The 576,716-nt window shown below is 42.7% G+C and overlaps 1 protein-coding gene across 1 annotated transcript; it reads right to left on the bottom strand.

Annotated features, from left to right (window-relative positions):
- Positions 1-138,451: 138,451 nt before the first annotated feature.
- On the bottom strand, positions 138,452-472,469 carry HCN1 (hyperpolarization activated cyclic nucleotide gated potassium channel 1). Its single transcript, XM_036280637.1, has 8 exons — positions 472,075-472,469; positions 429,321-429,744; positions 286,681-286,842; positions 241,083-241,301; positions 198,689-198,835; positions 183,997-184,237; positions 143,119-143,283; positions 138,452-139,468 (listed from the first exon to the last, which is right to left on the bottom strand). Exons 1-8 carry the CDS (start codon positions 472,467-472,469, stop codon positions 138,603-138,605), a joined length of 2,619 nt encoding a protein of 872 aa, XP_036136530.1. The 3' UTR covers positions 138,452-138,602.
- Between the last annotated feature and the right edge of the window lie 104,247 nt (positions 472,470-576,716).

Here is a 576,716-nt window from a genome sequence, read left to right as displayed (position 1 = left end):
TAGTTCTTTGAGGTGCGGTTAAATTATTTTCTGAGATCTTTCTTCTTTTTTAACATAAGTGTTCAGCGCTGCAAGCTTCCTGCTGCTAAGTGTGGTGGAAGAACATGGAAGGGTTTGAGCAGATCTCAGAGGCTGATGCTGGTACTCTGGGATACAGACAATAAGCTGGGAAGAAAACAGGCACGGCCAGCAAAGGGTGCTGTTCATCAAAGGCTCATGTTGCTGGCATGACACTGAGATCTTCCAGAAACAGAGATTTTGATCGGTATTAGCCGCTTGGTGTTTATCTGCGGTACTTCCCAACCCTCTTTTTCTGGTCACTTTTTGGATAGAAACAGAACACTTCCCTCCTCCCGCAGTAGGCCCCCACACAAGCGTCTTTTCTAATAACTATGAAAAGGAAGATGTGCAGGTTGATGAGATATTTCTTTTGCTGGGTCTTTAGAATGGGGTTTTTCATCACAGGAATACTGACATTTGCGGTGGGATAATTCTTTGTTGTGAGGGACTACCCTTCGCTGGTTAGGGTCTTTAGCAGCATCCCTGGCCTCCACCTACCAGATGCCAGAGCACCCCTTAAATGACGACTAACTTGTTCCAATATTGCCAAATAGGCCTGGGGGCAAAAACCTCATCAGCCGAGAACTACTGGTTTGTATGTGTCACAAAGAAAGTCAGTTTTATTCATACATATGTTAACCAAAATGTTGGTTAATATTTGACATTAATGATTTAAGTGCAAAGTGAAACCTGTTTTCCTTTTTTCCAGGGGCCTAATAATTTCTGACGCATCACGTGACTTATACCTATGCCTTCACGCAACCTGTTTCACAATCTCCCCAGCCTGCGTCTTCCGCAGGGGATGGAGGACACAGCCTCCCCCGGGCACACGCTTATGTAACAGCAGCTCCTCCGCGGGTGTTATAACCCTCTCCTGATGAGATGGTTATGTTTCTATGGAATGTTTTTTTGAATAAATGAAAGAAAACAAGATTTTGTTTTTATTTTTGGTTACTCTTACTTCCCTTCTTTTTTCAACTCTTAGGAACATTTCTGTGCAACTTGTTAAGGGTATTTAATGCATTTTTCTAATACGTTTTTGAGTATAAAATGCCTACACTCTTATCTGAATTTCCATTGATTTTAAAGTAGATTCTACAAATTAGGCAAAATAAATCAGTATCATTTATTGAGCAGTCAGATGAAGGCTCAGTGGTCATGTCTGACATACCATATTCTGGAAGTACAGTGATGCTCATTCTCTGACCTAGGACCAATGTTTCGGTGTGGATTCTGTCACCCGAAGGTGTCAGCATGACTGGGGTACAGAAGAGGAACTGTCATCAGCTCTCGCCTTTAGTAAGCGTACACAGAAACCCGAAGTCTACCAAACAGCATAGAAACAAAGCTCCTACAACCTGTGTCCTAAAACTATCGCTGAAAGTCGGCGTTGTCTGTCTTTCAGGGGAAGGCAAACCCACTGTGTTCTAGGCTGGTGCCAGGAATCATGGGAAAGCTAAGAAGGACTTGAGCTGAACTTTGCAGGGTGAGTAGGGAGTGCGGGAAGACGAGAGGAAAATTACGGCAGGGGGAGGAACAAAGGCAAAGTTCCTTTATGAACAGTCGAGTCTCCTTGGAGGTGGGAATCAGAACGCCCGTCCCCGGTAGTGCTGTGTGTGGGTGGCGCTTTTTTGGTGAAGTGGGATAACCATTGAAAGGTTTGATGGAACACAAATTAAGGATTCCAATAGGAAAGAAACTATTTTTTGATATCACTATCCCCGGCCTGAAGAAGGTAGGATGCATATGTTAACTCAGCTATTAGCATCGTGATCCCACTGGGCTGGAGTCGTCTGTCCTGTTCCTTTGGATGGAGACGGAGTCTGGGAACCCTTGATGGCTGGGTGGGTGCGTTCCCCATAGAGCACGGAGTGGGCAGGAGGGCACACAGCCACAAGGTCGATTCCTGAAGCCCTGATCAGGGGGAAAGCAAAACAAGAACCCTTGGCAACTAGAGGGCAGAGCCGTCACCGAAGGGGCTGGAGAGCGAAGTATGCACAAGCAGTGCCGTCCGCTTTTCGTGAAGAGAGAGCTTCGAGACAGGTAAAGTATTTCTGTAATAAATGCTGTTCCAGGAATGAAAAGGCAGAGTGAGTTCCTATTATAAATGATCTCCGTTTCCAACCTGGACCCCACTTCCTGAGGTATTGAGAAATGGAAAATAATGGCAGGTGCCGAGTTGCAAAAGCAGCCTCCTTATCAATCATATTCAAATCGGTCCCGCAACTGATTCACGAGAAATGCCTAAGCTTGTTAAATGGCCTGCAATTCCATTAACGCTGTTCGGTGTTTATGGAGATGATGAATGTTATGATTGTGGGTACTGACGTTAAAACCTGAGACATATTGGTCCTGCCCTGGCTGGTTTAGCTCGGCAGTTAGATCATCGGCCAATGGACTAAAGGGTTGCAGGTTTGATTTCTCATCAAGGGTGTGGTCAAGGGTACATACCTCAATTTTGGGTTCAGTCCCCTACCCCAGTTGGGGTTGTGTGGGAGGCAACCAATCAATGTGTATCTCTCACATCAATGATTTTTTTTTTTCTTTCTCTCTCTCTCTTCCTCCCACCTGCCCACTCTAGCTAAAAAAAAAAAAAAACAATGAAAAAAAAAATTCTTGGGTAAGGATTAAAAAAAGGAAAAAAAGAAAGAAATATTGGGCCAATTGTATGATTTTTTTTTTCATTTTTAATATACTTTTAATTTTGACTGATTAAAATTTTTTTTCTTTATTGATTTTTGGAGAGAGAGGAAGGGAGAGGGAGAGAGAGGTAGAAACATCGATGAGAGAGAACATTGGTTGGCCACCTCCTGCATGTTCCCCACTGGGAATTGAACCCACAACCTGGGTACATGCCCTGACCGGGAATCAAACCGGTGACCTCTCGGTGCATGGGCCAATGGCCAACCACTGAACCACACCAGCCAAGCAGTTTTGACTAATTTTAAACCAGTGTATCAGGAGCTTATGTATTATTCATTAATCCCAAGAATCTTCAAGTTATAGTTATTTTTTATTCATTTTAAGAGGATTAAAATGTTATTTTAGTCAACTTTCAGAATTATATTGAGTTAAAAACATTTTGAATACTAAATTTTATCAGCTAAATAGAGAACTCCTTTATAAAGAAATCAATTTAGATAAATGTGGCTCAACGGGATACATTTATATAATCAAAGTATCTTGACAAAGAGCTATTGATCATTCAAATCTAGCATTGGTCAAGCATAGCAATGATAAATATTATTTGTGTGCAATTGTTTGTGCTTGCCATTAATTTCACTAATTTGTTGATTAATGTTTAGTAGGATTGACTTTCAAAAAAGACTTGCAGTCACAAATTGTCCTGAATGAATATAATATAAATCGAGTCTGCCAGCCTCTTTTGAGATTAATTATTCTAATATAAATGAGAAATGAGTCTGTCTAAACTGTTAACTAAGCCTTTTCTAATTGATGACCAGTGTGGAGTTAATTGGCAGTAAAATGCACTATGCATCGGACAAAATTTTTCAATGGCTAATGCTGAACATGAAATTTTTGTCCCATTTTATATTTAAATAGGAGGTTGCTACTTCAATAAGTCATATTTAATATCAAACTTCTTAAGCTTCTTGCATTATCTTAAATTTAACAAAAGATGCAGTTGGTCAAAGGTCATTCTTTGCAGAGCAATACAACTAAGGGCGTTGCTAGCAATCCACTCCAGTATTTTATTTAACTCTTCTCTTTCTATATTGATTAGCTAAATTTACAAAGCATCACTTTGATTGTTTTTCAGCATTTACCTAAAACACAGAGGACCAGAGCTAGAGTTTGGCAATGTGGGCATCTGGCCAAGTCCAGGATTGAGAGGCCAATAGGAGGTTGGCCTCCTCTCTTGCGTTCCATTCTCAAGGGAATAAAGATTCAGTGACATGAACTCTCAACCTGTTCATCGTCAGAGTTCCCTTTAAAATGCAAATCCAACCACCAAGAAAAAAGCTTGTTCCTTACTATCCAGGGACACTTAAGCATGTACTAGTTTGTCACCATCGCATAGAGAGAGCAAACACGCAAGGAGAGGAACACAAAGTGGGAACACCTTATAGTAGAATGGACACAGGAAAGAGTTCAGTCTTACGACGAGGGATACTGGTCAGCCAAGGAACAGCATGGAGGTCTGAGTGGAGAAAGACACCCCAAGGGCAAACCTCATTAATTCCATATTTTGTTTAAGGTAAGCCTGGAATACTTTGACTAGAGAGAATCTGCAAGAAGTGTGCTGACCCGATTATTTTTTCTGAAAGTCAAGTATGCAATGACTATTTAGCATTCTGGTGGCTTAACTCTTGGTTAATTGAAGTTTGTGGGTCTTCTTCCTTGTCGGGATAGTTGGTCAAAGTGATTTTCCCCTGAAGATCCCTGGTGACTATTCAATTCTCTGTTTCAATTTGTTAGTATTTTGTTTGTACAACCCTCTCTTGTTTGTTAAATATAATCTCTCCTGCCATGACTTTAGCTCTAAATATGGTCATGATCAGATATTTCTTCAATTGAAATTTCACACCAGTTGGTAACTGATTAATAACAGATTGTAAGAGACAGAGCCTTTAAATACCTCAGGACAAGCGATAACCTCCCTCTGTACCTTCTGCTATCTTACTATATTAATAACATTCAATCAGATGATGCCTTTCAGTATAGAGACAAAGAAGACCCAAAAAGTCTGTAAGTAGTAATTTTCTAAGTATTCCTTTTTTTAGAAGTATGACATCTAACTAGCCGCTACTTTATTGAAAAGACAAGCTATAAATATATGAGCAAAAACTTCTAAAGACTATTAAGAGCAAATATAGTTTTAGAACATTCCAGTTCTTTTTTATAATTATATTGAATTTTACAGAGAAAAAGAGGGAGAGGGAGAGAGAGGAAGTGGGGGAGAGAGAGGAAGTGGAGTGGGGAGAGAGAGGAAAGCATCGGTGTGAGAGAGAAACATTGGTCACTCGCCACACAGGTATGTGCCCTGCCTGGGAGCCTGCCACCGTTTGGTGTGTGGGACAGTGCTCCAACCAGCTGAGCCACACCGGCCAAGGGCCACCGTTTGGTGTATGGGACAGTGCTCCAACCAGCTGAGCCACACCGGCCAAGGGCCACCGTTTGGTGTGTGGGACAGTGCTCCAACCAGCTGAGCCACACCGGCCAAGGCTAGAATGTTTCAGTTCTGGCATAAACCTTAGGGGCTGTGGCCACATATGAGGAAAATATAGATGCTTTACAAAAATTCTAACGTCTGGGCCTTCCCCTACAAATCAAATGAGACTCTACAGAGGTGAAGGTTGATCATCTCTATGTTTACAAAGTTCCCAGGAGCTTGTTTTGCCCAGAAGGGGCTTGAGAATCACTGCAACAGAAAGACAGGGAACGGGCGTGTGATACATTCTTTCAACGTGTCTTTAATTGTAACGGGCTGATTTCAAACACCTCCAAATTACACTCAGGTTAGTCAAAGGACGATTGGCATCCCATCTGTGGGGACACCCATCAGTTTTCTTTTGGGGAAAACAATATTTTTTGGTTCATCTTAAATCCAGAGAATCATAGCAGTGTTCTGTGATTAAGAGTCAGGAATTGTTAAACAGACTCTAAAACACAACCTTGACCCTGTTAAATGTTCTCTCAAGTATAAAATTAAGAAAGAAATATTCTTCGCAGTGGTTGCCAACTACCAGGAACTCTAACTGCATCATTTTTTCTTAAATTCAGATAGGTTTGAACCTTGAACTTGAAAATAACTTAATGATTAAAGTATCTAAGATTTGTGGGTAAAAAATGAATACTTTGGTGCAAAGCATGAACTCAATTATTATGCTTAAAATTTTAAAAGTTGGAAAATGTTCCAAGAAATAAATTTGACACTTAATAAAATAGACATTTTGGAGAAGATTTCTCAACTTGGATTTCAGAAGGCAATTTGTTCTCATTAATTGATATTTTAAACTGCTGGCTTGATTTTCTCTTATCTCTTTGAAATGCTGCTCCAACTCCTTGGTGTCCATTTGGATCATTATTTTTTTCCTTCCACTTGCCTGTCATTTCTTCTTACCTAAGAGTTTATTTCATTCTTAAATGGGAAAGTCATACTTGAAACTGATATTGTAGTGGGTCATAGCATAAAAGACATTTGAATGCAAAATACAATTAAATTAATCAAATGAAAAAATTACATTATAAGCCCTTTACTAGGGTCCAAGAATTCCAATGGGCCAAAGAGTTCAGAAGGTACCAGGGAACAGAGATACAGCTCTGCCTCATCTCTCTCTCCCTCTCTTTCTCTCACACACACACAGCTTTTTTACATAAAAGTCAATGAAAATTTTACCATGTGGTTGGATTAGTATATTATTTCGGGGAGTGGGAAGTAAGAGAAGAAATCCCAACAGAGAGACCATCCAACGCCATGGCGAGCATTTATCTGGAACGAGCAATGGAACATGGAGGGAATAGGGACCGCGGCAGAGGAGAGGCTGAGCAGGTGGAGTTTTCCCCTCGTTCCCTCTATCCATACTTTGCTCCCTCCCTTCATTCCCTCTCTCCTCTCTTTCTTTCAACATGATCATTTGCTGTGGAATATTCCACCACATGCACTGTGGCAGAAGTGTTTGGAGAGTGGGGTAGAGTATCAGTCTGTTCTTTAAGGGCGGTGATTTTATATTTGAAGGATCCTAGTCAAGATGCTACTCTGTGGAGATATTCAAACAGAAGTATCGAAATCAATATCGAGGGGTTGATTAGCTAGCATTAGGTATATTAGGAAACAGTTTTTCTTTGATGAAAACGAGTGGTGTTTACGACGTGCGGTGGGCTAGCCAGAGTGTGCGGATGCTGCCCCTGCAGAGACAGGCTCAGGAGGCAGGCAGATCTGGGGCTCACGGGGGACCCGTCGGACTCAGGTGAAAACCATGCAACTACAGAACATTTGTGCCCCTGCCTCAGTGAGCGTCGGAGGCAGGTGCGTATCTGAGGACGACGTGGAGTTTTCCAGACCTTCCTGGAGCAGATTCTGTCATTTGCACTTGATTTTTCATGCTCGTTAATACGTTTTAGTGATTCAACAATATTTGCTCTAACTCTTGCTTACATTGCCTCCTAGTCCTTGGTGAGCGTTTTCTGGATGAGGGTTGTATGTGGCCAGGTGACCTAGGACCCTCCTTACCAAAGAGCTTGTTCCGTGCTGACTGTCCGGTGTGGCTCGGGGCGGTCACCACGATCCTTTCTCCCTTCCTACTGTTTCCGTTCCGTTCCTTCCTCCCTCTCCCTCCACTGTTCATTATTATTGAGGGCTGCTCTCTTCCCAGCACCGTGAGAGCATTCGGCAACACTTCATCGTGTGTACTTCACCCAGCACACAGAGCAGAGGATTCTTCGCCCGGCCCAGCGTCAGCCATCGGTAAGGAAATCGTGCCTCTGGACGTTTGGCTGATCAGTACTAGGCCTGGAACTCTCCTGGCAACTCTTCTGAATCTTGAACCTGACACTAGCTTTCTGTCATTTTGGTTGTGACCTGTGCATGATGCAGTTATTAATATACACATCCTTTGGTGTGAGAGCCTGACCTGTGACTGTCCATCCGGAGTGCACACACTGAGCTTTCCTCAGCAGCAGCACAGCCTGGGAAGGCAGGCTTGGGAGTGACGCTGATCTGGACTGAGGCAGCAAGGGCCATGGTCCAGGCACGGCAGGCGGGCAGCGGTCCGGAGAAGGGGAAAGAGCAGACTCCAAGCGACCCACGCTCGGAAATATGTGAGGTGACCATGATGGGACAAGTCCAAGTCAAGATTCTAGTTCATTGGAAACTGAGCCCTCCTCCTGGGGCTGGGGCTCAGCCCTGAGCCCTTGAGCCAAGTGCCGAGTGGAAGACACGCGCCTCTGAACGGGAAACTCCGCATCTACTTTCTGTTCACAGGTGGCGATGGCCGGCTTGCGCTGTAACTATAAAGGCAGAAATTGTGTCTTCATTGTTTTTCAATGAACCCCAAAGTACAGTATTCAAATGTATTTATTCAGCACTCCTGGATAATGGTGACAGAGTCCCCATTTTTAAGTCAGAGATATCCTATTTGGGGGTGTTATTATTTTTAGCAATTTTATATTTCTTACTGCTATGGGCTTTGTAAGAATGTTAGGCCACCGTAGGAAGAATTCCTTCAATGACCCGATTAGGAACTTCATGCTCCGTTTGTGTGACAGTGTTTGTATGTTGCCTTAGGAATTCATATTCTTATTTCATTGAATTGGCCCGCTGAGCTCTCTAGGAAAGTCATGGGGGGATGGGGAGAAACAGAATGAAACAAGGCGGGATTTTGTACCAGTATTGAAAAGCCAGAGTCTGCCCCAGTCTGTGGGCACCTCGCATTCTCACTAACTGCACGGCACCTGCTGTCCCCTCCTCTGCCCATGTTTGCTGTGGCTTAGAGCTACTGAAACGCTCCTCTCATCCATGTTTGAGGGCTTTTTCATGCAAAATATCCTTAAAAATAAGTCCAAGTAGACCCCATTGATCATAAAATTATTATTATTTAAAAAATATTTTTTCTGTATTGATTTTAGAGCAGGAGGAAGGGAGAGGAAGAGAGAGAAATACCGATGAGAGAGAACATGATGGGCCGCCTCCTGCACGCCCCCCACTGGGAATCGGGCCCACGACCTGGGCATGTGCCCTGACCGGGAATCGAACTGCTGACCTCTTGGTGCAGGGCCGGTGCTCAACCACTGAGCCAGGTGATCGTGAAATTATCTTATATCTCATGTCAGAGGTTGCCATGTACAACCACGTGACCGACATGCTCAGCGAATTGCCATGGTACCTGTTTGACTCCTTGTGCAAAAGTATTAAATATATACGCCAGCAGTTGAGAATGTAATTGGACTTTTACTCTCAAGAGTCTAAGCACCTGTTTTGGATCAAACTTTCTAGCATAGATGTCAACATTCTTGCCCAGGGTGTTTTCAGTGGCAATCATTTTAGTGTCTGTTCTTGGAAAAAACTGTCTTTATGAGCTGAACTCGTCACCCAGGAGACGCTCATTAAATGTAACCATGACCTTAAACCCTTCTGCACTTCAGTTAAGGGCTATAGAAGGACCAGACTGAAAAGACATTAGCTGCCTTAGAAGAATGTTTCGGGGGAGAAGTCAGCAAGAAGAGTGATTATAATTAGTGTATAATGAGAAACTGCTGGGAGGTTATTGGGAAGCAATGCAGTGTATTTTGAGTGTTTATTGAATAGTTCTGCCTGCGAACACTCTGAATGGCAGCCCCCCTTCCTCAAATTTTAAAGGTGTAATTTAAAATGAAATAAACTTGAGAATGATTCTTACCAGAACAACACTAACATACAAAAACTGACTTTAAAAATCATTAAACGTTGCCCTGGCCAGTTTGGCTCAGTGGTTGGAGCATTGGCCTGCGGACCAGAGAGTCCTCGGGTTTGGTTCCCGCTAAGGGCACGCACCAAAAAAAAAAAAAAAAAAAATCATTAGAAGTAGCATATTCTCCCCAGAATTTTGGAAGGGCTACCTCAAAATAAAGATAAAAATATCTTAAATAAACTCAAGGTTTGTTAAGGCCAGCTTTACATTTGATGTGGTTTTCTTTTCAAAGAAGAAAAATCCTTTCTGCCTGGCCCCTGTGGCTCAGTTGGTTGTCATGTCTCATGCACCAGGAGGTCACCCGTTTGATTCCTGGTCAGGGCACCTGCCCATGTTGAAGGCTTGATCCCCAGTAGGGGGCTATCTCTTGCTCCCTCTCCCCTCTCCCTTCCTTTGCCTCTAAAATCAGTTTAAAAATATATTTTTAAAGAAGAAAAATCTTTTCTAATATAATCACATTGACAGGAACGTCAGTCAGACTGAAATCAAGCCAATTATGTATTTCTTCATGATGACTCCTTTTGATTCTATTTAGCTAGCTACACATGTTCTGAAATTATTCAACTTTTTATCTGCCACTTTAATAGTAGGGTTTGAAGATGAAGTTCAATCAGCAAATATACCAAATGTATTTTAACTAAATATAAAATTAATTTCTGATTTCTGTAACTTTGAGACTTCTTCAATGTTATGAATAATCATAAAATAAAACTAGTTATTTAATTCAATGGTTACCTACAATCATTTAGAACTGTTGAAGGTCATGAATTGAATATCCTACCCTTGTGAAATAAAAGCCCCAAACCTGAGAAGTTAACTCAGCATATTTTGGTGAGACTTGTCTGCAGGCTATATATACTATTAGAATGGAGTGTTCAGATCTCTGTATTAAGGATGTCAGCATTTCCATTAAAAATAGCCTAGGTAAGGAGTTTAACTAGGGTTCATCATTATACTGCTTCAGTCAGAGTTCCTCAGGCTTAAACACAAAATTCAAACATACCGATTCTGATTATTTGATTGCTTCTCTTAATGAACCTATTTAAATACAGGATTGTATTTCTTCTGCTACATGCAGGTCTCCCTCATTTGTCCTTTGGCCTCTCTTTACTGAAATAGCCGTATTGTTATCCATCGTAGAAGAACTGTGCGTATGTGCATTTTGAAGTGGTGTAACGTGAAGGAGCGTTTGAACAAAGCTTAGTTGCTTCCAACTTTGAAATCCCTTGGTAGAACAACTATTTAAAAAAATAAAAAATAAATGAAAACATAGAGGAGATTCAACACTAGGGGGCACTAAAGCCTCTTCTAAACTCTTCTGCCCCTTCCAGTTCAAGCAGCCTCAGGGTTATCATCATCCCCACTTTCGTATTTCTCATTTTTAAGGGACAGTATCCTCCTGTATATTTGGTTATTAGATTCGTCTGTCAAAAGCCCCAATGTCGAATGGGGAGAGGGTAAATCCACTTCATTTTCAGGACTGGACACCCCATACTGCAGGAGGGGCTTTGCATCCAGCGTGTGGGGACAGCTCTGTCTCTCTCATTAGATTTCTAGTAAAAGGCGTGATCCTTAAATGAGATACCCCCAGATATGGCCAAGGTAGTCCACCAATGGCAAGTTTAAATGGCCACTTTCTGTTTCTAATATGTGTAAAAGTGGCTTGGGCTCAGGACTACCTTTCACAAAGATGGTTTTACTCCACGGCCGCCCGGTGACGAGAAGGGCTGGGACAGACGTAGCGCTTGGTTTGTACTCATCCCAGAGTCCAGTCCCTGCCTTCGATAGGAGTTTCTCTTTTAATTTTTTACAACAGTCCCATGATAATACATCAGTTACTTCCTCTACATATAGATGAGGAAAATGACACACTGGAAGATTAAGTAATTTGCACCAAGATAAAATAGTTAATAGGGGTGAGAAAAAGCCCAGAAGCCAACGCCCTGTGGCACCCAAGCTTACTTAATTCTGATTTATTGTACATGGGACATTTGGCCCATATCCATTCCCTTCCCATTTAAATAGCCTCTCTCTTCTACACAGCAGACATATGTCCTGCTTTTGTGAAAAAATATGGTTGCCATTGTTAGAATCTACAGAGCTAGAAAATATCATGTTCAAGTAATATATTTTGTAATTCTATCATTGGAATGAAAATGTGTTACTTCAAAAAGCCTTAGTGTGCATGAAAAATGTTTGTGGCATACAAATTATGTATTTGTATTTCTTGTCTAATCAATCACCAAATCTGATAAGCACGATGGTAGGTCAAACACAATGAGGGATATAATAACATAGACTGTCACTTCCAATGTCTTCAAGACATAATCAGTTAGAAATATACATGCTACACACACACACACACACACACACACACACACGTACACACACACACACACGCAGGGTGGGGCAAAAGTAGGCTTACAGTTGTATGTATGCAAAACAGAGTTTATTCTTGTATTATTATTTATTAACTATTATATTATTTTCCATACAAACAACTGGTTGACCAAAGGGTTGACGCATAGTAACTTCATTTGAAACATCCCCTTCCTCATTCTTTGAGACCTAATCCAACCTAACCCATTGCTTTTTGATTCTGTCTGTGGTCACACAGACCATAGACATGTGCCCTCCTACTGAAATCACCATGTTGCCAAGTGGTAAGAGTCCCTTACATATTCTGAGCACTAGGACTTTCTCAGATACATTAATTAAAGATATTGTCTCCCATTTTGGGGCTTTTAAAAGAAGTCATTTTATTGATAGTGTCCTTTCATGTATAGGTTTTTCATTTAATGAAATCTAATTTACATAGTTTTTTGTCCCTGTGATTTTAGTGTCATTTTTTTTTTAAATTGCCTAATTCAAGGTCATGAAGATTTTAGCCTATATTTTCCTCTAACACTTTAAGAGTTTTAGCCCTTTTATTTACAGCCATGGTCCACTTTGTCACTTTATGCACATGGCGTGAAGTAGAACTCCTCTTCATTCGCTTGCAAGTGGATATCCAGTCATCCCAGCAGCCCTCCGGTGGAATGTTCTCGTCACTCCTGTGGACAATCAGTTTACTGTAAATGTAAGAGCTTATTTCTGGCTTTCAGTTTTGCATTAATCAACAATGTGTATCTTTATGACAAAACGATTCTGTCTAGATGACTGTAGTTTTGTAGTAAATTTCAAAGTTGGAAATTATGAATCTTCCAGATTTGTTCTTCCTTTTCAAGACTGCTTTTGCCATTTTGGTCCCTCGTCATTCAATATACATTTTTGGATCAGCTTGTCAATTTCTGCTTATGGCGTCTGGGGTTTTGACAAGGACTGTGCTGCATCTATAGCTCAGTTGGAAGAGTATTGCCATCTTAACAATATTAAGTTTCCCAATGCACCAACAGGATTTATTTAAGACTTCATTGATTTTTTTCAATGATATTTTGTAGTTTTGTAGGGTACAAGGGCTGTCTGTACTTTGTTTAAAATCAACCCTAAATATACTTGGATGTTTTTAAAAGAAATTGTTTCCTCAATTTTATTTCCAGATTAGTCATCGCTAGTGTAAAAAATACAATGGATTTTTGTTTACATTTTTGTATACTGATATTATATTCTTCAACTTGGCTGAATTGATTTACAGTTACTTTTTTTTCTAGTTTCCTATGTACAAGATCATGACATCTTCAAAGAGAGATGATTTCTCTCACTCTTCTCTAATCGGGGTGGCTTTTATTGATCTACAAAAAAGCTTTCAATCTTCTACCGTTAAGTGTGACATTAACTACAGGTTCGTCATAGACGGTCTTACCAGGCTGGGAGGTTCTCTTCTAGTCCTGGTTTACCAGGTGCTTTATCATGAAAATGTGAGGAATTGTGTCAAATGCTTTCTCTGCATCTATTCAGAAGATTGTTTTTCATCTTTTATTCTATTAATTTACATTAATTGATTTTTAAATCAATCAAACTGACCTTCCATTCCTAGAATAAATCCCACTTGGTCGTGGTGTATGGTGCTTTTTATGCAGTGAGACGGATTTGATGATATTTTGTTAAGAATTTTTGCATCTATATTCATAAGGAACATTGGTCTATGGTTTTCTCTTCTTATGATGTCTTTGCCTGGTTCTAGTGTCAAAGTAATACTAGTATCATTGAATTACTGGGGTAGTATTTTCTCCCATTCTATATTTTGGAAGAGTTTGTAAAACATTGGTGTTAACTTCATTAAGTGATTGATAGTGTCAAACTCCATGTTACCGCAGCATATCAATTTGACTCCTTTTTGCCCTTACTGAAGAGCCTCAGTAAGCTGTAACACTCAGTAAGCTGTGATACCTGGTGTTACACACAGACCGTGTGAGTGAGAACGCCTGGGGTGCTCAGCTACTCTAATTGGTGCCATCAGGCTGAGACCTGGTGAGCTCCCAGGCAGGTCACTGTGCTCTCGCCATTAGCTGCAGAAGGAACATTGTGGGTGGTCACCACTGGTTTTGTTTCCCAAATTCACTAAGTGTCAAAGGTATACCATTTGTCTTTAAAGGATTCTTGAGGCCCAAGGAGCCTTAGTCCACAGACTGAGAGGTCCTAGTTTGATTCCTGGTCAGGGCACATACCCGGGTTGTGGGCTCCATTCCCAGTAGGGGGCGTGCAGGAGGCAGCTGATCGATGTTTCTCACATTGATGTTTCTACCTCTCTCTTCCTTCAATCTCTCTAAAAAAAAAAAGAAAGAAAAATTAATGAAAACATATTAAAGTAAAATAAAAAAATTTTCTTGTTGGGTTCTCAAGCAGACCATAGAATTTCCATAAGGAGTATAGATGTTATTTTTTCAATCATGAATAAGGATTTGGAAAAGAGTATGAGAAGAAGGGGAGTAAACATGCAGGAGTGGGAGGAGAGGGTCAGGCTTGGGGTGAAAGGAGAGAAGGGAAATTGAGCGCAGGAAGAGACACAAGAAGGTAGCAACCAGCGCAAGCATAATAATAAAGCAGAGATGGGAAGCTTAGGAAAAAAATTAAAACTAAGGATGAATTTAGCAGTAGCAGGTTTTGCAAGTCTAGAGAAAACATCTACGGAGGACAGAGGAACTAACATTTACATCATGTACTGAGACCGAAGAAATGATTAGAATGAACTGTGCCAGATTCCGTCACACTGCTAAACCCTTAGGTCCACTATTAAGAATATATTGTGCCCCTGCACCTCCATCCTCTCCTTTTACAGATCAAAAGACGGAAGTTCAGGAACGTTAGTAACTTCCCCTAAGCTACACTGTCCCAAAGTCAGAGAAGACATTAAGCCCATGTCTGCACAACACCCAAGTCCGTGGTGTTCAGAATTTTGCCAGCGGTTCTCCACAGGGTTACTGTCACCCCATAGAGAGTAGTTTGCGAATTTTCAAGGGCTTAGTTTTTATCACCATGATGGGAAGGCACTGTTGATATTCAGGGCAGAAAATCACAGTACAGCTCTGCCGGTGTGGCTCAGTGGACTGAGCATCGTCCCATGGACTGAGAGGTCCGGGTTCAATTCCCAGTCAGGGCACATGCCTAGGTTGCGGGCCTGATCCCCAGTAGGGGGCGTGCAGGAGGCAGCCGACTGATGTTTCTATCTCTCTTCCTCTCTCTGTAAAAATATAATTAAGTACATTTTACAAAAGGAAACCACAATGCAGATGTTTCTGTGGCATCACCAATTCACCACACCTCTAGTAGTTTTTGATCACAGTCCCCAACTAATGACGATCCAGTTGAAAGAATATGACTATTTTATTATGTTTTCTAGAGCAGTATCTCAGTCAACTAGAGCTACCATAACAAATAAGACTTGGTGGCTTAAACAACAGAAATTTATTTTTGCGCATTTCCAGAGGCTAGATAGAAGTCCAAGGTCAAGGTCCCAGCGTGGTCAGTTTCTGGTGAGGACGTCTTTCCTACCTTGTAAGTGGTCACCTTCTCACTGTGTCCTCACGCAGTGGGGAGAGAGCAATCTCTCTCTCTCCTCTTTTTAGACATCCATCAATCTTCCCAGAATAGGACCCAACTTTTATGACCTCATTTAAACTCAGGTACCTTCTAAAGGCCATATCTTCAAATATAGTCACGTTGGAGGTTAGGGCTTCAACATACAAATTTGAAGAGGATACAATTCAGTGCATAGCAGATAGTCATCGTTGAGCATCTAGATATTAAAATGCATGCTTTATAATACAGTTCTTTTTTCTTTACTTCTCTTTTGTATTATTGTTAGATGTCTTGTATTATTTTTAAGTGTGTGTGTGTGTATAGATACATTTCTTTTCAAGATAATAAAGGCTAAATTTAACATCATTGTTATAAAAAGGAACATATGGGCATGATCAGTCTGTTACAAAGTGATGCCTAACTAAGTCCTGAGTGTTTTGTATCTATGATCATCATTTATTTTCATTAAAATCCTGGTAAGGTGGGTGCTATTTTCTTTATTTTATAAGCGAGAATTGAGAGTCTTCAGATTTGGCACGTACTCAAGAACAGAGATCTACTGTGTGGCATAATCACCATCCAGCCCAGGTCTGTATGGTCCCTCAGCCTGCACTTGTTCTACAATGTGGATCTGCCTCAGTTCTTACTGAATGGAAGGCAGTCAGAGACACAGGCTTGGCGATGTCTGCGGTCACCCTCTGTGGGAGGAGCCACTGATGTTTCAAACACAACTCTCATAAGGCCTGACCCATGTGGCTCAGTGGGAGGAGCATTATCCTATGTACCAAGAGTTCGCCAGTTCTATTCCCGTCAGGGTGCATGCCTGGGTTTCAGGCTCAACCCCCAGTAGGGGGTGTGCAGGAGGCAGTCCATTGATGCTTCTCTCTCAGTGATGTTTCTATATCTCTCTCCCTCTCCCTTCATCTCTCTCTAAAAAATCAATAGAAACATTTTTTGAAATCTCTCACAAGAATAAACTGTTTATGGGTTTTGATTCTAAGTAGCTATGACTGTTTCATATAAGTTTTTAGTAAACTTTAGTTACAGTCTTAAGCACTAAGTACTATATTACTAAGTTATTATTCCCAATAACTTTTTTTTAGGAATTTGTACTGTGGACTGAACAATGGGAAATACCCATTGGCATGACACATTTAAGCAAATTAGACATGGGTCGTATTTTTAAATGTTCTTAAATTCTACTTTTGTGACCTGCAAAAGTTAGTATCCTAAGGTACAAAAGTGAGTCTGTTTCAGAACTACAGTGACAACCTAATAAGTTATTCAACATAAAGTAAGTATTGGGCGACATAGGATCTACACTCCGCTCATGAGTTGTAAAATTCTTCGTGCTCAGAAAATTAGTGGACTGTCTTCTCTCACCTCTACTGATTTTCAGTCAGCGTAATTGATGAGCAGCTGCTATATAATTATTTTAAAGCTATGATTCACAGGCCAGCACAGAAATAGAATTCAAAAATCATTGATTGAATATTTTCTATCATAAGCAGACCAATCAATGTCGCTCTGACCATTTTAGCGTCTACCTCAGGAAGTCACTTCTGTGCCGTTTTTCTCTTTAAAAAAATCTAGATTGCTTTGCACCCTCCCCTCAAAGTGCAAGGGTTTAGTTACATTTTTCTGCCTTTGGCATGTGGACATCCACACATTTCAATATCAAATACACACTGAGCGGATCATTTCTTTCTGCATCATTGAAAAAGCATGAAACTTTTGTGACTTGAGGCAGTGACACTGTAGACACAAACACGGATGGTGCTCTCCACTCGGCCACGGAGAAGGAGAGCCTGGCTCAGAGATGCTTCTTCACAGACACTCGTGGGAGGGGAGATGGGGTCAGGTGGTTTCCGGGTGACCTTTGACCGAATTCGTATAAGCTCATTTTAGAGGCCGGTATTTTCTGTTACGGGTTCTTTCACGAGGAAAGAGACTATAGTGTTGTTTCCGTAACGGGTTCACATGTCAGTATGCAATTCTTCACACTATCAGGTATCTTTAGCATAAACCATGGATGCTGGTATTGGTTGAAACCCTTTGAAGGTGGACAATGAGAGATGTTTGAAAATCCTAACGAGGGAGAAAGTTGAAATTGTGTAAATAATGACCTCTAAGCGTGTACAAATATGTTACCAAAAGGATATAACAAAGAAGGAAACCAAGTTCAAAAGTAAACTACAGATAGTTGTTAGGAACAAAAAGAAATCTTATAAAATGTTATTTTATACAGGGCCAAATGTATGGAAATCTGCTTAAATAGAAATAAATGCAGTGAAATGTGATCTTACATGGAGATGAACTGGATTTTTTGCATCATTGGCTTAGAACGATTTAGTTAGAAATTGATTTAGATGTAGTTACACATTTCTATTCCTAACCAGGCTCCTTACTCAGCTGTACTGACTGTATCTTAAAGGCCCACTTCTCTGTTCTCCATGGGTACTTCCTTTGTGTGGCACATGGCCAGCTCGTGTTCCTCAGGAGGAGATTATTACACAAATATTGCAAAATATCCTCCCCACGTAAAGTTTAAACAGTAACATGAACACATATATCAATCACATGCACACATTGAAGAGATTTTTTTTAAAAATCCCTCCCCTTAGGTCAAAAATAATGTCAGAGAATTTTCAAAAACAAAACCTGGAATGCCTCAGCTAAAATTTTCCAAGATAATAAGAAAATAGATGTTACAGTTAAAACAAACTTCTTGCTTTATTGGCTGAATTAGGTTCATTTCCAGTAGGTATTGCTAACTCTTATTTTGGAGGCCGAGGAAGACTAAGCAGTTTCTGGACAGCAAAGCCTGGGGAGGCTTCGGTTTCACGGGGGGGGGGGGGGGGGGGGATGAATGGCTGGGAGTCGCTCTGTGCTCTGGAGTTGGAGCCGTGACTCCCTGTGCAGCAGCGGGAACGCGCTGCATTAGGAAGTCAGTTATGCTGTTAGCACAGGCACCGAGCTGCCCAAATACCGGGGGGAAGACCAGGGTGTCCCCACCAGGGCAGGGACCAGAATCACCGCAAAGCACCACGAACTCTTCAGTGCGCTCCAGAGTCGCGTCGCTGTGCTAATGAGCTGGCTGCAATTTTTAAGAGCGTCTGGTTTGGGAGGCAGTTTCATAAACTCTGTTCTAATGGGGTCATCTATTAATTTGCCTGAAGATCATTTCTCATGACAAGACCGTAACACATTTCATCGAATGCGTCTTTAAGCAACAGCGTCTGGAAGTGTGTTATTTTTTAATTTCCCAAATGTTTCCTTTGTGCATTGCGCCAAATTGGTTCCCGTTAATCATTTTCTCTTTGGGTTCCGATGACTAGAACTGTAACTTCAAGGAGGTTTTCGGTCACTATTGTTTTGGTCACTGAGAATGTGGGGCTGTTATGTCTACTGCTTTCAGTTTTTCCATTTTTGCATCCGTGTTCCGATCCTACGGTCCATGGAAGCTTTGCTTGGTCGCCTCATTTGGAAGGCTCCCGTCTCTAAGCGTATTACTATCTTTTTCTTTCACTTTTCTTTGATGCACTTATTACGGTATTTATTTATTTATTCCTCACCTGAGGACATTTTTCCATCCATTTTCAGAGAGAGTGGGAGGGAGGGAGGGAGAGAGATATATCAGTTGGTTGCCTCCTGCACCACCCGACCAAGGCTGGGGACGACGGAACCACAACTGAGGCATGTGCCCTTGACCAGAATCGAACCAGTGACCCTTTGGTCCAAGGGCTGATGTTCTAATCGCTGAGCCAAACCGGCCAGGGCTTACCTTATTTGTTTTTAATTTTTTTTCCTCTCAGTGGTGATTAAGCTTAATAAGGACAAGGACTTGGTTAGGGTTGTTTCTCTGGAGTCGAGACTAGTGTTTGGCATACCGCAGGTGCTCAATAAATATTTGTTGGGAAATGAATGAAATGATAAGAGCTGAACACATCACATTCACTGCAATGCACCTGCTCACTCTTCAGGACCTCGCCGTCCCCAGCACCGTCACCGTGGGTCCGCATCTGTCTTGTGAGTTATCCTCATGGCTGTGTTCTGCAATTAACAGTGTCCCAGTCCAGGTGTTTACTGCTATCACACAGCCTCTTCAACACTTCTTCATGATTCTCTTTGGCTCCACTCGGTCTTCATTTTAGTTTGTCTCTTCAATACTGCTGGTCATCTTTCAAAAGTGAATAATGAACCATGTCACTACTCCAAGCTCACCTGTCACTAGCCCCACACCCTCAAAATGGTGCATATGACTTCCACGTGGGCCAATGCCTGGACACGGAGATGATGGTTAGAACTCCTATTATTATTTTGGAAATACTAAATGATACCCATTAAAATGTAAACCAGGATTATACCTTGTCTCATCAATACATTTCTTTGAGGATCATTCTGATTAAAGTGAAAATACGAGTGCTGTACAGGTGTTGATACACCAGACTGACTGCCTTGCTCCTCACTGCAACAGGTTGAAGACATCTGCCTGTCAATGCCCATCAACAGGTACAGTACTACCAATCAGACGCCAGCATCACAAAGAATGTGGTAGACAATTATGTACTAAACAGAAGCACTATTTATCCATACACAGTTAACTGGCAGGAAAAATTAAGTTCCAGAGTAACATCTTTAATAAAATCTCATTTTGTTAAGGAGAGAGACATGGGGGTGAGAGGGGGTGCATGCTATAAAGGTATATTTGAGCTTTAAACATCACTTCCTAGTTAAATAATAAAAATAGTGAAATGTTTGTATGTGACCAGTGTCTCTTAAGTTAAACCTATAACTTCTTGCTCTATATGCATATATATATATATATATATATATATATATATATATATATATGCTTTAAAAATACAGGAAGTGTAGAATTTGAGATGTTGAAAGGACTTCATAGTATATGCTTTTTTCCTTTGTATTGGTGAGAGAACTGAGGTTGTAGAGAAATTAAGTCACTTAATAAAAGTCACAGAATATGTTAAGGGTGGAATTCAGGACAGATTTCCACCACATGACACTTCTGAGACTGAAATCTTTCCAGTGAGACCGACTGCCTCGCAAGGAGGAAATCTACTTCTTATCTGGGCTTGATTTTGCTGAACTGTTGTTGATCACCATGGCATTTGTACGCAGAACCAGAGAATACTTTACTTTGTCAAGAATAAAAGTAGGACCAAAAAGGCCAAAATGATTAGATTTATATTGATTTAATTTGAAGAAGGAATTACACTTTTTTATTCAAGTGTAATATAAAAAAATTACAATTAGATAAGATAAAACATTTTAATAAACTTGAACACATGATCACACAGAAACATTTCAAAGTTAAACACTAAGTTCATAATGTAAAAAAAAAAAAAAAAAAGTGCCTAAACTGATGTTTTAAATGAGACAGGATATTTTTATGACTGTCCGGGCAGGTAAGTCAATAAGCCTCTGATATTTCTGATTGATTATCACCCGGTAGTAAAGCTGAGATTTCTGGTTCACCTATAATGCATACTGTCTAGACACTAGCTCAACTTACAGTGTCAGAAATGCCTTTTTGTTTTTATTTTTGTACATGGGACACATGTGGACCTGGACAAAACACAGGCTGGATGAACTGTTTCAGTCGTTATATGTTCTCCTGGACTCCTCCGCCAGCATTAACAGCTAGATTTCGAATAGTTCCTGACTTATTTAGAGCTTTGCAACTGCATTTTTTATCAGGAAAAATATATGACTTCTCACATGGTAGGAGGTTTTGATGACAGAATATTGAAAAACAAAGCCATCACTGTTGCCTTGGTAAAAAGTAAGGATGGGCAAAGGCAAGCCAAACATTTCGGCTGAGCCGCGGTGCCGACCGGTGTTGCTCGACATGTCCTCTCCAGAGCACCTGTTGTTCAGAATCAGTAACCGTGCTCATCAGAAAACCGGTCAGGAGGACATTGTTTAGTCCAATGTTAGGGACAGCCAGATTTCCCCAGGCATTTAGATCGCAGAGTCTGACCAAATAGCTTATCCAATTACTGCTAATCTTATGCCATGTTTGAATTGCATTGTTTCTTTATTAGAAAATCCCTCAAGACTAGTGTGAGTTGAGCATTGGAAAGTGCTGATATATTCGGTGTACTACATGCAATTTAGGGGTCTGGCCAATAGGCAATAGTGAAAAGCGATAGTCAGGGGAAGCACTGGAGGAGGCGCAAGCCACAGACTTGGTGCCCTAATTACTTAAGTCCTTGGGGACTGCCCAAGCGAGGTCAACTCTCCACACACAAATGCCACAGATACCAGCCATAAGTAGATTACAGTCTAGCAAGGAATATACATAAAGTGCATTCCATGATAAACAAACTTGAGTTTAGGGTTATGTTTAAAACAGATTAGCTTTTATAATCATGAAGAAAAGAGATATTATAGAATAACTGAACTAAGTTGAATAGAATGCATATCATTAAATGAGTGAATATTGGTAAAGTACTTTGACCAGTGTCAGGCACATAGAAAGTGCCGTACAAATGGTTGTGAAAATAACGTGATGGGAGGAAGGACGAGAGATCAAAATAGCTTTTAAATACATACACAGAGATGTATTGTGAAATCCAAATTGTATATATATTAAATTATTTACTTATCTTTTCTCTCATTTGAGGTTTTAAGTAATTTATTATTTCCACTATGATTTGTTTTCTCCTATAATTGAAAATATGATATTCAAATACTCATCTCAGACCTTCTTTATTTTTGAATAAATAATAGAGCTGAGATAAATGCTTGTAAACTCACAATATTTTGAGCACCCTGGTTGCTTGGTGACAGAGTAGTTAGTTCATATTTTGTGAAAACTTACTGCTATAATTAATTTATTAAATAAATGTACAGATACATCTTTATATAAGTGTTTAGTAGATATCTACACAGAACCTACTTTTGTCTTGCTCTGAACCCACTAAGTTGACCACAAAATACAGAGCTTCTTCTCATAAGATTAGTGAAACAAACTCTGGTATAGTAAGAAAAAAATATTGACCTTTAACTTTCTAAATTGTAGTTAAAATATTTTTTGGTACCAAATTTCTACAAGTTTGTGTATTCTCATTCACTATTTTGACGTATTCTACAACTGAAGCATTGATTAAGTGTTAAATAATGCATTAAATTAGGTTCTAAGAATCTCAGCATCTATTCACTCACTTTTCTATGTCTATATCTGATTATTCCAAAGGAATAAATGTTTCTATGGTCTTAAAAGTATGAACTACAGTTAGCTAGTTGTCGAACTAGCTTATGTTTACCCTAATAGTCACAGACACTGATGTGAAATATTAAGTATAGTCTGGTCTCAATTCAAAAGAAACATTCTAAAAAATTAAATGTAAAAAGAATGTTAAGAATTATCATTTAAAATCTCCCATGACTAGATCAATTTATGGGTACTATATTAAGAATTTTGATATTGAATTTAGTCCTTTTTGATTGGTCACTTTGTTGCAAGGATATATAACTTCTGGAGTAGAGTATTTTACATTATCAATACCTTTTGAAGATGTAGAGTTAATTTGCTCCCAGAATGCATGATCATTAACACAAGAGAATCTTTAATTAGAAATTGAAGACCAGCATTGTTTTCTAAAGAAAAGGTCACTTTTCACACTTGAATATAAAGTAACTCAGCTCTCCTAATGAAACCTGGGAGTATAAACAGTGTCCAATTAACTTACAATCTAAAACAGGATAATTGTTCTCAGCATCTTCAGCTGTTGAGATGTGATTCTGCTCTTAACTCAGCACACACCTCTCCACACCCATAATCTTCCTGTAAGAGCCAGATTCTTCTTACTGCCTTGGGTGGTAAGGATCTCTGCTTAATTAATGGACCCCTCTGGCCTCCGGGTTTTTGGTTTTGACCTATTTCTCCAACTAGCTTATTGTGTTCATTTCTCATTTTCCCTTTCCCAGCTTCTTATATGTATACATCACATATACATGCATTATATTCATTATGTCTGGATTTTTTTAAATCTGTGAAAAAAGTATCTTAAAAGGTCTGTTTGTAATTACTTCTTCATCGTATTTGGCATGACATTTTTCAGAGATTATAATTCTACCCAGTTGAAGAAGGTGTTTTAGAATGGTTTCCGGAAGGATGACACTCTCAGAAAGATTGCAATCTACAGTTAATGGCCACCAAACGAGGAAAGGCATCAGTCCCAGAGGAGATGACACAATATCACTGAGGATCAGAAAAACTTGGACAACACAGCAGTAAGAGACTGGGCAAGAAACACATTTGTCTTGGCCAACTTGTTTAGATTCTCTCTGGTGTCTAAGGGGAAATGGGAGTTTATGTCGGAGCACACTGTACGTTCCTTGTTCAGTGTGTATGTTCACGGGTAAATTCATGTGTAGTAAAAGAATTACAGAATGTTGGCTCCGTCATCCTCGCTTAACAGAGATCAGGTTTCAGCCCAGTTATGAGATACATGCTCAAGGGACTCAAGGGATGTCCAACCTCACTTTTATTACCTCATAGTTCTGGTGACTAAAGCAAATAAAACTCAGAACAGCAGAATAAAAGTATTGATATTAGTTGGGGTGTGCTGCATATTGTCCTTAGCAATATGTGACCCAGTTTGTGGGTAAGTGTGCCAGCAGAATTAAATTAAAGATAAATTTGTTGTTAGAGCACAACTATATCCTCCAAGGTTAAAAAAAGTGGTGGTGATATTGTGGTGGAAAATAATGGATTTTCTTATTTGTAAATGGCTTTTACCCAGGAAATCAATACCTTTGAAACCACAATCATTCTTCATGGGAATGATGCATCCTCAATAGTGATTATCTGAGTAATATTATTTTCAAATCCCCATTTGGCCAAATAAAAATAAATATCTAGATTGTAATATAGTTTGTTTTATGTAATTTCTTAGAATGAAGCAATTTATATTTGATAATATATAAACCAAATGAAAATAGTCCCCAATAAATTCTAGTTTATCATCTTTGGATTCTTCTGAATCTCAGTTTTGAGTAGGGAATTTTTATAAATGTAATAATAATTTTGATTATAACATTAAATATATAAGTAGATGATAATTACGTATCTATATCATAATGTGTCATAGCAGTTAAAAGCACTTTATCTAGGACAAGTAGAAGATACAAAATAAATAGATGTTACAATTAATTTTTACAACTTGATAATAGAAACTCATTTATTTGAAAATGCAGAGTTGTAAGAATATTCAACTCTCATGGAAAACTCCAAGTGTATTTGTTCACAGATCAGAGGATAGGTCATTCCAAAGGGAATTCCCGAGTGTGTGACAAGGTCATCATTTCCTGAAGTTCCACAGAATATTAGTCTGTCTATCATCTATCTATCTATCTATCTATCTATCTATCTATCTATCTATCTATCTATCTACCATCGTGTGTGTGTGTGTGTGTGTGTGTGTGTTAGCCTTTAACAGCCTAATCTACATTGTGAATTTCAGAGAATGAAATGCTATGGACAGAATTTCTCTGATTTATTTGACTTTTAGGATTCAGGGACATGCTCCCCTTGCTTTTTTTAAAAAAAAATTTTTTTATCAGGGCTTTCCATGGGACTTGTGTTTATTGAAACCATAAATACTGAGAGAGATCTTAACAACTAAGACCTTGAGAGAGGTGATTGATTCCCCTTGTAGTGCGCGAGAAATGGCTCACACTGCCCGCTGACGAAACCAAGAGTCCCGTTTGATTTAGTGACACGGAGAGAGGACAGCCTCAATTTGTGTGATGAATTTTCAACTGTAACCAGATAAAAAATACAATGGGGAGAATGTTGGCAGATTATACACATTTTTGTTGTCTTTTGAATGCATTGGGTGGCCCAGCCACCTCCTTCCCTTCCAACCTTATATAAATTACGAAATTGCATCTCTAGAAATTTGCAAGGCCACGTGCTGGAAGGTTACCTCAGGTCGGCCACATGGCACCACCTCCTGGCTTCATGACCCACTTTGGTGCTTACACCACGAAAATACAGCTGGAGGGAATACCTTGAAAAGAGGAGACACAGAAAAATACATATTTTTTGTCAAAGCCCTAAAATGTACATTAATTCTCTAAAACTGGTGACTACTCTAAATATATGAGAAGGAATGAAAAATAAGGAACCAAATCAAAATAAAAGAATTTGCAAAGGTGTCTAAGAGAGATGACGATGATGATTATAACATTGTCTTTTTAAATTTTTATAAGACTTTAATTCTTGCAAAATAGATCTTTAATGAAAATAATGTACCTTATGGAATAAATCTTGTGGCATTTTATACGATCATAAACATTGCTAAATATCTTTCAATAATAGTATATGACGTGGATTTCCTGACAGATTAAATAAGGTTCTTTTTAGGAAACAAAACCCACAAGGGTAAAAAAGTAATATAATTCTTTGTTTTAGATTTTAAATTTTAAAACGTGTTATCAAACAGACTGTATATTTTTGCAGAAGTAATAGTTCGGTGTTCTCCACCCAGATAAGGTAAATGTAATCTCAAAAAGTGGTGTCTATCCTGGCCTGAGAGAAACGTCGGTCATCTCCCGTGGGGACGCAGGAGGAATCCAGCTCAGTGCTGTGTTCATTGCCAATTTCTCCTCAGGTGCGAAAATAACGACAAAGGAAGCATTCACGATTCTAGCTCCTAAATCTTGGCTATTATTAATTTGCTTTCTTTATCTTTTTATTTTTTTGTTGGACTGGATTGAAGAAATACTGCTTGGTAAATGAATGACTTAACATTAATATTATCTAGAATACTCTGAGTAGTTTTCTATGGAAGGCAAAATGATTAGACGTCACTGCCAATAAGTAATTCCAGAAGTTAAAAGATGTTAATCATATGTGTGCCCAAGTCTGCATTTATTTAAGCCAATGCTTGTCTGGGGCACAGACTTTATCCATGTCTAATGAAGAATGTAAGTCCTCAGAGGGTGGGTAGAAAGCTGGATATATAGATGAGTGCTATATTAACAGTATATTTTGAAGTCACAAACACAAAAATAAAACTTTATAATTGAACATAAAAAGACTGCTGTTAAGTGACTTAAAATGAACCCATGTTTTAAGCTCTATGCATTGTATAGGGAATACTTTGTTAGGATATTTGTTCTTACTGACTTTTTTAAAATTTTTGAGAAAGACTTGAATGGTTCCTTTTTTCCCCTCTGAATACTTCAAAACAGCACACCCTCCACCCTCCTTGTCCCCCAGGGGCTCTTTGGGGACATTCTTCTATGGGGAGGCCTCACACTGACAGGTACTATGGTTGTTACCTTCCCCAGATGCTGTCACTTTAACCTTCTGACTTGACTATTTCTGCCTGATTGGGTCACAGATTTTTAAATGCAGGGGAAATGTGTCTATAAATGCAGGAATAACCTACAGACCAAGGATTTCTGGTAATGCGTAATGTACTGTGCCCATTGCGCTGCTGGGATCGTAGGGCAGAATGGGGATCATAGTGCTGATCGGGGATCATAGTGCTGATCGGGGATCCTAGGGCAGATCGGGGATCCTAGGCAGATCGGAAATCCTAGCGCATAACGGGGATCCTAGGGCAGAGCGGGGATCAGAGGGCAGATCGGGGATCCTAGGGGGCAGATCGGGGATCCTAGGGCAGATAGGAAATCCTAGCGCATAACAGGGATCCTAGGGCAGAGCGGGGATCAGAGGGCAGATCGGGGATCCTAGGGGGCAGAGCGGGGATCAGAGGGCAGAGCGGGGGTCCTAGGGCAGAGCAGGGATCAGAGGGCAGAACATATCACTGAGCCCGCACCACTGCCCCCCCCCCCCCCGCAGACATTCTGTATTAGCTCACCTAATAGCAAGACACTTTAGAACACTCTCAAATATCCATGTTTCTCTTACAAATTACATATAGTTACCATTTATGACTAATGGGTTATTTCCTTAAAAACCATATCTAGGAATATCCATTAAAAAGATATAATGAATATAAATTAAACAATAGTTTAAAGTTTTCTTAATTGTAGTTATTCATCAGAGATATACAGTAATCACAGTATGATTACAATCACATTACTTTTTTGAATTTTTGGTTTAATACTTTGTGGTAGGGTGATTACAAATCCTGATTCTCAGCTCTGTGTATTTCTGCGCTTTGTGCTCATAGCTGACATACCTGTGGAACTTACTTCTGTGTGATGTGCAGACTTGGCTGCACACCATGGACAGGGTTTGGTAAAGCAGGGCACCCATTTTTTCCTATTTTAAAATCTTATTTTAAAAATTTTGGCTCTAAGTTTTTAAATTTTCTGCTCTCAGTTTTTCTTACAGTTTTTTTGGTTTTTTTTTTTTTTTTTTTTGTCATCTTGATGTTTTAAATATTTCTGCAGATGTTTTTAAAACCCACTGTAACTCTTCATTTCAAAGGTTTAAATATTCCATTTTTAGGTCCTTTAATAAAGTAGATTTGAGTAATTTAGAAATGGCTCCTGTAAGGCTAAAGACAAAGGGAACTGCTGGCAAACACTGTCCAGTACGTGGTTCATATCTTCCCACTGAACATGTGTTAGTGGGTCCGATAGTACTTCACACATAGACTGAAGTTGAACGAATAAATACATAAAATGTAGACAAGGGTAGCCAAGCTTCTCACTATCGGAGAAAGATGTTATACATAAACAATGGGGTATTAGAATAAACCCTGTGATGCTAGACTGGAGTCAGAGGTAACACTATAAACTCGGGTTTATGTAATATGTGTGTATGGGCACTAGACACAGAAATACAGACGTGTGTGTGCATAGGAGAGCTCCTGCCTGTATTTCCCAGCTCGCTCCACCAAGAGCTCCTACACGCAGTAACAATTCGCGTGCCTGATTCCTGGGTCTTATCTTGCCCATATCATTCTCCAACAGTGCAAACTAGTGCTCTCTGCAGAAATAGCTGATTTAAGAGTTAGGGCAGGAAAATACCAGATGAGAGCTGGAGACACCTAAATGACACAGGAGCTGATCTGAAAGGGATGTCCAAAGATGGAACAATTTGACCAACAAAATAAACAATGATGTAGGCTTAAAATCCAAGAAAGATAATAACCTTTCATAAATCAACATTGATAGGAATGAATGAATGAATGAATGAATAAATAAATAAATAAATAAATAAATAAATAAATAAAAGACTGGGGAGAAGGGACATTCCAGAAGAATGCTAGATGATGAATGTGGGAGAAATGAAGGAAGTAGAAAATCCCCTTCGAACAGTATAGTGATACTTGGTGCTAGCAAAATCCACAGATGAATGCAAAATTAGTGCAAAGCCTTGAAGGAGAAGGAGAATCTTTGTCTGACCACAAAGCATCTTACCTGAAATATTTATTAAGTAGCATGTTAGTTTCTATGCTTTGATACTCTTCTCTCCAGGGGTGGGGCTTAATTCCCTTTCTTGATTCTTGACTGGACCCAGTGACTCACTTCTAACAAATACAGTGAAGGAAATGGAAAAACAGTAACTTTGTAATAAAAAAAACCTGACAGACATCATTTGAAGCAAGTGATCAAGGTTAACATCATAGTAATGTCATGTTGATATCAGGTACCCTCTGTTATAATGTGATGAGAAGGGTTCTTCAACAAAATCCATAACCCCAGGATAATTATGAGAAAATATCAGACAAACCCAAATGGAAGGGCATTCTACAGATAACTAGACTAGGACTTTTCAAAAGTATCAAGATCAGGAAGAACAATGAAAGCTGAGAAGCTGTCACAGAGTAGATCAGAGAAGACAAAGCAGACATCGTGGCTAAATGTAACGTGTTAACCGTGTGGCTAAGAGGGTGTTGTTAACCATTAGGCTATATTGCCCCCCAAAAGTCTGCTTTTACAAGGTATCCCAGGCACAAGTCTGAGGACTTCAGACTAAGTTGTGGCCCTTCAGTCACACGAAGTGGTGCTACACATTTCCACGTGTCCTGGCTGGTATTTTACAAGCTCTCGTTCACTCCTGTTCAGCTCAAAGCCAAGGACATGCTCCTTGCGTGTCACCAGGAAATAGTGGTTGACTTGGTCTGACTCTCCCTTAGCCTGAGGGAGAATTCCTTGGACTCAGTTTACCCGGGAGGCATCCCTAGCTAAGTCCGCAGGGTGGGCAGACTCTCGGCAGGAGTGTTTCCCGGCCTCCCTTGCTCTCACTCCTGACAATAAACACTTGTACAATGTAACAATGAATGGAAATACTTACCATGAATTATTTGAGTCTTTTACTCTAAAGAATAAAAACTGCTCAAGAACATAATCTTAAAAGTTGCCTAAAGGCGTTTATTTAGATGCTCTGAAAAGGTAACTGAGAAACCGGGTGACATCACAGGCATATACTTTGAAGCAGAGAGAAGATAGCACAATGGATCAATCATCCCTTTTCATTTCGTCCAAAAGACCTTAACTGCCAAATACTGGAAATAGGATTTAAAAAATCTGTGGTGTCAGGTGGAGACTGCAAATAAGAGGTTGATAGATTCCTAGCCCATTTAAACACTTTTCTTGGCTGAAAATATCAGGGAGTGGGAATAGGGGTGAGCTACCTGTGCACTTACTGCCGAAATTGGCCACGTTGACCAGCACTTTCCTGAATGCTCCTTCTTGATGAATAGCATCAGGTGCTACACTGCGTTTGAGGATTCATGGATGACTGAGCTAAATGTATCTTTAAGCTTTCCAATTGTTTTCAAATAAAATAATAATCAACTTGAACCCAGTTAGTGTTTATTCCTCTAGTAGCATAAAGCCACCTCACTATCTATAAAAATAAATGCAAATAGCCGTATATATGATAGTTGAGGTAGTATCTCTGTTTTTAGGCACCAAGGACTTAGTCACTTCATCAGTTCCAAGTGGAGCAATGTCGACTAAAGCTCTTGAAGTAACATAAGTTGCATGACTTGGTCACCTTGCACAGGCCAGTTCTTGGATTTTGACCACATTCTTCCCACAGTATCCTCATGGGAAACAGAAACTGTACTGACCTGTGAGGACCATGCTCTACAGACAAGCTTTCCCAGGTAGAATGCATCTTTCCTCCAAACTTTTCTTATGGCTTATTTTAACTCGTGTCACAAATGCTATAGCTTTCTTTGCATGACAGCTGTCTACATAATTATGTCCCTTTGTACTTTTAGGATGGAGTGCACTTTTATTAAAACAATAATAACTAGAATTTTTACAACAGATTCATTAGAATTAAAGTAGTAATTTTGCATTATGGATAAACACGTTTTAAGTATCTGTGCATTCTGAAGCTCTGACCCTGTGAAGTGCCTACTAAGAATCTGTTGAATAAGTGAATTGAGGAACTTGTAACCCTTAATTAATAAACTTTATCCTAAAATGATAAAAGAGTAATGCACTGCTTCAAACCAACAGAACTGAGAGGTTTTCTTTATGATGCTGAACCAACCCACTTATTTCTTCGGCCTGCAAATTCAATATAAAAGGCAGTCAACGCTTGGCCAGTGTGGCTCAGTGGTTGAGCATCGACCCAGGCACCAAGAGGTCCCTGGTTCAGTTCCCTGCCAGGGCACATGCCCAGGTTGTGGGCCAAATCCCCAGTGGGGGACATGCAGGAGGCGGCCAATTGATGTTCTCTCACATTGATGTCTCTCTTTCTCTCCCTCTCTAAAATCAATAAAGAAAAATAAAATTAAATTAAATGCAGTTAAAGAAGTGGAAAATAGAGTTTGGTGTGGACGAACATGACATTTTTTAAATGGGCTCTTAGAAAACTTACCACTAATGAATACTGCAAAGCAGAACTGTGCCACATTCACCATGGCAGCTGCAAAATTTAATTGTACAAATAATTCATGCTGCATGTTCTGTGTTATCTTTATTCATGTTCTATAAATCAAGAAAAATATCCATCTTGGCTACTTATCAGACAGAATATCCAAATGATATAACCACAGCATAAATTTAGTAGCTTTTCATTTCATTTCAGCAAAATTCTGGAGAGCATGCTGCTCCAGTGTTAAAAATTTATGACAATAACAGTCTTTTCTTTTTGGAAAAGAATAGAATCACCTTGGGAGAGGTCAGCAAAACTGCCCAGCGTGCTCGTCGTTTATTGGCTTTACGTACTTGAAGGTCGAGATGATCAGACATCGAAGACTGCATAAAAGTAGAGTTCAAGCTTCACGGCCAAGACACACTTTCCATTCAAAACCTTTCTTCTTTTTATTTTAAAATGCTCCATTGATTTATTGGTGAGTCTGGGAGCATTCAAAACAACCAGGAATGTGAGAGGCCTGTGAACGGAAAGAAATATTATAAGGCAAGAAAGAAGACTGGACAGATAACCTACAATACAGACATAGATCAAATACCGCCTAGACAGAAGCTCAGCGTTCAAAGGGGAAGGCAACTGAAAGAACATTCCTTTGTAATGGTACCTTTCATAGTACACAGTGGCCACCATAAAATGAAATAACAATGTCCAGTTTGAACCGTTGTGTCTAATTTATTCTACAGTAGCAGCAGCTGTGGTAATAATAGTACTAGCTGTGGAAGGAGTAGGTGGAGAAGTAGTACAGGAGCCTTAGTAGCAACCGCAAAGGTAGGACCTGGCAGTAAAGGTAAAAAGTTTGACCATGCAGCAGGTCCTATGCTAACGTACTGAGCACTGGACGTGCATTAGGTTAATGTTAAGTAGGTTTTGTTTTTAGCATTAGGAGGAAGTTTTATGGTATCAAGAAGTTTGTTTGGAGCCCCCAATTTATAGTGTTTATCTTACCTGCCACAGTCCCGAGCCAACTGAGAAATAAGACAGGTGGAAGCCAAACATTTTTTATTTATGTTATTGATAAAGGTGGCCCTTGTATCTATAAGCAAGTGAGCTCTAATTCTACAGGTTGGCCTCCCCTGGAGGGGCAGTGTGTGCTCCTGAAACAGCACCTCCCAGGGGAAGAGATCGTGAGAGCCTGCACCATGCGGGCCAGGCTTCTCCAGAATCCACTCCCCAGTCGAGCCGGGGATCCCACTCTCTCGGGGCAGAGAGCATGTGGGGCTGGAGACAGAGCAGGCGTGAAACACTGATGAATTTCCGGAATGGGAAAGAAATGTGCTGCGTGACCCTCAGAGTTTTGAGATTTGTTGTGTTTTTGTTGTTGCTTGCTTAACCAAAGGACTGCGCCGTTTTGTCAATGATCAAGATGTGTGGAAAGCTTCCTCACGGATGAGGCTAACAACTCAAGGAGTCTTGCTCCCCTTCCAGTGCAGTATTCTCTCCCTGCACAGCTCCAAAGTTGGGAGTATGACAATGCAGTCACTGGTTGACAGTAGAGATTGTGACCCCAGAAAGCTTTCTTTTAATAAGTTTGGGTCCATTCTTAGATTAGGTACTATACCACATGATGCATATATTTCTTTAAAGTTTATTTCATTATCTTGTATTATTATAATACTGTGTCCCTCCTAGGAGGCAGGACTCATATAAGATTTTCCATTAGGCCTTGCATCCTAGTCTATTTTAATCCATCACTCCAGATTTCTAGAGCAAATCTCCCAGTGAATACTGGGGAAGTATTAACCCAGTAATGAGAGGAGAGAATATCTTTTCAGGATAAGAGAGAATCAGCCCTGAAGAGGTGGAGGGTGTGTGAGAGATAAATGGGTAAGAAATACCTGAAACTGGTGTTGGCAGTAGTAGATGTTTTTGTATGAAATAGTGAATAGAAGAACTGGCCAGACCAAATGTGTCATCATTTCCATAGTCTAATGAATCGTTTTAAAGGACAAGATCAGTTTCATTACAGTGTTAAATGGTTTGAAAACTATTGCACTTTTGATTTTTTATTGTTGTTGTTGATTAAGAGAGAGAGAGAAACATTGATTTGTTGGTCCACTTATTTATGCATTCATTGGTTGCTTCTTGTATGTACAACAATCAGGGATCAAACCCACAACCTTGGTGTACCAGGGCAATGCTCTAACCAACTAAGCTACCTGGCTAGGGCTGTTCCTTTATTTTGGAGAGTCACAATTTGGTCCCCTTTTAAGACCACATTTTGTTTGTGTACCTTGTTCAAGATGTATAGCAAGCAACATGCCATGCAAATCAGATTTAGTTTAATTTCAACTTTGCTTCCTTAATTAAAATAAAGAGAAGATGAATTCTTTTGCATTGCCTATAAATACATCTTTCATAAATACAGCATTTATAAAGAGAGTGCTGAGTATGTTACAAGTGATGAAGTCTATTGAAAATTGAAGTTAGATGTTTATTCATTGACTCATCTGTGACACTATATTCGATGTCTATTAATAGCAAGCTGTTCTTATGGAACAATCTTATAATGGGTTTGATTTCCCCCAGAAAGATATACAAAATTATTTTCAGAGTATGAAGGGTAGATCTTCCTTTTACCCCAACTCTTCAATGTCTTCCTTACTTATTCCAAAGAAATTATTTGTGGTTCTATGAATGGGTCATTTCATACTCAGTAATCAAGAAAACATATCCCAAAGTATTAATTTTAAATTTATTTTCTTTTCTTCTTTTGGGGCAGAATATGAAGCATTTGACCTTCTCTTGACACTAAAACATTTTAAGAAAGGTAGATTAGTTTCTTAAAATAGTATTTACCAGTTTTTAACTATGTGTCTGAGACCATGCTAAAAGTTGAGGATATACTAAGGAACATAACTCAGTTTCCAGGATAGTAGAGTCTAGTTGTATTACATGACTTAAATTGTATTTCAGGCAGATAATACAGGAAAAATTAGGAAAGATTATATGTAGACAAGAAAGAATTAGGAATCAGGGAGTCTAAATAGTTAACCATCAAATGCACTGATGTTGGAGTGTAGTTACTCATACAGGTTGTTTGAATCACACTTCCTTTATTAAATGAGTAAAAAAAAAAAAACACACACACAAAACAACAAGAGTAAGATCTTGGGTGATGAGGTCAATATATTGAGTTTATTTCCAGACATACTTTGTAATGCTCCTTTAACATCATTGTGGAAATTGCAAGGGAGCAGTTGAAAATCTGAATCCTGTGCTCAGTAAAGAGGATAGACTAGAAAGACAGATTTGAAGTACATACTTTTTTTATGATATTTGAAGAATAACTAGTGGGTCACCACACCCATTGATGGTATATCAGCTATAGAGAAAGTAAGACACGATGGTAAGCATGCACATTGGTAAAATGAGAAAGATTTTAGAAGCAACAATGTTTGAGGAATTCCAAAGAGAGAGATCAGAGTATCTACAGGGATAACCTTCAATCTATAGACTACATGTCATATCAGACATAGTCCTGTTAGTGTTCATACTAAACTAGACAAAGTTTTATATTATTAGTCTGTAGACCTAAGGAGATAAGCAACATCTACTTGGAAATGGATCCATTTTGTTGGGTATTGATTGTAATCCAGGCTATGGGTAATATCTCAGAAGTCAAGGTTCCTAATACCAGTACTCATATATTCATTCTTCTGTCTTAGGCAGGTTACATTTGGGAGGCTTTGATTAACTATTATTAACCAACAGGATGATTCAAATAGCTTTCTATGAGTCAGTGGTCCCCATCTATTGGTAGTTTTACCTCTTGTCCATAGGTGTAAATTATTTTATCCACAAGAGTCATAATGACTCACTCTGTTTCTTTCCGGTCTCCTATTCACTTTCAACCATCAATCTATTTCTGAAGTCCCAACTGACAACTAGGTCAGCACTGGACAAACTTGGGTACTGTGAATTTAGAGTGAGTTAACCATTTGTCTACTCATTAGAAGAGGTGGCGGCTCAGTTCCAATGTTGTAACAGATGGTTCTCAGGGAATAAAATGTCTAATTTCACACATCAAATATGTTTACCTGCCTTTAAACAAACAAAATAACCAAGGTGATTACCCAACTCTTGTGAATCTACCTACTCTGGATTTGAAGTTAAATTTTGTGACACCATAAAAAAGATTATTATTTTTTTCTTTCCAAATGTGTGTGGAAATTTTTATCTGGTTAAAACAGAGGTAAAGTTATGTTACAGAATTCAAAACTTTGGAGAAAGAAGTTATATGTTGAGTGTTCATGTGTGCATTTGAGCCAATGTATTTGTATGAATACATCTTATTTAACCACGTTTAATATAGTCAAGAGTGCTAACATCCTTATTACTGAGGAAAAAAAAAATAATATTTCACATTACATACTAGGAAACTGAGGGTTGATGAGTTTTAGTAAACTCTAATCACAGAGTAGCTCCTTAAGTAGTTTGATTTTGTATTGCACTCAACAGAGTCCTTCACCCCCACATCAACAAGCCCATCAGGAAGTTTGCTGTGACTAAATGATTGACCATATGAATCATCACACTGTATGAATCACCATGAGTTCCAAAACAAGAATTGAACTCAAGTTATCTAGCACCATTTTTTTTTTTTTTAGCGCACAGTAAAGAAAATAAAAGCATACTTATTTTACCTGAAGAATATAAATCTCAATCCCTGCATTTTTGTGAATCATTGTTCTACATGGATCATCACAACCTGAACTGTAAAGATCAATGAGGATGCTAAACTCTATTTTTCACCATTTATTGTATCTAGAACAAAATGCAAGTGAGTCGGTTAAATGACTAATGTCTTCTTCATTTACATTGAAATTAAGCATCTGGACTATTCAGTTTGATTATGTTGGCATAAGCTTGATTGACTAAATTGAAAATTAAAAAATTGAATACGTGCCATTATTACAAAGAAGACAGCTATGTACTGTAGAGTTACACAATGCCCATTCATGTTTCATGACCTGAACGCTAACTCTTGTGCTGTTATAAAACATTGATTCTGGTATAGTATTGCTGCTCTGACATCATTGTCTGCACAGGCTTTAATGGTGGAGTCAATCAATGATCTAGATTTGAAAGCGTCCTCAGAAAAACTAGAGCAGCTCAAGAATGTCTTCTGGGTCTTTTTCGGATTTCAGTGCTTCCAAAAATGCCCTTTGTACATTAGTTGTTCTGGCATTTAATAGAGCCATGCATTTTTATTCTGACAATGCAAAATGTCCCAAACTTCCATTAATGCCATTTTTTAAAAGCTTAATAATGTAATTATTATCTAATATGTTCCTACAAGGAAAGATGAGGAAACATTCATATACAAAATTTTATCTCAAGAGCTAGATCTCTTAGATATGTAATCAAGTCCACACATTTTCATCCTCACTTGAAAATAGGCTTTGAGACTATTTTGTTGCCGTTTTAAGAGATGTGAATTATCATATGGTCGACCCTTTCAACTGGTTGAGAAAATACAGGAGGTGATAATTCAGCTACAAAATCCAATAGTACAACATACTAGTTTGTTAAAGAAAATGGCTGTATCCCTGAATTTCTGGCCTCATGCACGTTCACAAACAGGTTACTTTTTTAGTGGCACAATGGATTTGCCTAAACTCCTCTGTGCTTTCAGCAAAATAAATGTTCTCAAAAACCTATTGTTCATTGATCCACAACAAGAAAAATTGTTCAGTTCCTGATTTTATTCCGAGAACAGAATGCACTTTTATCCTTTGCCTGTCCACGGTATACTTTGGTATTTTGACAACAAAAGAAAATGAACTGCTTTATATTGTGACCAACCTCTTATCCTTTTAGCATAATATGTATTTTTCCTCTAGAATATAAAAAGCTTTCCATGACGTAAGTGTATGGTCGGAACTAATTTAGAGTTACTGAGGCAATGGCTGGAGATCAACAATGATCTCTGTAGACATAGCCGGAAAAGTCCAGTGCTACATTTTCTAGTACTAACCAATGAGTACAGTAACTCTTAGGTGTGTTTATTTATTTTGAACCTCTTCTCATATTTTTCTGCTTCTCAGACTCTCAGAGGCAGATGGAAATATGACATGTATATTTCAAACAGTCAAAGGAACTTGTCAGATCTCCAGGGATCTCTCATTTGAATCAATTATTTGCATAAAAAACTAGTTTGATATTAAATCAAAATGGCAATTTTAGGTAGAAGAATTCAAATATCACATAATTTTTTTAAAGATAATGGAGGAATCTTGCAAAGAAATTCTGCTGCTGCCTGCTCAGACTCATTTCTGCTAATCCCCTAACAGGTACCCATACTCCAGTCCTACCAGAGAATGACTCATGATCTAAATACACCTTCTTTCTCATAAATCCAAGTCTTCACCATGGGACTGCTTAGCACTGAATATCATTCTTCTGTATCTTTTTCTGCCAACTTATAGTCCTATAAGGTTCACTACCAGCCTGATCTCTTCTCAAAAACTTCCCCTGACCTGCCAGATGGAGCCAAAACTACACTCCGGGTTACTACAGCTTCCTATACATGTTTCTTTTAAAGCTTTTCTTATATTCTATTGTGTTTTTTAAAATCTTATACTGTACCCTTTACTTACTAGCCTACATGCTTCTAGAGGGAAAAGTTAATGTTTTATTTTTGCATGGCTAGTTTTTTTGTTTGTTTTTTGTTTTTTTAATATTTTTCATTGGTTATTTTAGAGAGAGAGGATGGGAAAGAGATAGAAACATCTATATGAGAGAGATACATCAATCAGCCGCCTCCTGCGTGCCCCCCACCGGCGATCAAGCCCACAGCCTGGGCATGTGCCTTGGCCGGGAATCAAACCAGGACCTCTCAGTCTGTGGGACAATGCTCAACCCTCTGAGCCACACCAGGTTGGCTACATGGCCAGTTTTCAAAGGATTTAGTCTCTTCCGTGTCTCTGCGGTCCTTAGGAAAATATGTTATACTCGGTAAATCCTCAGCACATGCTACCTGGTGACGTCTGATTTCTTGAAATCACTATCATAAAATCTTGTATATGTTAAATATTAAAATACTCACCATATATGTTGCACCTGTCTTCTAAAATTATGAGGCAGCTTTAAAATATACCTAAGAAAATATATATCATGAACCCAAGACTAGGTAACCAAATAGAATTGTATGACTCTCGTCAGCTGCCCTCTAGGTGATGATCTTTGAATATGTAAATTTATAAATTGGACATTAAATATTAATGCAAAATTTTTAAAGTTAGCGTCTATTTTAAATTAGAGGTAAGAGAGAATGTGTTAACAATGTGTTAGAATTTAGTATTGCAGTGTCACGGACATGTTTGGGGGCCAGTGGAATAACATTACATCATTCTAGGAAATAATTCTCGTCAAAAGTATTTCCAGAGGTGATTCTTGATTTAGTTATTTTGCCAGATGGCTGTGTCGGGTTTCATATAAATGAATATTGGTTCCCCTATGGAGGGATGAAGTAGCAAGTAAATCAGGTATGAAGAATTCGTAAGAGAGACTTTAAAGCTACAAAATCTTATAAATGTGACTCATTTGTATTTGCTTCTACATAAAAGAATATGGCTTGGATGCTGATTTATTATGAAGAGGTCACCATATATTATGCTTCATTACAAGTAATTCTATAATAATTTCAGAGAGAAAAATTGAAGTTAAATGTAATACATGAAGATTAATTACAGTAAGATAATAGTGAACTAAACGAGAAAAACACAAACCATGAATTTGATGCTTCGCCCCTAGCCGAGAACAATCTCCATTTACCCCAAACCAGAGGAAAGCATTGCAGCCTTTTCAGATAGCACACCGTGTGCGACTGCATGTGTGACACAGACAATGTGAAGTTTTGATACTATCCAATTTGTATAATAGCTAACGTGCTCACGGTGCTATTTAAGAATTGTTTCTGGGTAACACTTTCTATATAATTAACACAAAATGTTGGTTATTACAACCACAGTAACATTTTCCCTCTGGTGGCCCATTTCAACTATTCATATCTACACCATACACAGTGCCTTTGCCATCAGTTCTCGTATTTCTTTCTTTCTCCTCTGTCTGCACAACAACACAGCCACGGTTACAGGGACACTCCTCACTCCTCCAGCTGGGCCAAAGGCCAGAACCATTTCCCTGCCTCCTCCGCCAGTCGTTCTAGGTTCTTGCCAGCCTTGGGCAACACCTCTGAGGGTCTAGATTGCTTCTGGAATGAGTGCATCCCCGAGGAGTCTGGGAACCTGGTCAAGTGGTAGTTGCTCACATTGTCTTTCATGGCTAAGGAGGTGAGGAAACCCCAAAGCTGTCCTGGGCACTTCCCTGAATCGTACACATGCTCCTCATCACCACTCTGCTTCTGGAAAGCAGGATCAATCACCACCTCCCGTGAAGGATTTCCCATTTAACTCAAGATCTACTGGCAAAAAGGACCATCAGTGACTAAGCGACACCTGCGGCATTTGGTTAGGGGGACCCCTCACTGTACCACCTAGTAGAAGGTTCCCCCACTGGGAACCAGGATCTTTAACCTGGTAGATGCTAAAGCTGAGCTGTTAAGGAACATGAATTCCCCAAGTGTTGAACTGGGAGTGAGGATGAAAGGGTGTGGCAGGGGCAATCGGTGTCCTACCCATACCCTCGAACACCCCAGTGTTTAACCTGACTTCCGACTGCCAGCATCTTCAAGTCTTTTCCTGAATGCCAGGGGATTGATCAAAGCCTCAAGGAGCAGTCCTCCGCAAGTTATTGACTGGAGTTATCAGTGGGGATGCCATATCCCTCATTTCTTGATGATATATCTCCGAACCATCGGTCTTATGAGAGGTCACAGTTACTTCATGAGATGCAAGGCTAATGTTCATAGTGAACACCTCATGATAAAGCAGCATTTATTGGCTCCCTGCCTTCCCCACTCACTTCCTCACACCCTACCAGTGTACCCTTTGTCTCCCCAATAAATTACTAGTCTTGGGATCCTTACCCCAGATTCACTATCTGGAGAAATCCACATGAAGTCAAAGAGGTCACTTGTATTTCTAGCCCTTGGTTATTGGATTCACATATTATAGCTGTTAGGATCTTGGCATAACTATTACTCATCCGAAATACGTATCACATATTGAAAGACAGTGTCCTGAACTTATGGTGTCATTATTCCCAGTCTGGTACTTATAGGTGTACCTTCAAGCCGGTCAACATTCCGCCTCGCCAGTTTCTTCTGGATGACGCAGCGTACGCAGAGAACAATCGATCGGGGCCAGGTGCTCCCTGCTGCACACTCTTCACTGTAAAACGGAATTCTTGATCAAGGCAATATCACGTGGCGTCCGACAAGTGTCCGACACTCTGTGGGCACTTCCACAGCAATGCTGAGCAAGGGACCAGGGACAGGGATGGAAAACTCTCACATGAAATATTGTCAGTCTCAGTAAGGATGGATTGCCGCCTCCCTCCCCACTGAGACAGAGAGTTTCATTTAAAAATACCGGTAGCTAAATTAGCCTTGGTTAGAAGTACTCCTTGCAGTTGGCCCATGCACGGTCTTAATCTCTCTCTCTTTTTTTTTTCCTTTTTATCCCCAGCCGAGGGTATTCTTTTGCATTTATCTTCAGATAGAGCAGGAGGGCGAAAGGAAGGGAGAGAGAGAGAGAAACATCGACATGAGAGAGACACATCAATTGGTTGCCACCCGCACAACCCCAACTGGGGCCGGGGACAAACTGCAACCGCAGCACGTGCCCTTAGTGGGAATCAAACCCGGGACTTCCTGGTCAGCTCTAACCACTGAGCAATAGGCCAGGGCCTTAATCTCTTTTTCCATGCCCCTTAGAGAGTCTACACAACTTTCCTACACATTTCAGTATTTTTATTCCAATTGCTTTTACTAAAACCAGCACCATTGAGAGTTCCACAATAACAAATTTCCCTCGATGAATTCCTATATTTGGTCTCCGAACAGTGACCAGAGTATTGATCATAGCGGGGCCTCAGTTCTTCCCAGAATATGTTATTTAGATAGCATGAAGACATTAAGAAATGTAATAAGAACTATCAGAGCTTCCAATAAATCTCCAGGAAACAGAACAAAAGCCATCATATTTCCTGCTCAAGCTGAAGGAAATTACTTTCTGGTCACAAATTAGAAAGAAAGAAAAAATAATAACGTCAAAGTCATTCTTGTAGAAAAAGAACGAGTATCAACAAGTTAGCTGCAGGCTAATTCTCGCCCAGACACACGCTGGAAAACGGTAATTGGGTGTTAGCCTGCCCTGCGGAAGGCAGGGTGAGCACAGCTGTTTCCCATGGCATTTCATTCTTTCTTTCAACGGCTGTTTACGGCCAGGCCGTGAGGACGGAGGGGAATCCTCCTGTCCAAAACAGGAGGCCCATGGAAGGCTGGAAGCACACTGGACAGCCCACCCCTGGAGCCTCACGCTGCGAGGAAACGTGCTGTCCCTCCTGCCCCTGGTGTCTGTTGATTTGGTGGCAGGTGAGAGGCAGGGGCAGGTCTCAGAAGGAGGAAGGGCACAGCTTGCTACTTCAGTTCGGGAAATGTAATTTCCGTGGGAAGAGCTATGTAACCACTTGCTCAGCCTGTGTGCGGCGGCAGTTCAAGGAAATAGTCCCAGGAAAACATCTTTCCATCTGTGGGGTTCTTTTTCAATATAATAAAAATCAAGATAGCTTAAATTTTTCAATTTCTGTTTCGGATGCCCTCAACATCCTCCCCTCAAATTCAAATTCTCTCTCTCTTTCTGTCTCTCTCTCTCTCTCTCTCTCTCTCTTTTGTCATTTTCAACTTCCTAACAAGAATTCCAAGACATCTTACCTCTGTCCTTCTAGATTCTCGATCCCTGCCCTTTCTCCCTCACCTTCTTGGTGCTCTTACTTTTTCTCCTGTGAATAATTCCTCTTGTTTAAAAAAATAATAATTCTTGCTTTTGTTACATGTTAATATTTGTCTTCATGGGCCTGCGAGACGTTCATGTTTGCCCTCAAATACTGCCTAAAGCAGGATGGGAACTCCTTGGCTGCCCCTCGGCAGTTAATATGATTATAGATAAAGAATATGTATCAGCCCTGGCCGGTTTGGCTCAGCGGTTAGAGCATCGGCCTGTGGTTCAGAGAGACTCGGGTTCGGTTCCCGCTAAGGGCACGTACCTCGGTTGCAGTTTGTCCCCGGCCCTGGTTGGTCGTGCAGGTGGCAGCCACTCGATGTGTCCCTTTCACATCAATGTTTCTCTCTCTCCTTCTCCCACTCTATCTGAACAAAAAATGGAAAAATGTCCCCGGGTGAGGATAAAAAAAAAAATATGTATCAGCAAGTGCTAATGTTCATATATATTCAAATATAGCTATAAATATAGTAGTATAATAAGTAAATGCTAATACATATGAGAGAAATGTAAGTACTAGTGATAATGATTTATGTAAGTCATATAATAAAATAACTCGAAAGAAGAGCCCTGGGATCAGCCCCCGTGAAGAAAGACAGGCTCGGTTAATTCATGCACACGAACCCACGTGCACCCGGGCGGAGGGGCAGCGGGGCTGTGCAGCCGGGGGTGGGGGTGGGGGTGGGGCCGAGAGTCCGGCCCTTCGTCACAGTCCGCACTGCGCGCAGAAGAGCTTGGAGGGTCTTGGATGCTGGAACCCGGGGCAGAGGTGGGCCCCCCGGGAAGGGCTGGGCGCCAGCCGCCGAAGCCTGTGATGAGGTGGTGGTGGGGGAGGCTTTAGTTAGCAAATTGCGTTTGTGCTTCAATTGCCAAGAATATGCATACTGGTTTTCATTTATGTTTTGTAACAGCCCCCTCCCCAATTATTGGTACTCAGCCTGTGCCCTGGGAAGTTGTTGGCCAATAATGTCCCTTGCAGAGTGATTGCTTCCGGTCTGTGGGAGGATGAGGTACTTGAAAGGTCAAGGTGTTACGGTCACTAAATCAACTTGGAATCTGCGTTTATGAAAGAAGAGTACAGTATTTCATTGCCATTCTTAAAATACCTTGCCCCATAAAGGTTATCTTATGAATTAAGCATGAATTGATTTTTGTTTTTCATTGCATATGTAATGTATGTTCCTTAGAAAAAAGTTCAGGAAATAGGCAAAATGGAAATGCAGACATTAACATAATACATTTTATTCTCTTCCTTTTCTATGCACAAATTATGAAAGTCAATTTATTTCATACCATATGCCATATCCTTCTTTCTTTATTAAATATACAATAAACATATCACCATATCAATAAACTAAATTCTGCCTCATAAAATAACATCTACACACTATTTTATTCTATTATCTTAATGGAAATATTTATTGAGCATCTACTGCATTGATAGACTACCATTAGGTATTGGTGATACAATTACCAATAATTATAAGAAAGGTCCCTGTCCTCACGGAGTTTTCAGTCTCGAGTGACGGGCTCCCATCAGTAACCAGTGAGGAGATCAGGTAGTAAGCAGAAGAGTGAAATGCAGGTAATTTAGAAAGACTAGCTAAGGGGTCGGGGGGGGGGGGGGTTCTGCTTTCATTAGTCTGCTAAGAGGAAGCTTCAGGAAGAAGATGGTATTTCAGCAAAGGCCTGACTCGGGTAATCTTAGGCAGTGGGTGTTTGTGCCACAGTTACAGTCATAAACAATGAAACTCAGGCATAAACAATGAAACTCTCTTTGATTTCTGCAGAGCTGTCTATTCTCTCAGGCAAAGAAGAAAAAAACCAACAAAATTACTATAATTCAGAAAAGAGCGTGTTACAGATTCTTGATGTACTTTGTTAAATTGTCTTCCTGAATATTTTACATCCTCACCAACATTTCCCCATCACCTCATCAAATCTTGATACTCTCTTTTTAAACTTTGTTATTAATCAGAGAATTGTTTTTCTTCCTTTTATCTAATAAGAGATTATTATCCATTTGAAGCATTTTACATTTAATTAATATTATTGAACATTCATCATGTCTTTAAAATTCATGTTCTTGGAAATATTTTTTAAAGAGCTTCATATTTTAAGAACTCAGATAGTACCAAAAGGCCAAATAATATGTTCCTGCAAGGACTCTCCCTCATTCATCCTTCATCTGCCCTTGGAGCAAACACCTTCAACCTGTTTGGCTTTTTATTCCTTCTAGTTCTTCTGGCTGTTCTAATAATTAAATTGACATGAGATAGATTAATAGGACCAAGTGTGTTATGTATGTACCTACAGGGGTTCCATCAGAATATGGAAGCAGAGAGCAACCTGGACAGGTGGGGGCTTATATGCTATTGTGACCTAAGGAGAAAGAGGGGTACTGGTTTGAACTTACAAGGCAAAGTGGGTGATTTTCAGGTAGGTTAAAAGGAGCAAACCTTTGGTAAGCAACTTCTTGCTACATCACTCAGAAACAAAGGGACACTGAGAAGAGTCTAATCAACTTTACTTGGTTCTTCCCTGCCTGCCACACGTAGTTCATATTGCAGCAGAGTCACCTGTGATGACAGTGCCCTTCCCGAACAGGTTTCTCAGTCTCAGATCCTTGGGCAGGTGAGGGGAAGGTCAAGGCTCCTCTTGAGTCTTTAGTTCCTTAAAAATAATCAGCTTAAAATAATCAACACCCACAAAAGGTATGTTTTTTGAATACTTCATATATCATTGTCGTGGAAGTGTCGATTTTAGATATTAATTGTTTTGCAAATAAAGATTTAGCCCACTTACCCTATTCTCCCATCTAATTCTCCCCTCTTAACCCTGAAAATTACATAATTCATATTCAGTGTTACAATTTTCACTCAACAAAGTGTTATTCACAGCTGGGGATTGTGATGTATATGATCATGTGTCCTCTGCTACTTTTATTGGGATAAAACAAAACAAACCAAACAAGACCTCTCTACTATTTTCTACAAAGTCAATCATGCAAGGTGACTCACTAGTTTCCTTTTCCTTTTCTTAGAGATATCGGTGTTGCAGACCTTTTGTCAGGCTAACTGCACTGAACATGTGGCCCTGTGGTCTCCCTTCACCAGTATCCTGTCTTCACCAGCATCGGGGCTTCTGCTCTCTGTACCCAAAGCCTTGCTCCTTGAGGATGTGCCCTGTTGCTTTGGTGGAGAGCATTCTCCAGTAGCTTCCCAAGAAAAGGTTTATGGGAGGTAAATATCCTGAGATCCTTCTGTGTTCCCTTCTACCCATCCTTGATTAATAGTTTGGCTACATGTAGAATTCCAGGTGAGAAAGCCATCCTTCAGGATTTGGGAGGCATCACCCCAACAGAGGTCAAACAGCACCCTGATTCTTCATTCTTCTCATGTCGGTTGAGCTCTTTCCCCACCACCCTCTGGAAGCTTGCAGAGTACAGTCATTACCTCGGTGATTTAAAGTTTCAAAGTCATGGGCCTTAAGCCAGCTGTGAGTGTCTAGCCTCTCTCGCGTCCCTCAGTGTGGAAACCTGTGGCGTTCAGTTATGGGAAATTGTTTTGAATTATTTCACTGATGACGTCCTTGTTTGCATTTTCAATGTAATTGAAGAGGAGCTACAACACACTACATGTGTATGAGGGTCACTTGATACTCTAAGTATGCTAAGGGTCACCATCAGGGAACTTATGTTCCCGTGTTAACTTGCAAGTGAACTTGATAAAGTGTGGCCCCAGGCTCTCAGAAAGCACCACAGCCCCTTGGTTTTTGGAAGATAATTTCCCTAGCAACAGTCTAGATTTTTGCTTGACTTTTGTGTCGGAGGTTTTTTAAGGCACTAACACTTCACCTGCACGTCCTGAGCTATGACCAAGTTGAAAGGGGGCAAATCAAATGAATATAACACGTTGCTCCCTACAACACCAGGGTTCTGATGGAGCTGGGTTCACATGTGACATTGTCTCCCCCTCTCGCTGGGCACTTGCATATGAAGGCAAGGCCCTGCCTCAGATGGATGTGGGAGGAGGAACAGAAACAATGGTTCTGCTTGAGATGGTCCCAGTTAAAGAGACAGGAAAAGGAGAGAGACACTTCCATGCTTATTTCCTGTTTTCCTGCCTTTGTCAATAGATTCTAGGGATATTAGACTTGCCCCGTGTCATCATCAGAGAAGGCACACTTCCTCCAGTAGCAGGAGAAAGTAAGGGTCATGGAGCTTTCTATGTGCTTATTCCAACTTTTGTCAAGTGGGAAGGGAAGTAGAAATTATTTCTTTACTGATCTTGGCAGGAACGTGGGAATAGTAAGAGGTACCTCTCAGTGTCTACATCTGTGATTCTCAAAATTGAGTGTGGATAAATACAGCCTGGAAAGTTAATTAAAATGCTATTGTATGAATTTTACCTCAGAGTTACTCATTTAATGTGTAAATTGACACATTGAAGTACAGAAATATATATTTCAATGAGCTCCTCTGCTGATTATTTTTCATAAGCCACGGATTCCACTTTGAGAAACACTCAATGTAATGTCAAGTACTTGTCTACAGAGTTTGTAATCCAAACAAATAATAAACTCAGAAATAACTGCATGAGTCTATAGAGCTTTGTTTTGTTTTCAATAGGATGTGAGAAGTAGGAACATGATCCAAACCTTGATTTGTTTTGTTTTAGGTTCACAGGTTGATGGTCTCTCACACATAGTCATCTTACTAATGTGAGTTCCAAAAAAGCAGGTAACATATTTTCTTTATTACTCTTTCGCTACTTCTCCAACGTGCCAAGATTCTCCACGGACGACCTGCTCACCGCTGCCTAGAACATCCTCTCCTCTTCCCTTCCACCCTCACTTCTCATTGACCTTCATAACCCCTGGTAACAGCTCAGATCTTATCTCAAGAGTCATTCACTCTCAGAGCTCTTTCTGGGCAGCAAGCCTGAGTCACATCTTCCTGTCATTGATTTAGAGAGCCTTGCACATTTCCAGATGGCCATTTCCACAATTATGGGTACAGAGCTGCTTGTCCAGATATTTACCCATGCCTGTCTCAGCCATCAGACTGTACTCTCCACCGGAACATACTAGTCTTTTCAGCCTTCACTGAAAAACCCCTCCTAAGTATCATCAGTGTTTAGTAGAGTCCCTGCTTCATTACAGCTCACAACTTAATGAGCAAAGTAGATGACATTGATGGTGATCATGATGAAAATATCATTGTATATGTTTATGGTTCTTGTATTTATTGTGAAGTTTTTTTTTTTTTCTTTATTGACTTTAGAGAGAGAGGGAGAGAGAGATAGAAACACCAATGAGAGAGAACATTGACTGGCCACCTCTTGCATGCCCCCCACTGGGGATCAGGCCCACAACCTGGGCACATGCCCTGACCAGGAATTGAACCAGCGACCTCCTGGTACATGGGTCGAAGCTCAACCACTGAGCCACACAGGCAGGACTATTGTAAAGTCTTAAATCTTTACTTTAGTGATCATAATAACCCAATAATTTCAGCTTAAAAACAGTGTTCCATGTAATAGTGTTCCATGTAATAGTGTTACCATGGTTTCACTCTCTAGGTCAAACCCATCGATAATAAATATTCTCCCCCACAATGTAGCTTTGACTTACCTCTTCAGATCCTTTCTCACTGTTTTCATGACAAAAAAAATCTTAATTATTCTAAACTAATTATTGCTTAATACAAAGAAATTGTCCAAACTATGGCCTTTTAAATTCTGTTTTCTTTACTCAAACTTATATTCCATTCATGACTTTCTCAAATAGTATTGCTACTCTCTAATTAAACTTATCATATTATATTGTAATAATTCACTTAGTCCAATTTCAACGAATGTGGGTATTTCCAGTCAGCAGGGTATCCTTGTGTTCCAAATGACTACAATAGTGCTTGGCAATGAGCATACGATGTACATGGACATGTGCAGTCTGATACATGTGTACATGATAAAACAATAAGTGGACTTATTCAGGTGACATAAATACTAACATGTCAAAATTTGCCATAATTGTGTAATTTTTTGATGGCAGTGACCGCATTTTATATAGGCAAATATTTATTCTATTTCTTAGAATCACTAGAAAACCTTACTGAGTAGGATTCTCATTACTAGGTACGATAAACCTGTGTCATAAAATAAAATCAGAAATGTTAGTAAACCTGTTTGGGGGGAGATTTAGTATTATATGCAAAATATAAATAATATGTTTTCTAACTTTACTTTTGTCTTCTCATTACATCAATGGCACACATTTTGTCATTTTCCCTCCATTCCCAGAATCATTAAATAATCTCTGTTTACTAACAAGAATAGTAAAATTAGTTTCATCATTTCATTTTATTATTACAACAGTTCTGTGAAGCAGGTAATGAAATTATTAGATTATTGATATTGGTTACAATTTTACATATACTTAATTATTTTTAGATCTTATTTTATTTAAAATATTTTGAAAAGTAAACACTTTAATTGTGGTATTTATATAAAACACAAAGTTTAGAGATTACTACTTGAGTTTTATCATTGCAACTAAGATTTATTATTATAATTCTGGCAATAGAAACACTACATTTCTTTTTCATTGAATTTATTGTGGTGACATTGATTCACAAAACCACACAGGTTTCAAGTGTTCAACCAAATAAAACATCATCTGCACACTGCGTTGTGTGCCCATCACCCAACCGAAGTGTCTTTTCATCCCGTTTCCCCCCTTTGCCGACCCCCCCTTTCCCCCCCTTGCCTCTGCTATCACTGCACTGTTGTCTGTTTCTACGTTTATAGAATTCTTTGTTCCTATAATAAGAACTTACTTTGCCTTCCTGTTAAATGCTGAGGGACGTCATTAGAATTATATTTATAAAAGTTCTCTTTATAGCCCAGGCCAGTTTGGCTCAGAGGTTAGAGCGTCAGCCTGCAGTCCAAAGAGTCTCGGGTTTGATTCTGGTCAAGGGCACGTACCTTGGTTGCAGTTTGTGTCCGACCCTGGTCGGGGTCATGTGGGTGGCAACCAGTCCACGTGTCTCTCTCACGTGGATGTTTCTCTCTCTCTCTCTCTCTCACTCTGAAAACGGATTAAAAAAATATCCTTGGATGAATATTTAAAAATAACCTGAAAAATAAAAAGCTATCTTCATATTATTAACTACAGATTTTATTATATTGCTGGTAAGGGGTTTGACAAAGTAAATAAAAATGTCTTCTATTTTTTTTTTTTTTTTTTATCCTCATCTGAGGAAATGTTTCCATTGATCTTCAGAGTGAAAGGGGAGAGCGAGAGAGGGAGAGAAACATCAATGGGAGAGAGACACATCGACTGGCTGCCTTCCACATGACCCCAACCAGAGCTGGGGACCAAGCCACAACTGACGTACGTGCCCCTGACCAGTATCGAACACATAACTCTTCAGTCTGTGGGCTGACACTCTAACCACTTAGCAAACCGGCCAGGGCTCTCTTCTATTTTTAATATGAGTAAATAATTAACTGATTTCTAGAAAAAAGATGAATATCTCATTTATGTATAATTTATTTCAAATCAAGTTTACCATAAAACAAATTCAATACTTTCTAATTATATATACATGAGAAAAATAATTTTAAAGAACCTACCAATTTCAATTTCATCTTTAACGAGGCCTTTGTTGTTAATTTAGCTCTGAGGGATAAAATAAAACGAAGAATGAGAAAACAGGTCTAAATGAAAGATGTCAATTAACCAAATTTTGAAATTTAAAAAAAAAATCAAATTCAGCCTTGAAAAACGTTGTTTGCTTGCAGTAACTACATTATGTAACAACTTCATTCTAAATGATGTTTACATATTTCCAAAGTAACTTGTTTTTTTCTCAAGGCGTCTCCTGGAAGCTAGGGCTCCTAAGAGCTCTTTAAAATGACCAGGCAGAATTTAGGAATGTGTTAAGATGATGAATTAAAGGATGAGTGGAGTCCGGCTGGTGTGGCTCAGTGGTTGAGCGTTGACCCTCGCACCAAGAGGTCACCGGTTCGATTCCTGGTCAGGGCACACGTCCAGGTTGTAGCTCGATTCCCTGTGGGGGCATGCAGGAAGCGGCCAATCGATGTTCTCTCTCATCGATGTTTCTATCTCTCTCTCCCTCTCCCTTCCTCTCTCTGTAAAATCAATCAATAAAAAAAAAAATTTAAAAAAAAAAAAGTTTGAGTGGGGGGAGGTTGAAGGCAGAGGAGGGGAAGGGAAAGACTTGATGAAGTATCTTCCTTGAAGGGGTGGCAAGTCAGAGTTCAGATCCTAGGGGAAGGAAAAAGCACTTTTGGAGAAATAATATTAATCAAAATGTTAAACAGATGTGACACTTAAATATAAAAATATTTTTAGTGTCGTGGAGAGAGCACAGACTTTCTTGTGGGGGAAATCTAGTTTGCATGCTGGACCCGATCACATATTTGCTTTTGTAAATTTACTCAGTTTTGAATTTCAAAGTCCTGATTTCTGTGGGTTTGGTAATAATATCATAATACTTATCCTTTATGATTATTAGGCAACACATTGGTAGAATGTATATAATGTTCCTAGAACAAAGATGCAGGTCTCCTCGAAATGCCCTTCTCCTCCTACATGCTACTATGCTGAACAGATCAGAATAAGCAATCTGCCACCCGGGTACTTTCTGTACCTGTTTTCTAAGGAGTCCGGCCTCCAGACCAGGGTGGCAATTTGCCTCATTATCCTCCTAGTTCTTTGTAAATTAGCCCTTTCTTTCCCAAAGTAACCGAGTGACCCTGAAAGTGCCCTTGGCCCTGGGCTTGCGTGTCTCCCTCTGTGAAGAGAGAGAGGTGCTCTGCCGACGTTTCCAAGTGTTAAGTCAGGGAGCAGCCGCCCCCAGGAGCCTGAGCAGGTGGATACAAACCCAGATCCCTCCGTCCTCACACAGAGCTCTCCACACACACTGGCTCCGGTGTGGTCCTGTCTGCAACCACTTTCCGTAGCTCCTCTGACACCGCAGGATCGGGCCCCTCTTCCGACGTCCTTTCGGTTCTAAAACCCAAATGCCCCTTCTCCTCGCCTCCTGCTCCCTCAACAGCTACCCAAGTCATGCGGTCCATTTAGAGATTGTCAGACAAAGTGAACATTAAGAGGTCTGAAGAAATACAGAAAAGAACATTGCTTGTATGATCCCTTCAAATGAAAGGGAACCGATCAGGCAGAACTAATTTCACTCATATTTAACTTTTCACCTGAGATGACCCCTACTGAGATGATCTCTTATTGTCAGGTATATAAAATGTGCACTAGCTCATTTTTATACATCTGTGTGGATGCGTACCTGAGTATTTTCTCCCCCGTGTCTAAAATGGGTCTTTGACAGGAGAATGTGAAACAGAAGATGATGAGAACGGAAACTGATATGTAAGTGATGGGGTTATGAGCAAGTTCCCGCCAGCAAGTTGCACCTTTGTGTGCTCCACAGCACAGAGTCCGCGCGTCCGTTTCTACGATCTCTGTTCTTCGTGATGCATAGTTTGCACGGCATGTTGCAGACATCAATCTAATTTTATTAAAATGGTTGGTGTTGGAGCAGTAGGTAGATATAATAAAGTGTCTTTGGCTAGTCCTAGAAGCCATCATGTTGGAAAACCAAACATGAAGTTGAAAACCATTTGAAGTCCTAAGGCCGAGATTAACTCTTTAACGCTATAGAGAGAATGGGGGGCTGAGCTTGTTTCAAATTGTTTTTCTTTATTGTTTAGAGAGAGAGAAAGGGAGAGGGAGAGAGAAATGGAAACATTGAGGAGAGAGAACATTGATTGGCCGCCCCACACGGGAGATCAGGCCCACAGCCTGGGCATGTGCCCTGACCGGGAATCAAACCGGCGACCTCTTGGTGCAGGATCGACGCTCGGCCACTGAGCCACACCGGCCGGGCAGGCTGAGCATGTTTTAAATATAAAGTGATACAAGTGTAGAAGTGAACATTTCAATGACTTAGTAAATCTTTAGGTGGAATAATATTCGCAGGTTGGAGGCACAACGCAGATCCGTTGAGCAGAAGTTGGAAAGGGCCCCAAGGCAATGCGGTAACGGAAGGGAATTAGTTCCCAGATGGAAATCCGATGACTTCGGGACTGATTGTAAAGAAAGTAGCTGAGCCCTTCATGGCCTCACACCTCGGACTCTGTCATAAATTGATGGGTGGTTTGATGGTACAAATTAAATGGCAGGAATATAGGGTGGAAAGCAGAATTCAGAGGGAGTTTGTTTGGGGACATGCAGAGTGAAGCTGGGGAAATTGTAAATTGTGCGAAAGTGACACCTTTTTAGGTCTTGCTGTCCATTGACCTCCTGTGACCCAGCACCTAATAGATACAAAATAAAGAAATGTTTAAAATAATAAAAAATAAACTATTCATAAATAAATTGTGTTGAATAAACACAGGAGTGGCCAGATGACCGTCCGGGGTGAGACTCTCCGGGGCAGTTGGAACGGGAATTGAGGGCTAGAGCTACGTGGGAAGAGGCCTGTCGGAGAAGGAACGATTGCTGAGTAAGCGTGGGAGCAGGGTCGACATGGGGCACATCCCACGAATGCAGAGTGGAAGGAAGTGTGATCATCAAGTCCACGGGTATGAAAGGTCGGAACTAGAAAGGGAGCACATTATGTAGTAACACTGCTTCATCTGATCCACACACACACACACACACACACACACACACACACACTCATTTCACAGCTGAGCAAACAAGTCCAAGTGCTAAGTGCCTTGCCCATTAGCACCAGGTGGCTGACTCAAAACTCTTGCTCTCTGTTCAGGGATCGAGCACAAACATAGTGCCTGTTTATTTAAAGGTCTTTTAAATTTCTTTTTCCTCAAAGTTGCTACTGACTAGCAGCAACAGAAAATGGGCTAAGTGTTACAAGAGCAACAGTGTACTTTTTGCATTTTATTATTTTCAGATAATTATTGTTCGGGGGCTATTGGTGGTTTTTTTTTTTGTTTTTTTTTGGTAAAGTTTGTATTGGCACCATAAAAAGATGGCATTCAGCCTGGCGGTGTGGCTCAGTGGTTGAACATCAACCCTGCACCAAGAGATCGCCAGTTTGACTCCCGGTCAGTACGCATGCCCAAGCTGTGGGCCTGATCCCCAGTGGGAGGCATGCAGGAGGCGACCAATCGATGTTCTCTCTCATCGATGTTTCTTTCTCTCTCGTCCTCTCTCTCTAAACTCAATAAAGAAAAATTTTTAAGAGAAAAAAATATGGCATTCATATTTATGAAAATACCTCTTTTTGTTTTGAATATAAATGTCTATGTTTTCACATAAAATATAAATTATGTGGATAATATGAAAATGGGAGGAAATATGGCAATATTAGTGAATTCTGTTAGGTTTAAAAGAGAGAGTCATTCAGGTCTTTCCAAAGAGAAGCTACTGACTGCAACCTGAGTGGTGACTATCTTCCTGTGTAAGTCTTAAAATTACGACAACTTCCCAGGATTGAGAACAGTATTTACGGTTTGAGATCGTGGTGCGTCACAATTTCATACGGCTATTCTGCATAAAAAGTAGTAGCTCCTTTCTCAGAACTTAGGTAAAAAGGATTTTTCTCTCTTCTGATCATTTTCAAGATACGAAACTTGGCCTTAATTTATCAGATGACCTTATTCTGTAAAGTAAAACGGCTTAATCTACTGCTTATCTAACCCTTACATATAAATTTAAAAGCATGGCACAAACACATCAATATCATTTCAGGTACTAATTAAAATGAATAGTGCCTACCTTTCTCGATAGATAACTTGATAAGCATTCTGACAATCAGGGACACTACTAACAATCAGGGTTACTATGTCACATAATAACTGTAACAGAATAGCTCCAGATCTCCTCCCCGCATTGCCACGGGCAGCAGTGGGTACTGGGGAGCTGGAGAGGGATCCCCTTCTCTCTGCTCCCCACGCCTTGTGCACTCAGCGTGGTCAGCAGGGGCGCGGGGGAGGGGCCACAGCCGTGTGAACCCCGACTGACTGCCCGGAGAGCCCATGACTCATTCGACAGCCCCCGCAAAGGGGACTATAAGCCACTGTCCATGAAGCTTCCAGTTTAAACTCAATCATTACACACATTGTACTTTAGTGTTGAAATGTGTGGAGACACAGAGTTACGGAATCTTACAATACTCGGAGGCAGAGTGCACTTCGGCACTGAGCTCTAATCTGCCCCCCGGAGGGTTTGTGGCAGTGCCCAGGGTCTGCAAGGCCTGTAGAGGTCGGCTCTGCTCAACTCAACGGAAGCCCGTGAGTTCCTGCGACGTGGACTTTGTGTGACAGGCGACAGCGGAGTGAGAGCCGGTCAGCGTGAGAGCCAGACAGCGAGGCAGCTCACAGGAAGTTTTATTTTAACTTGGACATCCAAGTCTCTAGTTATTGCGATTTGAAATTCTACCAACTGTCAGCGTTGAACAACAGCAAAACCCACTTACCATGGAATCTCTGTCTGAAGAGGGAGAAAGAATAACTTGCAATTTGAATTGGAAAGCATTAGTGTGAGTGAATTTCATCAGAGAAAAATCAGATAAACTTATGAAAAAGGTAGTATGTGTTCTAGGTTTAACTGCTTTTTTGTTTCCTAATATACAACAATTAGAATAAAAAAAAAAAAATAGTGGCACCATGACGTCAGAGACAAGACCGAGTTGAATACTACCACCATTATTATCTAATATTTTTCTGGAAGTGCTACTTAATAGAATTGAGAAGAAAAATACATAAGAGGTATATAGATTAGAGACAAAAATCATCACTGTTTTCAGATGATCACTATACTTAGAAAGACAGAGAAAAGTAACTGAAAATACTAGCAACTATAGGACAATTCAATAATGTTTTAAACTCAATTAAAAATAACCAGTTAGAAAATATTAGAAAATAAAATATTGGATTTAAAATTGACGAAAAAGCCCTGGCCGGGTAACTCGGTTGGTTGGAGGTTAGATCCCTGGTCAGAGCCAATCTATCAATGTTTTTCTCACATAAATCTTTCTCTCTCTTTCCTCTCTCTCTCTAAAATTAATAAGAACATATCCTCAGGTGAGCATTAAAAAAAAAGATCTACAAAAGATTAAACACTCAGAAATCAATTAATCTGTAGTATTCAGGAGCTGTAAATAGAGAAACATAGAATTATCATAATCTATTGGTTAAGGTCATTTACTCTGAAACCAAAAGACACTTATTTGAAATATGGCTCTATTCTTTTTGGATATATAGCTTTAAAAATCATGATAATTATAGTGATAATTTCACTATAATCTATACAAGTATCTGTCAATGAGAGAGTTCATCAGCCCAGCGATGCGTTTTCAACACCTTTGAAAAGAACCAGATCTGCCCACGAACAGCTCCTGTGCCTCTGAAACCGTCAACAGGAACATATTTACTCGCAGGGCAATGTTGTGCGAAGGGTAGTGCATACATTGCTTTAAGTCTGAGCCCTTCCAGAACATTCTGGCAACTTCATTTTCAGGATTTGCCTCTAAACTGACACCAAAGAAGGGACCCAATCATTAAATCTGTGCTTGGGCCCGGCCAGTGTGGCTCGGTGGTTGAGCGTCCACCCACGCGCTAAAAGATCACCGGTTCGATTCCCGGTCAGGGCACATGCTGGATCCCAAGTAGGGGGCGTGCAGGAGGCGGCCATTAGATGTTCTCTCCCATGGATGTTTCTGTCTCTCTCTCCCTCTCCCTAAAGTCAATAAAGAAAAAAAATTGTGTTTGGAAGCAAGATGTGGAGAGTGCGTGTCTGTGGGTTAGGCATGACTAGATACTCTTTGGGTCTTTGCTCCTGACAGCTAAAACCTCTATAAGATCATCAGATAGTGAGTTTTGAGTGGGCTGGGCAGGGGAGGACGCACCATTAATCTCTTCAAAGGGAGAAAGCGCAGAAATACGAGGTTTGGACTTCATGGTGCCAAGTACTTATAATATTACATACAGATACATTTGGAGGCAAGAATTCATTATTTACAAAGAATCAATTTTTGTTTGGATAAGAAACAACTTATCAATGTCTGAAGATCAATATAGCATCTATTATTGAGGCAATGTTATAACCAAATAAATATAGCCGCTAGATTTTGTCCAGTAATTCTTTCATGAAGTAATCAAGAAGAAGCAAAACATTCTAGAAACATCTTAACTTTTTTTCTGTGTATTAAATATTCATTCGGAACTAGCATTATGATCCAAAGAGCACATAACTGGAAGTCAGGGGCTTCTCCGATCTGACTAGAAGCATTCTTTCAGGGAGGAACAATTTGAAGGAGCAGAAACCGTTATAGCTCAGCTATCAGTTGAATTTATAGCAACCAATTAATGACTTAAGGTAGTTTTCATTTATGCGTTGCCAAGTTCTTTCCTCACAGAATATTTTTTATTCTTAGACTTTTATTTTATTTTTGTAATCCTCACCTGAGATGTATGTCTGGGTGATGCTCTAACCAACTGAGCACCCAGCCAGGGCTTTAGTTGTTTTTTCTCTTCATTGATTTTAGAGAAAGAGGAAGGGAGAGGGAAAGAGAGATAGAAATATCAATGAGAACATCGATTGGCCGCCTCCTGCATGCCCCCCACAGAGGATCAGGTCCACAACCTGGGCATGTGCCCTGACCAGGAATCAGACCAGTGACCTCCTGGTGCGTGGGTCAGCGCTCAGCCACTGAGCCACACTGGCCAGGCCAGGGCCTTAGGTTTTTACTTCGAAGTTTAATTACATATACATTTAAATCATTTTGCTGAGAATTGCTTAGGGGGAAAGAAAAAGACGAATCCCACCACATTTTATACGACTTGAGAAAGAGCAGGACCCTCACAGAGGGAAATCAGAATGTTCTTCCAATCTCGTTCGGCTTTTCCTAAACCGAATTGCCGGGTCCTTTAACCACTGGAAACAGTTAGAGCTCCAGGGTTTGTAGTCCGCTCATTTTGTTTTCTTACAAATAATCTTAGTCCTGCCCCAGTATTTCTAGGAATCTATTAAATAATATATTTAACAAACACTTGTTAAATTATTACATCCAGATACTCAGAGAGTATTGCAGAAATTCAAAAGACAGTGTCTTTCACAAGAGTTTCAAATTGAGAGGTGGGAAAGACATGCATTTTAATAGCCAGTTTAAGGTAGTATCTGATCATAATCCTAAAAAATATACCTGAGGGAGGAAAATGGAAGAAAAGATCGCTGTAATTGAGAGAATCAGATAGCATTGCATGAAGAAAAGTGTTTAAACCACACTGAGACTACAGGGGGAGACGTTGGGGAAGGAGTTGCGGATGCTGTGAGGATTGGGACAGATGCAAACGTCAGAACGAAAGGGGATGAGGCTGAGAAAGATGTTTTTCTGGACCACAAAGTGCACAGGGCAGAGTAGAAAATGAGGCTGGTTTTACTTCAGCTTTAGCTTATGTTGATGTGATTAGACTCTAATCAAAGTAATCATTGTAGAGCTAGGGCATGACCTGTAGGGACCAGCCATTAGGTGTGGGCTGCCTCCTGGGGAGCGTGGCCTCCACCCGCTCAGGCGTTTCCAGAGCTGACGTGGGCTGGGGGTCCCTGCTGATTGCATCCCCACAGCTGGCAGCACATCCTTTCTTTTGGGGACTCTGGGAGCGTACCTCCTGTCCACTGCCATCCACTCCTGCCTCTCATGTCCTCTTTGCTCAGACATGTTATGGGAGTACTTCTTCTAGAATTCTCTCAGGTCTGTCTTCCTGTAGAAAATGCAGAAGAGGAAGGTCGCTGAGATGCACGACGGCCCCTCCGCAGCTGGCCTCAGGGCCAGTGCTGATCAGCTCCGGGTAGCAGCACCCACTCCGGGTCACACACACCCTCTGCTGGTGTGCCTGCTGGTCTTGGCAGTGTAGCTGGCAAGGTGACGTCGGTCTTCATCATGAAGATGGATGGCCTGGTCTATATGCCCACCTCAGGCCAAGTTTGCTGCACTTCTCCATTTGCCATCTGGATTGGCACATAAATACAGAAAGATACCCAAATGGATGGTCTTAGCACTGGGCATAGCATCCTGGTCCAGCAATACTGGATGGGATGGGCAAGTACAGACTGAACAGAATAGCAATTCAACTCATCATGACTCATGAGAAGACCCCTCTACAGAGCTTCAATTTACCTTCCATGTCGCCTGGGTATATACAACTTGGTTGCCTTGGTTTGAAAATCCTAAAAAGACTTGAAACTCTTTTTTTTGTAAGCAAAAACCACCATGCTGCCCCTAAATTCAATGCTTAAGCATGGACACATAAAAATGTGAACATTGCAGAAACCTCTCTGTGCATACAGAATATGGCCCATGCTGTCTCTGATTTAGAGCAAACGATCATATTGCGGAAGTCCAAGTTTATGGAATATTGATTTTTTTTTTAAAGTAAAAGCAACAACTCATTATTCTGAACTTGGTCTCGGGAGACATGATAGAGTAACACAAATGTAAATTTTTCTAAGCTACATTCATGAAGTTCTTCTCATGATCTCTTTACAAAGCAACACTTGAATTGCAATAAAGTTCCTACAGAAGTGATGAAAATTGATGTCATGACAATTAATATAATCATTAGGATAGAACGCTAATTAGCAAACTATCTTAATAGTTTGGTATCACATTTCCCATTCTTCAGGAGGAAAAATCACCAACAGTATTTCTAATTAGAAAAGAGTAAGTATCAAAGTCTTCATATGTGTATGGACACAGGTATATATATTTATAAACTCTGCTCATTTCAATAAGTCACTCCTGGCAGACCCATTGAGATATAATGGCAGGAGAATCTAGGTTTTTTGTTTTTTGGTTTTTTTTTTTAATCCTCACCCGAGGACATTTTTCCATTTTTTGCACAGATAGAGTGAGAGGGAGAGAGAGGAAGAGAGAGAGAGAGAGAAACATCGATGTGAAGGGACACATCGAGTGGCTGCCACCCGCACAACCAACCAGGGCCGGGAACAAACTGCAACCGAAGTACGTGCCCTTAGCGGGAACCGAACCCGGGTCTCTCCGGACCGCAGGCCGACGCTCTAACTGCTGAGCCAAACCGGCCAGGGCAGAATCTAGGTTTTTAGTTGACTGACTTCATTTGAAAATCTTCTGTGCCACCTTATGGTCGTGTAGGAAAGCCACCGGAACTGCCTCTGCCCAGTTTACAACACGGCTGAGAAGAGCAGAGCGTCACGTAGCAAGGGCCCCTGACATGGTGGTCACATGGAGGGTGTTCCGAAACAGCCGATTCTGTCTGTCGGAGAAACACGCCAGACTGGCTTATTTCTGACCAGTGTTGGTTGTTTTTTCTGCACCTCAGTAGTTCTAGTGCAAATAAGTATGATCAACATTAAGAGGGGCTAGAAAGCAAGAAACTGATTGAACCCTCAGGGAGGGTAGGTCTGAAAATGCAGTGGAGTAGAAATGGGTCAAGTTCAGGTTTTCACTTCTAACACAATATTTACGGAGTTTATTAGGTTGTGCGACATCATATGTTTTTTATATATGGTGTAAGCTGTGGTTGTTCTTCATGTGTTTTGTTGTTGGTTTGGTTTTGGTTTTTCCTTTGGGGAACTTAGGAATACCGACTGGGTTTTCAGGAAGTCAGCCTAGAATCTTGAAGTTTGCAGAACGTAAGTCAAGCTACGTCTAAGTTAGCAAGACTTCCATGCTTCTCCCTCCATCCCGCACTTCTCCCATCTTCTCCCTCCTTGGCCCGCTCCTTCCCCCAGGGATCACGAGAGCCACACCAGGTGGAAAGGGATGTCTTCGGTTTTGTTTAGCGGCCACACCACTCACCCCGGGCTTCTCTCCTTCTCCAAGGCTCCTTTTCAGGACGCTGGGCCATTTTATATTTAAGATTCTGCCATGTCTTTCAGTAGAAGTGTGCCTAGTTTGAGAGATGGACGGACAGGAAAACTGAGATCTTTATTCTCCTCAAGTCCTTGATTGGGAACAGGAAAGACGGTATATTCACGAAGAGATGCTCTTTTGAATGTTGGGTCTGCCTTGCATTGGTCAGTGTGATAGAATAGAACGAACCCTAGTCTCAGACTAGTTTCTGGTCCCCAGTCTGCCGTTCAGCCATGATGACTTAATAAAAATGACACTTAAGTTCTGTGAGTTTAGTTTTTTCACAAGTCAAATGCCGAGTAAGATGGAAGCTTCCCTGAGGGTTGCAGCTTGAAGTTTGTGTCACCCTGTCTCAGCTGGCTCCAGATTGCTCCTGCCCACCTCGCTGGGCGCTTTTCCTGCCGATTAAACACAGTCGTGTCGAGTGAACGAGAGTGATCACGTTCCTAAGGCTCCCTGCTCTCGCTCTGCAAAACTCTGACTGGAAGTCTCGGTTCAGCTCTTTGAAAAGCACGGCGCAAAAGTATCTCTACAATCCTTTGCCAGTCAAAGGTTCTAAGAGCTTATGTTACAAACGTTTTAATTGAGGCTCTGAAATACCGAGGAGAGAAGCACCTCTGTCCAGTTCTCCGCAGTCTTCGTCCTCACTGAGCAGCCGTGTCCGGCTCCGCACACGCCCCTCCCGACGAGGGCACGTGTGAGCGGCGGGGGGCCACGTCCCAGGGCGTTTCATTTACCTTCTCAGCTCCCCAGCCCTCGTTTCTGTGTGTGTCTCAGGAAGGAGGAAGCGCGGAGAATTTCACAAGATGGGCGTGTCAGGGAAGATTTCGAAAAGGGATGGGTGTTGACTGAAGAGTCAATACTACTAGTTTTAGTCCAACGGCGCTTATCACAAGGTTGCTTTCCACTCCTGCGTTCACCAGTGAGGAGTGGTCTGGTGGTAACGTTTCAGTACAGAACAGGGTTTCTGATCAGTAGCCCCAGAAACAGTGTTACTACTTATAGATTTACAGGCCGCTTGTTTTCCCGAGGGATTAGTAATTCTTCAAGGGTTATTTCACTTTTTACCTGGATAACAATAGCCTGGGTATAATTTGGGGCACAGGTATCAAGTGACTAGATTAAATAAAGACAGCAGGGGTCTTCCTCCCACCAGGCTTCCTCCTGTCTTCTAGAAAAGGTAGAGCTAATATGCCCTGGACAGTGTGACTCAGTTGGGTATGGCTTTGTTGGCTGGGCATCATCCCATGCACCGGGAGGTCGTTGTTTTGATTCCCAGGCAAGGGCACATGCCCGGGCTACGGGCTCGATCCCCAGGGGGGACATGCAGGAGGTACCTGACCCATGTTTCTCTCTCCCTTTCTCTCTAAAAAATATCAATAAAGTTAAAAAAATAAATAAAAAGGTAGATGGAATATACCTTGCTTCTGAGATTTCTTTTAAACATTTGGGGTGCCTTCCATTATGTTATAGGGATGTTAGTTTGTTTCTCTATGTCTCTATGCCACTCTTCACTTACTGACACGCGTGTCTATTCCTAACGCCAATATCGCTAAGGATAGCTGCAGCGGTCATGCTAACAACTATCAGATATTCAATACTTTATAGTGCCAGGCACTGAGCTGATTTACATGGCTTATATCTTTAATCCTCCAATAACCCATCAAGGCTCCGTGAACATCCACATCTTACAGACAAGAAAACCGCAGCTTTGAGAACCTAAGTGCTTTGTCCGAAGTCATGGTGGGAGGAGAGGTGGGCATTGATCCCAGAAGTCTAACTTTAAATTTTTTTTTTTATTGATTTTTAGTGAGAGGAAGGGAGAGGTAGAGAGAGATAGAAACATCGATGAGAGAGAACATCAATTGGCAGCCTCCTGCCTGCTCCCCACTGGGGATTTGGCCCACAACCTGGGCATGTGCCCTGACCGGGAATTGAACCGGCGACCTCTTGGTGCAGGGTCGATGCTCCACCACTGAGCCACACAGGAAGGCCAGGAAATCTAACTTTAGAGCTCCAGAACGCAAATCTTTATTACCCACTGCGTATCTCCAATTAAGTGTTTGGCATGTAGTTGAAAAGTCAACATATCCAAACAGGAACATTACATTCCTTTAATCCCTGCCTATCAAACAATAATTATTTTCAAAGTCACAGGGAACTGGCTTTCTCTCTTCTGTTTTCTCTTTCAGATAAGGTCCTCACCATCTCCCAAACTTCCTTGAAAAGAATATTTCATGTCAACTTGAATGCTTTTTTTCTTACCCTCTCTTTATGTTCAGTTTGTCATTCCTATCGACTTAGAGTTTAAATATGATTTTTCTTAACATTCTACCTGTGATTTGTTTTGTTCCCTCTATTGCTTGCTAGAATTATGGGAAAGTGTCCTAACTGGTTGTTACAGACTGAACGGTTTCCTCCTCAATTCATATGTTCCAGGCCTTGCTTGCAATAGATCAAAATGTTACCGTATTTGTAGATGAAATTTTTACAGAGCTACTCAAAGTAAAATCCCATCATGAGAGTGGGCCTAGGTCCAGTATGACTGGCGTCCTTATAGGAAGGGGACACCTGAACACAGACACACACACAGAGGATGCCAGGCGACTTGAAGGCAGAGATCGGCGTGATGTGTCTACAAACCAGAAGCACCAAGGGGCCCAGCAAACCACCAGCAGGCAGAGAGGCCTGGGCAGACTCTCCCTCGCAGCTCTCGGGAGGAGCCATCCCTGGCGACACCTGGATCTCAGACTGTGGCTTTCAGAACTGGGAGACGAGAAATCCCTGTTGTGGAAGCCACTGTGTTCGCCCGCCTTGTCAGGGCAGCCCTCGCAAGCCAGCGCACGGTTCCGCGATGCCCACGCTGTCGTCAGAGTGAAGACATGAGCTCGGGTCACTCGCGCCCTTGACCCAACCATCCTTCTTGTCCTCTGTCCCGAGCACGGCCTTTCCCAAGTCCATTGTCTCTTTTCCTGGCAAACGTGTGCGTATCTTTAAATTTCCAGTTTAAACAACATGTCTTTCTTTAAATCTCTCCAATTCTCGACTCCCCCACTTACGAAGCGGTTTCAGCTGCCTGAACAACCCTGCGTTGAGTCTGCGTTGAGTCTGCGTTGAGGAGTCTGGTGTTGAGTCTCATTTAAAATGTTTGTAACAATAAGCTCTTAGAATCTTTGCCTGACAAAGGATTGTAAAGTTAATTTTGCTCAGTGCTTTTCCAAGATCTAGACCGGACACCGAGACCCCCGTGTGTGGGCTGAAACCATGGGGGAGGACCATTTTGGCCAAACAGATTCAATCGGTATCAGCCACTGCGTGTGGTTCGATGTGACATTTTAAGCAGTAAATTTAGACAGAACGACGTCTGATGCAAAGGCTGGGAGTTAAACAAAGGCTGGTGAGTGGAGCCGGATCGAGCACAGTTAAGGAACTGCTCGGACCCTGGCTGGAGGGCGGCCGGGGAGGCCTCCTGGTGCACCCGGAGCCCTGCAGGTCTGTACGGCACATGCCGCGCCCGCAGGGGGCTCAGAAGCCTCCGGCGACTCCTCCAAAACAGACAGGGACAGAAACACTGCAACTCATCCCCTCATCCTGTTCTCCAGACTCCTGCCGCGCCTGCCACTGGGCACACGTCATCAGAGCCAGAGGACAGTGGGGTCTGGGCGTCTATTTTACAACACAGAGTGGAGTCGGCGGGTGGGGAGGAGATGGGAAGTAAACAGCTGAATAAAGAGGGTGTTAGCGGTTCCCTGCTGTCTGGCTTCAGATGCTTCAGCACCTCCCGCGTGAGGCCTGATACTCCCAGGAGCGCGTTGCTCCGACAGCTGAGCCGACCCTGTCCCAGCTCTCTGCACGCCCGGACTTAGTCCACACGGACACGGAGGACAGTGGGACCTGCCCGAGTTCTCACATCCAGCTTCGGGGTGCATTCCCATCAAAGGACAAAGCGCAGGCCCCTGACAATGAGGTCCTGCTGAGCTACCAGTCTCGTGGCCTCAAAGCAACTCTGCTTCCCAGGGAGCGAGATCAGAGCGGGGACCAGGGAGTGCACCCCTGCCTGCGGTGTCCGTGCAGACGGAATCGGGGGAGCGGAGCGAAGGCTGCGGGACAGCGCAGACCTGAGTTACCACAGCGCCTGCGCGGCTCGGGGCTGGGGTGGCTTTCTCAGCCCACTGGCCTTGCAGGACTCCTGGGGTCTGTGTTACCGGAGCCTTACCAGCTGCGTAATTGGTTTAATTTTTAGAGAGAAGTGCCTGTACCGAACTGAGGATGAAAGAGTATCATCAGGATTTCCCCACTGGGATCTCATACAGCTGGAAATGCTTCTTTGACTGAGGACGTTGCATCCAGACACGCAATGGTGGGCAAAGCCGTGCTCACGCTCTGCACTGAACTAGGCCAAGACCCCTGAAGAGTTAACCAGCGTTGTCGGAATCGAATCCGACTGTGGTTCTCACTCCCGGATCCGCTTAGCACTGTACGACATTACAATGAAACAGCGAACCTCAAATAGCACTGAACGTCTGCCTCGACGGTCTATTTAGGGTGCTGAGGGTGGAGTTTACAGAAATAGTTCCAGCTTTCTAGAATATTTTGGGTCTTTCTTCTCGCTCGTGAATTCTGCTTGTCCTTGCTACTTCTTACATCAGTGTTCCTCTCGTTTCTTTCCTCCCTTCTCTCTGTTTTTGCAGCTTCTCTGGACCGCGGTGCCCTTTCTCCCGAAGATCCTGCTGCTTCCTCATCTACGGTCCACTCAGTCCACCTATGGCTGCTCAAGGAAGCAGGGCTCACAGGATCCAGGTTTCTCTGAAGGCTGAAAAGGAGGGAATTCTAAACACACACGTTTTATTCTTGTGTTTCTGTTCCACATAGGAACTACACAAAGTATGCAGACTACTCTGGTATTAACTTTCCACTTGTCCTCATTAAAGGAAAGCAAATTAATTGGCTACAGGAGGCGGAGGGAAAGACCTCTGCGATGTCTGCCTGGATCCTCTCCTTGATGTCACCCTGCACCTTTGTCTGGTCTCACCACGCCAGCCCAAGAACATGAGAAAGCACAGCTGTTCTCAGGTCTCATGGACCCTCCCCTCAAAATCTAAAGGGAGCCTCTAAATCAAGAACAGTCCATTAGAAGATAAAGAAGGAGTAATTGACCAGATGGCTCTTTCTGGTTTCCCATCGCTCATTGGTCAAAGCTCACTCCATGGGGCCTTGACTCTCCGACAGTGTCTGGGCCTCCAGGCAGCCAATGCAGAAACAAGAGCTTCTGCGGGTCGAGCTGGTTTGGATTTAAAAGATGAAATTTCTGTGTCACTCAGTGACTGAAACAAAGGCGTTTTAAAGCCCCACCCTCATTCCCAGAGGCTGAGACAGTCAGTGGCGTTAGGAGCAAGGGACAGTGTCTGGCCAGGGATGGTGGGATACACCAAGAAGCCACCAAAAGGACACGCAGGTTGAAGCAGAAGGAGCAGCACACGGGCAGGGGAGGATGAGCTTCTCTAAAATTTGCTTGAACACGTTTTTGTACAAATTCCATAGAGAGGCATATACAGTACTCTCTCTTTCTCATGTGAGCTCTATAGAGAATTATCAGAGTCATTATTTGTCTTGGTCATTGAAATTAAAAAATATTAAATACAAAATAAAGCAAATTCAACCTACAACCCTTTGGTCAGTGTCAAGCTAAGGGACCCTGTTGTCCATCAGCAGGAGAAGACGTGTGAACCCTTCCACCAGCTGAATCTTGATGTCGGCATCTTCAAGGAAAACAATGCAGTCAAGTGCCGGGTGAAACACCTTTCGCCCAAGGACAGGAAACAGCAAGGTCACCTTGAATTGCCAGCGTCTGCCCCTTGTGACAAGCTGGACCCTCCTGGTGGCCCACACAGGGCAACTGACCTATATATACCCCTCTTGTGATGCAACAGAAAGTGGTCCACCTTCTCCCCACAAAAGACAGACATAGTGGTGGGGTTGACCAGATGTTCTATGATGCATGTGCTCAAGCAGGACAAGGGAGTGCACATGGAGTTTGAAACAGGGATAGATATTCCCACAGGAGGCAGAACGTCCGGCACCTGCGCTGTGGGCCCTTTACCTCCTGATCAGGAATAATCCAGGCCCAAGGCTCATTCTTATGCTGCAAAGCCGGGGACAGGAAGCTGCAGGAACAAGTTGCCTGTCCCAAAGGCAGCATGTACACACATATTTTTAGTCTGAGTTGTCTAGATAATTAACTTATACCACATTGCACTGCTGGACATAACAACATTAGGAATAAAATCTACCTCTTGTCAAGCAACCCCTATCCCCATGTTGCATTTGCTTGATAAATATTGATGTAAAAATAGCCTTTAGCTTTGGGAGAGGAGTATGCTTAATCCATCCAATGAAAATGTCCAGAGACCACTACAGAGGCGCGTGTTTTGCTGATGGTGATTTGGTCCTAATGGAATGTTACCTTATGCTCAGTGACTCTCTTGGAAACAGCTCCCACTCATAACTATGGATTGGTCTCCACAGGACAACAAGAAATGGGCTGTCTTAGACCCACTGCCGGGAAGACAAGCTGCCCAAATAGCATGAATCACAGCAAGAAGGGAGGGCGCTCTGCAGTGATGCCAAGGATTGAGATGAGAGCATGAAAACAGGATTTTTTTTAAGTACAGAGGTCACAAGCTTAGCAGTCAGGTGGAGTGTGCTAAGAGACAAAAACAAAATTAAAGTACTTGGGATAAAAAAATGCCAGTGGTGACTCTTTCCTGTTTTCTTTCTATTCTTCTCACCATTCTTCATTCTCCGTCCTTCTCTGGTGGTTCTCTAAAGCTGGTTTTCCCATAGTTCAGATCTCTATCCTTTTCACCTCTTTCTCTTCATATTTTAATTTTTGACACTACATTTACCAGGTCCTCCCTCAACATTTGCAAGGCCTAGTTCAAAAGTGCAAATGGAGACAATATATTGCCCAACTATTTTAAAATTACACCTTCATTCCTCCATGGCCTGCACCATGTTTCCACCAGGGAACCCACAGCCTACTTTCCAGACATCAACCCAGAGACCTCAAGGATGAAGACTCTCCCTGGCCAGTTTGGCTCAGCAGTTAGAGCGTCAGCCTGCGGACCAGAGAGTGCCGGGTTTGGTTTCTCCCGGGCATGTGCCTCAGTTGCATTTTGTCCCTGGCCCCAGTTGGGGGCATGTGGGTGGCAACCAGTCCATGTGTCTCTCTCACATCGATGTTTCTCTCTCTCTTCCTTCCTCTCTCCCTCCCGCTCTATCTGAAGATAAATGCAAAAATGTCCTCGGGTGAGGATAAAAAAAAACAATGAAGACTCTTTGGTGGTTTTACCTGTGGAAGCCCTTCTGCTTAGTAGCTTGACTGCTAACAGAGCTTGGCTGGAACAGAACATGGCAAAGGCTGGGCCAGGTCCAAGATGCCTGGGCAGTGACTGGACCATTCTAAACTCAGCGTGGGGACTGGCTTTGTCGTGCCCTCTAGAGTGGGGGACTCGGGCTGCTTAGTTGCCCCATCTGGGTGATTCAGGGTGGAACATCTTGTGAAGCCCAGCCTCCCTGCCTCTGGTCTCCTAGGGCAGAAGCTGTCCTTTCCTCCTCCTCTCCACGTGTGCACACGGGCAGACTCGCACCCTTTGCCGAGAGCCTCTGTTCAGCCCACAAGCTCCTTTCCCACAATCTCTCTTTACTAGTCAATTACCAAACTTTAAAAAAGCTATCTAATGAGCATGAAAAGATGTTTTCAGGATCTGGAGGTTTCCAAAACTTAGCACCTAGGGAAATGACCTATATTGCCCAGATCTAAGTAAGCACTGAGTTGTCATCTATTCGCATCTTTTCAACTACCACCCAATGGGCTGATGACTCCTAAATTCACCTCTCTATTGAGACACATGCCTATAAGTCAATGACAATAATAGAACACAAACTAGAATGCTTTTTCCAGCTTCCCTTGCAGCTACATGTGGCCACATGACTTAATTCCAGCCAATAGAATGTGAGTGGAAGTGGTGTGCACTAATTGATTGCTACCTCCAGGCAGAGGCCATGCAAACCTCCCAAGCTGATCCTCCACTTTTCCCTTGATGCAGATGAAGCTAGTGACTTGAGTGGCCGTGGGTTAAAATAATAGAACAAGCCTGATTTCTTCCATTACTGCTTGCAGGGGCTGCCCACGGATCAGGGATGCCTATTTTGAAATTCACATCAGGAAGACAAACTTCTAATGTGATAAGCCACTAAAATTATCAACCACCATTTGGCTTTGTCCTACTGGAATTGTCATGAGCACATTTCAGTCTAAAATAAAACGAATTCATTATTGTCTACCCCAACTCTTCTCTTTCTTTTCCGGAGATGTGCTGTTTCAGTAATGGTGCCATTGTCTTCCCAATCACCCAAGCTAGAAACTCAGCTGTACTATTGACTTCACTCCTTTCCTTGAGTAAAAAATTAAAGACCAAACCCCCGAGCATCACCTACAGAATGTCACTTAGAGCAGTTCTTTCCTGTTCACAGTTGTTAACCTCCTGAATTTATATTGTGTCTCTCACACGCATATTTCTTCAGCTGCTAAAATCTAACTGTGTCCTGCCTCTAGAGTAACCTGTCCCTGAAGCTGCCATTGAAGTGATATGGATGAAACACAAATCTCATCACCCATAAAATATTATTTGTGGACTCTCAGACAAAAGTCTAAAATCCTTTAGTCCTGCATTTAAGGTCATTTACATTCTTGATTCAACAAATCGTATCCCCCTCTTCTCTCACACGTCTTCCCAAACAATATCTCGAGGTCTTTTGAGGCTCTGGGCCTTCTCAGGCGTTACCGTTTCCCTTGGAATCACCTTGCCCGGAGCTTTGCAGTGTGGACACCCTCGGAGTATAAAGACCTTGTGGTGGGGAGTCAAACCGAGCACATTCCAATGGAGACCTGGGGTCTTAGAGCTGAAGGCTCCAGAAAAAATCCTGACCTTTCTGACCCCGCGGAAACCTCAGTTCCTACCTTGTGCTCTTCTTCTGACTTTGCAGTGACGCAAAGCATTTGGTTTTGTGGTTTCTGATGCCCTCTCCGAACTCCTCCATATTCTGAACTTCCCCAGTGCTGAGTGAAGCAGATCAGTATAAAACTGAAGCAGTGTTGATATTATAAAAACAAACCAAAAGTAGGAGCAGACTAGTAAGCAAAGGCAACCCCTCCAGACACTGCGATCAGACTACCGTCTCCTCCCCCAAAGGAATCATCAGAATCACTATTTTGGCTCCCACTTAAGTCTATCAATGAAAGAACTAACCTTGAATTTCCAATTATTTCTTCTTCTCTGAGATTAAAAAGAAAATTAGGAATTTCTGTTTAATACCTGGGTGTGATTAAAAGGACAAGATGGTGTTATGCATGGATTTGATTAGCTTCGCTGTGTTAATACCACTTATCTGGATCTTTTCAAAGTGCAAGTAGTTCCCAGTTGGTAACTTGGAAGTAAGTACTGTATCAGAGTATCGGTTCTGAACACACTGCGAGTCTGACATACTTCAAGAGTCTAAGGAATATTTTAGATTTAATGGCTGAACTACACTTACATTTTCTTTGGTTGACCACCCCCACACTGTGACTCAACATAAGAATTCTAAGGAAGTCTTTTGTAAAAAAATCACAATGTACTCATTAGCATGCAATTCTTTTAACAGTTTAATGTATATTTTAAATATGGGAAAGCATAGGCTAAAATCATTTCAGATCATTGCCCTGTTAATACTTCGGAAATTACTTTGGGTGAATGCAGATTAATGGTGAAGCCATATGCATTCTCAATGGTCAATCTTGTTTATGGCTGAGAGCAGAAGAAAAAGCTTTAAAGCAATATTGCAGTCAGATGACATCATTCTTCCAGAATTCATAATATATTTGTATAATGCATTGAAACAGGTCAGGTATATAATGGCTACAAGAACAGGAAGCTATGTCATTTACCTTCAACTTTCATAACTATGAACCTATGTAGCCTTTTAGTCCAGTCACATATTGGTGTTTATCTATTATGATCACCATGATGATGCCCCAAAAGACCCGACTTGGGGGGCCCCTTGTGAACGTTGGGAGGGCTACAGCCTCCTTGTGATGGTAAAGGCTTTGCTGACAATGTGAAGCCTCTACTCTGGCAAAATTTTGGAAACTATACAAACAGAGCACTTCTAGTGCTTGGCAACACATCAAGTTTTACTCTGTTCTATGTTGCCATGCATTAGAGTTAATGACTCAGCTGAAATATCTGAAATAAATGTCTTCGACTCTCATGATTGATCACATTCATCAGCACCGTGTCTTTAAGTGGTATTATCAAAAATCAATTCAGCCTATGAGGCTCTTACTGAGTACCCACAAGTTCATTCTCATTCTCAAGGATAAGTCTTAAAAGACCTTCAAACAGATTTTTCACATTTCTGAAGGCCTCTATTAAAACAATCTCAAATAGAGAATTTGGCAAACTTTTCATCTCTTTAAATAAAACGAATCTTTTGATCAACACCTGTCAGCCACCATAATGAATATAGCTGAAAAACTAGGTCTTTGGCCAAGCTCCTGGGATGCCAGAGGGTTGGAGGAGAGCACTCTCAATACATTGCTGAAAGGTTCCCATGTTGGAGCACTTCCCACTTGGGTGGGAATCCAAAGTTATAGTCTTTCCATCCCCCGACAGATAAGAATCTTCAGCCGTATGGAAAATAAATCTCTTCCCTATTATTTCCATTGAGAGATCAACATAAAAATGTACATTTTAAATTCAAATCTGTACCAGTGAGTTCAGGCTTCCGTAAGGGAACGCTGCAGGCTGGTAGCTGACAGGATGTAGATTTCCTTTCTCACAGGCTTCAACGCTGGAAGTCCAAAACCCAGCTGCCGGCAGGGGTGGTTGCTGGTGAGGACTCTCCTCCTGGTTTCAGGTGACCACCCTCTCACTGTGTCCTCACCTGGTCTTTCCACTGTGCCACACCCTCCTGGTGTCTCTTCCTCTTCTGATAAGTCCACCTGTCCTATCAGTTTAGGGCTTTACCCGTACTGATTTAACCTTAATTACTTCCTTTAAGGCTTTATTTCCAGACACGTCCTAGGAGGGACTAGGCTCCCATCTATGAATTCTGGGGGGACACAGTTCAGTCCATAATACTATCTTTTTTTAAAAAAATTTTTCTTTATTAATTTTTAGAGAGAGAAGAAGGAAGAGATAGAGATAGAAACATCGATGAGAGAGAACATCGACTGGCTGCCTCCTACATGCCCCCCACTGGGGATCGGGCCCACAACCTAGGCATGTGCCCTGACCAGGAATTGAACTGATGACCTCTTGGTGCAGGGTCAACACTCAACCACTGAGCCACACCAGCTGGGCCATAATACTATCTTACTTACAAACTTGCTCAATGATGCACACATTCTCAAGATGATCCTATTGTTACATATCCCTTGAATTCTTTTTGAGGAGTGCTCAAGAATTACGGTATTCTTTGACACAGTCTCCGTGTCCATGGCAACTAGTTCCTTTGGTTATATACACTTGTTATATACGCTTTCAGCTCATGGTGCAACAGAAAAGCGAACAAATGATCAGATAGCAAAACAACGAAACACTGTCCAGGCAAAGGCCATTGTACAATTATAATTTTATTTTATTTTATTATTTTTTATTTATTTATTTTTTTATCCTCACCCAAGGATATTTTTCCATTTTTTGTACAGCTAGAGTGGGAGGGAGAGAGAGAGGAAGGGAGAGAGAGAGAGAAACATCGACGTGAAGGGACACATCGAGTGGCTGCCACCCGCACGACCAACCAGGGCCGGGGACAAACTGCAACCGAGGTACGTGCCCTTAGCGGGAACCGAATCCGGGTCTCTCCGGACCGCAGGCTGACGCTCTAACCGCTGAGCCAAACTGGCCAGGGCTATAATTTTATTTTTTATTATAGAAGATTTCTTTACAGCAAAACTAATAAGATTTATATTTTGTAAGTGACTTAAATTTGCATTGAAACAAAAGGAAAGAAGAAAATCAAACTCATAGAAACACAGTAGAATGGTATTTCAGTGGCTGAGGGGGGTGGACTGAGGGATGTTGCTATGACCTTGGGGGAGGATTGGTATAAACAAGATGAATAAGTTCTGGGCTCAGTGTACAAAATGGTGACGTTGGTTAACAATTCTGTATTGTACACTTGAAATTTGCTTACAAAATAAAGTTTAGATGTTCTCACCACCCCCATTAAAAGGTACCCGTGTGAGTTAATGCATGCAATAACTAAGTTTATTGTGGTAATCATCTCAAAATATGTAAGTCTGCCCTATCCCCATCTCATACATCTTGAATTAGCACAATTTATAATTTGTTCATCTATCTCAATAAAGCTGGAACGATGAGATATTGCTTCGGAGAGGTGATTTTTACATTCAGTCGCGATACTGCTGGGATCCAACCAACCAACTGCACGCCCGCGCGATGTATTCGTGGTCATCACCTAGTAAGGGCTGCTGCAAGCTCTGTTCTTATGTGCAGTCTGACGGAACAGCAGTTCCCTTCCTTCCCGAACCACACGGACATACTTTCACTTGTTCTCATTAGCACATAACCTTGCGGCAACAGGACTCAAAAGCCTTCTCATTAGTAATCAAAGAAAACTCTCCGGTTTATTCAGAGCTGTGCCATTCTAGACATTGAAGTGGATTTCTCAGGTTTACCTTTCGAGAACTGTGCTTCTCTCCGGGGGACACTCACATCTCTCGAACGCGATCACAATCTTATCTTCTCCTCCTCGATTATCTAATTTCAAGAGTCTAGAATCACAGTCATCAAAGAAATCAGATATACAGGTTTGATCACCGTTCATAGGATTTCACAGTCATTGAACTGTTTTTTGCGCCTTGAGCATTTTCAGACATACAAAAGTAATTTAGTCGGGTAACACAGTTCTTCTTTTTATATTTATTAAATAGTTCAGACACAGAAACAAGCATAGAAAACAAATGTATAATAAAACACATGCAACTACCACCTAGTTTAAGAAAGAAAAATTGCTAAGCATTTTTTCTTCCTGATTTAGAGAAAAGATAATAAACTTATTTACTGCATGTCAAATACAAATGCAGGTTCAAAAATGGAAGCTATTATTTGCTTTACAAAGCACATGCTCACAAAGCACAAATTCTTAGCCTCAGCTGTACACATCAACAGTCTCATGAATTTCAACTTTATTTTGATAGCCCACCGGTTTTCACATGTGGGCTATAATATACACTGGTTCTTCTGCAGTCATATCGTCTCATATTTTATTCTTTCAAGAGACAAGAAGGAAGCTCTTTACATGGTAAACTTACTAAACTGCATTCATCCCAAGTCTTCAGTAAACAGAAACACAAATAAAAGGGAAAAAAAAAATGAGAAAAGTGATTGGGGGAAAGGATACTAAGAGGGTGACTGGAAAGGAAAGAAAAAATAAAAGGCAAAAACCTTTAAAAAAGCAGATATTGCAGACAAGTGTAAGATAGTGTTCAATAAATACAACCAAAGCATGTCTAAAAGAATTCAACCTAGCCCTGGCCGGTTTGGCTCAGCGGTTTGTGTTATGTCCCTGGCCCCTGTTGGGGTTGGGTTGGTGGCAGCCAGTCCATGTGTCTCTCTCATATAGATATTTCTCTTTCTCTTCCTCCCTCTATCCTTCCCGCTCTATCTGAAGATAAATACAAAAATGTCCTCAGATGAGGATAAAAAGAAAGAAAGAATTCAACCTAAATTAAGTAAAAATAAAAGATTTTCTTGAAAAATTCATTTTACCAAGCTATATAGTAATCCAATCTCTAGCTAAATCCTATGATCAATTAAAATGAACGCATTGCTTTGCTCATGCATGAGTTTGTACAAATTAAATTGGGGATATTACTTAACAGAGTTTATAATCTACTACTTATTTTACTTCTGTTTTGTAGGGACCTTCAGAACAGTGAACTAAATGTGGTGGAAGCCACCAACACTGCATATTTATGCCTTTCCAATGAACATGCGCCCAGCCAGTGTGGCTCAGTGGTTGAGCGTTGACCCATGCACCAAGATTCCAGTTCAGGGCACATGCCCAGGTTGTGGGCCCAATCCCCAGTGGGGGGCATGCAGGAGGTGGCCAATCGATGTTCTCTCTCATCGTTGTTTCTCTCCCTCTCCCTTCCTCTCTTTCTAAAATCAATAAAGAAAAAAAATTGATTTTTAAATAAAAATAAAATGGACATGAATCCCTACTAGTTCATCTGGGATAGATTTCTTTTAATTTAACTTTTATGTTTCTTGGCTAAGTAGTGTAGGCAGGGGGTCAATGTCAAAGATTTTTTGTCGCCTTTCACCATCAGTGAGGAGCTCTTCACCAAAGGCCAAAGAAATAATGTGGTGGTTTTGCCAACCCTCAAACGTGTCCATTTCAATGATATATTCAAGGGCTACAAAGTGAGGGGACCAGTCTGTGGAGCTCTCCCGAGCTGGACCTGACCCAGGACTCCAATTCCTCTCTGGTCCCACTCTAGGTTCCTAGGTGTTGATATTGTCAAGGGTCCTGTGCCCACAGGTGCCTGAGGATGGCCAGGACTCCTTTGGAGAAGGTCTCAAAGAATCATGGTCACATATACTTGCCATGATTTCCACCTGCCATGGACCTCCGCTGGGACCCAGGCTCTCCTGCACGGATTTTCAGAGCTGACAACTGGCTCAGTGTGGAAACCTGGTAAAGTCTCTGACACTGAAGTGGCCTCCCACCTGTCTGTCTTGACGACCCTTGATTGTATACATTAGGCGGTGCCCTTACTGCTGCCCTCCCCACACTCTCTGTTGGTTTCCTCGCCCTCCATCCCTGTGGGTTGAAGCTGCCTGTGTTTTGAAGTTCCTTCTGAAGCCTGCACCCTCACTCCCTTAGAAGTTTTGTCTCCAAGAACAGATGCTCATAAATCCCCTGCATACAAATCTTCAACTCATAGCCAGTTTACTGGGAAAACAAGACAAAGCACAATAAATGGAAAAGATTGAGTTCTGGCCTCTCTAAGGCAACAGCCCAACTGTAAGAGACAACTCTTTGCTAGTCTAACTCTCAGTGAAGGAGAAACAGAATCATTGTTTATTTAAGTCCGTCGATTTTTGAAGTAGACTCAAAACAAACAAAAACATATGGTATGGCAAAAACATTTACTCCTCATAATTGTAATACAAAAATAAAGTACTTTCACTTCATCGATTTCAGCAAAGATCTTTGAAAATAACAACTCTGTTTAAAGATGCAATTAGCTGAAGATTATAAAATAATAAATTCTCACCTTTAAAATTTGAGAAAATATGTGTGACTTCTATGATTTCCCCAAATGTTTGGAAGCAGAGGTGATGTCTGAAGAAAGAAATGTTGATGGAATCATTCGTTCTTATGAAAAATTAAGAGAGTCCACAGTAGCTTTGCATAAAAATGGAATTGTTTAATTCTGGTCCTTCGATATATCTGTCTTTATGTACTCCGATATATGTGTGTGTGTGCGGTCAACTTTGTAAAAACAATGAATTTTGTATGGCCCAAACATGCATTATATTTGGATTACCTATAAATAATGAAAATTTCAGTATTGAATGCAAGATGCATTTTATTTCTTTCTCACACAAAGTCTTAAAAAGAAAGAGAGCTTTAAAATATTTTTTCTTTTCTTTAATTCATTTTAGAGAGAGAGGAAGGGAGAGGGAGAGCAAGATAGAAACATCGATGAGAGAGAACATCAACTGGTTGCCTCCTGTATGCCCCCCACTGGGGATCGGGCCCATAACCTGGGTTTGTGGCGACCTCTTGGTGCATGGGTTGGTGTTCAACCACTGAGCCACAGTGGCCGGACATTAGAGATATTTTTAAAATGACATTCTAAGATTTTTTTATGTTCTCCACCTAAATCGAGCATGTTATTGTGGATCTACCGCCATGGCCGTGTGTTTACACAGGACATGGTGTAGAATGAGAAAGACGCGTAGGGTAGCAAATGTGGTGTAGGAGTCGTCCTTGCTCCCCGCCATGCCCGGTGTGCTCCTGGGAAACTGACTCTAAAGGGTCATCTGGGTCCATTGTTGACAACATGCAGCCCTGTGTGATTTGTCTTTTGTTGTTTTTTGTGATACACCCTCATTTTGATGTACAGGATTCTAATTTAAGGTGTTTTTTACCTTTCTGAAAATACAAAAAGCCAGTGAACTAATTCCAAAAAACACAATGCTGTGCCTGGTTTTCTGTATCCCAGTTTCAGAACCGGTTTCTATCAAATTTGGGCATCAGTCTGCTCCCATTAAAATCAACAAGCATGCGTTGGACCTAAGAGAACAGGTAGCATATAAATACCACTCAGCTTCCAAAGGCTCCTTTAGCTGAGTCCATGGACGTGGTCCCTGGCACTCTGCTGGGTGGGAGGGCCGACTTCACTGAGCCCCACAGACACTGATCCTATCATAGTGGGGCTTACAGGTCCTCCAAATAAGTCATTGCAGATGGCAAGAAGGATCCTAAAGGACATGATATTTCAGGGGAGATCTGAGGTCAAGTAAGAAACTAAATACAGAGGGAAAAGCTTTTAAGCAGAGAGAAGCATACACGGGATGACTCAGAATGGAGAAGACACCGTGCTAAGGAACCGTACCTGCCCTTTCACACAAGGGCCTCCTTTTGCCGAGCAAGTAAACATGATGTAGCAATAATCCTCCTAGATACTTACACAACTGATCGGAAGACTCATTCACACAAGAACCGGAACACACATATTTATAGTAGCATTAGTCAAATGGCAAAAACTGGGCGCAACCCAAATGCCCTTTGATTGATGAAGGGATAACAGACTGTTGTGCAGCCCATAGAATGGCTTTCACTTCAGTGACCAAGACATGAGCCACTGGTTCGCACATTGTTAAGTGAGAGAACCAGTCAGCAAAGGCTGCGTGCTGTGTGACCCCGTTTGCATGGGGTTCTGAAAAAGACCCGACTGTAGACCTAGGCACCAGGTCGGTGGTTGCCAGGGCTTTTGGAGGAAGGATTGTTGACTATGAAAAGTACAAAGGATATTTGGAGTAATGATATATTATAAAATAATATAATACTATAATGATGGATACATGACACTATCCATTTGCCAAAAACCCATAGACTTTTACAGAACAAAAGTAAAACCTGGAATATATCACCTGAAGATAAAATGATTTAAAAGTGTGGAGATCCTAAAACAGAGTGTAGATGATGACCACAGGATCTGTATTACACGTGTATAAGATCCCTTACCTGCAGGCAGGTGAGGCGAACGTGCTGCTTTGGGGGACTGAAAATGCGTAGGATTACGAAACTAACGACAAGGTGTCTTATTCCAGGTGGTAAATTATGTCCCACGGGAATGAAGAATAAGAATTCTGAAGTCACCGTCCATGGACACTGGAACTGAACAATAAGTAAATAGCAAGTCACTGTTCTCCCCGTCAGAGCATTACCCACGAGCCAGGGGACAGGTGCACAAGGTAACACCTCACAGGGGGAGACATCAGGCTGAACTCATCCAGAGCCCAAAAACCTTCAAAGGAATGCCTAGAGAAATATTCAGATACATATAAACATGGGCTAGTATGTATACATATAGTTTTTGCTCTACCCTCTGAGGGGTTCTAGAAACAATAATAACTTCAGTAGTAACGAGCACATCTAGCTTTCAAAATTTCTCTTTTCTAATATTCTCCAAAAGAAGAAGCCAAGGCTCCTGGGGTAAATTCCTGCTTCTAGAGCTGGAGCGGTAATGTACAAGACGAGCCTGGAGCATTACGTAGAGCTGAGAAAACCGCAGTGTGTGTGTGGGGGGGGGCTGCCAAGGGGACACAGGAGCCCACGGAAAGAGCTCACGTTGGCCAAAGGTGAAATACTCTGAGAAATAGAATAAATATGGTAGTAGTAAATGACAGCCCAGAGGACAATATAAGCATGTGTCCAGACTCACTTAAATGCATGCTTGAACAAAGCAACAAATTGGGAGAATAAATGGAACTCCCATGCAGAAAAAAGTCCAAATACTTTTGTAGATGCTTTGTTCTCCTGGGGGTGGAGCATAATTACCTACCCCTTAGGTGTGGGCGACACACCGTGACTTCCTTCCAGAGCCAGAGGACAGGAAGGGAGAAAGGGACAGTGCGGAAACTGGATCAGCACCACCTCAGCCACGGGATCAAAGTTAACATCAACAGTGGTAAGTCATGGGAATACCGTGCACCCTCAGTGTGGCATGATGAGAACAACACTTCATCTCTGCAGTGATCACACGAGATCATGTAACTCCTTCTAGTTGTGGGAAAGCATGAGGGAAATTCCAGTTACAAGACATTCTATAAAATACCTGACCAGCACTTCAAACTGTCAGGTTCACCAAACAACAAAAATAACCTTAGAAACTGTCATGGTAGAGAAGAGCCTGTCCTGGCCAAGTGGCTCAGCTGGTTGGAGAATCATCTCGTACACCAAAAGGTTGTAGGTTTCAATCCCTGGTTCGGGGTTTGTGCAGGAGGCAACCTACTGATGTTTCTCTCTCATTGACGTCTCTCTCTCTCTCTCTCTCTCTCTGTTCCTGGGTGAGGATTTAAAAATAAATAAATGAGCCTAAGGATACAGGATGATATCCTGAATGATATCCTAAATAGGAAAAAGTTATTAAGTAAAAAATAAGGAACTTTAACTAAAACATGGCTTTTAGTTAATAATATTGTATCGCCATCATTTCATTAGTTGTGACCAATATGTTACAGTAATATACAATTCTTATAATAAGGGAAACTGAATTTGAGTTCTAAAGATGTCTCTGTACATCACTGTAACTTTTCTGTAGCCCTAAAACTATCGTTAAATTTTAAAAATGTATTAATAAATACAACCGTGGTCAATTGTGCCTCAGTAAAGCTGTTTTTTTTTTTAAAGCACAAAATAAAAGTCTAGAAGTACTAAAATAGAGTTACCATTTCCAATCCACTGACTATCCAGGAATTTATGAAAAAATATTTGATATTAAAAAACAGTAACACCTGCTATCCATAACAAAGTCAATTATTTTTGAGGTCATAGAATGTATTGAAAATCTCCACAGAGAATCATAATTTTTTCAGGATTACTAAATAAATAATGCCATTTCCATATCTCTAGTCATGCATATTTATAATTATTTCTTCACTAACCTGTGAGAGTAAAATTGAAATGCTAATGCCATGACTTTCTGATTAAAGCAAGCAGAGTTCATGCTCTTCACTCATCAAATAAGTGCATCTATCTCTGGATAAGTGCTAAGCATGTTGTATTAAATTATCTTTAGACGTTCAAAATGGTGACTCCAGGGAGCAGTTAATTAGTAAAAAACCCTCCAATCCACTCAATGAAATATGTTCCCACCAGATGTGAAGGGAAAACGCTCACTTGTCCTTTACCTGGGAAAATAAACTGAGATGCAGAGGTTGATACACAATAATTCAGTTTTCATCCACTCTCCTACCTGCGTTGACAGGGTTGAAGAGGCCAAATTCCTTGTCACATCACAATGGCCCCGTTGGGATTTCATCTAATGAAGGGTGAAGTCCTCTCAGATTTCTGAGCAACTCCAAAATGTCAGTGAGAAGGCTGACATTTTATTCCGTGGTTTGTTTTAGAACCTTCTCTAAAGCATGTCTGCCTGAAGGGTCCCCTCTCAGTCCACCTTCTTCACTGATTTCTAAGTAAATTTTTGATTGTTTAAATATTTAAAGACGTAAATATTTAGAACAGGTCCTCATTGAACTGCAACTAACCTGTGAGTTGAGAAGTCACTTACGAGATAGGTTCTTCCCTGTTTGCAGCCAAATCCAATTACTTCAATAAATATTCACCAGCCGCCTTCTAATGCAAGGTCCTTTGGTAGGCAAGAACCGTGCATTTCATGGACTGAGAAAACAATAAAGAAGACATAAAGACGGCAAACGAGCACATGAAAAGATGCTTCACATTACATTGTCATCAGGAAAATGCAAATTAAAGCAATGAGACACCATGACATGCCTATTAGAATGGCCAAAATCCAGGACACTGTCAACAAAAGTGGTGAGAACAGAGAGCAACAGCAAATGTGATTCATTACCGAGGGGAATGCAAAATGGTGCAACCACTTTGGATGACGGTTGGGCAGTTTCTTACAAAATTGAACATACTCTTACTATACAGCCATCATGCTCTTTGTTATTTATCCAGAGAGTTGAAATCTTATGTTCACAGAAACACCTGCACACAGATGTTTGTAGCAGCTTTATTTGTCATGTCAAAACCAGGAAGCAACCATGCTGTCCTTCAGTAGGCGAAGCAAACTAGTATATATAGGCAACGGAAGATGATTCAGTGCTAAGAACATGAGTCATCAAACCATAAACAGACATGGATAAAATTTAAATGCATATTACTCGGTGAAAGAACTCAATCTAAAAAGTTTACATAATGTGTGTTTCCAACTATAGGGCATTCTGGAAAAGGCAAAAGCTATGCCGACAGTGGCAAGTCCAGTGGTTGCCAGGGGTTGTGGGGAAGGAGGGGTGAACAGGTGGGGCACAGAGGATTTTAGGGCATTGAAACTACTCTGTGTGATAGACTGCACAACATCAAGGGTGAACCCCGATGTCAACCATGGATTGTGGATGATTATGATGTATCTGTGTAGGCTCACCAACTGTAGCAATTGTACCACTCTGGTGAGGGACGTTGGGATTGGAGGAGGCAGGAACTACATGGGAAATCCCTGTACCTTTTAGTCAATTTTGCTGTAAACCTAAAACTCTCTTTAAAAATAAAGTCTATGAAAAAGAAAAACAAGCTCATATCACTCATTTGTGGTGTGGGTATTTGTGGTAATTGACTCATCAGCATGGACAAGTCATAAACTACTGATATCCGCACCCCTCTTTTCATTAGATGGGGTCCACAATGTTTTTTTTTTTTCTTTATTGATTTTTAGAGAGAAAGGAAGAGAGAGGGAGAGAGAGAAACATCGATGAGAGAGAACACTTATTGGCCGCCTCCTGCATGCCTCTCACTGGGATCGGGCCCACAACCTGGGCATGTGCCCTGACCAGGAATCAACCAGCAACCTCTTGGTGCAGGGTCGACACTCAATCACTGAGCCACACTGGCCGGGCCATAATCATCTTTGATGCATGAATACGTTCAAGCCTCTATGGAGCTATGAACTCTCTCAGAACATTTTTCACAGGCATACAGTAAAAGAAGAAACACATTGTGTTGAGATAGTCATCAAAATATATATTTTAAAAATGTTTTACAGTATTATCCAGGGTGGGGCCATAGTGGGTGTATTGTTCATGTGAAAAAATAATAGAATAATTAATAAATAATAATACAAGAATAAACTGTTTTGCATATTCACAACTGTAAACCTACTTTTGCCCCACCCTGTATATGCTATTTTATTAAAACATTAAATAAAAATACTTAGCCACGCATAATAGTTTCTATCCTTTGAGGTAATAATGAGCATATATATTATTTGAATATATCTGCAAGAACTATAATTTAATATAAAAGCATACAAGATTTATAATAACAAAATAGCAGGTATTTCAGATACTAGGTTGTTTAACTTTTCCTTTCTTTTCACGGAGGAAGATGGTAGATTTTCGCTGCACTGCCCTTTCATCGCCGGCGGTGGCGCAAGCTCCCTCCTGACAAGCTTGCCCTCACCGCTCCTGCTGCCTGGGATGCTTTTCTCTAAAAGCGGAAGCAATGATGCCCGAGTGGCCTTCAGTCCTGAGATTCAGTTTGTCTCCCCCTGAAAAGCTGCCCTTGACCTTCACGCCAAAGCAGCCAATCGATTACTCCCTGGGCAGGGCCCCCCTGAGCCTGGGCTTCACACCTGCTCCTTCAGCTCTCAGGGGTTGGGCCCTCTCTTTCCCGTCTGTTTCCAGTACTGGAACGTTCCTGCCCCCTCATAGGTGTTCAGTGCATGTTTGGCAAGTGGGTAACTGGATGGCGTCTCCCACGTGTGCGCTGTAGCTCGTGCGTGTGCTAAACTCACAGTGTGATCACGCAGGAAGGCTCCCGCAGAGTGGGAGGGGAGATGAGGGTCACCCACTGCCATCATTCTCCTGAGTGGGGAGCACCCTGTTGCACAAGTGTGTTCCCAATCTTTCCTCTATTACTCCACCCTAAGTCCACACAATTATATACTAAATATGCAAACACAGTGGAATCCACATATATCTTTATGTGCGTGTTTTATCTTTATTTTGGGATTTTCTTAAGGGTTTAAAAATGCACCCTTATGTCCATAGCAGCACTATTTACAATAGCTAAAATCTGGAAACAGCCCAAGTGTCCACCAGTAGACGAATGAATAAAAAAGCAGTGGTACATGTACACAATGGAGTACTACGCAGCTGTAAGAAAGAAAGATCTCTTATCCTTTGAGACGACATGGAGGGACCTGGAGAGTATTATGCTGAGTAAAATAAGCCAGTCAGGGACAAGTACCACATGATCACACTTATTTGTGGAACATCATGAACAAAATAAGCTGTCGAGCAAAGGAGATCCGGAATCATGGAAGTAGGGAACAGACTGACAAACCTCAGAGGGATGGGGGTGGGAGGGGTGGTAAGAGATAAACCAAAGAACTTCTCTGCATGTACGCACAAGCAGTCAACAGACATCGGGCTGGGAAAGCAGAGGGGAGTGGGAACGGGAAGGGGGGGTCAGTGGGGAAAAAAGGAGGACACCTGTAATACTTTCAACAACACAAATAAAATATAACAAAATAAAAATAACCCAGAAAGAAATATAAAAACCTTCAAACACTTTGACACCATGGGTCCTGTTTTTTTGTTTTTTAAAATAAAACTAGAGAAATAATGCTTAATATAAAGACTTACTGTATGTACATGATCATGGCAGTGTTGTTGATACCAGGAAAAAAAAGAGAAAATGAATCTAGATAGCAATATGCAAATAGTTAAATAATTAAGGAATGTGTACATGGCAGAAGAGGAGGTAGCCAGTAAAATTATTTCTTACAGGATTTTCAATAAATCATTTTTTAAAAATTTTGAATGAAAGAAGTATATCAGTTTTTATGTGTAGGATAATGGCATTATCTATTTCTGCATATCAATCTATTTTTTATGTGTTTATTATTCTACCAGACTACTCGAAGTAATAAACATATATAATACAAAGAAATAACACCAGAATTTTAATTATCTTTGATTGGTAGACATACAGATGCTTTGATCTTCTACTTGCTCCTTTCCGGAATCTTTTGAATATTCTGAGTCTGTATCATTTTATAATGTGGGAATATACTGAGTCAGAGGCAGTACCACAGTGTGTATGGGCCACAGTCTTTCCTGCTGTTTTATTTCTGCATCTCGTTCTGGGTTGGTGCAGCCTGAAAGAGGTAAGGGGAGACTTGATCTTTCATACTACTCTACACTGGACTGGGCAGATGGAGCCGCTGAGGCAGAGAGCCAGCGGTCGGTGGCCCCTAGTGGCCAACGCTGACGTCTAAGCAGCTGCTCCACCAGGCAGTCAATCCAAGGTGTGCCCAGAGGGTCCAGGACCAAGGTGACCCGTGCACGTATCTCTCAGAGTTCTTAAAGAGGGCGTGCCCCCCTTACTCTTTAAGACACCAGTTTCTGACATGCTAGAAATATTCCTTCCCCTTAGTCTGTGCGTTTCAATGACAGAACGAAACTTCTCAGAAGTGAAGTTGCTCAGGCCTGTCTTGTCACGTCTGGGTCTTCTCTTGAGCTCGTCTTCAGGCGTGACACCAGCGCCTGGAGCTCAGAGACATCTCTTTGGAGGATATGCTGTGTTCAAGGTGGGGGTTCTGGGTCTGCCAGGGGGCTTAGGCCTGGCATCGCAGTGAGGGATTGTCACTGGACCAGCCTCAGTCTCCTGTTCCTCCATCCTGCAATCCTTTTTGCTGTTGCTGCTGACAACAACAACAACAACCAACAACAAAGAAAACATGCCTAGTTTTCTGCAGAGACAGCACGTTCTCTTGGCCATCTCTATCACGCTACGTGGATTAAGCAAGGGCCACGCTGTCTCTTCAGCTATTCTGTCCATAGCAGAAATTGCTTGGCAGGTAAGTGGCCCTTCTTTGCCTCTGTTACTTCAGGGCCTCATCATCGCCGTGGATATCAATGAACCCAACTCCATAACTGCTCCCTGTACCATCACCTCTATCCTGCAGAGAGACACCCCGAACTTCTCAGTGATGCTGCTACCCCTCTTACCGGAAGACTTCAGACAGATTTGGTAAGTACTGTGTCCCCTGAGTCCCTCCATGGTACACGATCCTCTGGGGAATTTTCTTAATTTATGGAATATATCCATCCCAGCATGCCCACTTCCCTCAATCCATTTTATTCTTTTTTCTACCACCTTCCAGAACAGCTCAGCCATTCTACTTTGCTCAGCATTGGCCGAGTCCTTCTTCCAGGGGTGAGGAATCTTGGATATTTATAACATTATTTGCGGGCCATACAAAAGTATCAACTTAAAAATTCGCCTGTGATATCTGGTCAGGACAATTTGGTGGGACGTGTAATGTGAGCTGGTACTGATTTTTCAGGCCTCATATGGCCCGCAGGCCAGACGTCCCCACCCCTGCAAATTAGCCCATAGGAGCCATCCTAGCCACGACTTTGCCACATTCCCAAAGGTTCTTGCCAGCATTTCAAGTATTGAATCCCAAGAACATGCCCCCAAGACAATGAGTTATTACTTATCTAGTCTAATATTTTGCCCCTTTCATACCAATGCATTCCTAGGGGTGTTCTCCTAGCCTGTGTTAAGCAAGAACAGTCTATTGCAATAGTTATATAGTTATATAGGGTTCGAATCCTAGTTCCACTGACTAGCTGTGTGACCTTGGGCAAGTTGTTTCCTGTGTCTCAGTTTTCTCACATGCAAAACAAGGATGATAGCCTGGCTGGTGTGGCTCAGTGGTAGAGCATCGACTCTGCACGAAGAGGTCGCCGGTTCAGTTCCCAGCCAGGGCACATACCCAGGTTGTGGGTCCAATCCCCAGTGGGGGGCGTGCAGGAGGAGGCCAATCAATGTTTTCTCTCATCGATGTTTCTATCTCTCTCTCTCTCACTTTCTCTCTCTAAAATCAATGAAGAGAAAAAGAAAAAAGAAAACGAGGATGATAATATTGCTACCTATCTTGAAGAGTAATTATGTATTAAATGCAGCACCACATGCAAAATGCTTGGTACTATGCCTGCACACAGTAAATACTCAAGAAGTATCAGATCCTGGCGGTGTTGCGCACTTAATGTTGGAGATGGGCTTGGCCGCCCGCTCTCTTTGGGCTACCTTAAATGAGGTCATGTGATTTGAAGTGTCCCTGGGTGGTTCAACCACTAATCTAAAATACCAGACTTCAAAATAAGCTATGAGTGGTCCCACTCTAAGGACCCTGATGGTTATAGGAAAACGAACGCTCATATTTGTAATTTGTAATTTGTAATTTGCATCTACTTTTCAAAACATTGCAGAACCACCCTGTCACAGTGGTATCTCTTAACTTCTCACCTTTGGTAGTCAACTCTCATGATGGTGGAGCGTGAAGCCTCTGGGAAGCTCTGTCATCCTTCCTGGGGAATCTGATGTTTCACTCGGCTCTAAGGCTATGGACCATGAGCTGTCTGTCCCTTTTCGCTCACCTTGAGCTGACCTTTCCCACGCAACGGGGCTTCTGGTGGTGTGCCCTGGAAGATTAGACTGGGAACTTGGGCAGATGTTTCTGTCAGGAGAAGGGTACTGATTGCAGGTGCACTGTCAGAGCCCAGAGCAGAGAAGGTCAGGGGAAAATTATGTACCTCCTCAGCACCAGAGGAGGGCATAGATATAAAACGAATTTAACTAAGTATTGTGAATTGAACTGCCAGGCAGGTGAGCACAGGAGACACACAGACGTCCACCAAAGCACCCAGAGCCAGTCCATGGGGCCTCTCGGGGCTGGACACAATGCCACCAGCCACGCTGGACTGGATGCAGTCATCAGAGCAGAGGCATTTCCGGGAGAGGACGGGCTGGCTGGCAACGGAAACACCAGTAAGATGAACTGCTGGTGTTTACAGAATTGTTTTGGAAGGCATGTGACCTTGTTGGCCACACTAAGCCCCAGCAGCTCTACACTCAGCAGGTAAACAACGTCAATGACTGTTCATTTAGCAGCTACTGCCGCCTGTGACACACTCTATGGTTGACAGTATCTGGTGACACTTCCCTGCTTTCGAGTCTCAACTCCACTATTTCCTAGTGACGTAACTTCTCTGTGATTCTGCTCCTTCGCCTATACTGTAGGTTCCTATAGGTCCTATAGGAATACAACCCTTCTTCATAGAACTGTGGCAAAGACTAACTGACCTCATGTATGTAAAGTATCTAACATTGTACTCGGCACACAATAAACTCTCAATAACATGCAGTAATTTATTTCACTATGATTGTTTCTTCTCTACAGAGCTCTGAATAAAACATGGCCTACGGCAGCTGGGGGCTTGTAATCCATCAGAACTAATACCTAACCGGGCAGTGGGTGGTCCGGGAGGACGGAACTCTTCAGGGCTTCCTCAGCCACGGTAATCGGATGGCTCGGTGGATCGGCTTTATGAACAAGAACAAACATGAGAAAAAAAGAAGTAATGGCAAGATTTGGGAAAATGAAAGAAGTTGACATGTTTTCCTTCTTGTAAAGGAAGATTATTGTTAGGGACTATGCACAGAAAGTTGTCAAAAATTGGAAGGTCTGTCTTTTAAAGAGGTTCATGGAAAGACTGAGCTTTGCAAAGATATAAAATGCTTTGCTGTTTTTTAAATCAGCACTTTGAAATGTGGTTTTCTTATTAAAAAAATTAATGTTGCATTATTGCAGGTGCCTCTCTTTCCCCCCTCCCTTTGCCCATGTCCACCCACCCCTTCCTCTCCCTCCCTCGGACTTCACCAAACTTGTCTGTGCCTAGGGGTTATGATATATGCTCTTTAGCTCATTCCTTCACCTTCTTTATCCACCCCCCCACACACACACACCCCCAGCACCCGCCAGTCTGTTCCATGTGTCCATCCTTCTGGTTCCATTTGTTTATCCGTTTATTTTGTCCCTTGGATTCCACATCTTGGTGAGATCACATGGCATTTGTCTTTCTCCGACTGGCTTATTTCGCTTACATGGTATTATCAGGTGTGGGGAATCTTTCCCCACTGCACTGGCTGTAATTCAGGAGCTGAGAAATGGCGCTAGAGAAACCCTGTACTGACGCTAGAGACACATGAAGCCAGCCTCAAAGCGTCTCCCGACCCAGCCTGGCCACAGTCAGGGGCTCCTGATGGCAGAGAGAGGCTGACACTTCTGCCCGGGCTCCGGGCCAGGCTGCTGAGAAGCCTGCGCTTACGCATGCGCGAGGTCGGGAGCCTCTGGGGAGCTGGAGGCCGCGCGGTGCACCCGGTCCTCGAGGTACGGACGGCGGATCCGTCGTCCCGGGACCATCGCGCCCAGATGATGCACAGCAAGCCTGAGAGTCTGGGGACCAACCCCGTCTTCCAGAGGCAGGTGGAGTCCATGTGCATTAATGACCTCTAGCTGCTGCAGCCGCTCAGGCCTGTCCCGCCGCGGTCGCAGGTCGTCAGAGGAGACAGTTGTCATAAAGTGTATCCTGAGGGGGAGGCACTATGGCGGGCCTGCTGCTCCCTTCTGCTGTGCCTTTCATGGGGGTTCCCACCACCTCTGTCCAAAAAGGTATAAACTGTGTCTCTGGTGAAATGAGGAGCAAATTGAAGTCTTTTTTATCTCTTTTATTAAATTTCAACTTATTTATCACCCTGTGGGTCACACTGGCCTTATATTTGGACACGTGGGTGTTCTCATCATCTCCCCATCAGCGGGGGGGGGGGTGGGGGGGCTTTCCCAGAGCATCCAGCAGTTACGTAAGACAGACAGGAAGGTGGGGTCGTTCGCTCATTTCTTCTTTTACTCCTGGGTTTCTTTTCAGTGGTCTACTTAAAAAAAACAACAATCTTTTGACTGATGGTCAAATGCATGCTTTCATTAATTCGTTTAGTAATGAATGAAATTGCTCGGCTGGTGTGGCTCAGTGGACTGAGCACCCACCCACGGGCTGGGAGGTCCTGGTTGGATTCGGGTGGGGCACATGCCCGGCTTGTGGGCTGGATCCCCAGCAGGGGGCGTGCAGGGGGCACTGATGAAGGCGCTTCCCTCACATCATGTTTCTCTCTCCGTCCCTTAAAAAATCAATAAAAACATATTTTTTAAAAAAAGAGTGAATGAAATCAATCAGCGAACAGATATTTAATGAGTGCAGATCCTGTGTCATAGGCTAGGATGCTGCTCTAGTTTTCTGTACATGTCTGTGTGCTGACGCTGGGGGCACAACAAGCAAGTCTTATGATACAGCAAACCATCATAGTGCTTAGCTATTTCTACAGCCCGTCTGGCCAGCAAGGCTATTTATCATTTACTCAACAAACACCACTGAACACCCCTGACGTTGCCGGCACTGTGTTTGGCACTGGGTGACAGTAACAGGCAGAAGCAAAGTCCTCGTTCTCACGGTGCTTACCTTCCGCAGGAGACAGACAACCGCTGGATAATACAATACAGTCATAATAGGACAGACGCTGAAAGTAATAAGAAGAAAATTAAAGAGGATAGGGGGTCGAGGATGGCCGAGTGGGGAGGGTGACATGGATCAGAGCACCAAAATCCCTGAGCTCCTTCCCCACCTCCAGGACTGTTCCTGAGGCTGGTCAGCAAGGTCACGCGTGGCTTAGCTACACTCCCGTCTGGGTGTTCAGAGAATTCATACGAGCAATGGATCCAGATGCTACTGGAGCAATATTGGGCACAAGGGTAAGCTCCTCTGCCTGGAGAGTGAAGGTCAACTCGGGAGAAGCAAGGAACTGGCCAGAGGAGAGGGGCCCTGGGCAGCCCGGAGGGCCAGAGGGGGGCAGCGCACCACTGTGCAGGCTCCCGGTCGGCGTTCCTGGGAATTTCTCGTCTCTTCCAGACACAGCCCGAACTCCTGTATTATCTCAGCCTCCTGAATCGAAGCTGTGAGAAGGGAACATGTCAAGATAGCAAAGGAGCAAGATAATGGGTGTAAAAGGACAAAAAACAGAAAAGCTCCTCCTGAATGATCCCAAGTACTGTCACCAGGACGCGGGCCTGTCAAGCAGGAAACGGCAAGGACGGTTCAGCTAAAAGGAAGAAAAGCCTTTTAGCTTTGCCCGCCCGCGGGTCCTGGTGACTTCCTGGCAGGAGCCACGCTCACTTAACAAGTGAGGGCCACTGGGGTGCACACCGGGAGCTGAAGCAAACAGGGTTTGAGTGACAGTTTAGTTGATGATTAGTTGGGAGGCGCCTCTGCTTACATAATCATAATCTTTATTTTAAACTGGGAGAAAATAGCCACTTAACAACAGAGTATCAGTGTTCTGTCATAAATGACAAAGCATTTTATACAGAGTTATTGACTGCTCTTAAGAGAACACAGAATTATAGTTTTAATTTCTTAGCAACAGTGAGGGACGGTAATCACCAAGCATGTGATGCTCAGGAACAAAATAATTCTCACCCCCACAACGCAGACCCACCCTGGTAGGACAGGATGCTGAGGGTAGTCACACCTCCTATGGGACTTCTCAGATGCTCCTGTCATTTTTGTTCAGTTTCTTGATTGCTTGAATACACCTTCTGGAATTCAATGAGAAAACTGACTATCAGAACTATATAATTTGAGGAGTCTCTAACGGTGAAATAAAGTATAATAAATAACTTTTATTCAGCTGTTTCCAGGGGACAAAGGTTTTTACATCCTTGCAATACTTTTCCTTTCCATTTCTCTTGATTTTTCAAACTTTCTGTGCATATCTGTTGATTTAATTATTTAAAAACTTTACATTAAGCCCTGGCCGGTCTGGCTGAATGGTTAGAGTGTTGGCCCGCGGACCAAAGGGTCACGGGTTTGATTCCGGTCAAGGGCTCGCTCCTCTGCCACACTGGTTGGGGTCCTGTAGGAGGGAACCAATCGATGTGTCTCTCTCACATCGATGTTTCTCTTTCTCTCCCTCCTTCCCTCCCATTCAGTCTGCAAATAAATGGAAAAAAATATCTTACCGTGAGGAAAAAAAAAAATTTACATTAAAAAACAATGAAATTATTTCGCATAATGATTCAAATCTATTTTTAATTTACTTTTTATTGAAGTGAAGTTGACACACAACAGTATATTAGTTTCAGGCCTACAACATAATGATTCGATATTTTTACGCATGGCAAAATGATCACCACATTAAGCCCAGTTAACATCCAATTCAAGTCTGTTTTCAACTCCATTTTGTTCTGCTGGTTTAGGTTTAAACTCTTAGATCTACAGTTAATTCTTTTCTAATTAACAGCTAAGACAAAAATGTTGGAAGGTATTTTTTTTCCAGTTTCCTGTCTTCTCTTCTCGAGTCTCAGCTTTTCGTTCCCTTGTAGGATGAGTCCTGCTACATTGAAGCCCTTCTTCAACTTGGTCATTCTCCTTTGAGTGACAAATAGCTTATCCGTGTACTCAAACCTCAGTGAACAGCCACAGCACTGCTTACTTAGAAGGGGGAAATCCATGCATGTAGCCTATAATAGTGATTTTTAATACCTGAAACTTGATGATATAACGAGTCACAATTTCCTTTATACAAGTAAAGAAAAAATATAAAAGGGTGTATTTAATATATATCCCTTGGGCCATCAGTCTTGAGTATATTGGGGTCCCCCCAAATTCCCAGCAATAAAACCATGTTTCTCCTGCCATCACCATTCTGTAGAACTGCCAACAGTTGAGCTGTGTCCAGGTCTTGACTCTGCCCTGTGGAAATAAGAAGAGAGAGGAAGGATCCGAAGGGTGTCACCCAGCAACTGGTTAGTTTTGATCCCCCAGGACACTGGGTTTCTGGCTTCCAGGCCTGCACATTCTACCCTCTGACCAGAGTTCACAGCATTGTCTGAACACTGCTCCCCTTGCCCGCTGTTGGCACAATCTCTGTGGGGAACAGCAGGCGGGGCTGGCTGGAGCGCTCACTCTCCCCTCTCATCCAGAAGCTTCTAACCCCTCCCCCTCGCCGCCACAGCTCCAGAGGCTCTGGGTTCCCCCGTGAGGGTGGCGAGTTCCATGTGGCTCCTAGCAGTCCTTGGGCGTGTTTATCTCCTTGACTACGAATATGCCTGTTGCCTGTACGGATGTGGAAGCTCCTGTCTCCTCTTCCTGTCACTGTGCGGCGGACCGAGCCTCCGGAAGACTCCTCATTAACTCAGGTTCTTATGTCCTTTCAAGGGATTTAATTAGAAAATTCATCCACGTGTTGTTTTTTTTCTCTTTGGGGAGCTTGTGCCATATTCAAAACAGTAAACAAATATAAAAATGCACTCCTAAAACAAAGATGATTTCATCAATATCTTTGTGTAGATCAGTATTCTGAGAAGCAAATATTTAATGCTAACATGGGACTTTGAAATGCACGAAAAATGTCCTTTATTCGGGTCTCACTTGATTTTCTGTTTCTTGGAGACATTCATTCAAACAAAGGCGTGGGAACAAACAAACCAGGGTCGTTATGTTTATGCCTCGTTTCTGTGCCAATTAGTCCGTGTGATGGGAAGAGACTCTTGTTCCACGAGCAGTGTGTTATTTCACCATTCCTGATTAAACTAATGACTTCTGTTAAAGTTCACAAATAATTCATTTTCCTTTTTATCAACCTCCCCTAATGGGATTGTCTATTTTCCCAAATATGAGACTTTTCTTCTCTTAGCAGACAAATATTACAATGAGCATTCTCCTAGTTTGTGTGTGTGAGTGTGCGCGTGCGCACGCATGTTTTAAGGCACAAGAAGACACATTTAGTAATAAGAAATTAAAAACAAAAAGTGTCAAATTAAATGCGTTCACTTCTGCAAACAATTTTCCCACACTGAAAAGTCATATAATTTGTCGTAAGGAGAAAGAAAGAAAAGTTGGAACTACTGAACCACAGTACAAGTTAACTTGGAAATATTATATTATTAAACCAGTGACATAGTTCCCACCTTTCTCGCCATAGAGGGAAGAAAGGATTATGTTTGGTTCTAACTTTAAATAGGTTCCATTTCTTAATATATGTTAAATCTATTAGCACATTTTCTTTGTAACAGATCATCTTATCTCAGACTTTCTTTGCGTTTCGGAGATAAAGGAGAAGCATCACAGCGTCTGTATAACTGTTCTCCCCTCCCCCACCTCTTTTTATACAATGTACAATAATAAAAACGTATGAGTTTGGGAGAGGACCTAAAACACGATTTTCAGTTTGGCTCTAAAGGAGAGAGCCCTGGAGCTATTGGAAGCCTGGGCATCTCCGGTTAAGGAAAAGAGAGCATGTTGATGGGATTCGAAACTGGAAGTGGGAGTGATCTATGAAGCCGCACTCACTGAGCGCCTCCGCCGTTCCTGTTTCCCAGTGGATGTCGAGGGACGTGTGGTGGGGTCCCAGGTGCTCTGGACGTTACTGAATGCTTCTGCAACATCAAGTCCATTTGCACCCCATTGAATAGCAGCTTGTGTTTGGCCGGATTGACCCCATCACAAGCTCTAATGATAAATATTTTCAAAAGGCCTAAAGCAACAGCCGCCTGAATGGCCTGGCTCCATCATGCGATTCAAGGTGGAAACGTCGTCTCCGTAGGCCCAGGGTGAGGCCAGGTCTGCGGCTGCGCTGGGCGTGTTCGGGATGCTCCCTCCCCCACGGGTGAGCGGTCCAGGGCTCGGTGAACAGTGAGTCATGTTTGCGGCCGGGAGGCATCTTGCAAGCATCCTGGTAAAAATCTGATGTTGCTGACAGGAGGAAATCCAGTTTTTGGTGACAAAGTGAATTCCATTGGATCAAGTCTTTCCCTAAAATGGAAACCCCTGACTTACGTTATTTGAGCCCCCCACATTCGCTGTTTTGTTGAATGTGGTTTGTGCTGTGTGTTCAGTTACTTGCAGATGGACGCACCCTTTTGCTGAGAACGAACTGCTGAGCCCCCCTGGAGCACACTGATCCGGAGCCGAGGTCGTCTGGTTCTGTTTCCATCTGTTTGGGGGGGGGGTCACCATCCTACAAACGTGCTCTTTACTTAAGTACCCCTTTCACTGAGAGAGATTCAAAATCTGGTAACAGGTAATATGATGCATCATAATTTTATTTAATGGTTTTAGCTAGCATGCTTTTCAGACTATTTTAGTAATTTGTAGAGGCATATATAGAACATAAAAATATATAATGTGCATATGTAATTATTATAAAATATACAATGTGGTATGTATTATATAAAACATAAGGCATAGTATATAATATCTGTATATTCTTTCTATCTCTGTCCCTGTCTCTGCCTGTGTGTGTGCTATGACATTTGAAATCAGTTTTATTACCAAATATTATTCAAGCAATGCTGCTGTTTCATCACTCATCTCTCAGAATCCGCAAGCTGAATACTGAGATTACGGCCCACGACCTTCTGGGAACTTACTTTCTGTCCTGCCAGTACCCTGAATTTAGAACATTGGTTCATTCATGGAAGTGCCACCTTCCCAAGCCAAGACTTCCATTAGGTCAAGATTAATGTAACTAATGAGCATTCTGTGCCTGCGTTTAAACCACCACCACCCCAGCTCGTCATCTGTACCCCCCTTGTGATCTGTCATTAGGACACAGTCACCTTTGAGATAATGGATGTTGAGCCACGTTTAGAAATCCTGTCACAAGCTCGATTCTCCTTCCTCTCCTCCATCTCACCCCTGAGCCCCCACCCTCCGGAGAGCATTATGCCTGTGGCTTTTGATTAAATTAACAAGTGCTCCTTTAATAGTGTCTCAGGAAAAGATATGACATTTATTTAAAAGTTGCAAGCATTGACTTAATTCACCTTAACTGACCTGGTTATTCTCAAATTCTTCCTGTTTTATAGTTGGACACACTAATGAGAAGAACACTTATTACTTCCTCCCCAAATAAGTCTGACTAATAGGGAATTTTACAAGATTAATTACAAGGAGTTTTTCAGAAAGTGCTTGTCCAAGAAACAATCAACAATTTGGTAATATACATGCACTATTTTGAATTATAATTCAGTGAGACCTTCAAACTACTTTGTCATCCACTTCTGTTTTAGTATCTGCGGGTATAACATTCTTTTTAGAAAACAGTAAATTAGCTGTTGCATGTTGTTGAACTAATTATTTGACCTGGTTTGATACAGTTAGAGTGAGCACTTTTTGCAAATGGCATGTAGAAGTATGGAAATGCATAAGCAAAGTCATACCAACTAGCTTGAGAACCTATCACAATCTGCCTGAAAATAAATAAGCAACCTAAGACCTCTTACTACTTTTTTCCTCAGTTTTAGTCAACATATCCCTCACTTATTTAGGTGTTAAAAGGTTAACATAGATATTGTGTCTGCTGCACTCAAAATGGAAGAATCCAGAGTAGGAAACCGACCCTCGCAGAATCCTCCTGGTTTCTGGGTCTGGTTATTCCTCCTGAAGAACTCGGAGCAGAGACGATGGGAGAGGAGGGCCCGGAGAACGAAGTGGGAGGCATGTCGACCACCGCGCATTCTCCCCGCTTCTCACTTGCTCTTCCTCCCTCGGTCAAAGCTCCTGGGGCTGGCGCTCACCTGAGAGGCTGAACTGCGGCAAGTTCAGAGCGAACTGGAAGAAAGTCAATGTTTAGCATGAAGCGTGGTATTCTAGTAAGTATTTACTCCCGCAGGTCCTTACTGTGTTACTAATCCCCATCCCTTCCTCTGTTCTTCTTCTCTCAAGTCCCGGCATGAACTGAGATACGGTGTAAGATACCTTCAGTGGATACCATCCTGTGTAGTTGCCTAACTAGTTAAATCCTGGTTAACCGTATCGCTGCTCCCTTTCCGCGACGGTCCTTGAGAGGAGGCTATACGGGCCCTGGTGCTGACCTGGTATAAATAATTAATAGATGCACGTGTTTAATTGATTGAGTGAACAATACTGAAGCTCCAACAGACCTGACAAAGTGAAAGATATATTTCCAATTTTTTCATCTCTGGTCCTTATAAGTCTCACTTTGTCTTTATGAAGTAAGAAGTTACAGCAGGAAGTCACAGTGCACAATCAGAAGAAACCAGAACTCGGCGGTTTGTGCAGAATTGATCATGAAAACAGCAGAAGGGTGGGAGGGGGGAAACAGGCAGGCGGGGGACGTAAATCAAGTTGTCCCCGCATCTCTTTGTGTTACGCAGTGTCTCCGATGGTGTCACTTATATATTATATAATTTCGTATGCATTATGTATATTACATATCACACGTTATATGTCACACCTGTTCCTTTCATGGTCACTCTGACTTTCAGAGTGGAAGCCAGTGAAATGAAGACGCACTCATTTGAAAGGTTCCCTTAGTCTGCTAGCGGTGGAAACTCAGCCCAGAGTCCAGGACGTCAGCACTATGAGCCCCTCCCTGGCAACCTGAATACGCACATTCGAGTTTCATCAAACCACCTGTTAGGCCTCTGACCGGACGTTGTTAATATCATCCATTTGCAGATCAATCAAATGAACTGCTCCGAAGACCTAAAGAACACACAGCAGCCCTGTAATGAACACCCAAGGAAAAATATCTCCTAAAACCACTGTTTTCAGACATTAACCCATCAGTAAGTACTGTAATCTTAGGTCTTCGTTTCAAGCTAAAACTGCCAGGAAATCAGCTCCACGGAGGATGTATATCTTCCTTCGGGAAGTGAAAGGCTGCAACCATTAAAAAATAACCATCCGTCTTTTATTGTTGAGCACTGCTTATATTTCAGTGTAGACTTTCACCGGTCCCCGTGTGCATAATTTCACACTGGGTTTATTTTCTCTAGAAAATGTTTTGGTGCCAAGCTGCTTGCATGGATGTGGAAATGTATATTGTTTCTGATAAAAGATTGATGATGCCCTCCAAGCCGCCTGCCTACTTGGAGCAGGAACCCCCAGCTTTACACTCCTAGTAGCTCACTGGGCTCACAGGGTTGCCTTATGAGATTAGCCTAACATACTTCCTAATATTTCAAAGGGCAAATTTGCTGTCAACCCAAGAATGAGAATCTAAAATGCATTTTGATTTTTCTACGACCCTATGAAATGCTGGACCGCACAAAGCACCGGAGTTCTACACTCAATCTGAAACTCCACTATTCCAATTAAGAAGCATTTCTGGCCCTGGCCGGTTTGGCTCAGCGGTTAGAGCGTTGGCCTGTGGTCCAGAGAGACACGGGTTCGGTTCCTGCTGAGAGCACGTACCTCGGTTGCAGTTTGTCTGCGGCCCTGGTTGGTTGTGGGGGTGACAGCCACTCGATGTGTCCCTTTCATGTCAATGTTTCTCTCTCTCTCTCTCTTCCTCTCTCTCCCTCCCACTCTATCTGAACAAAAAAATGGAAAAATGTCCTCGGGTGAGGATAAAAAAAAAAAGCATTTCTGTCATTCCCTCATTCTATCCTTTAGGTGTCCGCCCCCCCTAAATTCCCTCACTCAGTGGGAAACTATTGGCATGAATACATTTAATGTTGAGTTTCTCAATGTTATAGCTCAGCCTCAGGAAACCACTCCACAGCCCAAGACCTTCATGGGTATGGATATACCATATATTGTCACAGGTAATTGAATTCCTACTTGTAAAGATTTTCTGATTTGGGGCATTTGTTCTGATTTTTTGAGTCCTAGAGGCGGATTCTTCATGTCTGGATCATTCGCCAGGCGGTGAGAATGGCAGCACTCGGAGAGGGGACACCTGGGTGTCTCGTTTACCCTCCATCCCAGACCTCCTTCCCTCCCGGTACACTCCAGTTCAACAGTCTCCAAACTGAGCTGGTTGTCAGGACAACTGATAAGGTTTCAAAACGTACATTTCTCAGCTCTTCCCCTGGAATTTCTGGTTCAATGCACTTGAAATGATGCTGAACATTATCTTTTTAAGAAATAATCCTGACCTGAGCACTAAAACTGTCTTAGCATAGTGGTTCTTCAATAAATAGTCAAAATAGTTAGTTATAAAAAAATTACTCAACAGTTTTTATATATGCTATTTTTTTTTCAGTGACTGAAAAATTGAGTGGAGTACAGAAAGAAATGTGGCCCGTCTCCTGACCTGAAGGGGCTATCTCATGAAAAGCTGAAGCCCCAGCTAGAGGCAACTCTTGACTGTTCTCAAAGCGCTGAGTGAAAGTGCTGTGCTTGCTCAAAATATAAGACAATCAGGATGAAAAGGGTACACTCGTTCATTAGCACCTACTATTTGTGAGGCTAGTTCTGGGGACTCAGACATGAATAAGACAGTCTCTGAACACTAGAAATTCTTAGGCTAGTATAAGATAAACACTTAAAGTAATTAATAATGCTCTGACATCAACGAGCTTCTGTGGGAACTCAGAAAAGGGACCCATTACTTGTGCCTGTGCTGGTCGTGAATGTATTCGAGGGAGGATGCATGGAAGAGACAAAGCTGGAGGTGACTCATGGGAGCTGTAGGCACAGGTCCCTGTGTTTCAGGGCGGCTGGGACCTACTGGGCACCTTTGCAAACAACCTTCCCCTACTCTGACGTTTGGGGGTCTCAAAAAGAGTTAGAAGGTCGCTTAAGCATGATTCCTACCTTGATAGGTTTAGAAACGTCAGGTGTAAGGACCCAATAGTCCAAACCCTTATACGTAAGTAGGTTATTGCATCACCTCTAAAAACCACTTGAAATACAGCTTCAAATCCATTGTAAACCAGACCATTCTATTTTGAAAGGAATTCACGATGCTAAGGTTAAGGTCGCATGTTAGCATAGCCCCTTGCTAATTGAGAAAAGTCACCCATTATTCTGGTCCGTGAATTATGTAGCAATACATAATTATGAGGTGAAAACATGTATTCCAAGACAAGATCGCTATAACTATCTCAGCCTTAAAGAATTCGGGGAAGATAAATCTCTCTCCATAGGAAAGAGTCAGTCTTGCTGTGTTTAGTTGTTGTTATGGCATACCCTTGACAAATATTATTTTTAAAGCACCTACCCTATTATTCTAAAACTTTGATCACTAAAAACTGCTCAGTCAGCCTAACATCTCGTGCAGAGTGGGCTTCATATGACACAAGGAATAAGTATTTCGTGACAAGTGCCAACCAGTGACGCTGGTCAGGAGCTGGGACGAGGGGCGAGTGAGCACCATGCTCTCGCGGGGAAAGAAATGCGTTCAGAGCGGACTCTGTCAGAGCGGTGTCAGTACTGCATGCGTGGGGGAGGTTCTCTGTGGAATAGTAACCAGGCATTACTTGACTGAGAATTTAACAGGAATCATATGGACACGCAGAATCTTCTCTTTAAGACGGCTCGCCTTGCCTTGCATCGAAGCAGGGTACTGACTTAGACTATTTCAGCTATCTGGTCAAATAGCAGGAAAAAATTCAAGTGAGATAAAAATGGAAACATAGTTATCAAGGGAGGCTCGTTCATCGTATTGCTGAACATTTTAAGAATAAGACTGACCAGGGCGTAAGGAATGCGACAGGGAGCCAGCCAGGTAGTGTAGTTCAAGCGACATCAGGGGCCCCGAGTACGGCTGGAGGACTCGCTCTTCATTCTGTGGGTCTGTGGAGCCACACGCTGCTTCTGTTCAGGGACCGATACGGGTGAACCTCGGCTTTCGTTGTACTACTTTATTATGCTACTAATAACAATAAGAATCTTCTGTATTTTATCTAATTAACTAAAACAATAACATGAAAGAAATTGTCACAATTAAGTATTTAAGAAGCTCAATAACAGTCTTTTAAATATAGACTTACTGGTAGGATGGAAGACTTAAAGTTTTCATACAATATCTCTAACCCTGGAGAGGCCTATTAGTAAAAAGCATTTCTCAGATCATCAAAATATCCTAGAGTTCACTTTCTTTTTTCTTCTTTGTAAACGAACATTTCAGTGCAGTTTTAAACTAGGGCTTATTTTTCTTATAAACAAGACTCCAGTTTCTCAGGACAAGAATAGATGGAGGGAGTAACAGTAGCAGAGGAGTTAAATGAGGCTGAAAGCGTGGTAGTCTTTATTATTCAGTACCGATGCCTTGCTCTGCCATCCAGCATTTGTAATGAGCACACACCGATTTTTTGCCCCAAATATAGGCTATTTTTGATCCCATAAAATACAACATAGCAGGAATCAGAACTGTAAAAGCCATACCAGGGAAATGCAACGCAGACATGACAAGGCAGTCACGAGCTTCCCACACACACAAGGACGATTTCAGAACACACGGTACGAGGCTGCGGACAGAGGGCTGAATGTGTCCATCGCACGCTGGGATGATGGGAAATAACTAGGAACATTACTTTCATCTGCACAGAAATCAATGTGTGCTTGACTTGACAGAAAAACTGGAGTAGCACATTTGAAGCCAAGATTATTATCATTTTATTTTCAAGTTAAAACGGAAGGAGAAAATGCCCTCATATATTGTGGCAGCCTGAGCCATGTTTCGAACAGTGTGGCCGAGAGAGAACAGTTCTAGACTCACCCTGAAATGAAGAAATTATGTAAAAAGTCGACAGTGAACATGGTCTATAACGACTGTCCTTCCTTCAACAGATGTCTTCAGTTCCCTTGAGTCTGATGCTTTAGGGTGGATGGTTGTGTGTTGAGAAGAATGTCATTAAAACCTTCACTCAGGAGGTAAGGGAGGTGCCTGTTCTAACGGTCACTAGGGAGCAGGTCAAGGGTCCATTTCTACTCCTGAAACCGCCAAAGATGAGCAAAACCTCATAATCAGGACTGTTTCATCTCACTGGGAAGGGGCCAAGTGCCCTGGGCTGCGTGCCATGTCGCCTTTCCGCATGAATGCACAGAGGACAACGGTAGAACCTTCACATCGAGTCCTACCAGCTTCGGTGGATGGACAGCACAGGAGACGGCCCTGGGCCTGGCACCCAGTGTGATGTTGGGAGTTTCCAACAAGATGGTGCATGATACATCGACTTTAATCCCGTTAATTTGTTGGATGTGGTTTTTAATTTTTTTTATTATCATTTTTTATTATTTTATTTTATTTATTTATTTCTGTCTTTATTGATTTTAGAGAGAAAGGAAGGGAGAGGGAGAGAGAGATAGAAACATCCATGAGAGAGAACTTCAATTGGCTGCCTCTTGCATGCCCCCCACTGGGGATCGGGCCCACAACCTGGGCATGTGCCCTGACCGGGAATTGAATCGGTGACCTCTTGGTGCATGGGTCGATGCTCAACCACTGAGCCACACCGGCCAGGCCAGATACGTTTTTTTTAGAAAGAAATTATTAGGCATTTATCAATTATTAAAATATATCTGAGATATCAAATATACTAATTTTGTTACAAGTTATTCAATTGAGTATTTTCTTGTATAACAAAAATAGTACAATGTGTATCAACATTCAGTAACAGGAACAAGGTGATGGAAGTAAATATGTAAAGAAATTTTTTTAACTGTGATGCTTATTAAATGTCCTGACCTACTGAGAAATAGAACTCCACTTTTTTCCCCCTACAATACCAAAGCAAGCAAGCAAACAAAAACAAAAGCAATGGGTAAAAAGGAATCCACCAAATTAAAAAAGTCAAACAGAGAAGATAAACTGCCCTGAACCTCACCTGGTAAGGGTACCAGACACTTAACCCATCACAAGGTATTTTTCCAGCAATGCAGGACATTCACTGAAAAGGATGCTTCCAGCTCCCAAGAACATTATTTTGAGAGTTCAATTGAGTTCAACAAACACTATTATTGACGAAAACATTAGGTACACACCACTTTTCACTGACAGTATTGTTCTGTACTTTGCCTTCAACTATAAAATATAAAGTCATCTGTGGTAGCCTTTGCCAGAAAATTGTCATGGTCAAGAACAGAAATTGGAGGCAGACTCTTTGGGCTCAAAACCTTTTTCTGCCACTTAGAAGCTGGTACCTTAAGTCAGACTTAACCTTTTCAAGCTTCGGCTTTCTCATTCGTATAATAGGGAACATAGCACCTTCTTCATTGTGATGATGATTCAGTGAGTCAGGAAATGCAAAGGGCTTGGAACAGAGTTTGGACGATGATGAATGTTCAGAAGACGTCAACAATTACTCCTAAGTCCCACGTTACAGGAGTGAGGTAGGTGGGTCAGACTGTAAAGTTCTCAGTCTGGGACTTCAGGTCCATTGATATGATCCTATTTCTTCATCTCTTAAATTTGGATCAGAACTGTACTTTCCAACATAGTGGTCACTAGCCGTCCGAGGCCACCAAGCACTTGAAGCGTGACTAGTTTTAACTGAGATGTACTCGTGTACCTGATTTTGAAGACTTAGTTACCCACTCCTCAAAAGAGAACTTTGAATTATATATTTGGCTCCTTGTAAATTTCTATTGGCCTGCACTGGTTTAGATAATTTTAATCTTTCTATTTCTGATACATTAGAACTCTATGATTCTACTCTGAACTTGACAGGTTAAAAAAAAATAAGCCAGATAAATCAAGAAGGGTAATATAAATGTCAATCACAGTCATTCATAGCTCACATTTTTATTCTAAAATTTCAGGAAATTATGAGATTTTGAAATTGTCAGCTCATTCCTAAAGTAAGAAATGTCATATCGGGTCGAGTCTTAGGTTTCAATTGCAGAAATCCTCCAACTTCACATCTATAAGAGAGACCTTTGTAAACCATTTGATGAACTCAATCAGACACCTTTCTTTGGGTTTCAGTGCACTTCAAAATACCTTCACACTTGTCCTCTTTAATGAAACACTTTATCATTTATGTGAATTTCATGCACATTCTTAAATTTCATTAGGAAAATTCTATCCATACGGTTCTACTTAGCAAAGGTGCTGCTTTCAAACCCTGATCGCTCATCTCTCCAAACTGATTAAGATGTTTTACAGTATAGACCCTAATGTATTCTCATACACATCAAAATATGTTAGATATATTAGTGTGTATAAATTAGTATATATTAGAAGCTCAGTAAACACAGGGAGTCATTCTCCCAAGTGCTTAGCTAATTTGAAGGCTGACAGCCAAAGAGCCCTGGGATTCAAGCGAAGGAGGGGCCCCTGGTTAGCTCAGAGCCCATTCGGAAGGGGAGTGTGGGAGAGAATGATGGTCTCTTGCTCGGTGTGAAGACGCAATAACTCAACTCCGAGGTGAACCTTCAGCCTGCTAGAGAATTAAGCTGTGAACAGGCTGGAAATCAAGTGGAGGCTGCCGACCTCATCCTACACTGCTTTGAATGCCTTTCAACCGGGCACACTCCTCAGTAGTGCCCAGCACTTCCTTCCACCATTCACTCATTCACAGGTTATCCCTGGAGAAGCTACGACCAATCAGACCATCTCCCTCTCTCTCCCCGCCCTACGCCAGCATCTAGACCACCAGCCAGTCTTGTCGATTCTAAAGGTTCAATTCTTCCAAAACTCATCCTAACGATAAATTCTGGTAACCTCGACGCAATCAACATCATTTCACATCTCCGATCTAAGTTTTTACACTGCTTCCAATATTACTCTGCTACATGTTAACACTAGATGAACATGGCCTGAATTTGTGTTTCTAGTCCGACGTGTTTTCAAAATACCCTTTGGTTTCTAATTTTCTTAGTTTCTTCATCTTAAAAATGGAGGTGAGGTCATGTGCTAGTGTTGAGAGAATGAGTTGACAGAGTTGAAGTGTTTAGTAGAGTACCCACCATCAAATTTTGTTCTCTTCTTTGTTCACGATGAGTAGCATGGACGATGCATTAACCAAAGGGGCAATGTATTTCCATACAATTTGATTGACATGTAATTGTTTCGAAGTCCTGAAGTTGGGATTATAGTTGTGTTTTAATGATGAGTACTGACCAAGATATTTTTTTGAAAATTTCCATTCCCTATATTGTGTTTATTAATCATTTTTATTTGTATTCAGTTTTCCGGGTTTCTGCTTTCTCAGCAACCAGCTGTAATTCACTGCTTCTGTCTGGGTATCACTGGCGTCCTCGCATCAGCTGAGGCCTGTCTCACTTGACAGTGAATCAAAATACTTTCAATTAGGAAAAGATACCAAGGGAAGTGGTGAAAGCGTTTTCTGAATTTCGCTTCTAACAAAGATAAAGCAATGTTTTCAGTAATCGGAGGATGTACAGTCAAAACTTGTTCTAAAGGGGAAACCAAGTATATTTTATAAATATTTCTAAAGGTAAAGTCTGTTCTTGGTTTTTCGAATACGTGATACACTGTTTGCTTTGGCAAGTTTATGATTTTCATGGTTTAAGTAATGGAACATATACATTATCTGAAGCCTTCTGGACTAAGCCTTACTGCCAACTTAATCCATTTATAAACGTGAATGATGGATTTCTTAGGCACTGTGTCAATGCAGGAGTGGAAGCCCACAGGGCTGGATCAAGGAGGTGAGGGATGAGCTGAAGAACATGAAGCACACCCCATGGGCACAGACAATAGTTTGGTGAAGGCCAAGGGGAGGGGAGGCAGCAGGGGGTGGAGATGGGCAAAGGGTGGGGGGCGGAGGGAGACACCTGCAGTAATGTCAACATTACAATTTTTTTCAATAAAAAATAAAATAAAATAAATGCATTTATTCTGAAGCTGATTAAAACAAAAATAATTGTGGGAATAAAAATAAAAAGCATCTTTATCTGAGAGTTCTATATTTATCCTCCGCAAATAAAATTTAGAAAAATTTCTACATTAGTTTGCAAATTATTCGGCACACAAAACAGAAAGAGCTCCATACACATTTAGTTTTATCATTTTTCTCTCTAATATCCCAAATCTTATAGATAATATGGTGGTAAAAATAATTGTCCACCAAAAGCACGCAGTGTGCTGAATAGCCTATTTTACAAAGCCTAAATGTTGGCTCGACTCTCACTAGCTTCAGGACTCGGTCGATGTGTTCAGAGGTGCTGTCAGCTCTTTGGCCAGGGGCCACGAGGAGATCCATTAATTAGAGGTTCCTCCTCTTGAAATGGCAAGACTCCTTGTTATATTGGAGTTATCCACAGGCAAAACGTGTCTCCTTGGGAAACAAAAGCTCAACCCACATAGAGCAGTTCCAACACCTGGAACTAGAATGGAGTTACACATCGTTTTTAAAATATCTCCAGTATCAGAGCAAATGGGGCCCCAGAAGGTGCCAGGGGCTTGGGAGGGGCCTCACACACTGACGAGGAGAAAGACGGAGAGGGAGAGGGAGTGTGAAGTCGCTGAGGCCTGAGAACCTTCAGAGCTGAGGCGCCCTGGTTGGGATTAGCTGTACCGTGTGGACCTACAGCATGTGCAGGCCAGTTAGTTACAAAGTATTTCAAAGTAAGACCTAACTTCAGAATCCTGTTCTAAAACAGCAATTAATGAAGCGCTTCAGCTGGAAAAATCTGGTGCACTTCGATGTAAACGAGCAGTTTGACCAAGACACAGTGAAAAGTAGGTTTGCCCACAACGTGTTTCCTGAATCTGATGTAGTGGGTGACTGTGGCACGGGTAAAAGTTCTGCCTTACGCGGATACACAATGTCCTGTCGTTTTCAAAGGCGGAGCCTCTTCTGCACAGCCTCTCCCCCACTGCACACACTCAAGCAGTTCTACTGAATCGTGGCAAGAAGCACGCTCTGCCTACAGACCCCCATCGGCGCTGACTTTCCCCTTGCGCCCTGTATTGGAAAACGTTGTTCAAGGTCTTCTTCTCTGCACCGAATGAGCCCAGAAATGAACTCATCGTGTAGTTTCTGATAATAACTACACTGGGAGAAAGCCAGTCTGACACATGCAAATGCAAGTCTTGTTACTCCTTCGATTTTCCCGGGGTGCATCTGTACAGTCCACTCTGAGCAAGGCTGACATGCAAATTCCGCAAGCATCACTCTTTGAATCACCCCCAAGACCAGCCAAGTTGGTTTCTAGCGCACTATCATCCTAGACAATTCTACTTAATCACGTAGTCAAAGCAATGATAATTATTCACACTTGATGGAGGCTTTGGGAAAATAACATACATAATTTAAGAATGATCGTATTATACATACCGTATAATATATAAGTATTATTTTAAACAAACACCGTAAAACTATGTCTACTTTGCTTCAAGGACACGTTTCAACTTTAGACTCTTTTTATTTGCGGGAAATACTTTCAAGCCAGGCTGTGAAAGCCAGTGTGCTGTCTGTATGGAACTTGCTAATTTCACATGGGTTGATAACACTTGATGAGGTGGTCATCAGGACCACAGATGGCTATCTCCCCACATCATGACACATAACTGAGCTTAGTTTAACTCTACAGGAAATAAATGCCAGGGAAACCCATTCCCCAGGAGGGGCGGCAGGCAGGCAAACAATTCCTGTCCGTGATTTCTGAACTGCATGGTGTATCCAGTGGGCTGTGATCACGGTCTTTTTATGTTTAATCGTTTCATGTGGCACAGGAATACATGGATTCTACATTTTCACTTTGAAAGTCACACAGGGTGTACATCTCGGAGTGCACCGTGGGACAGAGTAATGCCCTGGCAACAGCAAAGCCCACCGAAGACTGGAGGGAATTCGTCTTCGCCCCGTGTCTCCGCCGCAGTTTGCATGGCTTCTAAGAGAAAAAACTGAAATACAGATGCTTTTCCTTATTTCATTGAGAATGTTAGCAAAGGGGGGAAATGCAGAGATTATGTATTATATAATGAAGCTCCTTAGATGTCTAAGAATCTTCTCTAAGGAAACTTTGAACAGGGACAATATCAATCACAAAAGATATGTAAGGTCATTTACACGATATAAGTATGTGCAGCTCAGTGTTAGCTATGGTGTCTACTAATGCTCCATTTGGTATAAAATCCGGTGGTGACATGGTATCTGAAGTGAACATATTTCTTTCTGCTGCCATATGACACCGGTGGTCTGTCCAAAGGAGGCACCAGACACAGTGTGCACATGTCACCTTCCATGGTCTGCTGTATGTGATTCCCTGCACAGATGGCTGACCTCTAACCCTACATTCTAGTTCCATTCCCACCCGTTCCTGGGGTATTTCACAAACCACAGAAACCCTGCCCTGCTTCCTGGCTCTGGGCACGCTGTCTCCAGTCCGAAGTCAGAGACTAAAAAGCAAAAATTAACAGCAATGCCAACTTCCAAAAGAACTAATCACCATCCTCCCTCCACCCCTCGGAAGGAAGGAAGGAAGGAAGGAAGGAAGGAAGGAAGGAAGGAAGGAAGGAAGGAAGGAAGGAAGGAAGGAAGGAAGGACATCGAGCATGTAATGAAGATAAGAAACCCAGGGAGCAAGAAGATAAACCGTGGAGTTACCAGGGAGCAGTTCGTCGTTCACAGTGGAGGCAGAGGAAAGGCACACAGAGCAGGCACGAGGTCTGTTCCCAGGATTACGTACCTGCAGGTTAACACATGCAGGCGCCTTCATCCTCCTGCACAAGGCCGAGGCAGAGTGGTCGTTCTAAGCGGGAAGTACCTTTCAGGAAAAAAGTCTCACGTCTCCTTAAATGTAGGAGCTAATTATTTTCATAATTCTTTGAAATGTAATCGTGACGATGACGGTTAATACTGATGCTGAGTGTTGTTTTATCCCGCTTAGAACTCGCGAAATGGTGGTCTGGGGCTTTCAGAGTTACCCGAGGAGCTAGTGACGCTCTTCTGAAGTGGGCACTGACTGGTGTGCTAATGGGGTGCGGCGGGTACTAGTCAGAGGACCGTCAGCTCCTGGGGAGCGCAGTGGATGCCTCCGTGCAGTGCAGGTAGGGGGACCGAATCCCATCCTGTAAGTCTAAGCTCTGGAGAGGCAATGATGCTCAGCAGATCCGATCACAGCTGCAGGAAGCAGCTTTCTACGCTTGCTTCATCCATCCTGTCTCTACAACGACAGCCAGGGCTCACGTGGGGCACCGCTTCCTTCTCCGCGAGCCTCGCTTCTCATACACTGTGCTAGTGCCGGTTCCTCGTGCTGCCTGGCAACCATGGACAACATATGGCATCTGTCTTTATATATATATATATATTATATATATATATATATATATAATATATATATATGTGTGTGTGTGTATGTGTATATATATATACACACACACAGAAGTTTTTGCACTTGACAGCAGTGAGACCAAGGCAGAAAAGGTTTCCTAGAAAAGATACAGCAATAAATCATGACGTTTCGGAAGACATGAACGAGGAGAAATATACGCCGAGAGGAAGTGAGACAAGTGATTTAGAGGTGGTCGCTGAGGTAGGAACAGCAGACAGAGACCCAGTTCCTGAGGCCCCTGGAAGCAGAGGTTGAGAGCAGAGACCTGCCGGCACGTGGATTCGGACAGAGGGCTCCATCCCTGTAGAACCTGGAAGAGGGCCAGACTCCTGACCCCTTTCTCCTCCCCGCTCCAGGGATGTGCTCTCTCCTCCCTCCTGTCACCATGGAGAGACCGCCACAGACTAAAACCTGTCTTTATCTAAGAATGTCGAGCGTGGACGTCGGACCGTAGACCATGCCATTGCATTACAGTGTTTCCATTGAATGAGCAGCCTACTGGCTCTCTTGGTCAGAGAAACTACTGGATCGCTCAAGAATTAAGAACCTACTGAGCGCCGAGAACAAATGCAGGTAAACGTCCCAGTGTTTGTCCCCGAGTGTGCAGGACAGATAAGGAAGCCGGTAGGCACAGGACAGCGCAGTAGGTAGAGGCTGTGGGGGCCGAGGGCAGACGCGCCGCAGGCAGGTAGCCCGACTGAAGAATGACGGAGCCTATCTGGAGGAAATGACGTCTAAACTGACCCTGAAATGACGTCGCCTGGTCACCCAGGTGAAGAAGGACAGTTTCTTTGGTAAATCACTCGTGCGATTTTTTCCACACAAAATTTTTTTTAGCTCAATGGGCCAAGCATATTGCTTAACGTTACCGAATTGCTGACCTCGAAGAACAACAACTAAAACACCACCTACATTCTATTCACCTTAATCCCTCTGTAATGGACCCTCTCATCCCCTCGTACAGACGAGAATCCACGAGGCCTGGAGATAATGCTGCATGTTCTGAAACGCTCCCTGTCCCTGAGCACCGGAGCTGAAGACACCAGGGTGCAGGCTCACACCCACAATCCCTCAGCTGCGATCGCACCCTAAGACCCCGACAAAGGTGTGTGCTCCTTACTGAAGAGAAGCACTTGCCTTGAATCGATGTCTTTCCTCACCTCTTTTATTGTACGTGTCCGTACATTTTATTTCAGATAGATTAGTATATTTGCTTAGGGGGCATCACCGTACCACTTGAGAGCTATGGCATATTAAATGCACATATACATAATACAGATTTAAAAATCTAAAATAGTCTGAATTCTGAAACACACCCAGCCCCAGACTTTCCGAATGTCCGACTAATTTGTGGATACAGGAAAGAGGGGTGTGCTCACTCACCCCGCCCAGCACGCACACGGGGTGGGGGCACCGCACATGCACACGCACAGAAGGGAGCCCAGGCGAGCACAGGCAGAGGTCAGTGTGGGCAGGACACGGTAGAAACCATCAGTAGCTGGAGGATGATGAGATGCAACTTTTCAAATCCTCTGGAACTCTTGTAAACAATGTTGCACTTGTGTGTGTCTGAGACCAGGACCAGTTATCTAAATATAAACGTACAGGAGTAAAAAATAAGATCCCTTGTTTGGGAGTCGGGAAACCTGAATTAAGCTGCGATTCTGCTACTGACTAGCTGTGCCATGTAGCAGCCCCCGTCCATCCTGAGTCGTCTTATTCTTGTCAACTTCGCTCCCTTTATTCACACCAAAACTAGTCACAAGTACAATAGTCTTCAGAATAAGAAAGAATTTGTGTCATATGAACTCCAGAGCTTTTTCTAGCTCTAGTATTCTTTGCATAGTTCTTAACATTTAATTTTAAAATAAATGCAGTTATCTGCTTGTCCATTCTTCTACCCATCCACCACGATGTCGTCCTCTGACTTTGTGGGGTGGGGCAGTCAGCGGGGAGTTCACACGGGTTGTATGGAGGCAAGTTACCCCACCGCCTCCTTTAAGGTACATAATTAGCTCCTTAAGGATAGTCAGTTAGGAAAAGTGCCATGGGACCCCTATCACAGCTCCTCTCCCAAGGACATCAGTAATCGAGGAGACTGTTGCTGCAGGGCAAGGGCAACTTATCTGAAGAACCTTTACGACGGGGAGAAAACAGAAAGACTCTCTCTCTCTCTCTCTCCTTCTCTCTCTCTCTCTATATATAAAATATGTTATGATACATTTACGTTATCTATATATTACCTATATATAAAATTATCCATGTATAATTAAAATTCTTTTCTTTCAGCAACAGTGCTTAAATGATGTCATGGCAACATAGTTTTACCTTTCAATTTGTGTGGGGTTTTTTTGCCGCGTTCCTTAGATTTGTTAACACGTTGTCTGAGTCAGTTCGGGCGTTGTAATGAAGTACCGCACACTGCATGCCTTTCCGACAACAGAAACTGATTTCCCGCTGGCTGGGGCCTGGGAAGTCAGGTCGGGCTGGAAGGGCTGGGACGCGGGGGGGGGGCTGGGACGCGGAGGGGCTGGGACGCGGCGGGGGGCTGGGACGCGGGGGGGCTGGGACGTGGGGGGGCTGGGACGCGGGGGGGGGGGCTGGGACGCGGGGGGGCTGGGACGCGGGGGGGCTGGGACGCGGGGGGGGCTGGGACGTGGGGGGGCTGGGACGTGGGGGGGCTGGGACGCGGCGGGGGGCTGGGACGCGGGGGGGCTGGGACGCGGGGGGGCTGGGACGCGGGGGGGCTGGGACGCGGGGGGGGCTGGGACGTGGGGAAGCTGCGTCAGGGGCCGGCTGCTGCCCTCCCACTGTGTCCTCACGTGGCGGAAAGACCACTAGAGCTCTCTGGGGTCTCAGAAAGGGCACATACAAATTCCATTCCAGAGAGCTCCACCCTCATGACCTAAACACCGCCCAAAGGCCCCACCTGCAAAGTGGGAATAACATATTAAATGCACAGAGTTAGGGATTCACCCTGTGAATTCTGGGGAGACATGAATTTTCCATCTAGAACACATACAGTGTTCAAATAGCAGCATCGGGGACGTGAGACCCAATTGTACAGTCACAGTTCACAGACTGTCCCGTCTACCGTCCACCACCTGCTCGGATGTGTCTCACGTCTATATTTAGCTCCGCAGAGGTTTCTCTAATAGCTTTGTAACTCCACATTAGCTAATCAATACCTGTTTGAGGTAGGCTCATTACCATCTCTACACTTGACAAAAGAAATGTAAAAAGGCTAAGTAGGGACATTGCTAAGGTCACCTCACTGGAGATTAGAAGAGAACATTTTATATTGTATTTGTTCCACTCCTGTGCTTTACAACCTCAGTTCTAATGACATCATCGACTTATGGGGAGAAGGTGGAATTCAGATTTTAAGCAGACTCTCTCAGCCTCTGACTCCTGCGGCCTCCATTGAAGAACGTGAGGAAACACAGACTTGCAGCCTACTCCGGAGGGCCCTACTGGAGGCTTTCAGAAGATTTAGGCCAGTGGACTGAGTGGGGGGGGGGGGGTACTGAACGTGTGTCCGCCCATCCTTTGAAAAATCTTGCTCTCCACTTTGGAGTCCCCGCAACTACGCGGTAGTTGGCGGATCCCATTTCTTTTATGCCTGAAAACAGCAGAGGTGGTTTCCCATCTGCAAGGTGGCTCAGGTTACGTGCAGGGAAGGTAGGGTTAGCATTCGAGAACATCCATTTCTAAAGGTTGCATTAGAAGTCAATAATGACATGAAGAGTGACCAGAGACTAATTTCTGGTCTCAGTGGTGGTGGCATTTGAAAGCATTTGCTCGGGGTGATGGGGTCACTGTTGTCCTGGCTGGAGAGTTGGCAGGTGGACGGGGCAGTGTACAGCGCCATGCAGGGACAGCGATGTCCCCCACAGGTGTCCTCGGGCACGATTTTGGCCAACGGACTGATCTTTAACTTTGGTTCCCTCTCATTTTCTGAACCTCTTTCTTTTTCCTTGCTCCTGCTATCGAGAGCTACTTGCCATATCCAATAAATCCACATTCATAATCAGCTTCCATCAGCCTGACAAAGTTTCCATTAATTCTGATGAAGAATTCCAGTCGATGTGGAAATTGGAATTAGTACTAGTTTCAGAAACAAATTTTCAGAAAAATACTGTGTATGAGATTTCTGTGGTTGCCATAATACATTGCTAAAAATTTAGCAGTTTAAAATAAAGGAGGCAGAAAGAACAATGGATAAAACTAAATATAAGATTATAAAATCTTCCATTTTCATTTTCTTGATAATATTGTTTAGCTCCTTGGAGAGCTCTAAACATTTACATATTTGTGTTCGTTTTGCCTGGCGGATCAAGGGATTCAAAGTGGTGGGTTGAATATAAATGCACAGCTCCGTCCGCCATTTACCAGTTACAGCTTCCTAAATGCCTTTCTCGGACCTGTAGGGTGACACAGGCAGACATCCCGTCCGTGATGGTGTCCCCAGTCTCCTTATTATCACCAGTTAGTTTTGTCAACACAAACCAAGGCAAAGGGGAAGTTCGGCTCTGGTGACATTATGTCTTATTGTGTACTTCCTGGTTTATTTTTTGTTTTCAGTCCTCACCCGAGGATATTGTGATTTTAGAGAGAGAGGAAGGGAGAGCGAGAGAGAGATGGAAACATCAATGCCCCCCACTGGGGATCAGGCCCAGATAGAATGTGGGGGCGGGGAGAAGAGAGAGAGCTCTTTGTTAGGCTTGGATTGATTATATTCCCTCTGGCTTCAGAAGGACCAGGGTAACAGGCATTTTTTTCAAAATAACCAATCAACCTCCCAATCTTCCACAGGCTTCTGGTGGGTCTTTTCTCTAACCAATCCATGTCCTAGGTGTTCTGGGGTTTTTGTTCCTTATCAATCCGACCCTTTCCCAGTTGTGACAGACAGGCTTCCTGGTCACCATCGGGGCTCCCACCACACGTACTTACCTTCCCCTTCACCCTCTTGGCTGCTGCGGGTCTGCGCCCACAGAGGCACTGCGGGGACCCTGGGAGAGCATCCTCCCTGCTGTGGGTCTGCGCCCACAGAGGCACTGCGGGGACCCTGGGAGAGCATCCTCCCTGCTGAGGGTCTGCGCCCACAGAGGCCCTGCGGGGACCCTGGGAGAGCATCCTCCCTGCTGTGGGTCTGCGCCCACAGAGGCACTGCGGGGACCCTGGGAGAGCATCCTCCCTGCTGAGGGTCTGCGCCCACAGAGGCCCTGCGGGGACCCTGGGAGAGCATCCTTCCCGCTGCGGGTCTGCGCCCACAGAGGCCCTACGGGGACCCTGGGAGAGCATCCTTCCTGCTGCAGGTCTGCGCCTACAGAGGCCCTGCGGGGACCCTGGGACAGCATCCTTCCCGCTGCGGGTCTGCGCCCACAGAGGCACTGGGGGACCCTGGGAGAGCATCCTTCCTGCTGCGGGTCTGCGCCCACAGAGGCACTGCGGGACCCTGGGAGAGCATCCTTCCTGCTGCGGGTCTGCGCCCACAGAGGCACTGGGGGACCCTGGGAGAGCATCCTTCCTGCTGCGGGTCTGCGCCTACAGAGGCACTGCGGGGACCCTGGAACAGCATCCTTCCCGCTGCGGGTCTGCGCCCACAGAGGCACTGGGGGACCCTGGGAGAGCATCCTTCCTGCTGCGGGTCTGCGCCCACAGAGGCACTGCGGGACCCTGGGAGAGCATCCTTCCTGCTGCGGGTCTGCGCCCACAGAGGCACTGGGGGACCCTGGGAGAGCATCCTTCCTGCTGCGGGTCTGCGCCCACAGAGGCACTGTGGGACCCTGGGAGAGCATCCTCCCTGCTGAGGGTCTGCGCCCACAGAGGCACTGCGGGACCCTGGGAGAGCATCCTTCCTGCTGCGGGTCTGCGCCCACAGAGGCACTGGGGGACCCTGGGAGAGCATCCTTCCTGCTGCGGGTCTGCGCCCACAGAGGCACTGCGGGACCCTGGGAGAGCATCCTCCCTGCTGCGGGTCTGCGCCCACAGAGGCACTGCGGGACCCTGGGAGAGCATCCTTCCTGCTGCGGGTCTGCGCCCACAGAGGCACTGCGGGGACCCTGCATCCTTCCTGCTGCGGGTCTGCGCCCACAGAGGCACTGGGGGACCCTGGGACAGCATCCTTCCTGCTGCGGGTCTGAGCCCACAGAGGCACTGCGGGACCCTGGGAGAGAATCCTTCCTGCTGCGGGTCTGCGCCCACAGAGGCCCTGTGGGACCCTGGGAGAGCATCCTTCCTGCTGCGGGTCTGCGCCCACAGAGGCACTGGGGGACCCTGGGAGAGCATCCTTCCTGCTGCGGGTCTGCGCCCACAGAGGCACTGCGGGACCCTGGGAGAGCATCCTTCCTGCTGCGGGTCTGTGCCCACAGAGGCCCTGCGGGACCCTGGGAGAGCATTCCTCCTGCTGGGGGTCTGCGCCCACAGAGGCACTGCGGGACCCTGGGAGAACACCCTCCCTGCTGCGGGTCTGTGCGGGTCTGCGCCCACAGAGGCACTGGGGGACCCTGGGAGAGCATCCTCCCTGCTGAGGGTCTGCGCCCACAGAGGCACTGCGGGACCCTGGGAGAGCATCCTTCCTGCTGCGGGTCTGCGCCCACAGAGGCACTGGGGGACCCTGGGAGAGCATCCTTCCTGCTGCGGGTCTGCGCCCACAGAGGCACTGCGGGACCCTGGGAGAGCATCCTCCCTGCTGAGGGTCTGCGCCCACAGAGGCACTGCGGGACCCTGGGAGAGCATCCTTCCTGCTGCGGGTCTGCGCCCACAGAGGCCCTGGGGGACCCTGGGAGAGCATCCTTCCTGCTGCGGGTCTGCGCCCACAGAGGCCCTGGGGGACCCTGGGAGAGCATCCTTCCTGCTGCGGGTCTGAGCCCACAGAGGCACTGCGGGACCCTGGGAGAGAATCCTTCCTGCTGCGGGTCTGCGCCCACAGAGGCCCTGTGGGACCCTGGGAGAGCATCCTTCCTGCTGCGGGTCTGCGCCCACAGAGGCACTGGGGGACCCTGGGAGAGCATCCTTCCTGCTGCGGGTCTGCGCCCACAGAGGCACTGGGGGACCCTGGGAGAGCATCCTTCCTGCTGCGGGTCTGTGCCCACAGAGGCCCTGCGGGACCCTGGGAGAGCATTCCTCCTGCTGGGGGTCTGTGCCCACAGAGGCACTGCGGGACCCTGGGAGAACACCCTCCCTGCTGCGGGTCTGTGCGGGTCTGCGCCCACAGAGGCACTGGGGGACCCTGGGAGAGCATCCTTCCTGCTGCGGGTCTGCGCCCACAGAGGCACTGCGGGACCCTGGGAGAGCATCCTTCCTGCTGCGGGTCTGCGCCCACAGAGGCCCTGGGGGACCCTGGGAGAGCATCCTTCCTGCTGCGGGTCTGCGCCCACAGAGGCCCTGGGGGACCCTGGGAGAGCATCCTTCCTGCTGCGGGTCTGAGCCCACAGAGGCACTGCGGGACCCTGGGAGAGCATCCTTCCTGCTGCGGGTCTGCGCCCACAGAGGCCCTGTGGGACCCTGGGAGAGCATCCCTCCTGCTGGGGGTCTGCGCCCACAGAGGCACTGCGGGACCCTGGGAGAGCATCCTTCCTGCTGCGGGTCTGCGCCCACAGAGGCACTGCGGGACCCTGGGAGAGCATCCTTCCTGCTGCGGGTCTGCGCCCACAGAGGCACTGGGGGACCCTGGGAGAGCATCCTTCCTGCTGCGGGTCTGCGCCCACAGAGGCACTGCGGGACCCTGGGAGAGCATCCTTCCTGCTGCGGGTCTGTGCCCACAGAGGCCCTGCGGGACCCTGGGAGAGCATCCCTCCTGCTGGGGGTCTGCGCCCACAGAGGCACTGCGGGACCCTGGGAGAACACCCTCCCTGCTGCGGGTCTGTGCGGGTCTCCGCCCACAGAGGCACTGCGGGTCCCTGGGAGAGCATCCTTCCTGCTGCGGGTCTGCGCCCACAGAGGCACTGCGGGACCCTGGGACAGCATCCTTCCTGCTGCGGGTCTGCACCCACAGAGGCACTGCTGGACCCTGGGAGAGCATCCCTCCTGCTGCGGGTCTGCGCCCACAGAGGCACTGCGGGACCCTGGGAGAACACCCTCCCTGCTGCGGGTCTGTGCGGGTCTGCGCCCACAGAGGCACTGCGGGTCCCTGGGAGAGCATCCTTCCTGCTGCGGGTCTGCGCCCACAGAGGCACTGCTGGACCCTGGGACAGCATCCTTCCTGCTGCGGGTCTGCACCCACAGAGGCACTGCTGGACCCTGGGAGAGCATCCTTCCTGCTGCGGGTCTGCGCCCACAGAGGCACTGCGGGGCCCTGGGACAGCATCCTTCCTGCCTGCTCTGGGGATTGGACCTGCCGGGAGGCCCCTGGGAGCCTGAATGCTGAGCGTCCTAGTGAGGCAGGCTCAGCGTCCTGGTCAGCTCCCCTTTGATCAGGCTTCTTAATGACCCATCCCCTGGCTGGCTTCCTTTATTAATGTGTAGCTACCTGTGCTAACAGAACCACACCAGTCTAATGGCCTCCTTGTTTAATTAATTTACAGAGCCACTGTAATCGCCTTAGAGAGTGGTAGAAAGGGTTAAAGATTATTTTCTTTTTTAAAAAAAATGTTGTTTCTGTATTGATTTTAGAGAGAGAGGAAGGGAGAGGGAGAGATGGAAACATCGATGCCCCCCACTGGGGCTCAGGCCCTGGGCAAGTGTCCTGACCGGGAATCGAACCGGCGACCTCCTGGTGCATGGGTAGAGGCTCAACCACTGGGCCACACCAGCCGGGCTAAAGATTATTTTCTTAAAAGCCAATCACAACGGTGGATAAAAGTAACAACAGTAACTATGTTCCTTTCACAAATCTTTTCTTTCCTCCCCACGTCTCCCTTGTCCGAGAAGGAGCACTGCCCTGACAGTCCTGCCGACCACTCCCTCCCTCGCACCCCTCACTGCACACTCCGACCCCTCCCTCCTGCACACCTCACTGCACACTCCATTCCCTCCCTCCCTCGCACCCCTCACTGCACACTCCGACCCCTCCCTCCCTCGTACACCTCACTGCACACTCCGACCCCTCCCTCCCTTGCACACCGCACTGCACACTCCGACCCCTCCCTCCCTCGCACACCTCACTGCACACTCCGACCCCTCCCTCCCTCGCACACCTCACTGCACACTCCGACCCCTCCCTCCCTCGCACCCCTCACTGCACACTCCGACCCCTCCCTCCCACGCGCACCTCACTGCACACTCCGACCCCTCCCTCCCTCGCACCCCTCACTGCACACTCCGACCCCTCCCTCCCTCGCACACCTCACTGCACACTCTGACCCCTCCCTCCCTTGCACACCGCACTGCACACTCCGATTCCCTCCAAGGCCCCCGCTCTCCACGCAGTGTCCAGCGCCCCTTGGTGACTGCCTCTGCACTCGGCTCACAGCGCCCGGCTAACTCAGGTCTGGGCCTCGGTTCACTGACCCACTTCCTCTTCCAGGTTCCCCGGCCGTACGCTCCTGCACCTGGATTAGCTTCTGCTCCACATGCTGACCGGGCCTCGTGGCAGACTCAGGAGTGAGCTCTCTGGCTCTTCGGAACGGAACACACGCATTTATAAGCATACATTTAGCAGGTTAAGGTGATCAGAGGTTGACTAAGGGAATCGCTTTTAATAAAAACAGAAGGTTGAAGTCTTCTCAACAGTTAGGACTGGAGGCGGGAGCCCTCGAAATGAAGGAAGTTAGAGAGAGGATGCAAGTGAGAAACATGGGAAGAGCATAGAGAGGAAATGGACGTGTCGCTTTAAGAGCACTCCCGAGCAGAGAGGAAACATTTGCAGATTCGAGAATAAAAAAGAAGAAGAAATTGTTAGAACTATGGCAAAATCAATATTTCTGCATGACTTTTGACTTCTTTCTTAAATGTCTAAATAAAGAAAACGTAACACGCAAGGTTTGTGGATTGATTCCCCAGGAAAAGGTGTTGCCAGGCATGATTGGAGGTGGGGATTGGAGAGACATATAGTACAGAAGCTATATACACAGGTTCTTATCTAAAGTTGAATGCTAGCCAGACAAAGTTTAAGAATTTGTGTGTTTGCCCAGAAATAAATCTTAAATAATGCGGAATTTTTGCCTATTACATTAAAGGATTTGCCTGGAAATAGCGATAGAACATTGTACTAGCTGTTCTGTGGAGCACAGTTAAGCCTAAAAACATTTAATACGCATGAAAATGCACAATTTTAGCGAGCCAGTGTGTAGAAACCAGCTCCATTTTCTTCTCTCATTAAGGTGTCGCTTCTCAGAGTAGTCGGCCGCCTACCTCCTACACCTTGAATATTTGTTAACAAAGTAGATCTCCAGGTTATACCTAGGGCTCACGGAACCACTCACCAAAAGCATGAGGGGGAAAAAAACTCCTCAATTAAGGCAGAAGTGCTTGATTTAATAAGAGGATGATGTGCAAAGAACCTGAAGACATCTGGCTATTGAAACACTCATGCTACACTTGCTTTAAGCTATTTTTAGTTTCTTAAATGAGCAAACCATCATAGCCTCGCCTTAATTATGCGAGCAGGTGTGCACCAGATCATTGGCTTGACGGAATAGCCATCATGCGTTCACAAGTGCTGTGTGAAAATAATGAGTCCAAGCTGCCCGCCTCGCTCTCGTGGGTCCGTGTAGATGTAGAGAACAGCGGTCAGTTAGAGCAGCATCTGTTGGGGGAAGACCCACTTACCTTCTCATTGTTCCTTGTAAGAGGGCAATTCATGGACATAAGGTAGGCGCCTACGTTGGGATGTAGTCACACAGCTTAGTGTAAAGATTCAGGTCCCTACTGTAAGAAAGATAAATAGATACTCTGAGTGACAGGACAACAGAAAGACAGAATTTTATAATTTTGCCCTCTTGAGCCAATGGAAGTAAATGTGTGCAGATACTTAGGAGCGGAAATCTCGCCACCGTTTGTCTAAATTTTCAAGTGAGACCGCCCCTGTTATGACAAGCCTTTCTAGTGCGATACGGTTTTCAGTTGTTCAACAGCTATTTATTGAGCATCTATGCTCTAGGTACTGGGGACACCGGTGAGCAAGAGGAGAAAAAAAAAGTCGTGCTCATTCAGCAGAGCTTATATTTAGTGCAACACAACATTTCCGGTCGTTTCCCTCTCTCACTGGGGTGAGGTAACAGTCTGCTGTTAGCATGGTCCTCATGCTGAACACACAGCTCTATCAATTAGATTGTTAGTAGCATTGGCAACCATACCTGCCTTCTGGTCCCTCTTCATCTACCTTATGGTGAAACGACACTTCTGGTTATTAATGTTAAAAAATTAGAGGATCACTGTGAGACAGGGAAGGCTCATGTAGTCTGAGTACTAGATTCTCCCAGAAGATCAATAAAAGCATTGAGGGAGTTGACCATCCTGAAAGAGATGATAGTCTACTCTGTTAAATGGTTTCCAAAGCATCTTAGTCAGGGGTCATTTGATTCTGAATAACAGAACCCATTTAATGCAGTTCAGGAGAATCTATTTAACAGAAGGAGCTATGTTTTTTGCACACAGATATTTAATTCTGTCTTCGCCACCATCACTGCATTACAAGAAGTCTTTTTCTTTATTTTACCTTCCTCTGCAACCATCTCCTCCTGGGACTAGCATGGTGTTAATTGATTGCCATCTTTATTAATGTATTTTAAAAATTATTTTTTATGGTCAGAATACAAACATGTACATATATATCATATATGTATAATCACGGAGTTAAAATTAGACTGTTGAAATAGCAGTGTGTATGGCTTTTAGAAAAATGTGAGGTCCATTGGCCTTCAGACACCAAAATCAATATTCAGCTCAGCTGCTAATCAATTAAAAAATACAAATATATCATAACAACAGCAATAGATGAAGAAATAAGTGACTGACTGCATCATCTCACACAATGATACCGGGGTTAAATGTTTCAAAACTGTTCTTGCTGAACATTCTTCTATTCTTCTCTCAGACACAGAAGAGAAAGGAACTCACTAGACAGGCAAAGTACATTTACATACATCTGCACAGTCTGAACTGTGTCAGAGGAATAGGACCTAGACCATTTCCTTTATTTCTTTGGGGCATATTTGCTCAAAGAAAAGAGACGTTATGCACCTGTTCCTTTGGGTGCATTTCCATTTATTCTCTAGTAAAAAGATAGATGGCGGATAAGAGAATGAAGAGAAGCACAATAAGATCTATTGATATGGCAGTATCTATAGATGGTATATGTGTGTATACATATTTGACCTATACTTTAATAAGACATTAATTTGTCACTCGACAAAAAAAGGAGAAACATCCATAATAAAAATAAAATAAAACACAGTATGTATAACAAAAGGGCATGAAGGGCAATGTCCTCAGAGAGAGAAAAATTACCTCACTCATAAAGGGCAGTCAAGCAATGGCTTTAACATATATCAAAGCATAGTTTAAGACATTTAAATTTCATAACTTAGAAATAAAGACCTTCTATCTAGACTCATTCACTCAGACAGAAAGAGATGGGCAAAATGGCACAGTATAATTAGAATAAATGTTCAATTTGCGGATTCCCTATATTTTTGGCTTTCCCGTTATTTTGGAATAATTAGTTACCAAAACCAAAAGAGTAGACTTGGAAAGATTGGCAGGGAGCCACGTCGGGAAAAGCAAGTATTTTTGAAAAACCCTGTTCTTTTTCTTATGGGAGAGGGAGTAAGAGAAATAGATGATACATAGATAGATAGATGATGGATAGATAGATAGAAGATAGATAGATAGATAGATAGATAGATAGATAGATAGATAGATAGATAGATGATAGATAAAATGTGAGTTTTTATAATCATCCCCACCCTTCCCTTCCCTCACCAACAGAATGATAGTCTTTGGTCGTCAAGGCATTTGCTATACAAATGGAAGACAGTGCATGATGAAGGAGGAAATCAAAGACTGGTCGTACTGATTTTAATTGGGCAAGAGCTTTTGTTCACTCAGGTTGTCTTCAAGTAGGGAAAGGGGTCCAAAAATATCAATAGATTAGAACTAGTAATCCTAGTGGAATTGGTGAAGGTATGAGGCCCAAGGAAGGGAAGTGTAGGTATAATTTTCAGATTCATGGTTTGGGCATAGGCTCTGGTGGTACTAAGACATAAAGCACAGGAGGAACAACAGGGCTGGAGGTAAACATACAGAGTTGAGTTTGGATGTGTCTGATAATCGGGAATACACAGATGAAGAAAGCAGTTAAGTGGATGTGTCTGGAATTCAGAGCAGAGACTTGAGAGTGTTCAGTATCATCACGACGAACACTTGAGTGGTCCTTGCTCTGTGCTTTGTCGTGTTGTAAGCATTTTCACATAGAGGTCAAGCCATTTTACACAGACACCTCCCAGGGAAGGGGCATCATTCTTATCATCATCTCCATTTTCCAACTCGCTAAAAACTCACCCGGCAAGAAGTGGCCGAGCCAGCACCCTAAGCAGGGTCCTCTGGCCCCACAGTCCCAGTTCCTCGCCTCTTCTCTGTGTTTCTTCACATGAAACAGGTAGCAGTACACTCAGTGAAGGAAGCAGGTCAGACAGAGACAAGTTCACAGGATCTCACTATTTGTGGGATCTGATGAACAAAATAGATCCAGAGACATGGAAGCAGAGAACAGACCGACAAGCCTCAGAGGGAAGGGGGTGGCGGGGTAGGATGGAATAGTCCAGGAATATTTAATTTTTTTTCTTTATTGATTTTAGAGAGAGAGGAAGGGAGAGGGAGAGACAGAGAGAAACATCAATGAGAAGAACACCGATTGGCCACCTCCTGCACGCCCCCCACTGCGGATCCGGCCCACAACATGGGCATGTGCCCTGACTGGGAATCGAACCAGCAACCTTGGTGCGTGGGTCACCGCTCAACCCCTGAGCCACACTGGCTGGACTAGTTCAGGAGTATTTAAAGAGGGAAAAAAGAAGCAGGTCCAGGACAGGACAACGAGACATCTGATTTAATGACTTCCTGTTCGGCCAGCACTTCCTTGTATTCTGACTGCTTACTCTGTGCTCGACATTGCGAAGCAGGTGTCTCGATGTTCCTGAGGTCTTTGGAACCTAGTGGGAGAGATGTTTACGTATATAAGTTCACCCATGACCAGTACAACCCAGTTCATCCCTATGTACTAAACACGCTGTGAAGATCCCAAACGCTACAGGCATTAAGAAATGGAATCAACACTACGAGGTGGAGTTACAGGAGACCACTGACGGAATAATGTTCTCTAAAACTGAAGCTTCGGAACTTGTCAGGAATGAAAGGCCTGTGGCCACGACCAACGAGCTCGCTGCTGGTGGCTTTCAAAGGCCTCCAAAGACGATTAAGATTTGGAAAAATTGGGGCAGTAAAAAAAAATGCAATGAGGCTGGTTTTAAAAAATGTTGTAGGGATCCATACACCAATATCCAAAGGGTTGTGGATTAGAGTCTTGGTCTGGGTTGTGGGTTCGTCCCCAGTTGGGGCATGGGTGGGAGGTGGCCAATTGATCTTTCTCTCTGGCATAGGTGTTTCTCTCTCTCTCTCTCTTTCTCTTTCTCTCTAAAATATCAATCGAAAAACATATCTTCAGGTGAGAATTAAAAAAAAAAATGTTGTAAGGATCATAATCAAAGAATGGAGTCAGTTTGTGGAGAGTGTTTTGGGGGGACAGAGAAGGAATAATAGGTTTATAGTTGGTATTTTAAAATAAACCTGAAGAGCAAAAAGATGAAAACATTAAAATGATTTGTAGTAAGCTTATCCTGAGACCTAAAGGGTTACCGTCAGCATCACAAGATCTGGTAAATTTAAAAGACATGGGAGTCCCTTTAAGAATTTAGACAATATGTTATTACAATATTATTGACTCTATTCCTTATGCTGTACTTTACATCCCTGAAACTATTTTGTAACTACCAATTTGTACTTCCTAATCCCTTTCCCCTTTCTACCCAGCCTCCCAACCCGCTCCCCTCAGGCAATTATCAGTCTGTTCTCTGTATCTATGTATGGTGTTGGGTGGGTACTGGAAATATGGGGAGAACACTTTGCAAAGGACATGATTGTCTAACCACATGCTGTACACCTGAAACTAATACAAAATAATATTGAATGTAAACTGTAATTCAAAAATACATTTTAAATAAAGAAAGAATTTAGACAATGTGTTAAATTTGGATGTCTCTCTGGCCTTATCATTCCCTTCTCTCTCAGTGGTTCCCTGGAACTAGGTAATCCAGCCCCACCAACTCTTCTAGAACAGGGACTTTTCTCTGTTCGAAGATAATAAAATAGGGAAACACCAAGTATAAATCACTAACTTGGAATTAAGTTGACAATTCCAGGCTTTGGAGGCAGCCAGATCACTTTGAATTGAGTGAAATATTGAAGAATGTACTAAAGGGACAGCAAATCAAAGTTTGCCGTTCACATTTAGTCTAATGCGATTCCTCCTTTGGAACGTTACAAAAACACCACTTATCACTGTTAGAGATGGTTCACCTCCACATTGTCCTCACTAATTGGTCAATTAATCCACAAGCATTGTGAGATGTGTGCTCAGCTGGAGAAGCAAAAGTAGGGCAACCGGAAGTCATAGTTTACCGGAAAAATAGAAATCTATAGCCAACTTTTCCAAATTGGGAACACGTAAGAGCCATAGATAATGATTGTTTTCTTTGGTGCAAAGCTGAGAAGCAAATTTCTGTGTTAATTCAACAATTATTGTTACTGAGATGATCCGGTAACAGGAAGTTAGTGTTCTACACATAGCTATTTGTGAAAGCCTTACCCTCAGTTTTACCAGTTATTTCAGAATCAAACATTTTCTGGGAGCTAACTTGTGTTGTCGAAAAAGTTTAACAACGCATGATGTACTCTAGCTCCAAGAAGTTTGGCTTTATAGCTGCTATCCCCAATGGCAATATTTCCTCTTACTGTTTAAGAAAAGTAACAGCTCCCAATGGAGGCAACACATTTAGTTTCCACTTCTTCCATAGGGCATTTAGGAAAAGTATACTTTAGTCACTCATTTGTTCAATCATTGAGTATCTACTATGTTGCTGACACAATGCCTGTTTTTAAAACGTGTGTCTTGTACAGGTGACCTTAGCCTTTGCATGAACTACTAACCCTCTTCGGAGGTTCAGACTGCCGGCTGGACTTGATGCCAGGAGCTCCGCACTAATCTGGTGACCGTTCTGCACGATTCCAGCCCCGCCATCTAGTCCAGCCCACACGACAACATTCTTTCTAGAAGCACATTGTCTTGGTTTTCTACTCAAATACCATCAGTGACTTTTGTCTATCTGTTAAGGTTGATCATTTTTAGGGATATACTCAAGCTTTTCCTCAATCTAATATCTTCTCTGTAAAATCTCTTTTCTCCAGTAAATACACCTGGAAGGATTAAAGAGCTAATGAACACACACGAAGTTTTCAGCCGTATCAACCATATTCTGTATTATTTCTTTCTTTTACGATCTTTAATTTCTACTCCTGGTAAAAGAAATTAAAGATCGTAAAAGAAAGAAATAATACAGAAGAGAGTAGTTGAAGATCACTTGCTTTTATGAATTTACTTTTATCAAGTATAAATATGAAATATAAATCACAGGTTTTGGTTAGTTTGGTATGATGGGAAGAAACCTGTCACTGAAGTGAGAAATTTTCTAATAAAAAAAAAAAAAGACTCGCCCTGGCCAGTTTTGCTCAGCAGTTAGAGCATCGGCCTGCGGTCTAGAGAGACCCAGGTTCGGTTCCCGCTAAGGGGACGTACCTTGATTGCAGTTTGTCCCCGGCCCTGGTTGGTTGTGCGGGTGGCAGCCACTCAATGTGTCCCTTTCACGTCAATGTTTCTCTCTCTCTCTCTTCCTCTCTCTCCCTCCCACTCTATCTGTACAAAAAATGGAAAAATGTCATCAGGTGAGGATTAAAAAAAAAAAAATACTCAAGTGTCAATAAAATGTCAGAGTGGAGAAGAATCAGGTATGTTAACAGCATTGGAAACAGTTATGTTTTTATGTCATGCCCATTGTCAAAAATTTGTGTCAATAAATCTTAGTTTAACCTAAGCTGCTAAACTACACAATTACCTGGTTTTAAGACAAATATAGCTAAGAAAGGTCATACAGAACCAAGATTAGTATATGTATGTAGAAAATTATCTTCCTTAAAAATAACATTTCCTTTTCCTTGTTATATCACCTGTACAATGAAGTAACTAAGTTTCATGTTTAAAATAAAAGAAAATTTTAAAGTATATTTTTCTTATAAGTAAAATCATATGGTACTTGTCTTTCTCTGACTGGTTTCTTTCACTTAGCATAATACTCTGCAGGTCCCTCCAAGCTGTTCTGAAGGGTAAGACTTCATTCTTTATGGCCATGTAGTATTCTACTGTGTAAGTGAACCACTGCTTTTGGTCCACTCCCCTGCGGATGGAACAGACTCGGAGAGACAGCTGTCAGAGGGAGCAGTGTTCGGAGCTGGGTAGAAAAGGAAAAGGATTCATCAAAAACAGAAAAACACTCATATACAAACAGCATGGTGTATACTAAGGGCGGGGGGGAGGGGGAGGTAGAAGATGGTAAATGGAGATGAAAGGAGACTTGATTTGGGGTGGGGAGCACAACACAATATACAGGTGATGTATTATAGCATCGACTGTACCCCTGAAACCTATATAATTTTATTAAGCAGCGTTAACCCAATACACTTAGTTCAAATAAATAAATTAAATTTCTTTTTCTGTCATAACAGAGATCCATCCCTGCCCCCAAATCTGTTAAACCTTCCCCCGAATCAAAGTGAACAGTACGTGGAATAAACAGTTCTGGGCCAAGTATCTGATTAAACTCCTGGAAGCTTCAATTTTCAACTTCACAGCTCTTTGATTATTTTAGTCTTGTTCTTTATCACCTGCCTGCAGATCTCTAACAAGAATGCTCACCACAGGGGTACTACAGTCCTCTGACCGGAGGTGGGTGTTCTTTTCTGACATCCCCCCCCCCCCCGCCTATAAATCACAAAGTAATAGTGAGAAGTTTAAATATGAACTGCTGCTGGGAGCAAAGCTTTAAGAACTGAGTCTAGATTTTCTGTAGAACAGTAAATCCCCAAAGAATATTATGGTTTTGTAATAGAAAAGGTGATTTTCAAACATCAGTTCTGAAAAACGGTCCTGTGTATCCTCCCACGATCTTGCTGTCCAGCAAAGAGCCTGGAGGTAAAGAAAAAGGCAGGGCAGAAGGTCCAGTCATTAGGAACAGGATGCCTGCTTTATGCCGGGGGAGTTCAACGGCACTTAGATGCTTGCAGAGGTTGAGTTACACAGTCCCACTACTCTCAGAACATCAGTCACTGGGCGCTTCAATAGTTCTGTACGTCAAAGAGGAAACCGTGTGTGTGTGTGTGTGTGTGTGTGTGTGTGTGTGTGACAGAGACAGAGAGACAGAGAGAGAGATGTCCTTTGGAAAACTGCCTTTTCCTAAAAGTCATAAAAAACAAAGCTCTGTATGTGTGCTCACACCTGACTGTCTGCACAAGCAAATGTTAGTCATCATCAACTGTAGCTACATGGTGGCTGCTCCACTCTCGCAGATTCTTGTTTTTAAGGGGCCCGGCTAGAATAGTGTTTCTCACCAAGTGTGTCCTGCGTAATGTCTGACCTGGAGCTTGACCTCTCCTGCTCAAGCTTCAGGGTGGAATAGGCTCATGGACACGGAGGTACATTGAGATCGTGTGACTCCACCATGAGGACCTAGTGAATGATAGAGCCAGATTTTCAGCCAGGCTTTCTTTCTAAGTACTGCAGATAGATAGACATGTTCGATGGATAGAAGCTCATTTATAAAATACTGGCCAAATTCATTTATTTTTACAATGTCAATTTATTATTTTTAGCCTTACAAAAATATTACAAAAAGCCATACACTCACGGATTGATGTGAGAGTAAGGAGCATTCCTGGCTATGACATCAAGATTCATCCCCAGTGAGGAACTGGTAACACCTAACACATATTAATCCCTCCTCAGTTTTGAATTAGAAAGTGCCAGAAGACAGACTAAGAAAGGCAAAGTGATGGAAATTCAGTCTAGGGATGGTAGGGGTGGTGTGTCATCAGTTTCAAGTTCTTCAGGAGAACTTCAAAGTTCTCAGCATGAATGACTGCACAACGGCCCTCACTGAGAGGCTTGACCAGGAGAATCATGGAGGCCTGCAGGCCCGGGGTGAGGCTGAGTGTGCGAGAGGGTGAGCAAGCATGAGGGAGTGTGCGTGGGTGTGGGTGTGGGTGAGCATCTGCACCGCAGTGCAGAAACTTAGGGCAGACGGTTTCAGTGCTTTGGACGGGGGAGCAGCTGGCTACCTCACGGTGTGCTGCTTGGCAGGGCGCTTATCCTGCTGGAGGCTGGAAGGCCCCACCACTTCGAAAGATCCACTGGGTCCTCTCTGGGAGGAGGCAGTGGGGAGCGGCTAGGGTGAGTGATTCATGGCCCCCAGTGCGCCTTACACCAGCACTCAGCAGCCGCAGTGCCGAGCACCGTCCCTGACAACAGGAACAGTGGCTGTCATGAAGCAGATCCCCACCCCCAGCAGCAGCAAAGACTCAGGAGCTGAGAGCCACTTGGGTAACAGGAGTGGTGGATCAGAAGCTGAGTCCAGCCCTCAGCAGCAGCAGAGGCTTGGGAGCCGAGCACCACCCCACCCCCAGCAGCAACAGAGGCTCAGTAGTGGAGACCCATCCCCAGGAACAGCAGTAGTGGACTGGGAGCAGAGCCCCTCCCTCAGCAAAAGCTGAGGCTTGGGAGCCCAGACCCTCCCCCCAAGAGCAGCAGCAATGCCAGAGAGGAGAGATGCTGGTCCCAAGAGCCATGCACCACCATAGAGCCACTGACCCCATAGCCCCTGTAGCAGCTGGGAGCCACCTGCCCTGCCACTGCAGACACTGCTGACAGACACCAGCACCCCAGACTACCGGACTGGATCTGATATCCTGCTCCAACATGACCCGACTCCCCTGGACATACCAATCTGCCAGCACGAACCAGTGTGCCCCAAACTACCAGACAGTGAAAATGGTGAGACCAAGAAACAGCCCACAAACGAAATAAAGGGAGGAATTACCAGAAACGGAACTGAATGAAATGAAGGCAGTCAGATAGAGAATCCAAGTCATGGTAGTGAGGGTGTTCAGACAACTCAGTGAGAACTACAAGCAGCTTAATGGGAACTATAAAGGACTCAGTGGGTGGGTGAAAAACTAGGCAGAATCTATTAATACAAATCAAGCAGAAATAAAGAATGACATAGCTGAAATAAAGAACACCTGGGAAGTATTTAATAGTAGATTAGAAGAAGCTGAGGACCAAATCAATGAGATAGAAGACAAGGTAGAAAAAACTACTCAATTAGAGCAGAAAATAGAAAAAAAAAATTAAAAAGCAAGAGGAGAGTTTTTTTTAAATTTTTTTATTGACTTTAGAGAGAGGAAGGGAGAGGAAGAGAGATAAAAACATCCATAAAAGAGAACATCAGTTGGCTGCCTCCCGCATGCCCCCACTGGAGATTGGGCCCACAACCTGGGCATGTGCCCTGACCAGGAATCAAACCAGTGACCTCTTGGTGCAGGGTCATCGCTCAACCACTGAGCCACACCAGCCGGGCGCAAGAGGAGAGTTTAAGGGAGTTTGGGGACAACATGAAACATAACATTTGCATTGTAGGGGTAGCAGAAGCAGAAGAATCGAAGAAAGGGAGAGAGAACATATTTAAAGACATATGACAGAAAACTTCCCCAATCTGGAGAAAGGAATAGAGAACCTATTTGAAGAAATAGTGACAGAAAGCTTTCCCAACCTGGTGAAGGAAAAAGTCACACAAGTACAGGAAACACAGAGAGTCCCACTCAAGATGAACCCAAGAAAATCCACACCTAGACACATCATCATTAAAATGGCAAATGTTAAAAAAGACAAAGAAAGAATTTTAAAGGCAGCAAGAGAAAGACCAAAAGTTACCTACAAGGGAGTTCCCATTAGACTGTCAGCTGATTTCTCAATAGAAACACTGCAGCCTAGAAGAGAGTGTCATGAAATATATAAAATAATGAAAATCAAGGGACTGAATCCAAGACTATTCTGTCCAGCAAGGCTAGAAATTTAAAATTGAAGTTCACATTAAAAATGAACTTCACAGACAAAAAAGAAGCTAAAGGACTTTATTACCACCAAATCAACATTGCAAGAAATGCTAAAGGGATTGATAGAAGAAGAAGAAGAAGAAGAAGAAGAAGAAGAAGAAGAAGGAGGAGGAGGAGGAGGAGGAGGAGGAGGAGGAGGAGAAGGAGAAGAAAGAGAGAGAGAGGAACAGAGGCATAAAGAATTAAAATGGCAACAAATAGGTACCTATTAATAATAACTTTAAATGTAAATGGCTTATTGCTTCAATCAAAAGACATAGGGTAGCCCTGGCCAGTTTGGTTCAGCGGTTAGAGCGCCGGCCTGCGGTCTGGAGAGACCCGGGTTCGGTTCCTGCTAGGGGCATGTACCTCGGTTGCAGTTTGTCCCGGGCCCTGGTTGGGTCGTGTGAGTGGCAGCCACTCGATGTGTCCCTTTCACGTCGATGTTTCTCTCTCTCTCTGTTCCTCTCTCTCCCTCCCACTCTACCTGAACAACAACAAAAAAATGGAAAAATGTCCTCGGGTGAGGATAAAAAAAAAAAAAAAAAAAGACATAGGGTAGCTGATTGGGTAAGAAAACATGACCCATATATATGCTATCTACAAGAGAACCACGTCACACAGGATGAAAGTGAAGGGATGAAAAAAATTTTTACATGCACATGGAAATAGGAATACTCGTATCTGATAAAATAGACTTAAAAATGAAGGCCATAACAAGAGACAAAGAAGAACATTACATAATATTAAAGGAATCAGTCCAACAGGAGGATATAACCCTGGTAAACATATATGCACCCAATATAGAAGCACTAAAATATATTAAAAATCTGCTGGAGGACTTTAAGGGAGAAACTGACAGTAATACAATCATAGTAGAGGACTTTAACACCCCACTTAACATCACTAGATACATCTTCTAGACAAAGAGTCAACAAGGAGACAGAGACCCTAAACAACACATTACATCATCTCTTTGAAATGAAAACATCAAGAGACAGCTTCCCTGCCTCCCCCAGCCCTGTGAGAGGATAGGAGACTACCTTTGGTGGGTACCTTGTTCCAGTCTGCAAAACGACCTCCTGTCCTACAGCAGTGAAATTTGGTTTCTCCACCAACTAAGTGCCAATCAATATGTTCTACTCACACTGACCAAACACCTCGTACTTTTCTCTAGCACACTCCACCATGTAAAAGCCTCACACCTGCCCAGCCGGTGTGGCTCAGCGGTTGAGCATTAACCCCTGCACCAAGAGGTCCCGGTTTGATTCCTGGTCAGGGCACATGCCCAGGTGGTGGGCCAAATCACCAGTTGGGGGCATGCAAGAGGTGGCCAATGTTCTCCCTCATCGACGTTTCCATCTCTCTCTCCCTCTCCCTTCCTCTTTCTCTAAAATCAATAAAGAATAAATAAATAAATAATCAATCAATCAATCAATCAATCAATACCCTACAGATTTTCTCTTCCCTCAGTGGAGAGGAGCTGTGTGCACTCAGTCTCTCACCCCTTACTGGAGTCATGGGAATAAAATCTGTGTGATTGGCTGTCACAAGCATCCGCCTTTGTTTCTCTTTGACATTCGTGCTCCGATGCCCCAAATTGACATGGCACTCCAGAAATGTCCTTACCACCTGAAAGTTACCTAAAATGCCCCTAAAATTTTTTGACATCTCTCAGGACTTAACTAGCAACGTGCATATTTTTGAACAATGAATCTACATGTGAATTCCTCGGGTATCGTGTTAAAATGCACTATCGCCACCTCGTAGGCAGGGCTCAGGCTCCTGCACTTCCTGCTCCTGGAGGTGATGCCAGCCTGCAGAAGCCACGCCTACTTTCAGCAGCCAGGCTCAGGAGCGCAAGGCCTTGTGTTCATTGGCAGGCTTTTTGGTCACTGTTTAATTATCACCGTATTGAAACCCACCTGCTCCTGCTACTTAAAATAGCAAAAGCTCTCCAATTCTTACTCTTTCTTGAAATTCATTTTTACTGAAAGTATTACAGATGTTCTCCTTCCCCCCCACCCAAGGACACCCTGCTCCCAGCTCCTCCCCCCGTTCACCCCACCGTTGTCTGTGTCTGTCTCCATTCCCTATTCTTGACATTTTTCTCTCCATTGATTTCCTCCAAGGATGCTTTTTACTGTCTGCATCTTTTTATTAATTAATTTATTTATTCTGTATTTCTTCTAGGAAGATACAAGCTTCATGAAGGCATGTGTCTCCTTTGTTCACAGACACATTTCCATCAACTAGAACCTTTCTTTCCTCCCCACAGGTGCTCGAGGAATAAATTTAATGGATTAATGGGTCATCTACATTATATAAAGAATTAATGCCTTAGTTTGCTTGAACCTCCAAGGTAACATTCTTTAGACATCATCATCCAGATGACTCTTCTGGATGCTCAAAGGACCAGCTACGACTGGGCAGCCTGCAAGGCCAACTGGCTGATGAACTACTGCAAAATTAGCCCATATTCCTTCTATGTCTTTTTTCTTTTCTTTTCTTTATTTTTACTTTTTACCTTCACCTGAGGATATGTATACTGATTTTAGAGAGGGAGGAAGGTTCAGAAAGAGAGAAACGTGTGCGTGAGTGAGAAATAGTGACTGCTTCCCGTGCGCGCCTCAACTGGGGATGGAGACCACAGCCCAGGGCTGTGCCCGGAAATACAACCAGCCGTCTCTGTGGTGTGTGGGATGACACTCCGACCAACTGAGCCCCTGGCCAGGCCAACTCTTAGGTCATTTTTAGTGACCATAGTCTGCATTTTAAATTTTATTAAGCTGATGATAGGAAGAGTGTAGGAAATAGAGTCCAATTAACTAGTTTTGAAATAATGAGATAATATTTCTTGCTTCTGCCTCTTCTTATGTACTGATTCTCCCTAACTCTAAATACTTACTTTCTACTATAAACGTACTGTGATGTAACAATAAGAGTGTCTATTCAGCAGTATGGCTATGTCACAGCCGAAGGCCCTGTTCACATCAGCATTTAGGACAAGGGTTCTTGGCCCTTCCAATGCCCTCTTTTCATACCTAATATTTTATACTAGCCCCATTACTCTCCTGAAATGATGCTCATTGATAGAATAATTTTTTAAAATTTTGTATTTATTGATGAGAGAGAGAGAGAGAGAGAGAGAGAGAGAAAGAGAGAGAGGGAGGGAGGGAGAGACATCACTTGGTTGTTCCATTTATTTATGCATTCATTGTTTGCTTCTTGTTTGCGCCCTGGCCAGGGGTCAAACCCACACCTTTGGCAAGTGGAGACGATGCTCTAACCCAGTGAGCTACCTGGCCAGGGCCTGATAGAATAACATTTTTAAAAAATGAATACCTATAATAGCTTAAGTGTAATATGATTGAGACCTAACAAAGGGCATTTATTCTGAAATAATAATTTAAAAAAATGTATGAGTACCAGTACACAATGATATCCAATTTCTTAATTCTCATTTTCCCCTTAAGAACCCAGTTTGGAGAGATTGGCACCTGCTGGTTGACACTCTTTACGTAAAGAATTCTGCTTCTCCAAGTACATGAGAAGATGCATATCTCTGACCGTATGAATGTACATGGTGTTAGCTGAGTTCTGAAGCTTAAGTTCTGGGAAACATCGACAAGCGTTAGTGTTGAGGCTGCTCTGGGGTAGCAGAAGCCAGCCCCAGACCCGCCCTTAGCGCCCACACCCCCTCCTGCCGAGCCAGTCTTCGTCTGCTGGGGGGGGGGGGTGCTTCTCTTCGGCTTGAGAAGCTGCCTTTGCTGACGAGGCCACATTTCCTGACCTTCCATAACCTTAGTTCCATCCACACCGTCCCCTCTCCAAAGCAGTCACATTCTTTCTGAAGTGACGTGCCCAGGATTTGTATTGGTGCTATTGTTATTACCTCAGAGGTCAGAAAAGTAAGATTAGCTCTAAAAATGTAGGCATCCAACTGTCTCGACGTTTTCGAAAACCTTCCTCCTTTCCAATACATCCTATATTTCTAATACGTGGCAACTGAATTCTTATCACCTACACCTTCTCCCTGTACCTCCCCACTTCCATGGACGTTGAAGACGGACTAATTCCCCCTCATTTCTAACGTGGCTATTTATGAAGACGTGGCTTCACGTGGGATGCCCGTCTCTGCTTCGAGCACACGGTTCAGCCCCATCGTAGACAAAAGCCCAGGGTTATCTGACAGGATTGGCCGCCACAAAGAGATTACTAAGTACATTGTTCAGAGAGGTCCACCAGAAACATCTTTAAAGAGATGGAGGAATCTATGAAAACAAACCCGAAGGAAAGGAAGGAGAATGTGGTACTAAGACATGACAAAAATCAGCCCCTCTGTAATACACTGAATTCTACTTCACACATTCTAAATCCTCATACTCTTCAATGTCACATTCCCCTTGTTCTTTAGAAGTAACACTGTGACACTCTGCACTGTCAAAAAAATACCGAAAGCCCTTTCAGATATGTGTTTGATCTCCCTCAATGTCATTTCCCTCTTTACCTGCGCTGTTCTTGAGTTGTTTCTTCAATGCACATTGTCAGCAAAGAATGTTCCCTTGGGAGCCCCAGGCCTGTGGCCCTGTGAATGCTGAAGCCCCCCCTGGGGAAGTAGTCGGGTCAAAGTCTTGAACTGTGTTTAGCTATGAAAGATGAGATTAGCATCATTCAAGAACTGAGAAGTGAAGTGACTTTGCTTTGACTGGTGGTTAATCCCCCTAGTTTTTCTGACTCTCCGATACAAAATAAATGAATGAAGCCTCGCTTAGAAATGTCCAAGTCCCTGGTTTCCTTATGTAACCTAAGCCTGCCAAGCGTCATCATTTGGGGGGTATAACCCCTTCAGAACTGTCACAACTCATCTTGCAAGAAACCTTGTTTTTCTTTCCCCCATCAAAGAAACATGTGCTTTGAGAGATAAGTTGTGCTGAGACAGGGGCAGGAATCACTTTAGACCAGCTACCAGGACCATTTCTTCACAGAAATAAAGAATGTTATGTAAGCTAAATAATCATCCCTTTGAAGAGAACTATGCAAAAGAAGCCCCACTGAATGGATGTGATCATCATTCTTCTATAAGCGTTAAAAAAAAAAAAAAGTCAGGTTGGATGTAAAGCTATAGAGTTATTAGATCTTTATAGGCAAACATCGCAGATCTTTAGAATGTTAGGAGTTTGAGGTGGGAAGCTGTACATATCTAAGACTCTTACAACAAGTCTAGAAGACCTTCCTAGACAATCATGAGCCACGTATAAACACACCCACATTTGGTCTGTGATAACAAACAGCGATGCCAAACTAGATTATTTATGGTATCAAGAAAACAGGGCTTCCAACGAGTTTCGGTTAACTCCCAAAGGGGATTTATTGATAAACCAGAGTTGACAATATTCAGTTCACCTTGCTCCAGTCAGGCTCCGGAATCGGATGGTTCAACAGATGTTGATTTGTGCAAGGGTGTCGAGCATTAATGAGGCGATGACTGTTCAGAGAACATTCACTTGAATCTATCCATGTTTACAGGCCAGTCTAGTTAATACGTATTCGATTCTTGGTACGAAGATGTAGAGAGACTGGATTCTATAGCCTGTATTCAAACCTTTTACCTATTGAATAGTTCTCAAGGGAAATACTTCATTACACCAGATACCAGAATACCCTACTCTGATCAACTCGGAACTGCACCTTTTTAATAGAACTGAGAGTAGTCAAGAATGACAAGCAAACCAAGCATCATAAAAGCAATAGTACTCTCTTCTAAACAATGATAAGAAATGGTTCTTTTTCTGGCAACAAAAGTGTGACCCTGACGTTAATTCTCCAGGCTGGAAAAGCTCATGCGTGTTCAGCCCTGAAGCTCTGAAGGAAATGATGATGAACACAGGGACAAATACGAACGGGAAAGGAAGTTGCTCCCGGAGAAGGAAGGGACGTGGACTTTGGTCAAGAACTCCAGAACAGGTGGAGGAAGGGAACGGGTGCTCTGGCCCCTTGGCTCTGAGGATCGGGCAAGGTAACTTATTCTTTCTGTAGTTCCCACTTCAAAGCAGGAGTTCTCTTCTGACTGACTGCGTGGTTGTTCAGTTTATGAAATTTAGATGCCAGCTTTTAAATGAATCAAAATTGCTTAAGGACGTCACCGCTGTCGAGTGCCAATCACAGGGACACTTCACCTGAGCACCACAGCGAATCACCTGTGCCCCTCCCTATTTTCCCGGCACAGGACATACTGAATGGAGCTATAGAGCTGACGTAATGATGCGGGGCCTGTGGCCGGTCTCACTTGCTTACACTTCTTCCCATTTCATTCAGGGCTCAGACTAACTATTGATGCCCACATCGAAATTTCCTGAAAGGACCACAGTTCTTTTGTATTCAAGAGCATAAGTAATTTTTTAAATGAGTGGAGCATGCAGAAAATATTTGCCCGGAGTAGTGCGTGGGAACAAAACGCCCACGAGTGTGTTTTATGGCACACATTCTAGAAGGGAAAGGTGTAAGGGAGAAACCTGGTTCCAGCAGTTTGATGTTATACATGATGAATGTGAGGGTCCATAGAAACACAGCGGCATAGCAAAATTAACAAATATAAATACTTAAGTTGAAAAAGAAGACATGGAGACTTTAAAACTAAGTCTGAACGATAACAGAGATTGTTTGTACTTTGAAGAGCCAGTACTTCAGGAGTTGAAATAATACACCTGAAATTCAAACCAGATCCCATTGTTTAAACCCCCCAAGTCCTTTAGGAATTATTCTGGGAACCTGACTGTGTACTTGGTAGGGCCCTACATGTGTTGCGCTCATTTACGTCTGTAAATGGCAAATTAGCCACCATTTTAAGGTGAAGCAACAACTCATCAGGGAAACACGCACTTCCTGAGTGTTTGCCGACATCTGGGGACTGGCTGCGACCTGCTGAGTGCAGTGCATGGCCACTCCGGCCGTGTACCCCAGTTCCCAGGCTCCTTCACTCCCTGCAAAACTTCATCTCAGGCTTTTGGGTTTGTTTCGAAGCCCACTTGTGTAGGGAGGTAGTACCATCAGGCAAAGCCTTTAGAAGGCCCAAGGCTGTCATAAAATAGGTTTGCATCTGTAAATTAGAGGGTGATTATTTCTCATCCCATGTCCAGCGATACCACAGTCTTACACTGGAGACCCATAAGCTAAGGAATTACAGAGAATTCCTTAGAACTCAGTTCGCACTGTAAAGAAGTGGTCAGACACAGGCCTCGCGGGAAACCCATGTTCTACGTCAATTCCGTTCCTTCTACACTTACAGAGTATCTATAATTAATGTCGTGATTATCCAGTATTAGCTTCTTGAAAACCTTATGATGTGAATATGGAAAGACAGAGTCAAATCTTTACTCATGAATAAAACAAAATGGTTGATTGTATTGATAAAATAAAATATTCATGATTTTAGTTGATTTTTGTTGAATTTATTAATAATTTTATATATTTATATTTGTATGGCTTTGAGCAAAGACAAAAGAAGTACTCTAACTCGTCCCTGATCATACAGTTGTAAGAATCAGCTAGTCTAGTATTCTCTCAGCAGCAGAAAGACCGATCTTTTCAATAACACATTTCTTTCTGTACAGATTAAAACTCCATACTCATGGGCTTAACTATGTACAGAGAAAAGAGGTCACTTTTCAAATAGCAATTGACTTTCATATTACAGGAATGTGAGTCAATTTTTTCTTAACCTAAGTATATATATTCATACATCTATGTATATAGTTTACCCTGTACCACTTTGTTAGTTTAACATATAAACCTTAGCGTTTTGTCCATTCTGTTACAAAGGGAATAAAAATGTATGTTTGCACTGAAAGGCCATGCAATTCGATTCTGCTTGGTTCCCAATAGTCCTCGAAATAAAAAACCAAAAATTTATATATTATATAAAAATATTTCACTACCAAACCCATTAGTCCTATCAAATGTAAACCTTTAATAATTTAAAGGATCAATACATGATCTTAATAAGTTGAAGTTAAATCTCAATCTTTTAATAAAATAAAGGAGTTTTGTACTGATATGTAAATGGTCTTGCAGCTTCCCCGCAGGTCCTAGGTCGACGGAACAATCCCATCCTCACACCATTCCTGACATGCTACCTATGTCACCAGCATGTTAATGATAACATTACGTCGACTAGCATTGCTGATCCACAGAAGCTGGGATCGGTGAGAATTAAACATAACAACTCATTTTGGTATTATAGGTATTTTTTCCTTAAAAGGCAGAACAGGCAGCATGGATTCGTTTTTGAGTTTTTGTTTTGTTTTCTGTCCTCAAGTCTATCTGGAGGTCCTCCCCGTTTAACGTGCGATCTTGCTTACGTTCTTCTTAAAGGTCTCCACCAGCGTCAAAGGTATCAGAAACCTCCATTTGGGTCATTCTCTTAACGTGGGTTGTTTACAGAAGTCAGTTACCGGGAATCTTCCAATTGCGTTCCAGTCACCCACCACATCCGGGAGACACATTAGGCACAAGTCATCACTAAGGGACTTCGTTCGGAAGAAGATCACGGAAAGAGTTAAGGAAACAGACAAGTAAACAAACAAACAATGATCACATTCAGTTTGACCCTGCTTTCTGTTACCATGTCTAGATGCTTCTCAGCACATTCACAGCAACAAACGTCCTACCGAAGGGCTATGTTACCCCATATGCCCTTAGATTTCCTAGTCCTTGGCTACAATATACGTAGGGCAAAGTGTGTGCTCCCAGACATGATGCTCGAAGTATTTATTTCTTTAAATCAACACCACAGCAAACTGCCAACTACAGTGAAGACAGAACACACTGGCAACTCCAAATCAAGCTGTGGTTTACAAATCATTATTTAAATAATAACAAGAGCAGCAGCAATAATAATAGTAATAATATTAAAAGAAAGTGAAAACCTCACTTCTAGACTTAAGTTAGAGATCAAAGTCAGCCTTACAGGAATTTTACGATAGGCAATTAATAAAATTGTTATACTTTTCTAGAAATGAGAAATGCTGTAAGCCTTGTCCTATAATGACTGCTTTCAACCTTTTTTTTCCCCCCGAAAGCATGCAGGGACTGTTTTCAGATGCTGGATTATGGCAAGAAGGAAGAAAAGCAATGGTTTTTGGTGTAATACAAGCAATTTGTAGAATCGAGCACACAATTTTGCATAAAACATTGCAGGTCAAAATAACATTGTAGGTTTCAAGCCATTGCATTACAGTTGAATAATTGCCACAATTAGGTTTTGTAAAATTGAAAACTCTAAGTTTTGAAGTGAAGCAATAAAACTAAATTCTTAAACGATGACTTTGACTTTCATATAGCACAGAATAGCTATTTTTATTTGGGTTGAAAAAGTTATTTACAACTAACATTGATTGAGTCTTGGTAAAAGTCCAATAACACATGAAGAGAAATATCCCTCCGCTAATTGAGAGATCGATGGACATGTTTGAGGTTAGAGATATTCCTAAAAGTGGCTGCTAGTCTCCTACTGTGGCCAAGCATATATAATTGTTCTTTAACCTAATTCAAAATTGAAAGCACCAAAGTACAATTTAGATCGATAAAATGGGGGCTGCTATTGAATCCTCCATAACTAATGATTAACAATTGAGATGCAGAGACACAGCTAATGAAAGGGGTTTTGGTTGGTGCCTTTCAGGAGCTCACTTGAGTTGCCTTTTTAAAATCTGAGTTTTGTTTGCATTGAATCCAAGAACTCTTCGTAAAATGTAGAAATACATATATCAAAGGACTTAAGTAAAAGTAGGTTAAAAATAAATAATCTTACAACAACATTTTAAATCTTTTAATGATTTAAAGTAAGGAAGACATATGACACTGAATGCTAAACGAGTCTTTTGAACTTCTCTCGGGATTTTAGATATATATTTAATAGTATATGTATATATATATATATATATTTATTTTTACATTTTGCATGTAGCCAGAGCTTTCTAAAATACCTCTTCATAGTAGGCTATAGGGATGTACCAGGAGATAGAATAAAATAAGATCTGAGAATGTTCTCGGTTTATTCGAGTCTGCTTTGACAACTGGCAGGGATCATAAATTTGAAGAAAATCGTGGTTTTTCTGCATCTGGGTCTGTGTTTAAGACTGAGGAAGCCTCTCTCTGAAGAGGGGCCGCTGGTGGAGGGGGCGCGGGGGGGACACCTCGGGCGGGAGGAATGGCTCCCGATGACATCTGTCGGAACAGGGTGACTCTCTGGGGGACCGTGCCCCTGCCCCCCGGCGGCAGGCCCGCGCTGTGGACAGCCGCCGCGGGCTGCGGGAGGGAGGCCAGGGACTCGCCCACGGTGGGATGCGGTCTGGAGATCGGGGTGGAGGCCTCGTGGGGCAGCGAGGGCTGCGAGGCGGACAGGGGCCTGACGTCTCGGGTCAGGCTGGTGTTGTGCAGAGCCTGCGTGCTCTTGTGCACGTCGGCTTTCGGCGTGGAGCTGCTGGGCGGCGGCTGCGGGGGCTGCGCGGGCTGCGCGGGCTGCGTGGGCTGCGGCGGCTGGTGCACCAGGGACAGCTGCGACGCGGTGGGCGAGGCGTAGTGGAAAGTCCGGGCGGCCAGCGGGCTCTGCACCGGCGGGCTGCACACGGCCGTGGTGTAGGAGCAGGGCGACAGCACGGCGGGGGGCTGCGGGGTCTGGGTGCTGGGGCTGGGGGAGTGCAGGTTGCTATGGGACAGGCTGGTCGCTGTGTACACGGGCGGCGACTGTGTCCTCACGCGCGAGGTGGGGGTGGCGGTGGAAGAGGTGGAGTTCAGGGCTGCCGTCTGCGGAAAAGTGATCGGAACTATGGCCTGCACCATCTCCCGGTCGTGTTTCACGATCTGCTTCAGGATCTCGTTCTCCTGGTTGTTGAAAACACCAGTGTTAAGATCCTTCTGGAACTTTTGCAGAAGAATTGAATTTTTCTTTCCTGTGAGCGAAAGACAAATAAGCACTTAGAACGCCTACCCGTGGCCGCTGGCACTCCGGCGAGCGTGGCATCTGAACGCTCCCAGCGGGGTTCGGAGCGCAGGGTCCAAGCCCAGTACTCACCTTCAGAACCGAACGGAAACGGGGCTCCTGCCCTGGGCTCCCTGCTTTGTTCTGGAAGATCTACCCTTCCGTGCAAGGCAAGTGCAAAGGCCTGCGCGTGGCAGACGCCGTGTGACAGAGGAAAGGGAGGTGCCTGGCGTGAGGGCCACTTTGCAGAGTGGGGAGAAAGGGCACTGGGTCAGGATGGGCCCCGAACCAAGACTTAAGTGGAAAGCTTCTTTTTCAAGAAAGGACAGTGGAACCCCTACTGTGTGACAGGCGCCCTACAGGCTGCAGGTAGATTTATTTTAATGACCTCAACTCCTTGCGGTAGGTGCATCTGTAACCCATCGCTCTGGAAAGGAGCCAGAGCCCCAGGCAGGGTAAAGGACCGTGCGGGGAGAACATGGTTCCTGATCGAACATCAGCGCTGGGAAGGGGAAATAGTGACTCCAGATGTACCATCATCAAAGGACCAGCGGCATCTCTCACCTGGATGCTGGCTGGGATGCGGTCCGGTGGCCACACCCCTTGCTCCCCCAGGAGCTCCACTTTGCTGAACTCCCCAGGGGCTCCCGTGTGCGAGCTGGAGAAGCAGAGGACTTTGCCTTTGACCAGTGCCCTACACCAGTGATTCTCTACCCTCCCTGCATATTTTTCTCATCTCTGCAGCTTAAAAACACACTGATTTCCATCTGTCCTCCAGCACTTAGATCAGAATGTGCCAGGCATGGGGTCCAGATTTTGACACTGTAACCCCAGATTCCTCAGCAGATTCTCATGTGTCGCCAGACTGAGAACCACATTGTAATCTTCCCCTTCTGAAGGGCTGCGAGGATCCAATGTATGGCGGGCTCTTAGCTCACTGCAGAACCTCAATGACCATGACCCCCGTTCCTGACATTGTCTTCCTAGTGCTTTGAAATAAGTAGACATTCTCGGGCAGAACAACTAGTAGAATCAGTACTGGGTTGATGAAGGAGGGGAAAATCAGTGACTTTTGATGACATCATTGAGAAAATAATACCCAGGTGAATATGATAACTACAAATGAATCAATTTGCCAAATCACTAAATAAAATATAACATCTAAAGTAACAAGAAATATTTTTGAATGAAAATATGTGCTAAACTTTACTTGATGCTGGGAAAAGCAATTGTTTTATATTTTATTTTATTTATGTATAAGTGACATAAAAATCCCATTTGTTTTAGGTTGCAATTATTTTAAATGTCTGCCAGTACAGATAATTAATCTATCACTCCTTGAAAAATTATCCTAATTTCCCAAAGAACAAGACCTCTAGGTTAGTAATAAATACAAATGCTTATTTAGCAAGTTCCCTTAACTACCTATACATTTATAAGAAATGGCCACACAACTGAGAAGGATAATACTTCTTTGTGATCATGTGAACAATCAACATTGCATAATCTAAATATCTGTGACCCTGTAGAAAAATACTATACATTTTAATGCACTGTTAGAATTCTATAAGAATTGAAAATGCAAATGTTTGGTGCTTAGTAGCAATTTCATTGCCTGTATTATTGATTACAAATAATTTCATGCAAACTTTCTTATAAAAATTAACTGCAATTAATTAGGTGAAAATGAAGCTGTATCAGATAAAGAGAAATTTTCTATTGAAATATCTGGATTTTAATGCTTTCTCTAAAGATGTGGAGTTGGTTTAGGAAAACAATTCATATGCTCAGAAATTAATCTCTAGTTCAACATGAACATTCATGCACCACAACAAGGGAAGTGATTTTCAAGTTAAGCAAAGATGTTCTGAAGAGCACTGACTTCTTTTATGGGCACTTGTAGGGTTGGGGGTTCAGTGGATGAACAAATGTAACCTGGAGGTATGCATTCTCGAGACCTGGCCAGTCAAGGATCAAAGTATGTGTGTGAATAGATAAGGAATGCATGGATATGGGCTGGAATGCCACCCTGAGTGTAAAGTATACATGTGAATAGATAAAGTATGCATGAATTGGGTTTGGAAAGCCACCCTGAGAGCGACAATGGGCCATTTGCCCAAGTGTGAATGTGTTTGTTATGATGTATCTCTGCTGAAAACAGCGAGAGACAGGAAGTATGCTGGGCTTGGCTGTATGGTCCCCAGAGATGCAATCTCAAGGATTAATTACCTTGAGATCTGGAACATTCACTCCCTTGTGATGCTCCCCCTTACTCCAAGCAGTCTGCTTGGAGTTCATTACGTTGCAACGACCCCCAGCAGGCCGAGAGAGAGGACAGGCACTGTCTCCCAGGGCACTATATCATGTTAAATCTCTAAGTAGTCCATGAGAGTTTCTAATACACGTGTTAAGTCTAATGGTAATATCCCATACTACCTGATTCCTCCTCGCCTAATTTCAGATCTTTATGCAGTCTGGTATCCTGCTAGTACACATGGAAGGGAAGATGTGAAGTGCATCCGTCAGAAGTCCTTACCTTTAACAGGAGTGAAGCAGTCGAAATACCTCCTTGTTTACTTTCAAGTGATCCCAACCCCAGCTCCTTTGAGTTCATTGATTCTTTCATCCCTCCCTACCTCTCTTCAATAAAATGTACTGTGTACCAGGTACTGTGAATGTAATCATGAATTAGACATGATCTCTGCATTTACAAAGCTTGGCATCTCTAGCACAATCACAACAATAAAAGCAGCGCTGTGATGGAAGAGCTTCCCGGGGGGGTCGGGGGGCACATTCCACATCTGGGTGCTCTGCCTATCGAGATGGGATGTCTAAACTGGAATAGGGAGGCTAGTAGTTAAGTAGAGAAGAGAGGCAGAGGGGGTGGGCCGGAGAAGAGGATCTGGGTGTGGAAAAAGATGCACACTTCTGACATCCCAACGCCCAGCAGACCTGGGAAGTTAACTGCGAGCTAATCTGATCTAACTTTACTATGGCAGTTACTCAAAACTTAAACGAGTGTAACTAATAGGGCCTAATTCCTACATTTTTATTGGAGAGCAGAGAAGACTAAAATAACTGGTATTTGCAAAGTGAAGCATCTATGTAGGGCACTCTAGCAAGGCTTTTTCTGCTGGAGTCTGCATTACAAACATCAAGAAGTTTCTGGAGACAATTATTTGACCCAAGTTTTCAATTCTTAATATAAGGATAAAATGTAAAGTTGATCCTTAAAAATAATAATAATGATAAAAAAAATCCTTGTGATAACTCTGGTTTGTAATGTTGACTCATGCACTGGTATTTTTAGTTCTATTTTAATGCTAGAACTAGAATGTTTATCATTGCTTTTTACCTGAAGATTCAAATTGTTTTGGCATCACTGGGGAAATCAGATTGCGTAGCTAGTAAAAATAGAGATGAATAAATAAACCTAGAACACTGAGAAGAGAAAGTTAGATCCTCAGATCTTTCTAGAAAGAGGGCTATAGCTAATTGCTACTTCTATGCTAATTAGCATTCATTCTGTAATCTAGCATCTGGGACTGATGATTGCAAATATGTACCAGTCTACTAGATTCAAACTGAAGTGTGCACGAAGAAGACAAAACTGAAGAGTACCTATCCGATCTAGTCGGTCAATGGCAACTGTCTCAAAGGCTCGTCTCATCATTGGGTACTCCTCCAGGACCTCGTTGAAGTTGTCCACAGAAAGTGAGTACAGACGACAGTATGTATCAGCTCGAACACTGGCCGTACGGCGTCCCTTGGTCAGCAGGCAAATCTCTATAAAAACAAGAAAGAAAGATTTGTTTGGTAATTTTCTAAAAAAGCTATTAAGGCCTCCCAAAATTAAAAACAAAATCTCATGGTGAAAGAAATCAAAGGTTAGCAGCATTTTCTGTTTTATCAGCTAATTTCTTCTTATAATTAAAAGTACCCAATTGCCAATTCTCCATCTTAAAATAGTCTTATTTTTTTAAACAGCTGAAGCTTTGGTTCAAAGGGAAGGCTGAAACACACTTACTATCCTCAGGTCCTCATCCCACTCCCTTTGAAATAACAACAACAAAAAGAAGATGCAGAAAGGGAAATAATACATCCACAACGGAGTTGAAAACAGGAAGAAACCATGCTGAGACAGAAGTTTTCATGAATTCTGAAAGTGAGGCAGGATAGTGAGAATTAGCGAAATTCACTGGCAAGTGAACTGGGGAAACAGACAGACAGCAGAACAAACGGGCAGAGCAATTTATAGCCAGACAGATGGTCATGAGGATGGAAAGCCCTGGGTGCCCAGAAACGGGCAAAACTGAGAAAACAAGAACCTTACCCCCTCGGTGACCTTTCCTCACCCAGCATTTTGCTGGTCAGGGCGCTTAGACCCCTGACTTTTCTATCATTGGTCATATGGTTTGGACTTTCCCCTCTTCCCCTGGCACATTGCTAGTCATGCAGTCTCAGACCTCCCCCACCCTTAGAGGAGAAATCGAGGGGCCGAGAATAGCCTCACGAGACCCCCATACATCCCTTTCATGACCGCTCCCTTAAGCAGTAAGCTCTAGAGAGAACATCTAGGCCCGAGTTGTGTTTCAGCTCCAGACCCACAAAAGCAGCAAAGCCCGATGAAGTGAGGCAATGGCTGACATCACGACCAGCTGCAGTGACTAACGACCACCTACTTTGCAAACATCAGTTATTTTAGTAGAGACCACAACTCTGAAAGGACATACCTGGAAAAGCTAATAAACATACTATTGAGATCCTCCCCTGAGACCCCTAGATGAAAGCTCTCAAGACCAAGGACACAGCAGGCATCCTCCTTGGAGTAAACCCACTCAAATGTTTTTAGAGTGTATGTTTACTTTCTTTTCTCCTAAACTCTAAAGGTCCCAGTGAGACTTGCAATCAAGGGAGCAGGGGGCAGTGGCAGCTAGTCCTAGGCTAACCCCTGGAACCTGTCTCCACACCCCCCTTTTCTCTGACTTTTCAGTGAGCTGACAGCAGCCCTGTCCTGACTCACTTCTGTCATTGTGATTTTCACGTCTCAGTGAGTCCATGCAGCCCAGCATGGCTCACTTCTTTCCTATAACATTTCTAGAAGTCCAAAGCAGAGCACTGCCTAGGCTCCCTCTGTTGCTTCTTCTGTCCTAGACTTTTCAGTGAGCTGATAGCAGCCCTACCTTGGCTCACTTCTGCCACTTGGGCATTCAGTTCTCAGTGAATTCACACTGCTCAGTGTGGCTCACTTCCTTCCTGTAACTTTTCTGGAGAGCCAAAGAAGAAGCAATGCCTCAACCCTCTCCTGTTATTTCTTCTATCCTAACCCCTTCTTTGGTTTCACAGTTTCCAGGTTTAATAAATACACTCTCAAAATCACCTGGAATTCGCCCTGGCCAGTTTGGCTCAGCGGTAGAGCGTCGGCCTGCGGTCCAGAGAGACCAGGGTTCGGTTCCCGCTAAGGGCATGTACCTCGGTTGCAGTTTGTCCCCGGCCCTGGTTGGGTCGTGCGGGTGGCAGCCACTCGATGTGTCCCTTTCACGTCGATGTTTCTCTCTCTCTCTTCCTCTCTCTTTCTCTCTCTCTCCCTCCCCACTCTATCTGAACAAAAAATGTCCTCGGGTGAGGATTAAAAAAAAAAAAAAAAAAAAAAAAAAAAAAAAAATCACCTGGAATTGTTTGGTGAAATCTTTTCTGCACAAAGTCAACAACCCATATACAGATCCACTCTGAGCCTGGTCCCTTTCTGGTGACAGAAGGCATAAAGCAAATGGTATCATGTAGACAGAAATCAAAGTGAGCCCAAACACTGGCTTAGAAAGCCCCATGATGAAGCAAAACTGGATCAGATGACAGGCTTGCCTTATGTAGATAATATATTCCCAATAAGATCAGCATAAATTTTTTATTCTGTATGCACGTAGGCATTTTCTATTTAAACAACTGCATTGAAATGTAGCTTCCCAGTATATGGTAAATAAACATTTCTAAATTTGGATTTCCTTATTTGCTAGCTAACTAAATGATAAAAGCAATAATTTCATTTCCAAAACTTATTCCTTAAATTCCTATAGACTTTGATTTTAAAAAATTAGAAATGATTGAACATTTTAGCTTCAAAATAACCAATTTGAATGGAATCACTGAACCAAATAGCAACACATTCTACAAAGTGAGTTTCAATCACCTATGGAAAAACTAAGGGCTAAATAGAGGCTTACACTGACCAAGTGCTCTCAGAAGTTGGAAACGGCAGTGTTCATTACCAACATAGAGCTCTCCAGCCATTATCTCTCAGCATCTCCTCAACAATTCCTCAGTGAGGAGCAGAACAAACCAAGGTACATTACTGAGAACAGAAAGTCACTGGTCTGTGTGAAAAACACTTACAATAGTCCCTTCTTCTTTTAAAGGCTCCATAGTCTTTGTTTCCATCACAAATAACAGAATTAAGAAATTCCACATATTTGGAAATTAAAAAAAGTAAACCTTCTGATGATAAAAGAGTCTTAGATTTCATGAATTAAGTTTCTAGATTCCCTATGAATGAAGTCAGAGTTTCCCTGTGAATTTTCTCTTGATATTGTTATTTTGGAGATCCACTAACCAAGTGAAGAGAGTCTTGTGTTAGGTGTTACAGAGTGGGTGATTTTTTGTTATTTACTGTGTGTGTGTATGAGTTTGGGTAAAGGACAAAGCAAGATAAACCAACTTACTCATCTGTATTTTTTTTTAAAGATTTGTCATTAATTTTGAGAGAGAAGAAGGGAGGAGAAGAGAAACATCAATGTGATAGGAAAACATCAATTGGCTGCCTCCTGAATGCCCCCTACCGGGGATTGAGCCCACAACCCTGGGCACGTGCCCTGACTAGGAAGAATGGGCAGCCTTCAGGCACCAGATGATGCCCAACCAACTGAGCAACACCAGCCAGGGCTCATCTACACCTTATGCTATCCTTTAGGTTCCTTAGAAATTATATATATAGATTAGTTTGCCATTATTTTTATATTTTTGTACTAGATTTTCTAATTGTTTCCTAAACATTGACCTTGTCACCCTACTAGTTTAAGACATTTTAAAGACAGCAACCACATAGTAACATTATTGTACCCCTGCTACTTTGAGTTGTGAGCTCAGATTCAGTTATTCTGAAATGCTTATGAGTCCATCCATAACTCTGGACAAACCCAAGACCCATACTGAGTTCCAATCTCAAGTTTTAGATGGTACACTATTGGGTCCCCTGCTAAGTATCTCATCCTTGTAATAAAGATTCCCAGGGCTTTATGTACCTTCTCTAAGAAGACGACGTGTCTTTGAGATTCCTGTGCAATGACTGTGATGAAGAAAGTATCGGGAAGGTTGAGTACTGTTTTCTCTAACGTACATATGTCCATACTCACCAGGTAGAAAATTAATTCTTTTTTTGGTGTCCAGATGACCTCACAAGGAAGTAAAATAAGATGCAAAATAAAACTGAACTCCCAAAGAGCAAGCTGAACACAGCCTACAGATTGAAGCTTTTTAAAGCATCTGCTGGTATATTTTCTAGATCCTGCTTGTTGTTTCAAGATTTCTGCTTTTTTCTTGTTTGTTTACTCTCTGAGAACGCAACCAGGAATTTCCTGGTGGTGTAATCACTACTTTAAGATTCTTCATGCACATTTACTTTGAAAGAGGTCCCTTCGTGGGGATACAGATTTCTAAATTATAATCACATGAAAAGTAATGAAGACTCGGCATATTGATTTTAATTCTGTAGGATTCTCCTGTTTTTCTTTACAGGTTATTTTCTTTACAGGGGAAGTTATTTCACTTAACCAAGAGGAAACTAACAGCAACACAACACACCCGAGGCACGTTAGAAACCTGTCTCTAGTTTCAACATCCTGAGATGTGTGTCTGGCAGATTAAATTGGACCTAATACACTATATATATTCTCTCACTAATCCTTAGGCTATCAGATATATCAACTACCCAGTGCTATTTCAGCTGACACTAGTTATCCCTGATTATAAACATTTCATTCCTTCTGAGATTACTGTCACCTACATGAACAGTCATTTAATAAGGTGGGCAAATAACCTTAGGAATTTTGCAACAATATTTCCCAGACCTCTAAAATAGGGTGTGACACTTAGTAACACAGAGCTAATCATAACCTTATACCTGAAATTTGTAAGAGAATGTGTTTAACTTGAGTTTCTAGAATTTAAGAGAACATTTGTACTTGACTACTCATAGTAACCTAGGCAACAGCTGCTTCTTTCTTTTGTAACCGATGTCATGAAATAAAAGCACTTTTCTTTTGTACATCAACATACTGATTTCCTATATATTCCATTCTAAATAATTTGCAAGAAGAAATGCACTTTTTGTTTTTTATATTTGTATTTGTAATCTTTCCATATTTATAGCAGTGAACTAGTAAAATACTACTGCTTTATGGCATAGGAGTTGGTAACATTGGACTTAAATCAATTTGCATATCAAGCTTGGCGGGTAAAAGCATTTTAAGTGTCAAACGGGTTTGAATAAAGATCTAAAGAAATTAAAAGAATAAAAACATTGCCCTGGCCAGTTTGGCTCAGCGGTTAGAGCGTCGGCCTGCGGTCCGGAGATAACCGGGTTCGGTTCCCGCTAAGGTCATGTACTTCGGTTGCAGTTTGTCCCCCAGCCCTGGTTGGTCGTGCAGGTGGCAGCCACTCGATGTGTCCCTTCACGTCAATGTTTCTCTCTCTCTCTCCCTTCCTCTCTCTCCCTCCCACTCTATCTGTACAAAGGATGGAAAAATGTCCTCGGGTGAGGATAAAAAAATAAAAAAATAATAATAAAAAGAATAAAAACATTAAATACATATAAGTTTTGTAATATTTGATGCATTTCAAAATATTTTATATTTTTGCAATATTTTGAAGCAGAAGTTGGATATAACATTTTCAAATATAGATATAAAGAATTATGTATACATAGATTATATATCATGATACATAGTCTAATAAATGATACCAATTTTGCTTTTTTCCTAAAGATACAACTGATCATTTCAATTCTTTGTATTTGCACAATTATTAGTGTCCTTTACTACTGCCCATCCTGTTATTTAAGATTATTAAGATCATCTAAAGTTACTGCCTTGTCAAACACACCTTAACTCTCCACCTAGGTTTAGTTAGTTCATGTCTTAAAACAGAGGATTTGGGTTATCAGCTGGGTCTGAGTATGCCCACCAGTGGCCCCTCAGACAAGTTATGTATTGGCAAAGTTGTAATGAGGATGAACTAAAATAGTGCCTCTAAGGTGCCTAGGATGAGTCCAGAACAGTACGGGCACTCCTAAACCATGGGTCCCCTTCCTTCATCCCTTATGTTCATCCTCTCTGTATTCTTGTGATCTGGGCTCTACCTGCTACAATCACAAAAAAAGTAATGCTTCATATATCAAGTACTCTCCAAATTTGTGAAGTACATATCATCTCCCACACGCTCCACCCTCTGGTAAAAAATTTGTTTATAAAGTAGCCATACCAATTCCTTAGACTTGTCTCACATACGATGGTTTCACAACCATGGACACCCTTTCTTAAATACCCCAGGGAGAATTTATCTTTGTGCCTCCTCTCTACCTCGATCCTCTTGCATCTCAGCATCTTAGAGTACCTTATCGGACTTACTTATTTATATGATATTTCTCTACACTCAACTATAAGGTCTTTCACGAAAAGTACAACAATCACACTTGCAATGTCTACTTTTATCTACTTACCACAGATTTAATCCCATAATACCACTTGGTTCAGAGAATAAGGAATGAATGAGTCAATCAACAAATGAACAGCAGAATGACATACAAAATGGAAATATTCCTTGTAAAACAAGATGCTCACATCTGAACACAACATCCCAAACAGCCACATTGTTTTGAGGAGTTTGGTTTTCTCCACCCAAAGTTACATTGCTCTTATCTTTTATAGATTATACACATGTTTATGACATGACTGTTTTATATTGTTGGATATGTAAGTGGTTCCATTAAGGTCCATACTTTCCACTCCTTAACCTCTCATCCCTTCCCTTGCTTAGGATGTCTGTGTCTTCTGATTCCACTGTGATTTCTTCAATTGTCTCATGTCTGCTTGAAATCAGCTTTACACAACACTATTTCTAAACCAATATCCACTATGTATCTACACTGATTGTCCTTGGCAACTTAAGATACTTGATGGACTACCCCTGTAATTCTCGGAATATCTGTTGAGTAGGTGGGAAACCACCATCATCAGCCATGGCATAAACAGAAGATTAAAGGAGACCTGTTATGTAACTAGAACAGAAGTCACACAGAAACATCAAAGCTAAGAAGGGTAAGACCATGAGTTCCCTCCTTCTATCCATTGCCCAAAATCCGCCAGACCACTACAAACTTTTCCTTTTGATTTTAAATCTCCCCACACTCAAGTTGTAAAAGTTAGTCAAATGCCTTGAATTATAAATGCCTTTAAAAAGCAACCAGCTTTTAAAAAATTCATCAAATGATTTTAGTTCTTAGATACCTCAAGTGTGTGTTGTTTCTTTTTGAAGTAATATCTTGACAGCTTTTGTTGTCCTAGGTGGTTTAATATGCTCCCCTCCCCCCCCAAAAAAAGTATAGTAGAAATAATAACAGAACATATATTCACTAGGTATTTCTGAGGTGAGGCTACTGCAGGGGAAAAAAAAAGGTCTCCTAAATTTTCCTCGGGCTTTCTCTTATTTTTCATCCATGTACCTGTATGACATGAATAATAAAATAGAGATTTAAGTAGACATGTCCTTGGTTTATTTAATGTAAAAGTTAATGATAGTCGCTGATTTGGACTAGATTCTTTAGTGCAGTGTTTCCCGCACTACAATGTGCATAGGAATCACCTGCGCATCTTCCTAAAAAGACAGGTTGACATTGAGTTAGTCTGGGATGAGGCCTGAGACTGCCTTTCTAGCTACTTCTTAGGTGAGGCCAATGATAGGCTTTTTTTTTTTTTTTTTTTGTAAGTGAAGACTTGTAGCTGCCAGACCGACATTAAACCAGGTTCCTTGCATAAGAGAAACTAGAAAGGTGGCAGAAAGAAATGAGAATGAATTGACAATATGAATTTAAGTCAACCAATTATGTTCCTGCAACCAGCCCCCTAGAAGAAAACATGGGAATACGAAACTAATGAAAGACACAGACCCTGCCTCAAAGAGTTTGTAATTTATTGAAAATGCAAGCATTTCATATTAAAAAAAAAAAAGTTGAGAATAATTCCTAAGCTAAACTGTCTGCTAGCTATTGAAATGTTGATAAAAATCTTAAAACTCAACCTCTTTCTCTAGAAAGTAAACTTGTTCTTCAGATCTTTTGTTTGATGACACAAGAAGATCAATCTACCACTGGATTATAAAGTGAACTGACAGGGAGGTTCTCAGCAGTTAAAATACAAATTTGTAAAGAGGTTTTGGTAATACTGTTGGGTTGGAGGCGATGGAGAGTTGCCCGAGATAAAGCTTAGCACCCAGAACAGAACTGTTCTCTTCCAAGAATCCCTGTAAAATGAAGCTTCCGAAGAAATGGGAAGGTGATGAGACATCTACGATTGTGAACTCAGACATGAAGGAAAATCACCAGACGGTGTCTGTCTTATGACTGAAGATAAGATAAAAGGTTGTCAGGGAAAAAAGGTCAAGCAAGGCTTTGACATCCAGAGAAACTCTACTTCATCCAGCTCTTCCTGACATTAGCTAGGAGCCCCTTTCTAGAAAACTGGTTAGAAACAGTACACTTCTGTGCATTCAAGTTGGGAAGCTTTTATCACGTGACCAAATATCTGAGATAACTGGTCAACCAAGATTCATGCCGCAAAGATGGTCATCCGAAACCCGGCCAGCAGCTCATACCATGGCCTGGCTCACAGCTCCTCCCAAAGGGGTGCTTTGTATTGGATTGTGACTCGGAGGCTTAATTACACCTTCTTATGGGGAGACTGAAAGGAAGGATGAACACAGGAAACTCAGAGCAGTTACGGGAATGGTGTCTCTACAGTGGCTCTCGGGGCACTGGGATGGCTGTGGTTTCCAGAGGGGTGTTCTCGCTGGCCACGCTGGCCTTGACTCTCCTGAGGTGGTTTGCTGTGTGCGCCCTCACCTTTGAGTCCAGGACCTCAGCTCACCTGAGCGTGATTGTACCATTCAGGCGGAAGTCCTGACTCTTCCATGCCTCTTACTAGATGTTCGTTCCAGTCCGTTTTGTTAAAAGCCTCTACCTTTCCCTGTCTTGAGAGATGACAATGAATTCTTCAAGTTCTGTACACGAGGAGGCACAGAGCCCTTAAGTAGGTTAAAAAAACAAACAAAAACTAATATCCTGCCTACAGAGTTCTCGTTTTCTACTCCTGAGTAATCCAAAATATCAGTAGAGAGGTGAGCTGGAAATCTCTCTGTGCAAGATAACTGCTAAAATGTACCAGATAAACAAAGCAATCCCCCCACCAGGAAAACACGCGCATCCACACATTTTTCCTGACAGAGACAAATACCGTTGATCTTTCCTCACACCAAGAAACTTCTCTCTATATGACACCCAATGAGCAAGGTCCAGGCAGTGACCACAGTGGTAAACCCACCCCTGCGGTTAGTCAAGAAGTCTGGATACAGGCTCAAGTAGGTGTTGGTGAGGAAAACTAATCCCCATCAGTACTTGGTTTAGTTAGCAGGATGTTTTAGTTAACAGAGGTAAAATGTGTTAAGAGATAATAATGATAAGTAAAACGTCTTTTACAGAATGTTTTTGCTTGTGTTTTATTAAGAATGAGCTAAATTTGGAGAGAAGACGAATGTTGAAATAAGATTATATCAAGAGTCCTACAGCTGAATCCAACCCTCGTATTTTTTACTCCTTTTTATATGAAGTTATTCATGTTTTTCACATTTTCGGGGTTTCTAAAAAATAAAAATGAAAAGACATATGTGGTGGAGACCATATGTACTCCACAAGGCCTCAACTATTTTCTCTCTGGTCCTTTACAGAAAAAGATGAAGGGTTCAATGGATTTCCCCCTTCGACACAGACGCCCTTTATTATATCTTATTTCAGTCAAATAACAAACTCTGGAAAGAATAGAAATCAGTGGACTAAAGTCATATACGTCATTTTTCAGCTTGTGATACTTAAGCAGAAGGAGGGAAGGAAGAACTGGGTCAGACACCCCAACAGCGTGTCCACACCCTACGTGTCACAATCCCTCCCTGACCTACTGGGTCAGTGTGATAAACGAGCACCGGAAGGGGCTGGCTCTTGCCTCCAGGAAACACACCCTCTGTTCTTAAGCATAACTGAGCTGTGAACCCGCCCTTCCCAGACCACGTTCAACAGAAGCTTTACCCGGCCAGACACACAGTCAACCAGGGTTTTCTCTCCAGCCTGTGGAGACGGTAGGGTTTGGGGACATATTTAAAAAGATAAAAGTTACAAAAAAGCTCCTTTTTGCCTTATTTTTGATAATGTTTTTATTCTGGAAGTTTTTAAATATATTAAAAAAACAGAAAATATAATAGTACACAATCAGGGTCCCAGTAGAATGTGTAATATCATAGTCTAATAAACCTGGAGAATAGTGTGATATAATAGCAAAATATACCTGCAGGCCATCACGGCCCAGTTTAAACAGGTATCAACTCATAGGTAAGCTTGTTTCACTGATACCTTACATACAAACTTACAGTTGTGAGGAACGAAACACAGTTTATTTGTGTATTATTATTTAATTATTGTATTATTTTCCATATGAACAACTGTAAACCTACTTTTGCCCCACCCAGTATCTCTCCCTTCCTTTATTATTTTGAAGTAAATTGCAACTATATTCATCAACTTCAAAATTTTAGTATTTATCACTAAAAGATGAATATCCTAAAATAAAAATCATAATATCATTATTGTACTTAAAAATTTATAATAATTTATAAATATGATCAAGCATCCAGTCAGTGTTCAAATTCCTAAATTGGAGCACATTTTGTAAAGAGGCAATTTCTAGATATGGCCCAATGTCCTCCTCCCCTACAAAGGATCCTAAACAAAATGTCCCCTAGAACCTGTGACATTTAAAATAATTATAAATAAGTTATTTTGTTTACAAAAATTTTTTTTTTCTTTATTAATTTGAGAGAGAGAGGAGGGGAGAGGGAGATAGAAACATCGATGAGAGAGAACATCGACTGGCCGCCTCCTGCACGCCCCCCAGTGGGGATAGGCCCACAACCTGGGCATGTGTCCTGAGTGGGAATCGAACCAGTGATCTCTTGGTGCAGGGTCGACGCTCAACCACTGAGCCACACCAGCCAGGCATAAATAAGTTTTAAGATATGAAAGATATAGAATCTCTTATTATACCGCAGCAAGACAAAAAAGTATACTCGTGTGTTCCAAAAAATACTACTCATCTAGTTTAAAAGAATAGCAGTGGAAAACAAGAAAAGGTTTGTTGTTGAACACCGGTAGCATCTAACTAAAATACCTCAGTCCTAGAAAACTGACGATCGCGATATTTTCTTCTGTACGATTTGCTCAGCGTCGTGACCAGAAATCCCTGAACAGAAAGATGACAGTTGAAACTTCAGAGGAAGTGAGCAGGGAGAGCTGAAAGGGTCTCAGGGGAAGAACAAATGCAACAGCATCATTCCATGTGCTTTCTGGTTTACAGTAATTACGGGATCTGTGTTCCAGTAAGGAAAACCTAATGAGACTCTCCAGACCAAGGTTTCTCAGCCTCGCGGGTGGACATTTGCAGCCGGGTGATTCTTTGGTGGCCGGTGCCCTGTCAAATGTGTCGCTGCACCTCTGGTCTCTGCCTGCTAGATCCCAGGGCAAACCCTCGCCCTCGGTGCCCCATGCTGATGGCCTGACAGGAGCACACCTGAGGACAGCTTTTCGGTCCCAACCTCCATAAACCCTGCTTTAAAAATCCAAGGTAGCAAACACACTCTCGCTTCGTGTCTCTGTACAACTTTTGTATCATCGTTACAACGAAAGCTTAAAATTATGATTTAAACGTGAAAGCTTCTGTAATTAAATTTGAGGGACATTTGCTGTGATTATGCAATTATTTTGGATCATCTTGGAACACTGTCACATGAATGCTAATCTCATCATTAACTAAGGAAAGCTACTTAAACACATTAGACGTGCTTCTGAAAGCTCCGCCCATTTCTCTTTCCCACTCAAGTGTCAGGTTCCTCCAGCTGGTTAACTCGTTTCATGTAAGAGAATGAAAAAGGTGTGCTAAAGGGTCCTTGCATTTAGATAGATGAGAAAATAAAATACAATGTATACTAGTGTACATAAATAGCAACCCGTGTGCAAATGGCGTAAGACAGCGTGTGATAACATGTGACCATGTGTTCAGACAAATAGCACCTGAGGGTGAGCGAGGACAGAACACGGAGAAGCTGTCCTCTTTGTTTGGGGCAACCTTAAAAGAGCCACATAAAGGTGTTTCTTAGGTGTTGAGATGTGTAATTAAATTTCATAGCATTTTCACTGATCCCAAAGCTGATTTTTATTTTTTCGTTAGAGAACAATGAATTAAATATGTCTGTCTAATAGTGTATATCACTGAAAAAGAATTTGCACTATAGAATGATAGGTATATAAATTTAATGGGCACTGGAGATTTCTTTAAGAACAACATGTAGCAGACATTCAAAGCTACTTAGTAGTGCATTCACACTATTGTTTTGTTTTCACTTCATTTGCAAATTAAACGGATTTTTAAAAATTACCTTCCCCATATCGACGTAAAGGAAAACAATTTGTTGCTAGTTTTTTTTATCTTGAATAGAATGATGCTACAAAACATCTTGAAAAAAATATCAGTTCTAATTAGGATTAGTGAGTGAACTCAATGGGCAGAATGTTTGAGCTCCACAACTATTCTTTCTTTAGTTCACTTATAGCTACATGGAGTTGTCAAGGTTTCATAGTCAAATTAGACAATCCTTTCCCAAACTTTACTACCTCACTAAAAATTCACATGTAGAATTTTGTCCGTGGAATACTGTCTGTGGAATATATAACAAATTCCTTAATCTGGCTTTCAAAACCTTTCATAATCTGGTCCCATTTCATGATTCCAACCAGAACTGCCTATAAATCCCAACCTCAGCATGTGCTCAGGTCCAACCATGTGCTTTGCACTGTGCTGTCTACGGGGAACACGGAGACAGATTAGACGTGGAGCTGTTCTCGTGGGTCTTAACAGTCATTGTTTCACCAACACAGCTGTTGTTCTTCTTCTCTTTATGTGTGTGCCCTTATTACTCATTCCTTCTAACAACATCCTAGAGTCCTGCACATCAAAAATCCACCTAGAGTCCTGCACATACCAAATTCCACCCAGACACCTGCACATAACAAATGCCACCTAGACTTCTTCACATACCAATTGCCACCTAGAGTCCTGCACCTATCAAATACTACCCAGACTCCTGCACATACCAAATACCACTTAAGAAGTGAAGCCTTCATCAAATGCTTTGAGGCCACAGACTCGGGGTCTCTTCACCCATACTTGTACTTCCGTGAAGGTGTGCATGGTATTTATATGTGTTAATGTCTTCTCTTCAGTAGCTCCTCCAAACTTGGGCATTTAGATGAAGAGATTGGCAAAAGTGTAAACCAGATCAATCAATATTCCAGTCTAAGATTTTGGAGTCTGACTTAAGCAACAACATTTTCAAAGGTATCTAGGTCCCTGAAGCGTAATTCTTAGAGAGCTGGTAAGTGTTCCGAACACAGTTCCATAGGGAATGTGCATTTACTGATTTAAATTAAAAGCTAGTGAAGTTGACACAGATATGTCTCTTTTTTCCATCATCCTATTTAACCCATAATTTTTAAAACTCTCGAGAATAAAGATAAACAAAAGCTAAGTAAAGGTAAACCCAAATTTGCACTGGACCCCCAACATCAGAACTCCGTCCAGGAAAAGGCAGTCCCTGGGCAGCTGTGACGTCATGACGCACATTGCACAGAACGGGCTGAAACTGTCCGTCGGAGGCATACGCAGGAGCGACTAGAGAACAGCGTGCAATCCACCGCTCCTGGCATTTAGGGGGAGCTCAGCTCATGTTTGCAGAATGAAATCTCATTCATTTCGATCAGGTTTTAAACAGTCCATTGAAGAACATAATGTTGAGATTCAGACAGAAAACAGAATATTCCTTTTCCCTCTTGGAGGCTTTGAATTCCTACTCAAAATCTCCTTCAAGGGACAGAAAATAACCTTTCACAAAGCCCCGATTCAATGGAACACATCTGTACGTTACTCAGTCAGTACGCTTTCTTATTTCAGGGCTGTGATTTTCCACCACAGGCACATCCCAGCCCACGGCCAGCTCTTTGCAGGTCGATTCAATAATCACGGCGGCGCTTTCACAACCAGATCACCTGCCTGGAAGCATCCAGCTGGGTGCTGGCCACGAGACCTGGCCGCGTGGCTGTGGAGAGTCCGAGCCGGTAGAGAGTCTCCATGGCTTCCGCAGCCCCTAGGATTAGTCTGTCACGCAGGAAATACGCTCGCAGTGAACAGAAGTTGGCAGCAACATTTTCAGGAGGAAAAAAAATAAAAGACTGTACATTGCAAATGTTTTCCAGGCTTGGAAATGATAATGCTAGGTTTTACCTCTGGTGATTCCAAAGTCTTTCACAGTGAATATAAATGTTTTACAAGTAGGGTCAAATATACTTGTTATCAAGACCTGCTTGGAAATGCTTATAGCATATAAACGTTTGTTTGGGTTTTCTCTCTGCCTCTCTGCCTGCCTGTCTGTCCATCTGTCCATCCACCCATCTACCTACCTAAAACAACTCATCAGCACTGGGGGTCACAGATGATAAAATACAAAGCAACGAAATGCAAACAACAGAGTAGTATCTCTCTACACGTGGTTGCATCATTCACAGTGCAAATCATACACCAGATACCTGTGTGCACTGGTATATTAGCACATTAACTACTACAACCTGCATCGGAACAAGCAAAAAGCCAAGATGAGATTTGATTGTGCAAAGGGTGGTAAGGGAGGCGATGTACTTCTCTAATGAATTTTAGAAATAATTACGGGAAAAAATGCAGGGAAAGAAATGGGCACTAAAAGTGTCTCTAGCCTTACTTTCCGATATCCTGAGGACACATTTTCTGCTACCAAAAGATGAAACAAAACCTTTTCTCAGGGTAATCTCTACTATTCCTTATACATACATATAAAAAGGACTTTCTCTCAGTGCCTTCTTGATAAGCAACTGGGTAATATAGTGAATGACATCCCCAACCACACGCTGACCGCCATGGTGATGACCAACTCCCCAGGCAGAAAAGTCACGGCTGGTGCGACGTCTGTGCAAGGAAGGCCCTTCCGCAGGAATGCGCCGTGGTCCCCAGTGCCTGCACAAGCACCTGCGGCTCGCTTAGGGTTACTTGGCGTCCACTGTCTGTCTCTGGCCCAGCACGGAAGCTGCGGGGACAGCGGCTCTCGGCCCGCCCGCTCTGGCTAACTCAGCGGCAACTGCACACTGCAGCTGCTCAGCACACACTTGTGGAAGAAAAAATCTGAATCAATAAGCAAATCAAGGAAGTGGGTATATTCAGTTATTATGGACCAGTAACATATTCAACTTTTTGTTTAATTAGGTCCAAGACATGGTCAGCGCATTTTTTCCAGAAGCGAACTCAAGTGAAAAGAAGATGAAAAAGAAGTCATCCCGCATCACCACCATTGCGTGAAAGGAAAAACCAAGCGACACATCGGAACGTAGAAATAGCAAGCATGATTTTAAAATAAAATAAAAAACATGGAATAAAGAACAGGCAGTTAAATAAAATCAAGTTTAAGGGTAACTTTCTTCGCGATTCTTGTATCAGTCTTTCCATCACAGACCAATGAAAAAGCCGACAGTCTGCACCAGTTTGACGACCAGACTTCAGACAGACAGCTGTTCAATTAGCTTCCGACAGTGATACATGGAGATGGTGTGAGTGACCGTTAATAACTGTCATTTTTATCATGGACTCATAGGTTTCTCTGGAGCCTTAGAAGAAACCTTAAATGTCAAATATACGTGGTAAACAGTGCTGGGTAATCAGTTTGCGGGTCGCGGCTTTCTCTTTGTTCTTCTTGCCAAAGTCCTTGCTGAGTAACTTTCTCTGAGGTCCAGTACGTCCTCTGAGCTCCCTTTGCACGGAGGTTGAACGCTGGAGTCACCTTCGCCCTGTCCGGGGTGGACTGTCCGTACCTCGGCAGCGACAGCTGGAGGTACTCTATCAGTAGTGTTTGTTTCCGAGCCTGATTGACAGTTAGGCTAGGAGAGACCATAACGGGACAGGACTGCTGTCGCCTCTCTACTATGTAAGATTTATACAACTTCAGAATTCAATATAAGAATTCTGTGTGTTATAAAGTTCAGGTACAGACTTGGCCTTTTTGAGACCAGAATCATCCAGTGACACATTACAGACAAGCAGAGGTGTCGTAAATGTGGAAATACCAGAAACTTGTGAGCAGTAGAAAGAAAACTGAGTAGGACCCCTAATGAGAGAATCATCAAAAGTCTCTTTGATTTCCCGCCTACTAGGTCAGAATCCTTTTCATGCACGTCAGCTGTGCTGATGTCAGGGGAGGAGGGAGGACTGTCCCAGCTCGGGCTCCTGATCTGAACCATTAAAATACAGAGAACCATTTCAGTGATTCTTTCCGAATTCCCCCGAGGCTGTTGCATCGGCTGTACCATTCTAGATGCATAGGTGCTATGTCAAATCTTTACTTGCAATATATACTTCAAGACCACAGGGCTCACTTCCCTCTAGGGTCTGGTTCAGAAGAGCTGGGAAACAGTGGACGGAACTGGGTGAGGTTTGGATAAGTGATGGGAACAGAGACGGATCTTACAATTCTGTGAGAATCGCTGCTTAGGAGGCCAGGGTATCATCTTTTCTGCTCTTGTGTTGGTGGTAGCTTCCAAAAGGAAAATTAATTTTCCTAACTGATTCTCATCTTCATTACATTATTGCAGGTCCCTGGTACTGCAGAGTGTCGACGCTCCTGGACATTTGCAGGCTGCCGGTTCCACAGGGACTCATTCATCAATTCAGCAGAGATACTGGATCACAGACACATGTGTTAAATAACCGCAAATGTGGCCGATGGTGGTGATATACTCGTAAACACGATGCGTGTAAGCCTTGCATTCTTAGAATGTAGAGTCTAGCAAGCCCAACACCCAAGTCCTTTCTTATTTCCTCTCACCTTTACCGTGGCATATGTGCCTTATCTGTGTTCTATCAAGGTAGATGGCATTGCCTTTGACAACAGAGCAGGCTCCCCCTTCTGTACTCTGCAGACATAGCTGGACTGTAAATTCCACTGATCCTTTTTCATTGCTGGGGAGTACATTACATCCTCATAATTTCTCATCTGGGTTATTATAAGACCCTCCTGCCTATTTGCTTCCACAGGTGCCCCCCTGTGAGAATACTCACTCCTGAACATGTGTTGGCTCATTCCATTCCACATTTTAAAATCCTTCCGTTTTTGCCCATTACCCCGCAGGATGAAATCCTAGTTTCTTGCAAAGACATAGACCTGGATTCGCTCCTCCCTGCTCCCGCCTGCCTCCCACTCCACATCCCACACCTTTCGAAAACGACGCCCATTTCCTCAAAGCGACATGCTTCCTCTGACCTCCGCCTTGACACCCAGTGCCCCTCCACCCGGAAGGCTCCTTCCGCAGGTCCCTTCTCCCACGCCTCCCCCGCGGCAGTCAGGACTAAGCCACTGTCGCTCCCTTCAGAGAGGGGGGCTTTTGACAGATCCCCACAGCTTATGGTTTCATCTCACGTCCTCATGCGTTGTCATGATCTGCGTCTACTTGACTTCCTACCAGTTCACTTTCCTGAAGACACGCTCATCACAGGATGTAGTGACTGGAGCATAAAGTCTCAGCGTAGCTTGTTGCATAATAAACATGAATCAAAGCATAGACTGTTAACATTTCGTTGATCGCTGTACTAGTTATAACATAATGTATAATGTTAATGACTGGTATTTAATCAGCTAAAATGATTTTATGTCAATAGATCAATTAGACAGATAGCAATATAAAATGGGGAAGCAAACAGCGAGTGAGAAACAGAACATTTTGATTATATGTGTGTATGTGTGTGTGTGGTTATTCTTACACACATGTGTGTGTGGTTATTCCGACACATGTGTGTGTATGACTATTCCAACACGTGTGTGTGTGGTTATTCTTACACACGTGTGTGTGGTTATTCCGACACATGTGTGTGTATGACTATTCTAACACGTGTGTGTGTGTGGTTATTCCGAATGTGTGTGCGCGTGTGTGGTTATTCCGACACATGTGTGTGCATGTGTGTGGTTATTCCAACATGTGTGTGTGTGGTTATTCCGACACATGTGTGTGTGTGGTTATTCTGACATGTGTGTGTGCGTGTGTGTGGTTATTCCACGTGTGTGTGTGTGGTTATTTCGACACATATTCTAGAAGGCCTACAAAGCCCTAAGCTAGGGGCTAGAATGACCAAGTTTAAAAAGAGAGTCCAGTAGGCAAGCACAGATGATTTCATTGTTATCTACTTAACAAACAGACAGAGCCAGACCAGGGAAGACACCAGGGAGAGGAGGGAGGACATGAGCGGGGTACGGCCTTGAGGCTCGGGGCGGGCTCGCGGGGAGAGTCCATTTGAAGACTAGTTCCAAGCAGCCAAGGTACGGAGAAGAGTGAAAAGCTTTTGTCCCGTGTGAAAATGTTACCAGCTATCAGCTTTGACCACGCAATCTATCCGGGAATTTCACTGGGAAGTGATATTGTTCGGAGTTCAGACCTGGAGAGCAGGGAAGACGCTGAAAGGCAGGCCAGTGGCTCTGAGCACACCGCCCTATGCAGACAGGTGCTCCGTGGCGACGTGGACACGTGTGAGCATGCTGGCAGACACCGCCCTATGCAGACAGGCGCTCCGTGGCGACGTGGACACGTGTGAGCATGCTGGCAGACACCGCCCTATGCAGACAGGTGCTCTGTGGCGACGTGGACACGTGTGAGCATGCTGGCAGACACCGCCCTATGCAGACAGGTGCTCCGTGGCGACGTGGACACGTGTGAGCATGCTGGCAGACACCGCCCTATTCAGACAGGCGCTCCGTGGCGACGTGGACACGTGTGAGCATGCTGGCAGACACCGCCCATGCAGACAGGTGCTCTGTGGCGACGTGGACACGTGTGAGCATGCTGGCAGACACCGCCCTATGCAGACAGGTGCCCCGTGGCGACGTGGACACGTGTGAGCATGCTGGCAGACACCGCCCTATGCAGACAGGTGCTCTGTGGCGACGTGGACACGTGTGAGCATGCTGGCAGACACCGCCCTATGCAGACAGGTGCTCCGTGGCGATGTGGACACGTGTGAGCATGCTGGCAGACACCGCCCTATGCAGACAGGTGCTCCGTGGCGACGTGGACACGTGTGAGCATGCTGGCAGACTCCGCCCTATGCAGACAGGTGCCCCGTGGCAACGTGGACACGTGTGAGCATGCTGGCAGAGACACGGCTGCTGCGCAAAGGGGTGCTCGGTCCTGTGTCTATGGCCACTTTTCCAAAGCAAATCTGGCATTAACACATCAACACACACAGCTGCATACATTGTCATTTGTTCCTTGCAACTGCCCTAAAAGTGAGCATCATTGTCTTTTTGTTTAGACTAGTGCACCTACTTAAAGCTAAAGAACTAGTTGGTAGTAGGGTCATCATTTGAGCCTTGGTCTGGGTGAGGTCATCCTTGTTCCACAGCCCCTCCCCCTTTCAGACACTGTGTCCGGCTGATGAAATGTTACTCATACAGAAAAGAGACTACTTTAATCCACTGTACGCCTCTTGTTTCCCAAGAAACATTTTTCAAACGCCTTAGAGGTAGAAGATGCCTTCAAATACATGCCGGTAGAGATGAAAATGAAAAGGACTGAAACAAAAATACAGTCAGTTGGTAGCGAAGCCATCCGAAGCCCAGCTCCCGAGACGTAGCATCTGTGCATGGAAACGCTTGTTTTCACAAGTCCCGCTGCATTTCCGACCCTGCCAGGCCTTCCCCTTGGCTCCTGCCGAATCCAGCGCACGGAATACATCAAGCAGCGGCCTCTTGCTGAGAGGGGCTGAGTGCTGCTCTAACTTCCCAGCCGGGAGCTGGTATTTCATCATGAACCAGGCAGAGCACATGGCTGTGCACATGAACGGCCTCAGTGTAGGCCATATGGCAGTTTCGTTCTGCAGCAGAGGCGAGACCTTCAAAGCGCACGGTTAAGTCTGTGAACCGTTCCATGGCACGGTCATTGGTTTGGAGAGATGGAGATTTCTTTCTCTCTCTTACGTGTCCTTCCTTTCTGTGCCTGATGAGAGCGATGGGTCCGTTTCACATGGAAACGACCAATCTAGGTCAACCTTCAATCTGTCACACTCTGAGTGGGCCTTCCCGAAGCTTTTATCCATGACAGAAGGGAAAATCCACTTTAAAAATCAGTTGTCCCAGCCCACACTTAGGGTCACGCTTTCCTTCAGGACAAGCTAGATTGCTTTCAGACCGTCGGCGAAGGCTTTCCTGAGGCGAAGGAGACAGAGTGGTTCCGCACCATTTCCTTCCTCCAGTTTGCCGTTCCCGTCTCAGCTTTTACTTGGCACACACTGTTCAGATTTTACAGCTCGCTCAGAAATCCATCCATCCATCCATCCATCCACCCACCCACCCATCCATCCACCCACCCATCCACCCATCCATCCATCCATCTATCCATCCACCCATCCATCCACCCATCCATCCATCTACCCATCCACCCACCCACCCATCCATCCATTATCATCCACCCACCCACCCATCCATCCACCCATCCACCCACCCAGCCACCCATCCATCCATCCATCCATCTATCTATCCACCACCATCCACCCATCCATCCATCCATCCACCATCCACCCATCCATCCACCATCCACCATCCATCCATCCATCCATCCATCCATCCATCCATTCATCCATCCACCCACCCTCCCACCCCCCACCCACCCATCCACCCATCCATCACCCATCCATCCACCCACCCATCCACCATCCATCCATCCACCCACCCATCCATCCATCCATCCATCCATCCATCCATTATCCATCTATCCACCCACCCATCCACCCACTCACCCACCCACCCACCTACCCACCCATCCACCCACTCACCCACCCACCCATCTACCCATCCACCCACCCATCCACCCACCCATCCACCCATCCATCCATCCACCCACCCACCCATCCATCCATCCATCCATCCATCCATCCATCCATTATCCATCTATCCACCCACCCATCCACCCACTCACCCACCCACCCACCTACCCACCCATCCACCCACTCACCCACCCACCCATCTACCCATCCACCCACCCATCCACCCATCCATCCATCCACCCATCCATCCATCCATCCATCCATCCATTATCCATCTATCCACCCATCCATCCATCCATCCATTATCCATCCATCCATCCATCCATCCACCCACCCATCCACCCACCCATCCATCCACCCATTTACCCATCCACCCACCTATCCATCCATCTACCCATCCACCCATTCATCCATTCATCTACCCATCCACCCACCTATCCATCCATCCATCCATTATCCATCCATCCATCCATCCATCCACCCACCCATCCACCCACCCATCCATCCACCCATTTACCCATCCACCCACCTATCCATCCATCTACCCATCCACCCATTCATCCATTCATCTACCCATCCACCCACCTATCCATCCATCCATCCATCCATTATCCATCCATCCAAGGAAGGTATCTTATGGTCTAATAGCTGTCAGTTGTCATTCTAGGTGCTTACTCTCATGGAAGTCGCATTCTGGGGAAGGGTAGAAAACCTTAACTAACTGAACTTGAATAATGACAAGTGGCGCAGGAAAATAAACCAAGGTGACATGTCACAGCGATACTGCATGGCCAGGAGATGACGATCACAGGATCACTGACATCTCAGGATTTTGATTGTTATTGGAATCCTTTTCTGTTTCTTTAACGATTAGATTTTTTTCTCCAAAGATTTTCTTCTCCTCAATTCAGAACACGCAGACATTCTGAAGCTCCAGCTCCAACGGCAAGTCCTTCCGGGACGTCCTCCCCAAGCGCAGCCGCTCCCCCGCACGGCTTTGCAACCAGCAGTCCGGCGCCTTGCAGTTTTGGCGACGCCCTGAGAGATCCTACCGCGGCCCTTTTGCGAGTAGGCATATGACTCCTTCAGACCCACCGGCAGAGTCAAACCTCGGACGGTCATCTTTTCCACGGAAGGGGCACGTCCGCTTTTCTGTGGAATCCCTCCCTCTCCCTCTCCCTGGCTGCCCAGGACCTTGGGCGTTCGGTTCAGGCACAAGAGGGCCAGTGGCACAGCAAATGTAAAGAACTGCACATGAATCCAAAACATCGTTCTAGACTGCTGTCCTCGGGGCTGGGAAGGAAATCTCAGGTCCCCGATGCCATTTGCACTCTTCGCATGTCATGATGGCCTTCTCACTCAGACGCCTGGGGGGTTATGTTTATTCTTAGGTGTTCCCAAAGTCCTGAAGACGTAGACATTTTAAAAACCATAAATTTCACTTGGAAGCACATTCCACACCAACATTGTTTACTGGCTCTTTTCAGCTTTTAGTTATTAGGGTATCTACATTTTGGCCTCTTATTCATTTCTGTGATCCCTGAGGAAAATCTCAAATTGTTATCTGGAAACGCAGCCAAGACCAATTATCACCTGTTTCTCCTCTCTTCACAGTTTTAGCGACGAAAAGGCTTGGTCCAAAGATGTTCCAACTACTCATGGCAGGGATGTTGACTTTTTTCCCCTAAAACATTAGGTCCCCTCCAGCAACCCTTCAAGGCACAGTCAACAGCCACACGAAAACATGGTGACGATGACAGATGAGTGACTCAGAGGGCCCTGTCCATCAGATCCGAGCTGGAACCCCTCCAGCATCACCACACATTTCTCTCATTCTCACGGAACCAGACACCAGCATCTAATCCTCTTACGTGAACTCGCTTGATTGCTTTGGGCAGACACACAAAAGGCAAACCTAAGGTTCTAAAAAACTCCATAGCTAAGGAACTTTATATCACCCAAGGTTTCAGACAACTACAAACGTTCACTGGATAAAGTTCAGATTTTAAGGGGAGGGGTTACAATTAAGTTTTTAAAATGTACTTTGCTGGGTGTTCAAGCAAGAATGCATTCTGTAATAAAAGCTCCAGATGCAAACCGACATTTTAAGAATGTATTTGCTCAAGTCTAGTCATTCCCGCCTAAGTTAGCTGGCCTGCCATTTTCCACGCCAGAGCGTCTGTCCGGAGCACAAGCACTGTGCAGTCCTGGAGTCCTATTGTGCCTCGCGGTGACATCCTCGTGTCCTTCCACAGCTAACCTTGTAACTCAAGGAAATCGAGCCTGGTAAGAAAACGAATCTCCACCCATCATATACTGTCTTGGTAATGCTGGGTCACACGGCACAAGGACGTGATCAGGCACCAGTGTGTTTAATTTAGCCCAAGAAATCCAACCAGAAAATTCAGACTCCAGGATGATCAAGTGATTAGTGGAAGTCCGTTCTTTCCCCTGAACTCTGCAGTTCCAACAGAACACGCTGGTACCAAAGGCCCGGGGGCCAAAAATAAAGCCTCCTCAGGTCCAAGATCTCAGAAACCAGAAACCGACTTTTGTCTAGACCACTTCCTTTCTGAGTAGAGAGGAAAAAGGGAGATGTACCGAAGACGAGATATGAACGTATTCTTTTGGGTTCCTCTCTCACTGAAAAATTTATAGCAATAATAATAATGATACCTTTACCTGTTTATATTGTTTCTCTATAAAGATAACCAATTAGACATCTCAAGACTAAATATTTAAGGTGCATCCTCTCTTCCAACTTATAACCATACATGCACAAACATGTATATGATGCATATGAAATGGTTTCAGTATTTAATAAGTATTGTTCCACTATTGCTAGTCTCTTGTTGAGGCAAGAAGCCTTGGGGACTATTCTATAGTTAGAAATATCTTATCAATCCAAGAAAATGAGAACTATTAAGGTGCTCATTTTAAGTCCTTACATCAAGAGAGTAAATATGTACTGAATCTGTAAGTGAACCACTGCACTATGCAATGAATTCAATTAAATTTTCAAATGCTATTTATTTAAGGAATCTGATATTTATTAGACTTTAATTAATGTTCTCATTCATGTCCAGTCTAACTGTAAGTGTGTGTCTGTTCACTGACTTCCTAGCGTCAAGAATATTTAGACACATCCAGGGAACCTTGGATTCCTTGGGCTCACATGTGCATCCCAGCAAAGGGGACCACTCACCGCACACCATTAAAATGTCACCGTGTTGTTAGTGGGCTGCTCTTGTGACATACAGTGTGCAGAACAAGGAAACTTTTAAAATACTTCTTGCACTTGAAATTCGCTGAGCATCTTCCAACATTTCCATACATTTATTTTACCCTGCAAAAATAGGTGATGAAATGCAATTTAAAGGGACTAAACTATTTCCACTCCGTTATCTTTTTGATAACTATTGTGACTGGCAATTTCACTCTTCCCTCCTAAGTAAATTAAACCAAGGGGAGAAATGTCTCCATGGGTAACAAGTCAGTCAAAACAGTCACACTCAATTGGAGCATTTGTAAATTCAGACTATTCAGCGATCGTTTGGAAACAATGTATGAGGGTTTGCATGTGTACCATGTGTTTCAGGATTCCATCTAAGAGGAAAGAATCCTTGTTTCCCGAAATGCCACAAAGTACTGCAGCGAGAGCAGCAGCCTGAGGGGTGGCCCGTCCTCGTCACCGCTGAGCTCGGTGGCCCGGCAGCCCTCAGGCCCCGCCTTTGTACGCCGACAGGAGATCATAGATTAGATCCCTCCTCACTCCACATTTGACAAACGTGTTTCTGAATAATTCAGTTCTTAAAAATGTATGTTTGCTCTCCCATTTCAATTCTAATGCATTTGGGAAATTGATATTGAAAATGGAGATTGCCCAGACGGTGTGGCTCAGTGGTTGAGCATCAACCCTGCACCAAGTGGTCGCCAGTTTGATTCCCGGTCAGGACACACGCCCAGGCTGTGGGCCTGATCCCCAGTGCGGGGCATCCAGGAGGCGGCCAGTCAATGTTCTCTCTCATCGATGTTTCTCTCTCTCTCTCCCTCTTCTTTCCTCTCCCTCTAAAATCAATGAAGAAAAAAAAAATTTAAAGAAAATGGTAAGGATCATATTTTTGTAGCTATTTTAATCTAATATGGAGCTGCATGACCCAAGTGAAATCATTTCGTACAACGTCTGGCACATTCAGCACTGGTTCTTTGGAGAGTTGGGAAAATCCGACGGGTCTATTCTTGGGTGTGTGAGCTTGAAATGAGCATTTTCAAGGCGAGGCGACCTTCAATTTACAAAAGCTTTCGAGGTGATTTATTCCACCCGCCCTCACCATTCGCATACGTTTCGACGACTCAGACTTACAGGGACTTGGGAGACGACCCAGGGGCAGAGTCTCCCGCCTGCGCACGGGAGCAGCGCATCGCGTCTCCCACGAGCACCTGCGGCTCCAGGCGCCCCGGGGCCTGCGCTACCGCCCGACACCCCAGCCAGGGCGCCACGCGCGATGCTCAGCCCTCCACCGACGCCAAGAGCGTGCCGCCCTCCGAGCAAGCCCAAGGATGCAGGCTTTTTACTCTGGTTTCAGATGTGGAGAGCAGGCGCTGGGGAAACATCAGCCGTCCTCAAGGCCCCAGAACATGTCTAACCCTGAAACCACACCTGCGAACTCTGCCCCCGCCGGTCCCGAGGGCCTCACAGCCGCCCCTGCCACCGTCTGCTGTGTTCTCTGCCCGCCAAGAAATGAGCTGTAGTGCATCGTTATCCACCAGGACATGGGTCATCACAGACATCACCTGCCCCCATTTCTCTGTGAAAATCTGGGGTCTGGTCCTACAAAACATCCTCAACAATAATGTTACAAACACAATGTACAGCCTTCCTTCAGAAAGAGTGTGGCCTCTAGAACAGGCAAGGGAGCATTTTAATGCTCATCAAGCTATTAAAGAAGCAAGCTAGCACAAAGGAGACGCCCCCGAGAGTCCCATTCCAACGGAATCACGGAGCTGGAAGGCGGTGAAGAGTTTCTATCCTAATCATCACTTCTAGATGATGCTCCCAAGACGTTAACCAAGCTGCCTGGGGACATGCAGTTGGGTCCTGTCGACAGAGATGGGACTAGGTCCATTCTGGCACGTCATGCTGCTTCCTCATCGTTCCTAGTTTTGCTCCTAAAGATAGAATCTGATCGTTTAATTCGCAACATTCTGAGCTGAGACCCGTCAAGCCACAACATATGCTGAGGCTCCTTGGGCAGAACCTGTTCTTTGGTTGCTGCTGTGCGCAGCTGAACAGGGAGATTTCCGCACAGTTGTACGGTTTCAGCAACGCGGACCTTCAGACTTAAAGGGAAGGGCGAAATTGAAGAGTAAGTAAAACCCGGGCCCAGAATAAAAAGCCTCCATTTTTAGCACCAGCGGAAGGAAGGCCACATGGAAAGGGAGCGAGCAAGAGGCAGAGTTAAAACGAGGACAGAGAGGAAGCAGCCATCTGTCCCCAGCAGTGACGCACATGGAGGAGGCAGGGACCCCACTGCGCCAATGAACCTGGGGGGCGTGCACTGCTCGGATCATCACGTCTGTGCCGGGGCAGGTCCCAGCGAGCCCTGGACCAGCTTTTCCGAGCGTGGCCACATGGGATAGAGAGCCAGCGGCTCCGAGCCATGTCTGCTAGCTCTTCCACAAGATACGGATGTGATTCTGAGGACGCCAAAAATCTGAATTTCTTCCACATGTACACTTAGTGCCCCAAGATAGCACATGACTGCACCTCACTCTGGGCTGAGGGTTAGGTCAGAGAGGTTAGACGGGGCTAGTGTTAAAGACCTGTACCCTTTGAGATGACCTGGACAGACCTGGAGAGCATTATACTGAGCGAAATAAGCCCATCAGAGAAAGAAGGTAGCACCTGACCTCCCTCATTTATGGAACCTCATGAACACAATCAGCTGGCAACTAAAATAGATCCAGAGACATGGAAGCAGAGAACAGACCCACAAACCTCAGAGGGAAAGGGCGGTGGGGAGGGAAGAGATAAACCAAAGAACTTCCATGCATATATGCACAGCCAATGGACACAGACAATAGTTTGGGGAAGGCAGGAGGGGGGGGGAGTGAGGAGGAGGGGGTCAACGGGGAAAAAGGAGGAACATCTGTAATACTTTCACCAATAAAAAATAAATACATAAAATAAAACCCTGCAATGACTAGATAAATTAAACCTCAACATAAATAAACACGGATAAGAATGCGAAGGCCAGCTTCTCCCCTGCAGTCCCACACTTGTGCACCTGGTTGAAGTGCGCTCACCCAGAAACACTTCTCCCTCGTTTCGGAACCCCTGTGGACACCATGAATACAGTGATATATGAGAATGGTCCTCAAAGAAAGCCTCCCAGCAGAATGACCGTTTGCACAACTTTCATCCAGAGAGCTCCGGGTGGTTAGCTCATGTCCCACTGGCTATGGTGGGGTGAGCGGGTCTGCAGGTGGGGCAGGGCCTTGGCCACGTGCAGAGGCTCTGAAAGCCACGTGCGGGGCTGGAGAGGAAAAGACAGGCGACAGGGGACAGGTGCTGTGGAAGGAGGAGCGGACAAGGAATCTTTTCAGCAACAAGTAAGGCTTCACCAAAATGCTAAGTCTAGCCCTGGCCGGTTTGGCTCAGCGGTTAGAGCGTCGGCCTGTGGTCCAGAGAGACCCGGGTTCGGTTCCTGCTAAGGGCATGTACCTCGGTTGCAGTTTGTCCCTGGCCCTGGTTAATCGTGCGGGTGGCAGCCACTTGATGTGTCCCTTTCACATCGATGTTTCTCTCTCTCTCTCTCTCTTCCTATCCCTCCCTCCTACTCTATCTGAACAAAAAATGGAAAAATGTCCTCGGGTGAGGATAAAAAAAAAAGCTAAGTCTAATCACTTGGTTCACATTTACAAATGTTTGTTAAGACTTTGAAGGAGAAACAAAAAGATTAGACGTTTTATGTTAGAAAATGAAAAAAAAGTATATATAAGTAGAGCTCATTTGTTAAATGGACTTAATGATATGAAATACTGTTAAATTAAAGACGACTCCAAAATTAGATTCAAGGCTACAAATATTTATTCAATAAAAACGATGTATCAGGGAATGGGCTAAGGGGGAGATACAAATGCAATCACACAATGATCTTTGAATGTTTTCAGCATAATCAGAACCTTTTAGTCCTGCGGTTTCTGTGTGTCTTTTTTTTCTTTTAATAAATGTTGTGAATAAAGCACAAAGAAAAATTCAAGATAAAGAGAAAATAAGGAAAGAGTGTAAATAATATAGAAAAGAAAAAATGATCTTAGAAGTACAGCCTTAACTGAGTTTAAGTAGGCCTACACTGAAACACAGACCATTCTTATCACACCAGTTAAGGACTACGATCAGTGTCCATCAGAACTCTTGCAAGGGTTTGTCCACACACTGATTCCAGTGTTTTTTTGTTTGTTTTTCTTTTTTCTTTATTAATTTTAAAGAGAGAGGAAGGGGAGGGAGAGAGAGATATAAACAGGGATGAGAGATAGCATCGTTTGGCCGCCTCCTGCATGCCCCCCACTGGGGATCTGGCCCACAGCCTGGGCATGTACTTTGACCGGGAATCGAACCAGTGACCTCTTGGTGCATGGGTCAATGCTCAACCACTAAGCCACACCGGCAGGGTGATTCCAGTGTTTTCTAACGAGCTCCCTATTATCTGTCATTTTCAAATTCTTATTTAACCACTATTTCAATGGCCATTCCTAGACTTCATGATCACCAACCAATAACTTACCGACCCTCACACCACCACTGCTTGTATTGCAGCTCAATTGATTCTACTGCTCCGACTCCAATAAGTTCCTTGCCCCTTCAGGTCTTCCAGGGCATTGGCCCTGCTGCTTTCTCACTGTTCACCACCTGCCCACATGAACCAAGTTAATGTCCTTGTCAATGACTGGGATCACCTGTCGGCACATCGTGGTCTACGTGTGGCCACTGGTCCTTGCACTGGACATCAGGCTGAGCTCAGCGCCTGTGACCCTGTGCTCTGTCCACACTGACCTTCTTTTGTCCCTAGACCCACCATGTCTGTTCGCACCTCAGAAACCTGGCTCTTGATCTTCCTCATGCTCTTCCCCCAGATATTTATGTGACTGGCTGCCCCTTTTTATCATGGCCGCTGCCCCAGTGGCCTTTCGTTCCCTGCTTTATGTCTTCATGGCATCCACACTGCGGAAAAGTGTTTCCTGCATTCAGCTAGCTTTTGTCTGTGCGTGTCTCCCCATAGCACGGGATATATCCACGAATGCTACAATTATGTCTTATCCATCGCTGTGCAGCAAACAGTCAGCATTTTGCCTGGAACACTGAAGGCTATAAATATCTACCTGAAGAAGAGAGCAAAGGAAGGAACAAAGGAAGGAAGATAAGAAGGAAAAAATATCATTGGCTTCATTTATGAGGTAAATTAATTTTGAGGGATATTTGGGACTTAGCTTTTCTTATTTTAGGGATTGAGAGAGAGCAAAAGAAGAGACAGAGAAAAAGGAAAATATTTTCCTCCATCATCCATCCATCCATTCATACATCCATCATCCATCTGTCCATCCATCCATCATCCATCCATTATCCATCCATTATCCATCCATCCATCCTCCATCCATCCATCCATCATCCATCCATTATCCATCCATCCATCCTCCATCCATCCATCCATCCATCCATCCATCCATCATCCATCCATCATCCATCCATCCATTCTTCATCCATCCATCATCCATCCATCCATCCATCCACCCATCCATCACCCATCCATTATCCATCCATCCATCCTTCATCCATCCATTCATTCATCCATCATCCATCCATCCATCCATCCATCACCCATCCATTATCCATCCATCCATCCTTCATCCATCCATCATCCATCCATCCATCCTTCATCCATCCATCCACTTCTCATACAGGTTCCCACTGAGAGTCTGTGATAGTTCAAGCATTGTGCTTTGGTGCTGAGGGTTTAAATGGGAAGAAATCATAGTGTCTAAGCTCAGAAAATTCATAATATAATATGGAAAACTGGCCAAATAAAAATGAACCATTCAATCATAGGTTTGAGTCAAAAGTACTACAAAAGCAGAAAGAAAAAGTCATCTGCCTAGGGGCAATTAAAAAATAACATTTGGGTGTTATTTTCAGAATAATGATAACCAAAGTGTTAGCCTGCAGAGAAAAATAAAAAAAAAATGTTTTTCTAACCAAGGGGGTCAATCTTTGCAAAAGCAAACTGCTTACTTAAGTAAAAACTCATAGTATTGGGGGCGTTGGTTTAAGGGTATCTGAAGGGAAAAATTTAAATTGAGATTAGAAAAATAGATTGAGCCAGATTGTACAAGATTTCAAAGATTTTGTGAAGGATTTGGATTGTGTTATTCTTTATACAGAGGGCCAGGGACACCATTCAGGTGAATCTGCTTGGAAGAGGGGCCTCTGCGGAGTGCTGGAGCGCCCCCTCCCCGAAGGCAGGCATGTGACGTCATGTGCTTCAGAGGATGGGCCCATTGCTGACTCACATGACCGACACAGACTGACCCTCAGGAGCAGCCTGAAGGACACATCGACCTGGGGACAGTTTTGTCTCAGACTAGTCTGAATGGTAATGTACAAGCCCCTTAACAAGTTCTCCTCCAGCTCTGCTGGGCAGAAACCCTGCCTCTTTCCACCCCTGAGCTGAGCATACGAAATGAAAACACCTTCCATCTGCTCTTCATTGCCAGACATTCCTTTAATTTGGTTTTTCTTTATCGATTAGAGAGAGAGGAAGGGAGAGGGAGAGATAGAAACATCGATGAGAGAGAACATCAATGGGCTGCCTCCTGCATGCCCCCCACTGGGGATCGGGCCCTCAGCCTGGGCATGTGCCCTGACCGGGAATCGAACCAGTGACCTCTTGGTGCCTGGGTCAACGCTCAGCCACTGAGCCACACCAGCCATAACAGACTCTCCTTTAATAGCACCGAAAAAGTTTATCATTACAAGTCAGCATTTGAATAACACAAGTAAAATGTAAATACCAAAGAGGATTGCAAAGCACAATTTAGCAATGTACGTTTTCAAAAGGAGAAAGAACGTTTAAAAATGTACTCAGTTTTATATTCTAAAGCGAATCGGCGCTCGATAGACTTACTTTAGCTGGACAGAAAACCCGTATCTGACACTCAAAGCATTTTTCCTAGTTTTTGATGGATACTGAGATTTCAGAACTAGGTAGTGGCACTTTAAAAAAAATTACACCCATGGATTAGAATTACGTGTGAAGATGAGGACATGTCCTCGCCTCGAGGGATTTTCTGTGATTAGGTTCAAAATCCGGCCGAGCCCCCAATTATAAAAAGCCCCAGAGGTGGTCCAGGTGAACTACAGGGACACAGGGGAACCAAGAATTGTAACAAGGACGTTTTCTTTGTTGCTTCCTTTTCTTTTCTCTTCCTCTTTATTTATTTATTTTATCAAAAAGAAAAGACATGATGGCTTCGAAATCTAATGTCTCCAGAATGTCCTCCCTGATTTCCCTAAGCGTTCCCAATGTTTGGATTTGCTCCTTTGTTCCACACTGATGCATTTATAGGTGACCTTACAGAACCCAGAATGGTGAGAGAGGCGTCAGGTGGGACCAACGTCTCTCCCACTCACAAGCCAGCTGAGCTTCAACCCGTGGCTGCACCTTAGCTGGGATTTCCAGGTGTCTAACACCTGCAGAAAGATCCGCCGGCGCTGACTTACTGGCATGGACACTAGTATTCCAGTAGCCTGTCCTAAGGGCAAAACAAATGAGGAAGAGAAAGAAAGCGAGAAAAATCTCAGACTCACTGTGATTCCCGGCTGCTGTCCCTCTCCCTGTAAACAGAATGGGGGCATTGAGCTAACCCAGCGAGGCATCCACAGATCCCTCATACCTTCTAGAAAAGCAGTATCAGCTTTCAGAAGCGCAGGGCCCACTAGGCGCAGGTGAACTGTAGGTAGAGATGGCGGAGGAGGGGCGTCTGGTCTCTTACAAAGAAAGAGCTGCCACCCTGGCAGGGTTTGCCCCTCTGGATTTTCAAATCTGCAGCTCTCAGCTCAAAAATGCAGGTGACCCTTACCTGGTCAAATGCACTTTGGACCGAAACACCCTCAGTATGCACGTTAGCTGTATAAAGTGCCTGCCAGTCTCCTGGAGGCTGGCAAAATAGTAGACACAACGGGTAAGCAGCATTTAATACCAAATGGTTTACCACAGCTACCGTGCGGGGAAGTGGGCCCCTGGTAAGCTTAGTCCACGTTACGGTACCTTCAGAAGAACTTATTTTGACAGAAGAACAGTTAGGAGACTGAATTAATTCAAACACTATGGTGTGGAAAGAAAGAGCCCACCAAGAGGTACTAACAACAAAGAAACACGTTCTATTAGAAAAACTGAAGCTTTTCTTTAAAATTTTGGACTACTGAAGACAAAAATGCATCATCTGACATTTTAATGAGGTCTCTTAATGGCAGTTTCTCTCAGCAGATAATACATTAATAATGTGATTAATGGGAGGGGTGGGCAGAACATACAGATAGATTGTAGAACAGGTGCACAAACGCATGATGAAAGGCCAGGGATGGCTCTGAGGGGAAACTGAGGCTCAGCTAATGTCTAATGTTTACACCCTCGGGGATCTCCACATCCTCACTTAGGAAGCAGTGGATACAGTGGGCAAAATACAGGTTGTGGGTTCGAGTTCACAGCTGAGTTCAAAACCTTTTCAGCTACAGAAGTTAAACCACATGGTTTAAGACAATGATAAACATTTTCTAATAAATATTTCTTAGCTATTACTGAAGAAAAATTCTTAAACTCAGATTATTATTATTAGAATTATTATTATTATATCACAAAATGCAATTCCTTCGTTGGGTCCCAACTCCTATGAATTTGATTTGAATACATTCTCTTTATCACTACTAATTTTTTTCATTGTTCACACTGTTACAGATGCCCCCCATTTCCCCCCACCTTCGCCCACCTCCACCCAGCCCCTGCCCCCTTCCCTCTGGCCATCACCTCACTGTTGGTTTAACTTCTCTCCGGCTCCTTTTCCTCATATGTAAAAAGAGGCTGGAGCATGTTCCTCATAGGAGGAGTCTAGGGACTCTTTCCTACACGAAGAACCTCCGTCGGTCAGCACAGACTCTCGGTGTCTCCATCACCTGGCCCGAGCCACGAGGGACTGGTCTCAGCAGACACTGATGCTCACTCCCCTTCACTCTTGGCCGGGAGCCTGGGGACCCACCGGCCTGAGCTCTACGCTCCACAGGGCCCTGCGGGGGAGGGGCATCCCTCACCCTTCTTCCCACATTAATTCTCCCTGAAGCATTTAGCACCATCTGAGAATGTGGTCCAAGATTTTGGCCATTTTTAGGTTGCTTTATTCTTCTTTCTAAAATATAAGTACTACTAAAAACGTAAACTGCACAATGGAAAATTCTGCCTGTTTTGCTCAATGCTGCACCCCCAGGCGCTCAGAATGGGCCTGCTACACCTCAGACACACTGTGCGCACAGGGCCCTGCGTCCCTCCTGGAACTGAACGGGGAACCCTAACGCCAGGGGCAGGAGCTGACCTCACACCTCCCCCATCACCTCCACACACAAAGACAGAAGACAACAACCAAAACCTGACGACAAAAACTGTATTCATCGAGAATTACAGTTCTATATTGTAGAAATAAGTCCAGTTAGGCTAAGAATACAAAACTCTGAATTTGATCTTTCTCTGTCATTTGGAGAGGTGTCTATTTAGCTCCTCTGCCCGTTTTTTAATTGGGTTCTTTGTCTTCCTTTTGTTGAGTTGTATGAGCACTCTATATATTTTGGAAATTAACCCCTTATCTGATGTATCATTGGCAATTATGCTCTCCCATATAGTGGGCTCCCTTCCCATTTTGATGGTTGTTTCTTTTGCTGTGCAGAAGATTTTGAGTTTGATGTAGTCCCATGTGTTCATTTTTTTCCTTTGTTTCTGTTGCCTTAGGTGATGTGTCAGTGAAAATTCTGCAGCGTATTATGTCTGAAATTTTGTTGCCTACAGTTTCTTCTAGGATTTCTATGGAATCACGAGTCACATTTAAGTCTTTTTTCCATTATGAGTTTATTCTTGTGTATGGTATAAGTTGGTGGTCTAGCTTCATTTTTTGTATGTATCTGTCCAACTTACCCAACACCATTTATTAAAGAGGCTGTCTTGACTCCACTGTATGCTCTTACCACCTTTGTCAAATATTAATTGAGCATGTTGTCTTGGGTCCATTTCTGGGTTCTCTGTTCTGTTCCGTTGATCTATGTGCTTGTTCTTGTGCCAGTACCAGGCTGTTTTGATTACAATGGCTTTGTAGTATAACCTGATGTCTGGTAATGTGATCCCTCCTACTTTGTTCTTCTTTTCTAAGATTGCTGTAGCTCTTCAGGGCCTTTTTTGGTTCCATATGAACTTTTGAAGTATTTGTTCTAGTTCTGTGAAGTATGTCGTTGGTATTTTGATGGGAATTGCATTGAATCTATAGATTGCTTTGGGTAGTATGGACATTTTAATGATGTTATTTCTTCCAATCCATGAACAAGGTATGTGCTTCCACTTTTTTATATCTTCTTCCATTTCTTTCTTCAATGACCTGTAGTTTTCTGCAAATAGGTCCTTTATTTCTTTGGTTAAGTTTATTCCGGTATCTTAATTTTTTTGCTGCGATTGTAATGGGATTGTTTTTTTATTTTCTCTTTCTGTGAGTTCATTGTTGGTATATAAGAATGCCATCAATTTCTTGATGTTACTTTTGTATCCTGCTACTTTACCAAATTCATTTATTAAGTCTAGTAGATTTTTGATGGAGTCTTTAGAGTTTTCTATGTACAATATCATGTCTTCTGCAAATAATGACAGTTTCACTTCCTCCATTCCAATTTGGATCCCTTTTATTTTTTCTTCATGTCTAATTGCTGTAGCTAAGACTTCCAGTAGTAGGTTAAATAAGAATGGCGAAAGTGGACATCCCTGTCTTGTTGTTGTTCTTAAGGGAAATGTTTTTAGTTTTTGCCCATTGAGTATGATGTTGGCTGTAGGTGTTTCATGTTGAGACATGATCCCTCTATTCCCACATTGCTGAGCGTTTTTATCAGAAATGGGTGCTGCATTTTGTCAAATGCTTTTTCAGCATCTATTGATATGATCATGTGGTTTTAGGATTATGCTGGTCTTGTAAAATGAGATAGGAAGTCTCCAGTCTTCTTAAATTTTCTGGAATAGTTGAGAAGAATGTGTATTAGATCTTTGATTGTTTGGTAAAACTCCCCCGTGAAGTCATCTGGGCCTGGGCTTTTGTTTGCTGGGAATTTCTTAATTACATCTTCAATTTCCTTTGTTGTTATTGGTCCGTTCAAGTTTTCTATCTCTTCTCAGTTCAGTTTGGGGAGACTGTGTGTTTCTAGAAATTTGTCCATTTCGCCTAGATTGTCCAATTTGTTGGTGTATAATTGTTCATAGTACGTTTCGATGATCCTTTGTATTTCTGTGGTGTCAGTTGTTAATTCTCCTCTTTTGTTTCTGATTTTGTTTATTTGGGTCCTCTCTTTTTGTTTCTTGGTGAGTCTGGCTAAAGATCCATTGATCTTGTGTATCTTTTCAAAGAACCAGCTCTTTGTTTCATTTATCTTTTGAACTGTTTTTTTCAGTCTCTATGTTGTTTATTTCTGTTCTGACCTTTTCTATTTCTTTCCTTCTACTTGCTCTGGGTTTTTCTTTTCTTTTTTTTTCCCCCTAGATCTTTAAGTTGTAGGGTTAGAGAGTCAATTGGGTATTTTCTTGTTTCTTGAGGTAGGCCTGTAGTGCTATAAACTTCCCTCTCAGAACTGCTTTCACTGCATCCCATAGATTTTGTGTTGTTGTGTGTTCATTTTTATTGGTTTCCAGGAAGTTTTTAATTTATTCCTTGATCTTTTTGGTAACCCATTCATTGTTTAATAACATGCTATTTAGCCTCCAAGTGTTTGAATGTTTTTGTGTGTTTTTATTATAATTGAGTTCTAGTTTCATGCCATTGTGGTCCTAGAAAATGCTTGATATAATGTCAATCTTTTTGAATTTGTAGAGACTTACTTTGAGTCCTAACATGTGGTCTATCTTTGAGAATGTCCCATGTGCATTTGAGAAGAATGTATATTCTGCAGCTTTGGGGTGAAATGTTCTATAACTATTAATTAAATCCGACTGATGTAGGTTGTCATTTAAGGACTCTATATCCTTGTTAAGTTTTTGTCTGGAAGATCAATCCAATGGTGTAAGTGGAGTGTTAAAATCACCCACTAAGATAGTATTGCTATTGATCTCTCCCTCAAATTCCTCCAGAAGTTTTTTAATGTACAGTGATACCTCGGTTCTCGAACGCCTCGGATTTCGACCAAATCGGTATTTTGGAGCTCCCATATTTGGTGTGCATATGTTTACAAAGGTTTGGTGGGTATATGTTTACCTCTTGTCAGATTGATCTTTTTAATATTATGTAGTGACCTTCTTTGTCTCTTATTAAGGCCCTCGTTTTGAAGTCTATCTTGTAAGATGAGTATTGCTACATCAGCTTTTTTTTTTCATTTCCATTTGCTTGGTAAATTTTTTTTATCCCTTCACTTTCATCCTGTGTGAGTCTTTTGTTGTGAGGTGAGTTTCTTGTAGACAGCATATATATGGGTCATGCTTTCTTATCCAATCAGCTACCCTATGTCTTTTGATTGGAGCATTAAAGCCACTTACATTTAAGGTTATTATTGATAGATAGTTATTAGTTGCCATTTTTATTTGATGCCTGTGTTCCTCTTTCTCTGTGTCTGTTTCTTCTTCTTTTTCTCCTTCTTCTTCTTTTCCTCCTCCTCCTCCTCCTTCTTCTTCTTTTTATTATTATTACAATAGTTCCTTCAGCATTTCTTGCAGTGATGGTTTGGTGGTGGTAAATTCCTTTAGCTTTTTTTTTTTTTTTTTTAATCAGTGCTCTTTATTTCTCCTTCAATTTTGAATGATCGCCTTGCTGGATGGAGTAGTCTTGGATTCAGACCCTTGCCTTGCATTACTTTGTACACTTGATGCCACTCCCTTCTCCCCTGCAGCGATTCTATTGAGAAATCAGCTAACAGTCTAATGGGAGCTCCTTTGTAGGTAACTTTCGGACTCTCTTGCTTCCTTTAAGATTCTTTCTTTGTCTTTAATGTTTGCCATTTTTATTATGATGTGACTAGCTGTGGGTCTTCTGGGGTTCATCTTGCTTGAGACTCTCTGTGTTTCCTGGACTTGTGTGACTTTTTCCTTCACCAGTTTAGGAAAGTTTTCTGCCATTATTTCTTTAAACAGGTTCTCTATTCCTTTCTCTGATTCTTCTCCTTCCGATACCCCTATAATGTGAATGTTGTTACATTTTGTATTATCCCACAGATCCCTTAAACTCTCCTCTTGCTGTTTAAACTTTTTTTCCATTTGCTGCTCTTTTTGGTTGTTTTTCTCTACCTTGTCATTTAAGTCACTGATTCAGTCTTCAACTTCTTCTAATCTACTATTGAACCATTCTAAGGTATTTTTCATATCAGCTATGTCATTCTTTATTTTCTCTTGATTTTTATGTATAACTTCTACCTCTTTATGCGTTGTTTCTACCTCTTTTTTTTTTTTAAGCTGAAGTAGTTCCCAGTGAGCTTTTTATAATTCTTACTAAGTTGCTTGTAGTTCTCACCAAATTGTTTGAGCACCCTTACAATCATTGCTTTGAATTCTTTGTCTGACAAGTTACTTTCTTCTAGTTCCTGTAGTTCCATTTCTGGTGATTCCTCTTTTTTTTTTTTTTTTCATTTGGGTGCTGTTTCTTTGTCTCACCATTTTAGCATGGTAGTTCTAAGCCTGGTGAAGGATGTTGGAATGTGTAGGCAGGTCAGTGTGTATCAATTACGGCTGCTGTGCCTCCCAGCCTGTTTTGGGATATGGCTTCTCTTGTCTGCTGTGAGTTCTGCAGGGTTGGCACCTGGCAGCTGGAATTGTCTGCCGTGCAGGTCTTGACTCCCCGAGACTGGCTGCTGCTTGGGCTGGGGCACCGCTCTTGATCAGATTCTGCTGATGCTGCCGGGGATGGGTCTTAGCTGCCAATATGTGCTGCTGCTGCCAGGGGGTGCGCAGGTCCGTCTGGTGCCCTTCTAGGGTGTGGGGGATCCACTGGTATGTTGCTGGGGTATGTGGGATTCCACTAGTACACTGTTAGGGTGTGTGGGTTCTACTGGCACACTGTTGGGATTTGTGGGTCTCTCTGGTATGCTGCTGACGTGTGTGGGTCCAGCTGGTGTCCTGCTGGGGTTCATGGGTTTTGTTGGTACTCTGCTGGGGTTCATGGGTTCCACTGGTGCACTTCTGGGTTTCGTGGGTCCCTTTGGTATGCTGCTGGGGTGCATGGGTCTTGCTGGTGTACTGCTGGGGGACCCTGCTGCCTGATCGGGCTCAGCTCCTGATCAGTCGCTGCTGGGGGCAAGTATCAGCTTCTGGTCCGCACTGTTGCTGCTGCTGCAGATGCTGTTGCTGCCAGGGGGTGCTCTCAGGTCCCAGTCCTTTACTGCTATTGGGGGCTGAGGATGCTCTGCACCTGGGATTTTGCTGCTGCTGCGGGGAGGGGCTCCACTCCAGCTCCACTGCTACAATTGTCAGGGGCAGGTCTCAGCTGCCCTAGCCCTGCTGCTTGGTCTGGGGCACCGATCTTGATCAGTCTTTGCTGATGCCACTGGGGATGGTTCAGCTGCCAGACTGAGCTGCTAATGCCTGTTGGAGGTGGGGCTCTACTCCAGCCTAGTCACTGTTGCTGTTGCGGGGAGCTGCCAGGCTCCCAAGCTGGTGCCATTGCCCTCCTGAGCCTGTGCTATTGCCTTGGGCCTGCGCTGTCACAGGCCTGGAGCCTGGGGCTGGGGCCTGGGGCCTGGGGCCTGGGGACTGGGCTAGCTGCACTCCGCCCCAGGCCTGGAGCCTGGAGCCTCCGGGCTGCAGAGCCGCTGCAGGCCTGGGCAAGCCTCCACTGCTGTTGGGGGCGGGGCTCTGGCTCCTGCCTGGTTTCAGCTACTGCTGCAGGCACCCACTGTGTGCTGACCATGCCAACACAGCTGCGTCCACTGGATGGATGGTGCAGGGTGCTCTAGTGGACTCGGGTCGCTGGGCCCCAGCTGCTCCCCGTTTCCTTCTTCCAGGGAAGACCCCAGAACAAAGTAGTCTTTCTCCCCAAAATGATCTTAAAACCACAAGGACATTCACTAATATAATTGACTTTACCAACAATTTAACCCCCACAAATAGAGGGAGACAGATGTCCCAGCTTTGCATGAAAATGCAATCATATTAGCAAACATAACTGCACAGTAATTAAAAGCTCCTTTGAATGCACAACACCTGTCAAATGTAGAAATACATTCTTCGTGTGTAAGAAAACTTCCAGAAATTTGTCTCTAAACTTTTCTTTTACATATTTATCACACTCCCTTTAATTGCTCCCCAAAATGTTTTACCTCCAAATCACTTCTACAAACAAGGCTCATATATTATACTTTTTTTCCTTACTCCACAGCTTTCCATTGCTCTCTCTCTTCTTTATTCAAACATGACTTGTCTGTGCTTTCTCAAGGAGACCTCTTTAGATTCTTAGCTTCTCCTTTTTCTTAGCACAATATTAAAAAAAAATTTTTTTTATTGATTTAGAGAGAGAGAGAGAAACATCGATGAGAGAGAACATCAACTGGCCACCTCCTGCATGCCCCACACTGGGGATCAGGCCCACAACCTGGGCATGTGCCCTGACTAGGAATCAAACAGGGGACCTCTTGGTGCATGGGTTGATGCTCAACCACTGAGCCGCACCAGCCGGGTTCTTAGTACAATCTTTACAAAAGGCTCAGGGACTGACGGGGCAACAGAGAGTCAAGACAAGAAGGAAGAGTGGAAAGACAGGATGGCACCTTCAAAACTGTCCTTAATGGGTGAGTGGAAATTCAAAGAAGCTAATTTTTTGAGTTGTATGTTTTACTCAGCAAAAGATTGATGAATAAGAACCTAATGGTTATTTTGATAAATTCCACAAGATCATTTAATACAACAATAAACATTTTCTAATAAATATTTCTTAGTTATTACTGAAGAAAAATTCTTAAACTCAGGTTATTATTATTATTATTAGAATTATTATATCACAAAATGCAATTCATTGGTTGGGTCCCAACTCCTATGAATTTGATTTGAATACATTCTCTTTATCACTACTAATTTTTTTTATTGTCAACCCTATTACAGATGTCCCTCATTTCCCCCCCTTCGCCCACCTCCACCCAGCCCCTGACCCTTCTCTCTGGCTTCACCTCAGTGTTGTCTGTGTCCATGGTTTATGCATATATGTTCTTTGGCTAATCTCTTCACCTTCTTTCATCCAGTCCCCCCACCCCTGTGACGTGAGATATACTGGTTGATTATTCTCTAATAAACAAACAAATAAGACTGTGTCTCTGGGCTGGACTTCCTGAGTCAGAACCTCTGAGGCCAGGGCCTGGGCATCTTTGACTGCTCAGAGCTTCTCCGATGCCACACCCATCTGCCATCGGGGGCCTGCAGGAAGCCGGGGAACTAGCGGTCACTAGCGGTCACTTTCAGCATCAGGGAGACCGAGACCAGGACTCTGCAATGAGAAGTGCTATGGAGACACAGAGCTGGGGTACAGGGATTCCGATGGGGGGGCCTCCGGGGAGACGGAACATTAGCGTCTATGGAGCGTGACTCCAAAGTGACAAGGACCACCTCCTAAGGAGCACATCCCGAGTACCTCACTGATGAGAAGAAAAGGAGAGTCACTCGAATTCTCTCCTTCAGGATAAACCTGCAGATATTTGAAGGCGGACTCCTTGCCTTTTTCTAAAGAAAACACTAGTGTTTTTTCGGTGTCGAGGAACATGTAAACATTGAGCTTGACAAGGCCTGATACCTGAAAACATACCATTGTAGACGCTTTGTATCGGATTTCACATACACATTTATAGTCAAAGCCAACAGGTCCACATTGCGACATCCCGAACTTCGAACGGAGACAACACCGGAGCGAACCCCGTCCTCTCGGCCCCTTTCCCGGCACCTACCTCCGAAGTAAGAGCCGTCGGTCAGCTTCATTTCCTTACTGGACTTGGTGATCACGCCGGCAACGCCGTGTTGAATGAAGTACATCTTTTTACCCACGGCTCCTTCTCGAATGATGTAATCTCCAGGCTGGAACACCTCGAATCTCAGCTTGCTCAGCATGGCGGTCACGAAGTTCGGGTCGGCGTTGGCGAACAGCGGCATCGTGGCCACCAGCTTCCGGCAGTTGAAGTTGACTATCTCCTGGAAGTAAACAGACACAGGAGAGATATGCTGCCCATCAGGGAGAACACGTACTAGCGTTTCACATAGATAGAGAGATAGATGATAGATAGATAGATCGATCGATCGATCGATCGATCGATAGATGACAGATGATAGATAGATGATAGATGATAGATAGATAGATAGATAGATGATAGATAGATAGATGATAGATAGATGATAGATGATAGATAGATGATAGATAGATAGATGATAGATAGATAGATGATAGATAGATGATAGATAGATAGATAGATAGATAGATAGATAGATGATAGATAGATAGATAGATAGATAGATAGATAGATAGATAGATAGATAGATAGGCAGATAGATAGATAGATAGATAGATAGATAGATAGATGGATAGCTGGATAGATAGATGATAGATTGATAGATAGAATAACATTGTAATTTTAATTCAGAACCTAAAACTACATAAATTCTAATAATCTACTTATCTCTTCAGGTAACGGCTCATTTTATTTTCGTGTTGGAATTTTGTAATCACAGCTCCCAGCATAGTACAGGCATATATTACACATCCAATATGCGTTAAGTAAATATAAACATGCGTGCACGGATGGATGAATGGAAGGGAGGAGGAAAGAAAGGAAGAAGACGGAGAGGACAGAAGGAAGTTGGTGTTTCATCAGTGGGAAGAAACTGGTCACCAAGCCTCGTTCCATTTCTGTTGTGAACGGTTACCGAACACTCTTAGAAGGCTTTCTCATGCAACTAACTTGAGAAAGAAGTATTAGGTGGATAAAGAAACACACTTTTTACTGTTAAAATACGCCTATAAAAACCGCATGAAGATAAGTTGTGAAATGCAGTTAAAGAAGACAAAGATTATGTCATGACAATGGCCGCACTGATGGTTTAAAAGGTACTGATTTCACATGGAAAATGACACAGGCTCTGTGGAGGAAACTGAAAACAAGTCAGACTGCAGAGAAAAATTAGAGTTTTCAAGCAAAAATAATAAAGAGATTCCTTTTACCTATGTTCCTTGAGTTGAATGATACAAATTTTTCTCTTTATTGTTCTCTCACCTTTTATAGTAAGAACTATTTGGAAGTCTATTTTACGAACACCCTGCTGTCTGTGAACAACTCTTCTGGGTGTGTTACGGATCGAGGGACACCTGGCAGAAATGCAGAGTATAACACTGCGGCACAACTTCACACTGTCGCGATTGCTCAAAGGAATCCATTCATTATCTCTCTGTGAAACTTTATAGCTGTCCCACAATCTAGCGACTCCTCTTCATGACATTTAGGCTCATAAAATAAGCCTGGCGTGTGCATGGCTTTCTCTTGAATATTACTGTATATTGGCGTTGCTAAGTGACCAGACGAGCATGTATTACTCTAGCAGACACTGCCAACTGTTCTCTAAAAGGACTGTATTCTTTTTCTTACATAGCAGCAACACATCAAGTTCCAATTGTCCCGCATCTGCGACAGAATTTGATGTTATCATAATTTTAGCGGTTAGTAGACATGCAGAGATATCTCATTATTTTTTTTCCTTTTTTTCATTGTGGTTTAATTGTATAGTTCCCCAATGATTAATATTGTTATGCTCATTATTGGTCAGGTGAGTATCCTCTTTGGTGACGTGCCCAGTCAAGAGTTTTCCTGGTTTTTCTATTGTAACAGTTCTTACGTGAGTTCTTGGTTAGTTGGGAGATGCACTGTACCTATCTCCTCCTCATTGTGGCCTGCTTTTCCATTCCTAGTGCTGTGTTTTACTGCTATTGTTTTATTGGTAATTTGTTCCCGGCTTGTTTAACTCGGTGACAACCAGGAAAAATGGGATTTGATATATTTAATTTGCTTCAAGAAGGATTATGCTAATGATGAAGTTGTGCTTTGGAACCATGTATACTCGGAGACATAGGGAAAAGTTGAGCAATATCGTTTGGTTAGAATGGAAAAGGATAGCAATATTTTAAGGCTCCTTTTGCACTACAATTCCTTATTGATAACTTAAGTATAATTACGGAAAGTTCCATTGTGTGAAACATTTAATTTTCCTCCATTCTACATTATTTTATTCTACACAGTATAGTTCTAAAAAGTTTTAAGCAGGGTAGTTCTAAATATAATTACCTTAATTACCTTCATTACAAGAATAAATCACTGAGTAATCTTTTTTTTTAATATGTTTTCATTGATTTTTTTTTTTTTTAGAGAGAGAGGAAGGGAGAGATAGCAACATTGATGTGAGTGAGAGAGAAACATCAATTGGCTGCCTCCCAAATGCCCCCTACTAGGGATCGAACCCACAACCCTGGCATGTGCCCTGACCAGGAATCAAAGCGGGACCTCTCAGTTCAAGGGATGACGCTCAACCCACTGAGCCATGCCAGGCGGGCTCACTGAGTAACCTTAACTCAACAGAGCTGCTGTTACATTTAATGACCTGCCAAAGGATGTTGGTAAATCCGTGGACATATTTATAGTATTTTTCTAAAATACAGTTTACTAGGCTTCGATCCAGATTCCGAGAATCCAAATATAATTGTGTAGGGGATGTGACTCAAAGTCTCTACTTGCAACAACACATTCCAAGTTACAAGAGGTGGTGTGGAACCACGGTTCCTAAAATACAGAAGGGTCTGAAAGTTTACACCTAGTTGAGGGAGAAAGATACATATGTATATATTCAGTGTAAGATAATTATAAAGCATGAGCATGGGCTAGTTTCTCGCTCTCTCTCTCTCTGCATATCTGGGCTCAGTCTCTGATTCCCAAATAACTTGCTCTGTACACATAAAAAGAAATGCAACTCTTGAAATCTTAACCTTCTCACCTGTAAAATAAGAGCGAACATTAGCAACTCTGTTGTAGATGACTGCTATGATTAAACGCCATGATTAAACAAAGTTCTCGGGATGTTATCTATTGCCAACCATTCTAACCATTATCAACAATACTGGTTTACAATACTGGTTTAAGAGCAGACAAAGGTAAAGTGTATATATATATATATATATATATATATATATATATATATGAATATATATATTCTATAAAATTTTAAGGAAATAAATATTTCAATCTAATCAGTTAAGAGGATATGGGTCTGATTGAAAAAAAAAATGTTGAGTTAGGGACTGGTTATTAAAGACAAAAGAGGAGATGGGGGCAGAGAGGTTCAGTAGAAGAAAATGACAAGATATTCTTAGGGCATAGTCACTAAAATCCCCTTTGGTCAGGCATAAAATACAGGATCCTTATGATAACACTGACCTGTTGATAACATAAATGTGAAAGGTGACTTGTAAATGACATACAAATTTCATTTTTTTAAATAAAAAGGACGCATACGGGGCAATTTGAAAATGAGATTTCCCTCCGCATTCCCAAAGGGGCTACATTTGTATGGTGGTTTGTCCTCTACACTGCAAGATGTTAACGGCATGTCTGAGAAAATCAGCCCACACCAGCAGATCTTACTGCTTATGAATGTTTCGAACACTTATCCACACGTTGACTTGCAAGTTAGGTACTACTTCGATTTCCTGAACTCAAAACATTTCCTTTGGTGTCTGGGTCCTCTCAGGGAGCACTCACAGTGAGCTATTGCTTTAGTTGTGAACACCTCGTCTTTTTCTTAGAGAAGTTTTACTACAACCCCTAAATAACTTGAATATCAAAAACCATGTAATGAACTTCAAAGGTAAGAAAAACTTCCCTTTAAACAAGGTGGGGAAAAAGTAGGTTTACAGCTGTTCATATGGAAAATAATACAATAACTAATAAATGATACAAGAATCAACTCTGTGTTTTGTATACTCACAACTGTAAACCTCATTTTGTTGCCCCACCCTGTATTTACGTTGGGAGAATGAAAGGCGTTAGCGATACAAAGGGAGATGATGATGATGAACACAGAGTGCCTCAATATTAGTTTATTATTTTTCCATGTCAGTAAAGTATTTTTACATTTGTAAAAAATTGTATTTTTAAAAATCTTTGAAAACAAAATTAATATACACACCTTTCTTAAAATATATTGTAAAAATCTCTGTATTCTCATCTCCTTCATGAAAGCCATTTAAGATGTTTATGTACGCCCTTAAGATAATCTCTATTCAGCTTAATACAGCTGTGATCACAACAGACATTCAATATTTGTTTCTTCTACCCCCTACTTTTACAATATAAAATAATTCTCATTATGAGAGCAGATGGCATTGCCAGTCATTTATCTTCAGACAGAGCAGGAGGGAGAGAGAGGGGAAGAGAGAGCGAGACACCCAGTGGCCGCCACCCACAGGACCCCAACTGGGGCCAGGGACACACTGCAACCGAGGTATGTGGCCTTAGCAGGAACCGAACCCGGGACTCTCTGGTCCACAGGCCAATGCTCTAACCACTGAGCCCAACCGGCCAGGGCTCATTGCCATTCTTTCTAATGGCCTCACAGTACTCCACCTGATGTCATTCATCGTTAATTAAGAAAAATTCCACAGCAATAAAGAGTACGCAGTAGATTCTTCGACACGGACAACCTTTAGCATTTTTACCATAATGCGTTTTGAAACCCAGCTTTATCATTAATTGCTAGATTAATAGTCTCCTTCAAATTATGAGTTAAGAGGTAATTAGCCTGAAATGTCTACGTATACAATGGCCTGTTGTGATTAAGAGGCTGGAATGAAATGGGCCTGCTTGTGAAAGAGATGAGATGGATGCTCGGATGCAGAGTGGGGGGCTCCTGTCTCCTGCAGGTAGGGCTTTCAGAGCGGCTAGCTGGGCTTTGGGGTGAGCTCCCATTTAAAGCTCAGGGCTGAATGCAGGGGCAGTTTCAAGTGGAGTCCGCCTCGGTCTAGGCCCACGGATTCGCCTGTCTAGAATTTAGGAGCATATTGCTCTGCTAGGGACCGTGCAGAATGACAGCCGGCGACACAGCATTCTCTTAGCATTCACTCAAAGCCGATCATAAAAGAAAGAGAAAGGCAAACAAACTGAGTCAAAGAACCGCCTCTGGGCAATGGAAGTGCATCCGAGGCTGCACCCGAGCCCGCGGCGGCCCCAGGCCAATGCTCAGCAGGGGCCGGTGAAGACCCTCAGGAGGCAGCTCCAGACCCAGGAGGGTGTGAGGTGCAGAGGAGCTCAGCCCACCCGACCTGGTGAAAACACGTGGATGGACGGTCCAGTCCAGCAAACACGTCCATCAGGGGCTAAACTAGAGCATATGCTTAACTCAGGGCGGGCCGGGCAGTGGAGTGATGAAAAGATTTAATTCTTAGAGAAGGTAGTTTGGAGAATGTGACAAAAACCTGTCTATGGAGTTTTAGAACACAATCCACATAAGCTCATGTCCCCCAGTACCAGCGCGGGAAGAGAAACGGTCGGAGACAGCAGCGCAGGGGCACGTGCGTGGGCCTGCGGGAATCGCGGGTGTCCCGAGACGCGTGGCTCACTCGTCCGTGTCCCAGTGACGTCCCAGCGGAGCACCGCACGGGTGACGAGCGTTTGCACCCCCAGACCGCTAGGTGGACGCCCCAACTCCCAATACCGCAGACTGTGACTGCAGTCGGAGGAGGGAGGCCATTGGGGAGGTAATGCGGTCACAAGGAAGCGGTTAGGGAGGCCCCGCTCCACTCTGACTGGTGTCCTTGTGAGAGGAACTTGGGGCACTCACGGCGTCACCAAGGGTGTGGGGGCACAGAGCGGGGGCCCTGTGAGGGCTGCGGCAGCAGGAGGCCCCTGCAAGCAAAGCGGAGAGGCCCCGAGGATCTGATCTGCGAACATGCTCGGCTCCAACTTGCAGCCTCCCGACTGCGAGCAGGAACCGTCTGCAGGTCGCTCTGCACCCTGGGAGCCGGCGCCCCAGTGGGCACAGGTGGGGGGGGCAGCTGCCCTTCCGCCCCCCCGCGCCCCGCCCCCTCCAGCACCGGCTGAGCTCTTCCCTTGGGGAAGGAAACCCAAAGGGAGATTGAGTCATCTGAAGAAAGGATTTGCTGTGCCAAGACCTATGTCAAGAAGGTTCTTCCCCCCTGTCCCCCCGGCCAGTTTTGCTCAGCAGTTAGAGCGTTGGCCTGCGGTCCAGAGAGACCCGGGTTCGGTTCCCGCTAAGGGCATGTACCTCGGTTGCAGTGTGTCCCCGGCCCTGGTTGGGTTGTGTGGGTGGCAGCCACTTGATGTGTCCCTTTCACGTTGATGTTTCTCTCTCTCTCTTCCTCTCTCTCCCTCCTGATCTATCTGAATAAAAAATGGAAAAATGTCTTTGCATGAGGATAAAAAGAAGAAAAAAAGAAGGTTCTTCCCTATTTTTAAGTCTTTAATCTTTTATTATTATTATTATTAACTTTAGAGAGAGGAAGGGAGAAGAAGAGAGAGATAGAAACATCGATGAGAGAGAACATCAATTGGCTGCCTCCTGCATGTCCCCCACTGGGGATCAGGCCCACAACCTGGGTATGTGCCCTGACCGGGAATCGAACCAGAGACCTCTTCATGCATTAGCTGATGCTCAACCACTGAGCCACACCAGCCAGGCAAGTCTTAATCTTTTAAAAAACATTTTAATTGATTTTTAGAGAGAGAGGAAGGGAGAGGGAGAGAAAGAGAGAAACACTGATGTGAGAGCAAAATATTGATCGGCTGCCTTCTCCCCCGGACTGGGGATTGAGCCCACAACCGGGCCATGACCACTGGAATCGAACCAGCAACCTTTTAGTGCACAGGACGGCACCCAACCAACTGCACCACGCTGGCCAGGGCTCTTTAATCTGTTTTGAATTTTAGTATATAGTATCTGTTCTTCTCTGGCCATTAACCATATGTGACTTCCTACATGTCTTGTATTTTTAGTAATGCATTTTAATTTTTCTTCATATTTTTTTCTTGCATTCATACCTTGTTTCTACAAGCATAGAGTAAGGCCCTTGAGACTGGAAACCACATTTTACTATTTACCTTCCCCTCACACCTGGATCAATGTCCTACACACATGAAGGAATCAATAAATGTTTTTTATCTATTGGTCTTCTAGAATCTCGGGTGCTGGAGAAAAGCCCTAGGACAACAGAGAGAAGACCAATTTTCTTTGCTCAGAAATATGACCACAAAATGACCAGGCTACTTATCTAATTTTCCTGTCCTTTTGCTACTTTGACCATTATATGAGTATGTGATAATTTATAAGGTTTCTCTATAGCTTTACAGTACTATGATTCTAGCCCGTTTTAGTGCATTTTAGCTGAACACATTTTTAGAAGGCATTTAAAAAAAAATCGATAAGCATGTACTTTAAAAAAAATGATTTAGCTTTGCACTTAATAAATATGCATGCAAATTATGCTGTCTTCCCTAACAGTTTACTCGACAGATTAAAGGTCAGAAGTATTATACTCTCAACCCGACTCATGGTCTGTGGAAATGAAATATACTGACGCCTTATATTCTCCCGGGACACATGAGCTGTACCTATTTTCAGCCCATGGCTCTTCACACTCATTGTTTAAAAATAGACCAGTTCTGAACTTTGGAGCCAGGCTGGGAAGGGCAATAACCTCTTTCTCCACTGTTCAGTTTGCCATTTTGCTCTAATCGAATCAGTATAAATCGGATCATGCTAAAAATAGACTCTGTTCCTCTGTACACATTCCAACAGGTTCCCACCGTCACAGTTATACAGTTCACTGACTCTGCCTGATTAGTGTTCAGTTTTAACTATCCTGCAGGCTCTCATGAAAGCGTTCATGGTCTCAGGATCCTGATGTGTCAACGCCAAGTTTTAATACTAAGACACGTTTCCAGAAAGCTGGCTGTTAAGATGAAAGAAGAGTTTATTAGCAGATTGAATAAATCCCCAAAGAAATGAGATGTGAAGGGCTGGCTGGGGGCCCCTGTGTGGGTGACACGCTCTGGAGGACCTACCCCAGGACTGACAGCACCATGATACTCCTATACATTTCTCTCTCTCACCAAACTAGCCACCCCAAGGGCGGGGGCCTTCCTATTCTCCACCGGTCACAGAGATACCAAGAGTTACATTCACGTGTAATAGCTGTGCCAGGTAGCTGTGTAATAGCTTTATGCCTTTTTCTCATTTAACCTTTATAGCAACTCTAGGAGGCAGTTGCTGTGATGACCACTCGCAGCTGCAGAAGAGAAAGGTCCGTACACGCAGGTTATGAAGTCGTGGAAACGTACAGAGCAGGTTGTGGAGTCAGGGTGTTGGTTTCACCGCCTCCCCCCCGCCCCCCGCCAGTTCTCATTCATCATCAATTATGTGGTGGAAAGGATATGTATGACTATTAATGGCACCGAGAATATCACAAAAGGGATTTAAACCATTCAAAACATAAACCTTTGACTACTTCTGTGCAGTTGGGGGAAACTAGGAATATGTTATAGACATGGGGGAGGGCTCACCAGGGAGACCCAGGCCAGGTAACGACTGGGATCCCAATCTACTACCAACCTCCCCTTCTAGATGTCACTCAAGTCCAGCTTTGCAGACGCTGAAGTCTGATCAGGCTCAGCCAAAGAGCAACTAGACAGTGAAGATTATAGATTTTAGATAATACATCACAACGTGAGAGCTGTAATTTAAAATGCCAAGTTTCTGGTACTATCTTAAGAATTTTTCTCAGAAAATTATAGTTATTCTTCTACTTTCTTGGCCCATGTATTTTGGCTCCCAGTGAAATGAAGATGATTTTGTAAGATGGCTTTACAGTCACGGCTCAGATGGCTGCCCGTTCTCGTAGACCTCGTACAGAGGTCCCATGGTCTAGCCCCAAGACGAACACGCAGTTTTACCTGCCGCTCAGAATCCTCTACACCCCGAGGGGTTCCCCACCCACGTTTCAACACAAGAAAAAGAAGTATTTCCTTTCTATTCCATGGATTTGATTGGGTTCTAAAGATTGGACAGAATATTTATACATGTCCTACAGTGGTATGCTACTGAACTACCCCTCACTCCGCAAGCTGACTCTTCAATAAATCACTAAGGCAAAGAACTGAAGAAAGTTAAAAAATATATAAACCACCACATGCAAAATAGGGCCTCCTGCCCTACAGCACAGATATCCACACAATCGAAGACTGGAAGGAGGCCAGCATCTTTGTGTGACATGTTCGAAACAATGTTGCCCATAGTATGACCTAAAGTGACACCAAGACTGTTCTTGGCCAAGTACTTTGTAGCTGTGGGCGGCACTCTTCCTAGCCATCCAAGCTCCACTACTTGGCTGACAAAATGCTCTCTCCAAGCTCTAACGGTCAAAGATTCTTTGAGAAGATTTGCCAAGTGTAAGATCCTTATTTAATTTGCCTGTGTTTATTTATCCAGCAAGGAATGATTCAATATGTACTGTCTAGGGGCTGGGGTTATGGTGGAAGTCAGAACAAAGTCTTTGCCTTCTGGGGCCAGAGTTCACGTAACGGAATGAACAACTCAGAAATAACTTTGAAGGGACCACAAGACAACAGAGTGATGTGTGCACGAGAAAAAGGCTGATGTGATGAGAGCGCGGGCCAGGGAATTAGTTTAGATGACCTTCTCAGGGATGGCCTCTTTGAGGAGGCAACGTTTGTGTTGAGATTTGAGCATTAAGCATGAGCCAGGTATTTGTGAAGGGCATTTCAGCAATTTGTCTCCGTCATATGAAAAAGATAAAGCATCTAATTTCTGTCACAGAAATGGAAATAGAAGAATGCTTTCAATAAAGCAGTGCTTTTGAGATATCTATTAACTGAATTAATTTGCAAATGCACGATATAAGATTTTTGTAAGAGCTTCCAAAGGTCACACACATTCATAATTCTGTCTGCCATTTTATATGCTAAAACATTTCATATTTAAAAGTTTTCAAACACATTGAAAAAAAAGGCTGGGGAATAAAATGGATAAAATATAATGTGAATGTAACTGATTGTGAATATAGAATAACATTCACATTCCTAAACATCACATTCTACTTTTTTGTATTTTTAAGCAACAGTTTTGTTTTTTAATAAGGTTTGGAGAGTCTGAAGGTTTGACCTAAAATCCACTTTTATACATTGCTGAGTTCCCAGACTAGTATTAACAAAAATCGCTGCTCTTAAGTACACATTAGAATCTGAAATTATGTGAAATACTTTCATAAAAATGAGATAGTAAAAATAAAAAAGCATTTTAAGTTAAAGGACTTGTTACAACAGATGATGGATGGTTGTTGACTCAAAATTGTACATACATGATTAACAATTGTACGTGGTATGTACATGTGTATACAAAGCACATTGCATATTTTTACCTCTGTCACAAAATATGCGTCAGAGAACCCAGCTTTCCCTTTCTGAAGTCCTAGTTTCAGTGATGTGACATTTACTCATTGATCATTCAATGCCTTCTAGGGGCCATGGACTTCCCGACACCAGAGGCACAACAGTGACCACGATACACCTGTGTCTAGCTCGTGCCTCATCTTCCAAGTGGAAGGCAGCTTCTGAAAGGTGAATAACGTATTTCTGTATCTAAAATATATTTCTTGTGATTTACCACTATGACTTGAATAGAGCAGGTACATAATACTCCCATGTATTAGGGAGCAAGATATATTTCCCACTGGTTTTTTCTTCGGAAAACATGTGTGGCTTCTTTAGATTCAACCTTTGTTATGTTTCTGCCAAAGCTGTCCCCTTTTCCCTAGTCGACTCATCCAGCTTCCCTGTGAATGAGGCCCACGTTCAGTGTCACATTAAACGTGGGCTTCGGGGAGATTCCAGTGCCAGAAACAGCGAAGGCCGAAGAGCAAACAAATGGAGAACGCTGTTCTCACCTTTCGACGGTGTTGCGTGTTTGAGCATTTCTCGGTTCCATTTCTAGGATCTCTGCTTTTATCAAGTAGCCTTGATTATAACCTTGTTTTTCATTCTTCATTCTCTTAGAAGCATTCACTCAGTACATATTTAATGAGTTCCTACTGTAGATGGTCACTAGATGCAAATAGATTCAGACACAGCCTCTGCACTCAAGGAACTCATACTTTTGAAAGAGACGAACCAACTGACAATGATAAGTATAGTGACAGAGACAGAGTGGTCAGGGACAATGTAGGAAGCAGGCTGTGTCCCGTAAGAGTGTTTCATGGAAAGAAGGAGGTAAGCTGAGTAGGAAGGATTGAAGATAAAGAGGGTAGCATGAAGGAAGGCGAAGAGGCCATCCACAGCGTCCCTACTCCCCGAATTGTCAACCATTTTCTGTTGGAAGCACGGCAAAGAAATGAAGACAGGGTCGGGCCATGGAGCATCTCATGTGCCATGTCAAGAAGCTCAGATGTTTTCTTGCAGAGGATAAAAGACAATGAGCTGGATCAGAGGAGAGTAACCTCTTCGAACACAAGTGTTACATTAGTCAACGAGGTGACCATGAAATGCAATGCATTGGAGCCTGGTGAAATGTCAGGCGGGGGCAGAGCTGAGAACGCACCTTCAGCGCTGAGGTAGAGGCCAAGGCCCTGAACTATGACATGTGACAATATGAGGAAAACAGTTCGTCATAACTTCATGACAGACTAGTCACAGGAAATGAGGAAACTGGAGTGATGTCTGTGGATGACTTTATGGGGGAAAAACAGAAAGTGGAATATGTTCTACTGATGATCAGAGTGAATGAAAACATGGCAAGAGAAGGCAATTCATAAAACACACATGGTTAGGACATTTTTCTTGTTATCCTGATGTTACATATATTGAGAATTTCTAGCACAAAGGAATGCTTCACATTTAAGCAGGCAGATTCTTAGGGTTCATTTAAAAATGTATGAGATATGCCCTGGCCGGTTTAGCTCAGCGGTTAGAGCGTCGGCCTGCGGTCCTGAGAGACCCGAGTTCGGTTCCCGCTAAAAACATATGAGATAGGAGAGAGAGATAGAAACATCAATGGGAGAGAACACTGATTAGCCACCTCCTGCACGCCCCCCACTGGGGATCGGGCCCTCAGCCTGGGCATGTGCCCTGACCGGAAATAGAACCAGTGACCTCGTGGTGCAGGGGTCGACGCTCAGCCGCTGAGCCACACCAGCAGGGTTTAGGGTTCATTTTTATGCTCATTTTTTCTATAGTCCTTCTGCAGTCCGTCCATAACATTTGATTCTGCAATCCTTATTTTTCCTGCGTCTTTACAATAAATCTTTTTTATTGTTTTCTCCTGTGCTTTGATCTGTCTTAATCCCTGATACTGTCTCTTGGATTACCCATCTCTCCATGCTAGGGCCTGAACCCCCCCTCCTGGGAACCCTAAAAGACCTCTGACAACCCAATGTGGTTCCAGCGTCCTGAGGTTCTGCCCCTTAGTGAAAGGGACTTGGATTTCATACGAATCCAGTACTCCAACAGAGATAAAGCAAAGCACACAGACAGATTTAAAACAAAAACAAACAAACAATGTTACTGTTTTCAAATACAACAAGTTTAAATTATGTTTCCCAAAGCAAAAAGATTTATCCCTTCTTATTTGGTGGAGGACTTTGTAGGGAACATAAGCTAATCAGTTACATAGGAGATATCTAGCTCCTTTTATTGACCAAACTCTTAATTGATATCTTAATGCTTTTGAAATATAAACAAGCAAAAAATATAAATAACTTTTCTTGGATACAGAAAATTAAGAATGGTTCAAAATGGTAAGGCCATTAGTTGGAATGAAAAGATTTATTGGGTACTTAATATATAGTACATGTACTAGGAATTTCAAGAAAATGTTAAAGTAAATGGCCTTTGCCTTTAAGGAACCTCCAAGACAAAAGTGCAGAAAATAACTGTGAAAAAAATAGTGACAACATAGAATGGGTAAGTAGCTCCTCGGATTTATGGACTGACTGCTTGGGGAGTCAGAGGAAAGAGCACTCAGATCCAGTTTGGAAACCCAAGGAGGCATAAAGAAAGAAATCGTACTTAGGATTTTGCTAACACACGAGAGGCATTTCTGGGAAACGTCTGATGCAAGGGTGAGAAATCATAATGGATTTTTGCAGAACAGCAAGCGCACAGTTTGGCCCCGGGCTGCTTTGGAACACGCAGGACATCGGGAAAAGGACGCTGGAGATGCAGCTGCCCTGAGCACAGGAGGCGAGGTGAGGGGCCGAAGGTGGCTCCCCGTGATTTCATCTGTCATGCAGCCTGAACGTTTCAGAGCAGAGAAATGACCAGCTTGTACTCATGAAAGAAGATGACTCTGGCATGGATGAAACTTTAAATAGTACGGAAAACAGACCCAAGGCTGGAAAGCAACTGGCTACGGTATGGCTAGGCCCTGTGAGAGGAAGCTTAGGGTGCTGGCCAGGGTCTGGGAGGAAGAGGGGTTACCACCACTGATGGCATTTGGTGATCGACTGACTGTGCAGAGCAGAAAAAGTTTCAAAAACGAATAAAAGATTTATATGCCAAATGACTTGAGAGAAGGACTAAAACATTTACAGAGACATTTCAATAGATAAATGGTTTAGTGTTGAAGGGTTCCATTACTTTATGAAATAGCTTACCATACGCACGGGGCTGGGCGAGATCATGAAGCTTTAAGAAAATGGAGCTTATGGCAAGCACTTGGAGCTCAAATTCCAGAATCGAATTGTGAGATGAAATAAATACAGGAGAATAAATTCAGAAAGGCAGAATGTCAAGTCAATGGCTCAGTTATGGCTCAGTGTTAAAGTCGCTCCTGCCCCCAAAAGATTCAGAATGTGTGTTTTGTTAACAGTTTATATGTTACCAACAAGGGCTCAAAGACAAAGGTTTTGATGAATAACAGGTTATTGATAACTTTCAAGGGAACAATTTGGTTAAAAAAGTAGAGATCAACTCAATCAGTGATTACATTAGGAATCTTTTGACAAGGTTGGTAGTAAAAGGAAGGAAAAAGAGCAAAGCAATGCAAGAAATGTGAACAATGAAGACAATGTTCTTTCAGTCTGGGGGTGACAAGAACATTCTAGTGGGCAGAAGGGAGATTTCTGGGGAGGGATGGAAAGAAAACACAAAGCAAAAAAGTGTTGTAATGAGGTTATAAGAAATTAATTACTTGCAACAGGTTATTCGAGTCTGTGAGCAGAGTCCAGGGGATAAACAGGGAAGAAGAGTGGAAATCAGTAAAATAAAGACATAGTTATGGGCGGATGAGACAAGAGGATGGAATACTGGGAAGATGGACAGTCAGGACACATGAAGGGATTTTAATAACTACGGACATAGAAATAAACAGTTATGGGAATCATAATTAAAACAACTTTCCTGCGTTTTTTAATAATTAAAAGCATGTATATGGGAAAACATAAGAAAGAATAAGGGCAAAATGATGTCTTATCAGTTAGTTCTAATATTTATGTTGAGTATGTTATAGCATGGACCTGAGAATTTCCCAGCAGCAGAGCAAACACGGCTCAGGCACCAGGGAGACCAGGACTAGACATCTTACCTCTCTCAGAGGGTCATTGAGCTCGTTGAGAATATTTTCCTCATCGAAGATTTTGCCTTGGTATCTGTGCTCATAGTAATCATGGATCTTCTGACGCATGTCGGCCGGTAGCTTATGGAAGGACATGTACTGTTCCACCTGCTTATACTGTAAGGAAAGGAGAAAAGAAAATTAAAAACCATTGTTAGGCTGAATGCGAACCATCCTACTTTGTGCTGTATTCAATAACACTTGAATAACAATAACAGAAACAAATATCTCTTTAAGGGGAAAGAACTCATGTACTAGGTTTTAATGTCCCTAATCTGTATCACATGCTATAGAAGGTATTTATTTATGTAAATCTTTCCTGGAATAAGCTGAGTTGTGGAGAGGAGGCATGAAAGGAATTCACAGTGAACCGTAGGGGGTAGCCCCAGAAAAGCCAGTGATAAGGTTAAATTAAAAACAACAAACAAAAAAACAGTGATGCTATTTTTTTTTTTCCTTTTCATTTTTAGCTGAGTTCCAAAAGAAGCTTGGGTTTAATTTGGAAAAAGAATCTCGTAACTTTGGATGATACAAAAGGCTTTATCTTAGACCTTACAGGGAAAGAGCAGACCTAGTTGAATGGTGAACAGAGGCAGGGGCTTGGCATCTGTCTGCATGTCACAGGCTCAAGGAACAGACGTCTCGTGAAGTCTGAGGATGTGTCCTGCTTCAACCTAGGACCTAGGAGAACACGAAGGTGGGACTAGATTCCCCTAACGTCATAGTAGAATGTGAACTCGGACAGTTAGGTCATTTAACCAAGTAGTTCTTAAACTTAACTGTTTATACAGTTAGGTGAGGGGCTGCCCCTTGGGAATGCAGATTTTCAGGCTTAATTCCAGAGATCGATTCCCCTGACGTACGTGGCCCTGTGAATTTACACACACACTCACCACCCACACTCACATACACACACAGGGTCCCTATTATTATCATTTTTAAATAACATTCCTGCTAGTCAAACAAGAGCAGAGTAGCAGCAATGCTCGCTGGGAGCTTCTTAGGAGAAAATTTCAGGCTTCATCCCAGACCTGTGAAGTCAGAATCTACATCTTCAAAGGATCCCAGGTGACTTATCACATTTTAGTTTGAGAAATATGCCTTTACTGAGTAAAAAACAGGTGATCACGAGGCCACACTTTGAAAAAGAAATGAATTAAAGCCCTCAAAATTAGTTTCATTGTACAGATAATAAAAGTGAGTACAAAGAAAATACTAGCTAATAAAACCAGATAAAGGCGATGGATTACGATTCTTCCCTTAAACAAAACACATTTGAGGTATTATCATGGAAATTTTTTTTTTCTCACATCATCCTGACAGAGCTCTGTCTAGCATTTCTAGGTCTTCTGTCGCCTGCCCATGCTCAGTGTGATTATAACTGTCATCGTGACTGATAACAGACATAGCTAATGAGAAGCAGCACCCGGCTGAATCGTTTCTTCCCACACACTCTCCTTACATGTAACATTCACATTGTTTGGATGTTCCCTTTGAGAGATCAGTCCCCCCTAATGACATACAACTTTGTCATGAGATTTGATTTATTTGGTCACCAGATTATCCCCTGAATGTATTTAAAGCTGTAGGTCTCTATATATCCGAAGCCACTAGATTACAATCTCAGCATTTAGAATCCAGGTACGGATGCTGCCACGGTCCTTGTGTCCAAGTGGCTTCTAGCATGTGCTTGAGAAGTATTGGGCTGTTTCCCAAAGGGCTCCGAAGGCACGTGCCTTCCTATCAGCCTGCTCGCAGCTCATGTCTAGGAACCTGGATTCAGTCTGCTGGGTCTGCCCTCAGCTGGTCCATGGGAAAGCAACGTCCCTGGCTGTCTCTGCAGATCACTCTGCAGAACGAAGTTGATTTGCCGCTGGTCTGGAACAGCTCTATCTTTATTTCTAGAGACATTTCTGTACCTGCTTTTTACTCTTAGCCAAAGAGGGGGCAGTGGGATATTTCACGTACACACCGTGGGAGACTCCCGAGTTTTCTGCACTGATGAGTTACAAGTAGCCTGCTTGGCTTCATGAGTCTGGCTTGACTGGATAAAGAGCTAGGGAGAGCTTTGTGGGTGAGCTCTCCTCAAACCAAGACACCCCGCACAGATCCTGTGGGTGGAGCTAGAGAGACAGCTTCCCCAGGTGCTCGAAGCCCAGCCCCAGGGAGCACATGCTGGGAAAGGCGCTGGCCTGTGAGGCATGTCTGTGTCTCTCCCTACGCGGTTCCTTTGCCTTTAGAGAAAAGCCTCATGTGAGCAAGTCTGGTGTCGGGTGAGTCCCACCAAATACCCAAACTTGGGAAAATAATAAAACAGCTGTAGACCAAAGGGCCACGACAGTGGACGCTGACTACAACGGTGAAAGACCTTTCAGTTCTGGGCAAACCAAGATTCATTTCTTCTGCACCAGCAGGTGACAAGTCTTCTCTGCTTACATGTCTCAACAAACTTCTTGCCCAGACACTGCTGGGAGTGGGGAGGATTTCAATCTTCACCAGAGCATTGAACTCTGGTTTCTCAGCTCTTTGTGTGCATCTTAGGGGTAGGAAGACAGCATGAACTGCTAGCAGTGTGTTATTCATTTGGGGGAATCTATGTCCAGTGCAAAGGCCTACTCACCCAGATAAAACAATTCTCTGCTCTCTGTCTCTGGGGTTGGAAACTAATCCTTAATCAGCTGCATACAAATATTACATATGAAACTATTTTATTTTTGAGAAAAGTCAGGGTTGGTTGACTTACCACCCCAGGTCTTTTTCCTTACAAAATTCATTTCAACCCTTTGGACTTCCATTCCCTAATCTTCAACAGAAAGGTGTTAGGCCCAATGATCTCCCTTATTCCTTCAGAAAAACTTTCTATGCCTATGTCTTGCCATGTACTCCTACTGAGACAAGTTTGGCTTTTGAGCCTATATTGCACATTTTAACCATGCACTGACTCACGGGAATTGTTGATGTAACAAATACTAATTGAGTGCTGTGAGCTAATGGTTCTGGAGGTGCAGCTGCCAAACTCCGGCATCACCCACTGCGTTAGAGGCTGAATCCCAAACCCTAAGCAGTCTGTGTTTCCACAGGCTCTCTATACATGAAAGCATCAGAACCACTTCTATATGCCAAATTCTGTGCAATCTTAGAATATAAGGAAGCACTTTGAGTGAGTCAGGACAGAAAAGAAATTCAGTTTGACAGGGCAAGGTTAGGGTGCCCCAGGCACACACTGATGCCTATGTGGAGGTCAGGAGGTCAGGAGAGAAAGTGTGCACAGTCAGTGGCTCCGGGGCCACTGCAGGAGGATCTGTCAAACGAGAAAAGAAATAAAAAGTATAACATATTATTTTTTAATCCTCATCGGAGGATATTTTTCCATTTTCATTTTCAGATAGAGTGGGGGGGGGGGGGGTGGAAACATTGATGTGAGACAGAACATTTATTGGTTCCTCATTGCATGACCCTGAACAGGCTGGGGGACAACTGCAACCCAGTACGTACCCTCATCAGACGAAACACACTCTTGGTCAATGGGCGATGCTCTAACTGCTGAGCTAAACAGTGAGGGACAATCTATATTTAAACGCCAGTTCAGACTATTTGTGTTCTAAATGTGGTTTATCTTGAGAATGTACCATGTGATTGAGAAGAATGTATATTGTGTAAGCTTGTATGTAAAATGTTCTGTATACTACAATAAGCCAACTGATCTAGTTCATGATCTAAGAACTCTGTTTCCTTACTAATTTTTTGTCTAGAAGATCAATCCAGTGGTGTCAGTGAGGTGTTAAAGTCACCCCCTATGACTGTATTGCTATCGATCTCTCCCTTGAAGTCCTAAAGAAGTTTTTAAATATATTTTGGTGCCCCTATATTTGGTGCATATATGTTTACCAGGGTTATATCCTAGAAGACTGAAATCATATCAAGCATCTTCTCAGATCACCATGGAGTGAAACTAGAAATCAATTACAATAAAAACACTCAAAAACATTCAAATACACGGAGGCTAAAAAGCATGTTATTAAACAATGGATAAGTTACCAGTGAGATCAAGAAAGAAATAAAAAACTTCCTGGAAACTAATGAAAATGAACACACAATACAAAATCAATGGGACACAGCAAAAGCAGTTCTGAGAGGGAAATTCATAGCAATACAGGCCTACCTCAAGAAAAAAGAAACTTTTCTAATAAACTATCTAACCCAACAACTTAAAGATTTAGAAAGAGAACAAAAAGAAAAATCCAGAGTTAGTAGAAGGAAGGCAATAATAAAAATCACAGCAGAAATAAATAACATAGAGATGAAAAAGATAATACAAAAGATCAATGAAACCAAGAGCTGGTTCTTTTAAAAGATAAACAAGATTGATAGACCTTTAGCCAGACATACCAAGAAACAAAGAGAGAGAACCCAAATTAATAAAATCAGAAGCAAAAGAGATGAAGTAACAATGACACCACAGAAATACAAAGGATTATAAGAAAATACTATGAAAAATTACATGCCAACAAATTCGCCAACCTAGGTGAAATGTACAAATTCTTAGAATCACATACTATTCCAAAACTCAACTGGGAAGAGTCAGAAAACCTAAACTGACCAATAACAATTAAGAAAATAGAAGAAGTACATGTAATCAATAAAATTCCAGTAAACAAAAGTCCAGGTCTGGATGGCTGCACAGGGGAGTTTTACCAAGAATTCAAAGAAGAACTATTATCACCTATACTTTTCAAACTATTACAAAAAATTCAAGAGGAAGGAAGACTCCCAAGCTCTTCTTTTTTATTTATTTATTTATTTATTTATTTATTTATTTATTTATTTTTCTTTATTGATTTTACAGAGAGAGGAATGGAGAGGGAGAGGGAGAGAGAGATAGAAACATCAATGAGAAAGACATCGACTGGCTGCTTCCTATATGCCCCCCACTGGGGATCAGGCACACAAACTGGGCATGTGCCCTGACCGAGAATCAAACTGGTGACCTCTTGGTGCATGGGTCAATGCTCAACCACTGAGCCACACTGGCGGGGCCTCCCAAGCACTTTTTATGAGGCCAGAATAATCCTAATCCCAAAACCAGATAAAGACACTACAAAGAAAGAAAATTACAGGCCAATATCCCTGATGAACATAGATGCCAAAATTCTCAACAAAATCTTAGCAAATCAAATCCAGCAATATATTTAAAAAATTATACACCACAACCAAGTGGGATTTGTCCCAGGCATTCAAGGGGTACAACATTTGTAAGTCAATAAATGTGATAAACCACATAAACAAAATAAAAGATAAAAATTATGTGATTGCCCAGCCGGTATGGCTCAGTGGTTGAGCATCAACCCATGTACCAAGAGGTCACTGGTTCAATTCCCACTCAGGGCACATGCCCAGGTTGTGGGCTAAACCCCCCAGTGGGGGGCATGCAGGAGGCGGCCAATCGATGTTCTCTCTCATCGATGTTTCTCTCTCTCTCTCCCTCTACCTTCCTCTCTCTCTAAAAATAAATATTTTTTTTATAAATCATGTGATTATATCAATAAATGCTAAAAGACATTTGACAAAATCCAGCATCCACTTTTGATAAAAACTCTCAGTAAAGTGGGAATAGAAGGATCATATTTCAACATAATAAAGGCAATTTATGACAAACCTACAGCTAACATCATACTTAATGGGGAAAAACTAAACACATTTCCCTTAAGAACAGGAACAAAAAAGGGATGTTCACTTTCACCAGTCTTATTTAACATAGTACTAGCAACAGCAATCAGACAAGAAGAAAAAATAAAAGGGATCAAAATTGGAAAGGAGGAAGTGAATCTGTCATTATTTACAAATGACATGATATTGTACATAGAAAACCCTAAAGACTCTATCAAAAAGCTACTAGATTCAGTAAATGAATTCAGCAAAGTAGCAGGACACAATATCACCATCCAAAAATCATTGGCATTTTTATACACCAATAATGAACTCTAAAAAGAGAAACTGAGGCAAAAAAAACATTAACCATTGCAACAACAAAAAAATTTAGATACCTAGGAATAAACTTAACCAAAGAAGTAAAGGACCTGTTCACATAAAACTACACGACAAAGAAATAGAGGAAGATATAAAAAAGTGGAAGCATATACCTTGTTTATGGATTGGAAGAATTAACATCATTAAAATGTCCATACTACCCAAAGTAATATATAGGTTCAGTGCAATCCCCATTAAAATACCAACAGCATATTTCACAGAACTAGAACAAATATGTCAAAAGTTTATGTGGAACCAAAAAAGACCCTGAATAGCCACGGCAATCTTGAAAAAGAAGAACAAAGTAGGAGGGACTACAATACCGGATATCAGGTTATAGTACAAAGCCATTGTAATCAAAACAGTTTCGTAATGGCACAGGAACAGGCATATAGATCTATGGAACAGAACAAAAAACCCAAAAACTGACCCAAGACATTATGCTCCATCAATATTTGCAAAGGTGACAAGAGCATACAATGGAGTAAAGGCAGCCTTTTTAATAAATGGTGCTGGGAAAATTGGACAGCTACATGCAAAAAAATGAAACTAGACCAGGAACATACACCATACATATGAATTAACTTAAAATGGATAAAAGACTTAAATGTGATTTATGAATACATAAAAATCCTAGAAGAAAATGTAGGCAACAAAATTTCAGACATCACAAGCAGCAGAATTTCCACTAATACAATACCTAAGGCAAGAGAAATAAAGGAAAAATTGAACAAAAATAAATTAATAACAATAATTTTAAAAAGTAGTTTAGTTACTGAGGTTGAGCAAGGTAAGGGAACTGACATTTGCCAGAAAGATGTGAAAACAGAACCAGAAAAAAAATGATTTGCACAATCCAAAGAAAGTCACAGTTTCAAGGGGGAGCGCTCAAAGAGCATGTTCTAAGAAAAGGAGGATCGGACTGCGGCCAGAGAAATGAGGTAGTAATCCTCCTTAGAACGGACAGAATAGCCTTCTGGCTCCCAAGCATCACTGTATCCTCTGAAGATGACTGCAACATAGGAATTACAAGTTATACTTTGCATTTTATTACAATAGTAAATTATAAAACAATAAAAATTAGTAAGTTAAAGCAAATGGACCTCTCAGTTTTTTATTCTAACTCCAGTCTTCAAATCTATAAAACATTGCACATAAGAAGTTAACCTTTTAGTGAAGTCTGTCCCAGGAAGCACTGAATTACTGTACAATAATGTTTTCTGGACTCACAAGACATTGTTTACAATGCAACCCCATAACCTCAGGTTGTCTATGTGTAAATTAAGATGGTAACAATAACTGTCATTTCATCACTTTTTAAACTTTTTATGTAGGGAGGCTCCAAATGATTCCAGAAATAATTATTACAGATAATTGGCACCAAAACTCAGCCTCCTGGCTGTAGCGTAGCAAAGGCTTTGGAGACAACAGAGAATGTTCCCAGGTAACTGAAGACGGAATCTGAATTTCTAAATCTCATTTCAAGATCAATTTGTTTATGCATTAATTAAAATATTAAGCCATCATAATACCTTGATTAGTAAAAACTCTACTAGTTTTATGAAAAAAGGCTAAGAATATACTTTTCCTAGTTGGTATGAGCATATTAAAAATTGAATTCCTCAAGGTATTTATGTAGAATCTCATTGGATAACAAATATAGCTTTACTTTAGTAAAATGCCGAGTAAGTAGCAGTACTGCAAATAATGAATTTATTATGAATAATAATATACCTGTGGATATTGTATATATTTTTACTTACATCATTTATAATGTTTATTTAATTTTAATAAATAGGCAAAAAAAAAGAAAAAAATTACAGACTATTATACTAAATATAGACAATATTAGATAGCATTTAAAATTCTTACTGAATATTTCATACACTTAGTATTAAATATTTCCAGCACAAATCAAACATATTTTTTTAAAAATGAAAAAACAAACAAAAAGAAAAAAGCAAAGGTGCACTGATACACGATTTTTGTGCTGCCTACTGGGCCTTATTAATACCCCAGGCTCTGCGCGCCCTCATTTCCTGACATCCGCACAGGTTTGCGACAGAACTAGAGGCTATTATTCTGAGATCTTCTGTAAAAATTGCATACTTATTGTGATATTTTAAAGGTAAGGCCTGTAATTCTTATTTTAAAAACATTTTTGGAATAGTTTTATTTAAAAAAAAATACAAGAAGAAAACATCTTTGTAAATGGCATTCAATCAATAGAAGGCAATGAACAAAACAAATAAACAATACTTTTAATATAAACCATTGAATAACTTAGTCATGCTATTAAAGCATTATTCTACTTAGAGGTAATTATTGGGGAAAGCTTTAATAAATAGTTAAATACACAGTTTAATTAAAATATGTGTAATGCTCAATATAAATGAAACATTGAAAAATGGTGTTTGAAATGACATTTTTCTAACAATAATGAATGTGTGCAAATTTTATAATCAAATGCTATAAATTTTAAGCATAAGTAGAAAAGATAATATAAATAAAATATTTACAATTGCACTTCAAAGAGCAATAATCAATTATTAATTACTTTTTCCTAATGTACTTTTTCATGTTTAAAACCAATCATCATTGGATTTATGATTAAACTATCTTATATTTTACAAAGATATTTTTTAATATTGCCATTTATTTACATGGTAACTGAAGCCATGGTTTCTACTTTGATTTTACATTTAAAAATAAACTAGTCAACACATTTCTATATTATATTTCTATATTATCAATAATATATAATATATTACATTATAAAGATTAATATTGAATTAATAATATAGTATTAGATATGTTACATGCAAATGAATTTATCAAGTATTATTTCTAAAAATTTTATAGCAGGATTGAATCATCCATTTATACTTACTGAGGGAAACTTTTCTGTGGGCAAAAATAGATTCCTGGTAATTTCTAAAAGTTCTTTTAAGTAGAGTATCCCAATATACTTAAATTTGATTTCCAATATATCAAGAGGAAAAAATTAGGAGGAAATCACACATGAAGAGAAGCAGATGCTTGTAATGTTCTTTTTTCCGCAGGTTTGAGCGAGTTACCTCCACTGTACCTTCACTCTCCAGTTGTGTGCGTGGGGCAGCAGGGCCATGGAGAACGGGCTCTCTGTACGAGAGGGAATTTCTTGCCCTGGCCAGTTTGGCTCAGCAGTTAGAGCGTCAGCCTGCGGTCCAGAGAGACCCGGGTTCGGTTCCCACTAAGAGCACGTACCTCGGTTGCAGTTTGTCCCCGGCCCTGGTGGGTCGTGTGGGTGGCAGCCACTCGATGTGTCCCTTCACGTCGATGTTTCTCTCTCTCTCTCCCTCCCACTCTGTCTGAACAAAAAATAGAAAAAAATGTCCTCAGGTGAGGATTAAAAAAAGAGAAAGAGAGAGGGAATTCCTCAGCTTTCAAGATATGAGGAAAGCTTTTGGTGGTTGTGAATATTTACTGGGCCTATAAAACTTTCAAAATTATAGCCTAACAGATGACTAAAGTCCTAGAGAAAACAGTAACAAATAAAAACTGTTCTTCTCGCCCTGGCCAGTTTGGCTCAGTGGTTGAGCATCGGCCTGCGGACCAGAGAGTCCCGGGTTCAGCTCCCGCTAGGGGCACGTACCAAAAAACAAAACAAATAAAAACTGTTCTTCTCTCCAGAATGATCACTTTCATTATAAACAGACATTCTCTTATTTATGGAAACGCGAATTATTCACTCAGATAGTTTAAAATGTATTCTATTTTCATATATTTATTTTTTTTATTAATTATTTTTCTTTATTGATTTTAGAGAGAGAAGAAGGGAGAGGGAGAGAAAGAGATAGAAACATCGATGAAAGAGAACATCGACTGGCTGCCTCCTGCACGCCCCCCACTGGGGATCTGGCCCACAACCTGGGCATGTGCCCTGGTTGGGAATCAAACCGGCGACCTCTTGGTGCCTGGGTCGGTGCTCAACCATTGAGCCAAACTGGCTGGGTTATTTTCATGTATTTAAAAATAAAATCAAGATTCACCAAAATTTGAGAAGTTTTTTGAATCCTCACCCCAGAACATTTTTTCCCAGTGATTTTTCGAGGGAGGAGAAGGAGGAGCAGAAGCATCCACATGAGCGAGAGCAAGGATCTGGGCCTAGAGACCAAACCACACGTAGGCACATGCCCTGACCAGGAATGGAACCCGAGACCAGTCAGTGCTGGGGCGCTGCACAACCAGCTGAGCCACACCAGCCAGGGAAAACTGAGAATTGTTTACACTATATAGTTATTTCCTTCTTTTTATTATTTTAGTTTGGCTTGAAAATGGCAAGATTCCAAAAAGTTTTCCAAAAGTCAATGTAGCTCTGTTTCAGACTTAACTGAGCAAGTAATTGAAAAAAATAATAATGAAAGGTCAGTGTATTTAGGAATTAGAAGAAAACAGAATTACCAAGTAAATAAATTGTCCCTATAAAACATTCTTAAAAAGTTAATGTTTTAGTAATTATGGAATAAAAGTCAAGGGTACAGATGATTGCTAGAAATTGAAAAGTCATAATCATTATAATAAAGTTTAAATCTGTGTTTGAATATTTAAAAAATCTTTAGTGTTTTATTGCTCTAATGGCTTTTATCTTTATTACTGCACTTTGTCCGTGTGCGCGCACGCACGCATCTGTGTAGGAAAATGATTTTGATCCATGGTAACCTAATCAGGTTCTCATTTTCCTATAGGACCATTTAAAACATTCTTGCTACTTAAATATTCTTTCTTTAAAATTAAATTTATTGGGGTGATGTTGGTTAATAGGATCATATAGGTTTCAAGATAGCCATCCATACCTGTTAGCATGGCTACTGTCAACAAGGCAGTACTGACAAGTGCCGGAGAAGTTGTGGAGAAAAGGGAACCCTCACCCACCCACTGGGAATCCACTGCCTTGGTACAGCCACTGTGGAGAACAGTCTGGAGGGTCCTCTAAGCACACTCACTTCCCTCCCCCGATAATGTCTTTCACCCACAGAGGACGACCTCCTGAAAATTTCAAAAATAAATAGAAGCCTTCACATAAGAACACCTATTAACTCACATAGAAAGACACCTACTTTTTATTCTTCTAGCTCTTGTAACAACAAAAGAAGTGTCTTTTCTCATTTGAAGTTAATCTTTGAACTGTTTTTGAATTTGTCCTCCTCAACTCTCCTCAGGAACATTACCTGATATGCTGTAGTATCTATTTTATAACTTCAACTATCTCTCTATGTATTGGTTCTAGCCAAATAGCTTTCAAATATACTCACCTTTTATTTAAAATGATTAATAATAATAACAACAATAATAATAGTCCTATCTAATCCTTGAATATTACAAACTATTTCCCAGGTACGCAACTAAACAGTTTACTCATATTTTCTCATTTAATCCTCATGAGAATCTTATGAGGTTGCTACCATTATCTTTACTTTACAGATGTTGAAACTGAGGCACAGATAATTTAAATAACTTGGATAAAGTCACATAGTCTATTAGAGTTGAAGTCAGGACTTGAACCTGGGCCATCTGGATCCACTTGGTGTTCTTCACACCAGTTGGTGTTCCTGTCTTTAAAAAGGGGGCTCTCAACTGAGCACAGACAGCCCTCCATCTACTCCCCATTTTTTTCCTTCCCTTGGTCAATCAATTTCTTGAAAGAGTGTTCTATACTCATTATCTCACTGTTGACCACTCATTAAATCTTAAAACATCGAATTATAGCTTCTATTCCTTCTACTCTAGTAATAATACTCTTACATTTCAATGATTTGCCAATAATTAACATGATAATTAGATACTTTGCAAGATACTCTTATTTGGTATCTAAACAGCACTGTACACTAGTAGCTGACCCTGCTGATGCCCATGCAACACCCCCGACCTTGGCAGCTGGCCCACCTCTGACCTCAATTATATCGATGTTGGATAGTCCATCTCAGGGTCTCTGCGTACGGGCTTTCTGAGAAGCTCAGAAAACTTGCTCAGCTCAAGACAGAGTTTCATGGAAGTTTGGGGATGGGGGAGAGTGTGGGTAATACTACCTATGGTAACCTTCAACCCATGAAGGACTTGAGTCTCCAGATTTATGTCACAGCCTCCCCTCCTTCAAAGAGACAATTCGAGGGTGCATTCTACATCTTCCCACAAGAGTATCAGTGAGACCAAGGCCACTTGTCCATATTGGAAAACAACTCAAATACACTTCCTTCACTTTCCCTTTACCCCCTCTTTCTTTTCCTATTCTCACTCTGCTTCTTGGAATTACTCTCCACTAAATTACCTATACCCAAATCCTTTTCTTAGGCTCTTGTGGGAGAACCCACATTAAGACAACATCATTATTATTACCCCTTCCTCCAAAGGCACCTTAGCCCCTGGCTTCTCCCTCTGTATACTTTTCCTGTTTCCTCTTTCCGCTCTGGCTGCTTTTTTCCAGTCTTATTTGTGGATGTCTCTTTATATGTTGGTGTTTCCAAGGATGATACCTAAAGACTTTTTAAAAATTTTCACTTCACATATTTTTCTTGTGCAATTCTTCCCTAGCCTGACTTTACTTACTATCAATACACTACATTGCCAATCAATAATTCCAGCAGAGAATTAACTCCCGATCTCCAGACTCATATGTCCACCCTCCCCTTGAGTATCTACCTTTACAACATGTCTCAAAGTACATCAAACACAACATTCCCCCACCTGACATGCTCTCCTTCTCCCCCATACCTTCTCTCTCCAGCCAACAGCCTAAGCTGTAGGTCTGGTTTAAAGGACAATCATCTCTCTGTTTCCAATACATTTTACCTTTATTCTCTGTAAATTAACCACATTGCCACTAGGGAGTCCATTTTTAATGATACTCCTCTGAGTATGTTTCAAACTTGGCTCAAACTTGAATGTACATTCAAATAACACGGGGATCTTACTGACATGAAGATTCACATTCAGGAGGGGTGGCGTCGCATCTGAGACTTGGTATTTCTAACTAAGATGATGATGATACTGGTTATCAGACATTCCTAATAGAAAAATCTAGATTAGATTAGGTCGGCCGTTTATGGCCCCACCACACCGGGCCCATACCTTTCTGCACACTATCATAATTGCTTATTAATTTTTTATATTCACAACTAAACCATAAGCATCTTGAGGTGTATTTTCACTGTTGTATCTCTATTTTCTAACAGTGACTCACATACAGTAGTTGTTCAGTATTTTCTGGATTAGTTGTATATGTTCTAAAATATTCCTTTTGTAAACTATACTGTTTTGTCTTGATTGGGAACCCGATTTGAATTACATTTTGAAGTATTACCAAAAATTACATCAGATGGTTTTGACTAGGCCAAATATATGTAAAACATTTAAACTTTTTCACTTCTTCTTTAAAAAAATTTAATTATACACTGGAGAGAAAAATCAAACACCTATTAATTGTGAAAAAGCGCCTAGTCTTTTTAATTTTGTTCCGAGGAGGAGAATATGCCTTATTTGAAGCAGCTGACAGATCCATAACTTACTTCATTAACTTTATAGGATTTGTCATTTAATTTAAAAAAATTAGATGATGAAAATTGTTCTTGTGCCAGGACCAGGCTGTTTTGATTACAGTGGCTTTGTAGTATAACCTGATATCTGGTAATGTGATCCTTCCTACTTTGTTCTTCTTTCTCAAGATTGCTGTGGCTATTTGGACTAAGATCTGGAAACAGTCCAAGTACACATCAGTAGATGAGTGGATAAAAATGCTGTGGTACATGTACACAATGGCATACTATGCAGCGGTAAGAAAGAAATATCTCTTATCCTTTGAACCAACATGGAGGGACCTGGAAAGTATTATCCTAAGTGAAACAAGCCAAACAGAGAAAGACAAATATCACATGATCTCAGTTATTTCTGGAATATAATAAACTAAACAAACTGATGAACAAAATAAACCGAGAGTCACAGAAGTAGGGTACAGACTGACAATCCTCAGAAGGGGGGGTATAAACCACAGAACTTATATGCATGTACACATAACAGATGGACATAGGCAACAAAACTGGGGACCGGGTGGGAGGGGATAGGGAGGAGGGAGTAAATGGGGGAAAAAAGAAAAAACATCTGTAACAAAATAATACTAATACTACTACAACAAATAATAATAATCATATAAAAATAAAAACATTTCCACAAAAAGAAAAAGAAAAGTGAAAAAAAAAAATTAGATGATGAAGGACAAAGTGTTTCCTAGACTACGATGAAGTCTGTTAGTCTTAAATCTAGAGGTAACATTTCACCAAGGTTAAAATCGTATAGGTTACCCATGATTGCCGCTTTTAGACTAGTAATTTAGGTTAGTGTAATTAAAATAACGTAAAAATTTAAAAAATTGGGTGCGTGAAATGTTGCCACATTATGTCACATGCGTGTGTGTGAACTTCTTCAATGAAAAGTACAAGTTTAGTTGTCAACCCTTCATTGGGAAGATATATTGAACTCTCTGTGATGGAGCTGAACACTTCTTTTATTCCCCCACTCCTTTTTTTTTTTTTTTCCCAATTTTTATTAATTTATTTTTGTTACAGATGTTTCTCCTTTTTCCCCCCAGACACCCTCCTCCCCATCCTGCCCCACCCCAGCACTGTTGTCTATGTCCACTGGTTATGCATCCATGCATATAAGTTCTTTGGTTCATTTCATCCATCCCTCCCGCCCCCCTACTCTGAGGTTTGTCAGTCTGAACCATACTCCTTTCTGTGTCTCTGGGTTGAATACTTCTTTTAATAGTGTATTATCAATAACCTCTTTCTACTACCCTCAACCAATTTTTTAAGCTTTTAGTGATGAGTGGTAAATTATTTATATAAGCCCTATATAAGTGCCTTAGAAAGACTAATAGCTTGAAACTAATGATGTCATTAAAAATATCACTGCTATTCTTCATTATTTTTGGTGGAAATATTTCTTAGCAATAGCAACAGCTTGATTTACTTTTGAAAGTCTCTCTCATTTGTTTTTAATAATACCGTTTCTATTTTACTGCCTGTAGCTTTCCAAATTTAAAGCAACTGAATCTTTGAGGCTACACAATTACTAAGAGTAAATATCATCTGGAGAATAATTAAAAGAAGACAATAAATTAATGACTCATCAGCAAATTACATGGAGAAACAACATATTCGATGAAGAAATGAGCTTTCACAACCCTTAAAATGTGCACTCCTTTGGATAATTTGTTTTTCAAAAGTGAGTAATTCTAACAAAGATTAATTCCATCTGTAAAAATTAACAGTATAATTTTCGTTAAGGGCATAATATAGAACAAGACCGAAAGGGGTGATCATAGCACTTATCACGTTGACAGGATGTGCTATGAAGAAGCAACAGAGCAGCACAGATATGCATTATACACAACCAGTCAAAACCCACGTTTCAGACCTGAGTACTGGTCAGCTGTTATTCACCATGGTGCAATTTAAAAACCTGTGTCACTCCACTGGGGATGCTACAATATATAATTACTATAATAAGCTTTGGGAAACATCTACCGGAGAGTAAGGGAAGGCTATTAGAAGAAAATGCTAAGTACAGCCCTGCAGAATGAGAACAACCATAGAGGTCTAGTTTAGGCAAGGCTCAAACGTCAACAATAAGTGACTATTGGTTTGATTTCTTTTTTTTATTCTTTATTGTTGATAGTATTACAGATGTCCTCTTTTTCTCCCCCACTGCCCCTCAACTTGGTTTCCACCCCACCCCAGTCCTTCATCACCCTATTGTCTGTGTCCATGGGCAATGCACATATACGTATAAATTCTTTAATTAATCTCTTCTCCCCACCCCACTTCCCTCTGAGATTGTCAGTCTGTTCCATGTTTTTATGCCTCTGGTTCTATTTTATTCATCAGGTTATTTTGTTCATTAGATTCCACATATAAGTGAGATCAGGTGATATTTGTCTTTCTCTGACTGGCTTATTTCGTTTAGCATAATACTCTCCAGGTCTCTCCATGCTGTTTCTTTATCACAGGTGCACAGTAGTCCATTGTGTACATGTACCACAGCTTTTTATTATAGCCCAATGCCCATCAACAGATGAGTGGATAAAAAAGCTGTGGTGGTTGATTTCAAAAGAAAATAAATACAAATATACATATGTCCATTTGAATTTTGTGTATATACATATCAACATATAGAAATATGCATTCCTGAATATCAGTTTGCAAATGTAATGCAAATTGAACTGGCAATGATTTATTAATATCTATTGTTCTTCGTGCCAGCATCACAAGCATCGTGGTTAATAACACTAAGGGAAGGAGATACTTTCAGAAAATCAGTCATGGAATTTATAAAAGAAAAGGATCTGAACTTGATCAACTCAAACACTACAAAACGAATAGTCATTGGTTAATATAAAAGGTGACATCGTAAGTTCCAAGATGTGTGTCCTGAGGTGGTAAGAGAACACCTAGCCTTCCAATCTAACTAGCATAAATTCAAAAGCGCCTTGTTGAAGTTAACAGCATTCAGAAAGACAGTACAACACAAGCCAGCCAGAGGAACTCCTCAGGCAGGTGAGGGCGGCTGCTTCCTACAACACTGGGCACCTCTGCAAGGCCCGGGTGCAACCCAGTATGAAGATGCGCCAAGACCCATGTGTTCTCAGGCAGGTACTGGACTGGCTGTTATTCCCAAGCAAAGTGAGGAAGTGGGTCCAAGAAATGGACAATGAGGTCACCGGTTTCCACAATCAAAGCCAGGTGAGCAGAGACAGCAAAGTGAATGAGTTTCGAACCCTGTTCCAGCCCATCACAAGGGGGCCAGGGGGCTACATTGCTTCTAATAATCAGCGAGACATTTTTTTTGTTAATTTATTTTGATAGGAGAAGTGCAGATTCTGTTTCTATCTATGGCCTTCAGTTAGAATTTCTCAAACTGAGCTAAGATTTCAAGATGGTATCACTGGTTTACTGTTTTTCTTCTTTTCCCCTTGGTGCTGAAGGACCTTAAGGGCGCATGCCCAGTCAGTAGTCATCCTACGGAGCATCTCTGCAGCTAGGAGTTCAGCCTGCATTTTCCCACAGGTTAGCTGGGAAGTAGGGGTGGGCTACAGACATTTAAATAGAAGTGATAAGTGATAGAGGCATTCGAGATTATTCTAGTTCCCCTTTCTCTTCATAAGTAACCTTCATTGGCAGAGAATGCTGTTAGCTTCTAGGTCCTGCTGTAAATGATAGTGTGTATTCGCTGAGAAGTCCTACAAGGATCTGCAGACTAGACTTCTTTCCATCAGAATTTTATGTCCAGGTGCCTGGTTGGCTTCCCACTAGGATGTGCAGTAGGAGCTCACAGTTGACACACCCAAAGCCGAATTCCTCCCGCAAGGCTCACCGACCACAGACTAGCTCGTGGCTGCGTATCACATAAAGATGACTTCCTGCCCACAGCCAAGATAAAAACATTGCAATGGTTTTGCCATGTTTCTTTCTCCTATCCACTACTTGGGTCAGTACATTTTATTCTATGCACTTATTTTTTTTATTTCCAGCTTTGCTGAAGCCTCATTTACACAGCATAAAATTCTCACTTTAAGGGTACATATCAGGGGCCATCACCACCATGCCTGAGTCTCAGAACATTTCCATCAATCCCCAAAGTCCCCTCATTCTCTTGGTCATTATTCCACTTTCCCAGCACTGGTCCCAGGAAACGACTGATCCGTTTTCTGTCACTTGCTCTACTTTTTCTAGAATCGTAAATAAATGGAATAATACTATACGCAACCTTTTACATCTAGCTTTTTTCCTACTTAGCATGATGTTTCCAAGACACATCCATGAGGTTGCACATATTAGCATATATCTTTTTAAATGCTCTTATTGCTGGGTAATATTTCTGAATCTTTCATAATATATTTACCTATTCATCTCTACTCCTGCAAACTTGGTTCAAGTCATCATCATCTTGTGCATGGATGACTTCAAAAGCCTTCTAACTGGTCCTTCTGCTTCTCCTTTTGACTGCTCATAATTTATTCTCAGCCCAGTAGCCAACGCTACCCATCCAAAATAGAAGCCTGACCATGCCATGCCTGTGTTGGAACCCTCCAAGCATGCTGATCCCAGAGGGCAAGCTGCACTCTTCCGATCACCTACAGCCACAAGGGAACTGGCCTCCTACTATCCTGCTTGCTCCCTGAGCTCCAGTCTGACTGCTGTCCTTCACCTGGAAATGCAGAACATCAAGAGCAGCAGGAAGTGCGAGAGTCTCAGAGAAGACAAGGAATAAATACATCACATCTTCCTGCATCACCAGTTTCCCTCGGTGGCCAGGGATGCAAAGCCTTGCAACAGTTTCCCTCGGTGGTGAGAGATGCAAAGCCTTGCAACATTACAATGAAATAAACTGTAGAACACAGTGTAAAAGATGAGCCTTTGAATCAATTTTCTTGTTGAGACAAGTAGCTTTAGTCGACGCCCCGGAACGGTCCAGTGCATGTGTTTACATTTCTCTGCATTTTGGTTGTATGCGGCAAAGAAGTGTGAACATCATTCTGGATCATGAACGTAACAGATTTTAATTACGGCTTCAGCTGAGCTGAGACTGAAGTAGGACAGCCCCTAGTAGTGGATAATTTCAGCTCCCTATTCTGTTAAATCAAGTTTTCCACTTTGTAACAACAAGAAGGATGGCAGCTAACTACACTGTGCTCCAGGTCTGACTAGAATTTTCCTTTCACTGGGTGAATTCAAACAGACTCCGGCTAATTTTCACCTGGAAAGAAATGAAAATGGCATGAGAAGGATGTTTCTCGTACACGTACAGCAGTCGCTCGTTTCAGTGCTTGCGGACTATACGAACACCCCACTGTGTGAACAGCACAAGACTGTTTTGTTCTTCAAACAAGTAAAACTTTGATCGAACAACCAACTAGTCATACATTTGAAAAATGACAAATATATTTCTCTAATACTTTCAAATAAATTTAAAAAAAAAACAGATAGGAATAAAACCCTTGAAAATGAAAATAAACTTGGGATTAGCAAACTACCATAAAGTAAAGATTTTCACAACACTGACACACCTGTCTCCCGATTTTCCACCTTTAAAAACATTCCAGCCCTGGCCGGTTTGGCTCAGTGGTTAGAGCGTCGGCCTGTGGTCCCGAGAGACCCGGGTTCGATTCCCGCTAAGAGCATGTACCTCGGTTGCAGTTTCTCCCCGGCCCTGGTTGGGTCATGCAGGTGGCAACCACTCGATGTGTCCCTTTCACGTCGATGTTTCTCTCTCTCTCCCTCCTACTCTATCTGAACAAAACATGGAAAAATGTTCTTGGGTGAGAATTAAAAAAAAAACACGAAAAAAACATTCCAGCACTTTCATGTTTCCCCATACTAAGGTAGATGTTTTTAGTGCTTCAGCAAACAGTGAGGACCTTTGCAACATAGTAGTATAGCTCCAATTAGAAAAATTATTGATAAATTGTTTTACATCTTTTCTGCACCTTGGCATCAAGGTTTTGAAGAAGAAAGAGATAATTAGGAGGTTATAAATAAATAAAACTATAGCCCTGGACTGTGTGGCTCGGTGGTTAGAGCGTCGGCCTACACACCAAAGGGTTGTGGGTTTGATTCCTGGTCAAGGGCATGTGCCTGGGTTGCAGGTTCGATCCCCGGCCCTGGTCAGGTCACATGTGGGAGGCAACCAATCCATGTGTCTGTCTCGCATCCCTGTTTTTCTTTCTTTCTCCCCCCCATTTTCCGTCTACTCTAGGAAGTTAATGAAAAAAATATCTTTGGATGAGGATTAAATAATAATAATAATAAAATAATAATATAAATCAAATGTTTAAAAAGTAGCACCTACAGCCCTGACCAGTTTGGCTCAGTGGTTGGGGCATCGGCCCGGGAACCAGAGTGACCCGGGTTCGGTTCCTGCTAAGGGCATGTACCTGGGTTGCAGTTTGTCCCTGGCCCCATGGCAACCAGTTGATGTGTCTCTCTCACTTCGATGTTTCTCTCTCTCCCTCCCCCCTCTCTCCCTCCTGCTCAATCTGAAGATCAATGCAAAAATGTCCTCGGGTGAGGATTAAAAAAAAAAAAAAGTAGCACCTGCATGTGTTTTTCTTGGTATTTGAAGGTTTTATCATTATACATTGTCTTTTTCCTGTAGCTGTCCAATATTTACTATTCAGTATAGCCACAAGTCTCTTCATTCTTCTCCAAGTAGTTTCTCTTAGCTGTTTGGTCACAGAAGAGAGCGACACAGCAAAGCCGAGACAACTGTCTCTCGGCTGCAGAATGGTGCTAACTCACGAGAAAACACAGACGTGCTGAACAGAACTCCCGCCTCCTATGTACTCAGGATCAAAGGAACCACGGGTAGCAGCGTGGTGACCGCGTAGTAACTTGAATTCTCCTTTGATTGATGCTCCATCAAGGTGTTTATCGGTTGAGCAGTTCTCTTAATATTACTGACATAAACAATGAAGAGGAAAGGAATACCCCAAGGCTAGAAACGTAAGAAAAGGCTACAGAAGTTAGGGAACACATGGCATTCGCTGCTATGTGGACGCTAAACGTGATGAGAGGCGATTACTTCTGAAAAGATGTCACAGGCGATGACAGTAGTAATGATGACATATCCATGATGATTAGCAGTTTCCAAAGAACATTTGTTCTTCCCAGTGGCCACAGAGGCAGGGAGGGCCGACGTGCTACTTGGTATCTTCAAGAGCGACTGAGACTCGGAGGAGGGAAAAAACGTGCCTGAGGCCAAGCGGTCCCCTCAGTGTGGAGCTGGGACGTGACTCAAGTTCCTCACATGGCGGACACGTGCCGTGTTTCCTGTGAATGCTGCAGCACCGGTCGTTGATGAGCAGTGAGCCTCTGCCAGGGGACTCGGCCCAGGTGGAGAGCTGCTGATTTGAAATGCGAGGAACGCAAGCAGCAGTTCATCAAGAGGAACATGCGTCACATGAGAAGTGACCGAGGAGAGCAGGGATGCCACCCCAGGAAAGCAAAACTGAGAGTGGGTGTGACCTCGTGTGCTCGGTCATCCAGCCAGAACCAGGGACCGTGGGTGCGCCCAGAGAGATGCCACAGTAATCATAGAAGGCTTGGTGTTCACAAAACCAAAACATTTTCAAATAAATGTGCACTCAGAGAAGCTGTCACCTCCCTGCCAAGGAGAGGAAAGAAGCAAAAGTGGACAATTACTAATGGAGAGATGGTGGAAATCAATAATGACTAAATTAAGAAAGAGATGAGATCAGTAAGATTTTGAGATAGTTTTATCCTTTTTCATGTGTCTTGAACCTGATTTCCATTCTTCGGTTTGGGATGACTTGAAATGTTGTGCTTTTGTTACTTATTAGTAATTTTTAAAAAGTTCTCATTTAAAAAAAAAACTAAAATTGTCTTGTAATATCAAGGACGCTATGTGTGTCCATGGACCAAGCTGTTTCCATAGTGCCGATGCTCACGTTCCCCTTTAAGGTTATTTTAGGAGGGAGACAGCATATGTTGGAAAGAACTTTTCCTTCTGGAGACGGATCTGAATTCAACTTTCAGCTCTGCTGTTTTTGGGCTCCATGGCCTTGAACTAGTAACTAGACGCCGAAGCAGAAATTACAGAAACTAACTCTGAGAACTAAATAACGGGCGCTAAATAAATTTCAGTTTGCTAAAGGATGTCCGACTTCACTAGTGACAATTTCCTGCACTGTCACAAATAGAGAGCTTTGTGAAATATGGCCACAGAAGTTCCAGTACAAAGGGAATAAGATGAAAGTACTTGCATAAATTTATCAAAATGTAAATAAAAAGGAACATAGACTTCTTTCGTTGTCTCCCCAGAGATCTCGAATTTGGAGATCTCTGCACTGCAGAACCCAAGCAGCGTTTGGACCCTGTGATTCCAGATTGTTCTAGTCCACAGCCAGGGTGTGCTGAACACAGTCCTCAGCGTGCTCCGAACAGAGCGTACTGCGGACAGTCGAGATTGTGCTCGATGACTCAGGGTAATCATTATGAATAACACCTCCCATCCTGTACACAGTTCAGCAGCTACTGCCTGGGTTTTTCCATGTTCCTGGATGGCTTTTTCCAAAGACTTCTGCTTCACTCATTTCTCATTTCAGTGGCTCAAGGTGTGTCGCTTGTTGTCTTTCCACTGAATTGTCTCTGATTACTGCTGCTGGTGTTGCTCTAGCTCCTTTCTTCGTGATCTGGTTTCCTTTTTAACTGGAACTTTCCAAATGCTCAGGGGTCTGCTTTGCACACAGTCAGACTTCCTGTTCAAACTACCCTAGGACAAAATCAATGGCTCCTGGTAAAACCAGTTAAAGGGATGTTAAGTATTTGAGAAGGCAATAAATGCAGCCACTTCTTATACCTGTATGTTGACACCTCTGTGCCCCAGATTCGGGGAGATTTTAGCTTAATGATTTTCTGCTTTGCAATCGAACTGCTCGAGACTGTTAGAAGTACGGTAGCTGTCTGACTGGGTATTACTATACTCCCCAAACTAGTGCAAGACAGTTCCCCCAAGGGGCTATTATAAAGAGAGTATTTAATGTAAAAAGTAATTGTTTGCATACACCCTGAAAGTCATGTATCCAGAACAGAAGAAGTCCTATAATTCTAAAGAAGGAGATCTCCTTACCCTCTATCCGATCCCATATTACACACTCATGAGTATGTTCACGAGGATGACCCAGAAGACATTCCAATTGCCTTTTTGTGTCCTCCACGGGAGCTGAACATTGTTCGGTGCAGAAGGAGAATCGGAGCTGCGGGGGACCATGGAGACAGCTGTGTCCGTCCCCTCCCGCCCCAGATGAGGAGAGGGGCCAGGACGGCAGGTGCACGTCACGTTCACCCCTCGCCGGTAAACGCAGGAATAAAACCAGGGCCCTGATTCTTCACGTGGTGCCCCATTCTGCATGTTTTATTATTATTCGATACTTCGAGAAAGGTTAATTATTGGGTTAAATTATTACAACTCTGCTATAGTTTGAATGTTTGTGTCCCCCTAAATTTCATATTTTGAGACCTAAGTCCCAAGGTGATAGAGAGGGTTTGGAGGTGGAGCTTTTGGGAGATGATTTGGTCATAAGGGACAGAATCCTCCTGAATAAATGGAATTAATCCCCCGATTAAAGTGCCCGAAGAAAGCTCTCTTGTCCCTTTGACCACGTGAGATTACACCTAACAACGTTTAATCGGTGAGCCAGAAAGTGGCCCCTAGGAAGACATCCAATCTGCCTGTGCCTTGACCTTGGACTTCCTAGCTTCCAGAACTGTGACAAGTTCATTTCTGTTCTTTCTAAGCCACCCCGCGAGGGTATTTGGCTACAGTGGGTCAAACAGACGAAGAACACCCCGTGAACTCTAACAGCTAGTAAACTAGAACACCAGGGTCCTCACAGCAGCACACGGGACACTCGGAAACGTTCCTGCGGAAGAACTGCTCCGTCCTGGAGCAACAGCAGGTGTTTCTCTGGTCACTAGCATTTGTTTTTCTCTCATGCGCTGTCTTCTTTGCTACGCTCCTTTGAATCTGCAACACGATTTAAGAAAACATTCGCTGAACGTGGTCTCTGAACTGGATTTCCGAGAAGCGTATTTTTTTCTGAAAGTAATGATTATAATGCTTTTAATTTTCATGTGTTTGAAACCACAGAAAAGAAATATTTCTATTTTACTATTTGAAGTTTTTTTTTCCAAATATAAGTTAAATTTATCAAAGCAGTTTAGAAGCTACTAGCCAACAGAGTCTACCTTAATACTTCAAAGTCATCTTTGAATGAAATCTTCACTGTAGTAGTAAAATGTAGCTTTCATTTATATTATTTTGTGAAAATGTTAGGAAAAATAATTCATACATATAAAATAAAAGAAAAATGATTTAACAATAAGACTAATATTAGGCAATAATTAGTTTAAACTTTTAAGAGAGACTCACTTGAAAAGGGATAAATCAACGTTGACTACAGTTTAAATAGAAAAGAGTCTCTAAATTCATAACCTCAGTGGCCAAAGACAAATTACCTGGCTATCTGCTCAGCTTTCACTCATTCCCTGTAACAGGAGGGCTGAGATCTGAGCATGCTCAGTGCCGTGCCGACTCGGGTTCGAGGGACTAACCAGAACACAAAGCCACCGCTTCCGGCCCCAGAGAAACTTTTAGCATCAAAAATACCGTGAAGGCATGAAATCACTGTGAGAAATAAAGGGCTAATTCCAGTTCAGTTCAAAACACTACTATTTTAGGTATAATATTATAATTATTTGAAATCATCTTAAATTTAGAAATGTTCCCTTTAGAAACATTTCTTAATATGGCTCTCGTATCTTAATTGAATTCATTCTCTAATATACAAATAATAATATATTGCCAACAAATAACTGTCCAAAATAGATAAAAAATAAAATTTTGTTTCATATCGATAATTAATTTCAAACAACCGGTGAGACCACAGTCCAAGATGGATTAATCAAAGGAGCCTTACATTTTGGTTTGGAAATGAAAGGGAAGACCTAGGGTAAAGGCTAACATGAGATCTAACGAAAAGAAACAAACTTTTCTCTTTATAATTAATCGCAAATAGCAAGGTAGTTATCGATTGCCGTGAATGTCTTATGCAAGGTTCTGTATTTTCATTTGCTTTCTCAAGGGACAAATGTAAATAAGAAAGCACGATTAGCATGAATCTGCATGTGACCTGTGAGGAAGGCTCGCCCTAGCCGAACTTCCCTGGGGAGCACTCCAGGAGACCGTGGCCACCTGAGGCCGATGGAAAACAATCCGACTGTTACTGACATATCTGCTAACTTATTTATTAATACCTGACAGCAGCAGGATAACTGCAGCTGAAAATTTTCTCAACTATGTTTTTATCGATTTGAGAATGAGAGGAAGGGAGAAGGAGGGAGGGAGGGAGGGAGAGAGAGAGAAACATCAATGTGAGAGAGAAACACTGACCGGCTGCTTCCTGCCTGCATCCTGACCGTGGGCCGGACCCCTACCCGGGCACGTGCCCTGACCGGGAACGGACTGCGGACCTTTCAGTGCCCGGGTGATGCTCAGCCAACTGAGCCGCAGTGGCCCGGATGACTGCGTCTAAAATCTAGCAGTAGCAACAAATAGGAAGGACAGAAGTTACTGTTTAACGGGTACAGAGCTTCCGTTTGGGATCATGAATAAGTGTAGAAACAGATAGTGGTAACGGTTGTACATGATAATTTTTTTTAAAAAGGAGTGAGGTAGATTTACAAGAAACTTCTATAACTTGGTAGTAAAAAAACAAACAACCCCCCCCCCCCAAAGAATTACACAAAAATGGGATTAAAGACTTGAATAGACATTTCCCCAAAGAAGAAATATAAATGGCCACCGGGTATAGGAGAAAATTCTGCGTCACTGATCATGCAGGAAATGCAAATGAAAACCTCAGTGAGATACCACTTCCCAAGTGCTAGGATGGCAAACCAGTGGAGGTGAGGATGTGAATAAATGGGAACCCTTGGTCCCTGTGGGTGGAAATGCAAAAGGGCGCAGCCACTATGGGAAACAGTGTGGAATTCCCTCAAGAAACAAAATACAGAACTACTCCATGACCCCACATCTGGTTATTTATTCAAAAGAACTGAAATCAAGATCTCAGAGAGATATTAGCACTCCTATATTCCTGCTGCACTCTTCACAACGGCCAGTGCGTGGAAACAGCCTACATGCCCATCAACACATGAACAGATAAAGGGATGTGGTCTGTACATAGGACAGAACACGGTTCATCCTTATAGAAGAAGGAAGTCCTGCAATATGTAAGGACATGGAGACACCTCTTGGGCATTATGCTAAGTGAAAGAAGCCAGGATTCCAGTTACATGAGGAATCTTAAATAGTCAAGTTCATAGAATCAATGAAGGGAATGGCAGGCACCAGGGGCCGGAGGGAGGAGAGGAGTCACTAATTAACAGGCATGATGATTCAGCCAAGCAGGAGGAACAGGCTCTAGACATCTGCTGTACACATGGCATTTACAGTCAACAATAACGTACACTCCAACATTTCAGATGGTAGATCTCACGGTGTGTTTCCACGACAATAAAATAAAGTTAACAAAAGAAAAAATATGGAAATACTTTTTCTTTAATTTAATTGGTTTGAGAGAGAGCGAGAGAGAACATCATCTTGCCACTCCACTATTTACATGTTCATTGCTCGTTTCTAGTGTGTGCCCTGACCGGGCATCAAACCCATCACCTTGGATATTAGGATGACGCTCTAACCAACTGAGCCAGCTGGCCAGGGCTGGAAATATTTCTAAGATACTTTAAGTGAACATGTAAGAACTTGGAGAAAAGTGCATGATTTTCTGTATACAGGGGTGGGCACAAGGGGGTTTACAGCTGTGAGCACCAGAAATTGTTTATTCTTGCATTATTATTTATTACTTTGTATTCTTCCATAAAAGCAGCTGTAAAGCTACTTTTGTCCCGTCCTGCACGCTATGGACAGCGAGTGCACACTGAGAAGACATTTTCAAAGAATTCAAGTTATATTGGGGGTGACGTTATCAGGATGTCAGTGTCCTAAATGGCAGCCTTCTAGGTTATTAAATGCATTTATAATGTGTACCAAAAAAGTAGCAGAAACAGTACATTTTATGTTATGTCTATTTTACCACCGAAAATATAGAAAAAAAATGAAAGAGCATAATATCTCATGACCCTAACACACCCATGAATTAATTCCTTGTACGCTGTGTGCTCTTCTTCGACTTGTTCCTCCTTTTACAGATTTTAAATAACTATAGATATAGTAGTATTATATTTTGATGTCAGAGGATCATGAGAAGTTTTTTTTTTTTTTTGGTCACTTACATCACAGGCAACTCTGGGGAGTAAGAGATTACGATATTCTGCCATTTTTTTCAAAATGAGGTTAATTCCCTTACTTTCTGTAAAACTCAAAATTATAAAATGTTACTTCCAAAGTAACATTTCCAAAGTAGACGGCAGTCACTCAGTGTGCGGGTAGCACAGTGATTTGGAGCAGCTGTCGTCAGCCACACTGCATCGTACCGTGCTTCCCACTGGAAGATGCTGTTTCCATATCTAAAGCTCTTTGCAAGGGAACGAAGCTGGATCTCTTACATCATTTCTTACGATTAATTTATAGAAGAGTTTTCATAAGTGTAAGATTAGCAAGTGCAGAAATGAAGAACGTGGCTTATTCATAAGAATGTTCTCATAGAACCTTCTGCCTTTGAAGATACTTTAGTGTTTCTGAAAAATCTTAGAGAAATTCTCTGCACACACAGAATCCAAGCAACACTATGAGAATTTCAGGTAAGTGTCTACAGGAAACAGTAGATCCTCAGGTGCCCATCCAACATTGTGGAAACATCACGACCAACTTGATCACTCCAGTATCCTGGTGATTTTTATGGAGTGCTGAGCAATAATTAATTTTGCATGTGTAATGCCACCACTTCTTCTTAATTGAAAGTATTGCAACTTTTTATACTAATTTTCATGAAAAAAACAGTTATAACTTTACAACATGAGCCATGATTTAAAAATCTACAGTAGGTTTCAAATCCATGAAGAACCAATAAAACCATTAACTTTTATTCATTTAAATTAATGAAGTATTCTCGAGATCCACCAATTTTGGCACCAATGACCATATTTCATCTTTCCTGATGGTTGAGTGGTATTCCGTTTTATGAATGTACCACATTTCTCTATCCAATCCCCTGCTGAAGGACACTGGCTGTTTCCCTGTCTTGGCCTCCATGGATCGTGCTGTGGTGAACACAGGGGTGCATGTATCTTTATGAACAAATATTTTCAAAATTTTCGGGCAGATACCCAGAACAGGGATGGTTGAGTCATATGGCAACTTTATTGTTAGTTTTTTCAGGAACCTCCATACTGTTTTCCATAGTGACTGCACCAGTTTATATTCCCACCAGCAGTGAATGAGGGTTCCTTTTTTCCCACAACCTCTCCAACACTTGTTATATCCTGCCTTGATGGAGCTTGAGAATAGCATGCTAAGCAAAATAAGTCTGACAGAAAGAGTCAAGAACCATGGGATGTCACTCCTATGGGGGCTATAAAACTGAAAGCAACAAATGAACAAACCAAAGAGACAAAGAAAGACTCAGACACAGACAACAGGACAGTGGTTAGCAGAGGGAAGGAGGGTAGGGGTGGGAGGTATTAAAGGGTAAAGGGGGTCAATATATGGTGATGGAAAGAGATCTGACTTTGGGTGGTGGCACACAATGCGATATAAAGATGATATATCACAGAATTTTACACCTGAAATCTACAGAATTGTATTAACCAATGTCACTCCAATAAACTTAACTAAAAAATTAAAACAGTAACGGGGTATATCAAGATAATGTCAAAAATACTAATTAATGTCAGCAACAGTTTAATATTAAAATATAAAAAAGGAAAATTCCAACCAAAGTAGTACTTCCATAGACTTCTACTTCGGAAAAAAAAAAGTGAATTTACAGAACATTTGAGAAACATGTACGAGCCTGCTAGCAAAACCCCAGAATGGAAACGTATTTACATCTTAAAACAGTGAAATGCTCTGTGTCGGGAGATAAATTTCATAATTCATTTATACCAGTTTCTCCGACTATTAAATAAGAAAAATCACTTCTTTCCAGGGTGTTGGGAGATCCCAGTGATAAATGCCAAGGGGCCACATTTTGCCCCGTGGTGCCCCGACGTCCCAGGCAGTGCTGGAGACTGAGGAGGATGTGTGCAGTGAATACTGCATTTACTTTCAGATGAATGCAAGGCCTCTGTACACGTCTGACTGACAGATGTAATAAAATATTAATAATTCTCTCAGATATCTGAATGATGTCTGCATCAAATATAGCCAAAGAGAAACTTTGGAACAACACAAAATCTGTGGGATGCTATTTTATTCCATCAGTACAACTTGTCAAAAATGACTTTTTAAACTGTATATTCAGAGTTTATAAAGCCAACGGCCCCAAACCTGCACTGACAAAATAATTTTTTTATTAATTTATTTTTGTTACAGATGTTTCTCCTTTTCCCTCCCATTGACACCCTCCTCCCAATCTCCTCAAACCCCGTTCCCCAGCTTTGTTGGCTATGCCTATCGGTTATGCATACATGCATGTAAGTTCTGTGGTTTATCCCCCCCCCCCCCATCCTTCTGAGGATTGTCAGTCTGTACCCTACTTCTATGACTCTGGGTCTATTTTGTTCATCAGTTTGTTTAGTTCATTATATTTCAGAAATAAGTGAGATCATGTGATATTTGTCTTTCTCTGTTTGGCTTGTTTCACTGAGGATAATACTTTCCAGGTCCCTCCATGTCGTCTCAAAGGATAAGAGATCTTTCTTTCTTACAGCTGCGTAGTACTCCATTGTGTACATGTACCACAGCTTTTTATCCACTTGTGTACTGATGGATACTTGCGGAGTTTCCAGATCTTAGCTATTGTAAATAGTGCTGTTATGAATATAACAGTACATAATTCTTTCCGATTGGTGTTTCAGGCTTCTTAGGATAAATTCATAGAAGTGGGATCACTGGGTCAAATGGCAGTTCAATTTTTCATTTTTTGAGGTAACACCATATTGTTTTCCATAGTGGCTGCACCAGTCTGCATTCCCACCAGCAGTGCACTAGAGTCCCCTTTTCTCCACACCCTCACCAACACTTGTTGTTTGATGATTTGTTGATGGAGGCCATTCTGACAGGTGTGAGGTGATACCTCATTGTTGTTTTAATTTGCATCTCTCTGATGATTAGTGATGTTGAGCATTTTTTCATATGTCTCTTGGGCATTTGTATGTCCTGTTTGGAGAGGTGTCTCTTTAGGTCCTCTGTCCATTTTTTAATTGGGTTCTTTGTCTTCCTTTTGTTGAGTCGTGTGAGTACTCTATATATTTTAGAGTACTGACAAAATAATTTTTAAGTGAAAAGTTATTTATATTTGGAAACAATACCCACTTCATTCTAGTTCACTAAAAGTGCTCAACCAACGAACAATGTAATTAATCTGCTCATCCAGTTTTGACCTGCGCTTCACTGCGTTTTTCAAAGAATGTCATTTCTACCAATGCCACAATCTTGGAATAGCAATTTCAGCTCACAGCAGGGTCTTCTTTCAATGGTATGGGCTATTTTTGGAGGTTGGAAGGAAAATGCGAAGGCTGATCTGCAAAGTATTTCTGAACATTTTACCCTCTTTAGCTACCTCTCTCCCAAGCACACTGAGCTGGAAAAGAAGGAAGGTGTTTTGTATCTCTGCCATTCTAGTTAGTAAAGGTGGAATATGATTTATTCTCTCTGGATATTAGGCCTCCTACTAAAAAATGTGAATTAATTGAGAGTAAAATCCTAATAAGGATATCTAAACAGAAAAGCTTTCCCCCTTTCCAGTCCTGGGAACAGCAACACAATGTAGCCAACAGCTTTTAGGCTAAGAACATATTTGTGCTCGTGTTGTCGACACAGCATGAACTGTCTATGGTCATCTGGCCATTTAAAATGCAGATCCGTTCTACTGCTGGAGAGAGCCACGGACTCTCATTCTCAGAAGACGGACTCTTTCCTTTGTAATGATTCATTAGACTCGTGTAGATTCAGCTTCTGTTTCCTCGCATCTAAAACAAATGTGATTTTACAACAGTTTAATAAAGTCTGGAGCCTTCTCTACGCTAGAAGGTGCAGATGCCGACGGAAGGGATTCTGGCAATGACCGCCGAAAGAGTGCGTTATTAATTTTGTAAGTGTAGAGTATCATCCCCTGAGTCATCTATGAAAAACAGAAAGAACTGATTCGTAAATCGAATTTCTTCCATTTTGTGATTTCTCCAACACATGGCTTCCGAGAGCTGGAGGAGGCTGATGTTACTGCCAAGAAGTCAGGGTGCGTGAGTCACCAATCAGACAGCCGGGTTCCAAAACAGAAAACTTCCAGACCATTAAGGCTTTTACCCTCCCACCCTTGACAAACATTTGAATATATTTCAAAACAACCCTTTCTTACATCAACGATAAATTTCCCTGATATTGTCAGTAATGTTCTCAACGTTTCTAAAGGTGTCGTTTGGTGTGTCACAGGATTTCTGTGTTTGCTTGGAAGCACTAAAACGTTTGGGTGAAACATGTGGAGGAACTAAATGGCAAAGGTCATTAAAAATTATTTTTCAAGTAAGTTTAGCCAATCTGGAAACAAAAGTGCACAGTCACCAGCCGCCAGGGTGGTGGAGCGAGATGCTCCCTTCCCTTCTGGGCACCGTGTCCTGTGATTCGGGACGCCCTCACCCCCTACTCCGAGATCACATCACCCCCAATTCTCACTGTAGGAGCAGCTCAGCTTTATAATCTACCTGCCAGATGACTCCCAAACAGGAGGAACTCTTGTTGAAGAGTTGAAAAATACGTCTCATCAGCTGGTCCGACTTTGGTGCAGCCCAGAGGCGGGACGGGAATCGGCCAGCACAGCTGACCCAAAGCGGCCCACACAGGCAGAGGAGACCCCACACTGCTCTGTGCACGTGGCAGGCGTTTGGTTGATGAAGGTGGTTTTTATCCTTCTCCTGTGTCTGCTCTTGCTTGGAGAAACGCGTTTATCCTTCCTGTCTCTGCACCTCCCTTTAGCAACTCTGCCCCTGCTTCTAACATACTGCTTCTCTGCTAAATTCAGGGGGTGGAGCTTCATCCAGGAAGACATTATTACTAGCAATCTGAGCTCCAAGTGAGACACTTCTGTCAAAACCCCCAAAATAATTAAGTGCTCTCATGATCAGCCCACTACTGGGAAATGAAAAAAAAAAAAAATCACAACATTCAAATGAAATCAGTATTTTATGTTCTCATTGGGGAAAAAGTTAAAATAATCTGTTTGCCTCATTTAATAGACGTCTTGGATCTTCTCTAAACATCACTTAACAAAACCGTAATCCTGAAGTTGAAGATCATTGTTCATTCAATGTATTAATGCTAAGTGTTTGAATAACGGCTATTCCCCAATTGCTAAAATAACTTTCAAAAATTTAGTTCATTAACTTTAATAATAAGTTGGTGAAGTAGCACAGCAAGAAATCTTTTGACATGAATATACTAATCTCGCGCAATTCGACTTGGCCAAGCCGACGCGGTGAATGTGGAATATAACCATCTATCTTATATCATCATCTGAATATACGTTTGTGCCCTTTAAGTAAAATATCGGTGTAGTCAGAAGAAAAAGATACAAATATTTTACCTCAGAGAAAGACAAATACCAAATGATTTCACGTGTTGGTGGAATCTAAGGAACAAAATAAGTGAAGAAACAAAACTGAAACAGACTCCCAGACCCTGAGAATAGACTGGTGGTTGCCAGATGGGAGGGGGGCTGGGGGCTGGTGGAAAGCTGAAGGGAATGAGCACAGACTGGTAGTTACAGGACACTCGTGGGGGTGACAACTGCAGCATAGCAAACAGTCCATAGCGTGGAAACTATGTTGCCAGGTGGGTACTGGAAATATCAGGGCGAACACTTCGTAAGTCCGTGACTGTCTAACCACTATGCTGTACACCTGAAACTGGTACAAAATAACACTGAATGTAAACTGAACCTGAAAACTAAATTAAATGGTTTATACTTGCTTTGGTTGTATATCAAATAGTATTTCAAGTTCACACTGTCAACTACTTAGTTAAAAATTCATGATTTATTTCAGTTCATCCATTCTTCAGAGGGAAAAAGAAGTCTGACTTCACTAACGTTTATTTAAAGACACGTTGTGCCCTGGTAGGTAAGACAGTGCGGAAGAAGGTTCTCGATGATGCATTCCAAGTTTACCAGCAGACAGTTTAATGGAAGACATCTGTTCTCCCTCCGTTTTATTTTTCCATCACCTTTTGCTCCATATATCTGCCTGTTCTCTAACATCTATCTTCTTATAGTCAAGCCTTATAATTCAAAGCCCCAAAGACTCTCCATTGCTTTACCAAACCCAATGCAAATGCTTTGAGGTACTCCGTGACCCATCCAGAGTGTATCAGTCTACTAGAAAACCCCACATATGTTTCTGCCTCCTTTGCTTTGTTCTAGTATCTCTGGCAGAGGCCACTGGCTTCACACCTAAAACTGCCCTCTGCCTCCTCCATTGGTAGAGAGCTACCTGGTCTGAGCGCTGCCCAGCTGGGCTGAATTTCTCAGCCTCCTTGAGTAGCAACATTGATTGATTAAGCTCCCAATGAATGTACGTAGAAGTGATATGTGTGTCTCCCCAGATTCCCTTCCTCTGGTTATGAGCTAGAAGACAGATATTTCCACGACACAGCCTCAGACTTGCAGATAAGAACAATACTCAAAGGCAGTGGTTCTCAAATAATGGTCTCTAGACCAGTAGCAGCAAAAGCGCCTGAGATCTTGGAAATGAAGATTTTTTTCAGCCCCAGCCCCCCAGAACTAATGAATCAGAAACTCTGAAGGGGGGCTCCAGAATCTCTTTGAGCCAGCTCTCCCAGTGACTCGGATGCATATTAAAATGTGGGAAGCTCCGTCCTAGGGACAGTGGAGGAACAACGTGGAAGAACCTGTTCGGAAAATGACCATCAGGAGCAATGCCCCTCCAGTGACCTGGCATTATCTGTGAAATCACAAGGTTCTCTAAGTAACTGACTTGTTGAATCTCCTCCTTCAACAGCTCTGCATTTGCCCTACGAAATATTTGTTCATTCTGGAATGGCTTGCTTAATATTTCCACCTGCTACAATTACAATCCCACCTGGTCTATGCAAGTTAGCACCAGCTCATTTGCCCAGTGCCAAAGAACATGAGGCCATTTTTGCTTTCCTTCAATCTGCCATACACGTTGTTGAACAACCTCTTTTACAAATGCCAGTCTATGCTCTGGCTGGTTTGCTCAGCGGTTGGAGCGGTTTAGAATCTTCTAAAAATTAGGGTTCTTTCCTGGGCCACTTCTCCCATGGTGACCATCTCTGCCTGTTGATTTCTTCTGTGTTCTTCAAGGCCCATTTCAAGTGGGTCCCAGCAATGTGACTGAGCAAATCCAGGTTTCTTGCACTGAATGTGGGTTCTCATCAGAATCTTGGTCCCTGACGACCAGCGTCTGCCCTGGGCATGTGCCTAGCAGAGTGTCTACGTCTTACCCCATAGGGGGCGACAATGCAGCAAAAACTTGAAACACAACTGCAGGGAGTACATTCAAATGAAAATGCAAACATTTCTAAAAAATTAAATCTATATATTAATCAGTTAAAAAAAAAAACGGTAGAAAATGCAACCCTACCTGACAGCCATTCCAAGAAGCTGTCAGATGTTGCATGAACAGTAGGTGTGAACACCAACATACTAACTGAGGCTTGGTGAGGACAAGTCTCTAGCACCCTGCACACATCTGAAACCACAGACACCTACAAAGATGCAGGAAATGTCAACGTGTAACACAGAGCACTGGTACAGAAAGTATCACTGGGTGAAAGGGGTTACTGGAGCTCCGCGTGGATACATGGAAACACAAAGGCAGAAAATCAGTGGTACGAGATACAATTAGCAAAATTTTGTTTTTCTCCTCAGTGAAATTAACAGCCTCAGATTCCTTCTCTTTCCTTGTGCCTCTCTTTATAACCGTATACTTGATGTAAAAATCATCTCCCAGCTGACCATGTAAAGTGTCATCCTTCTGCCAGGAGCCTAATTTCTGAGCAGCTCAAGTGGCCACGGGGCAGGAAGTCAAGGGCTACGGCTGCTTCCCTGGGAGAAAATCGCACAGAGAGTCCCTGTCCCGGGATCCTCCTGGCTTGAGAACAGGGGGTGCTCCTAGCTAGCACTCCGAGCGCCGCACACCAGCCCCAGGAAGAAAGGGGATATGGTAGAGCGGATTCGGAAATCTTTCCAACTAATTAGGGAACCGTGTGGGAGCTGTGCTCAAGGCATCCTCATTTGTAAAGGAAGGAAGAAAGCTTTTGCAAATAACAAAGAAAAGCCAGTGAAACATTTTGCTGAATGCATATGGGTTTAGGGCTGCGTCTTCTCCCTAACAATGTTGCCAATGAAAATGAGGGTATGAAGCTATTTTTCATTTCAGCACTGGGTCCACACGATTCTCAAAAGGTCAAGATCAGCAGAACACCAAAGTCCCTTGGCTCTCTGAAGACAAACACTATCGTAGCCTATACAATCAATAAGCCAAATTAGCAACTCAGTGCTCTGAATTTCTTAATATAATGCAGACAGGTTGCAAAGCAGGAGGTAACTGTTGCTGTTTTTCCTTACACTGAATAATAGAATTATTTAAAAACAATTGTGGTCATCATTCCAGATGTTTCTCCTGCTCTCTCATTACTCTGGTCCAAGAGATTTTTCAGTTACATGACAGCAGAGACCTGTTCTCCCAATCACCTTTCTGAGACAGTGGGTCCATCATGCCCAGAAGCAGAACACACTCCCGATCAACCCCGCAACAAAGAAATCCCTCCAACTCTGGTGAACGGCACTTAGATAACACTGCCCCTCTCACGCACAGGGAAACAAGGTCAGGATTCCAGAAGGAAAGCCCACTGAGCATTTTGTTTCTGCAAAGTGATCTGTGTTTAAGCTCAACTCATACAGACAGACAGACAGACAGACACATGCCATCAGTTGCTATAAAACCCAAGGCAACTTGTTTGCAATTATGTTGTAAACAACATGATACATTTTTCAAAAGATGCTTTTGTGTATACTCAAGTGATGACATTCAGAAAAGTTCAAATTATGGCCTATTCTTCCTACTGTTGGAATAAAGGATGGACACCCGGAACATTCTCATTCCCCATTGTCCCGTCAGAGTGCTGGTGTATCCATTCTCAGCATCGCAGTACTGAGGTTACCATGTATGGGGTTGAAATTCACATTAGCAGAGGCACAGATGTGCCCATCATGGTGCTTGTCCCCTGGACAGATAGAATATACATAATAAACACATTGTTGTAGGTTGGAATGACCAGCCTTCCAAAGAGAAGTGCAGAACTGTAACCACACAGAAACTTCATTTTTTTCAATATGCCTGGTTCTCCTTTCTTTCCTTTGGATTCAAACTGGCCTCATCCAGCCCCTGCCTCACCCAACTCTTTCTCCCTTGCACATCCACTCCCTTAATCATTCAGTCCTCGGGACAATGAGGTGTTGGTTGGCACCAAAAAATTCTTAGAAACAAAGCCCCGGATCTGTGTACCACGGAGACAGAGTTGTGGTCAAACTAGAGATAACATCTAGGTCTCAGTGGTGTTTCAGCTCCTGGCCCAGAACATCAGGAAAAACAGAGGAAGCAACGCCAGGGCTGAGGTCAGGACCAGAAGCACTGATCCACCACCCCTGCCTAGTGCTGACCGATCAGTGGAGATCACGGCCCTACTCCCGTAGTCCCCATGGTCAACCATCCCCCATCCAATCCACCCCCTGGAAGCAATCTGTGGCCTGGTCTCTGAGCACTAGCTCGCTTGTATCTGGGCCTGAGTCACTCCCTCAACTAACAGACCCTTACTTCTGTGCTGCAAACTTTCATTCATGTCTTATTGGGCTTCGATGTCTGCAGGCAAATGGCCCCCTTTAGTCTGGAAACAAACTATGTCGACGGTGAAAGGGGCGAAAGTACTAAGGAGGGGGACGAAGGGCGTGGCAGGTGAGGAGCGCCTGACTTGCGGGGAGAACAAGAACTGCCTGGCTGCAAACCAGAGAGTTTAAAATCGATCTGGCATGACTCCATCTCCACCCAAATTCTTCCTGAAGGGCATAGTACCAGGAAAACATGGATATGAACCCTAATCACTTTTTCTCAATGACCTGAAATGTGCTTTATTGCAAATGAGCGGATTGAAAAGGAGAGCAGGGCTTGGAGCCAGCCTTGACTCGGGTTATCCCTACACATGTTCGGAAGATTGGACTCATTGAAGAGGAAAAAAATGATTTCTATGGAATAAGAAATGTACGTGGTAGTCCTGATTCTAGTCCTTCATTTATAAGGAAAGAATAAGGCTCTATGGATTACTCATTTAAACCAGGAAAAAACATTTGCCTGAACTGACTAGATTTAGGGTATTACATTTTTGGTATGATGACATTCAATTGTATAATTCAATATGGTTTTACATAAGATTACATATAACAAACTTGTATGGGGGGGAGACTACTTACATGAAATGATACCTTCTTACCCCACAGGGACTTTAATAGGCATCATATTAAGCCTTACAGAGATGAACAAAACTTTATCATTTTATCCTTTTGGATAATTTTAGCATTTTCATTTTTATCATTATTAAACTGAGAGTAATTAAAAAATTTGTATACAACATAATCAACATCTGAAGCACCAGCTCTCTGTCTTATGTTCTTACCACTGGAAAAAAAGGCTTTTTAAACAAACCATTCCTGCACCTGCCTTGGATTTACATACTCGGCTTCCTGGCTTCAGGAGGCTATGCAGAGTAAAAAGGTATTTCAATTTGATAGTTTCTTCATATAATTAAAGTGATTCTTTGGTTCTGTTCAAATTTCACATTAGGAATCTTTCATGTACCTCAAGTATAACCAAGGTGAGTTGAAAATCTCTTACTCTAAATTCATACTGTCATGTGTTAAAATTCTTATATTTTACAGAGGGAAAATTACATACCTAAAAGCTGCTATTACTGCAGTTATTTGACAGGAAGAAGAGTGACAGGTCTGGAAATAATAGTAGGCTTCCCAGAGGTATCCAGGGTAAGAACTGAGATTGTCATTGTATAAAGACACTTGATGATCAAGCGCAGTTTCATTTCATCAAGACTCAATGAACTGCAGAAACATCTAGAAAAGAGAGTAATTACCCAAGCTCAATTTGAAAAGAGGGGGAAAAAAAGGTGTGGTTATGGTGGGGATGTTGTCTAGATAGGGATTTTCCAAAGTGCCCATTAATCACTTAAAATACCTGGGGGTTTACAAGGAGGGCAAAGACAATGTGGTAAATGTTTAGGGTACACACATTTAGGCCTCCCAGAAAACCCACTTCACTATATTCACTATATTGTTTCAATCAATATTTCCAAACTTATATGTATCTATATCTATATCTATATCTATATCTATATCTATATCTATATCTATATCATCTATCTATATCTATCTAAACAATAAGTCACACACACACACATATATATACACACATACATATGAATGTATGACTAATTGTTTACATATAAACTATATACACATGTGTGTGTGTGTGTGTGTGTATACTTGTTGGAATTATCTGTAGAGGAGGTTTGGAGAAAAGTTGGTGAAAGGGCTGCAAGATTGGAATATTTTCTTTCTCAGTCTTCACTGAGCTGCTCATCTGAGAGAGATCAGAATACTGGATGTATAAGAGGGTCTCTCACAGAAGGGTTTACAATTGTAAATGGTGATCCAAGAATCACGACACTAAAAGTCTCAATTTCATCCAAGCTCCACTGAGGTCAGAGGGCAGAATGAGAATTTTGTGATGGGATTAGTGAGCAGATTTCTTTGGAGACAGTTATTGCTGTGCTGTGAGTCCCTTTTCTAAAACCTTTGGGATAGGGGTTGGGGGGGGGCATCTTCTAACACTTGAGCTGTGGGAAGAGCTTCAAGAAAACCCCTTGCAGATCTTTGAAATACTTTCACATCACTGGGAGACATGAGTCTGGTTCTGAATCCCATGTGAGAGCACGTAATAGCCTGTGGACCCTGGGGTCTGACTCATGCCAAGAACTGGAGACAGTTAGACACTGGCTCTCATTGCTTTGGTGGAGAAGGTGGCCAACTCCTGAGAGATAGGCTAAGAGAGGAAGGCAGTAGAGCTTTTCCCTGTGGACCAGATCTGAGCCATACAGGAGGCCAGCATTACGTCAATCGGTCCCATCCAAGAGTGCCACCTGGCAGAGCAAGGAGCCCTCAGCAGAAAATGGTGGAGAAAAGTAGCAGGTTCTCAGGCTTCCTCCAGGGACTTGCACAGGAGGGACTGACTCAACAGGACTTATCCAAAGAGGCCCAAAGAAGTGCCAGCTTTAACTGTCTGCCAGACCCACCAAGTTAAATACTGGGGAATTGTAACCACCCCACCATTCTTTTGACTTTGTTTCTATAAATGCTGACTCTGACAGCATATTTGTATAAGTATCCTGGTAACAAACTTCAGAAGATGCAGACTCAGACCTCTGGTCCTCCCAGTTCCAGGACATTTGCTGACCTTCATCTTAGAACCAGGATGACACAGATTCAGGACGGCAAAGATCAAGAGGACACACACCAGACCATAGTTTTACCAGTTTTGGGATCCTTATCAGAATGCACTGTGCTGGCCTGCATGAAGTGAACTTTTCAACTCCTTTCCCTTGATCTCTTTTTTCTGCTTTCCTGCTCTCTTATAAAATCCTTTGCCTGCATTGATGTGGGGAGATGGGCTTTGGACACGAGTTCCCATCTTCTCAGGTGACCAGTACTTGAATAAACCTCTTTTCTTTTTCACCGCCACCTGTCTCACAAGTTTGGCTTTCATGGCAACAGGCAGCTGAAGCTTGGTATCGGTTATAGGACACTAGCTTAACACATCCAGCCGGCACATTCAAACTACCTCTTCCCTTCCTGTTCCTTCCTTCATCTGTCTTTTACCCAGATGACAAAACAGAGCTCCTACTAGTCTTATTACAGGAGAGAGAAGAGTCTACAAAGCAAGCCAGCCTTCCTCACTTTTGGTCTTCAGCCCCCTAAAACCCTGGGTGGAGTTGGGGAAAGATTAACTGGCTCAGAAAAGATGATCCTTGATAAATAAAGTTAAAGGAGAGAAAAATTACAAAAAAATTACAATTGTTTTGGTTATTTCTGAAGTTGATCTTTTTTTTTTTTTTTTTGTGGTACATGCCCCTAGCGGGAACTGAACCCGGGACTCTCTGGTCCACAGGCCGATGCTCAACCACTGAGCCAAACTGTCCAGGACTGAAGTTGAGTTTGATCAATATGCCAGTTATAGGAACTGTGCAGTTTGCTGGTAATCCAGCGCAGAGCAACAGGAGAAGAACATTTTAAATATCACCTATTTCACACCATAAAGCCTCTTATATTTCAGTGGAGAAGATAATATATCTGTCTGAAATATAATAAAATATAAAACATGATAGTCCATGAAATCAGCAGCATACATTGTGATCCAAGTCAAAGTTTAATCTGCAATGTTACAGTGTGAAGACCATCATATATGTTTTTGTTCAAAAGAGAAAACAACAGTGATGACGATGAAACTGTAGCCCTGTGAGATTATGAGCATTGGAATATTGTGTAGATAAGGATGTCATAATCAGAGGATGTTATGTTGCTGCTTGGGATGATAGACCTACTTGAGTTTGGGAGCTCCAGATAAAACAGATGTTCCCTAGAAGGAAGAATTAAATGACTTTGAGCTTCCCAACTTACACAGTGGGCTGGATGACTTCCATAGAGTAGATATTCTCAATATGGGCACTTGAGACAATCAGTATTATGATATTGGAGAAACAGTGGAGAGGTGGAGGAACACACCTAGGAGTTAATTCTGGAGCCAGAATCACCCTTAGGTTGGGTGAATACCAGTGCCTTCTGAATGGCTACTATAAAAGGTATTAGTTAGACCTTGTTTCTTTTATATCAAAAATATGTTACCAATGGGTATATGGCAGTGAAAATAATATCAATATTAATTCCTCAGGCATCCATGAAAGACGGTTCTAATACACCTAAAGATAAAATAAGAGGGTCCTCGAAAAGTTAAACTTAGAATTATGACATGACCCTGAATTCTGAGCTCAACTGGGTTTATACAGTATATCTAAACACACAGACATGGTGAGTTCACTTAAAATTCAATACAACACGAAAAAATGCAACCCTGGAAATCGGAGACTTGTGTTTGAGAAAATATGGAGGAATGTAATGATGTGGACCTAAAGGAGGTTGGAAAAGAGCCTTTTTATGAAAAGCAGTATCAGCTAAAAGAGAAAAAGAAGTTTAATGGAAACATACACTGTGTTGTAGTCTTTTCTTAAATCTCTGTAAATTTGGCCCAAATTCCTTTGAGTTACAATTTTCAGTCAAAGTCACCATTCTGTTACTCCCCTTTTCCCGCAAGTATGGGCTTTGTTCTTTACAATTTAACTGGATGCTTTATCTCAAAATGAACCTCAGAGCAATTGTGAGGGTTCACCTTTTCGTTGCTTTCGTAATAAAATACCAACTTGCACTTGTAATAGTGGCTGGCCATGTAATTCCCTTCAAAGTTAATAAAGTGTCTGTGTTCCCTTTCTCCTGTTGTGTGAGAAGAGTGACGAAAACGTTTGGAAATAAAACTGAGACGATCTTTGGCTGTTTTGTAAGGAATTATACATCTAAGCCACGATCACTCACCAGAAGTGTTCTAGAACCATTTTAACTGTTATTTTCAGAAATGCTCTTTGGCAAGGTGGATACGATGCCCCCTCAGTTTCAACTCCTAGAGTAAATTATTCCTTCAGTGATAAAATATTCTTATTTATCTGTTGGAAAGTTACTGATGTTTGGTTAGTAATATAAGAACTGACTGATGCTCCAAGGTCTAGCTATTTCATTTCCATGCAGAATATGAAAAAAAAAAAAAAAATCCAAGAATAAATCATTGCATTATCTACCTTTACTCTCTCTTTGAGCAGTTTCGCGTAGCAATCGTTTTAATTAGTAGATGGCGTATAAGAATGCATGACAGCAGTTGTTTTATGCATTTTTAATACTGGAGGGTGTGGTGACTTACCTAGACACAAGGACAACATATGCTGAGCTAAGCATATGGATTGTAATAAAAATTATGACCATAGCACGCAGAGAGAGGCACAGAGGGACACAGTCAATGCATGCCTGTCCCCATGTAATCAGCTCACATCTTTCTAACATGCACTAGAGAGGACTTTATATGATTTTAGCTGAGGAAATAGGGTAGAACATGAACCATGATAATACTTCAATCAGCTTCATCCATTTTGAAACATGCAAGTATTTTTCTTGTGAATGCAAATTCAGAGGTGGTTTTTTGTTGTTGTTTTTTTTTTAAATTATGATTCAAGAGAGAAATTGGAAGTAAATACAAGCTATGAGGACCAGCTTGAAGAAAACTCAAAATATCAAAACAGATTGTGTTTTCCTGCTTTAAACATTTGATCTCATTCCATGTTTGCTAGAGGAGATAGTTCAGTTACCAGAACTCTATTGATTCAGTGAACAAAACAGCTGGTAAGGTACCTTCTCCTGATACTGCCGCCGGGAGGAGTCCAGGGACTGGATCAGAGCCGTGGCGTGGCCCACGAACATGGCGTAGCAGGTGGCCCCGACGATCATGCTCAGCATGGTGATCCAGAGGTCCGACATGCTGACCGGGGCCTGGGCCCCGTACCCGATGCACAGCATGTGGCTCATGGCTTTGAAGAGGGCGTACGAATACTGCTTTCCCCAAGAATCGTTCTGGAACGGAGGAGAAAGAAAACAGGCTGAGCCACGGGGGCAGCAGAGGGAAGGGAGAATGACCGGCACCGAGGTGTCCGGGATTGCTAAGCACGGAGACGTCCCTGTGACATGGCATTTACACCGGGGCCTCTCCGACCTGCGCCTCGGTGACGTCGTGTTTCCCAAAGCCTGCCTGGCACTATGAAACAGAAAGAGAATAGCCCCCTGTGAGGACATGCCTTTCACCCTGGCCTGTTTGGGCCTGTGGATGGAAGTGCCATGGGTTCGGTTCTGGTGAAGGGCTCTTTTGAAAAATCAATGGAAACCTGACCAGTGTGGCTCAGTGGTTGAGCATCCACCCAGGCACCAAGAGGTCACCGGTTCAGTTCCCGGTCAGCACACATGCCCAGGCTGTGGGCCGATCCCCAGTGGGGGGCATGCAGGAGGCATGTTCTCTCTCATCGATGTTTCTCTCTCTCTCTCTCTCTCCCTCTCCCTTCCTCTCTCTCTAAAATAGCAATAAAGAAAAAAATTTAAATAAAAATCAATAGAAAATTATCCTCAGCTGAGGAGTAACAAAAACAAAATAAAAAAAGAGATATGCCTTCCTACTCAGTTTTAGGTGTGTTTTTTTTAATATTAAAATTACTTTTTGGACAATGGTGTGAATTATCACATCAAAACGCCAGGGATGAATGCGGACAGCTCAAGTCAGTCTCCAGGGATCTGCTCTCCAGAAACGGATTTGCGGGCCGAGATGGGTGTGGGGCTGATGAGCCTAAACATAGCCATTTCTATCACAACTATGATGCTTAGATTCCTAAAATCCAAATCGATGTTTGTGTAGTCCTTATCCTAGACTTCTTAAATAAAGAATATAAACATACTTTGAAATATGGTTGATAAATGGAAAGACTTCCCTGAGTCCTTCTCTCAGAGTCATGAATATTCAAATTCAAATGTCAGGTTAACAGTGAATGAGTCTTGATGGCTTTTGAAAAAATGCTAAAATAAGCAAAAACAAAAAAAAAAATCTTGGCAAAACCTCTGGGGAAAAAAAGGTGATTTCTGAGTCAATTATTAGATGAAATTCTGATGTCATTTCACAACTTTACCCCAAGCTCAGTTCTGCAAAAATAAGCCATTCAATATATCTTTTCTACCCTTGGATGAAATTTTTAAAAACTTGTTTGCCCAGGACTTACGTAATTTTTGAGGCCCAGTGCAAACGGAAAGTTTGGGGCTTTTAGTTCAGAACTCAGAAAAAAGAAAGCATTGTTAAAGATAACACTATATAAATATTTTTCCTTTAAGAGTATGTTACTACTTACAAAACTTCATGGGGTACAGTGACAGATGGACAGCAACAGAAATGTACAAATTTCAAAACATAATATTGTGGTATGATTATTATAATACAATAAATGATAATACTGTGATATTGCAATATCTTGACTGATCACACATGTTTTTCTGGCTTAATTTTCTGCAAATTTACTTCTTAGGTAATCAAAATTTATACAATTAGCAATTTCATTTTTAATGATAAATCAAAAATGACATAGCTTTTGGCTAACAAGATCACAAATGATGCTCGATACTTTTTAATTTCAAGAAAGATCTTTCCACCCTACCGGTGTGGCTCAGTGGATTGAGCATCTTCCCATGGACTAAGTCCTGGTTGGATTCCTGGTCAGGGCACATGCCGGGTTGTGGACTTGATCCCCAGTAGGGGGCGTGCAGGAGGCAGCTGATCCACGTCTCTCTCTCACATTGATGTTTCTCTTTCTCTCTCCCTTCCCCTCTCTCTAAAAAATCAATAACAACATATTAAAAAAAAAAGAAATATCTTTCTGTTGATGCAACTATTACTAAAGCTATTAAGAGTATTTTGTAGTCTGTGACAAGATTGGGATAAATTTCTAATAGTTATTTTAATATATAAATAGTATATCTGGAGTTATTCTCATAGAAACATTTTGCTATAAAGATATAACTCTTCATATAAATCAGTTTTATGTACATATAAATGTGATTTTTAAAATTAAACTTTTTCTTTAAAGATAATTATAGGTTTAAAATGCAAATTATAAGAATAGAGAGATATGTACCCTTCACCCAGTTTCCCCCAATGGTTACATCTTGCAAAACTACAACACAATGTCACAGCCAGGAAATTGACATGGATAAAATCCAGTGATCTCATTCCCATTTCAATATTTTACATGTACTCATTTGTGTGAGTATTTAGTGTTATGCAATTTTATTGCCCGTGTAGGTCCATATATTTTTCAACAGTCAAGATACAAAACAACTGCATCATGACAAAGATCCCTTCTACTGACTTTATACTGATTTCGATGTAAATGTCTGCAATGAATTTTAACATTTCCTCTGACATCCCTGTAACTTGCTGAGGTCATACAAGAAGCCAGAAGAAGTTTCATGATGTTGTATACAATCCAAAATTCCTGTTTATAGAGTCTATTCTCTTATTTTCAATTACAAGAATAATTTAATTTTTAAAAAGCGTCTTCCTTGTTAGTTCATTTACAGCTTCACATAAAAATAGTATTACGTCCCATCAAATGTGATGCTCTTTGAATTTAATTTGTATTTCTCGGCTGGTGATGTTTGCTTTGCAATGTGGCAGCAGTTTTCCAAACGGGATACTGAACTGCAGAGAAGTCTAATCACTTCCTGATACGCTTTACTGCTATGTCATATGTATTCTCGATTCTGTAATGATTTATTGACAACATTTGCTGCCTGAGCTCCGCAGGCCCTGCCAGGGAACTTGGGCAGGGATTTAACCTGCGTGGAGCTACTGTAGGAAGAGGCTCCTGGGAAGGACAGGCAGCTGGCCTATCACCGTGGGTGCTGTCCCTGTCCGTCAGGGGGGAGCAGCTCCGGTCTCCATGGTGGCCACTGACACTGTGGCCGTGGTCATTGCCACTGCTGGTCTGGGGAGATGTGCCTTGGCCACGCTGGGGACACAGCCCCCCAGACGGCTGAGGCGTGCCTGCGTGTGCCCGCTGCCTCGCCACCGCTTGGCACTGTGGGCCTCCTGGGCCTGCGGGCCTGACCCTGTGTGCCCTCAGCTGCCCCCTGCAGCCCCTGCTCACTCACGTCCCTGCCCCGCTGTCCCAGGGGACTCAATCACAATGCATAAAATCAAAAAGAAAACTACTAAGAATTTCCAGATAGCAGCATCAGCACACTACACCGAGCACAGGGTCCTTCTGAAAGCTGCCTCCAGCGACAGGAAGGTGGCTCCCCTCCCGCCGGGAGGCCGTCCTGCTGCCAATACTCCCGCACGGTTCGGAACGTTTCAAGTCATTTTTAAAATACATTAAGTATATGTGAATATTTTGTTCATGTTTTAAAGGGGTTTTCCAAAATGACTTTGGGTGGTGGGTACACAGAGCAACATGCAGATCATGTACCGTAGACACATACACCTGAAACCTACATAATCCTATCAGTCAATGTCCCTCCAATGATTCTAATAAAATAAGTGACATTGACTTGTCTAATATGTCGTAGATGTTCATTTCCGAGTGTGCCCTGGTGTTAATATATGAGCTCCTCTAAGAACCAAGCTGATGCTTCATTCTTCTCTGTATCTTTACCCACTGGAGGGTTCATTTAAAGATTGCTAATTAGAAACTTAATAAACAAAATGATAAGGCACAGAAGTGTCCTTCCCTGGATGATGGCATGAGATGTGCTACAGGTGTACAGTGGACGCCGCTCGGGCACAAGAGACGACGGAATACTGCCATTAGCGACAGCACAGATGGACCTTGAGAATATTATGCCAAGCGACATAAGTCAGACAGAAAATGTTGAGAAACATGTCATTTTCCTCATATGTGAAGCATCAAACTGTAAGCAACAAATAAACAAACAATAAAACAAACAAACAAAAACTCATAGACACAAACACCAGTATGGTGGTTACCAGAGGGGGGCGGCGGGGCTGGAAAGGGTAAAGAGGATCAAAAACATACGGTGACAAAATACGGTGGCGGGTCCAGAGTGCAATCTATATGATGCACCATAGAAATGTACACTTAAGACCTATATAATTTCATTAACCAATGTCAGCCCAATACATTTATTTTGAAAAAATACTGAGCATGATAAGGCTTAAAAGCCTAACCCTATAAACTTTGGACATGCAAGTGACTCCTGACAATAAAAAATATTGAGTCCCATTTGATTGAAAGAGTTGCTCCTTAAAGTGAAATTCATTGTTATTGACTTATAAAATGAGATCAGGCTGCCATCTATCTATCTATCTATCTATCTATCTATCGTCTATCTATCAATCTATCTATCTATCTATTGTTTATCTATCTATCTATCTATCTATCTATCCATCCATCCATCTATCCATCCATCCATCTATCCATGCATCCATCCATCCATCCATCTGAGATCAGCCAGTCTAAGTTTTTGAGAACATTTGTAACAGAATAAGGACTACACCAGGAAACAGAGTGGTGGCCAACCAGAGGGTAAGGACATTTGGAATGATAGCATCTGAATTGTACTTTAGGGAGATTGATCAGGAAGAACTGTTGAGCAGCGGTTCTCCGCTGAGGATGGTTTTGGGGAGACAGAGAACACAGTGACTTGCCCAAGGTTACCAAGGTTACCCGTGTGTACAATGAACATTCAGTGGTTCGAACCCAGGCACTGCGCCTCGAGAGACCATGCTACTAACCACCACATGATCCTGCTCTTGAGTTTATAAACGTACCATATTTAAAATTTCAAATGAAACATTGAGGCTGAAAAGCTCACTAATCAGCCCAAATCTTACATTTAAACTCTTATTCAACATAGTAATTTAAGTTAAGGCAGAGAGGAGACCTGAAGGAGGAAGAGCTGGGATCTGAGAGGGTTTTATGAAAGTCTGGGAATGTTTCTACTCCCAACATCATATTTCTTTTACTACGTGACTGTTCTCTTTCCGTTTTCAAAAAACGAGACTATTAAATACCTGAATTAATTCTTCTTTATTATTTGAAAGCAAATATGAGTACGGATATGTTAAGTAGGTAAAATCTTAGCAAAACACAAACTGTGGAACTTAGCAACTCAGCACTTACGCATCGACTGCTAACTAGGATGGAATCAGGGAGGACGTAGTCATGGAACGGGAAAGCCAGGCAGAGAAGGAGCTCGGCTCAGCTAGGTGACCACGTCGAGATCACGCTGGTCTATTTACTTCAGCCACTGAATCAGTCACCTCTGTCCATTTCAGCAATGCCAAGCAGAGAGAAGGTTGCATTAAGAAGTTCTCCAGAAAAGGAATAGAGCAGAGCAGAATCTGCCTGAAGACACAGGAGAGCACAACAGGTTGCTAGTCCCCAAATTACAGTTTATTGAATACGCCATGCCTTTATCTGTACAAGAGAACAGTCAGGCCCAGTCGATATGGCTCAGTGGTTGAACATCGACCCATGCACCAAGAGGTCGCCAGTTCAATTCCTGGTCAGAGCACATACCCAGGTTGTGGGCCCTATCCCCAGTGGGGGGCATGCAGGAGGCGGCCAATCGATGTTCTCTCTCATCCATGTTTCTCTCTCTCCCTCTCCCTTCCTCTCTCTGTAAAATCAATGGAGGAATAAAAAAATAAGAGAACAGTCAGGGTGGTCACAGTCACCCATCAATTCCACCGGGCAGAGGAATTATACCCAAGAATAGACTTTGGGAGCAATCTGCATACTGAATAGTAATTGAAATAGAATTACCACTGTTGTTAAGCATTAATTTGAGATTTTTTTTCTTCTTTGATATATATCCTCTAGATTTATTGGATTCATATATTTATAAAAAATATTTTAAAAACATCCTTGAGAAGATTTCTATCTTAGTCGAATGAAACACTATTTGTCCCATTTTGTTACACATCATTTAAGTGAAAATGTCAATGGGAAGAAAAGTGGAGACGGATCAGCGTGATCACGTAAAACTGAGTTACTCCACAGGAACATTCCTATTCAGTAGTATACATGGCTAAGTGTCCCGTAGTATCGGAAATGCAGAATTAGCATTAACTCCAAAGTACGCTGGAAGAAAGTGAGCCAACCATTACCACACTTTTTTTTTATTTCATGACCTGTCAACCTTGTTACATAACATGAGCACGACATTTGAAAACGTATTAGGAAGTCCTGAATGACTTCCTTCAATTCACATAATAGAAGTTCTTCGATTCTTGGAATGCATACTTGTATTCTTGATAGCAACATCTCCAAATAATTTAAACGCCATGATTTCTAGCAATCACACTTTTTTTTCTTAGATATTTTCCCATTGATTTTTAGATAGAATGGAAGGGAAAGAGGAAGGGAACGAGAGAGAGAAACATCAATGTGAGAGAGACACATTGATTGGCTGCCCCCCACACAACCCCATCAGGGGCCAGGGATTGAACCTGCAACCGAGGAACATGCCCTTGACCCGGAGTCAAACTCAAGATCCTCTGGTTCCTTGGCTTACATTCTAACTGCTGAGCTAAACCAGTCAGGGCAAGCAATAATAATTTTTTAAAAAAATTAGATATACAATTACATATTTTTTTTCAGTTGGAGAAATTTATATTTCTTATTTGCAGTGTTAGGATCTGCTTAGAAACATCTGTACCGGAGACACCCACCCCGCTGCATTACAGGAGGGTTCAAATAGTTTCTAGGAGTTAAATATAAAGTCGGTGCAAAACTAAACTCATGTTGCCACAGAAAGAATGACGTCTGGTCTGGTCGTTCAGAGCTTTGTCTAGACTTGTTTTCTGGTCAATTAATCCCTCAAGTTCTAAGCGTACTTTTTCCTGCTTCAGTAATGATGATCAAATGCAAAATTTGCATTAAGTAGATCTGTAAATTAAAATTTAATGATGCTTGCTATCATGGATATTTTCCCCCGTATTTCTCTTAATGTTGGTACATTATCTTAAAATAAAAATAAAACAGATTAATAAATTATTTTTTAATTTAGTGTATTTTAATCCATTTTTTTATACCGAGACTTCATTAATACTTTATAGAAAGGCTCCAAATCAGACACTATTTCAGGATTTTAAGTTGATTTTTCAATTATAATTAGCATTTCGAGCAAAATAATTTCATTGGTATCTCTTTTCTTGTTTGTACAAGTAAATGTAAGCATATATATTTTACATATTTTTGCACATATAAGTATTAGTAAACATATTTTACATAATGTATAAATAGAAAGGAATGATGGATGATATTAACATTGGCCAAACACTTAACTCCCTGCAAAATACATTACATCATCTCATCGCCTCATAACATTCTTGAAACCCGACACTGTTGTTTAAGGGAAGAAATACAAAGCTTTAAAAAATTAAAAAATTGCCTGCCATAAAAGCATATACCTAGTTCATCGATTGGAAGAATTAAAATCATTAAAATGTCCAATCTATAGATTCAACGCAATCCCCATTAAAATACCAATGACATACTTCACAGAACTAGAACAAATACGTCAAAAGTTTATACAGAACCAAAAGAGACCCCAAATAGCCACAGTAATCCTGAAAGACAAGAACAAAGTAGGTGGGATCACAATACCAGATTTCAGGTTATACTACAAACCCACTGTAATCAAAACAGCCTGGTACTGGCACAAGAACAGGCATATAGATCAATGAAACAGAACAGAGAACCCGGAAATTGACCCAAAACATTATGCTCAATTAATATTTGACAAAGGAGGCAAGAGCATACAATGGAGTCAAGACAGCCTCTTCAATAAATGGTGTTGGGAAAATTGGACAGCTACATGCAAAAAAATGAAACTAGACCACCAACTTACACCACACACAAGAAAAAATTCATAATGGATAGAATACTCAAATATGACTTGTGAATTCATAAAATTCATAGAAGAAAATGTAGGCAACAAAATTTCAGACATTACATGCAGCAGAATTTTCACTGATACAATGCCTAAGGTAAGAGAAACAAAGGAAAAAATGAACACATGGGACTACATCAAACTCAAAAGCTTCTGCACAGCAAAGGAAACAAGCATCAAAATGGAAAGGGAACCCTCTCTATGAGAGAGCATAATTGCCAACAATACATTAGATAAGGGATTAATTTCCAAAATATATAGAGTACTCACACAACACAAAAAAAGAAAGACAACGAATCCAATTAAAAAATGGGCAGAGGACCTAAATAGACATCTCTCCGTATAGGACATACAAATGGCCAAGAGACATGAAAAAATACTCAAAGTCACTATCATCAGAGAGATGCAGATTAAAACAACAACGAGGTATCACCTCACACCTGTCAGAATGGCTGCCATCAACAAATCATCAAATAAGTGTTGGCGAGGGTGTGGAGAAAAGGGGACTCTAGTACACTGCTGGTGGGAATGCAGACCAGTGCAGTCGTTATGGAAAACAATATGATGTTTCCTCAAAAAATGAAAAATTGAACTGCCATTTGACCCAGTGATCCCACTTCTTGGAATATATCTTAAGAAGCCCGAAACACCAATGAGAAAGAATTGATGCACTTCTATGTTTATAGCAGCACTATTTACAATTGCTAAGATCTGGAAACAGCCCAATGCAAAAAAATGAAACTAGACCACCAACGTACACCACACGAATAAAATAATTATCCATCAATAGATGAGTGGATAAAAAAGCTGTGGTACATTTACACCATGAAGTACTATGCAGCTGTAAGAAAGAAAAATCTCTTACCCTTTGAGAGGACATGGAGGGACCTGAAGAGTCATAATAAACCAGCCAGAGAAAGACAAGTATCACATGATCTCACTTATGTGTGGAATATAATGAGCAGAATAAGCTGATGAACAAAATAGACCCAGAGACATAGAAGTAGGATTCAGACTGACAGACCTCAAGGAGCAGGGTGGAGGGGGCGGGGGGAGGAAGAGATGAATCAAAGAACTTATGCATATAAGCATAACCAATGGACATTGACAACAATGCTGTATGTTGGGGGGAGGGGTGGGAATCGGAGGAGGGTGTCAGTGGGGAAAAAACGAGAAACATCTGTAACAAAAATAAATTAATTTAAAAATTAAATGAAGTAATTAACAACAACAACAAAATTTCCTGGCTGGTGTGGCTCACTGGTTGAGTGCTGACCCATGCACCGAGGTCGCCAGTGTGATTCCTGGTCAGGGCACATGCCCAGGTTGTGGGCCCGATCCCCAGTGGGGGGCATGCAGGAGGCAGCCAATTGATGTTCTCTCTCATCCATGTTTCTATCTCTCTCTCCTTCTCCCTTCCTCTCTCTCTAATATCAATAAAGAAAAAAAATTTTTTTTAATTAAAAAATGTATTGAAAGGCACACACTCTTGTGGGTGCTAGAATTCAGTCCTGGTTTGTGGGAACCACAGTATAAACACTCTCCATTCCGTGTATCATAGCCATGTAGTTCATAACCATTTATATGAGTAAAATTTCTGATCATCACAATGCAGTATTTCCATAGCACATACATTCTCTGATATATGTGTTTTCATTTTAAGCAGCAGAAGGGAACCTCTAATACACCTTTAGGGAATTTAGAGAAAAAATTAGCTCAGCTTTTCATCAGCGAAAATCTCTGAGGGGAAATTCTCTGGAGAGTTTGAGGTCCATTACATGATTTGGTCACACAGCTGTATTTCATGGGTACATTTTCCTATTGGCCAAGAGCTCTCATGGGGTTCTCCTCCCCTCCAATCCCCAAAGCCTGGGATGGAGCCACCTATCCTGTTATTTATTTATTTTCTTGAGATGATCTCATGTGTCCTCTATTCCCCCCCTTTCCCCCCTGCCCCTGGCTACCGCTCTACCCCAGGCCTTCACCCACTACTGCCCGCGTCCATGGGCCATGCATATACACATCCAGTCTTTGGTTAACCTCCTCCTGCCCCCTCTCCCCTCTTCCCTCTGAGATCTGCCAGTCTCTCCTGTTATTTCATCACAACAGTGTTCTGGAAGGAAGTGCTGGCCTGAGGTTCCATCCTCCAGGGACTCTCGACGGTGCCTGGACACAGGGAGGCAGGTCCCACCTGAAGGGCTGAGGGTGCTGTGTGTTTTCACTCAACACTTGGCCAAAATTAACTGAGCCGGGACGCCAGAGCTCCTCGGTGCTATGTTTCTATATGCACTTTCAAATGAATTTTGTGGGTTTTAGTACAACAGCTCTGCAGTAATGAGCTACAAATTAGTGGATCATCTCTTTTGATAGCATTCTCTGCTCACTGAATGGAAGGGTTTTAGCATATTGGCAGTGTTAAAAACTGCTGAAATTAAAAGGAAAACAAAGAACCATAATCTTTGCTAGGCTCAAACGTCAGCTCTTAGCAAAGAAGGTAGCACCAGAGACAGGAAAGAAACAGGAGACTTAAGAACATCTTTTCAGCCTGGCCGGTGTGGCTCACTGGTTGAGCATCACTGAGTGGTCACTGGTTCGATTCCCAGTCAGGGCACATGCGCAGGTTGAGGGACCAATCCCCAGTGAGGGGCATGCAGGAGGTGATCAATCAATGTCCTCTCTCATCGATGTTTCTCTCTCTCTCTCTAAAATCAATAAAGAAAATATATTTAAAATAACAACAATAACAACATCTTTTCAGCCCAATTGGAACCATTGGGTCGTTATTTTTAATTCCTATTTCTACAAATACTTGTTACCATATAAAAGGGTGAGGCTGCCCTGGCTGGTTTGGCTCAGCGGTTAGAATGTTGACCTGTGGTCCAGAGAGACCCGGGTTCGGTTCCCACTAAGGACATGTACCTCGGTTGCAGTTTGTCCCTGGCCCTGGTTGGGTTATGCGGCTGGCAGCCACTAGATGTGTCCCTTTCACGTTGATGTTTCTCTCTCTTTCTCTCTTTCCCTCCCACTCTGTCTGAACAAAAAAAGGAAAAATGTCCTCGGGTGAGGATAAAAAAAAAAAAATTAAAAGGGTGAGGCATTAGATATTTTTCTAGATAATTTGTGTATGTCAATTGGTATGACAGATGGTGTCATTTGGAGAGAATCTGTACTTTATGAAGATAAAATGAGAGGCGTATATAACAGGTTGACATAGAGGAGCCAGTAAATTTAATGTGTGTACATGGTTGCCACCTAAAATCATTCTGTAAATGAGGGTCTACCTTTTCATGAACAGTGTGTGTGGTGTGTATGTGTCTTAATTTAACCAACATGTTCATAGCATGTTCTACTGACAGGTACAATTCTAATCTCTGCAAATATGTAAATCTTGAAGAATTTTATTAACATCCAAATGTTCAGAGTTAGTCATAATTAAAATACAGAAACATTGAAACCACAGAGAAAAGAAATGTGTAAGCTGACAAGAAGCTTACTCAGTATCTGGTTATTTATGTTGAGATTAGGAAGAGCTTTGCCGTTATCCGAAAAGTCAAGCTGTCGCCTGTTACAGATTCTGCAGTTCGACCTTTTAATGGTAGAATTTGCCCTTAACTTTGAACGTATTCATGTAAGTTTGATGTTATGGGAAATAACTTATCGTCTTTTTCTTTTTCTCTTTGGATTTGCCCGTGTGCCTGGGTTTCCATGACCAGAGGTAAGAGGGGACAGTGAAGAGTCAACCCACTAAACGTTCGTTTTCCTACAGCTGACTTTTCTGCACTCATAGAAATTTGGAACTCTATGAGATCATAGCAAAAGTTTATTTTACCCTTTTTATGAGGAAGCTGGGCCTCAGAATCTCTATGATCATAAGACAAAGATAGATACATAAGTAAATAAGTACATACATACATACATACATTTGAAGTACTCAAGGTTTACTTTTATCTAATAAGCAAAGAACAATACACAAACCTCATCTGATTTGTCTAAGAATTGAAAAACAAAGAGAAACCCTTGGATTTCTACATGCCTGAAAGTATACCTTTCACTGCATTTGCATAATCACAATAATACACAGAATCCCACCGCCCACAAAAGCACTGAGTTCGGTTTCCATGGATCTCTTCCAATAAGCATCTAACTGGACTGGGTGATTATCTCAGCACATCCTGGTAGCAGGAACAGCCTTCATTATGTTCATGTGCCGACAACGATGACGTTCTAGGTTCCTTCACTTGCCTGTGGCCTCGTGCTGAGAAGCAGCATCTCTCCTTGTCCCATGGCCCGGGCAGTGTGCTTTTAGCTGCCCCCTAGTCATTGCTATCCATACTCTGTGCACACATGGCATTTAAGAGGAAAAATCAACCGCGGTCTGGTTAAACCACCTCCATCCTGAAGAGCGAGTGCAAGTCAAGTTACTGCAGCATCTGATGCAGACATCCGCGGTGATCTCTGTGTTGCTCGACACGGGCACAGAAAGATCTATTTCAGGAAAGTGTACTCTTACTAGATCAGTGGCTAATTAAATATATAAAAAACATTCCCATAGGCCAGCAGTTTTCAACCTTTTTCATCTCACAGTACACATAAACTAATTGCTAAATTCTGTGGCACACCAAAAAATATATCGTAATTGTTGCCAATCTGACAGAACAGAGGTATCGTTTTGATTCATTCACATGGGACAACTATTACTGTGTTGGCTAGTGTCATCTTTTTTTTTTTTTTTTTTTTTAATCTACGGGAAAAGAGGTCAGTGCCCTGAGTAAGTCATCAGGTATTTCATGTTTTAAAAATCTTCCAGCACACTGGTTGAGAAATCACTGCCCGAGGCTAACGTTACTCCAATCACTAGTTTAAAAGATAAACGACATCACTAAAAATTACTGTGCTCCCTCAGAAAACGCTTTTGAAATTCTTCTTCTTCTTTAGGGTGAAGTAGTAACTACGCAAATCAGCTACAGGACGGGCTGCTTACTTCTGAAGGCGTGAGCTTACACTCCGGACAGACACATGGGCCTTCGGTACCTGCTAGGACCCGGGCACTGACTGGGCAAGCTAACGAGATAGCCAGGAAGCCCTCCACGTGGGAGGCTGTGGAAGAGCAGAAGCTATTGAGCACTTACAGTTATTTTTAGAAACCTAACCCCAACTTAAAGCTCTTATCCTAAATGGTATTCAGTCCAGCAGTACATAAGGCTCTGTGCAGAGGGACTGCTCTCTCGGGGTATTTCCCTCGGGCTGCTAGATCCACATAAGCCTCCGACAAACATACGTTGTACAAGGTGTGTACTCCCTGAACTCAGGCGCAACTTCAAAGAAAATTCAAATACCAAAGAGTGGTACTAAAGAGAGGAAAAATGCAACATCTTGATCAGCAGAATCAAACTAAATGCCCTTCTTACTAGAACTTAGAAAGGTTGAATCCCTGGAGGCTCAGTAGTCTCTGAGAAATCAATTCTCCACTCACATTACGTTTGAGTGTGTGTGTGTCAGAGACAAAGAGAGATTTCTTTTCAAGATGCAGGCTGTCTTCTTTCAGCCATACCCTGGATTCAAATACAGTCTGATTTGGATATTAATAAGCACACAAACTATAACACAGAAAGAAAAGGATTAAAGACAATCTGTTTTCTTTTCTCTCTTTTTTCCCTTTCTTCCAGCTTTTGATTCCACCAACTAAGCAGAAGATTGGAGCAATGGTGGTTCGGATATTTCCATTTCTGATTAACTCCTTCCACTTCCTTAAAATTAAAACAAAAACTCATGGACAACAGTCCCGTATTCGATTTTAACCTTACCATCCAAAGAAAATATTGATGTGAAGCTGGTTCCCTTTTATTTTTAATCCTCTCCTGAAGATATGTGTCCATTGATTTCCAGAGAGAAAGGGGAGGGGCAGAGAGGGGGAGGAGAGAGAGACAGAGAGAGAGAGATTGATGTACGAGAAACATCGATTGGTTGCCTCCCAAATGCTCCCTGACTGGGGATTAAACCTGCACCGTAAGCGTGTGCCGACCAGAATCACACGCACAGCCTTTGGGTGTACAGGACGCTGCTCCAACCAACCAAGCCTCCTGGTCAGGGCGAAGCAGGTTCCCTTTGAACTTAAGTGGATTCAATTTGAAATCACGCTAATGAGGATATTCTAGCTATTTTCTTCCTTTTTTTTTTTTTTTATCCTCACCCGAGGATATTTTTCCATTTTTTGTACAGATAGAGTGGGAGGGAGAGAGAGGAAGGGAGAGAGAGAGAAAAACATCGACATGAAGGGACACATCGAGTGGCTGCCACCCGCACGACCAACCAGGGCCGGGGACAAACTGCAACCAAAGTACGTGCCCTTAGCGGGAACCGAACCTGGGTCTCTCCGGTCCGCAGGTCGATGCTCTAACCGCTGAGCCAAACCGGCCAGGGCTAGCTATTTTCTTATGTCATAGAAAAGAAAACTAAGGTGATTTTACTTTCAGGAGAGAAGCAGTTTTTACTCTATTTCTGCATGAAAAAACATATCAGAATAATAAGGCAAATGCTACCAGAAGGGCAGTATCCCTTAGTCCTTTGGCAGACTTCTCATTTGTGCGCAGTTCTAACATCACCTAAAGCCAGCCCCCCAGTTCTGACCCCGTGGGTGTGAGGCATGATACTCGGTGTTTTCTGGGGGGAGTGCCCTGCTTAGTGCCATTCCTGGAAGAGACTGATCCGTGGCATCTTGGGCAGAATGCCACGTTTGCCACACACTGGCAGGCTGACCTTCAGGGGCACATCCAGACCGGTCACAGACGTGTCGTCCTTAACCTCCTTTGGCGTGGAAGGAAACGACAGTGGGACTTACTGGCGAAGCTAGAGAAAGCTTACCAACCAGCAGCACGCATTTCTCAGCCCACAGGGGCTGGTCAGGAATGAGAAGCAAACTGAAGCATTTCTCTTGTGCACCATTTCCCAGACTCACGCCAGGTTTTCCCAAGCTAGTTCCAAAACGATGGGCCTGCTCCAGTGAGTCAACAGCCTGCCCTCTCCACGCTTCTCTAGGCACTAGGGACTAGGTTCACGAATCCTGTGTGCGCAGATGCGGGCGGATGTGCATGTCCGGCCAGGCCTGCCCGGGAGAGGTGCCGCATCGGGGTCTCGCTCTGCACCCCCAGCGCACTGTCGCTGGTGGCAGTGACACACCTCACTCCCTGGGCAGTGGAGACTGAGGCAGCAGGAGACAGTATGACTTCAATCAACTCCAGATGAAGACTCGGAAGAGAGTAACCAACTCGCCAATAAGAGTATCAAGAAAGCCCTGGCCGGCTTGGCTCAGTGGTTAGAGCGTCGGCCCACAGACCAGAGAGTCACAGGTTCGGTTCCCTCTAAGGGCACGTACCGTGGTTGCGGTTTGTCCCCGGCCCTGGTTGAGGTCACATTGGTGGCAACCACTGGATGTGTCTCTCTCACATTGATGTTTCTCTCTCTCTCTTCCTCCTTCTCTCGCTCCCACTCTGTCTGAAAATAAATGCAAAAATGTCCTCGGGTAAGGATAAAAAAAAATAATAATAAATTTTTTTTAAAAAGTATCAAGATAAAGATGGGCCTACTCCCAATCTCTCCCACATCTTCTCCTAAGTGGCTGGAGATCCCCTTGAGTCTCTCTGTTTTATATAAGAAAGTAAAGAAAATGACATTTTCTCTGAAAGGCCATCATTGAGATGCCTGTGCAATACCTATAAGTGAGTACCAGTTATGCTCCTGCCGTGATTGTAGGTTCCTGGGCTGCCCCAGCAGGGTTGAGGGTTGACTCCCAAGACTCTGGAACTGGATGAGCACAGGTTCACTCAGGGTGGGGAGAGCATGGGGCGCGTCCCCAAATTCTTTAGGGAAAGACAAGGCTTGAATGCCTTACATTTGAAGGGAAATATCAGAGGCAGGACCTTCCAACTGGAAGGGGACAAGACTGGAGTCGATGTGTATCAGGCACACAAGAGGGCCGCAGGCAGTTGCTGTGCTTCGGTAAGTCCATGGCTTGCCTTTGGCTATCACCGCAAATGTAGCATGCGGTTCAAATGGAATAGTTCAAAAGATTCTTTCCCATCCTCTATTCTAGTGGCATGATGGGTTGGTAGGGAGTTACCCCAAAAGGTTGGCACAGGATGAAAAATCAGATACATCTATTGTCATATGAGGAACAGGAGAGCTTCCAGAAACTTAGAGGAGAATATAAATAACACACAAGAGAGTAAGTCCCAGCGCATTGATCATTCATGATGAAGGTAAAATCTGAGCAAGGGAATAGAAAGAAGAATCAAAAGAGCTCAGGAAGAAAAAATTTAAATCTTTCAATGTAGTTATTTCCATAAATTGACCTGATATAAATACTGTTGAAGCCTAGAGCAGATTTACCAGAAGAGGTGAAGTGCATCGCCGCTCGTTCTAAGGGAGGGGCCGTGGAAGAACACACGACAGCATCGCTGTTGTTATATCAGCAGCACTACACCGTTGCCCGCCAGTCTGTGATCCCAAACGCTGTTCCAACAGAACCCGTTTGGCAGATCCCAATTATACTGCCAATTTGGAGATATTTGTATTTGATTCTGGTTATGTATCTTCTCCATAGTTTGTTAGCTACCCCACACACGAACAAATTGCATAAGTAAGATGATCTGGTATTTTGAAATAGTTAAATAGAGAACTTTCAGAGGTAGATAAACAGGAGAGTATTCAGTATTTGGAATGGTAATATAATCATAGGACAAGAAGGGGCAGGGAATTTGGGTCAGAGTAGTGATCTTGATAACAGTCCTACAGGAAAATAAATTATTGTAGAAGACATTTCTAAAGACCAATTTGATAGTGAACTAAGGCATTTTGAGAGGCAATAACCTATTAATTGGATTTAATCTTCATAAAATGAATTCATGGCAAAGTATCTCTTTAAGTAAGCTAAATGGTAAAAATCCCTGTGAGTATAGACTACAAGGCATTAAACATAAGCTAAAGCCCGGGCCGGTTTGGCTCAGCGGTTGGAGCGTCGGCCTGCGGTCCAGAGAGACCTGGGTTCGGTTCCCGCTAAGGGCACGTACCTCGGTTGCAGTTTGTCCCCAGCCCTGGTTGGTCGTGCGGTGGCAGCCACTCGATGTGTACCTTCACATCGATGTTTCTCTCTCTCTCTCTTCCTCTCTCTCCCTCCCGCTCTATCTGAACAAAAAGTGGAAAAATGTCCTCGGGTGAGGAAAAAAAACAATAACATAAGCTAAAAGCAGAATGCATATATCTCAAAGCCCAATAAGTTGTCCTCCAAATTTAAGAAAACCACTGAGCCTTGTTGTACCCTCTGGTACAACAAGATTAACAAATTAGACCATTTGAAAGAGAAAAGAGTTCCAGAAAACAAACCCTTATGTCCAATTGACCACAATTATACTATCAAAAAATACATCTGAAGACATCACTGGGGTTCTAATGCTATTCACTAGACTAAGCAGATATTCCTTAGATATTCTTATTCACCACTGAGTGAACTATGACAAGTCTCATTCCAATTGAGAATTTAGTTGTTAATCCGTCTCCTTCTTCCATGTTCCCCTTCCCATAAAACCAGCAACCAATCCCCAACAAACCTGGTTTCATGTCAATTACTTGGTGAACGGAGTAGGATGCAATTCCTCACAAGACAGAACACTCTCCGGACCTGTAGTCTTGACTATTTACCTGGATGTTCTCTACCTGCCTTTAAAAAGATCCCAAACTCTGTTCAAACAGAACTCATCCCACCTGAGCCTTTCATCAGTGAAGTCTATGTCTCTTGACAGCATGAGGCAGTTACAAGACGATAGAGACTTTGTTCATTTATCTTTGTAAGATTATAAGGTTTAAGTTCTCTAAAGGGGGGAATAATACCATTGTAACGAGCTAGTTATTAATAATAGAAAAGGAGCAAAGGAAAGGTCAGACCTTACAGGCATGTCATTTTGGCAGTTTCACCAAGAAGTTGCCATTTCACAGTCCCCAGGGGCCACTGGCACATCCCCCACAGATCACTGGGGGAAGGGATCCAACAAAGGGGAGATAGATGCATGTGTAGTGAAGCTGGGGTGACTAGGGAAGGTGCCTGTCAGTCATACCTGGGAAGAAAGATCATTGGCCAGAATGGGTGGGGCCTCTGCAAGCCTGTGAAAATTTAGGAATACATAATCCCCTAAATAAAGGAGCTCATGCTCCTGACTTTTGGTTCTCTCTTGGCTCTCTTGCATGTGCTTGTGTGGCCCATGGCCATGTGAACCCCACATACAATAGACTATTGGACTGCAATTGGGAATACAAATTAAGCAAGCCTGATGCTAGACTGGACACTACTCCAACATGGAGTGAAAACTCTGGACACTGGCTCTGATTCTAGCCCAGCTGAAGCCACAGTTACATTTCTTCCTTAAGGGTACCAAGGAAAATTAGACACTGGAAACTCAGGGGGTTGATTCTACAGAAACAAAGCATTCTACAATATTTTATCCTCCTGTGCATGTCTCCGAAAATTGTTTTTCTTGGGGTATTGCAAGACACCCACTCCCACGAGCAACATGTGGGGATGTGGGGAGTTCTCCACTAGATAGATCCCACCTCTCCTTCCCTTCCCTTCACATGGTAGAGACTCAGAGAGCAGACTAATGAGCGGGCTCTGCTTCCCTGTCCCCCTTTCCCACCCAAACAGGTGCCAGTCTCTTCATGGCCTTAGGAGCAACTCCATCTACCAAGGGAATTGCAGAGAGCTCCTCATCAAATAGCCCCTGCCTCTCTGTTGAGCAACAATACTCCCTAACTCTCCAACCCCTGTAACAAAACCAGACGGTGTTCCTGCCACCCTGAACTACACGCAGTTCCCCGGATAAGCCGATGCCCTCTTCTCCGTGCCTTTATGAAGGTATTTTCCTCTGACTCCTTGCGTGTGCTGGACTCTTTCCATTGTGTTCGGCCACTTCTGCTAGTCTTTCAAGACACCGTCCATTTGGTAACATTGTTCCTCCAACTCAGCCTTCTCATCGATGTGGCCCGACCACCTGCGCTTCGTTTATCTCGTGACTGCGCTGCACCAACTACTTATTTGTTGCCTTCACCAGCATGACCAAAGCGACCCTGAGAGCAGGGACCGTCTCTAACCATCTTTATATCACAAACACCCAACAGTGATTGTCATGAATAAAATCTTGGTTACATGCAGACAGGGTGGGGCAAAAGGAGGGGTATAGCTGTGAGTACACCAGACACAGAGTTTATTCTTGTATTATTATCGATCAATTATTGCGTTATTTTCCGTACAAACTGTAAACCTACTTTTGCCCCACCCTGTAAATGACTTAATGACACTATCTGAGTCTTTTTCTGTTCCGCCATGTTACCATAGCTACCTTGAACTGTGTTCGAAGTTGAAAAGCCAGGTGTCTTCACCTGAACCCCACAGGAAACCAGAATTTCTCATTAAGATTCAGGATATGGCCCTGGCGGTTTGGCTCAGCGGTTGGAGTGTCGGCCTGCGGTACAGAGAGACCCGGGTTCGGTTCCCACTAAGGGCATGTGCTTCGGTTGCAGTTTGTCCCCAGCCCTGGTTGGTCGTGCGGGTGGCAGCCACTCGATGTGTCGCTTCATGTCGATATTTCTCTCTCTCTCTTCCTCTCTCTCCCTCCCGCTCTATCTGAACAAAAAATGGAAAAATGTCCTCGGGTGAGGATAAAAAAAAAAAAAGATTCAGGATATGTCCACTGTGATTGTGATATGAACTTTAAATTAAATTAAATCCAACAGATGCCCTTGGCAGTTTGATCAACTTTTCTCCCAACTGCTATCTGGATAGCAGATGGCATAAACAACTCAGCGTATATTTAAAAACGGATACCAAAATGGAAATCGTACAAAATATTTCAAATGTATTGGGTATTCTTTCCTTCACGGGTGCCTCTTCTGCGGACTGGCATCCTTGGCTAACTTCCAGACATGCTTTCTATACGTCTCTCCTGGATGGTTCTGTCCCGGGGGAGGGGGGGGCCTTTCACGGGCATCGTTTCCGAGGCTCGACGCGTCAAGGGTTAAACTCGAAACAGCGCTCTCGTAAGGCAAACGTCATCTTTCCCGTGTTTCCTTCGGGAAGCACTGAAACACGTTATCAGTGTACAGAGACAGGCAAGTGATGTACGGGAAGTCGCTCCGGCACCCTTACATGACAGTGGAGGGAGGCGTGCGACCCACTATCCCAGCGTGGAAGCGGGCCTCGCCTAGTGAAAACACTTCCTACAGAGCTCGTGAGGTAAGCCAGGGCGCAGCTCTTTACACAGGTAGTGCGGTTTATACGGCATTAGTGAGCTTATGATGATTCTTCTGCAAGTCAAAAATAAAACATGAGAAAACACGATTCTTGCTACCCAAAACATAATTAATCAGATATGATTGTTTTCAATACACTGCAATCTTCTCGTAAGGGTAAGGGTAGATAATAACAGTGGTAGAGGCTTCTCCATATAAAAATAAGCCATGAGCCCAACCAGTGTGGCTCAGTGGTTGAGAGCCGACCCAGGCACCAAGAGGTTGCTGGTTTGATTCCCAGTCAGGGCACATGCCCAGGTTGTGGGCCCGATCCCCGGGGTGGGGCATGCAGGAGGCAGCCGATCGATGTTCTCTCTCACTGATGTTTCTATCTCTCTCTCCCTCTCCCTTCCTCTGGCTCTAAAATCAATAAAGAAAAAAAAATGTTTAAAAACAAATAAACCATGAGACTTTGATGGATGGGGCACTCCGAACTATTTCTCTTCCTCACTACCCCAACAAATTAAAAAGGGACAAAGGCAATGTCAATACTGTGTTGCCTAATCTCAGAATTTCCTGGGCTTCCCAGAATCATTCTTCCACGTGTGGGATAAACAACAGAGAACACATTTAAACATGCTAAAGTTTGGATGTATTTTGCCAACAACCCTGCACTAGTTTGACCTTGAGTAGACCTCGAAACTGAGAAAGTAATGAGATCATTCATGGGTTGTCCCTTGTCACGCTGGCGGACACCTAGAGTGCAGCCACGAAATATTCGTGTGCTGACTTCTTGATGGATGGCCTGAGGTGTGAACACTAATAATTTAGTATTAGACGACTTACTAATAATTTACTTTTCTGCCTGCTATGTTAACGTAATGTGTCTGTAATATATTATTGCCTGGAAACCCCCCCAGCAATTATCAGGGGAGACTATTGAATCTGTATTTGGTACTAAATTAGGTTAAGGTCAGAGTTAGGGGTGGGATCTATATACTTTGGGCTTATGTGGCATTTACTTTTAAACTGCTGTTTCTTAACACCATACCTCTTGCAGAGCAGGTGATCCTGTCCTATCCCGTTTCACTGCGAACATAAATCAAGGTCATTGCCTTCATCAGGTGACTGAACGGAATACAGTGTAATCTTAATTGTGACACCCAGAACCAAACTAAGAATTTCCTCAAGGCTTTCTGCACGCATTCAAAAATGTAAATACGTAGAACAACAGGTTACTCATTGTCAGCCCTGATCAATTCAATTTGGCCAAGCAGACAGAAACAGCTTTCTTAAGTAGGAGCTATCCAGGGTCTCATTAGTGCAGAGGATAAAAAATGAAGGTCGTTCTAAGGTGGATGACTTCATGGTGGAAAATTTTAATCCTCCAAACACCTCCCAGAAAAGAAACCGAAAGCAAGAGGAACAATAACTGCCAGATATATTTCCAAATCTCGTTTAGACCACTGGACAAACGCTAAGACAGAAAAGAGTAGAGACTCTAAATATACCCGATGTATATTTATACAAAGTCAGGCTGACAAGGTTGGAGGCAGGCATGGATGTCTCTTATCAGAATGGCATATGGAATTATCCTCACACGTATCTGAATAAGGAGAAGTGGGCACCTCAGTATTCTAATGTGGCAGTTTCATGTGAATTTCATCTTAAAAAAGAAAAAAGAAAGAAAAAGCCACGTCAGGTCTGTAAATTGATTTTGTAAACTGGTAAAAATGCATTTTTCTATTTATTTTTTAATCCTGTCTTGTCCCACTTAAAATGATAGCATAAAAGTGATGATAACGTACGTACTCTGTTAAAATGCAAGCAAAGAAGGTGAGAAAACACAGTCAATAAACTATATTGTTTGGATAATATACACAAACATGAAACGTGCTTGCCTACTAGACGCGTTTTTGTTGATTTAAATATATAGTTAAATCCATAGTATGTATGCATCTATGAAATGAGGGCAATGACCGAGCCTAGCACTCATCTGAGCTGAAAAAGTAACGCTGGCGGCATAGATGCAGTCTGTTCTCTTTAACATTGGTTTGCACGCAGCTTTTACAAACAAGCAATTTGATCTTTAACAGGTGAAGCTACGGTAGGAAAAAGGTCATGTGTTTAGGCCAGCAAGACCATGAGGGAAAATAATAGTAAGATTCCAGTTAGACTCTGATGCTGATAAATCCACAGAACTGTCAACAGCTGGGTCCCGGGATTAACACAGATGTGGGAAGAGAAATGCAATCGGGCCGATGGAAGCACACACTGGGCTTAAGGACCTCAGCCAGCTGGGAGGTGCTTCTCGGGGCGGAAGGGACACCAGTTCGCAGGTACGGAGTTCTGATTCCTGTCTGCAGAGGCACTGCGTTTTCATCTGGAGCCTGCCCGCCAGTTCTACAGGCTCTTGCGGGATCTGGCCCACCTGGAACGCCAGAGCACGGCGGGCTCCTGTACGCTGGGGGCGCTCCCTCCCTCTCAGGACATTGGGGGGAAAGCAGGGCCGTCTCGGGGCTCCTGTGGTACCCACGTCCCGCTCGGTCAAGAACCAGGAATGCTGACCTTCTGCGTCTGCTGGTGTATCTTGGACACTTGGAGGGATTTAGGACGAACAGCATATTGAGGCGGTCTGGGCTTCCCTAAATGGATCGGACATCCTGTGCCTCATTTCGGGGAGCCCAGGGTGCCGTACTCTAGGCCACTACACGGGTCCGGTGTTGAACAGCCCTGTAGGACGGTGTGTTACCGGTACCATCGCACACCCTGGGAGAAGCTGGGCACAGTCCCCAGGAAGGAGGGCCTCACAGAGACCCTGCAGCAGTTTACTACGCGGCTGGTTACCTCGGCTCGCCAGCAGCCCCTGGGACATGCTGCAGATTCAGGAAGGCAGCATTCTGTGGGAGAGGTGACGCGAAGAGGAGCATGCTACCCAGAGCCCGAAGGAGTGCTGAGGACCAGGATGTTGGAGCAATCAAGGGCCAGAAGTCCCCCAAGACACTGGAGTGAGCGTTCCTGTTGGAAACAGACCAGAATCCACTGCAGCAACAGGTCCCCTTATGTCTGATGTCAGCTGGTTTCGGACGATGGGGGACCCTGACAGTGATCAGAGCGAAGAGGGAGGATGTGGTCAGTATTCTGGGCTCCACTTGGGAGCGTGGGCGTGGCTGGGTTTTCCATCCCCTTGTCAGTGCATCCTCATCTGTCGACAAGCCCCCTTTCCTGGGTTCTAGTGCTGCTGATAGTTCTGTGATTACCCTCCCCGGTACCCTGCTGTCCCTCGTGGTCCCCAACATCCCACTCACAATTTGCTAAATAGTCCGTTTTTAAACCTTCCTCAACTTTGTAAGTAGAGAAGCCATCTGTCCTCTGCAGGGTCCCTGCCTGAGTGGGGAGCCTGAGTGCTGGGGCAGAGTGGGGGGCAACCCGCGTGGGAGGCGGAAATAAACAGCCAGAGGCAGGAAACGTTCTCAGGAGATCCGTCACCAATGACTCGAAGAGCTCCAAGTCCTTTGCCTTCCTTCGGCATCTGTTCATTTGTAACAAGCGAAGACATGCTTCCGGAATCTAAGGTTTGTTTTGGCCTCCAAAGTTTTATATTTGCATTATTCTAAACACAGAAGCAGCTGGTTGACAGCGGTGTCACTCACGGATTCCTTCGGGTACTGGGCAGCCTCTTTGGTGTTGCCGAGATGTTCATGGAAGAAACAGGCTCGGGGGGCCCAGGCATGGCTACTGCACGCGGTTCCAGGGTAAGAGGTGGGAAATCCGGCCCTGAATTAATTCTCTAGCTTCTAACCCCCCCTGCCCCCAGCCCAGCGCCCAGGGCCCCGCCGTGGGCCCCCCGACTTTTCCTACGTTCCGGTCACACGCCTGCCCACAAACTGTCCCCTCTGTGCAGCTGCTCATCACTGTCCGCTGGGACTGAGGAGTTCCCGGTGCCTGAACCCCAAAACACCCTCCACCAACTCCTGGCGCTTCTGGGAACTGTATTTCTATTTTCCTCATGTCTTCCCAAAGTTCTTTGAGGGAGAGAACAGTGTCTATCACATACTTACATACTTACTTTCTCTGACCTTGCCAAGTTCATTGCTTATCAGAAGTACTTTAAGATGATTAAAAAAAAAAAAACATTAAAATTGTGATTAAAAAAATTTAAATTGTGATTAAAAATTACCTCAACGTATTCATTGTTTCACTTTTTAAACTATACCAAGAAACCAAATGCGAATGACTTTCATAGAAGTGAGGACATTGATATTTACCTTCTGAGGAAGGTCACCTAAAAGCTAGGGGGAGGAAAAAAACCTTTTCACAAACAAATTTGCCAAAATGTCCCCAAATTTTGAGAAAAACTTTACTTTCACTAGTTACATGGCATTGAATGTTACTGTTAAATTAAAATATTGTTAAATTATTTTCCAAACTGCATTTGGAGATCTGTTGTCTTTAATAAACCCTAACATAACCTCAGTATACACATTTCACTTTGTTTATTGCTGATACTTTTGAAAATCTATCTGAAATACAGAAGTTTAGATTCAGCATTTTACATCTTAATTAATAAATTAATTCATTTAGATTAAGTAAATAACTCAAAAGAGGAATAAATTCTATCGCGACTTTCTCTTCCAGGAAGCAGTCATTCTTTCCCGGGTGTGCTTTGGCACACCAGCATTTTCCGAGTTGACTCCTCACAGCAAGCTGACACTGGTCAGTTCTATTTTTCCTAAAGTGTTCTTTTCCTAAGTTACTTTGTACAGCTATTTGTTTCCAAGATGCCAAGAGCTGAATACATTGCAATTTTCTACCTTGAAATGTTGAACAAGAAAACACACACACACACACACACACACACACACACACACACACCCCTACTGTCTGTCCCCAGAATGTCCTTCACTGGTACAAACTCACACACCTGCTGGCTGTCCCCAGAATGTCATTCACTGGCATATCTTTACAAATTTTTTTGCGACCAATATTCTCAAACCCAGCTTTTAGTTTATGAAAAGAATAATATAAAAAACAAAACAAACAAACAAAAATACCTTTCACAATTTTCTGTGTTCAGGGTTAACATTTAAGTCTTATAACTGCTCTGCTGAGAGACATCCTTTTGTCTCTTCCGAAGGTGTCTGAATATTTCTGTGTTCTCTAAAATTGATTCAGCCTTTCATTTGAAATAGTCCTATTTTCTCTTGCAAATTAGCTTGCAAACACCAGCTATCTGGTGAGATGGGACCAAGTTATGGTTTTTGGTGACATCACTTGTAAACAAAATTTACTGTCTTATCATTGCATTCATTCAATTATCAGTGTTGCAAAACTAAGATATTTCTAAGATATGGATCTGTATATCTAATGTATGAGTCCATTAAATTGCTTTTATTTTTTATGTGTGCATATTGTCTGCAAGTTATTTTTAAAATCTTTACAATTAAAACAAAGCGTAAAATGCTTATAAAGAGGATAGGTCATCTGAAGGTCAGATATATAAACTAGAAAACACCATTGATACCACTGTAATTAGCTAGTTATTAATAATAGCAAAGAAGCAAAGGGAAGGCCAGACACTGCAGGCATGTCATTTGGCAGCTTCACCAGCAAGCTGCAATTTCACACTCCCCAGGGAACACCGTCGCATTCCCTGCAAATCACTGGGGGAAGGGGTCCAACAAAGGGGAGACAGCTGCATGCTCAGTGAAGTTGGGGCAACATCAAGAAGGTGCTTGCTTGTCAGTCAAACCTGAGGATAGAGATGGCTGGCCAGAATGGACAGAGCCACTACAAGCCCACGAAAATTTGGGAACATAATCCCCTAAACAAAAGAATTCTCTCTCTTGTTGCTCTTGTGCTCTGGGCTTGCTCTTGGCTTCCATGAAATCGCCCACATTTCCTCCTTCCCCATGTGGACCTGGGGACCCTACATGCAATGGACTGATGGACTACAGCGGGAAACACTACCCTGATGCTGTATGGGTCTGTGCAGACATGGAAAGTAAATTCTGGGCCCTGGCTCTGCTTTTAGCTCTGCTACAGGCAAAATGGAACATCTTCCTTGGCAGGACTGAGGGAAATGAAGCCTCGGAAACTCAGGGGTTTGATCCCACAGAAATAAAGCTTTCTACAATATCACGTCCTCCCGGGAAAGTCTCAGAAAATTATTTTTCTTGGGATATCACAAGAAATCCACTCCCAGATCAACTGGGGGAGTTGAGGACCACTCTTATCCCATAACACTATCAAGTTAATAATTAATCCCTAAAATGTTTTATTGGTTACCATGGATGAAACCACTTGATTGAAATTATGGTACAATATGTGATGACATTGTTTCTAAATCATTTAAAGTACAAAAAAGTATTTCTGTTCTTGCTCCACGAATCCTTGGCTCTGGGAACAAATCCTACTTTCCTAAGATTGTATGGAGGTAGTACTTGATTACTTTCCATTTTCAAAATTTCAGGCCATCATCTGAAGGAGAACATTGTGTCTTTGTCCTGTCAAGTCTAAATTATGGTGGGAAGAACACACTCTTTGAAGCGAGATGGTTCTTAAGTAAAATTCTTGCTTGGCTTCTCACTAGCTGCTTTACACTGGGGAGGACTTTTCATGTCTGTGAGCCTGTGCTGTCCTTTGTCAAACTGGGTAAAACGTGCAGAATCTCTGCAAGGAGGGGAAGAGCTGGCTACAACACGCAAAGCTCCCGGCACGCAGCAGAAACACACCTGGTGGATGCTGCAAACAGCGAGAAGACTGCCTGCTCCCACTGTGTACAAGTGCAGTAACACGGTCACATTTGACTCTAGAAATGCTTTTAGTCTGCTTCAAATTCTCTGCTATGGGTTCATTTCTGCTGTTAGTGCTAATGCATTTTGGATTTCCTCTCATTTAAAACTTTTATTATTCCTGTCAGGAGTCATATAGGTCATTGGTTTCCTTCTGGGTCTGTTTTTTGATCATTTTAGTGCTAACTTAAAGCAATGAAAAAACATTCATTTTTTTTTTGTATGTGCCCCTAGAGGGAACTGAACCTGGGACTCTCTGGTCCACAGGCTGACACTCTAACTGTTGAGCCAAACCGGCCAGGGCAAGAAACATTCATTTTTAAAAAATATTCAGGTCACTCTAATTGACCCTGTACTCCTTATGAATTCATAGAAATGTAGTCTATCAGCAAACTTAGTATAATGAGTGGTTAACAGCTGATTTGTATAAGATTTAATTATTAATTTTGATTTACTAGTAATAAAGGCAAGTGCACATTTTTATATTAAACATTGTGTGTGATTTGTAACAATTTAATATCTTTCATGTATTATTAAGTTCATGCATTATTACCACTCCGCAGCTTTTGAAAATCAAATTTTGCCTGGGGATGAAACAGGAGAAAGAAATAAAGGCAGGAATGAGTAAGATAGTACATTAAAATGAAAGAGAAAAAGCTGAATTTGCAACAAAAAGATAAGAGAGAAAAAAAAAAATTTTCAATACATTATTGTATATAGATATACATTATATAATATATTTTAATACTTTATAGATAGGGTGGACAAAAGTAGGTTTACAGTTGTGAGTACATGAAACATTTATTCTTGTATCATTATTTATTAGGGTATTATTTATTTTTATTGCAACTATAAACCTACTTTTGCCAATCCCTGTGTAATCTGAAAAGAGGAGAGAGAAAGGAATAGAGGTTTGAGAGAAAATGAAAACGTGAGATGTTATACCCAGGGGGGAAATACTTGTTATGTAAAATAACAATAGCCAGAAAGTAACAAGAAATTATTATGGGCCAAGTAACTATTCCAAAACCTTTAAGTGCATTATCTCATTTAACTTTGAAAATAACCTTAACAGGTAGGGATTATAATGATCTTTTTTACAGATGGTAAAACTGATGTTTTAACTGGCACCCCCAAGGATCACAACGTTTATAAGAAAGGATGATAATTACATTATCTACGTTATTATGTAGCAAGGCGTTCTAAAATGTATTGACTGCAACCATCATGTGTTTTTCTCGGCAATCTGGAAGTGGGCGGGGTTGGCAGGACGGCTCACCTCCCAGCTCTGCAGGTGTGCTTGGGGATCTGCAACCCCGGGGCTCACCTCCCAGCTCTGCAGCTGTGCTTGGGGTTCTGAACCCCGGGGCTCACCTCCCAGCTCTGCAGCTGTGCTTGGGGTTCTGAACCCCGGGGCTCACCTCCCAGCTCTGCAGCTGTGCTTGGGGTTCTGAACCCCAGGGCTCACCTCCCAGCTCTGCAGGTGTGCTTGGGGTTCTGAACCCCGGGGCTCACCTCCCAGCTCTGCAGCTGTGCTTGGGGTTCTGCAACCCCGGGGCTCACCTCCCAGCTCTGCAGCTGTGCTTGGGGTTCTGCAACCCCGGGGCTCACCTCCCAGCTCTGCAGCTGTGCTTGGGGTTCTGCAACCCCGGGGCTCACCTCCCAGCTCTGCAGCTGTGCTTGGGGTTCTGAACCCCGGGGCTCACCTCCCAGCTCTGCAGCTGTGCTTGGGGTTCTGCAACCCCGGGGCTCACCTCCCAGCTCTGCAGCTGTGCTTGGGGTTCTGCAACCCCGCTGCTCACCTCCCAGCTCTGCAGCTGTGCTTGGGGTTCTGAACCCCGGGGCTCACCTCCCAGCTCTGCAGCTGTGCTTGGGGTTCTGAACCCCGGGGCTCACCTCCCAGCTCTGCAGCTGTGCTTGGGGTTCTGCAACCCCGCTGCTCACCTCCCAGCTCTGCAGCTGTGCTTGGGGTTCTGCAACCCCGCTGCTCACCTCCCTGCTCCGCAGCTATGCTTGGGGTTCTGAACCCCGGGGCTCACCTCCCAGCTCTGCAGCTGTGCTTGGGCTTCTGCAACCCCGCTGCTCACCTCCCAGCTCTGCAGCTGTGCTTGGGGATCTGCAACCCCGCTGCTCATCCGCTGAGGCCCTGTCCCCTGCAGAGCCATCCGGTTGGTGCTGTTATCTACTGGCGCTTGGAGGGGTGCTGATGGCTGAGAGCACTTGAAAGATGAGGAAAATGAGGCACAATGAGCTGCTCGAAGGTCCCAGCGGGCTGCGAACATTGTTGGGATTGGGAAGCGCAGGAACAGAGGGAGGGAGGGAGCTGGGAAGCACTGGAGAGGTGGCTGGAGACAGGACGGTGGAGGAGATTCCGGAGCAGGTGTCGGCTGGTAGTGGAAGTGTCTGTGTGAAGACTAGCTGCAGCTGAGTGGGGAGCAGAGGACTGATTTCCAGGTCCTGGGAGAGTACCTCCCAATGTGACACTGAAACCCGCAAGAAAACGGAGCAGTGGTGGGCACATGCCAGCGAGCATGAACCCCAGACCTTCAGGGGACACAGAATGCAAATTGCGTGGGAGGAGAGGCAGTGGTGGACTGCAGTGAGGAGCGTAACGGCACCGTTGAGGCATCAAAGCTGGATATTGTAAGAAGGGCAAGCCCTGGCCAGGGTGGTTCAGTGGGTTGGGCATTGTCTTCTGCAGTGAAAGGCCACTGGTTCGGTTCCCGGTCAGGGCACATGCCCAGCTTGCAAGCTAGATCCCCAGTGGGGTGGGGGGAGGTGCAGGAGGCAGCCAACTGATGTTGCTCTCGCATTGATGTTTTTCTCTCCTTTTCTCTCTATCAATAAACAATATTTATTTTTAAAAAAGAACAAGAGAATAGACAGCAATATGAACATGAATTGAGTCAATTACAAGTCCAAAGTGTACCTTTTAACCTTTAGATATAAACACACCACACACGCATGCACATACACACACACACACAAATCACCAAATCTTTCTTGTTTCTTATAAATCCCTGGATAATTAAGCGAGTACAGTAGAACAGAACTCTAATGTTTATCAAATTCTCTGTTTTACAGTTAGGGAAACTTTAATTCAGAAAAGCCCAGGTACCAAGGACCCCTCCAGTGCTATCATTTGGGTACAAGGGTTTGCTGAGGAGACCGGGTTTCGGTCACTGTACTCTTTGCGGGCGCTAAGGCATCGCTGCCTATGCTTCTTTCGCTTCCTACCGCCTCTGCCGTGGCCAGCGTGGTAAAATGTGCAATTTCTAGGTGCTTTCCTGAAGGTTAAAATGCTCAGGAAACACACACTTTTCAAACTATTTGGTTTCCTAACTCGAAGGGAGGCTAAAATGGAAAACATGTCTTTCCTGTCTTCGTGGTTCGTCATGCCTGGTACCTAGCAGGTGCTCAGTTAACGGCTGTTCAATGTCTGAACTCAAATGGAAACAAAGTATCACACAGAGGAAAATTACAAACGCCATGAGTTTACCCTCAAGCCTAACCAGCCTAGTGAGGGGAGGGTTAAGCCCGCGAGGTGCATTAGCTAGCCCGTCAGCACAGTTTCCATGTCGGGAGCAGGAAGGTGGAGAACCTCCTTCCTAGGAGGTGGATTCAGCCGAGTTGATTTAAGAGCAGAAATCAGGTTTCAGCTCAGAATGCCTTTGGCTTCTCTGGAGAGACTACAAAAATAAACTTTAAGTTGCTTAAGAGAGATCACAGACTTCATAGTTGAGCCTTGTGACATAGAGTAATGATTTATGGAGACAGTGGTAACATTTTTATTTTTCTAAAGGTGTACACGTTCACGGTCTCTCGCTAACATTCCTGGAGAGACGCTGGAGTCGGCCCCGCACGACACCCGCCCCAGAACTTTCAACTCAAAGGCTCACACGGTCCTGGAGCCAACACCCCAGGCAGCCGCCGCAGCTGAAACACAGGCGATTATCTTTGTACATCAGACCAAACTAGTAGGAATCCAGGGGGGAATGAAACTGAAGACTTCAGACAACAGAAAACAGACGTTAGGTGCATGTGAGCAGGAGGCAGAGGCCGACGTGTTCCTGGGAGCCAGCGAAACGAGAGCACCCTCAGGATCCGGAGGCGGAGGACAGGTAGCTGGCCCGGGTCTGAAGCTCGGCCACATGCTGCCCCAGCGCACCACTGAGTCCATGCGAATCCTTCTGAGGGCTGGCTGTACGCCAGAGGGGCTCATTCCTGACAGGGTTTACAAGCCAGTGCACTGGGTATCACTGAGTTCTTGAAACGTTGAAAAGGAAAATAATGAAGTTTTAGCTTCATGATATACAGTATCCTTGGTTCGCAGAGCAGAGTGTTCCGAGACCCTCTGTGGATGCTGGAAGCCAAAGATGCTACCAACCTACATACCCTGTGCTTCTTCCTAGACCTACATCCCTACGATGGACTTTAGTTCCCAAACTGCACAGGAAGAGATGAACAACAAAACTAATAATAAAGGGGGACAATTACAGCGACCCACTGTAACAACAGCTAGGTGAGTGGGACATTATTAAGTAAAAGGAGGGCTCCTTGGCAGGTGCTGTGACGCCAGGACAGTGGACAGGGTGGACGCCGGCGCGGCGGACGGGGCGGATGCTGGGGCAGCGGACGGGGTGGATGCTGGGGCGGCGGACGGGGTGGATGCTGGGGCGGCGGACGGGGCGGATTCTAGGGCAGCGGACAGGGTGGACGCCGGCGCGGCGGACGGGGCGGATGCTGGGGCAGCGGACGGGGTGGATGCCAGGTGATGCGGTAAGTGACTACCTGGTGGGTGGTGAATACAGCTGGGTCTGCTGGGCATACTGCACCCTGGGTGGGGCACAGCAGGACAGCTGGAGATGTCACAGGGCTGTACAGAAATAGTGTGCAGTGCAAAACTTAAGAATTGTTCCTTTCTGCAATTGGGCGCCTTGAGCTTGGACTTCGCAGCCTTCAAAACTGTGATGGAGGGAGGTGAAGGAGGGAGGCAAGTGAGGGAGAGGGATGATGGAGGGAGGTGATGGAGGGAGATGATGGAGGGAGGCCAGTGAGCAAGGGGGTGATGGAGGCAGGTGATGGAGGAGAGAGGTGATGGAGGGAGGTGATGGAGGAGGGAGGTGATGGAGGAGGGAGGTGATGGAGGGAGTTGATGGAGGGAGGTGATGGAGGAGGGAGGTGATGGAGGGAGGTGATGGAGGGAGGTGATGGAGGGAGGTGATGGAGGGAGGTGATGGAGGAGGGAGGTGATGGAGGGAGGTGATGGAGGGAGGTGATGGAGGAGGGAGGTGATGGAGGGAGGTGATGGAGGAGGGAGGTGATGGAGGGAGGTGATGGAGGGAGGTGATGGAGGGAGGTGATGGAGGAGGTGATGGAGGGAGGTGATGGAGGGAGGTGATGGAGGGAGGTGATGGAGGGAGGTGATGGAGGAGGTGATGGAGGGAGGTGATGGAGGAGGGAGGTGATGGAGGAGGTGATGGAGGGAGGTGATGGAGGAGGGAGGTGATGGAGGAGGTGATGGAGGGAGGTGATGGAGGAGGGAGGTGATGGAGGGAGGTGATGGAGGAGAGAGGTGATAGAGGAGGGAGGTTATGGAGGAGGGAGGTTATGGAGGGAGGAGACCAACACAAAATGGAGCCCTGAGTGTAACTTTCCCCCTTACACTGAGTTACATACTCAGAAAAATATCTCTCTCTCTCTCTCTCTCTCTCTCTCTCTCTCTCTCCCTCTCTCCCTCTATCTCTCTCTTCCCCATACATAGAGAGAGGCTACAGTGCACATTTGGTCAAATCAAATCTCAGATAAGAAAAATATCTCGTAGCCAGGGAAATGTAATGGGCCAAATGCACCTTAGTCTTCACATGAAATACAATGATTTAGCATTTTTAGTAAGTTTTCTCTCCTATCAAAAGAAAAATAAAGGAGTATGATAAGTTAAAATAGAAAGTAGTGCAAATGTTCTCTGGTCTTATCAGAGGGAACTGCGTCAAACTGACGCCCCCTCACACGAGAGCTCTGTTTTGCTTCCACGAGTGGTTCCAGGGATCCCGGCCTTGGCGCGTCAGTCCAGCGAGACACAGAAGGTGAGTCCCGGGGACATGCACAGTCCTCTCCAGCTACAGAGGGAGGCCAGGAAACCGACGGGATGTGACCGCGATAATGCAGCATTTTAGAACGGACTTCTGATTATCCCATGTGCAGAAATGCAAGTACACAGATTCTCCAATGGGACCTCCAGGGGGTGGGAATAGGAAAGGCGATTGAAAGACAGGTAAAAAGAAAAATCAAACACTAACATCTGATATCATTATATGTTGACAAAGAATCAGCTTCATTTCAGAATACACATTGAGACTCAAATAATGACGCAAGAAACATAGACCGGCTCGACTGGGGTGGCTCAGTGGCGAAGCGTCGACCCTGCACCAAGAGGTCATCAGTTCGATTCCCCCGTCAGGGCACGTGCCCAGGTTGTGGGCCCGATCCCCAGTGGGGGGCATGCAGGAGGCAGACAATCATTCTCTCTCATCAATGTTTCTATCTCTCTCCCTCTTCCTTCCTCTCTCTCTCTAAAAAAAAAAAATTAATCAAGGAAAAAAAAGAAAGAAAGAAACATAGACTGAAGAGCTCAAACATCGCCGGCAGTCCAGACTGCCAGACCAAACATTTGTTTTGGTTTCTCTTCACTAAACATGATACTCGAGCAAATCGAGCTTACCCTCAATTATTCCTGTTCTAGTACCAAGTTCAATAAGAATGCAGGCCTCCCAGGGCAGAATAATGGACCCACAAGAGGGCTTGGTACAGAGCAGGCATCCAGAACTAATGTGACTGCCAAACATAATAAAATAATGAATCTACCTAAATTATGTCTCCCTAGAATAACAGGAGGTCTGCTTAATGTTTATATTTAAATTAAATCCTTAGCTGCTCCCACCTTCATGACCAAAGAAACTCAGGCCTCTCTTCTACCCACAGTGCCAGGGAACATGTTACATGTTTCCCAATCAGCCTGACTCGTGCAGGCCACGTGCTTCTTGGCCCTCCTGGGGGCGCTGGCTGCTGCCCCCTTGCTAGACCTCCCGAGTTCAGGTCGAGCTCACGGGGCTCTGGACTCTGTTGCTCTGTCCCAACCACTTGCTTGGTGCCGACGTACGTGGACATCTGCTCCCACACTTGCACGTTGTGCCTGGTGCTCAGCCTTTCGGTGAAACGAGATCATCGGGTTCCCTCCTGTGGGTTCTGCCAGGCCTGGAACTCAGACAACTGGGTCTCCTTTAGCGCTCCATTTACAGAACGTAGCCCCCAGATGTCCCGCGGTTTATCTGGGCCTGTGATCTGGCTGGCCCCCGGGTGTTTTCCCAGCACCCTCGTGTCCCCTCCCTCCCTCCAGCCTCCGGGCAGCTTTGCACAGGCTGCCCCCGCCTGCTGGCCTTGTCGCCTTCCCAGAGCCTGCATAACGCATCGCTTCACGTCTGAGTGCCCGGCTCAGACGCCACCTTCTCCGAGATGGCATCTAAACACCACTCTGCTTCAACGGAGCTGTTTGACCCAGGTCACTGTGTTCTGTTCGCTTGCTTTGGATACATTAATCGGATTTGTGCTGTCCGGAATGGTATTTTATAGCTCTTTATTTTGTTTATTTCCTCTTTTCCTGAGAAAAAGAGACAACTAGGAGCGCGAGACATTGTTTCATTATTAATCTATTTTCCCCCTACATCAGCAGCTATAAAAATAGTCACTCATAAAGTAATAAATAAAAGGGTAGGTAGCTAGCTAGCTAGATGATACATAAGTTCTCCTAGTACATCCCAAGTTAATGCAAATAAATGGATTCAAATTAATCCTGCGGAGGAGGGTGAGGGAGTATTATACCTAATTGCATATACAATACATTTCCAAATCTCTTTCAATCCAGCCTGAACACTACCTACTTGCAACTGAAGAACATTTTTCTTATGATACATTTAAGACGCTGGATAGAGTTTTGTTTTAGCACTGACGTAAGAGGGATGCTACATAACCAATAATTAACAAAGCTCTCCTTTACCTGGAACATTCAGAATCCAGAGCTTGGATTGCAGGTCCCCTGAGTCACGTAACTATCTCTATAGCTGCAGGGAAGTTCTAGCTCTTAATTTATTAATTAATGGAGTGCTCATCAGGTGTTTCTCAGTAGCAGGCAACAGGAGAGGTAAAGAAGACCGTGACTCTTCATTTTGAGAAACCCTTCACGAGTCTACATGGTCCATTTTTACTGTTTTTCATAGCTGCACACGCATTGTTTGTTCCCTTGTAACCACAAAGAATTCTCCTGAACAGGGTCGAATTAGCAACAGTTCTGCCTTTTAAACTTTTATTTATATATTTTGTCTAGGCCAGTGTTTTTTCAAATCACAGCCGTTTGATAATTGTTCATATTATGTGGACAAATTGCCAAACCAGTTAAATTCATATAAAAGAAACCCCAATAATGTAAGCAGTGTGGTAAGTCCAGACCGAGCCACTGATGTGGACAAATTCTCGTTCACTTTCCCTGGGTGCCTCTCATTAGTTGGGTTTTCAGCCTTTGTAAATGGGGGCGAAAGGGCCTGAGTTAGGGCCTGAGTCTGAAGGAAGAGACCAGGACGGGCAGTGACAAAGCCTGTGTTCCTGGTCCCCACCCTCTGACGTCACTGATTACTTTCAGAAGCTGGAAACTGATGGCCTGCAGGATGTCTGGGCGCCACTGGGCACTGACTCCCACCGGACAACCACCAGCTGAATGTGAGGAGCAGCTGTGTCCCTTGTTCACCAGGGACAAACAGCTGCTTTTTGTCTTGCGCCTGGTCCAATTCACACATGATATCACCAGCGGGGCTCCTGGAGGCCCCTGAGTTTGCCCCCCATTTTGGCATCGGTTTCATTATGTCAGACAACTGTGGGTAATACCCTTCGATCAAACTGACTTCACTTAAACAAAATACTTTTCCAAAGCGAATTTCATCTGATCGTCTCACGCTGTTGTGTGCTTTTGAGCACGTTTTCTATGCGCAGTCAGATTTATATTTGAAGTAGTATTTTTAGAGCGAAGTGTCCCGATCATTCTGATTAACTTAGTCGATCCTGATAGTGACAGGGATTTCTTTGGTTTTAAAAGGGGATGGCAGATTTTTCTCTCCTGCCATGGTAAACGGAACATTAGGAACTATATTAAATAGCGACTGGACACTTAGGATTTGTTCGGATCGCCGTTGTACATTCAACCGCTGCGGAGAAGCAGAGCTGAGGGCACTGCATTGTCTAAACCCGCTTTCGCCCTAGAGCAGAATTAATTTTTAGAATAAATCTCAGGCACCTTCCCCATTTCTCTGGCCACTGAACTCTTCTGCACCAAGCTGTTGGGAAATAAGTGGAGGTAAAAAAATCTTTAAGGCTTTGATTAGCTGTGTTTTATTAATGTTCATGAGATGAAGCGCGGTTGTTTGTTTAGTTGGTCGTTTATTTCATGTAGATTTAACACCCTTCTCACTAAGGTTCACTCTGCATCCTCTGAAGAATGCAATTTCCCAAATTGAAATTCATAGAGAGTGAGTTAACTTATTTATCATCTCCCTCACCTCTAAATAAAGTCATAAGCATTTTTAGGAAGCTGTAGGTTCAACTTTGCATAACTGGATTGCAGTGAAAATAATGGGCAGTTTGTCCAGCAGATGCACCGCAGTATTAGGCATTATCTTGGGTGAAGTCCATTGTGAAATATGCAACTGCTTACTTCCTGCGAGTTAAACAGGAAGTCCCTCTTCGTCTCTGCTGCGGCTCCAACTGGAGGCTGGCAAATGATTAATGTAATCTAGAATAATGTGTTTATCATAATTTTAAAGATTTTTCTTATTACTAATAATAAATAAAAATAAAATAAATATTTGTAAGATGATGTTAATGGTTTGTTGAAAAAGATCCACGTCCAAGTTTCTCAAAGGATATGTCATAGTGATCTGTCATAATAAGTGACATATTTGGTTTTATGAACTAAATTCTGCTACATTGTGAGAGATATACTGCAAAGAAAAACACACTGCAAAGCAGTGAGCCTCTATTTCCTGTTTATGCAAATAAAAAGATTATGTGTAAAAAAATAATGACACCTCTTTTGCTCATTCTGGCACGATTCCATTCTTTCTGGATTTTTACAATACATAGGTACACTTTGACACTTCCTCAACACTTAAATACTCTGTCAAATAATCAAGTGAGTTCTTTTTGAGAAGAGTGGTTAATGAAAAACAAGTTAATTATTGATATGTCACAGTGTCCTCAATTTATCTTACATATAAATAAATTTATAAATGTATCTAAATTAGTTTAAAAACCATCATTTCAGGAATAAAAGTAGATAACCAGGGAGCATCTACATTTCAAAGAGATAATTAGGTATCTTTTGGTCAGCTAATAATTGCCTGTAGAATTAAAAGTTCTTGTAACTGGATGCCTCAAATTAAACTAAATATTTTTTCTTGTAAGAATATTGTTGGTTAGAATTTCTTACTTAGTTAACATGGGCAGTATCTTAGTTATTGATATACATTGAAATTACAGTCACTAATTGCAAATAGTGCTGCTATGAACATGGGGGTACATATATTCTTTGTGATTGGTGTTTCAGGCTTCTTAGGGTATATTCCTAGAAGTGGGATCACTGGGTCAAATGGCAGTTCCATTTTTAATTTTTTGAGGAAACACCATATCGTTTTCCACCATGGCTGCACCAGTCTGCATTCCCACCAGCAGTGTACTAGAGTCCCCTTTTCTCCACACCCTCACCAACACTTGTTGTTTAATGATTTGTTGATGGTGGCCATTCTGACAGGTGTGAGGTGATACCTTGTAGTTGTTTTAATTTGCATTTCTCTGATGATTAGTGACCTTGAACATGTTTTCATATGTCTCTTGGCCATTCGTATGTCCTGTTTGGAGAGGTATCTATTTAGGTCCTCTGCCCATTTTTTAATTAGGTTCTTTGTCTTCTTTTGTTGAGTTGTATGAGTGCTCTATATATTTTGGAAATTAACCCCTTACCTGATGTATCATTGGCAATGATGCTCTTCATAAGATCTGGAAACAGCCCAAGTGTCCATCAGTAGATGAGTGGATAAAAAGGCTGTGGTACATGTACACAATGGAATACTATGCAGTTGCTTGACCTTTTCTTAATTATTATTATGTTATTTATTTATTTATTATTTTATTTTTGAAATTTTAAAATTGTCATTTATTGAACAGCAGCAACCCCTTACACACCTGCATTTAACAGGTAGTCGGATACTAACAGCAATGACAGTTGGCAGGGTTGGGCAACAGGTGATTTCTATTTGACTTTAATGTTTTTAAAACTTTTTTTTTTTTTTTTGCCTTTATTGATTTTAGAGAGAGAGGAAGGGAGAGGGAGAGAGAGATAGAAACATCGATGAGAGAGAACATCGACTGGCCGCCTCCTGCATGCCCCCTACTGGGGATGGGCCCACAACCTGAGCAAGTGTCCTGACTGGGAATCTAACCGGCACCTCTTGGTGCCTGGGTCAACACTCAACCACTGAGCCACACCAGCCGGACTGACTTTAATGTTTTTAATACTTAACTTATTAACTTTTTTTTTTTATTGCAGATGCCCCTCCTTTATTCCCCCTCTGCTTCACCTTTGACAAATACTTTTAATAGCCCTTCTTAATTCATAATGTATTCGTTAGTATTTGTAAATAAAAGGACTTTTAAAAGGTAAAGAACCACTGTAAAAGACACTGTAATTAATCAGTTCTTTATTCATCACTTAATATAGACAACTTGCTGAGCATGGCTGTCAATGGATGCCTCAAAAATGTCAGATGCATAAAGAACCAAATAATAATAATACCTGATTGGATACACTAAACATCAGGTAGCTGCTAGAAATTGTAACTGTTTCAGGAATTACTGTAATAGGTTATCATTAAAAAGCTGGCAGAAACACACCCACAGACTTAACTGTTTACCTACTAGATGAGAAATAAAGATCTCAATGAGGATAATCCTCAGCAAACACAATGGTATTCAGGTCTTGAACAATAGCTGGTTATAATACAGGGTCTTCTTTCCTTTCCAAAGTGGCCTCAGTGACACCTGGTGACAACACTGCGTGGCCTCAATGGCGTGAACAGACTTGACAGTCATCGCTATTGGGTGACCTCCCAGCTCTATTTTTTATTTCATTATCCTTTTTGTTTCTCTTTCACATGTTTTTGGTGACTTAATTCCTAGAGAACACTAAGCCACCGATAAATAGTCTGTCCACACGGTGCCTTAGGAAACCAGTGCGGCGACAGAGACAGTCATTAGACACTAATGTCATCCTCATCCACAGCCTGCATCTACTCCGCCACCTGTAAGGTCTCCATGTTCGCATGTTTCCTTGTGTCAAAATCTGTATGCTTTTTAAATCCCCTTTGCATCCCTTTCTAAAGAGCTACTTTGAAAAAGTATTCCTTTCTTGGTAAAATAACTTTTTAAAAAATTATAAATAAATAATAGCATTGGTGAATAAAATGGAATGTAACCTTCAGGAGATTTCCTTAACAAAATCTTTAAATGTGAAGATTAATAAAACCTATAATTTAATTTGCCAAATATTTACTGATTGCTGATCTGTGCCAAATATTTTTTTTTCTCTCTTTCTCTTTCTTTAAGAATTGAAGGGGATATCTGTAATACTTTCAACAATAAAGATAAGTTTTTAAAAACAATTTAAAAAAAACTGATAAACTGGCTGAGAGCAGAGTTACAAAAGCGCTGGACAGAATGTGACTGTCATGTACTGGAGACTGATTCCTTGGTTTCAGCTTGGGAGCCCTGGGGAACCGCTAATGGGAACCACCAGAAATGCTATTTCCTCAAGCATCTTATGATCCCATATAACTAAATACAGTTACAAAACAATAGCCGAACTTGGAACACAATAATTTTAAAATTATCTAAAGGACAAAAATATAGTTCATTGCAACTTGACATCATCAACCTGAATGATGCCCTCATCTGAATACAATTTAAATGAAGATTTTTCTACCAGAAGTCCTTCCCTACGCTGCAGGCAGGCATAGGGGTCTTAGATGACCATGTTGATCCCGAATGGCAAACGCTAACACAGGTGTTCTGTATAGTTACAATTACTTTGGCGGACATTACAATCAATAAAATTTTGTTTACCTTATAATATACCCTAGAAAATGCTATTGGAATACAGAGAATATACAGTGTTTCATTTTTATCTATCTTTTGATGAATTACAAAGACATGATGGTTAATTCTCAAATTTTCTTATGTAATTTTTCATCATTACCTAGCTTATACAATTAAAATAAATGGTCACACCCCACAGATGGGTGTACTCATGACTCTCTACACCGAGTATGAGACAGCAAGTTGTACAGCAGAGACAGGGTTAATGAAGTCTTGCTGAGGTGGAGCCCTGTTTCTGAGGCACCTGGATGCTAATATTAGAGGAGTATTTAGCCTGGCCGGTGTGGCTCAGAGGCTGAGTGTCGACCCTGCACCAAGAGGGTGTCAGTTCGATTCCCGGTCAGGGCACGTGCCCAGGTTGTGGGCCTCACCCTCCGTGGGGGCATGCAGGAGACAGCCAATGGATGTTCTCCCTCATCCATGTTTCTATCTCTCTCTCCCTCTCCCTTCCTCTCTCACTAAAAGCAATAAACAAAAAAAAATATTGTAAAAAGAAGAGTATTTAAATGTTGGTCACACTGAACCCATCTTTATACCCTCAAAGCATAGAGAAGACCAGTTAATGATGCTGGTACATATTCTTAAGGTCTTCGCTGATACATTGTCTATGCTAGTTGGCACGAAAGGTGTTTCTTCCAGCCATTTATTCCTTAAAGTCGAAGCGCCAGTCTATACACAACAAACATGTTTGGAACTTACACACGGGTCTTGGTCCTGGTAAGATAACTTCATGTAGTCATAGCCAAAATGTGATTTAGGTAATATCTTTTATCTTTCTTTATATGGAAGTATAATTCACGCTACAGCTTTTTGGAAATGTACATTGTATTGGAAACCAGAGACCAGATTAGAACTTATTTCCATACATTTGTTCCCATAACTGAGTCCAAGTCGAAGAGGGAAGGACACAGAATGAGAATCGTTGCCTTGCGAGGAGGTTGTGCGTCTGTGTACAGACCAGTCAGCAGTCTCCAGGCTGGTTTTCCCATTAGGCAGACGCTGGAGGCAGAGGGGAAGGGCAGGGCTCGGCAGGCTGCCGCCTACTCTTACTGTCACTCACCGGACCTGTGAATGCTTTTCTTTTTTTAAGTAAAGCTACATAGTGACAGTGCAAATTAGTTACCATTTGTCAGGACTTTTAAAAATGTCTGTGGTAATACACTCTATTTAGAAAAAAAAAATCAATAACATAATAGCACAATTTCTCATTTATAGAAACATTGATCTCACGCACATTGCTGCCCCTCAGGAGAGGACATATACATTTTCAATCAAGATATTTTAGATTCATTTTTCAGTTCTATGATCTCAGTTATATTATTTCAATCGATCGTTATCTAAGTAGTTAATTGGGCTTTGTAAAAGAAAAAGTGAATTTTAATTTTGTCTTCATACATTGGCTAGAATATCAGCAGATAATATAACCACCTTTGTTTGCAGTGTTCTGCTTGTGTATGGAAACTTGCAAATGAGTGACATATATTCCTGTTTTTCAAATCATTCACTTAAAGTAGCTTTCAACAGCTCTTTCTCTGACTGGAGCTGGTCCCCTGTCAGAGGTCTCTGGGCTGCGTGTACAATTCAGAGGCCTCCATTCAAATCCCCGTGAACGGCTTCTGCACATAATTTCCTTTTGCCTTGGTTTATAGACTCCTTCAGAGCGGAGTCTACGTTTTGCCAGTCTCTCGGTTTTTGGCACTTAGAAAGAGGTGGTCCGAATGCAATCTTACAGACTGTGAGCACCGCGTGCAGGGCCTCCGCCTCCTTCTCTAGTGCACCTTCAGGGCTACGGTAACCCCTGGCAAAGGCTGGTACTAATGACACGGCCGAAACGAAAGAGGAAGAAATGCACACGTTTCAGAGCTGAAGTACAGGTAGCTTAAGTGATTTGCCTAAAATCACCGACATTTTGGGGGTGGAGGCCATTCTGGAATGCATGTCCCTAAATTCAATTCTGCCAGCTTCTCCCTCTGCTAGTCGGCTGTCTGGGTGAGTTAGGATGGATAAACTATGCCCTTTGGTGGGTGACAAATGAGAACACATGCCTCTGGAGGGGAACTGGAGGGTCACACACCAGCGCTTTAATGCTCAGGCTTACAAGTGAAAGATGACACAGCCCTTCAGAGACACTTGACCACAACTCTCACCGGGCCCTTCTGAACTGGAAGAGGGCTGGGAAATTTGCATAGTGTGGTGATTTGGTTACTAGTCAGCATCCCTGCCACATGGTCTCAAATGAAAATAAATTGGGTAGTTATTTAGATTTTCCAATTGAATCTTTTATTTCCTCTACATAGATTTTTTTTTTTTTTATCCTCACCTGAGGATATTTTTCCATTTTTTGTACAGATAGAGTGGGAGGGAGAGAGAGGAAGGAGACAGAGAGAGAAACATCGACGTGAAGGGACACATCAAGTGGCTGCCACCCGCACGGCCAACCAGGGCCGGGGACAAACTGCAACCGAAGTACGTGCCCTTAGCGGGGACCGAACCCGGGTCTCTCCGGACCGCAGGCCGACGCTCTAACCGCCTAGCCAAACTGGCCAGGGCTCCTCTACATAGATTTTAGTAATTAAACCCTCTGGACATTTTATATCTCTTTTTCTCTAATATTCATTATAGTAGGTTTCATACATCTTATTTTCTTTCTGGAATGCATTGTTATCTTATTTATATAGAACTGAAGAGCATTAGAAGATCATTAATTTGGACTTTATGCATTTTTGTGTATATTGTCCATGAGTTGGTCAAGTGATTACTTGTTTTTGAAGATATAATTTGATGTACAAATTATTAAAGCAAAAACCATCCAAAAAAGAGCAATTAAAATGAATATTATAACTCCTTTACAAATAATTTTCAAATACTGTTGATCATTGCTTATTTAATTATAAACAATTGATATTCATATTATTATCAACATAGACAAGGTTGGCATAGGATCTCTGTGATATGTGAAAACATACAAGGTGATATGTGAAATCACCTGACCTCTAGAATGGCATCTCTCAGGGTGAAATAATGCACAGAGTCCTTCAAGTCACAACAAAATAAAACATATGGCCCTTGAGTTGGCTTAAAATATTTGCATTATGTTACTCAAATAAATAAAAGTATAAAACTAGAAATAAGTTTCTTGTCCTTATAGGCCTTGTACACTTCAAACAAAGACAGTTTTACAAGGAAAAGTAAAGAAATACCAAATAAACATATCTTAGTGTAAATTTATGGTGCTGGGTGTTGTTTTGCTGACATCTAATAGTTGCACACAATGTGAACACAGTGCTGTTACGGCACTGGTTACTGTCGAGTGTGCTTTAACACAACACAACCCCGTGCTATGTAACTGTGATTACGTTTTCCAAACCATTTCTCCTTTGGACTCCGGCGAAAATTTTGTACCCCATTTAATATCCCATTTAGCTTTCTTTTGGTATAAATGTTTACTGATTAGCCCACAAGCCAGAATTATTTTAAATAACACCTCGTGACACAAACACTTCAACTACAAAAACAAATCCAGACTCTGTGGTTAGGGAATTCATCTGGCCCTCGATGCACAATTTGCCATGTTGAAACCTTTCTAACTGTGGCCAGTCTTTACAAAACTGCTGGGGGGACGTGTAGACTCCCTGCGAGCAAACTTGAAGACTTCAGAGAGAAACGTGGCGCTGGGAACGTATTATTTAGCTGCAAACCCTTCCTTATTTATTCTGTAAAGTCATTCCCTAAATTACATCAGAATTAATATGCAAGTTCCCATGTGTCGTAGCTTCATTTTCTTAGGTTCTTAACATAAATATTTTGTGATATTTGTAATTTAAACCAAAAAGCATTACATCTAATTCCTTTAATAATGAACTAAGGTGATTTTAGTGTGATAACACTTGAATCATAGTCACAAATATCATGGGAATGACAAGATTTGCAAAATTAATTATATTAGACATTATCTGACTAATCTGAGATTTTTATTCAGCTAGAATTCTACAATTCAAACATTTTTTGAATGGAACAAAAGCAAACATTATAAATTCAGACCAAGAGTAATCCCATATCAAGTAGCATTTTGCAAGTCATATTTCCTACCTCACCAGTTCAAGTAACCCACCATGGTATTGATTGACTTTTAAAAAAATAACATTTAAAGAATTCTTTTAGTGAGGAATTTATAAAGACTGCAAAGGAAATTGCTGAGAGGTACTGAACCTACTTCTATGAAATAAAATGTAGATTACAAACAGTTAATATAAAAATAAATATATCAAACAAATTACCTGTTAAAGATATAATATAGTTATAACATGGATTCTGAGTTTCTCAACATAGGCCATATATGGATAACTAGCTAGTGATATATTGGAATAGATTACAATACAAATATAAATATAAATGTAATTAAAGAGGATTTAAAGTATATAGAGATAAGGATATAGATAAAATGGAAATATGGTTAAGATTTAAAATAATCTGTAAGAATATAAATCATTTAAAATACAAGATATGGAAAAGGAGGAAGACACAAGGGATTCACTCAACTTTATCATAAGTAATCTAGTATCAATGTCAAAATGACATCGCATAATTTTTAATCCAATAACCAAGAATAACTAGTATCATCAGCAGTGAACCTCTGGCTTCTCAGTGTTTGCCTTCTCAATTTGATTATTTTTTTCTTCAAATATTTTAGGGCAAAGTTTAAAGGCTACCTCCTCTTGTCATTAAGTTTTCCCTAGAAAGAATACTATCTGAAACATCATTGCACGTTATATCCACCCGAAGCACATGCCTTTGTATGTTTAATAATGCCTACAATTGCAGGTCTTGAATATAGAAAATGCTAAAACCACGTTAAACAAAGAAGTTATTCTAAGCAGTCGGGATTTTGAAAAGGACTCTGTACTCTGATTATATGTGTGCATGATTGTACGTGTACCTTTGAAATACAATGTCTCAATAGCCACAGAGTAAGATTTCTAAAAGGAGATGCTGTACCGCGTACGTCCCCAGGAACACTGCCGGTATATGGAATTTTGTTTTAGAAAAGAAACGTAACATCCGATTTTAGATCCATGGAAGCAAAGTGCAGTTCACTCCAACACCTACGGAGAGACAGTGAGACCCTCCTGCCCGAGCCTGAGAACTGCGGGAAAGTGGGGCGCCCGCGGAGGCCGCGTACTCACCACCATCTCGTTGAGCGACACCCAGCAGTCGGGGGGGAAGTCCTGCAGGAGCGGCACCAGGAACTGCAGGCAGCCGTCCCAGTGGCACAGCAGCAGCATCATGCCGATGAGGTTGAAGATTCTCACCACCGCGCTGGCCAGGTCATACGTCATGTGGAAGATCTGTGGGCCAAATATGCAGTCAATTCTCAGAATCCAATTTTTAAGCGATCAATATCACCAATGTCAGTAGTCACTGACACCATGTACTGTAAGAACCGATTTAATACAAAGATGAGGCCCAGCAGGTGTGGCTCAGTGGTTGAGCGTCAGCCCAGGCACCAAGAGGTCATTGGTTCGATTCCCGGTCAGGGCACATGCCCAGGTGGTGGGCCAAATCCCTGGTGGGGGGCGTGCAGGAGGTGGCCAATCGATGTTCTCTCTCATCGATGTTTCTCTCTCTCTCTCCCTCTCCCTTCCTTTCACTCTAAAATCAATAAAAAATCAATAAAATAAAACAAAAAGATGAGAAGGACTATTATAAAGGGAAACAGAATTACATTTCTTTATCTTTACAGGGAAGCCTGGCACGCTCCTGTATGAGAATTACAACCACCTGTGGGTTCTACACCAAGAACAGACATAACGCGGATACATTAAATGTATGGGTCGTGTTTTAAAAACACTGCTTGTGCCAGTAGTTTTCATTTACTGTTTTTTGGGGCTGTTTTAAAACAAGGTAGCAAATTTGATAAAGTGCTAGCCACCCTCATCTGTTTCTCATTCCTTGTTAAGCTGATGGACTCACTGAAGGAGCAAATAATAATAATAATAATAATAATAAGCAGCTAAGGACTAAAAACCATTAACAAGGGGAGTTTAATTGAAAAAATAAAGATTGAGAATCAGTTGCAGTTAACTTTTAGCTATATGAGAGGAGTAACTTCCTGAATGGTGTATGTTGAACAAAATAGTGACCTTTGAGATAGCAGCTCCCTGGATTGGATTAAAAAAACAGTTGTGCAATATTTAAGAAAAGTAAAATGGTTATTTCCACATATACTATTTGTATAGCACAGGCTACCCTTTCCTATGAACTTTCTTATTGATATTTTTTAGAAATTAATAAATATGGCTAAGTATGCAAAGACACACCACCTTGAGATATTTAGAATCACATTTTATATAATTCACCAAAAAGTAGTCTAATTTTGAAGTAAGGGCAACAGGTATCACAAAATTATCTGAGAAACTGAAAAAAGCCCTGAAAAATTTATATTTTGATTTAGAAACCATATCTTTGTAAGGAAACTTCTATAATTCTTAAGAGATGTCTATTGAGGTAAGCAGAGGTAAAGGGACAGGACCGTTAGTTTTACTGTTATAAAATCACAGATTGTTTCTTTAAACAATCTTCCTTTTATTTATTTTGAAAAAAATTTCTTTCCTTTAATGATTTTAGTGAGAGAGGAAGTGAGAGGGAGAGAGAGATAGAACCATCAATGAGAGAGATAGAACCATCAATGAGAGAGAACATCGACTGGCTGCCTCCTGCATGCCCCCCACTGGGGATCAGGCCCACAACCTGGGCATGTGTTCTGACTGGGAATCGAACCAGTGACCTCTTGGTACATGGGTCGATGCTCAACCACTGAGGCATACTGGCTGGACTAAACAATTTTTCTTTTTGACACAGTGAGCAAAAAATAAATCTTGCTTTGTGGAAATGTACACACTGGTCGGAATTCTTTCTAAAAGTAAATTTGAGGTCCTAGATTTAAAGGTGACAGCTCATGTACTTTGATATTCAGACAGCTATACACATAATTTATTAAGGCACTGTGAATATTATTTTCTTCTAAGTTATTTTTAAATTTGTTTTTGTATTTGACAAACCCATTGAAAAGTCCTTTTGATGTTATTTCCTGTGATATTTCTTGGCCACTGGATTTGTAAATAGAAATTGCATCAACATTTTCATCAATAATTTCTCATTAAAAGTAATACAGTAAAACATAATAAAAAAAAGGTTTCTACTATTAAAGTAGAAAAAAATCACCATGGATGTAAACATTTTTGTTTAGTAATAGAAGTCTATATTTATGCCCAAGTATTTTCTGTCAAAAAAGTTCAATATGTATTTTGGGTAAGTGTCGCACTGTGGAAAAAATAGGGTAAAGTTACAGAACATAAACTCCTGGATCCAACAAGAAACTAATTGCCTTTCAAGTTGATTCTTTGCAGCAAACACAAACTATCTGAAACGCTGCCAAATCTGTCCATTATAAGGCGACAGGCAGCAATCCCCAGTCAGCAGACTGTGGAGGGGGACTTGGGATGACAATAACAATAATAAGCTATATTATTACAGAGAACTAGTGGCATTCTTAGTAGAGTTGACTTTTATGAATTTTCTAGATTGTTTTTATTGAATTAGATTTTCTTTGTGAAATCTTAAGGGATTACTTAGTGAATTAAGGATAACATATGCTTTTAGTAATTACTTCAGGTAAACCCTATTACTTCTGAAATGTTTTCCAGAGAAATATATATATAACCACTATTTAAAAAAAAAAAAATGTCTTTTTATTGATTTCAGAAAGAGGAAGAGAAAGGGAGAGAGAGAAATATTGATGAGAGAAACATCAATTGGCTGCCTCCTACACGGGATCAAGCCTGAAACCTGGGTGTGTGCCCTGACCAGGAATCGAACCAGGGCCCTTCCAGTGCATGGGAGATGCTCAACCAACTGAGCACACTGACTGAGCCATAACCACTACTTTTATAAAGGAAGTTACTGGGGAAATAAGGGTTTTCATAGCAACATAAAGCCTTTCTAACAATGTATTAGAAATACATTGTTTCCTTTCACTTGTCTTTTTTTTTTTTTTTTTTTTTTTGGTGCCTCCATGTGATTACCAAACTCCTATTGTAACAGGACAATCCCTAGAAATAAGTCTGTCCTCCATCCCATTTCCATTCCCAACCTCACAATGCTAGCTACAATACTAGTCTGAGATTTATATAAACTAAGTCTACTACAGAGAGTGCTTAGTCATAGTTCACACAATTAATTTCATAAACGGTCTCCCCTTTTGGCCCTTAACATTATGTGTTCAAATGTGATCCCATTTTTTGGAGCTGTCTAACTTTGGATATTTTGACAGTGGTCAATATCAGAGGCTAATTTCAAATGGTCACATCCAGGCATCTCCACGCTGATTTATCTCTGACAGGAGAACGTAACGACGTAGTGCTGATTTTGATGCCGTTCTGGGGCCCAGCCTGACTGTCTCCGGAGCTCTTATAATTCACACACTCTGGCAGGCAGCGTCATCGATCCCGTGGGACTAGTTCTTTAGAATATTAATGGTCCTGTTAAAACTCTGCCCATGGAAGACTGGGTCGAGAAGACCTGTTCATCTGGAGCTCATACATCTGTAGGTAGTCACGCTAACCCAAGCAGGAAACGTCTCACCTAATCTACGCCTTGCCACGATTCTGAGTGTCCGAGGGCGGCTCCTCCCTGAATCTATGTGCAACAGTGCCGAACTTCCTGCTCAAGCAAACCACGCCGTTAACCGATTAATATTTTCTGTTTGGTTTTTTCCATCTACAAGGTAAGCACCCTTGAGTAATGAATTCCTGTCTAAACCGATTATCCTAATACTGCTTCCTGCAAAGTTGACTTTGCACAAAAACACCACCACAGATGACGCTCGGTAGGTTGTTGCACGAATGAATGAAAATGTTGCAGGTTGTTGGAAATAATCGCATCAGTAACCACTGATGATCTGAAGAGTGTGACGCTTTTGCTTCTGTGGTTTAAACTAGGGAATTAAAATTTTAATTATTTTCTATTTTTCTATTGATCTGACTCAAAACCTAATTGGAGTGCTCAGGGTGTGAAAGACACAAAGACAGGCCATTCTGACCACTAGCAGTATACATTCAAGTGGTACTTATAAGAGTTAACTGGAAAAAAAAATTAAAATAAGTTTTAAAGGCATTTCTTTAATTTTTTTTTCATCAAAAACTAGACTACAAAACATGTCAGCAGAAGGCTCTTCTTTATGTGAGTCCAGCTCAGAACCTTGTGTTGCTCATATGACCTAGTGAAAGAATAGATCTGGTCACAATCCCCCTCCAATTATTCTTATAACAGTAGAATTCCAGAACTCTGCCCAGTAGGAGTCCAATGACTTCAGATGAGACAGCTAATCAACTTTCCAAAATTAAGAATGCTCTGATTAAGCTAATTTAATTCAGAACCCCCAGTCCTGCCCTAACACTTGCGGAATTGTCACCGTATGGACGATTTTTGCAAGTTTCCCCAGAGGCGGTGTGTATCCCATTCTGTTTCTAAAAGGCCCAGTCCCAATCTGTTGTACAGCAGAGATTCGTGAGTCAGCTGAGTTAGTTTCCGATGCTTCCACATCCTTTCCTGATACACTGATTTCAGTGTCTCTCCCTCTAATTACCCAACTCTGAAATCAGTGGGCCATAATCAGTTCTTAATTATTTGATCTGCTATGTTTTACCTGACCACAAAAAGTGTCAAGAGCACTTTAACACTTTTTTTTTCTTTATTGATTTTTTAGAGAGAGAAGAAAGGAGAAGGAGGGAGAGAGAGAAACATCAAAGAAAGAGACCGTTGATTGGCGGCCTCCTGCATGCCCCCCACTGGGGATGGAGCCCACAGCCTGGGCATGTGCTCTGACCGGGAATCGAACCAGTGACCTCTTGGTGTAGGGGGCATCGCTAAGCCACACCAGCTGGGTGCAATTTAACACTTTTCACAGCGTTCAGTGATCTGTCCTCAGTCTTCAACTTCACAGATAGGGGCTACTTATAGGCCAGACTGCTTCTATAACCTCAATATTCATTCACAGCTTCCAAGATACCTTCAGAATTCTAATCAAAGCAACGTTAAGGAAATCAAATGGGCCAGAAATGACAAAGACTATTGTCATTTTCAAGGTGTAAAACAAGGGTGGCTTCTTTGGTTACTTTATAAATCTGCACCTGCATCACTTGGCATACCTTTGTGATAGAGCATCTATGCCCTACGTTGACAACAGAATACAAGCATTTAGATGCTCAGTCTGTTCACACCTCACCCATGTCTAGGATTTACTGTGTACTCATCCTAATCAATGGTAAAATCAATATTGTAAGAGTCCTACTGTGCCTTTGGCCATCCTTACCTTAAATATGCCCCACGATATCTTATCAGGTTTTAGGTACAGAGTGTGGATAACACCTTATTGGAGGTTTTACTTGGTTTATGAAAGAAGAACACTCTTCACAGTCTCTCTTTGAACATTAATTTTATTAGTCCCCTACTCTATCCGGGATCTCCTTAGCCATGGCCAGAGCATGCCTTCAGAAATATCAACCACCTGGGCCTCTCAGCTCTAGAAGCCTCTGTAGACACCCAGACACAATGGTCCACTCTCCCATCTCACGCACGCATTGTCGCGGCTTCGTGATGCTGGGTGCTTTTACCCGGGGTTCCTCTTTCCATGGTCCCTTCCAAAACTCGCCCTACATGATCTCTTCACTCGTACTTCCCCCAGCCTCGGCATGAAATCCTTCCTCTCCTGCCTGCTCCTCCCGAGACTTAGGAGTCCCCAGCACTGTCTGCCCAAAGATCCGCCTCCAGCAGCTTTCTCCAGTGCAGTTGGTTCGGTTCTTTCCTATCCCTTGGGCCTTAGATTCCGATGGCACCGCCCTCATTCCCCACCCCCTTTGCCACTTTCAGGCAGTTATTTGTCGAGCTGGATAAAAAAATTTCTTTTTTCTTTGGTGATCATTCTATTAGGCTATCCTGCCCATACATTAACCTCACTTCTGGCATTGAACCACCCCTGAATCTCTCTACCACAAATCTCCCTTCACTAAGAACGTGTGTGTTTCCATTGCCTTTTCCCTACAAAATGTTCGTTCTGATCAGTCAAAACAGTCTCTTTCTACACCTGAGAGAAAACGGAAGATTGTGGCCACTAACATTTTTCAAGGATAGCAGCCCTATTGGAGGCCGTGGCTATACCTAACCCCACTGATCCTATGTGTATTCTCTCTCTCTCCATTTCTCCCCAAACCCATGACTATTCTGCTCAATTTCAGCTTCAAGTTTTCGTTTCCTAGAGGAAAGTGACATTCTGTGTTTAAATATCCTCGACTCTGCCCCCCCCCAAACATACATCGGCAGCTTTTCTTACTATTTTTTTCCTAGTCTCAAAACATCTTCTATTCAAAACAAATCCCTACCAAATGTTGACAGTAACCTGATCTTCTCCTGCAAGAATCCAAACAATTACTCCGAGCTCCTCCGCATGGTGAAAGCCAGCTCTCCCTCTCTGTGTGGACAGACGGACACTTTTGTAAAATACAGTACAAACGAATTAATATAAAAATCAAATCATGAAATAAACAAGATTTAATTCTAGCCTCCTGATTATGCTCATGGTTGTGGTGGCAAGAGCAAACTGCTATAACTACTTGATTAACTTTTTGTCCGAATCATTAACTTCTACACTAGTTTAACGCTAAACACACTTTATTTCAGGATAAGGTCAGCACTAAACTATTAGTTTAATAAATATAATTATTTTTATCTGAAACTCTTCTTGGGCAAATCTTATCTTCAAACTCAAATAAGAAATTTAAAAATGTTTAAATATAACTTTAATAATCTCTCTCCTTGTCTAGTACACAGTAGAAAATAAGAAAACAGTCAGAAGTGGCTACATACGTGTGTGTCACTGTGTGTGTGTGAAGAGGATAAAAAGGCAAATGACCACATTAGTAATAGTTTATGAATTCTGCGTAGCTCTTCCAAATGAATTTCCAAAACATTGTGTTTTTTTGTTGAGGATTAGGAAACAATTCATTTTAGACATAATAGATGGCTAATAGTCTCATTTGTATTTTTATAGTTTCATGTACATCTTTTGCTCACTCTCTTTTTTATAACTGCTGTCTTATCAGGGTTGTAATGTTACCTGCTCCAAGACGTACAAATTTAGTTATCTTTGCATTTTGAGCTACAAATAGTATAATTATTCTGGTTTCTGTTACTAGTTCATTTCCTCAGCATACAAAACCAATCACAGAAACGCGTGCTTTTTGAAGGGCAAAATTACACCGTACAGTGGAATGCAGAACTGTTCCTAAACCTGGTAAGAACAGATGTTTTGGAGACTTCCCCTCACGATGAATATTCTGAAGTCAGAGGGAGTTCAGTCTCTGGGCGCTGGCGGCAGCTATCAAAGTACACAGAGCCGAGAATGTCCGATCTCCTTCTGGCCACGCTATAAATCGTTTCCTGTGGACAGGATCTTCCAGACACATAGTAAGTATCTGTTAAACTTCTTGAAGTTACCAAGTAAGAATATGCCATATTTTTCCATTCCGTTCAGATGTAATTCAGAAAGAATTTGTGCACCAATCCTCAGTTAACCAAATTCTATCACACTGTCTCCAAGACACATCTAAAATGCATGATATAGATTGGTGGTCTCTTACTAGCATATTTTTTAAGTATATCCTAAATATGATGTCTTCTATTTTACATACATTCTGTGAGAAAAAATCCACTCCGATGTTTTGGGTGTCATGTTCATAAACTTTGTTGAAAACCACAAGTGAGGATAAATGTTTGGCATCTCAATTAACGTTTTTGACCTAAAATATTGAAAAGAGTAGTGTTTGTAGGGTGGTAAACATGTTTACATTTAGTCATATATATTTATTTATTTTTATTTTATTTTTTTAAATCCTCACCCAAGGATATTTCTTCCATTTATCTTCAGAAAGAGTGGGAGGGAGGAAGAGAGAGAGAGAGAAACATGGATGCAAGAGAGACACATTGACTGGCTACCTCCCGCACGACCCCAACCAGGGCCAGGGACAGAACTGCAACCGAGGTCCATGCCCTTGACCAGAATCGAACCTTTGACCCTTTGGTCCACAGGCCGACGCTCCAACCACTGAGCCAAACTGGCCAGGGCTGGGTCTAATCATATATATTTAAATTAGACATTACATTGCTACCTACATAGTGTATCTTTAAAAATTTTTTAATATTAGAGATTAATATAGTTAACATGCAATAAAAAGACACTAAACAAAACATTTTCGCCACATAAGGACTTAAACGTTGTCTATTAGGGAAACATAATGGGATGAATGGAATTCTAGTCCCAACTCCGCATTCATCTGTTTCCAAGACTGTCCCTTCGCTTCCCAGCGAACAGAAACGACGCAGCGAAGGCCCTCAGAAATGTCTTTGCTTCCGCAGTCAAGTTCCTTACACCCCCTGCTGCCTGAAGCAAGTGCAGTTCCAGACAGTGAAGGCAGGGGGCCCGCGCACCCAGAACTGGAAAGACAAACCAGAGGGGGACACTGTTCTATGGAGCTCATCTCCCTCAGCCTCTGTTAACAAAACAAATCGAATAAAATGCAACGATCAAGCTATCACCATACAAATACGTGGTAGAACGAAATGTAGCTGAACCATGCTATTTGGACACATTGCACAATGTCCTGCTCAACATCAACAGTCTAGAAAGGTCGTGTGTACCATCTGCCCGGAGGGGGGCAGCCAGCTTCTGAAACCTGTGGGAGAACAGGCTTCCTCCTGACCTTGCGGTGGTGGCCAGCAGTGACATCACTGTCATGCCATCTTGCTGCTCTGTCCACAGGAGCCAGTGAAGTCAGAAACACTATTTATCCGAGTGGATGTGTGTTGGAGATGCACTGTCTTGGCCAATGCCTTCTGGAAGGAACCACTAAGGACGCTTTGGGGTAGGAAGCCAGTAAACTAGAACTATGATTCTTAGTGAATCAGCCACATTTCAACATTTGATAAAACTCAGTAAGTGAAAAAACAAAATGAAACATTATTATTGCAACCCCCTGAAAAGAACACCAAAACTTCAAAAATAAACAACTTTTGACAAAGTTGCAATGCATCCCTGCCCCATTATTTGAGTTATCAGCCCTATTATAAGACTCTACAACTCCAGAGCACAACTGCAGGTTCTTTCTGGACTCACTGATTTGTTCTAATGAGCTGCTGGTCAACGCAAGTCATTGCTTGAATCCGTTTCCAACCTCTAAGGTACTCTCCTCCAAATAATTTTTCCTGTAAATAGTTTATATTTCAAAGTAAACTTTTATATTTAAAGATTTGTATTTCAAAATGAATCCAGAATCACTTTGTCGAGTTGCTCTCCCACTCACGAAATTCTGCGGGCTTCTGATGTAACCAATTTACTTCAGAAACGAATTTGTGCCCATCATTACTTTTTCAACATTATTAACTACTCACATCTCGACCTCCAGTCTCACTTTCCTTGAAAATGTAGTCCAGGTGGCATCCCAAGTTATCCTCTATGATTCAAACTTGACCGTGTAAATTCCCTGCTTAAACTCTTAGGGATGCAGAGAATCTTGGTGATGGCCAATTCTTTGGCCTTAATGATGTGAAAAGGCCCTCTGTGATCTGCCCTCTCCCTACATGCTCACCGTTGTCTGTCACCCCTCCCCTCTAGGGACCGCATGCTTGGGGCAGACCAAACTGTCATGGTGCCTGTCATGCAACATGACTGATCAGGGTCTGTACCTCTTCTTCTCCCTGGTATGATGCCGTCTATCCTGTCCCTTCACTGTCTGATGACTGGGAAACTTGGCTCAAACGCTGCTTCCTCAGGGAAGATTCTTTGACCTCTCCAGGGAGGAAGGAAGAGCTTCCCCCATCGGACCTCGGCCATAACTTTATAAATGGGTTTAACACTTGGCTATAACTATGTGTTTGTTTATCTGTGTCCTAGCTGGACTCTGAGCCCCTAAAGGTCAAAGACTGTATTGACAAAGCAGATACTTAACACGTTTGTACAACAAAAGTGAACAAGAGAAGAGGAAGGAAGAATAAAAGGAAGGGAGGGAATGGAAGGGAGGAAGGGAGGAAGGGAGGAAGGAAGGAAGGAAGGAAGGAAGGAAGGAAGGAAGGAAGGAAGGAAGGAAGGAAATGAAGCTCCTAGTTTAGAAAGAAGTGGTACATTTTCCTAAATGGAAACCTGTGAGATTATTATACATTTTTTTCCAAACACTCTTTGTGATAACAGAATGGACACTCTGACCTGGAAAGAATTCCAATCTTGTGCTTGCAATGAAATCAATTTATGTACAAGTTTTGTTTATGATTTTGATATCCATTAATTCCAAAGTATCTGTCATCCTTTGTCATACCCTGGTTACATGACCAATGTGTATATAGACATGTTCATCAGTGTAGTTTATATTTATTCAAGCTTTTTATCACCAAACCTTACTTCTCTGATCACATTGTTTTTTGTCTAGTTTATATCTTTCAGCGTCTTAGTTTCACTAAACTGTTTTTTGGTTTGAGATGGCTAGTCTTTGAAAAGGCCTATTTTCTTCCATTCTTTTTTCTCTGCTCATCATCACTTCCTTGTCCAGCGACACAAAAATCCATTATTTCAACCAATGTCTAATTAAAATTGTCATTTCTCTTCTCTGTTGCATTCTCATGGGAAAAGTCTATCCCAAGATGAACTGTCCAGTCTCTCCCCTGTCTCTGAGCATCTGCATATTGCTAGAGGGCACCCCACAACTGCACGACTAGATTTCCAGCGCTGTCCAGTGGGGCTGACCTGTTCCCAGGAAGCACGCATCCGATTCTCCCGGGAAGCTAGTTCAGACTCCCCACGTCTCCCAGAGTGCAGCCTGCTCGCCTCAATCATGACAACGTGTGTAACTGTGTAACTTGCAATTTTACTGGGAAAAAATATTTTCACTTACAAACATGGACGCCCATCCTTTCTCCTTCTTACTTTGGACCATAACATGTCTTTCTGTCTCTCACACCCCTGTTTTTTCCTCTGCCTTATCTCGCTATAACCTGAGTGCTCTTGAATCATCAATTACCCCCCGTCTTCCTCAGACTCTTCTTTACTATGGTTTTCCTCTTCAGCATTTAAACATACTTAAATCTCTCCTATATTAAATAAAAGAGGACATTGAACACACATTCCCCTCCATTCACTTCAATGACATCTACTTCTCGTTTTACATACATTAAATGTTTACACAGTCTACACTCTCGCCCTCTGACTTCTGAACACCTTGCACTCTGGGGTGGCCCACCGTCAACTGCACACATCCACACTGGAACTGACAGTGAGCTCCACGCCGCACCCAGTAAGCAGTCCCCACACCTCATCTGCTCCGTCCTCCGCACACAGCCTGAGGCGGCGCGACTCCCCTGCACACCCCGTTTCCCGTCTCCCCGACATGCAGTTCCTTGAGAGGTGCACTCTCTGCTCCCTCAGGTTCCACTCTGCACAGTCCCCTGGAGGGCTCCTCCATATCCGTGCCTTCAACGACTTACCGTAAGGGGACTCCATTACCTTACCTCTACTAAAGACAACCCTCCTAGTTTTGAAACCCACAATCAAGTCACTCTGGGGATGTCCCAGACCCTTAGACACCCTACCCTCTACATCCCGCTGAATTCTGTACAGAAACGAATACCTGTGAAGTCTCAAAGCAACCTCTCATGGGGGTGCTGACTCCACACTTCCTCTGTTCCCTCCCCTCCACACTCAGTTAGTAAGTGCACTCTATAACTCTCCCTTTGTAAAAGTTCTTGGATGGCAAAGTCCTTCAGTTGGCAATATTCTTTTTTTCACATGGGTTATTTCAAAACTTCCCAAATGTTCCCATATCTCTGGATGTGTCCTCCTCCACCCTGCAAGAACAATTTTCTTTCTAAACACAGATACGGTGATGCTACTTTCCTGGTTAAAAGTCTTCAACTCCATTAAATGGGAGATCAAGGCCAACATCCCAAGTATAAGACACGTGGCCTGTATAATCTGGCCACTGCTTATTTCTCAAGCCTTCTCTGCATCCCTTCCCCATAGCTGCCACATTATTTACTTATGAGTCTCTCTTCCTCCTGTCTCCATTACAATATAAACAACACTGGGGCGGGTCACATCTGTCTTAATTTCTGAAGGTCTTTGGAACAGGGTTAATTGTGACAAACATGTTGAATAATTGGATCACAGATGTGTGAAATCAACCACTTGTTAATATTAATTCCATTTCATATTTATGCAACATAAATAGCATGCAAAAATTGCCATTCAGGTATCATGTGATAAAAAATAACAAAGCGATCCTGAGAAAAAATAAAGTAGCTGTAGGTATCACACAAGCTGACTTCAAATTATACTGCAGAGTAATGATAATCAAAGCAGCACTCGCTGTATGGGCAGAAAAACAGACACACAGACCAATGGAACGGAACTGAGAGCCCAGACATAAAAACATATGTATACGGGCAAATGACTTTTGACAAAGGAACCAAAAACATACCGTGAAGAAAAGAAAGCCAGTTCAATAAATGGTGCTGGAAAAATTATAAAGCCACATGCAAAAGAATGAAACTAGATTACAGTATTTCCCCATGTACAGAAACTAATTCAAAATGTAAATGATCTCCACTACATACAGCCTGCGGAAACTAATTAAATCTGTTTCTTTGTTGTTTGAGTATCAACAATGTTATAGTGGCTTGTGTAATAAGTACATAAAATAAACTAGTGATTAATTAAATTTTGATCACACATAATGAGTGTATAAAAACGGTTTTAATTATGTTTATGGTTATTGTCACATGCTCTGTTACCGTAAAATTGTTATTAAATAGATTTGGCTTCTACGTTCTGAGTGCATGCTACAATTGCAGAATTTTAAAACTATTGCAGGATTGGCAATCTTCTTTTTGATGGTGCAAGCTATTTTGAGACTATTTTAAATTAATCAAAATGTTGGTCTCCTCTGCTATGGAATCTGTTATCAGAAACCCTACTGTGTTTTAACTGTATTTTCCAGATCCCTTATGAATTTCAGCTAACAGGCTGACCCTGTGACCGACACCAAGCCTGAGCCAAAACCTGGAGATCTGGACGTATTCCTATCGAACTGTTTGAGTTCAACTCAATAGAATTCAGTACTTCTGACAAGCCCTAAATGGAGGAGTCCAAAGGTTACTATCATTATTATCTGGGTTTTCACCCAGAATTCAGTCTCACAAATCACTGTCCTGCTTTCTGCTACATTCAGCACTGCTTCTGGCCCCACGTTAGTTCATTCTTTGGTATATTTATGTACATAGAGTTAATAGAAGAGAATACTTCTGTACTATGCTTAGTAGTTTATTTAGAGAAACATGCAATTTTATTTCAGACCAACAAGGGTAAAAAGTTTTTTTGTTTGTTTTTTTATTATTATTTTTTCCCTTTACTGATTTTAGAAAGAGAGAAAGTGAGAGGGAGAGAGAGAGAGAAACATTGATGAGAGAGAACATCGACTGGCTGCCTCCTGCACGCCCCCCACTGGGGGTCTGGCCCACAACCTGGGCATGTGTCCTGACCAGGAATCGAACTGGTGACTTCTTGGTGCAGGGGTCGAAGCTCAACCACTGAGCCACACTGGCTGGGCAAGACTGAACCGTTTTATATCTACCTCTATAATTATATTTCTCTATCCCCTTTCTTTCTAACTCTCTTCAAAAAGAATCAGCATTTCCTAAAGGGGAAAGAAAGTGTATTCCAGGGCCCAATGTCTGGGTGACATATACAGAATGAGAGGGAATCTAAAAATTGTAGTGTTACATTTTACATAAAAATATTTACAAAGCATTTTATAAGTACAGCAGATGAAAAAAGCTTCAGGACAGCAGTTTTACCTGAAGGGATGAAAACATTCTCAAGATTCCTACAGATGTAGTCGGTGCCGCCAAGTTCTTCCAAGGATTTACAGTCCTTAGTATTAGCCATGAGTCAGTTTCGTAGATGACCATCATGTAAAAGGGAATGCATGGGTTAGTGCATCCCCCCACGACTCCGGTTCACACTCTGCCCCTTAAGGTGACGCTATCTGGAGATGGAGCTTTTGGGAGGTGATGAGGTCCTGAGCACAGAGTCCTCCTGAAGGGATTAGTGTTCTGACAGCAACAGGCTAAAGAATTTGCTTTCTCTTTCCGCCATGTGAGGATGTAGCGAGAACATGGTCACCTGCAAACAGACGGCAAATGCGCCAGCTCTTGGATCTTGAACTTCCCGGCCTCCTCCACGGTGAGAAACAAATGTCTTATTTAAGCCTCTCCGCCTGTGGTATGTGTTGCAGCACCCAGAGCTGATTAGAACGGGGAGGTAATCATTGTACTGCTCATTTTCAAATGAGAATAGGCATATCGATGAGCAAATCTGAATAAACCACATACAGGAAAACAAATCATGCCTCTTTACATATTTAACTACCATGTTGTCAAGAGACTTTACAGTGAAACCACTACGGAGTGGCATGTCATAAAACCAATATAAAGTGAATACTATGCATTAGTGTGAAATAAGCATGTTTTAAAATATATATATATTAAATATATTTATTAAATATATATATTAAGTATATATAATATATATATATATATATATATATAAAATTATTTGAATTTATGGTCAAATCAATGTGTCTCCCTGGGCATGTCAAAACATGGAGAGCAAGTTCAGGTCCAAAATCTGCACAAGGTGACTCAGCAGCCAAGTCAGCTGGGACTGCAGGTCAGAAAGGAAACAGTGAGACCACCGCTCCCGGAATACTGGACAGAGAAGTGATCAATAGATGAGCAGTAGGTAAGTTTCAAAGTACAGTCAATACCAAAACATCAGTGGGAAGAGAAACTGGCTTTGACGGGGGACACAGGGCCCAAACTCTTTCAGGAGCAGCTGGACCACTGACCAGCTTGCTAGACTTGGGAGTCACTGTTTTGGTACAACTGGTCAGACCCAGAGGTGCTCAGAGAGTCCCATTCATTCAATTAGTCGGCGCCTACTGTTTTATTTAGATGTCTTCGCTTTGCCCATTATTTCGGATTCATCTGTATTCTGGACCTAGACCAATCCTTGCCAGGGTCAGTGGAAGTGCCCTCCGAGTGTCTCCCTGTCTCCGGGCTGGCTTTCTCTCGGCGAATTCTTCTTGATGGCAACATGCAGGGTTCTCGACCCCAAGCTCTCTTCCCTACAATCCAGCTCACCCCTTCGGGCTGTGTGACCGCTGGAGGCTGCCCAAGCCAAGCACCAGTTAAGGGGCGGGGGGAGCTAAAGGACCATTTAATCACATATAACGTTCCACTCCACGTTCCCCTTTCATTTTAATACATTGCGCATCTTAGGCTATAAAGACCTATTACATCTCGATCATCCTTTGAAAAATGAAAATATAAAGAGAAACAAACAAACAAAAAAATTAGAAATGACTTCTTTCATTGGCTTCCCCATCTAGATATTATTTCTTTTCTTTAAATAAAACTAGGAAGCCCTGGCTGGTTTGGCTCAGCAGGTAGAGCATTGGCCTGTAGACCAGAGAGTTCTGGGTTCGGTTCCCACTATGGGCACGTACCTCGGTTGCAGTTTGTCCCTGGCCCTGGTTGGGGTCGTGTGGGTGGCAGCCACTCGATGTGTCTCTCTCATGTCAATATTTTTCTCTCTCTCTTCCTCCCTCTCTCCCTCCTGCTCTATCTGAAGATGAATGCAAACATGTCCTCGAGTGAGGAATAAATTAATTAATTGATTAATTTTTTTAAATGATGGAAAATGTTGCTTATATTGACCACGCACACTTTCTCATTTTCCACACCTGCCTTAGTCCAGTCCCGTTCATTTATTCACCTCCTCTTCTTCCCAAAGTTCTCACCAAACCCTCTGTCACGTCCAATGCACGCTTTGCGTTCTACATGTTCTTTTAATTTCTCAAGGGCTTTTCACACCTTATCACTGACTTTTGGCAGCTTTCTGCTCTGTACACTCTCAAGACATTCACACTATTAGGTTTCTTTCAGAATCATTCATAGATTTCTATTGTTATTGTTGCCCTTTTGTTGAAAATTCCCTTTTCTCAGCTAACTTGTCTCATCCTGCTTCTGCAAAAGCTCTTTCTATAGGACACATCTTCATTACTTTTCATTCGTTCATTCGTTCATTCATTCACTTGCTTATTTATGTATTTATTTTACTATGTGCCCTAGACTCACAGCAAACTCAATGTGCCCCCAACTAAACTCATGTTTTCTTTCACCGAACATTCTCTACTTTTGGTCGTTTTAGTCCGTGGCAAACACATTTATCCAGACAACCCAGAAATTTGAAATCCAGCCTTAACTATTCTCTTTTTCTTCAACTTATCTTCTTATTTTATCTCCTAATTTTTTGTGTGTGTTCATTGCCGTTTTTCATGTTTCTTGACTACGGATAACCTGTACTGTCTTCATTTTCAACCTGGACTTTTGTAAGGGATGACAATCACCCAGGGACTATATTCATTGATGAAAGCCCAGAAAAAATGAGAGACAAACAAAAAAGCAAATAGGAATTTTATTTAATCTTACCACTATGTAACTGTTGTTACTATTTTGGTAGAGTTCTTCCTAGAGATTGTGCCTATTAATATGGTACTTTGTTTCTATATAATTATATACACATACTTTTTTTTTTTCAAATTATAAGTGAAATTCACTTAGAAAGTTCAAAGGTAGCAGAAGTGAGCCTGTTGGGCTGCGTGGGCTCAGGAAAGAAGTTACAGAAGCAAAAGAAGGGCCCTTGGAGCTTAAGAGGAGAGAGGCAAAGGTGAGGTGCCTGGAGGGAAAAAGGTGGGCGGAAGGAAAAGTTGGGGGTGTGCTCCTGAGAGGAGGAAGAGCATGCCTCATTTTATATATATATATATATATGATATATTTTATATTATAAATTTGTATTATATTATAAATTTATTTATATTTAAATTATATTATATATTATATATATATAATTCAATGGAGAAATCAATATTTACATTTCTGTAAATAGTACTTCATTCAATTATACATAATGGGCTTTGCCCCTAGATAAATGTTGGGTTTATCGTTATTTGTTGTAGGTCTTCTTCTACACTTATGAATGGCACTTAAAATGTCATATATAAAAATATTATAGGTCAGGTTCTAATTGCTAATATATTTAAAATATCTGCCTCTTAATTCATTGCATAAATGGGCTAAAGTTTATTCATCCAATCTGCTATGACTGAACATTTAGTGAACCATTTTAAACACTGCTTAAAATGTAGATAAATCGCATCTACAGGAAGAAGGAAAAGAACGGGTGCCCTCGGCACTGCACACGTGCCTGAATGATCTAACGACCTCCTCTACTTCCAGTTTCATTTCTATCATCCTGCAATTAAATCATCAACAGATGTAGATGACGTTGGCTTAATCATAATACAATCACTTTGTGAGATCATTTGAATCTGTAAACAGGGATCATTTCAATGCTAATTGATTTGTTAGATGCTTCAAAGAAGAGAGTCAAGATCACTTATTCATCCACGTGTGTCTACAAGGCAGACACGTCGCTGAGTGCTGATGAATCGCAGATGATCAAGTCCAGCACAATCCCTGGAACACTTATTTCCATGTTATGATAAGCAGCTCTTCTGCTCTATTAATTTGATTTAAACAAGGGAATATTAAAATTCAAACAACCTTTAGAAAAATTATACATGATAGTCTCATCTGTTGGGGAAGAAAAAGACACCTAGATAGGAAGAACACAGGACGAGGGGCAGATGAGAAGCGGGCACACTACCATGGCGGTACGCTGCAGTCTCCAGAGGGCTGTGAACCTGGTATGTCTACAGGGCACAGAATAAGGAGCAGAAACACACACAGGAAGAATGTTAGCAAAAGTAACAATCAGCTCGAGTCCTTCCTCTGCGATACTAACTCGTACGTCCATCCAACAGCTGTCTAGTATTTTAATACTGAAATCCAGTATTGCAACATTTGTGTCGCTATTTAAGAGGTTTAGTATTTAAATCAAGACTGAAAACCATTCACTTATAGTTACACAAGATAATTTTAGAACAATGATTTGTAGTGTGGTATTAAGTCTTTCATGTAAGTGTAGATAAAATCTCTATCCCTCAAAAACATGTGTCTTTCGCAAAAATCTAAGAATGTACCTTCCCCAAGAAATGGCAAATATGAGAGGATGATCTACCCATCAACTGGCGGGGAGCTCCAAGGCTGTGCGAAGTCACATCAGGCTACGACTGATACTCTTAGGAGTACTGGCTGCCCCTGGGGAGAGGGCGATAGCTCAGCTGTAGTGAAAATACCGGTAGTGGGACATCCATGCCATCGATCATAGTCACACAGGGCAAGCTCAGAACCTGGCAGCCCATTCACGTTTCCTAGGGTGTGTGGCTTGAACGAGACAGGACGTGCTCTGATAGTTGTACGTTCACACAGGTACCTTTCAGCGTACCTGAAGGGTAGCACTCACTGTTCAGAATCAGCCCCAGGCAGGTTGCGGAATGAGTAAGCATCTCCTAAAATCACACAATTTCTTAACTGCAACAGTCATCCACAAAGGTGGCATCGGCTTGTTCCTTTTTTTTTTGAGGTAGAATGAATAGGAGCCGAAGAGAATCAAGGCCTTGACCATCACACATCTAAAACACAAGGGCTCGTGCCCTTCACTCCCTCGAGTGCTTTTCCCGTCCACCTGCATCAATTTCTCTTACTCTGCAACGGCTTTCACCTTCAGAATACTCTGGAGTGGGTGTGTGTGTGTGTGTGTGTGTGTGTGTGTTTCTGTTTTCTTCTCCATTTCTAATAGATCTCTTTGTCTTTGGTATCCCTGATCATCTTGAGTAACAAAGAAATATTTTGGTTTATATTTACATTTTGCTGAAACAAGTTGAAGTTATTCTAAAATCTCTCAGTTAAATCTCTCATGATGCTTTTACCCAGAGTCAAAGCAATCGATTTTATATGAGGGAAAAGGTACATTAACATATTTTGACTTCTGTACAAGTTTGAATTGAAACCTAATTTTAAAAATATTAGTTCAGTCTTTGAAGTACCGGAATTAAAATGCACAGGCACTAATGATTGCCAAATTATTCATCAACATTTATTTAAATATTTTTTTAAAACCCTTTCCTTGAAGTTAATAAAAAAGGCTTAGCTACTTTGCAAGTCAAGTGGAGAATGTATTTTCTATACAAAACTCATGTCCTACTTGTCATAATAAAAGACAAAAAAAAAAGACTGACGAAAGCAAACACAAACATGTTTCTCACTGGGCTGCAATGATATAAAATACACACACTAGAATTCACTTCAAGGCATGACCGCACTTCATTCCAAACTATTAACACTCCTCCCGATAAGGAGGATGCAACCCTGCACTTAAAAACAATCTCCTGCTCTTTATTAATAGTGTTTTCTTAATTTTTAGCTATTTATTTATTTATTCATTTATTTATTTTTTATCCTCACCTGAGGACATTTTTCCATTTTAGTTCAGATAGAGTGGGGGGGGGGGGGAGGGGCCGGGGAGGAAGAGCGAAACATCGGCACGAAAGGAACACACCGAGTGACACACACCGAGTGGCTGGCTCCCGCACGACCCTGACCAAGGCTGGGCTGGGAATGAACCGCAACTGGGTATGTGCCCTTGACTGGAATTGAACCTGCGACTCATTGGTCCACAGGTCGATGCTCTAACCGCTGAGCCAAACTGGCCAGGGTGATTTTTAGCTATTTAAATTTACCATGAAAACTTGTCCTTAAATCTATCATAGGTCCTGAAACTGGAATATCATAATGGAAGTTTAGGGTATAATAATGGAAATGGCTTACAGGCAGCCCATGTATTCCATTATGGATATCATGTATGCAGGTATTTACATTACATATAATATGTGTATGTGTAATATATCTTTCCCTAATGATGGAAGACAACAGCTATAAATTAGAATGTACAGAAAGAAACCTTAATTACATTTTTTCAGAAAAACCTTTTTGTCTTTATTCAGAGAAACCCTTTATACTTACATATAAACGGGAAAACCAAAGTAGCTTTTTACTCCATTTAATAACAGAGTTTTATTCTTTCTCATGGAAAAGCTGTAATATTCACAAACAGAAATGGAGTTTCCAAATGACATATCCAGGCATCGAGCACAAGCAAAACAGAAACAGTACACACTGCTCACAATGACTCATAGTTGCAGCACTTATTTTTTAAACTACTTTAAAGTATCTTTTCACTTTAGGTTTTTTTTTAGAACGCTTTAAAGTGGCCAAGGTTGCTTATGGATTTCTTGACTGTTCTTTGCCTTCTCTGACTGAATCTATCTCTTACAAACTGAGGTCTCGGGGTGGCCTTTCTTTCTGCTGGGAAGTCTCCCCTCTGCCCCGGGACGACATGGGAGCTCCGCCCACGGTCCCGCCGAGGCATACTTGTCCGTCTGTCCTCTGTGGACGGTGCGCCATGTACATTACAACGATGCTTTGCTCTTCATTACAGTCCTAGCACTTCACATTATTTTTAGCTTTTCATAAAACTCGGTAAATATTTGTCAAATTAAAATTGAGAACTTAAACAAATTTGCCAGATAATAGACCTAGCTGATTTTACCCCATCCTATTTCCAGGACACATTTCCAACCTCCTGAAGGTAAACTTCAATGAGCCACAGCAAACACGCTAGGACACGACACCCCGTCTAGTGGCGTGTGGCTCGCTGCATGTTCTCACTGTCGGTCAGATGGAGGGTCGGAGGCCCGGGATGCAGACGGACGGGACAGAGGGGCCCGACCTGGGCGGGGTCAGTGAGAAGGTGCTGGAGCCCGGAGAGTAAGAGGATTCATTTCTGCAGTGACGGGATATCGTGGGGGTCTGGTGCCCAGAGGACGGAGCGATGGGAGGAATGGGACTCGGAGGTCGTGGCCGTCGTTCAAAGGAAATGATCTGGGCAGTTAAGGGAAAATCTGCACTGAAGAGAGAGACCGGGGCCGCCTAGAGGCAGGTGTGTGCCCGGCGGGGTGTCCTGTGCCCTGGTACCCAGTGCACCTGCCTTCCGCAGGCCCCTCCTGTCCCATCCTGCCTCTTAACTGAGAGGTGGGGGCAGTCTGGTTGAGGGAGGAGAGGAGGGTTATGATGCTTCTGGTGAGTCCCCCCCTTCCATAGAAGAATCACTATCACAGAGACACAGGTACGAACCTACCTTTGTCTGCTGCTAACTGTGATTCTGAGGAGCTAGTTTACTCTCAGAGCCTCTGTGTCCTTATTTATAAAATGAGGACACTAAGGTTACCAGTGTGAAGGGTCATTGAGACCCTCCAGAAAGAAATGAAGGCAAGCGTTTGACGGACACCCAGTCAGTGACCCTGGTGGGCCTGCTGTCCGTTTCCCTCCCGCTGTCCCGTCCCGGTCTCTCCTGTCCTGCTGGCGAGGTTTGCTCAATGACACTCGGATTCCCCGGGCGTCAGGAACCTGGGGAGCTGAGCGGAAGGACACAGGCGAGCTGGAGCCTCCAGAGACGGCTGCTCTTCGGGGAGCTCCCACGGCAGGAATGAGGAGGCGAGCAGGTTGGAAAACAGCAGCGTCACCAAGAGGCAGGACGAGGGGCACCCAGCTCCTCGCCCACAGTCTGTCCGCCCAGTTCTTCCACGCGGACGGAAGGCACGTCCGCGGTTTTATGTAACAGGCTTTGCTTTTGCTGAGGCCACCTCTCCATACGGTCCCCTCCCCCTCCGAGAAATGCCCCTCCTCAAGCTCCAGCGAAGATCTGAACGTGCCAAGAAATACCCAAAGGTGACACAGGGCGGGGTGACTTCCCACAGCAGCTGGGGGGGCACCAGTGAGGCCAAGGCAGCGGGGACCCACGGGGGCATTGCTGAGCCTCCCCAGCCCTGTGGACGGGACCGACTGCCTCATACTAACCTGCACTGTCATCTCACACAAACGAAGTACGGTACAGACTCCCTTTCTGCCTTAAAGAATCTTTTTTTTTCCATCCTCACCCGAGGACATTTTTCTATTTTTTGTTCAGACAGAGCAGGAGGGGGAGAGAGAGAGAGAGAGAGAGAGAGAAACATCGACGTGAAGGGACACATCGAGTGGCTGCCACCCGCACGACCCAGCCAGGGCCGGGGACAAACTGCAACCGAGGTACGTGCCCTTAGCGGGAACCAAACCCAGGTCTCTCCTGACCGAAGGCCGAGGCTCTAACCGCTGAGCCAAACCGGCCAGGGCGAGAATCATTATTCTGAGTATCCAGCATGTTTCTAGTTGCATGTTCTGCCCTCACTGGTAGGAGTGGCAGCGCCACCCAACAGAAGTAGCTCCCTGGGGTTTCCAGGAAAGCCCGTGGAGAAGGCAGGGGCGACTCAAAGAAGAGGGGTCACCTTTTGCCCTTTTCCTTCTTCCTTCTAAAATGAGGACATGCTGACGAAGGCTCCAGAAGTCATACGGTGATGATAAGTGACCTGAATAATGGAAGCCAAGGGCTCAGGTTGGTGGGGCAGAGAGAAGGGGCTGGCCTGGGCGCCCCCTGACGGGAGCTGCGTGGGGCCTCTGGACTCCACTCCCCAGTCTGGGTCACCCTGAACACCATGAACAACAGCTCAGTCGATCCTGACTGATCCAGAACTTAGACGGTTACTATGTTGGTCTTCATAAAAAGAGGTCGGAACGTGTTCGCCGTCAAGGTGAATGTCAGCCTTTGGTCTGGAAGTGGGTGTCGATTCAGGGCCTGAGCTCACATGGGAGCGTGGGGGCTGCTGGCCCAGAAGCCCACGGGAAGGGCTGCTCCGAGGTCTGGACGCCTTGGGGACACAGGGCACAGGTGGCAGTCTGGCCGCTAGAAGCCCAGCCGCTTGAATCCTGGCCAAAACTCAATTTGGGTGAACTCATTACCTATGCATGTGCCCGACTGTCCTGATAGATTTCACTCAGCTGCGGTAGACTGCTTAGCTTCCTCGTGTTATCACTTATTACATTTGCTAATGGAAAAGAGAAAAAAAACAACAACAACTGTTCTAGGAAAGTATCCAAAAGCAAACTGATTGGTTTGTACTTCAATTCAGGCTGCAGAATTAGTTTACTTCAAGTAAGTGATGACTTTCGGCCATGTGACTGTCTCCCAAACACACATTATTCAGTTCTTTTTCCTTAGGCTTATTTTATTCAATGTCAAACACTGAATGGAAACCATGTTCTTTTCCTTCCCTCATCTCTTTCCCAGTTTTCTGATTTGTCTTCTCTTTTTTTGGATGCATAATTTAAAATCTTGGGACATTATCAAGAAAAATAGTGAAAGTATAGAAAACAATAACAAAGTGATATTTTGTCTTATTAAAATTATGACTAAGAAATAAAATTATTTAAATCTTATTTGAATCATTACAAATAATTTCTACTTTATAAATTCCCAACAATTTGTGTAATAGGTAAGTACTTATGAGTTCAGAATTAGGTTTGGAAATTATCCCCCTACATGGATTTTGTAATAAGAGGAATTGTAGCTATTATGTATCTATTAATTGCTAAGTGCTTATACTTTTAACCTTCAAGAACGCCTCAAGATTGGTCTTGGATGGCTATCCAATGATCTCCATTTCACAGACGAGCAAACAATGGCTATAAAATTGTTATCAAGCTGGACAAAGTGGGGCAGTATTTTAAATCTATGCTGTCCATTGCTGGAACCTTGCTTCTTAACCAACAAAATAGAGATAAAGCACTATTATTCTGCTAAGCATCATATAAAAGATCAATATTACATGCGATGTTAGACAAAGATTATGCACCATAGTCCCCGGCGCACCAGCTACACCTCTGTCTGCTCTGTGAGAATCACTCATTCTCTAACAGCGAGGACACAGAAAGAAATTTTAAGGTACATTTTAAGCCAATCAATAGAATGAATAACAAAACTGCCTAAAAATCAAGTGAATCACTAACAAATAAATGATGAAGTTTCAATTATCTCAACTTCTTAACAAAATCTTAGTGAAATATTTTAGAAGTATTGTAAAGGTATATTATTATGAAATGATATTTTACTCTTGATGAGTTTTTTCAAATGAAGAGATAATTCATGTACATCCTCAAATATGAAACTGATAATAGTAACCAAATTATCTCCTTTAGTTGGCAAAGCAGATAGTCATGACACGCTAGTTGTTTAAAATCTAGTCTCTGTTGTCTAATTTTTGTAAGTATTTCTTCCATTTCCGTTAGTGGTCTGTAATTCATCAAGTGCCTTGCATCCCCTTTACCCGTAATTGTTTCTTGCTCTCTTACGTTGTACAATTCCAATACACAGCAAAACCTGAAACATTCTTAATAGCCAAATGAGCTGAAACAGGAATGTCACCACCTTAACAATTCTCGGTCACTGGCAACAATGTAGTCAACAATAATTTGGGTACTGAAAATTGTTCCTGATTAATATACTTCAACTGGAAATCTAGTACTTAAAATCAGCACATATTCAAGAATTTAAAAATGGTGAGCACATGTTTTTTGAAGGCTCCCGTGACCACCTGGGTGAATCACTAAAAACGACCTTCTCCCCACATTTCCTGGAAACCACTTACTGCTCCCACACACCTGACCCTCTTACCCTGCGTTGAATTTGTTTTACAAAACATGTTTGATTTCATAACATTATGTAATTTATATTTTATTATGTTTATTTCTGTATGTCTTTCTCTTAACATAAAAACTTCACAAGAATGGAAAATTTTTTCCTATTTTTTTTCACAGAAAGATCCCAAGCCCTTACACACTAAAAGGCACTTAAATATTTGTTAAAAGACTGATAATACTTTGCATTGAGGAACATTTTAAAAATTTTTAATTTTTCCATGTTACAGAAATTCGTATCAATCAAAGGACAGGGACTGTTAATATTCTGTTGTAATAAAAAAAAAAATGATAGCACAAGCCAGTTGTTTTTTCATTGAATTCTGAGTGATAGTCCTTTGACATATGTATGGCATTTCCATGTTATTATAAAATATATTAAAATGCTGTAGGGGCAACCAGAGTTCATAAAAACCAATCTTTAAAGCCCGTTCTAATCATCTTCACACCGGGAAAAAATGGTAGCAATTCAGCAACTCCGATGGTCGCAGTGCTATAGTGCTTCAAAGGGTTGTGTGGTCAGAGCATCTGGGGGCCACACCCAGGACCCTGTAAACAATATCCTAGCTACTTCTATCCCTCCATCCAGTCCTACGTTTGGTGCTTAAGTATTTTTAAGTCTACGATATGATACTGAGTGTCGTGACCACAGTTCTGTCGAGAAATCAAGGACCCACGAGCCTTCAACTGTCACCCGCAGGTCCCAAGGTTTGTGTGATGAGAGGGTCTAGCCCTGAAGCCTTGGTTGTACAATTCGCCAGGCAAAAGAGTTACTCCCACAAAACCCAATTATATCACATCTCTGCCCAAAACATGTCATGATATATTGGGAAATCCTGACATGTACCTCATTGATTCTGAAACAGGTGAGGCCTCAAGAAATTCTTGAGTAGGGAACAGTTCGTCTCGGGTCCGGAAGAGTGGGGGACACTGGGCACAGGCCTCACAGAAGGCGGGATCTGCTGCTGGGGTGTCAGTTTGGGATGGGACGTCCCAGGCGGGGAAGAGGGCAGAGGTACAGCCTCCAGCTGAGGGATGTGAAGTTTCACCGGGTTTGAGGAGAGAACGTGTAATCATTTCGTGTGATGGGAGGCCAGGTATGTAGACGAAAACATAAGCATTACGGGTGAAGAGAGAGGTTGAAGCGGAGAGTCCCAACCCTGATAGAAAGGCATTTCAATTTCATTCTGCAAGCAACAGTGGGAATTGCTAAAGGAATTCAACAAGAAGATGACAGCACAGTTGGGTCAATGACATGGTCGAACTGGACCCTATGAAACTGGACCCCAGCTTCTGTTTGGTCAGGTCCACAACCCTAAGACCACCCGCTTAAGTATGTCTAGTGAAGACACTAAACGCTTCAGCCAGATGAGCCTATGATGATCAGCCTACATTGTATCGGGCACTGTGTGCAGGATGAGTCCACCAAAGCTTGTCCCTCGTCTCCAGAAGTCCCCAGCCTAACGGGAGAGGCACCAGCAGGGTAAAGCAGAGTCAGCTTGCAATCCAGACGCCTGCGGTGCTGGTAGGATAACAACTAGCCAGTCTACACGGGATGAACCACTCGGTTGCCAGGTGAGCAGGTACAAATGCAGACTGTCCGATTAAACGTCAGCTTCAGATTAAGAACTAATTAATTTTCTTTTTGTACAAGTCTGTCCCAAATATTCCCACTTAACTGGGGATCCTCTGTTTTATCTAGAAACCCTTCTGACGACGCTTCCTGAAGAGGACCTTCCTGGAACAGAACCTTGAAGTACAGGAACTAACCAGACGGAACGTGGTAAAAAGAAAATTAGCAACTGGAGAAATCCAAGAAGGGATGAGAGAGGGTGGCGCATTCAGCAAACTGCAAGGACATTGAGGATGGCCGGGTCACAGAACGCCAACAGTGCGGCGCAGGAGGTCCCTGCGGGAGGGTGGCCAGGAGTCAGCGCATGTGGGGTTGGCCTAGCGGGGAGAACAAGGATGACGCCACCCTTTGCAGAGCTAACGGCCCCTCAGTGACGCCTGGCAAACGTATGGGCCATCGCTACTGACTCAGCACCTCTGAAGATACTCTTTATTCCTCCTAAACCGTCATCCCAGACGTTCTCTTCCAGCCCCGGGGACCTCCCCTTGTGGGCATTCTAGTCCACGTGCTTTGCTTTCTTCCTCCTGGAGATGAACGGGGTGCTCCTGTTCCCAGACCGCCTCTGCCAACTGCCCCCCCAAAGTCACCTCTAGCGCAGCGGCCACCTCTGCGGTGACATAACCATCACATCGAACCACTCGTGGTCTTTTCTTACTGCTTTTACTCCCTTCTTAGGGGCAAAGGCTCTCTCTGCAGCCGACTGTCATTCCGGGAGAGGCAAAACAGGTGTACGGTGGTTTGTATGGGAAATGACACAATGACTCATCAGTAATAACAGAAGAATAGACTCTGTTTCGTGGGCTCACAGCTGTAAACCTATTTTTGCCCCACGCTGTATACCCAACTTTACTTACGTCAACTTTTGCTCTAGAATAGATCCATTTTTTTCTACACACACTGGACCTTTCTCCACAACCATCCTTTGCCCAGCCGGCTACACCCACTTCTCCGGGGCTCTGCAGTCAACCTGAGCTTGTGAGAGGCACCTGCACCCGGAACGGAAGCTGCTCTCTAACTGCGCGCCCCACGCACCCCCTGGCTCCCTCCGTGGCTGTGAAAAGCTCCTCCTCTCCTGAACCGTCCTGAGGCTTGGCTTTGGGCCCCCCCGTTCTTCCTAAGCCATCTCTCAGCAGCACACCAGTGAATGACACTCAGAGTCTGTATATGAAGGGTACAAGTTAGCATGCCCCGACCCAGAACCCTAAAATGTTATCTGACACACGTACTTTGAAATAGCTTTTTTTTCTAGAAAGGTATATGCAAGCTCACTCATCCTTGGCAAGCCTTGTCACGTCCAACCTTATCCAAAACCAGCATCAAATTTATTTTTTCATCTCAGACAGTGTTTGTACAAAGCGGCATCCTGCCCAGAGAACACACACTTTTGGGAGCGTATCCTGATTGGGTACAATCCTCTGAAACACAAAACTGAATCGGTGGCTGTCCTCGGGGTCCTCTTGGGGGCCAGGCCTTCGCCGTGCCCCGGCCTCTGCGTGTGATCTCAGCATCCACAGCCCGAGTCCGGCCCTCGGTAAGCCACAGCTCCCCGAAATGCCTGGCCTCCCTGCGCTGGCTCATTGGTTCGTGCATTCCTGTATCCCGCCAGCCTCTCGGGTGCCCTCGGAATGAGATCATTTTAAGTGGAGTAAAATAACTCCGGCTCTTTGGGTTTTTCATTTCAGCTAGAAAATTCAAAGGAATATTACGAGGAATGAATGTGAAGAATAGTATATAGAAATGCTTTACGGAAGAAAATTGCACTTCTTCCAGAAATGATACAAAGCCTCTATAAGAAGGTAAGAAAATAGTGAAAGCTAGACTCAAATCCCTTACCTTTTCATGAGTTCAATATCTGACATCAGCCTAGCAGATGATTAATAAGCACTACCTACATATAAACGGAATATCGTGCCAAGTGGACACTTAGAAAATTTTGTCAGGACGTGGGAATATATAACCAAATATTAAAAAACAAAAAACAAGAAAAGCAATTCAGTCGATCACACTTCACCTGAAATTTCCAGATACTCACTGAATTTCTGGGCACTGGTTTTATCACACAGATTCTGCTAACGCCTGTCTCTGCAGGGATGAGCGTGGGACCAGCTACTGCCCGAGCCCCGGGAACACGGCCACCACGTAAGGCAGTGGCCTTCACCCAAGTTGCCACCAGGATTTTCAATACATGCAGCACCTGACTATTTAGTCAGGGCACTGACCTCTGTCCCCTTAGCTTGTCAAATAAAAAAATGACAACAGCCAACACAACGGCCACCTGGCTTGCACCATAAATATATAGGTCATATAATACAGTCGCTCCTCGTTGATCATGTCGCATGATAAAGTCGCTTCTGATTGGTTAATTCTTGGTACTAGCAACCCTTCTGTACAAGTAGAGGCACCTGAGACTTGAAAATGTCACTTTGGAACAAAAAGGGCAGGGAATTACTATTCTTATTATTTTTTGGTAGAAACCCGTCAAACTTATACCTATCGTTTTGTTAGATCAGCAAAATATAAAACTTTCAGTGTGCTGCAGAATTTTAGTGATTAGTTTCTGTGCCATGAGATGAAAAGTTGATGATCGCTGGCATGGTAACGCGTACTGAGCCACACAGCGCCGCTCAGCAGGGTCCTTTCAGGACCGCAGGACAGGCCCTGGGCACGGGGAGCCATGCCTACCTTCCAAAAACACCAAAAACAAACTTCAGTGCATTTTACGGTAACTTCAACCAAGGCTTGCAAATCCTAAACTTCGCTAAATAAGAGAAGAATATGTAATTTTAAGTAAAACCCTCTATCTGTGCCTGCGAAATCCTTTGCTAAAATTGTGTCGAGTTCCGTGATTGCTGGAAATCATTCTCTCGTTTTAAAATCATACTGTTACAGTGCATTTCAAACACTGCCCTCTAGGTGATAAGTACTTACCATCATCCTCTTACTTTGGTTTTTATTCTCAGAACAACCCTTTGACATATCACAAGGAACTGGAGGAGGGAAGTTCCCACAAGTCGCTGGATCAGCCAAGCTGGGCTTTCATACGATTCAGTGTCACTTCTAATCCGCTCCAACCTGAATGTTCCACGTTGTTACCGAGCAGAGTAACTGCAGACCACTTCTCATGCAGGGTTTTGTAAAAATTTTGCTGGCCACTCTGTAAATACACCAAGGCTAAGCACGACTACTGTTTTAATAGCTGCTTTGACTCTTTTTCTAAATGCATGTATTTAATAGGATATAAATATATTAATTTTAATTGCCACAAATAAAAGAATAATAAAGCTTCGTGATCACCAATAGACTTTAATATGTATTTTAGTTATAAACTATCATAATGTAGAATATTTCATATTCTGGCAAAAAGTAAAGCTATTTTGTTTTAAAAAATTATATTCTAATGTATCTATGGTCATGATTTCCCCTTATTAATGTAGTAGTTATATATATTCCTTTTATATAAGTACAATTTTGTGTACTAAGATATATATGCTTTTAACGAAAATTTACAATTACAGGTTCCAGTATTTTACCTTTCTCTTCCCAAACTGATGATTTTAGTCAGGTCTCCACACACAAACATGTTAGCAATATGCCGAGATATACACATAAAAACACATACACACACTGCATTGGTCATTTATAATTTTGAAACTTACTAAAGATTTGGCAATTATATTATAATTTTAATACACATATCATATAGAATATTATAATGTTAATAAAGACCTTCTGTGGAAACAATTCTGTCCTTACTGAGAAAATACACTATGGATGTTTATACAAACCAAGATACTGATGACATCTTCATCAGTCAAGTTTGAAGAGTTTGGGCAATTTCAAAGAATGCAAACTTTTTTACTTGAAAATTGATATGTTCTAGATAAGGCACTTGGTCTAAACCCAGCCCTGGCCAGCCTACAAACCCAGTTAAGAAAGCAGACTGTTCATGCCATTTTCGGGTGGATTTTGACCGTGCCAGAAATGAATAGTTAAGATCAAAACTTGCTAATTCATTTACTTAGAATGACTTTCCAAGATTGTGTGTATCTATTGATGTAAAAGTGTCGCGAACTCGCTTTGCTCCGCAAACATCATTGCCAGAGAAGCGCGGATGAGCCGGTGCACCCCGCACACCACTCGGTCTCGGCCTGCTCTGGGCCTGCGCGGGTCTGTCTCTCTCTTCTCTGCGCAGACACATGACCGGGTCTTTCCTGTCTGGTACACTTTCCTCTGCCGAGGATGACTCTTCCACCCTCCTGCATCTAATGTAAAGTCTGTTCCAGTTCATCATGGCCAATGTTAAGCCCTCAGATTATTTGATTAAATGAACTTCTTAACTAAATGTAAAATATATTACTGTGAGATTTCTGAAAAAAGTTAGTAATTTAACTAATTGAAAGTGGAATTTGACTTTTTGAAAGAGAAAATGAACAGCATGAATTTAGGTTTTTTCCCCTTTACTGATGTTAGAGAGAGAGGAAAGGAGAGGGAGAGAGAGACAGAACCATCGATGAGAGAGACCATCAGTTGGCCGCCTCCTGCACGCCCGCACTGGGACTCGGGCCCACAACCTGGGCATGTGTCCTGACCGGGAATCGAACTGGCCACCTCCTGGTGCATGGGTCGATGTGCACCCACTGGGCCACACGGCTGGACTGAACAGCATGAATTTAAAAAGCTATTTCTAAGACTACTTAATTTTTTCATTATTCTAAACTTTGAACCAGTAGATAGATATAAAAGAAGTCGCTATCTATTACAGTACACATTTGATAATAAATTAATGAAAAAATTATATTTAAAGGACAGTTAAATATAGCATTATAATACATATGTAAATATTTTACATACCATTGACTCTTAAAAGCTTCTTTTAAATCAAATGGTATTGCTGTGTGAATAAATTATAATTTTAACATAATCACACTTATTATAAAGCAATATCTTTGGTGAGGATTTATATTAGGCAAAGGTGTTTTTTTTTGCTGCATACACACCAAGGTTTAGGTTTCACTGATAATCAGTATTTTATTATACAGAATGATTAATAAACCAATGCCTTGATAATCATATTTTTGACACAAATTTTATCATTTACAAATATACTTATTCTTTTATTCCAAATAAACAGCATCTGAAAGAAAAAATAAACAAACAAACAAAAAAACAGTCCAGCCAGTGTGGCTCAGTGGTTGAGTGTCGACCCATGTACCAAGAGGTCACCGGTTTGATTCTTACAATTATTTCCAATAACAACTTATTATTTTAATCCTTCCTATCTCCTCAATCAAGTTATGCTAAAAATAACACCAAGCATGTCTTGGAACATATTTGAGGGGAAAAAAAAACATAAGAAAATACTAGCACTACTTTGGAAATAGGGAGAATTCCATGTGTTAATTTTCTTTAAAAATTAGAATTTTTCTTAAACATTGAAGCAGCTAGTATCTTCTATGGGTTTTTGAATAACTTCTGGTATGTACATTATTACATATCAATCTAACAGAATGCTGTATCTTTTCAGTAATACAAATTGCTTTACTTAGTCAAATACATTAAACTATCACTGCTGACACTTATTTTAAAAGAAAAATAAGTGTCAATTTATTTTCCCAAGAATATTACTAACATGCAAACACAGCTTGCACAAAATGCTTTGAGATTTCTAATAATTTTATGGGTGTCAAGTAATGAAACACCCAAGGATTAAATTGGAAGGCAGCTATCTGAAAGGACACCCAGATCATTTTATCTTTTACAAGGACACTTAATGTAGAACCTTAGAATTTTATTTCTCACAGACATCACTAATGGTTATTGCTTACAGGTTTAAAGTATATTAGCTCCAAGCATATCTCTGTCTCTGTTAATAGCACAGTTTCTATAAAACAAAAGTTTTAAGTATCTTAAATTCCTGTTGATTACATAACCTCATCTTTTTATGATAAATACAGCTGATTACACATGGTTTAAAAAGTATAAGCAGCCCTGGCCGGTTTGGCTCAGCGGTTAAAGCATCAGCCTGCGGTCCAGAGAGACTCGGGTTTTGTTCCCGCTAAGGGCATGTACCTCGTTGGCAGTCTGTCCCCGGCCCTGGTTGGGTTGTGTGGGTGGCAGCCACTTGATATATCCCATTCACGTCGATGTTTCTCTCTCTCTCTCCCTTCTACTCTATCTGAAGAGAAAATGAAAAATGTCCTTGGGTGAGGATAAAAAACAAAAAAGTATAAGCAGTTTAAAAGTTTATATATTTTATTTAAAGTTTATATATTTTAAAAGATAACTACATAGCTACTTTCTATAGGCCACCATGTCAATAGATTATTGTTTCTAGAATTATTTTCATGGAAACACACACACACACACACATACATAGACACCCTTTTTGGATCAGTACAATAGAATACTAATCAGCCATAAGAAAAGATGAAATACTGTCATTTACAATGACATGGATGGATCTTGAGAATATCATCCTAAGTTAAATAAGTCAGATAGGAAAAGTCAAGAACCATATTATTTCATTCATATGTGGGATATAAAACTAAAAGCAATGAATAAATGAACAATACAAAAAAAAATCTTAAATACAAAAAAGAGTACCTGTACATCTTGTTATTTACCATGTTTTGTTCTCGATTATTGTATTTTATGAAGTTTTCTTTGTTAACAATGAAAATTTCTTCAATCCAGTTTTAACAAGTTAATAGTAAAATCCAAATATACAAAGAATATTTTATTATATCTGCACTTTAATTCAATATTTATCCTTACAAATAACAATATGTGAAATTAGAGTAAATAGCTGAATTGAGGGTGTTAGATGATAGTTAATGTATAAAACAATAGAAGATAAATTAAGAAAAAAAAGATAAAGGATATGAACAAGCAAAGTACTAAAGCAGTCAGAATGGCCAATAAATACATGAAATAGGATTCATATCACTAGTAATCAAAGAATTCACATTCAAACTATAATGAGATCCATAATTAATGAATGATTAAGACAATCTTGGGTCAAATGATTTTGACTCTTATGAGCTATGTACAAGTTATTTAATATTCTTGTGTCTTTATTTTCACACTTTTAAACACAGAATAATAAAGTATCTACCTAACAAAAATCACCATGTAAATTAAGGAAAATTATGCTAACAAAATATTCCAAAGAGGCCTTAGTATAGTAGTTACTCAAATGTTAGCCAATAAAAATGATATATCATTCCATACCCATGAAATCAACAAGAATAATGATAAGGAACAGCCAATATTATGCTAAACGAAATAAGCCAGTCAGAGAAAGACAAGTATCACATGATCTCACTTATATGTGGAATTTGAGGAACATAATAAAGTGATGAACAAACTAGATCCACAGACATGAAAACATGGAACAGACTGACAATCTCAAAGGGAAGGGGGTGGGGTGGGAAGAAATCAGCCAATCAAATTATATGTATATATGCATATATGCGTAACTAATGAACACAGACAACAGTGAAGGCCAGGGGATGGGGGGCGGAGGAGAGGGTAGAGCAGGAGGAGGGAGTCAATGGGGGGAAAAAGGAGGGGCATAGGTAATATTTTTAACAATAAAGATTATTTTTTAAAAAATAGGATCATTCACCACAATCACATGAGATTTATCCCAAGGATGCAAGGATGGCTTGATAGTTGCAAATCAATCAAAGGGATACATCACATTAATAAAATAAAATAAAGACTCATATGATAAAATAAAATAAGTGTAAGAGAAAGTTGGGTCACAAGGAAAATTTATGGCCTGTATGTGAGAAAAATTTTGCAACATTGCAGTAAAAATTGTCAAAATGGCTATAAGCATTTATATTGTAGTATTGTTTATATCTATAAAAACACTGCAAACAATAGCAACGTTGGTACATACATATGACAGAATACATCACAATAGTTAAAATGGATAAACAAGTAAATTAATGGAAAAATCTAGCATTTATCTTTCCTTTTATTATAGGTCAATAAAGTATTTAATGAAGTGTTGGCTAGTCAGCAAATAAATTGAGAAAGAGTATGTGAATTATAATTACAGTTTTGAAACTTTTCATGAAATAACAGATTTAGGTAGTGGCTGCTAAGATCACAAAGAGAGATAGTATGTTTTCTGAGGTAAGTAAACACTACCACCTATAATCTAGTCTTGCCCCACCAAGTCAAACCTGACTCTCACTACCAATGTAAGGAAAATAAAGTGAAAAGAACATTTTGAAATTGGCAAACTCCAGACTTTGGAAATGCTCAAAGCATATGAGTAGGTTTCTCCAATAAACCAATAAACAGCAAGGGAAAGAGAGGGACAGAGACAAAAAGAGAGACAGAAAGGCAATAATTTTAGGTCTAGACTTAGATTCAAAGACATTTAGGAGATATCTTTATTTCAATTCAGATTAGGAAAAAAGTTTTCAATTGAAAAAGGGAAGACAATGGGGAAAATCTGAGTACTGAATATTTGATCAAAATAAAGAAATATCATTTATTTTAGGCATTATACTGTTTCATTATTTTTAAAATCCTAATTTTTAAGTTATATGTTCAAACATTTATAAACTAAATGGTATTATATCTGCAATTTTCTTTTTTATTTAAAAAAATTAGTTTTCTTTCTTTATTGATTTTAGAGAGAAAGGGACAAGGAGAGAGATAGAAACATCAATGAGAGGGAACATCGACTGGCCGCCTCCTGCATGCCCCCCACTGGGGATTGGGCCCACAACCTGGGCATGTACCCTGACAGGGAATCAAACCAGTGACCTCTTAGTGCATGAGTCAACGCTCAACACTGAGTCACACTGGCTGGGTATATCTGAAATTTTCTTTATAAACATATGGGAAAGGGAGTGTGCATATGGATGAACCAAGACTGTCTACATATTGAACATTGCTGGGACTGGTGGAGGGTAAATCAAAGTTAATTATACCATTCTCTCTATTTTTAACACGTTTTAAATTTCCATAATAAGAAGGTTTTTTTTAATGGATGCACATGTATGTACTAAAACTATTCAAACACCAACCAGAAAAGTACATTTGTCACATAAAAATAGGTATTAAGCCCTGGTCAGTTTGGCTCAGCAGTTAGAGCGTCAGCCTGCAGTCCAGAGAGACCCAGGTTCGGTTCCTGCTGGGGGCATGTACCTCGGTTGCAGTTTGTCCCCAGCCCTGGTTGGTCATGTGGGTGGCAGCCACTTGATGTGTCCCTTTCACGTCAATGTTTCTCTCTCTCTCTCTCTCTCTCTCTCTCTCTTCCTTTCTCTCCCTCCCACTCTATCTGAACAAAAAATGGGAAAATGATTGGCCGCCTCCTACATGCCCCCCACTGGGGATTGGGCTCATAACCTGGGCATGTGTCCAGGCTGGGAATCGAACCACCAGCCTCTTGGTGCATGGGTCAACGCTCAACCACTGAGCCACACCGGCCGAGGTGCTTAATTGTTCTTTATAGAAATCTGTTTTATCACTAAATCAATTGTTATTCGTTTTTTCCATTGATTTAATATAAATCTTGATTATTATATCATAAAAGCTCTTTGAGAATAGAACATCTTTAGTGTCTCTAAAGAAAACCTTTAAAATAATTATGAAAGAAAATATACACACCTAGAAGCTATGACATTGCAAATGGCAAATTTTATTTTTTTAAAATTTAATTTTAGCCCTGGCCAGTTTGGCTCAGCGGTTAGAGCGTCGGCCTGCGGTCCGGAGAGACCCGGGTTCGGTTCCCGCTAAGGGCACGTACTTCGGTTGCAGTTTGTCCCCGGCCCTGGTTGGTCGTGCGGGTGGCAGCCACTCGATGTGTCCCTTCACGTCGATGTTTCTCACTCTCTCTCCCTTCCTCTCTCTCCCTCCCATTCTATCTGTACAAAAAATGGAAAAATATCCTCGGGTGAGGATAAAAAAAAAAAAAAAAATTTAATTTTAGTCAAGTATCACTGATATATGATGGTATATTGTTTTCAGGCATACAACATAATGATTTGATATTTACATACCTTAGAATGTGACCAAATGGTCACATTTCTTTTTTTTCTTTAACTTATTTATTTTTGTTACATATGTTTCTCCTTTGTGCCCCACTGACACCCTCCCTCCAATCCCGCCCCTGCCCCAGCATGACTGTCTATGTCCTTGTTTATGCGGACATGTGTCTAAGTTCCGTGGTCATCTCTTCCCTCCCCCCATGTCCATCTCTTCTGAGGGTTGTCAGTCTGTACCCCACATCCATGTCTCTGGGTCTATTTTGTTCCTCAGCTTGTTTTGTTCATTATATTCCACAAATAAGTGAGCAAATGGTAACATTTCTTAATGAAGATAAATATTCCAACAGTCCCCATCAATAATAAATAATATACTATAATAAGAACCCAGGAGACTAGCTGTGAGGTTCAGGAGATAGGATAAATTTGATTTTTTTAGAGAAAATGTTTCATCGTGAGTCCAATTAGAACAGAAGTTATATCATGAAGGCTGTATTTTTAAAATAGAGCATAGATGTTAGCATGTTTACACCATTTAAAAAAAAGTAAGTAGGATGTGTAGCTTTCACGGGAACGTGGATGGTATGTGCTCAGGTGAACCACTGCTCGGCTTAGGTGATGCTCCACGCCTTCTGCCTGCTGATTGGAGAGGAGCACAGCCAAGTTCAAGTCCTCCCTGCCTGACAGCCTCCCAGCCCCGCCCCCACCCGCGGCAGCCATCTGGCCCTGTCTGAGCAGCTCCCCTCTGACGGTTGCCAAGCAGCAGCGAAGGGTCTGACTGGACAGGAAAAGGGGGGATGCATCATGTCTGTGCTTCCTGCTGAGATATTGAAGTGGTTCCAAGGCCCGGATGAAAATGTGACAGGAAAAAAAAAAAACAGTTTCGCCAAAGATATCCATGAGAGAGAAATACATTTTCCAAAGGGAAATAAACATGAATTAGGGAGCACATGTCAACCCTACAAACTGATAATTAAGGAGCACCCTGTCATGGTCGGAAGGAGAGACACGGATTATATGATGAAGGGGTGAAGGTCATGAAGGAGGCTTTGTGGATGGAGGAGTAGACAAGCTATAAGCACAGGTATCAGATCAATGTCCGGAAACTCCCTTTTAACTAAAAACCATGCAAAGACACCTCAAACTGCCACATCGATATTTGAATGTATGCAAAGGTCAGTAAGCATTTACTAGCTACTAAAATTCCATGTTGAAAATAATTACCAATATTTCATTCCTGATTTTAAAAAGCATACAGTATACCTTCGTGTTTCCACAAAAACGTAGCCTATCACAACATCATCAAAATCGTATTTTAATTGTGTAGGCTCTGAGGGTCACCAGGGCTATAGACAAACATCGCGTGCAGAAAGATAAAACATCATAAGCCACGCACTGAAAATTTAAAGGACACTAGAAATCAATGAATTCTAATCTTAGCTTCTGGAAAAGCCTACTGTGAAAGCTTTTGGCAAGTGGTGCTATGACGACCTCTTAACGTTCCTGTGATGATTACTGAGTCGGAAACATGTCTTCCAAGGTCATCTTGTCTTTCTCCTCCCTCCAAGTAGAGCTACAGAAACATCCCAGGCCAAAGTCGCCATGGCCTACTTTTGAGAGCCACAGGGAATCAGCTTATGCCGCCTGTTTTGCCATCCAAATTATAATTTTAGCCTTTCTTTCATTTGAATTACAGAAGACAGCTGACCAACTTTTCCTCAAACATTCAACACTACTCCAGCTTTTATAATCAAACACTGTGCATTGTCTCTCTGAAAACACAAGGAAGGGGAAAGATGGACACTCTCAATGACACACCGCCCAGCTTCAGGACAGGGGCAGTCTCAGCGGAAGACTGACACATTCCAAGCATTCTCACTAAAGCTCAGGCCTCAGAAATCAAATCAGGGATCCCTGCTAACCAGTGAATGCACCTTTACTAGCTGAAGAAGGGGCGGGCATAATGGACATTGGCTAAATTGAGACATTCAGAGGCTAGGAAGGCACTGTTTTTAGTAACAGTTAACCACTTAGTTTAGTAATAGTTAACTAGTTAGTAAACCACTTAGTTTAGTAATAGTTCTAGTTAGTGAACCACGTTGTTTAGTACTTCGTTAACCACTTAGTTTAGTAATACTTTGTTAACCACGTAGTTTGTAATAGTTCTAGTTAGTTAACTACTTAGTTTAGTAATACTTTGTTAACCACTTAGTTTAGTAATAGTTAACCACTTAGTTTAGTAATAGTTCTAGTTAGTTAACCACTTAGTTTAGTAATACTTCGTTAACCACACAGACTGTCCACAGGCTACATGTTTGCTTCCAGACTGAAGCCTTTCACCAGTTAAAACAGCCATGGCTGGTGAACCAATGATTTTTAATATCATCTCATTTGCTATAATTTTATCTGAGTGTTCAGCTTGCTTTTTAAAAATACCACTTTTAGCCCAGGGGGTTCTGGCTAACTTAGTTGAGCACCATCCCATGTGCCAAGAGGTCAGCGGCTTGATTCTCAGTCAGGGAACATGTCCAGGTTGCTGGATTGATCTCTGGGGGGTGGGGAGGAGAGGGTATGTAGGAAGGAGCTGATTGATCTCTCTCTCCCCCTCTCCCTCTAAAAAAATCAATAATAAAAAATATTTTTAAAAATACCACGATTGTATTTGGTCTATTCTGCAAATACGTGAAGTGTCCGCCCTGCCCAAGCCATGCTTTCCTCACTGCCGAGGTCTCGAACATGATCAACACTCATGATCAACACGCAGCATACTTCTTCTTCATTGAGCCTTACAAATTATTGTTATTAATACTAGTATTCAATACGTCCTCAGCACTGTGTCATTGTCTGATAAATCAATCTTTACCTTTGTTACTATTAGGGCACCTCCAGCCAAACACAAACAGTGAGATGATCACACAATCATGTAAGATCCCAGAGGTAAAAGGAGCCCAAGAGATTTGGTTGTTCAGGAGAGTGGACACATTTAGGCTATCTGGGTCACATAAAGCTGTATATTAGAGCACATCACATGTATATTAAACTTAAAAATTCAACTAGACATGCTCCTAGTGATACCGTCGTGATAACCTGGCTATTAACTAGAGAAGGAGCAGAGGGAAGACCCGATAACACAGGCATGCCATTTGTTCAGCTTTGCCAGGAAGCTGCAGTTTAACGTTCTCCGGGTCTGTTCCCCAGGGATCGCGGGGGCCGGGGACAGGACTGAGGCAGCTTAGACACATGCCCAGTAAGGTCTCGGTGAGGTGAGAAGATGCATGTCTTATCAGTCACACCTGGGACGGAGTCGCTGGCCGGAATGGGCATGGCCATTGCAAGCCCAGGAATATTTGATATTTAAACTCCTGAACAAAGGTGTCCCTCCCTCTTGGCTCTCGCTCTCTTGCTTGCTTGCTCCAGACTCCTGGCTGGTGGGGGTCCCAGCTCCTGCACTCGCCCGCATGGCCCATAGCCCTGTGGACCCCACACAATGCACTAAGACTGAAACCAGCCTGATGCCTTGCTGGACTGAACTCCACCCGGGAACAGAAACTCTGGACACTGGCTGTGCTCCTAGCTCTGCTGAACCCCCAGCTGCCCCTCCTCCAGGACTGGTTTAGGGAAACGAGACTTTGTGAACCGAGGCATATAACCTCATGCAAATAAAGCTTTTTAACACATCTCATCCTCCCAGGGGGGACCTCCAGAAATGCATATTCCAGCACCTCAAGAAACCCATTCTCACTAGCAATGGAGAAAGGCAATCCATGCAATTCTCCAATTACACTGGGCTGAGGGAAATAGATAGATATAGGAAAGAGAGAGAGAGAGAGAAGAGGGAGGGGCAAGAAAGGAGGGAGGAAGGAGAGAGGTAAGAGAGTGGGATGAAGGGATGAAGGGGTGGAGGGAGGGAGAGGGAGGGAGAGAGAGAGAGAGAGAAGAGGGAAGGGGCAAGAAAGGAGGGAGGAAGGAGAGAGGTAAAAGAGTGCGATGAAGGGATGAAGAGATGGAGGGAGGGAGAAGGAGAGAGGGAGAAAGAGAGGGAGGAGGGAGGAGGGAGGGAGAGGTGGAGGTAGGACAGGGAGGAAGGGAGAGAGAAGAAGCAAGGGGGCCTCTGGACAGCTGAGGACTATGGTCCCTGCCCACTGCAGGCCGGCCTCTGGCCTGGGAGCAGGACTGTGCTCACGTGCTCTGTCTGCATGAGCTTCTCTCCTTGGAAGCATCGCGGTGGGCCAGCGATTCCAGTGTTCCCAGGTACAACGTCTTCCTCTAACATGATCCCCAAATGCAAGGCAATGATTTCAGCTTGTGTTCAACTACAATAAATGGATGTGTGCTAATCTGAGCTTGCAAACGTCCTGTGTCAGAACTATTGACAGGTATCTACGCTGCTGTTATGAGGGATCTTCAAGCTCGTTTTCTCACTATCATGAGATACAATTTGGAATCTACAAAAGGTGAGCATTGCGATGTATCCTGTGGTGACAGTAACTGTTCTTCAGACCTCAAATGCCCTGGCTAAAAACCCTCCAGGTGGAAAAGGAAAGCTTTGTTTTGATACCAGAATCATCATGCAAACTTTTGATCATTAACTGAGCTTCCCTGTCATCCTGATAAGGAAAGGGAGTTCCCTGGATAGCCCAGTAAATACTAACATTACCTTTTCTCAAATGGAACATCATCCACTCTAAGTTAATAATACTGAATTATATCAACGTCTTGCAACTGCCAGAATTTTGGTAGATGATACTAATGCTTGAACGACAGTGCACAACCAGTTCGCACAAGCTGTGGTCCACTAGATAAATGACATGACTTATACTGAGACTGAACGTTTATAGGAGGTGACTCAGGACCACAGATGGCGTGACGAAGACTCCCAGGAGAAATCAGGGAAGACTTCCCTGAAGAGGTGATGATGCTGCAGCAGTCTTTTTCTTTTTTTAATTAATTAATTTATTTTTGTTACAGATGTTTCTCCTTTAATAAACATTTAGGGGAGTTCCGTGCAGACAACAGAAAGTAAGGGGCATCTCAAGTAGAAGCCTGAATACACGCATGACGTATGAATTAAATTGTGTGTTCAGGAAACTCTCCCCTAATTACATGACTAGAATACAGCCTCGGTAGGTGAGAGGCTCTTTCTAACTTGTTCATTTCCAAATGTCTTCCCAGCTCCTGCAGCAGAACTTAGCACACAGGGGGCATCTAATAAATCTTTATTAATTACAGGTAAGTGGCTGGATCACATAATCACCTGGAGTGGAAGCCGGGTCAGCAGGTCAAGGGGTCTGAGATTCCCATCATCAGACAAGCACAGCAGAGCGAATTAGAATCAGGTTTCCGTGGGAGTGGCGGGAGAGCCCAAATAACAAACGGTGATTGAAAGAGAAACCTGGGTGTCCCCCTCTTTTCAGCATTGCATCCTAGGCCCTGTATGGCGACTACACGAGGAACGGACTCCTTCTGTGACGTTCTCATCCTGCCCACGGCTGTTCTCGCCCCACCGCCAGCCAGGCACACAGGTGAGGGGCAGGAGGGCATGCCCCTCCGCTTCAGGACCAGAGAGCTACTTAAAGACGTCGGCTTCCTCCCGACTCAATAACTGCCACACAACTGTCACGTGGCTGTCAAGGGGCTTAGAAACGTAGGATTCAGGTGGCTGTCCCCGTCCAGGCAATACTTGCGGGTCCGACTGAAGTGAGCACACTAGAAAAGAATGCTGGGAACAATGAACAATCTCGCAAACCCCGTTCAAAGAAGTTTGGATTGGATCACGTGGTTAACATGTTTGAAGCACTGACGTAGCCTGATGACACTTTTCGATTCACTTATAAAGTTAATCTTCACGCTTATATAAGGTACTTACGGCCTGTCCGTGTGGGAGCATCCTTTCTCGGATGGATTCCCTGTCTCTTCACTCTCACTTACAAAACCCTATTTTTTTTTCTTATGATGATAATGTCATTGTCTTTTTTTGTTTTGTTTTTTATTTATTTATTTTTTATAAATTTATTTTTGTTACAGATATTTCTCCTTTTTTCCCCAGTGACACCCTCCTCTCCATCCCCCCCTCACCTCATCCCCAGCTTTGTTGTCCATGTCCCAAAACCCTATTTTATCTTTCCCCCATTTATGATGTAAGACCTCATCGCAGGCTAACATATTAGAAAGCCAGCTCCAGACCCAAGAAGGTGTTTACATATGAGTATAATACATACAATTAGATCATTGTATTGATATTTATGGAGTCAGTAGCTTAGGTAAAATGTGGAGCTATACAATCTAATTTTTTTTCTATAAGGCTCAACACTTTCTAAAATGCCATGTCCTATGCACATTTTTATTACTTACCGAGTTCGCTTTCTTTTAAAAATACAACTTAGGTGGTTGAGCATCGACCCATGCACCAAGAGGTCGCCGTTTCCATTCTTAGTCAGGGTACATGCCCAGGTTGTGGGCCCAATCCCCAGTGGGGGGCATGCAGGAGGTGGCCAATTGATGTTCTATCTCTCTCTCCCTCTCCCTCCGTCTCTAAAAATCAGTACAGAAAAAAATTAAAAAAAAAAACTTAGAGGACAAATGCTCTAACACAGAATCCCAGGTGGCCACTGTCACGTGCATAACAATCAACAATATGAACATACTCTAATTCTTACAAAGGAACTCAGAGTATTTAAAATAAATTAGGGCCCTGGCCGGTTTGGCTCAGCGGTTAGAGCGTTGGCCTGCGGTCCGGAGAGACCCGGGTTCGGTTCCCGCTAAGGGCACGTACTTCGGTTGCAGTTTGTCCCCGGCCCTGGTTGGTCGTGCGGGTGGCAGCCACTCGATGTGTCCCTTCACGTCGATGTTTCTCTCTCTCTCTTTCCCTCTCTCTCCCTCCCATCTATCTGTACAAAAGTTGGAAAAATGTCCTCGGGTGAGGATAAAAAAAAAAATTAAAATTAAAATTAAATAAATTAGGGAAATGCTGCAAAAACTACTCATTGCACCAAGTTGTGGTAAAACAAAGTTGATTTACCAAAACATAGACAACTAATGCACCTGATTGAAATGAAAGGTGAATGTGAGCTTTTGCAAAGAGTGAAAGAATATTTAATAGAATAAAAACATTTCCGCATTTATTAAGACTCATTTACTAAGTTCCAACTCACACCACACACTGACCTAAAAGACGAATAAAATATAACCCCACTTGTCAGGAATGTACTGTTCTGCTGAGGTAGAAAAACACAAAACACACATCATGATATAATATAATGCGGATTGCTTCTGAGGGGTGTTCTCAGCACACTAAGAAAACACAAGGCTGACACTATGTAAAACAAGTACCTGAGATTCTGGTGTTACCCGTAAACCTGAACACATCCAGAAAGTGACTGGAGATTAAATTGTGGAAAGATATAGAGTCCAAATTCATCACTTAATGTTGCCTAATTTAAAAATAGGAATGATTTAAGATACAACAAAGAGTAAAATTATAGCATAAATAATTCAGAAGAAGCCTTGGAATCAGAGTTCATGGGAGAGTATATCCGATTTTTAAAAGGAAGGAAAAGGAGAATGGGAAGGTATAGAAAAAAATATGCAAAAACTACATCACCTATGTTATTAAATTGCAAAATCAAAAGAATCCTTACCTGCCCTAAAGATACATCTTTAAATGTATGAAAGCATCCAGGTGAGTATAAGCAGTCATATGGACTCATTTAGAGACCTCTATGACTTAGCACCCATGTCATGGTAGATAAGTAAAAATAAATAAGAAACTTGGAAGTTTCTCATAATATAAATATTTCTTTAAAAGACCCAAATTATCTGAGGCTAAAGGATAAAACATTTAGTATTTTGATTTAGCTTTGTTTCTTTCTTTTTTTGTTTTTTGGCTAATAAGATCTTACTTGTTAATTGTTTTCTGAACTGGAGAATATATTAAGCCCAACAGGCTGAAAAAAACTTAAAATTTCTCCTCCTCAATTTCAGAATTTAAAAACAAAAATATAATTCCTTATATATTCATATATCCTGTTGCTGCTGCTTAAAATCTTACACTATTATTTAACATCCTTAGGAATTAGTAGCCTTCTTTGTAAATATCTCCGTCAAAAACCCCACTTAGTCTTTCCTTCTATTTCCCTCCTACCTCCTCATTCCTATTTGAATCACAAGAAAGGCCTCCCCAAACATTCTCTTTACTTCCAGTACTTCTGCTCCAACACTGGCTGTGGCCAGAATGGTCTAGGTAAACACTACTTCAGCATGTAATTGAAAACCTTCAAGGATTATTCTTTAAATAAGAATTAAGACCACATTTCGTGTCGACGTCAAGAACTGGTAAAATTTCTCCAAATCTATTTGTCAAGGATTATTTCTCCCTTAGTATTTAACCATTTTTTAATCAGGAAACTACCCTTCCCCCAAATCCTTCCCTTCTTGATAATCTGATCATGTGAAACAATCTCTGCCTCTCCTCACCCAGCCGCTGAAATTCTACCCATCTTCCCAACTAGAGGGGGAATGTTTTCAACAAACATTGGAACTGAATACGCATTTGATGGATGTTTACAGGACTGATCTGAAACCTCTTCTGCATATTCATGTACGAAACTCTTGAAAAAACACCAGCCTCTCCTTGAATATTTTGAAAATAATGTTTTGTTTTGTGAGGCAATTCATTACAAGTATTCCTCTTGAAATCTTCATCTGGTTGCCCTGAAAATTTGGCTGAAATTGGAGAGTTTTAAATGTTCTTTGTGGTAAATTTCACTGGTGATTCGGTTCCTTATTTATTTTCTGTTTGCCCAATGATAGTTTAAAGATAAGAACTATACGACTAGATGTATGCCCACAGAACCATATTATGGTATATAGGCCATATGTGCAGTTTTCATTTTAACATATGGGGCCCAGAAGGAAAATCATAGCTGATGTCAAAACACATGACAGCTGCTACTATACATCCTGTGAGGTCCGTCACATTGTATTGGTCTTTTCCTGATGGAGAACCTAGTTCCTTGCCCAAGGACATTTGAATTATCAGTACTAGGAGCTACTTCATTATAAGATATCAAACTAAGGAACATCAAGAATTAGCATATTTGCCAAAATCACCAGTAAAGTCAGTGTGGAAACTGACAGTCATTTATTCATTCAACAAATACTCACTAAATATGGATTGATGTCTTAGAGAAACATGAACAAAATCATAGAGCAATAAAGTACCATTCAGGTCAATTCAAGAAAAATGTATTAAACCTCCACTGTCTTCTTTTTTTTTTTTTAATGATATGTTTTTTAGAGGAAAATAGAGATAGAAACATTGATGCGAGAGAGACACATTGATTGGCTGCCTCCTGCACACCCCCTACTGGGTATCCAGCCCACAACCCAGGGATGTACCCTGACCGGGAATTGAACCGGGACCTCTCAGTCCATGGGACAGTGCTCTGAATCCACTGAGCCACACCAGCTGTCTTTAGTAAAATATACCACTCTTGCCTTTTTGGCTATGATCACATACTAGAAATGTCAATTACATGTTATCATAACAACTAGGATTGCGAAATGTATAAATAGATCTAGTATTCACTCAATGGTACCATCATGAACAAGACCATAGTTCCATTGAAGTACCACATTCACCTGGTCTGCCAACTACTCCATAGTCAACCCATAACCACATTATAAAATGTCACATCTTTTCAGATTCTAAGAACACCTGCTACTGTTTTTAAACACTAAATATATAAACTTCGAAATATAACTTATAAAAGTAATGTTCAAATGTATCCCACAGGATAAAACAAAATTATAAACCCATCAAAATACTTCATTAAGTTTACCACCAAACATTGTTTTTTAATTTTTTTAATAATAATACAGCATGAGTAAGGACATCAGCACCATGAGTAAAGATATTGAAAACCAACCAAGTGGAAATGAAGAATGACATAGCAGAAATTAAGAACACATTTGGAAGGACTAGCCAGCAGAGTAGAGGAAGCTGAGGACCGGATCAATGAATTAGAAGACAGGGTAGAAAAAATCAACCAATCAGAAAACCAAAAGGAAAAACAATTAAAAAACAGGAAGATAGCTTAAGGCAACTGTGGGACAACTGGAAACATAATAACATTTGCATCATAGGAGTTCCTGAAGAGGAAGAAAATGGGCAACGGTTAGAGAATATATTTGAAGAAATAGTGACAGAAAACTTCCCTAACTTGGTGAAGGAAGAAGGCATTCCAGTTCAAGAACCACAGAGAGCCCAAGTAAGAAGAACCCAAATGGGCCCACACCAAGACACATAGTAATTAAAATGCCAAAAATTAAAGACAGTAAGAATCCTAAAGGCAGCAAGAGATAAGCAACAGATTACCTACAAAGGAAACCCCGTAAGGCTCTAAGCTGATTTCTCAACAGAAACCCTACAGGCCAGAAGGGAGTGGCATGAAGTAATCAACATCTTGAAAGACAAGGATCTGAATCCAAGACTACTCTATCCAGCAAGGCTATTATTCAAATAGAAGGTCAAATAAAGAGCTTTCCAGACAAAAAAAGGCTAAGGGGATATATTAACACCAAATAGCACTGTAAGATATGCTAAAAAGACCAGTGTAATTAGTGGAAGAAATAGAAAAAAAAAATAGAACCACACTAAACAAAAATGGCAATAAATAAATACATATCAATTATCACCTTAAATGTGAATGGTTTGAATGCTCCGATAAAAGACACAGAGTAGCTGACTGGATAAGAAAGCATGACTCACATATATGTTGTTTACAAGAGACCCACCTCACAACAAAAGACTCATATAGGTTAAAAGTGAAGGGATGGAAAAAAATCTTTCAAGTAAACAGAAAGCAAAAAAAAAGCTGGAGTAGCAATACTCATATCTGATGAAGTGGATTTCAAAATGAAGGCCATAACTAGAGACAAAAAAGGCCACTACATAATATTGAAAGAATCTATCCAACAGGAAGATATAACCTAGGTAAACATATGTGCACCCAATATAGGAGCACCAACATATATTAAAAATCTTCTGGAGGACTTCAAAGGAGAAATCAACAGCAATACAATCATAGCAGGGGACTTCAACACCGGGCTCACATCACTGGATAGATCATCTAGACAAAAATTAACAAGGAAACACGGACTCTAAATGAAGTGCTAGATCAAATGGATTTCATAGATATCTACAGAGAATTACACCCCAAAACCACAGAATTCACATTCTTCTCAAGTGCACATGGGACATTCTCAAAGACCACATGTTAGGGCACAAACTAAGTCTCTACAGTTCAAAAAGATTGAAATCATATCAAGCATCTTCTCAGATCGCAATGCCATGAAACTAGAAATCAATTGCAACAAAATACTCAAAGACATTTGAAAACATGGAGGCTACATAGCATGTTGAACAATGAATAGGTTACCATGGAGATCAAGGAAGAAATTAAAAACTTCCTGGAAACCAATGAAAATGAACACTCAACAACACAAAATCTATGGGATGCAGCAAAAGCAGTTCTGAGAGGAAAGTTCATAGCACTACGGGCCTACCCAGGAAGCAAGAAAAATTTCTAATAGACTATCTAACCTCACAACTTAAAGAACTAGAAAGCAAACAAAAAGAAAACCCCAGAGCAAGTAGAAGGAAGGAAATAGTAAAGATCAGAGCAGAAATTAATGACATGGAGACCTAAAAAACAATTCAAAGAATCAATGAAACAAAGAGCTGGTTCTTTGAAAAGATAAACAAAATTGATGGACCCTTAGATAGACTCACTGAGAAACAGAGAGAACCCAAATACACAAAATCAGAAATGAAAGATGAGAGATAATGACACCACAAAAATACAAAGGATTGTGAAAAAATATTATGAACAATTATATGGCAACAAATTCGACAATCTAAGTGAAATGGACAAATTCCTAGAAACACATAGTCTCCCAAAACTGAACCAGGAAGAGATAGAAAACTTGAACAGACCAATAACAACAAAGGAAATTGAAGATGTGATCAAGATTCTTCCAGCAAACAAAGCCCAGACCCGGACAGCTTCACAGGGAAATTTTACATATATTCAAAGAAGAACTAATACCCATTCTCCTCAAACTATTTCAAAAAATTCAAGAAGGAAGATTTCCGAACTCGTTTTATGAGGTCAGCATAATTCTAATTCCAAAACCAGAAAAAGACACTACAAAGAAAGAAAACTACAGGCCAATATCCCTGATGAACATAGATGCCAAAATCCTTAACAAAATACTAGCAAATGGAATCCAGCAATACATCAAAAAAATTATTCACCATGACCAAGTGGGATTCATCCCAGGGATGCAAGGCTGGTACAATATTTGCAAATCAATAAATGTGATACACCACATAAAAAAATGAAAGATAAAAATGATATGATTATATCAATAGACGCTGAAAAAGCATTTGACAAAATCCAGCACCCATTTCTGATAAAAACACTCAGCAATCTGGGAATAGAGGGATCATATCTCGACATAATAAAGGCCATATATGAAAGACGTACAGCCAACATCATACTCAATGGACAAAAATTAAAAGCATTCCCCTTAAGAACAGGAACAAGACAAGGATGCCCACTTTTGCCACTCTTATTTAAAATAGTACTGGAAGTCTTAACCATAGCAATCAGACAGGAAGAAAAAAATAAAAGGGACCCAAATTGGAAAGGAGGAAGTGAAACTGTCATTATTTGCAAATGACATAATACTATATGTAGAAAACCCCAAAGACTCCATCAAAAATTTACTAGAAAACAATCCCATTTACCATTGCGGCAAAAAAAAATAAGATACCTAGGAATAAACTTAACCAAAGAAATAAAAGACCTATTCACAGAAAATTAAAGGTCATTGGAAAAAGAAATAGAGGAAGATATAAAAAAGTGGAGGCACATACCTTGTTCATGGATTGGAAGAATTAACATCATTAAAATGTCCATACTACTCAAAGAAATCTATAGATTCAATGCAATCCCCATCAAATTACCAATGACATACTTCACAGAACTAGAACAAATACTTCAAAAGTTCATATGGAACCAAAAAAGACCCCGAATAGCCACAGCAATTTTGAAAAAGAAGAACAAAGTAGGAGGGATCACATTACCAGATTTCAGGTTATACTACAAAGCCACTGTAATCAAAACAGCCTGGTACTGGCACAAGAACAGTCAGATAGATCAATGGAACAGGATAGAGAACCCAGAAATGGACCCAAGACAATATGCTCAATTAATATTTGACAGTGGTGGCAAGAGCATACAGTAGAATAAAGACAGCCTCTTTAATAAATGGTGTTGGGAAAATTGGACAGCTACATGCAAAAAAATGAAACTAGACCATCAACTTACACCATACAAAAGAATAAACTCAAAATGGATAAAGGACTTAAATGTGACTCATGAATCCATAAAATTCTAGAAGAAAATGTAGGCAACAAAATTTTAGACATCATATGCAGCAGAATTTTTACTGATACATCACCTAAGGCAACAGAAACAAAGGAGAAAATGAACACATCAGACTACATCAAACTCAAAAGCTTCTACAAAGGAAAAGAAACATCTACCAAAATGGAAAGGCAACCCACTCTATGGGAGAGTATAATTGCCAACAATACAGCAGAGAAGGGATTAATTTCCAAAATATATAGAGTGCTCATACAACTCAAGAAAAGGAAGACAAAGAACCCAATTAAAAAATGGGCAGAAGAACTAAATAGACACCTCTCCAAACAGGACATAAAAATGGTTAACAGACATATGAAGAAATGCTCAACATCACTAATCACCAAAGAGATACAAATTAAAACAACAATGAGGTATCACCTCACACCTGTCAGAATGGCTGCCATCAACAAATCATCAAACAACAAGTGTTGGCGAGGATGTGGAGAAAAGGGGACTCTAGTACACTGCTGGTGGGAATGCAGACTGGTACAGCCACTATGGAAAGCAATATGGTGTTACCTCAAAAAATTAAAAATTAAACTGTCAGTTGACCCAGTGATCCCACTTCTAGGAATATACCCTAAGAAGCCTGAAACACCAATCAGAAATAATATTTGTACCCTCATGTTTGTAGCACCACTATTTACAATAGCTGAGTTCTGGAAACAGCCCAAATGTCCATCAGTAAATGAATGGATAAAAAAACTTTGGTCCGTATACACAATGGAGTACTATGCAGCTGTAAGAAAGAAAGATCTCTTATCCTTTGAGACGACATGGAGGAACCTAGAAAGTATTATCCTAAGCGAAACAAGCCAAGCAGAGAAAGACAAATATCACATGATCTCACTTATTTGTGGAATATAATGAACATAACAGTCTGAGGAATGGGACAGTCCCTGAGTCATGGAAGTGGGGTACAGACTGACAATCTCCAGAAAAGGGGGTGGCGGGGGAGAGATATACCACAGAACTTATATGCATGTGTGCATGAACAAAGGACATGGACAACAAAGCTGGGGACGGGGCATGGAGGGATGGGGAGGGGGGAGTCAGTGGGGGAAAAAGGAGAAACGTCTGTAACAAAAATGAATAAATTCATTAAAAAAATAAAAATAAAAACAGAAGCATGTTTTCATCAGGGGTCAGCATACTTCTCAGTTAAAAACTGTATTTTGCACTAATTCTTATAAATACAAGTGTCTGTGTACTGTAAGGCAGTGTCGCACTGAGGTTCCAAGGGGACTGACTCTCATGGTCTGTACCCTATTACCTCTGGCTCTTTACCTTTTTGGGGTGAAGCGGGGTGGAGCATTGGCTTATGTTCCATTTCCTTGTAGGCATGTGGACCAGCACCACACCCTGAGAAGTTGGCTCAGAGATCCAAAGCGGGACTACTGCATCCATGATGAATAGTATTTCCACCATACCACCTTTGCATTGCCTGTCTTTGGACTTCTTTCAACATAGACAAACAACAACAACAAAAATCAATCTTCAGCTATTGTAATCTAGAGTATTTGCTATATGTATTCTAATGCATTCCCTATTGATACACCCTCCTGAGAACTGCCATTAGTAAGATCTTCAGATACATTTCTCTTAAACCCAAGAAATCAGTATGGGTTGATGACAGTTGATTTAATTGGTTCATAGTTAAGAGGTTCGTACTGCAAGCTAATTTTTTCAGTTGCCTAGAATGACAGTTTATGTCAAGTTTAATTTAAAGGATTAAGCTTAAAAGTATCTCTTTAAATTAGAGGCTTTCTGTGTAATTTAGGAACATTTCCTTTGCATAGCTGGCAGGTGTGGCAAGAACTCTAATGTTCTCAGGCGAATACTATTGAGAACGTAATCTATAATGTAGACCATTCGGAACCCATGGGCAAGATCCCAACTCAGTTTGTAGGCATCGCATCTGTCCACAACTACCGGGCAGTTGAACAGCCTTCCCTTCAAGCTCACGTTCAAGTCTCTTCCATCACTGGGCAGAGGCTGGTGGGGTGGCTCCTTGACCGCTGAACGAGCAGAACCTCTCTGGGGCCAGGCAAAGCTTCTGGCGTCACAGGATGACCAGGGCTCTCAGCAAGATGAGCACGACCTGGAGGGGGTGCTATTAACAGTGAGGAGCGTAACCCACACACATGGAGAGGGTCCTGCCGGCGCGAGGAAAGGGAAGGAAGGGATGAGTCTGGGATGTATTCCCTGCACGAGGCGAAGACAATCCACCCTGCACACGAGGGGCGATGAGGAAGAGGAGGAAGTCAGCCTGGGAATCACCACTCAGCAAAAGCAACACAATTACATGAAGTGCTTCGAGCCAAGGAGAGGAAGAGGAAGGGAATCTTGGTCTATCAAGAGCATAGAGTAAACTGAAGAAATAAGAGAAATCTTCATAAATTCCTAGAGACAATGGAGTTTCCTGAGATAAGAAAAACAGAGCAAACACCTTCATTCAAGATTCTTAGTGGCTAAAAGTAGACACGAGTACTACTGACATAAAAACATTTATATATGTGTGTGTATATATATGTATTTATATGGTATGCATGTGTGTGTATATATACATACACATATATATGGAAGAGATAAAACAAAGGACTTCTATGCATAGACACACAACCAATGGACACAGAAATAGTTTGGGGACAGCAGGAGGGGGTGGGAGTGGGGAGGAGGGGTCAATGGGGGGACATCTGTAACACTTTCAACAATAAAAAAATGATTAATTAAAAATAAATATATAAAAACAGAAATATAATTTTCGCACAGAATTCTAGAACCATCCTGGTGGCTGAGTGGTAACACAAAACAGATTATGTCTGTATTACTATTAATTATTGTATAGTTTTCCATACAAACCACTGTAAACCTACGTTTTCCCCCCTCCCCCGTATGTTTACACAGTTTCCTCTCATAGCGCTGAGCTCGCGGGGACTTTCTGTTTCTGCACCTCCTCTTCCTGCTGGGTGTGTCATTTCATAGAGCATCCCTTTTTATAGGCGCACCTGTCATCTAGACTAGAGCTCACACTAACAACTTCATTTTACCTTGATCACCTGTGTAACGACCCGATTTCTGAAAGGTCCCATCCTGAGACACTTGGGGTTAGGGCTTCAACATGTTTGCAGGAGACACGATTCAATCCAGAACAGCAAGAAATTCCATTGATGTGGTCACCTATGAAACCACTTTTAAATGTATTTTTCATTTTCAGATGACATACAGTATTGTATTAGTTCAAGTGTACAATATACTCGTTAGATATATATCTATATCTATATAGAGAGATATAGGTAGATATATACATCTACCTTACAAAGTGATCACCCCAGGTAGTCTGGTCCCCATCTAATGCCATGAGCAGTTTTTACAATATTGCTGAATATATTCCCTGTGCTGTACTTTTCAGCCCCGCGACTGTTTTTATAGCAGGCAAGCTATGTGCCTTTTATAAAACAATAGTTTATTGAATTTTGGCAGAGAAGAAAGGAGCGGGAGAGAGACACATCGATGTGAAAGTGAAATATCAATCCAATCGGCCGCCACCCGTAGGCTCACTACCGGGGATTAAGCCCGCAAGCTGGGCGTGTGCCCTGGCCTGGAATCAAACCAGTGACCTTCCGGTGCACAGGATGATGCCCAGCCAACTGAGTCACCAGCCAGTACACAAACTGTACTTCTTAATTCCTTTCGTCTTCTTCACCCATCAACTTACCGCCTCCCACCTGGCAACCATCCGTCTGTTCTCTGTATCTATGAGTCTGTTTCCATTCTGTTCTTTTATTTTGTTTTTTAGATTCCAAGTGTAAGTGAAACTACATGGTACTTTTCTTTCTCTGTCAGACTTATTTTCCTTTAGGATAATACCCATCCACGTTGTCCCAAACGGTTTCATTGTTTCCTGTGGTTAATTTTCCCTTGTATATATGTACCACAGCTGACTGTCTGTCTGTCAGTGGACACGCAGAACGCTTCCATATCTTGGCTATTATGAATAAAGCTGCAATCAAGGTAGGGGTGTACAGGTCTTTTTGAACTAGTGTTTCTGGTTTCTTTGGATATATTCCCAGAAGTGAAACTTTTAAACTGCTGGGTATTTTGGTTGTTCTATTTTTAATCTCTCTGAGAAACCATGGTTTTCCACAGTGGCTGCACCAGTCTGCATTCCCACCATAGTGCGGGCGGGTCCCCCTTCTCGGCCTCCCCAACACTTGTTGGTTGTCGATTTACTGATGATCGCCATTCTGACAGGTATGAGGCAATATCTCATTGTGGTTTTAATTTGCATTTCCCAGATGATTAGTGACATTGAGCATCTTTTCATATAATTATTGGCCATCTGCCTTCTTTTGGAGATGGTCTGCTGAGGTCCTCTGCTCATTTTTAAATCTGATTGGGTTGTTTTTGGTGTTAAGTTGTATGAGATCCTAACATAGTTTGAATTTTTTATAATTTTACTTGATCATGTCAGCAAAGAAAAAGCCCAAAGGCTTTCAATAATCTTGAATACACTATATTGTTAAAGAAGGGAATTATTACCTTTGGCAGAGTATGAGAGACTCTTCAAATTGCTTAATTTTACAGAGTATTAGAGACCTTTCAGTATAACTAAAACTCAGATGGTTTTATGAACATTCTAAAGTCTAGCTGTTCGTGGATGAGATTGCCTTAATCAGTTTAAATTATGCCTAATTTTTAAGAAAACCATAAACTCAACGACTTGGAAACTTCATTCAATTGTATTTTCCTGTCTTCCCTAATGGCTCAAAGCCTTGATCTTATTCCATTATTTTTAAATGTAGACATTTACTTTCTTCACAGTCTTCCTAATTTGTTTCTGCTAAATTATTACAGAAGTTATCAATCCAATTTTGCTTTTATGACCATCAGCTTCATTTCAGGCCCCATATTTAAACTTTCTCTATACATAATTAAATATGTGTCAATTTAAACAAGTTATAAAAATTATCTTTAACATCTTTGGCCCAAAACTCCACTGTCGTAAAAATTACCGTTAGATTTACGCATCTGAGTTACATCTTGCACTGAGTTTCAAACCAGAGCGCCCTGAGCCTCACATCAGCAGCCGTTTCAAAGCACAAGCATCAGCCACTAGTCTGTAGCGCCCTGACTCAGAAAAAAAATATATACTTTGAAGGGATACTTAATTATGCTTACATTGGTGGTGGTTTTACCCAGAAGAGTCTTTGACTTGGGAGGCATTCTTACCAATGTGAGTCTCTTTTCATCAATAAACTGTAAAGAAAAATTTTAAATTCAAGCACTATGATCCTAACTGTGGTTAAAGTTGCCTTTTTTCCTAACTTAAAAAGAAAATATATCAAGTGTAACAGTTTTTCATAGTAAATTAAACTTGTAAAAGGAAACTGGCCTTTTTCTGCATGATTATACAAAAAAAGAAAAAAAAATTGGGCGATATTTTGTTTTGCTTCCAAGTTGGAGATAGAGTAGAATATCTGCCTCCTGTAAGGGGAATATGATGAAAGTAAAGAAAGTATTATTTTACATAGTAGTCAATATATGACTACTGAATTGCTTCTTTAAATCCTGTTTTGAATACGGTGAAGATAAACATTAACAAATAAATAAGAAGTAAGTTACGTGTGTTTAAAAATAATGAGCAAGCCCTGGGCAGTTTGGCGCAGCGGTTAGAGCGCCGGCCGCACACCTCGGTTGCGGCTTGTCCCTGGCCCGGCTGGGGTCGTGCGGGTGGCAACCAGTCGATGTGTCTCTCTCCCATCGATGTTTCTCTCCCTCTTCCTCCCTCTCTCCTCCCGCTCTATCTGAAGATGAACGAAAAAATGTCCTCAGGTGAGGATTAAAAAAATAATAATAAAAATAAATAAATAAAAATAATGATTAAATGCCCCAAACCAGGTTCAAATGCAAGTGAGGGACGAAGAGAGGGGGAAGGGATTCGCCGACCGCTGGACCGCTGCAGAGCAGCTCCCAGCCCGGGCCGGGCGTCCACCACGGCTCCGCCCCAGATGCTCTGTGACGTCCACGTTCCTCTTCTGTGGGCTGCCTCTCAGCGACTCAGTGAACTGACTATAACATACCGGATTCTAGTGGCCAGTTTTCCTGACTTTTTCTCCCATTGTTGAGGTCACTGAGCCCCCTTCAGACTTGACCGGACCTCAGTTTCTAGATTAGTGCTTCCCTGAACCAGAAAGGAGAAAGGAACTTTGGCTAAGTCCTCAAGGACAGAGCAGCAAGTGGACATTGCTCATCCGACACCGACCGCGGGTCCCGGTGCTCATCCGACACCGACCTCGGGTCCAGGTGCTCATGTGACACCGACCGCGGTCCCGGTGTTTATGTGACACCGACCGCGGGTCCTGGTGCTCATGTGACACCCAGCACGGGTCCCGGTGTTTATCCGACACCGACCGACCGCGGGTCCCAGGTTTTTATCCGACACCGACCGCGGGTCCCGGTGCTCATCCGACACCGACCGCGGGTCCCGGTGCTCATCCGACACCGACCGCGGTCCCGGTGTTTATGTGACACCGACCGCGGGTCCTGGTGCTCATGTGACACCCAGCACGGGTCCCGGTGTTTATCCGACACCGACCGACCGCGGGTCCCAGGTCTTATCCGACACCGACCGCGGGTCCCGGTGCTCATCCTACACCGACCGCGGGTCCCGGTGCTCACCCGACACCGACCGCGGGTCCCGGCGCCCATCCGACACCGACCGCGGGTCCTGGTGCTCATCCGACACCGCGGGTCCCGGGGCGGCAGTGTCTGCACCTGCAGCAGCCTCCAGGATCCCTGCTAAACTCCGCACCCAGAACACTCTGTCTGTGGTCCTCTAGGCCCTGAAGGCGCCTGTACTGCCCCACCCCCACATTCCTTCCTGCGAAGGCTGGACTCGGCTTTGCCAAGCAGCTCCGCTGTAGAGCCGTTTGTGCCCACCCTTGGCTTGGAAAAATCCTCTCTCCCTCCCTTCAGTTTTCCCATCGCTCCTGTGGGTCAGCTGTCCCGGTTCACCTCCTGGACTAGACACGGTCCTCCCGGCCCGAGGGGGCCTCCGTGCCGTTCCCTGGGCTGCACAGCAGCTCCCACGGCGGCTGCCTGCCCCGTACTGTGGGTCTTGCTCATTCCGAGCCCCTTCCAGGCCAGCTGCCAGCCTGGCACAGACTCCCGAGTATCATCACAGTTGACCCTCCTGAGCCCCAGCGGCCCCCTCAGTGTGTCGCCTCCTAACTGCAGAGAAGGGAAGGAAAGCTACATGAAATGAATTTGCGCTCTCTACCAAAAACAAGTGTTCCTTCCCAGCCTGCACACACCAACCGAATTTCCGCTCTCTACCAAAAACAAGTGTTCCTTCCCTGCCTGCACACACCAACCCGAACACACACTGACATTCGTACCCTTTGTCCATAGACTGAGACACACCCTCTTCCTCCGGGACCAGAAAACTCCTTTACATCCTCAGAATCTCTTTCCTTCCTCACCTTTCTGAATAGAATGGGAACAGAGTGAGGAGAGACTGGCAATGTAATCATTACATCGCCGTCATATTGCATGTAGTACACACTAAATAAACGTTTTGTAGCTTAAATTGCTGGAAGTGACATGGAATGGGGGAGACAGGATCAGAACCAAACTATGTTTGATTTCAAAGTCAGGGATGATTCTTTTTTAACCCAACAATGCATTATAACACTAGAAAAAAAGGAATATATTTTAAATTTTTGAAAAAATCAGCATGTTTGCTTTAGTTTCATTCATTTCTTTATCAGCGTGTAGGTGGGTTATCCTGGTGTTTTAATCTTGTAAATAAATGTAGATTTAGGAATGAAAATCATCACCTATATACCGGTGGCATCTCAAACAATAAACAGCCTACTTAAGCAGTCTGATACGATGCATTCTACAAGAGCAATCTTCCTTCAAGTATCTGTCCGATTACTTTTCCTGAATCCCCCAGTTACTGAACAAATTAAGGTTCTCTGTTCTGGGAGCCATTTATTTACACTCCTGTGAACAATATTACTAATAGCTCGCATAAATGCAGCGTTAAAGCTACAACATATGTTTTAGACCAGGACTGGTGTTTAGCCTGTGGGCACCAATACTGTAGATCAGCCGACTCTCCTGTCTGTGTTCTGTGGATTAACACATAGTTTTATTAATATGTGTCTTCTAGCACAGACCTTTTCATTTTAACTTTTGGCTCTTCGAACAAGTTTAAGAGGAGGGAAAAGCAGGCATCGTTGTATCGGTTTTACCAAAGTGGACGCCACATCTCAGGGAGGTTAAGTAACCTTCCAAAATCTCATGCTGCTTGATAAGTGTTAAAAACAAGCAACAGGCTCCAGGAGGAAATGGGAGGGCACCAAAGAAAACACTGTCTCTTGAAAAATGTTGCCTCAGGGCCTCCACTGTCTTCAAAACCTATGCACTATGACAAGATAGTTCTCCCCGGATATCTCTGCCTTCAAACCCTGTGCACTATGACAAGATAGTTCTCCCCGGATATCTCTGCCTTCAAACCCTGTGCACTATGACAAGATAGTTCTCCCCGGATATCTCTGCCTTCAAACCTGTGCACTATGACAAGATAGTTCTCCCCGGATATCTCTGCCTTCAAACCCTGTGCACTATGACAAGATAGTTCTCCCCGGATATCTCTGCCTTCAAAATCTGTGCACTATGACAAGATAGTTCTCCCCGGATATCTCTGCCTTCAAAACCTGTGCACTATGACAAGATAGTTCTCCCCGGATATCTCTGCCTTCAAACCCTGTGCACTATGACAAGATAGTTCTCCCCGGATATCTCTGCCTTCAAAACCTGTGCACTATGACAAGATAGTTCTCCCCGGATATCTCTGCCTTCAAACCCTGTGCACTATGACAAGATAGTTCTCCCCGGATATCTCTGCCTTCAAAACCTGTGCACTATGACAAGATAGTTCTCCCCGGATATCTCTGCCTTCAAAACCTGTGCACTATGACAAGATAGTTCTCCCCGGATATCTCTGCCTTCAAAACCTATGCACTATGACAAGATAGTTCTCCCCGGATATCTCTGCCTTCAAAACCTGTGCACTATGACAAGATAGTTCTCCCCGGATATCTCTGCCTTCAAAACCTGTGCACTATGACAAGATAGTTCTCCCCGGATATCTCTGCCTTCAAAACCTATGCACTATGACAAGATAGTTCTCACCAGATATCTCTACCTTCAAAACCTATGCACTATGACAAGATAGTTCTCCCCCGATATCTCTGCTTGTGATCGTGTGTCTCTGTGATAAGAAAAGTATAGACCGCATCACTGAAACTGCAAGGGTAAGTTCCGAAGGCAGATCTAATCGGTGTGGTAATTAAAGTAATTGATTAGGATCACGAGAGTAAAGACAAGTGAAACGTAGTGAAGGTGTCATTAGCTTTGTGGAATCGCAAAGTTTAACAGAAGACAAATGGGGCAAGAAATACCTTATTCTCAAATGAATTCAAGCACAGTAAAGATGGACTTTTAGGCTTTGAAATAAAAGTAGGTTGTTGTAGGTCAGTGATTCTCTCCTTTATTCCGGTTGAACTGATGCTTCTTCAAGTTCCCAGGATCTCACCTTCACGTGTGGGAAGGAGGAGAAGCAGCGTCACATGGCACATTAACGTCCTATCATCTCTCTCTAGTTCAGCGCTTTCAAGAACCCCTTTCCCAAGCCTTTCAGTCTTTCACCATGGACTCTCTCTAAAGACAGCAGCACACACTCTCGCTGTGACCCAACTAAAAATACACATTGGTTTTTATATTATTCTTTCAATATGTGTAAGCTAATTAGTCACTCATTAGGTAGATGGTGAATAATGAGGGCAAACCAGAGCCCAGAGAAAGCCCATTTGCATGATTTCATGAGCCCACTGGGAGGTGGAGGCCGGAACAAGGTCTCTCTGGAGGTTTATTCCAAGAGTGACATAGCCCAGTGCATCTTATTTGAGACGTGGGCTCCTGTTCCCCTAAAATGTGCCAGAGTAATGAGGAAAATACTGTGCAGCTTGCGGGGAGGCAGCGAGTAATTAATGATGATGGTGGAAAAATCCAGAAATGAGGAGTGTAATTGATAGCAAGACATTTCGATCAGATCCAAATGGTGTCTTGGGCAGAAGACCAAATTAAAATAGGCAAAATCAAAAGTACTCATTTGAATGTAAAAACAGCTAAAGATAAACATTTTCTCATAAGGTAGGCCCGTAAGGAAATCTAGTCTTCTCCACAGTTGCCAAATTGTTTTTTATGTTTTATTAGTACTTACACATACAAAATAATCACACACCCAATAATCAATAATCATCGTGCTTAAAACTGTATCATTACTTCTGCCCCAAATTCACTTGTTCCATTTAAATAACCCGTGGGAGCCCTGGAATCGAGTCATCCCTGATACACTCTCCTTGCTGGCTCTTCCCTTCTAACTGGCACTGTTAATTCCACTTCTTGAATGTTTCCCTGATTCCTTCTGTTCTCTCCTTATTTCCCACCCCCTTCTCCAATTGCTCTCGTTCCGGCTTTAAAACAGCCTCCCCGCTGAAATAGGTTTTCCTGTAAGCTTTACACCTGGCCCTGGCTCTGTGCTGGCTCCATTTTTTTTTTTTTTTATCCTCACCCAAGGACATTTTTCCATTTTTTTTGTTCAGATAGAGTAGAAGGGAGAGAGGAAGAGAGAGAGAAAGAGAGGGAGAGAGAGAGAGAGAAACATCGACGTGAAGGGACACATCGAGTGGCTGCCACCCGCACGACCAACCAGGGCCGGGGACAAACTGCAACCGAGGTACGTGCCCTTAGCGGGAACCGAACCCAGGTCTCTCGGGACCGCAGGCTGACGCTCAAACCGCTGAGCCAAACCGGCCAGGGCTGCTGGTTCCATTTCCTACAGATGACCTTGGAGACGCTGCGGAGATGAAGCGATGCTGATGAAGGATCTTGCAGTGGGGAAGATGTCAAATTCCATTCCAATATGACATCCCTGAGACGGTTTTCCAGGTCATAGTCAATCTCTACGTTTGCATTCATCTCAATTTGGTTATTTGTTAAATATCATCATCTTCTCTTCTAGGCTGTAGGCTTCAAAGTCAAAGGCCACAGGTGTCAACAACACACAAGAGGCTGAAATATCTGTGGCCATGCTTTACAGTATACACATTGGGAGCCCCAGGGGTTTACTGCTTGATGTTAGAGCAGACAGAAATGTTTGAAAACAAAACTGATCACGGTAGCAGCCTTTAGCTTGGGTCTTCTTCATTATGATCGACTCCATTTTTATAAGAGAATGTCGTTTCCAACCTTTGATATTCAGCTCTTAAAACTTGGTATTATAAATTATAGCCACTTTAGTATAATCTAGGAGTCATTTACATTCAATTCTGTTTACCAAAAAACTCAATTAAGATCGATCATATTTATAAACCATGGCTTTAGGGATATTCATTTTAGCCATCACCTATTCTTGGAAGGAGAGAAAAATCTACCCTTGAATTGAAACAAATTATCAGAGCATCGTATGTGTTTTATTTTAAACACAGCATACGATTCTAAGGCACTTTTCCACTGGGCATTGAGAGATTACTCCACATCTTGTCCTGCAGCCAAGGTGGTCAAAATCTCTCCACTGTGTTCATTCGGACCAGAGGACAGTATTCTGAGTTTTTGGTAGACAGGATATTTTCTTATATGCCATTTCATTTATTGAGACAGTGCTTAACCTGCACTTTTCCTTGCAAACGGAACTTTAGAAAGAAAGAAATAATTACGTAAGTCCCTGGACTGTAATGCATTCCAAAGCACAGGTTTCTTTTTCTTGAAAACTGGCCACGTTCACAGAGGCTGGGAGGGTTGGCTCGCAGGGCGTGTCGCTGACAGGGACAAAGGCGTCCTGATGGGTTCAGGGAAGTTTAGCAGCGAAGACTTGGGGCTCCGGGGGGCCGCCTCACCGAGGGCACCACCCTAAGACGGAGAACAGGAGTCACGGGATCCGTGTTTCCCGTGTACAGTCTTCTTCTTTTGAGGAAACGGCACATTTGTTAACACAGAACTGGTTAGGAAACTAAAAACCCTTACTTGTTCCCTGTAACTCAAAAACACAGTCAATGCACAAACAAGTAAATACAAAATAACCTCACTGAAGTCTGGGACTCTAAGGCAGTCCCTTGACACATCCTCAAATCTAGGCTTATTCCCGGGACTGCTTTATTAAAATGTCATTTCAGGTATCTCTGTAAATCAAGGGATGTAATAAAGCGCACGTCTCCCTTTCTTGGCCAAGGATGCTCCCTCCGGAGGCCGCCTCTCGTTGTCTTTCATGTATGCCAATATTGTGAGGAATCGGACGTATTTAAGAGTTTTCATTATACCAAAACCCCACGTGTGCGCCCTGACGGTGCATGGCTAAAGTACACGGGAGGATGGCGAGCACAAGAAAGGCCCCCTCTGGGGTCAATAAATGCCGGGGAGGAAGGCATCCCCTTTGGGTGGCTTGCCAAGTGAACCGAATGTGAGGAGCAGAGCCTGAGCTGGAAGTCAGCCCTACTCACCACTCAGAGAGGGGCCTGTGCACAGTGCAGGCTGGAGCACCCCTGTGCAGGATGAACGCTGACACTGGGGTTACCAGTGGAGTGTGGCAGGGCACAGTTCTATGGGCTTGGAGTCACCGGCTCAGTGACCAGTGGACAGGAGAAGGGAGAACAAGGGATAACACAGTACTGGCATTATTTTAAGGTCCAAGAGCTACAAATGTTTGAGATGTAGAAGAAAATTCAGTCCTATTGGGCATATATTTCTGCTCTCGGCCACAACAGATTACTACCCAATATCCACATCATGTGGTCCGAGACGTTTATTTCAACAGGGAAAGTAATAAATCCTTGGCTGGGGACGGGGATCTGTGTCATTTCCAGGAGTTTGGTGTAAGACCACACGTTTGCCTGAAATTGTAAAATGATCCCGAGATACTCCCGAGAGGCAGAAAGACGTGACTCACTCACACAATATATAAGAAAGTCATCAACGTTTATGGAGGTAGATGGAGATAATGTGTAGGGCAATTCTATGCAACAAACAAATACAAACCCTCCGTATGCATCCGTTGGTTCAGCAAAACTAGTAGGAAGAATGGTTTTCGAAATAATAAAGCTAAACTAATGCCATGAATTCATTTCCTAAACAGCCCATTTTAATTGGTGAAAAGCATATGGTTTATTTTCACAGTCGAAGGAAAAAAATGCGCTAGTCCAAATGAAACACTTTTTACCAACTGTAAAACTGAAAATGCGAACCATTTTTAAAGATATAATTTAACGTGCACATACATTGCATGCTTGACCCGAAAGCTGTTGAGACAGGAAGATCTGGCATTCCTATCTTTTCAAAATAAAACATGAGCGTTCTGCTCGGTGCCAGGATCTGCACGTAGGGAAACTGAAGCAGGCACTGTGAGCTGCAAGCAGTCAGCCCTTACTGCAGAAGAACGCCAGTCACACACCGTGAACGAGGGACGTGATCGTCACAAAAGCGACAAGACGAATGAGGTTCAGATTCTCCTACACTGAGATGTACGACTGGAGACCACCTCAGAGCACAGACACGGAAACTCTGGCCTGGTCTTTCCAGATGAAAACATCTCAGTACCTCCCGTAATGAATCCTCCCGGATGAGAAAAATGAGAGAGAAACAAAACTCAACATTCAGAAATGTTAGGTCTGACACGATACATTCCACAGCTTTACAGAAAATCATTATTTTTAGTATCAAGGCATTTTCCATCACTGTCTTTTCAGTGTTACACTTGAAAATTACCATCTGTAATATGGATGCATGTGTATATATGCACACACACGTATGTATACACACACACACACACATATATATATTCGTAAATACTGTTTTCACGCATTATATAAATCAATTATTTTGAAACTTTCTGGTATTCTTATTCCATCTTATAGATTTGAGTTTCCAGTTGGTGCTATTTCACTTCAGACTTCAAAACTTCCTTTCAGTGTCTTGTAGGACAAGTCTTATAATGCTGTCTCGTCTATCAAATGTTTAAATTCACATTCATGTTTGAAGAACAGTGTCTCTATACACAAAATCCCCGTTGATGGTTATTTTTGTTTCGGCGTTGTCTCCCCTCCCCCTATGTCATTTCAAGCTTTTCTCTCTAATTTGTGATGTCATCAGTTTGTGATGTGCCTGGATGTGCTTTCGTTCCTTTGTATGTATCCTTCCATTGTTCATTGAACTTTTTGGATATGGGAAGTTTTCAGCCATTATTTTTTATTATTTTCTGCCTCAAGTCTTCTCTTATCTTGTTCCCGACTTCCAGTGACGTGCGTTAGAGCATGGCCCTGCCTGTCAGCCTCTGTTAAGGGTCCTCCACCTTTTCATTTCCCCCAGTTCTTCAGACCAGGTAGGTCCATCTTCAAGGTAACTGTTTCTGCCACCTCCAATCTCCTGTTAAAACTATCTTGTGACTTTTAATTTGCAGATACTGTATTTTCAACTTCAGAATTTTTACTTCATTCTTTTTATGGTTTCTATTTCTCTGCTGAAATTATATCCTGTGTCTGTTCGGTATGAGCTTCTTTTTCTTGTATGTTCTTGAAAATGTAACAGTGGGTCTGCAATCCTCCTCTGGTCATTGGACTGACCTAATGATGCCTCTGCTGTGCTCTCCTAACTGCGGGTCTTCTCGGGCACAGTCACCTTTTTCTGCGTCTGCAAACATTCACTGAATTTGTATTAGACTCTGGATGTTAGGAATAATAAAGAGACTCTGGATTTGGTTATATTTCTCTGAAAATACATTTTTTCCTAAGAGGCAAGTCAACTTACCTGAACTTAAAATTAAAGTCAAAATTCAGTCTTCCCTGAGGTAGGCAGCAGCTACCATCTCTAATCAGTTCTTTAAGCTACAAACTGCTGTTTTCCACTGGTTCTTGCCATCCTGTGGACCGTGTCTTCATCAAGATGCACAATTTCAGGCCAAAGCAAACTTTAGATAGATTCCGACAAAAATGTGGGTGTTTTATTCCTTCTGAATATCTCTCCCTTTCAGGGTTTCTCCTAGAATTCATAGCTTCTCCTTAGTCCCCAATTCTGTCCCCCGACAGCCCAGGTGAGTCCAGTTGCTGCTTCCTGTCCTCAGCACTGTAGGAGGGTTGGTGAGTGCCCAGGGCATTAAAACAACCACGAGGTACAAACCCCAGGAGGTGCAGTTCCTATCTTTTTAAAGTAGATCTAATCACGTACTGATCTCTCCTGCTTGCAAATAAATTTTAAAAAATATCTTTTGTCCAGATTTTATGCTTATTTTACCAGATGACAGAAACTTCACCGTCGAGCATTTCAAATTGTTATCTAAGTCACTCCATGGACAGGCCTGATGCAACGATATTCTCTCGGAGTTTTATGAACTGTCATAACCCTGTCGGAATGTATTTGGCAGGAAGGTTCGATCTTGGTTCTCTTGCACCACACCAGCATTTCACTGCTGTGTGTTTTATTGCTTCTACTGAGATACGGCCCCGCTAGACCTTTGTCCCTCTGCTGCCTCGTTCTTCCCTTGCTACTTGAGTGTTTGGTTTGGTCTTTCTGTTTCTCGCCTTTCTCCCCTTGCCTTCTGTGCTTTGGCTGTTGAGCAAAACCATATAAGGACAGTACTCGGAGTCACCAAGGAAGCTCAAAACACCAGCGCCAAGCACAGCACCAGCTTTGCCACAGACTCCACGGTTCGCAGACCTTCGACTGCAGAGAGAAACAGTGGAGGCGCCTCCCTTCGCTGTGCGTGAAAGAAGACTCACTGCCAGACAGCAGCCGCTGGGCCTGCTCCAGGCTGCAGGTGCATTCTCCTTGCAGCGTCAGCCAGGACCCAATGCACACGTAGGTCCGCGGCCGCCAGGGGTGGCCGAAGGGCACGGTAAGTGCGCTCGCCTGACTGAACACTTTCAAGGGTCTTCCATTCTTCATCGGCTTCAGTTCTATCCAGATGAGCTAATTCCTATCTCACCTGCATTTAGAAGTATTGAACTGACACTTCTAGGAGTGAAGTAAGCAATGAGTTCTTCAGCTTGGGAACAAGAATTTAACAATTAAAATAAACTCGCACTCTAAATAATTATTATAAACTGCAAAATACTGCCTCCATTAAAAAGAATAAGAAGTATGTACAGAATAACTGCTAAGTGGAAGGTAATATCTAGGATGTTCTCTGTATACATCATCATTTATGCAGCAATCCTGTGAAATAAATACTATCATCAATTTGCTTATTATGCAATAAAATTTCAAGAATCTAAACCATTTGCCCAAAGTTACATAGTTGCTAAGTGGCGGAATTGGGATCTGGGATCTGATACAACTATAAGATTATATCCCATGCTCTTTCTAAATGCCAATAAAAAGGCTTAGTCTGAGTTTATATACTTTATATGCAATATGCAATAAATATTTTTGAAAGAGCAATAAGGTAAAAAAAAAACAACCCAATTGATATTAAGAAGCCAGGTGATACTTAAAATAGTAAAGACAGTGTAATTAATTAAACTGTGATAATCAGTAAGAAACATACATACACACAGAAAGACACAGAGAGGTTAAAAGAAGAATTCTCTAACTCTGGCCCATGAGGCTCAGTGATCAGAGCACCAGCCTGTACACCAAAGGGTCACTGGTGGTGGTCCCAGGCCAGTGGGTTGCAGGTTCAGTCCCCAGACCAGGTTGGGGCATACGCAGGAGGCAACCAATTGATGTGTCTTTCTCACATCCATATTTCTCTCTTTCTCCCTTCCTCCCTCCTTCCCATTCTCTCTACAAATCAATGGAAAAAATATCCTCGAGTGAGGATTCACAAAAGAAAAAAAAAAGAAGACGACTTCTCTAATGAGTGAAAAAACAAAGAAAGTCAATTTTATCAAATGCCCTCAGAAGTCATTTTAAGATGGGCTTAGACCTGGAGTGGTTAGATTTCATTGCTAGTTTCCATGTCTCAGATACTGAGCGAATTTCTTTTTTCTTTTCTTTATTGATTTTTAGAGAGAGAGAAAGGGAGAAGGAGAGAGAGAGACAGAAACATCGATGAGAGAGAACATTGATTGGCCGCCTATTGCATGTCCCCCTTTGGAGATCAGGCCCACAACCTGGGCATGTGCCCTGTCCAGGAATTGAACCGGCCACCTCTTGGTGCATGGGTCGACACTCAACCACTGAGCCACACCAACCAGGCTGTGAGAGAGAATATCTAAGTGACATGTTAATTTGGCATCAGTGGGCTTTCTTTCCCTTCTCTCTATAACAATGTCCCAACTTCTGACTTCCTAGAGAAGCGATATGCAAAGAGAAGGCATATTAAATCAACAGGGTGGGGTTAAAAACCCAGTCCCATTCTTTCTATTTGTAACCAATGACTAGTCCCACGAATCCCAAATTCTTCTAAACCCCTCTATACATTGGTAGCTCATCTGTCAAATGGAGATACCAATATCTATATCTTACATTTAAGTATTAAATCCCATAGCCTTGACATAGTAGATGTTCCTATATCCTGGTTACTTCCTTTATTTCTTTCTTATTTCCATGTGATCTATCTACAAACCTATTTAAAATTCATTTTCTAACAATAAAATGAACTTGTGCATAATAGAAAATATGAAAAGTGGAAATAAAAATATATGCACAATTCAACATTATTTGAAAACAATCATTTTTACATGCATACATGCACATGTAAACACACATATATATTCTTTTCTATAATTTTAAGTAAACTCAATGCATAATTTCCTCATTTTCTTTAACAGTGTTAGAAAATCCCAATGTTTTTAATTAAAAATACAATTATATTTAAAGGCTATGAAATAGTTCATTGTCAGAGGAGTCCCTAGTTTATTTAATCATTCTCCTATTTTGGGGTATTTGAGTTATTTCCAAGTCTACATAGTTTAAAGAATGCTGCAATGAACATCTTTGCAAAAACAACTCTTTCTGTATATTTTTGTTAATTCAGATGGAATTCAAATATTGATGTTAAACTGTATAAATTTTTTTAGATTCTAGGTAGAATTTCTTAGTGACTTTTTAAAACATTATGCTAAAATGTCTTACTTGGTAAAAAATTACATATGTATAATTGTTTTGTTCTTTTTTATTTACTTTATTTTTTAATGAAATTTATTTGGCTGACAATGGTTAATAAGATCATATAAGTTTCCAGAGTCAGTTTTATAATATATTATCTGTATACTGCATTGTGTTACCGTATGTGCCCACCGCCCAAAGTCAAATCTCCTTCCATCATTGTCGTCTGTGTTTATGAGGGTTTATTTTGTTTTTCTTGTTTGTTCATATGAGTGAAATCATATGGTTCTTAACTTTTTCTGTCTGATATTTCACTTAACATGATATTCTCAAGTGCCATCCATGTTGTCGCAAATGGCAGTATTGCATCCTTTCTTGTGGCTGAGTAGTATTCCGTTGTGCTTCTCAGTGTGTGTTTAGGCAGTTGGAGACTTGTCGGACACAGAGGAATCAAGCTGTTTATAGAGCGGGTCTGATCCAATACGATTCATCTAGCAAGGTTTTGATTATAGGATACAGTGTCACCTTCTCTTCCTTAACCATTCACACGAAAACTAAAACTTTGTTGCTTTCTTCCTAACTGTTCAGGTGAAGATGGAAACCACACACAGGCAACGTAAAAACGACCAGCTGCTGGGTTTTTGTTTGTTTGCTTTGATCCTAGTGCCCTAGGCTCCCTTTGCTGAGCAATTCCACGCGAATGCTCCTCTTTGCATTTTGGACTGATACTCTGTCACATCCTGATGTCTGACTCTGTTGTATGTCAGAATTTCTTTTCTAGTTCATATCTTTCCTTCTTACAATATCTGTTAACATAGTTCCATTGCTTTTAGCCAACAAAAGAAGACTTTTTTTTTTTTAAATGACTTTCAGATTAGCAGTGCTTCCGGGACATCTGAAGTGTTACTTTGATGACTACTACAGTGGTGGCAAGAATTCTGTTAGTACCAGTCCCATTAGAGGACAGAGTGCCCTCTAATTAACTCAGCTAGGGACCATGGCAAGCCACAGGCAGGTGCCAGGCACCCGAGAGGTCCAAGTTGTCCTCGGTGTTTTCCAGTGATAGGAGTTCTGCTGTTTTTGTTACGTTTCTGATTCCAAGAGAGCGGAGCTGAAATCAGACCTTGATGAAATTGGGAGACGCTATTACACTGAGCTATTGGACAACATCATTTAAAATGCTCTAGCCATTTAAAGAGAGCGTCCATTTAGGCAGAGGGAGACTTGTCTGACAGAAGAATTGAGCTGTTTATAGAGCATGTCTGATTCAATAGGAACATGTACAATAAAACACTACAAAAGTACTTATATAATGTCTTTGCAGTATAATTATTATTTTGACTTCAACTTGTCAAAGTAAGACCAGTCAAACTGTTTTTGTAGAACAAATTATCTTGATTCTAAAGCATTGTGGAGTTTTTACCAAAACTAAATCTTATTACATTTTGAATAGAAGATGGTCCCCAAAGTTGCTAGCTAACTGACATCTTTCTCTCCCTCTCTGAATAGTAATATCATTCTTTCAATATTAAATTTTTCTTGTTCCTATAAGGTAGAACATTTTACGTTTAGATGTATATTCAGAATGACTGTGGTCTGCATTGAGTTGAGTAAATTAATAAAGAGACATTTCAAAATCAAAAATGGCAATAAAAATGGATATATCTTAAAGCCAAAGGTTCACTTTAAAAGTTGCAGTGGTTCTACAATATAAATGAATATTTAAAAAATAACCTTAGTAGAAAACATTGGTAGAAGCCTATTATGGAATTGTTTCTTCCTAACTAATGATAAAATTATCATTTACTTTAGAAATAAATTATTTTCAACTGTTATTAACATTAGACTTACATATTTCTTTTGACACTTAAAATTTAAACTCCGTATTTCAATTTTGTTACAAAGTTTGATCTCCCTACCGGGATACAGACCTTTGAAAACACAATCTTGTAGCCTGTACTGTTACCATGTTTTAAATTATTAGATGAAGGAGTGCACGAGTAAACAGATGAATGAACGCTGCTATTTTTTGCTCACTTCCAACCCAGCTTAAAGAGCTCCAGCTTATTGACAGAACACACAGCACCTGCCGGCTGGTTACACGAAAGGAGCGAAGAGGTCGAGGCCCCCCCACAAGTTTCTTTATTAGCAATGGAAGACAAAGCTGCTAGAACAGTGAAAGTGGAAGACGCAACGATTTGGGGTGGTGAATTTTTGTTACCTACTATGCTGAATGTGAGTTAGCTATTGATATTAAGAGAAATATAAGCTACTGAATAAACAATTTACCAGCAGAGATCATATTCATTCATTAAATTAGCCTAGGGAGATCAAATTAGCGGTGTGCCTACTAATACCAGCTGAGCATTCATGTAGAACTTACTGCTTCTATATACTGCGTCAGATTCATGGTCACAGATATGAATATACGCGTGTTGCTTTTCCATAGTGTAACACATTACATGTATTCTGAAACCAAGTGCAAAATAGACATCGATGTTTATTAAAATCTATCTGATTTGACTTGATGGATCATGCTTGGTTGCTGCAACATTTTACATCCTATTTCTGGGTGTCAACACATTTTTAATATGTCAAGAATATGTTTCATCTATATATTTTGTAAATAAACATTCAATGTTTTTATCTCAGAGATATATAAATAGGTTATATATACTAATAGATAGGTTAGAGCAAAGAGTTCCTCCATTAGAAATTATCTTTCAGGCTGGTAATACTTTTAAATCAGGGACTGTGCCACTATTTAGTAGTAAGTATATTATTAATCATTTTCTCATAAATCACTATGTTGTCAAAAGAAGCTTTGTCAGATGCCTAATTTTATTCCAGGTTTAATACACCATCTTATTTCTTTGCTCAGAGAGAATAAAAGTTTTGCCAAAGAAAAATATATGATTATCTGAATATGACATGTTTGAGTAGCACAATGAGATAGCATCAACAACCATCTTTTTTCAGCATTCAAAATTATGTATTTAATAATTGCCTAGACTTGCCTAGGACTTACCATCAATCTATTGATATACATTTCTTATCTCCCCCAAGGAGTTTATAAACTTAAAAAAGACTTGTTTCTGGATTAGTTTAATTTTTTTTTCCCACAGGACTACTAAATACCAATGCTCTGCATATACTAATTCAAAGAATATCTAAATGAATTGTATAAGCTTAGATGTAACAAAAGAAATAAATGATGATAATGACCCTGCATTAGGAGATGATATAGGTACTTCCGTGTTTGTGTGAACAAACAAAAAATGCAATGGCCCTTTGATTTCTCTTTTAAAAAATGTACATATTGTTATGGCTGACTTTTTCATTTTAATGGACAACCACTAAAGCTGCCACTGTTAACACTTGTGCATTTGCCCTTCCACAGGGACAGCACTTGTTTAAAAGTTACCTTGCACTTGAAAATATGTGACCATCCTCACTAAAATATTTATTTAACGTATTTTGGTAGCGACAGTGAAAACCCACAAACCTTCCCTCTGCAGGTCCTGAGAAGAGCATATGAAACTCACTTGTAGATTGAAGTTCCCTTCAACGAAGTTTCTAGGAAACCGTTCACAGAATCACAGCTGCCGCTGATTCTCATTTGTATGGATTTCACATTTGTTAAAAAAACAGAATAGGATCACACTAGTTTTGAAAGCCATGCACAGAAAAATAAATGATAACATCTTAAGCACACAGATCTTAATCATTCACAGAATAGCAACTCATTATCCCTCTTCGTAAGGAAAACTCGGATACATACTTGCGCTCTCTTATGGTTCATTATATCTGTCTACTTCAGTGACCTAATTTTGGAAAGTCCCTTCAGAGTCTGGGATATGCATGTCTGGCAGAGTTTTCTGCCCAATTTCCTGGTTAGGTATTCCAAGGGAGAACTGGTCGGGAAACAATAATGGACAACTAATCCATAATCAAAGAATAAACTTGATATCATGCTCCTATTGATTAAACATCCAGTTTCATGTGACACACAAAACATGAAACCACAGGAGGATTTTAATAAAATCTGCCCTTTTTTTGGTTTCATGAAGAAATATATTCATAAGTTCAAGTATAGATAAAAATGGATGATATCTCAAGATACTAATAGAACTTTCAAATGTCACCAAGAAAATGAAATCTTTGAAAATTGTAGAGAATTATAAAGTGATAGAAAGTTGAAGATAAGTAAAAGTTAACCTTATGTTTTAAAAAGACATTGTTCATTAGAGTATAGTCAGTCAGTATCATGATATAAAATTTCACCACTTAAGGACATTTCTTTTTGTATATATTCTTTTCAACAGTGATACCTATTTCTAGTAACTATCTATTTGCTTTTCTACCTGTACAATTGAGTCACTGTGGGGAATGACCCTATCAAACATGTATAGTACCCCACCATTAAAAACCAAAATGGTGACTGAAAAAAGAGAAAACAAATTTACAATAATAATTTGGAGATAAATGTTTAAGAAATGATTATTTCTCAATTATGTATAAGGTACAAAAGTCACTGGTGATTTTGTAAAAGTAATTTTGTGTATTATTCCTAAGTAGCCAGACAGGTGGCAGATTGAGAAGCATAAGTCATTGGTTTTATATCAGCATCCAAATCCCAAAAGGAATTTACAGTATACACACAGTGACACTGATTTGCTGTGCTCTCTGATATTTCGGCTAAAATTTTAATTACACCTCAAGCTTCTCTTATAATCTTCTAGAGAAATCCATGAACAAGAGAGTTCACAGAGGCAGATTCATCCTCAAATTTCCCATCTGAGCCTCAGCTAAGGGAAGGGCTGGTCTATAAATAACTTCTTTAGTGAAATCTATCATGTTTCTCCAAAGAACTGCAAAGGCTTCATTAAACCTGACTTCTCTGTTAACTTCGGGGGTGGTGAATTCCCTCTTAAATTCCCTCTTAAATGTTTGAGCAGTACTCCCATCTCCAACTGTGAATTTACAAAGCTGTTGTTGTTGACACGATTTAGCTTTAAAAAAAAAAAAAAAGCGGCAATGAACTCGAATAATATAGCACTCATCAAATTTAACAGCATTTTATTTCGACTGGTGAAGTGTCTCTTTGCAGTGGAACAATATTTTGCAACGAAGCAACCCCAAAACGACGATGTCCGTAGTATTATTTTATAGTACTTATTAAGGATTCCTATCCATAAATATAATTTAGTAAAATCCTGGAAACATACTCCTTGAGTAAACATAGCAGATTTCTATGACAAAGATATCATCATTCATTTAATTTTGTACTTTAAATGTCACACCCAAAACCATTTGTATTAATCAGCTCTTAGCTTTACCGGGAGAATTGAAGGAAAGACCCTAAGCTGGATTTGATGAGTCTTACGTAAGCCCTTCCTTTGGGGCATCCATGTTCACCTTTTCATTGTCTGGCTCTAACAAACATCCTGAGAAGTCAGTTTTGCCAGAATCCCCACAATGTTTGGTCACTGTTGGTATCCTACCAAAGTCCTCATCTTCCACCATCAGCCAGGTAATGTCTGATAACCTGGGCCTGCATCAGCAGGAGTCCTGTTAGGTCTGAAAAGACCACCACTAGCCCTGATGTTTCCTCTTAGCAAGTCCCACCCACTGACCCCAGCCCAGCTCTTTGACTCTGTATCCTCATTTCTCCTCATTGGCCGAGTTGTCGAATCCCATCTGCCCCTCCCCCATGGCAAACCTCCTTTGGGTACTATTCCTTATACCTTTGCTGATAGTCCTCCTGAATTCAGTCTGCCTGAATACTTTAACAAGTGTCGTGAATATTTTTTCTTTAATGCTAAGCGCAGATTTTATAGGTCTATCCTGAAAATGAGTATCTATGAACAGATGTTAAAGAGAAGGGATTTGGTTCAAGCCAAGGATAAATGTATTCTGCATGACACAATGTATACAAACAGTGAAAGACACTGTACATGCGGATCCTCTTCATAGCTGGTGGGGACAAACACAGTGCAATATAGACTTGAAAGAAGATCAGATAAGGTGAGAATTATAAAATTAATCACAAAGATATATCTGGAAGTCCATCGCAACTACCCTCACTTTAAGAATAGCAAGGACTGCCCTGGCCGGTTTGGCTCAGCGGTTAGAGCGTCGGCCTGCGGTCCCGAGAGAGCAGGGTTCGGTTCCCGCTAAAGGCACGTACCTTGGTTGCAGTTTGTCCCCCGCCCTGGTTGGTCGTGCAGGTGGCAGCCACTCGGTGTGTCCCTTTCACGTCGATGTTTCTCTCTCTCTCTCTTCCTCTCTCTCCCTCCCACTCTATCTGAACAAAAAGAAAAATGTCTTCAGGTGAAAATAAAAAATTTAAAAAAAGGACTGAATATTCTGTCACTCACATTCCTTCCCAGGGTTTGACATCTCTGCCTTTTCCCACTTACTTCAAATTCTTACTGGACCCCAACATCCGATTCCATGGCCCACCCCTGATGCCAACTTTCCCTCCCCCCTGACTAACGGCTCACGGTGCTGTGCCAGCAGGGCCCAGGCGGGGAGAGAAGCGTGTGACGCTCCGAAGGTCTGAGCGAGCAGTGACTCATCACCAGTAACAGGCCCACGGAAATAAGGAACGGGCGTCCCCATGAAAGCGAGCCTCTCAGGGAGTAAGGGGACGGCACAGGTCGTCAGGGGACAGAGGTGTTGTAAAGGACGGTCCCAAATTAGGGGGAAAGTTGAGCTAGAGGGACCCCAAGTTCCTTTCCAGTCCTCATGCTCTATTCTCAGGAATCTGATGAAGGGCATCACACAAGGCTCTTATTAACCAGACGTGCTACTGTCCTGCTCACAGTCTCTGAACCCGATGAAATTCCGGATTGTTCTCTGGCCCGTTTCGCTCAGCGGTTAGAGCATCAGCTCTTGGACTGAGGGGTTGATTCCTGGTCAGGGCACCGACCTCGGCTGTGGGTTTCATCCCTGGCCCTCATCGGGGTTGTGCAGGAGGCAACCAATCGATGTCTCTCTCACAGCGATGATTTTCTCTCTCTCTCTATCCCCCCTCCCTTCCACTCTCTCTAAAAATCAATGAAAAAATATCCTCAGGTGAGGATTAACAAAAAAAAAAAAATTAAAAATTCAGGTCTGATGTAAGAGGAAGGGTCTCAGCCCGGGGTTCTCACATGGCTCTTGTTTTGCACAGACGGCAGCCAGCAGACCTCAACAACTGGCTAACACAATAAAGAGAAGCTCTGTAGCTGGACACCCCGCAATCTAATCTACCCTGTGGAGATTCAGAACGATCCTTCCACAACCAGCAGGAAACCAAAAAGGCCAGTGATATTGGGCAAGGATCTGTTATATTTCACATGAATAATCAATGTGCATTTTGCTAAGGCTAATCTGACCTTTAATGGGGGTCCTCTGGGCTGACAATCTGCTTAAGTTCCTGCTGTATCATTTCTTAATAACATGGGCATGAGCATCTCAGCCCATCTATAACACTGAGCCTTTCTCTCAGACTAACAGAGACTCTGAGAGGGGGTGAAGAGCAGGGGTAAAGTGTAAAGAAGAGATTTCTTTATAATTAAAATTATTTTACAATCTCATAACTGTTTGAATGAGGCTACTTTAAAACTTCCCTAAGACAAAACACCCACATCACAACACCCTGATCTGAAAGAAACATGTTCATAATCACTTTCCTGATAATCTTGCAAAATGTTCATCAATGCCATTTAAAAAATCCTGAAACTCTCATTTTTTCTTAAAGGCACAATAGGAAATTTCAGAAACATTTTTATAACGATGTAATTAATATTTACTTATTTGACTCAGACTTTTGAATTTTTCTTCTACTACATCCAGAGAGTCCATACTGCAAGCAATTTTATCCTTTTAATTACATTTGACCCTTTAACAACAAAGAGGGAGGGTAGTCAACCCCCACACAGCTAGAAACCTATGTATAACATCTGAATCCCCAACACTTAATAGCCTAGTGTTGACCAGACTTACTGATAACATAAACAATTAACATATTTAGTATATTATAGGTACTATGCACTGTATTCTTACAATAAAGTAGGCTAAAAAAAGAAAAAGAAAAAGAAAATATTAAGAAAATCAAACAGAGGAGAAAATACATTTACAGTAGTTACTGAAAAATGTCACGTACAAGTGGACTCATACAGCTCAAAAGTGTTTTTCAAGGGTCAACCATGCTAACGAGTACATTGATTGCTTTAAAAATCCAGACCACCCATCTCCTGTGTTTCTGCAGAAACCCTCCCTCAAATCTTTATTTGACGTCACCTCGTCATTAACATAATTTCCAAGAATCCCTGGATGTAGCTTAGAAAGTGGGAACCTTTGATAACATCCCACGTTTCTCCAACTAAAATCAGCTTGACCAGACCACTGCTTTCTGTGTAGCTCAATAGCCTTTCCAGGTTCCTCCAGCATATGCCATCACTCACCGTAACTACATGTAACCTCCTGAAGAACCTTTGCTTTCTTTTGCTGGTACAAAAAAAAAAAAAAAAAATGTATCTAAATAAACATAGGAATTCAACCAGTTAGTCACACAAAGCAAGATATTCCAAAGCTTTTGAGCTATAATTATTTAATTTGTTTAGTTATCCTTGATTTTATAGAAATACCTTCATGTATTTCTCTTCACAAGTTTATTTTTAAGGAACTTTCATTAATTAAAAGCTTCCCCTACGATTTTTGGCATATCATTTAATAATTTTATTAAAATTTCTAATTTTAAATAAAACGTATGCTGACAAAAAGTTCAATACCCTTACAACACACTTAGATGTATTTATAAGTCATTCTTCAAAGGCTAACTTTTTTGTAAACCATACTTCTAGTGGGTAGCAAACACAGAAAATGTGTGTCAGCAAGATGAAAGAGGGACTCTTGTATCTCACACTGGATTCATCACTACTGTAAAACAGAGCATGTGACTGCCCTTTGTCCCAGGTTCCAGGGACAGAACAGGAGTAATAGGCGGGTCTTTGTTATTCATGAGCCCCTTGGATGACATGGAGTTTACACTGAGGAGATTACTCAGGGTGGGGGCTGGCCATCAGAGACAGCAACCAGACTAGCCAGCCTGACCTCCCTGGATGGCTGGGGAGCTGGGAACTGAGTTCAGTCATGTGGCCAGGGAGCCAGCATTTCAATCACCCAAGCCTTCACAATGAAACCTCAACAGAAGTTCTGGCACCACAATTTCCTGGCTGGTGAACACATCAATGTCCCTGGAGGGTTTTGCTCCCTGATTCACGGGGAGAGGGCCTGGCGGTTCTGTGTTTGAGCCTCTACCCCTCTTTGCCTATGTGTTTCTTCATGTAGCTGGTCCTGATCTGCATCTTTTAAAACAAAACTCTAATCCTACGTACAGTGCTTTCTCGAAGTCGGAATCATCCTGATGAATTATCAAACTGGAGAGGGGTGAGGAGACCACCAGGATTTGTGTCCAGTGGTCAGATTGCAGGTGGCCTGGGGACCCCCAAACTTGTGACTCTCACCTGAAGTGTCAACATTCTTGTTGGGTCCCATGTCCTTAAACAGATGGCATCTGACAGCCACCAAGTGGTTGGTGTGTTGCTGTATAGCCAAGGACACCCATTCTGTGGTCTCCTGGTTTCATTGTTCTCTGCGTTTGTATCCGTCACAGTCCCCTGATCTGCCAGAGTGTGTTTCCCAAGCCTCTTTCTCTGCATATCCATCAGCAGAATGGTATCGGAGAAAAAGGTCCTGGGAAAGCATGTTGACTTAAAATGCAAGTGAATTTTATGTGCACACACACACACACACACACACATACCCATTACAGTGGGAAGCTATGAATAAATATCTGGGTAAAAACAACAGCCATGCAGGTAATTCCTTGAGATGAAACCTGCGACTTAGAATATTAAAGACATAAGAATTGCCGACATGAAAGCGAGAAAAGACCCCAGGGGAAGTGGTCCGTTCCTTTCCCCAGATCTCCGCTAATTGAAAGCAGCATAATACATAAGAAACCCTTTTGTATAGATCAAACTACAACAAATTAATGATTTCCTAACGCCAAGGCTGACAGTTGTTTTTTTCCAAATGGAGGACAAATAATAAAAGGTAACATTAATTTGATTAAGCAAAATATATAAGGTATGTGGTAGACCATATAACTAGAATTTGAAAAGAGGAAGAATATACTACCTAATAGAATAATATTGAATAAAAAAAGACCATACTATGACATAGTTTCACTTCACAGAGACAAATTAATGGAATAAATTTTAAATATTTTGATGGCTTTTCTTTGAACAATCCCTTAAGCAACCTGGCATAAATAATTTAATATTTACATATTAATTTTTATTCTTCTTTTGAGATGGTGAATTTATGTAGTGAGCTATATGGTGGAATCCTTACATCACTTCACTTATCAGCTGAACAGATGTTGAAAGTAATATAAGATGTACACTGGAATTCCTTTACTTAGGGGAGAGAAACAAGTATTCTCAAGTCAGAAAATTAATAAGAGAATACAAATTATTCTGATAACATTTCACATCAATTCATAAACAAAATTTTGAAAATGTTAAACTTATTCAAGCACCTTTATTACAAGGACTGTTTATTAACATTCATCACATGCCAGATACTTTTTTTTTTTGGTCCGTGCCCCGAGCAGGAACTGAACCCAGGACTCTCTGCAGGCCGACACTCCAACCACTGAGCCACACCGGCCAGGGCAGCAGATACTTTTTATAAGATGTCTTAGAACTGTTATCTCTATCAATAACCCTGCGAAGGAAGCATTCCAACCTCTATTTTACAGGTGAAAAAAAGACGACGCTCAAACAAGTAAGCTCTCCAGCAGGGCTAAGTTAGTCTAATTTTGATTTGGGAATATGTGCTCCTCCAACTATGTCTATGGGTCAAAACAACTTTTTCATTGTGAAAGTTTGAAGACATGGTGCCTGGATTTTACCTGTATTGGCCTCACCACTGTGTATTTTTTACTATGTGAATCCTCAGACCCAATCATAGTTGTACTGAAATTCTTCTTATCTGACAAAAGGTAATTTGGTGATGAATCAAAATGTAAACAGTTCCTGGAACATCATTCTGCTCCACAGGACATTTTAAAAAGCTAATCCCATTCTGGTTCCTCACAGATGCATCTTTCATTTAGTATAAGAATTTGAACACGAAAATGAACCATCAGGAAATTCTCCCCTCCAACTCCAAACCTAGCCAACTCCCCTCCTATCCAAAGCCTAGCATGTCATAGAAAAAAGTCAATATGTGTTTTAAGGGTGGGGTCTTAAAATAGTAACCACTTATGCTCTGACTATACATTCTTTAAGCAGGTTTCATTCTAGAAAAGAAGACATGCCAAGCATTACTTTATTTTTATACAAAGGATCATATATCACAGACAATTTGATTTCAAAATAAGCTTTCCATAGTAACGTTGGTAAAGAACATGAGATGATAAAAAAGGAAGTAATCTCAAATAAACAAGAAACAGGTGGCCGCCTGAGTTACGTCTGTTCTTAATCTGGATCAGAAAGAAAAGACAAGGAAGAAAACCATAAAGGGATTTGTAAAGCACACCCCAGATACTATTTGTATTTGTTAAGAGCTTCCTTTCATTGTCTGCCTTGTAAACTAAAAATACCTTACAAAATAGCCCAGAGTAATTATCTTGTCAAAAGAATCTTCTGTGTACTGTAGTCAAATTGAATTGAAATTCATCATGGGATGAAGATATCCGAGAAAAGGCAAAGAAAAGTTCTATTAAGAGTAAACGGTCAGGTCTGAGGGGTCGTACAATGGATCTGACCAATAAACTCAGGAGCTGATGCACAGAGTGGGTCTGTCCTCCGTCCCTCGAATCCTCTGCAGCAGCTCCTAACGGTCTCTCCGGGGAACGACAGCAGGGGCTTGGTGGCTCTTCCTGTCTGCAGGAACCGCAGGAGCAATGGACGGGGGAGCTGTCACCATCCAGCGGACCACTTCCCCACCGCATCGCCGGCTTCACTCACTCTGCAGCCTTGTGTGGCTGCGAATAAACTGACCCGCACAGACCGGTGACCTTCTGTGCAGACTGCATGGGTGTGTACAGTGATGCCTGTTCGCCAGCACCCCCGAGGCTGTGATGCAGAAGGCGGTTTCCCTGAGGGGGAATATCTTCCATGCACAGTAGTCAGTCTGTGAGATTGTTCGAGTTGTACCAATAATACATGAACATCCTGTTTGTTACGATAGCTCGGTTGAAGGATTATCTGGTGCACGTGATTTCAAGCCTCGAGACAACACCGCCGTGAAGAACACTGCCATTCTGGCGACAGATACACGTCCGTCGCATTCTCACTATGACTCGATACAGCGTCGTGCACCAGGAGGGGAACGGGACTGATGCTGTTCACGGGGTCTAGGAAACTGAACTGCTCTCTCACAACAGGGCACAATTATTCTCTCTCCTACAAAAGCCAGCATTCACTCTATCCTCCTACCAGTAGAATCACTAACTTTCCCTCATCCGTCTTAACCTGAGGTTCTGGGAGCACTGCCCACCTTGATTGTACACATCGACCATGTTCTTTTACAACGAGTTACCTCCTTTTGGGTAGTAAAATAGGTGTAATAACTTAATTTAGGGAAAGTGATTTCATTTTACGTTAACACACTCTTTTGGCATTATTCTCCAACATTTATAAAATCTACAAGTTAATACTCAAATACTTAATTGTCATCATTTAATGATTTCTGCCATGAGGTTGTTCAGTATTTCAGGATGCAGAATTTTTCCACCTAAAGTATACAATAAAGCCATAAGTAGACTACTATATATCTTAACTTAGAAGATAAAATGGTGCAGTAAGTGTCTAACAGCTGTGTCCAAGGGCAACCACAGATTCAGAAATCAAAACTCAGAAGACCAAAAGAATATACTGGCACAATGCCAATCAGTGACCACAAGGGGAACTGGTAGTTCTTCTCCCGAAGAGAAAACGAAGTCGGAATGCAAGGAGAGGACTACGGGGCAGACTGGTTCAAGAGGGGCGGCCAGGTCCACACCTCAGGGGAGGCCGCGACAAGGGACTTCTCCCAGGCGAGGCCTTTGTGCTCAGGGCTGGCTCCTAATGAGGGGCGACGCCTGAGCAAGACCCCTCCGGGGATCCTCGTTCAACTAGTAGTAGAAACTTTACAAAGACCTTTAGCCTTTAGACAGGAGACAATTAAATGCTGGGTGAGCGACGCACACGTAGTACAAGTGTCCATCTGTCTCTGCATTTCTACGTTTTCTCTGACGCAGAGTGAGAATAACCAAGAACTCAGGCCCACCTTCCCACGGAGCCGAGCTGCTGAACAGCTGTTCACTTGAAGATCATGAAATGTTTCCGGATCTAATAATATTGTCCCTAACTGATCAGGGAATTTCACTTAATTGCTTTTGAAATTATGTGTAGTGTACAGAAGAATTAAGACAATCAAGAAGGACGGATTGCATCAAAATGGAATTAAGTAATATTGAATTAAAATACACTCATCTGCCTGCCTGACAAAATGGACTTCCTCTCTATGGTCTTCGTCTCTTCAAACCTCCCTTCCTATTTCACAAATACGCAACAGCCAGAGCCTGCTCTTGGCTCTACAATACCAAGTCAAGTAAAGAATGTCCCTTTCTCACAGGAAGGAGTGGAGAACGTGGGGAATAAAACAATGTCCTCCCGCACGGAACTGTGACAAATACCCAGGGAAATGCAGGGGACGTGGGAGCAGGGAACCAAAGGCTCAGAGCCCTCTTCAGAACTAAACATGGGCTCCCAGACCTGAATCTTAAGGATTAACAGAGGTTATCTAAACACCGAGACGAGGGTATTTATTTTAGGCCGAAAGAAAGTGTAAAAAGCATGATGACAAAAAAGAACACGGCTTCTCAAAAGGATCGAATTGGGAAAGTATGTTCTGTGAGAAATACTGATGGAACAAGAGTCAACCTAGCAGGGTGCCTGTCAAACAAATGAGGTGAAATTGAGTTCTAACCCTGAACCCCACTGACAAGGCCGTTTTTATCTCCCTTGGCATGTGTTTAAAACAAACCTGGGTTTTGAATTCAGCCTTCTTGGCATGATTTTTCAAAGTCTGTCCACTTGGCTTGCATTTCAATTATGACTATGTGTTTAAATTGCTACCATTACTATCTTTCATTCATATGTCAATAAGATATTCTTTTTTTCTGAAGAAAATGAAAATGGTACATATTAAAGATGTTCACTAAAAGACCTGCCCAAAAGTATACTGTCAGTAAAGACTTAAAATCAATATTAACCTCCAACGTGATAGGTCTTTCTTCACACTATACTCCTGTGTAGCCGGGGATTTTGGTTTTATTTTTGCTTTCTCTTTACTATTTTACTTATCCCTGTCATTTGTACAATGGGAGAATCATAGTTAGATCCTTGTATCCTTCTTGACTTACATTTATATCAGATTTTTTGCAAATTACCTTTCGAACAATGCTTTCTTCTCAAAAATACTTTACCTTTAGTTAACGCTTTACCTTGATAAACAGAATTGTATCATGAACACAATCCAGTCTTCCCTGGATGGTCCAGGAAAGGTACAAGCCCTTGGTACCACATTCATTTTTTAGAATTATAAAGAACAAATGTTGGAAAAGTCTTAATGAATTGAACCAAAACAGTACTAGTTCCAAAATACCCGACACTCCATGCCTATTTCTTCACCAGTGAACAGGCACACTGCTTGTATCTAACTCAGTTACTGTGAGAATTGGATTATTTCCTACACATAGTTTAGAAGATTTTCTGGCACAGAGTAAGCACTTATTAAACGTTAGTAATTGTTTTATTAGTATTAGCTTCTAAAACAAATCATATTAAGTACTCCACTGTCCACTAAATTGGTAAGCAAAAATACTTTAAAAATGCCCTCAAGTTTTAATGTAGTCTTCAAAATCCTAGTGTCCTTGTGAAAAAGAATTCTTTATTTAAAACATTAAGTTCATTTATTTAAGTAGTTTTATTTTAAGTTACATAATTTCAAAGCTTTTGCCCATGTGGAAAACTAGATCTGTGTTGTAAAAATTATTTTGAAACTGCAAAGATGCTGATAAGATTGTTACATATGGCAGAAATCTGCTTGACAGGTAATGTCTCAAAGCTTCTGTGAGTTCACTGTGCGAAATTTCAGCACACAACATTCCCCATGTTCAGCATCATATTATTAGCTAATACTAATTTATCTGATTAAATCTCGTATATTTGTTCCAGTTGTTAATAGTTCTGTAGTAAACTACAGAAGTAAAAACTACTTGTTATAAAGTTCTTCAGTCCTAGAAAATGTATCTGATTTCAAGTCTTTGCCTGTTCTCATACAATTCCAATGTGCATTTTTTGAATGGATAAAACTTTATGTCTGATGTCTTAATATTGTTCACTGAAGCTTAAAAACAGCAAGTACAATTTTAATTAATCTATATTTTTTCATGGGGATTATGTGGGCTTAATTATCATTATTACTTGCTGTGGGGCCAAGGATAGAACACCTTTTATGCTAGTATATTTTAACATCCAGAGGTGACTGATTCATACAGCCTAAGGGGCAACACAGCTTCACTATCAAACTTTCCACAGAGTTTGTTAGTGGCAACCCCACCGCCTGAGGAAGGAATGTGCAGGTACTTGCTAAGTAAATTATCTAAAATTGTGGTATAAAATATTAGTGCAAATGGAAGAAGTCCTATCACTATTTTAGTTACCAAAATTATATTTTATTTTAAATTATGTGACCATGCACCTACTTGATCCCTACTGAGATCCATCAGATACCCCTTCTGTCCCTCGCTCCCTTCCTGCCCTCTCTTTCTCCCTTTCTCCTACCCCGGAGGGTTTTCCTGCATCTGTGAAAGATGACTTAAATTCTTCTGCTATCTCTGATGGTGTTTCTTTCGTTTTACATTTTTCTAGATTCCTCTAGAGCATGGACTCCACAGACACATTCATTTCTCATCTGTCTCCATGTTGAGCACCAAGACGAATCTATTATTGAAAGACTGTCAGTAACAGTCTTTCCCCAGCATTCTACCTGAGCAGTTGGAACAGAAACTTTAGTGAGTCAATAATTAAAACAGAGATGAGGCAATCTGGTTTGTTTGTTTTTTGTTAGTTTGTTTGTTTTTATCATGATTTACACAGGAGATACGGAAACTAGCAGACCAAATATCTTACATACTGGATTGCGAAACGTAACTAACATCCATCCCCTCCTCCTTTGCATCCTAAATTATAAACTGAATAGTCCAAACTAGCCTACAAACAAAACAAAAAACATCTTACATGGTTGTTTTCATCTTTTTTAAACTATGACTTTAATAAATATTCAGTGAACGTAAGACAAGTTGGAGACTAACTCTTTGAATATTTATTACCCTCACTAGAATTATTTAATGTGTTTCGCACAAATATACGAAGAAATGTAATACGTAAAAAGCACGAGGGGGAATTTAGATTCTTGTGTGACAATCTGTCCTTGTAAAGGCATCTTCTTTTTTCTCTCCTGCTCACATTTTATACTCTCGGTATAGCACTGATGAGGATACGAGCAATCTCGCTCCCTTGATAACTGAAATGTTTGATATGTTTGTATTGCTGAATAAAATAGTGCAGAAAGCTACCTGTGTGTTACACATCTTTGACCTCTTCCATACACTGTCACTGATTTAATTAAGTGGCCCTGATTTCCTATGCCTTTTGATTCCTATTGCTTGTCTCATTATGGCCACGTCCTTAGTCTCTCTTAATGGCAAAGAGAAGCTGATTTTGTTAGTATGTCCACCAGTCTCCATATAATTCCTCTAAATCCAGATTAGTAAACAAACTTGCTAATCCCATCGCCTCTGCCAGGGATGGGTGGGAAATTGGGTACATAAGGGAGTTTCGTGGGTGCTTCTTGAAAAGATCTCCGGATTCCTGAAAGGAGAACAGAGAAGCTGTTTTGCTCTTTTTCTGGACATTACATGACCTGGAAAGTGTGCAGCATACTGTGACCTGAGGTAGGCTGGACTGGAGGCCACCACAGGTCCAGTGAGAATAGTGGGCTGGAAGATGACATAAAGGAACCTGGATGCTTGATGAGAATTTGACTCGATGAATTAATTAGTCAACTCCTTACCTGCCCTACCTCCGGATACCTATTATCAGTGATAACACATACCCTCATTTTAAAGTCAGTCTGAGTCATGGCCGTGCACATATTATTGACAAGTGCATTTGAAAGTGTGTGTGTGGAGTTTCATCCGATCGGAACAGAAGCCCGTTGCTCTCCTCAGTGGTGACTGACCTTCCATGCTCCACCTCCATCCTCGCGTGGACATGAGGTCTGTTGTTATATTTCACTCAGAGACGCCTCACTGCAGAAACTGTTTGGAGAACTAAGTAACGTCAAAGGGTGAGTAATAATACACACCCTTCAGGAGGGACTTCCATCCTGACAGGGAGCTGGGAATCAGACATCACCAAGCGTGGACTACCTGATCAACGGGTTGTGAAAACTTGGAAGGACTTCCCAGTGCCCCTGGGCATTCTCCTGATGGCCTCTACATATTCAGTCCACTCCTTTTAGTGCCAAAATAACCTCACTGGACATCAAAGATGACTCATAAAGAGTTTCAAGGGCTAATCATTAACTCGGTATTCATCAATTCATTCAACAAAAGTATGAGCACCTGGGGTCTGCCCGGCACAGATTTAGCTGCTGGGATTAGAGCACTGACCTCCTGTCCTCGCTTTCATGACAAAGGGACTTTGTCATGAGGGGGAAGGGGGGAGGAGGTAAAAAAATAGGTTCGATATATAAAATGTCAAATCATGATTAGTGATACGAAGAAAAAATGCAGCAAACAGGGTACGTTGTGCGGAGATAAGTGGTAAACCTGATCTTTTTTCTAAATAACAAGGTAGTCGGGAGAGGCCTTACCGAAAAGCAGCAGCTGAGCACACGCCTGCATACGTTATTGCTGTGATATGTTGCACAAAGCATTTTTGGTGCACAGAAACTCATGTTGGGGAGGTTGAGGATAGGAACTTATTAACTTTAAGAAATTTCCACATACATAATAGTCTCTATGTATATAAAGTTCTCTAGTCAAATTTCCCAAAGGAATCTCAGCCTCATAGATTCAAAATTAAACCAGCATCTTCTCCCCAATTTCTCCGCTCCTTCCTCTTGGCACAGACACCCCTGGGCTGCAGTTCAAAACTCAGGTGTCGTTATAAAGCCCTCCTCTGCCGCCCCCCCCCCCCCACTGACTCAGGTGTGAGCTCACCAGGGAAGGGGCACTTTCTACTCTCCAATCCCACTGCTGATACTGTCCTAGTGCAAACACGGCTACCCCCGACTCTCTTTATTTTTGTCTTTGTGAGTTTGGTCATTTTGCCAGAGAACTAAAACCAGTAGAAGAGAGAATACAGTTTTGTGTGTTACTAACAGAAATAATGCCTTGCAGAAGTAGACTTGCAAAGCTCTCATCCAGAGCTATCCCACTCACTGCATTCTCTTTCAGGAAAAACCATGCGGATCGTCTGGCCAGCGTGGCTCAGTGGGTTGAGTGTCCTTCCAAGCACCAGGAGGTCGCCTGTTCGATTCCTGGTCCGGGCACATGCCTGGGGTTGGGGGCTCGACCCCCAGTAGGGGGTGTGCAGGAGGCGGCTGATTGATGTTTCTGTCTCTCTCGCCCTCTCTCTCTTCCTTTCTCTGAAATGAACAAAAACATATTTAAAAAAAAAAAAAAAAAACTGTGGGGATTGAAAATGTTAGGATGATTAATTTAAGATATCTATTATTGCTGACTGCTAACATTGAGCCCTGATAAATTATTCTAAGTCGTGTTTAAAAAACTCTTAAGTGAGGTTTCTAAGAAAAGAAAAATGGTATTTACATCATAAGAAATAGCTTCAGAATTTGCATTTTTAAAATTCATTGAGTTTTCTGTTCAAAAATAAGTATTTGTAAGAAATACAATTAAGATGTGTTCTTATAGTATGAAAAGTTTATATGACATCAATTTAAGAAATAGATGCTCAAAAGCACATGCATAATGAAACAGTTCACAAGTGATCGTTGAATGTAGTGTTCCACTAGGCAATGCCACTCGAGAATAAAAATTAACAGGTGTGTGTTAATGAAGCCAGGAGGACATAGCTCTTACATCTGGAAAGAATTCTCCCCCAGTCCCCACTCAGTCCCTCTTCCGGAATCTGGAGTCATCCTAAACCAGTCCCTCCCCTCCCCCAACCCCAAGGAAATCTGCTAAGGCTCTTGCTCTTCTATTTGAAGTATTCTTCATGTCACAAATCACGTCTTGGCCTGGCTTCGTACCAGGCGACTGTCTGCGGTCGTGCACATCTGCAATGTTCTTGCCCTGAATCTACACCTTTACTGCGGCTGGGTCGCAGCATCCACAAACTGTCTCCTGCCTCTACTCTCCCTACAAAGATAAAGGCACTTAATTGACAAATAGAAAATTCTAGCGCATTCAGAGTGTTGTGAAGATAAACAAAATGAATAAAAGCATTCGTTCTCTCAATGTTGTTATACTCTAATATATGAAAGGGAGACATGGAAATTAGAGCTGCACGGGGGGCATGTGCAAACATGGCTGGAGGTCAGAAGAGGAATTCTGCCGGCCGAGCGGACCAGCAAAGCTCCCCGGCGGAGCTGGCCCGCACCCCGCAGCCTGCCGCCAGGCATCATGAAACGGCCCGGTGGGGAACGTACTGCATTTGGTGAAATGCGTCTAAAACAAGTTTCACGGATTATCAAGTCTTCAATTTGCAAACAATCTTACAACTGGAAATGTGGTCACACAGGAATGAAGAAAATATAAAATTATAGGCCTAGCACAGACATCTTACAATGATTATTTACATAATAAATTATTTGCCATTTGACAAAGGATTTTTCCTCCAGTCCCTAAACAACAAATATTCCAAATATTCGTATGGAGAGAAAAAATTCCTTTGAAATGTAATTAGCATAACCTTCTAGGTATATTCACATTTACATTGACAACTAATATGCAAATTATAAAATGAGCTTTAAAAGAACCCTTCTGACATTACAGACCTTATCTATCAAGTACTTTTTCTTATTTTGTTCTTATGGCTAAGATCCAGTGTTCTTAAATGTCCTTAGAAATATGAAGCAATCTGTCTTTGAATTGAATTGGGGGGGGGGGTGTCTAAAAATTAAGAAAACAATATTGTTGTCTGAATTGATACTAAATATTAGAACTTCTCAAAATCGCACCATTCGAGGATTGGGATGATTGGAAGTATCTCATTTCTTACTGCTGGTATTTGAACACACGCTCATAGGTCACTGCAGTGAGAACCCTCACAGACCTTGTACACAGTGATCGGTCCCAGTCAAGTCAAGCCCCCTGAATCCATGGAAGGAAGGCCTCTTCTCTCGATGGTTTGGTAAGAAGACATTTGGGCCTGGTCGGTGTGGCTCAGAGGTTGAGCATCGACCCGTGAACCAAGAGGTCGCCAGTCTGATTGCCGGTCAGGGCACATGTCCAGGTTGTGGGCCTGATCCCCAGTGGGGGGCATGCAGGGTCAGGGCACATGCCCAGGTTGTGGGCCTGATCCCCAGTGGGGGGCATGCAGGGTCAGGGCACATGCCCAGGTTGTGGGCCTGATCCCCAGTGGGGGGCATGCAGGGTCAGGGCACATGCCCAGGTTGTGGGCCTGATCCCCAGTGGGGGGCATGCAGGGTCAGGGCACATGCCCAGGTTGTGGGCCTGATCCCCAGTGGGGGGCATGCGGGGTCAGGGCACATGCCCAGGTTGTGGGCCTGATCCCCAGTGGGGGGCATGCAGGAGGTAGCTAGTCAATGTTCTCTCTCATCGATGCTTCTCTCTCTCCTTCTTCCTTCCTCTCTCTCTAAAATCAATAAAGAAAAGATGTGGTTGTTTTCATTGCCACTATCTTGCCTTGTTCCTCCTTCTGCGGCCTCCCGGGGGGCCTGGGAAGCGGGGAGGCTCTGTCGGAGGCCAAGGTGATGAGGCAAAGGGCCTGTCCTCTTGGTCTCGCGTGGGTTTCAGGGATGTGGACACCAGGCCCCAGCACATTCCTGGCACTGATGGGCGTGTCTTCCTGGCAGGGAGTGAAACTGACTGAGATTCGGGCTTGACGTCAATATCGGGAGCCTGTGAGCGAGCAGTGCCCGTGCCCCCCGCCCCCGTTGCTATGGAAGGAGAAGAACATGCACCTCACTGACCCCTTTTCAGGGTGTCCTCAACTCATTGCGGTGTTTCTTTTTTATTTGTTGTTTCTTTAATTGGATGTATTGGGTCACAATGGTCACTGAGATTATGCAGGTGCAAGGGGCACTGGATGAGAAGGTTGGTGAGGCAAACACCCCAGTGTCTCTGCCTCTGAGCCAGTTCCTGACACTGCACGACCCAGACTCGGAGAAGGGGGCAGTCGCGAGCGTCTGCCTCTCTCGGGTGCTGGTCTCGGGGGGGGGGGTGTCCTACCTCCCTGGTTCCCCCAGCGCCCTGAGACGAGCCTCTTCCTCTCCCCTCAGGACCGCTGAACTGCGGCCACAGAAACTTACTTGGTTCAATGCCACACAATTAAAACAACAGGACTGGGATTCAAACCAGTTATGTTCTACCAAAAATAAAAAAGTAAGATATTTTCATTATTCTGAGATGAAAGACACACAAACCAAAAGTAATACAGGTAATTAGAAGTGACGTGTGTGCTGCAGGTAAGAAGTGACGTGTGTGCTGCAAGTAAGAAGTGACGTGTGTGCTGCAGGTAAGTAGAAGTGACGTGTGTGCTGCAGGTAAGAAGTGACGTGTGTGCTGCAGGTAAGTAGATGTGACGTGTGTGCTGCAGGTAAGTAGATGTGACGTGTGTGCTGCAGGTAAGTAGAAGTGACGTGTGTGCTGCAGGTAAGAAGTGACGTGTGTGCTGCAGGTAAGTAGAAGTGACGTGTGTGCTGCAGGTAAGAAGTGACGTGTGTGCTGCAGGTAAGTAGATGTGACGTGTGTGCTGCAGGTAAGTAGAAGTGACGTGTGTGCTGCAGGTAAGAAGTGACGTGTGTGCTGCAGGTAAGTAGATGTGATGTGTGTGCCGCAGGTAAGTGGAAGTGACGTGTGTGCTGCAGGTAAGGAGAAGTGACGTGTGTGCTGCAGGTAAGAAGTGACATGTGTGCTGCAGGTAAGTAGAAGTGACGTGTGTGCTGCAGGTAAGAAGTGACGTGTGTGCTGCAGGTAAGTAGAAGTGACGTGTGTGCTGCAGGTAAGAAGTGACGTGTGTGCTGCAGGTAAGTAGAGGTGACGTGTGTGCTGCAGGTAAGTAGAAGTGACGTGTGTGCTGCAGGTAAGAAGTGACGTGTGTGCTGCAGGTAAGTAGAAGTGACGTGTGTGCTGCAGGTAAGTAGATGTGACGTGTGTGCTGCAGGTAAGAAGTGACGTGTGTGCCGCAGGTAAGTAGATGTGATGTGTGTGCCGCAGGTAAGAAGTGACGTGTGTGCTGCAGGTAAGGAGAAGTGACGTGTGTGTTCCATGTCCACCATACCCTCCAGGCGGTCACTCTCCTGGGTGGGACTAACTAAAGAGCATGTTCAACTCATGTGTTGCAGATGCCATCACCCTCACATCGTGACATCAAGCGTTCTGAAGTAGCCTAGTACATCAGAAGGGATGCTTTTAACCCAACGTTATGATTTGTGTTTACATATAAATATGAGTTTATAAAAGCGAGTCCAGTAATCATATGCAGAACTACTGACTACCCAGAGCAGTAAGACGTGTCACGATGTGTACCACCTGCGGGGCTGGCGGAGCTCGCTCACCAACCAGCCTCATTCCTCTCGCACCCGATGCACGCACTCTGGTTCTACAGTGAGATCCAGCAGCAGCTTGAAGGGCAGTTTGTGTGCTGACAGAGGGACTGATGATTTTGTTTTGTTTTGCTGGTGACACAGAAGAAAATCAAGCTCGTGTGGACGTAAAGGGAGCAGCCGCTCAGAAGGAGTGATCATGGACCAGGGACACAGAATGCGGTCTCGGAAGGTGGCCGAGAGCAAACAGGAAGCCTGCTCTGCGCACGTGGGCGACTGCTCTCGGCCGGCAGGGGCAGCACAGGACACTGGCTGCAGGGTCGGCTTCAGGAGCGCTCAGCACGAGGAGCTGCTGGAGTCGCGCGTGTGTGACCGAAAGAGAGAGGACAACGGGCTAAGGAACTGAGTGCGGCGAAAAGGTCAGTCGTGGGCTCTGCGGGACTGTGGGAGAAACAAACGTGTCATGGGTGGAAAGCTAGCTGGATGAAGAGGATGCAGCGTTTGAGGAATTTCACAGAGACTGAGGTTCATGACAGTGAGTGTGGTGGGGAAATCTGTAGTGACCGGTGCCGGTGAGCGTGCTGGGCTGTGGAGAACGGACGTGTACCGAGGTCACGGTCATGAAAGAAGTCCAGGCGCTGGGACAGCAGCCCGTCGGTCAGTTGTGGACAGAATGAGGACCAATGACCCAGAGAGAAAAGGATGTGAGAGGGTTTCCATCCTAGATGGACCGGAGACGGGAGGAGGAGACCCTCACACATGCAGTCTCAGAAGACTAGAACTTAGGAGCTGAGTCGGATTTCCCACGAGTGCCCGACTCACAGACTGAGACCCACCTCCTGATCAAAGAGCGTCTGCCAAGCGTCTCCTCCTCAGAAAGCCACGGAACCTGCTGCTGGACTCGGGCTGGACTCCCCTCTCATTGTACTCCTTGCAGGTAACGACCCACCCCAAACCCTGCACGGACTCACCTGGAGCTCACGGCCTGTGCTTCCCAAACTGCAACTCCTCTGCTATTCTGGAATAAACGCGATTTCTAGTGATTTGGGTTGAAGAGGCGGGGGTGGAAATGAGGCTGTAGCTCCAAAGTCGGGATTTGCCTGTTTATGTACTTTCTAAGGAACTTAAACCATCAAGTGAAGGGGAACACGTGTTTCTTACGGCCAATAGTAATATTTCAACACTTTCTGGCATTCAATTAAATAATTCTTATTTGTCCAATGACTGCAAGTGTCAACACTTAGTAAGAAGTGAAAAATTACTTAATAGTTAAGGTCCCTTAAGTAATAAATTGACATCAGGACAAGTTCCATGATCTATCAACAGGACAGTTCCATAATCTATTAATTTGCATGCTCATGGGTACATTGGACATACATCTTTGTCCTTCACCCTTGACCTTGTCCAGTCTACTCTTAGAAAATGTTATCAATCGCCCTGGCCGGTTTGGCTCAACGGTTAGAGCATCGGCCTGTGGACCAGAGAGTCCCGGGTTCGGTTCCCACTAAGGACACATCCCTCAGTTGCAGTTTGTCCCTGGCCCCAGTTGGGGTCGTGTGGGTGGCAGCCACTCGGTGTGTCTCTCACATCGATGTTTCTCTCTCTCTCTTTCTTCCTCTCTCCCTCCCACTCTATCTGAAGAAAAATGCAAAAAAAAGTCCTCAGGTGAGGATAAAAAAAAGTTATCAATCAATCATCAGAGAGAAATCACCAATTGGATGGGCATGCTGATTATTCCACTCACTCGTACACGGTGGGCAAAGTAGGGTTACAGTTGTGGGTATGTGAAACATAGTTTATTCTTGTAGCATTATTGATGGATTGATTGACTGATTTTAGAGAGAGAGGAAGGGAGAGGGAGAGAGAAACACTGATAAGAGAGAACACTGATTGGCTACTTCCTGAATGCCCGCCACTGGGGATTTGGCCCACAACCTGGGCATGTGCCCTGACCTGGAATCGAACCAGTGACCTCTTGGTGCGTGGGTCCACGCTCAACCACTGAGCCACACCAGCCGGGCTATATAATTATTTATTAATTATTATATTATTCCCCATATGAACAACTGTAAACCTACTTTTTCCCCACTTTGTATTTTTCTCTTCTTCCATTTCCTTGAGCTTTTTTTTTTCTGACAAATAAACAACCATAAGCAACAATTTATTAAAAATTATAAGATAGCACTTTAATGTTTTTTTAAAAAAACTCAATGGAAAACATCTTAGCAAAACCTGTCTCCAGAAGGGTGTTGCACCCAAACTGTACATTTGCGTAAGCGACTGATTAACCAATGGCACAGTTTAATTCTTATAACTGGCACAAGAGGTGATTTCTGGTGTATTACTGGGCTGACTCTGCTTGAGGGAAAAGAAGAGAAGCCGACTGTGATCCCGTAATGAACGGCTCCTAATGAACGGCTCCTGGAGCAGGGCCATTCTTTGCTTGACAGCCCCAATCCATCAGTTATTTCAAGTATGGAAGAATCATCTCGGGGAGAAGGAAAACCTGGCACTAAATTCCGGGTGAGGGAGTGGTTCTTAAGTTCCAGAATATAAATGGAATTTCTTCTGCAATAATTACTCATATGACGCACATTATATTTAGGGCTCAACATTACTGACTCGTTACGAGCGCACACACAAGTTCAAGCATCTTCACATAAAAGGACACCGTCTCTTCTGGGCGTTAGCAGATGACGTGGGAAATTCTGCACACATTTCATTCTCTGGCACGTTACACATCTGTCTCTATTTTTTGTTCTTATGAAAAACAACAACAACAACACTTAGAACGGTTTTCGGAGGTTTCTATCAAATCGATCAAACTCTTGTCATTGAGGACACATTGGTGAATTGACTGTACAGAACAGGAAATCACCTTTAAATGGGTACTGTGAAGTACCTAATAGTTAGCATTCAATTAATAAGCCCTAATGAATAATATATCTGAAAGTACACCTTCTCTGAATCAGCGCTTTCACCAAATGAGGGATTTTTAGGGATCAGATACCTAAAACAAGATTTTTACCAATTATGTTTGGAACAAAGGATTTGTTTTCCAACAAAATTCATGACGCCGGTTTCAAGTTTCCATTTTCCCTTACGGAGGGAGTCGGTTTAATAACCCCGACTCTTCTGCACCATCCAAAGGCAGCGACACGGAGAGTGGGGTCCGCTTTCATTTCCTCTGTAGACCTGGTGCGAGCCACGCTGACTCCAGAAGCAGGGCGCTCCAGAGGGATTAGGTGACGCGTATGACGCAGGTCCCACGGGTCACGGGGCAGCTCACGCTGAGAAAGGAGAGCGCCCCCTGCAACTGAGTGCGGTCTCATGCGTGTCACACACCACTGTCTGAGTGACAGGACAGCGGGTCCCAGGTGCAGTCACCGGTGCATACACACACCTGCTACATGTATGTGGGGTAGGACCGCCACCCCATCTGCAGAACAAGGCATTTTCCCGGCACGTTCTCAGCACAGAGCCACGTCAGAGCAGCGAGGAGACTCGGGACCCCTAAGGCCACGGACACCTTCACTTGGCAGACCCTTGGCACAGGACTTCCTGAGAAATGGCCACTTTTCTTGTTTTAATGAAGAAAACGTACTTCTGAGCATGTTTAGGCTCTAAGATTCCACGCCTTGGGGTAGGTAGCTCCCACAGTTCAGGTAGCCCTTCACCGACAGAAGTGTTGGTTTTTAAAAATATAGAATCTCTTTTTCTACATTACTTTGTTTGAAAGGTCACCCCATGAAATAAGTTAGCCAAATCCCCCGCCGTATTAAGTAAAACAGTGTATTGTGAACATGGTCTCCAAATTTTAAAACACCGAAAATCTTCAAGTGTTTAGGATTGAAGAAGAAAATGAACGGAGAACGAAGGAGTCCTTAAGTGTCGATGTAAGTGACTGAAGATATTTCGCAAGTGAAACTGACCGTGGTACATCAACAGGAGTTTGACTGAGTGTGGATATTAATCTGTCATCTTTCTACAGGAGCCACAAGTATCTTAGGGAATAAACATAAGTAACGGAGGATTTCAGTTAACTGCTGATTTTCAATTATCCATGTATTCTTCTAATTACGTATTTCAATGGCTTTAACGAAATATTATTTCATTACAACACATGTTCTGTAACAAAAATATGGGTTTTGTTTAGGACCTTTTCCTGGAATCAACATTTCTTCGTTCTTGAATTGTTTTTACTTCCTTGTACTTAAAGAAATGAATGTACTTAAAGAAGTTAGTGTTATAACTGTACACATTCAAGAAGTCAGCTGTTCGAATGCTCTAGAGGGATCTGTAGTCACATAAACACAGTCACGAAATAAAACCTTATAAACCGTCCCAGGTAGAAAGAAGCCTTCACTTCAAGAGTCTCCTTCCACCTCAGTATAATGGAAAGACCAGAGTCAGAGTCATAGGTGCCTTTCCCAGGGCACTGCCAAGAAATTCTGGTCACTTCTTTTTTAAAAAAATACCATGTACCAAACTATTTCCATTTAAAAAATTTTTAAGAAAACAAAAATGCCTTAATATACCTGAATGCTTTCATTTAAAACTCTGTTTGATAAAACACACTAAGTATTTAACTCTCAGAAAGGAAAACTAATTTGGAAATAACCAGTTTTGCCCTACAAAAATGTTTTTATGTATCCTATGCATTAATTCAGTTTCAGAATGGCATGACTTTGTCAACACACACACGCACACACATGCACACCACGACAGCTGTGGGACCCACATTAGCACACCACAGTTCAGCCAGCTCATGGCAACCGTCCTGGCCCTGACAGTGAGCCGTATTTAGCAAGAGGCAAAGCTGGCAAATCTCTGAAACACCTGGGCAGAGTTCCAGTGGGAATACCCACACATTTAAGGACAGACAAGGAGCCTCATTTAGCCTTGCTCCTGCCAACACGAGGGTGCAGAGGAGCAAAGGGAATGTGGTCTTGGCTTTCTCCATGGCTGCAAGAGGAGAGGAAATTTGTATTTATTTTATTTAATTTAATTCTTTTTTCTTTTAGAGAGAGGAAGGGAGAGGGAGAGAGAGATAGAAACATCAATGAGACAACATCGATTGGCCACTTCCCGCACGCCCCCCACTGGGGATCAGGCCCACAACCTGGGCATGTGCCCTGACCAGGAATCGAACCAGTGACCTCTTAGTGCAGGGGTCGACGCTCAACCACTGAGCCACACTGGCCAGGCCAAATTTTTATTATTATTATTCACTAATTTTCCCTAAATTAAGAGTATTGCTATTTCTCCCTAGGTCTGGGCCAAATACTTGGGAGGTGTATTGGCACTTACAGACTTTGTAGGGGACGCTAATGAAAGTACCCAGGGTCAACTTGCTTGATGGAGGCCCCTGGGGAGAGGAAGAGCTCTTGTGCCTCTCCCCCAGGGCTCGGGGAGAAAGGTGTCTCTCTGTGGTGTGATGAAGGCGCATCTCCTTTGCTTTCAGGGGGCCCAGAGAGTCGAGGTGTCATGATGTAACGCTGCTGCTATGTCCAATTCAGCAAAGCCTGCTTCTCACATGCTCCCTTTGGGATGAAACAAGAGGCATCCGTTGTGCTGGCTCAGTCACAGATAATGGACATTTTAGTGAAACCAGCCTGTGGAGGCATTCCTGATTGTCTGCTGAACATGGGGAGCCCTGCACAGTATCCCCAGCTCACAGCACTGGCCACGGTGCCTAACTTTTCCGGATCCTCGTTTTCTTAACTGACAAGTAAACCATTAGACTGAGTGCCTGCTAAGAATAATTCTAGCTGTAGGACACCTGACCTTCAGGTGCTTAAACTTCATCATTAGCAATGACACAAGGAGAGAATGAGAAGGAGGAGGAGGGAGTAAGGAGGAATAGAGGAAGGATGGAAGGAAGGAAGGAAAGAAGGCAGGAAGGGAGGGAGGGAGGGAGGGAGGAGCATGGACTCCACTGAGGCAGGAGGAGGAAAGCTACCTGCACGTCCTGCCCGCAGACTACCTCAGGAGCACCTAAGAGGAAGCGGAAATTGGAGCCCAGGGCCGCCTGGGAGGGAAGTACATGTGCGGGGTCTCTGTGAGGGAAAAGTTATGGAGGTGGAATGAGTGTACCGGGGAGGAAAGTGCAAATGGTAAAACAGGTAATAGGGGAAAAGGAGGATATTGTTTTTCAGCTGCCAGAGACCAGCAGGCATAGGAACTGCAGATACAACCACAGCCAGAAGCCTTCAGACCCCTGAGCTGCCAGGACCAGTCCCGCAGGGGAGGGGTTCAGCCCTGGGCGCGGCGCACCCACCTGCCCCCTTCACTGGGCTGCTGATGGGATGGAGCGCTCAGGAAACCCAAGTGACATATAAGCTAACAAATCGATGCTCAATACCCTGTCCTCCTTTACCTCTTGATTATTCCACAATGAAAGACCAACACATCATTGTATAATTGATTCTCAAGACCCATCTGAAGTGTAGCTCAGTGAAATGGGCACAGGCTTTGAACCCCGTCAGTCCAGAATCTCATTCCGCCCTATCCCTGCATAAGATACACGACTTCACAGTTTTCATCTGACTCTACAGGAAACAAATCATAACCAAACAGCCCAAGGGCGTCCTGCAGCTCCTGGAAAATAATAACATCTGCCTCTATGACGTTACTGAGAAGGCAGCGCATGGACAGGGACTTGGCCAGAGCAGGTGACGGAAACACTAGGCGCTCCAGGTTGCTCTCTCAGTGACTGTACAGTGACGGTGCTCGGCACACGGACGTCCTTCTGCCAGTAGCTCGCTGCCTCGGACTCCCCCATTGAGCACTAGTTCCGCTGACCAGACGGGACTCCACAGTGTGTGTGCACAGCCACGCACGAGTCGTCAGCACACACGAGACCTGCACGCAACTTGGGGGCTGCCAGCAGCCAAGTCCAGCTGCCGTCCTTTTGGAACAGAGTCAGAACACGGGGCAGCTGGGTGGAGGTGTGAGTTCTCCTGGTCCAGCTGCCACTTCGTGACAATTCTGAATCAAGGACCCCGACATGGGGTTGAGCTGGCCCGCGCCCCACGAAGAGACGCACGGAGCTCGCGATGCTCCGCAGGTCCTTTCCCGGGGTCTGTCCTCCGCGTGGAGTCACAGGCTGCGGGGAAAGCTGCCGTCTGGAGAAATGAAATTAGATCAGCTCCCGAGCTGTACCTCTTCCAGAATAAAAGGGCAAGAATATCTGACGCGAGAGGAGACAGAGCTAGCAGAGAACAGGTGTGCAATACTGATCTCATCGCACACGGTATTGTTATCTGCTTGGCTAATTGTTCGGTTCCTAATAAAAGAGAAAAATTACTTCTTAGTTCAGATAAAAGCTACTGAGGTTCCATTGAAAATAAAAGACAATCACTATATCTGGGAGGTTCAAACAGTCTGAAGTTCCTCCAAGAGCCGAGAGCCCTTAGAAAATCAGAGTCGGCGACTTGTCTTTTATCTGCTGGGAAGAAAAGTTTCGGGATGTTGTGGACTCTGTGGATGGTTGCCATGGGTAACTGGCTGTGTCATCAGTTAACTGGTCTCTGCAGGCAGGTTACAGAGTGTTACTTTCTACTTTTTTTAAACCTTATTGTTTTCTGTGCTAATTGACTGAAATGAATGTGAGGCTGAGTTCAATGCACATCTTGGAACTTTCTTTTCTCTCGCATGAAGGGCAAACAGACATGAGATTATAAGAAGTGATCATTAGAGTATGGCTGTTTGTGCAGACCTGCTCCCAGCTCATCACCTCCCGGCGTCAGGTGGCTTCAGGTGGCTTCAGGTGGCTTCAGGGGGAGAGGCTAACAGCATCAGCAAGCAGGCGACAGTCACTACCGCCATTTCTCTAAAGTGTAGCTGTGTTCTTTTAGAAAAAGGATAGACTAAATAAATACATTAATTTGCTCTATCAAAGTTATAGTTTTAGTCACAATCTCCTACTGCGTGCCTTCCTTCTCCCGCCCGTCCCACCCTGCCCAGCCCCCCCCACCTTGCCCAGTCCCCCGCCTTGTCCTCTCTCCCCCCACATCATAGGAACACCAACAAGGAGATGAGTTCTGAGTGAAACATGTGATGAACTGAATCAACAATATTCTTTCCTACCTCCTCCCTCTTTTTCCAGAAATCACATAGACCCTAGACCAAACTATGTTAAATTAGTCATATTCTCAAAACCCTGCTCTTTCCAGCATTTCCTAACTCATGTGGTCACTGGAAGTCTCATCTGGGATGAAGTATTTTAGTAGCCGTAAGAATCTCAGTGCCTGTAAAAAGTTCTTTCCACCCTAAATTGCACTAGGGATTACACCACCCACGAGGAGATCTCCCCAGAAGTGCACAAGCCAGTTCCCCTGGAAGGAGAGGTCTCCACAGCATTTCCCTTTGAAGCTACAGACCGGGCAGAGCTGGAGGACACAGAAAGGCCCTTTCCTGGCAATTCCTGTGCCGGCAAGGTCGTAGCTATTGAACAAGCCCCCTGCTGCAAGAGGCGTGCCACTCACTCAAGGGAAAAGGCACGCCACCCACGAGGAACGCCACGCAAGCCTTCCAGCCGGTGGGCGCTAGTGGGGACTCCGAAGAGAGGGCTCGGCGGGTGAGCCAGGAACCACCTCCTGGACGAAGCCATTTAACCCCGTTTCCGCTGTGGCACAAGAACAGTGGACTGAGGATGGGAAGACTCTACAGGTGAAGCTGACGTCCCTCGCCTCTCCCTGTCGTCAGGTAAATGCGACAAACGATACAGGGTATGGGAAATGGGTCCAGGTCTGAACGGAAGAGAACTTTGTTTTTGATTTTGTTTTTCTACTCTCTAGCCAACTATGAGAAAGAAAAAAAAAAGTGTGATTTTTCTAAAAATAGATCATGCTTCTGCAAATTGGAGAGTAGGAAAGGATTCACATTGAAGCCAACTATCAGGAAAAAAACTAAAAATAGATCATGCTTCTTCAAATTGGAGAGTAGGAAAAGATTCACAGTGATGGAGGGTGGACATATCTGGTCTTCCTCATATATCTCTGTCACTGGACTTGTCTTATTGAGTAGATTTTTTCCTCTAAACTTTGGAACAAAAAAGATCCAAGGAGGTTTTTCTGTCCCACTATGGGTAGGCAACCTCAAAGGAACAGGGCCCACGGAAGTAATACCATTGTAATTAACCTCATTATTAACAACAGCAAAGGAGCAAGGCAAGGCCAAACATCACAGGCTGTCACTGGGCAGCTTCCCGGGGAAGGAAAGCTTACACCCCCCAGGGAGCCTCCTGTCTGTTCCCGCAGACCCCCCGGGGAAGGGACTGGACAGGGAGGACAATGCAGGAATGCAGTAAGGTGGGATGACATCCGGAAGGTACTGGCCCGTCAGTCACACCTGGGGACAGGTCATTGGCCAGACTGGCATGGCCACTCACTGCAAGGGCACGAAGTCTGGGATATTCAATCCCCTTAACAAAGAAGTTTACGCTCTTTGTTTCCCTTAGGCTATTGGGACTCCTGTTACAGGGGAGCACTCTCTGGCTCTCCTGCATTCGCCATGTGGACCCCACACACGACAGACCGATAGACTGTAACTAGCCTGATGCTGAACGGGACCCGGCTGCAACATGGCACAGAAACTCTGGACACTGGCTCTGCTTCTAGCTCTAGTGAAACCCCAGCTGCCCTTCTGCTGTGACTGGAATGGGACTTTGAAACCCAGGGATATCATTTCAGGCAAAATAAAACCACTCATCCTCCCACGTGAGTCTCAGAAAATTCTTTCTCTCAAGATATCGCAAGGACCCCACCCCTAGCCCCCAGTGGGGAGGGGACACTCCGATTTCCCTGCTAACAGAAGCTCAAATGCTGGAGTACAATCGCGAGTCAGCAGGCAGCTCGTTGGAGAACTCTGGATCGTCAGGAAGGGAGGGGGACAGTGGACCCTGCCGCTGACCTCCAGGCCTGTGTCTCACCTGGAAACAGGAGCCGTCGGCAGCTAACATCAGCTTCCTTAAACACTAATCCCTTTCTGATGCTGCAATCCTAGGATGTGAGATTATCTCTTGAGCTACAAATATGTATAAATTAAAAATAAGACCTCTGGATGAAGGCCTGCAAGGTGTCCCCATGAGTAAAGGACACGGATTTCAGTACATGAACTCTGATAGCTCAGAATCCTCTAGAAAAATAATAGCAGAGGTCAAGTTATTTTATCTATTAATTTTTTTTTCTTTATTGATGTTAGAGAGAGAGAGATAGGAACATGGATGAGAGAGAACATGGATTGGCCGCCTCCTGCATGCCCCCCACTGGGGATTTGGCCCACAACCTGGGCATGTGCCCTGACTGGGAATCAAACTGGCGACCTTTTGGTGCATGGGTCATCACTCAACACTGAGCCACACTGGCTGGGCTGAGTTCCAGTTAAAATGCCAAAAAAAAACAAACAAAAAACTTTTGTTTGTTTAAAATGGCAAAAAGAGAAGAACCTTTACAGGCTCTGATAATATACCTATAGTTTCTAAACAGAAAGGGAGAAGAATGGAATGTGTGCCGTGATGCACTGCACTGTCTTTCCAATTCATATGTTGAAGTCGTAACTCCTGGTGTCTCAAAATAGGACTGTCATTGGAGATAAGGCATTATATATATATATATATATATATATATATATATATATATATATATATATATATTTTAATGAGTTTATTTTTGTTACAGATGTTTCTTTTTCCCCCAGTGACACCTTCCTCCCATTCCCGCCCCCACCCCCAGCATTGTTGTCTATGTCCATTGGTTATGCTTACATGCATAAGTTCTTTGGTTTACCTCTTCCCTCCTCCTAGTCCCCGCCTATGAAGTTTGTCAGTCTTTCTATGTCTCTGGGTCTATTTTGTTCATCATTTTATTTTGTTCACTGTATTCCACAAATAAGTAAGATCATGTGATACTTGTCTTTCTCTGACTGGCTTATTTCGCTAGCATAATGCTCTCCTGATCCCTCCATGTCATCTCAAGGGATAAGAGATCTTTAAGGTATTTCAAAACATAATCAACATGAGGCCCTCAGTGTGGTCTCTGACTGGTGTCCTTACAAAACAAGAAAATTTGGACACAGACACCAGGGATGCTCACACACAGCAGAAAGAACATTTGAGTATGTATCTCATTTTTCATAGGTCAATATCAGTGGCCTAATGTTCCCTACATCATCCTTTCAGAACTGTAAGAAGCCACACGACCTGTAATACCACAGGTGATAACTCACATTGTCATAGTAGCTGATGGACTCTGAATTCACTTCCGCTTTAGTATTGCCAAAATAAAATTCCCAACCAATCCCCTTTTGTTATCAGACATCCCTTCAAATATACACTTCAAGATTTATATGGATCATAGCTATTCTAATGTCTAGAATAATTGCCAATTTCTTTCCAGCACTTTTCTGAATAAAGCATGTAAAAAAAATCATAAAATCTATGCAGTGATAAATAGGAATAAGACAACTAGGCCTGGAAAGGCTGTTAAAACATGATGTAATCTAGCTTCTCACGGATGAATTCTTACCGATGAATATTGGATGAGAGTAGGTGACCAACATCTTCCAGGTAGCTTTTATTATTTAACAATTATCCCACGCTCTCCTATAGAATGTTTAAAATGGACTCTAGGTATAGCATTACAGGCTTGCATTTGTTATGAGAGAGACACAGATATACGGCTATCTCCATGCAGTTTATAGCTGGAAGCTTTGCCCACAGACTCTCTCCCGCCAGCAGAACCATTAACGTGGTGATGGACCGCGGAGAGCCACGCCCAGGGGAGCAGCGGGAGGCCACGTGGAACCCTGCCTTCCGGCAAACAGCGCCAGTACGGGGCTCAGACAGCACTAGAGGAAGAACCGACTTTTCATATCAGTCACTGCCTAAAGCTGCAATGCCAAGCAATTTTAAACAAAAGAAATGGTTCCGGTTTTCTCTTCGATCCCTGCAATAAAATATTGTTTGTTATTAAACAGATGTTTCTTCATTTTCTGAAATCGCTTTTAGACTGTTCCTACACATTCACAAGAACGGGAATCATTAAGACTGCTATTTTGATGACAAAAATAAACCATGTGATGTCATCATGTCTGCATAATTCCAGTAGAAGCATGGTGAAAGTGACCAATGTCACCCCTCCATCACTCTGCAAATAAGATAGAGTCTAGCTTAGGGGACAATAATGATAGTGATGAAACATTAGGATCCGATACACACACAGATTTAAAAATAATTAACAAAGAAACTCCTATATAATTAATTTTTCTTAAAGGAAGGAGGCTATTTTTTAATACTGGTTTTTGGCTTTGTTTGGGGGGTTTGGGGGGGGTTTGTATGTAAAGACCCTTCTGTGACTGAAGTGTCAGTACTACTATGGGGTTTCTTTGATGTCAGCCACTTTTGCACTAATATTTTGTATCAATAGTGTATTCAACAGCCAATGACAGTATCAAATTTAGACCAGCCAAGCTCCAGACCACACACATGCGCGGTGATTACCTTCGACACAGGCAACTATGTTCCAGGCACCTGCCAATGCTCTGCGGTGATGGTGTAAGAACAGGCCCCCTGGATACAGAGTATTCAGTACAGTGTGTTCTTTGGTCCATTTTTTTTTTTTTTTTTTTGTAAAAGATTTAGGTTTTAGACTCTTAAAGCAAATATTTTGAAGCTATTCTCCTCTTTGCTTCTTCCTTTCTAGTAATTTTTCTATGACAACAAGCTTGAAAATAATCTCCTAAAAATCAAGCAATATCCACTCTAACAGTCTTAAAACACATCTGTGTTGGAGGCAACTTATAATTCTAATACCTAGTGACAAAGACTAACCATTATAGAAAGAGGGGGTGACTGCATGCCAGGTACTTTTCTAAAATGTATTCCCGTGTCTTTCATAACATAAATATAATCTTTAATCACAATTATATTAGGTTTTTATTTCCCTGTTTTTGTCATTGTGGCATCTCAGATCATTTAGATTATGGTTAACTCAATGTTCACTTCATTTTTCTATTTCTAAGTATATAAGAGTCAATATAATGAAAAAAGCAAAGCAAGTACATGTAACAATTAAAACTTTTTTTTGGCTCTTTTTCTCATTGATTTAATTTACTAACAGTTACCAAGTCCTCATAGCAGATTATACAAGACCGAATTTTAATTCTGAATGGGAACCCCTCAGCCTTAAAACTTTACCAAAATAACACTTCACAAAATTATTGAAATGAATTCAAAATTTAAATACAGTGATTTGGGGTATATAATTTATACAGAGAAACAAAGGAATGATTAGTAGAGTTTTGCAAGCAACCCAATTGCCAATATATTTCTAAGTGCTTTAACCTTCCTTCCTTCCTTCCTTCCTTCCTTCCTTCCTTCCTTCCTTCCTTCCTTCCTTCCTCCTTCCTTCCTCCTTCCTTCCTCCTTCCTTCCTTCCTTCCTTCCTTCCTTCCTTCCTTCCTTCCTTCCTTCCTTCCTCCCTACCTCCCTACCTCCCTACCTCCCTCCCTCCCTCTTCATGACCAGAAGGAGGAAGACGTCCGCTAGCACTTGCAGGTGTGGTTGCCGGAGGAGATGAGCAGGGGCCTCCAAGGCGGGATGGCCTTCAGTGAGAGCCAAGACTCCAGCACAGGCAGTCTGGGGACAGTGCACACACTTAACTACTCTGCTAGCAACGACATTGTTCAGTTTCCAAGCTAGGAACATTAAAGAAAGCCTGTGCCTTGGACGCACTAAAAGGATCCTATCAACAAATGGAGGCACTGTAAGAAATTAGGGAGCAGTCACATAGGTGACAAAACATCTATTAACTACTGTTCTGTGTCTGCTGATAAATGATCCTTCCAAAGGTATTAATAATACAGGGACAGAAATTGCATGTCATATGGTCACAGAGCTAAATATATCAAACTTTTTTAAAAGTGATACAATTGAGCCAATGAATGCTTTACTGCTAAGAACTGGACAACTTTCTCAGATAAGACATGTACTGAATAACTGAAAGAACACTAAGGACAAAGCTAAAGGAACAACAGCAAAATAGTAGACAGTGATTTCCAGACCTCGCCAATAAGGGCAAAGAAAGATGCAGCTTTCTAAGTAGCAAATTACCCAAAGTTTGCATTTAAACTTAGTATGTAATTTAATCTGATTACAATTTATCAAACAACACTATTTGGCTGGTTGAATTAGGCACATAAATAAGAGTCAGCCATGCCTCAGCAAGTATACAAATCTTGACTTTAGTTATAATGTTTTCTGCTCTATTTTCATAGACATAAAATGGGAGCATTGACAATGAAACTTTCTATACTTAAGGCTCATCAAAAGCTATTGAAAATGAAAAGAGTATTATCTTACTATGTAAGCATATCATTTAAATCAAATAGGAAATAAAAGCTAGGCAAATATTTGCCTATGAGTTAGAATATATTTGAGACAGGTGTTTGAGATACGTACATGCTTCAAATTATGAGTACCTTTATTTATTTGTCACTGCAACCATTTAATGATTTTAATATTTTATTTTAATGGTGTCTTTACAAAATAAAAATATGCATGTCTTTAACTCAGTAATTATTGTTCTAGAATTTATTCTACAAAAATAATTATAAAACTGATCAGTGAGCTATATATGAGAATGTTTTCTGTAGCGTGATTTTAATAGTATTGAATTGGAATCAATCCACATACCAACCAGTTAAGGAATAATGAATTATATTGTGTAGAAACACAGAATCAAAATCTGTACCATTATTTGAAATATTAAGGTAGCTCTAGGACTAAAATTAAAAGATATTCCATAATATATTTTAATTGAAGAAAATTCAATTCAGAATAATATGGGCAGCATGACCAAATTTTATATATTGCAAATGACTTCATAAAAAAGAATCTGCAAGTATATACATGAAACAATAAAAAGTTGTTATCTAGTGAATGAGATGGATGAAATGATATGAAGACTGATTTTTTTACTTACCAGCATATTTCTGTTTGGAGTTTTAAAAAATAATATAGCAGCATTACTCCTGTAATATTATTTAACAAGTATAAAGAAAATAAAACTAAAAATTAACTCACCTGTGAAGATTACAAGATGAGTTTTAAAAAGAATTTTTAAAGCGAGAAACCAATAACTCTAAGGAAACAACATAGTTCCCGTCTGACTTATGTGGGAACAATGAAGATTACAAGCAAAATCGATATCTGCAAATAAGAGTCCTTGACAGGACATATTAGCTTCATGCCCTTTAATTTTCTAATGTCAAACCACCTCAAGCTTCGTCTCAGGTTCTCATACAGGCAGGTCTGCAACGTGAGTTCCGCCCGCCGCCCCGACCCGGGCCTGGTCCACCGGGCCGGCTCGGGGCTCTCCCACGGGTGAAGCTCCCACTGCGGAAACACCGCCTCGCTTTCCACCGATGCGTTTTCGTTTGCTTGGAAGAGCGAACCACGGGGAAGCGACAAGCGCCTGGTTCGGGGCAACAGGACGAAGTGTATGTAGGGGAAACGCCACCTGCTCCAGAGCAGATGGGTGGCCAGGCTGAGGGATGTTTTGTCCTTACATCCAAGCTGACGTAGGAATAATAATAACAACTAGAGGATAAGAAGAAGAAATGTAGATGTTCTTACTATGAAGAAGATTCCACAGTGTCAGCTCGGGAGCTGGCATGCCTCCCGAGGAGACGCGCCGCGCTCCCACGACCTAGAACTTGCCCGAAAGGACTGTCCATCCCTCCGACAAGGTGGGCGCGTGAGAAAGTGTCCAGGGCCCCCTGCGGGTGGGAGGTCGGATCAGAGACCCCTCAGGATCCCAAATTACAGGACGAGAGCCGCATTCCCAGCAGATAAATCCGAATCACACCCAATCTACAAAAGGAGGCCGTCTATCAAGCCTGGGTTTGAAATGAAGCAGGATAAAATGGTCAGCTAGGGAGTGGTGGAGGGCAGAATGTGAAGGAGAGAAAGGATTCAGCCCCACAGAACCAACAAAGTCAAAACCTAAACCAAACAGTACAAAAACAACAAATCAAAAACACTAAAATAAAATAGTGGTAAAAGGAGAATAACAAAATAAGTTGTTGGGAATGCATCTAAATATGTATAACCTAAATAAATGAGGATAATCTAAATATCCAGATAACAGATGTAAAACTGAGCAACACTAAAAATTCTACCTATGAAGCCTCTTGGATGTACTAAAGTGGTTTTTAGAAGTATATACACAGACTTTAATGCTTATATTAGAAAAGAATGGGATATTAACTAAGCAGCTGACTTAAGATACTAGAAAATGAACAGAAGAATACAAACAAAGAAAATAGAAAAAAGTATATAATTAAGAGCAGATATTGAAATGATTGTAATTATGAGCACCATCACGTACTCAACTTTACAAACTGGAAGTCAAGTGACACTTTGAAAAATAATATAAATGACAAAAAGGGACTTACAAGGAAGTAGAAAATTTGAATAACAGTTTGAAAACTGATTCATATATCTGTTTTTTTCCCCAAGAAAAAAATAGCAGGGTCTGACAGCTAAAGGGAAGAGAGATATCCAATTTAACCAACTTTTCTAAGAGAATAGAACAAGAGAAATAGCCTATTTTATGCATCTGTAATCTTGATTACAAACCAGAAAAGGTCACTTTGAGAAAAGAAACCTCAATTATCAAATGGTTGCCACTATACTAAACAAAATAATAGCAAAGCAAAATGAGGTTTAGAAAAAAAGTGTTTAAGATACCAAGAATAAATTGGATTTACTCCAGGAATACAAGATGCAAGTCTACCTGAACACTAGACATTCCTTACATAATTAATTCAACACATTACAGATGAAAAGGGAAACACACACACACATTCTATATATAATATATACACATTATATTTCCATATAATTATAGTCTCTCTCTCTATTGATATAGTATATAGGTATTCATATATATATTTTTATACATGAATTCCGATAGATGAAGAAGAAAGGTCATTCAATACAACTGATACATGGTGAAAACCCCTAACAAACAAACAATGGGAGAAAACTTTGTTAACCTTAATGAAGAGTATTGACAAAAGCACTGGAGATCATTTTTTTAGTGAAAATTTAGAAGCCTTCTTTTTAAAATGAGGAACAAGGAAGCTACCTGCCATCCATCACCTTTTCTGTTCAATATTCTACGGTAGGCCTTCGGCCGTGCAGTAGCCTTCAAAGGCAACAGTGCTGGTCAGGAAGAAAAAAGCTCTTATGAGCCACGATCTGACTGCCCGCCCTGGCAACCCCAAAGAACACAGAAACACGTTAGAATCAGAAAAGGAGGCTAAGACTATGGCTGCAATAACTTCCTCACACCCCAGCATCTCCCTCCTAGGAGGCACGGAGCGAGCGGTACCCAGCTAAGCCACACCTGGCTTTCTAACCCACGGCAACTGTGAGGTAATACATGTGTGGCTTGTAGCCTCTACGTTTTGGGGTTATTTCTTATGTAGCAATAGATAATGAATATAATGAAGCAGCACCAGGTATCAAAATGTAATTTAAAATTGTATTCTTAATTCTCAATATTAATAAATTATTATATTAATTACACAAAAAGAATGTGGTTGCATTTAAAGCTGATCTAACAAAAGTAACCTGCATTTCTACATGCTAGTAACAAACATTGAGAAATAAAAGTTAGAGATGGTGCTATTTATTTATTTATTTTTTATCCTCACCCGAGGACATTTTTTCCATTTTTTGTTCAGATAGAGTGAGAGGGTGAGAGAGGAAGAGAGACAAAGAGAGAGAGAGAGAGAGAAAACCATCAATGTGAGAGAGACACATCAAGTGGCTGCCACCCACATGACCCAACCAGGGCCGGGGACAAACTGCAACCAAGGCACGTGCCCTTAGCGGGAACCGAACCCGGGTCTCTCTGGACCGCAGGCCGATGCTCTAACCACTGAGCAAACCGGCGAGGGCAGAGATGGTGCTATTTAAAGTAACTAAAATAATTACTGTTTAGAGATATATCTAACAAAATGCGTGCAAGACCAGATTAATAGAAAACACACCACGTTCATGACTAAGACAATGCTGTAGGGGTATCAGTTTCCCTCACACACATCTGCAGGGTTTAAGGTTACCTAAGGCTTCCTTGTTACTGATAAGCCTTTCAAATCTAACCCTCTCTCAATTATTGAGGACCTGACTATCAAAGCTGTGCATCATCCCTTTGGCTTCTCTTCTCTTCTGGTTTTTTCCTCTTCAGCTATCTTCTGAAACACTGGCCCTTTTCATACTAAATGAGCGAGGCCAAAACAGACACGAAACAGAGCAGCGCAATGAGGCGCCCAGAAGCAGGAGGGCGCGGGGATTTCAGTTGTGGCCATTACTCCATCTCCACACGGCACGCTCCAAACCAGCTCCCCCACACTTCTTCCCCAGTAATTATCTTCACGTGGAATGTGCAGACTTTCACTAACATCGAGACATTTACATTACTGCTTGCAGTCCTTTTAGTCAGAATAATTAACACAGAAAATAGTCATGACGTTGTCGGAAGCAGTAGTTAGCCATGCTATTCTGAAATAGAACCAAAATCATCTTTTTAAAATGTGACTGAACCCTTTATGTGCAAAGGATCTTTAAGCTAGAAGGAGTTCCAACATGTGGGATTTCAGTCCTACAGGTAACATGGTACAGTCATTACAGAAAATAGTATAAAGATTCCTCAAAAAATTAAAAATAAAACTGCCCATACAATCCAGCAATTCCACTTCTGAGTATATATCCAAAAGAAACAAAATCCCCATGTTAGAGAGGTATTTGTACCCACATGTTCACTGCAGTATTATTTACAATAGCCAAGATATAATATATTAAGTAAATTCTATTCAGCCATAAAAAAAAAAAGGAAACCCTGTCATTTGCAACAATGTGAATAGATCCTGAGGACATTATGCTAAGTGAATAAGACAGAGGAAGACAAATATTATTTATATATGTAATCTTAAAAAAAATCACACCAAAAGAGATCAGATTGGGGGTTACCAGTTTACCAGTGTTGGGGCTTAGGAAGTGGGGAAACTGGATAAAGGTAATCAAAAAGTACAAACTTCATTCTAAGACACACACACACACACACACACACACACACCACAATGACTACAGTTAACACTGCTGTATGGTGTATTTGAAAGCTACTAAGAGAGTAAATCCTAAAAGTTCTCATCACAAATAAACTATTTCTGTGATTAGAGGAAGAGATAAATGTTAACTGAATTTATTGTGGTCATCATTTGGTAAAGAAAGGGTTATTGTGCCCGGCTGGTGTGGCTCAGTGGTTGAGCGTTGACCCAGGCACCAAGAGGTCGCCGGTTCGATTCCCAGTCAGGGCACATGCCCAGGTTGTGGGCCTGATCCCCAGTGGGGGGCGTGCAGGAGGCCGCCGATAGATCTTCTCATCGATATCTCTACCTCTCTCCCTCTCCCTTCCTCTCTCTCTAAAATCAATGAAGAAAAATTATTTTTAAGAAAGAAAGAAACGGTTATTGCAAACACACTTCAGCTTCCTAGGTGTGCTGACGTTGGCACAGGAAGCAGCTATGCAAGCCCGCAGCCCAGAGGGCAGTCAGTCGAAAGTATTCTCAGGGATCAGCCCAGACCCTCGGTCACAGCTCCCCGCCACAGCCCTTGTGTAACTTGTTATGTGCCTAAGGAAAAACACTGTATTAGTATCTGTCTACATATAATCTAATTTAAAAGTACATGTTTTTCTCAAAACCATGAAACTCAGTTTAAAGCCAAATATAAGTGGCCTGGAGTCACCTGCTGCTTCCTGTTACCTGTCCTCGCCCTCCGGACCACAGGGTTGGCTGAGGACGAGCATGAGGCCTGGTCCGTCCCCTCCGCCAGGCGTCCCATTACAAACAACCCTCCTGTGATGACAGGGAACACGGGTAGAAAACAACAGTCATTCTATTAGAAAAACTGAATGTGTTTTTCAAAATGATTTCGGAAAACAGGCCAAGTAAAACAAGTTTTTAAAAACATTTTAGAAGTATTATTCCAAGTGATTTTACATATGTATGATGTATACGAACTATACCTACAAGATGCATTTGATATATACACATATTGAGTGTTTTTTTCAAAGATGGACCTTCCCTCCAATGACTTGCATAGCTACATACTGCAAGACGGGTGTTTCGTATGTAATATTGCACTTACCAGGAAAGACTAAGCTATGGGAACAACTCCTCGCAGACAAACCCCTGCAAAGCAGTGAACCTCCAGAGTGATGGGGTGCAGCATGAGAGAGAGAGGCAGGACACTGTGAGTGTGCTTACGCGTGCACAGACACGTGTCGCATGTCATTGTATATAACGGAAGGCGAAGCAGCCATGTTACATGATGGATACAGAGTTAGATAGCAGCTCCTGTCACTCTGAGTGTGGAGAATACCCCCATGTGAGTAAAATGTTAAAGCCAGGGTAACGATAACACTGATGTCAGTCATGAATGTGGCTCCTGTGTGCTTGGTTCTCCGCTTGAATACTCTCCCTTGTGTGTCTCTCACATTAACCCTATGAGTAGGATTCCATTATTTTCAGTTTCCAGATGAGACTCTTTCTCCAAAGTTTAAAGAACATGTTAAAGTGATATTTCAGCAATGTTGGACCTATGCCACAAAACTCAAGTCTTTTATACTAACGATACCACACTCTTTACTTTCCATTACCCTGAAGACCCAGGGAAAGGAAGGAGAGGAGGTGATGAAGAGACAGCCCACAGGGCCTGCTCCGAGTTCACAGGGACGGCTTGCTTGAAATACCTCCGCCAGCCCCTTTCCCTCCCCTTTGCACCAAACATTCTCTCTCCGGAAACACACGACCCCCATTCCTCCAACACACAGTCAAAACCTGGAAATGTCACTGGCTCATCAGTCACCGAACGTGTCCTACGCCCCTTGGCGATGACCCCAGTCTTGAAGTCGTCTGCACTGAGGACCCCGCTGTGACAAGCTGGCTTCAGTTACAACAGCAAAACTTTAAATAGGAGCTACGTGTGGGCGCAGGGGTAAGGAAGAGATCTGCCGAGTCTGAACAAAATTTCAGAAACAGGAAGACGTGTATTCACACGTAACAAGGGGCGCCATATACGTTAGAGAGCATGCACTACCGAAGTCAGATCAAAGCAGCTTTTTATTGTGTGTACATACTTTATAGAATTGTGTGACTTAGGACAAGTTAAATAACCACGGCTCACCTCTGTAGAGTTAGGGCGATGCTAATACCACCGGATTGAAAATCGCAGGTTTTTAACAATACAGAAGCCGTCATGTTCATTTCAAGCCCAGGGTGTCCCTTGTTAACAAGTGTCTCTGCTCCAAGTGGAAATTCCGGGGCCTGGGCTCTTCCCGGCTTGGGGTCCCACAGCCTCCAGTAAGCATGAGGCAGGGCTCCAGCCTGGGACAGACAAGAGACTGGGGAACGTGTGCGAAGGCTTCATGGGCCGGGCATGACGATGGAGCACATTCCTCTCACCCACGTCCATGGTGACAGTCCTGACGCCTCACGTCCCACCCCTGAGGTGGGCTGGACAACAGGTATCGTCAGCCGGGAAGAAGCTCTCAGAACCTCGGCCACGGGCGCACTCCGCTCCTGGGTGAACTGGGAAGAAACCGGCGTTGAGGGTTTCTGTGAAGGGTAACTGAGAAGCACACACGCTGGAAAAACTCACGACGGAATAACCCGTGTGAGTTGTCGCGGGACGCACCCAGGGCAGGTCCGTTCCTCCTGCAGGAGTCACTCTACTAGACAGGACAGGAGCAGGGGCGGGACTCTACCACAGTCCTTTAAGAAAGATGGAAAAGAAAGCAGGTGCTGCACTGAGCACATTTCTTGGTACGTTACAAGCAGTCAGTAATGATCACGACAGTGACATGAGTGCACACGGCCATGGCTGCAGTGCAGATATACTAACCTAACCAGACAGATGGAGTCCGGGGAGGAATCCTGCAAGAGGTGTGTGTGCGCACGTGTGTGTCTGTGTGTGTGTGCGCACACGCATGTCTAAGTGTGTGCATGTGTGTGTGTGTGTGTGTTGTGGTCGGGGACAGAGACAGGTGCTGGAGGAAGAGACAGGAAGGCACTCTTCCTGCTAAGAGTACAGAGTTAAGCGTTAGCATACGGCACTAAGAAACAGGCAGCCTACACCTGAACCACGAGCATTTGGTGACTGGGAACAAAGAGCTTTAGATATTTTAAAAATATCTGTATGATATTTGTAAAAGCTGGCTGTATTTCATTAAATAACGGGGACTCACTCCAGAGGATTTAAACAGAGGAGGGGCATGGAACACTGTTGCTTGAGCGTCGAAAAGACTGGATGGGGAGAGGGGTACACAAGACCAGTGTGGGATGGGTACAGGTCACCCGCTGAAAGGCACAGCGTCTCTGGGCTAGAGCAAGACTGGAAGGAATGAAAAGAAAAGAACATCAGTTATATTTAGAAAGTAAAATCAACAGGACTTAGTGATTGATTGGAAGGGTGAGCTGTTGGAGTCTAACTGAAGTGACAGGGAGGGTGGCCTTGCTGTTAAGACAGATAAAAAGGAGAAGGATCTTTCACAGGGTATGTGAAGAGGCACCTTAAACACACTAAACTTGAAATGCCACACAGATGTTCCCGTAGGAAAATTCAGCGAGAGGTTGAGCGTGTAAGTCTGAAACATGATAAATGATTTAGAGTGCAATCAAAAAGTCACTATGTGCCTGGCCAGTGTGGCTCAGTGGTTGGGCATTGACGTGTGCAGCAAGAGGTCACCGGTTCAATTCCCGATCAGGGCACACGCCCAGGTGGTGGGCCCGATCCCCAGTGGGGGGCATGCAAGAGGCAGCCAACTGATGTTCTCTCTCATCGATGTTCCTCTCTCTCTCTCTCCCACTCTGTCTAAAATTCAATAAAGAAAAAAAAGTCACCATGATTTAGGTAGTTATGAAATCTTATTCCTTGATGATATTGGCTTTAAAAATTATTTGAACATTGAATCGGTAGGCAAAGTGGTCGAAGAGTGGGAAATCTATAATCAGTCATAGTAAAGTCTAAGGGACGAAAGTGATGAGCAGTGGAAAGCAAGCCTCGTCAGAAGGGTTTTCATGCAGACACGGACCTAGACAGAAACGGCCCCACTGTCTGTCTGCTCAAAGGGCCTCGGAGCAGCGGCCCCTGGCAGCAGTATGTCCGGAGCCCCATCGTGATTTCTAAACACCAGATAGGAATGGCTAGGGCTCCCAAAGAGACTGCAGGTCCAAGGGCTGCAGAGGGATCAATACCAGATGGATCTGAACTATTCACGTGGTGCAGAAAGTAGCATCGGGGAAAATTGGTAGGGGCGTGTCCGCAGGACACAGGGGCCAAGCTAGAAGAGGTGTCTCTCGTTGCAAAGATCTGAGCCACAAAATAAGTAACAATAGTCTTGCATTGCAACCCAAAGAATTAAATAAATACTCATGAGTCCATATGGATGCAAAAGAATGGCTAACTAAGTAAACAATAAGAGAAGGAGCACGTTTTCCTTACGGAAGAATGTCAGATAATAGGTCTAGGAGAAATGAGAGAAACCCCCATTGGGACCCCCAGTTGTGTCTGCTGCAGACAGGCTCCACTGACCTGGGAAAAGGGTGAGCCAACCCCTAAGGGCGAAGAGGAGAGTCAGGGCCTGTCCCTCCACAGAAAGACGTATTAATGAACGTGGTGATTGTGACTCACGTCCAAAGCTTTCTCATGCTCCTCCCTTCAGGTGCTGGAGATGAGAATCCTTCCCCTTGAGAACGGGCTGGACCTAGTGACTCTCTTCCAATGAACAGAGTATGGAAAGGGAAAAGAGTAACTTCTCAGTGGAGACGCTGTGGCAAACACCACCTCCATCAAGGGATCGAGGTCAACGTCACCCATGAGGAGACATGCTGATGTCACGTCACTGATAGGATGTGACGAAAGGAACACTTCCCTTCGGCCATCACTCAAGTCTCAGCATGAGAAAGCTTCAGGAATTTAATTCTACAAAATGAGCAGCACTCCGCAAAGCATCCTTGCCATGGAGAGACTGCAGAACGTTCCGTCTCTGAAGAGACACGATGACCCAATGCAGTCCCCAGGAGCACTGGGACATGGAAAGGGTGTGAAAGACATGAAATCTAAGGAAAGTCTGTTAGCGAAGCGTACCCTACCAATGTCCCAGGGAGCACAACTAATTTCTCAGCTTTGAAAAGGGCACCACAGTTAGGTAAAATTTAAAATTAGGGGGATCACAGGGAAAGGTATATAAGAATGCTATCTACTATCTTTAAGACTCTTCTGTAAATGGACAATTATTTCCAAATAAAAAGTTAAAAAAAAATACCAGACTGGCAGCAGAAGACAGCTACGGAGAGCAGGAAGGGTCCAGAGGACATGAGAACACCCCAACCGCGCCTGCATGGTTGTCATACAAAGGCCTCTGCTGTGCAAATCCCAGTCTGCGGCCAAGAGTCTGGCTCAGAAACAAAGCCACACACTAGATGCCTGAGCAGGTTTCAGCAGATTTCCAGAAGTCCAACCCTCACATACGAGCATAGGAAGCAAAAATCATTCATTTCATTCAAACACCCCCTCACAGTACTGCTCTCTCCCAGGGATGCTGGTCGTTTCTCTCCCAGACACCTCCAGAGCCTCAGGCCAGCGACGAGGGCAGTGCAATGGGCTACTCTTCATTCCTTCCCCCTGTCATTTACTGAGCATATATTATGCGCCAAGCTTTCTTCTAGGAGACTGGAACACACCGGTGATGTCTAACGTTGAAAGACGCAACAGAGACCGCCTAATCCAATCCCTGATTATTCTGATGACGAAACTGAAGTCTCAGAGATGACCTGACTTAACCAAGGTCACACAGCAAGTGAATGACAGAAATAGACTAGAAATCAGTCTCTTTCTCAGCAACTTTCTTCTCAACCCAAACAGTGCTTCTGGTTTGAGAAGAGGGGCTACAAAAGTATAAAATGCATCTGTTCCCTTTGTAACTGGGGGTAAAATCCCCGATGTGTAAGGGTGATTTGAGAACATCGTAATTATTTATTTAAAGCGTTCTTACTTCCAGCAACCTTTATTCCAGGAACTGGACGCTCACAGTGTTTAATCATCAGAAAACCCTTGTCAGATCAATCTCATAATTGTTCTACTACTGTTTAATTCCCCCCCAGAAGGAGAAACTCCATCTCGGAAGGTTGGATGTTTCTCTGGGCTCACTTAATGAGAGTGACAAAGCTCAAAATAGAAATTCCTCCTGTTCACCTTAGTTCACCCCGCGCACACGCTGAATTAAATTCTGTTCTCCATCATTCTCACCATCAGGGAGAAGCGTTCAGATCCCTGTGGGGCATGGGCCATGCAGACGCCCCTGGAGCCATACTGTGTATTTATTTCACTCATGACAGATGGCATAGACACTGTTCCTTTACGGACATGTTTACTGATTTCCTATGATGAGCAGGTGTCTTAGTTCCTCTGACGCTGAGTTCCCTCACTTGTAAAAGAAAGGACTAATACCTACCTTTGTAGTTACTGTATGGATGATTTGATAGGATCAAATATTTGACGAGCCAGCACAATATCTATTTTCCTCTATTTCCCCATCAATTTTAGACTTATAGATCAAATTTAAATATGAGGTAATTGAGCAAGAGTTATGTGTAGAGCTCAGTAAATATAAATACAGTACAGGAGGAAATTAAATATTTGATAAGTGGAGTTTTCCGGAAACATTTGAATATAATCTAAGCACAGATGCTCTGCCCATAAAATATAATGTATCGAACAATCCGAATCTTTGATTTGATCTACATGAGTCAAAATATATCATCTGGGACAGTATAAGTAAGAAGCAGGTTAACCTCATATAAATATTTAAATGTTAGTATTTAAATAAACTGACCAGAAAAATGTTTATTTTACTACTTAGTGTATAATTCAGTAATTGGGATTAATCACAGAATATCAGTAAAGTATATAAAAATCAATTCTGTTTCTTATTTTAAAGTACACAGAACAATTATTTCAGAAAATTTACCTTTGTGTTAATTTCATATTTTTCTTAATATTCACCCAAATATTTCCTTATGTATGGTAAGAATTATAAGCCATTTTAATAACTAGGTTAATCATCCCCTTTTCAACTTTTAAACACTGAATTTATTGGAAATCTAGTTTTTCATGAATAATAGAGGAAAAATGAAAATGAATTCTCATTAATTTCAAAATTTCCAGTGTTTTAGTTGTTTTTATTTCAAACCATACTTTCTTTGAAAAAAAGATTGTGACTAAATATTGAATTTATCTGAAATTGCTAAAAAGAAAGGAAATAATTAAACAACAAATAAAAACCATGTAAAGGGAAATTTTAAAACATATATTTTTCAGTGAGTACTATGGGCCAGCCTGTGACAGGTGGGCTGAAAACCGACTAGTCGCTATGACGAAAGGTAAAGCACATTACTCATATTTTCCTTCAGAATTCACCATTAAAATCTAGCTGTGTCCATATGTAGGCACTCTATTCTCCTGATCGTAAAAAGTGCACCTGTAGCAGAATTTTTTCTGCAGAAGGACTGAGCCAGCTGGAGAGACAATTAAGCCTGATTGGATGATTCAGCAATAAAAGTAGGAAGTTAGCTGCATAAGGAAGCATGAGCTACAAAGAAGTAGAATGTCAGGGCAGGACTCTTTGAAAGAAAGAATAATAAGGTGAAAATAAATCCAAACAGTTTCTTCAATAAATGGTGTTGAGAAAATTGGACAGTTACATGCAAAAAATAAAACTAGACCACCAACTTACATCGTACACAAGAATAAACTCAAAATGGATAAAAGACTTAAATGTTAAGTCACAAAATTATAAAAATGCTGGAAGAAAACATGGGCAGTAAAATTTCAGACAACTCTTGTTGCAATATTTTTGCTCATATATCTCCTAGAGCAAGATAAACAAAGGAAAAATAAACAAATGGGTCTACATCAAACTAAAAAGCTTCTACATCAACAAAATGAAAAGGGAACCCACTATATAGGAGAACGTATTTGCCAATGATGCATCCAATAAGGGATTAATTTCCAAAATACGTAAAGAACGTATACTACTCAACACCAAGAAGACAAACAATCCAATTAAAAATGGGCAAAGGAACTGAATAGATACTTCTTCAAAGAGAACATACAAATGGCCAGGAGACATATAAAAAAAATGTTCAGCATCATTAATCATAAGAGAAATGCAAATTGAAACCACAATGAAATCTCACCTCACACCTGCCAGAATGGTTACCATCAATAAATCAACAAACAACAAGTGTTGGCAAGGAAGTAGAGAAAAGGGAGCCCTCGTGCAAGTGTTGCTGGGAATGCAGACTAGTGCAGCCACCGTGGAAAGCAGTATGGAGTTCCCTCAAATAATTAAAACTGGAACTGTCTTTTGACCCAGTGATCCCACTTCTGGCAATATACCCTAAGAATCCCAAAACACTAATCAGAAAGAATATATGCACCCCTATGTTCATAGCAGCGTTATTTACAATGGCCACGATCTGGGAATAGCCCATCAGTAGGTACGTGACTAAAAAAGCTGTGACACATTTATAAAATAGAATACTATATGGTTGTAAAAAAGTAGGAGCTCTTATCCTTTGTGACAGCATGGGGGGACCTGGAGACTATCATGGTAAGTGAAATAAGCCAGTCAGAGAAAGACAAGTACCATATGATCTCACTCATATGTGGAATCCAATGAAAAAAATAAACTAATGAACAAAACAGAACCAGAGGCATGGAAGCTTGGAACAGACTGACAAATGTCGGAGTGGAGGGGTGGAGGGACTGGATAATAGTGAAGAAATTAGCCAAAGAACATATATGCATAACCCATGAACACAGACAACAGTGCGGTGAAGGCCAGGGAAGGGGAGTGGGCATGGGGTGGAGGAAGGGAAATGGAGGGAGGGAAATGGGGGACATTTCTAATAGTGTGAACAATAAAAAAAAGAAAGAAAAAAGAAGTCCACTAACACAAACAAGAAGTTGAACTTTTCAATTAATGGCACAACAATTCCTAAAATTGAAAGAGCAGATCAAAGAACATTGTGTGTGAGGTTACCGTCCTCAATATCTATTATGCTCTCCTCATAGCACAATTATAATACCAAAGCAGGAGTCTAACATTATCACGGGTCATCTAAGCCTTTCCTCAGTCAGATGATAACACTGGCTCCTTCCTGCTCCTTCCCGGGAGGAGGAATAGATTCCCCTCCTCTTCTTGCTAAACCCTCATCACTCAAAACTGCATTCATGTCATGATCACACCTATCCAGGAAGACTGACTTTAACCTTCAAATCGAGTCAGACTCCTCTCATACATACATACTTTTTAAATGCTGTTTCCTCCTTCAGAGTATATAGCCCAAAAATATATTTGCCTAATTTTAATATTTTCACCTGTATTTCCTAGGCTGCTTTAAGATCCATCAGAGAAGATCTTGGGTCTGTCTCCTTGATCACAGCAAAACCTGAGTAGGTACGCAGTAAATATTCATTGTTGAATGAATGAATCCCGAGGAGGAGATAATGAGGCTGAGATGCAACCTTGCCCGCCACTGGTTACTTCCATTATTTTGGACAAGTTCACTTTGCCTCTTTGTGTCTCCGTTTCCTTTAAAATCACCTCTACCTCTAAAGTCCCAAGCTGTAATGAATAAGTTATATAAATTCTAAGCTTTAAACAGCTTATATCTTGACAAGGACATAAGATTCACAAGAAACGTTAACCTCAACGATGGTAGAATTATTGTCCCACATTCATTTCCTCCCCAGCCTCTGTTATTTCACCGGAGCTGGGTAAGGTAGTTCTCTTCTGCAGGTAGGAAAAACATGTCCTGGTGACTGAAGACTTCATCCATTCTAATTCTAAAGAGCGGTGAGATCATTTAAACACTCATTCAACAGATGATGAATATAAATCTACCGAATTCCAGACACTGTTCCAGCTGAACAGGACAACATGGTAATTAACCCAAAGTCTCAGATAAACACGGAAGGTATGGAGTTGTGACGGGTGCTACGAGGGAGAAACAAAACAGAGCAGGATGGACAAGGAAGAGGAGGGAAGAGGCCTGTCTGGTAGAGGACAGTCACGGAAGATCGACGCACGACCTGACCTTTGAGCGGAGAGCCAAAGGCAGTGACAGGCGAGAGGATATCTGGTGAGAGAACATTCCAGATAAAGGGGGAGCTGGTGCAAAAGCCATGAGTCAAGGGCATTATTGGCAAATTTTTGGTACAGCAGGGAGACAGTGTGTCTGGAGGGAAGTAAACAAAGACCGTGTCATCAAGGACAGGGCTACAGAGGGAACTGGGGTGGCAGATGAGGTAGGACAGTATGGGACTGGCAGCCACCGAAGGTTTGGGGCCATGAGGGACCTTGTTTGCCAGGTTTTCAAGGCACAGGGTGGAGGTAAGCAAATCACTGAGGAGGTTTACAACAACCCAGGTGGAACGCTGGTAGCTTGAAACCCAGGGTAAAGGTGGAATCAATCAGAAAAAGTCAGATTCCAGATCGACATTGAAACAGAGCCGATGGATTGGCTACGGGTATGGTGGCGAGGCCTCAGCTAAGCAGCGGGCTGGGGGCCGGCTACCCGACAGTGCAAATCAACACCTACCTCGTCTTCAGTCCCCAAGGATGAGCAGAGGAAGTGCCCTCCTGGGAGAACTGTTTCCGTTTAAGGGGAAAGAAGTGAATGGAAACTTTAAAGAAGATGTGGAAGTCCGGCATTTCACTGCTAAGACCTTCAGGGCCCAGTGTGTGGGGTCGGGGTTGGAGAGGGGAGAAGCAATCAGACAGTGGGGGTGGGGTCAGGGTTGGAGGGGGAAGAGTCAGACAGTGGGGGGTGGGTCAGGGTTGGAGAGGGGAGAAGAAATCAGACAGTGGGGGGTGGGTCAGGGTTGGAGGGGGAAGAGTCAGACAGTGTGGGTGGGGTCAGGGTTGGAGAGGGGAGGAGTCAGTGTGGGTAGGGTCAAGGTTAGAGAGGGGAGGTGTCGGACAGTGGGGGTGTGGGGTCAGGGTTGGAGAGGGGAGGAGTCAGGCAGTGGGGTGTGGGGTCAGGGTTGGAGGGGGAGGAGTCAGGCAGTGGGGGTGTGGGGTCAGGGTTGGAGGGGGAGGAGTCAGGCAGTGGGGTGTGGGGTCAGGGTTGGAGGGGGAGGAGTCAGGCAGTGGGGTGTGGGGTCAGGGTTGGAGGGGGAGGAGTCAGGCAGTGGGGTGTGGGGTCAGGGTTGGAGGGGGAGGAGTCAGGCAGTGGGGTATGGGGTCAGGGTCGGAGGGGGAGGAGTCAGACAGTGGGGTGGGCCCCGTGGGGACGGGAGCACGTGGCAGGCCGGGTCTGATGGTGCCACAGAAACAGGCAGACTGGGGCCCGGTGGGAGGCGTCTCCGCCCGCGGGGACGGCTGAGTCACTGGGGGAAGTAGGCCACTTCTTGCCAGGAGCCCGTCCTGCTTGGAGGTGGTGAACACGCACACGCTCTCTGCTGACGTGCTTTAGGCTTGGTTTTCCTGCTGGAAACGCTCGATCTCTCTGAGAGACTGAGTTCGACGTTAGTATTAGGTAAGCGCCGACCCGCATGTACGATTAGTGAGCATTTACCTTCTCCCACAGCGAGTACACATATAAGCTGCACCGCCCCAGTGTCCCCCAGGTTTGCCTTGAGCCCGTGTCTTCACAACCCTCACACCACCACCCTCTGCCAGCTCAGAGCCTGAACATACTGCAGGGCCCAGCGCATCGAACTCACCAGCCTCTGCTCTCAATCAGATACGAGATGGGAGAACAGAGCTCAAGGTTCACCTCTGAAATCAGAGAACATGAACACTCAGCTAGGAAGCAGTGTTTTTTAAACAGCCAAACGACAGCCTGGCTGCTGTGGCTGAGTGGATGGAGTGTCACCCCATGGACTGAGGGGTCCCGGTTAGATTATGGGTGAGGGCACATGCCAGGGCTGTGGGCTCCATGCCCAGTGGGGGGCGTGCAGGAGGCAGCTGATGGATGTTTCTCTCACATCGATGTTTTTCTCTCCCTTCCTCTCTTTCTAAGAAATAAATTTTTTTTAAAAAAGCCAAAACTACAGATTTTTGGAAGTCTAAAAGGGAATGGAGGAACGTATATTAATAATACATTCATAGAATACATTAATACGATGCAAATAAAATAGCAAAAGTACATTGAGCTAAGCCTTAAGGTACTTTGTGAAATGTATTTCTTTGTTACAAACACCTAACCATGATAAACAAACATTTCAATACATTATTAGGCCACTATTTTGATTCATCTGTATCATTATCTGACTGGCCTTGTTTACATACAAGGTATATTTTAGCAGAAAGAAGAAAATTTGGAATGATTCACAGAAAAAAATTGTATTTACGATTCATAAAATGTTTCTGTGTGCCCGGCACTGTGTTCAGGCTCATCCTGGGCTCTTGACAGACACGCTGGCTCATCCAGTATTTCTAGCATTCCCAGGAATTATTTATTACCCCTATCCCACCGGGAAACCACACCGGGAAACGACGGCTTTGCTGGGTCACAGAGCTCAAAAGAAGCAAAAACAAAATTTCAACCCGATCACGCATACCTCACAGTGCCGTCACCAACGTTACACCAGCGTGAATGACTATGCAGCTCCATGGCAAATAAACATCTAATAAGGCTTCTTTGTTGAAAATAACCGCATGAGTATCTCGACCAGCAGTGCTGAGCGCTGCTGCAGAAAGCCCTGGAATACCACAACGGGCCCCCGAAAACGTCCTTCAGTTAGCACTACCTGAGCTCACCGAGCAGGTGCTGCTTAAGCACCAGGAGTTCCATGTGGTGCAGAAAGGCGAGTTTTCTACTATAAACACGGAGCACAAACCAGAGAACGCGTAAGCAAAACCTCTCTAAACACCAAGGAGGAAAGACCCGTCCTGGTAGGGAGGTGAGAGTGGAGGGGTCTGAACGAATTCAGCTAACGGGGTGCAGGAAACGCCTCTCGGAGAAGGGGGCATCGGAGCAAAGTTTGGGGAGACAACACAACCCATGCAGAACTTGTAACGAGGGACCACACTTCCAGGAAAGGAATAAACTGAGTGGAGCCAGTGGACGGTCTGCAAAGAGGGAGTGTCCCACCAGCGGAGTTTGGAAGGTGAGCCGGGCACGCAGGGTTCTGGTGGTCCTGCCAGGACATGCAGACTGGGTCCTAAGTCATTGGAAGGAGGACTCAGAGGAGTTACAGGACCCAACTTAGAAAAGAAAGGTAAAACAACATCACAGGAAAGAGTATGTATACACATTCATATGTACATCTAGACACGCACGAAAAACTGGGTCCATTCAGTCGCCTGCAGGTCTATGCCAAATATATTTCTCAACGTCAAACGCTTAAGAGCTGATGGTGAATGAGGTGACTATGCCCTCCGGCAGGGAGGGATACAATTCTGTCATGCTGGTGATACTGATTTCATCTTGTTCCTCCTCTCTAGGTGACAAGTTTCTTTTTGGTAACTGACATTGAAATGTAGAGCCTGCAAAATCAGCCGTCTATCATTCCCAGTCACTGAAAGGCTTCCCGCTGAACAGCAAGAACATCTCCTCTAACCAGGTTACACATGTCGTTGCCCTCCCAGAATAACCGGGAGATGAATGCATGTGATCAGTTTGCATCATGACAAATGGACGCATCGTGTTCTGCTTCGCCCTCCTGACAGGCCTGAGACCGAGCCAACCCTCCGTGCGCTGGTGTCCGCACACAAGCCATGGGGAGGTTTCCACTGACCTTGGGAAGCAGGAGTTTTCATCGACTGTTCCTCCTACATTTTCAGTGTAACACAAAACCGTAATGAGAGTAGAATTGTTTATTGTCCAGATAAAGAGCTAACATGTCTACTTTGTAGCACACACACGCTTTAAGAAGAAAATGAATTCTTTGGCTATGAAGTAAAATCTACGAACCACTGATTTAGGGTACACAGTCAAGAGGAGATCCAGCCTAGCACGTGTGTTTTCATGTTTTCACATGTTTAATGTTGAGTGGCAGAAGAGGTACTGTGGGATCCTGACTGCCATTATCCACAGGTTTCTGCAGCAGAGTAATGGCATCGTTACATGAAAGAGCTATCACTCCATGGTTTCATAAACCATTAATGAGAGAAGTGTTAGTAGTATTTTCAGTTCATTGGTGAAATGTTAGAAAGTGTTATTTAAGTATGTCACATTTTATTTATGCAACCTATACGAGTACAGAGGCAAAATGAGTACTGTGTGGACCTGCACCAGAACACAGACCTAGCAAGCGAGCAGCTTCTTGGACATTTCAGTCTAAAAAAAGCACCAGAACAGCGTTAGCATAAATATGCAAGAAAAAGCCAGTCACCTCGTGTTCCCAAACTCGGCGCTTTATTCTTCTCTTGGCGAAATAAATGTCGGTCTCATAATGTCAACACCTGGAGCTGAATTTAAAATACAACAAACAAATAAAAAAATACCCCAAAAGGGAGCGACTCCCAAATGTCGCTGAGAATTCTTCATGACATATGTGCTCAGAGACTATCAAAGCCTGATTCATTGGGAAGAGGAGACTGGGAGTCGGTGAAGGACAAGCCTGGAGAAGCTGCTCTAAGTCACCCAATTCGACCTCTTCCTGCAGAGAAGGAGCCGGGGCCAGATGAAGGAAGTTAAGAACAGTATCCAATCTAAAGGCAGTTTTACTGATCTCATCATAAAGATGAATAAAGATTTAAAAGCTGGATGCAGTCACTGAATAAACACAATCATGATGGAGCCGTTGTCATTAGAAAGTGTTCCACAATTTCTCAAGGTTACTTAATGCTCGTATTATTATTTAGATTACCGAATCCTTTTATTCTTGTTATGCTCTGAAACTATTATATCAAAGTGCTCTGTATGCCATAGCTCCGTACAACACTGAGAGCTTAAACATTGAGCATCTGATGCAGATTAAAATTTCTGAAGGAGGAAGGCTGTGGTCTGCAGTTTCCTTTGAAAGGCAGAGAAGAAAAGACCTGATAGGTGATTGGACAGATAAAAGTCAGCAATTAGTAGACTGTTACAGAATCGAGGTAGAGGACATACGTGTTCACTGTGGAATTCTTCCAACATTTCTCCTTTTGGGGGTGGGGCGGGTTCACAATACTTCTTTGGGAAAGGTTAGGTGCTTAACAAGAGCTGCTCTTCTAGAAGAAAGTAACCAAGACAATTGTTGACGGATAAATCCACCGTGATTGCAGAGGTGAAGTTTCATGTATTTTAACTCTTCACATGGGTTCATCATTTGCTTTTCTACAAAGGGACCCAAAAAGCGTAGCTACATTTCAACTTAGATCCATCAAAACATTTTCCTGATTATCCCTTCGGTTTACTATACAACTTTAAAATACACTCACTACCCTCACTGAGTGCATTTTATCCGGAAGTCCCTTGGACCAGCGGGTCCGTTTGGCTGAGACCAGAACCACTCCCCTCGGTAGCAGGAGAAGGGGGCTAAGAATTTGCTAGAACCATATCTGTTTTGAAGATGGTTATTGGTAGCAGAAATGCAAACGCAGTAACAAAAATGTTTTTGCTTTAAAAGCAACAGTTGGAAAATGAAATGAAAAAAAAACACAAAAAAAACGTAGCCTGGATTGTCATTCTACCTCATGCTCCTTCCTTCGCAAAGTGCTAAGTGAGAGGTAAATGGAACACACTGTTATTCTATCGCAATACAACTGTTAGATACTTGTTTAGTTGTATTATTTTATATTTTTATTTTATTTATTTTTTAAAATATTTTATTTTATTTATTTATTTTTGTCCCAGATGTTTCTCCTTTTCTCCCCAGATTGAATTAATAAAAGAGGCTCCGGGCAACCTGAGTATGTTTTGTAATCTTTGGAAAGATAAGCTTGGCTTTCCGTGTGCCCCCTCCAGTGCCCCCTCCAGTGCCCAAGATGACACGCTGAACACAGGTGTTACTTTGTAGTGCGGCCACGAGCTGTTGTTGGACTCCTCTGCCCACAAAGGGGCACGCCTATGGGCGGCACACACTGCCCACCTGGAGCGCACTGCAGGCTCTGGGAACCCCAGCGTAGAAGGCAGGGCCTAACAGATGGCAGCTGGTCAAGTTTAAAGGGCTGTGATGTAAGCCTGGCCAAGCTAGGGAAGCTCCCTACTGTGCACGCAAGATCACTTTACTGGTCTTTACCCACGAGAAAGCTCGCTAGGATACACACATGTACTCTGTTAGCCTGGTCCTCCTGTACACACACACCTGCAGAACACCAACGATGCCATACACCACAACTGCTCTCTGTCCAAAACGTAATGCAACGGATGTGGTTATACCGCTCATGTGCCAAAAATTATGACGAGCTTCTTGCTTCCCTTCTCTGAAATGAAAAAGCTATCAAATATGATTGTTCCGAAACAAGGCATAGCACTGGGATTCTGACCGTCATGGAGCAACAGGGACCGGGCTTCCCCTCCTACTTTCAACAACTAGACAAGCTGACAAATCATGAAACTGATTTTCAGACACGGGCGAGGGAGTCCAGAAGACTCATCCCCAGAGGAAGAGGAGCAAGCAGGGTGCTCCCTAACCGCACCGGCTCCGGCCTGGAGAGGGCGCAGGGCAGAGGAAGGATCCGAAGGCCAGCGAGCGGGCGGCAGAGCCCAGAGCGGGCACAGGAGGGAGCTCGGCCAGGATAGTCCGGCCCGAGCCAGAGCGGGGGAGCCGCACAGACCGGAGCTCAAAGATCCGCAGGTAACCCTTTCAGTCTGGCTGAGTGCTGACCTGCACATGCTTGTGAAGTCACTACCAAGGCCATGGAAAGAACCATCAAAAAGGAGTCGATAAAAAAGAAAGTGGATGAAGGAATAATGGAGCATTTTTACAAGTCTCACGAACACTACCACCCGTAGATCCAAGACACTCAACAAACTCCAAGTGGAAAAAACCTGAAGAAAACGGAGGCACATAAAAATCAAACCGCTGAAAGTGATGATAAAGAGAAAATCTTAAAAGCAGCCAGAGAAAAAAGTCATCTTATACACAGTGGACAAAGGAAGAAAGGGTACCAGAGCTCCCATCCATCAGAAGCAAGGCAGGAGGAAAGAAATCAAGAGATATCTTTGCAGCACTGAAAGAAAAATGTCTTCCTGGAGTCTTCTGTGCAGTAAAAATACTTTAAAAATCAAGACAGAAGCATGACAGTCAGGCATACGAAAGCTGAGAGAATTCGTCAACAGCACACCAATTCTACAGGATTCTGAGACAGAAGGAAAACGATACCAGATGGAAATTTGGATCTAAGCAGAGGAACGAAAAGCAATGGTAACAAGTATAGAAAGCATTTTTCAAGCCTAAAAAATAACTTAGGCGAGGATTACCCATTGAAAGCAAAGATAATCACCCTATATCTTGGCATTTATAACAACTATAGTAAACTGTCTGGTAACAATAGTATAAACACCATCAATGGGACAATGGATATATAGTATTTCAAATTTATTATACTATATATGAAATGGTACAATAATATTTGAATATAGACTTTGACTAGTTAAAGAGGAATATAGAAACCCTTAGAGCAAGCATTGGAAAAAATTCAGACATTGTTACTAATTCCATAAGGGAGGTAAAATGGAGTCATAAAAAAATATAGTTAGTATAAAAAGAGGCATAGAAATTGGAAAATAACAACAAAGCACACATAGGATAAATAGAAAACAATATCAGATGGTAGGTTTAAACCCAAGTTGAGGCCCGGCTGGTGTGGCTCAGTGGCTGAGCGTCGACCCTGCACCAAGAGGTCACTGGTTCGATCCCCGGTCAGGGCACATGCCCAGGTTGTGGGCCGATCCCAGTGGGGGGCATGCAGGAGGCGGCCAATCGATGTTCTCTCTCATGGATGTTTCTATCTTTCTCTGCCTCTCCCTTCCTCTCTCTCTAAAAATCAATAAAGGAAAAATAAATAAATAAACCCAACTCAAGCAATCAAAACATTCCATGTAAATGGTTTAAATGAGAGTTTGTCACGTTTGATAAACAAGTAAAAACAAGATGTAATTATGTGGTGTCTACAAGATATCCCTGTAAAAGAAAAACACAGGTTGAAAATAAAGCATGGAAAAACTGTACCATGCAAACACTAACTAAATGAAGATGGAGTCGCTACATTAACATCAGACAAAGTACAGAGAGAGATGAAAATGGTCACCTTATGAGAGCAATCTACCAAAAGATATAAAAAAAACCTAACTATGTAGAGCATGGCTTCAAAGCACATGAAGCAAAAACTAATAGAACTAAAAGGCAGAATGGACAAACCCAAAATTACTACATTGCATATTTTCACATCTCTAACTCAAGAATTGCCAAAACAAGACAATTCGATAACACTGGTATTTGTCCTAATTGCCAATTATAAAACACTCTAATGAAAAGCAGCAGAAAACATGTTTTGAGTGCATATGGAACATTCACTAAGATAGAGCAATTCTGGGCCATGAAACAAGGCTCAATACATTGGAACAAAGCATAGGATGGAAAAATAATTAAAGTTATAACAGTAGTAGTAAGACTTACCAACAGTCCAGAAATGAGATCTGATGTTTCAAGGACTTTCAAAGTCTGAATAGTTTTAAAAATGAAATCTAAACAAAAGTAATACATTCTATGGAAAATTGATATATTATGAGTCACACTCAAGATTTGATTGTTGCATGCTTACATTTTAAGTGATCTCAAGATGCCAAGTATAATTACTTTTCCTTGTAAAAGAATTATTCTAATTGTATCATAGAGGGGTTGGCAAAAGTGGATTTACAGTTGTGAGTACATGAAACAGCGTTCATTTTTGTATTATTTATTGTGTTATTTTCCACACAAACAACAGTACACTTATCTCTGTCCATTCCTGTCTACTCATAACACTTATTTTTCTCTATTTGCTTGGGCAAAGGTCTACAAATTAGCACTCTAATTCATTTCAGTGTGGAGGTTAAGAAATTAAATTATGCAAATATCCATCCACATTAAACTCACCTAAGACCGATGTTTTGGAGCTTGAAAATTGGTACTACCATTAATAGAATGATTTAAATTCCTATTAAGGATAAGTGCACTTAGAAAAACCACGTAAGATACAGATTGCTTTATAATTGATGCACCCAAGAAGCATCCCAGAGTCAGACCCCAGGGTGTGTGCCAGTTTTCCCTGCGCCTGAAGGCATGTCCATAAGCGTTCTGAGCATCACTGTGGGCTAGGAGGGATGCCATGTGGCAGCACCACTACATCTGTGGAACACAAAAACATGCAGGATGAGGAAACAATGGATCATGCAGGTCCATGGTCCAAGCTGAAAGCAAGTCAGCCACAGGCCAGTAAGGGATGGAGTCCAGGCACACCGTCTCCATCTCTCGGCTATTCCGACTCCTGATGTAGGCCTGTTAAGTAAAAGTTCCAACTCTCTGCCTCCCAGGAACATGGTAGGATGTTCTTGACTTTCTCATGGCTGGATGAGGTCATGTGACAAATTCTGGCCCACGGAGTTATAAAAAGTAAATGCATCCCTTTGGGTCAGATCATTGCCCTCAAGACCTTCTAGAGCTTTCTGTTCCTTGTGCAAATGACTGGCAAGGTCAAGAGGGAAGCCCAGGTGTGAGGGGACGAAGAGCAGGGCCTTCAGGCCACCTCCGATGACTATGCAGAGGGAGAGATGTGCAGGTCTCCCCTGCCAGCAGCCACTACGATCCGGCCAGTGAGAACACTTTCAACAATGAAAACCAAAAGCGAAATTCTGTCTCCATAAAACCATTAACAACACACTAGGGAATGCTGAACGAGATTTCCAAAGACTCCCAGGGCACAGGCCACGCGCGAAGGAAACCCTCTCACAAACAGAAGGGCATCTTCATTCTGTTTCCAACGCCAAGTTTGCAACGTAACGTGTCTTCAGGCCTGCACCATGAGAAAACTACCTGCGTTGTTTGCATTGTGTTTTTCCTTTAGACAAATGTTAACAGCATAATTTAGAAAATGTTTAGAAAATAAGTGTACAATTTTATCACGTGTACATTGTATTTCTTAACCTGAAGCATTTACTTCCCACGTCGAGTAAGATAATTAAATAATATAAAGTATCATCTGGAGACTCAGAGTGGGTACAAAGAACAATAATGCAGCTGATGTGTTTGGTCTTTCGAGTCAAGTAAGTTATTTTGCCAAATTAGAGGCATTCTATGTTGACTTCTATCATCTTGCTCATCACTTCTGTTTTATTTATACCAATTCCCCCCCTGTTTTGGAAAGCAGAAATAAGATGATAGAGCAATGCATGAGGAGATAAGTTCAAGGGTTCTCCAACCAAGGATCACGCTGGTTATTCACCCCCAGACCCCACCCATCAGAAGCAGGAGTCACAAAAGGCGGTGCCCACGTAGTGCTCTATGCTGAGGACTCAGTGTGCGTCCATCTGTGTCTCCCGGTAACAGACTTATATTGTGTTTCTCACAGTTGTAACAAAGTGACTGATAGATAGTTTCTTATATTCTCTATTAGCAAACCTCTTGAGAGATGGGACAGAAAGGTGAAGGCAGGAAAAGGAACCTTGCTTTCCCGGGAAGCAGGGAAGGGCTGACTCCCTGGGGGCTATGATCAGAGCTCAGGATGTCTGACCTACCTACTGAAGAGTGGGTACTGTGATCTAATCTGAGATCGGGGTGATTCCCTGCCTGCTGCTTTTCTGGACAGGAGTAGCAACAACAACAACAAAAGCAACAGTGCTGAGCAGGCCTGTGACCCAGGGGACATCTGAAGAGTGCAGATGGTGGAAAGTGCTTTGCTTTTTTCTGGGGAACCTATCAACCCAAGACCGGTCAGGGAACCCTGCACAATACCAGTGCGGCTGCCGCTGCAGAGTGACTCGAAGCAGGAGGTTCAGGGACAATGAGTGATACGTGCAAACTGCAGGCTAGTCCAGAATCTTGAGCGGAGGGGGTGACTTCATAGCTGCAGAAGAAGTGATTCGCTGCTGGGTGCTCCGGCCCCTAACACAGCTCGGCTGCTTGACGTCTGCCCGGCGCTGTCCCTGTAGCAACTGTGACAACAGGGTTTCTGCTGAGCCGTGTCATGCAGGAGCAGCCACACTACAGGGTGAGAGAAACCAGGTCCTCCTTCGCTCAATCCTTTCACGAGTTTTAGAGCGTGCCATGCTACGGAATTTAAGTATATTCGTTCGTCTTCCTGATAAACTTTCAACCTTTAACAATCGTTCCTACACTTGTATGATGGGAACGAAAGGAAAATGTTTCATAATCCAATACGAGGAAGTCATTTTGCAATCTCAACCAAGTATGAATCTTGTTTTCAATGAAATGGATGCTTTTCTGTGTGTGGAACTCGGCACATCTCACCGTGTAGGAAAACATGACATCGACCTGTCTATTCGTTTCACAAGCCACTAAGCCGTGGCGACTGTTTCGTCATCATATCCCTACACAGAGCACAGTGCTCCAAGTCCTGTGGGTGAGCAATTCCTACGTATTAAATATTATATTGGATGAAATCATATAAAAATAGGACGTTTGCAGTTGAAGAGTCGGGGGGACATTTAACTACCTAGTCTCTTCGTTTTATTTAGAATACAGTGATACCTCGGTTCTCGAACGCCTCGGTTTTCGACCAAATCGGTATTCGACCAGGAGATTCGAGAAACTTTTGTCTTGGAATCCGAACAAATATTTGGAACTCGAACTTCCGAGATGAGCCGAGTTGAGCCGAATGGCGTTCATTCGGCCCAGCGCGCCTTGCTTGCGGCATCAGTGTGAGTGCAGAGAGAGAGTCACGCTTTGTGGAGTCACGCTTTCCTATTGGGTTTCATTGCTTCGGTTCTCGAACAATTCGGTTCTCGACAGTCCTCCTGGAACGAATTATGTTCGAGAACCGAGGTATCACTGTAGTCTATAACTACATACACAGTGTCTAACTGGAACTATGGAATGTGTGTTTAAAACATGTGCTACTGGACAGAGAACAGTGCAGGGGAGTGGGGGAGGGGCGTGGGGAGGAGTGTGTCCAAAGGGGGAAAAAGAGGGACATCTGTAATAAAACATTCATAAATTAAGTGTTCAAACAGATGTGCTACTAAACAGAATTATTTCAAAACCAGCAGCATTTTGCTAGAAGATGTGCTAAATCTCTGTTTGTTTGTTTTCATCTAGAGCACTAGAGTGAACTAATTTCAAGACACTGGAGAGTCTTGGAACATGAGAAATAACAATTCAACTAAAGGGAAAAGGGGAGGGATGATGTCGTTGGTAAAATTCCCAGCAGTAACACTTAGACACATGAAAACATCCATCGTAATGTTAGGCAAGTGTGGTGATTTGGCAACAAGGAGGGGAAGACTGCAGTAAAACTGTGAAATATGTATATGTTTTTGTCACTTGCTGGTGTCCTGCTGTCTCCTCTGCAGCCCAGCTCAACGTCTCCTATACTGGTGGGACCCCCTCCCACACGAATGCACCTCTCCTCTCCCTCGGCTTGGGACACCCGTGTTCACAGAGCTGCCTTGTTTGTGCAGAGAATTCCTCTCAGCTGTTTGAGAATGACTCCCACTCCCTGTCAATCAATAGCCTACAAAGATGCTATCTCAGTAATGGCTTCGAGCATATTTGAGGTTCTATCAGATACTTTTGAAGCTCAGAAAGCCATCGAACATATGAGAATCATTCCCCAATGATGAAATTTTAATCATTAATGTCCTAATTCCCAAGAAATGCCTGAGATCAGAAATCCAGTCAGTCCCTTAGAACGTCAGAGCCCATTACTCATGGACCTAACCTTGTGGGCCCGGGAGCGCACACGCACACGCACACGCACACGCACACTACTGTTGGACTCCATCCAGACGTCCTGATATTACTCTCAAGTCAATCATGTACGTGAGCCTTAAACATCAAAAATCTGTAAGGTTTTCAATAACTCCTTCCTAACCAATTTATTAGCGATGTTTTTTGGTAAGTGTCATCATTATAAAGATACTCTGCTTTCATGACAAACATATGTGGGGAGGAACAGGGGTGCTAGCCCTCTCCCAGGTTAGGACTCTCTAAGGCTGCGTTTCTGTGGATTTCAGATTTGATAAAAACGGGGAAGCATTCTTCATCTTAGAACATTATTAAAATCTGGAAACTTCCACACTTGTGATTCACGGCCGGTCATCTGGGATGATCTGGACATCTGTCCTTCTCGTCGGTGTCCGGGAGAAGAGGGTGCTCACACCGCGGACCTGCGACCCCCACCCCGCGGGGTGAGTCCTTCCCCGAAGGGGGCTGTTAGCTACAATCAGGTGGTTGCAGCTCTGGGTTCTAAATGCCAGGCACTCACTACCACAGTCCACGTTCTACCTTTCACTGTCCGGTGCGACCAGAGTACTGAGGAAGACGGGGACTCCGTTCTTTCGGGAATTCTCTTTGAAAGATAAGTAAAGTGATGTGACTCGCTAATTACATCTACCATTAACATGCTCTCTAGACTTTCAGTTTCAGAGTTTACAAAGCACTATGTGTTAATACTCTCTTGGATCTTTAAAACAACCACATAATCCAAGTAAAAACCTTCACCCACATTTTTTAAATGAGAAAAGTATCTGCAGAAGGTACTTCCGACTTTCCCTCCAAATTGATTGGATTTCCTTTATTTTGTACGTTCGCCCAACTCATCTGCACAACAGTAACAACAACAACAAAAGCACACTGAGCTAATGAGCACTGTGGCAAGCATCCCCATTGATGACCACTCCGGACACAAAAGGGGGATCTCAGAATAGCTACTATTCGCTTCCTTCAGGACTGTTTTCACTTTCTGGAACCCTGGGACCAGTCCCCACCACCCCTCCTCAAAAGGTACTTTCACTTTAAGATGTGATAAGAAAAAGATTTTGACTCTCCTAAAAAAAAAAAAAAAAAGGCCTAAATGGCAGACTTAACTCAAAATAGCCACCAGAATTATATAACCAACCAAATGTATTTCCTTTTCACACCAAGACAGGAACCGTCTCGTACACAATGTGAAATGCACACATCAGCAAGACAAAAAGAGGAGTCCAAGTAGGTCTTTCTCCGTGATTACCCAGGGCCAGCGAAGGGAATCGACTTAATTCATTCTGAGCTTTCGTAACAGTTATAATGTCTTATAAAGCCACTTTTCTCTGACAACTTCTGATATTCCAATGACTATGCCTTGCTCAATGAAATATGGATTACTGCTACTTTTGACATGATGCAAGCATAATTTTGCCTCCCCAAATATTTCCAATGAAAAAAACAAACAAAAAAAAAAACCACTTTTGACATTGTCTCTAACTAAAGAGAAAGCCTGATTTGCTAGAAACTGGTAAATTAAAAAGCACACATTTCCCCCCACCCCCTCCATTTCCTTCACAGATGACATTAACGTCACCTCATTGCCTGTAAGGAAACATTCCTGGGTGCATTGTACCGCGTGCAGGTAATGTCATGTCTCGTCACACCTGTCTTGTTTATAGACAGTACACAAGGCCAACCAAGTGACCAGTTCAAGCGAGATTACTCCCCAGATACTAAACTAACACAAGCTTATTATGAAACATTCTGGCAGGGGAACCGGAATTAGAGCTTCAACCAGAATCAATCGTGTGTCAGATACTGATGAACCAGGGCCGGTCCCAATTTTTACACTAGTAGCTCGCAGATGAGTCCACCGTGGAGTTGCCACAGTGTATGTCCCATCGTCGTGCACAATAAAGGGGGAAGCTGAGACATTACCCAGCAACTTCAGGTACAGGTAAGGCTGTGCGTGTCCTTTCGTCCTCAGTGTTGCCTGATTCATTTGCGTCTGGAATGCTCCACGTGGTATATTTGGGGCAGAACCATTACCCAATAGCATTGTACTGCTCCCCGTATTTTAAAAGAAGGAAGCCTACTCAAGGGCCTAGGGCTAGACTCTCTCGAGAGGTTTCATATTTTAAATTAGTAGAAACTTCTATGGTGATAATTTACGTGTCCATCAAGTACTAGTTTCAAAGTATGTGTAACAATAACCACCACCTCATGAAACCTCAGCACAATTCTGTGAGATTGGGCAGAAAATTATTATCATTCCTGTCGATAAATGAGGAACTCGAGTGATTCCGTCCATGGTTTCGAAGTTCATTTCCCAGGCATAGCCACGCGCAAGGACATCTTTGGAACCCCGCTGTCAGCGTGGCCGTGTTCATCGCCCCCTTCTGCCCTCAACCACACTCTCAGCACATCTTCTCGCTGGCGCTTTGTCTTCTGTAAACGCTTCTCATGCTGAGTTCGAGGCCCTCCACAGCTTTGCTTCTCTGTCTGAATGTCCACGTGCTTGCTTTCCCGACTGAGCGGAAACTCCCGTGATGAACTCACTGGGCAGGTGTTCTCGTGCCCCCGTCATTCTCCAGACACCTTATGCGAGCAGCTGAAGATGCTGGAAAGACAGTGACCTCCGCCCCTCTGGAGTCAATGCCAGGGGGAAAGGCCTGGTGCAGGAGGCACTGCGTAGGTGGCGAGTGTTACGAAGCAAAGGCGAGGAGGGCCGGGCAAGCGTGACACCGGGGAACTGACTGCCGGAGAGAGCAGGAGCCTGTCCGGAGGGAGCTTCACCCAAGGGCCAGGCCGAAGGGACAGACCGTGGGGAACGATCTGGGGTGGGCGGAAGGAACCACGTTCTAGGAAAAGGGAACACCACAGGTACAGGCCTGAAAAGTGCAGATGCGACAAACAGAAAGAGGCGTGACATGGTTAGAGAAAGGGACGAGCAAGGGAGAAGCAAACAGTTTCCCAGGCAGGATCAGGAAAGGGTCAGACTGGAAAGTCACAGAAATATTTATAGCAGGTGGATGACATGCTAGTAATATTTGCTCTTCGAAAATACCACTTCTGAGGCTCAGGCAAGACAAGCGAGGGTGAATTTCAAAATCTCGTCATGAGTCTGTTATGACAACACACGTGGGAATGACAGAGTGGCCGGGACAAGGGTGGTGCTAGAGAGGACTGAGGAGCGCTAGAATCGGTGTCACATCCAAGAAGTGGCACCCGGAGAACTTGGGGGACACTGAGGGTAGAGGGGGTCAAGTGCAAGGTGATGGAAGGAGATTTGGCTTCAGGTGGGCACACAATGTAATGGACAGACAATGTATTATAGACTTGTACCCTAGGAACCTATATAACTTTATTAACCAGTCACCCCAATACATTTAGTTTAAAAAGGGAAGAGAAGAAGTCAAGGATACCTCTTAAATTTCCGACTTTAGCAACAGGATACGAGAGAGGAGGAGGAGACCTGGGAAGGAAGTGAACCCCGTGAATGGCCTTGAGGAGCTCAACAGCTGTCTTTCCAGGGGTCTCACCACCAAGAGTATTTGAGACATGGGGTTACGTAACTTTGACACTTGGAATACGAGTCTGGTTGTTTTCAACATGTAGCCAAGGAAGTGTGTAAAAACATGCAAAACAGGAACACAGACTGGACCAATGACGAGGCATTACGGAAACCTAATATTTTAATCTGAAAACAGTGGCCTGAACATTTTAAATTTGATCTGATTCTTCTGGCATTAAACCGAGACCTCCATGTGGAAAGCACTAGGCTTAGACAGGTTCGCTTCAGGGCTCTGACCAAAGAACATTCAGAGAACGATGCCCCTTCCTTCTAACACGTGTGCGCCCACACGATCTATCCACCTCTTCTTAACTGTCTCGACTTAACATTTCACATCCTAGAAGAACTCATCCCATTGGACCTTACAACTCTAGGGCATCTGCTAAAATACCTTCAAAGCACCCGTTATAATACTGAAAACAGTTCTCTCAGAATATAAACAATCCTTTGCAGAAGGAACTGAACAGACTCTGTGTCCCCCGGAGGAGAAAGTACAGATAAGACAAATAATTCCTACGTGTGTGAACATCCACTGTCATCTGTTTTCTCTAGACATCCCCAGCCACACAACCAGGTGATCATGAAGGACTAGCAATGAATAATTTCAAAGAACACAGTGTTGACAGTTTGGAACCCCACAGTAACATAACCGGTAGAGGACACCTAGTGGTCTCCTGCAGAATCAGTATTAGCCTGCGGAAAAGGTTCACACACACACACACACACACACACACACACACGAGCCATGTGACAGGTTTGGCAGCTGTGTGCATCAGAGAAAGATGCCACAGTGGACCTTACATTTATCAACATGGGTGCACATCGACTTAAGTATTTCAAATAATATCCATGTATCTCATTTCAAACTTCACAATGTTCTATGAAGTGTCAAGTCATAAATAACTCCCTTTAAGTGCTTCTCTCCAGACTTAATAGAAAATTCAAGGTACACTTTTCATAAACACACACAAATACTAATTTCTAGTATAGGATCCAGTTCATATCACCATGTTTTTGGTGGTGAGAAATGCAAATGTAAAATGTAATTGTATCCTAGTAGTATAATTATATTAATATCTATTAATACAATAGTAATTATATCGCCCTGGCCGATTTGGCTGAGCGGTTAGAACGTCGGCCTGTGGTCCAGAGAGACCCGCTAAAGGCACGTACCTCGGTTGTAGTTTGTCCCTGGCCCTGGATGGGTCGTGCGGGTGGCACCATTCGATGTGTCCCTTTCACGTCGATGTTTCTCTCTCTCTCTTCCTCTCTCTCCCTCCCACTCTATCTGAACAAAAAATGGAAAAATGTCCTCGGGTGAGGATTAAAAAAAAAAAAGTAATTATATCAAATATCATTGATAAATCAATCACAAAGCTGACAAAATAGACTTCGCATATGGCCTGTTCATATTTTATTATTTGACACAAACATTGCAATGCCAAGAATACTTGGCAAAGATAAACCTCCCTTTAGATATCTAGAAAATGCCCTGCTTGACTTGACTAGCTGAACATAAAAGACACAAGAGACGCTAACTCTCTCCTGAGTGGTGTCATCATCTCCATCCTCAGCGGTGAACAATCCGCCTCGCTCCGCCACATTCGAAGATGCAAACCCACGCCTACACTGCCCCAGGACACCTTACTGGGTAAGTCTCCAAACACCCTCCCTCACTCTCCAGGTTCTACAGGTTCAGAACCTCTTGGGGGCTGCTCGCCCCTCAGGTCTTATTGGAACGCGCTCCTCTGCCCCCACTCCGTCCAGCGAGGCGATCCAGATTCCAGATTCCAGCTTCGAGACTCATTCGCACCCGGCAGCTCTCTGCTCAGGCAAAAGGGCTCTGCTGTTCGCTCCCTTCTTCACGCCACCCGTGACCACACCACGCGTGGTTATTTGCTCACATGTCTGTCTTTCCTACCAAGCGGGGGTCTGCTTGGTATTCTCAGGTGCAGTATCTGGCGATAGAAGCGACTAAGTAAATGCTTAGCAGTAAGGAATGGATATCCCCTGCAATGACGTAATGCATTTGAACACGGAGGGTGGCCGTGTGCTGCGTGGACAGGCATGCTCTGCAAACCGACTGTGCTTCGAATGCTGTACTTGTGTCCAAGGAGAGGCAACAGCCAGAGCTGACACCGCCTCTCCCCACAGGTGTCCATGCCCCTCAACAGGAAGGCATCGGCAACATATACGCCAGCACCAGCAACCAAGCTATCAGCAGAACGCACGCAAGCACAGCCGGCAGAATGGGGTCACAGCAAAGAGAATGACGATGTGGAATGTTTTCTGGACATGAGTTGAAGCCTGATTTTTAAGGGGGTAACAGAGAAAGAAAGGCTCTCCAAATCTGAGGGGCGGTACATGCACAATCACAGCCGTAGAATGAACCAGGCTCTGCAAGGAGCATTGTAAACAAAAATCAAACAGAAAGGAGCTGTTGGGTGCAAATCAGAAATGACACTGAGAGAGAGAAAGGTTTACTGGAGAGCCTGGAAGGCATCGCGAAGAAACACAGATTGGACGAGAGGGGCCACGGGGAGCTTCTCCACACCCCGACAGAGGGCGGCTTTGGAGAATCGACGGCCCTTGCTTATGGCAAGCCTAGGAATTCTTCAGAAATGAAAGCAGTCGCAGTATGCACCGTGTAATTACAGGTAGGCAATTCATAGCAAGAGTTCGTTTCCGTGCTCATCCAAACAGAAAGCTAAAATTCGCCAAAGAGAGAAGTTTAGATCAGAATTCAGCTCTCGGTGGAATAAACTTCGGCATTAATGCTCTGCTGTTAAACATAATTTGTTTATAAACCTGTCTCTAAGCCGGCACAGAAATCGAGTATCGATTGCTGGAAGAGCACAGCAGGGTACAGGACACACGATTCATCTGAAATTGCCACGGCATGTGGGGGGATCAGAACCACAGGCCCCCCTTCTTGCCACAAAACGGTTTAGTACACTGTGATGGGTCTAAAATCTATACAAGCAAGGCTGCGGGGAGAGTCAATGAGGAACACAGAGTGAACTATTGCAGATAGGTGTTCCCAAGACATGGCTATTGTACAAGCACCGTGCATTTCCAACACGTGTTCTTCACATTGCCCTTGACACTGAACCCTAAAAACAGATGAGCACTGCAGAGTAGTAGTTCTCTCTTCAATTATTATTTCCTAAATATCTAATAATTTCAGAGATCATCGCCCTTTGATAAAAACAACAACAAAACTGGGATCGGCCGACTTCAAGGTTCCTAGGATCCTTCACCTTCACTAACTGAATAATCCCCCATTCACTAAGCTCTTAACCCTCCTTCATCTCTTCAGTGGCTTGTGGTGGTCGAACATTGTTAATATCCCATTTAATTTCTGAGGATTTTCCTCACCATATGTCTCTTTTAGGAGGATCACAGAGGATCGGTTCCCCCGGTGACAGGTTACACAATACAGGGATCCGGCTTGGGTCATCGACTTGCCTTCAAGTAAAACAATGCTGCATGCAAGTCAGAAGTTTTTAAAAACACAAACAAACTTCAAGAAAGAGTTACCTCAGTTTTCTAGAGGTGAGAGAAAGAGGCATTTTCTGGCCTGATTTGATCGAAATGATTGCTCCCGCTGTTCACCTCCCCTGGCAATACATGTATGAAGTTTCATGAAACTTTGTACTGAAGACACATGGCTAAGAGAGGGCTTTATTTTATAATTGTCTTATGTAAACAACCCCCCCCCCCGACTCCTCAACACCATGTGTTCCATAAATCTGTTGGCCAAATGAGCTTTCCTTGCATAGTAGCCACAACATTCAGCTTCAGTACTGATGGTAACATAAGGGCTAAGTTTCAAAGTTTCTCTGTTTCATTCACAATGTTACTCGGATTTATCTGGCTTTGGCACTTGTTTTCAGTTGAACTAATTCAGACCGGGGGGGTGGGGAGGGGGGGATGTATCACTGAAGATAAAAGCAGTTCCCTATAGAAGGCAGCTGCATCCCTGGAAACGATTCATGTAGAACAGACTTCACACATCACTTCCCCAGATTTGCTGAATTTAGCACAAGCCAGCTGGGTACCGAAACACTCGGAACTCAAAGACACGTGGGTGCGTCACATCTTCCTGGGCAGCCTTCTTCCAAACACTCCGAAACGCTTCCGCGCTTATCCGTCGTCTCTCTCCTTGTAAACACAGCCTGGTGGCGTCCATCGAGTCCGGGAGAGGCCTGCCGGTTTGCAACCACTTGGTGATTTGGGTGTGAATCAGGCAGGTGATGAAATAATAAATTCCTATGAGAGTCTGGATTAATCATCACTGTTCCTTCCCCGTTTAACAGTATTACTAACAGACATTAAATATCCATGATACGTGTGATATCATAGGAGGGTATCATGTACCCGAGAAAACATTCTTCACTTAAATGAGCTTATGGTTCATTTATTATCAAGGTCATTTATTTATAAGGAAGATCTTGCCGACTCACAGCCCTGGCCAGAGTGTGTCTGGTTACCAGTGGCTGTAAGTGCATATCCGATCGCACTCACAGGCCCGTGCAGTCCGGGATGCTCCTGAATTAGATCGCAGGCCCCGTGCCTGCTTCTGGGAGCCAGAGGACAGCGGTGTTGGGGAGTCTTCTTGGTCCGCAGGGCCGGCCCCTCTCTGACAGGCTGCCTCTGCCCATCCTGACGCCATGCTCCAGGGTGGCCGGGCTAAAACCACAACACACTGAAATGCCCCACGGACCGCTGCATTTTTAACCAGCTGGGCATCTGTATCAGTGACTTGTCACTCCCCAGGCTAGTCATTACAATGTGTTAAGTGACCATGTTTTAAGAGGTGAATACTCCTCTGTAGCTTTTACTCAACGCATAAAAGCATTGAATAGTAAGGCATTTCTCATTACAAGAGTATGTTATCGTGAGAAGCTATATTGTTTTGTGGTTAAGAGCTTTTTTCTGGAGCCAAATTGCCAAGATTAGAATCCGAGCTCCACATATCATGAACCCTGTGAATCTAGGCACGTTATGGGAGACATCAGGAAGATTTAGTAAAGAATCAAATATATTACCTGACATATAATACGAGCCCAATAAACATTCATGATTATTATCAGGAATCCTCTTGGTTTGATATCAATCTCAAATCAGAATAATAAAGTTTGAGAACCAAACATTTAGAACATCTCAGACGGAATGTGCATTTTGGACACATTACAAGATGAATCCAATCTCTCCAATGTGCTTCATTTGATTTTAAATATAACCCATATCCATATTTTAAGAATCATCCATTTTTAAGCCTCTTCAGCAATGTCTGACGCAGTGTTTATCATCACATGTCATTTCCTGGAGTCCTGGGAACCGAAATGTCATCGACAAGCCCACGGCTCCAGCCTCCGAGCAGGCAGAGTGGACGTTCACAGAAGATCCATGTTCAGACCTGTTTAACCCTAGATTCCAAAACACAATTCCCTGAATTCTAAACGGAATTTCTGCCCTGAAGGGATGACTAATCCATAGCAAGTAGACTGTTTTCCTGAGAGCAGCTTTATGTATTCACAAAGCCTTTTCAGCCCTCGTTTTATCCAGACAACAAAGTTCAGGTGATAATTAATTTAAAAAGCAAAAGAAGACGTAGAAGGAAAAGAAAGTTGAAAAGGCGGATACGCAGACTCTAGAAATGGGAACACGAGCCCCTTGGCTCGCTGATGGGGCAGCAAACTCCGCCCTCGGGAGACTCCGGCCGCAGGCCCCCTCGGGCCCCCGACTGCCCCAGAACCACAGGCCGCATGTCCTGCATTTATCCCCGTTTCACTCTACACATTGCCCTCCTGGCTGTGCCGTTTTTTAGTATTATGAAATGAGTTGAAAGGAGAAACTATCATAAATAATTATATGCTAAGCATTAAAGAGAGCAAAATTATGGCGCTGAAATCAGTCTTTACAGGTGTACCTTGGAAACACTCAGAAAATTAATCTGTTTCTCAGACAAAAATCCCTGAAATTGCAATATTAGAGGAACCACATAGCAGGTTATCTCATAGAGCTAATGACACAAACGAGATTCACAAACAGAGCCTCCGAATCTTTGTCAAATCTGGTACTTGACGTATTCACGTCAGATAAAGACAACCTCCACGGAGGGGTGCATGGGTTAGGACAGACGTGTTTTGATTGAAATGGATTTGTAAGGAAAAAACTAAACTGATGGAAAACAATCGTTTCAAAATCACTTTCTTTTCCAGTTGATTCAAATCTAGTGTTTGAATCTTTTCAAGAGACACATACATCACTTAAGTACCAAAACATAAATAAACAAAAATGATCTCCTTTGGTTTCATAACCCTCATACATAGCAGAGTGGTTCATTTCAAAACAGTTACAGTGAACAATGCCGGGATATCGTGGCTTTAAAAAGTAAAGTGTGTGTCTTACCTCTTCCCACTGATGGATGTACCTAATCAATCTTGAAAGTCGTAATAAGCGCAAGAGACTGAGGATTTTGGTAAACCTCACGATGCGAAGCGCCCTGGCCGTCTTGTAAACTTCCGAGTCCATTCCCTTCTCTACGATGAGGAAGATGTAATCCACAGGGATGGACGAGATGAAGTCCACCACAAACCAGCTTTTTAAATAATTCATCTTGATCACTTTAGGGTCCAGGATGATTTCAGAACTGTCTTCATTGACAGTCCCAGTCCTAAAATTCATGATCAGGTCCAAGAGGAAGACTGTGTCGGACGCCACGTTAAAAATAATCCACGGGGTGGTAGTTTGTTCTGTAAAGAACGTGATTCCCACGGGTATGATGACCAAATTGCCAACCATCATTATGAGCATTATTAAATCCCAGTAAAACCTATGACAAATAAAACGAAAAGATTTCAAGATGCAGACAATAACCAAACTGCCCCCCCAATACAAAGTATTCCTGATTTATGGTTAATAAATGAGTAAAAGAATAATGTGTTGATTTTATAAATAATGTAACTAATTCCTTCAATGGCAACAAATTTAAATCTAAGTAAAATTAACATACCCCTTAAGAAAAAGATTGTGACTAGAGAATTCTAAATATTATTTGATATCAAGTGTTATAGAAATAAATTCAAAAGCATCCATAACCCCATTTATCTAGTAAAGAAGTAAAAAACATCCTTCCTTATAGATTACATGGAAACCAGGCAGAAGTATAGGACCAGAAGATCAACCTTAAAAAACTGCTTTCGGGAGAATTATTTGGAGGTGCTTTGAAGTACTTTACATGTCATGGATTAGAATAAACAGTAATAAAGAGGGTGTGCTAAAAGTACTAGTAATGCAAATTTATCCCTAGGAGATTAGGTCAAACACGAATTCTAGAATAGCCCATAGCTTCACAGTACTCCAAATATTTATGCTTTATTCTTCTTTAGTTTAAAATAGAAAAACTAATTTTTTCCTGAGGCTAAAAATAATTGAAGAGACTCCACTCTAGATTTGAAACTGGAAACTGTGATTACTAACTACCTTTTGAAACATTTCTGTCTCTCTTTATATTAAAATTGGGAGAAAACCATGAACTTTCAGATTTTTCCAGGTTAATATATTGTAACTAAATTCTTCAGAGATGATTATGTTATTTTCATTTGGATTCTTTCAAGGAATATTGACCCTAAAAATAGACGTTTTATACTTGTGACAGTATATACTTATAACAATGAAGAAGCAAATCTATTAATACAACTCTATAATAATGAAAAATCTGAAAACGTGAGTTAACTTAATCTGGTCCTATGTGTCCTCTTTTGGAAGTTCTGTTGAATAAATGACATAAACTTTTATGACAGAAATTTCTGTTAACCAAGATATTTTTACTTAATATTATTTCTCCCACTTAGATTATTTGGGTTACATTTTGGTAAGGCATACATTTGTATAAACCTATCAAAGTTACTATGTCCCTAATTACGAATGGCTCCTGGGATAAAAGTAGTAGTATAAGAAAGAACTATAAAAGCGAGTTCTCCCCTGGTCTCCACCATCCCCAAGATTAGGTCAAAGGTAAACGTTTTGTCATTTTGAAGATTTCACCAGTCTTTCTGTCAAAATATATCTACACATATATGGACAAGTATACAAATGCCCGTGTCAATCATACACCATGCATTGGCAATTTCGATGAAACTTTTTATTTTCTTCTCTCAGTGGAAATATACAAAACGGGCCACTGAACACACCAAGGACAGAGGAGAGGTGTAGACATGCTGAATGCTGCGGTGGCTACCTCACAAGGAATGACATCTCTGAGCTCTAAAGTGCAACTGCGTGTGCCCCGAGGACTGGCACTTCTGTGGCTACTCGCATCCGTCTCTGCCGTGGGCTCCTCCCTCTGCCCTCCCAGGAGGCTGCTGCTCCCCTGCGCGTCCTAATAGCCCTTTATCTCCCTCTCCACACAGGCTCTCTGGGCAACACCACATACCCATGCACGTCGTCTGCGATTCCTTTATAACCGACGGTCCAGCTGCTTTCTCTCCAGTCCACTCCTGGTCCTCGCAGTCAGCAGCCTGTGAAATCTACCTGCCCCCTTGCATATATCACTCTCATGCTAAACAGCACACCGGGCTCCGACTCACCCCTCGGCCCCCACACACTCCTCACAGGTTCCCTTTGTCCTGGGAAAGAACAACTCTGTGCCTGATACAAGCCAGAAGCCTTGGAACCATCCTAGCTAACTCCAGGCCCTAAATCCGCTCCATCTCATGCTCAATCATTCACCAAAGCTCTTCGGTTCGATACCTGAAAGTAAGCTGCAGTCACCCGTTTGCCCCGTGAGTCCTGCGGCAGCTGTCCGCACGCAGAACGTCTTACCCATGATTTAATTTGGGGACATTACTTAAATTCTCTAATACTAAGTTTTCTCATCTGTAAAATAAAGATGATCACAGAGCCAAGGGTGTAGAGGTCCATAAATTAAGTAATATGTACAAATCACAGATCTTAGCATATAACAGACTGCAGACAAAATGTTGGTGGCCCATTTAGTATGAATTTAACTTTCCTTCCCAAGAGAAATCCATTTTGATGGGGAACAACCAAGGGCCCGTTGAAAAATACTCACTGTCACAGACATCTTTGTATTTCTGTCATTACGATAGAAGCTATTTTTAAGGAAAAATCATATTCCATCCATCTTAGTCAACAGAAGAAAAGGATAAAGTACCATCCAATCTTTATTGTTGCAATAATGTTTACCACATCGTAGCTTTTTTATTGCTGGTATTTAATATGGTCTAAAGCCATTAGATGTATGGATATCAACATGAAGCTCCATTAACCCTTACCATTTTTTTAAAGTATCGTTGACTCTACTTTATAGACATAAACACAGGTCTTATTATAGACTTTGCACTATACAACTCTGTAGTCAACATACATTCATTCTCTGCTAGCCAAGAAAAACAGTTAACACCCACTCAAGAAGTGTAATGTAACTTCTGCTTTTTGAACAATGCTTCTGTCTCTGAAAACTGACCTCATGAGATTGTCTCGCCTACATGTCCACAAAGTTTCCCTTCTTGATTCTTAGCTCTGAAAATTTCCCTTAGGACAACCAGACTCTCCCTTTCCCTTGTCTCTCAAGTTCTATATCTTACACATTTTATTACAGAATTGTCTTTCCTATCTATGCCCTCTCCTCGTCCCCACTGTTATCTCTCCAGTCAGGGAAGAGCTATTTATCTCTTGCTTAATATATTTCCAGAGTCTCCTGTCTACAGTATCTGATCAATTCTACTCACCAGTCCCAGAGCCACCTATGTGACTGGTAACTTGCCAGGTCAAAAACCATCAATGACTCACTCAATTAAATAGGAACAAGTTATCCCGGTTCTCAAGGAAATATAGCTTCCTACTCCATTCCCAGCCTCTGCTTTAACCCTTCATAGCAAGCACCTCATCTCTCAAGCAGGAGAGTCCTTTCTGTGCACACCTGGGTCCATGTGCAGGAGATGCCACCTCCACTCTACCTGTCCCTTTTCCTGTGGGCATCGCCTGTCCTTCTGGTCCCACTCTGGTGATGAGTTTCTCGGTTTTTGTTTTTGCTTTAACAAACCCCAGCACAACATATATTTTCAGCATGCTTCCTTTTTTAAATTGTTTCTTTTGTTACTAATTATTTGCCTTTGTTTCCTCTGCCATTTAAATTCTTTGAAGTTCAAAACTGTAGCTTGTCTTCTAACTTCTGCAGTAAGGTACAGTATCTAGAATAACCAATGCTAAGAAGATGAATTCACTGGATTTTTAATGGAAAGATACACTTCAGTGGGGATATTTCGGGAAATCTTTTGTAATAAGACAAAGAGCCATCAATGCAGTAAATAATTTCTTAATTTATCTTTTATGTAACATTGAATTTTTACGCATCGAGGGTTTTTAGGATGTAGAATGCATTAAAATAGATTAAATAAGAAACCAGATTAAGAGTACGTTCTCAGGGTGGACAGCCTGAAAACAACCCAGTTCTGCATTTGACAGGTGGTTTGATGTTAAAAGCCCCTCTCCTCTTCATCTTGCTCTAGAGAGACAATATTTATTTGTAAAAGCTCTTGCTTGGGCGTGGGAGGCAGACTCGAGTTCTAGTTCTAGTTCTCCTCGCTGCATGGTTTGGGGCAAGGCATTGATCTGGAGAAGCCTCGACTTCCTCCTCCTACTTTCTCAAGGCAGGAGGACTACAGCAGCGATGTATACAGAGTGTAGCACACGGAACCCGTTAGACAGAAAGGTTCTTTCTCTGTCAAACCAGCAAACACAGGAAGCACTGACTGGAAGAGAGGTCGTCTTGACAGTTACAGCAGAGCAATAAGCTAGATAACTCAGTTTTACCTTCTACTAAAAGGGAACAGACAAAATAAAATAATATTCCTGTTATAATTAATATATCACTAATAACGATGACTTCAATTACTAATCAAGTAATTGTCATAGACAAATTATCTTTATGTTAAGAATCCATTCCCCCTCTAAGTTTTTAGCAGGGGAAAAAATGACATTATAGTGGTTAGTTCATGACATTGAACTGTGGATAATTCAAATGAGTCATGCTTCCTTCTTTCTACCCACCTGAGTTCCTCTAAGGCTTGAGGTAAATAAAGATGACCCCCACTCCCTAACAAGAATTCCCCAGTGTCCCCCAGGTTCCATGCCCTCTTATCATCCCTGTTCCAGGAAAACTAATCTGCTGTCGGCCATTTCTAACCACAGCCTTACACAGAGTTTAAACAACGGCCACATTTTGCTACTGGAGGTCATTGCTTTAAATTTTTTCTCTCTAACTACTGAATGAAAGGTTCTATTCTCCCCTCTCTCTGATGAAATAAATGTTTGTCATAAAGCAGAAGAGAGGAAAGGACTTCTGGTGAAACCTCTGACATCTACCATCTTTATATGTGGCTACTGTTTTACCTACAATTGAAGTCAAATGATGAGACAAACCTGTGCCATTACTAACACTTAAGACTCATCCTGGGTCCTGGCCGGGCAGCTCAGTTGGTTAGTGTCGCCCTCATTTGCCAAGGATGTAGGTGGTGTTCGGCCCCTGGGCTGGGAACATGCAGACATTAAAGCATAAAACAGGGAAACAACAATTTGATGTTTTTCTCTCTCACTCCCCCTTTCCTCTCTGAAATCAGACACTAAATAAATTTAAAAATAAGATTCACTCTGAAAATTATATTTTTATGTATCAACCATAAATTGGGCATATGCTATAGACTTATTTAGCAATATAAATAAATAAATGTCTAGCTGCCTTTACATTTTATAAAATACAGTCCTTGCAATTAAATCTCAAATTCTATTTAAAACGGATTCAATTTCCAGAAATCCAATTAATAGCCCAGTTACTGAGCTCGTATCTCCTGATAAATAACATGAAATGCCTTCGTCGTCCCTTCAGGCTGAGCCCATATGTGAGCGGACCGGTGCTCAGATCTAACGACACCTGCAGGGTCTCAGGCCTCCGGACGCCCCAATGGAACAGCCCTCTCAACAGGCGAGAATCCAAGCCAATAAACCTTACGGCCTCCAAATAATTCTGATAATTTACTATAGCACGTCTGCTTTTTTTTCTTTCCTTTCAGGCAGCCCCTGGGCACGAACCTCATCGATCCCTGCCTCCCTGCGGGCCCAGCGCCAGCCCCGGGCACACTGGGGCCGCACCTGCTCACTGCTCCGACGGCCGGCTCTGCGTGCTGTCCCTCCCCATCCTTCTCCAAGAAGTGCTCATCACGGCATTCTTCTACCTGCCCCAGGAAATGGCTTTCTATCTACAGCCACCAGACTGCCGTGTTACCTGCAGAAGAATGTAATGACTCAAAACCCCCCAGAGTGTGCCCGGTTCTTCACCTCCAAGCGCATCATTCCGTAGGCACGTGGCCCTCAGCTCAATTAAAAGCGCCTGTTCTTCAGGTGCCTCCTCGTTGTCACTGCCCGACAAAGGTCTGGGGTTTCCTTCTCCTGGAAGCCAGATTCAACCTATGCACTTCCCAACACTACTTCTGTGGTCAAGGACAATGTGGGGTCCCTCACAGCACCTGTCAGCCCCTCCCAGCCCTGCTGGGGTTCATCCCCTCCCCACTGCAGACTCCAGTCTCAATCTATGTGCTTGCAAGCACTTGCAGACACCTCCCAGTGAACAGAGTGCTGTACCAGACTTCAGTGCAACAACCATTAAGTACATAAGGACCACGTAATACATAGCGTCTGTAAGTGCTGCTTTTGACTTCTTTCTAGCCCAACTGTAAGGCAATCTTCTCTGTGTTTAAATTGTCTAGCAGACAGTAGACACACTGTTAATTGTCCAATGATCAGATTTCAAGTTAATCACATTTATGTTAATGAGGGTTTATTATAATATCATAAGGTCTTAATGAAAATACATATGATCATTTATTTGTTCTTTTGCATGGCTTTTAAATTAAACGAGTACAAGCCTTCTTTATTTCTCCTTGCTATAAACAATAGAAAGGTGTTGTTCAAGGGTACTTTCATTATGTCATTCAAATTTACTTCACATGAAGGCCACAACTTTCATTTCACTGAAGCAAAACACCTGTTTACCCCTAACTGTCATGCACGAAATATAGTTCTATAAGTCTACAGCTTTCACCAAAAGATGCAGAATGGAACAGAACTCCCTGAGGACGAAGTCGGTCTATGCTGCAGGAGTCTGTCTTTGTGATAACAAAAAGATGTTTCATTAAAATAAAAATCCTGAATTTATGAAAGGTAAGCAGAACACATATAAAATAGCTTGTACTGCTTAAATTTAGACTTAAAAATTGGACTTTAAAAAGTCTATTCTAAAACTACTCTACCTTCTCAGTATCTTTATTTGATTTGTCACTGAGTGATTTGTAAAAATGCCATCCTCAACTTGTGACTCTCAGAACTTGATTCCTTCAAGCAGCAAAGTTCAACCGTGTGTTTAAAACACGCAACAGCTGACCTCCTTTCCCTTTGGCTGTCAACTAAAAATGACAACAGCCAGCACAACAATAGCCATCTGGTGGGAAAGAATCAAAGTTATGCCTACTATTTGGTCAGGTAGGCAAAAAATACATTTTTTGGTGTGCCGCAGAATTTTAGTAAGTAGTTTACACGTGCCATGAGATGAAAAAGGTTGACAATTACTGCCTGAAAGGAAAGCAAATATGTGGTCAGTGGTCGTGTCAACCAAAATGCGTTCCAGCATTATTCACTCAGTGCAAAAAATCCAGTAAGTCAATGTCCATTTTTAAACTGTTCCCACACGCGGACTAGAGGAAACCTGACATGAGACCATCCTAATGATAGCCTCATGACACAGACTTTGAAGCCACCTTTATTTTGAAGGTCAGTTAATGACTAGCGGTTGCTATGGGCTTTATACTTGCTGATACACTTTCCTCCAACAGCTGAAAGTTTGAAAAGAAGGAGATGACTGAACTCTTCCCTGGCTACATACATAGCTAAGGTAAGGCTTATTCACGTTTGAAGATTTTCATTTCAGAATGAGTCTCCCCTCGTTGCTCCCGTAACCTTTCCACCACATTGCCTGTTTCCAACTCATCCGATTTAGCTTTCTTGTCACTGATAATATAGGTCGCTTCCCTCATGTTTCTTATTACTCTGCAGATTCCATCAAGCCTGTTCATTCCCAACATGCCAATGCCACACAGACCATTTGCACTATTGTTGTAGTTTGAGGGTGTGATGGAAGGTACATCATTGTCCAAGCATATGATTGTGCCCTTGCGTCTGCAAAATATCTCCATTTTAAGGGAGTTTTGGAATGCATTCATGATCTTGATTTCTGTGTATAGCAATTTACCTCACTGGACATTGAAACGGATGGCGGCCTCCGGACAATAAAGCATAGATCATAGGCACTTTGTAAACACTGTCTCAAAATAATCCAAGATGTAGGCAGAATGATCTACATTTAACAACGGGAACTGAAACCCGTCCAGGTAAGGCCCTTTCCTAAATTCTTGCAGGCAGACTAACCTGTGACCAACTTCCACGTTCCCTCCTTCTACCATATTCAATGCCCAAATAAATGATTCGAGGATTTAAAGTAGCGCAAAGAAAACAGCTTCCGCACGTGTGGCAGGGCAGCATAAGCACACTTCCAGCATCGTGGTCAGTCACCATCAAAACGCAAATGAAATTGTTTTCACTGTGGAAAGTCCGAGCCCCAAAGCAGAGCACACAGCGATTCCGCGGGTAGGACTCAACAGCGGGTCTTTGGTTTCTGTGCCTTTCAACATGGAGCCACTGAACATCAACCTACATTGCCAGGAATTAGCGTGATAGCACCTGTTCGGGGCCCGTGGATCACACATCTTCCAAGTGAAGGAGCCATGGGAGGGACTACCTCAAAAAGGATGTCTGAATTCTTCCCACCTTGGCTGCAGAGACATCTCACTAGTGTATAAACAAAAGTGAGTTCAGTGCTCCAAAGGCGAAAAGCACTCAGAAGGTAAGAGCAGTATTTAGTACCAAGTATTTTCTCAAGACTGTTACATGATAATCACTCCAACAACTGCATATTGGCTATCTTCTACATATCAAGTATTGTTTTACGCACTCTAAGAAATGCAAGCAAATTATATACCGATTCTGCCTTCAAGAACTTCCAACTCAATGGGAAAGGGAATTCTTGTACATAAAATAGACAAGGAGAGACTTGAAGACATATTCATAAATAGTAAACTATCGGTACCCTGAGTTTCCAAAGGAGAGAAATAACTGATCATCTGTTTAAAGAAAGTACTATTATCGAGGAAATTCAGAGGTGGTTTGCTGGGAGCGGCCGGGCTGGCCTTTCATTCACAGCGCAGACGTGAGTTGATCAACAAGTAAATGTCGCCACCTGGGCTAGTCACTGTGCGCACAGAGAAACCGAGACACAGCCCAGTCCTCAAGAAAGGAAGGCTGAGGAAAGACAAACAATTCAATGGTGTCTTCGAAAATATTTTCAGTCCTTTGACAGACTAATGAAAGATCAACCCTAGAGCTCACACGGAGAAGGGTGACGAAGTCTTCCTTGGAGGGGGGACAGGAGAGCTGGGTGGAATTTCATAGAGTCGGTGAGTTGGTGTTTAATCTACATGCTACAGTAACTTGTTCTGGTGTACACAGAACCGTCACCCATGTCTACTGAGCACCGAAACGATGCTCAGAGGGGGGACAGGAGAGCTCGGCGGAATTTCATAGAGTCGGTGAGTTGGTGTTTAATCTACACGCTACAGTAACTTGTTCTGGTGTACACAGAACCGCCACCCACGTCTACTGAGCACTGAACCGATGCTCAGGTCTAGGTTGTCACTAGATACACACTAGGTCTGCCACTAGGAATACCAAGAGAAATACACACAAAGTAGAGAGAAAAAGGGATGAAACGCCATGAAAAGTGAAAAGGTAGGTGTATTTACTTTTTTAGTTAATACCTTAGCTGCTGTGATAGTAAACAAATCCAGGGCAAGCTTCTTCGCTACATGTGATTTAAAACAGTTTTCCCAATGAAAACGAAGGATCATGATCGCGGGCAGCCAAGAATGTGATCAAATAAAGCCCGAATTAAAAATGTGAAGTTCTGCTTTGCTTATAAATTTTACATAATGTCATATTATTGTCTTCAAAATATTTTTAAAAATAACTAATATCTATGTATTTATTTATTTATTTATTTATATTTATCCTCATTCGAGGACATTTTTCCATTTTTTGTACAGACAGAGTGGGAGGGAGAGAGAGGAAGAGAGAGAGAGGGAAACATCGACGTGAAAGGGACACATCGAGTGGCTGCCACCCGCACGACCAACCAGGGCCGGGGACAAACTGCAACCGAGGCACATGCCCTTAGCGGGAACCGAACCCGGGTCTCTCCGGACCGCAGGCGGATGCTCTAACCGCTGAGCCAAACCGGCCAGGGCTATGTATTTATTTTAACAGTAAACTTTTGAAGTTAAAGGTTATTCATTTCCATGGATTTTAAGTTGTACATGGATGGACACACAGGAATACCATTCCCATTTAGTGTGTTTGTTTCCTGAAACGATAATACTTAAAGATGTTATTTCCCACTTGCAATACACAGACATTCTCACCCACTGGGAGCTCTGTTACCCGTGGAGCAGAATGGTGCTCTGTCCAGGACGAAACGCTTCCAGCGGAAGCATATGTTCCCAGGTCTGCAGCAAGCATCAAGGGGGTGTGGGCACAGTAACTCTGCGGTGGAATGTTTAAAAATCAAGGACCACATTTATTTACTTGCCTGGGCAATTCACACAAACTCCAGGGTGCATTTTAAGCAGAAGGGCCAGCACAATAAGAAACGTTCAGCCACTCACAGCGAGTTGAATGAATTCGCAGTCCAATTCACGGCAGTGCCCACCAAGAACGCAGCTGGGTGTGCTTCTGCACCACTGTGACCTCTTTCCTCCCTCCCTCCTTTATTTTGTGGCATTTATTAAACCCTTATTTTTATGCTGTAACAGAAAACATATCCACAACAGGATGGTGCTCAGCAGAAAACTGAATCCCATTAGTAGGTGGAAGTTGTGTGTGCTTTGAATGTAGCACAGTGACTTGCAGGAAAGTTAAAACTGATTAAAAATGGACTTGATTCTTTTTTGTGATTTGTACTCTTCAGTTCATCTTTAAAAGATGTGGCTTCCACCTTCACGAATGTGACAGCTTGAGTTTTTGGTTTCTTCACCAGTTAAATAAGCAAGTAACACAAACAGAAAACTTGTGAAGAAATAAAATCTCAGACTTTTCTTGTACCAAAAAGATAACAAAAACAAAAAAATGTAAGGACTCAAGAATTGGTCTTATATGTGTGTCAAATACAGCAACTCTTGAAATAATTATTTGGTTGTGTTTCGAGATTACTAACTCAAAAGTCATTCTTTCAAAACCCATATGGTTGTTATATAATGACATAAAAGATTACAAAAGAAATATCAGCCTCCAGAATATGATTATGAAAATTAAATCATGCCAGAACTGTGGGCAATTTAAAAGTGATGTAAATGTCTCAATTTACATTCCTGCCCGATCTCTCTGACCTTTCCGCACACTAATCCTCAACCTGCTCGCACAGCCTTAGACAGGCTAATCCAATCCGTCTCCTGTGCACAGCGTTTCCTTCCCTGCATCTGCACAGCTGCTCCCTGCCAGGACCTGAGTACTGTTCACCCACCCTCTTCCTCACCTTCTCCATCGTCCAGTGGACACGCATGTCCTCCAGCACACGGCCCAGGGTCCCTCATCCACCATCACTACTCCTTGTCCTCTGAACTGTGGTGCGGGGGCCTTTGAGGGTACCAAGCAGTGGCATTTCCACAATAGTTTTGGGGGTGGGACTGAGACGAGGGGGCAGATTGGCCAGGTGGGAAAGGGATTCAGGGAGATCTCAATTAAAACCATTTCTCTATCCAGCACTCTGCTCTTGCTCAGAGTTATATTTTTGGGTCAATAAAAAGCATCAACGCATCCTACGGGCACTTATTCATACAAGATTGCAGAAAACATTTGGGTGGGCATCACTCTTCCAAGCCATGCCTTGGTCTTTTATGAAGGCCAATCAATGGTCATGTCTTACAAAACCCACAACGTCCCTCAGCACACCGTAAGCCCTAGAGAAGCACCCAGAGACTGAATGAGGAAATCGGCTCCAGACGGGCCAGCAGCCCAGGTAGACACCTTAAGAAGCTTGGTTTTCCCTTCATGCACATGCACCTGCGCTTTGACTGCACATGGCAATTTTTCAGGTCCATTTCTCCAGCTACAGGGGCTGTCCCTCGGTCAGGAACCACACGGATCCCTGATTCCCACGAAACCCCTCTGGTCCAGCACAGTGCCCGCAGGTGTGGTGAACTCCTCACATCTACTGAACCCTCACAGAGAGGAGGTCACGGCACCATAACCACACGGATCCCTGCTCCCTCGAAACCCCTCTGGTCCAGCACAGTGCCCGCAGGTGCGGCGAACTCCCCGCGTGCCCACTGAACCCTCACAGAGAGGAGGTCACGGCACCATAATCTCGGTCTAAAAGCATGTGTCCCTGGAACACTTTCTGTTGGGGGCCATTTAAAGATCATGAAAATGTGGACAAGCTGGAAGACGGCCAGAACAAAATAAGGGGAAAAGAGAATTTTGAAAATGGAAAACCTAATTTGTGAGAAAAGACCTGATACGCTGAATACAGAAAACTCATTTAGATAAAAACTCTAAGACAATGCAAACAGATCCCACATAGTCTTACAAGCAAACAAGAACTTGGTTCAGCCAGTACAGGGAGAAGGTGGAGGAGGAGCCAGGAACTGAGCTGCCTGGTCCTCCAGAGCCCAGTGGCTTCGAGGACTGAGCGTCAGAGGTGCAGTAAGGGTGCTGAGAGACATCTGTCAAAGGTCATGGACTCCTGGGGTTGCCTAGTGGCTTCTCTTAATATGGGCCCACGGATTGTCTGCCTACAACCTGCCCAGGGACCCACACTGGTCCTGGAGAGCAGAAAGTGCTATTCTCACATAGTTTCCTAAAAACTGGACAATCAAGGGAAAAATATTTGTTTTGTACCCAACTGTCTTATCCTCCTTTAAATAATAATTATAAGTCAGACTTTAAAGGAAACAAAGATATTATTATGGAATAGCAAACCCTTTCACACTGAAAACTTTCAGGTTTTCACAAACATCGCAGAGAAAACAGTGAGTTGAGACATTTTATCTACTAGTATAGTGTCAAGTATACTGTGGGCTCTGGAAAAATATTAGCAGGGACTGATGTTGTTAACAAGATTACAACACATTACATTGTACATCGTGCACGGAAAAAATTTCATGCTGCAGATCAATATGGGAAATTCTTCAAGTTACCAATCCAAATACTCTAAGATACTCTGATGTATAACTAGATGAAATTCTAGAAATAGATACCACTAATACTAATAAGGTGAATCAACTGTACAGCTGTGTTGTTACCTTCCAACTTGGTGGTTAAACTGCTACGAAGTTGTAGGAATGCGTTAGACAACAGCTATGAAACAACTTTGGCATTCATAAAGTATTTGCACAGCAGCCCTTCAAACACTCACTGTATTTTCTCAACCGTTCTGTGAGACATACAAAAATGTTTCGATGTTTGCAAATGTTCCTATGTTTGCAGATGAGATACCTGAACGAAACAATGGTATAAGACTTAGCCAAAATTACTTGGCTAGTTAGTGGTTCCTGAGACTTGAAGCTGGGTTTCCTAGTCACTAATGCAGAATTCTGTCCATTCTAGTGGCGTGCATTATATTTATTTTGATTTGTATTTATTTGCATTTTAGACATATTTTTTATGCCATAGCATAGCATAGTTTTCCTTATACAGAGGGAAATGACATGACTGAAAACAATTAGTATTAATTATCAATACAGTCGGTCACAAATGCGAAATCACATATTTATCTCTCACTCCAAATATCTACTACTAAAAATGCCAAAACATCCCAGATGGTGGACCTATAATGTGGATTTAGAGGATAATCCATTTATTAAATTCCAACCATTATGGATATTAGCATACAAGCAAGCATTCTATTAAATAACAGGACTCTTATTTAATAAGGGTGATGTTGGCATTTTGTTTAATATTTTTCAACTCAACTGCTCTTTCCTTTAAAATGTTTTTACAGAAAAACAATAGTCATGCATTTAAAGCTAAATATTGGTCTGCTGTTGTGTTTTGTCATATTTGTGTTTATTATTGACCAAAAAAGATTTAGGTGTTGAAAAAAAATAGGTACTTAAGAATAAGTGTGACACAGTGGAAAGAAGACCAGATTCGATGCACAAGTATTATTATCTAGACCTGTACCCAGGAGAAAATCCCCTCACTCTGGGTCTCTATCTTCTCCTTGCAGAAAGTGAACCTAGAAAGGCATCCACGGTCTTCTCAAAGCTCAGCGTTTTGCTTTGTAGAACTTATTTGTGTATCAGAACACGAAACTGAGGGAATGCCGCAATTTTAAGGAACCGTCGTGTGAGACCTTTCTAGGGAAAGCGGAGAAGAAGAGAAAGTCAAGAACACCGGGAAGGAGCACGAGGTAAGAGGTGCGATGATCTGATTTCCAGGAGGAGGAGGAGGCTGGGGGCTCAAATAAAGCTCCTGTGTCTTACTCCAAGGGAGAAATTATACACAGAAAACGGGAAAAAAAACGAAGCGATGGTCATGAGCCAAGTCCAGCCCTGGGCAGCAGGGACGTGAGGCAGGAAATGAGGCTGAGATGGCCGTCTCTGAGAGAGGCAGAGAGTGCCTTGGCCGCGTGCCAGCTTAGTTGTCTAAAAGAAAAATTGATTATTTCGGAAGATTCACTTTAGGAAGAAATGCATATTTGCTTAAGTCTGTCATTCGCCTGGATTTCAATAACCGAAGCCAAAGAAGGACAGGTCATCACACAATTCTACTCATCAGTGTGAGAGGCTATGTTTGAAGGATGCAGTATTGGCAATGGCGTAATTTTCACTTCCATCAACAAAATTTATTTCCATTCAATAAAATTTTTTATCTTTTACCCTTGCGAGACATCATGACAAGTGTAAGTAAGATGTGTGAAAATGACAAAAATACCAGGTAAAAAAGATCGACTTGGAGAATGGTGACTGGGACACACATATGGACATGGAGGCTGGAGGGAGCAGCACCAGGGATTTCGCTAAGCCAGGGATTGTGCCAGAGGAAGCTGATGCTGAGGCCAGAGAGGGCACTTCAGGTGGGGAAAGTGGATTAGGAGGGAGTAGAGACAGAGGCTGTAGCTTCAGCTAATAGCAGACAGAAGGTGCTCTCAATATCTTGGTTGTATTCGCTGAATGATCAAATGCTGGCCTTGGAAAGACCACAGGCTTCGATTAGCATGCAGACTGCATCAAGGAGCATGGTGACGGCTTCGGTTATCAATGATGTTATTGTATTCTGCCCACCCACAAGAGTTCACTAGAACCACCGCCTTCACTGAAAAATGTGAGCTCAAACTACAGAAACCTGCCTTTAAAAATTAATCGAATTGCCCTGGCCAGTTTGGCTCAGCGGTTAGAGCATCGGCCTGTGGTCCGGAGAGACCTGGGTTCGGTTCCTGCTAAGGGCACGTACTTCGGTTGCAGTTTGTCCCCAGCCCTGGTTGGTCGTGCGGGTGGCAGCCACTCGATGTGTCCCTTCACGTCGATGTTTCTCTCTCTCTCTCCCTTCCTCTCTCCCTCCCACTCTATCTGTACAAAAAATGGAAAAATATCCTCGGGTGAGGATAAAAAAAAAAAAAATTAATCGAATTACTTAAAAATGGGGGCCATTTGAATACTCTCAACCATAAAGATACATTTTTTTTTTTTAATGTAGATGAGACTCTTTGGCCTGGAAATATAATTATAATTTCTCACATGTGATAGTAAAGATACTTCAATAGCTATTGTATGGGCCAAATCTTGAAAATGTGCATGATGATTATTTAATTTTTCCCAGAGCTTGGCTGTTGTTTTTATGTAAAACGTATCTAAGCCCACTTCATCTTTATGTGCGTGGCTTAGTTCTTTACCTGACAAGAGGTTCACGAGCAGAGATGCTAGTGTAAGAATCAGATGTATAGAAGTAAAGGGGTGATTAAATGAGTGTGAATGATTAGATCATTTATCTCAACAGCTGGTTAATTTTCCTAGACCGGTCAATAGTGACTACCAAACTTCGTGATGAAATCCTGAAAATGCACCATTATTTTGGCCTATGGAAAAATGGAACAAAACACACCTAGAAGGCAGAGAGAAGGGGCTAACACAGCTAGACTTGGGACAGGTGGGATCTGAACAGCCAAAGTGAAAGAGGCAGAGAAATAGAATATGGCAATAGAGCCCGGCCAGTGTGGCTCTGTGGACTGAGCACCATCCCATGGACTGAGAGGTCCCAGTTCAATTCCCGGTCAGGGCACGTGCTTGGGTTGCTGGCTCGATTCCCAGTACGGGGAGAGCAGAAGGCAGACGATCCGTGTTTCTCTCTCACATTGATGTTACTATCTTCCTAAAAAATCAATAAAAACATATTTTTAAAAAAACATGGCAAGGTGTAAATGAGTGTGGCAGTGTTTGAGAGGCTGGGCAGAAATCAACCTTTGCAAAGCCAAAGAGTGAATTCTGGAGCGAAGTTGGGATGGAGAGGATGGGCACAGTGGAGGGCCGTTACAACGGAATGTCAAAGCAGCCAAAGTGGTTGTGGAGTCAATATGGGATACAACAGGAAGGTCGGGAAATTCGTGAATAACTGAGTGGCATAATGAAATATGACATTTTCCTTTCGCAAAATCGCTGTGAAAGCAACGTAAATAATTAATGAAACTGGGAAGTGAGTTCGGTCGCAAGGAGGTTAGGTGGTGTGAAGTGAGCAAGGGGACGAGGGTCTGAGGGACAGTCGGAGGGACAAAGGAGAAAGAGGAGGAGCTCTCCTCTGCGACACATCTAGAGCAGAAATGGAAGGAAGCACGGAAAGGGAAGATGATTCCAAGACTTTCCTCCTGAGAATGGAGAGTAAGAGCGTCAAAGGTGAGGTCCGGTACAGAAATTAGTCATTCGGAAGACCTGGTGTTATGATAAGACTTGATTCATTTTTGAAGGACACCAGGGTAAAAATGTTGTTTCGGGGGGGGGGCGGGGGGGCATCAGGTCTAAAGAGCAGGAAGACTGGGAGCCAGGTGTTGGTTTGGGACGTGCGAGGAGAGATGATGAGCAGTGAGCACAGGGGAAATACGGAATAAAGATTGTGCATGGAGAGCAGAAAGCTCAGGGTTACAGAGGCACAGGAAAATGTAGGAAGTGGGCGTAAGAAACGATGCTGAAGATTTGAGAAATATCACGATGAGGAATTCAATTTGGGGTTGGCGATGCAAAGGCACCATCGCCGATGCAACGGTAGGACAGCAGTAGAAGAACCCAGGCAAGCTGCTGGTGCTGTCATCGGTTTAGATAACTTCGCGGTGTCCGCATCCCCCTCTGTGATTCGGGTGGGGAGGGGTGTAGATGAACCAATGTCCTGCTTTTCAAGAGTAGGAAAAATCTGATCATGTTTTCAGGCTGATTGTATGGAAACTACTGATCAAAATTAATATAAAGAGGTTTTTTAAAAACCTGAAAAATGTCATTGTAACTGAGGGGGGAAACGGAACATAAACCACAGCGGAGAAATTTGCTTTGAATCAAACCCTGCGAGAGTCAGTCGATACGAACTGAAGAAAAAGCAGGGAAGTCAAATTTAGGATCATGAATTAAGTCACAAGTTTAGGATCACCCTGAATCTTCAAATCATGCTTATTGGAGGTTTTTCTTTTTTTTTTTTCCTGAATAAAGTTAATGAAAACATTCTATATCTAACACATTCCATATATTTTTAAGTAAATCATGGAAACGAGGAGAGAATTTTAAATCCTAGTTTAGGTCCCAGGTTTCTTTAAAATATTGCTCCCAAGGAGGCCTAGAAGCATACGAAGACCTTTATTAAAGGGGTGTGAGCCCCAGCCCGCAGGACGGAGCCGCTAACAGGAAATCATCTGCCATCAGGTTATCGTATATTTGGGGACCATGCATTGAGCAGGACACGCGTGTTAACCTGCCAGGCCCACAGCTGATCCAGGGAACCCTCAGTGAACTCTGCCGCGAGGCCCGGACCTCAGTTTCCCTCCAGTTTGACCGACATCAGCCATAAGCTCTTTTACCTCAGGCTTTATTTACTGGGGGGAATCTCTCTTTTTTCCCCAGAAAATGATTAAATCATCCTTTTAATGCCTGCTTTCCCAAGGGATCTGAGCGACACATATACTCAGACAATTCTACAATGCAATAACTCAGAATGTATGTATCCATAAGATCTCCAAAATCAATTTTTATCTAAAAAAACCAAAAACATAATACGTAAACAGCAACTGACAAAATGGACCCAACAAACACCCCTAAATCTCCATTACTTTGCAACGGCAGCTCACATGTACCGGGTGTGGCAAAAGTAGGTTTATAGAAGAAGAAGAGAAACAGTTTTTCCTTGTATTATTTTCCACACAAACAACTGTAAATCTACTTTTGCCCACCCTGTATATTATCAACCCAGTTTGGAACAAAAGAACTGAATTGCATCAGGTAATGAAAAACTAGTTAGGGACTTACATCAAAATATTCAACTAGAGCAAGTAGATTTATTTTGCTGGAAAATACCTGCTTTTAGTCTATTTGTTTGGAACAAGCGGTTGCCATGTTAAACAATTCAGAAATACAAATGATGTCGTGAAAAAAAATAAAGAAAAATGTTATGCCAAAGACCTGATTATTGAATTGGAGAGGCCTGTAACTTTTGCTATCGTCTCTGAGTCTCTGGTTGCCAAAAGATCGTTCTGATTATCTTAAAAAAAAAATTTAAACCTTGCTTCAGAATAATTTTACACGTATATATAGAAAACTACAAAGATAGCACAGAGCTCTCTTTACCCCATGTGTGGGGTCCCCTATTTTTACATCTTACATTAGACAGAGGTGATGAACCAATCTTTTTTTTTTTTTTTTAACTCATCCGAGGACATTTTTCATTTTTTGTTCAGATAGGGTGGGAGAGAGAGGAAGAGAGAGAGAGAGAGAGAAACATCGATGTGAGACACATCGAGTGGTTGCCACCCGCACGACCAACCAGGGCCGGGGACAAACTGCAACCGAGGTACGTGCCCGTAGCACGAACTGAACCCGGGTCTCTCTGGACCGCAGGCCGACGCTCTAACTGCTGAGCCAAACTGGCCAGGGCTGAACCAATCTTGATACTTATTGTTATCTGCAGTCCACACTTTATTCAGATGTACCTATGTTGTTGTTGTTGTTGGTGGTGGTGGTGGTGGTGGTGGTGGTGGTGTTGGTGTTAAGCCTCACCCGAGGACATTCTTTCATTGATATTTAGATAGAGTGGAAGGGAGGGAAAAAGAGAGAGAGACAGAGAAACACCTGATTCAAGAGAGAGATATTGATTGGAGGCGACCGTGACCAGAGCTGGGGATTGAACCTGCAACCCAGGTACGTGCCCTTGACCGGGCATTGAACATGGGCTGACGCTCCAGCCACGGATCCAGACCAGGCAGGGCAGATGCCTTATTTTTATCTAATGTCCTTTTCCTGTTCCAGGATCCTGTCCAGGATACCACGTCATTGTTCAGTCGTCATGTCTCAGTCCCTCTTGGTTGTGACAGTTACTCAAACTGCTCTTGACTTTGATAACCTTGACATTTGGGGGAGTATGGGTCAGGCGTTTTATAAAATATCCCCCAAAATTTAGATGTGTGATTCCACTGGGGTTACGAGTTTGGGGGAGGAAGACCCCGGAGACAGAAGTCACCTCATGTCAGGAGTTCCCGACTAGCAGCGTGGGGTATCCCGTGACCTTGGCCACCTGACTGCAGTGGTGCTGGTCAGGGTTCTCTCCTGTAGCGAGTCCTACTTGCACTCTTTCTTTGAAAGAAGTTACCACCACAGATCAGTTACAGAACGGCCGTTTCAATGACTTCCTTGAAAGCTGAGTAGCTTACACTGGTAGGAATTCTGTGACAGGGAGATTGGCCGCTTCTCCATTTACACAGTGACTCGTGGATACTCATTTTGTACTTTGGGTTATGATCCAATGCTAGTTTATTTAGCTGCACAATGTGTTCCATCTTGGGTCATTTGGAGCTTCGTGGGTTATCTTTCCAAATTCCACTCAAGTATCCCTAGTCATTAGTAGCTTTTTCAAGTAGCACGATTCTTTGCTCGTATCAACATCACAAGTGGGGGGTCAGAGGTGACTGAGAAACGTGTTTGTCTTCAAATAAAGTTTTCTATGGCTACAAGAAACTGATAAAACACCCTAAAATAGATTTCTAGGCAACTGTCACAAACTCGACCTTATGCTCTCTTCCACAAGACACAGCAGAAATCGTTCTAGTACTTACTTTTACTTACTCACAATTCAAATACCAACGTGTATTCCCCCAATTATTTTGCATTATTTATTTTCACATTTTAAGTGATTTTTTTTCTTTTAATGTTTAAGGCAAAAAAAAATGTGTGTGTGTTTTCTTTTGATGAAACAACAAATTAAGACATTTAAATAATAAATGAAAACCTTTAGGTATTGGACTAAGCTTTCCAAGAGATAGTTAAGCTTTCTATTTTAATATTAAAATGGAAAGTTTCATTGACTTTTAGTCTATACATATACACAAATTTATCTTAAATTAAGCTGCTTGTTATGAATTATGTAAGTTAGCTCTTTTGAACAAATACCAAAAAAATTAAAAATATCTCCAGTTAGAACTTAATCATTTAAAACTATTTTATGAGGAGAATGTGGAGTTCCGTATTCTTTAAGTGTCACAGAAATTTCTAAGGAAGCAGTTATTAAAAGTCCTCAATCAAAGAACAATGGATAATAAAAGGAAAACATACCTTCTACAATTTTCTTCATTAAATATGTTCTATCTATATGATCTGTGATAATTGCTCATGATTTAATGTTAGACTTACATTATAAACTCTAACAAAGTTTTGTAAGGATGAAATACAGAATATTTTTTTAATTATACCAGGACTAATAGTAATTCATTTTTATTAGATATAATTTAAGTTTTGTGTTCTCTTCTACATCCCAGAATTAATTTAACAATGTCTTAAGTGTATTTTAGTCACTACATATAGGTCAGGAAATAATGTTACAAACTGGCAAAATTTTTCAATATCATAAAAATAGTTTTCTTAACATATTTTAGACTACAGTTAAGAGATTTGTCGCCCTAGCAAGTTGCTCAGTGGTTAGAGCATCAGCCCTCGAACCAATGAGTTGTGTGTTCAATTCCGGTCAAGGGCACGTACCTCAGTTGTAGTTCGTCCCCAGCCCTGGTTGGGTCATGCAAGAGGTAGCCAGTCAGTGTGTCTCTCTCACACTGATGTTTCTCCCTCTCTCCTTCTCTCCCTCTCTCTCCAATCCTCCCACTCTATCTGAAGATAAACAAAAAAACACCCTCAGGTAAGGATTTTTAAAAAAAGATATCTGAATGATTTAAAGTAAGTACAGCATGAATGCATTTTCAGTAGGAGAAGTGTGGATAGAAAAGCACTTACTATATGTTGCATGTAGGAGGCGCATAACTTGAGAATTCCCAAACAATCATTGCTACTTAGGAAATATAAATAAATGGTAACATAATTTCCCAGAAAATATGCTTTCCGGAACAGCATGCTCACTCCCACTCTGGGCGTTATAATATATAACTTGGGGGAGACGTACCACTACATTCTTCCTGATCGTTTCCAGCACCCCTGTACTATGGGGTCTGGTACTGGCTTTGTTCCTGTTTCACATGTGGCATGAAACCAACTTTAGTCCCTTAAGACAGGCCCGCCAAGAGCTCGCTCTCTCTCTGTTCGCTAGTCGTATTCGGTCTGTCACCCATTCATGCCTTGTTTGGCTGCTCCTTCTCCAAACACACTACAGCTCATGGTGGATCACCCGGAGCACCCTTCTCTAGCCAAGTCACCATGGACCCTTCCTTCAAACACTTCCACCAGCCACACCCACACGCGGATATGAAGTCTGTGTGTGTACACAGTGATGCTGAACTGTCCGAGAAGAGCCACACGACCATACCCCGATGGCCCGACACATGGATGTTCCTCAACTTAGCCTCGTTTGTTATACTCAGTTCTATTCTTTGACCTTTCCCTGGATCATCCCAAAGTACTAAATCAGCTTTACCTTCGAGAAGAGCCACGTAAGCCCAATGTGATTTAGGGGTCAGCTCAGTACAGCTATCATCTACCTGCATCCAAATAATTTGCTCACCTTGCATTGTGAACAATTCCCCTTCTATCTAGATATAACAACTTAAGTACAAAAATATGTGCTTAAGCATGCATGCACTTACATCTGAATAGCATTAATAATGGTGGATGCCAGGTACTTTCCTGTTTTATTTTTTAACTTTTATTGAATTTATTAAGGCAACATTGGTTAATAAAGTATGTAGGTTTCAGGTGTACAATTCTACAATACATCATCTGTATATTGTATTGTGTGTTCACCACCCAGTGTCCAGTCTCCTTCCATCAGCATTTGCTCCCCCTTCACCCTCTTCTACTTACCCCAACTCCCTTTCTCTCTGGTAACCACCATCCTGCTCCCTGTGTCTATGACTTTTGTTGTGTTAATGGGGAAGAAGCTCAAGTGTGAAAAGGGAACATACTATAGCAAAAGTCTGGTGAGCAAACCCAAGATCATTCAGACTTAACAACTTTGTCTAAACTCAACCTGTTGGTCATTAATTGGAATAGGACCAATAGGGAGCTCTCCTGTACAGTTAGCTATACACATGCTTCCCTGCTTCTCATGATTTATAGAGTATGCTTATCCACACAGGTGTATGTGTATTTTAACACAGCTGGCCTCTATACACACAAGTTACTCCCAGATTTGTTTCTTGAGATATCAAATTGCACATGTGCCTTGTCACCTAACTTTTCAGTATAATCTGCTTTGTCATCATTAGTATTAGTCAGATTTCTATAAATCTGTAGAAAAACCACCAGATTTTTAATATGCACTCATCATTACACAAAGGGGCACACAAGTATAATTTGCTCTAGGAGAAAATACACAAAGACACACAGATAAGCAAATATAACTGAGAGACTTACATAAGCAAATATATCTATATATATACACATATATATAGATCTGAATATATATGTATTTGCTTGTGTATGTCTGTGTGTATTCATCTTTATGTAATAAGTAAATATTGAAAACTGGTTATTTTCCTACAGATATCATAGACAACCTAATATTAATTATAAAACAGATTTTATATGTATATATAAATATATATGTACACACATATATGTATATATAGTTTTATTTCTCTATCAGATGCATCATAAGTCATATTAAATGCAATGAACTAGCATAATTGCACTATGAAAATGCTTTGTATTTCTTCATAGGCCATCAGAAGGAAAATGTTGGCATGTCTGGAGTGGGATATGTTCGAGCACATCTCGGAACAAGACATTCAGGCCACTCAAGTAAATGGCAAGGAAGAGAATAAAAACACAAGAAGGTAGAAGACATCAATGTTCTGGGAGAAATTTGAAAAAAAAAAAAAAAGATAAAAGAACAGGATGGCTAAAATAACCAAAAAATGTATGTGGTCTCAAGATAATGGACTGAGTTATAAATAAATTCCAAGTGAATGGAAAGTACAGGAATGGTCACTTGTGTGTTGGACAATTTGTGGGGAATCTGGACCTTGAACAGGAACATAGTCAGATGTAATTACGCCAGAGGAACACTGTGCAGAGGCTGTGATGATGTCATGGAAGTAAATGTGCCATGATCCTTGAGAGGTGCTCACTATGACCTCTCTCTCCAGCATCTATCATTAGTCTATCTATCTTCTCTCTCCAACCAATACTTAAGGAGAATAACTCAAGATGTTACCAGCAGCTGCTTTTTAAAAAATACATCTTTATTGATTTTTTAGAGAGAGAGGTAGAAACATCAATATGAGAGAGAAACATCAATCGGCTGCCTCCTGCTCACCCCGCACTGGGGATCAAGCCCGCAACCTGCCCTAACTGGGAATTGAACTGAAACCTCTCAGTTCATAGCATGATGCTCAGTCCACTGAGCCACACCAGCAGGATGACAGTTGTTTTTTCACAAGTGTCAATTGTCAGGTTTAAAGTTCTATCCTCATCTATACCTAAAACAACTGGTTTACCTGGCTAATTCCTATTTGTTTGGGGATTCTAAATTCAACTGTCCTATTTTCACTGAGATGTGTCTTGATCTCTTGGATTAGATTAAACTTCTAGCTCTATCCTTCCACATACTGCTCCGAAGCTTTCCTTCGTTGACAGTGATGCACTGTCATTACTCGTTGATGCATGTCTTCCACACAAGATGGTAAGCTCAGAATACGCAGAAGTGAAGTCTGTCTTCTTCAGAGCTCTGTTCTGCATCTGGTTTAGTGGCTAGATGATAATTAAATAATTATGAGTTGAAGTACATAGCTGAAGGGTTTTATTATCTCTAGTTTAATTCTGTAACTCAGCAGTTTCTATGCCTAACCCTAACGAATAGACTACAAAACAGAGACACACAAAGACCACTGTATGTATGGCAAACAAATAAAATGTAGTAGGAACCACATGGTGTTGGTTTGGAAGACAGAAGTGGAAGCACTCTAGAAGTCAATGAGTTATAAGGACCTCCCCATGGTAGTGGTGATAGACAGAAGGAGACAGATTTAGGACATGTGTAGGAGGTAGAATAAGTAAGGCATGGTGAGTCTGGGATGCGTGTGTGTGTGTGTGTGTGTGTGTGTACAAGTGCATGTACACACCTGTGCGCCAGAGGCTGAGTTCCAGAGAAGACCAAGTAGGAGACTAGGATAATAATGAGATTTCGGGTTAAGTACCTCATTAATCATTCAGTCTTTAAGGAAACCAAAGCTGGAGAGCAGATGTAGCCATCAAGTCTAAGCTGACATAATAAATCAAAGAGGTAGTTTGGACGTGTGGTCTGATGCAAAGGAACATGACCTGGGCTGGAACCCAGCAGGGATTCATTAGCTTGAGGCAGCGCTAATTCAAGACATGGTAATGGACAACATTTCCTGAGGAGAACAGGTACCGTGAGGGGAGAAGAGGCCTTGAAGGAGACCTGAGGACCAAGGGCATGCAAGCTAAGGGTGACAGGGTAACAGCCTGACAGGGACTTTCAGAAGTAGTAGGCGGAGAGGTAGGAGGATAATCAGAGGAGAGAAGGATCGGAGAAGTCAAGACGTGCCAAGTGCCAAGAAAGGTTCATGTTAATGGTCTGGAAGGTGTTCACTGGGTTTAGTAACAAGTCTGTTAAGTAACATTTATAAGATTTCTTGTTTGGTTGGTTGGTTGGTTGGTTTTTTTGTTCTTGTTTTATTTTTTCAGAATACTGCTCGAATAAAAAGCAGGTAATATAGCATTTAGAAGTAATGATAAGCAAGAGATAGAGGATAAATACACATCCCTCTCTTGAAAAGTCGGAAAAGGTAAAAGATAAACTATGGATATAGAAAAAAAAACTAAGAGCCAAGGGCTTGTTTCATTTTGTGTTTAGGATTTTTGAGCATGTTTCTTACAGAGAAAGAAACTAAATTTATGTAAGGTATGGAGAAGAAATGATAAAATGCATTTCAATTATCCATTCTTACAGCAAATTGTCATAACATCACCTATCTCATTTTCCCAAGAATTTAAGCTTAACTCTATTTTCAAACATACAAAGTTCAGCAAGATGTTCACCAATTCTCCAGCATCTCCACTATTTTCCTTCTAATTCCATTTGGGATTTTGTTTCCTCTGGTTATTTCTTAGCTCCGCAGCACCATTAAGAAATGGTGAGCTATGACATCCCTGTTTCCGAATGCGGTGACACCACTGGGGAGGATACACTGTTATCAGACCCCCAAAACCAGACAGAATGACCTCCGATGTCCAGCAACAGTCTGCGGGGAATTTCTCAGGACCTGCCACACAATACCTCATACATTGTTTCTTGCCTTTCTTAGCTGCCTTTTGTTAGTACATTCAAATTGTAATAATAACCCTCCAAAATTTTCCCAAGCAATATACTCCATTATTTTTTTCTTTTTAATGATTTTTAGAGAGAAAGGAAAGGAGAGGGGTGAGAGAGAGGAACATCAATTGGCCGCACCCTGCGTGCCCCCTGCCTAGGGATTTGGCCCACAACCCGGGCATGTGCCCTGACCGGGAATTGAACCAGTGACCTCTTGGTGCCTGGGTCAATGCTTAACACTGAGCCACACTGGCCAGGCTGCAATCCATTATTATCTAACAAACTCCAGTTTATAAGCTATGTAATATATAGCCTTTATATGGTGGCAGACAGTAAACTAATGACAAATGTTGACTTTTTGTGTATCTTCAATAGTATCTGCAGCTAAGTTTTATAGCTTCTTTTCCCTTCTACCACCTGCCAAGGCCTTCATTATGAGTACAGCTCTTCGTTGCTATTTTCACTGAGTAGTCTGTTCAATTTGGTAAGTAAGCACTACCAATGAAAAGAAGACAAAGACATAATAAAAGAAAAGGAAAGGTGTTTGTAGGAAATAGAGTTGTTTTCACTAGTCCTTATATTTTCTGGAGTATTAAACTCAAGTAGAATCAAAAGAAATCTTTATTGTTTTATTTCTATTTTATTCACTTTCCTGGGTAAAAATACTCCAATTTTCAAAATTTACTTTTAACCCTTTACTGTCAAATATTTAGCTTTTTAGAAAAACAAAGGAGCATTTGGAATAATTAGATTTGATACATAGGATCCAATCCAACACGATGAACAGGAAACAAGAAATAAAACTCTCAAAAAACTGCAGCCAGTATCTGATTAATGGGGCCCCATTTCCCACTCAAGGCTACCAGCTAAATAGCTAAGACTCTTACAGATAGGAAAAGAATATATAAATTCTAACAGCACATTTTTTTTTTTTATAAAGTCAAAAAGAAAACACTGAGTCACTGGATCAGGATATGACTGAATTCCTCTGGGACAAAGGACAGGGGTTAAGATCTGGGCTCTAAACCAGATCCCTGGGTTCAAATCCCAGCTCCTCCATTTAGAAGCTGTCTGTTCACTTACCTTCTCCATAATCTGGTTTTCTAGCTGTGATATGATACAGTAGTACCTATTGTAGAGTTATTGGAAGAACTCAGCGAGATAATATAAATTAGGACAACTAGCCCAGCTAGTGTGGCTCAATGGTTGAATGTCGACCCATGCACCAAGAGGTTGCTGGTTGGATTACCGGTCAGGGCACATGACCAAGTTGTGGGCCAAATCACCAGTGGGGGGCTTGCAGGAGGCAGCCAATCGATGTTCTCTCTCATCGATGTTTCTATCTCTCTCCTTCTCCCTTCCTCTTTCTATAAAAGCAATAAAGAAAAAAAAGGGGGGGCACCCAGGACATAGACTTGATCAGGTAATACTGCATCTAACCATCTTCTGTAGAATAAACCACTGACTATTGTTTTTCCCATGTGTGATCAGTCAAAACATTTTCACAGTAATTCTTTCCCCTACTGCACTAATGTAAAAATGACTGTGACAGATAATGCCTAAAATGTTTAATTATCGGAGCCACGGAAGTTAGCATAGTAGCATGCTTGTCAAAGAAAACAGTGGACAGTAATTCTTGGCACAGAGATGTCTATTTTATAAACTGCACTATAACTTAGATAAAGTACAACCACTTCATGTGTAGTTATTGATTATGAAAAGAATTTGAGACTGTGTGGGTATCAGCTTATTTAAATACTTAATGAGAGAAATTTTAAAAATATAAAATTCTAAAAAAATACATATTTAAAAAAACCACAGTTAGTGAAGTTCTTCCTCAGGAAGACATCCTACTTGCAAATATCAGTAGCTTCAAAATATTGCCTTATGTGGTTGTATTTCCTAGTCTTGAAAGGTGTACAGCAGTGTGCTCGAGGTATCTGTGGCACTGACTTAAGAACACAATTTGGTCATTACTCTCTCTGTGTTTGCCCGCAGTGAGTTCTCACAGAACTAGGGCTGAATACACCGCATTTTTAAAATTAAACCCAGCCTCTGGGAAAGAATCGTGGCCGTAGATGGTCAGAGGATACCCAGGCAATTAACAAGCATGATAAAGTTAGAAATGGAAGATAGAAAAGTAGGTTAAGAGCTTCTCTCTCTTTCCAACATGGTTTGTTGATACAGAAGCATAGAAATTAGCTTCATTTTACAGTGGAAAGAAATATAGAGACAGTCCATATTTTAGGCAGTCAGTAAATTGCTTTGCTGTTTTCCAATGGATTTTTCTCTCTTTCAAACACACTGTTCTAAAGTAACTCTCAACTTGATTGACTTTTAAAATAAGCCTGAAAATCCTTTTTTGCTTTTCTAAAATCACAACAGTGTGACAATAAACTACAAAGATTTAAATGTTAAAATTCTGGGAGTACTTGTTCTTTTCACCAAAAAATATACATGCAAAAGTATTCCTTATTTTCATGGTTTGAAAATCCTGAGAAATAAAAGGTAAAAAAATAATAATAAAATTATAAAATTTAGCTGATGATTTAATATTACAGATTTAATGCATCATGATTTTCTCGAGTGGTATAATTTCCCTGTTGGCATTCTTTCCCTCCTTATGTGTCTGTCTTCTTTACTAGACAAAAGCTACTGAAAGGCCGTAACATGGTTTCATTCTTTTTTGTAGTGAAAGCACCTACTGGTCCTTGAACATGCACTCAGCACTCGGTAAATACTGAATGAGTGAATTCACACGTCTGACCCCTTGTCGTCTACAGAAACCACTATTATGTCTTTTCCGATTACTGCAGACCTCCTGGCATCGGACGGTACAACTCCACCCACTCGGAGCTGCTCTTCCAGAAAATGCCTGTTGGTTATGTGGAAGGCCCACCGGTTCTCAGGTTGATGAGATGGCCTTGCTTCCCACTACTGCCTGCCTTCACCTTATGTGGAGGTTCAGAGAACCATGTCTTGAAATTTTTGTAGGTTTGTCTCAATCTACTGATCTTGTAGGCTCAGGGGAATAAGTTTGTCATAGAAGTTGTCCGTGGTGTTTTTGGTTTTGCTATCTATTTGCTCGATTTGCTTTTTGTGTGCAAAAACCAAGCCATGACTCTCTTCTCAGACTCGAGTCCTGTTTCCTTTTGAAAATCATGTCAACTTCACCCTGGCATTGTGGCTCAGTTGGTTGAGTGTGGTTCCATGCACTAAAAGGTCGCCAGTTTGATACCAGATCAGGACACATTCCTGAGTTGTGGGCTCAATCCCCAGTAGGGGGTGTGCAGGAGTCAGCCAATCAATGCTTCGCTCTCACGTTGATGTTTCTCTCTTTCCCTCTCCCTTCCTCTCTCTCTAAAATCAATAAAAACATCAACTTCTTTAAAAAACTCAACTTCAATTTTCTTGCATCAAGATCTATGCGATCTTTTCCATTAAGTTAATATAAGGACTGATTTAATAGTGTTTAAATTGGAATTGGAATTTTTTTCTTTAAGTCTGGCGAACACAATAAAATAACCTACTCACCAGAGTCAATAATCAAAATTAATCCCCTTTCAGAACATGGACCTGGTATTTTTGTTAATTAGACCTATAGAGACCGTGCTCATTTCCCATCCCTACGCAGCAGGACTTGAAATGAAATGTGCATTGTTTTGCCAAGCAGGCTCCTGGCAAAAGAAAAAACAAATGATACGTACGAGAAAGTAACGTCATTCCCCAAAGAGATCTATTTTCAAGTCCATTTTGATGAAGATAGCTTTGATACTAAAAGCAATGGCATTTAAATAGCTTTGATAAGGCTGTGAAACCAGAGTCATCCGAGATAGCCACAAAGTGTCCCTCCACATTTCAAAAACTACACCAAAAACAAGCATTACAGTAAACAGAATTAATATGTGTATGTGTATTATTTTATATGTCTTCCAATTTTATTCCTAAATACATGTTTCTGTATATTAGATTAGGCTACCCTAGGCTACATTATAATATTGATCTTTTGTGTAGGAAATAGACCGAAAAAGACCAACCGTTTATTGGAAATTGTGTAAAAAAACAAGATTGAGCACGATGTTGCCAAAATGTCTTCATTCCGGCATATTTGCTGAGTACCTTGTGCCGTGCATGTGTCTGGCCCTGGGAATGCAGTGGTTAAAACAGTGTTGTTTCAAAAACCCTCACCTTCAGTGAGGTTTACCTTATGGGTGAGGGAAGATAACAATCAAACTAGTTCAACGAAACATTTAGTATAACAAATCATGATAAGTTCTATGAAGAAAAGATGCAGAGATACGAGGAAAGCTAATAACCAAGGGGTTAGGACAGGGCTGAAATGTTACTCAAGTTAGATGTGTTCATAGTTTTCTAGTAGTATAAAAACTGTTATGGGGTTCATCCTATTGCAAATGGGTCAGTTCTTGTAAGGTAATTTACTAGCCTTTATATTTCCAGTAACCTTTTATACAGGTTCAAACTCCCCTTTCACAAGGTTGCAGGGCAGTCTTTGGAGTCCAATATTGGAGCACTCTCTCCCATTGGGATACTATTAAACAATCTACTAATAATTTTCTAGGAACAGTGATTTCAGTAATTTTTACCTTTTATAAATTCAAACCAGTTTGGATTTCATTTTGTTGCAAGCTCATAAAAATGGATTTTACTCAATTATTCTAGTCAAATAATACATCTTTTTAATATTGATCTGAAATTTTCAAATGTGAGTATATCGTTTATATTTTTGCCTTTTGCATTTGGTAATTTTTTTCTATTATATATCCTCTATCACGTTTATTAATATTTAGGAAGGTTACTGATATATTTTAATATATTTGTCTTAGAATCAGCCATCTTACTGAACTTAGAGTTAATTCTATCATTTCGCAGTTGGTTCAATCAGATTTTTAAGGTAGGTAAATATCCCGTGCAAAACAATTTATCTCCTCTCATCCCAAACAGATTTCTAGCTACACTCTGTGCTCGGTGCCCTGCAGACTCATCCGGAGCCGGTCTCTATCCCACCCCCTGTGGGCCTCGAAACGAAGCCACGAGATTGGAGGGAATTCCGTCCCTCTCAAAGTGCGTCTTTCTAGCTACAGCTCTCATCAGTGAATGGCTTGTCCAAGCAAAACTGTCACCTGTGTCTTCCACACATTGTTCTTAGTGGCTTATTTCTGCGTGGAAATATTACAGAGGTCAGGAAGTCCTCACTAGGGTCTAAACCTCAGCATGCTTGCAGGGACCCGCAAACCTCTGGCAATCACAGGCTGTCACGAATGTTCGCTCGGCGTCTGCTTGGTGTGGCAGTGTTCTGCGAGCGAACCTAAGTGGAAGGCCATGAATGATTAATGTGATCAATAGGTACCGTTAATAGAATCCCGGGGTTATTTATATTGTTTAATACGTAGACAACTATAACTAGGTACTTTGGGCATATATTTGTGCTATTTTATATAAATAAAAATACATCTAAATCCCAAGCAACATATCTGTTTTTCACCTTCACTGTAATTCACTTACATGGTTAGTCAAGACAATTCCCAAATTTATTGCTCAGAACAAAGCTTTATGAAAATAATTATTTAAACAATGAATGACTCTTCTACAGCAAAAATTAACTAATGTTCATTCTCCTTACAGGTACTACTCAGAAAAATTGCAAAATTCATTTTTTCAGCCTCTGCTCATATCCCTCAAACAACTAAGCCTATATACTTTTAATAAGTGATATCCTCTTTTAAAAAAAAATAAATAACACAGCTAAACATTCTATAAAGGCAATAAGTGATATCTGCTCTAAAATGATGTTAAAAAGAGATTTTAAAATCATTTTTTCACATTTACAATCTTTCTTTTTTTTCTTGGTTAATCTTCACTTGAGGATATTTTTCCATTGATTTTTAGACAGAGTGGAAGGGAGAGAGAAACACTGATGTCTATTGGTCGCCTCCTGCATGATCCTGACCCGGGCCAGGGATAGAACTGAGGCTGGGAATCGAGCCCACAACCCAGGTACGTGTCCTTGACCTGGAATCGAGTCCACGATCCGTAGGCCTGAGGGCTGGCTGACTGATGCTCTAACCACTGAGCAAAACAAGCCAGGGCAAATCTGCTATCTCTCTTAACTCATATTGCCAAACAACCATTTCTCATGACTATCAAATTTGATGATAAAAAGGAAAATGGAAAATATAGCAGATTATGAATCATCTTATCTGGCTCATATACAACATTTAACTGATTTGAAATAAGATCCCACATGGTACAACTAGACCATTTCCTGATGAACATACAGATGAACACAAAGGAGCACATGCAACTCTCGGCCCTCAGAATTTTCCCCAAGAGCTCATTCCAACTGCTCCACACCCAGCAGCTCTACTGGCTAAGAGACAGCACTGTCACATCCGGGAAATGTGCAGAGGATGCGTTAGAAGTTTCCAGTGCTGGCTGCCGCAGGGACGACCTAGTGCACAAAGCGCACAGAGACCGCCCCACACACACAGAGACTGCCACGTACAGAGACCGCCACACACACACAGAGACCACCACGTACACACACAGAGACCACCACGCACACACACAGAGACTGCCACGTACAGAGACCGCAATACACACACGCAGAGACTGCCACGCACACGCAGAGACCGCCATGCACAGAGACCGCCACGCGCAGAGACCGCCACGCACAGATAAGCAAACGGAGCAGCTGCTCCCTTCCACGGTCCTGCCTTCCCAGACGCATCTGCTTAAGGAATTCCTAAGAGTGTCAAGTGTGTATGGAGAAAGTACTTTTTTTCCAATGGTTCACATGCCCTCATTCTGTTTCAATGTGACTTTCATAACAACAGCGAACACTTATTTAGCCTGAGTGCAGAGCATAATTCCTAAGCATGACATATCTAGACATTACATGGATATTTATAATGCAAATACAAAATATATACCTTTCCCAAACCTGACAAGATACAGATGTTACTTTATGGAGGAAAATGAGGACACTTTTCTCAAAAAGTTTGGAAACTGAGGCCCAGGGGGTGGAGCGGAGATCCTAACCCAAACATCTCGACTCCAGAGTCTGTCGTTAGCAAAACTGTATGTTACCACTAAACATATCTACAGTCTTCGTCTTTTACAGTAAAATAGTATTTAAGGGTTATTTTACAAAATATGTAAACTGTACCCCGTTCCTTTCACATTACACACCCACATTCACAATTCAAACACCCTAACTGTGTCTTTCTGTGTTTAATTTGCGTTTCAAGAAGAAATGGCTGAGCCCACTGTGAGTGAACCCTGCTCTTCCCAGTCCTGGCAGACGAGGGCTAGCTCTCATTCGGCATCAGCCTCCATGCACCTTTCTCTGTCCTCCCACGATGCAGGAACTGTCACCTTTGCTTGAACCTACCAGCCTTGTCACAGGGTTCTGACAAGTACGTGCTCCTCGCTGCCCAGTCACACAATGCATTGCTCTTTTTCCCCTTTTTCATGCATCCTGAAATCATTCTGGAGTTGACAAAGGCCTTCTGTTCATCTGCTTGTGGTCGGTGTACCTACCCTATATTCATATGAAAGTCAAAGTTATCTCGTTCCAAATGATCTGTGGAACACCTGTTAACATTCCCTTTTTTATTCTTTATTGATTTGAGAGAGAGAGGAAGGGAGAGATAGAAACATCCATGAGAGAGAACATCGACTGGCCGCCTCCTGCATGCCCCCCACTGGGAACTGGACCCACAACCTGGGCATGTGCCCTGACCGGGAATTGAACTGATGACCTCTTGGTGCAGGGGCCAATGCTCAACCACTGAGCCACACTGGCCAGGCAACATTGCTTTTCAAATGTTGATATCCACCGGGTGTTCTTCTTTTTCCTGAAGGCCTTCTTCCAGAACCCTCAGCTTTCCTACCCCACCCTGGACTGGTTTCCTTCAGGATTCAAGGCTACTCCTCAGACTTTCCTTCAATACTCCTCCGTGGTGGACCCCATATCCCGCCTTCTATGTTTTCACACTATGTTGGTGGAGCTCTTCATTTTGCTGGAGCACATGATCCAGTAACTTTCTAAGAAAGGATACATGAGTGGTTAGGATTAGAATTCTTGAACTATAAATGTCTTTAATCTTCATATCATGGCACGGTAATAATTCTTCTAGAAATCACTTTCAGAATTCTGTAGTCTTTGTTACAATGCATTTAGCTTACGGCCTTTTTCCCACTTCCTGATACGTAACTTTCTCCTTGGAAAGTCGTAGTGCTTTGTTCTGATGCAGTGCAGCCCTAACGCTCCTGTGCGTGATCTCTGGTGGAACCTTTTCCTCTCGCGGTGCTCAGCACTCCGTCAGTTTCTCACACGGACATCTCACTCCCTGCTATCCAGAAAATATTGTTTGAAACGTCTCTGCTAGTTCACTATGTCCATTTCCACAATTTTCTCTCATTCTGGACATCTTTTTATAGGTTTTGACCTTATAAGTTACCCTCTATTTTGCTTATATTTTCCATTCTCTTTTTTTCCTTCTTCCTTAATTATGAAAGGTTTCTTAGACTTCATGCACCAACTGAGTGTATTCAAGTGTACTTTTTTTATTCTCTGGGTACTCTTTCCATAGAATACTATTATTATTATATAGATAAAATGCCTTCCTGACAATATCATTTACAAAGCACTTTTAATAATGTGATTTCTCCTGCCCAGCCAGTGACCATCATCCCATGGACTGAGAGGTCCCAGTTCCATTCCCGGTCAGGGCACAGGCCCAGGTTGCAGGCTCCATCCCCAGTAGGGGGCGTGCAGGAGGCAGCCGCTCGATGTTTCTCACACTGATGTTTCTATCTCTCTCTCCCTTCCTCTCTCTATAAATAAATAAATAAAAACATATTTTTAACAATTAAAAAGTAATGTGATTTCTCCCTATCCCCAAAGCTTCTGTTCTGTGGACTAACTTTTGCTGTTTGATTCGCCTTTCCCTTTTACGGTGGTCACTTTTCTCAAAAGTCTCATAATCTGTTTTCCGCTCATGTTGGACGATGGGATACCAAGATATAATGACGTCTCTATGTACGTAGGTGAGGCTTTGGCAAGGTCATCAGGGAATAAATAAAAGTGTTCCTGGCAGACGTTGAGACATCTCCCACCGGAGGTGTTCTTCTGCAGTGTCCGGCCTGAGCAGAACTGACCTGACTGCGCGTTCTGACGTCAGCAATGAGCATTCTGACGTCAGCAATGAGCATTCTGTCATCAGCTATGAGCATCCTAACGTCAGCAATGAGCATCCTGACGTCAGCAATGAGCATTCTGACGTCAGCAATGAGCATTCTGACGTCAGCAATGAGCATTCGGACGTCAGCAATGAGCATTCGGACGTCAGCAATGAGCATTCGGACGTCATGGAGCAGCCCTTATTTCGCCCTCCTGGTCCCAGCCTGGCTCTCCTGGAAACTACTTCCCAGCCAGCAGCTCCGTGTCCTGGTGCCTCTGGGCATCAAGGCAAGAGACTGTGGAAGAGGAATGATTTCTCCATTAGCTTCCTGTTTTCCGAAGTGTGTCCGCTCTCTCTTGTTCTGTGCTTTCTCCTTTCTTCCAGTTGTCCATGTATCTGTGTGTCTGTGGGGTTTTAACATTATTTCACAATGATTTCAAGAGGGAGGAAGAATAAACGACTGGGTTTGCTCCATCGCGTTTTCCTGCAGGTTTGGGAAATTACTGGTTTTGGCAGCCTTGCTTCTTCCAAGTAAAAGAGCTGGAGCGTGAGCACGAAGACCTGGAAGGGCCGAGTTCCTGGCGGGCGAGGTCTTACGCTGTCTCGGGCCCCGTGTCCATGCTGCGGCGCCACCGGTGTGCTGGGCAGGACATGTGCTGGTTGGGACGCACACTTGGAGGTGGCAGTGAGGAGGGCATTACTGTGGGGACGAAAAGCTTTCTTTGTCTGGATTTATTAATTCTAAGATCGAAGGTGTGCATACCCTGGTTGGAGACTAATTCTAAGAAAAGTGAAAATATATCTCTGCACACACACAAAAATTGTACAAGAATCTTCATCTGAACAGTATTAATAATAGCCAAACATTAGAACAATCCAGATTTCCACCAACTGATGAACGGATAAATCAAAGTGGGTATAATCACACAATGGATTAAAGTGCTGGAGCACACTACATCATGGATGAAACCTGAAAACATTATGCTACATAGAAACTAACAACAAAAGGCTACATAGTATAGGCTTCCATTGATCTGAAATGCCCAGAAAGTTTTGAGAAATCCATGGGGATAGAAAGCATATCAGTACTTGCAGAGAGCTGGGAGGGCAGGAGGAGAGGAGGAAGACGGGAATGGAATGAGCCCCAACGGGGATGGGCTCCTCGGAGTGATCGAATGCTCTAGAATTGATTATGGTGATGGTTGCACAACTGTGAACTTACTAGAGAACATTCAATCATAGAAGTTAAATGAGTGAGTTGCATCGCGTCTGTGTTACATCTCAAAAGTCTGTTTAAAGATAAAGCATCTGAGAAAATTGGGCAAGAGAAGAGTCGTCTACTGTGTGTATTTTTATGGCATTAGGAGTATAAAATTGAATAATAATGATGAGGTTGAGGAGCTTACATTCTACTGGAGAGATACATAAAACATAATTGTAACTTCGGATGAAACAAGAGGCCCAACTGAAAATGAAAAGAAAGAGAAAGGAAGGTGATCACCATGATTAAACTGAAATCCAGTTGATGAGGAGAACCTAACTATGATGCAGAATAATGAAAAGTGAGAAGGTAATTCAGGCAGGAGGGTTAAATCGCATTAAAATATGAAACAAGGAGAAAACGCTGTGTTCTAGGTGCTGCAGACTCACCCCGTGGCTGGAAAATAGAGAGAAAGTGAGTAGAATCTGATGAGGCTGCAGAGATAGTTGAAATTATGCAAGTTCTTGTAGCTCGGGAAGTTTGTCAAATGTATTCCAATGGGAAGCTTATAAAGCAGCGATTTTCAACCGGTGTGCCACAGGCATTTTCAAAACACGCAACACCTGATTATTGAGTCGGGGTCACTGACCTCTTTTCCCTTATATTGTCAAGTGAAAAAATGACAACACAACAACAGCTGCCCGGTGTGAATGCCCTGGATGGAACCATAAATACATAGGTCATATAACAGAGTTGCATTTTATTGGTTGCATTGCATAACAAGGTTGCATCTGATTGGTTAATTCCTGATACCAGAAATCCTTACAAACGGGCACAGGCACCAAATTTTGACAAAAGTCACTTTGGAGCAAAATGGGTAGATAATTACTTTTTTTTTTTTTTTTTGGTAAATCAATCTAAATTATTCCTAGTTTCTTCTCAGATCAGTAAAATTCTGTGGCACACCAGGAAATATATATTTTGCTGATCTGAGAAGTGTGCCACAGAATTTTAGCAGTTATGTGTGCCATGAGATGAGAAAGGTAGGAAGTCGCTGCTTTAAAGGGTTTTAAGCAGAATGAATACACCACTAGACACGACAATAGTATTTGTCTTTCCACTCTGATGAACCGAACGGAGGACCCTTTTTGACTTTCTGTCCCAAAACTGCCTGTGCACATCCAGGCAGGAATACCGACCTTGGTGAACCTATATCACTCTTAAAATTTCAAAAGGCGTTTCAACAGTCAGCAGTGTTAACTGGTAAAACCCACACGTATGGAATCTCTAACCGGTTCATAGCCAGTAACTCCACTCCCTGAACCCTGCCTAGAGTACAGTGAAGAGAAGGCACACTGATGTTCGCGGCAGCAGGTCCAAACACCGAAACACCGAAAATGAACGTGAATACACAAAACCCGTCAAGAGCTGCTAACACTGTGTGTCTAATTAGCCTTACTTCTCTAGAGTTATCACTAATGCCATCAAGATAAAGCCAGGTCTATGTAAATAAGATTTTCCAAATTGTAAATCCAGGGCATGCGGAATGTTGCTACTTTTTGCTTTTACTGCGTGGTCAGTTAGTAAGTGAAGGAGTTGAAGAATATTAGGGAGAAATTAACTAATAAACTTGAAAAGATCCATGAAATATATTTTTGTCACTCAAACCTTGGTCAAATGTTTCAGGTAACGGCTCTACTCAAATATAAGCAACCTCTATATAGAGAGTGGGACAAAAGTAGGTTTATAGTTGTTCATACAGAAAAAAAAAAAACACAGTAATTACTAAATAATAATATAAGAATGAACTCTGTGTTTCAAATACTCACAATTGAAAACCTAGTTTTGCCCCATACTGTATGGTTACCTGCATATAACTGATATAACTGAGCAGTATATATCACACATGCATATGCACACACACACACACACACACACACACACAAACACACACAGCCAAGAAGGTTTATTTTGCAAAAACATAGCAAATCTCAGAATGTGTCAGGGAGCATCACCATTTTCCCCTATATATATATTTTTTTTCCTGGAATAATAATTGTAAGTTGAACATCAAGATGCCTTCATGCCCTGGCCAGTTTGGCTCAGCAGTTAGAGTGTCACCCTGTAGTCCAGAGAGACCCGGGTTCAGTTCCCGCTATGGGCACGTACCTCAGTTGCAGTTCGTCCCTGGCCCTGGTTGGGTCGTGTGTGTGGCAACCACTCAATATGTCCCTTTCACATCGATGTTTCTCTCTCTCTGTCTCTCTTCCTCTCTCTCCCTCCCACTCTATCTGAACAAAAAAAAAAAATGGAAAAATGTCCTCGAGTGAAGATTTTTAAAAAAAGAAAGAAAAATTAACTGAGCCCCGCCTGTGTGGCTCAGTGGATGGAGCGCTGTCCCATAGACTGAGAGGTCATGGTTCAGTTCCCAGTCAGGGCACGTGCCCAGTTGCGAGCTTGATCCCCAGTAGGGGGCGTGCAGGAGGCAGCTGATTGATGCGTCTCTCACATCAATGTTTCCACCTGTCTCTCTCTCAAAAAAAAAAATTAATAAAAACATATTTTGAAAAAAAAGTAACTGAAAAAATGCACACTTCCAAATCTTTCCAATAATGTCACTTTAATTGGGCCTAAAAGTTGTTAGCACCACCAAAAAACTACTTAATTCAATTAGTAAGATACAGAAAGGTTCACCTAACTGAGAAAAAAATAAATTCTGCTGGTTAACTTTGGCTGTGTTGACATGGAAAGGAAATAAAAGGAGCGTTGCTGGGAGAACAGGAGGAACAGCCAGCGCCTTCAGCACAAAGATACCACAACAATGAGCTAATTAGTCTTTAAGCCCAGAGGGATGGACTGTTTCCTCCTGAGAAGCTCAGGGACACAAAAGGTCTCTCTGATCAACTGTGTAACCTGGGTGAAGACTCCCTTCGCTACTGGGCACCTCCGTGACCTCTGACGGAGTGGGAACCCGGAGAGTCCCTCCTTCAGGAAGTGACTCCCCTCTCTAGAGATCTTCTGTACCCACGACACAGGAAGCTTCGCACACAGTTATCGGACTAAGTGATGGGATTCAGTGGAAGAGGAAATCTCACCGACTGCAGCAAGATGCTAGCAGGCAAAGCATATGGAATCGGAGCATTATTTGTAAAAGAGCCCTTAAGTTAGGGTGATCCTACAAAGTGATGTCGGAATCCTCAAAATGGCAAATAGTCTGGTGATAAAAATCTTCCAAGGTAAATTACTGGCATAACAAAAACCATCCACGAAAGTACTCTAGATGTTCTTTCAGTCGTTGGAAGGATTATACCATAACTACAGACTGGCTGCCTAAGCACAATGCCTGGCCCCTGACACCTTTCTTTTTTTTTAATTAAATAAGTGAAATGTACAATTTAAGCTAGTAAATACAAAATCACTGTTTGTAATAAAAAAAAATCAAATTTAATGTCCAAATTAAAGAGTTGTGTGTTTTGTTCTCATGAAAGTCAGTAAGAATGACACCATGTCCTCTCTGTGCAAAGATCAGTGTGATCTTATTCTTTAAGGAATGATATTTTCCCTAGTTTGGGTGATTAGAGATCATGGTATAAACAAAAATGTAAGTTTTTGTCACTAAATTCTCTAGCTCCCACCCAGCTTTCCTAACAGTATTTGACTCCAGTTCCGTCCCTGAACCTTTCCACAGCATCCTCTCCTGAGAAAGAAGGGAAACACTCAGCCTCTGCCCTACTTACACCAGAGGTAGGAGAAAACCACCTGCCAGACACGGCAATAACTCTCTTGGGCCTCTGCCAGAGGCACCAAGCTAGCTCTCTGGGAGTCTTAGTGGGAGCAGAGCCCTGACGCCCGGGAAGTGGCAAGAAACCAGAAAGTGGAGAAGCGTCATCCTGAGAAGGGAGAGATACTAGATCATTAGCCACAGTGCTCAAGTCCTGACATGCCCTGGAGTAGCAGGCTCAAGCCACCAGCAGCAGTGTGAGGCTGCCCAAGGAGCAGCTGAGTTCACCTGCCCGGCCGTGCAAAGGTTTATGAAAGTGTCAGGGATAAAACCTTTGGGGATCCTTACCTTCACCCCCCTCCCCAGTGGCATTTTTTCTTAGGAGTTACTTTCTCAGTCGATAAATGACTGAGCGTATGTTTGGCATCGTAAGAATCATAGCTAAGAACGTCCCTTGCAAGGTCTCCCTTGGCAAAGGGCCTCAGGCACACCGATCGCGACCATAACGTGTCTACTGTGTTGAAGATTACTCAATGTTGCGTTTCCTTTAGACAAAAATACTGTCAGAATTTGGTCTTTCAAATAAGTGTCTGATTACTTCTTTAGTTTATTGTTTTAGAAATACTGTACTCATAATTTTTAAATTCTATTTTCCAAGATATTATCCTGTTAAAAACCTAAATCAGAGTGACTGTTTAATTTGTCTGACATTTTCCTCTTCCAATTTTGCAATTATCCACACGCTCCAACGACCCCGTGATGGGATTTGTTTGGAGCACAAGCTCACTTCTTTTCTTAGTCATCTCCTATTTCTTTGAAATGCATGATGAAATTGAACTCTCATCTGATTTCAATTTCTTCCATTTTTAAGGAACAGTTCTTTCTTTTTAAAGAGATGTTTGTCTCATATGAACTTGCTTGGGAAAATGTGGAGAATCTTTAACCTCACGAATTTCACTCATTCTAAAGATTTTGGCACACTATTTCAATTCCTGAAAGATGGCCCTGAATTTTTATCCAGTAAGTGGTAAAAGTTTAATTGTTTGCTATATGACACCATTTTGAAATATAGAGCCTTTACACATTGTTCAAAATAAGCAAGCAGCCTCTGTAATCAGTTACTTGAGTGTGAAATTAAAGTTTAGCATTTTATTTGCATGTGAATACTGAACCAAATATATTTCTGGATAGACCAAGCTTAATTTTATTATTAAGATTGAAGGCTGTTGTCATATAGTTTTTTCATGGGGAAAAAAAAAAAGGTAATATATGTTGCAACATATTTCCATTGAGGACTGAGAGAGATAGTATGCCACATACAAGTTCAACCTTTAAAATTCTGAAGAACATGACAGTCTTACATACTTTATGACAAGGTCATTTATCAATTTGTTCTCCTATAAGTATCTTACTGGTGGAGGAAACATGTTAGATTATTTAGTAGATCTTTCAGTCAAACTCCTTATTTTCTGTGGACTATAAATGTCATTCGGTTTTCTAAGTTCTCTTCTGGACATTGCTGTGTTTTTGCAAATAAGCACATTAAAATTATACACTTCCTAAAATCAATTCACTCTATGCATAAATAATAGAGGTTACTGATTTCTGAGATAATACATAACTCAGAGAAAGTGAAGACAGTCACTCCAAGGCTTGTGTGGCAGGAGTATGGGTTTTCCACAGCTAATGTTATTCAGAACTGTGGACAGCTCCCATTTAGGCCTGAAACTGATGGCAATTTCTCTTAGTTTCTAAACATAACTCAAAGTAATCTGCTTTTTTATTGTTTGCTGTTTAATAGACACCTATTAAAACCGCTTCGTTTGCTCGCACACTCCTTTCCCTGATTCCGCTTCGAATGAGTCAATTAATTAATCAATCAAGGCCACCCTGAGTTACTAGTTTTGCTTTTGTTTTTGTTTTTGCGCGTATTTTTCATGGAAAGCCCAGCCATATCCAAGAGCTGAAATAACGTGGCCGCAGGGTGTGCGCACGCTAATAAGAGGATCTACTTCGCGACCTTCATTTGATAATCTCTAAACATGCTCAGAAGCGAAGGAATACTTGGGTGGCAAACAAGATCAGGAAACGTCTTAATTTTAAGTCTCCCAGGCAGCTACCCTGACAGCTGACAGCTCCCTGCCCTAGTTCTGGAGCTGGGAAAACCGGAAAGAGGTTTCTGAAACAGACTTAGATTCAAGGTCAAGAAAGGGTGTCCCTGTGTTTCAGGAAGGGACTCTGGGAACACCCGCGACCGTTCCGGGGCTCGGCTGCCGGTCATGCCCACGCCCAGCCCCGCAGCGCTGCTGGCCCTGAACTCTCAAGCCTCGCTGTCCGAGGGCAGACGCCCCTGCCCAGCCTGCCGGCCGCTGCCCGCAGAAATGCACTGAGGATGCCCGGCGTCTAGAGCAGAGGGAAACAGATGAACGCCCCGGGGCGAGAGCGGCCGGAACAGCGGCGACCTGTGGGTGGCTGTCCCTGGCCGGCCGTCCCAACCCCTGCTTAGCCCCAGGAGCGCCTCTGCCCCTTGGCGGAGGGACGCGCTTCTCGAGGGGACAACAGGCACCCCAAATCCACTTTCTGGCTGCTTCATTACACTCTCACTTCCTAAGAAAAAGTTTCCTGGTGCAACTTAGCATCCTCCCATCGGAGGTCACCGTGGCCCTTTCCCCGATCCTTCCCCGAAGTTCGCGAAGCAAAGGGGGAGAGGCTCCCGGGATTCTCGGGCCCCGGGAACTCCTCGTCGCCCCTCGTCCCGGGTGGAAATGAGCTGAAGAGCCTGCTCAGCCCGAGCGGGGCCCTGCAGCGCCGCCCCCGCCGACCGGCGCCCCGGAGCCCGAGCGAGGCAGGTGCGGGCGGGACGCGGGGTTCGGGGTTCGGGGCGCGGAGCCTCACCTGAAATCGCTGTAGGGGTGGATAATCCAGAAGCCTGCAGTTTTAACCCTTTCCTGCTCCTTCTCCACCGCCTTCTGGCTGCCAAACATGCGGAGGGAGAATTTGTTGACGCCGGGCTGCAGCATGGAGGTGAACTGCCTCTGCATGAAGCCGTACTGCCGCCGGGGCCCCTCGGCGTCCTCCAGGCCCCCGGCCGGCTCCTCGCCGCCGTCCACCTTGAAGCACACGGAGTTGCCCAGCTCCTTGGCGCCCGGCCCGCCGCCCCCCGGCGGGCTGCCCGGCCCCCGGTCGGCCCCGGCCGGGCCCGCGGCCGTCGCGGGCGGCTTGGCGGGGAAGGCGCTGTTGCCATCGTCCCGGCCGCCGGACGACGAGTTGGGCTTGCCGCCCCCTTCCATGCCCGGGGGCAGCGGCGGGCGGCGGCGCCGGCTCCACTCGCGCCGGGGGCTCGGAGCTGCGGGGCCGGGGCCGAGCCGGCTGCGCGCGAGCCCGGCTGCCCGTCGCGGCGGCGGCGGCGGCGGCGGCGGCTGCTGCTTCCCGCCGGCCGGCTGCTGGCTGCGCGCCTCGCTCCCGCCGCCGCCGCTGCCCTGAGTGGCTGCGCTCCGGCTGCGCCGCGGCGGGGCTGGGCTGGGCTGCCCGCGCCGGGCGGCTCCGCGGGCCCGCGTGCCTGCGCCGCCGCCTGCCGCCCCCTGCCGGCCGGAAGGGGCCGCGCGCCGCACGCTCCCTCCACGCGCGCTCGCTCCGCTTGTGCCCAGCGTGACATTGACCTCGGGAACCCTGGGGGACTCTCTTGCACGTGCGCGGGTCCGTGCGCGTGTACCCAGCGGGGAGAGACGCCGACGGAGCTGGGGGATGTGTGTTCATGCAGGAGAAGCAGACACCCGAGCACTCACTGAGACACTCACACCGCCTGTTTGAATGATGTTGCAGATGGGGAGAGGGGGAGGGGGCGGGGGGCTCCCCACGAGAAATTGGTTGTACACGAGAAAGTAAGATTTGACAGTGGTGATAAGATGCATGAGCAGAAGGGGAGTTCAGTGTGTGTGTGTGTGTGTGTGTGTGTGTCTCGGAAGGCCAGGACAGACAGTGATAATACCATGTCTGGGTAACCCGGAGTAATCAGCTGCTTAGGGCTTCCAGACGAAGCTCTTCATCCACAGACAACAGACCTCCTTGCACTCATCCCTGCTTCTCTCCGAGCTCCTTAAGCAGGGGACGGGATTCCTTTCTTCCCACGCCACTCACACCAACACGCGTGTGAGCAGGGAGGCCTCCAGCCGCCGTGGCTGAGACGAACGTGTTCCAGGAGACCTCGCCAGGGCTGGCCCATCTTCTAGATAGAGTGTGGAATCCAGAACACAGCAAGCGGCATGCGTGTTGGCCAGTGTTCGCCCACACCGCTCCAGGGGCCGAGAGGTCTTGGAATCTGGGCAGGACGTAGTCTCCATTTCAGGTGGGGAAAGAATTCTCAGAGGAATTCTACCGCCTGCTGCCAACGCTGCGGCCAGCATCCTACTCCCTCCGTGTCTCCCAAACCCCCCGGATTAGCTGCAGGAAACAAGACGTACAGCCACGTTCACCAGACACTCAGCGGGGCAGAAGAGCGTCAAGACTCCCAAACGTCCCCAAACCTCGGTTACAGATGCAAGCCTTGGCTTGCTGCCCACGGCCTCTTCAAAGGAAATCCTGCCCCGCCACGATCTCATGGGGTCCTGTAGGCCGAGGCCACACTTCAGGGGGGTGCGGGCACCTCCAGGAGGGAATCTGTGACAAGCTGGCCACGAGGGCCTAGCATGAGAGTGAGTGGGGCCAATCAAGGTGCTTTCCTGGAAAACTGAACAAGAGATGAAGTAAATTAACAATGAGAGAGGCGAGGGTAATGGCAAAGGAGGGGAACTGGATGCCTTCATGAGGGTTGAACAGAGCTGAGAAAGGAAGCAGAGAACAGAAAAAAAAAAAAAAAAAGCCCGGAGAAGCAGAAACAAGAAGCCATTAAGCCCAACTGTGTTCTAATTTTGTAAGTTTTTTCCTTACCATTCTACTTACCACAGCCCATGCTAAATCTCTTTCTGTGAGTTTCATCCTGACTCAGACACCATCTGTTTTCAATTAATCAAAAACCAGAACCTTAAGAAATTAGGATAGGTGGCCAAATTTCAATGGTAAGAAATAGGAAAAACAGGAATATAATACAGTGCTGTGATCTATCATAGTAGGGACTTTGGAAATGCAAGAGGTCAGATGAGGATGCCAGGGTCCAAGGGCAGAAGGAAGCCGGAGGGATGGATAAAGCAAGCATGCCGAAAGCCAAACCTGCCTACGAAAGGCCCATTTGCTCAGGCAGCTGTCTTTGTTAGACCAGAGATGTTCCCTACCTTTCTCCCATTCTCGTACTTCTCCAGTCCCTCTATTTTCAGGCATGAGTGTGACAGTGTATATTTTAACATAAATTTTCAATTTTATAATAATGTAAAAATATACCATCTAAAATGTTAGGCTGAGTTTCAGTCACTTTCTCTTTTCTTCTAGCCAATCCTATTTGTTCTATTTCAACTCAATCTTAATCATGACCAGGCAGTGATTTTAGTCAGAATTTTCTGTTTCAGTGTCTGTGTTCAACTAATATAACAGAACTACTAAAAAACAACTTCTCTAAATAGAACAAAGAAGTATCTAAATAGGGTCACAAGTCATCAGTTGCTCCAGGTACAGCTTTTAGGTTATTTTTCATTCACTTGTAATCTCAAAAAAAAAAAAAAAAAAAGGTTTTTTGTTTTTTTTAATTTTGAGAATGTGTGTATGATTTTCATTAATAAAGTTGTCAGCAATAAAAAAGCTAAGTCTCTTTACTGTATCTTTAGATTGTTGATTGAAAGTCATTTAGAATATGAACTTTAAAAAAAAAAAAAAAAAAAACCTTCCTAGAAAAGAGAGAGAACTTGTGAGATTGATTAGGAGAGAAAAGCTACAAAAGAATGAAACAATGAGACGGACAGAATGAGCAAATACATTGGAAAATGTGACTTAATCCTAAAACCAGGCTACTGTGTCTAGAACAGATGAATTTCTTTCACTGTTTAATTGTTCCATTCTATTTCTGAATTCACTGCATGAATTAGAAAAATTTTGGACCAAGAAGGAAATCAGGGGCTGATCATTTGCTCAGCAGGATTCAGGAGATAAGAATCACAGATAAGAGGCTCTGCTCTCTTTTATCTTCCTGCTCTGCAGCTCCAAACCTAAATTTCACTTTTTTATTGTCATTTCCTTTTCTCCTTTACCCATCCCTTCCCTAACCCACTCCAGACACATGTGTCCCATGTCCCAAGACAGGCCTGCACTTTGAGGATAACCTCTCCTCAGCCCATCTCCCTCTCTGGTTCCTAGCGTGTTGTTGCTGTTTTCAGGCATCTTAGAAATAGGACTGCCATGATGTTTGACTGTACGTCATTAGACGTCCATGACGTCAAACAAAGCGCCTTGTATTTCAGAGGAATCTAATCTCTGAGGACACATCAGAGACTATCAATTATGAATTTACTTCACGAGAATGTCCCAACAGTTGTTGTAATGGGTGCTGTTCAGTACATACCAGGATTATGCATCTCTGAAATAGTTTCATTTCCTTTTATACTCTGCTTGGGATCAGACTGCAGACAGCAGCAGAAGATTAATATGAAACTAAAATAAAATCATGCAGCAGACGCAAGCACGTGTGAAATGAGACAGAAAAGACTTGAAGTTTGACAGCTTATTGGAAAATCCTCAGGGAAACTTAAGGGTTTCAGAAATAAAACATTTCAGTCTTTTTAATGGGAGATAGCAATATGTTAAACGTGTATTTCACATGTAATGAGACAAAGTCAGATCTGTCTGTGTTAGAGAAAGCAGTTGTAAGGGACAGTGGGAAGAATCAAAGGCAACCTCACAGTCTCTGTGCGTCTGCACAGAAAAACTCAATTATGTCCCAGGAGAGCATCCAGCAATATCATGCTTACTGTGAAGCACTGGATGTGTTGAAGTCAGAACAAGGCACTCAAACCCAGCATATCTGCAAAGGAGAGTATTTTTAGTTGATCATATTGCTTCCCTGAAAACCCAAAAGAATCACCTGCAGAATCATTATAGTTAATAATAAAATTTAGAAAGTAAACATGGAAAAATTATATTAAAAGTGAAAGGATGGAAAGAGATATTCCATACAATAGGAACCAAACGAGAGCAAGGGTAGTTATACTAATGTCAGAAAAGATAGGCACATATAGGAATCAACCAGTGCATGCACAAATAAGTGGCACAGCAAAGTGATGCTTCTCTCTCAAGAGCTTATAAACATGAAAAATTGACATAGCTTTTATATGGTGGGGCTACTTTTTATCCAAAGTCCATCTGGGTCCAATGTTGCTTGTGCGCCTGAGATGAGGTACTTATTTCAGTGAGAAATATATGTAACTTTTTAAACTCACATGTGTCTTGGCTTTGAAAATTAGTGACTGTCTCATCACCAGGTGAATGAATGAATAAATGAATGAATGAATGAATGAATGAACAAGACAAAATGGGATTAATAAGTTGCCAATAGTGAGCTAATGAATGTTATTTTTCTTCTTAAAGTCTTGTTCCCCTTTGACCTTTTACTTCCAAGGCCAAATCTTGTGACTCATTGTCTAAGAGAAAGGAGGTGGGTACTGTCACAAAGAGACTATTGATGAACTCTGAGTCTCAGCTGACTTTCCCTACCTCTTTAGCAAGAAATTTCAAAGCAAGTCTGAAAATGAAGTTGCATACTATTACAAACAAACAAGCAAAAAGGCTATGATTGGTTTTGCCTCTGAATCAATTAGAATGCATAAAGTGGGTTAAAGGAGGTTCATTTTTGTGATTCTTGTCTCTAGCAATTGACAGAATCCTACATGGCCAGTGTTTGCTTACCTGTTGGTTTTGTTACCCTCCACCCCACCTCAGCAATGGTATTACTTTACCCTTATCTATTCACATCCTCTATTCTTAATATTTTTATGAACAAATGACTTAATTTAAAATAAATGACCTGGAATTGGTATAAAATCTTAGCTGAAGAAAATAGGGTAAGCAGTCCCACAAAGGACAAAGTTTGACCTCATTGGAAAGGAGGAATGAATTAAACAGCATCCCTGCATTCTGAAATATTGGTGTCCATTTAGAGAAACTTATCACTCCTTTTTGCTAAAAAAACAACAACATTGGATATACATATTTTGAAATTGCAGGTAGGAGTCTTATGTCGATTTTCTTTGTATAATCCCTTTCTTTGAGTTAGAGCCCTTTCCTAACTCTGCATGGTGAGACCTGGGCTCTGACCACTGGACCTGCTCCCCCTGTGTGGGTGCTCAAACCAAGGCAGGAGGTGAAGGTTCCTCTCCCACACTCTGAGCTCTGCAGCAAGGACTGAGAAAGGGCAGCTGGAGCTGAGTTTTCGTGATAACAACGCAGAGGACAATCCCTACTTTCTCCTACGAGAATTCCAGGGAGCTGCCCTCATTTGTGTGGTGCGGAGATCTTCCTTGAAGTCCATAAGACCCTGTGCTGTGTGTTCCTTACCGTCCCTCCAGGTTCGATCTCTGCCCCTCTCTTCCCTCTCTGTCCCAGAGGCCGACACCCTGGACTGCAGCCACGTCCTCCTACATACTCTGACCTCCCGAAGCCAGCAGGAGGCACCAGTAGAAGACAGAAGGGCAGGAGGAGAAATAGAATAGGGGTTTAATTCCCCTTGCCCCACCTTCCTCCCTTCCCAATCACGGTTCTACCCTAGGGGTTTTCTTCTGTGGCCACAGGTCCTGTGGCCTGCTCAAGGGACAGAGCTTGTGCCTCATTCAGCAATAAAGTCGGCCCTCTGGCCACTTTAGAATTGCTAATGTCTTCCGGCTGGGCCTAATCCTAGGGTAGCTCCTTCCCCTTCACCCGCCCCACCATCCCTGGGGGTCTTTATCCCTCTGCCTAAGTCTCTGTGTGCCGCCTCTGTTTTCATTAGATCTCTTGAGAGTGGCTTCTTTGTTTCTTGTCAGGAGCTTGACTAGTAAAATTTCTTAATACTTATGTAATAAACCCCTTTGTCAGGGTGGGCATCTGGTTTCCACACCGAAGGTCCCACAGAAGCATTGATTTTCCTGTTGTTTGTTTGTTTTACATTTACAGTCATCAAAAGTATTTACTTCTCATTATGTGTATACTTGAGAGTATTAACCATACTGTGTGAAGGCAGAATCCATGAGACAACAAATATTAAGAAAAATAATTTAGCCCTGGCCAGTTTGGCTCAGCGGTTCGAGCGTCAGCCTGCGGACCAGAGAGTCCTAGGTTCTGTTCCCGCTAGGGGCACATACCAAAAAAAGAAAAAGAAAAAGAATTTATATTTTTAATTAACCATACTCTCACATATGCACATGTTGAAGTATACTTCAATATGCATTCTCTAAAACTATTATTCAGCAACATTTGTTTTTTAAAAAAGCTTCTTAACTAATTATTTTATAACAATCTTTGTGAAACATCAGCTGTAAATCTAATATGCATTCTACCTATTTGGATAAAAAACAATATGACTTTATCTCTCACCTCTCTGTTTTCCCTCTACCTGATGTCCTATTTGTCAATGATTCCTATTTTCTCCACATTCTGAGCCTGACTGCTCACTGCTTTGCCTCCTTGTAATGTAAACGCACACTCCATAGCCAGAGTGAGTCTTTACCGCAGAAGCCAGGCTGGGTCACTTCTCTAAGCCCAGTCCTCTCAGGGAATGCCTTCCTAGTGAAAGCCAAGATCTCCGACACCCTATGACCTCTCTGACCCCATTGCCTACCGCCCCCTCCCCCAACCTCTGCTCCAGCCACTCAGACCCTCTGACTCTTCTTTCGCCTCCCAAGCACACTCCCGCCTCAGGACCTCAAAGGCAGTTCTCCTTGCAGGGTCTGTCTCCCACCCCCAGCAGGGGTTTGCTCCAAGCTCTCTCCTCAGAGAACCTTCCTGGTCATGCCACATAAAAGGCAACCCCCCTTTCTCACCCTCTCTCTCCTGGCTTGACTTGTTATTTTTCTCCTCTGCTCTGGACACCAAGTGAAGTGCTCAGCATTTTAATTCTTTGTTTGTTGATTATCTGTGTCCCCCACTGGGATATAAAGCCACAGGCTGTATTCAGTGCTGTGGTTACAGCATGGAAGCCAGGACTAGCCCTAGTCTTATTCAATAAATCATTTTGGAGTCAATGAAACAATAGGCATAGTCTCTCCCTTCAAGGTAAGGAATTTACAACAAAAGATAGCTAAGTATGTCTCCGTGGTTATACAATTATTGCAATTGTCATTTTTAATACAACCCACTAAAGGCTTAAGGAGATCCTCTTACCAAATGAAAAAATATTTTTTTCACAGAGTATTTCTCTTCTATCTTTCTCCATATTTCTATGGAAATGGTGTTTTATAGAATGAGGGTCATTTCATGCCAAATAATAGAATAGCAGAAAAATTATTGAGTCAGTGTTAAAATTGAAGATGATTTAGGTAGCTTTATGCAAGAGAGAAATAACAGTAAGGTTTAAGTTCAACAATATATGTTTTCTAGAAAAAGGAGACGAGATATTGATATATCTTTACGTGGACACTAGACTTTGGGAAAGTCCTATTTATGAGCAATATCTTGAAAAATGTAACTTTTCAATAGAAAAAGAAGCAGCAATTTATCATGGCCTTAACAGGTTGACAAAGTTGATAAAATCGATAGATTATATTTAGGTCTTCAAGTGTGTAATAAATGAATCCATGCAGCATCGGCAGCTGGAGATTGTTCAACGGTACGAAAAGGTCTCTCATTCAGGCCTGTTACTTGACTTAATTCGGGAACAGCAAAGCTTGGTGATAAAGGCACGTGGGTGGTCTGGAGTCAGATGCACAGACTCAGATGACCGGAGCCCGAAGCAGCTGTCGGCAGCCAGCTACTGGTCCCAGGGTTCAGATGGGATCATAGGTGTAAGGCCGGGGTCCGGGGACTCACATGACCGGGAAATGGACGGCCCGAAGAGAAATCCAAACCACCAAATACCCCCTCTGTGTTCCTCCACACCACCCCCACCTCCTGCCACCTGTCTCCCCTTCCTATGCTGCTCCGACATCCCTTAAGGGAACTCGCCCACCGGACCCTTCCGCCTGTGGGGAGCCCGACCACTCAGCCCACAGTTCCCCTCCAGCCAGGGGACAGTGTCCTCCTGCCCGGCTCCTTACAACCCGGTGGACGGGACCTCATACGGTAATGTTGACCATCCCACAGCAGCCAAGCTCCTGGGGCAGGCACCCTGGTACGTGCTTCCCGCCTCAAACTGGCTCCACACCAGGATCACTGGTGGTCTGAGCCCTGGGGCCCACCTGCCTCCGGATTACCCAGACCTGGACGCTATGGATCCCCCTCCTCCTGACCCTCCCTCGGGGAAACCTCACCACAACTAACCGGATCAGTGCCTCTGTCTGGAGGTTCTGTAGCAAGAAAGCTGGACACAATGTAGGGTAACTTCCGCTCACATCATAGCCACGGGCTGTCATAGCCACGGGCTGTCATAGCCATGGGCTGTCATAGCCACGGGTCTGCCAGCCCGGCCGTCGGGCAGCGGGAACTGTCACAGCCCACACTCTAAAATGAAAAGTACACCTGACGGGGGTAGTTCCGCCGTCTGCCTCATCCACCATCAGACTGGGGACTACTGCCCATGGTGTCCTGAGACATACAGCGGTGTCCCTACCGCTCATGTAAAAGAAATTACTTTGGGCCAAGCGATTTTGAACTCATTACGAAGGACCCCTGGGCTGAGAGACGGGTAAGGGGGTAGAGGGGAAAGTCTATCGATGGCACTCAGATGCTTCCCCATCAGGCACCTGTACCGTCATCTCAGAGGTCATGGGACAACGGGCCAGGTGTCCAGCGTCATGCTCCGCAGCGAGGCTGCTCTGGACAGACACCGACGCCGGGCAGGATGCGCACTCGGGTCCGTTCTCCTGCTCGGCCCTGACCGCCAAGGGACTGGCATCCTCAGCCACCCCGACCGGATTTCTGCAGAACCGCATCCGCGAGCGTTCTCGAGTGGCTGTGAACCAGATGCTGCTTCACCCCTACCGGCGACTCCCACCTGGGCCGCTGGCTACCGGCCTCCCCGACCCCGACACCCCTACCCAGCAGACGGACAGAAAGCGGCGCCCCATCTAACGCAAAAGGTCCGAAGGTAAGGCCGGTGGCTCCCGGGAGTCACGCGAGGGGACCACGCAAACCGGAGTCACCGGACCGGGAAACGACGCCGGGAGAGAAATCGAAACCACCAAGTGCCTCGCTCTGTGTTCCTCACCCCACCCCCGTGAAACTTTCCTGGGGTCACAGCAGCGCCTCTTACCGGCCTCCCGTGGCCCAGGGGGCCTCCCGACGCGTCGAGGAAGCTTCGCCCGCGTTCGCGGCTCCGTTTCTCTCTCCGCCTCCGCGAGAAACCTTGCAGGGGGAACCGTGGGTGACGCGTCGGTGAAAGCACGTTTCTTTCCTGCGGGTGTGGGCTGACCCAGATCAGAAGTGTTCGTACAGCGGCTGGAAAACTGGTGAGGGGCCATCGGAGCCCACCTGTGTGAAGATGGAGACGCTTCTGGGGCAAAACGCCCGTCGCCATGAACCTGAACCGGTGGCACCGCCGTCAGAGGAAGGACACGGTGGCCTAGAGCCAGCCCAGCGGCCACCCTCCGGGGCGGCTGGGGGTCCAGGAGAGAGTCTACAAGACCTGCTTCACACCGTGTATGACACCTTAGGGGAAGGGATTCTCGGGCTCCTTACAACAAACTGTAACACCAAAGGGGACAGACATCCCCTTCCCAGTCTACACCGACGGCACGCACTCGCACACGCTTGCCAAACGCCGGGTACTAGGCGGTTCACACAGCGGGCCGGCTCCCAGCATCAGCGCTGTGCCCTGTGAGAGGAAGTGGGGGTCCGGGGTCCGGTCGGAGGCGCCCCGTGTGTCAGCCAGGGGCAGCTCCCCTCACTGCGAGGTCCTCTGAGCCCCGTGGAGCAGAGCCCGCCGAGTGCGGCTTGTTTGTGAGCTCAGGGCAGCAGCTCTTGGAGGGGAGGCGGGTCCCAGGAAAATGTCCTAGGCAGCCAAGAGGGTGAGAACAAAGACAATGTGCTTCCTTCTAAAGATAGCCTCAGATTTCCTCACAAGCTGCTAATGAAGGTGGAAACTTGGGTTAGATGAGTGGCATTCCCTCCTCTCAAAAGTAGGCCTGTTGAGAAAATGATTCTCTCCAGGAACGTCTGCAAAATCTGTTCTTGTGAACGTCTCAGACATATGTATCTTCTATCAAATGGGGAAGATAGGAGTTTGTAAGGAACATCTGAGCCGACAGCTCGCACAGCTGCTCTGCCCGGCCACTGTTTCGCGTCTTCAGGAAGGTAGTGATGACTTCCGAGCATGTGTATATAAATTCAAAGCCCCCTGCCTGGCCCTGGCAAGTTTGTTCAGTGGTTAGAGCATCGGCCTGTGGTCCTGAGAGACCCGGGTTCAGTTCCTGCTAAGGGCGTGTACCTCGGTTGCAGTTTGTCCCCGGCCCTGGTTGGGTCGTGCAGGTGGCAGCCACTCGATGTGTCCCTTTCATGTCAATGTTTCTCTCTCTCTTGCTCCCTCCCGCTCTATCTGAACAACAACAAAAAAAGAAAAAAGAAAAAAAAATGTCCTCGGGTGAGGATACAAAAAAATAAAAAAACCACTGCGTGTTAGCAAGTCAGTTCTAGTTTATCGGACTTACGAGAGGCAGCAGTTGAATGATGAAGTCAACGTCAGTGGTGTTTTTTCTGTTTTACTGTTTGGCATCCACTTCTCACACCGCACAGGCTTCCGATTTCACTTCCACACGCGACCTCGCGACGCTGAGCTGTGTTGGTGGCACAGTGCCTCACGGGTCTCAGTCCTGCCCCGCGATATCTGAAACGAGGCGGAGCATTTTAGGGACAATCTCTCTCCTCACCATTCCAGGAGAGAGAGCCAAGCGGGGAACACAGGATCTGAACTCTTTCCCTCCGGTTTTGAACCCGGAATCAAGTGCCATAAGGAGAAATACACGCGATCTTGCCTACGGATTCCAGCGACGGCACACGAAGGAGACTTTTAAGCTCTTCCTGCCTCAAAATACCCTGGATATACTTGGTTCCTGTGCTCTCCAAACGAATTTCTTCTGCTTTCTCTTCAATCGTGTGGATTTTCTTTTTGCTTAAGTTAGTCCTTCTGGCTTGTAACCAAATATCTTGGTACAGATACTGGTGCCAGAGTGGGGTGAAAATAAACTGCTGTGGTTTCTAAGTTTGCATTTCCCAAAATTCTTATGTTGGAGCCCTAACCCCTAAGGTGAAGGAATTTGGAGGTGGCCTTTGGGAGGGGACTAGTTCCTGAGGGTGCAGCCACCACAGATGGTTAATGGCTATGAGAGTCCCAGTGGAACCCCTGACCTTCCACCTGGTGAGGGCACAAGGAGAGGTCAGCCGCCTGCCACCTGTGCGGCGCCTTCACCGGAACCCCGTTGCGCCTACTCCTGGCCTTGGACTCCTCCCTTCTAACAGGAGGAAGAAACATCTGTCCTTGAAACCATCAGGTCTGCGGTCTGTTTTACAGAAATCTGCAAGTATTAAGACACAGACCATGAGCGAGCTACGGGGAATCTGAAATTGACTGTATTGATGAGATGGAAACTAAAAGCAGTAAAACTCCCGTCCACCTCCTGATAAAGGACCTGGGCACTCGCAGCACCGGGTGGAGTGGAAGGCAGCTCACTGAGTGCTCAGCTGTGGCCGCTCAGCCCCAACTGCCCATTGAACAGCACCACTCAGGAACCAGCTCGCAATGGCGAGGAAGCAATGTAAACAGCACAAGGAATCGCGCTCTCTCTCTCTCTCTCTCTCTCTCTCTTTGGTACGTGCCCCTAGCAGGAACTGAACCCAGGACTCTCTGGTCCGCAGGCCGACCCTCCAACTGCTGAGCCAAACTGGCCAGGACGGAATCTCTCTTTTATTATTTTCACAGCACTTATCATTATTTTGTTAAAATGGATACTTTTAGCTTTCCCTGGTAGAAAATAAACTCCATGAAGGTAGAGACTTGGTCGATTGTGTTCACTAATTTAGATGTCCTGGTATATGGTAGGTGTTAAAGGATACACGTGGAAGGAAGAAATTAATTCCGGAACAAAGAAAGTACATCTGCCCCTGACAGTATGTTCGGTGGTCAGCCAGTCTCTCAGCTGGAAACGGCCCTTCCACATCTGGATCTGAGACTCCCAAAACACGTTTTCCTTTGCCAGCGCAGTTACCATTAGGATCTTCCAAGAGAGAAGACGAGAGGGGCCTGGAAGCTGGAAGGAGAAAAAGGGACATGCATCTCCTTTTTCTTTTTTCCTATTCCTGCCACCATTGCACACCAGTGACTCTCCACCATGACACCGACTGTGTCCCTCATAGCAACAGGTGTGCTCGTTTGCAGGTTGTATACACCCCCTGACATTCCCAGCATGTTCCCTCAGAGACACCAGCACCAGTAGTTGAGGACCTTTCCCCAGAGGTCGGAGTCCTAGCGTCACAGGAGGCGAGCAGGGAGGGAGAACTTCAGTCCTTTCCTTGCACCGTCAAGTGCGCATGAATCTTAGTTACAGCAGCAAAGGTAGCTCTGATGAACAGAGAACAGATTTAAAACAACACGGAGAGAGTCTAGGCCTCACATGCAATTCCCAGAGAGAACCACGTCACAACCCTGGCCAGCTTACACGAAAAGGATAATGCCTACATTTTAAGAAGGATGGAATTATGGAGCTAATTAGTTTGGGGTTTGAGGCCCTGGATTTGTCAGCTAGATTTCCTCCTCACCCACACACTGGTTCCCCTCTTACTTCTCTACTTTGTCCTTCACTGACCCCTCTTCTTTCTCATGCCCACCATTTCCAAACTCATTCTTGGGGAGTCAGACACTTCCGGCTGTCAGCTGGTCAACGTGCCGTTCATGGCAGTAAGGGGGTCACTGGCAGATTCACGGTGATCTTGACAAACTTCAGGCCCTTACTGGCCCAGCCTAGGAGGGCCCCAGCAGTGAGTCACTATTTCTTTTTTAATTTTGCAAGTGTAGGGTATTTTTACCTTCTTTTTCTGTAAAAAATGGCCCTTCATATTGAATAAGCTTCAGGCCCCAGCAAACATGATCTGTCTCTGAAGCTGAAGATGATAAATGGAGATTTCAGACAAGTCCAGATAACAGAAAGCCCAATGCGACCATGACCAGGATTATTTAACGGGTTCCCGTCTGTTGCCCAAAGTCCCTGGTAGCTCCAGACAGTGGCTCACATGTATTGCCCCACTGTGTTCTTAAACTCAGAATTTGTCCTGGATTTTTCATTTTGAGTGAAGTGTGGAATGTGCTGTTAATACATATCATGGAAGGAATCAGGACATGCTTGGCAGACTTGCCTCATCTCATAGCACGGGAAGCATGCTGTGTGGCAAACAGTTCTTCCTCTAATGCGGGGTGAAACCTGCCAGAGGACCAGAAATAATGGGCATCTCTTCCCCTGGCATGTTTGCAGAGCTGAGCATCGCATCCTTTCAAGGGCGGCATGAAGGCATTCAGCAAGGAAACACGTCTGCCTGGACACGAGCGGGGGGATACCTAAAGCCATCAAGCCTCCAGGAGTGGAAGGAGCCGGTGATGGTTCTGTGACTACCAGCCAGGGGGTGTCCTGGGCACACACCGTAGCCCTGCAAGATGCCCAGCTGCACTTGGTGAAGGAGGAGTAGGAACATTCAAAATTTTTGTTATGAATGTGACATTGAAAACAAATGAAATAAAATTGAGAGTTTCTGTGATGCTGTAGCACCTAAACTTTGGCAAAATTGCAGCAACATGAAAAATCATAAAATTCATAAAACTTAAATAATAAGTAGATACAACATTGATGACTTTGAGTTTGTAAAATATTAATTTAAAGTGGTGCTTGGGTGTGGTTGAAAATATTTGGGCAGAAATATTTACGCATCAAATTGATAAAATTCTCCAAAAAAGAATTGTTATTCTATTTAATTTATTTTTAAAAATTTTTATCATCAATATAAGTATAAAATATAAGTATTTTATATTACATACAGATATGTTGTTTTAAATTTTTATTAAAAAAATTGTATTTTTGAGAAAGTTTCTGAAACGAACTGTAAGTCCATCAATATAATAAAATTAACTTGTCCGTTAATAAATAAATACTCCAAAGAGGAAGCAGTTTTAATTTTTAATTTCTGGTGCTCCTTTTCCATATCCAGTTTATTTTGATCATAAGGTTGGCTAGAACCAGAATTCCCAGGCAACAGGCAAGAACCCCTCAGTAGACTCTTGACCAATCGAAGAGTAAGATAAGTCAGGTCTAGCCCCCAGAATTCCTTCTCCCAATCAAAAATGTAAATTAAAAACACGCAGTATTCTTTATTGAGTCATCGGAATCTGTGTCATTATTATAAAGCCTTAAAAGTGTCAGAGTGGTTGAGTTCTAGGTGGTGTGTCCTGTCGCAGCTACTGCTGCGGTGTGGTCTCCCTGCTGGAGTAGATAGATCCTCACAGCCCCTGGCACCTGCTACTGGTAGACTGGTGAACGCATTGTCTCCGAGGTCCAACTGGAAGTCATCATACCTCCAAAGTAATTTCTTACACTTCATGACCACGTATTTCCCCTGTGTTCTGATAGTCTTGTAACACAGGAGCATTTTCCACACTGCCTTGTATCATGAACTAAGAACACCAGAGAGACATTGTATTATCTTAGCATGGCTGTAACATTAGATACATCCATCATTTATTTGACAGCCATCCATCCTAATGTCTTCTCATAGTACTAATTTGAATCCTTCAACATTTAACATGTTTAACACATTTTATGCTAATTTTGGCTAAACTGGTTTTCTGGATGTTGGATGGCTAATTGAAGCCCCTTTGATTAAAATGATGTCCTGTCATTTCACTGCCATTATCTTCCAAATCTTTGTCTGGTATTTACTTCATTTTCAACAAAACAGAATGTGTCACAAGCATTTTTTTTCATGCTTTTAATTAGATTCAATACAAAAGTAGCAACAGATGACTCAGATATTTGTCTCGTGCGAGTGATTTATGCGTTCATGAAATCACAGTGGGCTGGAGGAAGACGGGTGGCCCAGCTCAACAGGAAGGATAGTGGTATTTGTCTTCTCAAGTGGCATCATTTAACCGAGGAGAAGGGAAGGCACCCTTCCAGAGCAGAGTGGCTGCCAGTTACCTGACATGCACTTCGGAGCCATAAGCTTCCTGCTGAGTATTTGCTGATAAACTTGGAACTGGTACTCTGCATACATCAATTCAAATTTAGCTGCTTCAGAGATTGGAACATTTTTAAATAATAGCGTTCAAAAAGGAAGAGAAATCAAAGAAGTTGAGGAGAGTCTGGGACCAGTAGGGCAGGCCATTTTTTTCTCCATGAAGACACTCCTGGTTTCCTTACGTCACTGTTTTGTTGCATCACCAAAATCACAGTCTTTAGACAACATGAGAACTAGTAGTTAGCAATATGAAAAGCAACTCTAAAAATTTAATTTTTCCCAGCCATGTATTTGATGAAGTAGAAAGTTATTAATAATATATACTGATTTCCCCATGAGATTTTCAACATTGTCCAAATACTAGCAATGTTCTAGGTCAGGAGTGGTAAATACTTAGCAAAATAATTGTCACTCGTTTTGCCCATGTATTTGGACATTACTAACAGATTATGGTTATGCTTCACCAAACCCAAACGAGGTCTCAAATACTACCAAAAAAAAAAAAAAAATAGCACATGCTCTGGCTGGTTTGGCTCAGCGGTTAGAGCACCAACCCTCAGACCAAAGGGTCGAGGGTTTGATTCCAATCAAGGGCATGTATCTGGGTTGCAGGTTTTCCTGGCCCCAACCAGGGCCATGCAGGAGGCAACAACTCGATGTGTCTCTCCCAACATCAATGTTTCTCTCTCTATCTCCCTCCCTTCTACTGTCTCTAAAAAATAAAAAAATAAAAATCAATGGAAAAAATAAATAAAAGAATATATTTTTTAAAATAGCACACTAGGAAGATTACCACCTGCTTATAAGAATCCAACAATATGACATGTATTTGTCCTTTCTCTTTGGATGAAATTTTGAGCCCAGAATGAAAGTGTCTCCTTTCATCTACACTCTTGTTCTCCCAATGTCGCCAGGAAGTTTGTCATTAATTCATAGGGGGACGAAAGAGGCACACATGAACGGAAAGAGGGCTTTGTGCGAAGCTCATGTGAATACTCGCATCGGGCTGAGTTCATGTCTGTTCTTCAGAAATGAAGCTACTTTATGGTTCCACTTCTACTTACGCAGCACGCGACTCCTACATCACAGGAGACGGTCTCCATTTCTCATCTCCCATATTAGAACAACAATATCAAGGCTTTAGATGCTTCGAGTTTCCAGTAACCACCACAAAGGACCTAGGCCATTTCCAACCATAACTATTTATTTATGAAACTTTCTCCAGAGCTTCCTTCCGCTGCAGAAGTTTGCCTCTGGTGGGGTCTGTTGTTTCTGGCATTTCCTAAAGGAGCACTCTCTAAAATCGCAAAGCATCTATTCATCCCCTTGTAGGTGATACATTCCAGAGCTGGGATAACTAGAGGTTTCAGAGAATAAAAATGCTGGGGAGAGATGACAAAAAACAATCGTCTAGTTTTCTCATTTCTGGCAAATATATTCCAGTAAATAGAGAAAAAAGAAAAAAACAAAACTCGTGCCAAATGTGAAAAGTAATTTTATTGAAACATTATGCAGATTATATAAACATACCTGTCTATTTCTTAAATATTTTTTCTTTATTGATTTTAGAGAGAGAGAGAGAGATAGAAACATCGATGAGAGAGAACACTGATTGGCCGCCTCCTGCATGCCCCGCCTAGGGATCGGGCCCACAACCTGGGCATGTGCCCTGACCTGGAATTGAACCAGCGACCTCTTGGTGCGTGGGTCGATGCTCAACCACTGAGCCACACCGGCCAGACGGCTTTTAAATACTTGTTTAATTTACAATTGCAGTTGATGTACAATATTATATTAGTGTCAGGGGTACAACCCAGCGATTAGACATTTATATGACTTACAAAGTTATATAAATGCCCCCTAATCCCCCTGCCATTTGGCAACCATCAGTCTGTTCTATGAGTCTGTTTCTGTTCTGCTGGTTTATTTATTTTGTTTCTTAGGTTTCACATACAAATGAAATGATAGGACATTTGCCTTTCTGTCTGACTTACTTCACTCAGGACAATACCCTCCAGGTCCCTCCATGGTGTCAGAAATGGCGAGATTCCATTCTGTTTTTATGGCTGAGTCATCTTTCATTATAAGTATGTGTCACTCCTCTATCCAATCACCTACCATGGACATTGGTTGCGGCCATGTCTTGGCTACTGTGAATGCTGCAATGAACATATGGATGTCTATGTCTCTTCAAATTAGGGCTTCTGACTGACTTATTAAAGAAAGCTGATTCTTTGAATTTTGTGTTGGGCACATGTTTACTAAATTGCAAACCATCAGAAGATACTGTGATTAAACCCGGTAGACGCTTTATGGCCACTGACCTAAGGAACGTAATTCAGACGTTAAATGATTTCTTACATTTTCAGTATTTCTGCTCTGTGCCAAACTGGAATTTTGTGGGAAAATTTTCTCATAATCCTGAAAATCTTACGGTAGATATATAATTCTTGCTGGGATTTTTTTTTGACTAGTAAGAAAATCTAAACTTTTAAAAATGATTAATGGTTTTGTTATATTAAAAAAAAAACTTGACATCACCTACCAAACTTTATTCTGAAAGCCAAATGCTTAATCTGTAATCTAATTCTTTTGATACATGATCAATACAAAAAAAAAAAGAACTTTATTTGTGCAGTTTTGGGACTACTTGATCCATAAGGCAGGGCATATATTTCTTTGTTATCTGTAGATTTTCAAACAGTTGGAAGTTCACAGATCTATCCTGAAGAATATAAGATGGTATTGATGTAAACTTTGATAGCAAAATATAGTTAAAATTTTACTCTCATCCAATTTCTTGCCTCTAAGAGTTTTTCCATTTAAATGTCAACAGTGTAATTGATTCACTTACGGTAATACTCTAATTATAAAGCATTTTCTTTTCCCACAAAGTAATAAAACTAAAGGCTTATTTCCACATGGGGTGCTTGATCAACATTGAAATGTTGTAGACTTAGTCATTTCTGAAAGATAACGGCACTTAATTGACACGTATCATCTGGTACATTTTAAAACTCCCATGGACTGTTAGAACACTCTGCTTTGAATTCTATGGCTGTTTTCTTTTTTTATCCTCACCCGAGGATATTTTTCCATTTTTTGTACAGATAGAGTGGGAGGGAGAGAGAGGAAGGGAGAGAGAGAGAGAGAAACATCGACGTGAAAGGGACACATCCAGTGGTTGCCACCCGCACGACCAACCAGGGCCGGGGACAAACTGCAACCGAGGTACGTGTCCCTAGCGAGAACCGAACCCGGGTCTCTCCAGACCGCAGGCCGACGCTCTAACCGCTGAGCCAAACTGGCTAGGGCTCTGTGGCTGTTTTGATAAAATTGAATGATTTATTCAGATATAGTATTATAATAACACTACATATACTTCTTTTCTGTTTTTCAATTTTTTCTTTCTCTTTCCATTCACCTTTATCTTTGCATTCACCCCTTGTACCCCAATTTATAGGTAAACGTCAAAAATAATAACTATCCTCATAAAATGTCTACCATATCCCAACTGCTGAACTTTAATGTGTTGACTCATTCAATCTTTAACACCCTATGTTAATGCAAGGTTCGGAGTCTAATTACCCCAAATGCACAAAGCAGCAGACAGGATTGGAATGCTTTCTACTCTTCCATGAAAGGAGTTAGTTTGGAGCAGCGCAGAACTGGTTTCCAGGGGGTAACAAGGTGTTTACCGACCAACACGAGGTCGTTCTGCAGTTCGATTCATATCTAGGAATGTTTTTGTCCCAAAGTGTACTGGTTTTGCCATTATTAGTTCAGAAATGAGGAAGCAAATGAGATTATGCATGCAGTGAGGCAGAGGCTGGGGGGGGGGGAGGCCAAGGGATGGGGGGGGGGGGCTGGAGAACGTCTATAATACTGTCGACAATAAAATAAAGCAAAATTGCATTAAAATAAAATGAAGCAATACCAAGTAGGTCAGTCTTTCTCACTGACAGTGCAACAGAATAATGGTGTCAGCAATGTCTTCACTGGCCATCTCAATAGCATTGGTCCATTCTCCTAAATGGTATGTGTATGTAATCCACTATTTTAAAAATATGATTTTATTGATTTCAGAGAAAGAGTGCAAGGCAGAGGGAGAGAGAGAGAAACACAGAGGAGAGGGAAACATCGGTTGGCTGGCTATCTCTTGCACACGCCTACTGGGAATCACGCCACCACCAGGCATGCGCCCTGACCGAACAGGTGATCACTCTGCACCAGACGACCCTCAGCAAACTGAGCCTCACCAGACAGGGCTCCACTGTTTTTTTTGTTTGTTTGTTTTTTTTAAGTAGAAAAATGCTTTTTGAATTTCTTTTACTTTTTTCCTTGCTTAATTCTAGGCTGTGAATAAAAGTCGATGTCACTGAATAAGGGGTATGTATACTAATATAAAACAATTTTTAAAAATATTTGAGCATGAGCCCTGGCCAGTTTGGCTCAATGGTTAGAGCATTGGCCCACAGGCCAGAGAGTCCTGAGTTCAATTCCCAGTCAGGGGCATGTACCTCAGTTGCCTCCAACCCTTAGGAGGCGTGCAGGAGGCAACCAATTGATGTGTTTCTCTCACATCAATGTTTCTCTCTCTCTCTCTCCCTCCCTGCCTCCAACTCTACCTAAAAAAAAAAAAAAATCAATGTAAAATTATCCTTTGGTGAAGACTAAAAAACAATGTGTGTATATATTCTCAGTCTTGGCCGGCTGTGATCGTCGAGATCCAGCTTGCGTATTGCTTTCTTGCTCCCACTCTGTTTCTGAAGCTCGGAACCCTTCTCAGTCACACCGCACCCTGAGAACACTGCTCCTTGTCTGCACCCCCACAGTGCATTCCTGCTTGCTGTCCTCCTCCCCCCACACTCACAGAACAACTGCCGCCTTGTAGTGTGTGTCGCTTCTAAGTCCCACTGAGTAGAATTTCGTAAATGCGGACCCAGTGTGGGAGGGCTGGCAACCCAAAAATGATGACCATGTTCTTCATCTTCCACAATGAGGCTTTCAGAACCTGCTACGCAGCAATGACTTTTTCCTTTTGAGGTATTTTGTGAAATGTGTGTAAAGACGGCCCATTTGGAATCAGCGCGGGTTAGAGATTTCTTCAGCTTGGAGCCGGGCGACTCCTGTTCTCCAGCCTCATTTGTAAACTTTTCCAGGATGGTGGTGCTGATGAAATAAGAATGTGTTTAAGGCGAACAAATGTGACCTGTGGCTATAAACAAGAACTTCATTCCGTTTTTCCACGTAATTTTCTTTTCTGCTTGGATATGTTTTCAAAACCCTTCTGTTATCCTGGCCACTTCTATGTAATTATGTATGACGATTCTGTAATAACCAAAAGAAGTCAGGTGCCTAATTGTAAAATCTTTCACAGAAAATGTCATATATGTTCTTTGGGTCATCTGCGTATCGGTCTTGTGTTTATGGGGGTGACCACAGAGAGAGGGATTGTTGGGTAGCCAGGAATTTCTTTTGGAATAATAAAGTGATAGAAGCACTTCTCGCCAGGTGGACACCCTACGCTTGGCCAAGGCAGGGCTTGTTGTCACCCGTCAGTTTTTCTCCCATTTTCCTTTTGCTTCCGTATCTGTCTAATGTCCTTTGCTGAGGTCGCCTTTCTTTAGAAATGTCCAAAAGATAGAAAATGACCTCGCCACCTTTCTCGTCCTGACTCCAAACCTCTTTTCTTCCGTCTTCATGTTCTTTCCTGCCCCCCGACGCAGTGTTCCAGAACAGCCCCGACACAGGTCTTGGCTCAGCCGAAGCCCCCGGACGCGGACAAGTGCCCCTGTTTTCCACCCTCTTGGGAAAGGAAATTAGAAAAACGCTTCTGTCAAATTGTGTCCTGAAAACAGTCATGATTCCATCTCTGTGAAGTTTTCTCGCACAAAGAAAATTTGCTGGTTGCAACAGACATATTTCGCTGTCTGCGAAGCCCCACGGGAATGTTTCTCTCGCCCCTGTTTTTCCTGTCATTAGTCGCGTTATGGGCTGGTTCAGAATGGGCTTGTGCACCGTGTTGTCAAGGAGGCTGGTTCGTACACCGCCGTGTGCTTGTGCCCGAGCACGTCTGGCTGTTTCTTTTTGTGTGGTGGTGGATCCATCATTTTAATAGCTATTGAAAATTATGATATTCTAATTTTAATACTTTTTATATTATTAACAACCTGGGGTATTTTCAAAGAAATGAACTTTTCATCAACAACTATTGTTACATCAAAGACTACTCCTATCAGGGAAAATATTAATTATTTCCCTTTATTTACCTGTTAGCAAATAATAAGTTGGTTCACTAGCATCCTCTAAAATTGAGCTATGAGCCCTGGCCAGTTTGGCTCAGTGGTTAGAGCATCAGCCCGTGAACCAGAGAGGCCCGGGTTCGGTTTCCGCTAAGGGCACGTACCTTGGTTGCAGTTTGTCCCCAGCTCCAGTTGAGGGCATGAGGGTGGCAACCACTCGATGTGTCTCTCTCACATCGATGTTTCTTTCTCTCTCTTCCACTCTCTCTCCCTCCGTCCTGCTCTATCTGCAGATAAAATGCAAAAATGTCTTCAGGTGAGGATAAAAATAAATAAATAAAATTGAGCCATAAGCCTGGTCAGTGTGGCTCAGCGGATTGAGCATCACCCCATGGATTGAGAGGTCCCGGTTCAATCCCAGGTCAGGGCACATGCCCGGGTTACAGGCTCAGTCCCTGGTGGGGGAAATGCAGGAGACAGCTGATTGATGTTGCTTTCTCACAGTGATATTTGTATCTCTCTTTCCCTTCCTTTCTCCCTAAAAATTTAATAAAAACATATCAAAAATGAATATAAAACAATACAATTAAGCTATGAGGGTTTATTTGGGGCAGGGGGGGATATAGTTATGAGTTCATAGATTTAAAAGTATTTGATGAGTCTCATTCCACCATAGTTAGTTTTACTTTTTGTTGTTGTTCAAGTGATTCCCCCACTGGCCAGTGAATGCACCTCCAAAGGCTCTGCAGTTTCTTATCATCTTCATCATCTACAGTCTTCTCATCATCCTATAGTCCCTGCAGTCTTCTCATCATCCTATAGTGTCTGCAGAGTCTGCTTATCATCCTATAGTGTCTGCAGAGTCTTCTCATCATCCTATAGTGTCTGCAGAGTCTGCTCATCATCCTATAGTGTCTGCAGTCTTCTCATCATCCTATAGTGTCTACAGTCTTCTCATCATCCTATAGAGTCTGCAGAGTCTTCTCACCATCCTATAGTGTCTGCAGTCTTCTCATCATCCTATAGTGTCTACAGTCTTCTCATCATCCTATAGTGTCTACAGTCTTCTCATCATCCTATAGTGTCTGAAGTCTTCTCATCATCCTATAGTGTATGCAGTCTTCTCATCATCCTATAGTGTCTGCAGAGTCTGCTCATCATCCTATAGTGTCTGCAGTCTTCTCATCATCCTATAGTGTCTACAGTCTTCTCATCATCCTATAGAGTCTGCAGAGTCTTCTCACCATCCTATAGTGTCTACAGTCTTCTCATCATCCTATAGTGTCTACAGTCTTCTCATCATCCTATAGTGTCTGCAGAGTCTTCTCCTCATCCTATCGTGTCTGCAGTCTTCTCATCATCCTATAGTGTCTGCAGTCTTCTCATCATCCTATAGTGTCTGCAGTCTTCTCATCATCCTATAGTGTCTACAGTCTTCTCATCATCCTATAGTGTCTACAGTCTTCTCATCATCCTATAGTGTCTACAGTCTTCTCATCATCCTATAGTGTCTCCAGTCTTCTCATCATCCTATAGTGTCTACAGTCTTCTCATCATCCTATAGTGTCTGCAGTCTTCTCATCATCCTATAGTGTCTACAGTCTTCTCATCATCCTATAGTGTCTGCAGTCTTCTCATCATCCTATAGTGTCTACAGTCTTATCATCCTATAGTGTCTGCAGAGTCTGCTCATCATCCTATAGTGTCTGCAGTCTTCTCATCATCCTATAGTGTCTACAGTCTTCTCATCATCCTATAGAGTCTGCAGAGTCTTCTCACCATCCTATAGTGTCTGCAGTCTTCTCATCATCCTATAGTGTCTGCAGAGTCTTCTCCTCATCCTATCGTGTCTGCAGTCTTCTCATCATCCTATAGTGTCTGCAGTCTTCTCATCATCCTATCGTGTCTGCAGTCTTCTCATCATCCTATAGTGTCTACAGTCTTCTCATCATCCTATAGTGTCTGCAGAGTCTTCTCATCATCCTATAGTGTCTACAGTCTTCTCATCATCCTATAGTGTCTGCAGAGTCTTCTCACCATCCTATAGTGTCTACAGTCTTCTCATCATCCTATAGTGTCTGCAGTCTTCTCATCATCCTATAGTGTCTGCAGAGTCTTCTCATCATCCTATAGTGTCTGCAGAGTCTTCTCATCATCCTATAGTGTCTACAGTCTTCTCATCATCCTATAGTGTCTACAGTCTTCTCATCATCCTATAGTGTCTACAGTCTTCTCATCATCCTATAGTGTCTACAGTCTTCTCATCATCCTATAGTGTCTGCAGTCTTCTCATCATCCTATAGTGTCTACAGTCTTATCATCCTATAGTGTCTGCAGAGTCTGCTCATCATCCTATAGTGTCTGCAGTCTTCTCATCATCCTATAGTGTCTGCAGTCTTCTCATCATCCTATAGTGTCTGCAGTCTTCTCATCATCCTATAGTGTCTGCAGAGTCTTCTCATCATCCTATAGTGTCTGCAGTCTTCTCATCATCCTATAGTTTCTGCAGAGTCTTCTCATCATCCTATAGTGTCTGCAGTCTTCTCATCATCCTATAGTGTCTGCAGACTCTGCTCATCATCCTTCATTGTCTGCAGAGTCTGCTCATCATCCTTCATTGTCTGCAGAGTCTGCTCATCATCCTATAGTGTCTGCAGAGTCTTCTCATCATCCTTCAGCATCTACACAGTCTGCTCATCATCCTTCAGCATCTGCAGAGTCTGCTCATCATCCTTCAGCATCTACAGAGTCTGCTCATCATCCTTCAGCATCTGCAGAGTCTTCTCCTCATCCTTCAGCATCTGCAGAGTCTGCTCATCATCCTTCAGCATCTACACAGTCTGCTCATCATCCTTCAGCATCTGCAGAGTCTGCTCATCATTCTTCATCATCTGCAGAGTCTTCTCCTCATCCTTTAGCATCTGCAGAGTCTGCTCATCATCCTTCAGCATCTACAGAGTCTGCTCATCATCCTTCAGCATCTTCAGAGTCTTCTTTTTTTTATCCTCACCTGAGGACATTTTTCCATTTTTTGTTCAGATAGAACTGGAGGAAAAAGAAAGAGAGAGAGAAACATCGATGTGAAAGGGACACATCGAGTGGTTGCCACCCACATGACCCAACCAGGGCTGGGGACAAACTGCAACCGAGGTACGTGCCTTTAGTGGGAACCAGACCTGGGTCTCTCTGGACCACAGACTGATGCCCTAACTGCTGAGCCAAACCGGCCAGGGCTGCAGAGTCTTCTCATTGTGCCTTCAGGGTCTGGAGTCTGCTCATCACCCTTCAGCCGTCTTTGGGGTTGCTTGATTACTTCCTGCTGCGACGAGGTGTTTTATGTTAACCTTGCAGACTTCCTGCAGTCCAAATCCAAGATCCGTATCTAAATGTCAGCTTATTTAAGAGAAAGTGGCCTCTCCACTTGAACTTTGACTAAAAATGAAAACAAATCAAAGTATATAAACTGGCCCTAATTCTGCTCATTGTTAAAATGAACCATTCCAGCTTTTCTGTTAGAAAACAAAAACCGTAGTTTGAAATGTTCCAAATGTACAATAGAAAATCTTGACTCTTTGTTCTGATGTAAGGGTTTTGGTTTCTGACCTACCACCACCCCCCCTCTGACCTTTGAGAAATCAGATCACCACAGAGCAGGGAGGAACCAGGGAGCCTCTTGTACGAGGTTTTATCATTTGCTTTTTAAAAGTAGAATATATATTTTTAAGTAAATTTTTCTATGGAGTCCTGGCTTATAACCAGACACAATTAAGGTTGCTTTGGTTTCAAAGGCCAGTGCAGACCCAGGGTGCCACGCAGCCCCATGTGAAGTGCTGGGTGCCACTGTAGGGGTCTCGCTGCTCTGGGCAACGTGGGATTCCATGGAGGTGACGGGAAGCCTCCGTGGCTTGTCCAGGAGCAAGAGAACTCTGGGTGAGTGATGTCTGGGGCCGCATCCAAGGCTGTTTCTATGGCTAGCCGGTTGGTAGGTCACCTCTACCTGTGTATCTCAAAGGCACCCTCTTCATCTTAGCGCTCAATGTGCGCACACTTCTTTCCTCGGGGGGTTTTGAGATGCTACAATCAGCTAATGAATGAGAAATATCGGAAAGATAAAGATAATCCAACGTACCAGCATCTCTTTTGTAGCTCCCACACAAGTCCTAAAACACCAGCTTACCTATTCTTGATGAGGAGCTAAGACTACACACCGCACGACTACCCAGGAGTGACTGTCAGCCAGGTGATGACGCACAACTAATGCAATTACATTTATGACATTTGATAAGAATGGATGCCACATACTGTCCACAAAACAGCTTACAGTTGACTTTTCAAATGTAAACTGAAGAGTCTAGCTCTCAAAAAAACTCAGCCCTTGGGCCTTATAAGTCATGTAAGACACATTAACAGACTGTGGTTGAGCAGGACGTTAAGAAACTTGCTTGTCTCAAATCCTCTTCCTTTTCCATTGTGTTATGAGTTTGTCCAGATCACAGATCAATGGAAGGAGAAGCTTATCAACAAAGAACTCTGATGTTGGGTGCAATGCTGAGCTTCATACCAGCACTCTCTCAACAGGATTCTCTCTCGGATAATTGTCTACTCTTCTCTCTCCTCCTTGTACCTGCCGCCACAAATTCCACACACCTAGTTAGGCAGCATTTTGGAAATTAAAACAATATATGGCACGTCACTTACCTAGAATGACAAATGTTAGGAACAGAATTTATTTTAGAGTTACATGAAAGAAGTTTCCAAATATTATATCCACAAATATAAAGTTCTGTCATAGTTTTTCCTGATGATGTTTATTTTATTTGAGTGTACAGTGAAATGTCAAAATTATCTCTCAGTCATTCTGAGAGTTTAAAATAAATCCTAATGCAACCAAGGTACCAAATGCTTGTCCCACATAAAATCACAGGAACAGAATTTTACTGGGTACCTTGGCAAAGCACTTTCTTGCCTCTAAGTAGCTTTTCTGAAGATAGAATACAGTTTTCTTAATAAGAACTGTCATTTAATAAAATTTCCTCAGGGCATGGGGAAGAATTATGTGCCTTGGCAGAAGGTATAGATTTAGTAATGGAAAAACCTAATATTTATAAATCCTAAAATCATTATATATACTACTTAAACATGGTGATAGAAAGAATATCTCAGAGTAAAGTCAGCTGTATAGTTAACTTTAAAATATCATGGTCATGATGAATTTTTTAAGCCCATGATTTACCAAAACTATATTCCAATACATTTATCAACATAGTGGATAACAGCTTACTCCATTTCTAATTTGGCGTATGTATTTATTTCAACCTACCGGTAAAGTCCAATGTGGGCTTTGAGAAGCAGTAAGTAGAAAGATTCTGAAGGAGAGAAAAAGAGACAAGGAAATTCACCGAGCGCCTTACTGTGGTCACACCGCACTTGGCCGTTCATAGTCTTGACATACTTTAGTACCGGAAACAATCCTAAAGCACAAGACTATCATTCCCATTTTGCAGAGGAGAACAACCCAGTCTCAGAAAGATGAATAACTTGTCCAATGTCATACAGCCAGGAAGCGATCACAGATCTTTCGGACCCTAAATCCCATGTCCCTTCCGTCACCCTGCCGCCAGCCTCCCAGGGGAGGGATAAGAACGAGAAGGGAATTCTGGGAGAGAGAAAATCAACGAAGCCTCTCTTACAAGTATGCCTATGCCCAGCCTCTTCTGTTCTAACCATTCCTCCATCCATTCGATGAATGATGCATTGCTGACCACCCACCTACCGCATGCAACCTGTATCTTGAATCCAACCGTTTCCCGGTCCTGGGAATCGAGGGAGGAATAAAACTGGCAGAGCCCTGCTCCCAGGTAGTTCATATTTTCTAGTGGAGAGAAGCAGATGATGAACAAGTGAAATAGATGAGAGACGATGAGTAGGTGGTGGCCAGGAGTGACTGATACAAAGTAAACCGAGCAAAGCTGAGGCAGGTTTTCAGAGAGAGAGTATAGACTATACTAACCACCAAGTATAAAGAGAATCCACTAAACGGAGTGAATGTGAGGGATGGGAAGCAAGCGGGGGCTGCGTTCAGAAATACAGGGGAACGGCCACGGGACGGAGGTGGGGAAGTGAGTAGGTAGTAGCTGGTAAGCCAGAGTCAAGTCTTTGATTTTCATGCTGAGATGGGAAGCCAGTCAATTTTTTTAAGCCAAAGAAGAACATGATATTTTTTAAAAATATATTTTTATTGATTTTAGAGAGAGAGGAAGGGAGAGGGAGAGATATAAACACTGATCGGCTGCCTCCTGCACACCCCCAGCTGGGGATGGAGCCTGCATCCCGGGCGTGCGCTCTGACCGGGAATCAAACCAGCCACACTGGTGCAGGGGATGGTGCCCAACCAACTGAGCCGCCCTGGCTGGGCGAGTGGCGTGATGTTTTTCAAAGAATGTCTCCTGCTGCTTCCTTTGGACTTGAGACATAGATGGCAGGGATGGAGCATGCAACTGGTTAGCAAGCGAAAACAAAAATGCAGCCACAAAATGACAGCAGTTTTCCCCAGAGTGATGTTGGCAGAGGTGAAAAGAAATGACAGAGTCTAGAAAGTTGCTTTGAGTGCAGATCAACAGAATTCGGGGGTGTGGGTGTAAGGGAGAGAGGAGGCAAGGGCGATCTCCAGGTCTCCCCACTGTACAACGGGAAAATGAGGTTGTTAATTACTGAGATAACATATTCCCAGAACAGGAGTTCGGGGAGGGGATAGGGAGGAAGAGGGCAGGAGCCAGGTAATTTTGTTGCTAATTATTCGTGATGTGGTTTTGCATTTGTTTAGAAAAACTACTTGATGATCACAGAATTAATGAGTACAATTACCTCATTGTGCTCTTCTCCTCTTCCATTTTGTACCTAATTCTATCCCTCCATCCTCCAGTCTTCCTTTCTTGTCTCTCTCTGCTTGTCTCCCTCTCTCCTTGCTTCCTGCTCTCCTTTCCTCCTTCCTGTCTTCCTCCTTTTCCTTCAGTCTATCTATGCAACTTCCCTCCCTTTGCAGACATCGCTGTGGCCATGACGGGGGAGGACGGAGGGTTAGGTCAGCATTCGGGCACGATGTCACTATCGGGAGAATAGCTGGGAGGCTCCCTCAGCATAAGAACAGGAGTAGAGGCGTTTGGGGGAGCTTTCCTGCATCTTTTTTAACAAATTCAGCTAATAGTCTTGCTCTTGTTAGATAGAGAGTAGGAATGTCAAAGACAATTTCAAAGCTTCTTATCACCTGTTTCCATGTATATACCACCTCACTTGTTTAGTATACGCAGCTGCCTGAATTCCAAAGCTAAGTAGGTAGGAGCTACTTTCGGAAAGAATCAAGAGTGTTGCAGATTCAGTTCTTCTGATTCTTTTCTACGTGCCATACTCCTAATTATTAACGCTGAAAATTAATGTATCTATTATTAGCATGAAAATGATAACTATGGGGTGTTTTTCTCAATAGACATTTTCATGCTACTTTTTGAATCTTTTTTGGAAACTGTTAGTTTGCTATGCTATATTGCTACACTTATATTGTTCCCTAAATTTAAAAATGTCAAAAAAAAAAAAAAAAAAAAAGCGAACAAAGCTAAAAATAACGGGTCTCATGGAAACACATAAAAGTGGAGTCTTTAAAAAAAAATTTTTTTTTTAATGTGAGATGCAGACTAGAAATCTCATTGGGATCAGTTGATCCCCCAAGGTCAGGGCAGCGCTGGCTCCCCCCCAGACTCGCCCCTGGCCTTTGAGCCCTGTGGGTGTCGGGGGTGTCCGGGCTCTGACTCCAGCTGTTGCAGACGGGGCGGGAATAGCAGAAACCACACCTCTCTAATGACGTGCATCCGCCCGCCAGCTTTGGGGTGCCTTCTGACACTCTAGCAAGGGGGCCACCGAATAATCACAGGGAAAATGCTAATCTGGACGCTGCCAGAGTGCCCCTCATTCTAGCTGCCGGGTGGCCTCTGCAATCTCCTCTGGTATTGACAGCCTGCCTGCTGCTGTGGCTGGCAAAGCCAAGGTCAAGGCCAAGCGAAGTCAGCAAGCTGTCAACCCCGCGTGGACAGACAGGTCCCACCCTCTGAAGACGATGGGGAAGGCTCCGTAATGGGCAGGAGCGTGGGGCGGAAGCTATGGGTCTTGCCATTAGCGGAAATCTATGCGCTCCCTCTCTCCGAGTGCTCCCAGGAGAGCAGAGAAGCCAGTACTCCACGAGAGGGCAGCGGTTTATGGTCTGACTCCTCTCGCCAACCCTCTCCGGGGCCTTTTTCTTTTTTTTTTACACTTTACAGTCTCTTTATTTTTATCACCCACTCTTTATGGGATATACCGGAAGAGTAATGAAGCTAACGTCAGAGTTGCCTGAGTAGTGGTTATGGACGGAGCAGTTCTGAAACCGGCTCCGATGTGTCCTAGGACTGAGCAAAGGGGTTCATGTCGCTGGGAGCCAGGGATTCCACTGTGGAAGAAAGGGGGAAAGCAAAACCCTCCAGGAACGGGAGAGAAGAGCAGGTTTCTGTGCAAGCTCCTGATTTCTAAAATTCCTGTGTGTACTGTGCACGTGTGTGTGCACATGATATGCATGGCAGCACACATGTCTGTGAGCATGTATATGTGTAAGTGTGTGTGTGTATTTTCCTAGCCCTGGTTGCTGAAAGGGCCTAGAAGTAAATGTATCACAATACAAATAAGCGCACAGTGACCAGAAACTATATCGCTAACATCATTCCCCACTAACAGGCCTGAGCAAGACTGGCCCGGGACATCCTGTTACAGCAGGGAGCGAGGAAGTGTTCACGGGACGGGGTGGGCCTGTCACAAGGGCATGGATGCCCCAAGAAATGGTCCCGCTGGCAAAACATGGGTCGCTTTGAGCATCAAAATAATTAAAGACAATAATAAACTATGCATTTAAAAAGGGTAGTTCAGCAGACAGATCAATGGGAGGCTGGAGAGGAAACCGACTTACAGGGGACCACTGCGTACGGACTGACAAGCCATTGTTCTGCAGTCATCATTGTCAACACTGTCGCAGGGGAGAATCATCAATATTTGAGCCCCAAATCCACAGGGAAATTCCCATGACCAGTAGAATATTTGCACGATCTTTAAGGTCTCCCTACAGAGCTGCAAAGAAAGTGTAGTCACCACAGCGTGGAGAAATCATACACTCCCTCCACCAAAGCTGGGGTCACTGCTGAGGGACAGGGACCCCTGGTCCGCTGCAGGATGTGAGTCCCTGCAGTCTGCACCCAGAGCTCTGTAAACAGGAGACAGACAAGCCGACATGGTGAAAAGGGGTGACTCTGAATTACGGACATGTAGGTGTTCCTCCTCCCACTTATTCTTACAACATTTCTATAAGTCTGAAATTTAATATTAAGGTTGGCATTACTATTTAATTTGTTTTTAATTTTTATTTTAGTCAATTAATTAACTATTTTAAATTATGATAATATGTGTGGGTTTTTGCATATATAATATATTACATCCATAGACATATATATTATATTACATATGTGTGTGTATCTAGCTATCTATGATACATATATATGTACAAATACATTGTTTTTGGATCATTTATCCAAATTGTCAAAAGCAATATTGATATAACAGCATAATAAAGAACATGTTAAATTCAAGTTTTTAATAGTATCAAGTAAAACTCTCTAAAATTTGATCATTTTATTGAGGTAGAATGTGTTTACTTCTAAAGTAGGAAAGACATAACATGATTATAAGCCATAGAAAACAATTCAGAGGTGATGAAAGATTTTAAGAGCAATAGAAAATGAAAGATATTCCATAGATAACTTTAAATGTAACTGGCAAGGGGGTACTCTTTCTTTACCGGGGAGCTTCATAAAGCTTATATTATAAAGTCATAACATAAACACAAATGGTGCCCTGGCTGGTTTGGCTCAGTGGTTAGAGCATTGGCCCGCGGACCAAAGAGTCACAGGTTTGATTCCGGTCAAGGGGGTACACTTCAGTTGTGGTCTGGTCCCTGGCCCTGGTCAGGGTCGTGCGGGAGGCAGGCAGTCGAGGTCTCTCTCTCTCTCTCTCTCTCTCTCTCCCTCCCCCCCCACTCTATCTGAAAATAAAAGGAACACATATCTTAGGGTGAGGATTATAAAACACACACACACACACACACACACACACACACACACACACACACAATGCTGTTCCTTAGATAATAAGAAAAAGACAACTTTGTCTTATGTCAAATGGCATAAAACATCAGTGCCGTAACAAGGTCCCTTGAAGTGAACATGAGAATGTGAAAAGGTGAATCTGTTTCTTGTTTCAATGGATAAAAATGTTCCCGAGAGCCTGCTCATGCTGAGATGCTTGAATAGGATCAAAGACCTTGCAGGGGGCGGGGTGTAGAACATTTAGCTTATCTTCGAAGTAAAGCAAAGTAGCTTAAGAAGAATATGGGCAATACTTATAATTAATGGATTCTCATGCTTTCTATGCATAAGAATCTCAGACTTTGTAAAATAATGCATATTTCATGGGATCACGTTCAGGCATTTTGACTCATTATTTCTGGTACTGATTGTGGGTAAAATCACTTTGAGAAACACTTATCTAAACAGACATGGTTGGCACATCGTAATACTGGACCAATGGCTACCAAATGAAGTAGGCATACTCCAATAATTTGTCAAGTTTTTCACTATATTTGTCTTTCGTCTTACATCTCCACTCTTCATGGTTTATTAATACACACATGTGTGGATTCCGTTGAGAATGGAACCCTAGTGGTTGGTGGTGGGAGTTAAAAATGTGGTCCCTTGTATATTTGGATCTCATCTATATAATGCTTAAAAATATACAGTGTTTTGCTATTTCAGGACAAATAATAACCATATAAATTGGTTACTCGAGTAAGTAACTTTTAAAATAGTTTGATTTGGATTTGCTATTTTAAAATAAAACTAAAATTTTTCAATTATTTTGCATTTAACGAGATAGTACAAAAATGTGCTTGAGATTTGAATAATGAGTGAATCAAATATTTACTTGTCTTTGTTTATTGAAGAATACTTTTTCTGACTAAGTTTTACAGCATCACAAATATACCGCCTTAACATCACATTTGACTTTCCTGGCTAAAGTACCTCTCGGAAAATCATATTTTGGTTCACAGTAAAGATTCATCAGCATTTCAATCTTTGACTAAATTCTTTGATAGTCAAAATGTTCTCTTTGAAGAAACCTACTGTTCTTGCATACAACTGTGTCCAAAAATTTACCTGATCTCAACACACACACACACACACACACTCACACACACACACGGAAGCACTTTGTTTTCTTTGTGCACTCTAAGAACCAGTGATAGTTTTCGCACGTGTGTCTCTTCTGTCTCCATCATACCTGTCCCGGGTCATCACTTGGCTTCGGATTCCAGCCGCGTCCAGCGTCACCTTGTTGGTTTCAGCATCTTCCTGTGTCGCCAGCTTCCCGTGTGGCCGAATTGCTCGGCGCTGTCCTGCTGCAGACATCCGGAATTCCCCAAGCACCCGCCATGCACACCCGGGAGAGGGAGAGAAGGGGTATTCGAATTCAATTGTTTAGTTTTGCAAATGGTCTGCTCACGAATGAATGATGTTGTCTTGTGATTATTTCACTTCTCAATTTGCCCTGTGAGCGTGGGGACGCTGAAGATGAATTTGGGGAATTAGGACCGCCGGGGTCGGGTGGTGGCAAGCACGCTCCACCTCGCTGTCCTCCCGACGTGGGTCCTCTCCCAGGACTCTGAGACCCAACCGCGACGGCAGAGCTCACGTGGGGGGGCGGGCACTGGGTCACCCTGGAGCAGAGCTGCACCCACAGAACTGGGCTGAGAGCGTTGTGCTGAAGTGACCGCGCAGCCTCGGGAAGCCCCTTTCTAGCTCTAGCCTCATGCAAAGGGGCCGAATAAGGTCTCTCAAAAATAAAGGACAGAGTGACATCAAATCACCAACTTACATATCGTTACAGTTCATCTCCGAAGAAGCAGCTGCGGCAGATCAATGTTCCCTGTGAGGACTCATGGACTGATTAAGTCAGTCAAGGAACAATGGATACATCTTTTCTACGTGCCCAACATCTCGTGTGCTACCACAGGTGGTCAGGAGAGTCCAGAGATTCACAGAGCGAGGAGGAAGTACTGCGTACCTGGTTTCGACCTCCGTAAGCTCGGAGGAATTCTCGTCCTCTTCAGTAGATACTTCATTTACAGGGAAAATAAAGTTTAAATAAATGCTTTCTCATAAAAAAATCCAAGTTGGAGTGTTTCAACATGCCTTTAATAAGTCCTGTGTTTAACCGAAATCAGTGTTCTGTGCAGGTCACACCAATGAACAGCTATGGAGACATCTCCGCGGTTTAACTGTCCCGTGGGAGAGAAAAACACAGTCCGACACGACTCCAGTGGGAGCTGGGGATGAGCATTTGAATTGCACAGGCCCAGGACCAGCCAAATCGGCCTGTAATTATGAAATCAAGCGTCCACGTGTAGCCCTGCGTCCCACCAGCACGACACAGAAACCACGTACACAAAACCTCAGACAGTGTGATGTGTTACATTCTGCAAGCAGCTCCGGTATAACAGCCCCCCGGTCACCTCCCACATGTCACATGAAGAGGTTCTAAAAGAAGCAAATAAAATTACAGTTTACAAAGTGCACCACAGCCACGAGAAAATGTTTTGATTCTAAGTTCTGAGGCCTTTTCATCCGAACAAACGCTTCCTTGTTTGGCTGTGCTTAGAACCTTCAGAGCTTCGCAGAAGCTACACATTGAAAGCTGTTTCTCACCCCAGGGCTACTCTCCAGTTTGCGATGGATCGTTTCTCAGTGTCGCTCAGAGTGCGTGTGCATCTGGATGAGGCAGCAGAACCACGCTACTCCATTCCTGTTGAAAACGTGTACGTGATTGCATGAAATTGTCCGTGGAACTCCTCGGGTATGACCTACTTAATATTATTAATCATTCCCTTGTTAACAGTTATGTGCACCACAATTATTTAAAGGACCAGAGGATATTGCAATGAAAGAGGCAGGTTGATAACTGTTGTTGGGGAGGGTTGGGGGCTGGGGATGGGGTGTGGAGGGATGTAGCAAAAAGGAAAAAAAAGGAAGAACTCACGGACACAAACAACAGTGTGGTGGTTGCCAGGGGAAGGGGCAGTTGGGGGAGGTGGAGGAGGATATAGGGGGGTACATGGTGCTGGAAGGAGACTTGACTTGGGTGGGGTGGTGAGCACACGGTACAGTGTACAGGTGATGTGTCGTGGAATTGCGTACCTAAAACCTGTATAATTTTGCTAACCAGTGTCACCCCGATGAATTCAATAAAAACATAAATAAATAAATAAGAATACACTGGTGTCTGCCTTGGAAGGTCACGGTCTAGTATGGAGACTAAGTCAGAATAAGGCAGGTGATCGATTGTGAGCAAAGCAGAATGTTTCTCGCAGAAATACAATCACAAGGGGAAAAATTGTACCATTACATCCACACACAAAAATTGTCTTTGTGAAAGGACAATACCAAGGTTCCCTGAACTTGATTTCTCTCTCAACTGGCCAGAGCTGGGTGGTCCCGCCATGCCAGGTACATTGGCCTGTGGTGTGACCTCAGGGCCAGATTTGTAGTTCACATAAGATTTGGGGGTGGAGGTGATGCCGGGGAGAGGCGGGCAGTGATTTCACAGTACGGTTTTTGTTTTTTTCTCCTATTGACAGTCAATTTAGAGTGAATTAGAAACTACAAAGCCAATCACTGCGGAGTCTCACCAGCAACCTCCCTGGCTGATGTGAGCTCTGGAAGAGAGACACTTGGAGAGATCTCTGTCCCACCCTGCTGGGCAGCGAGCTTGGTGTCCGCTGCGTGACAGTCCTCTTTGGGCCAAAGGTTTACTTGGTTCTCCACTAACCTCAAAAAGAGCCCCCAAACCTCAGTAGCTCATTTATATCTAGCACTTACAAAGTGTATGCCTGGCATTAATTGCTTTACAAACATAGACCTCACCCACCCTCAACTCCCACATTAGAAATCACCTACGACTAGTTGACACCCATTTAGAAAACAGTTTGGCTAATGGAATCTCCACCCCATTTATGGAATCCGTAAGTGATTTTTGACAATCCTATATAATAACACCTTGCTTAGACTTGGATTGCAATACGTTTGATTTTTCTAACATCAACTGTCATCAGCTGAAGACAGAGATTTCGCCAAAACCAAAATATTTGTCCTGTAAAATGCACGATGTCTCATTGGAAAGAGAACCCATCGTGTGATTGAAAAGCACTCAATTTGGAATCCAAAGATGTACAGTTCCAACGCCGGTGCCCTGTTCCACTAGCTCCTGTGGGCGTTATCTGTAACACGACTCACAGTCGGTGATGGCCACCTTTCTGCAGGAGGTTCACCACAGCGCACAGAGAAAGGCTTTCACAGATTTTATATACTCATTAACCGTATTTTGGGTTACGTTGTGCTAATTTATATATTTTTCTTACCATACTCTTCTTATAGTGAAGAACCATCGTCCGCATCCTTGAATCTGCCCATTGGAGCCAGCATTTGCCTTACCCTCGATGGGAACTCAGTGAACATGCAGAAGTTTTGTATTGTTCGGGTTCAGCCTCTCAAAAAAACCGAAGTTAGCATGTGTGTTAACATGCCATCTTTAAGTCAAAATTTAACATGCGTAATATTGAGAAATACGTTTAGAGCTTTCGAAATATGATCATTATTACACCTGTTACTATGTTTCGGCTCCATCCACATTCTCTCAGTATCGGCACCTACAATGGTCCAGTCTGTGCTGTTCAAATAAAGTCTGATTATCCAAAAAGAGAATTCAATGAATAACTTGTATGGTTGAAGAATATATTTTACCAACTAAGCAACTATTATCTGTTTATGATTAAACTTAGATTCACTTAAGGAAAGAACCTTTTTTATATAGATATTGATACACAGAGATGGTCTGCCTCTTTTTTGGGGCACCTAAGACAAGTTTTGGAACATTTGCTAACAATTTGGGCTGTGATGAAAAATCATGAGAGATCAACACGTAGCTGAGCTGAGCCGCTCAGCCTGGGGTGGGGGGGGCGTGTGCATGTGCGTGTGTGTGCGTGTGTCTGTGTGGCATGGTGACATGAAAAAATTATAGCTTTGTCTGGGAAAAACAGGGAAAAGTGACTGCTTTTGTTCAAGTCTCACTGTCTCAAATCTTCCATCTAAGGCATAGCTCTTTGATTTGCCTGGAATTTCGGAGTCAGAAACGTACAAGCTGTGCTTTCTGACTGTGTGGGCATGTGACTGGGTCAGCCTCCCTCACGGGCTCAGGCGTGTCCTGTCACCCCCAAGGCCGCCCATACCCTGCCCTGTCATGTCAGGTCCCCAACACCATTTAGGCTCCTGTGGCTGGGAAATCCCTGCCTCTTCAGAGTCCAGATCCCAAAAGCCTGCACCCAAGGGACAGTGCGGATGACGGTAAAGAAGCTGAGGGGAAGTAGTCTGGGCCAAGGAAAATGGCTTGACGTATAACCTGCACGTGTGGAGCTACGTCTGTGAGCCTCTTGCCCCGGGCTCTGCAAAGGTTGGGAGAAGACCTGCAGCTTGATGTATAACCTGCACGTGTGGAGCTACGTCTGTGAGCCTCTTGCCCCGGGCTCTGCAAAGGTTGGGAGAAGACCTGCAGCTTCCCACAGCATCTCCCGCTTCTCCGTCCGAGAGGACACGTGTCTCACACCGCTGTTCCTCAGAGACGTCGGTGTTGCCAAACGCTGGGGAAAGAACATCAATCCATGGAGAAGCTGCCAAAAACTGTGCTAAGCTAAATGAATGCCCCTAAACCAAAGTAGACCTGACAAATGTAGTTTCTTTTTTTTAATCCTCACCTGAGGACATTTTTCCATTTTTTGTTCAGACAGAGTGGGAGGGAGAGAGAGGAAGAGAGAGAGAGAGAAACATCGACGTGAAAGGGACACATCGAGTGGCTGCCACTCGCAAGACCAACCAGGGCCGGGGACAAACCGCAACCAAGGCATGCGCCTTAGTGGGAACTGAACCCGGGTCTTTCTGGACTGCAGGCCGATGCTCTAACCACGAAGCAAACTGGTCAGGGCCAAATGCAATTTCATTATAAACATGGGTATTTACAGGTTCTTAGCAACTGATTTCTTTAACTCTATTGTTAGATGAAAAATTTGAAGTCAAGCGTGAGTGTCCCCTGTTCATTTTTTTTTTAACACCTGCACCGTGGGCCAGGTGCTAAGAGGGTTATGAAAGCAAAATAGGAAGGTATCAGGTGAACGGGATCCCAGCTCAGTGGCAATGGTCATTCGAACAAGTGATGCCCTCTGGAGGCAGGAGAGGGAGCCCTGGGAACGTGCAGGGAAGAATATTGAACGAGGACTGGAGGGCACATCCCATCCCCCCATCCCGGAGGTGGGGACGGTGAGCGCAGGTGAAGGAGCAGAGGCTGGGATGGCAGAGCGGCGGCCAGACCAGGCAGGCTCTGTGCCCACGCCAGGGATTTCGCCTTTGTACTGAGGGCAATGGGCGCAAATGGAGGGCTGACTCCCGGAGGCCGAGGGCTACTGCCCGTGGTGGATGTCTGGCGAGACAGGGGGAGGCCAGAGCGAGCAGGGAGACCAGGTGAAACCCGCACAGTGAGGGCCACCTGGTGACTGTCACCCCTTCTGCACACTCGACTTCCTCCTGTGGGAGCGGACGTGCTTTGAAAATCATAACTCTTTACTGTCCTTACATTTGTTTTATCTATGTGATATCTTCCCTGTCGGACATGATGAGATATTATTTTCCCTCCTCTTTTCTTCCTTTTATTCCTAGTGGGGAAAGCAAATCTGTTAAGATGGTGTAAAAACACAGTGTTTTCCGCTGTTATCGTTATTGGATAAAATGCAGCGAAACTAACATATTCAACTGAATGTATCAATAGTAGTTTTTTATTCTCCAGAGTATCCTTTGATAATAAACCTCTCTCGGTTACACAAATTGAGCACTCTGTGTGCAGCTACATAAGTGTATTTTATATACTGCTATATGCATATATTACACCATAGAGCTTCGTAAAAATATACATCACAAAGATTTTCTAAGCCCTGACCAGAGACGCGGTAAAGCCCCGTCCCTGCGCTCCAGTCTGCGCCCTGCAGGGGGCGCTGCACTCCAGCCTCACAGTGGCGGCCTCCCTCCAAACCGCTGCCAGCGCGGGGCACCTGCTGGGGAGCTGCAGCCCTCCCTGGAACCACACTCGGCAGGATTTTTGAGGTTCTGAGGCGGCCCCCAGAGAGATCGGGGAAAGGCCCAGGTCCCGGAGAAGGCCGAGCCAGCGAGATTGGAGGAGAAGAGAGAGTGAAAAGTGACCCCCAAGAGAAAAGTGCAGGAATATTCTGCTCCGCCTTCCAGGTTCTATATATTTCTTTTCTTTTATTTAATGTTTAATGCTGCCGTTACTGCAGGTGTCCCCCCTTTTTCTCCCCTTTGCCCATCGCCACTTACCCCCACCCCCTCCCTTGGACCTCACCAAACTGTTGTCCGTGTCCATGGGTTGTGCATATATGTCCTTAGCTCATCCCTTCCCTTCTCCACCCAGTCACCCCACTCGCTACCCTCGGACCCAGCCAGTCTGTTTCACGCGTCCATGCTCTGGTTCCAGCTGGTTCTTCGGTTTGTTTTGTTCCTTAGATTCCACGTATGAGTGAGATCATATGGTATTTGTCTTTCTCTGACTGACTTATTTTGCCTAGCGTAATACTCTCCAGGTCCTACCAGGCTGTTTCAAAGGGTGAGAGTTTCTTCATTTATACAGCTGCATAGTATTTCATTGTGTAAATGCACCACAGTTGTTTTATCCGCTCCTCTGCTGATGGGCACTCGGGCTGTTTCCAGATGTTGGCTATTTTAAATAATGCTACTATAAACATAGGGATGCATATATTCTTTCTGATTGGTGTTTTGGGATTCTTAGGATATGTTCTCAGAAGTAGGATTCTTTCCCCCCCCCTTTTTTGTTCTGATTGAGTGGTAGGGAGAGAGGAGAGAGAGAGAGAGAGAGAGAGAGAGAGAGAGAGAGAGAGAGAGAGAGAAACATTGCCGGGACAAACCACAACCGAGGTATATGCCCTTAGCAGGAACCGAACCCGTGTCTCCTTGGACTGCAGGCCGATGCTCCAACTGCTGAGCCAAACCGGCCAGGGCTCAGAAGTAGGATTCTGACTGGCTAATCATGACATTGATTTCTTCCTGTATTATATTATAGCTAATACCTTTTAGATACTGAGAGCATTACTCAGATGTTTTTCCCCTAACTACTTCTATCTCTATGCATCTCTATAGATCCATGTCTCCACATATATCCATCTTCATGTGTATATTCTATATCTCAGTATGTACATAGATGAGAACATGTCTATCATCTATCTGTGTATATCTATCATAGCCATGAGGTATAGCTCTCTCTCTCTGTGAAGTCCTCGTTGGAGTACTTTACTTAGAATGCAGAGGTAACAAGAATCGCTCAGCACGCTCTGAGAACAGCTTCTTAGGAGTGGGGCAAAGGCACAGCCAGCTCTCCGTTCAGAGCATTTGCTTGTATCGTCATCACTTCTATGTTAATTTTCCTCTATTGACTTGAGCACGAATAGAGATGTGCAGTGGATGTTTAATTTGGAAAGTGTCCCAAATACACATGAAAAAATTAGAGCATTTCATAATGGCTTCAAAGCAGGCAAAAGGACTGAGATTTCCTGTTGTTACCAGCACAGACTAAGTGCAATTCTCAGTGAAGCAGGAAGAACGCACACAGTTCTTTGGAGCTGGTCATCGTTTCTCCTTGTTCCCAGTCACCCAACAGTTTCCTCTTGAGCCAGAAAGCGTCATCAACACGCACGCAGATTGGCTTTGCCTTAAAGATGCCCTGCTCTGCGGAAGGAGTTAAAATCTCATGGCGCCGAGTCAACCTGCTGGGTTTCCCATAAGGCTTCTCAGTGTTTGCTGCTTCTCATAAATGGCACTGCATCGTCTCCTGGGTCCACTTTGCTCTCAGCTCCCCGCCCCAGACGATCTCTCCAGCCTCAAATTTATCACATCAATAGGCAATAAAAAGTCAAGGAGGAGAAACATTACTTATACAGGTATATTTTTGAAAGGTATTTCCTAAGGAAGCTCATAGCTGTATCTACATAGTTGGAATTTTATTTTACTTACTTTAAAAATTATAAATTCTATTAAATTTTTAAAAACTATGAAAAAATATTGTCAATATCCCTGACTCCATCATTCAGCTTTATCTAATCTTAAAATGAAGACATATTTGCTTATATGTTGTTTGTAGTGTTGTTTGTAGCAGACAGACTTTAGGGCCCAGAATACAGGCCTCCTCAGACACACCGCCTCCTCCTCCCCACTCACCACCACAGTGTTGTTGATACTTAGCATTCTCTTGCAAATTTTTATGGTTGGCTCAATCTCTGTGCATCCCATAAAGAATATACACTATGGTTTTACCAGAGAGTAATATTGTTTGCTATAATAACATTGTAATACTGTAATATTGCATATTACAGAATTTTTTGATAATGGGAAATGAGACATACATAATAATGTCAACAATAAAAATAAAGTAAAAAGACTGTCTATAATACATATGTACATATATACATATACAATGTCTAGATATATATTAAAAATGTTTTCCTCCTCCCTGATTTCTTTTTCTTGTTTTGAGAATTGGCTTCCCGGGGTATTGTTTTTTCCTTTTTGTTCCAGTTACACCTGACTGGTGACAGAATGTGTGCCTGTCTGGATCCACAGGCACCGGAATGACGTAGAGGTCCGCCCTCCAGGTGTGGGGGGAAATGCATCCTCCCAGAGCTGGTGTGTGCTCAGGTCCTCTGCCGTCTGAGCAGGGACAGAAGCAGCAGGAGCCAGGGCTCACAGCTCACACACACATTCCTCGGCGATGACCAGCCAGCTCAGGAGGATGACTGACCGTCTCCACCCGCCAGGACACCAAGCCCGCCAGGGCTCTGCAGCCAACACCTGTTTTCATCACATGAAGCCAAATAAATTATTCAACACTGTCTGGGCCACATACATATTCATTGCATTCTGAGTAGTCTGTGTGGAAAATAAATAAGAACCGGTTTATCAAACGAACTTTGGGTTAGAGGGCAACGTCAAAGCACCTACTAAATTATCTGAACCGAAATCTTGAACTGTTACTGCTACATCCTATTTACCCAGGTCTTGAAGACAAGGAAGAAATATATTCCGAACTGGAGCCCCCGCATTTGGCTATGTAGACAAACGAAGACAGTAATTATTTGGATGAAAGTGATCAATTGCATCATGACAGGGTTCGAGGAGGTATCAGTCATGGAAGACTTGAGAAGGAAAAATTCAAACTGTTTTGTTTGTTTGTTTTGCTAAACCTTTATCGCAACACACCTTCTGTTCGCCTTTGAGTTTTCTTGGAGATCGCTGTGGCTGGCATTGTCATCTCTAGGAACGACACCAGGTACTCGCCCTGAGCGCCTGCTGTGTCAGGTGACAGGCCTGGTACTTTATAAACATGACGTAGCAGTCCTGGAAGTCATTGCTACTGTCACCGGCTCAGATGTGTCTTAAATGTGATTCTTCCACCAAAAGCACTGTCTATAAACACCTCTTCTCAAAGTCGGAAGCAGGGTCTACCTCTTCCTCATTCCCCAGAGAAAATCACTTTTATTAGAAATTAGTAATAAAGGAATCATTTCCCAGATACTTCAGAAAGGAGACAGAACTGACTCAATTAAATATGTGTTACATGGTAAAATGTAGCAAATTCTTCCCTTCGAAAACTCGGTTTTGCCACGGTTCTCACATGGCTATGTCATCTCTCTCCACATTTCTGCCAAGAAACGTCTCCACCCTCTAGATCTCCCCATTTTCCTGGCCTGGAAACTCTGCAGCTTTCTAGAGGCTTTTTCAGTTCCTCAGCATGTGCACGTTACTCCCCTTTGTCACAGGTTTACAGTCACACCGGAACCCAAGTCTCTAAAGTACTTGCCCACAGTCTCCTAAGTTGTAAGTAGTAGAACTTGAATTCACACCCAGATCTATCGAGAGAAGGCCGACCATTTCTGTTTCCATGGGGCCATTTATAAAAAAAAATACACGTATAATTTATTCTGGCATTCAAAACACAATATTTTAAAATAATTAAAGAACGACGGGAAATGAACTGAGAATCCAAAGTTAGACATATTACAGCAAGTAAGTATGTGGGACACATTCCTAGGCTTTTGAACCCATTTTTGTTATGAGAAACCTACTGTGTTCTAAACGTTTTAGTGATGGAAATTTTTAACTGCTTGAAAACGTAACTTGACCTGGAGTGTATTGGTTTGTGTTTCTGCAAGTACCGAAGATCTATATTCAGTGACATCCCCCAGAGAGACCCGATCAGCATCCTTCACTGAAATTATTTTCTCTATTGTCTACCCTCTAATGCTTCTAAAATGTTGGTCTGAATTCACAGGCTGCCTTACACAGGGTATCAGACTCCAACCTCTACACAACTTTAAGGTTTATATTTGATCCTGGTGCTATGCCAGGCATTAGCATCCCTTCGGTAAGTGCTTTCTGGACAAACACCGGTGGGAACGTAGGTCGGTGCGCGGCCCCGGGCGTGGAAGGGAACAGAGCTAGTCTGGACCCGAGCAGATGTTTCACGGCAAGGATCACGCGCTGACTCATCCCCAGACTTGCGATGCAATCGTTTCTGTTGGGCACAACATGAGGGAGAGGAATGTAGAACCAGGGATTCTGCACAATCCAACACACAATGCTGAGCCCTCCGTGACAAGCTAGAGCATAGATCGTTTAAAAATCATGCACGGGGGGATGATTATTTCCTGCTGGTGCATTCTGTCAAAGCTGATGCCAAACCCGTGTGTTGGGTCTATGTCTATACAGTCGGAGAGCAAGCAGTTGAGTTATTTGAACATAAAGAGTTCATTACCGTATCAGTCTAAGACTGCATGACCCAGGGTGGCCATCACTTTAAAAGAAGGTTTTTAGCCCAGATTGCAGCTTGGAGCCTGTCTGAGAGGAAGGACCCATCTCGCCAGCAGGCTCAGGGAATAAAGAGAATTACGAAGAGTGAGGCAGGTTGAAGGCAAATGATTGTTTTACTCCCTCACATTTGTAGTTTCCCGGGACGGCAGCACCCATTCATCATGTGTTCTTTTGAACTGTCAGAAGAGCAGAGAAAGCCACATTCAAACGTAAGATGTCAAAACATTCCAGTGCTCCACAGGAGCGGACTCGGATTATTTCGTCCTTTTCATTCCCTTTCCTAGTGTGGGAGATAGAAACTCCAGCCACCACGCCCTCATTTTCCAGAAAGAACTAGATATGCACCGATCTCGAACCAGGCAGAAGGACCACCAGGCAGAAAGAAAACGCGGTCTCCTTTTCCCACACGAGGGGCCATACACTGTTCGTAACATCCTGAATTCAAAGAACAAAATTGGACTGGCCGTGGTTTACCTAAGTCAGCAACCTGGGCTTTGTAACCAGGCAAAGTTCACTCTGCTTTGCTCTTCTTGCATCAAGAAAAATTCCAACAGTCTCTCATCGTATGGTGGCCAGTGCGCTGTGGCCTGCAGGTGGCTGATGGCCCAAGACCAGCCCAGTGTCTCATCCATAGCATGATGCCAGGTAGCATTAAATCGCCTTATGTTAGCTCTCTTCCAAGAGATTTACATAAATTCCATCTGATTTAGGAAAGTTTGGGACTCATTAAATGTAACATATCTTGGAGGTAAGACACTTTGAGGAAAAGTTTATGAGCCAAACACTTCACCAAAGGTAAGCTCTGGTTCCGCCTCATTTTCTCCATGCCTTTCAGTGGAATCAAACACTCCTGGGAAAATGGGGGTGGGGGGTGGGGGGGGAGGGACAAACCAAAAAAGAAAACCAGCAGGTGTATTGGCTCCCATATAAATCGTGCTTTTACAAGTTTAGATGGACATTTAACATTGCACAACCATCCCAACATTGATCTTCGTGCAGCTCACTTTTCCATAAATTCTTTCTCACTTTCCGCTATGCAATTTCTGAGAAATTCTACATTTTCTTTCACTGTCCAATTTTTTCGCTGCTATGCAATAAAATCGTACATAGGCATCCTTTATATCCCTCTTCTCTCGTGTCCGGTATGGAAGTTCCCCACCCTTTTATTTAAGACCGCTGTATGCTGGGGATCCCATCATCTCCAGAAGTCTTCCCAAAAGGCTTATGTTGTCGAGTAGTCCTGCTTTCTTGTTTATAAAGTCATCTCCTTCTTAGTGTCATTCAGTATAGCAGCTATTACAGAATAAAAGAAATAAGCTGTCCTTTAAGTAATATCTCATCTCTCTGTCTGTGATTCAATGGTATTTACATCCCCACTGATTGTCTCATGGGAAATGTTTCTTGGAGTGCGCTGTGTGTAAGTTGTGTGTGGAGGGGGGTGTAAATCCATCCTCTTCAACTTTTAACCATACTGGACAAACCCCAAGTCAGACTCTTCCTGAGGTTTCTGGTTTTCTTAATTTTATGTATAAAATGTACTGCACCTAATTATATGCAATAAACTAGTAAGCATGCAATGTGAATTCTGATATCACATTTCAATGCTCCCAATATATCTGTGGCTTAGAGAACTGCCTCTGTCCTGCCCTTAAAGTTCTCGTCTCCTTTGAAGTGCCCTAAGTCACTCTCCTTCCCCCCAAGTTATCTGGCCAGACCACATACTTCTGCTGCAGGAGTCTTATTATTGATTGATTCATTCAACAAACATTTATTGAACCTCTATACTGCCTTGTCTAAGCACAGCAGATATACTAGTAAACCAGAGAGCCTCTCAGGGCGTATAGTCTCGTGGGGAAACCTACTAACAAACAAGAAAATAAATAATTATCTAACATCATTTTCTGCGCTTGGTAGGTGTTTTCTTATCAGCTATAAAATGTTTGCATACTGCTGTAGCTCTGAATTTTTAACCTGAGAATTTTGTGTTTTTTTGGATGCTGGGATAATGATGGCAGAAAGAATGTCCTTCCACTTAGAGATTAAACAAGAAACAGGTCTTTGATCTCACAAAACCATGACTCTTCTCAGGCAACATTGTTAACTTCTATCAGCCACAGCAGCATGGAGCAATACTGTATAAGGACACCAGTCACAAGTTGAAATGGGTTACATTGGATGACAGGGAAGAGAAGCAACTCATGAGCGTTTTCAAAAAGACGGTCTGGCCCGACTTGCCCTCCAACATTGAAGTAGAGGACCCTCAGAAAGAAAGGGGTCCTGGCACCCCTGGGCCTGCACAACACTCCTTGGTCTGAGCTAACCCCTGCTGTCGGTGGGGGTGGTAGGTGAGACTTGTCTCTGTGTGTCCTCCTCTGATATGAAGTTTTTGGTTATAATATTATATACTTTGGAGCCAGAGAAGAAGCTAGTTGCCTTCAGGAAAGAAGCTGGATTCACCTTTAATGAATCTTCCAGAGAAAGTTTAAAAGAATAAAACCAGTAAGGACTAATCTATAAATTCTTTTCAAGGTTTTGCTGTTTCCTGTCACTAATGGAATTCTGTCTGCAGAGGAGAGGCCAAATTCCCCACTGAACATTCTCTCCACTAACTCAGGTGCCCGACATCAAATTTAGTGTGAGGGACATGCTTTGAATTTAGCACTTATGTGGGGAAATACCAAAAACAAAACAAAACAAAACAAAAAAAAAAACAACTTTGTTTGTTTTCTTTTGGTGATTATCCACCTAGTATTGTCTATTAAAAATAAATGGAACTGAACAGGGACCCAGAAATGGACCCAAGAGAGTGTGCGCAATTAATATTTGACAAAGGTGGCAGAGCATACAATGGAGAAAAGGCACTCTCTTCGATCAATGGTGCTGGGAAAATTAGACAGCTCCAGGCAAAAAATGAAACTAGACCACCGACTTACACCATACATAAGAATAAACTCAAAATTGATACAAGACTTAAATGTAATTCATGGAACCATAAAAAACCTAGAAGAAAACGTAGGCAGAAAAATCTCAGACATCAAACGTGGTGGGATTTTCACTGCTACAATGTCTAGGGCAGGAGACGCAGAGGAAACACTCACACACGGGCTACAGCAAACTAAACAGCCTCTGCCGGGCGGAGGAAAGCAGCAGGAAGATGAAAGAGAACCCACCCTCTGCGAGAACGCATTCACCAGTGACACACGGGGTAAAGGGTTAATATCCAAAACACAGCACTCATACAACCCGACAAAAGAAAGACAAACAATCTAATTTAAAAATTAGCAGAGCACCTAAATAGACACTTCTCCAAATACGACATACAAATGGCCAGGAGACACATGAAAACATGCTCAGCATCGCTAATCATCAGAGAGATGCAAATTAAAACAACAGTGAGGTATCACCTCACACCAGCCAGAATGGCCGCCATCAACAAATCCTCAAGCAATAAGTGTTGGCGAGGGTGTGGAGAAAAGGGGACTCTAGTGCACTGCTGGTGGGAATGCAGACTGGTGCAGCCACTGTGAAAAACAATATGGAGTTTCCTCAAAATATTAAAAAATGGAACTGCCTTTTGACCCAATGATTCCACTTCTGGGAGTATGTCCTAAAGATTTTGAAACATCAATCAGAAAGAATGCATGCACCCCTATGTTCATAGCAGCACTATTTACAATAGCTAAGATCTGGAAACAGCCCACGTGTCCATCAGTAGACAAGTGGATAAGAAAGCTGTGGTACATGTACACAATGGAGTACTATGCAGCTGTAAGAAAGAAAGGTCTATTACCTTTGATACAACATAGAGGGACCTGGAGAGTATTATGCTGAGTGAAATAAGCCAGTTAGAGAAAGACAAATACCACGTGATCTCCCTTATTTATGGAACATCATAAACAAAAGCAGTTGTCGACCAAAATAGACCCAGAGTCCTGGAAGTAGGGAATAGAGTAACAAACCTCAGAGGGATGGAGTGTGGGAGGGGTGAGAGGAGATTAACCAATAACTTCTATGCATATATGCACAACCAATGGACACAGACATTCGTTTGGGGAAAGCAGGAGGGGGTGGGAGTGGGGATGAAGGGGTCAATGGAGGGGGGAAAGGGGAACATCTGTAATACGTTCAACAATAAAAAAAAAATCGGAAAAGCAAAGGTAGATACCAGTTCAACACATAAATAGAAGACCACATCTCATATGCAACTCAATTTCCTAAGGTTTTGCTGAAGGTGTTGACCTTAAAGTGTTACAGGTAATGCTCTAAGACAATTCCATAAACTTGGGAAGCACAGGCTGAGTGTTTGAAAAGAGCTGGAGTTTTCAGTAGAGCCGAATCAATTCATCAAGAGAGAAAGAGGTTAGCTTCGGGACGGGGATGCAATGACCCTGAGCACCTGGTCATATTCTTTGTAACTGGCCCCAAAAAGAAAACGATAAGAATTTTGGAACATGTTATAACAAGATGTTTTGAAATTCGCATATATCCAAAAATAGTAGCCAAATATTCAGTGCAGTGACTATTTCTTTTGTTGGAAGATATTGTTTCATTTATTCTAATTATGTCTAAAATTATATTTGTTGGCAAATATAGCTTGTGTATTGCCTAAACTCAAAGGGAGAAAGAGCTTTCAAATTTGTTCGTGACATAATAACTATCAAAATATTCGCAGCATGCTTATGAATATTATGGCCTGCGGCTCATCTATTTTGTGCAATTTCTAAGCCAGAAGCTTGGCTAAATGTGTGAAATCGCTGAAATGTTACGAGTTTCATGCACTGATGCTTGCCTTCCTTCATGTTCCAAAAAGACTTTGAGCATTGGGAGGGATTGATAAAGTCAGCTATGTTTAAATTAAATATGGTCTATAGCTTTGAATGTGTATTGTCAAGCTCTCTGCTTTAGAAACAAAGAGGAAGCTTACCAATTGCCTTTGACTCCCATGAAGTCATTTTATAGCTGCATTGGCAATTTCTTGCCTCTAAATGCTTGTTGCTGTTGTGTACAAGGTGCTTTGTTCCTCGAGTCCCAGAGTAATATTTGGGGCATCCCCTGGGAATTGAAGTCAAGGCCAACACAACAGGGCCTCATCTAGGCACAAATGGTCAGAGCTACAACGCAATCAGAGCTAATGGCTGAACATGCTGTGTGATGGTTGTTATATTACATTTGGGGTGAAACTTTTTGTCCCTCACTACGTAAATGGATGTATTTCTTATGCATCCGGGTTTTGTAGAGATGACAGAGAAGAAAGAAGAAGGAAATAGGGAAAAATAATGGGGTTGAACAACAAATGAGTATTTCCTTTTCCTTTTCAACATGTGTGAACATAGACTATCATACACACACATTCACACAAACTTATACATACGCATCACACACGTAGTGCTTTATCTGATAGCCTTCTCATGATATTGAATACGGGGGGGGGGGGGCAAAAACCATGGCTTCCAGCAAGTACTGTCTAACTCAGCTTCTTGGGTGCCAGGCCTTCGTACCCACCTCACGGCCTCCACTCCGCCCCATTCACCCTCAATTCATTGAGAGGAAGTCCCTTTACAACCCCAAATTTGTTGACTACTCTTTCTACCCCCTAAGAGTTTCATGACCATAATAGAAACCCCTTAAATCATGACAGAAAGGCTCATCATGAGCATAATTTCCCATCAGCCAGGGATTAAACTGGCAGTGAAAATATTACCTGTGTCACGGTACGCACCCCAGCCTTGCTAAGTGCCACCGTTACTGTATGGAGAACAAAGTACCACCACACACAATCGCTGCAACTTTCTGAGGGTGACCCGTGTCAGGCACTTCATTATTACTCAGCACACTGTTGAAAACATGGTATTATTCACATTTTGCAAACAAGGAGACTGATATTTAGAAGGTTAATTACTTGATCTTCACCTTGACCCAAACTCTAACCCTGATGTTGGGTAAGGAAATCCACTGTGGACCAGAGATGTATAATCAGTTGAGTCTTGCCTCACAACCATTACCGTGTCCTCTATTGGATGTCCTACATTTTTGATGAATCGGTCACAAGCCAAGTAAGTGCCGGGTACCTTTAGGAGGAGAAGAACAACGTTTACAGAATAAGACCTAGAAATCCTCATACCAAACACTTGGTGTGTCTGCTGGACTGTCCGCTCTCACTGAGATGAATTAAAACAATAGCTCAGGTGTTAAAACTGAGGCACAGCACACTTTGTCCATCTCCCTCCCGGTCACCTGATCATCTCTACTTTCCCACAATAGACGTCTTAGCAGATTTGTCAGGTGATGCGCTGGTGACTGATACCAGATGCTATGAGAACTGGCTGATGCCCGACTTCAATAAATTGTCAGAAATGACAAAATGCCCTTTTCTTGACAGTCCATTTATTTTGTTCATGTGGAAGGTCACCAGAGTTTTCTTTGTTTTTCCCACAAGTGCTGTTAATACGAGAAAAGTCTCCAATGACACAGGATGTCCTAGATTTACATTTTGAGGACAACCTGCTACGGGGGCAATGGTACACTCACAGCCCCGGTGAGGAAGAACCGCAGAGACTGTGTGGACACACGAGTTTCAGCCCTCGTGTCTCGGTTAACTGCACGTGTGATTCCAGGAGTTATTTACCAGGATTTCTACTTCAGTTTGAGGAGAGATACCAAATCTATTGATTTCATAAGTTCACATTTTTGCCTAAGTGTTCTGGCCCTAAAACCGACAGAAAAGAGATTACTTTGATAGAAGTGAACCACAGTGAGTCAATGTGGCTTAGATCCATTTTATGTATCATGGTGTTTACTTTATTCTCATTATTAAGGAATTGCATTTGAGGTACTAACGCCTGAGGGGGAGAACGAGATAAAAGAATAGAAGGGGACGTTATATAAATATTTAACGTCTCTGAACTAGAAGAAAATAGAGGCCCAATGTTTATTTTGTTTTAGAGAAATTTAGAATAAAAAGAGAGTAATTGGGATTTCCCCCACACTAGTTCTATCATATTGTATTTATTTTATACATATAATATATATTTTCATGTTTCTATCATATATATTCTTACATTTAGTCCCCATTGTGTGCTTAATACACAAACGATACTCTACATGTAGTAATAAATTCACAGCCCTAGAAAGTAGGTTTGATTATCCCTATTTACAGTTTAGGAAATCAAGCGTGTCCATGCTGGCTGCCCGAGGTCATTCTGCTGAAGAGGGTCAGCATACCTTAGAACCCCAAAATGATCTGCCTTATAGTCACCGTACAAGTACGCATTCAGGTAGAATAAGGGAACAATTACTGGGAAAGATTGATTTTTCCTCGTGCCAGTGCCTAGACCTATTTGTCCTCCTGCGCCCCATTTCCCAGCTATAGCTCGTGAGTTATATTAGGGTGCATCATGGAAGAGAGAAAATGAAAGACAGTACTTTATCAGTATGTCATGTTATTTATGACGCTGAGTGGTAGCTTTACAACATTTATTTGTAGTTATTAAAATCGTAAAGTAATTCAAAGAGACAAAGACCAGTCTGAACGGCAGTAACCTGGAGACTTTATTCCTTCATAAAGCTGAAGAGTCACGAGGGAAATGACCAACATGGTCTCCAAGGCTGCCTCCAACGTCTACCACGTTTATATGATGAAAGAAACTCTCAATGCAAACTGTAACATTTTGACCAGTTTCAGGCTCCAATATCGCCCACATTGTGTGATGAAAGGTTGGGAAAAGATGTGCCAGTTGCCTGAGCAAACACACCACCCTTGATCAGGGTGTTTCTCCCCACTGTCTGTTGATTGGTTAGTGGTACCCCGGGGTCCAGTCCCAGATGCTGGCATCACTAGAGAACTTGGTACCTGGATTCCACTACCAAAACTAACACAAACAGATTTTACAAATGCCTGGGGTCCTTCCTATACTAAGATGAACTTAATTTTTTTTTTACAAAAATAGTAATTAAACTTACAATTAAATAGTGGATAAAGAAGTCCAGTCTAAATAGCAATAACATTGCTTAATCCTGGAGAAGCTATGGCCTTAGACGCAGTGTTTTTAAGTTCGGAACATGAACTACCCATGCGAAATGAAAGCCCTACTACTGTATGGAGGAGGAAAACATTCTTGCCACGGTGCCACACAGTAAACACGATACAATGGCTACGTCTGCAAAGTCACATGGAGATGTGCTGTAAATCCTCAGGAACCAGCTGCCACGCACATGCCCACCATCTCCACTGACCTCTCCCGCAGTGGTGGCTGCAAACAGTCGCCCTTACAGGCTGCTTGGCAACCACCTTGTCCCATGTGAATGATGTTGGCCGAAGAGATGACGTTCCAAGTCCCTCAGTAAAACTTCCTTACTAAAAACCAAATAAAAAATAAAAAGATAAACCTTCAAACTCTGTGAAGAAAAGATATTTAGTGGTCTCTCTATTCTATTGACCTGGAATGAAGAGGAATTGCTTGAAAGAAAAGTGGTCATCATACTGTACCAAACCTATTCACTAAAAAAACATTGAAAGATACATCTAAACAGACCTAAATAGAATGATATAACATATTCAGGGATCAAAAGACTATTTTTGTAAGATGTCTGTTCTCCCCAAATTGATCTATAGATTCAAAGCAATCCCAAACAAAATTGCAGTTTTTCTTAGAAGTAAAAAATATGGATTCTGAAGTTCATGTGGAGGTGCAGAGCTTAGATACCACCCAACTTTGACAAAGAATAAAGCTGGGGTACTAGCATGCATTGATTTTAAGCAATAGCAATCAATACAGCATGGTATTGTAGAAAGATAAACTAACAGATCAGTGAAAAAGAGTCAGTTCTACCATAGACTCACACATATATAATCAGTTGATTTCAATGAAGGTATAAAGAAATGATACTGAAATATTTTGGATATTCCCCCAACAACTTATACCTCTTATCATATTTTTAAAAAGCAACATGGATTGTAGACATAAATGTAACACCTAAAACTAAAACCTTCTAAAAAAAAAAAAATACAGGAGAAAATTTGTGTGACCTTGGATTGGGAGAAGATTTTCCTGATAGGAGACCAAAGTACAATATATGAGATAAATTGATAAAGTTGAACTTTATTAAAATTAAACATTTCTAATCTTCAAAAGACACTCTTAATAGAATGAAAAACAAACACACCATAGACTGAGGGAAAATAACTCCAAATCATATATCTCACTAAAAGCTTATATGAAAAACGCAAAACTCAATATTAAGAAAACAAATAACCCAAGAAACATGAGAAGATTTTAAAAGACACTTCACAAAAAATAACAATAGGAAATGAGCATATGGAAAGATGCTCAACATCACTAGTCATTAGGTAAATGCGAATTAAAATCACAGTGATATACAGCCACACAAAAATTAAAAAGGCTGGACATGCTCCGTGTGGGGAGAGTGTAGAACAACGGGAACTCTCACAAATTGCTGGTGAAAAGGCAACATGGTACGATCACTTTGGGAAACAGATCAAAAGTTTCATAAAACATTAAAAGTTACAATAAATGTATGACATATTCTGCTGCAATACATAATATATATTTCAAACCTGTTCAATAAATTACAGTAATGATTTAATAAAAACAAATATGTATCATATGACCCAGCCATCTTCAGAGAAAAGTAAGCATATGTCCATAAGAGCCCTTAACACAAATGTTTGCAGCAACCTGACTTGTAATAACTCAACTGCAAGAATGTCCATCAACAAGTGACGAGTTCAACAGATACTCATACAATAGAATACTACTCAGCAATGAAAAGGAATCTACTATTGATGCACACGACCTCATGAGTAAATCTCAAAATAAGTATGCTGAAAGAAGCCATAGCAAAAAGGAGTATATACTGTATCACTCCATTTTTATAAAGTTCTAGAAAATGGAAACAAATGTCTAGTGACCGGAAGCACATCCGTGGGTCCTTTGGGATGGAGGGTGTCAGGAGGAGGGAACCCGAGGGGAAGAACGATGTTTTGAGGGGTAATGGGTATGTTCATTATTTTGCTTGAGGTGAAGATTCCAGGTGTGTATACTTAAGCCATAATTTATCTAATTTGTACTTTAAATACATGCAGATCATTGCAGGTCAATCATACCTGAACAAAGTTCTTATTTTCAGTCAAAGGCAGAAGGGTATATTTCATGAAGGAAGGAGAGCCTGGTGGCTGGTGCAAACAGGAGAGGCCATCAGGCCACCAGAGTGACGAAAGTAACAGACGGTTGTCCGAGGAAGCCAACCAGATAGGACGCTGATCCCTGCGGACGGTTTGGGGATTCTATACCAGCTCTGGACTCTTCACTCCAGACTTCGTGGAGGAGAAGAAAAGTAAATGACAAATGACTCATCATTGAAGCCACTGTGGGTTCTGTTATATGCAACTATGTGCAATCCTGGCTGGAAAGAAACGTCAAGGTATAACGAACGGAGCTCTGCTTAGAAATGACAAGGCAGAATCAATTTGCTTCAGAAATATGGAATGGCAAACACAAAGATTGGAAAAATAAACACAGCAGAGCAGAAAAAGGGAGAGAAATGACCCAGGAACCAGAGAAGTTCTATTCCGAGAGAGCTTAGTCCTCAGAAGGTTCCCAGGACCTGGCTTCAGCAGGGGAACCTGGAAAGGGTATCACCAGGCAGGACATGGAGGGGCAGGGGTGTCCCTGGGGGTGTCCCCACGGCGCAGGGGGCTCTGCATAGCGGCGGATGGAGGAGCAGCATCGACCTCAGCAGATGGTTAAGCCAGCTCACAGGATCCCAACAGAGTGCAGGAATAAAGAAAGATCAAAAAACAAACACCAGAAGACTGAGTGTAGGTAAATATTAGGAACTAAAAGTGGCAATAAAGACCAAAAATAACCGTATTGGGAAAGAAGATAAGACAACTGCACCAGGAAATCTGCATTTTTTAAATTTATTTATTTATTTATTTATTTATTTATTTATTTATTTATTTATTGTCCTCACCTGAGTATATTTTACCATTGATGTTTTTTTTAGATAGAGTGGGAGGGAGGTTGGGAGAGAGGGAGAGAGACATCCATGTGAGAGAAACACATCAATTTGTTGCCTCCCACATGACCCCAACCAGGGCCTGGGATCAAACCCCACAACCAAGGTACCTGCCCTTAGCGGGAATCGAACCCAAACTTCGCAGGCCGAAGTTCTAACTGCTGAGCCAAACCGGCCAGGGCGACAGCTCAATTTTTAAAGAAGAATTTATCTAAAATGCTGATTAATTGTGAATAAGAGCTGAATGAGATGGTATAATGGGTATAAAAACAAGTCAACTGAATGCCACAGATCCTAGAACATGAATGGGAAAAGAACACAAATGATTAGCCATGTAATAGTTCCGGTTGCCTTGTACATAGAAATAGTAACTTAAGCAATCCAAACACATAAAAGTTTTCAATCCTTCCTCTTTAAAGTAAAATTTAATTAATTGATTAATGGCATGTAATAATTTCCATTCTTCATTTTACTTTCCCTGCACAGATTTGGCAAAAATAAATTTAAGCTGCTGTTTCATTCATATTCTTACATATGAAAACACTGAACCCACGGGAAATTAATCTAGATGAAAGACAAAGCAACCTCACTCAAGTATGCAAGCTACCATCATAACTTTTATTATCGGGACCTATTAGAGAAACCATCTTATCCAAAGGGATCAAAATTAATCAGTTGGTTCATCAAAGAAAAATCAAAACAAGTGATGAATCATCACATAAAGGTCACCATATTGTGGAGTTATCCTCAAGCAATAAATTATTCCTAATCTCCAGAAGATTTGGAGTATCAGGCTGAACAAATGGATTCCCGTCCTCTGCGCTCAATACCATGTTTACTTTTTCTCAGAGTTTTCAAACTAGCTGATAAATGCTGTGCTAACAATCTTCTGATGTGGGGCCAACGCCTCTTCTTTAAACAGGGCCCTGCTGGCTGAATCACCGTCGTGGTCACTCACTACGCCCGGCCATCAGGGCTGCCTGCCCGCCGCTGGCTTCAGGTCTGTCTCCCGGCTAGTGAAATGGTGACCTGATCTCACCTGCGACCGGGCGGAGGGATCCAACGGCAGACACTTTTCTAGACGGGACGACTGTGCACCCACACCTACCACCAGAGTACCTTACAAGCAGCTCGCCTTCACCAAGGTTTGCTTTTCACACTATTCAACAACATTTTCAAAGCAATCTCTCTCTCTCTCTTATTTATTTCATTTTCTCGGGCTTGCATCCTATGAAGCTGGGCGATTGCATGAATGTCAATGCCCTAAACTGCTCTGGAAAACAACCCAAGTGCCCCTGTGGCAAGTAGGCACTGAACATGACTCTGGGGTCGTGGAAATATATTCAGCATGCGTCCTGGGCTGGGGGAATGTCCCACAGACTGAGTCAGTCTTCCCGAGGCAGAAGCCGGGCATTTTCCGGGGTGAGCTCCCTTCCAGTTAAGGGGGCACACCAGGAAGGAGGGGACTCTGTGGAGATATAAGGGTTCATCTAACGGGCCTGGGAGGGAAGACTTCAGCGGCAGGGACGGCAGTTCGGTTTCGAGGTGGCCGGTTAGAACCCTGACTGTGGATAACGCAGGTGCCCAGCCCGGCCCGCAAGCAGCACGCTGCGGAACCCCAGCCAGGGCCCTTGTTGGGGTCACCTTCCCTCCCCCCACGACACAGAGTCCTTACAACCAGAGGACGTGCCCTCCCGAAGCGCGCGCTTCCAGAACACGGTCTCTCAACTCGAACCCCAACGTTTCCTGGAAAAGGAGCTTTCTTCCCCGTCCTTCTCCAGTTCCTGCAGGCTCGACCCCCCAAAGGCTCACTGTGCCCCGGGGAGGCAGCTGTAGGCTGGGGTGTGCTCTGCGTGTCCACACAGCGTTCCCGGGGCCCCTCCCGCTCGGATGACATGGAGCTGGACGTGCGACGAAGGTCCAAGGTCCGGGCCAGAGCCTCCTGGTGTCTCTCTGGCTCCCGGGGCATCGGCTCCTGCCCCGAAGGCTGGTTCTGGGCTCCTGCAGTTGCGGTGAGTTAGCTCGTACTTGAGAGAAGTCATTTTTCTGCTCAGACTCTGGAGGGTGCGTAGTTACAGGACACTAACGGCCCACTGACTGCCGGGCAAGCATCTGAGCAAGCATCTGAACGCCACGCAAGGGGAAGCCCGGCGTGCACGGGGTGGGGGTGGGGCGTGCAGACCCTGCCGTGCAGGTGCAGCGCCCAGAACCTCTCGCTCTTGTCCGAGGGGAGGGAGAGGCGGGATGAATAACTCCTGCGTAGTTCCGTGAGGCTTGGTTCCGGAGCTGCTGCTCTCTTTCGGGTTCTCCTACGTTTGGGCTTCAGGATTTGAGTTCACATCTGGGGTGACCCAGAGAACTAAGAAGACCTGCTCTGTCACATTAGTAGGCAGGTCTGTGTAATGAGAGGAGATACATCAGATTAAAATACAAAACGACAATGCTCCTTTTTTATCCTGGCTAGCAGTCCTCAAAAGGACTGTAAAGTATAATAGCAACGATCAGCATCCCGGAGTTCTCTTCTGAAAGACTGAGCCATTACAATGGTCATGGGGTTTACATATTGGGATAATAAGCACAAGATAAATATTCACGATAGAAATAGAGTGCCTACTACATTTAATGTTGGGGCCTATAATGAATAAATGTTACTCTTTACATTTTCTAAAATGCCACGTCAGTATCAAGGAAAAGGAGTCTTTAGATGTCATTGAAGGCTCTCTGATCTTTCTTATCCATGATTGGTGTGACAGATTCCCTCCTTCCGCTAATCAAGAAATCACACAGCGCCCTGGCCGATTTGGCTCAGCGGTTAGAGCGTCAGCCTGCGGTCCAAAGGGACCCGGGTTCAGTTCCCGCTAAGGGCGCCTCGGTTGCGGCAGCCACTCCATGTATCCCTTTCACATCGATGTTTCTCCCTCTCTCTCTCTTCCTCTCTCTCCCTCCCGCTCTATCTGAACAAAAAAAAAAATGGAAAAATGTCCTCGAGTAAGGATTTAAAAAAAAAAGAAATCACATAGCATTTTTCCTCATTTATTTATTTTTTTTCTGGAAGGTGGTCTGTCTTGGTAAAATTAAACCAATTCTCAAAAAATTAACAAGAATATATTCTAAGACTTCATTTCAATTAAAGACTACATATGGCAAATAGTAAATCACTTGCACTTAAATTAATTTTGTGATTTTTCTGATAAAATTTATGAATTATGATTTTACAATAAAATGTTTATTATACACACTATTACTGAATTACAGCCAAATACTGAGAAAGAAGTGAATTAGAATTCAATATTAGTCAAAACTTCAGCCCCAATTTTTTAAGCAAAAAAATTGTTTTGTTTTTGTTTGACATATCTAAAACTGACAAAAATTCAAGGTATTTGTCATTTTAAAGTCATTTGAGTCTACAGAAAAATATACTTTGATGTTCATGTCCACATTCATAAAGCCCGAAATAGCACGTTATAATCAGGAAATTGATTTACTGTGGTTAGTCTCCAGTAGGTCTACACTGTCTAAATATTTAGTGATACACTTTAGTAAGAGCAACAATGTAATGGATATTAAAGGCAAACCTATGCATAGCAATGTTTCCACTGAGACATAGCTTCCTACAGTGGATGCTATTTTCTGACATAGGTACGTAATCATCATTATCTTTGTTAACTAAACTATTCTCAAATTGAACATAAATACACCTTCCTATTACTTGGTTTTTCAGAAACTGGAGGAGATGACAAAATGTTCAAGTATTCAGCATTGTATTTATTTTCCTCAATGGAAAACAGCAACCCCCAACACACCAGGGATGGCATTTGTTTGCTTGTATTGTTTAGCTTTTGCTGTTCACCAATTTTTCCATAGTTATTTGTCATCCATTTTAACACAAATTTGATGCAAATGATAACAAATATGATCACTGACTTCAGGTAAAATGAATTCAGTCCATCACCTTACCTACAATACATGTGCTACCTCCCGGTGGTTACTGGCAGGAACTACTCTATAAATTGCAAAAAAAGGTTGAAGCCAGGAACTTCTATTTGTACTCTTGGAAACAGTTATTCAAAGGGAACATTTTAGAAATGTCTGTGATGAATTGTGCTTGCTATAATAAACTTTGATCTAATCAAATTTTATATATTATCTAAACTTTGAGATAATGAGAATAGAAAAAAGTATTTAAGTAAAATAACATTTATATCCCCCATAGATAACATTTTCTAAATGAAATATAAGAAGTGCTTTTATCTTTAACATAGCATTAAAATTGTATTATTCATTAACTGATTAAATTTTTGTTTTCTGTACAAAATGAATCTTTGATAACATAGAATACTATATAATAGATTATGGCAGAAAAGAGAAGAAGAAAAACAATTCTAAGAAGCTGAAAGATTTAGAAGAAATAGAAAAAAAATGGAAAATTACTAGAAAATTTTTCCCTGATGTTTTATTGGAAGAAAAAACATGTTCTCCCTTCTTTAAGACCTTTATATATCTGTATGTATTATGTAGTAGATTTTTAGAAAAGTGATTTTAGCATTATAAAAATATCAACTGCTATGCATAAACATTAATACTCTACACTATTGTCAGGGTATTTCACCCAGACAAAATTCATAGTTCGGGACAAGATGGAGGTGACCTGAAATACACACACACACACACACACACACACACACACAACACACACACTTAACCAACTATGAAGCAAAAGACTAAGTCCACAACAAAACAGTCACCCTTGGGAATACAGACATTCCCTCGTCCCCGCTCAAGCTGCCGACACGGGCCTCCCTGTCAAGAGAAACCACAAGGCTTTGGCGGAACTAAGATGGTTCTCAGCCCCTCAGTGGCCAGCACCACAGAAGAGAGAGTATTTGATGGAGCTGAGGTCCAACTTGAGAATATGCCCAAAATGATGGAGAGAGGCCTACAGGGCAGGTCTCCACGTTGAGTAACTTTCCCAGAAAATGATCCTCTCAGCCCAAATGTCCTGTCCACTGTGCTGGCCAGATCTCCTCACGCCATCCCATTTGGACTGACTTTGAATTACTCTTCCGATGTGATCTCTCTGCACAGTCACCTGCTCTCACCCACAGGACAGTAATTTCTCTATCTCTCCTAGGAGGTTAGATTAAGCTCTTTCAAGTCTGCCCTCTACTAACTCAAAGGAATTGCTTGCTCTGCCCCATTTCCATCACCCCTGTCTAAATAGAGTTTCACAAACTTCTCCACAAAAGAATCACCTGGGCTGTTATTTTGCAAGGTAGTGTCTGGTTGCCACTACCCGTCCACCTTCTGGAGGTTCCCAAGCAAATTTGGTCTGAGGAGGGGACCATAATTCTGGATTTTAATAAGCATTTAACGTGGTTCTTGGATCAAAGATGGATAAATACTTACCCATAAATGACCTGTATACATTTTACCATATTCTTTTTTTTTTTTTTTTTTATCCTCACCCGAGGACATTTTTCCATTTTTTGTACAGATAGAGTGGGAGGGAGAGAGAGGAAGAGATAGAGAGAGAGAAACATCGATGTGAAAGGGACACATCGAGTGGCCGCCACCGCACGACCAACCAGGGCCGGGGACAAACTGCAACCGAAGTACGTGCCCTTAGCGGCAACCGAACCCAGGTCTCTCTGTACCGCAGGCCGACGCTCTAACCGCTGAGCCAAATCGGCCAGGGCCATTTTACCATATTCTAACAGACTAATAACCCAGTAGCAGTTCCTACAGGAATATAATACTAAGCTTATTGTCCAACCCCACACACAAACAAAAGAAGCAAAAAAACCTGAAACTAACACTATTGAGGCTGAAATTTGCATTGGACCCTAAAAAATAAGCGTGTGTTTGGCCACCGTAAGTGCACGGCAGTGTTTCTGAGGTCCCTCGGATAACCTATCAATTCGTCAGGCACTTTACATTTGCCTTATGTGCAGATTCAGAACCTCCCCTTTTTAAGGAAGTTTAGGCAGGGGAATATATCCTGAGAACATTCTTGTACAAACAGCCATTAGCTCTGTACAAAATTCTATTTGCATATTCAAGTGGATTACAGTCTCAATTTCTACTGTCCGACGTTTTTTAGACTGGATCCCGGCTTCTTTGTTCTCTTACCTTTTCACTTGGCCCCTTTTTTCCTTTTCTCAGCATCCTGAACCTGCTCAGCCGCCACCAGGATGCAGGACGGCTTCTTGCTGGTTTGGTGGCTCTCACCGGGAGGGGCCAGTTCCTCTACGACAGTTGCTTATTCTCCACTGTTTAGGTGGATTCCACGTCTTGGCTCATCTCAACTTCCCCAGTGTTGTTGCTGCCAACGTTGAGTTCCCCATCAGATGGCTTTTCTATCATAAACAACCATGATTTTGCCTTCTATTCCCTTCTCTTCTTTCTGAGAAAAATGTCCTTCGGATAGTGAAAATGTCCTGAAAATTCAAGAGAAGCTTTGGTTTCTTCCTGTAATCCTCAGCCTTAACAAGTGCCCTCTTAAATGACATTTCCAATAAATAGTAGGTGGGTTTCCTTCATGGTGTCTTATGTATTTCTACAACCTATACCACTTAACCCCACCTGGGGATTTTGCCCAGCAGGACTCCTCAATCAATATTGCTTCACCTCTAAAGGGTGAACATAGAATTCTGTGATTCAAGTCGAAGGCCAAAAGTATTTGTTAAATAACCCAAGAAACACAAAAATTATTTATGAGCCAAGGGTCATCCAACACCTCGGTGAATCCAAAACTCAATGGGAATGACCTCTAGGTCAGGAGGAATGTCCCTAAAACCAACAAGGCATGGCAAGAGGGCTGAAATAATATTTTACATCACCGAAATTAAATTCTATTAGAATTAGAATGAGCAGTTACGAGGCAAAGAAAGTAACACTGGCAAAATCATAAAGTATATTGTATGTCAATTATAAAACTTCCATTTTTCTCTGTAACTAACAGGGAATCTAAAAAACATTCAGGCAATTGAACATGATAAAAAGGTATGTTCTCTGTGGATTGTTCTGCCACAGTGGGGAAATGAATAGTAGCGATGAAGAAAAGCAGGAAGACCAGTTCTGAGACCACTCTAGTTTCAGTAGAAACGATCCGAGCCTGAATCAATGAGTTCAGTGGAAGTAAGTTCCAAGACTATATACTGATGAAATATTTATAAAAATGATCAATAGTTTTGACCCAGAAATTCCACTCCTAGATATATACTCAACAGAAATGCTTGCATACAGTCATCAAAAGACCTGTATAAAATGTTTATAGTAGCACTATCAGTAAGAGTTTTTTTTTTTTTTTAAAAGGGACAATTCAAATGCCTATATCAATAGACTAGGTAAATGATAGTACTTTTATATACTGAACTAATATGTATACATTAGAATAAAGAAACTATAGCTAAAATGCAACAATATAGTTGAATCTTGCAAACACAATGCTCAGAAAAAGAAACCAGCCATGGACACAAAACAGCACATGTATGATTTCACTTATGTTAGGTACACAGGCAATTTAATCTACGGTGCTAGAAGTCATGATATTGGTTCCCTTCCACGGGGAATAGAAGTGGGAAGGGGCCATGAGGTTGCTTCTGGGCCGCTGGTCACGTGCTGTTTCCTGACCTGGGTTCTGCTCACACCAGTGTGGTTTCTTTGTGAAAATTTATCTAGTTGCACACTTATGTTTAGTGCACTTTTCTTGTGTGTGCTTTACTTTAGTAAATATTATATTAAAAAATAAAAGTGGCTGAATGATTAATTAAATGCAAAGAAAGAATGAGTCATGGCAATTGTTCTTAATCAGGTAACCATTTTTTCACATCAAATTATCTCGAGAACCTATTATGAACAATCCATCGGATAGACACGCATCAAATGCTGCGGACGTTTTTGCTGATGCTTTAGGAGACTGGAAATAACTGCAGGAAGCAGATAGATATTTGAATTGGAGAGTAGAAGACTGAGTAGGATTTTTGAGTAGGAACTATGGCATCTTAGGCAAAGAGAAAATTATAAGATAACACCTGATTCTCAGAATGGGTTTGGACCACAAAGTTGCTTGAGTGACAGATTTAAATTTTGCTAAGTAGAAAACCAATCCGAGGGGTTTGAAAGGGGCTTGAGGGGAGCAGTGTCATGAAACAAGTTTCAGGGCACAACTCACACATGAAATGTTTTGGGAGGACAAGGCTAAAGCCAGGGGGGGCCAGGATGCTGCTGTGGTTATGGTGAGTAGCTTCAAATGTCCACTGTCCCATGGAGCCAGCAGAAATGGAAAGAGCAAGGGAATGAGCATCACTGAACAGCTCGCATCCCTGGAACTTGACAAGTGATTGATGTTGGGGCCAAAGGAGACAGAAAAGCCCTGATAATATTAGAGATACTGCTACACACTGCGAGGTAACTTCTCAATATGGTCAAACAACAATTGGCAACAATATCAGCAGCGTGCGCAACAATATCAGCAGAGTGCGCAACAATATCAGCAGCGTGCACAACAATATCAGCAGCGTGCACAATAATATCAGCAGAGTGCGCAACAATATCAGCAGAGTGCGCAACAATATCAGCAGTGTTGGCAACAATATCAGCAGCGTGCGCAACAATATCAGCAGAGTGCGCAACAATATCAGCAGCGTGCGCAACAATATCAGCAGCGTGCACAACAATATCAGCAGCGTGCACAATAATATCAGCAGAGTGCGCAACAATATCAGCAGAGTGCGCAACAATATCAGCAGTGTTGGCAACAATATCAGCAGCGTGCGCAACAATATCAGCAGAGTGCGCAACAATATCAGCAGTGTTGGCAACAATATCAGCAGCGTGGGCAACAATATCAGCAGAGTGTACAACAATATCAGCAGCGTGCACAACAATATCAGCAGCGTGTACAACAATATCAGCAGAGTGTGCAACAATATCAGCAGCGTGGGCAACAATATCAGGAGCATGCTTCCTTAAAAAGTATCCTCAGCTCCAACCTCAGAAATACTTACTTACTCAGACTCTCTGAAGATAAGTTTCAAATGCTTTATTTAAATAAGTGCTCCCTGTAATTGTTATGAAAACTGAAGTCTGAGATCCGTGCCCTTATAAGATATACAAAAACGGATGGCATTGGTAGACCTCTTGCTGAAGTTACTACCAATGAAGTTTAAACTTTCATGACAAATACCAGTACTTTTAAAAGGTACAACGCTTAGGAAGTTCCACAGCTGACGGAGTGCAAGTGGAATGGGCTAATGCTCGTGAGTGGGGACACATCGGGAGCCCAGTGATGCGTTTCCACCAGCAAAGAATCTGTGGGTAAAACTCTCTGTTCTTTAGAGAAGCAACTGGATTTCATTCCAGCTGCAGATATGTTCTGAGTCCGTTTACACCGTCTGCCAAGCGGATTAGTTGGCAGCTATGAATCTTGATGGAGTCTCATTTCCCACAAGAAAACAGAGCTGTGTGTCCAGCAGACTTGTCTCTGCCACATTGGAGACAAGAGTCCGGCTTCCCGGGGGAGTCAGTGAACAAACGTGACCTGGGCACAGAGCCAAACCTTGCAACTACAATCAAGAAGGAAACGTATTGCGATTTCCACTGGCCAAGTTCGAGGAATTATCGAAAACAACCTTAATTTTCATCATGAATTATTCCAGATGTTATGTGTGATACCCAGACTAACCCAAAACATTTGTTTGAAATAATCACCTGACTTATATCCAAATTGTTATGAGTTTTAGTGGCTAGAACAGGTGGAGCACAGAAAAGGTGCAAATAATGTTTAAATGTCTTCAAGCTACTGTCTAAAAGCTGGTGGCATTACGGATGGGAAAGGCCAGTTTTTCAGATGGCATCGAGCACGGTCACCGTGACAAACTCAGTTTGGGCCACGCCAAGTTTGAATGATCTCTGTGCAATGGTTCTGCTCTGACTAGCACCCCGAACATCAGCATTCTCTTGCATTTCTTGCATTGAGATAGGAAAACAACTGTAACATAAACAAGGTTCCATTGGGCTTTGCAGACCTAGCGACCACACCAGCACTGCACAGGTCACACGACCCGGAGCAGTTGTTCCTGGGGCTTTTCTGAGGCAGCCTTGTCATTGGTCCTTCGGTGGACCAAGTACTTACGAGGACACACATCTCTGTGGTTGGAATTTCTTGCTATTCTTGAAATTTGAGAGGTGTTCCCTATAGCTGTTTTTAAATATTCATGTGAGTCAAATATTCGACTAAGATGTGATTAAAACAGGCCTTATTCCTCTGCGACTACTCGATAAATTAAAATCCAGTACCATAAAGAGCATTCCCTTGTTGTGGGTCAGAGGAAGGTACAAGGATTTCCTATTTTTATTGCTGACATAACATGATTTAAAACCACAGGAAATAGGCATTTGCTGTTTCTTAAAGGAAAAGGAAAACAATGGACAGTTTCTTCTTCTCTTTGAATTTGGAATAAAGAATATCTGGAGTAAAAACATGAATGAGAAAGAACTTTACTTCTAAAATGGCAAGAAGAAAAAACCTCCTTTTCAAAAATAAGGTAGGATATTTTGTTTTTTTGTTTTTTTTTTGTTTTTTTTTTTAGTTTTATCATTATTTGTGAGCCATTTTAAATGTTAAAGCTCATTGTAATAAGAATAATAAGTTAAACCCTGCCGGTGTGGCTCACTGGTTGAGCGTTGACCCCTGCGCCAAGAGGTCGCCAGTTCAATTCCCGGTCAGGGCACATGCCCAGGTTGTGGGCCTGATCCCCAGTGGGGGGCATGCAGGAGGCGGCCAATGGATGTTCTCTCTCATCCATGTTTCTATCTCTCTCTCCCTCTCCCTTCTTCTCTCTCTAAAATCAATAAGAAAAAAAAATTTTAATTAAAAAAAAAGAATAATAAGTTGACATTCATTTTGGTCATGATTCAAGTGTTGCTGAGATTTAACTAAAAACTAATTTGATTAAATATATAAAATAAAATCTTAACTGAAATGATTAAAATAACTAATGAAAATCCTTTTTTTTTAAGAATATAAAAATCACAATATCGGCCCACCAGTGTGGCTCAGAGGACTGAGCACTGTCCCGTTCACTGAGAGGTCCTGGTTCAGTTCCTGGTCAGAGCACATGCCCGAGTTTCACGCTCGATCCCCAGTAGGGGGCGTGCAGAAGGCAGCCAATTGACCTTTCTCTCTCAGGGATGTTTCCCTCTCTCTCCCCCCTCCCTTCCCCTCTATCTAAAACATCAATAAAAATATGTTTATTTTTAAAAATCACAAAACCTATTCCCGATCTCATTCTTTTGTGCGTGGCTCAGTATGTCACTCTGTGAACGCTACAATCCAAGGTTGGCTACGAGTAATTTTTACCAATGGAATACAACCACTGTGTTAGAATGATAAAGCAATGCCGTGTGAATCAGGTGTGTGCTCTGCCTCTTACTCTTGTCTCACTTACAGGACACTGGGCACTGGGTGGCCGTCCCCTCAGAGGACAGCGGACAGCGCACAGTCAAGGTCGGGAAGTTTGTATGCCTCCTGCTCCTACACAAAGAGACTCAATATGCTGTCCTCTTTGTTTGAAGGTCAAGGAATACACTGTGTTGTAATAAGTTTCTCCACTATCACACTTTAAGAAGAGTTGCATATTACACACATAACAAATGTATAATTTTGCAATTATGTGTATGTAATTATTTATATAAATGTTTAATAAATAAGAAGTGATGGCTTGCTATTTCCAATGACTGTTAAGCATCTTAAATACAAAGAAGAATTAACCTCTATTGCCAATGTACTCATGATCCATTAGGAGAGGCAAATGATTTGATTAGAAGTATATTCACTAATACTTTTCATTGCATCTTACTAATTGAACAATTATCACTTTAGTGGCAATAAGTAAGAAGTGATAAAAGGTATGCATAAATAGATCAGAAATGGCTTCCAAGAGAAAAAATTGCTTAATCTGAATTTTGAAATATTTACAAACTGAATAAGAAGGGTAAGTTGTTTAACGGTAAGGAGATAATATACCAAAAAACCACAGAGTGGTAAAACAGAGTGAATGGGTGATAATTCGTAGTTTTGTGCATCTGGAGTGTGGACTTGGGGTGCGGGATGCTGGGGGATGAGGCTGGAGGACCAAGTGGGAGCCCGTGCTGTGGGCACAGACTGTCTTCCTAAGAGCCTGGAGCGTTTCTGGAAGTCAGCAGAAAAGTAAAACCTCATTGAAGTGGTTTGACCAGGGGAGTAAAATGGTCATATTTGTAAATGAAAGAAGTTACTCTAGAAGAAATATAAAGAATACATGTCAAAGGTAGACATTGGAAGAAAAGATACAAGTTGAGGGGCTGGTATAACAATGTAGATACAATTACCTGCCATGTCTGCACACCTTTATAGTGTATTCTTTGTATTTTAGTGTGCCACATGTCTATCGTGGTATAATTTCATTTGTTAAAGCCATTTAAAATAGTTTTAAAATTCAATATTTGTACATAGGCATATAAATATAAATGCATATATGCTTCAAGCATTAATATTATGCACAAACACATACATAATACACATAGGTTTCCTCACTCTTAGAAATATTTATTTTACTCTGAGTATTAAAAGATTCAAATACATTACTGGTGGCAAAGACAATATCTGTCTAGTCTCGCTGAAATGACATATAATGAATAAATATGATGTATAAGTGGTTTTTAGTCCTCTGAATAAAATTTCCATAAAAATTAATATAATGCTAATATTAAATGTTATAATATGACTATGGTCAACTGTGTTTATGAGAGCTTTATATACAATATGATATGCAGAGTTAGAAAAGCAAGAAGACCTAGAGACAAATAAAAAAAGGAAAATTGAAAATGATTATAAAAATAGTTTAAAAACATGATAGTATCCATCAACCTGGGAAAAGTGATCAACATCCCCAATCTAGAAACTGGTAACACTGAGGTTATTCCCAATAGGACAACTTAAAAAAATCCTAATTTATAGAGAATCCCTCTGGAAAAGACATTTAATTTATATCTTCAAAAGATTTATTTCTAATATGATTATTTTAATGAAAAAATTGAAATTTTATATTCAGAAGTTATTATTTATGAAGTTGTAGTCATAGTACATTCTTTCCATTTTGTACATTAAACAATGAAATGGGAGCTCATGTTGAGTTGGCACTTATTCTAAGTTTGGTAAAATATTTTTTCATTGCCTAAAAAGAAACATGAATTATATTATATTCAGTAACATGGGAAATAATTTATCATTGAGTTAAGTTTTTGGGGAGCACATGCCTGGGTTGTGGGCTTGATGCCCAGTGGGGGGTATGCAGAAGGAAGTCGATCAATGTTCTCTCGCATCGATGTTTCTCTCTCTCCCTTCTTTCCTCTCTTTCTAAAAAAGTCAATAAAAACATTTAAAAAACCCAGCTGTGCTATGAGAGTCGGGTTAGCTGCCAATAACTGCTCCTTCTGTCCGCTTCACACAGGCCAAGCCAGAACCACAGGGGAAGGGAAGGCTTTGCCATTCAAGTCAAATATGAGGTTTTCAATTAAAAAAAGAAAAGATATTTTTTCAGACTAAAAATTTTGGCTATAGAGATGACATGGGATTTACGTGGCATAAAGTTTTTCTCTAATTTATCAGTTCAACTGGTTTAAACTTCACAGAGCACACTTTTATTAAATGAACGCATATACTAATTTATTTAGTGCCCATTGTTTATTTTTAAAGAAACAACTGGCAGTTATGTATCGTGAGGCCAAATGTACACAAATATATCATCTAAAGGCCAAATTATATTTTGTACAAATTGCACATCAATAGCAAATCACTATATTTAAATAACTCTGAATGTATGTACTAATTATAGTTCTTTATTCATTTATTTAAAAAGGTAGAATGTGGATATCTTGATCTTTGAAACGTAAATTTTACATATTCCTTGTAGTTTCTAAATACTATGGCATATAATTTAGAAGAATAGTTCAATGAAGTGTTCTTCTAAAGCAAATTGATAAATTTGAACTAGAATAACATGTTTTATGCATAGTACATCAAATAACATTTTATAAGAAACTTCTGCTGTTTATAATGTACACATTTTTAAGTATCTACTCATCCAATATCTTTAAAATAGCTCTACATTAAAAACAGTAGAAGTGTCTTATAAAAAGTTAGCATGTTGTTTCAAAGAATGATGCAGATGATTGATGTTGCACTAGAAAATAAAGTCCACTGAAAATGTAGTTCAGTTCAGCTGTAGCTTAATGCAACATTCAAAATACTTTGCAAATAGTTTTCTTGTATAAAATATATTAATACATACGCCTTTGATAAGATACACAGCATCATGTGGCATAGAGTGCCTTAGTAGATTCAACCACTCAGCAGGTAGCGAAACAACTGTTTGGAGGATGGCACACCTTGTTCATCTTGACAGGCGGGGGAATAAAAGTAAGGAGCATGAAGTGTGACAAGAGGGAAGACGTGAGGTCCAGCCATTGCCCTGAGGATGGAGGAATGGCCGCCAAAGTCAGTGAGCTTCGTCGGGTAACCTGAGCACTTTACATTGGATTGTACCTGGGGGAGAACAAACCAGCAATTTTGACGAAAATAAAAAATAAGAAGAGTGCTGCACAGTGTACAGTGATAGAAGTCTAGCGACTGTCCTAGCCAGACCGTTCTTGGCAGTAACCCTGTGCACTATACTCTCAACCTTCCTTTCTCCTGCCTTGGTATTAACTTAAACAAGTGCCTGCTTCCCTCTCAGAGATGCTTCCCGGCTTCCCACGGTATTATCCGCCTCACTTTCTGGATTTGTCCCTCCTTGCATCATGCTCTGATGCAGGAATTGTCCACTTCTATTTCTAGTCTGTCTCCCCCCCCCCTTTCCTGTACCCCAGCCCACAAACTGTCTCAGCCCCCTGGCCAACTTGTCCCTTCTGTTGATGCGATCCTACCTCCAGAGGCTGGTTGGCCTCCCCACCTTCACTTCTAAACTCGTTACTGCAGATATGCCCTTCCCCAGATGCTAGTCTTGCAAATATTTTACTTATTTTTTATAGTTGTACTAACGGGATTCTCGACTAAACTTGATACTCTTGAATATTCCCTCCTTATAATTTACTTCATGATCCTCTCTTGGGCCTTCATTTCCTTTTCAAACTCCTTTGTTGGTTTCATGATGTTCCATTAGTCACTGTCGTTCAGAGCATTTCCCTCCAACTTTTTCCTCAGCTTCTTCTTTTTATAACATTAAAAAATTTTTTTCTTTATTGATTTTAGAGAGAGAGGAAGGTGAGGGAGAGAGATAGAAACAGAAACATCGATGAGAGAGAAATATCAATTGGCCGCCTCCTGCATGCCCCTCACTGGGGATTGGGCCCACAACCTGGGCATGTGCCCTGACTGGGAATTGAACCAGCGACTTCTTGGTGCAGGGTCGATGCTTAACCACTGAGCCACACCAGCTGGGCTCTCAGTTTCTTCTTTTATAATCTCTTTGTATTGCCTGAATGAACAACTTTTGTGTAGTCTCTTTGCATAGTCCTTTTGTATTGCTTCAATGAAGAGCTATTTGCTGATGATAAATAGATAAATAAATGATAGATGATAGATAGATAGATAGATAGATAGATAGATAGATAGATAGATAGATGATAGATAGATGACAGATGATACATTAACATATAGTAAGTATCAGTGCAGGGCTGCCATAACAGAATACTACAGACTGGGTGGCTTAACCAACAGAAATTTATGTTCTCAAACTTCTGGAGTCTAGATCAAGGTGTTGGCAGACCTGTTTCTGGTGAAACCTCTCCTACCGGCTGTCACACTGATGCCTTCTTGCTGAGTCTTCATGTGGCTTTCTCTGTGTACATGTACTTTGCTAGTGTTTCTCCCTCTTAAAAGCAAAACCGTCCTGGAGAGAGATAATGGTGGCGGAGTGAATGGAAGCTACACTGACTGTCTCCCAGGGCCAAACTGGAATTACAACTAAAATACAGACAGGTCATTGGGAAAAACCAACTGAAGAGCAGCTGAAGAGGACCCTTATAATCAGAGACACAAAGAGGACCCCAAATCCAGACTGGTAGGAGGTGTGCAGGCACGAGAGGGCTGGCTGGGTTCCCACAGGCAACCGTTGAGGCTGTCTTAGCTGTGAGCAGTTCCCTCTGAGAAGTCAGAGGTTTAAACACCAAGCAGCTCCCCAGCTCAGGGTAGCAAAACAGAGAAAGGTGCCCACGTAACACCTGGCTGAGAAAATCACCTGACAGAGGTTCCGTCTGGCAGGGAGGGGCGCAGGGAACACCAGTACTTCCCTGAAGGGCCAGCGCACTAAATCACAGCCACAGCCACTCACCTTGGCTCCAGCAGAGGGAGGGGGACTGGACTGGCACTCTGTGAGGAGAGTCGGGGGTTCGTGGCACTGGGGAGAGAGCTGGGAAGGAGGTCATAAGGAGCTCTCTGCTGACTCATTCCCCCATAAGGCGGTAGCCTCCTTCCCAGTAAAGTCATGTTAGCCTTGGAGAGAAGAAACTGCCCTCCCTCAGAATTTACCGCCACCCAGCCCAGAGAAGTGCAACCTGAGTCTCATTAACAGCCAGAGACTACCTGTGAGCCAATAGGCAGAGAAGAGCCTCTGAAAGCTTTGAGCTTTGGACTTGGCTCTCAGTGTTTGGTGTTGTGGCTCTGAGGACTCAGCTATGAAGACTGAGGCCCGGGTCCCCGCACTGAGGCATTAACACACACTGCAGAATTCATTTTCTTCTCAAAGGAACTTTAGCCCAAGAGAAAGAAATCAACCTACCTGCTGGAAATCCTCTTACCCTGCACACCTGTGGGATTTTTCATTTAGCTGAGGGCTACAACCTGAGGCTTATTAAGTAACTGAGACTAACAGCCTGCAGGCAAAAGTTCTGGGATGATTGAATCTTTGCTTGGCCTGTGACTCTACCCAGGAAAGTAAGACTAGACATTGGTGTTTAGCATGTTCCCTTCCATACTCATCCAAGCCCAGCAGGGGGAGCCACAATCAGCAGAACACCAACACTCACAGGGAAAATTTGACAGGTTCCAACCCCGGATGAGACAGCCCAAATGGTGAAACAAAAACAAATCCCAAATGAAAGAACAAGAGAATTCTATGGAAGAAGGACTAAATGAAATGGAGTTAAGTAAGATATCAGAGGCAGAGTTCAGGGTAATGATTATGAGGAGTCTCAAGAGCATAAATAAAGATAGTGAAACAATAAAAATCAACCAGTTGGAAATAAGAAACCACCAAGAGAAAATGAAGAATGACATAGCAAAAATAAAGAGCACATTGGAAGGAATAACCAGAAGATTAGAGGAAGCCGAGGACCAGATCAGTGAATTAGAGGACAGGGTAGAAAAAAAATCACTCAATAAAAAAACCAAAAAGGAAAAACAATTTGAAAAGAGGAGGACAGTTTAAGAGAGCTTTGGACAATATGAAATATAACAACATCCACATCATAAGATTACCAGAAGAAGAAGAAATTGACCAAGGGTTAGAGAATCTATTTGAAGAAATAGTGACAGAAAACTTTCCTAATTTAGTGAACGAAAAAGTCACACAAGTTCGAGAAGCACAGAAAGCACCAAGTAAGAAGAACCCAAAGAGGCCCACACCAAGATACATCATAATTAAAATGACAAAATTTAAAGACAAAGAGAGAATCATAAAGGCAGCAAGAGTAAAGCAACAGCTTACCAACAAAGGAGTCCCCATAAGGCTATCAGCTGACTTCTCAACAGAAACATTATAGGCCAGAAGGGAATGGAATGAAGTATTTAAGGTAATGAAAAACAAGAATATGAATCCAAGACTACACCATCTAGCAAGGCTATAATTCAAAATAGAAGGTGAAATAAAGAGTTTCCCAGGCAAAATAAAGGCTAAGGGAATATATTAGCACCAAACCAGCATTGCAAGAAATGTTAAAAGGACTGCTATAATAAGCAGATAAAATAGAGAAACTGCCATAATAAATAAAAATGACAATAAATAAGTACATATCAATAATGACTTTAAATGTAAATGGATTAAATGCTCCAATCAAATGACACAGAGTACCTGAATAGATAAGAAAGCATGACTCATATATATGGTGCTTAGAAAAGACCCACCTCACAAAAAAATACTCACATAGGTTGAAAGTGAAGGAATGGAAAAAATTTTCCAATCAAATGGAAATTTAAAAAAACAAACAGCAACAACTCAGGTAGCAATATTTATATCTGATAAAATTGACTTCAAAATGAAGGCAATAACAAGAACCAAAGAAGGATCTATCTGACAGGAGGATATGACTTTGCTAAACATATGTGCAATCAATATAGGAGCACCAAAATATATTTATAATCTTATTTATTGCCATTTGTTTATTATGGTTGTTTCTCTTCCTATTTCTTCTGCTTATTGCAGTAGTCCTTTTAAAATTTCTTAGAATGCTGATTTGGTGCTAACATATTCCCTTAGACTTTTTTTTTTGGTCTGGGAAGCTCTTTATTTCAACTTTCTATTTTGAGTGACAGCCTTGCTGGATAGAGTAGTCTTGGATTCAGATCCTTGTTTTTCATGACCTTGATTACTTCATGCCATTCCCTTTAGCTGATAGCCTTATGGAGACTCCTTTGTAGGTAACCTGTTGCTTTATCTCTTGATGCCTTTATGATTCTCTCTTTGTCTGTAATTTTTGTCATTTTAATTATGATGTGTCTTGGTGTGGGCCTCTTTCAGTTCTTCTTACAAGGGGCTCTCTGTGCTTCTTGAACTTGTATACTGTTTTCCTTCACCAAGCTAGGGAAGTTTTCTGTCACTATTTCTTCAAATAGATTCTCCAACCCTTGGTTATTTTTGTCTTCTTCTGGTACACCTTTGATGTGGATGTTGTTATATTTCATATTGTCTCAGTTCTCTTAGGCTGTCTTCCTGTTTTTTTTATTGTTTTTTTTCTTTTTGGTTTTCTGATTGGGTGATTTTTTTTTTTCTACCCTGTCTTCTAATTCACTGATCCAGTCCTCAGCTTGTTCTACTTTGCTGGTTATTTCTTCCAATGTGTTCTTTATTTCTGCTAAGTCATTCTTCATTTCCAATTACTTATTGTCAATGCTTCTATGTCTTAACTCATGCTGTTGAGCTTCATCATGATTATTATTTTGAACCCTCCCTCTGATATCTTGCTCAATTCCATTTCATTTATTTCTTATACTGTCAAATTCTCTTGTTCTTTTATTCTGGATTTGTTTCTTTGTTTCATCATTTTGGCTGTTTCAGTGTATTTTGGAACCTGCTAAATTTTTCCTGTGGGTGTTGGTGTTCCACTAATTGTGACTCCCTCTGCTGGGTTTGGATGAGTGTGGGAGGACCCACATTAAACACCACTGTCAGGTCTTACTTTCCTGGGTAGATTTGCAAGCCAAAGAAAGTTTCCTTATCCTCTAGCTTTTTGCCTGGAGGCTATTAGTCTCAGTTACTTAATGAGCCTTGATTTGTAGCCCTCAGCTGAATGAAAAATCTCTCAACTGTGTGAGGATTTCCAGTGGGTTGGGCACTTGCTTGCTATAGAATTTAGATGTTAATTAGCCTCAATTTGCATTTCTCTGGCTTGGCCTGGTGGTGTTCAATTCCTGTGGGAGGGGCTTCTCCCCAGGGCTCTGGGAAAGGGTTCTTTGAGTAATATGGCTATTTTCCTGTGAGGGATGATTCAGTACAAGACCCCTGGTGCCCTCCCATCCAGCTCTCAGCTTTCTCCTGCGCCAGGAGCCCCAGACTCTCTCCACAAAGTTCCAGCCCAGTCTGCCCTCCCTCTGCTGGAGCCCAAGGTAATTGGCTGTAGTTGATTTGGTGCTTTTAACCGCCCCTCCCCCCACTTTCTCAGCAGGAAGCACACACCACTAATACAGCCCTTGTTGCTGTCTGTTGCTTTCCAGCTCACCCCCATGCACCTCCACAGTTCCTAACAGGCTCACTTTAGCATCCTCCTTCGGTCCCTGGTTGTACTGGCTCTCTTCAGCTACTCCTCCGATGATTTTCCCTGATGATTTGCTGTTATTTTAGTTGTAATTCCAGTTTGGTCCTGGGAGATGGTCTGTGCAGCTTCCGTTCACTCTGCTGCCATCTCCATTCTTATACAATATCTTTAAGAACAGCAATGTTTTGTTACATTATTGCGCATATGTTTGCAAGCTGGGATTCGGGATGATGCCGCACTATGTGGCTGACAAGTGGTGACACCCTTCCAGGTTTCTTCATAAGAAACTGATCTGAGATAAGACACCTTTTAAAGAAAGGATGTTTTTCCCTGGCCAGTTTGGCTCAGTGGTTGGAGCTTTGGCCTGTGGACCAAAGAGTCACTGGTTTGATTCTGGTCAAGGGCATGTACCTTGGTTGCTGTTTGGTCCCTGGCCTTGGTCAGGGTCATGTGGGAGACAGCCAATTGCTGTGTCTCTCTCACATGGATGTTTATCTCTCTCCCTCTCTCTCCCTCTCTCTCCCTCCCTCCCACTCTTTCAGAAGATAAAAGAAAAAAATGTCTTCAGTTGAGGATTAAAAAAATAAAATAAAGAGAGTTTTGTTTGTAATTATCATCTTTGACTTAAAAAAAAAAAGATTCAGAAGTAGTGGATATAATTCACCAAAGATATGAATTTGTTTTGGTAAAATAGTTTAACTATGCTAACACACTTGTTATACTTTATGTCATAGAATAAAAATCATTTTGACAATGCCCAACAACTGGCTCATTTATGACACTTTCTTCCCAATGATAACATGTTAATTAGAAGGCTGAAATCAGTTTCCAAAGGGTCCTCACTTCATTTGGGAGAAGGTTGGCATTAGAATAATCTGTCTAAATATATTCAATGTATGCTACACTTTCATCCTCTGTTCAAGAGTCTGATTTATGAGCAGCATCAACTGCAAAACTCTAATATCTTTCCCATTTTACAGACAGAAAATTGTAATTGTCAGGAAATAAAATGCTTTGCTCTAACTCATCTTGCAAAATGACGACAAAATTGAAATAATAAATGTAGGTGTCCTAGTTCTTATTTAATTTCCATGGCGCCAGACTCCCTCCCTGCTTGTATATTACAATAAACTGCCCCAGAACCGCTGGCTCAGGAAAGCTATTTCAGAAAATTTTGTTAATATCCACAAAGAAAACTAGTATTGCAATCCTTGTAGGAGGATTGGAAAGCGAAAAATCTTAGCAGACAGGTATTGAATGAGCCACTTAAAGGCTAAATGAAAATAATAGAAGTGATTGTTGAGGACATATGTTTATTTATTCAACACTGTTTAAAATCAGGATGAAGATTCAAACTGTGCTCACAGAAACTGCCTTTATTATTAAACTTTTGTTTCCTTTAAAAATAAGGCCTTTTCTGTTCTATTACATCAAAAAGGAAGCAAATATGATTTAGATATGTGAACTATTTATAAGGACCCAAGTTACATTTTATAAACTGCAGACCATAGAACATTAATCCATGTAGTGACCTTACTTGATCGGCTCTGTGTCCTGTCTCTCTTCAGTGACTTCCAGACTGTTGCTCGCAAGCAACTTGAGATTTGGGGGCAGCTCCGTGATCGAAGTGCTGTTTGTCCATACAAAGTTGTTAGCAATGCTAGCTTTAACCGATGAAATAAGGTTGGCAGAATGGAAGGGGGTGCCCTGGGGGCAGAAGGGGAAGGGTCTGGAGGGAGGGAGGCATGACTTATTGGAGGTGAAGAAGCTAAAGAGTTTTAAACCCTTGAAGTAGAGCCACCAACGCCCCATCAAACATGAGAGAGGCATTGTCCTGGGACAGCTTTAAGGGAGCAGAAGGTTTCCTACTTGTTTATTTAGCACCTTCCCCTACATCCCTACTGATGATGAAGTCAAGGAAGGAACTGCTGCCCTATGTCTAGTATCATATAAAGTGGGGGAGAAATCACAGCAAAATTACATCAGTGGAACAAAGAGTTACATAGATTGGTCAGAAAGTAGAAGCTTTTCGAAACAAGCTATTTGGATCTATAGAATTAAAGAAGAACAATGAAGTCCAGGGAGGGTCAGTGCACCTCTTCTGTAAGATGTTTCAAGTTCAGGTTTAGATTCAAGATGACAACTTGGGGAGATCCTCAACTCACCTCCTCTCATGGACATACTGAATCTGTAGCTATGAATTGTGAGGGACAGTGTCCTCTGGGCTTAGGGTGGGGAGGGGACCTAGCTGGGCAACTCCTACTCCTCAGCCAAACCAGGAAATTTCCACTTTGAGCAGCTTGAAGAGGCTGAGACACAATCTTGCTGGGACCCACTATTGGGAAGGGGCTCGAGGCCCCACACTTCTCTCTGAGGGGCAAAGAGTTTGAATCCCGTACCAAGCCGCCTAAACATCTAGCTTTGAAAGCCAACGGGGCTCGTGTCCGTGAGACGCACAAGGCAAGGGCAGTGATCTGACACAGCTGTCACAGGGTTTGCACAGTGGACTCACCTGCCCAGAGACTCCCACAGAGGCAGCTGACTGAAGAGCACCCAGACTTCTCGGGAACGAGGCTCAGGGACTATCTGAAGCCTCGGCCTGAGGGCAGGCATCTTGTTTAACACACATGGTCCTGAAATCCTCTCTGGCAGCTGGTGGGCACCATCTGTGTGCTCCCTCTGCCTCCCTTCAGCCTGCTGGTATCTCCCAGGAAAGAGATTGACGGGCGACAAGTAAATGTATGAAAATATATTCAGCATCATTTATGACTAGGGAATTTCAAAATTAAACAATTATGTTTTACATCACTGCATACATAGTAAGATGGCTACAAACCAACTATTTGACAGCACTAATTGACAAGGACACAGGGCCATAGATACTTGTTTATTGCTGGTGGGAATGCAAAATGGCAGAGTTACTTTGAAAGACTGCAGGTTCTTCTTAGCATAGTTTGACCCATGAGCTGCTAGGTACGTACTCAATTGATTTAAGTATTTATCTCTACACAAAAACCAGTATAAGTATATTGATAGAGTAGCTTTCTCATAATCATCAGAAATTGAGAGTAACCAATATGTACTTCACTAAGTACATGGATAAACAAAATATGGTACATCTATAAAATCAAATACTATTCCACAATAAAAGTAAATAAGTTATCAAGCCATAAGAAGACATGAATGAATCTCATATACATATTGCTAAGTGAAAGAAGTCAATTTGAAAAGCTATGTACTATATGATCTCAATTATATGTCATTCTGGAAAAAGTAAAACTATAGAAATAGTTACAAGAACATCCTTGCAAAGATTCAGAGAAAGAGGGTTGAATAGGTGAAAACAGGGTATTTTAGGGTGGTTTAACTCTTAAATAGGATACTTAATGATGAAAAGATAACACCATACATTTGTCCGAACCTACAGAATTCTATAGCACAAAGAATGAATCAATGTGTGTGAAATTTTTAAAAAATGTATTCAGGATGTTGGGAGATCCCAGTGTAAAATACAGAATGTAAAATAAACAACCTAACTGTATTACAAATACATGAAACAACATCACTTAAGAGAATAAGGGGTGTCAGCAGAAAGGTGCCAATCTAAGTAAATTTGGAAATGAATTAAATAAATAAGACTAAAGGCAAAATAAACAGTATGTAAGCACTGTACTCCAGTTGATAAAGTGTGTTTCATAAGACTCCAGGCTAAAAATTATGATATCACTATATATGTTTACCAAAATTAAACAATTAGTCAAATGAAGGGCAGTCTTTGAGATCCAGATTTCCCACTGTTGGGGTGGAACTCTGCAGACAAGCAAGTGGAGGAGCTAGAGTAGATTAGAGCTACCAATGTAATCTTATGTTTACTTCAACACAGACCAGAATGATTCCACATAAAAATACTTACAGGCAAGTGTATAAAGACAGATTAGCATATACTCACACATATATTTTCTTGCTCTGCCAGCTTAGAGAGCCTAGATACAATGATACCCCGCTAGCCCTGAGCACACCTATGGCCCAGATTTTGGATTCTAATATCATTCTCAATATAAGGAACCAAGGTTCCTTGAAGAAAGTTGATTCTTGGGCTGGGAAAGGAAATATACAAGATGAGCCTAGGATATGTTTTAGTGCCAGAAGTAAAAAGAGCTCAATAATAATATCCACCATGATAAAACATGTCCAAGCCATACAGGAGTCAACTGGAAGAGTTCCCAATGACAAACCATAAAACAATTTGCACAACAAAACAAATTCTGCAGTATCGAATCATGCACAAAATTATAAAATGAATACCCATTAGTCCCCAGTGATCTAAACAAATGAGTGAATCCATACATCTATGAGAGAGATGAAGCTAATCTCTATGTAGGTGAATTCAAATGATTTGTGTCAACACTCTGCCCTCCAGTAGGGGGCGTGTGACTCCTCTCCTGGCCACAGGGTGCACACAGTACCCTCCTTATAAAGAGTTCCCTGTGGAAAAGATGAAATCGGGTCATTTCACTAAAGGGAACCTGACTACTGCAGCCGCCTCAACTGAAAGTCATATTGATACGAACCTTGGATATGATTTTATTAAAATAGTACTTTACCTCTGTGGTCTTCCTCCCCAAAACGATAATCCTGGTCTAATCACGAGAAAAACAGCAGATGTATCCTAATTGGGAAACACTACCAAACACCTGACCAGAGCTCCTCACACTGTCAAGATCCTCAAAAACCAGGAAAGTCTTAGAAACTGAGACAGCCAAGAGGGGCCGGAGAGGAGGTGTGATCACTAAACATAGTGTGTGTCTGGGACCGGATTCTGAAATAGAAAATGGCATCAGGTCAAAAACAACAAAAATATAAAGAAAGCATGGGATTGAGTTAATAAAAGTGTATCAAAATGTTTTCATGAGTTGTAACACATATACCATAATAATATAAAATGTTAACAGAAGAGGAACTGGCTGTAGGTATATGAGAATACTTTGTACAACCTTCAAATCTTGTCGGTAAATATACGTCTTAGAATAGTTTGTTTTTTAAGTAATGTAAAAATCTACTCTCCATTTTATCATAGTGAAATTTGAGAATATTGGGGACAGCCAATGGCCCTGAGATCTTCCAGAAAGAAAGGAAAAATCAATTGCTTTAGAAATGATGAAGCAGAGCCCGACCGGTGTGGCTCAGTGGATTGAGCGTCATCCTGTGGACTGAGAGGTCCCAGTTCCATTCCCAGTCAGGGCACATGGGTTGTGGGCTTGATCCCCAGTAGGGGGCGTACAGGAGGCAGCTGATCAATGTTTCTCTCTCACGTTGATGTTTCTCTCTCTCCCTTTCTCTTTCTCTAAAATTAAAAAATCAATAGAAACGTATTTTTTTTTAAAAAGAAAGAAAGAATGCCCTGGCCGGTTTGGCTCAGCGGTTAGAGCGTCGGCCTGCGGTACAGACAGACCTGGGTTCGGTTCCCGCTAAGGCCACGTACCTCGGTTGCAGTTTGTCCCCGGCCCTGGTTGGTCGTGCGGGTGGCAGCCACTCGATGTGTCCCTTCACATCGATGTTTCTCTCTCTCTCTCTCCCTCCCGCTCTATCTGAACAAAAAATGGAAAAATGTCCTCGGGTGAGGATAAAAAAAAAAAAAGAAAGAAAGAATAAAGCAGCACAGCACTGGGTTTGTCTAGTGGCGACAATAGAGAGGAGGGGTCAGGGAAACAATGCCTTCACAATTCCCAAAGACAACGATCGCCCAACTGGTTACCTCAATAGCCAGACTGTCATTGACTCATCAGCACAGAGTATTCTATTAGACATGCAAGATCTCAGAAAGTTATTTCCCCTGAGTCCCTGGTCAGGAATTACGACCACTCCACCAAAACAAGGAGAAACTGGACGAGGTGAAAGGCGCTGTCTCCGGACACAAGGGCTCTGACCCATGAGAGATGAAGGCCGGTCCACAGTGACATTTGTGCAGCCGACCAAAGACGACCTAAACTCGACCAAGAGGACAGAGGACTTCAGGAGGAACATCTTTGAGAAAAAATAGTTGCATTTTATTAATTTCCAGTTTTGTTAGCACATATAAAGAGGTGATATGCATTATTGCAGAGGGTTTAATGATGAATTAGTGACAGTGAGAACTGAGCAAATAAAAAAAAAAAAAAAGGCAATTATCAACTCCTGTTACACCAAAGGAATATAAGAAAGGAAATGAGATCATCATACACTATTGGTTCAGTTGTGAATAATATTTACATAATGCTAATAGGGTAAACTTAGAATTGTAATCTAACCAAAAGTGTAATATAAAACTAATTGGGGAAATTTTTTAAAGTATAAAAACTTGTTTGAGGTGGTAGTATAAAAGAATTATATCCCCACCTTTCACACTGGAAATTCAATAGATACCATCTGAAAAAAACAGCATCAAGATAACACGTACACATGATATTGATAAGTTCAGGAAACAGCTAGCCAGGTGGGAGGGGTTTTCTGATGAAGAGTGGAGCTCAGAATGGGAGGGGTAGAGCAGGGACTTGCATTTCGGGCTCTAAGCCCCTACAGAGCTATTTAACCTTCTGCCCTAGAGACACATCAGATTTCATCAAGAAATCGAAACAAAGTTGAACATGTTGAGGTTCGACAACTTCAATAATCAAGGATTGTGTCCAGTTTTAGAGAACAGATTTCATTCAGAAGGAGATTTTAATGTAATTAGGAGATGAAAACAACGATATATGTTCATCACTTTGTACCACTACTGGGTAGCCAGTCAACAAGGACCTGGGGCATGAGAACTCTTAGGGAGTATCCTATTCCCAGGACGTAGGAGGAGACGATAGCCTACAAGATGTGTAGCATGTAATTTTAAATGCACTGAAGTGATTTTTTTCAAAAGTTGAAGGAGCAGAGAAGTGTAAGTAAAATGACAGCTGAAGAGTATTTTTAAAATTGTTTTCATTACTAAATTAAGAAGTACATCTCTGGGTGAGGAGAAAAGTTCTGACCTCAAAATATAACAAAAATCACATTTTTAAAGCTCCTTTGTCTTCTGAACCCTCACACAGAAATTTCAGCCTACTTGCATTTTCATTATCCTCCAACAGAGTATACGCCAACCAGAAATAAGTGCTATGTTAGATTATGACATATGAAAGCTACAGAGGAGGTAGAAGTCATTAATCACAGCTTCAAGGAGCCACGAAGATGTAAGCCAGCAACGTATCCAGGGAGAGAGAGATGATGGTTAACTTAGTGATATGGAACCTATGAAAATCTAAGTATATTATTATTCATGGAACTTTCTGTATATCCTCTGTATGCCACTTTTTGGATCGTGAAATGTCTTCTTATAAAGGAGTACCTGTGCATATACCAATACTCTAAAATTTGTCACACTGCCTCTTTTACAATTAAAAAACATAAGTTATATAAATATCATTGTAAATTTTAAGTTTACACACATAATTATAAAATCCTAATTGTTATATAAATAATCTCTTAATTGTATCATAGGTAAACATAGAAAAAAAATTTTTTTTAATTGGGAAGGAGAGAGAGAAACATCGACGTGAAGGGACACATCGAGTGGCTGCCACCCGCACGACCCAACCAGTGCCGGGGACAAACCGCAACCGAGGTACATGCCCTTAGCGGGAACCGAACCTCGGTCTCTCTGGACTGCAGGCTGATGCTCCAACCGCCGAGCCAAACAGGCCAGGGCCATAGAAATATTTTTTTAAAATCTGCAGGATCCAAATTTTGTTTTGGGAAGTATCAGGAATCGTGCAATTCTCTCGCGCGCTGTCAGACCAGAGGCGTTCCCGGTTTCGGGGTTTATGGCACCGTTGGGCCCAGATGGACTGTACTCTGCTTCCGAGCGTCTCAGAGATGGCCTTCGGAATGCCAGCCCTTCTGGTAACTATATCAAGTAGTTCTGTTCCAAATGGAAATGAAGATTTAGACGTAGAATATGACTCTTTCCATAATTACATTTCTCTTCTTATCGATAGCAATCTAGAGGGAGGGAGGGAGCCTGGGAGACACTCAAAACCCCAATGCAATGAACTCCTTCTAGTTGAGTCGGAGGATTTTCACATTCACGAAACAAAGGTGTTTCATTACGTTGTTCAGTTTGCCTGGACTACCCTTCTCTTCCCCACACTTCTCGATTCCTGATCACTTCAAAACTCGACAACTCTTCTTATGACACCCTGCCCTGCATCCTTCCTTGACCATTCTCAATGGTGTGTTAACGCCTCTGTGTTTTAAGTTGTAAGCTTACACTTCTGTCTCTAACAAAGTAACTGGGCACCAAGTGACAAGAATAGGAAATCCATCATAGTCACCTCCTCCCTCACAGTGCTTAGTCACATGCCTGGCAAATCCGTCTCCTTCAATGAAATATTGTCAGTAGAATGAAAAATGAAGTTAAAGATGACAAACATTATAGATGCCCATTCACATCATTTTCTCGCTTTATCTGTCGGATATTCGTGGTGGTGGTGTTGTTTGTGTGAGCTCACACTGAAGGGCTATTCTTGTTTTTCTGCGGCACTTTATTAATTAGAAGGATTTGCTGCAAATAGGTCTCAGGGAGGTGCATGTTGATTTTCTTTATGAAGTTTTGGTGTATATTTACAACTTGTGAAAGGTTCGTTTTAAGTCCCCAAATGAGTAGCCTTTGTTTCCTGGACAGCAGTGCTGTAGACGAGTACCTAGATCATGCCATCTGCAAAGTGAGCTCTCCTAACCATCTATTGTTTTCTCTGTCTATTCCTGTCCTCCCCGCTCAGCCTTTGCCCTGCTCTCTTCTAATGCCTCTTCCTCTGCCTGCTATCCTTGCTTATTTCTGTCGCTGGTGGTCTTGGTTAACCCCTTTGAGTGCACCTGAAAAGCAACACCGTTTCACAAAGTAGTAACAGAGTGTCCTGTAAGACGACTTAATGAACTGCAACAAGAAAGTAGTGTAGGTTAGAGGTACCTAATGGTAAACCCTGTCTTGACACATTCAATGTTATACTAATCTCAAGGTGTTCCTGAATGAACACCAGGAGGCCTCATGCTTATACCTGAGCACGTTGAGTGCCCTGCATTTATTCTATAGAATTTATATTTTGTAAGAACTGAAGACTAAAACACTTGCCCACTGGTTGTTTTCTCTGCCAACACGAAAATGAAAACCCACAATGGCACAGTGCCTTCAATTTTGCTATTTTACATGTACAAAGGAACTACTTAAATAAAGCTGCAACAATGTGAGGCACTTCTACACAGGAAAATCCACCCCAGCTGGAGGCAAACATGCTCCAGCTTCATCCCCGCTCTGTCCCTTCCTCCCGAGACCCCTGGATTGGGAGGAAGTAAACAGAGAGGTGTTTTCTCCAGCTGGTGAAAGGGGCCGGTGATTCCTGCAGTCCCCCCAGTTAACTGGGCCGTGGGTTAGGGGGTTTCACATAGCTGCTGGGAGAACCCCAAGATCTGCCATTTCAGAAGATGTGCATGTACATGAACCCAAAGTTCAAAGATGTTAAAATCCCCTGCTTCGTTATCAAGGAGAAGAGCCTGCTACGGTAGCTGCTGCTTCGTCTTCGTTGTCTGTCTTTGTTAACGCCCACGGCGGGACTCTAAGTGGGCGGGACTCTAAGTGGGCGGGACTCTAAGTGGGCGGGACTCTAAGTGGGCGGGACTCTAAGTGGGCGGGACTCTAAGTAGACCTCTGATACAGAGCGGGAGCATTTCCAACTGGGCCACTCGTTGGGCCTCTCGCTTGCTATTTGGTTCTGCTGCAAGATTACCTACTACTAACAATGAGGATTATTTCAAACCAAGGGACCAAGCCATGCACGTTCGTGTCGCACACAGCCCACGGGTGGTTTCCCTCACCGTCCGCGGGGTGGAGCGGTCAGGCTCCGAAGCCACCAGCCCACTCACCCCCCAGGCCAGCGCGCTGGGCTTCCAAGTGTCCCTTGGGCTGCTCCCCTGCTTTGCTCTTCTGACCTGGGTGCCGGGCTGGGTAGAGGGCGCCGGGCTTCTCCTCTGGAGCACCCAGTCCAGAGCACCGGGGGTGGCCGTGCCCTTACTGAGCTCCACACAGCACGTCCCCTCGGGACGGCACCTGGGCCGTGAGCTGTCACACGCGTGTGATGCCCAGTACACTGCAAGCTTACGGACGCGTCTTCGTGTTCACTCCTTCACCAGACTGGGGAGGTCGCTCCATTCCGCCTGCTAAGCAGTCCTAGGCTGGCCCTGCCTCCCCCAAAGTAATGAACTCTCTCAAAGCATCCCCCCCTTAATTTGGCAGTGCCCTTGGCGTATCCTTGCTTTGAACACCATGTCACAAGTCTAATGTTTTCTCACAATTGTGTTTTCTGAAGTGCTGTCACCATGTCTTGTATTACTTCTGTGCTGTTAGCTATGTTGGCAAGAGTTGCCTGTTACCCTGTGATGCTTTTATTTATTTATTAAAACATTTTTTTTCTTTATTAATTTTAGAGAAAGAGGAAGGGACAGGGGGAGAGGGAGAGAGAGGGAGAAACATCGATGAGAGAGAACACCGACTGGCTGCCTCCTGCGTGCCCCCGACTGGGGATTTGGCCCACAACCTGGGCATGTGCCCTGACCGGGAATCGAACCAACAACCTCTTGGTTCATAGGGCAATGCTCAGCCACTGAGCCACACCGGCCGGGCTATCCTGTGATGCTTTCAAATGAGCCTCGAGGCTAAAACGTAATCAGAGATCCAATAAAGGCTTGAACACTGAGTTACACTCCCTGCCACGGAGGGAGAGACGCTCAGTGGGACTCCGTGGCACACGCAAACAGCCGCCTCACGTGATTTCTCCTGTTTCAGGGTGGTGATGCAGCCCTAAAGGGAAATTGATTTGCAAATTCAGTTGCTATTAAAAATACCACAAGGTGAGAGCCAAGGCACGGAATAGTGAGGCCGATGCAATACACGGATAAAGTGTAAGTAGTTCTGTTCTGTTTCCCTGATCTTCACATCTTTATCTATGTTTCTCCTCCTCATTCCAGTTAAGAACATGTGAAAATAACATAAACAGAGAAGGATGTTACGCTAAGCAATAGTGAAGGCGAGAAGAGGACCCGAAGAAGTTATTCCGACCACGTGCAACGTGGTTTTCTGGGGACAGAGAAAGCACAGTAGTAAAAACCATGGAATCTGAATGACACGTGGAATATAATTTTTTTAACATGAAGTCAAAAAACTTCTGAATCAAACATTATACCTTGCCTCAAAAACCTGTATTACAGATCACTTAAATGTTGTTAAATGCCGCTTCAGTTTTTTTTATTTATTTATTATTATTATTCTTTACTGATTTTAGAGAGAAAGGAAGGGAGAGGGAGAGATAGACACATCGATGAGAGAGAACATCCATTTGCCACCTCCTGCACGCCCCCCACTGGGGATCGGGCCCACAGCCTGGGCATGTGTCCTGACCGGGAATCGAACCAGCGACCTCTTAGTGCAGGGTCAACACTCAACCACTGAGCCACACTGGCCGGACACCACTTCAGTTTTTAGCAAAACTTTTTCAATGATTTTATGAAAAAGAAAGAGCTCTGCTTTCTGTCATAGATGATGGAAAATTTGTTTTTAAAAATATGGATCCCCATGATATAGTTTCCACTTTCGTAAATATTAACTGATCTTTCCGGTAAGTATCAGTGTGGACCCTATGGTACGAATAACTTCATTGCTTACCATTTGCCATCAGTTTAGGAAGAAAAGCAATGTTCTGTGACCCCAGGGCCCTTCCATGTGTGGAACAGCCGCTTCCCGTCTCACGGGAACGCCAGGTGACGTGTTCCAGGCTTCTCTGTCTCACCACCTCCACGATACACTCTTTTCCACACTATTTTCAAGTATTTGCCTTGTCCTCTCAACACCAAACCTTAGTTTTCATTTACAGTGTCTCTAGATTGTGGGTACTCCATCTGCGTACAGATCGGAAGCACACTTCCAGGGGGGAGGAGTCTCTTATTACCGTGATCTATGGCTGTACTGGAGTCTGCTTGTAGAACCTGCACAGATTCTGTAGCAAAAAAACCAGGCAGGACCGCAGATGTATTCATGTCAGCCCTAAAGTACGTGTTCCCTCTCTCCCCCCGAACACCCACGCCTTCGGTGCACTTTTCCTCAGTCTCCTGAGGTTAACTACTCATCTCCAGGAAAAAAGAATGTGTGGGCAACATGAACACTGGTCTGGGAGGCAACAATATCTGTTTTCTCAGCAAAACCAGACTAGAATTGTCTATCCCTGGGCCAATTCTGTTCCCTGGGCATCGTTTTCATCACTGATCTGCTGATCAGTCGAAGAGTCTATGGATCTGGGAGGCAGGAGGCGAAGGATATGATGAAGGAGAGCAGAGTGAAAGGTTGGGATCAGCAGAAACCAGGAGGTTTAGATCACCGTGTTCGTGTGTCCGGATGCCCAGGGCCACCTGACCGCACCCTGTCCGCACCGCTTGTCAGAGAGCTTGTCCTCCTGTCTCCCTCGGAGCGGACTCTCCCCCGAGCTCACGGACTGTGCTGTTCCCTTTGTAATCACTTAATGGTCCTGCTCTTGAGCTTTGGTGATCATTTTTCATGGATACCTCATCTTAAAGGATGTATTGCGTGAGTGAAAAAATACATTAATATCTGAAAAGGTATTATCTTAATCATATTGGGGTAGAGTGGGTACATCGCAATTAGAATGCCTCTGGCTACGTCTTCCACGCCTGAGGAAATTAAAAGGTTTGACAAATTGAAAGGCATACAAAGTCTTTTTATAAAGCCTGGAAGACAACATTAGTATCCAAGCAACACAGATTAAATGCTTTTTTAGTTTGGCAAGCTTAAAGCAAAAAAGGATGAGATGTATGCTTTAGGAGAAAAATTACTGGTAATTATACCCCACTTTGATAGAGGCAGGTCTAAATTCGCAGAGACCTCGGGCCATCATTCAAACACCCATTGAGGTGCCGGGAAGGAGTCAAACCTGCATAAAGCATGGCCCCTCCATGTAAGGAACTTCTTATCCAATAAGAGAAAACACAAGACACAGAAGTCTTCAAACAAGGTGGAGGGCAGACCGAGTACCGGGCTAGTGGCTCTGCCAGAGTAGTAGGCACCAGAAACGTCTTCATAAAGACGAGCAACTGCAATTCCATCTGGAGTAGACACTCAGAACTTGATAGAAGCAAGAGAAGTGATGTGTGTGTGTGTGCACGTGTGTGTGTGTGTGCCTGCCTGTGTGTGAGTGTGTGCATGTGCATGCATGTGTGTGTGTGCACATGTGTGTACGCGCGCGTGTGTATGTGCCTCCTTTGTATGAGTGTGTGCATGTGCATGCATGTGTGTGTGCGTGTGTGTGTGCCTGCCTGTGTGTGAGTGTGTGCATGTGCATGCATGTGCGTGTGTGTACGTGTGTGTGTGCCTGCCTGTGTGTGAGTGTGTGCATGTGCATGCGTGTGTGTGTGCACGTGTGTGCGTGCGTGTGTGTGTATGTGCCTCCTTTGTATGAGTGTGTGCATGTGCATGCATGTGTGTGTGCGTGTGTGTGTGTGTGCCTGCCTGTGTGTGAGTGTGTGCATGTGCATGCGTGTGCGTGTGTGTATGTGTGTGTGTGTGTGCCTGCCTGTGTGTGAGTGTGTGCATGTGCATGCATGTGCGTGTGTGTGCGAGTGGACACAAGCTTTCTTTGCTGGATATGTTTGCCCTCTGGGTCCAGGTTTACTTGCTTTCTGTTGGAAGAATGACGGGACCAGACTACAGCAGAGGATTCTCCCATGTTTCTGGTTGGGGTCAAAGGAGCACCGGGAACCCACGCACAAAATCAGAGGGTCTGAGAGGGGAGGTCAGGGTACGTATTTCCCTGGGTCTTGTGAAAAATGTATGTATATGTGTATTTGTGATTTTTTTCCTCTTCGGAGAGAGGATCATTGGCTACCATTACATTCTGAACTGGACCTAAAGTCCCTGCCCTCACCCCGCCCCCACCCACACACACTCGCACACTGTTTCAATGTAAACAGTTTGCTAATTTCTGACACAGGGAACATGAAAGTATCTAGTGGCACAGTGAACACAGAAAGTAATGGTACACGCTTTGCATTATTGGTCCACAGTGCAATAGGCCACTGTGGCATTCTTCAGTCAAAACACCTGTGTTCAGTCATGAGTCTAAACAGTGGGGTAATGTGGGAATTCTTATTAAACTTTTAGCATGATTTTTTTGTTTTTTTCTCACCCAAGGATATTTTTGCATTTATCTTCAGATAGAGTGGAAGGGAGAGAGGGGGGAAGAGAGAGAGAGAAACATCGATGTGAGAGAGACACATCCACTGGTTGCTACCCACACTACCCTAACCGGGACCGATGACAAACCAAACCTGGGACTCTCTGGTCGGCGGGCCGATGCTCTAACTGCTGAGCAAAACTGGCCTGGGGACCTATTTGTTTTTGTTTTCTTTTCATTTTTTTCTTTATTGATTTTAGAGAAAGAGGAAGGGAGAGGGAGAGAGAGATAGAAACATCGATGAGAAAGAACATCAATTGGCCACCTCCTGCATGCCCCCACTGGGGATGGGCCCACATCCTGGGCATGTGCCCTGACCGGGAATAGAATCGGCAACCTCTTGGTACATGGGTTAACACTCAACCACCGAGCCACATCAGCTGGGCTTGTTCTTAAACTTTTGATCCTGGCCCTGTTTGGTGCTCAGTGGTTAGAGCGTCAGTCCAGAGATCAGAGTAATGGATTCTGTTCCGGTCAAGGGCACCTACCTCCATGGTGGTTTGATCCCCAGCCCTGGTCAGGGTCGTGCGGGAGGCAACCAGTTGATGTGTCTCTCTCACATCAATGTTTCTCTCTCTCTCTCTCTCTCTCTCTCTCTCCCCCTCTCCCTCCCACCCTATCTGAAAATAAATGGAAAAATATCCTTGGCTGAGAATTTTAAAAACACAGCAAAAACTTTTTGATCCTAAACTTTCTCATGTAGAAATAAGAACAGTAAAAAATGCCTACAACCAATCAGTGAGATTGTCCGTGAGGTCTCGTGGACTCGGAGCAGTAGGGCCCACGCAGGAGTCCTTTACTCCAAATGGGCCTCTTGTCTTAACCAGATAGTTAGTCTAGGGCACCACCGTTTTCTATATTTTAGTAAATTATTTCACACAACACCAAAAGGTTAATGCTAAGTTAAACCTACACTGAAATGAAAGGTCTTCTGAAATTCTTCTCATGACAATTTCTACACAACTAACTATAGCAGTCATACGTTATTTTACTTGAAAGTGTTAAAAATTGGATTGAACAGCTCCGAAAATGTCTTATCATGTTGTATTATCACTTTCTCACTTACTTTATGAACGTTTACGAGGTACTTGACAACTGTATTGATTTTAGTGCCTTAAATCAATTCATTTTCATGAATCTAAAATATCATTATCATCGTGAAGAATTAAAAGTCGTTCAAATTCAACCTCTGACCTTCATTACTGTATGATTTAGAACCATGTTCTAAACTTCTTGAGTTTCTCCACTAAGTTCCGAGTAGTGCTCAGAGCACACAGGGCCAGCAGGTGTCCGTGGGTCCTCGCTCCACGTCCTCCGCGTCCTGCCCGCTGCACAGACAGCCGTGGGGCTGCTTTGCCAGCGGGCAGGCGTGGAAGACCTGGGAGGGCACCTTCTCCCCAGAAAGATCGTTAAGCGATGACTGACCAGCGGCGGCTCCCTTGACTAGAACTGGGCTACACCGGAGGCGTAAGTGTCCTGACTTCCCTCTGCAGAATCAGGGTGAGCGGAGCCCCCACAGAGGTTTGTCTAAATCACGTCCGTGGGGGTCGCTTTCTTTCCACTTTTCCCTTTGCCTTCCCCACTCCCCTAACGGACTCACATAGGGACCCTTTCTCAATAAAGCGCTGGCACCAGGACCCTCATCTCAGCGTCACCAGGGGACACCCACCGAGGACGTCTGAGGTCCAGAACACGGCTCACAGCTGACAAACGGGCGCTGCTACAAAAACGCTAACATCAGTTCCCTTAGTCCTACAGCTACAGTGATGTTGACATGTGGGTATTTTAGGATCAAGTCACTCTTGGAAAACCCAGATTTACCACATTTCAGGGTCAAGCAACCACATCCACCCAAGGCCCGATACATATTTAGTGAAATACAAGCTCTTTGACAGGAAGGAATCTGGGAACAGTTCTTGATAAAATAGATGCCAAATGCCCTGTCTTTGGTAACTCTCCAGCATCCGGTGAGATCCAGGTTACTCTTCCTCTTTACGTTAATATAATCATCTTCACAGCATTGTCTACAGACTAACCAGATAACCGAACTGTGGGTTACACGTCCCACAGAAAACAAAACTACGAGGAGTCTTGGTGTAGTTGGAGAGAGAGGGTAGAATGTTAATCGAGAATTGAGTGAAAGCTACGAGTCAGGCCTCTTGGGTCCCGTTCCAGCTGTTGACTTCACATGTTCTTGATCCTAACTAATCCGCCCACTATTTTATAAGATGAACTCTGCCCTGTATTTCAAAGGGTAAACACATTTCCCATAATGACAAATGGATTACGTTTCTCTGCTAGAAAATGTCACATTAAGCTTTCATATAAATCATGACGGATAATTAAATACACTTGCAGATTGCATTATTCCAAAGAGCTCACGTATAATGCCAGACTCGTCCGTGGGCCCTGATGAGGAAGCTGAGCCTGGAAATGCCACGGGGACTGAGGATGCTGGGGTCGGGCTGTGCCAGGGGCTGGATTTTGCGTCGTGCCATGTACTTCAGCAGGAGGAATGATGGAAACTTTGTGTACCCAGCGTTTTGTTAGCGGTTAAACAAGTCCACTCAGCTATCGTCTGTCTTTATGTTTCATTTTTTTCTCTTCACCTTATTATGTATGTGGCTTCCTGACACTGGACACGGGAGGAGAACCAAACGACCTTGGTGCCAAGCCGCTGAGGACGAGCAATTCGGAACCCTGGAGGTGCTCACGACCTCCACACCTCCCAAACTGGGCAGTGCTGAGCGTCGGAGGGCGGGACGGCAAACCCGTCCAGGCAGAGGCCGACCAGCCCACGACCCCTTTCCCGGCCCTGTCGCCTGACACAGCAGTCGGGCTGTAATAATAATGAGCAAAAACCCTTGGGTATTTGTTCTGTATGAGCCACTGTGTTAAATACCATACATGAAATGCCTTCTTTAACCTCATGCGGTAGATACATTTATTACTTATATTTTATAAGTTAGCAAACTGAGTTTAAATTGCTCCGGGCCTCCTAGGAACTAAGTAGTGGAGCTGGGATTTACATCCAGAAGTCTGAATCCACACATGTTGGTATCCATCACTATTCTGGGAGGAGAAGAGACAGAAGTACTTACATTGTACACACCCGTTCTGCAAACAGCCGCAGCCTCGGGCCACAGGATGTGAAGAAGGCAACGCTGTAAGCCTCAAATTCTCGCTCTGCCTACGTCATGCCACGTCCACAAAAGGCAGGTGTTGACCGTGGGGTTTCTGAAACGGGGCATCGTCTCACGTATTTTCCTTCCTTTTAAGAGGGTGGTTTATTCTTCTGGCGTGAATGCATTGCCAAATTTCAGTTGTTCTATGACCTGACATTTTACTGATTGAATTTGTGTTTTAAAAACCATAAAAATTCTGCCCTGGCCGGTTTGCTCAGTGGTTAGAGTGTTGGCCTGCGGTCCAGAGAGACCCGGGTTTGGTTCCCGCTAAGGGCATGTACCTCAGTTGCAGTTTGTCCCCGGCCCTGGTTGGGTCGTGCAGGAGGCAGCCACTCGATGTGTCCCTTTCACATCGATGTTTCTCTCTCTCTCTCTCTCTCTCTCTCTCTCTCCCTCCCCTCCTCCAACTCCTCCTCTGTCTCTCTCCCACTCTATCTGAACAAAAAATCGTAAAATGTCCTCAGGTGAGGATAAACACACACACACACACACACACACACACACACACACATAAATTCATACTGGATTCCCCAAAGTAGTTGCAATTCCAAAGACTGTATTTCCATAGCTCTGCATGCTTACTGGGATAGAGTTTCAATATTTTCTTTTGCTCTTTTTGTTTTGTTATATTCATATTTTTATGAAAAAAAAAAACAAACAAACTACAAAAAGAATGCTAAGGGGTATTAAAAGATTTACGTAAAAAACCAAGATGTGGCCTGGGAAAAAAGGAGTAAAATAAAATGTCAGACTACTGCATCTTGAAATGGATTATGGAACATTCTTGCTAAGTTGACATGACCTAGCCTGCGGTCAAGGGCAGAGAAGACATGAGAAGCCATGGAGGTAAATGCTCCATGAGGGAGAGATTCCGAACAATGGACTGGACCCCACACCAGGGCCAGCGCCGTCTGTCACCAGAGAAGGTGCTGTTCACACCGCACCAATCCCTCCACCCGGCACCCTGCCCGAGGGAACACAGCTGCGTGTGTGAACGGGACGAGCAGTTTCAGGAAAGGGCTCGGAGTCACGGTGTCCACGCCTGTCAGCGTGACAGGGACGCCACAGCTGAGAGTCACAACAGGAGAAACATCTTTCCTCTTCGCCTGAATCCCAACATACAGTCAGATCAGCAATGACAGCTCATGACGTTGTCACCAAGTCACACTTTCTAGAAGATGGTGACAGCATTGGACAACCAGACTGATGAAGGAAGATTATTTCCGAAGACATGGGTGGGAGAATTCAGAGCCGCCTAATTTAACTCCTAAGACAGATATGCTATTAATGAATACACCGAGATGATAAGGAAACACATACATCACATTAGGAAGGAACCATATATACTTTAAGTCACAGGTGAAGCATTGGACCAGGAGCCTGAAATACTAGGTTTGAGCTCGAGTCCCATTCTGAGAGGCCCACTTGCTCCCTGGTAGGTCAGGGCAGGTGCCGAAAACTCCTGAGAGCAAGGACGAGGTCTGCTCCCACAAGCGCACCGCCTCGGCCAGACAAGGGTTGCCAAGTAAAAACCAGAATAGATGCAAAGTTACAGGGCCTCACACAGAGAGGGAAGGACGCTCCTTACCCATAAAACCGCAGCCAATGCAAACTCAAATGCCTGTAATGCTCTTCTGAGGACAGACTGAAACTTGCTCGACAGGTCATCAATTACTGTTCATAGGAGGGAAATAGTCTGCCTTGTTCTACGGAGGAAAACTCAGTAAGCAATACGTTTATAATTTGACGTATTCAGTCAACTGAATGTAGACACCCAGCGAATGGAGCTACATTGTAAACCGAGGTGTGGGGCAGCAAACTTGTACAGCAAGAAGACCCTTTACTATAGCATATGAAGGCCAGCCGAGGCTCTGATCTGTACAAGTCACCAATCAAAATGAACCATCTTATTTTGAATAATCTCATGCTCCACTGAAGGGCGGCATCCAAAGGTTACCTCTGGCCGGGACCGTCGGCCCAGTCGCTCTGTGGGCAACAGTCCAGCAGCAGAGCTAAGAACTGCGGCCTCCAGGGCACGAAGCAAGCAGAAGCAAAGAGCAGAGATTTAATATGTCAATGAAAGGTCTTTTCTACATCTACATAGTGAAATAAACTTTAAACCAAAGGAATCCAACAACATAGCCAGGTTTTACGTGTTCACGCACTAAGAAACGTCTGGATAAGCAGCTCGCATTTCAGCAGTGTTCTCAGGATGCTCCGGCTCTTCGCCCAGCAGGTCCAGGACTCCCCCTGCCTGGAGTTTCCAGCCCAGGCAGGGACGTCCAGGTAAGTCTCCCCCCGGACCCAGAGCTGGGAGGGGTGCCCTCGCTATGTCCGCCGTGCTGGGCAGAGTGCTAGGCGTGAGGCAGTGTTTCAATAATGGGGTGAGCTTCGTTCTCCTCTTCCTTCTTTGATCTCTTCTCTTGCCAATCATTCTTTTCCTCTTCTGATCCCTTGGTTATAAATTTCCCTCACGATGTGGTGAGACCTTCTATTTCTCTCCCATTCAGCGTCTCATCAATGTCATTCATAATGATGGCACAGACCGGAAATGCCATTTCTCCTAAGAGACCTTTCCAAATCCTTCTGCGTTAGTGATGTTTTCTCTTTTTTGAAACGTGTAGTCTGCTGTGCCCCGATCAGGCCACTGAGTGATGTGGCCCCATGGAACAGTGACTGAAGGAGTGGACGTATTTGAGGGTGACTGCCATCAGAAACCAGAACAAAAGCTAACCACTGACCCAAAATGATACGGGCCGCATTATTTTCTGAATCCTAAAAGCAAGTCCCCGCTCTTAAGCTGAGGAATCAGTCCAAATAGGAAGAAAACTCTCCAACATCATTGAAGAAGAACACAGTGACACTGACAATTACTCTCTTCAAGTCAATCATTCATTCCGGTGGCCCGCTTCTTAAAGTTTCCGCGTTCCAGTGTCTCCTCTTCCTGCTTCTGCAGATGATGACATTGCTTCGTATGTCCCGAGAAAGTAGAACAATCAGCAGGGAGCTCCCCGGGGAGGCCAGACCGTCCCTCTCAAGCCGTCCGCCTCTGTGCGCACCGCTCCGTCTCTAACGAAGTTTTTGGTGAAAAGCTGTGTGTCCATCAAGGGCCCACTCCCAGCGGCACGGTGCCCACCTCTTTCTCCCGAAGATGCTGCTCCAGCGATCTCCATACTCTCTGCTGAGCCGATCCCTCCTTTGTGATCTGTCCTCACCATCACAAACAGACGTGCCTCCAGCGATCTCCACACTCTCTGCTGAGCCGATCCCTCCTTTGTGATCTGTCCTCACCATCACAAACAGACGTGCCGAAGCACCTCCTATCTTTTTTTCTTTATTGATTTTAGAGAGAGAGGAAGTGAGAGGGAGAGAGATAGAAACATCCATGAGAGAGAACATCCATTGGCCGCCTCCTGCACGGCCCCCACTGGGGATCGGGCCCACAACCTGGGCATGTGCCCTGACCAGGAATCGAACCTGCGATCTCTTAGTGCATGGGTCGACGCACAACCACTGAGCCACACCAGCCAGGCAACGCCTCCTATCTTGAAAGGAAGGAAGGAAGAAAGGAAGAAAAGAAGAAAGGGAAGGAGGGAAGGAGAGAGGAAAGGAGAAAAGCCGTCCAGATTTCATAGCTGCTATTGCTATTTTTCTTTTCACTTAAAAAATAAAATTCCCCGAAATATGTTCTTTACTGCTTTTCTCCACTCTTATTCCCGCATACCCTTGGCCTCACTGTAATCGGGCTTTGACTTCACAGCTCCGCTGAAATAGACCATCTCAGGGGGACAAGTGAACTCTTCACAATATGATCCTTAGTTTTCTGCCTTCGTTCTTTTACCTTATGTACTGCGCCTGACATGCTTGGACCCTTCTCCACTGGTCTCAGAGCTGAGGTGTAACCTGTCCGAGTCCACTGGACTTCAGAAAACAGGGATGTCCTCCTGGGTAACTTCAAAGAAACGGGCTATTGTTGAGCCTTCACAAAACCAGTCTCGGTGCTCCCTCAACCATGAACCTGAGGGAGAAGAAGCTGTAGGCTACGGTTCTACCACATCATAGAGCTGCAGCCACAAAGTGGGGACCCAGCCTTGCTTCCTGGTCATGTTAAGAGAGGAGCCGGTGCTCTCAGGACTCCACAACCCAACCCACCCCCTGAAGTTGGGGTCCCACTCTCCAGGTCTGATAGCAGCCCACTGGGTCCCGGCGCCCTCCCTGGGAGTGATGTTTTTCAATTTACTTGGTAACATTTTGCTTCAATGTTGTGTCTGTATTTACCAGAGAGCTGGTGTATATTTTTTAGTTCTTTTGTATTGCCTTTATCAGGTTTTGATATCAAAGATAACTGGGCAGGATAAAATCAATTGTGGAGCTCACTGTTTTTTCTGTCGGGGGTGAATACAAATTGGTATTGGTATAGTCATTTTCCAGAATTCTCTGCCTGAATCCCAATGACATGAAAACATATTTGAATCACTTTTCTTTGGTCATAAACAGAACTTTTCTCAAGGCAAAGCTATTCTTCAGCGTGCTAGGAGGTTTCTCAGTAAGCTCAGACTCTGGCTCTCACCCTGGGTAATGAGTAACCAGTATACATTTTCACTCACATTTCACTTTAAAATGCTCAGAGCTGTAAAAATTGTTCTTAGGGGGAAAGTTGAGGGTGGTTATTTTCCTGTTAATAAAGATTTCTCTCTTTGGTACCTCCCAAATATCTCCTCACCCTTTGTGTGTTTATCAGTGTGCATTTTGGGCTCAAGAATAGAGAACCAGATTCCATCTTCAAAAATTGTATCTATGCCGATAAAGAGAATTAACTGGAGTAACCGACTAATATATTTGCATTGGTGATTTAAAACCCTGAATACTACTTTCTCTTTTTATATAAGAGTTTTGCTCTTTATTGCATAAAACATGTATTTCAGTGCACCTAGTGGAAAATGATTACATAAAAATCATTTTTTCATTTAAACTTTTTCCCATTCCAATTGAAACAGGTTTTACGATTCATAATAACTTAATCCTCATAAATAATTCAAACACTTTTAGTGTAATTAAAAAAAGCATTTCCCCTGCCTTCTTTATTATGTATGCATCTGCTCATAGTTAAGATTTCATAAAAGAAGAAAATCTAGATTTAATATTCTAGTGCAAATAAAATGTAGCATATTAATTGGGGGGCATTAAAAATAGCTCGGATAGACTTCCTGAACCACTGAACACAATCTCGGTGTAACTTCCTTTAGGAAGCGCTAAGTGAATATCATTACATCCCCAGTGTATTGTATCTGAGAATGTCTCCAGCCATGTTTCTATTTTATTTACGACGGTTGGAATAAAATGTATTGTGAGTTTCCTCAAGACCTAGGGGAAAACGTATGACTTTCTCACAAATACGATGAGTCAAGTTTAAATACACGTTAATACATAGTAGATACATAGAGTCTGCTGGCAATGAGGGCCACGGCTCTGCTCCGCTGTAGGTGACGGCGAGGCCGTTATACGTTTCGATTGTTTATTTAGAAAAGAGTTACGTGGTCATTAATACTGGATGCATTTACTCATCAAGAGGAGATGGGAATGCTCATTCTACATGAGGTAATACTATTTTATCTTAATTCAGTTAGATGTGTTTTCTTGGTGTCGTAGACACAAGGAGCAACGGGTCACCTGATGCTCCTCCCTGTGGAGAGGAGGGCAGAGGACGGGACGTAAGTGAACGGTTGCTAACAACTAAATCAAAGAAGAGAAGGTAATGGCTGGGCTGAGGGGTGAGAGGAAGGAGAGCATAAGCCAGGGACACCTGGCCCTGGGGAGCAGAAGATGGGAAGGAGGAGCTGAAGCAGAGCCTGGGGTGAAAACAGCCAGGAGGAGGGGGGACAACCTTGGCGCAGCACAGAGGACAGAAACAGAGTGTCAGCAGCTCAGGAGACTGGAGGGTGCAGACCTGAGCTAGCATGTACTGTGCTGCACACCAATCTGTACACAAGGCTCACGTCAATATGTGTACAGGGAGTGTGCAGTGTGGGACAAAAACCAACCTCCCCACTACTGAGTTCACCAACGGTGATTAAGCACACTGACAACTTCTCACCTTATTGATGATAACTGTTGCCTTTCCCATGAAGACTTTCTCTAGAGAGCTTTCTTAACTTGCACACAGAGCAACCTAGAAGGGTTGACCATTTATGCTCCAGGGAAGAGTCTCAATCCAAGACAGACCCTTACGGTGGTTGAACACTCCAAATTCACTGTGCCTCGGAGAGTCAGTTTCAGGTGAATTTCACACAGTTCTCAAACTTTCCAACAAGATTGAGCCGGATTTGCCAAGATCAGTAACTGCTCATGAACACACTTTTTAAAGATTTTCTCCTTTCCTGTCTCACTGTCTCATTGTGTCGCCTGTGTTCCAAGGGTCAGCCCCAAGTTCACGAAGTGAAGGAGTTAGTGTATATGTACAGGGTGTGTACATATGTTAGGGGTCTCCCAACAAGGCACTGATAAGTAAAAGACACAGACTAAATGTCAGAAGTAACACATTTTTAATTAATTCTACTGTTGAATAGAATTAAAACCCTGAGGGAGATAATGATTGACTTTGACCATTTTTACCTTTAGAAACATGGATTAACTAACTATTCGTATCACTTGCCTGGGACTACAGTTTCTGAAATATATTCACACACAAAAATTGAATATTCTTGAGGATACTTTTGAGATTTTTTTGGTGGGGGGAGTTGTGGGATAGAGGTGATACGTCTGCATTCAAAAATTAAGTGTGTGAATTCTTTCTGATCTTCTGTTGTTAGTTTCATATAACATCAGTAACAACTTACCATTAGCTTTTACAGAACCAGTGAAAAGTTTTGAAGGCTTCCAGAACCAGGTGAGTTTGCAATTATTCTCTCAAGAACTCTATGAATAGATATCATAACACCAGAACAGAGGAAAATGGTCCAACAATTTTAAGTTAAAGATGTTTGATGGGTTTTTCATGTTTAAAGTGTTAAAAAAATGATACAATGAAAATTGAACACGTGAGTCTTTAAAAACATCTACTGGATATTTATTTTCTTTGTTTCTAAAATTGTATGCTTCCTAAAGAGACCATCTCATTTTGACATTCACTAAATCTCTCTCTCTTTTTTTTTTCTTTTGCAGAATCCTCTATTTACATTGTATTTACAATGCGAATAAAGAACGCGTACTGGAAAAGGCTTTATAGAACCACACTTGGTTGCTATGCTTTTCTATTATGAATAAAGTTTTTATTATCTTAATTTATAAGGTTATTTAGCCACATAGATCTATCCCACAGAAGGATCTGAGCCCCCGCCGGCCCTGTGATAGAAACTGTTTACAGCCTAAAACCCACTGGTTTTTTAAAGAACCCTCCAGTAGACTGTGATTTTATCTCAAGTAATTAAATTCAAATTTCCTTTACCAAGTGTGGTTTATCCATCATGATGTATCTATAAAATATTTTCAATCTTAGACAGTCTTCTCACATTGATACACTCTCGGAAAATTCTAAGGTGCTCTTGCAGGTGCACACAAACTAAAATGAGCTGATACCTCAGTGAGTGCAATACAAAGGGACAGTGAAGCAGACAGGATGCATCCTGGAGACCAACCACAACAGTAAGGGGCGCAATTCATCGCACTCACCCCTCCTTTCCACGTTTGCCCTCAGGAACGAGGACGGGAGAATCTGCGTGGAGAATCTGCGTGGAGAAGCCGGCCTGTGCGGTGAGGTGGCCCGGCGGCCACAACACTGTGCTGAGTCCTGCTTCCTGGGGCCGCTGGGGGCCCACAGGTGAGAGCCCCCGGGACGCTGCTGGATCACCCCGGTGAGGCTGCAGACTACCTGGAGGCATGGGGAGGACACCCCGCCCCTGGCCAAACGCTCTGACACTCGAGATTTTCTTAGACTCCTTTTCAGTCTCAGACTCTTCCTTTCCCATGCTCTTCCCTGCTCCTTCCACCTCACATGTGTTCACCCGCAGCAGGCTCTGGGGCTCTCCGCTGTGTGCACCCCTCCCTCCGTGTGCACCTCTCCCTCCTAGCCCTGCCCTCACCCCTCACTGCAATGTCGCGCGCATTTCTTTTCATCCGGAGGATCGAACCGTCACACCATCGCGGAAGGGATCACACCTCGTTCATCTGCTGATTTCAGCACGTTGGAGACGCCAGGTCCCCATGTAGATTATATTTAGCCCGTTTTATCCTGAGAGCACAGTAGAGGCTCTGGTGTATGTACATATTTAGCACATATTTCTTAAACAAATGGATGAAATAAGACATGCTTGTTGAATTAATTAGTCATAGCTAAAATAGTAACTAAATAAAACAATAAAATAAAAATTTTAGCTTATAGCAATTTTTTTGTAATCAAATACATCTCCATGAAAATAAAGTCTAAATACTTGGGTACTTTTGTTATATGATCCATATGCATTTGGAAATAGATTGGAGAAAGTAAAGGTCACATCCCATTTTATAGGCAGGTTACAAACATTTTGCTCTGTTAATGTTTTAAAGAATGATCAAATTCTTTTTTTTTTTTTTTTTAATTCTTACCTAAGGATATGTTTCTCTTGATTTTCAGATAGAGTGACAGGGAGGGAGGGGGAGAGAGAGAGAGAGAGAGAGGAACATTTGTGCGAAAGAGACACATCGATTGGCCACCTCCTGCACCACCACCACCAGGGCCAGGGATCGAACCGCAACTGAGGTACGTGTCCTTGACCAGAACTGAGCCCTTGACTCTTTGGTCTGCAGGCTGACACTCTAACCGCTGAGCCAAACCAGCCAGGGTGAAATTCTTTGTGTTGAAACATGTCAGTTTGTGATTTCCCCAAACATTTTCATATTCTCCTGGATAATAATTAATACTATTGACATAATATTAATATTACTAATAATAAGTATTAATAATAAATGATCATGACGACAAAATCTCTGAAGACATTAAATACAATCTTTAAAACCAAAAAAACATAGAACTATAATGTAATCTATAATGAAGGGTATGAAACTCACAATATAAAACCAGTAAAAATATAGTGATCCTTAATCAACAGAGATCAGTCTAGCTTTTCTTGGGCTGATAACAGAATCTGTTTATTTAAGTCTGATGGGAAGAGGAGGAATAGAAATACTTCTACAACAGCATTTGAAGAGGAGAAACACCACGTGAAGAAGGTTGGACAACGTGTGCCCAGCACTGCTTCACTGCGCCTTGAAAATGATCGATTTTACGTTATTATGTAAATGAAGATTGTGGGCTTTCTGACGCCTCTGTATTCTCTCTCTCTCTCTCTTTTTCTCCCTGCTCTTCCCTCCTACCGCATCTCACCTTCCTGCTTTCTATCATCACCATTTTTCAACCTTTCTTTCTTCTCAAACATCAGAATATGGACAATATGCATTAAAGTATATATAAGCACTAATTATAAAACTATAATTCTTGATAGAAGTGATGGCTCATTTTCCACGTCAAGGTGACTGGGCCCCAGTGTGCTCCGACGTTGGCTCCAACTTTATTCTGGATGTGTGAGCCAGTGGACCGAGCAAAGCAGATTGCTCTCCCCGATGGGGGTGGGCCTTATCCAATCAGTCGAAGGTCTGAATACAATAAAAATGCTGAATCCCCTGTGAGTGAAGAACTTGTCTCTTATATGACTGCCTTTTACCTGGGACATTGGTTTCCCTGCCTTCGGACTTTCATTGAAACATGAGCCAATGGCTCCTCCTGTGTCTAGAGCCTGCTGGTCCTCAGACAGCAACACCCCAGGCGGTCCTGAGCCCCCGGCATGCAGGCTGCCGAGCTCGGACCTTCTCAGCCTCCCTAATCATGCAAGCCATATCCTTATGGCAAATCTCTCTCCTCCTCCTCCACTTTCTCCTCTTCCTCCTCCTCCTCCTCCTCCTCCTCCTCCTCCTTCTTCTTCTTCTTCTCTCTCTCTCTCTCCCTCTCTTCATATATATATATATAAAATTTCCTATGGAGAGCACAAACTAATAAAATGGGATTTCCAGTTTATTAGAAAAAGCATAATCTAAAGCATTCTACACAGACAACCACACTTGCTTCTCTCTCCACACTGGTAAAACATGATAGCGCGGGGCTGTGTGTGCCCCACCTGTCACCCTCTCCCCTGTCTAGCTCTGGCCTCTAAGTCGGTGACTCGCGAGCACAAAGCAGTTGTGCTGGGACAGTGCCTTCCTGCTGTCGCTGCGTATGGAGTGGTGACCAGCTTCAGGGCCTTGCCCAGCATCCATGTACTAACTCCCAGTTCTCCAGGTGAGGGGTTCGGGCCCAGTGGGGCCAAGTTCTCTGCTCAAGGTCGCACAGGCCGGACCCAGTGTCATGGGGCTGCACCCTGACTGGGCAACCCTGACAAGAACACCGCTTCCAAGCCTACTCGGGTGATCGGAATTCATTTCCTTGGCCTCACAGAACGGAGGTCCCCGGTGTTTGTGAGCTGTGGGTGCAGAACAACTCTCAGCTCCTAGAAGCTGTTCTCAGGTCCCTGCCAAGAGTCCTTGCCCACCCGCCAGAGAGAAGAGCCATGGGCAAAGTCCCTCCCATGCCGTGACTGTCTGGCTTCCCTTTCTGAGACCACCCAGAGGAAACCTCTCTGCTTCTATGTGGCTCATGTGCTTAGATCAGGCACCGTCCAGATGGTCTCCACCTTGAGGTTAATGTCGCCAGACATTGTGACCTCATCACAGAGGGGACGTCTATCACAGGTGTAGTCCTGAGATCTGTCTACCAGGAGTGGGGAACTGGGGGTCATCTTGGACTTGGGCCTGCCATAACCAGAGGAAAAATGACAATTTCTGAAAATTATCAACAAGTAAAACCTAAAATCTTATTTTCATAAATATGTCTTTCAAAACAAATCCCTTTGTAAACTTTTGGGGTGAGGAGTAAAACAGCCTGTTGTTTTTGGGATCATTTTTTTTTTATTTCAGTTCATGAGTTGATATGTACAGACATTTAAAAAAAATAGGAAAAATTCAGGACCAAGTCTAAGGCCCAACTGCATAGCTGGTTGGATTAATCTTTCACTTTGGACCAACTTACCCCGAGCTCAACTGTTTGGGTTTTGTGCCCCGAGAAACAGTTCACAGGTTACTGATACAAAATATCCATAATAAAAAGAAAGAGGAGGTTTTGTGCGTGCAGGGGAATAGCCCGGCATGCTGCACCATGCTCAGAAAAAGCTACGTAAACGTTCATCTGGAATGATGCAAATCCTTCACATACATTGACAGCATGGCTTTGGCGATGCTGTGGATGTCCCCCTGTGTCTCCTGTTATGACTGTTATATAAGACGTGTCGCAGGCTCGCCTCGTGCCTTCAGCCCATTGCTCCCACACTTCCCACCCCCCGCTGAGTCAGGCATTGCTATACTAATCCCTTTCCCTGTGCAGGAATCCGTTTCAGCTGACATTCAGGCTCTTCAGCTGAAGCCATGTACATAGTTTAAAATCAAAAAAAGAAAGTAGATACCAAAGACAGTACAGTCGTTCTAGACTTTGAAACTCTGCATAACGGCCTTCATTGAATTTTCCTTTCATCGGTGTGCTCAGCTTTAACGTGTTCTTTCTCTGAACACTTGTACCAGCTGTATTCTGAAACAACATGGGGATTTCATACTTTGTGGGTTTATTTTATTTTATTTTTTATTGATTTTAGAGAGAGAGGGAGGGAGAGAGAGAGAGAAACATCAATGGGCCACCTCCTGCACGCCCCCCACTGGGGTCAGGCCCACAACCTGGGCATGTGCCCTGACCGGGAATCGAACTGGTGACCCCTTGGTGCAGGGTGACGCTCAGCCCCTGAGCCACAGCAGCCGCGCGGAATCTCGCACTGCAGGTGGCCATCACCACCTCCCGTTCTCAGCCGAGAGAAGGGCGCTGCTTCCCCTGTGATGGCCCAGAGTTCTCACGTCGCCCCACGCAGGGAGCAACCGCAGTCATTCTGGCCGAACAGCAACGCAGGGCGTCTTCCCCGGCCGATCAGGTACCAACAGTCACAGCTCACATCCCAAGACACCGCAGTGGCCAGCAGCGATCATACTGTACGACAACAAACGTGCTCAGATTCGGAAGGTTCTTTGCATAAAACGATTTCTTGGTATCTGATCCTGCTGCTACTTACACAACTCTAGACATGTGGGGGAAAATTGTGTTTTTCCTTTGTGAAGATGGACTCAGCTGTTAAAATTCTTTGTTCGGAGGCAAAAGCCGGCTGCAGACGCTGCTTCGCCGGGTGTCGGAGCGAAGTGGAGGATGGGTGTCTCAGCTCATGCAGCTGCAGAGCACGTGGGCAGTTCCCACGACGCAGAGGTTCCTTCCTGAGCTAGAAGCTTAGC

The sequence above is a fragment of the Molossus molossus genome, unplaced genomic scaffold, assembly GCF_014108415.1.
Source record: "Molossus molossus isolate mMolMol1 unplaced genomic scaffold, mMolMol1.p scaffold_m16_p_3, whole genome shotgun sequence".
Lineage (NCBI taxonomy): Eukaryota > Metazoa > Chordata > Mammalia > Chiroptera > Molossidae > Molossus > Molossus molossus.
The sequence above is the reverse complement of the archived record's forward strand: the minus strand, read 5'-3'. Positions and strand labels throughout refer to the sequence as shown.

Bases quoted from the DNA above. Each gene is read 5' to 3' on its own strand.
- HCN1 (XM_036280637.1), bottom strand. From the start codon at position 472,469: ATGGAAGGGGGCGGCAAGCCCAACTCGTCGTCCGGCGGCCGGGACGAT. The intron at 429,745-472,074 runs GTGAGGCTCCGC...TATTTGTCATAG, and splicing joins CACCCCTACAGCGATTTCAG to GTTTTACTGGGATTTAATAA. The intron at 286,843-429,320 runs GTAAGACACACA...TTTGGCCCACAG, and splicing joins ACATCCATCAGTGGGAAGAG to ATCTTCCACATGACGTATGA.